Genomic DNA, 482486 nt, shown 5'->3' with positions numbered 1-482486 from the left:
GCCATTCTCCTGCCTCAGCCTCCCGAGTAGCTGGGACTACAAGTGCCCGCCACCACGCCTGGCTACTTTTTTTGTATTTTTAGTAGAGACGGGGTTTCACCACGTTAGCCAGGATGGTCTCAATCTCCTGACCTCGTGATCCACCTCAGCCTCCCAAAGTGCTGGGGTTACAGGCATGAGCCACCATGCCCGGCCAATATTGGCATTTGTATTTGCATAGGAAATTAACTTTACTAGTGTCCTTTTTTTCTTATGTCTTCAAGTAACTATTTAACATCTTTTTATTTATATTTATGTATTTATTTATTTGGAGACAGAGTCTCACTCTGTCCCCCAGGTTGGAGTGCAGTGGTGTGATCTCAGCTCACTGCAACCTCCAGCCCCCAGGTTCAAGTGATTCTCCTGCCTCAGCCTCCCAAGTAGCTGGGACTACAGTCATGCACCACCACGCCTGGCTACTTTTCGTATTTTTAGTAGAGATGTGGTTTCACCATGTTGGCCAGGCTGGTCTCGAACTCCTGACCTCAGATCATCCACCCACCTCGGCCTCCCAAAGTGCTGGGATTAAAGGTGTGAGCCACTGCGCCTGGCCATCTTTTTATTTATTTTTATTTCTTTTCTTTCTTTTTTTCTTTTTTCTTTTTTTTTTGAGACAGAGTCTCGCTGTCACCCAGGCTGGAGTGCAGTGGCACGATCTTGGCTCACTACAAGCTCCGCCTCACAGGTTCACGCCATTCTCCTGCTTCAGCCTCCCAAGTAGCTGGGACTACAGGCGCCCACCACCATGCCCGGCTAATTTTTTGTATTTTTTTTAGTAGAGATGGGGTTTCACCGTGTTGGCCAGGATGGTCTCGATCTCTTGACCTTGTGATCTGCCTGCCTCAGCCTCCCAAAGTGCTGGGATTACAGGCGTGAGCCACTGTGCCCAGCAGTTATTTTTTATCTATTTTTTTTTATTATTATTTTTTGAGACAGAGTCTAGCTCTGTCTCCCAGGTTGTAGTGCAGTGGCACAATCTTGGCTCACTGCAACCTCCACCTCCGGGGTTCAAGCGATTCTCTTGCCTCAGCCTCCTGAGTAGCTGGGATTATTACAGGCACATGCTAACACACCTGGCTAATTTTTGTAGTTGTTTTAGTAGAGGCAGGGTTTTGCCATGTTGGCCAGGCTGGTCTTGAACTTCTAACCTCAAGTGATCCACCTGCCTCAGCCTCCCAAAGTGCTGAGATTACAGGTGTGAGCCACCACGCCAGGCCTAGAATCTTTTTATTTTATCACGAAGAACTACCATTAGCATTTCTTGTAGGGCAGGTCTACCGGTAATAAATTCTCTCAACTTCTGTTTATCTTGAAACATCTTAATTTCTCCCTCATTCCTTAAAAATAATTGTGCTGGGGCCGGGCGCGGTGGCTCACTCCTATAATCCCAGCACTTTGGGAGGCTGAGGTGGGCAGATCGTGAGGTCAGGAGATCAAGACCATCCTGGCTAACACGGTGAAACCCCATCTCTACCAAAAATACAAAAAATTAGCCGGGCCTGGTGGCGGGCGCCTATAGTCCCAGCTACTTGGGAGGCTGAGGCAGGAGAATGGAGGAAACCCAGGAGGTGGATCTTGCAGTGAGCCGATTGTGCCACTGCACTCCACCCTGGGCGACAGAGCGAGACTCCATCTCAAAATAATAATAATAATAATAATAATAATAATAATAATAATAATTCTGCTGGAAATCGAATTCTTGGGAGGCTGAGGCAGGAGAATGGAGGAAACCCAGGAGGTGGAGCTTGCAGTGAGCCGATTGTGCCACTGCACTCCACCCTGGGCGACAGAGCGAGACTCCATCTCAAAAATAATAATAATAATAATTCTGCTGGAAATCGAATTCTTGGTTGACATTTTTTTTTCAGGACTTTATGCCATTCCCTGCCTTCTGGCCTCCATGCCTTTAACAAGAAATCAGCTGTTTATTTTATTGAGGATCACTTGTACATGATGAGTTGCTTCTCTCTTGCTTTCAAAATTCTCTCTTTGTCCTTCAGTTTCCACAATTTGAACATAATGTTTCAGTGTGGATTTCTCTTGAGATAGCCTGCTTGAAAATCTTTGTGCTTCTTGGGTGTGTATCTTCATGTCTGTCATCAGATTATGGAAGTTTTTAGCCTTTATTTCCCCAAAATATTTTTTCTGCCCCTTTTTCTCTTTCTCTTCTCCTCCTGGGATGCTTATAAAGCATATGTTTACCCACTTAATGATGTCCCACAGTTCCCTAGGCCTATTTAGTCTTTTTAATTCTTTTTTCTTCTTTCTGTTCCTCTGATTAGATAATTTCAAATGTCTTCACATTCACCGTTTCTTTCTTTCTGCCTGCTCAAATCTGCTGTTATATCTCTCCAGTGAGTTTTTCACTTCAGTTTTTACACTTTTCATTTCACAATATCTTTTTGGTTACTTTTGCTAATTTCTATCTCTTTATTGATATTCTCATTTTGTTCAGACAACAGTTTTTTTTACTTTGGTTCTTTTCCATGTCTTCCTTTAGCTCACTGAACATACTAAAGACAGTTGGTTTAATGTATTTCACTAATAATTTTGATGTCTAGGCTTTCTCAGGGATGGTTTCCATCAATTTTTTTTCCTTTCAATGGGCCATACTTTCATGTTTCTTTGTATATTCTGTAGTTCTTGGTTTTTGTTTTTTTTTTTTTTGAGAAGGAGTCTCACTCTGTTGCCCAGGCTGGAGTGCAGTGGCGCGATCTCCGTTCACTGTGAGCTCCGCCCCCCGGGTTCATGCCATTCTCCTGCCTCAGCCTCCTGAGTAGCTGGGCGCCCGCCACCATGCCTGGCTAATGTTTTTGTATTTTTAGTAGAGATAGGGTTTCACAGTGTTAGCCAGAATGGTCTCGATCTCCTGACCTCGTGATCCACCCGTCTCGGCCTCCCAAAGTGCTGGATTACAGGCATGACCACCGCGCCTGGCCTATTCTGTAGTTTTTTTTTTTACTGTGAACTGGACATTCTGAGCCTTATGTTGTGGTAGTTCTGCAGTCTTAATTCTCTCACTCCTCAGGAATTGCTGGGTTTTGCTTGTTGATGGCTGGAACCATCCTTTTGTGACTTTTCTAAGCTATTTTTGTAAAGCAAGTATTCCTTGTGTGTTTTCACTGAAATTTTTCTTCCATTGTCTCTGGGGTCAGCCAGTGACCTGATGAGAGATTTCTTTAAATGTCTGGTTCTCAAGAGGGAAAAAGTACCTAGGTCCTGTTTCTTTAAATCCCCTCATGTTTGGTAAGTTGCTTCAGCCTGTGGATATATAAACAATGGCCAACTTCTGTGCTGGCCTCTCAGCAATCAAAAACAACAATCAATAATCAGAACCCACAACTCTGACTTTTGGAAGACAAGGTCCTTATTGCTCACCCCAGGTCCAGCAAGCTGCACCAGGAATGGGGAACTGCAGTCCCCACAGCTGCCTGTCATGGGGTTGGGGGATAAGAGATGGCAGCCCCTGCTATGTGAAAAAGTAAAATCAAAATTTACCCGCCTCTGCCAGGTGCGGTGGCTCAAGCCTGTAATCCCAGCACTTTGGGAGGCCAAGGCAGGTGGATCACGAGGTCAAGAGATCGAGACCATCCTGGCCAACATGGTGAAACCCGTCTCTATTAAAAATATAAAAATTAGCCGGGCGTAGTGGTGCGCGCCTGTAGTCTCAGCTACTTGGGAGGCTGAGGCAGAAGAATTGCTTGAACCCAGGAGGCAGAGGTTGCAGTGAGCCAAGATTGCTCCACTGCACTCCAGCCCGGCAACAGAGTGAAACTCTGTCTCAAAAAAAAAAAAAAAATTTTACCCGCCTCGCCGACGCAGTGGCTAACCCCTGTAATCCCACCACTTTGGAGGCTCAGGCAGGCAGATCACTTGAAGCCAAGAGTTCAAGACCAACCTGGCCAACGTGGCGAAAAACCCAGTCTCTACTAAAACTACAAAAATTAGCCAGGCATGGTGACTAAGACAGGCCAGGCACGGTGGCTCACGCCTGTAATCCCAGCACTTTGGGAGGCTGAGGCGGGCGGATCACATGAGGTCAGGAGTTCGAGACCAGCCTGACCAACATGGTGAAACCCGTCTCTGCTAAAAATACAAAAAATTAGCCAGGCATAGTGGCGGGTGCCTATAATCCCAGCTACTTGGGATTGCTGAGGCAGGATAATTACTTGAACCCCAGAGGCAGAGGTTGCAGTGAGCAGAGATCGTGCCATTGCACTCCAGCCTGGGTCACAGAGTGACACTCTGTCTCAAAAAAAAAAAAAAAAAATTACCCACCTGTTCATCAAACTTTCTCCTGGTCGATGCAAGTATTCTACTACATCACAGAATTCCAAAATATAGGTAGGTGGAAAAGTAATTGCGGTAATGGCAAAAACCGCAATTACTTTTGCACCAACCTAATAGTTACTTCAGGCAGTTTCTGCTCCTCCAATTATTGTTTCCATGGGCAGAAAGATTCCCATAGATCCCTACTCTACCATGTTCCCTGATGTCATCTTCTGTCCATTGATTTATTTTACAAAGCTGCAAAGGCAATTCGATGGACTAGTCTTTTCAACATATGGTATTGGAACAATTGGACCTCCATAGGCAGAAAAATGATCCTCAATCTAAAGCCTCATATCTTATGCAAAAATTAACTCAAAATGGATCAGAGACCTATATGTAAAATGTAAAACTGTAAAACCTTCATAATAAGACATAGACTGGGCATGGTGGCACATGCCTGTAATCCTAGAACTCTGGGAGGCCAAGATTGGAGGATTGCTTGAGTCCAGGAGTTTAAGACCAGCCTGGGGAACACAGTGAGACCTCATTTCTACAAAATATACAAAAATTAGCCAGGCATGGTGGTGTACACCTGTAGTCCCAGCTATTCAAGAGACTGAGAGGGGAGGATTCCCTTGAACCCAGGAGGTCAAAGCTACAGTGAGCCATGATTGTGCCACTGCACTGCAGCCTGGGTGATGGAGTGAGACCTTATCTCAAAAAAAAAAAAAAAAGGAAAAGAAAGAAAGAAAACATAGGAGATACCACTACACACATCTACTAGAATAGCTAAAATAAAAAATATTGACAATGCCATAAGTGGGGAATATAAAATACACCATCACTCTGAAAAACAGTTTGGCAAGTTTTTTTTTTTTGTTGTTGTTGTTTTGAGACGGAGTTTCACTCTTGTCATCCAAGCTGCAGTGCAATTGCACGATCTCGGCTCACTGCAACCTCCACCTCCCAGGTTCAAGTGATTCTCCTGCCTGAGCCTCCTGGGATTACAAGCAACTGCCACCATGCCCAGTTAATTTTTGTATTTTTAGTAGAGATGGGACTTCACCACATTGGCCAGGCTGGTCTCCAACTTCTGACCTCATGATCCACCCACCTCAGCCTCCCAAAGTACTGGGATTACAGGCCTGAGCCACCGTGCCCGACCAAGTTTTTGTTTTGTTTTGTTTTGTTTTGAGACGGAGTCTCGCTTTGTCGCCGAGGCTAGAGTGCAGTGACGTGATTTTGGCTCACTGCAAGCTCCGCCTCCCGGGTTCACGCCATTCTTCTGCCTCAGCCTCCCAAGTAGCTGGGACTACAGGCGCCTGCCATCACGCCCGGCTAATTTTTTTGTATTTTTAGTAGAGATGGGGTTTCACTGTGTTAGCCAGGATGGTCTCGATCTCCTGACCTCGTGATCAGCCCGCCTCGGCCTCACAAAGTGCTGGGATTACAGGCGTGAGCCACCGCGCTGGGCCTTTTTTTTTTTTTTTTTCAATAAAGTTACCATATCATCCAGCAGTCCCACTCCTGAGTGTTTACTCTAGAGAAATGAAACTTATGATCATATAAAAACCTATACATAAATGTTTAGAGCAGCTGTATTCATAACCGCCCCAAACTGGAAAACAACCAATGTCCTTCCATTGCTGAAAGGATACACAAATTGTGTGGCTGGGCGCGGTGGTCCATGCCTGTAATCCCAGCACTTTAGGAGTCCAAGGCGGGCAGATCACGAGGTCAGGAGATCAAGACCATCCTGGCCAACATGGTGAAACCCCGTCTCTACTAAAAAATACAAAAATTAGCTGGATGTGGTGGCACACACCTGTAGTCCCAGCTACTCGGGAGGCTGAGGCAAGGGAACTGCTTGAACCTGGGAGGTGGAGGTTGCAGAGCCGAGATCATGCCACTGTACTCCAGCCTGGGTGACAGAGTGAGACTCTGTCTCAAAAAAAGAAAAAAGAAAGAAAAAAAAGAAAAAAGAAAGAGAAAAAAGAAAGAAAAAAAGAAAAGGAGTCGTGCTCTTAAAGAGGAGACACAAGAGAGATCAGCTGTCTCTTGACCATGTGAGTATATGTGAAACGGCAGCTGTCTGCAAGCCAGGAAGTGGGCTCTTAAGAGATACCAGGTCATCCAGTGCCTTGATCTTGTACTTCCCAGCCTCCAGAACCATGAGAAATCAATGCTTGCTGTCTCAGCCACCAGCGTATAGTATTTTGTGACAGCAGCCCAAACTAAGACACTTTATAATTCCATATATATATATTACATTCTTGAAAATACAAAACTATAGTGATAGCAAACAGACCAATGGGTTGGTTGCTAGGGTTTCAGGGTAGGGGAGAATATGACTATAAAGGGACAACACAAGGGAGTTTTTTGGGTGGAGGATGGTGATGAAGTCTTGTATAGCTTTATTGTAGGGATAGTTACTAACTCTATACATGTGTTAAGACTCAGAACTTAATCCCAGCACTTTGGGAGGCCAAGGCAAGGCAAGTGGATCACTTGAGACCAGGAGTTTGAGGTCAGCCTGGGCAACATGGTGGAATCCGGTCTCTGCAAAAAAATACAAAAATTAGCGGCAGTTCCCGGGTCCCTTGGCCACTGAAGCCACCCTGCCCTGGTGAAAGGGCTCCCGCACCGCCCGGTGCTCCCCATCTGCCTGGCATTGTGCGCAGAGCTGGAAAGCATGGCTATTATAAATGAATTCTGATTTTGGGGAGCAGATGCCAACTTAGAGCCTCGTACCAATCTCTCTGTCTTTAAAAGATGAGGTGACTTGGTGATTTTCCTGGAAAATTATAGGTGCCCAGCTAAGACCTGAATGCCATCACCCTCCCCAGGGCTCTGCAGTTTTCTCGTGGTGAACCCTTGATGGATTTGTTGTTGCTTGAGAAATGGCGATGATCGAATTGGGGTTTGGAAGACAGAATTTTCATCCATTAAAGAGGAAGAGTTCATTGCTGTTGAAACTCATAGCTGTTGTCTTTGCTGTGCTTCTATTTTGTGAATTTTTAATCTATTACTTAGCGATCTTTCAGTGTAATTGGCCTGAAGTGAAAACCACAGCCTCTGATGGTGAACAGACCACACGTGAGCCTGTGCTCAAAGCCATGTTTTTGGCTGACACCCATTTGCTTGGGGAATTCCTAGGCCACTGGCTGGACAAATTACGAAGGGAATGGCAGATGGAGAGAGCCTTCCAGACAGCTCTGTGGTTGCTGCAGCCGGAAGTCGTCTTCATCCTGGGGGATATCTTTGATGAAGGGAACTGGAGCACCCCTGAGCTGGTGTCTTGCTCTGTCACCAAGGCTGGAGTGCAGTGGCGTGATCTCAGCTTACTACAACCTCTGCCTCCCTGGTTCAAGTGATTCTCCTGCCTCAGCCTCCTCGAGTAGTTGGGATTACAGGCACCCGCCACCACACCCAGCTAATTTTTGTATTTTTAGTAGAGACAGGTTTCATCATGTTGGCCAGGCTGGTCTCAAACTCCTGACTTCAAGTGATCCGCCTGCTTCAGCCTCCCAAAGTGCTGGGATTATAGGCGTGAGGCACCGCGCCTAGCCATCTAACTTTAAATGTTATTTGTTAAAGTGGAATCTTTGTAAATGTATTCAAGGACTCTATCCAGCATATTTCCTTAAATTTTGCCAGATTTACAACATTTAGGATAAAGTTGGTTACTATCTAGAATAGAGGTTTTTTTTGTTTTTTTTCCCTACCCTAGGGTGTTTGTACAATTGATATTTTTAGCTTTATAAAAATAAGAGCTCCCTCTCCCTCTCCCTCTCCCCTCTTTCCACGGTCTCCCTCTGATGCCGAGCCGAAGCTGGACTGTACTGCTGCCATCTCGGCTCACTGCAACCTCCCTGCCTGATTCTCCTGCCTCAGCCTACCGAGTGCCTGCGATTGCAGGCGCGCGCCGCCAGGCCTGACTGGTTTTCGTATTTTTTGGGTGGAGACGGGGTTTCGCTGTGTTGGCCGGGCTGGTCTCCAGCTCTTAACCGCGAGTGATCCGCCAGCCTCGGCCTCCCGAGGTGCCGGGATTGCAGACGGAGTCTCGTTCACTCAGTGCTCAATGGTGCCCAGGCTGGAGTGCAGTGGCGTGATCTCGGCTCGCTACAACATCCACCTCCCAGCAGCCTGCCTTGGCCTCCCAAAGTGCCGAGATTGCAGCCTCTGCCCGGCCGCCACCCCGTCTGGGAAGTGAGGAGCGTCTCTGCCTGGCCGCCCATCGTCTGGGATATGAGGAGCCCCTCTGCCTGGCTGCCCAGTCTGGAAAGTGAGGAGCGTCTCTGCCCAGCCACCATCCCATCTAGGAAGTGAGGAGTGCCTCTTCCCGGCCGCCATCTCATCTAGGAAGTGAGGAGCGTCTCTGCCCGGCCGTCCATCGTCTGAGATGTGGGGAGCGCCTCTGCCCTGTCGCCCCGTCCAGGATGTGAGGAGCGTCTCTGCCCGGCCGCCCGGTCTGAGAAGTGAGGAGACCCTCTGCCTGGCAACCGCCCTGTCTGAGAAGTGAGGAGCCCCTCCGCCCAGCAGCCGTCCCGTCTGAGAAGTGAGGAGCCCCTCCGCCCGGCAGCCACCCCGTCTGGGAAGTGAGGAGCGTCTCCGCCCGGCAGCCACCCCGTCCGGGAGGGAGGTGGGGGGGTCAGCCCCCCGCCTGGCCAGCCGCCCCATCCGGGAGGTGAGGGGCGCCTCTGCCCGGCCGCCCCTACTGGGAAGTGAGGAGCCCCTCTGCCTGGCCAGCTGCCCCATCCGGGAGGGAGGTGGGGGGGTCAGCCCCCCGCCTGGCCAGCCGCCCCGTCCGGGAGGGAGGGAGGGGGTCAGCCCCCCACCCGGCCAGCCGCCCCGTCCGGGAGGTGAGGGGCGCCTCTGCCCGGCCGCCCCTACTGGGAAGTGAGGAGCCCCTCTGCCCGGCCAGCCGCCCCGTCCGGGAGGGAGGTGGGGGGGTCAGCCCCCCGCCCGGCCAGCCGCCCCGTCCGGGAGGGAGGTGGGGGGGTCAGCCCCCCGCCCGGCCAGCCGCCCCGTCCGGGAGGTGAGGGGCGCCTCTGCCCGGCCGCCCCTACTGGGAAGTGAGGAGCCCCTCTGCCCGGCCACCACCCCGTCTGAGAGGTGTACCCAACAGCCCATTGAGAACGGGCCATGATGACAATGGCAGTTTTGTGGAATAGAAAGGGGGGAAAGGTGGGGAAAAGATTGAGAAATCGGATGGTTGCCATGTCTGTGTAGAAAGAGGTAGACATGGGAGACTTTTCATTTTGTTCTGTACTAAGAAAAATTCTTCTGCCTTGGGATCCTGTTGATCTGTGACCTTACCCCCAACCCTGTGCTCTCTGAAACATGTGCTGTGTCCACTCAGGGTTAAATGGATTAAGGGCGGTGCAAGATGTGCTTTGTTAAACAGACGCTTGAAAGCAGCATGCTCGTTAAGAGTCATCACCACTCCCTAATCTCAAGTACCCAGGGACACAAACACTGCGGAAGGCCGCGGGGTCCTCTGCCTAGGAAAACCAGAGACCTTTGTTCACTTGTTTATCTGCTGACCTTCCCTCCACTATTGTCCTGTGACCCTGCCAAATCCCCCTCTGCGAGAAACACCCAAGAATGATCAATAAAAAAAAAAAAAAATTAGCTGGACATGGTGTTACATGCCTATAGTCCTAGCTACTAGGGAGGCTGAGGTGAGAGAATCCCTTGAGCTTAGGAGGTCAAGGCTGAAGTGAGCCATGATCATGCCACTGCACTCCAGCTTGGGCAACAGAGTGAGACTCTGCCTCAAAAAAAACACAAACCAAAAACCAAAAGACTAATAGAACTACTACTGTGTACATTTTAAAAGTCAGTTTTACTGTAAGTTAATTCATTTTTTTAAATTAAGAACAGTTCTCGACCGGGCACGGTGGCTCACGCCTGTAATCCCAATACTTGGGAGGCTGAGGCAGGTGGATCACCTGAGGTCAGGAGTTCAAGAACAGCCTGGCCAACATGGCGAAACCCTGACTCTACTAAAAGTACAAAAATTAGCCAGACATGGTGACAGGCACCTGTAATCCCAGCTACTCAGGAGGCTGAGGCAGGATAATTGCTTGAACCTGGGAGGCAGAGGTTGCAGTGAGCTGAGATCACGCCATTGCACTCCAGCCTGGGTGACAGTGCAAGACTCCCTCTCAAAAAAAACAAAAAACAAAAAACAAAAAAAACTAGAAAATACTATAAGTAGAAATGGTGATTAGATAGGGTGGGCATGCAACCTAGCATGCCAGTGAAGCATGAGGGGAAGACTGCTGCTGCTGGGGGGCTTCTTACTCCTGAGGAGGCTCCCAGAGGGACAGTCCCTTTCTGCCTTTGAATAGTGTGGTACCACGTGCTGTCTGGATCCACTACAGCCACCTCCCGACTTGCTTGAGGATAATGCCAACACAGAGAGGAGGGCAGTGCCTCAAAAAGAGCAGAGAAGAGGAGTCAGACCCCTACCTGTGTTAGATGAGAAAGCATGTGCCTTTACTGTTTGTACCAACTGAGTTTGGCCAGAACCAAAGTTGTGTCCTAGTTGAGCACCTAGGACAGAATATTGAAGGAGGTGCTCACTCTCGGATGCTGATGCTACACTTGCCAACCCTGAGAGTGAGCATCTCCTTAAATGTACACCCCAGGTGCCTCACTCAGCTCACCCTGGTCCTGTTCGTGTTTGACTTAGGGCTTTTTGGACTTACAGCTGAAAGATTCTAACTGGTAAGGGGAGGACACACTAGAATTTAAGGAATGGGCAGATAAGAGGAACCCCGAAAAGGAGATAAAAGGCAGCTGCTCTTATTTGGGCCAAAGCAATGTTATATAATATCAATGCCAGGGGCCACCCCAGCCTAATATTAAAGGAATTGTCTTCCAAGTTTGTAGTAGTAGTTGTATTATTTTCATGATTTTCCAAAGAGTGTTACTGCATCTCTCTTTTTTTTTTCTCTCTCTCTCTCCCTCCCTCCCTCTCTCTCTCTCTTTTGAGACGGAGTCTCGCTCTGTCACCCAGGCTGGAGTACAGTGGCACGACCTCGGCTCATTGCATGCTCCGCCTCCTGGGTTCATGCCATTCTCCTGCCTCAGCCTCCTAAGTAGCTGGGACTACAGGCGCCCGCCACCACGCCCGGCTAATGTTTTTGTATTTTAAGTAGAGACAAGGTTTCACCATGTTAGCCAGGATGGTCTTGATCTCCTGACCTCGTGATCCGCCCACCTTGGCCTCCCAAAGTGCTGTGGTTACTGGCATGAGCCACCATGCCCAGCCTCTCTCTTTTCTTTTCTTTCTTTTCTCTTCTCCTCTTTGCTTTTCTCTATCTCTCCTTCTTTCTTCTTCTTCTTTTTTTTTTTTTTTAAAGTGTTGCTCTGTTGCCGAGGCTGGAGTGCAGTGGCATGATCTCAGCTCACTGCAACCTCTGCCTCCCAGGTGCAGGCAATTCTCCCTGCCTCAGCCTCCCATGTAGCTGCGATTACAGGTGCCTGCCACCACGCCCAGCTAATTTTTAGTGTTTTTAGTAGGGACAGCGTTTTGCCATGTTGGTCAGGCTGGTCTCAAACTCCTGACCTCAGGTGATCTGCCTGCCTCTGCCTCCCAAAGTGCTGGGATTACAGGTGTGAACCACTGCACCCAGCCTTTTTTTTTTTTTTCTTTTCTTTTCTTTTTATGAGACAGTGTCTCGGCTGGGAACAGTGACTCACACCTATAATCCCAGCACTTTGGGAGACCAAGGCAGGATTGCTTGAGCCTAGGAGTTTGAGACCAGCCTGGGCAACATACCAAGATCTTGTCTCTACAAACAATAAAAAAATGAGCTGGGCATGGTGGCACACACCTGTAGTCCCAGCTACTTGGGAGACTGAGGTAGGAGGATGGCTTGAGCCCAGGAGGTTGAGGATGCAGTGAGCCTCAATCATAGCTCACTGTAACTTGGAACTCCCAGGCTCCAGGGATCCTCCACCCTCAGCCTCCCGAGCAGCTGGGACTATAGGCATGCACCACCACAGTCAGCTAATTTTTTTAAAAAATTTTTTCTGTTTTTTTTCTTTTTGAGATGGTGTCTCTCTCTGTTGCCAGGCTGGAGTGCAGTGGCATGATCTTGGCTCACTGCAACCTCCGCCTCCTGGTTTCAAGCAATTCTGCCTCAGCCTCCTGAATAGCTGGGACTACAGGCGCACGCCACTATGCCCAGCTAATTTTTGTATTTAGAGTAGAGACGGGGTTTTGCCATGTTGGCCAGGATGGTCTCGATCTCTTGACCTCGTGATCCGCCCACCACAGCCTCCCAAAGTGCTGGGATTACAGGCATTAGTCACCGTGCCCGGCCTATTTTTTGAATTTTTTTAGAGACAGGGTCTCACTTTGTTGCCCAGGCTGGTCTCAAACTCCTGGCCTCAGGCAATTTTCTCACCTCTGCTTCCTAAAGGGCTGAGATTGCGGGTGTTAGCCATCATGCTCCTGGCCTGTTACTGTATTATTTCCTTTCTGGTTGAAACCTTTTTTTTTTTTTTGAGAGACAGAGTCTCACTCGCCCAAGATGGAGTGCAACGGCCCAATTTCGGCTCACTGCAACCTTTGCCTCCTGGGCTCAAGTGATTCTCCTGCCTCAGCCTTCCAAGTAGCTGGGATTACAGGCACCTGCCACCACGCCTGGCTAATTTGGGTTTCACCATGTTGGCCAGGCTGGTCTTGAACTGCTGACCTCAAGTGATCCACCTGCCTCAGCCTCCCAAAGTGCTGGGATTATAGGTGCTAGCCACTGCACCTGGCTTCCCGACTGAAACCTTTTTTTTTTTTTAAATGGAGTCTCACTCGTCGCCCAGGCTGGAGAGCAATGACGCGATTTCGGCTCACTGCAACCTCTGCCTCCCAGGTTCAAGTGATTCTCCTCGCTCAGCCTCCTCCAAGTAGCTGGGATTACAGGCATGCACCACCACGCCCAGCTAATTTTTGTATTTTTAGTAGAGACAGGGTTTCACCATGTTGGCCAGGCTGGTCTCCAAACTCCTGACTTCAGTTGATCCGCCCTCCTCGGCCTCCCAAAGTGCTGGGATTACAGGTGTAAGCCACCGCGTCCGGCCATCTGACTGAAATCTTAGTAGAATGTCTGCTAATGTTCTAATAAAGCACTTAGTAGGATGTTTGTTAATTTTAAACTTCGTATGATTGTTCATTTGTTAAACTGTGCTGTGATCAGAGGATTTGACCTCAACAATTTTTGCTTATTTGGATTTATTAAAAAATTTTGTGGGCCAGGTGTGGTAGCTCATGCCTGTAATCCCAGCACTTTGGGAGGCCGAGGTGGGCAGATCACCTGAGGGCTGGAGTTGGAGACCAGCCTGGCAAACATGGTGAAACCCAGTCTCTACTAAAAATACAAAACTTAGGGCGTGGCAGTGGGTGCCTGTGATCACAGCTACTTGGGAAGCTGAGGCAGGAGAATTGCTTGAACCAGGGAGATGGAGGTTGCAGTGAGCTGAGACCGTGCCACTGCACTCCAGCCTGGGCAACAGAGCGAAACTACATCTCAAAAAAAAAAAAAAACAAACAAACAAATTTTGTGGTCCAGTAAAGGATAAGTTGTTGTCAATGTTCCAGAGATACTGGGAGTGGTGGTGATGTATTTTATGTAGGTGGAGGACACAGCGTAAGTTTTTATACCTTACTAATTCTGCTGTTTAGCTCATCTTTATTTTTGTTTATATGTCACAGTCTGATAATGGTATATCATATTTTACTATAATTATAGTTCACTGCAGCCTCAAACTCCTGAGCTCAAGCCATCCTTCCATGTCAGTCTCCCAAGTAGATAGGACTGCAGATGCATGCCACCACACGTGACTAATTTTTAAAACTTTTTTTTTTTAGAGAGGGGCTTCGCTACATTGCCCAGGATGATCTGTAACTCCTGGCCTCAAGAAATCCTCCTGCTTTGGCCTCCCAAAACACTGGGATTACAGGTGTGAGCCTCTGAGCCCAGCCTATAACTGTGTTTCTATTAGCTGTGTTCCTATAGACTTTTTTTTTTTTTTTTTGAGACGGAGTCTCGCTCTGTCGCCCAGGCCGGACTGCGGACTGCAGTGGCGCAATCTCGGCTCACTGCAAGCTCCGCTTCCCGGGTTCACGCCATTCTCCTGCCTCAGCCTCCCGAGTAGCTGGGACTACAGGCGCCCGCCACCGCGCCCGGCTAATTTTTTGTATTTTTTTAGTAGAGACGGGGTTTCACCTTGTTAGCCAGGATGGTCTCGATCTACTGACCTCATGATCCACCCGCCTCGGCCTCCCAAAGTGCTGGGATTACAGGCGTGAGCCACCGCGCCCGGCCGACTTTTTTTTTTTTTTAAAGAGACAAGATCTTGTTATGTTGCCCAGGCTGGAATGCAGTGCATATTCACAAGCATGATCATATGGCACTACAGCTTCAAACTTCCAGTCTTAATAGTCTTAAGTGATCCTCCAGCCTCTGTCTCCTGAGTAGCTGGGACGATAGGTATGTGCCACCACACCCGGCTCTGCTTCTTGTTTTGTGTTGTTATGTTATTTGGTGCCTTTAGTTTCACAATGCCTTTTTTTTTTTTTGAGACAGGATTTTGCTCTGTTGGCCAGGCTGGAGTGCAGTGATGTGATCATAGCTTACCGCAGCCTCTAACTCCTGAGCTTAAGGGATTCTCCTGCCTCAGCCTCCTGGATAGCTGGAACTACAAGTGTGTACCACCACACTCAGTTAATTTTTTAATTTTTATTTTTGTAGAGACAGAGTCTTGCTATGTTGACCTGGCTGGTCTTGAACTCCTGGCCTCAAGTAATCCTCCCACCTCAGCCTCTCAAAGCAGTGGGATTACAGGTGTGAGCCACCATGTCCAGTAACAAAGCCTTTTTATATTATATATATTATTAGTATACATACTACTAATATGTATATATATGCATATACATACTATATATATACACACACATAAATAGGCATATCTTTTTAAACAACAGTATATATTCAGTTTGCTTTTTGATGTGATCTGAAGTTTTAATATTTTAAATAGTAATTTTAGAAGTTTACATTTTTACTTGTTTACATTTGGCTTGTTATACGTAATCTAACCTTTGCTCATCTAATTTTCTAATTTTCTGGTGTTTTGATATTCTTGTTTATAATTTCTTGCCATTTCTTTTTTTAATTTACAAATGTGAGGAAAGTATCTAGTATACTTCCTAAGACTCTTGATTTTTGCTGTATGAATTACGTTGTTCCTTTCGTCTCATGTAATGAATTATAAGGTATACATAAGGCTTTTTACACTGAAAAATTATATGAACTTATATATTTTTTTAAATAACTTTTATCCTCATGTTACATAAAACAAAGACATAGTCTCTGGCTTTTCTATCCTCTTTCTTCTCCCCTGGTTTCCACTGCATAATCTCAGGTTTAAAACCCTATTTTTAAAGATCTTCGTTCTCAACTTTTTATTTTGCATTTTGTTTGTTACCATAGCAACAATTATTTCAACTTATCAGTATCAGTCTCTACTGAGTGGTGTTTTTATTCCGTTATCTCTCTATCTTTAGCTAGTTTCAAGGCTCATTGCCAGTTCTTTTCTCTCATTTCATCATTCATGAGTTTCTGATTCATGTCTCACAATTTATTGCACAGTTCTGAGCAATTTCTGCAGAAAAATGAGTTAATTGGGTAGTGCATTAGTCAGAACTCTTATGGCTTTAAGTGACAGAAACCTAAAGTTCAGGCTTAGCTATATACAGCCTCAAACTGCAGCAGGAAGGAATTGTCTTCATCTCTGTCTTCCTCTCGGAGGGTGTTTCTTGCATCGTGGCATGTCTGGCCACAGACTCACATTCACTTCCCACCACCCCAGCAAAAAGGGAACACCTTTTTCCTAATAGTTTCTGCAAAAGTCTGAGCTGAATATCATTGGCTTGAATCAGGTCACATGCCCATCCTTTGAACCAATGTCTGTGTTCTGATTAGGGAGCCCTGGGTCACATGGTTCTCTTGAACTTGGGGATGAGGCCAGCCCTTCAAACTACATGAGTGCAGAAGGGACAGGTCACCAAATAAAAACTGGGTTGGCCAGGCATGGTGGCTCATGCCTGTAATCCCAGCACTTTGGGAGGCCGAGGTGGGCAGCTCAACTGAGGTCAGAAGTTTGAGACCAGCCTGGCCAACGTGGTGAAACCCCATCTCTACTAAAAATACAAAAATTAGCTGGGCATGGTGGTGAGTGCCTGTAATCCCACCTACTTTGGAGGCTGAGGCTGGAGAATCACTTGAACCCCGGAGGCGGAGGTTGCAGTGAGCCAAGATTGTGCCATTGCACTCCAGCGTGGATGACAAGAGCAAGACTCCATCTCAAAAAAAAAAAAATCTAGGTTGCTGCTACCAGAAGGAGGAGTCAATGCTGGGTAGATGTCCATTGTTTTCTAAGATTCTGCAGATCTGTGAATTATTGCCACCGTATTGAGTCAGTAAGAAAGACATTCAGGTAGTCGGCCTTATGCTTAGATGGTAGCTTAGTTATTGTCTTACCATGTTCCAGAGGCTAGTTCTCCACTGTGTTTCCAGAAACTTGTTGTTGTCGGAGCTAGATGATTGTTCCCTCTGGGCCTGGCTCATGCTAACCTGACTCAGTAGAGACCGATGAGACTAAACCCCATCTTAGAATGAACAGTCATTGCCATAGGACCCAAATGGGGTTGTCCTCTGGTCAGGGAACTTTCCCCATCAGAAAATCACAAGTGAACCCAAACTCTAATCATAAGGTTGCTTAGTGCCCATGGAACTAGGCAAGAGGCGCTCTCTGGAGAAAATTAACAGTCAGACGCATCATCCCATAACAGTGTGGTAGTTTTAAATGTCCACCAATGCTGGAATAGCGCAGAGACAACATGTTACAGGGAGGGAGACTGATACATGCTAAAACCAAAAGACACGAGAGTACTGAGGGTAGATTAGCATGGCTGGTGCGTGGAAAGCAAGGGTCAGGGAGAGAAGAGGAGATTAGGGTGGAGAGGTAGCCAGCAAAGCTCTCACTCTGAGTGTGATGGGGAGCCACTTAAGAAGGAGAGGGACAGGCTGGGTGCAGTGGCTCACGCCTGTAATCCTAGTACTTTGGGAGGCTGAGGCGGTGGATTGCCTGAGCTCAGGAGTGCGAGACCAGCCTGGGCAACACCTGTCTCTACTAAAATACAAAAAATTAGCTGAGCATGGCGGCATGCACCTGAAGTCCCAACTACTTGGGAGGTTGAGGCAGGAGAATTGCTTGAACCTGGGAGGCAGAGGTTACAGTGAGCCAAGATTGTGCCCCTGCACTCTAGCTTGGGCAACAGAACAAGACTCCACCTCAAAAAAAAAAAAAAAAAAAAAAAAGAAGGGGAGGGACAGCCAGTCGTGGTGGCTTATGCCTGTAAGCCTAGAACTTTGGGAGGCCAAAATGGGAGGATCATTTGAGGCTAGGAGTTTGAAACCAGCCTGGGTAACACGGTGAGATCTTGTCTCTACAAAAACTTTTAAAAATTAGCCAGGCATGGTGGTACGTGCCTGTAGTCCTGGCTACTTGGGAGGCTATGGCAGCAGGATGGCTTCAGCCCAGGAGTTCAAGGCTGCAGTGAGCTATGATTATACCACTGCACTCCAGCCTGGACAACAGAGCAAAACCCTGTCTCCTAAAAAATTAAAAAAAAAAAAAAGAAGAAGAAGAAGAGGAGGAGGGACAGTCAGATTTGTTGTGGAAAGATTGATCTGGGTTTAGGAGAAAGAAATGGCTGGGCGTGGTGGCTCCTGCCTGTAATCCCAGCACTTTGGGAGGCCGAGGCGGGCGGCTCATGAGGTCAGGAGATCAAGACCATCCTGGCTAACACGGTGAAACCCTGTCTCTACTAAAAATACCAAAAATTAGCCGGACGTGGTGGCAGGTGCCTGTAGTCCCAGCTACTCGGGAGGCTGAGGCAGGAGAATGGCATGAACCCGGGAGGCAGAGCTTGCAGTGAGCCGAGATCGCGCCACTGCACTCTAGCCTGGGCGACAGAGCGAGACTCCATCTCAAAAAAAAAAAAAAAAAAAAAGAGAAAGAAACAATTGGACCAGGGCACACTGAAAGCAGAAAACTTAATTAAGGATATTGTGGTAGCCTTGGTTAGAGAGTTGACACAACACATGAACCAGCAGAGTGGCACCGGGGATGAAGTGGTGACATTTAAAACAGTGCTTCTCAGCCAGGCACGGTGGCTCATGCCTGTAATCCCAGCACTTTGGGAGGCCGAGGTGGGCGGATCACCTCAGGTCAGGAGTGCAAGATCAGCCTGGCCAACATGGCAAAACCCTGTCTCTACCAAAAATACAAAAATTAGCTGGGTGTGGTGGTGGGCACCTGTAATCCTAGCTACTCAGGAGGCTGAGGCAGGAGAATTGCTTGAACCAGGGAAGCAAAGGTTGTAGTGAGTTGAGATTGTGCCACTGCACTCCAGCTTGGGTGACAGAGCAGAACTTCATCTCAAAAAAAAAGTAAAATAAATAAAAACAGTGCTTCTCAAAGTTTAACATGCATATCAATCACCTGGGTATCTTATTAAAATCCTGATTTTATTCAGGTTGGGTCTGAGATGCTGCATTTCTAACAAACTTGTGAATAATGCTGATGCTGCTGGTCTGGATACCACTTTTATTGTTTTTCGAGACATACTTTTTTTTGATGTTTGTCGATGTCTTGCTCTGTCTCCAAGGCTGGAATGCAGTGGTGCAATCACGGTTCATTGCAACCTCGACCTCCCAGCTAAGCTGATCCTCCCATCTCAGCCTCCTGAGTAGCTGGGGCCATGGGTGCCACTACGCTGGCTAGTTTTTTGTTTGTTTGTTTTTTTGAGATGGAGTTTTGCTCTGTTGCCTAGGCTGGAGTGCAGTGGCACGATCTTGGCTCATTGCAACCTCCGCCCCTCCTGGGTTCAATCAATTCTTGTGCCTCAGCCTCCTAAGTAGCTGGGATTACAGGGGTCTGCCACCATGCCTGACTAATTTTTGTATTTGTATTTTTTTTTTTTTTGAGGAGTCTCGCTCTGTCACCCAGGCTGGACTGCAGTGGCACTATCTCGGCTCACTGCAAGCTCCACCTCCCAGGTTCACGCCATTCTCCTGCCTCAGCCTCCCTAGTAGCTGGGACTACAGGCGCCCGCCACCACGCCCAGCTAATTTTTTGTATTTTTAGCAGAGACGGGGTTTCACCGTGTTAGCCGGGATGGTCTTGATCTCCTAACCTCGTGATCCGCCCGTCTCGGTCTCCCGAAGTGCTGGGATTACAGGTGTATTTGTATTTTTTTTTTTTGAGATGGAGTTTTGCTCTTGTCACCCAGGCTGGGGTGCAATGGCATGATCTTGGCTCACCGCAACCTCCGCCTCTCAGGTTCAAGTGATTCTCCTGCCTCAGCCTCCTGAGTAGCTGGAATTACAGGTGCATGCCACCACCATACCCAGCTAATTTTTGTATTTTTAGTACAGGCAGGGTTTCAACATGTTGGCCAGGCTGGTCTTGAACTCCTGACCTCAAGCGATCCACGCCACCTCGGCCTCCCAAAGTGCTGGGATTATAGATGTGAGCCACCACACCCGGCCACACCTGGCTAGTTGTAAAATTTTATGTAGAGATGGGGTCTCCCTATGTTGCCCAGTCTCAAACTCCTGAGCTCAAACAATCCTCCTGCCTCAGCCTCCCAAAGTGCTGGGATTACACACATGAGCTACCACACCTGGCCTGGAGATCAGACTTTAGGTAGTAAAGATTTCTGAACTATTAAAGAAACAGAATTTATAGTTCATAATTGATTGGATGGGGTACAGGGTAAGGCTTGAGGTAAAATGTGTTGTTAAAGATTATAGTGAACTCTCCAACTTAAGTGTCTGGGTGAAGGTGATGCTATCCACAGATACAAGATAAACAACAGGTTTAGGTGAGGTAGGTAACAGATAACATTTAGTGGGTACATAACATAATATGTGTCAGGCTCTTCACATATGTTGTCTTATGTACTCTGTCCAACAGACTTATGTGAGGTAGGCATTATTGTGATCCCATTTTAAGTCTGAGGAAAATGAGGACAAGGTCACACAGCTGGTAAGCAGAGCAGCCAAGATTCAAACAGTCTCAGCACAGAACTCATGCAGTTAACCAATGGTGGTTTAAATTTGTGGCACTGAAACACCTGTGGGATGTCACATGGAGCTGTCCTGTGTGCAGGTGGACATGCTGACCTGGAATTCAGGAGAGATCTTCTGAGCAATAAAGATCCAGGAAATGAGGGGCACGGTGGCTCACACCTGTATTCTTAGCACTTTGGGAGGCCGAGGTGGGCAGATCACGAGGTCAGGAGTTTGAGACCAGCCTGGCCAATATGGTGAAACCCCGCCTCTACTAAAAGTACAAAAAATAAATTAGCTGGGCGTGGTGGTGCATGCCTGTAATCCCAGCTACTCGGGAGGCTGAGGCAGAAAAATTGCTTGAACCTGGGAGGTGGAGGTTGCCGTGAGCCGAGATCACCCTACCACACTCCAGCCTGGGCAACAGAGTGAGACTCTGTCTCAAAAAAAAAAAAAAAAGATCTGGGAGGAAGGAGGTGCATACCAATAGTCCCAGTTACTTGGGAGGCTGAAGTAGGAGAATGGTTTGAGGCCAGGAGTTCAAAACCAGCCTGGGCAACAAGTGAGACCCCGTCTCTCTCTATTTTTTTTTTTTTTTTGAGATGGAGTCTCACTCTGTTACTCAGGCTAGAGTGCAGTGGTGTGATCTCTGCTCACTGCAACCTCCACCTCCTGAGTTCAAGAGACCTTCCCGCCTCAGCCTCCCAAGTAGCTGGGATTACAGGTATGAGCCACCATGCCTAACTAATTTTTCTGTATTTTTAGTAGAGACAGGGTTTTGTCATGTTGGCCAGGCTTATCTCAAACTCCTGACCTCAGGTGATCCGCCCACCTCGGCCTCCCAAAGTGCTGAATTATGGGCGTGGGCCACCGCGCCTGGCCCCCGTCTCCTTTTATATATAATTTTCCAAAAAAAAAAAAAAAAAAAAAAGATCTAGGAGGAATTAAGGCACTGGAGTGAATGAAATCATCTATGAAGGGTCAAAATCTACCCCTTCAAAGTGTTGTCAATCTTGTTCTATTTTCCTTTGTCTTTTAAGTGTTGCAGAGGAGAAATCTGAAGAAAGCCAGTTTTTAGCTTTTTTTTTGAGATGGAGTCTCGTTCTTGCCACCATCTATGAATCTATGAAGGGTCGAAACCTACCCCTTCAAAGTGTTGTCAATCTTGTTCTATTTTCCTTTGGCTTTTAAGTGTTGCAGAGGAAAAATCTGAATAAAGCCAGTTTTTAGCTTTTTTTTTTTTTAAATGGAGTCTCGTTCTTATCACCCAGACTGGAGTGCAATGGTGCAATCTCGGCTCACTGCAACCTATGCCTTCCGGGTTCAAGCGATTCTCCTGCCTTAGCCTCCCAAGTAGCTAGGATTACAGGTGCCAGCCATCATGCTCGGCTAATTTTTGTATTTTCAGTAGAGACAAGGTTTTACCACGTTGGCCAGGCTGGTCTCGAACTCCTGACCTCAGGTGATCCACCCGCCTCAGCCTCCCAAAGTGCTGGGATTACAGGTGTGAGCCACCTCGCCCAGCCATCTTTTTTTCCCCCGGAGACGGAATCTCACTCTGTTGCCCAGACTGGAGTGCAGTGGCACGATCTCGGCTCACTGCAACCTCCACCTCCTGGATTCAAGCAATTCTCCTGCCTCAGCCTCCCAAGAAGCTGGAATTACAGGCACACACCACCACACCCAGCTAATTTTTGTATTTTTAGAAGAGATGGGGTTTCGCCATGTTGGCCAGGCTGGTCTAGAACTCCTGACCTCATGATCCGCCCGCCTCGGCCTCCCAAAGTGCTGGGATTACAGGCACGAGCCACCGTGCCTGCTGGCCAGCTTTTTTATAAATAACATTTTTTTCCCTAATTGGGTCTATTAGTGTCTGTTCTTTATCCCTGAAACTTAATGATTTTCCCAGATTATGTGTTGTTGGTTTCTTCTTAATTTTTCTCAATCTCAGTGAACCCACTCTATTTCCCACCTCCACCTCAGACCTTTTTGCAACCTAAGGAAACTTTTCTCCTATTGTAATTTTGATTATTCGCTCTAACCGATTTGCTCTGTCTTCCTGTGGGGATGCCTAGAGTTAGAATCCCTAGATGCTGTCCATCCCCATTATCTTCTCTTACAGGATTCCATCACTTTGTTCTATATTCTTGAAAATTTTCTCATGTTTATCTTCTATATTGCTGATGTACTCTTCTGCATCAAGTCTACTTTTTTTTTTTTTTTTTTTGAGACGGAGTCTTGCTCTGTCACCCAGGTTGGAGTGCAGTGGCGTGACCTCGGCTCACTGCAAGCTCCGCCTCCCGGGTTGACGCCATTCTCCTGTCTCAGCCTCCGGAGTAGGTGGGACTACAGGCACTCGCCACCACGCCCGGCTAATTTTTTTTTTTTTTTTTTTTGTATTTTTAGTAGAGACGAGGTTTCACCATGTTAGCCAGGATGGTCTCGATCTCCTGACCTTGTGATCCGCCCATCTCGGCCTCCCAAAGTGCTGGGATTACAAGCGTGAGCCACCGCACCCGGCCTCTTTTTTTTTTTTTTTTTTGAGACGGAGTCTCACTCTGTGGCCCAGGCTGGAGTGCAGTGGCGCGATCTCAGCTCACTGTAACCTCTGCCTCCCGAGTTCAAGCAATTCTCCTGCCTCAGCCTCCCGAGTAGCTGGGACTACAGGCACACCGGCAGGCCCAGCTAATTTTTTGTATCTTAGTAGAGACGGGGTTTCACCATGTTGCCCAGGCTGGTCCCCAGTTTCTGAGCTTGGGCAATCTGCCCTCCTCCGCCTCCCAAAGTGCTGGGATTACAGGCGTGAGCCACCGCGCCCGGCCGGTTATTGTGGTTTTAATTTCATGGTACTCCATTTATCTTGGCCTGTTTTTTAAAAAAATATGCAATGTCCTCTTTTGAGAATAAGAATTAGGTATTTTCTTTTTATTATTATTATTATACTTTAAGTTTTAGGGTACATGTGCACAATGTGCTGGTTAGTTACATATGTATACATGTGCCATGCTGGTGTGCTGCACCCATTAACTCAAGAATTAGGTATTTTCTAAAATTGGGTCCTGCTTCATGGGCTAAATATATTTTGAAGGAGTAAATTTTGGCTGGAGCAGTTTATTCCTTTTCTCATGTGTCACATCCTTTTTCCCCCACAGGATTTTTTGTTTGTTTGTTTCTCTGTTTTAGAGACAGGGTATTGCTGTGTTGCCCAGGCTAGTCTTGAATTCTTGGGCCCAAGTTGGGATTACAGGCGTGAGCCACCACACCAGCTTCCACCAGAGAGTTAAACAAACAAACAAACAAAAAACTTTGTTTATTCTCCTTTGAGATTGACTAATTAATCTTTGTTGATGTCTAGAAGTCAAGAGTTGATGGTTTTAAACTTGGAAGAGTTGAACAAAGAGGATATAGGGTCTGCCGCTCTTCCTTCTCCCTCCAAACATGGCAGGGGAAAAGGTTCAGAAGCAGTGCCTGGGTCATTGTCCGTCTCGTTGTCTTAGCTTTCCTTGGTATCCACCTGCTTCAGGACTCTAATTTTTATTTTTTCAACCTCTGTTGTTTGTGACTGTTTCTTAACCTGGTGTGTCTCTTTTTCTCTAAACCTCGATGTTTTGGTTTTAGTGACTCTATCTTTGCATTTCTATTTCATTACCTGCTCTGTCAGCATTTCTGCCTATCTGTACCAATCTCGGTCTGTCTCTGAACGCAAATGTATCTCTCATGTGTTTCGACCCACCACCCCCTAATCCCTTACTCTCTGCTTTGTCCTCCTGCCTCAGCCTCCCAAGTAGCTGGGATGACAGGCGCCCACCACTGCGCCCGGCTAATTTTTGTATTTTTAGTAGAGACAGGGTTTCGCCATGTTGGCCAGGCTGGTCTTGAACTCCTGACCTCGTGATCCGCCCGCCTCGGCCTCCCAAAGTGCTAGGATTACAGGCGTGAGCCACCTCGCCCGGACTTAATTTTTGTATTTTTAGTAGAGACCTGGTCTCAAACTCCTGACCTCAAGTGATCCGCCCGCCTCGGCCTCCCAAAGTGCTGGGATGATAGGCGTGAGACACCGCGCCCTCCCTTCTGCTTTGTACTTCTTCATCGTACTTATCACAACTTGAGCATTACACGTATTTGTCTGTCTCCTCTCTCTAAAAGGTAACTTCTATAAGGGTGGATCCCCAGGAACATGGAGTGTGCTCAACAAACATCTGAACTAACCTGATTGGCGTATCCTCTCAGTGTCTCCTTTTAGTCTCGACAATTGTGTTTCACACTTTCTCAGTATGCAAATATCTTTCTCGGTCTGGGTCATGCCTTTCGGTTTCTGCCCCAGTGCAGAGGCCTCTAAGTTTATCAGCGTGTGGACCACAGATTCGCAGAGGCCTGAGCTGCGGCGCTGCCGGGATATGGCGCGTCGTCGGGCCTCAAGCACAGCCCGGGGTCCCTCGCTGGCTCTGTTCGGACCCTGCTCGGTCGCTCGCCTGGGCCCCAGCCATCTCTCACTTCAGCCCATGAGTTCTGCCCCACGTCTGTCTCCCTGGGTGTCTTAAGAGACGCGACCCGCACCGACGCCCCCGCGAATGCACCGCGAATGCACGTGACCGCGCCTAGTGGCGCCCCCTCAGTCAACGCCGTCGCAGTGCCCCTCCCGAAGCCCGCCGCTTCCGCCGGCCCGCGCGGCCCCGCCCCCAGCCGCGAGGAACCAATCCGCATGCACACTTCTTGTCCCCGCCCCGGCACCCTCCTCGGCGCGCGCCCCTCCCTCCGCCCGCCCGCCGGCCCGCCCGTCAGTCTGGCAGGCAGGCAGGCAATCGGTCCGAGTGGCTGTCGGCTCTTCAGCTCTCCCGCTCGGCGTCTTCCTTCCTCCTCCCGGTCAGCGTCGGCGGCTGCACCGGCGGCGGCGCAGTCCCTGCGGGAGGGGCGACAAGAGCTGAGCGGCGGCCGCCGAGCGTCGAGCTCAGCGCGGCGGAGGCGGCGGCGGCCCGGCAGCCAACATGGCGGCGGCGGCGGCGGCGGGCGCGGGCCCGGAGATGGTCCGCGGGCAGGTGTTCGACGTGGGGCCGCGCTACACCAACCTCTCGTACATCGGCGAGGGCGCCTACGGCATGGTGTGGTGAGTGTCCGCGACCGGCCACGCCCGGCCCCCCCACCGCCCGGGGCCGCAGCGGACGCAGCCTCGGCCTCGCCCGCGCCTCGGCCTCAGGCGCCGCGGCGACCTCGAACCCGGACTTCACCGCGGTCCGCGCGCCAGGGCTCGGGCGCGGCCCCGGGCCGGTTGAGGTTTAGGTGTTGTTGCTCGCGGTTCCCGGGCCTTCGGTCGCTCGGGAAGGGGCTCAGGGAGTGGCGCGGGGGGCGTAGGCCGGTACTAGTGGACCCTTGGCCCCGGGCGCAGCGCGGCCTTTAAAGTCTGGACCCTCGGGAAGGCAACGGAAGGGTCCCCACCCCTCAATTTGCTAGTATCATGGCCTTCTTTTGGACTTTCGATTGTAAAACTGTGAATTCCATCAGATGCTTGTCGGTGTTGGCGGCGGTGGCTGCTGAGGTCCTGAAAGCGTTTTGCCTCCGCGTGTGTGCAGAACACCGAAATAATCGTTTTTCTCTCTTCGCCTCTGTTTGCAGCCAACGGCTTTCATTAAATATCCTCAGCGGTGCTAATGGTGGTCTCCGCGCAGGCTTTCTAAAATGGATTACTGACGCCAGTGTTGGTGGCATATTTCCGTCTTGAAGTTTTTACTTCTAAGTGGATTTTAATATCGTACTGCTGGCGTTTCAGGAAGGATAAACTAACATTACTCTCTTGATTTGTTAAAGATCCGTTTAGAGTTGGGCCTAATTTGACTTTTTTTTTAGCCCCCAAGTGAGCTCTTTTACCAGCATAAATGCTCCCAGATGTTTTAGCCCAATTGCTATGGACTCCTGTTAATGATTTAGTGGTCATTATGTATGCAGCCTTAATGGAGTTCTTGCAGAATCACACGTAGACTCCCTCATCTTGATTCAGGTCCCTTAGAAAAGTGAAATGATAGTGACGGTTTTTTTTTTCCCCCCGAGACGGGGTCTCGCTCTGTCTCCAGGCTGAAGTGCAGTGGCGTGACCTCGGTTCACTTCAACCTCCGCCTCCTGGGTTCAAGCGATTCTTCTTCCTCAGCTTCCCGAGTAGCTGGGACTACAGGCGCGCGACACCACGCCCGGCCCATTTTTGTATTTTTTAGTAGAGACAGGGTTTCACCATGTTGGCCAGGATGGTATCGATGTATTGATCTCGTGATCCGCCCGCCTCGGCCTCCCAAAGTGCTGGGATTACAGGCGTGAGCCACCGCGCCCGGCTGATGGTAGTTTTTATTAGAGCAAACTAGCGATAGCATTTTGTGCTGGTGAGGACTTGTGGAAATAGATTTCCTTAAATCTGAATCTTGTGAATGTGTCTTTTGTGTTGACTGAAGAAAGTAAACTAATAATTTATTGAACCCTTCGTGGCAGGTACTGTGCTACATATATTATTTCATTTTATTTGAGCAGCCACATTGAGGGAGGAAAAGATGGTGTTATTCCTTTTTTCAGGTGAGAAAGTATTTCGAGGTGAAGCCAATTCTTGAGGTCATAGAACTAGAGTTATTAAGATTGTAGACTGAGATTCTACTAGACACACTGTAGCTCTTTTCAGCTGTTTTTAGGAAAACACTCTGCGTTCCTTAGTGTAATTAATACTTGCAGAATTTTCTGTATCTTACTGTTATAAAGTAAATATAAGTCTGTTTCGGAAATGTATTCAAATTTCAATCATAATTTTAGAAATGCCATAGAAGGTATGTTTTACCAAGTATTGTAGCTAGATAGAAAGATTAGTTAAAATTCTTTTTAAAGAGATTTTAATTGAATCTTTAATGTTTTCACTTTGTTTAGGAGCAAAATGCTGAATACAACTGTGAAAATTAATGTGAACTCACAGGCTTAGGAGCCAAGACAGAATTTAAATTAGGTCGAGCCTGAAAGAAATAAGGCCCTAAAAAGTAATGGAGAGAAAGTATTGCCAGTAGCATCATTTCTCCACCACACATCGCATTGCTGTTGCACTCACTGGGAAGTGTGCCAGTGAACATGTCTCATTATGAGAGGCTCAGAATTTCCCATCACATCCTTTGGCCCTTTTAACAAGATTAGCTTATCTAAAATGTGGACTGAAAAAAGTATTTTACGTTTAGGACATGTCAATTGAAAAGATACCCCCATCTGATAAGATTTCTCCTGTCTGATAAGGTTTTTACTAGTCTGAAGTTGTTTAGATGTGGGAACTACTTCTGTCACTGCTGTAGGCTTGTTTGACCTTCTGACTCTCCATTTGAAATGCTAAGTCCCCTTTTTGTGATTGTCGTTTCCTAAGTGAAATACAAATGTAATTGGAATTTGAATCCAAGATCCAGATTATAGCCTTTTATCAGGTTGATGAAATACCCTGCTGTTAACCTTCTCCATTGCACATTATTAGCATTTAATAAATATTGGCTAACAGTGCTGGATTTATGGAGGGCTCGTTGAAATATTCACTAATATTTGAATGGTGATCTTTTAAAAAATGCTTCCAAAAGGATTTATGGATTTCTAGCCATTTTTTAGATTTACCCCCTTCTGTTTCCTTATCAGTTCATTAGGAATTGTGACTATTTTGTTTAGAGTCCTTTCCTAATGATTATGTAGAGGATGTAAAGATGAAGAGTGGGATTTGAGTTGGGCCTTTAAGAGTGGGTGTGATTTTGATATGCAGATAATAGGAACAAGTGACAGCTTGAGCTGTGGAATCTAATCTTGGAAATGTACTTAGGTGGCAAACTGTAGAGGACTCCAAAGGCAAAACTAAGTTTGACTGTATATTTGTTCAGTGGAGGAAGCATCTTATTTATTTATTTATTTGTTTATTTTTTTTTTTGAGGTGGAGTCTCACTCTTGTTGCCTAGGCTGTAGTGCAGTGGCATGACCTCGGCTCACTGCAACCTCTGCCTCCTAGGTTCAAGCGATTCTCCTGCCTCAGCCTCCTGAGTAGCTGGGACTACAGGCGCGTGCCACCATGCTCAGCTAATTTTTTTTTTGTATTTTTGTAGAGACAGCGTTTTGCCATGTTGGCCAAGATGGTCTCAAACTCCTGACCTCAGGTGGTCCCCCTGACTTCAGCCTCCCAAAGTGCTGTGATTACAGGCTTTAGTCACCGTGCCCGGCCTTTTTTTGAAAGAGGCAGTCATACATGGTCAATTTTGAAATTTTTTGGGAAGACAAATCAACACTAGTGGGAATGAAGGAAGAAGAACCGGAGTGGAGGAATAAATTAGGAAAGCCTAACCACCTAGAGGTGCAGTAATAAAGTGGCAGCGGAAGGTAGCAGATGGAGGTGAGGAGTTTTGTATTGACAGAAATAGTAACAGGGACCCTTGTGGGAAGAGTGGTAAAAAGACTTTTAATCATGGCAAGTCTGAGTGGAATCAAAGGATTATGAGACCTTAAAGGGTAAGAGACCAAGAGAGGTGGGATTTGGATTTGGAGGGATTTCTGAGATAGAACAAGGCTTGCTGGTTGATTGGCTATGGGCGGTTGTTCATTCTGAGGCCTCTAGGTTGGGAGCCTGGGAGATGGTGGTGCCATTATCCAAGTAAAGGAATACTGTTAGAGCAGATTTGTCAGGGGGAAATAGTTCTGGTTTGAACTTAAGTTTGTAATGCCTGTAGGCCATTCAGGCTATATCCAGAAACCATCTTAAAATTTGTAAGAGGGGAGCAGGAGCTGGAGATGAAAATTTGTGTAAATGGTAGTTAAAATCTTGAGTGGATGAGCACAGATTCTTATCTGGGTCATTGGTTAGGTGAAATTGCAATCATGGCCAGGCGCGGTGGCTCACGCCTATAATCCCAGCACTTTGGGAGGCCCAGGTGGGCGGATCACGAGGTTAGGAGATCGAGACCATCCTGGCTAACATGGTGAAACCCTATCTCTACTAAAAATACAAAAAAAAAAAGTAGCCGGCCGTGGCGGTGTGCGCCTGTAGTCTCAGCTGCTGGGGAGGCTGAGGCAGGAGAATGGTGTGAACCCGGGAGGCAGAGCTTGCAGTGAGCCAAGATCGCGCCACTGTACTCCAGCCTGGGTGACAGAGCAAGACTGGGTCTCAAAAAAAAAAAAAAAAGAAATTGTAATTATATGTTTTCTATATTTATCTTTTTGGTTAAAAAATACATAGCATTTGATAGATTTTCAAATGAGTCCATTATCCTGGAAACATTAAGAACCACTGAAGTAGAACAGAGGACCAACCAGGTAACTCTGGCAAAGAAGAGGAAACTGATGACTGGTCAGATGTATAAGGGAACAGTGTAGACGGGGAGGAGGGAGAGGAGGAGAGATTGAAACACTCTTAGTATGCTTGGTCATCTTAGACTAAGATAGCAAGTGTCTATTTTGGTTTAATTGAGTTTGAAATGCTGTTTCTGAATGCGACAAGAGAGCTCATGGGGTCATCTTCATAGAGATATTAATTGAAGCCTTAAGAGTGGATAAGACATCTGAGAACTAAGCCAAAGGAGTGCCTGCCTTTACTGTGTCAATAAAGGTCAAGTTATGGAAGAGGACAGAGGAAATGTGGCCAGAGAGACCAAAGAACTGGGAGTGCACGTTATCAAAGGAGCCAAGGGAGATGGTACTCATTAAGGGATTGGTATTGAGTACTATAGGAGGGAAACAGAATGCAGCTGACAAGCCATTATATTTGTTGACTTTCAGCTCTTTTTTTTTTTGAGACAGAGTCTTGTTCTGTCGCCCAGGCTGGAGTGCAGTTGCACAATCTCGGCTCACTGCAACCTCCGCCTCCTGGGTTCAAGTGATTCTCTTGCCTCAGCCTCCCGAGTAGCTAGGATTACAGGTGTGTGCCACCACACCCGGCTAATTTTTTTATTTTTAGTAGAGACGGGGTATTGCCATGTTGGCCAGGCTGGTCTCAAACTCCTGACCTCAGGTGATCCCCCTGCTTCAGCCTCCCAAAGTGCTAGGATTACAGTGTGAACCACTGTGCCTGGCCTCTTTTTTTTTTTTTTTAAAGCGGGGATGTTCAACTTGGGAAAGCTGAATGAATAAAAGAAAAAAGAGGGGGATGGTTTCAACTAAAATTTCATTGTGATCACATTCCTGATGGTACAATGTCCTCCTGTCTTGTTAAGGTTATTGTGATTATAGCAGACTAGTAGAACTACCACTTTTTCAGCACTCTTGTTTTGTATTTTACATACATTAATGCTAAGCCATATAACTGTACAGCAAAAGTGGTAACTTCTGTTTGTTTTTTACCCCACAAGTGAAGAAACTTGAGGCACACAGAGGTTAGTTAACTTGCCCAATGACACACAGCTAGGAAGTGATGAAGCAACCCCAGTTTTTCTGGTTCCTAAGTAGTGCTCCACCAAAGATCAGAGTTGAGAAAATAGATTATTTCAGTAACAAGAAATATCTGTTGTCTGCTTTTGCTTGTATCACTTTTTAGCCTTTAAAACCTTTCATGTAGAGTTATTTACTCAGAAAATGTTTATTGAACTCTTCATCCAAATAATGGGATGGAATTGGGGAATAATACAGAGAAGATACCAGTGTTACCCAGGAGTTTGTGAAGTGCTGAGAGGAAGAGAAGAGCTGAGTGACTTGGGGCTGTCTTTCTTTGGCTTCCCAGACTTCTGAGCTAGGTGTTGATGTGTGAGTAGGAGTTTGCCTTGAGAAATGCCTTCTAGGCAAAGCGAAGTGTGCATGTAAAGGCACAGACCGTGAACACAGTGCATCAGGTCAGGAAAACCACAAATTACTTGGGAAGGCTGGAGTGTAGGGTGCCTTAGTAAGAAGGTGGGAGTTGAGACAGCTGGGGGTAGGCAGGGCCAAATCCTGAAGGGCATTATTTGGTAAGGACTTTGGACTTGATCTTGTGGGTGACGGAGTCATTAAAGGATGGCCCTGTTTCTGTCTGCCAGTTCCACTCCCACTTTATCTCTTATGCTTTCTGCCCATTTTGCCTACTTACTTACTTTTTTTTTGAGACAGAGTTTTGCTTGGAGGCTCACTGCAACCTTGCCTCCTGGGTTCAAGCAATTCTGCCTCAGCCTCCTGAGTGGCTGGGATTACAGGTGTGTGCTACCATGCCTGGCTAATTTTTGTATTTTTAGTAGAGACAGGATTTCGCCATGTTGTCCAGGCTGGTCTCAAACTCCTGACCTCAGGTGATCCACCTGCCTCGGCCTCCCAAAGTGCTGGGATTACAGGCGTGAGCCATTGCACCTGGCCGCATTGTGCCTACTTTATCTCGTGGTACTCAGTGGGGGTGATTTTACCTCCCTGCTACAGAGGCATTTGGAAATGTATAGGGGGGCGGCTTTTTGTTGTGTTGTCACGTTGATTAGGGGGTGTTATTGGCCGTCAGTAGGCATGTCAAGGGCAGACATGCTAAATGGTCTGGATTGCACGGTACACTCCCTCCACTGGAGAATCATCCTGCCAAGATGCCCATAGTACAGCACCCCAGCCTGCCCCAAGAAACATCAGGCTCTATTTAAGTCCCGCTTTTCTCTAAAGCTCATCTCTATGAACTTTGCCCTATTGCTTCCTGTTAATGCACTCTCTTCATGGATCTCTGCTGGGTGTTTGTACCACCTGTTTGAAAGGCAGGAACAGCAATAACATATATCATATATAAAAACTCTAGACCTGGAGACAGAGATATTGAGATTCTTAATTTTGCTTGCTCATTGTTTACTTAACTTTTTTAATCAAGAAGTCTCCTCTACACTTTTGGAGCTCAAAGATGCAAGGACAGCAGCTTACATGAGTAACAGAAGAATCTAGTGTTTCTGAGCAGAGTTTAGAGTAAAAGGATAAGTCAAAACAAAATTAATTTTTATATTAATAGCATCCCTAATGATGTATTCCTGGTAGTTAGCTATAACCATTACACCATTCCCATAATCTGATTTGTGTAAATTCAAGTTGACTTTTCCCCAAAACTGTATGTAATTTATTCCTCACCTTGCTCACAATTTATATACCTATTAATTGAAAAACACCTCATTCCCCAACAAACATCTAGAGCTCCTTGCCTCCGGCCTACTCCACCCACCCTCTTGCCTAATCCTGAGATGCTATTTTGCTCCCCTTTAGATTTGCTTTTTTTCTTTCACTTCTTGAGGCTCCCACACTGAAAGGTGCCTAGGAGCTCATCCAGTAGCTGCGCTGTCTCTGCTCCCTCTAGGAAAGGCCACCTGCCTGAGCTTTGAAATGGCCCACACCGTACCAGAAGGAAGAAGAGAGATTCCAGGAGGATTCAGACGTTACCCAGGCTTTCTGGAAACTGAGCAGAACCACAGGAGGAGAAAGCTATAGGCAGCTGAACAAAATTTATGTGTTTCTATTTCCCCTGCTATAACATGAAAGGACTGGGCTCTGTCTGTGGTTTTCAAATCTCCTCCTCTCTTAGGGGCTTCAGGCCTCACCCCAAATAGGGAAACTTCACATACAGCATTCTCTCCCCTAATCCCTGTTTTTTCTATTCTTTGCTCTTCTCTTATCTACCTCCTTCCCCTCCCGTTTCCCTTCTTCCTCTGCCCTTAGTCTTTTTTCTTTTTCTTAATTTCCTTTTAGTCATTATCATCTTCAGTTCACATAGGTAGTAACTATTAGGGTTAGCAGGGCAAGATCCCATTTGGAAAAAGGATTTGATTGCTTTGAAAATGATGTTGGGCAACCCACAGGATAGATGGTCTCCAAGGTCCCTCCCAGATTCTCAGACTCAAGGCAGGCCCTGGGGTTTGAACCTATGGCCAGTAGGAGCTGGATAGCAGGTGTCTGCATGGATAATATGCCATGATCAACTGACTAATGTTAGTTGCAAGCCTGCCTTGCTGGTTTAAGCTTCATTCTCATTCTTGTCTTTTTTTTTTTTTTTTTTTTTGAGACAGAGTCTCACTCTGTTGCCCAGGCTGGAGTGCAGTGGCGCGATCTTGGCTCACTGCAACCTCTGCCCCCAGGTTCAAGCAGTTCTCCTGTCTCAGCCTCCTGAGTAGCTAGGATTACAGGTGCCTGCCACTGTACCTGGCTAAGTTTTTTTTTTTTTTTGTAGTTTTTAGTAGAGATGGGCTTTCACCCTGTTGCCCAGGCTGGTCTTGAACTCCTGACCTCGTGATCCATTCGCCTCAGCCTCCCAGAGTGCTGGGATTACAGGTGTGAGCCACCGCGCCTGACCGTCATCCTTGTCTTTGAGGTATTATATTTTGCACTTTACACATAAGGGAACTGGGTGTCAGGTAACTCGTTCAGGGTTCACAGCCAGTAAGTATATTGCAGAACTGAGATGTAAATTGAGATTTATGCAGACCCCAAATCCTGTGACCTTTTTTCTTTTAACTACTATAGGCTTTTCTCTGTTATACCGAGTTACCTAGAAACGTACTTCCTACAGCCTGGGTTCCTGAATGGATTAGCCCTAAAGTATAAAATGATTATGCCATTGCAGACAGACCTGAAGAAGAGGCTAGAAAGGATTAGAGTTAAAGTAACTTTGTTTTTTGTTTTTGTTTTTTCTTTATCTCCAAAGGATCTGTCATCTAGCAACTTAATTTTTATCAGGAAGCAGTATTGATTTCTTCCCATTCCTTCTAGTTACCTCTACCAGTTTCTTGATTTTCATTCATTTAATATTATTAAACACGTACCGGATTATGTGCTAGGCAGTAGGAACAAAGTAGTGAACAAAAGTTGTTCTTACTCTTTGGTGTTTACAGTCCAACAGGGCAGTAATAACATTTACTGAGTATGGTGAGGTGTGGAGTGCCACTGGATGATATAAGATATTCTGAGTAGTCATGAAGGGTTTCCGGGAGGAAGTGGTGTTTAAGCTGGGACCTGAAGGAAGACTTAGAGCTAGCTGGGTAAAAGGTAGGGTAGAGTGCTGGAATGTTTTAGGCACTACTTTGTAGAGACTGCATTATAGAAAATGAAAAGTTTATGATTAAGATCTGGGGGCCTTTGTCATATTACTGCAAGGATAGAAAGTGCAGTTAAAGCTTTAGGTATAGTTGGAACCAGGAACTGGAAAATAGACCAACGTAGCTACCTCCCTCCCTCTTTACAGTTACAAAAGCTTCTTGTACCCTACATCTCTCAGCAGCTGGATTTTCCCCCCTCTTTTCTCTTTTGTCACTTCCCCATGCACTCAGCAGAGGAGAGCTGACCCTAGCTCCCTGAAGGTATGTGTCTTCAGGTTTTTTGATGACCAGAGGCTGAGAACACTCTGAATCCAATTCCAAGTGGAACAGAATGTGTAAAAACACTGTTAGGGAGATCATTCTGCACAGAACAGCTCACTCCACCTGGCCTTTCCAGCCTGGGAGAGTGTCTGCCTCTGGTCTAGTCAGCTGAGGCCCAAGGTGGGGTCATTTATTAAATAAAGCTGCATATCTCGGAATGTCTAAAGGGCAAGGTGGGAATTGTCAAAAGGGGTCTCATTGATTTCTGACTTGTTAGGTTAAAGTTCTTGGTACTGTTTTCCCTGTCATTCTCCAGGGAGTGTGTATCACTCTCCGGTTTTTACAGATGAGGAAAATGAAACAAAAGTTGGGTAACTTGCCAGTCACAAGTAAGGGGTCAAAGGATTGTCATGAGTATTAAATAAAACAGTATACTTGAAGTCCTGAGCACTTGGTACCTAGTTAATGCTCTGTTATTCCTTTGAAGTAAACAGGGTTGACAAGATGTGAATCCCCCTTTGTCTCGGTCTCTATGTAAAGCAGCATGTGCAGAAGTACAAATATTTGGCTTGGTGGTCAGATGACTTTACAATGGTATGGAAGTGATACACATGCAGTAGAAACCTTACTTCCGAGTACCCACGCAACTGTTCTGTTTTTCATTTTCAGTATAGTATTTCATACATCATATGAGTTACTCAACACTTTTATTATAAAATGGGCTTTGCGTTAGATGATTTTGCCCAACTGTAGGCTAATGTAAGTGCTCTGAACATGTTTAAGGTAGGCTAAGCTAAGCTGTGATGTTTGGTAAGTTAGGTGTATTAAATGTATTTTCAGCTAGGCTGGGTGCAGGACTCATGCCTATAATCCCAGGACTTTGGGAGACCGAGGCATGAGGATTCCTTGAGCTTAGGAGTTTGAGACCAATCTAGGCAACATAGTGAGGCCTTTTCTGTACTAAAGGTACTAAAAATTAAAAAAAAAAAAAATTAGCCAGGTGTGGTGGTACGTGCCTATAGTCCCAGCTACTTGGGAGCCTGGGGCTGAGGATCGCTTGAACCTGAGTGGTCAAGGCTACAGTGAGCCGTCGTCGTGTCACCGCATTCCCGCCTGGCAACAGAGCAAGAAACTTTCCCAAAAAAAACAAGCATTTCACCTTATGAGGTTTTCCATTTATGAAGGGTTTATTGGGATGTAAGTCCATAGTAAGTCAAGGAGCATCTTTATATAGTTAGAATAGGGACAGTCAAGTGTTTCATGCATAATCCAAATCTTCAGGAGGCAACATCAAGGTAACCCGAGTTTAGGGATATTCTGCAAAATAACTGGCCTGTAAACCTCAAAATTAAGTCAAGATCATGGAACCAAGAAAACACTGAGGAATTGTTCCACACTAAAGAAGTGTGCAGAAACATGGCAACTCCATGTGGTTCATGATTCTGAATCGGCATGATTGGCAAAACTAGAATGTCTGAAAATTAGATTGTAGTCGTGTATCTGTGTTAATGATTTTATTTTTATCTTCTTTTTTTTTTAACTCTTCTTTTTTTTGGTATTTTCTTTTTTGTTTTGGTTTGTCCTTCCTTTTTTTTGTTGTTTTTTGTTTTTTGTTACAAACCCTTGTGTCGATAGCTGACTGCTCTGCTGTATACGAAACCCTGACCCAGAAACAGGTTGTCTGTGAATGGTTTAGCACAGGTCCCCCGTGAATGTGCATTGTGTGACGGGCAAAAGTGTGGCCGCCTTTCTACTGTGCCAAGTTTTCCAGCATGAGAGGCTTTCCATATCTGGTCCTCAGATATGTGGTGTGAATGAAGGGGGGACCAGCTATCCGAGGCCAACCGAGGCTCCACAGTTGGCTGCCATGTCATTTTGCCTGGGCGGGATTCTGACTTAGAGGCCTTTGGTCATAATCTGACAGGTGAGCGTTGACGATTTTGATGGTAGCATTTTGTTTGTATGGGAGAATAGTCTAGTTTTGTTTGTTGGAAATAGTCACTAAAGTATTGGGGGATAATGAGAAAGAAATACTGGCAAACTTACTCTCACATGCTTCAGAGACTAAAAGTTTGATAAGCTAGATATAGAACTTTTCCTATGGTTTGAGATATAGTTCCTTTTCTCTAAAGAGTTGTCGGTGAGTCCCTTTCAGAAACGTACTTGAGTGAGGATGTGTTGAAATTTGTGGGAAGCTGTGAAAGGCAGCTTTTAGCCTACCAAAAGAGGACTGGCCTGGAAGGCAAGAGACCTGAGTCTTGGTCCCTGCTTCTGATGACATGTCACATGGGCATGTGCTCGTCACTCTGCTTCTGCAAGTTTTTGTGTTTCTCATCTGTGGAGTTAAGGGATTGGGATGGTCTCTAGGGTCTCGTACAGCTCTAATATTGTCACCGCCCTCAGGAACATTACATGAAATTAGCATATATGCAATATATTAAGATTCATGTGTGGATTGTTTCCCAGTTACTAGCGCTGTCTTTAATGTAATTTACCTCAGAAATCTCTGGATAATCATTATTGAGATATAATGAAATAGGGAAAAACTTGAGGTTAAAAACTAGTAAATTGATTTACTTCAACATTAAAAGCCCACAATTAAACCCTTGAGGAAAATGACTATTTTTATTTTTTATTTTTTGCTCTGCAAGTAAGGTTGGAACTTCGTAATACTGTATGACAGTAGTCGTTTACCTCACGAATTAGATTATTCATGTGTGTTTGACTGAAGAGAGTTTTTACCTAGTGACTGGAATGAATGTTAATGCTGCTATTTTGGCATTGGAAAAAAAAGGTGTAATGAAAAATGTCAAGTTTGAGAGAGAGAGAAATACTTAAATAGAACTGATTTAAAAGCAATTCTGAAAAAGAAAGAACTTGGCACAATCTTTCTATGAAAGCAAAGACTTTACTGCACAGCTAAAGAAAATGAAGCAAAAACAATACATTGCCCCAATTAATGTTTGAATTCACTGAACACAAGGTAGGCTAGCAAAGTAGAGAGTAATATCTTTGCCTCACCTTGGCCACAAGGATTTATTTTGTCAGTAACCAAGTTTAGTGTACTGCTATTTAGCTTTTTCACTACAGATGTGAAAATGTTTCTTTTTGGGGTTTGTTTGAAATTTTCTTTCCCTTTTCAATTTAGCAGTGCTGAACCTATCCTCAAATAAATTTACATTTTTCCCATTAAATCAACTTTGTTTCTGTTCCATGGTTGAAGCAAATACTTTATAAAGAAAAAAATCAGTGTAGACCTTTCACAAGTTAATTATTACTGCAGGGCTATATAGGCAAATAAAAATATTAGATGTTATGTTTTAGACCAGTGAAAAAACAGTTGGTAGTGATGCTAGATTAAGACTTGCCAGAATGTTCATCCCCTTAGTGAGCCATTCTGCTTATGATAACATTTTGTAATGTTTTCAGGCATTCTTTTGGGACAGCCCTGATCACTTATCATTCAAAGGGATGATAAAAGTGACAATCTTTAGACGTGTTGTAAATTCTTTCTTTCTTTCGTCCAAAGGGAGCTAGAAAGAAAAGACATTTGTGATTATCTGTCCACTTGAACACAACTGCTAGAAAGAGCTATTTAATTATTGCCAACAAGGCAGTGTGAGAGTTTATAGTAACATTAGGAGTGTTTCCAGTTATCCCAGCAGGATTCAGCATTCAAGAACTGGTAAATTTTGGCCAGACGCGGTGGCTCACACCTGTAATCCCAGCACTTTGGGAGGCCGAGGCAGGCGGATCACCTGAGGTCAGGAGTTCGAGACCAGCCTGACCAACATGGAGAAACCCCGTCTCTACAAAAAATACAAAATTAGCTGGGTGTGGTGGCACATGCCTGTAATCCCAGCTACTCGGGAGGCCGAGGCAGGAGAGTCGCTTGAACCTGGGAGGCGGAGCTTGTGGCGAGCCGAGATTGTGCGCCATTACACTCCAGCCTGAGCAACAAGAGTGAAACTCTATCTCAAAAAAAAAAATCTGGTAAATGTTTGTCTGGCATCATAGAATTTAATGCTTACCTCTAAAAATGTAAATTGGAAAATATTTTAGCCTTATGTGGTGTGTGATGTTAGCAGGGAAGTCTCTAATGTTTTCACATGAAGTCAGATGCTGGCTTTGGACCGAGGTGTATTTTGTTTACTTAAGGCAGTATCCATCATTTCCTATTTTAGTTTTTTGTTTCTTTTTGTTTGTTTGTTTTTTGAGATGGAGTCTTGCTCTGTCTCTCAGGCTGGAGTGCAGTGGTGCCATCTCAGCTCACTGCAACCTCCACCTCCTGGTTTCAAGCAATTCTCCTGCCTCAGCCTCCCAAGTAGCTGGGACTACAAGCGCGTATTGCCACCCCCAGGTAATTTTTTGTATTTTAGTAGAGACAGGGTTTCACCCTGTTGCCCATGCTGGTCGTGAACTCCTGAGCTCAGGCAATCCACCCGCCTTGGCCTCCCAAAGTGCTGGGATTACAGGCATGAGCCACCGCACCCAGCTGTCAGATGTCTTTACTGCCTCCGTGAAGATGATATGATTTCATCACATTTAACATTGTTAATGTGAAGATCATGTCAATAGATTTCCTTATATGGAATCTCTCATACCTGGAATAAACTGTGCTTGTTTATTTGTATTCCTTTTTATAATGTGCCATTGGATTCTGTTTGCTAATATTCAGAGATTTTGTGTTGATATTCGTAAGTAGTATTCAACTGTAGTATCTTTTGTGCAGTCTTTGTCAGGTTGGGGTTACCATTACACTTGCTTCATAAAATGAGTGTGGAAGTTTTCTTTCCTTTTCTGTGTTCTGAAATAGCATTAAGACTACTTTGTCTTTTTTTTTTTTTTTTTGACACAGAGTCTTGCTCTGTCACCCAGGCTGGAATGCAGTGGCATGATCTCGGCTGACTGCAACCTCTTCCTCCCAGGTTCAAGTGATTCTCCTGCCTCAGCCTCCCAAGAAGTTGGGACTACAGGTGCACACCACCACGTGTAACTAATTTTTATATTTTTAGTAGAGATGGGGTTTCACTATGTTGGCCAGACTGGTCTCAAACTCCTGACCTCAGGTGATCTACCCACCTCGGCCTCCCAAAGTGCTGGGATTACAGGCGCCAGCCACCAGTCTACCTTATCTTAAAATGGTATAATTTTCCTTTGAAACTATTTGCCTGGTATTTTTTTGGTTTTCTTAGACTGGTTTCTGCTTGGTTTCTACCACCACTCTTAATCCCCTCCAGTTGTTCTCTGCAACCACCACCATGACTGCCATTTCCTTGAGCACTTATTATCCATTAAGCACCTTTATGTGTGGTAATTAATGACTGTTATGTGTTTTGTTGTTTTGATACAAAGTCTCACTGTCGCCCAGGCTGGACTGCAGTGGCGCTGTCACTTGAATCCAACCTCCACCTCCCGGGTTCAAGCAGTTCTCCAGCCTCAGCCTCCCAAGTAGCTGGGATTACAGGTGTGCGCTACCACATCTGGCTAATTTTTGTATTTTTAGTAGAGACAGGGTTTCATCACCTTGGCCAGGGTGGTCTCTAACTCCTGACCTCAAGTGATCCACCCACCTCTACCTCCCAAAATCCTGGGATTATAGGTGTGAGCCACTGAGCCCAGCCTGTTATGTATTTTTGTCTTTTGTTTTCTTTGAGACAGGGTGTCACTCTCTCACTCAGGCTTGAGTGCAGTGGCATGATCACGGCTCGATGTGTTTATTCTTGTTTTTTTCTTGTTTTTCTGTTGTTTTTTTTTTTGTTTTTTTGAGATGAAGTTTTGCTCTTGTTGCCCAGGCTGGAGTGCAATGGTGCAATCTTGACTCACTGCAACCTCCACCTCCCAGATTCAAGCGATTCTCCTGCCTCAGCCTCCCAAGTAGCTGGAATTACAGGCATGTGCCACTACGCCCAGGTAGTTTTGTATTTTTAGTAGAGATGGGGTTTCTCCATGTTGGTCAGGCTGGTCTCGAACTCCTGACCTCAGGTGATCCGCCCGCCTCAGCCTCCCAAAGTGCTGGGATTACAGGCTTGAGCCGCCGCACCCGGGCTGGACTATTATCTTTCTATTAAACAATACAGTACTTAGTATTTCCTGGTTTTGAATTTCATATAAGTGAAATCATACTGTGTGTATTCTTCAACTAGCTTTTTTCATTCATCATTATGTTTTTGAGTATAGTATAGTTACTTGTTTTCACTGCTTTATATACCATTGTATAAATATACCACAATTTATCCATTCTAGTATTAATGGACATTAGGTTTGTTGTTATTACAGTGTTCCTGCAAGTAACCTTGCACATTTCTCCTGATACACAAGAGTTTCACAGATCTTTAGACAGATTCCCCAGTAGTGGAATTGCTGGATGGTAGGGCATATGTACATTCACCGGGTATTCCACATTGTTTTCCTAAGTTGTTTTCCCAGTAAAGTTTTGTGTTATTATTATTGCACATCATGTGTTTAATTGATTCCTTGATACTTTATGTTTGTTGTTGCTATTCTAAGTGATATCTTTTTTTTTTTTTTTTTTTTTTGAGACAGAGTCTCGCTCTGTGGCCCAGGCTGGAGTGCAGTGGCGATCTCAGCTCATTGCAAGCTCCGCCTCCTGGGTTCACGCCATTCTCCTGCCTCAGCCTCCCTAGTAGCTGGGATTACAGGCGCCCACCACCATGCCCGGCTATATTCTAAGAGATATCTGTAGATGGTTTATAGAAATGCATTTGACTTTTGTAAACTGATGAATTACTGGAATAAAAAGATTGTCCAACAAACTCTTATTCCAGTAATCCCTCTTTAAATTTTTTAAGGACAAACATATCATCTGAAAATCATGATATTTTGTTTCTTTTCATGACTTAGATATATTTTATCTTGTCTTAACTGTGCTGGCCGGACTCTCCATTACAAAGTTGAAGAGCAGTGGTGATACAGAGGGCATCCCTGACTTGTTCTGATGTTAAAAGGAAAGCTTTTATTGAGTGATAGGGGCTACTGGTTTTTCATAAGGCTTACTTCCCACCCACCCCCTCCCCGGAAACAGGGTCTTGCTATGTTGCTCAGACTGGTCTCAAACTCCTGGGCTCAAGTGATCATCCCACTTTACCCTCCTGAATGGCTGGGATTACAGGCACATGCCACAGCACCTGGCTTCATAAAGCTTTCTTTGTCAAGTTTTTTTAAACTTAAAGAAAAAAAGAATCCTGAATGATTGAATTTCTACAGATGCTTTTTAATTGCATGTATAGAAATTTTCTTGTTTTTTTTCTTTAAGTTTCATGTTACCCTAATAGATTTTCTAATATTGAATCAATTTTGCATTCCTGGGATTAAACCCAACTTGGTCATGATGTATTATTATTATATATTGCTGGATTTGGCTTGTTAATAAATAATAGGGTTTTTCTCATGTGGTTTGGTATGAAAATTAGACTACCCTTACAAAATGAATTGGCAAGTGTTTCTTTTCCTATTCTTCTGTTTTTATTTCTGTAAAATTAGAATGATTCCTTCAAAGTTTGGTAGAACTTGCCTGTACAAGTCTGGACCTGGGTGGTTTTTTGGTTTTGGTATGTGTTTGGTTTTTTGTTGAAAACATGTTAAGCTGATTCAAAATTATTTTAAAAATGGTTATACGACTGTTCCTACTTTGAATTTCTTCTTGGTAATTATATTTCTCTTGGCATTTATTCTTCTCACTTATTTTTACATTTACTAGAGTATTGTATTTTCTTACCTCTTTTAATCTTATTTTGAATATCCATTTAAACATAGGTAAGATATAAGTACTGTTTGTGGCTGGGCACAGTGGCTCATGCCTGTAATCCTAGCACTTTGGAAGGCCAAGGCGGGCAGATCACTTGAGGTCAGGAGTTCAAGACCAGCCTGGCCAACATGGCAAAATCTTGTCTCTACTAAAAATACAAAAATTAGCTGGGCGTGGTGGCGCCTGCCTGTAATCCTAGCTACTCCAGAGGCTGAGGCATGAGAATCACGTCACCCCAGGAGGCAGAGGCTGCCGTGAGCTGAGATCGCGCCACTGTGCTCTATCCTGGGCGACAGAGCAAGACTCTGTCTCAAAAAAAAAAAAAAAAAAGGTACTGTTTACAGAATAAGTTAAATACTTGTCATCACTGTGCAGATTGCAAAATGGAACATTGCTAGTACCTTAGAAACGCCTTCTCAAATCTTTAAGAGTTGAGTACGTTCCTTAATTTTGTGATAATTGTTCTTTTCAGACTCTTCTCCCTTTTTATTCTTTACTTTTATTGATGTATAATATACATAAAGAAAAGTGGCCAGATGTGGTGGCTCATGCCTGTAATCCCAACACTTTAGGAAGCCAAGGTGAGAGGATCACTTTGAGCTCAGGAGTTCAAGACCAGCCTGGGCTGATTATAGACGTGAGCCACATTGTCCTGCTGGGTATATATTTAGTAGCAGAATGACTGTGTCAGTCTGTGCATAGATTCCATTTTAGTAGATGTGCCAAACTGTTTTCCAAAGTGGTAAAATATTTCCATTAGCAGTGTATTAGAGTTCAGACCAGTGCATATTCTCAACAACACTTGGTATCATTTTTAGCCTCTCTAGTGGGTATGAAGTGGTATGCATTGTGGGTTTTGTTTGCATTTCTCTGATATTTTAGCTCTTTTTTGGTGGTTAACTCTTTTTTGTATGTTTATGACATTCGGCTATCTCGTGAAGTATTTAAGGGTTATTTTGCAAATTTTTCTGTGGAGATTTTTGTTTCATTAAATTATAGGAGTTCTTTGTAGATTTTGATGAGTCTTTTTTTAGATTCATGTGCTGCAGATATTTTCTCCTTTCCAAGAGTTACCTCTTTTTTTTTTTTTTTTTTTGATACAGTCGCAATTTGTCGCCCAGGCTGGAGTGCAATGGTGCAATCTCTGCTTCCTAGGTTCAAGTGATTCTCCTGCCTCAGCCTCCCAAGTAGCTGGGATTACAGGCACGCCCCACCACACCCTAGGCTCACTGCAACCTCTGCTTCCTAGGTTCAAGTGATTCTCCTGCCTCAGCCTCCCAAGTAGCTGGGATTACAGGCACGCCCCACCACGCCCAGCTAATTTTTGTATTTTTAGAGACGGGATTTCACCATGTTGGCTAGGCTGGTCTCGAACTCCTGACCTCAGCCTCGGCCTCCCAAAGTGCTGGGATTACAGGCGTGAGCCACTGCGCCCGGCCGAATTACAGCTATTTTAAAGATCATCTTCAGTAACTAGTAACTGGGTCACTGTGGATATGTGGATATGTTGTCTCTTTTTTCTCGTTTCTGTTTCCTTGTATGCTTGGTAACGTTCAAGTGAATGCTGGATACTGTGTATGAAAATTGTTGATGCTCTAGGTGACATTTTTCTCCAGAGAGAGCTCTCCCTAATCACTGATAGGCAGATACAGTGGTGACAGATAACCATAATTCAGTGAGAGATTGAGCTGATTCGAGGGTTGGTTGCAGTTTTTTTTTTTTTTTTGTATTACACACCTTTTAATTTGAATTAATTAGGCATGATCATTATTGAAAATTGGTAAAGTGTAGATTGATAACAACCAAAACAGGGGAAAACATTCATTTAAAACTTTCCCAAATAAATGCTCCATGTATAGGCCTCTATTAAAATAATAACAATAAACATTTTTTGAACCACTTTATATATTTTAAGATTTGTTTAGGGCTTTTTCATTTGCACGTGAAAATATTCCTTTTTTTTTTTTTTTTTTTTTAGTATTTATTGATCATTCTTGGGTGTTTCTCGGAGAGGGGGATTTGGCAGGGTCATAGGACAATAGTGGAGGGAAGGTCAGTAGATAAACATGTGAACAAAGGTCTCTGGTTTTCCTAGGCAGAGGAGGACCCTGCGGCCTTCCTCAGTGTTCGTGTCCCTGGGTACTTGAGATTAGGGAGTGGTGATGACTCTTAACTAGCATGCTGCCTTCAAGCATCTGTTTAACAAAGCACATCTTGTACTGCCCTTAATCCATTTAACCCTGAGTGGACACAGCACATGTTTCAGAGAGCACGGGGTTGGGGGTAAGGTCATAGATCAACAGCATCCCAAGGCGGAAGAATTTTTCCCAGTACAGAACAAAATGGAGTCTCCCATGTCCACCTCCCTCCACACAGACACAGTAACAATCTGATCTCTCTCCTCTCCCCACATTTCCCCCCTCTATTCGACAAAACCGCCATTGTCATCATGGCCCGCTCTCAATGAGCTGCCGGGCACACCTCCCAGACGGGGTGGCGGCCCGGCAGAGGGGCTCCTCACTTCCCAGACGGGGCGGCCGGGCGGAGGCGCCCCCCACCGACGGGGCAGCTGCCGGGCGGGGGGTGCCCCCCACCTCCTGGACGGGGCGGCTGGCCGGGCGGGGGCTGCCCCCCACCTCCCAGACGGGCTGGCTGCCGGGCGGAGACGCTCCTCACTTCCCAGACGGGGCGGCTGCCGGGCGGAGGGGCTCCTTACTTCTCAGACGGGGCGGCTGGGCAGAGACGCTCCTCACCTCCCAGATGGGGTGGCGGCCGGGCAGAGACGCTCCTCAGTTCCCAGACGGGGTCGCGGCCGGGTAGAGGCGCTCCTCACATCCCAGACGGGGCGGCGGGGCAGAGGCGCTCCCCACATCCCAGACGATGGGCGGCTGGGCAGAGACGCTCCTCACTTCCCAGACTGGGCGGCCAGGCAGAGGGGCTCTTCACATCCCAGACAATGGGCGGCCAGGCAGAGACGCTCCTCACTTCCCAGACGGGGTGGCAGCCAGGCAGAGGCTGCAATCTCGGCACTTTAGGAGGCCAAGGCAGGTGGCTGGGAGGTGGAGGTTGTAGCGAGCCAAGATCACGCCACTGCACTCCAGCCTGGGCAACATTGAGCACTGAGTGAGCGAGACTCCGTCTGCAATCCCGGCACCTCGGGAAGCCGAGGCAGGCAGATCACTCGCGGTTAGGAGCTGGAGACCAGCCGATCCAACATGGCGAAACCCCGTCTCCAAAAAATACAAAAACCAGTCAGGCGTGGCGGCGCGCGCCTGCAATCCCAGGCACTCGGCAGGCTGAGGCAGGAGAAACAGGCAGGAAGGTTGCAGCGAGCGGAGATCACGGCGGTACGGTCCAGCTTCGGCAACAGAGGGAGACCGTGGAAAGCGGGAGAAGGAGAGAGGGAGAGGGAGAAGGAGAGGGAGAGGGAGTGGTGTGTTTGGCGGGGGTGGGGGGACTCTTTGTGTGGAAGGTGACAGACTTGCACGTTTGCTTACATATACTAGAGTTAGAACTGTGCTTGGGTAGGTACTTTGAGATCATTGGAATAAAGATAGCATGTGAAAACAGAATAATTATGAAAACGTCTTCTTTTATACAGCACTTTGTACTTTTTAAATTGCTTTCACTGCTGTCACATCAAACCTCTTCACACTTCTGTAGGACAGATAAAGCACAATTATTTCTCTGTTACGCAGATGGGGAAACAGACCTAGGCAGGGATATAGTGACCTGCCCACAGGTCTAACAGCATTTGAGTGATAATTAGAACTAAAGTGGAGGAATTTTTATTTGAGAAGTTGAGCAGTGAGAGTCAAAATCTTCTTAGGAGCTGTAGGTTTTTGTACCAATGGAGAGATCTCTTTTTCTGTTGGATATGATTGACAATGTTAGAAGAGATATTCACTGGAGGAAGGCCCCGCAGAAGGAATGAGGAACAGACCTCTGGCCTGTATTGTGCCTCCATTGTCTCTGGTGTAGTTGTGCATATTGTGAGATTACAGATGGGAAAGAAAGAGATCTTCACCCTCAGCTCAAGAGAAGAAAGTAAGGGTGCTGTAGGAACAGATGTCACAGTAAAAGCATGCCAATCTAAGTGTGCTCAAGGGATTTTATGCTAGTTGGCCTTAGGTTCTGGTAAGAGATAAGGTGGGGCATCTGCCAAGAGTACATAAGGGATCAGGGGCTTGGAAAGTGTGAAGAAAGTTTGAGATAGCTGTTGTGTGCTTAAAATTAACTAAAGATGAATAAAAAGACTGGCCCCTTTCATTGAGAGTGGGGACTTTGTTCTCTGCTGTATCCCCAGCACCTAGTATACACATTGCACATAGTAGGTACTCAGTAAATATTTGTTGAATCAGGCAGATTCCTGCCTAGGTCTGTTTCCCCATCTGCATAACACAAATAAGGCTGGCTAACCCTGTGCCATCTCCGTAATAGTCTTCATCTTCTCTTCACTTTCCCATTCATTTCTCTATATTAGTTGAATACATGAATGAAGACAGGAATAAGTTCCTCACTGAAGTTACAAGCCTTTTTAAGAACAGCAAGGTAACATATCTCATTTATCAAATTAGTAACTGCATTTGAAAATTCAGCTCTGACACTTATGGCTGGGTGACTTAGAGCATGTCCTGTAACTTCTCAGAGTCTCATTTTACTCTGGTGAAACAAGGATCATGTCTTTTGAGTGTTGAAATGACTGTATTAACTAAATCACTATGTAATCCTAAGAGCAATCTTTATGCATCCCAGAATGGGGTAGAGAATAAAGTATTGGAGTGAATGACTGTGGGATATAGGCTAGATACCTATGTACATAGATAATTTCATGGAGCCTTTTTAAAAAATTATGGTAATATACACATAACAAAATTTACCATCTTGGCCAGGTGCTCACGCCTGTAATCCCAGCACTTTGGGAGGCCGAGGCGGGCGGATCACCTGAGGTCGGGAGTTCGAGACCAGCCTGACCAACATGGAGAAACCCTGTCCCTACTGAAAATACAAAATTAGCCGGGCGTGGTGGTGCATGCCTGTAATCCCAGCTACTCAGGAGGCTGAGCCAGGAGAATCACTTGAACCTGGCTGGCAGAGGTTGCGGTGAGCCAAGATTGCACCATTGCACTCCAGCCTGGGTAACAAGAGCAAAACTCCATCTCAAAAAAAAAAAAAAAATTACCATCTTAACTATTTTTAGGTGTACTGTTCTGTAGCATTAAGTAGATTCACATTGTGCAACCAATTTCCAGAGCTCTTTTTTTTTTTTTTTTTTTTGAGACGGAGTCTTGCTCTGTCGCCCAGGCTGGAGTGCCGTGGTGCAATCTCAGCCTCCCAGGTGCACGCCATTCTCCTGCCTCAGCCTCCTGAGTAGCGGGGACTACAGGCGCCCGCCACCACGCCTGGCTAATTTTTTGTGTTTTTAGTAGAGACGGGATTTCACCCTGTTAGCTAGGATGGTCTCCATCTGCTGGCCTCGTGATCCACCCGCCTTGGCCTCCCAAAGTGCTGGGATTACAGGCGTGAGCCACCGTGCCTGGCCTCCAGGGCTGTTTACATCATGCAATGCTGAAACTCTATAGCAATTAAATAACTCTCCATTTTTCCTTCTTCCAAGCCCCTGGCAGCCACCATTCTACTTTCTGTCTCTATGAAGTCTGACTGCTCTAGGTACCTCATGTAAGTGGAATCATACAGTGTTTGTCTTTTTATGATTGGCTTATTTTACTTACTATAATGGCCTTAAGGCTCATCCATGTTGTAGCATGTGTCACAATTTCCTTTTTAAGGTGGAACAATATACTCCATTGTAAATACACACACCACTCATCTGTTGATGAACACTTGGGTTGCTTTTGCCTCTTGTGAATAAGGCTGCTATGAATATAAGTGTACAACTATCTCTTTGGGACCCTGCTTTCGATTCTTTTGGGTAGGAACCCAGAAGGGCACTACTGGATCATATGGTAATTCTGTGTTTAATTTTGAGGAACCACAAACTCCTGAGTTCAAGTGATCCTCACAACTCAGCCTCCCATACTGTTTCCAAAGTGGCTGCACCTTTTCACATTCCCACCAACAGGGCAAAAGGATTCCAGTTTCTCCACAACCTTGCCAACACACTGCCCAGGAGGCAGAGGTTGCAGTGAGCTGAGATCGCGCCACTGCACTCCAGCCTGGGTGACAGAGTGAGACTCCATCTGAGAAAAAAAGAAAAAAAAAAAAAAGACCTGATTTGGCTATGGGGGTTCTGCCCTCATGAATGGATTTAGGTCATTATCACAGAGTGGGTTGGTCTAAAAGTGAGTTGGGCCCTCTCTGTCTCTTACGCTCCTGCCTTTGCTTGCCCTTCTGCCATGGGGTGATACAGCAAGAAGGCCTCTGCCAGATGCAGGCCTCTTGACCTTGGACTTCCCAGCTTACGGAACTATAAGAAATACATTTCTTTTCCTATAAATTACCCAGTCTGTGGTATTCTGTTATGGCAACACAAAACAGACGAAGGGATTTTAATGGGATGGTTGGAAACTGAATGTGGACTACCTAGAGTGGACACCACCTTGTTGGTTGTAGCAAAGCCATGTTAAAAGGTAAGCCTATTGCTACAATGTAAGGGTAGGTAATATTTTATTTACATACTGTATCATAAGTATCAACATTATAAAGGGGATAAGTACACTGGAGCTTAATGTTGTGTTCCTGTCTTCTATAACCATTTGATCACTATGTCTATTCCTAATAAATCTCACCTGTTCTTTAAAAATATCCTAGTAATTCTTTGGGTTTTGAATCTTTACTCTCCATTATAAGTATGTATACATCTAAATTTTAAAAATATGCATGCAGGCATTCTGACTAGATCTCCAAGGCTTGGCCGACCTGTTAAATGACATAACTCAAGTAAATTATCAGACATATCAGAAGTACAAACTTGATGGGCTTGGTTGAGATATAGTGATCCTCAGAGTGCTGTCTGGTGACCCCTGCACTCTCCTCTCTGACAGGAGAGCTCAGCCTTACCCTTTGCTGAAGAAGTGAGTTCTCTTTACCCCTTCTTCTGCCTCTGATGTCTTCTCATCTCTAAATATGGTCTGTACCCCTCACACCACAAATAAAAGTGTTCTTACTTCAGCAAAACTATAGGGAGGGGCTCGTCGCCACTGGAATTGGTTCTAACGGTTGAAACTCATTCCTCATTCAGGATCCTTCCACAGGTCCACAGTGCTTTATTTGCAGCTCAGGGTTTCAGACCTTTCTGGGTATCTTTTGTAAGCTCATTTGGGGCAAAACCTGACGTGGACTGCCACGAGACTATTCATAGTCTGTATTTTTCCCATCTAGTGTGATTATTTGTATGTTTGCTGCAGAAATATCAGTGCTGGATTCCTTGGTACACACCAGACCTCGCCAGGGATGTATGCACATATGTATGCACTGTATTACCTTTCTAAAATCTGAAAAATACTGAATTCTGAAACAGCTTTGTTCCAAGGGCTAATGAATCTGTGCTTCTCCTGAACTTGCTACAATTTGTAATCCCCAAATAATATAGTTTGATAATCATCTCAGTTTTTTTTCTTTAGAGAAAATTTGGAAAACACAGAAAGGCACATTTATGCAAAAAGCATTCACCTGTAATGCTGCTACCCAGGGATATCTGCTGTCAACATCCTGGCACATTTTTTTCCTAGTAAAATTGGGATTACATTTTATATACATCATATCATTTGGTATTCTGAATCTTTGATCCAACACAGTAGTATAATCATTTTCCAGACCACTAATCAGTCTTTGAAAACAGTAAAAATTTTATTTTATTTTTTTGAGACAGGGTCTTACTCTGTCACCCAGGCTGGAGTACAGTGGCGCGATCTTGGCTCACTGCAACCTCTGCCTCACAGGTTCAAGTGATTCTCCCACCTCAGCCTCCTTAGTAGCTGGGACTACAGACGTGTGCCACAGCCAGCTAATTTTTGTAATTTTTGTAGAGACGAGGTTTCACCATGTTGCCCAGGCTGCTCTGATACTCCTGGACTCAAGCGATCCACCCACCTCGGTCTCCCAAAGTGCTGGGATTATAGGCATGAGCCACCACACCTGGCCAACAGTCAAAATTTTAAAACCGGCTGGGCGCAGTGGCTCACGCCTATCATTCTAGCACTTTGGGAGGCCGAGGCAGGTGGATCACGAGGTCAAGAGATTGAGACCATCCTGGCCAACATGGTGAAACCCCATCTCTACTAAAAATACAAAAATTAGCTGGGCGTGGCGGCACATGCCTGTAGTCCCAGCTACTCAGGAGGCTGAGGGAGGAGAATTGCTTGAACCCTGGAGGCGGAGGTTGCAGTGAGCTGAGATCGCACCATTGCACGCCAGCCTGGGCAACAGAGCAAGACTCCATCTCAAAAAAAAAAATTTTAAACCATATCATTATTCATGCATTTTTTTTTACTTGTTAGCAATATATTTAAATACTAAAAAGGGCTTAACTTTTTTAAAATAAATTTTTTATTTTATTTAAAAATTTTATTTTAGAGACAGGGTGTTACTCTGTCGCCCAGGGTGGAGTATAGTGGCATAATCATAGCTCACTGCAGCCTCAAGCTCCTATGTTCAAGTGATCTTCTTGCCTCAGTCTCCCAAGTAGCAGGGATTACAGGCACAGTCCACCATGCCCAGCTTTGCTTAATGTTCTTCGCATGATTAAAGTGGGGTTGTGGGTTTGGAGGGGAGGAAGACCACAAAGATAGTGCCATTCTCATCACATCACATCAAGGGCATATACTGTCAACAGAACACTCTTGTTGTTGACCTTGATCACCTGGCTAAAGTGTTTGCCAGGTGTCTCACTGTTTTCTCCTTTTTGCGTAATATACTCAATGGAAGCAAGTCATTAAGTGTATCCCACACTGAAGGAGTAGGGAGTTATCTTCCACCTCCTTGATGGTGTAGTATCAACATAAATTATTTGGTATTCTTCTATTTGGGAGATTGTCTCTTCTCCCCATTTGTATATATCACTATGGACTTGTGAATATTAATTTTACATTTTGGGTTACAATCCCAATGGCACTTCGATTTTGGTGCTTATGTTTTTCCAGCTTTGGGCATTGGGAGCTCTTTCAGTTGGCTTCTGTGTCCCTTTGACATACCTTAATTATTTACATGTAAAAAAATGTTTAGCTCCATACTTCCTGGCACTACAATATGTTCTAAGTTCATCTAGTATATTTCTTGCCCCAGGGACTTAACTTCAAAAGAACCAAGGCTTTATTGAGATATAATTTATGGCTGGGCACGGTGGCTCAAGCCTGTAATCCCAGCACTTTGGGAGGCTGAGGCAGGCGGATCACGAGGTCAAGAGTTCAAGACCAGTCTGGCCAACATAGTGAAACCCCGTCTCTACTGAAAATACAAAAAAAAAATTAGCCGGGCATGGTGGTGTGTGCCTGTAATCCCAGCTACTCGGGAGGCTGAGGCAGGAGAATTGCGTGAACCCAGGAGGCAGAGGCTGCAGTGAGCCAAGATCGCGCCACTGCACTCCAGCCTGGGTGACAGAAAGAGACTCTGTCTCAAAAAAAAAAAAAAGAGAGAGAGAGATAATTTACAAACATTTCACCCGTTTAAAGTGTACAATTCAGCGTGTTTTTTTGTTTTGTTTTGTTTTTTCTTGAGATGGAGTCTCACTTTTTCGCCAGGCTGGAGTGCAGTGGCGTGATCTCAGCTCACCACAGCCTCAGCCTCCCGGGTTCAAGCAATTCTCCTGCCTCAGCCTCCTGAGTAGCTGGGATCACAGACTCCCGCCACCACACCCAGCTAATTCTTGTGTTTTTAGTAGAGACAGGGTCTCACCATGTTGGCCAGGATGGTCTCGATCTTGACCTCGTGATCTGCCCACCTTGGCCTCCCAGGGTAGCTTTTTAAAATATATACACAGATATGTTTAATAACCATCAAAGTCAATTTTTAGAATAATCACCTCAACAAGAAACCCTTGACTGGATACAGTGGCTCACACCTGTAATTTCAGCACTTTGGTAGGTATAGGCAGGAGTATCACTTGAGCCTAGGAGTTTGAGACCAGCCTGGGTAAAATAGTGAAACCTTGTTTCTACAAAAAATTTAAAAGTTAGCCAGGAATTGTGGCATGGCCCTGAGGTTCCAGCTACTTGGGAGGGTGAGGCAGGAGAATTGCTTGAGCCTAGGTCAAGGCTATAGTAACCTGTGACCACGCGACTGCACTCTATCCTGGCCAACAAAGCGAGACCCTGTGTCAAAAAAGAAAGAAAGAAACCAATCCTGTATCCTTTAGCTATTTACTCTCTCTCTCTCTCTCCCCTTCTTTTTCAGTGTAAAGTAACTACCAATCTAATTTCTATCTGTATAGATTTGCCTATCTGGACATTTTGTATAAATGGCATCACATGTGTGGCTTCTTTCACTTAGCATGTTTCAAGGTTCATCCATGTTGTAGCATTTATCAGTACTTCATTCCATTTTTATGGCTGAATAATATTCCATTGTGTGGATACACCACCTTTTGCTTGTCTATCAGTTGATGGAGCTTTGGTTTGTTTCCACCTTTTGATTATTATGAATAATGCTGCTACGAACATTTGTGTACAAGTTTCTATGTGGTCATGGTTTTCATTTGCCAGGTCATATGGTAATTCTGTGTTTAACCACTTGAACATAAATTGAAGTATTGATCTTTTAATTATGTTTTGTTAGAGACAGGGTCTCACTCTGTCATCCAGGCTGCAGTGCAGTGGTGTGATCACGGCTCGTTGCAGCCTTGAACTCCTGGGCTCAAGCAGTCCTCCTGCATTAGCCTCCCAAGTAGCTGGGATCACAGGCATGCACCACCATATCTGGCTAATTTTTAATTTTTTGTAGAGACAGGGACTTGCCATGTTGCCCACACTGGTCTCAAATTCCTGGGCTCAAGCAGTCCTCCCATCTCAGTCTCTCAAAGTGCTAGGATTACAGGCATGAGCCACCATGCCTGGCCTATTATTGAGTTTTTTTGTTTGTTTTGTTTTTGTTTTTGAGACACACTCTCACTCTGTTGCCCAGGCTGGAGTGCAGTGGTGCGATCTCAGCTCACCGCAACCTCTGCTTCCCAGGTTCAGGCGATTATCCTGCCTCAGCCTCGCGAGTAGCCGTGATTACAGGCACCCACCACCACGCCCAGCTAATTTTTGTATTTTTAGTAGAGATGAGGTTTCACCACGTTGGCCAGGCTGGTCTCAAACTCCTGACTTCAGGTGATCCTCCCACTTCAGCCTCACAAAGTGCTGAGATTACAGGCATGAGCCACCACACCCAGCTCCTGTGATTGAGTTTTAAAAGTTCTTTATACATTCTAGATACAGATTCCTTATCAAATACATGATATGCAAATATTTTTCTCTCATTCTGTGAGTTGTCTTTTCATTTTCTTTCTAGTGTCCTTTGAAGCACAAAGTTGTTAAATTTTGGTCAAGTCCAATTTATCTATTTTTTTCTTTTGTTGTTTATGCCTGTCATGTCATATATGTAAGAATCCATTGCCAGATTTTCAGGGTTTACCCTGAAGATTTATCCCTATGTTTCTTTGTAGAGTTTTATTGTTCTAGCTCTTACATTTAAGTGTTTGAGCCATTGTATATTGTGAAGTGTAAGGATCCAGCTTTATTCATTTGCACATGGCTGTCTAGTTGTACCAGCATCATTTGTTGAAGGGAAAGGATAGTCTTTTCCTTTCCCCACTGAGTGGTGTTGGCACCCTTGTCAAAAATCAGTTGACCATAGATGGGTTTATTTCTAGATTTTCATTTCTGTCCCATCAATCTATATCTTTTTTCTTTGTGCCAGCACCACCCTTTTGATTATTTACCTTGCAATAAGTTTTGGAATTTGAGATGATATGGGCTTAACTTTTAAATGACTTCCCAAGTAACTAAGGGCTTATACAGGATTTGCTTTTTTAGTTTAGTTATTATTTTTATTTAAAATCATATTCTAAGTTTTCTGAAGTTACACTAGCATTTTAAAAAATTAATTATTTTATTTTTTTGAGACCGAGTCTTGCTCTGTCGCCCGGGCTGGAGTGCAGTGGTGCGATCTCAGCTCACTGCAACCTCCGCCTCCCGGGTTCAAGCAATTCTGTCTCCGCCTCCCAAGTAGCTGGAATTACAGGCATGAACCACCACGGCCTGGCTAATTTTTGTATTTTTAGTAGAGATGGGGTTTCACGATGTTGGCCAGGCTGGTCTTGAACTCCTCACCTCAGGTGATCCACCCCGCCTCAGCCTCCCAAAGTGCTGGGATTACAGGTGTGAGTCACCACTCCTGGCCGTACTAGCTAGTTTTATAGTGAAAGATTTTATTTTAATGCTGTATTTTTTTTTACCAGCATCTCTCCAATCTCCCATGAAAGATTTTTAAAATCAACAAAAACAAGCCTTCTGCTGTACAACACTTACTGAAAACATCACTTTCGTTACTCTATCCAGTACTTTTAAATTGATATATAGTCCTAAATTTAATTTCCTGGGCACTGCCCCAGAGTCTGTGAGACAAGTGCCATTTGTTCTCTCCCCTTCATAGTCAGGCTCTCTCGGGAATGGTTCGTGCTGCTTGCTCTGCTTTCTGTGCCCACCTCTTCTGCCCACGAGAGCCAGACTTTAGCCCCCTACCCCCACTCTTGCACTCTGAACTGATGGTGTGCACACTCTATGTACAGTCTTTCTTGATTTTGATCTTTCTGGACTGGTTGCTTTTTCCTGAAGGCCTTCCTCACCAAAGATTCTTTTTCCCCTTTTTTTGCCATTCTCCCTGGAAAATCAAAAGATTTTGATTTTTTCTGGAGCACTTGATGTTATAAGCCATTTCCTTTTTAAAAAGTTACATCTACTACTTTGCTGAGACACCTCTGGTTTTCCCAAGTCTTTGACTCTTTGTTCTTAGTTCTTGGGCCCTCTGTGTCCCATACACACTCTCTGGATGATCTCATCCAAATTCCTAGGGGCTGATCACTCTTCTGTCCTAAAAATAAAACAAAGCCAAAACTTCTGCTTCCCTTTGAAGCACTACCATCCTTCTTTCCTCCAGAGCCCTGCCCACTGTTTTACTTTCTCCCTCCCACTTCAGGCTAAAGCTCACTTTGCTCTGCCAGACCTGTTCTCAGCAAGGATTCTTTTGTTTTTTTAAACCTACGTAATGATTATCCCATACTATTGTGTCCTATTTTTTCCTTTTTCTATGTATCTGACTCCAACATGTAACATCAACATAATGTTAAATTTTATTAAAAACAGGTTATTTATATAACTGTTGCCCCCATTTGTTGGGCATTTATATTGCTTCATTTTTTCAGTTTTTAAAAATTTTTAAATTTTTTATTTTATTTTCAAGAGACAGGGTCTCACTATGTTGCCAAGGCTGGTCTCGAACTCCTGGACTCAAGCGATCCTCCCACCTTGGCCTCCCAGAGTGCTGGGATTGCAGGCGTGAGCTACCACACCTGGCCCTCATTTTAGTTTTAATTTATTTTTAACTTTTTAGAGACAGCCTCACTTTGTTGCCCAGGCTAGAGTGCAATGGCATGATCATGGCTCACTGCAGCCTCGATCTCCTGGGCTCAGGTGATTCTACCACCTCAGCCCCCCAAGTGGCTGGGACCACAGGCGCACACCATCACCCCAGATAATTTTTTTTTTTGAGACGGAGTCTCGCTCTGTCGTCCAGGCAGGAGTGCAGTGGCGCGATCTCGGCGCACTGCAACCTCTTGCCTCCTGGATTCAAGCGATTCTCCTGCCTCAGCCTCCTGAGTAGCTGGGATTACGGACGCGTGCCACCACACCCGGCTACAGATAATTTTTTTGTATTTTTTGTAGACACTGGGTTTCTCCATATTGCCCAGGGCTGATCTCGAACTTCTGGGCTCAAGGGATCCACAGCGTCAGCTTCCCAAAGTGCTGGGATTACAGGCATGAGCCACCACGTCCACCCCTACATTTTTTTTCTCCCCCCAGATGTATACTTTTAAGTTCTGTTTTTGTTTTTGTTTGTTTGTTTGTTTGAGTCTCACTCTGTCGCCCAGGCTGGAGTGTGGTGGCACAATCTTGGCTCACTGCAACCTCCGCCTCCTGGGTTCAAGTGATTATCCTGCCTCAGCCTCCCAGGTAGCTGGGACTACAGGCATGTACCACCACACCTGGCTAATTTTTGTATTTTTAGTAGAGACTGGGTTTTTCTGTGTTGGCCAGCCTGGTCTCGAACTCCTGACCTCAAGTGATCTGCCTGCCTCAGCCTCCCAAAGTGCTGGGATTACAGGTACAAATTGCTACACCCGGCCTGTATACTTTTAAATTCTTTAGTGTAGGGCCTCTGTCTTGAGTGCTTATCAGCTTTTCGCTGGTGAAGTGGGTTGGCCAGGATAAAAAGTATCATCAAGATGCCATTTCTCTCTTCTTCCCCATCCCAACTCCCAGAGCTGATCTGTCTCCCTGCTCCAGGCTTTCATGCCCTGTTTTGATTACTGTCAGCTTTCCAGAGTGAAGGGATCTCTCTTTTAAGTGTTAGCTCCTGAAATAATGATCTGAGAAAAGGGATTTTTGTTTGAAGGGACCATGCTTTTTTTTTTTTTTTTTTTGGACATAATTTACCTACCAGAGAAAAGAAAAACTTCACCTTTAAAAAGAATATAATTTAGTTGTTTTCAGTATATATTCACAAAGTTTTGGAACCACCACCACTGTCTAATCCCAGAACATTTTATTACCTCAAAAAGCAACCCCATTCCCATGAGCAGTCACTCTCCATTTCTTCCCTCCCCCAGCGTGTAGCAGCCAGCCTCTGTGTCCTTTAACAATGTAGAACCAGCCCTACTTGACTCTGAGTGTGCAGGTATTCTTTTGCACTCTTGTTTGCTTACATTTCTGCATGCATTTTACTATTTTGTATCAGGATTTATTTATTTATGTATTACTGTTTGGCATTGATTTCATAACATCAATTTCGAGAGTAATCATTGTTGATTTTTATTTTTTTGGCTGGGTCCGGGTATGTGTCTTCTCATTCTCTTCCTGCATCCTAGATCTTTCTTTTTACTTCTTCCTGCTATTTATTTCTTTAGTTAGTTTTAGAGACAGGGTCTCTGTTGCACAGGCTAGACTGCAGTGATCATAGCTGGGTGATTCTGGGTCCCTTCCTCCCTCAGTTCAGCCTCTCGAGTAGCTGGGACTACAGGCAGGAGCCATCACACCCAGCTAATTTTTAAAATGTTTCGTGTTGATGGAGACTGCTTTCTGTGTTGCCCAGGCTGGTCTGAAACTGGTAGGGGCAAGCCATCCATCTGCGTCAGCTTCCCCAAATGCTGGGATTACAGGTGCGAGCCATCATGCCTGACTTCTTGTGGGTTTTTGATTCTGTGAAGCCATCTCCTTTTCTCTTGAGCCTTGATGGTTTGTACTTAACACTCTCAGCTCCTTCCTGGGCTGCCCTTTAAAATTTGCTTGCTGTGTTCCTTGCAGTTGAGTCTTATCTTTGTTCTTTGTTTATAATGTGTTTATTTTCTTGGGTTTTGAAGGCAGCATTCTGTACCATTTCTCAGCTTAGCTCTTCCCAGAGTTCTGTTGTGTAGGATTTTCTGGGCACATTCTTGTATAATGGAAAGAACATAGAATTCAGAAGAATGAATAAGGGTTAATCCTAGCTCTGTTTTTGGGTGACTGGCTAAGTCACCTCGACTCTATGGTAGGACTTTTAACTATTTTAAAGTCCTATGTAGTTATCATGTTCTAAAAATTAGCATGCAGATAGATAGATAGATAGATAGATAGATAGATAGATAGATAGAGTTTTTTGTTTTTTGTTTTTGTTGTTGTTTTGTTTTGAGACAGAGTCTCGCTCTGTCGCCCAGGCTGGAGTGCAGTAGCGCGATCTTGGCTCACTGCAGCCTCTGCCTCCCTGGTTCAAGTGATTCTCCTGCCTCAGCCTCCCAAGTAACTGGGATTAAAGGCATGCAGCACCATGCCTGGCTAATTTTGTATTTTTAGTAGAGGTGGGGTTTTGCCATGTTGGTCAGGCGGGTCTCGAACTCCTGACCTCAGGTGATCCACCCGCCTCGGCCTCCCAAAGTGCTGGGATTACAGGTGTGAGCCACCGCACCCAGCTTCATAATTTTTATGCCTAATGAAATATAAGGAAAACTGGGCAGGCCTGGTGGCTCACGCCTGTAATCCCAGCATTTTGGGAGGCCAAAGCAGGTGGATCACCTGAGGACAGGGGTTCGAGACCAGCCTGACCACTCTGTCGCTACTGAAAAATATAAAAATTAGCTGAGTGTGGTGGCGGGCACCTGTAATCCCAGCTACTCAGGAGGCTGAGGGGGGAAAATCACTTGAACCCGGGAGGCAGAGGTTGCAGTTAGCCAAGATTGCACCACTGCACTCTAGCCAAGGCGAGATTCTGTCTCCAAAAAAAAAAAGGAAAAGAAATATAAGGAAAACTAATGCAGAGTTTACAGTTATCAACAAAAAGAATAAGAATGATAATGATTATTAAATTTAATTATTTAAGGGCCAGGTGCGGTGGCTCACACCTGTAATCCCAGCACTTTGGGTGGCCAAGGCAGGCAGATCACTTGAGGCGAGGAGTTCCAGACCAGCCTGCCCAACATGGTGAAACCCTGTCTCTACTAAAAATACAAAAAAATTGCGGGGTGCCTGTAATCCCAGCTACTTGGGTGGCTGAGACAGGAGAATTGCTTGAACCTGGGAGGCGGAGGTTGCAGTGACCCGAGGTTGCGCCACTGCATTCCAGCCTGGGTGACAGAGCAGGACTCCATCTCAAAAAAAAAGGTAATTATTTAAAATTATATTAAAATAATGAAAAAAGTGAGATTGGAGATGAAAGTGATAAAAATCTAGATGGCAGTGACACTGTTTGTATTGAATTTATGAAACAAGTTCACGTACCTGTTCATCCAAGTAACCTTATATGTGAGATAAGTATTCTTTACATTTTACAGAGGAAGATACTGAGGTTCAGTGAGGTTAAGATAATTGCCCGAGGTTACAAGCACAGAGCTGTGATACAATACAAGAACTTGAATTCAGGTTTCAGGACTTCCAAGACCAAGGCTTTGTATCTTGACCCAAAATAAAAGTTGAATAGTTTGAAGGTTATTTCTTCAAATATACTCTATCACTTAAGTAGGTTTTCGGGAGTGAGCGAAGACGGCACAAGTTTGAACATTCGTCCTGGAGATCATCTGTTACTCTGAATGTATCGTGGGTTAGTGTTGTGGGCATGGCTGCTATCTGGGGGCAGGTTGAAAAGCTGCCACATTGCCACTGTCATCCTACGGAATACTAGTTAAGCAGAATTATGAGTTCTTGTGAAATTACTCAAATTTTTTATTTCTCAAGTTACAGTGGAAATCTTATTTCTGAAATTTCTTTTCTTTTCTTCCCATATTGTCTCCTCATTTGCACTCTTGAGCAGTAAATACATCTGTTCCAAACACAAGCAAAGACCTAGACAGAGAAATAACTGCCAGAGTCAGTGGCAGTGTTGCAGCTTTTCAACCTGCCCCCAGATAACAGCCACGCCCACAACACTCACCCACTGCATATTCAGAGTAACAGATGATCTGCAGGACGACTGCTGAAACTCCTGCTGCCTTCACTCACTCCAGAAAACCTACTGAAGACCTGAGGAATGGAGGACTAGATTGAAGAATTGGGAAGTCACTGAGAACCAAGGCAGTGCCTCTGTCATTCTCTGTGGAGCAGCAGGCCTTGTTTCTGCAGTCCAGATCTGTCTACTACTTGGCTCCTCTCTGCAGAATGAAGTCTGGGTGCATGTGGCCCATCCCAGCATTCCCAGTTATGCAACCAGATACTCTTCTGCCAGCCAGCCTGGCCCCTTGGAGTCTCTGTGCTCCAGCTCCAGGCTGTCTGAGAAGAGGAGCTAGTTGGCCCAGCTCTACCTTAGAATGGATTCTTGTCTGGGCTGGGTAGTACCTCATCAGCTGTGGCCAGGAGCAATACTCTCAACAGCACAGACAAAAGGGGACAGATCCCTATTGGGTAAAGGTGATGTGGGCTGGGGTAAGTACCCTGAGAGGTGTCTGTCACAGAAAACTGCCTGAGAGAACTTTGTCAAAGTTCTGGGCTCCACTCTCCAGGGGTTTTGTTCAGTCAATAGGTATAAAATAGAAACTAAGTGTCCACTTGTTTAAAAAGCTCCCTGGATGAGTCTGATGCCTCTTCAGATTTAGAAATCACTTTACTCTAATACGTGTAAATAAATTAATATGTATTTGTGTTTGCATGAGGAAATAATGGAAAGATAAGCAACTAATAAAAATGGGTAATGGGTGGAGATTGATGAGGCTGTTGAGGATGAGGGAGCAGGTTCTTTCACACACACACACACACACACACACACACACACATTTTAACCAACTTAAAAATTTAAAGAAACACTTCAGCTTAACAATTAGAAATCAGATTCAAAACAATGATTTTAAAATTGAAGATACTGAGGTCCAGAAGGTGCACTGTATCTGGGACCAGGTTTCTCATCTGTGAAGTAATTCCAGTTTTTGGTATCAGTCACTTAAATGTAATTTATTTTTTCTCATCAGCATAATCCCATAGAAGTTCATACTGGTAGGCAGGAGAAGAAGGGAATAGATCCCAAAGGGAATTGGAAGAATTTGGGTTCTATTGCTTTGTCTTTGTTCTGTAGAGAAGGTACTTCCACAGTAGACCCAAAACCATGAGATATGGGCCCAGGACAAAGTGAGCTGAGAAGAAAAGGGTTGGTGCAGTGACTCTCCATCTTAGTTGAACTTTAGAATCACCTGGGGTCCTTTACAAAATAAAATCCCAATTCATACACACATATACACACAGTCTAGGACAGTTATTCTTAGGGTTTTTTTTGTTGTTTCGAGACAGGGTCTTCCTCAAACTCCTGGGCTAAAGCAGTCCTCCTGCCTTAGCCTCCCAAATAGCTGGGATTACAGGTGTGAGCCACTGCATTTGGCTCGTCTGATTTTTTTGTTTTTGTTTGTTTGTTTGTTTGCTTGAGATGGAGTTTTGCCCCTGTTGCCCATGCTGGAGTGCAGTGGCGCAATCTTGGCTCACTGCAACCTCTGTCTCCCAGGTTCAAGCGATTCTCCTGCCTCAGCCTCCCAAATAACTGGGATTACAGGCGCTTGCCATCGTGCCCAGCTAGTTTTTTGTATTTTTAATAGAGATGGGGTTTCATCATGTTGGCCAGGCTGGTCTCCTGACCTCAGGTGATCCATCCGCCTCAGCCTCCCAAAGCACTGGGATTACAGGCGTGAGCCGCTGCACCTGGACTTGTCTGAGTTTTTTCATGATTAGAATGAGATTATGCATTTTTAAGTGTGTTGTGCTCTTCTCAGCACATCATATCTGAGAATTCATGATGTTGCTGTGTCTTAGATGTTAATCATTTGGTTAAGGTGGTGGTATCTGCCTGTTTATCCTTTTACGACTATTATCGTAGACATCTTAGGGGATGTACTCTGAGACTGTGATCAATTTTACTCACTGATTTTAGCATCCATCCATGGGTCTTGTCTGAAACTTATTATTGTGGTTTTTGCCTAATTCTGATTTTTTTCCCCAATTTCCTTCATTCCTTCTGTATTAATTGGAGTGCATCTGTAAGGAAGAACTATCCTCCCTCTCATTTATTCACTTATTTATATAGGTGTGGATGCATGGATATGTGTTTTATTCTATGGATTTAGTCTAATACTGTGATTTATTTTGTTGCTCAGATTGTTACAATTTCAACTTTAGTTTGCTCTTTCAGGTTGGCCTCTAGGCCCTTTCAATATGCTTTTGTATTTTTTTTTTTTTTTTTTGAAATGGAGTTTCGCTCTTGTTGCCCAGGCTGGAGTGCAATGGTGCAATCTTGGCTCACTGGAACCTCCACCTCCCGGGTTCAAGTGATTCTTGAACCTCAGCCTCCTGAGTAGCTAGGATTACAGATGCCCGCCACCACGCCTGGCTAATTTTTTTATTTAGTAAAGGAATTTATTTAGTAAAAGAGGAGTTTCACCATGTTGGCCAGGCTGTTCTCAAACTCCTGACCTCAAATGATCCACCCACCTCGGCCTCCCAAAGTGGGATTACAGCCTGGCTGTCAATATGCTTTTAAGTGTGCTCATTGCTACTGGGTGTCACTGCTTCTAAGTCTTCTCAGCAGACAGAACTAGGAAAATAGGCTTATGTATACTCAGCTACATATTACACATGTATCTATGTTTATTTCTGTGTATGTCTGTGTATATGTTAGAAATTATGAGTTCATACTGATATCTCATTCTAATCCAACACTGTGTGGTTTATTTTAGCCTTCCCTCTTATTTGTAATTATTTTGCCAACCTGGCTGTCATTATCCTTCATTTTTTTAAACTTACTTTTTCAGTCAGTACCACTGTCTACATGAATTAGTGTCAGAATTGCTAACTCACATCTTTGTGAGAAACAAATTTACTTACTAGGTAGCAGCATTTGTGTTACAGTTCTTTATGCCTTTAGCTTTACAATATCCAGTCAAAATAGGTTTTCAAAGTTTCTTCCTCATGCCCTTCAGTGTGGTTATGTTATTCCTTTGTAACGCAGTTAGATTCACTTGTTACTGTTTGTATTCTGGGTTCTTTAATTTTTTTGGTATGCGCTACATTACTCTGGTTTTGAGTCATCTATACACAAAGATATACTCAGAGAAATATCACTCCTTCCTTATCCCTACCATCCATTCCCATTTCGTTTTATCCCTTTCCCACCTATCCCCTGTAGGTAGCTGATCTCTTTAGTTTCTGGTTTATCCTTCCTGTATTTCTTTTGTACAAATAAGCAGATATATGTATATGTTCTTATTGCCCATTTCTTATATGAAGGATAGCATAGTCTAAATCTTGTACTTTGGTTTTTTCACTTAACAATATATCTTGGAATTCATTCTGTGTCTGTTCTTAGACATCTTAGAATGATTTTCATTCATTTTTACTGCTGCATAGTACTCCATGTGGATATAACATAGTGTCTTCAGTCTCCTCCAATGTGTGGGCATTTAGATTGTTTCCAGTATTTTGCAATTACAAATAGTGCTACTGTGGATAATCTTGTACATATGTTTTTTCATATCATTGGAGGTGTACCTTCAGAGTAGATTCTTAGAAGTAGGATTGCTGGGTTAAAAGATGTACACATATATAATTTTGTTAGGTATTGCCCAGTTCCCCTCCAGAAGAGTTGTACAGTTTGCATTCCCACCAGCCATATATGAAAACTACCTGCATATGTTTTAAAACACATACAGATGAATGATTATCAGTTTTGTTTAGGGTCTTCCTTTCCTTCTGCAATTCCTCTTCTATCATGACAGGTTGCAAAAGAAACTAACTGCAACTTTTTCATGAAAAGAAGTAAAATTAGTTTTCCAGAGCTGACTGAAGATTTTCTTACTGGCATTTTAAAGTTATAATTATGTATTACATTTTTCCACTTTACCTAGTTTAGCATCTGTTATGTAACATCTCACCACCTGCTTAGTTGTGCAGGCAGTTCTTTTCAGTTTAGATAATAATACTGGATACTGCAAGTTTAAACATTTTCCCCATCTTAGTCATTTTCCAGATTTCTGAGACAGGTGTTTAATATTTCCAAAAGTGAGGCAGTTCAGAAAATATTTGCATTTCTTCACTCTTACATTTCAGTGACGGAGGTGGTCATCTGAGCCTCTCTTCCTTTGACTTGACTCGTTGGGGTACAGCTTACAAAAGCATGCCAGGGTCACCATGACAAAGTAGATCATCCTCTTTTCTAGACCATGGCTCCCTATCCTGCCCTCTCTCCCTGACGACCCCTGGCTTGAGACCCTCACCTTTGTGTTTTCCCGGTGTGCTGGTCCTCTCTGGCCTCGCTCTGGATTCTGTCTGCTGACCTCCCCACTCTGACCAGATTCTCAGTTCTCCTGATCTCTCCACTCCCACTCTATAGGAACCCTACTGTTTATTTTGTCTGATCTTGCTCAGACTGCTGATACATACTGGAGAAAGTCACTTAATTGTCATGATTGGCAGCACTAAACATCTCTGGATTCTTTCTGCTGAGTCTTCAATGTTTTCTTTTAACTTGTCCCCGTTCGGGTCCCTTTCTCACCTTCCCTGTGCCTGGTTTGCCTTCACATCTTCTGCCTTCCAGCCTGCTCTCCCATACTCCCACACCTCATTTACAGCACATACTCACCTTATTTCAGGAAAGACAGGTTTTGACTTATCCTGAGGAAATAGATCTAAATAGCCAGAACCTTCCAAATGGATAGGCTACTTTGGGAAGCAGTACATTTTCTATATCATGATCATTATGATTATTTTTCTTGTCCTTACTGCCTGCCTTCTTCAGCTTCTTTTCAGTTGACCTGTCTGAATCTGGCTCAATGATGAACCTGAACTTGGTTGATCACCACAAGAGCCTGTGGCCAAGGACTGTTGGCCTATATAAAGTGTCATGGTTCAGAACATGGGTTTTGGGGGTCAGCACACCTGGATTTGAATCTCAGTTCTGTTAACTACTAGGTATGTAATCATGGACACGTTAGTTGACCCTCCACTCTGCCTCAGTTTCTTCATCTATAAAGTAGGGGTTATGTTTCATAGGGTTGTGGTGAAGATAATATATAAGGATTTTTCTTAAGTTCTTAGCACTGTGCTAGTGACTATGATCATTATGATTAAATGTAGTCCTTCCTTATTTTCTCACTCTACCTCAGGGGTCACTTAATGCTCTTGGTTTGTGTTGATACTACTTCTAGCTGTTGTCATAACTCACTGCCAGCTAGCCTCACCCAGACCATTGTAAAGTTCTTTTCCAGTGAAAGTGGGAGGAAATAAATGAGGAGAAAGGAAATGTAGGGAAATGATCAAGAAGTGGATACTCCATCTATTTCATCAGGGTCTCCCTTTCTTTCTCATGGCAAGTTCAGAACACTTCTAAGCAGTAACTGCTTTGCATTAGATAGTATCTGTTACCAAGTCTCACTTTGGGCTACCCTAGCATGCTTTAAGTAAAACAGAGCTGCTTGGTTATGGATTTTTAAGATGATGGATAGTCGCAGTACTAAATCCTGGTAGTATATCTTAGATCAAGTAAAATAGACATTTTTCCCATTCATGAAGAGAGAAATGTTTTTCATACTTTAATAATTTGGGTACCACAGTTCACCAAAAATTTGTGGAAACTTTTCTGAATATAAGTCACTACAAGTCTTCATCTATGTCAGTGTCTGCGCATACACCTGTATAACTGAGTGTGTCTCTTTATCCATATTTTTTATTTTGTGCTGCTTATGTTTGGATGTAGCCTGAACATGAAATAATGGAATCTTCTTTTTGTAACTTGGCCAGCATTATCAAAGCATATATGTAGGGCATAGCTGAGTTAGGACTAAAACTCAGACCTCCTGATTTGAAGCCCAGTGTTCTTTTCTGATGTTACTTCCTTTTTAGGGTATCACATGATAAATGTAATGAATAATAATAAGTAAAATAATTTTTTTTTTTTTTGAGACGGAGTCTCGCTCTGTCGCCCAGGCTGGAGTTCAGTAGCGTAATCTCAGCTCACTGCAACCTCCACCTCCCGGGTTCATGCCATTCTCCTGCCTCAGCCTCCCAAATAGCTGGGACCACAGGCGCCTGCCACCATGCCCAGCTAATTTTTTGTATTTTTAGTAGAGACGGGGCTTCACCGTGTCAGCCAGGATGGTCTCGATCTCCTGACCTCGTGATCCTCCTGCCTCGGCCTCCTAAAGTGCTGGTATTACAGGCGTGAGCCACCGCGCCCGGCCAAGTAAAATAATTTTTAAAAGACCATACAACTTTTTTTTGAAGGCCTACTATCTTTTAGGCTGCATCTGCTTTTTCTAATCTTCACAATCCCCGGGCTTTCCTCATTTTCTAGCCAAGCAAGTGATTACTCAGAGATACTAAGTAATTCAGCCAGTGTCTCTCAGCTAGTGAGGGATAGGACCAGAATTGAAACCTTTTCTGGGTCTTTTAGTCTGTTTTATTACTGAAGAAATTGACAAATGCATATGTAACCAACAAAACTTGTTCAAGCTCTGGGCTCTCCAGAGCACCTTTTCTAGAGAAGTTGCATACTTGTTAATGACTAGATTTTAAGCCATGGTACCTATAGTACATTGGAACATTGGCTCTTAAAATAATAAAAAATTATGAATAAATGCTAAGCATTTGCTATTACTGGTTTTATTGCTTAAATAACCTTAGGCTAGCTTTTAATAGTTCACTTAATGGTTTGCAGCATCTGAAAAAAAAAAACCTTTGCACTGTTTTTCTTGGTTAGTGAATTGTCAGAGAACCAAGCTAAAGTAAGGAATACATTTTCTTTTAAAGCAATCATTAGTATTATCTACCTATTTATTTTTGGAACATGAGTTTGGCTCAGTCTAACTTACTTAGCATCTGAAGACAAGATAATTTTTATCTGTGAAACAGAGTGCTGTAGTTTCGTGTTCAGATAATTAAAGTTCACCAAAATGGGTGGCTTAGAGAACAGCTTAATAGCTTTCCCTAAAAATAACCCATTCACAGTTGTTAGGTAGCATTTTAGTTGCTACAGTATATGGTGCTTGTGCATGATAATAACGTTTGTCTAAATAAGGTGGATATATTATCCACAAATATTGAGCCTCTGCTATGAGACATGACTATAATGACAGGGGATGAAGAGGATGGGAAGAAAACCTAAAAATATTAGAAATTTTATGTCAAAGCCTTTGAAATGATTGTGGAAGGCTGGGCATTTATTCTAATGATACTGTCATTACTTAAAACCTGTTTGGAACATTTCCCTTGGAATTTCCTTGAATATGAGCTTATGAACCATGAAAGAGAATCAACCCCTTAATTTTGTAGCACAGCTAAATTTTTAAAAAATCACCTTTTGAGATATAATTTATATGCAATAAAATGTATCTTTTTATGTGTACTGTTCAGTGAAATCTTGACAAATGTATGTAGTTGTGTAACTGCCACCACAATAAAGATACAGAATATTTACATCACTTCAAAAAGCTTTCTTGGGTACCTTTGCAGTCAGTTTGTGCCTCAGGCAAGCACGGCTTTCTTTCCTTTTGTTTTTGAGACAGAGTCCAGCTCTGTCACCCAGGCTGGAGTGCAATGGCGCGATCTCGGCTCATTGCAACCTCCTGTCTCTCAGGTTCAACCGATTCTCCTGCCTCAGCCTCCTGACTAGCTGGGATTACAGGTGCACACCACCACGCCCAGCTAATTTTTGTATTTTTACTAGAGATGGGGTTTCACCTTGTTGGCCAAGCTGGTCTCAAACTCCTGACCTCGTCATCCACCCACCTCAGCCTCCCAAAGTCATAGGATTACAGGTGTGAGCCACTGCACCCAGCCACGGCTTCCTATCACTATAGATTAGCTTCAGCTTTTCTAGAATCTCATATAAATGGGATTTAAAAGTTTGTTCTCTTTGTGTTTGGCTTCTTTCATTTAGCATAGTGTTTTTCAGATTTGTCCTTGTTGCATGGATTAGTAGTAATTCCTTTTATTGCTGAGTACTGTCCTGTTGTATGGATGTACCACAGTTTGTTTACCCTTTGCTTGTTAATTAACATTTGGGTCGTACACAGTTTAGGGCTGTTAGGAATAAAGCTCCTACAGACATCTGTATATGAGAGTTTCAACTTTGCTGCATCCTCACCAACACTTGGTATTGGTCAGTTATTTTAGCTATTCTAATGGGTATTTGGTTTTAATTTACATTTCCTTTATGACTCATCAGTCATATTTTCATATTTGTTGTCACAAAGGAAGTGTTTATTCTTTTGCCTATTTGTAATATTGGGTTGTTTGTAGTCTTGTTTTGAAGTTTTAAGAGTTCTTTATGTATGCTAAATACAAGTCCTACATATTGCAAATTTTTTCTCCTCTCTGCACAATTCATTTTTGACCTTGATGATCTTATCTGGCCTGCTCTGCTCACCATCTCATTCGTGGATCCCACTCAGCAGCCTTTCCCTTTCAGTCTTGGCTGTCTCTTTCCATTTCCACTGTCACTGCTCTTACGCATTCCAAGGACTTTACTACTCCCTTCAGAGATGTGGTGGGTGTTTTTTTTTTTTTTTTAAATTATTATTTTACTGACTTGAGAGTGCTGCTGGATTGATAGTGACCTTGGGTCTGGGTTGCTAGATGTCCTGCAGTGGGTGGTATGGTTTCACACTGAACACTGAACTGACCTGCTTAACATGCCAATTACATCCTTGTTGCTTAGTCCACGCCACTGTCAGTCACCTCTTGCTGGTATTATGGCAGTGCTTGGAACGGTTTCCTTTTTTTTTTTTTTTAACTTTTTCCTTTTTTTATTTTTATTTTCTTTTTTTAAAATAGAGACAGGATCTCACTATGTTACCCAACCTGATCTCGAACTTCTGGGTTCAAGCAGTCCACCTGCCTTGGCCTCCTAAAGCACTGGGATTACAGGCATGAGCCACTGCCCCCAGCCACTTTTTCCTTTTTACAGTTCAGTTTTTCTCTTATTTGGTAAGATCATTTACAAAATATAAGTTGGATACTTTTATTCCCCAGTTTAAAGTGAAAGGACACTTAAAAGATAAATCCTTAGCATAACTGCTGGGTCACTGCGCATTTCTTCTGCCTCATCGTGAGCCACGCTCTCTCTGGTACACTGTAGCCACAGTGGTCTTCTTAGGGCTTCTGGTCTACTTCTGGTCTACTTCTGGTCTACCCTCTCCCTGCTTGTAGAATACTTGCTGCCTTTGCCACCCAGCAACCTGGCTAATTCCGGCTTATCCTTCAGTTCTCTGTTTAAATGCCTTCCCTAATTTCTTTAGAGAAGAAGAGTCTTCCGTAAGCTTCTAATTTAAACTAAGTTTTCTAGTTATCCTTAATAACATTAATTATATAACTTGCATTTTCCTTAGCAATTATCATAATTTATAATGTAGTCATGTTTATGACAAATATGTTTATTAATACCTATGTCTCTCTCTCTTATTTTTTTTTTGTGATGGAGTCTCCCTCTGTCACCCAGGCTGGAGTGCAGTGGCGCGATCTCAGCTCACTGCAACCTCTGCCTCCCGGGTTCAAGCGATTCTCCTGTCTCAGCCTCCCGAGTAGCTGGGACTACAGATGGCACGGCACCACGCCCAACTAATTTTTGTATTTTCAGTAGAGATGGAGTTTCACCATATTGATCAGGCAGGTCTCAAACTCCTGACCTCAGGTGATCCACCCGCCGCAGCCTCCCAAAGTGCTGGGATTACAGGCATGAGCCACTGCACCCAGCCTCTATGTCTATCTCCTCTCATAGTTTATGAGGGCAGAGAGCTTTATATTTTTACTGCTTTATCCACAGTGCTTAACATAATGTAGGTGATTATTTGATAAATAAAATTAACTTTAACATTCAAATGTTTTTAAAGTTATTTGATGCACATCCTTTACGATCCCAAACTGACGTTTTTTTTCTCTTGAATACAAACTTCTGTACTAGTTTCCTGTCTCTGCCATTTCCACTGAATCTATAAATTGCCCTTATAACAAGAGTTCTCATCTTTTTTTTTTTTTTTTAATGACGTGAATCCTTTAGGCAGTTGGTGAAACTTGTGGCTCCTTTTCAGATTAATATTTTAAATGAATAAAATAAAATGTGAGATTACAAAGGGAATCAGTTATGCTGAAATACCACTTTTGAAAAATTAAGAAGTCTTTATATGTGCTTCTTTACTAATGCCGTAAATAGCAAGATCAGGCAGCAGGTCTAACAAGCACTGTAATTTCAAAGTGTTGATGGGTATAGATATTTCAAGAATTATAACTGGTCTCCCTATGTCTAGTTTTAGCCTCTTTAGTCAGTTTTTTTTTTCTTTTTTTTTCCTTTTTGAAATGGAGTTTTGCTCTGTCGCCCAGGCTGGAGTGCAGTGGCACGATCTCGGTTCACTGCACCCTCCACCTCCTGGGTTCAAGCAGTTCTTCTGCCTCAGCCTCCCAGGTAGCTAGAATTACAGGAGCCTGCCACTACGTGCCTGGCTAATTTTTGTATTTTTGGTAGAGACAGGGTTTCACCATGTTGGTCATGCTGGTCTTAAACTCCTGACTCCAGGTGATCCACCTGCCTTAGCCTCCCAAAGTGCTTGGGATTACAGGCGTGAGCCACCACGCCTGGCCTTCAGTCAGTTCTATACCTGTGTTTCTGATTCCCTTCCCCTCCCCTCCCCTCCCCTGCCTTCCCTGAGACAGAGTCTCACTCTGTCACCCAGGCTGGAGTGCAATGGCATGATCTTGGCTCACTGCAGCCACCGCCTTCTGGGTTCAAGTGATGCTCCTGCCTCAGCCTCCCAAGTAGCTGGGATTACAGGCACGCACAACCATGCCTAATTTTTGTGTTTTTAGTAGATACAGGGTTTCACCATGTTGGCCAGGCTGGTCTTGAACTCCTGACCTCAGGTGGTCCACCTGCCTCAGCCTCCCAAAGTGCTGGGATTACAGGCATGAGCCACCACATCCAGACTCTTCATCTTCTGTTATTGAAGTAAAGTACAGATTTCTCAGCTTTTTAGTAACATCACCTTTTGTTCTTCCCCTGGACAGGTGTAAACTCCAGCCATATTGAACTATCCAGCACCTGGTACCCAGCCTTCCGTGCTTCAGCTTCTGTAGCTCCTTCTTCCTTAAGTGCTTTTTCGTGTGCTGCCTATTAAAATCCTACCTGCTTTTCAAGGCACCATTAAATACCACCTTCTTAGAGAGAGGTCCACAGATACTAACATAGAGCAGAGCCTGACAGATAATAAACACTCAATAAATTGTAGGTATTATTAAGTGAGAATTGTTCATAACTTCTTTTCAATACCATCATTACCTGGTTCCCAATAAATGAACTGTAAATATTTTGAGTAATATACATCTATAAACTAAGACAAAGCAGTATTATCAGTAAGTGTAAGCAAGTTTAAAGTGAATGCGTAAATGATTAATGTGTAGAATTTATTTTTAATCTCAGTTTAAATGTTTGTCAGTTTTAATCAGAGCATAGTGAGAAAATGATTTCATGGGCAGACATGGACATTTCTTATTCTTCATACTTAATCACAAACCCCACCAATCTATAATAAGATTGATTTCGAGTACTGTCAGTCTTTTTTTGTGAAACAGAATCCTCAAGCTCCTAAGAATTCTGTTTTTTGGCCGGGCGCGGTGGCTCACGCCTGTAATCCTAGCACTTTGGGAGGCCGAGACGGGCGGATCACGAGGTCAGGAGATCGAGACCATCTTGGCTAACACGGTGAAACCCCGTTTCTACTAAAAATACAAAAAATTAGCCGGGCGTGTTGGCGGGCGCCTGTAGTCCCAGCTACTTGGGAGGCTGAGGCAGGAGAATGGCATGAACCTGGGAGGCGGAGCTTGCAGTGAGCCGAGATCGCGCCACTGCACTCCAACCTTGGGAGACACAGCGAGACTCCGTCTCAAAAAAAAAAAAAAAAAAGAATTCTGTTTTTTAATACCTTTAATGTACTTAAATTGCTAATGAGTGTATATGTCTGCCTCATATAAAATACACCAAAAACGGAAGTCTTCACATAGGAAGAAACAAGACTTTAAAGTACTGTGTATTGCATTAACCATATTAACATTTGTTGCTTTTCACACGGTAGTAAATATGGTGTTGAAAGGAGGAGACGGGCGGGCGCAGTGGCTCATGCCTGTAATCCCAGCACTTTGGGAGGCTGAGGCGGGCGAATCACAAGGTCAGGAGTTCAAGACCAGCCTGACGAACATGGTGAAACCCCGTCTCTACTAAAAATACAAAAATTAGCCGGGCATGGTGGCACACGCCTGCTACTCAGGAGGCTGAGGCAGGAGGGTCGCTTGAACCTGGGAGGCGGAGGTCGCAGTGAGCCAAGATGGCGCCACTGTACTCCAGCCTGGACAAGAAAGCGAGACTCTGTCTCCAAAAAAAAAAAGTGGTAGCCGTATTGGAAGTGGTATAGCTGTGAGGATCAGATTGGTTCATTGCTTTCTGACCTTCTGTGGGCATTGGAGAACAATAGTAATGCCAAGTGCCCTATTTACAGGGTCAGGGCCACGGACAGACCTAAGTATTTCTACAAGAAAGCAAGTACCTTCAGGATGTGGGGGTGGGGGGGTTATGAGAAATGATAGAACAAATAAACATCAGTGAAAGGAACTGTACCTTACCACAAAAGGAAAGCTTTCAAATGAATAAAGTATTAAGAATAAAGAATAGGCTGGGCACAGTGGCTCATGCCTGTAATCCCAGCACTTTGGGAGGCCGAGGTGGGTGGATCACATGAGGTCTGGAGTTTGAGACCAGCCTGGCCAACATGGTGAAACTCTGTCTCTACTTAAAAAAAAAAAAAAAAAAATTAGCTGGGCTTGGTGGCTTGTGCCTGTAGGTTGTCCCAGCTACTTGGGAGGCTGAGGCAGGAGAATCACTTGAACCCGGGATGGGGAGATTGCAGTGAGCCGAGATCACGCCAGTGCACTCCAACCTGGATGACAGAGCAAGATTCTGTCTTTAAAAAAAAAAAAAAAGAAAAGAAAAAGACATTTGAAATATCCTTGGGTCACTTGAGCCTGGGGCCCACTGGTATTTCATGTATCTTGGGGCTAGGACAGGTGGAAGCTGAGTTGTCAAGACCAAAGTACTTCTGGCTAACAGCCTGTTCCTTATGGCATTTGTGGCCACCTGTAGGATTTTTGTTGTCATATCTTCATTGAGAGGCATCAGATAAGGATACTGTTTTTTTCCCGCCCTGCAAATTTGGTTACAACTGCAGTAAAGAAGACATGAGCTATTTAGAACATACAGTTGTGTCCTTGAGGAATTTCATCTAATTGGATGGAGACTGCTTGAACAGGACCCTGCTGGGACATGTGAGGTTTGTGAAATAAGCACCCATTTCTTGTGAGCCTGCTCTTTGCCCATTTATCCAGAGCTGTGGCTCCCCTTCATTCTGAGTTGGCTGAAAGGGCTCCTTGCCTCCGGGTGACCCAGTGCACCATCCTCCCCATTCCATTCTTTCAACAAACTGCTACCTGAGGAAAAGTTATAAAAATATAAATGTTGCCATGCTTAAAGTCTGTGCTTAGCATCCTTTGGTGGCTTCCCAGGATAAAATTACGAAAATATAAATATGGCCTGGCTCTTGCTCACCCTCCAGCTTCCCCTGTCATGTCCCTGTGTGTCCGCCTCTCTGCAGGCACTCTGTCGCCCCAGGTTCCCACAGGCCTCTGCACCACTGCCCCACATCTCCTCTGCCTGGAATTTACTCTCCCTTCTCTTCCCCCTGGTTAGCCATTGGAGCCTTCTCTTTCACCCTACCCGGTCCTGCAGCCTTCAGCCTCCCCTCCCCCAGCCCCCGACCATGGCTTTCATAACATCCTGTGCCTCTCAGTTTTTCACCTGGATTTAAGTTTTTTTCGTTATCCTTGCCTTATGATCACTCTTTAAAAAGTAGTCGGCTGTACTCTTTCTGCTCCTCTCCCCATCCTCTCCATTTCCTTACTTGAACCAAAGTTACCACACATCGTCTGGTTGCATGCAGATTCAGTGAATGCTTTCCAGTTCTTACTTTTCTCAGTCTCTCCTGTTTGAAATGCCTTCCTTCTTTGTCTTGGGAAACACCACCCTTTTCTGGTTCTGCTACATGGTTAAGCAGAACTACATGGCCTCTGGAGTTGGACAACAAAGGTTCTTTTTTTTTTGAGACTAGTCTCACTCTTTCACCCAGGCTGGAGTGCAGTGGCACAATTTTGGCTCACTGCAAGCTCTGCCTCCTGGGTTCACCCCATTCTCCTGCCTCAGCCTCCCAAGTAGCGCCAGCCACCATGCCCGGCTAATTTTTTTTGTATTTTTAGTAGAGACAGAGTTTCACCGTGTTAGCCAGGATGGTCTCGATCTCCTGACCTCATGATCCACCCGCCTCGGCCTCCCAGAGTGCTGGGATTACAGGCATGAGCCACGGCGCCTGGCCTAAAGGTTCTTACTCCATTATCATTTCTTTCCACTTTCTTTAACTGATTCCTCATCCTCATGCTGCTCCTGAGTTCTGTCTTCCGACTTCTTTTCTTGAAATTCTCTCTCTGCAGGAGTGCTAATCACTGTGGCTTCTGTTAAGAATTCCCAACTTGATCTCTCTCCTGATGCTGCTGGAAGGATGGAACCGTCATCTCCTCCATCTGAATCACTGACAGGCATTCTTAGATTTTTAAATCAGGATGCTGAAAACTATCTTTGTCCCTTACCTCCACCTTCTTTTTGTACCTCCCAGACCCAGGCCCACCTCTCACGTTTATAAGGTCTAGGTCAAGAATACAAATGGAGCCCTACATACCATTAAAAAAAAAAAAAATCAACCTAAGAAACATTAAGCAGACTTTGCTCTCTCCTCCTGCCATGACAGATATGCCTTCTTTTCCTTTTTTTTTTTTTTGAGATAGGGTCTCACTTTGTCACCCAGGCTGGAGTGCAGTGGCACAATCATGGCTCACTGCAGCCTCAACCTCCCTGGCTCAAGTGATCCTCTTGCCTAGTCCCCCAAATAGCTGGGACTACAGGCGAGTGCCACCATGCCCAGCTAATTTTTGTATTTTTTGTAGAGACAGGGTTTCATCATGTTGTCCACACTGATCTCGAACACCTGGATTCAAGTGATCTGCCCTCCTCACCCTCCCAAAGTGCTGGGATTACAAGCGTGCATCACCATGCCCACACCAGGCCTAATATACCTTCTTAATGACCTGGAAGGTTGGGTTCAAATAGAAAATACTCAGGCTCCTTAGAGTTCTATGTCAGTAGTTCCGGCAGAGCAGACCTTCAGCATAGTGCTCTTCCCTTCCCAGCCACAGCACTATCCATGTGTTGTGAGCTTGAGCACGTGTGTGGCCTCCTGCCTGCACAATGTAGGTGCAATACACGCCAGCAAGCAGCTGCCCCTTTGACCACCACCTCAAGTGCACCTGCTGGGTACAGACTACACTTTTCCAGATGCAGGGAATTCCCGGGCACCTGAGGAGCATTTTCCCCGACCCCAATAACCTTCTCTCATGGGCATGGGCATGTCTGGGTGAGGGTTAGTGGCCAGTGACCACAGATGTCTCAGTCTCTTACCTCGCCTCCTGTTTCCTCTTTCTTTTCTTTGCGGTCTTGCTTTTCTGTCAGAAGCCTACTCATCCTTCAGGATAAGGCTTTTGCGGGCCTCATCTTCTTTTAATCCTTCCCTTAGTATTTGAAGTTAACCCAGCTCCTCCTTGGGTTTCAGAAGTGCTTTAATGTGATAAAAGGCAAAGTATGTTCTCTGTTCCTGTCTCCTTCTCTCACAAAATTGCAAGTTTCTTAAGAGCAGGATCATTATTTGTTTTTGCCACCAGTCCTAACATGAAGCCTCACAAATGGGAAGTTCTTGACAAGCGTGGCTTGAATTCACCAGAACTCTGTCTTCATTTCGTGTTGTTGTGGTAACCCTATCAAAACAGGAAATAAAGCTAGTTTAGCATGACTTGTTCATAATTGACTCATGCTGGTTCCCTTTCCTTCCCTAAGCAATCATAAAACATCTGTTAAATAATCTACTTCAGAATTTCATGGACTTCTACGTTTATTGATCGGTACACTTCTAGAATCTGTATCCCAATTGCCCCAGCACTGGAATGAATCATGTGGCCAAAGAACCCTGGTTCTTTTTTTTTTTTTTTAACTGCTTTACTAAGAAGTAATTGATATACAAAATATTGCACACATTTAAAGTATAAAGTTGGATAAGTTTTAATACATTATACACCTATGAAACCATCAACACAATTAGGATAAGGAACATACTCATTGCCTCCAAAAGTTACCTCATTTCCATTTGCAATCTTCTTCCTCCCATTCCCAGGCAATCCTGGGGGTAAATCCAAAGTAAACCCAGGATTACTTTGTATTTTCTATAGATGGAAATACATTTCTTTTGGTCTGGCTTCACTCACCATAATTACTTGAGATTCATCTGTGCTGCATATATCAATAGTTCATTTCCTGTTATTATCAAATAGGAATCTCATTTCCTTTTATTATCAAATAGCAGGAATCTATCTGTTTTGAGACTTGAGATGGGTGTGCTCACTTCAGACCTTAATGTCCTCCCATTCTCCATAATTTATGGGTCTTAGGATAGAATTCATCTGGGACTTGAGGTTGTGTTCATTTAAGATGACTAGACACTCTCAATATCTTGGGTTCCTCAAGGGAAGAGTATTATTATTATTATTATTATTTTTTTTTTTTTTTGAGATGGAGTCTAGCTCTGTCGCCCAGGCTGGAGAACAGTGGTGCAGTCTCGGCTCACTGCAGCCTCCGCCTCCCGGGTTCAACTGATTTTCCTGCCTCAGCCTCCCAAGTAGCTGGGACTACAGGCGCATGCCACCATGCCCAGCTAATTTTTTTTTTATCTTTAGTAGAGATGGGGTTTCGCCATGTTGGCCAGGCTGGTCTCAAACTCCTGACCTCATGATCCGCCTGCCTTGGCCTCCCAAAATGCTGGGAGTACAGATGTGAAAACCACCCCCAGCCCAGAGTATTATTTATAATTTTTGCGTCCTAATGTTAGAATAGTTCTTGATATATAGAAGGTACTAACCCAAAGCTGGATAAAAGTTTCCCCCTTTATTGGCCAGGTGTGGTGGTTCACGCCTATAATCCTAGTACTTTGGGAGGCTAAGGCAAGAGGATCACTTGAGTTCAGGAGTTCGAGATCAGCCTGGGCAACATTGTAGAACCCTGTCTCTACAAAAAAACTTTTTAAAATTAGCCAGGTGTGGTGGTGCTCACCTGTGGTCCCCACTATGCTACTTGAGAGGTTGGGGCTGCAGTCAGCCATAATTGTGCCAGTACACTCTAGCATGGGTGACAGAGTAGCCCATCTCAAAAGAAATAAAAGGGCCAGGTGCAGTGGCTCACGCCTGTAATCCCAGCACTTTGGGAGGCCGAGGCCGAGGATCATGAGGTCAGGAGATCGAGACCATCCTAGCCAACATGGTGAAACCCTATCTCTACTAAAATACAAAAAATTAGCTGTGCGTGGTGACGGGCACCAGTAGTCCCAGCTACTCAGGAGGCTGAGGCAGGAGAATCGCTTGAACCCAGGAGGCGGAGGTTGCAGTGAGCCCAGATGGCACCACTGCACTCCAACCTGGGCAACAGAGCGAGACTCCATCAAAAAAAAATTAATACTTAATTTTTTTCCCTCTTTAACATGTTTCTTTCCCCCTTAAAAAAATTTTTTTTAAGCTAGGTGCCATGGCATGTGCGTATAGTCCCAACTACTCTGAAGCCTGAGGAAGTGATCTCAGGAGTTCAGGACCGGCCTGGGCAGCATAGTGAGACTTCATCTCTCTCTCTCTCTCTCTCTCTCTCTCTCTCTCTCTCTCTCTCTCTCTCTCTCTCTGTCTCTCTCGCTTTTTTTCCCCCTGAGATGGAGTCTTGCAGTGTCGCCCAGAGCTGGAGTACAGTGGCGTGATCTCAGCTCACTCAACCTTTGCTTCCCGGATTCAAGCAATTCTCCTGCCTCAGCCTCCTGAGTAGCTGGGATTACAGGCGCGTGCCACCACGCCCTGCTAATTCTTGTATTTTTAGTAGAGACAGTGTTTCACCATGTTAGCCAGGCTGGTCTCGATCTCCTGACCTCGTGATCCACCCACCTCAGCTTCCCAGAGTGCTGGGATTACAGGCGTGAGCCACCGTGCCCAGCCGAGACTTCATCTCTTTACAAAGTAAAATTGTTTTGGTTAATTATATGTTTTGGTAAAAAGCATACAATTTGCCATCTTAATCATTTTTAAGTACACAGTTCAGTAGAGTTAAGTATATTCACATTGTTGCACAATAGATCTAGAACTTTTTCATCTTGGAAAATTGAAAACCTGTACTCTTGAACACATCTCCCCATTTCTCCCTCTCCTCAGCCATTTTTAACCACCATTCTCCTTTCTGATTCTATGAGTTTGTTAATTTTGGATACCTCATATAAGTGAAATTATGCAGTATTTGTCTTTTGTGACTTATTTCTGTTGATATAATGTCCTCAAGCTTCATCCATGTTATAGCATGTGATAGAATGACCTTTTTGGTTTTTCCCCCACCTTTATTGGGGCATAATTGACAAATAAAAGTTGTATATATTTACTGTGTTAAATGTGATGTTTTGATATGTGTATACCTTGCGAAATGATCCCCACAGTAAAGCTAATTAAGATACCCATCAACTCACATAGTTAACGTTTGTGTGTGGTGGGGGCAAGAACATTTTTTTTTTTCTTCTTTGGAGACAGTTTCACTCTTGTTGTCCAGGCTGGAGTGCAGTGGTGCCATCTTGGCTCACTGCAACCTCCGCCTCTTGGGTTCAAGTGATTCTCCTGACTCAGCCTCCCAAGAAACTGGGACTACAGACGCGTACCACCACGCCTGGCTAACTTTGGTATTTTTAGTAGAGACAGGGTTTCACCATGTTGGCCAGGCTGGTGTCAAACTCCTGACCTCAGGTGATCCGCCTGCCTTGGCCTCCCAAAGTGCTGGGATTACAGACGTGAGCCACCGTAGGTGGCTGATAATAGCCATTCTAATAGCTGTGAGGTGATATCTCATTGTGGTTTTGATTGGCATTTTTCTGATTAGTGATGTTGAGCCTTTTTTCATATACCTGTTGGCCATTTGTATGTCTTACTTTGAGTAATGTCTATTCGGGTTCTTTGCCCCCACTCCCTACCACCCGCACCTGCTTTTTTCCATTTTTGAGACAGGGTCTCTCTATGTTGCCCAGGCTGGTCTTGAACTCCTGGTCTCAAGCAGTCTGCCTACCTCAGCCCCCTGAATAGCTAGGACTACAAGCAGGTGCCACTGCACCTGGCCTTTGCCCATTTTTAAATATTTTGTTTGTTTCCTGCTGTTGAATTGTGTGAATTTCTTATATATTTAAATATTAGCCCCTTATCAGATATGTGGTTTGTAAATATTTTCTCCCATTCATTGGGTTGTCTCTTCACTCTGTTGATTGTTGCTTGTGCTGTGCAGAAGCTTTTTAGTTTGATTCAATTCCATTTGTCTGTTTTTGCTTTTGTTGCCTGTGCTTTGGGAGTCACAACCAAAAAATAATTGCCCAGACCAATGTCAAGAAGCTTTCCCCCTGTATTTTCTTCTAGTAGTTTTTGTTTGTTTGTCTGTTGTTTATTTGTTTGCTTTTGCTTTTTTTTTTTTTTTTTTTTTTGAGACGGAATCTCTCTCTGTCATCCAGGCTGGAGTGCAGTGGCACGATCTCAGCTCACTGCAAGCTCTGCCTCCCAGGTTCACGCCATTCTCCTGCCTCAGCCTCCCGAGTAGCTAGGACTACAGGCGCCTACCACCACGCCCGGCTAATTTTTTTTTTTTTTTTTTTTGTATTTTTAGTAGAGACAGGGTTTCACCGTATTAGCCAGGATGGTCTCGATCTCCTGACCTCGTGATCCACCCGCCTTGGCCTCCCAAAGTGCTGGGATTACAGGGTGAGCCATTGCGCCCAGCCTTTTCTAGTTTTTATAATTTCAGGTTTTACAATTTTTGTCTTTAATCTGTCTTGATTTGATTTTTGTATAGGGTGTGAAATAAGTATCCATTTTATTCTTTAGCAAGTAGATATCCAATTTTCCCAGCACCATTTATTGAAGAGACTATCCTTTATGTTTGGACTCTTTATTCTGTTCCATTTGTCTATTTGTCTGTTTTTATGCCAGTACCATGCTGATTCCCTGCCCCCCACCCAGCTTTATTAAGGTATAATTGACAAATACAAATTAGTATATGAAACTGAGGTGGAAGTGCTGGAAAAATAATTAGTATATATTCATGATATACAACATGATGTTTTGATATATGTGTATATTGTGAAATGATTAAAGCAAGGTAATTAACATATCTGTCATCTCACATACTTTTTGTGGTGAGAATGTTTAAGATCTAATCTTTTAGTAATTTGCAAGTATATAATACATTATTATTAACTGTAGTCACCATGCTGTAGGATAGAGCTCTAGAACTTATTCATCCTGGTTAACTGAAACTTTATACTCTAACAAATTATCTGCACATTTCACCCTATCCCCGCAGTGTTGTGCTGTTTTGGTTACTATAGCTTTGTAGTGTATTTTGAAATCAAGTGATGTGAAGCCACCACTTTGTTCTTGCTCAGGATTGCTTTGGCTATATGGGATCTTTTGTGGTTCCATATATGAATTTAAAGATTACATTTTCTGTTTCTGTGAAAAATGCCATTGGAACTTTGATAGGGATTACATTGACTCTGCAGACCACACTGAGTAGTGTAGACACTTTAAGAATATTAAGTCAGACCAGGCACAATGGCTCATGCCTGTAATCCCAGCACTTTGGGAGGCTGAGGTGGGAGGATCACTTATGACCAGGAGTTCAAGACCAGCCTGGATAACATAGTGAGACCCCATATCTACCAAAAAGTTTTTAAATTAAAAACAATTGGCCGGGTGCGGTGGCTCACACCTGTAATCCCAGCACTTTGAGAGGCCAAGGCGGGCAGATCACGAGGTCAGGAGATCGAGACCATCCTGGCTAACATGGTGAAACCCCATCTCTACCAAAAATACAAAAAAAAAGGAAATTAGCCGGGCGTGGTGGTGGGCCCCTGTAGTCCCAGCTACTCGGGAGGCTGAGGCGGGAGAATGGCGAGAACCCAGGAGGCGGAGCTTGCAGTGAGCCAAGATGCGATACTGCACTCCAGCCTGGGCGACAGAGCGAGACTCTGTCTCAAATAAATAAATAAATAATAAAAACAATTAGGCATGGTTTTTGGATGCTGAATTGAATTTCTTTGTGTGTGTGTGTGGTTTTTTTTTTTTTTTTAAAGACTGAATAATATTCCACTCTATGTATATGCTACATTTTCTTTATCCATTCATCCATAGTGGACATTTCGGTTGCTTCCACATCTTGGGTATTGTGCGTAATGCTGCACAATGAACCTGCCAGTAGCTCTTAGAGATTCTACTTTGAATTGTTTTGGATATATGCTCAGAAGTGGGATTGCTGGACCATATGGGAATTCTATTTTTAATTTTTTGAGGAATTTCCAAGTGGTTACACCATTTTGCACACTCAACAATAGAGTATGAAGGTTCAAATTTATCCACATCACACTTACGGTTTTCTGTTTGTTTGTTTGTTTGTTTTTAAATAGTGGCAGTCCTGGCTGGTCGTGGTGGGTGGCTCACGCCTGTAATTCCAGCACTTTGGGAGGCCAAGGCAGGCGGGTCACCAGGTCAGGAGATCCTGTAATTCCAGCTACTCAGGAGACTGAGGCAGGAGAATTGCATAAACCCAGGAGGCAGACGTTGCAGTAAGCCGAGATTGAGCCACTGCACCCCAGCCTGGCGACATAGCGAGACTCCGTCTCAAAAAAAAAAAAGGCATAACGTTGAATACACGTTTCAAAAGAAGACATAAGAAAAGATGGTCATCATCATGAATCAGAGAAATGCAAATCAAAACCACAATGAGCTATCACCACACACCCATTAGGACTGACCCCCACTTTTTTTTTTTTTGTTTTTTGAGACTGAGTCTCACTCTGTCACCAGGCTGGAGTGCAGTGGCGCGATCTTGGCTCACTGCAGCCTCCATCACCTGGGTTCAAGCCATTCTTCTGCATCAGCCTCCCAAGTAGCTGGGACTATGGGCGCGCACCACCCCACCCAGCTAATTTTTGTATTTTTGGTAGAGATGGGGTTTCACCATTTTGGACAGGATGGTGTCAATCTCGTGACCTCATGATCCGCCTGCCGTGACCTCATGATCCGCCTGCCTTGGCCTCCCAAAGTGCTGGGATTACAGACATGAGCCACCGCACCCGGCCTTCTTTTTTAATGAACCATCTTTGGATTCCTGTGATAAGAGACACACTTATAGCAAAAACCTGTAGTGTGGTGGTAGTTAGGGACAAAAGGGGTTGAGCAAAACAAGACACAGTTGGTAATGTCAAAGTGATTTTAAAGCATAAATGTTTATAGACACCTGAAAGTTCATGGTATGCCTTATTTACCAAGTATCAACAATAAAATATGTAAAACAAAACCGAGAAATCCAAGGAGAAACTAGCAAGTATGGAATCATTATGGAAGAGTGTAACCCTCTTTGTCATCAGTTCTATGAAAGATAGATTGCATAAACCAAAAAGGCAGCAGAATGGTTAAGCGGAGCAGACAGGAACAGACAAAACTCCTTTTTTTCAAGTGGGACCAGATGAGGATGATCTCATATTTTCTTACTTAAAAGGAGGCAGTTGGCCGGGCATGGTGGCTCACCCTGTAATCCCAGCCCTTTGCAAGGCCGAGGCGGGGCCTATCACGAGGTCAGGAGATTGAAACCATCCTGGCTAACACGGTGAAACACCGTCTCTACTAAAGATACAAAAAATTAGCCAGGCGTGGTGGCGGGGCCTGTAGTCCCAGCTACTCGGGAGGCTGAGGCAGGAGAATGGCCTGAACCCAGGAGGGGGAGCTTGCAGTGAGCCAAGATCGCACCACTGCACTCCAGCCTGGGCGACAGAGCGAGACTGCTTCCACAAAAAAATTTTAAAGAGGCCGGGGGGGAGGGCAGTTATTTCGTCACTGAGTGTTGATACAGTAGAGGGGCACACTGACCATAAACTCCTCTCTCCAAAAATTTTGTTGGATTATAATTTTGCAGAACAAATTATGACCACTTGTGACTGTTAACACTAGAAATTTATAATATTAACACTAGAAAATTGTAATGTTGAGTTTAAACCAGCATTTTATAACTAATCCGTGCTGTTGTTGAACTCTTGTTCTATGATTTGAATTACCAAAATAGAATTTTTTTCTAAAAATATTCCCAATATTGAATAAGCTTGCTTATTATATATGCTTTTTAATACTATGTTAAATTATTACTATTATATATGCTGTTGCCTAACTGAAAATCACTGGCTTAGGGCCTCATGTACCAAACCAAAGCAAAATAAGATTTGAGTAGTGGTTATTTTACTTAAGAAAATATACTTCATTTCAAAGCATTTGGGGCCACCTGTGTACTATATGTTAATGGTGTTGTAGGATAATTGGATCCTAGTAAGACAAAGTTCTCCTCCAGAGCATTATCTTGTCATAGAATCAGACAAATGTATCAATAATTCTTAGGATTAGTAGACTGATAAATATTATAGAAGCATAAACTTTATTTAATTTAGAGACGGAGTCTCACTCTGTCGCCCAGGCTGGAGTGCAGTGGTACAATCTTGGCTCACTGCCACGTGCATCTCCCAGGTTCAAGTGATTCTTGTGCCTCAGCCTCCCAAGTAGCTGGGATTGTAGGCACTTGCCACCATGCCTGGCTAATTTTTTTGTATTTTTAGTAGAGGCGGGGTTTCACCATGTTGTCCAGGCTGGTCTCAAAACTCCTGTCCTCAAGTGATCCAGCCGCCCCAGCTTCCCAAAGTGCTGGGATTGCAGGTGTGAGCCACTGCACCCGGCCCTAGAAGCATAAATTTTAGAATAAAGTTATTTTACTGCTTTCTATTCTAGCACTTACCCCAAGGAAACAAGAAATGTTGTCTTACTGCCTGTCAATGTTATTTGATTGCTTTGGTCAGTGGGCCAGATGTTGACATTTATTAATATGAAAATTTCTTATACACAAGATTGTAATAGAATGTTTATCATAAAGATAGTAGTAATACTCAAGATTCAAATTCATAAAATTGAAGGTATAATTTTTATTATTGCTTTTGCTTATAATTCTGGTTTATCAGACATTAAGGACAACTAGGAAAGAACTGGGCCCCATGTTATTGCCACAAATATGTTTTTTGAAGAATACTTTTCTAGGTTTTGTTATAAAACTACCCAAACATCTTGATTCAGTTTCTTGGGGGAAGAAATGGTCATGTTGTTTTGCAAGTGAGAGAAACAAAGTTAATAGAAGTAATCAAGGTGTTCTCTTGGGTCCATTTTTGTTAGGGATAAAGATGTACAGTTGTAGGTTATTTGAATGTTTCTTCTGTGTCAGAGGAATTTGATACAACAGTAAGAAGGTGTTTCAGAGACAGAAGTGATTACTCTCACCAGAATGCAGTTGCTGTTTAAGACAATGGGAGAATGCTTGTTTGTGTATTTCTGGGTTTATAAAGGCAAGACTTTCACCCAGTTAACAGGGCTAGGTTCTCTGTTAGTTTTGAGAGTCACTGTGTGCTCTCTCATGTCAGTTGCATCCATCCTCCCTAGCTTGAGGCCTTTTTGTGGATAATATACATGCTGCCTTCACGGGTATGAAACAGGTGTTTACACAGTGTTAAAAATATAATACTTTACCAACTTGCCTTCTTCAAATATTCTGAGGGCTGTTTTTAATGCCATCTCTCTCTCTCTTTTTTAAGCTCTGCTTATGATAATGTCAACAAAGTTCGAGTAGCTATCAAGAAAATCAGCCCCTTTGAGCACCAGACCTACTGCCAGAGAACCCTGAGGGAGATAAAAATCTTACTGCGCTTCAGACATGAGAACATCATTGGAATCAATGACATTATTCGAGCACCAACCATCGAGCAAATGAAAGATGTGTATCCTTTTTAGGCAACTGGCCAATTCCACTGCTTGGTAACCTTGTTGAGTAAATAGAACTTGAAATTTCCTGAACTTAAAGGAAAAGTGCATTAAACATGCTAAAGGGAAAATCGTAATCTGTTTGCTATTTACTCCCTAAGTCTAGTCATGGAAAATCTTGGTTAACTCTGTTTGCAGTCATGTTTCTTCTGTCCAAGGGATGGTTTGTTGTGATGATGAAAAGGTAAAGGGAAGATCAGTAGTAGACTAAGAAAGAGGGTGCCCTGGCTATCTACCTGGTGAAATCAGGACTGTCCTGATCTTAAGAGTCAGGTTACCACTTTAGGTCTCAGTTTCCCCACCTTTAAAATGAAGGAACTGGTCGTCATGATCTTTAAGGTCAACTGAGGTCTGAAATTATGTGATTAACTCTGACCAACATTTAGAAATCTGGACTGAACAGATCTAGAGGATGCTGCCTGGGTAAAGGCTCCATTTGAAAGATAGAGAGGTTAAGTATACTGAAGAGGATCTGCCAGAAGGGAAAGGGTTATACAGCACTCCTACCAGTTTACCCAATTTGTATTCCGCCCCTCCAGGGTGCGGGAGCTCGCTGTTTCTAGGCAGCCCTTTCCATTTTTAAACAGCTCTGTTAATAAGTTGTAGTGATATTTGAAGTGAAATGCCTCCTGCCACTACCACCTGTTGGTCCTGCTTTACTTTTTGCCATGAAAATAAGCCTCTCTCAGATGACAGATTTTTAAATCATGTTTCCTTTGAATCCCATGCTGCGCCTCCTATAGCATAAATCTGTAAGAAACAGAGACTAGTGTTTACACAGAAGTGAGTAAAAGAAATGTAGAAATACTGCTAATGAAATAATACTATGATGAAGTTAAAGGCTAAATGCTTTAATAATTTAATTTCTGTGAGAAAGAAAGTAGCCATAGCTAAACTTTTAGGTAGTTAAGTACGTGACCAGGCAAGAAAGCATGAGGAGGAAAACTAGCACAAACCCCTTCTTAGAACGACTTGCCCATAGTCTTACTTATTTAAGATCTTAACAGTAATGGAAGAGTCAAGAAAATAGACTTAGGGTTGGATTTACTAGTAAGAGTATGTTTCTAGACCTGTATTTCTGGAAGTTTTATGTTTGGCTTTTGAGGAGCTTGGGAGAGGAGGGGAGCGGCAACAAGAAGTAAAAAGAATAGTGACATTACAGGTTACTGGACCAAACAGAGGAGGGAGTATCTGCTACTTACAGGCTAACAGTGTTTCCAGCAAACCTTGGAGGGGGTTCGTTGATGGTGGACAATTTAGAGAGCAAAGAGGTTGAGACTTCAAGATTGACCAGAATTTCCCTAACAGCCTGTTTCAGATCTCAGTCTAGGCCCATAGCCGCATCAGTCAGATGTAATGCTGGAATGCCTGCCATCTCACAGGACCTAAAAGGAGTTAACGACTTCAGATTCTTTCCATGAAGGAAACCAAGTTTTCCTCAGTTTCTTCTTTCCTTTAAGGGCTTCATGGTGTAATGATGGACTGTTTGGGAAGAGAGTCAAGAGAGGATGCATTTTTGTTTTCAATGCTTTGCTAAATGTGACCAGCTAATTGGTGTTTTACCTTAACCTGTGCAAACAGATATATAGTACAGGACCTCATGGAAACAGATCTTTACAAGCTCTTGAAGACACAACACCTCAGCAATGACCATATCTGCTATTTTCTCTACCAGATCCTCAGAGGGTTAAAATATATCCATTCAGCTAACGTTCTGCACCGTGACCTCAAGCCTTCCAACCTGCTGCTCAACACCACCTGTGATCTCAAGGTCAGCCAGGTTATTTACTATTAAGGTGATATATATTGAAAAACCCTTTCACTGAAGCATAGTTATATTTGTCATTATTCATATTTTAAATTACACCAGAAATACCCAAAAACATGTTTATGGCAAAAATGCTAATAAAGTGTGGTAGTCCTCTTCTTCTTCCTTATCCCATTGCTCCTTTCTCCCCAGAGATACCTTTTTTTTTTTTTTCTTAAAGACAGAGTCTTAGTATGTTGCCCAGGCCGGTCTGGAACTCCTGGGCTCAAGCAGTCCTCCTTTCTTGGCCTCCCAAAGTGCTGGGATTATGTATGTGGGCCACAGCACCAGGCCGTGATAACTAACTACTATAACAAATTGGTGGCCAGTTGCGGTGGCTCACGCCTGTAATCCTAGCACCTTGGGAGGCCAAGGTGGGCCTTATCACCTGAGGTCAGGAGTTCAAGACCAGCCTGGCCAACATGGCGAAACCCCATCTCTACTAAAAATACAAAAATCAGCCGGGCGTGGTGGCATGCGCCTGTAATCCCAGCTACATGGGAGCTGAGGTAGGAGAACCGCTTGAACCTGGGAGGCGGAGGTTGCAGTGAGCCGAGATCACACCACTGCACGCCAGCCTGGGTGACAAAGCAAAACTCTGTCCTAAAAAACAAAGTGTATTTTCTCCCAAAGTATTTTCTATGCTCTTGCATACATGTGTATTTTTATACTTTATATAGATAAACAGGATCACGTACATTATGTGTTAGTTTTTTTGTTCGTTTGTTTGTTTTTTGAGATGGAGTCTCGCTCTGTCACCCAGGCTGGAGTGCAGTGGCGCGATCTCAGCTCACTGCAAGCTCTGCTTCCCAGGTTCCCGCCATTCTCCTGCCTCAGCCTCCCGAGTAGCTGGGACTACAGGCACCTGCCACCACGCCTGGCTAATTTTTCTTTGTTTTTGTATTTTTGTAGAGATGGGGTTTCACCGTGTTAGCCAGGATGGTCTCAATCTCCTGACCTTGTGATCCGCCCACCTTGGCCTCCCAAAGTGCTGGTATTACAGGCGTGAGCCACCGCGCCTGGCCTTATGTGTTAGTTTTAAAATCATGTTTTGTTGGTGACATTTTTCTTCAATAAATTTTATTCAAAAGATAGCAGCAGAAAACTTAACGTCACTGACTTTAATACCTAATAAGGCATTCCAACTAAATAAGAAAACCCCAAATTCTTTACAGTCCTCAGAGTTCTGAAAATATGCAGCATTTACATATTTCTGTTTTAATGGGTGTTACAGGTAAACGAGGGAAATTTATGGATATCTTAGATGTGACGGAGCGATGTCGATTCAGTCTAAAAAAATGCACAGGAATTCAAGAAGACCTAAATAAATGGGAAGGCATCCCATGTCTGTGGATCATAAGACTTAATACTGTTAAGATGGCAGTATTCTCCAAATTGATTTGCAGATTTAGTGCAATCCCTATCAAAGCCCCCAGTTGTTTTTTTCTGTAGAAATTGACAGGCTGATCCCAAAATTCATATGGAAATTCATATGGAGAACTGATACACTTCCTGATTTCAAAACTTACTGCAAAACACAGTAATCAAGACAGTGTGCTACTGGCATAAGAATAGACATATAGGTCAGTGGAATAGAAGTGAGAGTCAGTAAATAAACCCGTGTATCTATGGTCAACTGATTTTTGGCAAGGATGCCAGGACCATTCACTGGGGAAAGAATAGTCTTTTCAGCAAATGAATCTGGGACAACTGAATAGCCACATACAAAAAGATGAAAAAATTAACTCAAAATGGCTGGGTGCAGTGGTTCGCGCCTGTAATCCCAGCACTTTGGGAGGCCAAGGCCTGTGGATTGCCTGAGCTCCGGAGCAAGACCAGCCTGGGCAACATGGCAAAACCCCATCTCTACCGAAAATACAAAAAAATTAATCTGGGCGTGGTGGCATGTGCCTGTGGTCCCAGCTACTCAGGAGGCTGAGTGGGAGGACTGCTTGAGCCTGGGAGGTGGAAATTGCAGTGAGCAGAGATTGCACCACTGCACTCCATCTGGGGTGACAGAGTGAGACCTTGTCTCAAAAGGAAAAAAAAATTCAAAATGGATTGAAGAACTCAATTAAAAGCTAAAACTTTAATACTCTTAGAAAACATAGAAGTAAATCTTTGCAATCTTATGTTAGGCAAAGCTTCTTAGACATGACACCAAAAGCACAAGCAACAAAAGAAAAAAGTAAGTGGATTCCATCAAGATTAGAAACTTGTGCTACAAAGCAAACCATCAAAAAAGTGAAAAGGCAAGCCACAGAATGAGAGAAGGTATTTGCAAATCATACATCTGATAAGGGACTTAAAACTAGAATATATGAAGAACTCTTATAACTCAATAATGAAAAGATAAATAGCCTAGTTTAAAAAATGGACAAAGGATCTGAATAGACATTTCTCTAAAGAAGATATACAGATGGCAATAAGCACATGGAATGATAGATGCTTGACATCATTAGTCAGTAGAAAAATGCAAATCAAAATTACATTGAAACAACTTCATGCTAACTAGGATGGCTGTAGTTAAAAAGTCAGATAATAAGTGTTGGTGAGGATTCCACTCCTTAGTGAAAATGAAAACATGCATCTATACAAAAACTTGAACACAAATCTTCATAGTGGTATTGTTCACTATAGCCAGTAAGTAGAAACAATCCAAATGTCCAGCTGATGATGAATAAATACAGTGTGGTGGATCCACACAGTAGAAGAGAAAGGAGTGAAGTACTGATAATGCTACAACATGGATGAATCTTGGAAACATGTCTGTGAAGGAAGGCAGCCACAGAAGACACATATTGTATGATTCTGTTTACGTGAAATGTCTAGAATAGGCAAATCCATAGAGACAAAAATTAGAATTAGTGGATTACTGATTGCCTAGGGCTAGAGGAGTTGGGAGAATAAAGAAGGAAGGAATACTAACTCACTGGAATTTCTTTTTGAGGTTATAAAAATATTTTCAAATTGGATGGTGGTAATGGTTAATTTCCACCATTATAATACTAAAACCATTGAGTTATACACTTTAAATGAGCAAATTGTATGGTGTGTGAATTATAGGTTAATAAAGCTGCTTAAGTACATATATATGTATAGCAATAATCATTTATTGGATTTCAGTTCAACAGACACTCCTATGAGAAGCCCTTTGAGATACGCCAGACAAGAGAGATGAGGGTCTGCCCTTGAAATCTGAAAACTGATAGATCAGAAATCTGGTAGACAGTAGGTGATTATAATGAGATGTTCTGTAACTGAGATGGAGAAAAAGATGGTGTACAAATGCAAAGGAGAGAGGTGGGCTAGCGCTGGCTGGGACTGGGAGGCAGCAGGAAGAAGGTGGTATCTGTGCCGGCCCTCGAGGTTGGGTAGCTTTTCTTGCGGGAGGCCAGTGGCTCTATTGGACATAGGGTATCATAGGCAGAGAGTACAGAAATAAAATAAGAAGGAAGGGACTACTACCGAAAGCACTGAGTCTTCCTCCCTGTGGCTGCAGCATTGGATGAGTAATAGGGAGTCATCGACACTAAGCTAAAAAGGTTGGTTGCAAGTAGATCGTGGGGAACCTTCTAGAACTGTGTGTAAAAAGCGGTGGGTTTTGTCACGGTGGGTGAACACGGTGGCCAATGTCCAGTGAGATGTAAAGGACAGCTTCCTTCATCAGATATTGTGTGGATTGGACTCTGTCCCCTCTTAGGATCCTTCTGATACAGGTTTATGTCTTTTCCACATGGGATGGAACCAGCTCCTTTACCTGGATCAGTGCAACCAAGAGTCAGGTGGGCACAAAACGAATAAAGCTATGTTTAGGATGGCTGTACTACTTCTTTGGCACTTAATGATTGTCTTGAAAATTTGCAGTGAATATTTTTATGTCTCCTCGTGTTTTTTTTTTCTTTTGGTTATCATCATAGCCCTGTTATGGCAGATTGCTTTTGTTTTTGGAGAGACATTCTCAATCAATATTTTAAGCATATAACATTTCTGGGAAGAATTGGCTCTTATTTTTGCTTGAAAGTGTTCATCTTTAAGAATAAAACAAATAGAACCAGACTACTCTCTCTGTTGTCTCTTCCCAGTTTATGGACTTGTCTTTAAGGCCATTCTGTTCACCTACTCACACTCACACACACGAGTTGTTGGCCGTGGCATAATTTAGGCATCGTCTTGAAAACCCAAGTTAACACAAAGAATCAGAAGCATAACAAATTGACTAACATTTTATTTTATTTTATTTTATTTTTATTTTATTTATTTTTATTTTTATTTTATACTTTTTCGAGATAGAGTCTTGCTCTGTTGCCCAGGAGTACAGTGGCATGATCTCAGCTCACTGCAACCTTCACCTCCTGGGTTCAAGCAATTCTCCTGCTGAAGCTTCCTGAGTAGCTGAGATTACAGGTGCCCACCACCATGCCTGGCTAATTTTTGTATTTTCAGTAGATACGGGGTTTCACCATATTGGCCAGGCTGGTCTCGAACTTCTGATCTCGTGATCCGCCCGCCTTGACCTCCCAAAGTGCTGGGATTCTACAGGCATTTGCCACCACACCCGGCCTTTACTGATATTTTAAAAGTATACAGCAGTCAGGTGCCATGGCTCACGCCTGTAATCCCAACACATTGAGTGGCTGAGGCAGGCGGATCGCCTGAGGTCAGGAGTTCAAGTCCAGTCTGACCAACTTGGTGAAACCCTGTCTCTACTGAAAATACAAACAAATTAGCTGGGTGTGGTGGCGCACACCTGTAATCCCAGCTACTTGGGAGGCTGAGGCACGAGAATCAGTGGGAGGCAGAGGTTGCAGTGAGCTGAGATGGCACCACTGCACTCCAGCCTGGGCAACAGGGTGAGACTCCATCTCAGAAAAAAAAAAGTATACAGCAATGTGTGTGCATCATTCTCATGGGTATAAATGCGAGAAGAGAGAATCTCATTCAAAGATGAGTATGGTATGTCACTGATTTGTTACAGTGAGCGTGTCAAAGCAGGGCAAGAGGCAGTGGCAGTTCAGTGTGCATATGACAGTTGAGAACACCACATGAGGAGAGGACTTGTGTTTGCTGGAGCTCTGGGATCACTGCACATTTATCACATCCTCAGTGCCATGTGACCATGATGCCTATTCCCACAGGCCCCTTGGCCTAGGAAGTTTGTAACTTGCAGCGTCACTGACCTCCTGTTATTTAGGTCCTTTCAGATTTTCAAGAAGATTTCTTCAACCTTCATCCAATGACTTCTATGTTACAGTGTTTTTTACTCTTGAACCCTTACCAAAATATCTTGAACCCTTATCGATATCAGCTATTATCAGTGTCTTAGACCTTTAACTTTTGGCTCTGTTATCAGTCAAGGCCGACAGAAATAAGCTTGCTTTTTGGTTTCCATAAACATGCTTTGCACTTATTTTATGAAGCTTAAGACCCAGCAGACATTGACATCTTAGGACCCTTCCGGGATCCTCTCTTGTAGACTTTATTCTTCAGGACCACAGGAACTCACCAGGGTTACAGACCCTATTTGGAGGCTCTGCTAGCACATTTCTAGTGTAACTACCAGGGAACGTGAGCTATACTAGTCTGTGCCCTTGTTTACTAGACTGATCCCACAGAAATCCCAGTAGGAGTCACAAGATGCTGGGATCACAACATGTGAAAATTCTGGCTATGCCTATGAAAGAAAGACTCTGATAGATACAAATGAAACACGTCTTTGGGGCATCCTTTGTTTTTGAAAATCTGAATTTACACAGCCCAAAAGGTATATTTTCTTGTACCATATCCTTATTTATTTTCCTTTGTATGGAATTATACTGAGTACTACTGCTTTTTTATTTTGTAGCCTTGGCATTGTATTGATTAGTGTCATGTAAATTTGGTTAGTCTTTGATTTTATAGTGTTGACAGACCTTAAAAAAAAATCATGGCCAGGCATGGTGGCTCACACCTGTAATCCCAACACTTTGGGAGGCTGAGGTGGTTGAATCACCTGAGGTGAGGAGTTCGAGACCAGCCTGGCCAACGTGGTGAAACCCCATCTCTACTAAAAATAGAAAATAAGCCACACCATGATATTGGAGGGCCAGATGATGAAAGGCCAGTAGATGCTTGAGACCGGAGAAAATGAGAAACTATGTATTTTTTAAAAATAAAATATTCTTAAGTATATGAAACTTTAAAAAAAAAAAGCTTTGGGAGTAGGTTTGACTACCTAGAAGAAGGAAGTGGGAAGAATCTTTGGAAATACTTATATTTATAGACTAAGTAGAAGACTAGCAGAAAGTAGAGTCTGAGAATAGAAGGCCAGTGCAGATCTTCACAGCAGTCCTGAGAGCTCCAGCAGGACAGGCTGAGAAAAGGGTACTGGTTGGTTTTGGTGACTACTCAGAACAGTTTTTGTCAATTCACCTATTGAGATTGCTTTGTGCTAAGCAGATAATGAAAGGTAGGGATGCTTCTTAAAGTGTGCTCTGTAAAGACTTCTTCAGCCTGCATCCTGGTCTCTAACATGTTGATTGCTTTTCAGGTTGTTGGGAAAATTAAATAATGATTTTCTAGAATGCCCAGAAAGTATCTGCCACTTAGTAGCATTATTATTCCTATTGCCTTTTTTATTTTTGTGATGTTTTGATATGAAAGGTTAGAATTTCTAAGAAGTTATCCTGTTTTTTTTCTCTCTTAGATCTGTGACTTTGGCCTGGCCCGTGTTGCAGATCCAGACCATGATCACACAGGGTTCCTGACAGAATATGTGGCCACACGTTGGTACAGGGCTCCAGAAATTATGTTGAATTCCAAGGTAAGGATGAAGTTTGCATAAAAAGAAATCCAGTAAGTAAGAGAACTTTCTGAATGCATTGCAGTAAGCCGTAAGTCTCCCTCTGCGTTGAGAGTTTGCCTGTCTGGCCAGAGACAAGGTGCTGTCTTTTTTGAGACAGGGTGTTACTCTGTCACCCAGGCTGGAGTGCAGTGGCACCATCACGGCTTACCAGTCTCAACCTCCTGGGCTCAAGTGACCCTCCTCACCTCAGTCTCCGGAGTTGCTGGGACTACAGAGTGCACCGCTACACCTGGCTAATTTTTTTTTTTTTTTGAGATGGAGTCTCACTCTGTTGCCCAGGCAGAGTGCAGTAGCACAATCTCAGCTCACTGCAAGCTCCGCCTCCTGGGTTCACACCATTCTCCTGCCTCGGCCTCCCAAGTAGATGGGACTACAGGCTCCCGCCACCATGCCCGGCTAATTTTTTGTATTTTTTAGTAGAGACGGGGTTTCACCGTGTTAGCCGGGATGGTCTCTATCTCCTGACCTTATGATCCGCCCACCTCAGCCTCCCAAAGTGCTGGGATTACAGGCGTGAGCCACTGTGCCTGGCCACATCTGGCTAATTTTTAAATTTTTTTTGTAAAAGTAGGGCGTCTTCCTATGTCGCATGTTGCCCAGGCTGGTCTTGAACTCCTGAGCTTAAGGGATCCACCCACCTCAGCACCCCCCACGCCCCCCGCAAAGTGCTGGGATTACAGGGATGAGCCACCACACCTGGCCCCAAGGTGCTGTCTAAATTTTGTTCGGCATTGAACTTCTGGGCCCTAGGGCTCAGCCTCTCTACCTCAGCTGATATAGTGCTGACGGTTGTAGAGTAGGAGGGGGTGTGCCTCTCCAGTCACTGTTACCATAAGTGGTCTGTGTTTCACTCCTTGGACAGCTGTCCTGAAGTCCTACCTATCGCTGTCACTGTTAGGTGCAGGCTGGGTTTGTTGTAGAGGTTATTCAGTAATGTGTATTTCTGTGAACATGGGCCAGGGCTATTCTATAAAGGTCAAATTTATCTGATAATGAAGAATGTCTCTTCGGCAGAATTATATTGTAATTTGTTGTACTTGAAGAAAACATAAATGTGGACAGAGTAGGAACTGCCGTGGATTCTTTTGAAATTACGTGATTTCCTGCTTCCAAATGAAGTGCTTTCCTCTGCATCTGTGAGTGGCTATAGAGAGTGCATCCAGGTCTCATCCACACTCTACTAGCAAGGTCTGTGTCTTGGTCATAAGAAATGGTTGAATAAGTTTACAAAAGCCCAGAAAAGTGAAGTCTGACATTTTTTGTTGGGTTTATGAGCCAGGAGGCAAAAATTGAGGGCTGCTATGGAGATTGAGATTCAGTATTTTTCTGTTATTTGCAAATAATATATGAATAAGGTGTGAAAATTGAGTAGTTAAGTAGGCCTGACATACTACCTGTATCTAGTATCTCAGGATTATAAGATTCTTAAACACAGTTCCCTCTGCTGTCATGTAAAGATACTTGAAGAAAAGCAATAAAAATAGACATTGGATCTTGTATCTAGGGCCCAGGAACCAGAAATAGTCCTGAGAGGCTTAGTGGAAATGAAAGAACAGGTCTAATTAGCTTATAGTCTTCTTTTTCTTCCTCCATCCTTTATTACTAGTACAGATAAGCTATTAGATTTTTTCATAAGGAAATGGAATTTGTTTAAAGCATTTAGTTTTTCTTGATATCCTACATTTGTTCAGTTTAGTTATAAAAGTAAAATCTCATTAACATAAATTCCATTATAAAGAAGGATTTGGTGTAACAGATGTTTCAGAGAAGAAAATGCCATGTTGATTCTCTGTAATTCTATATCACAAATAATCCCACACAACAGGTTCTTTCTCTGACTGGCCACGTGACAGCCATTCTAAACAAGGAGCATTGGCATGCCAGTGTTCAGTGCCAGTTGTAAAGGGAGCTGTTGGTGTGCCTTTGTCCTGGTGTGGCTTGGTCTTGCAGTCTCCGTTCTGACTTAGACGCCGCCACTGTCTCCACTTCTCTATTACCCTCCAGGGAGAAGTAGCCAGAGAGGGTGTTCTTCAAGATGACCAGCTTTTCCTTCTACTTGCAGGGTCACCAAAGTGAAAATTGAGTGTTCATTTTTTTCTTATTTGCGATACCTGTAGCCTGAGAATGTTACTTCTAGCAGTTGTCTTCATTTTGTTTATTTTTATTAATGTAGAAAATTATCAAACCCATAGAAAAATTGAGAGTAGAGTGAATACCCATATGCCCCTGTCCTTGGTTCTCCAGCTATTAACACCTTGTCATATTTCTTATCCCTCCTTCCCTCTCTTACTCTTTCCTTTCTCTCTCTCTTTCTTCTTCTGTCTCTTCTCTTTTGTCAGACCATGTGACACTTCACCAACATATAACACTTCACTCCTAGACCCTTTGGGGCATACTAATGCTCCTTACAAGGAAGGTGTTCTTCCCACAGCTAGAGTACCCTTACCCTTTCATAAAATGATCAGCATTAATTCCATGACATCCCATCCTCCCAAAAAAGTCTAGGTAACTCTGTTTTCAACACATGATTTAATTGTTTCATGCATTATTCTTAGTCTAGAACAGTCTTGCCCTTCCTCTCTTCTTTAAGACATTCAGTACTTTGCAATGTACAGATCAGTTGTTTCACAGAGTGGTTCACATTGTGGATTCCTCCAGTGAGTTCTTTCTGATGAGATGTAGCTTGCACGTTTCTAACACGACCACTACAGATTCCTGAAGACGGTGCAGAAGTAGCTGGGACTACAGGTGCCCGCCACCACGCCCGGCTAATTTTTTTGTATTTTTAGTAGAGACAGGGTTTTACCATGTTAGCCAGGATGGCCATCCTTGTTTCCCAGCAGCCTTCCCCCAGTGGTTCAGCACTCACTTCTGTCAGTTATCATACTGGAGGTTATAAAATGGTAATTTTCTAAATTTGTTCTTTCTTTTACTTGTATTAGCTAGAATTCTCCTATGAAGATTTTTCCCATTTACCCTTTCTCTTCCTCTGTATCCTACCTTTGTTTTTAAAACACTATTGCAGACCCAGGATTTTTTTTTTATGTGTTCTCCATTTTAATTTTCTTTCTTTTTTTTTTTTAAACTCATATTGTCCCAGTTTTGAGAAGCTAGAGCACTCTGTGTACATATTTGTAACGTTTTATAGAATTTCAGCTTTCAGAAAACTTGCGCTGTTTTAGCTTGTTTAGGAAAGAAAAAAAATTTTTTAAAGAAAAGTTGCTGGGTGTGGTGGCTCACACTTGTAATCCCAGCACTTTGGGAGGCCGCGGTGGGTGGATTACTCGCCAGGAGTTCGATACCAGCCTAGCCAACTTTGTGAAACCCCATCTCTACTAAAAATACAAAAAATTAGCCAGGCATGATGGTGGACACCTGTAATCTCAGCTACTCAGGAGGCTGAGGCATGAGAATCGTTTGAACCCGGGAGGCAGAGGTTGCAGTGAGGCAAGGTCACACCACTATACTCCAGCCTGGGTGGCAGAGTGAGACTCTGTCTAAAAACATAAAAGTTGCAAGAAAAGTATAAGGTAGCCATTCTCAAACCTTCTTGTCTCAGGATACCTTTACATTTCTTTCTTTCATTGGTTCATTCTTTCTTTTGTTCTTTCTGTTTTTTTTTTTTTGAGACCGAGTCTCACTCTGTCACCCAGGCTGGAGTGCAGTGGTATGATCTCGGCTCACTGCAACCTCTGCTTCCCAGGTTCAAGCGATTCTCATGCCTCAGTCTCCCAAGTAGCTGGGATTACAGATGCATGCCACCAAGCCCAGCTAATTTTTGTATTTTTAGTAGAGACGGGGTTTCACCATGTTGGTCAGGCTGGTCTCAAACTCCTGACCTCAAGTGATCCACCCCCCTCAGCCTCCCAAAGTGCTGGGATTACAGGTGTGAGCCACTGCGCCCAGCCTCTTTTTTTTTTGAGACAGTCTTGCTCTGTCACCCAGATGGAGTGCAACGGCACCATCTCGGCTCACTGCAACCTCGGCCTCCTAGGTTCAAGCAGTTCTCCCTGCCTTAGCCTCCCAAGTAGCTGGGATTACAGGCACCTGCCACCACGCCTGCCTAATTTTTGTATTTTTAATAGAGATGGGGTTTCACCACATTGGCTGGTCTCAAACTCCTGACCTCAGATGATCCACCCACCTCAGCCTCCCAAAGTGCTGGGATTACAGGCATGAGCCACCGTGCCTGGCTTTTTTTTTTTTTTTTTTTTTTTGAGACGGGGTTTCTCTCTGTCACCCAGGCTGGTAGCCACCCCCTCCTCAAGCGATCCTCCAGCCTTGCCTCCTGTGTAGCTGGGACTACAAGCGTGTACCACCATGCCCGGCTAATTTTTGTATGTTTTTGTAGGGACAGGGTTTTGCCATGTTGGCCAGGCTGGTCTCAAACTCCTGGGCTCAACTGATCCACCCACCTCAGCCTCCCAAATTGCTAGGATTGCAGGCATGACCCACTGCGCCCAGCCAAGATCCCTTTACATTTGTTAAAAATTATCAAGGACCAGCTGGGCATGGTGGCTCACACTTATAATCCTAGCACTTTGGGAGGCCGAGGCGGGTGGATCAGTTGAGCCCAGGAGTTCGAGACCAGCCTGGCCAACATGGAGAAACCCTGTCTCTACTAAAAATACAAAAAATGCACTGGGCATGGTGGCACACACCTGTAATCCCAGCTACTTGGAGGCTGAGGCAGGAGAATCGCTTGAACCTGGGAGGTGGAGGTTGCAGTGAGCCGAGATCTTGCCACAGTACTCCAGCCTGGGTGACAGAGTGAGACTCTGTCTCAAAAAAAAAAAAAAAGTCAAGGACCCACACACCTTTTTTTAGTTACGTAGGTTATATCTATTGTTATTTACAATATGAAACTTTTTTTTTTTTAATTTTTGGAGAGAAGTCTGGCGCTTGTCCCCCAGGCTTGAGTGCAATGGCTCAATCTTGGCTCACTGCGACCTCTGCCTCCCGGGTTCAAATGATTCTCCGGCCTCGCCTCCCGTGTAGCTGAGACTACAAGTGTGTACCACCATGCCCGGCTAATTTTTGTATTTTTTAGTACAGATGGGGTTTCACCATGTTGGCCAGGCTGCTCTTGAACTTCTGACTTCAGGTGATCCACCCGCCTCGGCTTCCCAAAGTGCTGGGGTTACAGGCATGAGCCACCACACCCGGCCTACAATATGAAACTTTAAAATGTATTAATTAATTTTTAAATAGTAAACCCACTACATGTTAAGATAAATTACATGTTTTTCTTAAGAATAAGTTTATTTTCTACAATAAAAACGTTTTAGTGAGGCCAGGCATGATGGCTCTCACCTATAATCCCAACACTTTGGAAGGCCAATGCAGGAGGATCACCAGGAGTTTGGAACCAGCCCTGGTGACATAGTGAGACTCTGTACAAAAAAGAAATTTATTTATTTATTTATTTATTTTTTGAGACGGAGTCGTGCTCTGTCACCCAGGCTGGAGTGCAGTGGTGTGATCTCAGCTCACTGCAAGGTCCGCCTCCCAGGTTCACGCCATTCTCCTGCCTCAGCCTCCCGAGTAGCTGGGACTACAGGCGTCCGCCACCACGCCTGGCTAATTTTTTTGTATTTTTAGTAGAGACAGGGTTTTAACCATGTTAGCCAGGATGGGCTCAACCTCCTGACCTTGTGGTCCACCTGCCTCGGCCTTCCAAAGTGCTGGGATTACAGGTGTGAGCTGCTGTGCCCTGCCATCTGTACAAAAAATTTTAAAATCAGCTGGGCATGGTGGTGTGCACCTATAGTTCCAGCCACTCAAGAGGCTGAGATGGGAGATTTTCTTGAGCCCAGGAAATTGAGGCTGCGGTGTACCGTGATCACGCCACTGCACTCCAGCCTGGGCAACAGGGTGAGACCCTGTCTTTAAAAAAAGCAAAACGAAAAACAACCTTTTAGTGAGAAGAGTGGCATTGTTTTCATTTTTGCAAGTCTCTTTAATGTCTGGCTTAATAGAAGACAGTTGGATTCTCATCTGGTTCTGCATTCAGTCTGTCAAATATGTTGTTTTGGTTTAAGTTCATGAGGAAAACTCTTTTTTTTTTTTTTTTCAGGCTTTAATCAATTTAATAATCAATATAATATTACATGCATAGTTCTTCAAAAATGTCAAGGAAAACTCTTTCCCATGGATTTTAACTGCTTGAATTCAGAGCATAGAAAACAGAAGAAAACTTGAGTGCAATATTAATAAAGACCCTTTAAAAAAGATGTTATATAAAAAGAAAAATCGCAAGCCAGTGAAAAATACATGCAAAATTCTAAATAACATTTTAGCAAACAAAATCTATGCTTAAAAGCATAACACACAAAAAAGTGAGATTTTTCCCTAGTATGTAACAGTAATCAGACATTTTATCAAGACATTTACAAATAAGCCTAAAAATAGATGTCTGAGTGCTATTTATGAAATTCAAGATCTATTCCTCCCATCCAAGCACTAACCAGGCCAACCCTGCTTAGCTTCCGAGATCAGACAAGATCGGGCGTGTTCAGGGTGGTATGGCCAGAGGAAAACTCTTCACACAGGTATGTAGCTGGAAAAAGGAGGGAAATTTTAGTAGTCTTTTCAGCCACTTGTGGCTATTCTTTGATCCTACCCCCAGTTTAAACAAGTGGTGGTTTCTTAAAGGTTAATTGCAGTGTGGAATCTGAAATCATATCAGTGAATTCTTGATACTATTTCGTTAAAATCCATTAGTCTACCTTGCACTCATACTCATGCATGATTTTTTAGCGTATTTGGAAAATACTGGTTCACTGAGTTACACAGATATTCCAAGTGTCACATTTTCATGTACACATCATCACTCATCATATTGCATCTGGAAAAATCTTCTTTTCACTCGTGACTGAAAAGGATGAAAATGTCATAGTAGTATAATAAATGTACTGTGACCTCTCAGATCCTCTAGAGGGAACCCATAGGAGTCTCTGGAACACTCTTGTAGAACCGCCAGATAGAACTCCTAAATACCCTTTACCCCAGATTCAGGCTCACCGATTTTTTATCTTTTGCCCCATTTGCTTTATCATTCTTTGTGTGCATGTGTGTGGGCACTCCCACGCACTCTGAGTCATTTGAGAGTAAATTGTAGATACACCCCTTCACCTTGTTTCAGTATGTCTTTACTTCAAACCATGGTCCTGTTGTTCCCTGGGGACATGTGGCAGGGTTGTCACAGTGAGGGGTAGGGGTACTCCCTGCATCAAGAGGCCAGAGATGCTGCTAAAAATCCTACGATATACAGAACAGCCCTCCAAACAGAAACTTTCTCAGCCCAAAATGTTAGTCATACCGAGGTTGAAAAACCCTGCCTTAAGAGTATTCTCTAACATGACCACAGTACAGTTTTCAAAATCAAGAAACTTAATACTGATTCAGTATCTAATGCACAGTTTATATTCACATTTTAGATATTATCCCAATAACCTTTGAACTATACCCCACCCAAACCACCCCCCGACCTGGGCACAGGTTCACATGTTGTACTGTCATGAGTTTTGTTTGTTTGCTTGTTTGCTTGCTTGTTTTAAGACCAGGTTCGCAGGCCAGCCACAGTGGCTCACACCTGTAATCCCAGCACTCTGGGAGGCCAAGGTGGGTGAATCACATGGGGTCAGGAGTTCGAGATCAGCCTGGCCAACATGGCAAAACCCTGTCTCTGCTAAAAATACAAAAAATTTAGCTGGACATAGTGGCAGGCACCTGTGATCCCAGCTACTCAGGAGGCTGAGGCAGGAGAATCGCTTGAACCCAGGAGGTGGAGGTTGCATGAGCTGAGATCGTGCCATTGCACTCCAGCCTGGGTGACAAAGCAAGACTCCGTCTCAAAAAAAAAGGACGGGTTCTCATTCTGTCACCCAGGCTGGGGTACCGTGGCACCATCTCGGCTCACTGCAACCTCCGCCTCCTGGGCTCAAGGCCATCCTCCCACCTTAGCCTCCCAAGTATCTGAGACTACAGGCACGTGCTACTGCTCATGGCTGATTTACTTATTTATTTTTGTGCTTTTCATAGAGACAGGTTGTTGTGTTTCTTTAGTCTCCTTTAAGAGTGCAGATGAGCTATTTTGTAGAATGCCCCTCAGTTTTGGGTCATGCATTTTTAACATGAATACCAGAAAAGCACTTCATTGTATTAGAAGGCACTTCTGGAGCCAGGTATGGTGCCTCATGCCGTAATCCCAGCTCTTTGGGAGGCTGAGGCAGGAGGATCATTTGAGCCCAGGAGTTTGAAACCAGCCTGGGCAAATAGTGGGACCCCTTCTCTACAAAAAATTTAAAAATCAACCAGGTGTGGTGGTGTATGCCTGTGGCCCACCTACTGTGTGCCAGCTACTCAGTAGTGCCAGCTACTCAGGACCTGGCTGAGGTGAGAGGATCACCTGAGACAAGGAAGTTGAATTTGCAGTGAGGCATGATTACACCATTGCACTTCAGCCTGAGTGACAGAGTGATGACACCATCTCTTAATTTTAAAAGAGTCAGCTTATATTCCTTGGAGAAACATCTTTTTTGCACCATTGTTATGATTCAGACAGAATCCTTCCATGATTTTTTTTTTTTTTTTTTAATTTTTAGAGAAAGGGTCTCACTCTGTCACCCAGGCTGGAATGCATTGGCTCGGTCACAGCTCACTGCAGCCTCCAATCCCTGGGCTTAAGTGATCCTCCCACCTCAGCCTCCCGAGTAGCTGGGACTGCAGGTGTGAGCCACCATGTGTGGCAAAATAATAATAATAATGATAATAATAATAATAATTAGTTAATACCCAGTGTTGTTGAGGACATGAGGAAATGCATTTTCTTTCACATGCTGCTATTAGGAGTGTAACAGTGCAACTGCAGTCATAGTTCACTGCAGCCTCAAACTCCTGGCCTCAAGCAGTACTCCCACCTCAGCCTCCCAAAGTATCCTCCCATGACTTCTAACAGGATTCCTTTAAAAGAAAACATATTCCTGAAAAATGAATAGGAAAAGAAGATGAGAATTCTTTTATTTTATTTTATTTGTTATGTTATGTTATATGTTATGTTATGTTTTATGTTATGTTTATGTTATGTTATGTTATGTTATGTTATGTTATGTTATGTTATGTTATATGTTATGTTATGTTATTTTTGGAGATGGAGTCTCCCTGTGTTGCCCAGGCTGGAGTGCAGTGGTGCAATCTCGGCTCACTGCAACCTCTGCCTCCTAGGTTCAAGCAATTCTCCTGCCTCTGCCTCCCAAGTAGCTGGAACTATGGGTGCCCACCACCACGCCCGGCTAATTTTTGTAGTTTTAGTAGAGACAGGGTTTCACTATGTTGGCCAGGCTGATCTTGAACTTCTGACATCAGGTGATTCGCCCGTCTCGGCATCCCAAAGTGCTGGGATTACAGACGTGAGCCACCATGCCCAGCTGAGAATATTTTAGAAGAGATTGGTAAAATATGATGGAGCTAGCACACACTCCCCCAAACCCAGAAAAGGTTTTTAGACCTTTTTTCTTTTTCCAGCTCCAATTTATGACAATTCTAAATCTGTCTCTCAAATTGTTTCAAAAAAGGACGGATGTATACTTTGGAAATTCTAATTTAATAAGTTAATCAACTTTGTGGGTTTGTTGTTGTTTTGAGACAGAGTCTCGCTCTGTCACCCAGGCTGGAGTGCAGTGGCACGATCTTGGCTCACTGCAACCTCTGCCTCCTGGGTTCAAGCAATTCTCCTGCCTCAGCCTCCCACGTAGCTGGGATTACGGGCACCCACTACCATGCCCGGCTAATTTTTTTGTATTTTTAGTAGAGATGGGGTTTCACCATGTTGGCCAGGCTAGTCTCAAACTCCTGGCCTCAAGTGATCCGCCCGCCTCGGCCTCCCAAAGTGCTGGGATTACAGGCATTAGCCACTGTGCCCAGCCCAAGTTAATCAACTATGAAGAGAAAAATAAAATCACATAATCTTGGTTGTTCAGCCTCTCATAAGAAAGCCAAATTGTTTTTTGCTTTTCCATGTTGTTTACTTGTATTTCTGAATTGTAGAGTCAAAGGAGAAGTTCAGAGTCCCATCAGCAATGCACCTGTCATACAGGAAGATCTCATCATGTCCTGTAACACCAGATACCATTTTCAGTCTTTTCTCTCTTTCTCCTGCAGGGCTACACCAAGTCCATTGATATTTGGTCTGTAGGCTGCATTCTGGCAGAAATGCTTTCTAACAGGCCCATCTTTCCAGGGAAGCATTATCTTGACCAGCTGAACCACATTTTGGGTAAGGTTCCCGAGCCCTTCAGGAGCTAGATTTACTCAAGTTTGTACAGCTTACATCAAAGTCACTTCATTAAATTAAGAAGAGTTCTAATATACTCTTTAACCTGTGGTAGGTGTGAATTTTTAACCTTCTCTGATTTAAAATGTTAAGGACTTTTGTGTAAAAACATAAGAAAGGTAAACATCAGGAGTGGTGATAAGCAACGGCTCATATCAATTATCAGGGTTCATTCCGACTCAGAGTTGATGGTGTGTAGTCATTTACCTTGGTCCTGATAACTAATAGCTAATTTTTTTATCTGATAGGTATTCTTGGATCCCCATCACAAGAAGACCTGAATTGTATAATAAATTTAAAAGCTAGGAACTATTTGCTTTCTCTTCCACACAAAAATAAGGTGCCATGGAACAGGCTGTTCCCAAATGCTGACTCCAAAGGTAAATGTTATTTCGTTGATTAGTTTTTTCTTAGGCTTAGCTTCGCGTTTATTTGTTAAATTGTTAGGTCACTAGCCTGAAAAATGAGCCTATGGCTATTGGATAATGCTTTCTTTAGTGCTCACTCTGAATTGTTGTCTTCCCCCTTTTTTTTTTTGGAAACAGTGGCAGTGCAGTAAGGGAACCTGGTAATGACGGTCTAGTTCTCCACCTTTTGGTTTCTTTGCTAATTTTAATTTGCATTAAGGTCACTTTTTTTTTGTTTTTGTTTGAGACAGTGTCTCACTCTGTCGCCCAGGCTGGAGTGTAGTGGCCCGATCTCGGCTCACTGCAACCTCCTCCTCCCGGGTTCAAGCGATTCTTCTGCCTCAGCCTCCCAAGTAACTGGGACTACAGACGCGTACCACCACGCCTGGCTCATTTTTGTATTTTTAGTAGAGACAGGGTTTCACCATGCTGGCCAGGCTGGTCTCGAACTCCTGACCTTTTGATCTGCCCACCTTGGCCTCCCAAAACTGGGATTACAGGCGTGAGCCACAGCGTTCAGCCTAAGGTCACATTTTTAGGTCTCAGGAAGTCTAGGACCCTGCAAACAAATTACACCTTTTCATCTTGTCACTTGATAATTTTTAAAATCAGGTTTATTGAAGAATAATTTACACAGAATAAAATTCACACTTTTTAGTTGTGTGGGCCTCTGAGTTTTAACAAACATAAACTGTCATGTAACAACCACCGCAATTGAGATGTGGAATATTCCCATCATCCCCAAAAGTTGCCTTGTGCCGTTTGTAGTCAGTCATCCCTCTGCAACCCCAAGCTCTGGCAATCATTGATCTGATTTATATCCCTATAGTTTTGCCTTTTCCGGCATGTCATGTTAATGGAATCATGTAGTATGTAGCCTTTTTATGTCTAGATTCTCCCATTCAGCATAATGCATTTGAGATTTATAAAAATCCATGTCATTGTTTGTGTCAGTCTCTTCAGCAAATGGTGCTGGAACAATTAGACACCCATATGCAAAATTTACAAAACTCAAAATGGAGCATAAACCTAAATATAAGGCCTAAAGTTATTAACCTTCAAGAAGAAAACAGGAGAGAATCTTCATGACCTTATGTTAAGCAAAGATTTTTTAGAGTACCCATGAAAAAAAAAAGTGATACATTTGATTTTTTTATCCTTTTTTTTTTTTAGGTTAGCTTCGTTTAATAATTGTATTATTCTTTATTCCCATTTAACGTGTACCTGTTAAATATATTAGGCAGCTAGTTTTTAAAACTTCATGCTGTTATAAAACCATGATAGGCCGACTAATGACCCCCCACCCACCCCCATGGCTGTATTCTAATTTCTAGAGCCTATAACTATGTTAGGTTACCTGGCAAACAGGAATTATGGTTGCAGATACAATCAAGATTGTTTATCAGCTGACCTTATTTTTTTTTTAACTGCTCCTTACAGAGCAGGGCTAATCCACGGGCAGTGTGGTATGCCCCGAATAGGCCCATCAGCTGACTTTAAAGATAGGAAGGTTATCCTGGATTGTCTTGTCTAGGTAGGTGGATTATCTAGGTGGGCCCATTTATAAAAACAGGGTTCCTTAAAAGTTGAGGAGGGAATCTGAATAGGGTGCTTGTCCTTCCATATCTTTATCTACATACATGTGCATATTTTCTCTATAATTTATTTTTTAAAAATAATTATTATAAAGGTTAACTTTTTTAAAAATTCAGAAATTATAGAAATATTTAAGAAGGTAAAATTCTTTTATAATTATTCCCTAAATGTCATGGTTAATAGAATTGTGTCTTGAATATCTTTTCCACATCAGTGCATAGATCTAGGTTATCGTTAATGATTTTATAGCATTTTTATCCAGTGTTCTGTTAGAAATTTAGCTATTTCTAACTTCCTATTTTATCTGTATGTGTTTATCTATACATGCATATGAATATATGTGTATATGTATATTTAACAACTGTCTACTTAAATGTTGAATTGGTTTTATGTATTGACCTGAGTGAAGGTTGAGAAATACTTGGTTGTTTAGAAATGAATTTCTTTTGAAAATGGGAGAAATTTTCTTTTAATCTTTCATATAAAGGTAGAAGAATTTCATCATTGTAGACAGTTAAGAAGTATGGGAGGAATGGTAAGGGAGTAAGATATTGATCACCAGGATCCCACAGTAACCTTTCACTTTTTTTGCACTAATGTGTGCAAGCTTCTGTGTGGTTGTAATTATATAATGTATTTTGGTTTTGGGGTGTTTTGTGGTTTTTTTTTGTTTTTTTTGTTTTTTGTGGTTTTTTTTTTTGAGACAGAGTCTCGCTCTGTCGCCCAGGCTGGAGTACAGTGGCGTGATCTCGGCTCACTGCAAGCTCCGCCTCCCGGGTTCACACTGTTCTCCTGCCTCAGCCTCCCAAGTAGCTGGGACTACAGGCGCTCGCCACCACCCCTGGCTAATTTTTTGTATTTTTAGTAGAGACGGGGTTTCACCATGATAGCCAGGATGGTCTCGATCTCCTGACCTTGTGATCTGCCCACCTTGGCCTCCCAAAGTGTTGGGATTACAGGCGTGAGCCACCGTGCCTGACCGGTTTTTGGGGGTTGGGTTTTTTTTTTTTTTTTGGAGACGGGTTTGGCTCTATCACCCAGGCTGGAGCACAGTGGCACAATCTGGGCTCACTGCGGCCTCCACCTCCCAGGCTCAAGCCATCCTCCCACCTCAGCCACCTGAGTAGCTGGGACTACAGGTAGGTAGTCCCACCTCAGCCATCTGAGTAGCTGGGACTACCTGTGCCACCATGCCCAGCTAATTTTTGTATTCTTTGTAGAGACAGGGTTTCGCCGTGTTGCCCAGGATGATCCCAAAGTCTTGAGCTCAAGCTATCTGCTCACCCTGGGCTTCTGAAGAGTTAGGATTACAGGTGTGAGCAACCACACCCGGCCTGTAATGTATTTTGATGGTAGGATATTTTTAGCTAGAATGTCACATGCATAATACATGTTACTGATTAGATTTGCTTGTATATTATACCACCTAAGCATGTTATCTAAATGTTACTAAATGTTATTTCCTGAGTCACTTTTTTAAAGAGCTGCATAAGCAACAAAGCTGCATCATTAGGCCTGGTAATGTGGCTCATGCCTGTGATCCTAGCCCATTGGGAGGTCAACGCAGGAGGATCGCTTGAGGCCAGGAATTTGAGACCTGCCTGGACAACATAGTAAGACCCCATCTCTACAAGATTAAAAACTTAAAATTCAGCCGAGTGTAGTAGTACCTGCCTGTAGTCTGAACTACCTGGGGAACTGAGGAGGGAGGATTGCATGAGCCCAAGGAGGTCAAAGCTGCTGTTAGCTGTGATTGCATCATTGCACTCCACGCTGACGGTGACACTCTTATCTCTTAAAAAAAAAAAAAAACAACAAAACTGTAATAAATAGGCCTACTCCCAAACGTTCCTCTCCTGTTTGTTTCCTTACTCTTGTCTGTAATCATGAGTTGCATCAAACTATTTCTGATTCTTTTTTTATGCTTATTTTCATTTTCATTTTTTTTTCTTTCTTTTTTTTCTGAGACGGCGTCTCACTCTGGCTGGCGCCCAGGCTAGAGTGCAGTGGTGTGAACTTGGCTCACTGCAACCTCTGCCTCCCAGGTTCAAGCAATTTTCTGCCTCAGCCTCCCGAGTAGCTGGGATTACAGGCGCCCGCCACCACGCCTGGCTAATTTTTGTATTTTTAGTAGAGGCAGGGTTTCACCATCTTGGCCAGGCTGGTCTTGAACTCCTGACCTCATGATCCACCCGTCTCAGCCTGAGCCACTGTGCCTGGCTGCTTATTTTCATTTTCTTTTTTCTCCCCTCCCTTCTCCTCCTTTCTTTCTTCCTTTCTTTCTTTCAAGTTTCACTTCTATCGCCCAGCAGGCTGGAGTGCAATGGCGTGATCTGGGCTCACTGCAACCTCTGCCTCCCGAGTTCAAGTGATTCTCCTGCCTCAGCCTCCCAAGTAGCTGGGATTACAGGCATGCGCCACCACGCCCAGCTAATTTTGTATTTTTAATAGAGATGGGGTTTTACCATGTTGGTCAGGCTGGTCTCAAACTCCTGATCTCAGGTGATGCACCTGCCTCAGCCTCTCGAAGTGCTCGGATTACAGGCGTGAGCCACAGTGCCCGGCCTTCATTTTGTTTTTTGTTTTTATTTTACTTTTTTTTGAGACAGAATTTCACTCTTGTTGCCCAAGCTGGAGTGCAGTGGTGCGATCTTGTCTCACTGCAACCTCCACCTCCCAGGTTCAAGCGATTCTCCTGCCTCAACCTCCCAAGTAGCTGGGATTATAGGCATATGCCACCATGCCTGGCTAATTTTTTGTATTTTTAGTAGGGATGGGGTTTCGTCACAGTGGCCAGGCCGTTCTCAATCTCCTGACCTCAGGTGATCTGCCTCCTCGGCCTCCCAAAGTGCTGGGATTAACAGGCATGAGCCACCGCACCTGGCCTTACTTTGTTTCTTTTGAGATGGGGTCTTACTCTGTTGCCCAGGCTGGAGTACAATGGCGTGATCACGACTCACTTCAGCCTCGACCTCCCTGGGCTCAAGCGATCTGCCCACCTCAGCCTCCTGAGTAGCTGGGACCACAGGCGCATGTCACCACGCCCAGCTAATTTTTTGTATTTTTCTTAGAGACAGTATTGCATCACATTGCCAGACTGGTCTTGAATTCCTGGGCTCAAGCAATCTACCCTCCTTGGCCTCCCAAAATGTTGGAATTACAGGCTGGGCATGGTGGCTCACGCCTATAATCCCAGCACTTTCAGAGGCCGAGGCGGGCAGATCATGAGGTCAGGAGATCGAGACCATGGTGAAACCCCGTCTCTACTAAAAATACAAAATAATTAGACGGGCGTGGTGGTGGGAGCCTGTAGTCCCAGCTACTCAGGAGGCTGAGGCAGGAGAATGGCATGAACCCGGGAGGGAGAGCTTGCAGTAAGCCGAGATGGTGTCACTGCACTCCAGCCTGGCCGACAGAGCGAGACTCCGTCTCTAAATAAATAAATAAATAAAAATTTTAAAAAATTAGCTGGGTGTGGTGGCAGGTGCCTGTAATCCCAGCTACGCAGGAGGCTGAAGTGGGAGAATCGCTTGAACCCGGGAGGTGGAGGTTGCCGTGAGGCGAGATTGCACCATTGCACTCCAGCCTGGGCAACAGAGCAAGATATGGAAAGATGTTAGACCTACAAATGCCAGTGGTATGAACATTCACACAATCCTGTGACGCAGGTACTATCGACAATCGTCTATAAAAGAAAACTGACTGGGTGCAGTGGCGCATGCCTATAATCCGAGCACTTTGGGAGGCTGAGGCGGGAGGACTGCTTGAGCCTAGGAGTTCAAGACCAGCCTGGGCACCATAGTGAGAACCCATCTCTACAAAAAATACAAAAATTAGCCAGATGTGGTGGTGCATGCCTATAGTCCCAGCTACTTAGGAGGCTGAAGTGGGAGGACTGCTTGAGCCCGGGAGTTTGAGGTTGCAGTGAGCTATGATCATGCCACTGCACTCCAGCCTGGGTGACAGAGCAAGACTCCATCTCAAAACAAAACCAAACAAAAACACAATCTAAAAGTAGAGACGGGGTTTCACCATGTTAGCCAGGATGGTCTCGATCTCCTGACCTCCTGATCTGCCCGCCTCGGCCTCCCAAAGTGCTAGGATTACAGGCGTAAGCCACTGAGCCCGGCCTAATTTTTTTTTATTTTTAGTAGAGACGGGGTTTCATCATGTTGGTCAAGCTGGTCACGAACTCCTGACCTCAGTTGATCCACCTGCCTTGGCCTCCCAAAGTGCTGGGATTACAGGTGTGAGCCACTGCACCCGGCCTCTAGTTGTTAAAGAGTGACTACATGGTGTTCCCTTGTAGGGATGTGACCCATAAGTGTCCTTCAGCCAGACTCACATTGGACATTAAAGTTTACATCAGTTACCTATTGCTGCATTAAAAAAACACTCCAAAACTCAGGCTTGAAATAACAGCCATGCATTTGTTCATGAGTCCATTGGGCTGGCACAGCTGGGTAGTTCTGCTGAGCCCACCTGGGTTCAGCCATGCACTGCAGTCATCTGCTGGCTCCCTTCACCATCCCTCAATTGTGGTGGTTTAACGTCTTAACAGTTGGTCCTTCCTACAGTTGCCTCTTTATCCTAAAGTAGACTAGACTCAGTGGCTTCTCATGATGGCAGAAATATTCCAAAAGAGCAAGAGCCTATGCTGCAAGGTCTCTTGGAACCAAATCTCAGAACATCACTTCAACAGTTCTACCATGTTTTTTTGTTGTTGTTTTGAGACAAGGTCTTACTCTGCCACTCAGGCTGGAGTGCGGTGGCACAGTCTTGGCTCACTGCAACCTCCGCCACCTGGGCTCAAGCAATCCTCCGCCTCAGTCTCTTGAATAGCTGAGACCACAAGTATGTGCCGCCATGCGTGGCTAATTTTTTTTTTTTTTTTTGAGACAGCGTCTTGCTCTGTCTCCCAGGCTGGAGTGCAGTGGCACGATGTTGGCTCACTGCAACCTCTGCCTCCCAGGTTCAAGCGATTCTCCCACCTCAGCCTCCTGAATAGCTGGGATTACAGGTGCGTGCCACCACACCTGGCTAATTTTTGCTTTTTATGTATGTATGTATTTATTTATTTATTTATTTTCGAGACAGAGTCTTACTCTGTCACACAGGCTGGAGTGCAGTGGCGCGATCTCGGCTCACTGCAACCTCTGCTTCCCAGGTTCAAGCAATTCTCCTGCTTCAGCCTCCCGAGTAGCTGGGATTATAGGCACATGTCACCATGCCCAGCTAATTTTTGTATTCTTAATAGAGACGGGGTTTCACCATGTTGGCCAGGCTGGTCTCGAACTCTTGACCTCGTGATCTGCCCACCTTGGCCTCCCAAGGTGCTGGGATTACAGGCGTGAGCACCGCACCCAGCACTGTTATTTTTCTTTTCTTTTTTTTCTTTTTTTTTTTTTGAGAGGGAGTCTCACTCTGTCACCCAGGCTGGAATGCAGTGGTGCAATCTCGGCTCACTGCAGCCTCTGCCTCCCAGGTTCAAGCAATTCTCCTGCCTCAGCCTCCCTAGTAGCTGGGGCTACAGGCGCGCACCGCCACACCTGGCTAATTTTTTGTATTTTTAGCCAAGATATTGGCCATGTTGGCCAGGATGGTCTTGATCCCGTGACCTCGGGATCCACCCGCCTTGGCCTCCAAAAGTGCTGGGATTACAGGCATGAGCCACCACATCTAGCCAGTTGTTTTTATATTTTTAAGAAAACATACATAAATTCATTCATTCAGTGGATAGATTTGAGTGTCTGTTTGGTGCCATCAAGGCTTCTAAGGCCCTGGACATACATAGTACCAGCAATAAGAGGGATTAAGAACCTGTTTGGAGATGGGAAGTCTGAGGACTCATTAAAAAAAAAAGAGAGAGAGAGCTTTCTTACAGAACTGATAGTCTAGATTTGTCAGGAAATGAATGGAAGACCTCAGGGAACTCAAGAGATTAAAAAACTTACAAGCTAGAATTTTTAATGAGAGTTCACAGAAAAGGAAGATGAAACAGCTCTTAAATATATAAAAGGTACTCATGTTTACTCATTATACAAGATACAAACATTGAAAAGTCAGTAATTCTTTTTTTTTTTTAACGCCCTCCTCAACAGAGTAGCAGACATCAAAGTTTGACACCCTACTGTGTGGTCAAGGCTGTGGGGAAAAGGGTGTTTTCGGAGAGAGCTGGTGGAGTGTAAACTGGTTGAGTCTCTGTAGAGGACAGTCTGGCAATTCTGTCACATGTCTTTTGTTCCAGCAATTCTGGGTATTGAACTTTTAGGTCTGCCAACCAAATGGGGGAGTGGCATTTAATTTGTTTTTCTGTAATTAAGAGTGAGATTGAAATTTTTTCATGTTTGTTGGAAATTTTTGATTGCTGTATCCCTTAAACCGACACTATTGTAGATTTTTCTTTAAAGGAGTCTTAGCTTACGATTCTCTCAAATGACTTCAGTGAGGGAGAAGAAATTATTATTCAGCAGATGGTACTGGGCTAGTTGAATAGCTATTTGGAGGAAAATCAATTTAAATCATTACACATCAAAATGAATTCTAAAAGAATTGATACTTATTTAAAATTTATATCATGAGAAACTAACAATAGAGTATTCAGTATTTTTCTGATCTCTGCATGGAGAAAGACTTCCTATGTTTTAAAACAAACATCAAGGAAAGAGAGACATATAAAAGTTTAAAAGCTAAATAAAATTAGATTAGGTGTGGACAATAGGTCTAAAATGTTCTAAATTGAGTAACACTGGACCTTCTCCTAACTGTTCTGTAGAAGGCAGCAAAGTACAGTGGTTATACCCGGTGCTCTGGAGTCCGCCTCCTGAGTTCAAACTAGGGTTCTGCTACTTGGATTTTTGACTTTGGACAAGTTATTTAAGCTGTTTCATGATTTCCTCAACCCTAAATTGAGACAATTGTAGTTCCCACCTCATAGGATAATTAAAAGAGTTAAGGAATTATTGTTAACTTTAGATTCATTATTAATATTATTAGTATCTAAAGAGCAGAGACAAATCTAAGACCACAGTGTATAAATAAATGAGCAAAGGACAAGAACACACAGTCTACAGGAAATACTGAGATGAGGAAAACTATAGGAGGAGCAGTTTGGGTGACAGCAGTTGAGAATTTGGTTTAGTCTGTGTTTAATTTAAGGCACCTGTTAGGCATTAGAAACAACCTAAGTGCCAAATGTTAATCAAATGGCTGAGTAAATTATGAGACATCTACTTAAAGGAATATTTTAAGGCCGCTAAAAGTGATTTTTTTTACAAAGTTTTGATAGTGGGGGAAAATGCTAATGAACAGTATTTACTAAGGGAAAATAAAACAGCATTTGTCATACATAATATGATTTCAGCCTTCTACAAGAAAATGCATAGAAAAGAATTCAACAACATATGTGAAAAGATAAGCAGTGGTTACCATTGAATGATGGTGCTTGGGGAGCAAGGGAATGTGGGTGAGTCATTCACACAGACCAGAAGGCCGGGTTTGGTGGGTCAACCGTCTGAGGTCTTTTCAGTTCCACAGTTCCACATAACAAGAACTTACTGGCCCAAGAAAGAGCTTTATTGGCTCTGATAACTGAAAAGTTCAGTCACATGTGGATTGATGGGCACAGACACTGTGTCTAGAATCTGGACTTCTTTATCATCCAGTTTTGCCTTGCTCTGGGCTGTCTGTCAGTCAGCCTCTCTTTTCATGATGAGAGTAAGACACTTGACCTGATCACTGCAGCCAGGACTTAGGCTGACTCTCATCACCTCTTTGTGCTCAGCTTGGATGCCATGCCTATCCCTGAGCAGTCACTGTGGCCAAGGGGACTCAGGTGAATATGGCCCAGTGAGTGTCACCATTCCCACAGCACAGCCCAGGAGCGTGGGCAAGCCTGAGCGCTCCCCTATAGCAAACACTGTTGGATGGATTAGAGGGGCAGTGGATGCTGGTGGGCACAACCAGCAGGTGATCCCGAGAGTGAGGGAAGATAAGGAATTCTATTTTCTCCCCCCCACCCCCCCCCTTTTTTTTTTCCTGAAGAGACAGGGTTCTCCCTCTGTTGCCCAGGCTGGAAGGCTGGAGTGCAGTGGCACAATCACAGCTCACTGCAGCCTCGAACTCCTGGGCTCGGGCAAGCACCGTGCCTGGCTAATTTAAATAAATTTTGTAGAGATGGGGTCTCGCTATGTTTCCCAGTCCTGTCTTGAACTCCTGGACTCAAGGGATCCTCCTGCCACTACCACACCCGGACCCCCCCCGCCCCCCGTTTTTTTTTTTTTTGTTTTTTGTTTTTTTTTTTGAGATGGAATCTCACTCTGTCGCCCAGGCTGGAGTGCAGTGGCGAGATCTCGGCTCACTGCAAGCTCTACCTCCCAGGTTCACGCCATTCTCCTGCCTCAGCTTCTGGAGTAGCTGGGACTACAGGCACCCACCGCTATGCCCAGCTAATTTTTTGTATTTTTTAGTAGAGACGGGGTTTCACCGTGTTAGCCAGGATGGTCTTGATCTCCTGACCTCGTGATCTGCCTGCCTCAGCCTCCCAAAGTGCTGGGATTACAGGCGTGAGCCACCACTCCTGGCCCCCACTTTTTTTTTTTAAATTAAAAAACGCAATTTCTATAAGAAGTCTGTCTCCATTTCTCAGATAACCTAATGTTTGAAAACCTTGCAGACTTTATTACACATATAGATACATACATTGATTGTAAATGGAATCATAGGCTATATATTTTATTACCTACACAAACTTGGATTTATTGATCTACAGCTTGGTCACCCTCAGCTCAATATAGCTTTGGGAGGTATTTAACCTGTGGTCTTTTAAATCTTGCAAGAGATTGAAAAGATAGAAGAATGAGATTGTGGCCGGGTGCGGTCACTCATGCCTGTAATCCCAGCACTTTGGGAGGCCGAGGCAGGTGGATCACTTGAGCCCAGGAGTTCGACACCAGCCTGAGCATCATGGCAAAACCCCGTCTCTGCCAAAAATACAAAAATAAGCCTGATGTGGTGACACACACCTGTAATCCCAGCTACTCGGGAGGCTGAAGTAGGAGGATCGCTTGAACCCAGGAGGTAGAGATTGCAGTGATCTGAGATCAGGCCACTGGATTCCATCCTGGGCAACAAAGTGAGACCCTGTCTCAAAAAAAAAAAAAAGAAGAAGAAGAAGAAGAAGAGTGAGATTGTGAGAAGTTGGAGAACACAAACCTTCAGCCAGTGATGGAATAGGGACAAAGAAAAGAAACTAGTGCCATGTGATATCACAGAAGCAGAAGATGGCATTTTGAGAAAGTAGGCATGCACAACAGTGTCCATGCAGCAGAGAGGTCTAGCAAGATATAGATTGGAAAATGTGGGTTGATTTTCCAATGAGGGGCTTGTTGGTGACCATGCAAGAGGAGTTGAAACAGTGAATGGAAGTGAGAAATTTGAAATGGAAAGTGGAGACAGAAACGACTGGTCCACATGAGGGGAAGGGGTTGTGGACCAGGCCACAAGTTGGGGAGAATTGACTTTGAGTAGAGAGAGGATATCTTTCTTGGCAGTGTCAGTAAGGGTGTGTGTGAATCTGGCTAGGAGGGAATTCCGCGAAGATCACTCTTGGGTGCCTCAGTTTTCTCTGTAGCACCCTCAAGAAGATATGCTGAGAGTAATGAGGGTCAGTTAGCAAGAAGGTCATGATTCAAGCCGTGCAAGTTGGGTGAAATCTGAGAGTAGAGGAGGGGACTGACCAAAGCTTTCCAGAAGCTGTTGAGGGCCTTGATGAGGCTGAAAATCTTGAGTTTTTGTAGAACGGTAGTTACTGATAGTGTGCTCCTTAAACACCTGAGATCCCCAGGATCCTTTCAGGGTGTCCACAAGGTTAAAGCTGTTTTAATAATCTTCTTAAAGAGTTACTCACACTGCTCTCTATGTTGCCATCAGCACTTGTGGCACAGGAGCAATGATGAGCAGAGTCCCCAGCACCACAGGCAGGTCAAGGCAGTGGAACTAGAGAGGTTACTGAGCTCTGCACTGCCACACCCCCACTGCTCAAAACCAGTGCCAGTAAAAAGTACTCACCATATTAAATCCATCCTTAATACATGTCTTCACGATGTCTGTGTGACAAACACGTATAGCATTTCTGCTGCATACTGAATGCAGTGGTTTTCTCAGGGAAAAGCACTTATGTAACTATTTGAGCTATGAGCAGAATTAACTGGTTTTTAAATCGTCCCTCAGTTTTGATGAGTATAAAGAGTTCTGAGATCAGAAAGTTTGAGAAGCACTGTCGCACTGGCACACTTTGCACAGTTCAGTCTTTTCTCTGGCCCCGCACAGAAACATGAGTTGAGGATGGAAGTGACAGGTTGCAGCATTGATTCAGGGTCAGAGTTTCACGAGGCAGGCAAGATAGACATGAAGAGGCACTGTGGAGAGCCAGTCAATGGCTTTCCCCAGGTCCAGGACAGGGCAAGAAGGAAAAAAGGATGATGGATTAGAAGAAAGGGTTGGAATCAGGTTGTTACATACTATTTGAAGTTAAAGAGAAGGGCCAGGCTGGCCAGGCGCGGTGGGTCACACCTGTAATCCCAGCACTTTGGGAGGCCAAGGCGGGTGGATCACGAGGCCAGGAGTTTGAGAACACGCTGGCCAACATGGTGAAACCCCCGTCTCTACTAAAAATACAAAAAATTAGCCTGGCGTGGTGGCAGGCACCTGTAATCCCAGCTACTCGGGAGGCTGAGGCAGGAGAATCGCTTGAACCCAGGAGGTGGAGGTTGCAGTGAGCCGAGACAGCGCCACTGCACTCCAGCCTGGGCAACAGAGTGAGACTCCCGTTTCAAAAAAAAAAAGACAAGGGCCAGGCACAGTGGCTCACACCTGTAATCTCAGCACTTTGGGAGGCTTAGGCAGGAGGATCACTTGAGCCCAGGAGTTCAAGACCAGCCTGGGCAACATAGTGACTCCCCATCTCTACAGAAAAATTAATTTAAAAAAATTAGCTGGGTGTGGTAACATGTGCCTGTAGTACCAGCTACTCGAGAGGCTGAGGCAGGAGGATTGCTTGAGCCCAGGAGTTCAAGGCTGCAGTAAGCTATGATCATGCCACTGCACTCCAGCCTGGGCCATAGAACAAAATCCAAACTCTGTTTTAAAAAACACAGAAAGAGAAAATGTAGTATTCTGGAAGGCACTAGGGAAAGTCAGGATTTGTGGTCAGGAGTAATACTAGCCTCAAAGGGACTTCCAGTCTTTTAGGGGAAATAAAACCTGTATCCAAGTAAGCATCCACACAGGCAGCCATGATTCACACCATCTGAGTGTTACCAATGAATGCCCATGTGGCGTGGGAGGAGGGAGTCCGGACATTCTTGACTGTGGGATCCGCACCTGCCAGCTGCTTCCCGGTTCTCTCCTTTTCTCCTTCTGTAGCTATGAATAATGTAGAAATAGCACTTGCAGTAACAGAAGGCTGGAGATCTAGCTACTTTTCAAGTAGCAAATCTTTTTTTAAAAAGCTGTCTTCTTTGAAATTTATGCCTGGAGGTTTAAGGGCCTAGAATTTATTTAACTTTAAGGAACTAATGGATCTGTTTTAGAAATGCTTAAGCTGCAAAACATCCAGTTGGCTTGGAGTGCCTGTCTACTTAATACGAACAAGTTTGAGTAGGACCCTTCTGCCCCCAGTGGTTTAGAAGTAATACTGTTAGAATCTTATTGTGGTCCAGGCCTTCTGGACTTTTCTTAGCACAGACAGTATCTAATTGGGTGAAAAGCCAAATGACTTAATCTAGTTTCAAGAAAGTCCTTGAGAAAATGTCTGTGAGTTCTATGTGGGGAGGGCTGGTTGGGAGCAGGAAGCAAAGTGGGATTTATTACCTATATTATAGACCACAGGAATCTTTTTTTTTTTTTTTTTTTTTTTTTGAGACGGAGTCTCGCTCTGTCGCCCAGGCTGGAGTGCAGTGGCGCAATCTCGGCTCACTGCAAGCTCCGCCTCTCGGGTTCACGCCATTCTCCTGCCTCAGCCTCCGAAGTAGCTGGGACTACAGGCGCCCACCACCATGCCCGGCTAATTTTTTTTGCATTTTTAGTAGAGACGGGGTTTCACCGTTTTAGCCAGGATGGTCTCGATCTCCTGACCTTGTGATCCGCCCGCCTTGGCCTCCCAAAGTGCTGGGATTACAGGCGTGAGCCCCCGTGCCCAGCCAACCACAGGAATCTTAAGATTCGGCAAGGGTTGTGTGTCTTGCACACATATCTACAAGTGTTCCTTGGAAGTAGGATTTGAACCAGAGATTCCTGGGTTCTTGACCATCATGCGTCTTTGTCCTGACCCTTGAGAGGGCCACTTCCTAAACCTAGCCAGTTTGTGTGCCCACAGACCCAGGGTCACAGCTGCAGGCATGACCACCTCTTCTACTGCGCAGACACTCCTTCAGTCACAGCAAAACCTGTCTGGATTCTCTACTCTGAAAAGTTATCTAGGCTATAAAACAAAATATCATTATTCCGTAATTTCCTAAAGTGCACTTGTATGTATTGAAAAGATTATAGATAGAAACATACATAACTTTTAAATGTTTTCTATGCGGAATTTCTCATTATGTCCAGCATGTGGTTTACCATGTTTATCATCTCCTGTTGTCTTAAGGTCAGGGGTTGCAACAAGGGAGGTCAAAATTGGCCGGGGCTGAGCACAAATACACACCCACAGCCCTTCAGTGACCTCAGGCAGCAAGATGCCTCCCACCTCCCCCCAGCACCCAAGCAATCCCTTCGGAAGGTCTACTGATTGTTCTTAAGGGTTAGGAAACATTTTCTTAGTAAATAGTGAAAACTTACTTTTTGAAAGTAGTGGCTAGAAGTGATTCCTTAAACTGATCATGAGTATTAAATTGTACCAAATTTTACGTGATTGTTTATCATTTTAGGAATGGTGAGAAGGGACATACAATTAAATTTTAAAATGTTTTAAGAAGAAATAATGATATTTTATCATTCTACTTTGAGGGCTTAATAGTATGTGCTAATTTGCAGATGGATGAAGTTGACCTTTACCTACAAATAACCTAATAAGAAATGATCATTGCTGGCCGGGCGCGATGGCTCACGCCTGTAATCCCAGCACTTTGGGAGGCTGAGGCAGGCGGATCACGAGGTCAGGAAATCGAGACCATCCTGGCTAACACGGTGAAACCCCATCTCTACTAAAAATACAAAAAATTAGCCGGGTGTGGTGGCGGGCGCCTGTAGTCCCAGCTACTCAGGAGGCTGAGGCAGGAGAATGGCATGAACCCGGGAGGCGGAGCTTGCAGTGAGCCGAGATTGCACCACTGCACTCCAGCCTGGGCGACAGAGCGAGACTCCGTCTCAAAAAAAAAAAAAAAAAAAAAAAAAAGAAATGATCATTGTCAGAAAAGACGCTTCATTAAGTAGTGCCAGTGTTTTTGTTTGCGGTCTGCAATTGTCAGATGGTCGGTCCCTATGTTCACAGTCTCGGGAGGCTTGGAGATATAGTCAGCACCCTTTGTGCTGGCTGCTCTCTCTGTAGTCATGCTTAGCTCAGTTGTTTTGTGGGTAAGTTACTTAAACAGGAAATTGAAGTATTTCTGTGACTACTTCTGCTCTCACTACTGCAAAACCTTTCTCTTTATAGCTCTGGACTTATTGGACAAAATGTTGACATTCAACCCACACAAGAGGATTGAAGTAGAACAGGCTCTGGCCCACCCATATCTGGAGCAGTATTACGACCCGAGTGACGAGGTAAGAGCTCATGTTCCTGGCTGCTGCTTCAGGGACATAGATCAGCCAGCAGTGGACCAACCATATCTTGCTTAGATTTTCCTGAGATATACCTGCTGCCATACCCGGTTCTTCCAACAAGCCCACCTTTGCCTTGAGGACGAGTGCTGTGGGGCACAGCTTGAAATCCCTCCCCCCGTAACTCTGTCTATCTCAGAAGACTTCCTCCAGGCCACCTGCAACAGGTAGGGGCGGGGTAAACGCATGTATAAAGGGGACAGCTGCACCAGTATGGAGCACAGAGGGCATGGGTCTGAGACTGGAGGCCATTGTCATGGTGTGACAGGAAGAGACACCTGAAGTGAAGTGCTGGCCCTGAGGATGGCCGGGGTGGAGAGGAGGTGGGCAGCCTGCTGACAGGGACAGCACACAGAGTGGGGAGGGAAGTCAACTTGGACAGTTTCCACTGTGGCTTGGCGACTCCATGTCGGGTGTGCTATTCCCTAGAGACAAGGACACGAGAGCCTGTTGTAAGAAGTGATGAGGCCAGAGTGGATATGGCAGCTCTTCAGAGCAGGCAGGGCATTCAGGTAGAAGATGCTGCATGTCATGTTCTCCCCAAGACAGTCCTAGTGCCTTGGCTCTCTGGTGTCTCTGGGGTTCAATTTTAACTTTATTCTCTGGAGGATAACAAAGAAAAATGCAATATGAACCAAAAGTTTGGATTGTTGTAGTTGAGGCTCATATGCACAGAGAATAGTCTTTACCCTCCTATTTTTGAAAGAATCAGCTTTCCCTTCCACATCCATCTCTCTGCCTCCAGCAACAAGTTAGGCAGCTTGTGAAATACCTACAACATAGCCAGTAACACAGAATAGGAGAGAATACAGGTTTGGGGCTCTTACAAGCTTAGTGGGCTGGAGATTTCCCAAGCTTCCGAGTCCAAATCAGCTGGCTGGGGTGGTGGGTGATGCGTGTAGGACACCTCCTGTGATCCCAGATGCATAGCCCTCCTTCGGGCTGAGCTATTTATTCTTCTGGACATGAGTCCTTCTCCCCTTTCAGATGGCCAAAGCTTAGTGCAGAGTTTGGGGTCTGTGCTTCCTCCCCCTAAAGGCCCCATGTGAGGATTACATGGGTGAGAGGTGAGATTCTAGGCATTCACTGATTGACAGCTGGTATTATCATCAGCTTAGTTCTGTAACATTGCATTAGTTCACGGGCATTTAAAAATCAAAATGTGGCCAGGCATGGTGGCTCACACCTGTAGTCCCAGCTATTCAGAAGGCTGAGGTGGAAAGATCTCTTGAGCCCAGGAGATCGAGGTTTCAGTGAGCTGTGATCACACCACTGCACTCCAGCTTCGGTGACAGAGCAAAACTCTTTCTCTAAAAAATAATAATCAGTTTGTCACTGAGTGTGTATGGGGTTCTTTGATCTAAATAGACAGTTTATATTTTACTTAAATAGCTTTCTGGAGTATGGTTAAAAATTAAAATGGGGGCTGGGCGCAGTGGCTCACGCCTGTAATCCCAGCACTTTGGGAGGCCGAGGCAGGAGGATCACTTGAGGTCAGGAGTTCAAGCCCAGCCTGGCCAACATGGGGAAACCCCGTCTCTACTAAAAATACAAAAATAGCTGGGCGTGGTAGTACATGTTTGTAATCCCAGCTACTCTGGAGGCTGAGGCATAAGAATTGCTTGACCCCGGGAAGCAGAGGTTGCAGCGAGCCAAGATCATGCCAGTACACACCAGCCTAGGCAATAGAATGAGACTCAGTCTCAAAAAAAAAAATGGGGCCAGGTATGGTGGCTCACACTTGTAATCACAGCACTTTGGGAGGCCAAGGTTGGTGGATCACCTGAGGTTAGGAGTTCGAGACCAGCCTGGCCAACATAGTGAAACCCTGTCTCTACTAAAAATACAAAAATTAGCCAAGTGTGGTGCCAGGCGCCTATAATCCCAGGTACTCCGGAGGCTGAGGCAGGAGAATCGCTTGAACCCAGGAGGCAGAGGTTGCAGTAAGCCGGGATCGTACCACTGCACTCCAGCCTGGGCAACAAAGCGAGGTTTTGTATAGAAAAAAAAAGAGAAAAGCAAACTTGTAAGAAAATACAGGAGAGATTTTTTTCATACTACAAATATGTAGCTTTATAATCTTGTTACAGTTACTAACATTTTGGAGTATTTCCTTCTCAGTCTTGTATTTCTGTATCTAAATTTTAAAAATAAAATAGTTTTCATTCTCTTGACACAACATAGGCATTTTCCTATTAATCTTCCTTGCAGCTTAATTTTGTTTTCTTTTTTGAGATGGAGTCTTGCTCTGTCACCAGGCCAGGCTGGAGTACCGTGGTGTGATCTCGGCTCACTTCAACCTCCACCTCCCAGGTTCAAGCAATTCTCCTGCCTCAGCCTCCCGAGTAGCTGGGACTACAGGCACGCACCACCACACCCAGCTAATTTTTGTATTTTTAGTAGAGACGGAGTTTCACTGTGTTGGCCAGGATGGTCTCAATATCTTGACCTCATGATCCACCTGCCTCGGTCTCCCAAAGTGCTGGGATTACAGGTGTGAGCCACCGTGCCTGGCCAGTTTTTTTTATTTTTCTTTGAGATGGAATCTTGCTCTGTTGCCTCGGCCAGAGTGCCGTGGCGCAATCTCGGCTCACTGCAACCTCCGCCTCCTGGATTCAAGCAATTCTCCTTCCTCAGCCTCCCGAGTAGCTGGGACGACGGGGGCCTGCCACCATGCCTAGCTAATTTTTGTGTATTTTTAGTAGAGATGGAGTTTCACTATGTTGGTCAGGCTGGTCTCATGATCCTCCCACCTTGGCCTCCCAACGTGCTGGGATTACAGATGTGAGCCACTGCGCCTGGCCTTGCAGCTTAATTTTTAACAGCTCTAAGATGTTTTTTCATACAAAGATACCATGATTTATTTAATGAAATGCATGTATTTTAGTATTATGGGTGTTGATTGGATAAACGTACCACCACCCCAACAGCAGCACATTTCTCTTATTTCGACATTCACTGCCTTAAAACATTTAAAAATTATTCTGGGATTTGTGGTAAGTTCAGAAAAACACTTGAAACAGATTCAGTTGCTCCCAGGCTAAGTGTTTATGAGAACTTGAGGAGTGTGGGCACAACTCTCAGTCTCTCTCTGTCACCCAGACTGGAGTGCAGTGGCACGATCTCAGCTCACTGCAACCTCTGCCTCCTGGGTTCAAGCGATTCTCCTGCCTCAGCCTCCTGAGTAGCTGAGATTATAGGCGTGCACCACCACACTCGGCTAATTTTTTGTATTTTTGGTAGAGATGGGGTTTCACCATGTTGGGCCAGGCTGGTCTCGAACTCCTGACCTCAAGTGATCCGCCTGCCTCAGCCTCCCAAAATGCTGGGATTACAGGTGTGAGCCACCGCGCCCGGCCATCAACTCTTAAGTTTTTATGAGACATCAGTCCTGTTGTAAATTCAGAATCTGAGCAGTGGTCATTTTATGAATCAGTAAATTACTGCCTTACCCATAACAACTTTGACTGTTAAATGTTTTGTTTTCTTTTAAAGCCCATCGCCGAAGCACCATTCAAGTTCGACATGGAATTGGATGACTTGCCTAAGGAAAAGCTCAAAGAACTAATTTTTGAAGAGACTGCTAGATTCCAGCCAGGATACAGATCTTAAATTTGTCAGGTACCTGGAGTTTAATACAGTGAGCTCTAGCAAGGGAGGCGCTGCCTTTTGTTTCTAGAATATTATGTTCCTCAAGGTCCATTATTTTGTATTCTTTTCCAAGCTCCTTATTGGAAGGTATTTTTTTAAATTTAGAATTAAAAATTATTTAGAAAGTTACATATATTCTCCTAGGAATCTCTCTCTCGTTTATTAGAAACTCCAAGTACCTCCTTTACTCTCAAGGGTAGTGAATGTGATTATTTGGAAACAACTTTTTCATATTCCAGATTGTTCATCTTTGGGTTCTCATCCTTTCCTTGCTGCCTGTCCAGAGCAGTTTCACAGTTACATGAGCATCTCTCTGGAAAGGGTTCGCCTCAGGACTCCCTCCCATGGAAAGCAGAGCCACCAGTTAAATAAATTTAGTATTAGAGTCCTCTGTGCCTGCCCCTTCAGAAACTCCTAGCTGGGACCTGGTTCTACAGTTGATGTCACATGCAAGGGGCCCAGACCCTGTTACCAGTTCAGACTAGCAGTGTAGGCTGGAGAGCTGGAGAAACTTCATCCAGGAGATGGAGGCTGGGCTGGCCAGTCAGGGGGATTTACATGGGCCTGCACAGAAGCTACATGTGCTTAGATCATAAGGGAAGGTGAACAATGTGACAATATTGGTAGATTTTAAAAATTGAGCAGGCCCAACACAATGGCTCATGCCTATAATCCCAGCACTTTGAGAGGCTGAGGGGAGAGGATCGCTTGAATCTCAGAGTCCAAGGCTGCAATGAGCTATGATTGTATCACTGCACTCCATCCTGGGTGAACCCTGTGTCAGAAAAGAAAAGTATACAGGAAAAGAATGCAAATCTTGATTTTAGAGAGTATGTGACAAGAGGAGAGAGAACTGGACTTGTGTTTAGAACTCTATAGAAAGAAGCAGTGAATAAAGAATTGTGGGCCAGGTGCGGTGGCTCACACCTGTAATCCCAGCACTTTGGGAGGCCGAGGCAGGTGGATCACGAGGTCAGGAGATCGAGACCACGGTGAAACCCCGTCTCTACTAAAAATACAAAAAATTAGCTGGGCACAGTGGCAGGCGCCTGTAGTCCCAGCTACTCGGGAGGCTGAGGCAGGAGAATGGCGTGAACCCGGGAGGCGGAGCTTGCAGCAAGCCGAGATTGCGCCACTGCACTCCAGCCTGGGCGACAGAGCAAGACTCCGTCTCAAAAAAAAAAAAAAAAAAAAAGAATTGTGAGCCAAGGTAGAAGCAGTTGCTGGGGAGATGCTTTGGACAGAACCGTGTTGCAGTTAGAGGCGTCCATTCCCCGTCAGTAAGAACAAAGAACCAAGTAGACATGAGCTGAGGACTGACATGACCAACTCAGCCTCCAAGCAGATAGCCCTGAAAGCCAGGCAGGGCAACAGAACGAGGAATTGGTAGGGAATAGACACTAGTAGTTTGGGGGCCGGAAAATGGTGTTTTCAAAAGTCTGACATCAAAGCAGGAGGGGTTGAAATGAGGGAATACTGGGTAGGAGATCAGCTAAGAACAAATGCCTGGTCTTCCATACCAAAGGGGCCGTAGCCTTGGACTAGAAATGAAGTGGTGAGAAGCGGCAAATTCAAGAGGAGGAGGAAAGGCAAAGTCTTAAAGACTCCAAGTTTTCTAAACCTACCAACTTGGGGGAGGCAGGGCTGCTGGCACTGTTAAGCCCTCACTTAGCCTGCTGTTAACACCAGACGCACCCCAAAAGACGATCTCTCAAACCCAAGGGAAGTGTTGTGGAGTCACGCGAACAGGACGTGCAGTGGACTGCTAGCCATAAGCCTTGCGGAGTGACTGAGAAAGAAGCCTGTTATCAGCAGGGGCTGAGCTGGTTCATGTCTTCTGTTGCCCCATACACATGTGGCTCTCTAGTGGAGGAGGTGTTAGCCACAGTGATTTGCACAATCACTCACTGACAGAAAGCTGGGCCCCAGGATCCAACCATTTTCACACCTGCAGTCCCCACAGAACTTCCTTCCTGGCTCCTCTGTGAGGTGCTCACAGTGGAGCAATTGTCTCTGTTTCTCAAGAGTCCGTCCCTCTCCCTCCGTGAGGCTCCAGGACACACTCCCAGTGTCTGTACAAGGTCAGGTTAACTAGACCTTGGTCAGCCCGCTGCCTTTCCTCTACAGCAGCGGCGTGGGGTAGTCATAACAGACCTGGATGGCCTGTGAGGCCTGCCCTTCTGTGAAGAGCACTCTCTTGCCGTTTACAGAACCTAGAATATTGAGCTGAGCAACTTCTGTTGCTTTTCTTCCTTCACAGTTCCTTTCACAGTCATTTTCCCTCAGCCAGGTGGTGGCTTGTGAGCATCTCATCTCTGTCGCTTCAGGTCAGGCGGCAGTGCTGCCTGCTTAGTCTGCATTAGACACTAACAGCAAACGCGGCAAGCAGGACCTAAACACAGCCTCAGAGGGGCCCATGTAGTAGGGGAGAAAGACACACACACACACAACTGTGCACATTTTTAGTATAAAAGAGCTTCTGGGGTTGACGTGATAATTTGTTTTTCATCATTTAATCAGCATTGAGCACTTCCTTTCGCCAGTTAGGAAAGGAACAAAGATGAATAAAACCCAGGTTTTGCTTTCCAGCAGCCTCATAGCAGGAAATGTAAACAACAAGGAGTATACAGAGTCCCAGAGATGGACACAGGCATGGTGGGTCCCAGAGAGTAAGGCAGACATTAAAGCCTCACAGAGTGTGGCCGACTCGCGGCAGTTGTGCTGCAGCTGAAACCTGACAGTTGGGTTCTTTGCTGGTTGGGGAGGGGCACAGCTGTGTGGACCCTGGAAGGCGGGCATGCCAGACAGCTGGGCAAGAGGGGGGCTGCAGAGAAAGAGGCCAGCCCAGGCTGTGGCCCTTGCTTCCCCAGGAGGCCAGCTCTCCCTCACAGGTAGCTGCCTGACCTGAAGCAGTGGCTCAGGTGACTCTGGTGGCAGTAAGGATGCAGGAGGACCTCTGAGAGCAGGGACTTGGGGGAAAACTGGTCAGGCCACTGAAGAGACAGGCAGCACCGCAGGCACAAGGATGGCAAGACAGAGGCAGGGTTGCTCCTGAGGCCACAGGGCGCAGTTGCTGGCAGAACGCCTCCTGAAGCCAGCTTTGCAAGGCGGGGGACCAGTATCCCTCTCAGGTCCACCACCACTCTGAGAGTCCCGGCGTGGCAAGGACAGTCACCTCTGTGCGTTGTTCATTTGCTCCAGACACAGAAGACACACAGATGCTCCCTATGTGCTTATAGCATGATTTTTTTTCCCAACATTCTTTTAGTGACAGTTTTCAACTATTCTGAAAAGTTGAAGGAATTTAAAGTAGACACCCATATTCCCACCACCTAGATTATACAGTTAACATTAACATCTTACTTGTTTTCTCATAGATCTGTCCATCTGTTCCTCTATCCACCCATCAACCCATCGCATTTTATCCATTCATTGCAAAGGACGTTGCCAACGTCTAGACTGACTTACAATTTAGTCATCTAGAATATCACATGAATCCAGGGGAAGCTGGGGCTGGGTTGGCTGATTAAACTATGGGATAGGTTCTTTCATAAACATTTCATTTTGGTGATCACAACAGAATTTTGGGAAGTCAGCATGCATCCATGTTTATAATTGAGGAAACTGAAGACAGGAGCCTTTGAGCACTTCGCTCAAAATTGTACATCAAGTGGCAAAACTAGGCAGAGAATCCAGGTATTTTGGACCCAGAATGTCATTTTCTTGAAATGTTTGCCAGCATGAAACAGTGGCAGGCTGCACACTGCCTGTGATTAGCCTTGCTCCTTGGGAAAGTTCTCAGGACTCATTCACAATACTAAGGAGCATTGTCTCTGAGTTCCCAGCCCACACACTGGAGATCAGGAGCTCTGAATTGGAGAGCTCAGGAGGTAAAGGTGTAATAAAACATGGGAACACTGGGAGGGCACGGTTGACCGTTTGGCTGCAGCAAGAAAGGCTTAGAAACATACACCCCAGGACCACAGAGCACAGCTGTGGGGCCCCTTTGGTAGAGGAAGCAATGAAGTGATATTTGTAGTGGTGGCCGAAAGGTCTTAAAAAAGGGTCAAATTATATTCATTGTATTTTGCTTAAGGGGGTCAGTTTTAGAAATGTTTCCATGGGCAAGTTTAAAAGCTGATCATGCCTACTACCTGTGACAAGCCTCATTCCTACCCAGCCCATGTCCTCAGTCTCCTACCCTGTGAGGCGGGTGAAGGTAGAGGTCAGTGCTCAACTTCCTTCTTCATCTGCCTGATTGTGAATTTTCTCAGGTGGATTGATCACTAGGGGCATGAACCGCATTTCCCTTTGGTTTATTGAAGATGAAAGCATTTTAGGGCAGCTTTAATTTCCTGCCAACCCGTAGGTTTGGCTGCAGTTCACCTCTACATAAAAGAGACCACTTCTCCCTCTTAGCCCATCTCCAAGTCCACAGTTTGGCTATAGTTAGCCCATTCTTCTTGCCCCACCTCCTGAGTGGCAGATGGAAACCACAGCTCTGAAAGTGCTCTGTGAAATAGTAAGTGATACTCTGCTAGATTTTCATGCACTAGTGTTGGATATCTTACGGTAAATAAAGGACATCTTAGGAACACTGCAGTCAGCGTAGGCTGGGGGAGTGGCGTCTTTCCTATGAGTGTTGTGGAAACCACCTCAGAACTGTCTGAGAGGAGGTGCCTGTGGAGTGAGGGCTGACCCTGGCCCCTTCAGAACTGCCATGTGTTATCCTTGCCCAAATGTGTCCAAAGAAATGGCCATTTTGCAGGAGTCTTTTTTCCCTTTTCTGTTTTCATAATGCTATTGCTGCTGCTGCTGTTTTAATGTGGTTCACTGTTGTCACTTTTGTGTTTTGTGATGCTGATGATGATGCTGTTTTCACATGGCTCACTCTTAACTCAGTGGTCTGTTTGTGTTTCTATAGGACAAGGGCTCAGAGGACTGGACGTGCTCAGACATCGGTGTTCTTCTTCCCAGTTCTTGACCCCTGGTCCTGTCTCCAGCCCGTCTTGGCTTATCCACTTTGACTCCTTTGAGCCGTTTGGAGGGGCGGTTTCTGGTAGTTGTGGCTTTTATGCTTTCAAAGAATTTCTTCAGTCCAGAGAATTCCTCCTGGCAGCCCTGTGTGTGTCACCCATTGGTGACCTGCGGCAGTATGTACTTCAGTGCACCTACTGCTTACTGTTGCTTTAGTCACTAATTGCTTTCTGGTTTGAAAGATGCAGTGGTTCCTCCCTCTCCTGAATCCTTTTCTACATGATGCCCTGCTGACCATGCAGCCGCACCAGAGAGAGATTCTTCCCCAATTGGCTCTAGTCACTGGCATCTCACTTTATGATAGGGAAGGCTACTACCTAGGGCACTTTAAGTCAGTGACAGCCCCTTATTTGCACTTCACCTTTTGACCATAACTGTTTCCCCAGAGCAGGAGCTTGTGGAAATACCTTGGCTGATGTTGCAGCCTGCAGCAAGTGCTTCCGTCTCCGGAATCCTTGGGGAGCACTTGTCCACGTCTTTTCTCATATCATGGTAGTCACTAACATATATAAGGTATGTGCTATTGGCCCAGCTTTTAGAAAATGCAGTCATTTTTCTAAATAAAAAGGAAGTACTGCACCCAGCAGTGTCACTCTGTAGTTACTGTGGTCACTTGTACCATATAGAGGTGTAACACTTGTCAAGAAGCGTTATGTGCAGTACTTAATGTTTGTAAGACTTACAAAAAAAGATTTAAAGTGGCAGCTTCACTCGACATTTGGTGAGAGAAGTACAAAGGTTGCAGTGCTGAGCTGTGGGCGGTTTCTGGGGATGTCCCAGGGTGGAACTCCACATGCTGGTGCATATACGCCCTTGAGCTACTTCAAATGTGGGTGTTTCAGTAACCACGTTCCATGCCTGAGGATTTAGCAGAGAGGAACACTGCGTCTTTAAATGAGAAAGTATACAATTCTTTTTCCTTCTACAGCATGTCAGCATCTCAAGTTCATTTTTCAACCTACAGTATAACAATTTGTAATAAAGCCTCCAGGAGCTCATGACGTGAAGCACTGTTCTGTCCTCAAGTACTCAAATATTTCTGATACTGCTGAGTCAGACTGTCAGAAAAAGCTAGCACTAACTCGTGTTTGGAGCTCTATCCATATTTTACTGATCTCTTTAAGTATTTGTTCCTGCCACTGTGTACTGTGGAGTTGACTCGGTGTTCTGTCCCAGTGCGGTGCCTCCTCTTGACTTCCCCACTGCTCTCTGTGGTGAGAAATTTGCCTTGTTCAATAATTACTGTACCCTCGCATGACTGTTACAGCTTTCTGTGCAGAGATGACTGTCCAAGTGCCACATGCCTACGATTGAAATGAAAACTCTATTGTTACCTCTGAGTTGTGTTCCACGGAAAATGCTATCCAGCAGATCATTTAGGAAAAATAATTCTATTTTTAGCTTTTCATTTCTCAGCTGTCCTTTTTTCTTGTTTGATTTTTGACAGCAATGGAGAATGGGTTATATAAAGACTGCCTGCTAATATGAACAGAAATGCATTTGTAATTCATGAAAATAAATGTACATCTTCTATCTTCACATTCATGTTAAGATTCAGTGTTGCTTTCCTCTGGATCAGCGTGTCTGAATGGACAGTCAGGTTCAGGTTGTGCTGAACACAGAAATGCTCACAGGCCTCACTTTGCCGCCCAGGCACTGGCCCAGCACTTGGATTTACATAAGATGAGTTAGAAAGGTACTTCTGTAGGGTCCTTTTTACCTCTGCTCGGCAGAGAATCGATGCTGTCATGTTCCTTTATTCACAATCTTAGGTCTCAAATATTCTGTCAAACCCTAACAAAGAAGCCCCGACATCTCAGGTTGGATTCCCTGGTTCTCTCTAAAGAGGGCCTGCCCTTGTGCCCCAGAGGTGCTGCTGGGCACAGCCAAGAGTTGGGAAGGGCCGCCCCACAGTACGCAGTCCTCACCACCCAGCCCAGGGTGCTCACGCTCACCACTCCTGTGGCTGAGGAAGGATAGCTGGCTCATCCTCGGAAAACAGACCCACATCTCTATTCTTGCCCTGAAATACGCGCTTTTCACTTGCGTGCTCAGAGCTGCCGTCTGAAGGTCCACACAGCATTGACGGGACACAGAAATGTGACTGTTACCGGATAACACTGATTAGTCAGTTTTCATTTATAAAAAAGCATTGACAGTTTTATTACTCTTGTTTCTTTTTAAATGGAAAGTTACTATTATAAGGTTAATTTGGAGTCCTCTTCTAAATAGAAAACCATATCCTTGGCTACTAACATCTGGAGACTGTGAGCTCCTTCCCATTCCCCTTCCTGGTACTGTGGAGTCAGATTGGCATGAAACCACTAACTTCATTCTAGAATCATTGTAGCCATAAGTTGTGTGCTTTTTATTAATCATGCCAAACATAATGTAACTGGGCAGAGAATGGTCCTAACCAAGGTACCTATGAAAAGCGCTAGCTATCATGTGTAGTAGATGCATCATTTTGGCTCTTCTTACATTTGTAAAAATGTACAGATTAGGTCATCTTAATTCATATTAGTGACACGGAACAGCACCTCCACTATTTGTATGTTCAAATAAGCTTTCAGACTAATAGCTTTTTTGGTGTCTAAAATGTAAGCAAAAAATTCCTGCTGAAACATTCCAGTCCTTTCATTTAGTATAAAAGAAATACTGAACAAGCCAGTGGGATGGAATTGAAAGAACTAATCATGAGGACTCTGTCCTGACACAGGTCCTCAAAGCTAGCAGAGATACGCAGACATTGTGGCATCTGGGTAGAAGAATACTGTATTGTGTGTGCAGTGCACAGTGTGTGGTGTGTGCACACTCATTCCTTCTGCTCTTGGGCACAGGCAGTGGGTGTAGAGGTAACCAGTAGCTTTGAGAAGCTACATGTAGCTCACCAGTGGTTTTCTCTAAGGAATCACAAAAGTAAACTACCCAACCACATGCCACGTAATATTTCAGCCATTCAGAGGAAACTGTTTTCTCTTTATTTGCTTATATGTTAATATGGTTTTTAAATTGGTAACTTTTATATAGTATGGTAACAGTATGTTAATACACACATACATACGCACACATGCTTTGGGTCCTTCCATAATACTTTTATATTTGTAAATCAATGTTTTGGAGCAATCCCAAGTTTAAGGGAAATATTTTTGTAAATGTAATGGTTTTGAAAATCTGAGCAATCCTTTTGCTTATACATTTTTAAAGCATTTGTGCTTTAAAATTGTTATGCTGGTGTTTGAAACATGATACTCCTGTGGTGCAGATGAGAAGCTATAACAGTGAATATGTGGTTTCTCTTACGTCATCCACCTTGACATGATGGGTCAGAAACAAATGGAAATCCAGAGCAAGTCCTCCAGGGTTGCACCAGGTTTACCTAAAGCTTGTTGCCTTTTCTTGTGCTGTTTATGCGTGTAGAGCACTCAAGAAAGTTCTGAAACTGCTTTGTATCTGCTTTGTACTGTTGGTGCCTTCTTGGTATTGTACCCCAAAATTCTGCATAGATTATTTAGTATAATGGTAAGTTAAAAAATGTTAAAGGAAGATTTTATTAAGAATCTGAATGTTTATTCATTATATTGTTACAATTTAACATTAACATTTATTTGTGGTATTTGTGATTTGGTTAATCTGTATAAAAATTGTAAGTAGAAAGGTTTATATTTCATCTTAATTCTTTTGATGTTGTAAACGTACTTTTTAAAAGATGGATTATTTGAATGTTTATGGCACCTGACTTGTAAAAAAAAAAAACTACAAAAAAATCCTTAGAATCATTAAATTGTGTCCCTGTATTACCAAAATAACACAGCACCGTGCATGTATAGTTTAATTGCAGTTTCATCTGTGAAAACGTGAAATTGTCTAGTCCTTCGTTATGTTCCCCAGATGTCTTCCAGATTTGCTCTGCATGTGGTAACTTGTGTTAGGGCTGTGAGCTGTTCCTCGAGTTGAATGGGGATGTCAGTGCTCCTAGGGTTCTCCAGGTGGTTCTTCAGACCTTCACCTGTGGGGGGGGGGGTAGGCGGTGCCCACGCCCATCTCCTCATCCTCCTGAACTTCTGCAACCCCACTGCTGGGCAGACATCCTGGGCAACCCCTTTTTTCAGAGCAAGAAGTCATAAAGATAGGATTTCTTGGACATTTGGTTCTTATCAATATTGGGCATTATGTAATGACTTATTTACAAAACAAAGATACTGGAAAATGTTTTGGATGTGGTGTTATGGAAAGAGCACAGGCCTTGGACCCATCCAGCTGGGTTCAGAACTACCCCCTGCTTATAACTGCGGCTGGCTGTGGGCCAGTCATTCTGCGTCTCTGCTTTCTTCCTCTGCTTCAGACTGTCAGCTGTAAAGTGGAAGCAATATTACTTGCCTTGTATATGGTAAAGATTATAAAAATACATTTCAACTGTTCAGCATAGTACTTCAAAGCAAGTACTCAGTAAATAGCAAGTCTTTTTAAATGCTGCTTTATTTCACTAAATTTTGTTGTGAGGTGTCACTAAAATGCCTGCAAACAAACGTAACTGCTAATCTGAGAGGAAACCCTCTTACTAATCAGAGAAGAAACCCTCCTGTCAGAAACCTTCAGGGAAGTGAGCTGATCACACCTAAACTGGGAGTTTGCAATGGGGTATTTGAAGCACTGTGGGAGTATTCCACTGGCCCTCTCCCTGAGAGACTTAACAGTCTTCCCTGTTGTCCAGATTCTGTATAAGGCAATCAGAATAATCATCTTCCTTGTTCAGCAGAGGAGCCTGGTCCCATTTTCCCCACTTTGTGATGGGCTTCTCTCAGCGGTAGCTCAGCAGTTCCAGATGGCAGTTTGGACCAGCATCTAGGCTGGCCAGTTCGCTGTGTTTACTTAGAACCAACACGTTCAGAGCTGGCCTGGACCATCTGAGGGGAACAGGAAACACCCCTAGGCTGTGGAAGCAAGTGCAGACCCCCACCCCCGGCCCTGAAGCCAAGGGGGCAGGGTTTGGGAGTGGCCAAAGAGAAGCAGTGCAGGGATGGGTTTTCCTAGGGACAGGCTTAGCATTCCTGACTCTAGGAAGAAGGAGCAGTGAGGCGGAGAAACAGTGGAGGGGATGGTGGCATTGGGCCCCATGGGGCCGAGATGGACACAGGGCTCGTTCTCTTGAGTCTGGTGCCAAGGACAGCTGAAGACGACATCATTTTCAGGTGGAGAGGAGAGAGTGGAGGGAGATCATGCCCTGTGATGTGTCTTTTGCAGGTGAAGGTGGGAGACAAGGTCTCTGCTGACGATGAGGCAGAGCCACCGTGAAAGTTGTAATAGGAGGACTGCCCGCCGCTGGAAGGGCCTGCAGTGACGCTAGGACACCCTCTGCCTGCATGTCACGTTAGCTGGGCTGGGCGAAGTAGAAGACCAAGGGGAAGAGGTGCAGTGGGGAGACCAGGTGGGATGCAACCACAGGACCAGTGGAGGGGCTGTGGCACGTGGGCGGAGACTGAGTGGCTGGGCATGTGTTGTGGCTGAGCATGTGGTGTGGGCAGTGGTCCTAGACCCCGCCATGTCCGGACAATGATATAGAGCGTCTCAGCATCGCCAGTCTAGACTGTCTATGGAGAGCAGAAAGTTGTCTGGGGCTGCCTGGGGAACTGTGAGGCCAGCTATATCACCGTCGCTGATGGTGACATTACGGTGGTGGCAGGAGCAAGGAGAGAGGGAAGAAGGACCCCGTCCAGCTTTAGTCACAAAATACCCAATGGAAGATGCCAGTGCCAATCCTGTGGGTTTCCTTGGGACTTCACACTGGCTTTCTTATCTGCTCCAGATCCATTCAGTAGTCACTGAGTTCCTGCCAAATACTTTGTAGCGCCAGAAGCCAGGAGCGGGGTCTGCAGCAGGGCAGTCCCCATTTTCAGGAAATGCCTGGAGCTGCTGGTCCCTGAGAGAAAGGAAAACATCTTTCAGCCGTACGCAGGCCAAGAAGGCCAATGTCCAGTAGCTTTGTGATTTTTTTTATATTTTTTTATTTATTTATTTTTGAGATAGAGTCTTGCTCTGTCGCTCAGGCTGGAGTGCAGTGGCGTGATCTCCACTCACTGCAACTTCCGCCTCCTGGGGTCAAGCAGTTCTGCCTCAGCCTCCCGAGTAGCTGGGATTACAGGCACACGCCACCACACCCAGCTAATTTTTGTGTTTTTAGTAGAGACGGTTTCACCATGTCGGCCAGGCTGGTCTCAAACTCCTGACCTCAGATGATTCAGCCTCCCAAAGTGCTGGGATTACAGGTGTGAGCCACTGCACCCAGCCTGTGATGTTTCTGTGGGGTTCCACAAATGTGTGTGTGTGTAAAAGCTGATGATTACAGCAAGAATGTGAACAGTAGCAGTTTTCCATTTGAAGGCAAGTTTTGTCTTTATCTGGGTATCAGAAGGACCCTCTGGGCCATTGTCGCTTCCTGTACTCAGAGCCACCCTAGTACTACGGGCACACACAGAAAACAGCAGCCTGCGTACTTTCAAAGGAAAGGCATCTTTAATCACCAATGCCTGGAAAAATTATTTTGTTTCCCTCTTCCTTCCGTCTTGTTTCCTAACTTCTTACCAAAGTTTAGAGTCTGAGTTTTTCGTATAATAATGTCCCACATCCACACATCGGGCCTACAGATGCTCTCCCTTGAATCGACTGGAAACATGACACCGGTTCCATGCTCTGGAACTGTCACCTGTGATGTGCTGGGCTGTGTCCCAAGCACAGGAATCCCAGCAGTTTCAGCTCGATGCAGAACCACCATGCTCCAGACACAGGCTTGGGAAAGACACGTCAAAATTAAAATACTAGGTAAGAGAAGCACCTGATTGGGTAGAAGTTGGAGAGGAATCCTGGAATTTTGTGGCCAGAAGGAGCCACTGCCCCTTTTGTTTAGTAAGACTAGACAGTAACAGAAGCCAGTTGTCAGCTATGAAAGTGGTGGGTGAAGCAGGGGAGGCTCCTCTATGGTGGGACCCTGGACAAGGGAAGCCGAATGTGTGAAGAAGGGGTGCGGGGGTGTGCGGTGCCCTAGGACACTAGGGCAAAGGTTTCAAACCTGGAACAAGGCACTGGAGGAAGATCTGCTGCCAGTCAGCAGTGCGGGCCCTCGAGTTAGCAGTCCGTGCGCAGAGGGGCCAGTTCTGAGACCAGTTTGGAGAGTCAGGCAGTGACCCATTGGCCATGTCATAATTCCTTCAGCCTGCCTCCTCTTTAATCCCAGAGAGTGCTCTTTCTTCATACTTCCTTTAAAATACTAAATTGTTCCCATTCCATGGGGAGCTGGCTAGGCTTTACAGGCTAGGAAATGTAGGTTTTCTGAGATGGAACCATCTACACAAGGAGGAGGAAGGCACTAAGACTACAGATGAGACCCATGACAGGGCTGAGCATTTGGAAGCCAACCCTGGTTGCTTTTCAAGAATTGCTTTGTGGCTGGGTGCAGTGGTTCACACCTGTAATTGCAGCACTTTGGGAGGCTGAGGCAGGTGGATTGCTTGAACCCAGGAGTTCGAGACCAGCCTGGGCAACATATGGGACACCCCACCGCCCCCGGCTCTGCAAAAAAATTAAAAATTAGCCAGGCGTGGTGTCATGAGCCTGTGGTCTCAACTACTCAGGAGGCTGAGGCTGGAGGATCGCTTGAACCTGGGAGGTCAAGGCTCCAGTGAACCATAATTGTGCCACTGCACTGCAGCCTGGGCGACAATTTGTTTTCTAAATTGCTTTTGAAAGTCTACTGCATTACATATTCCAAAAAGCAGTGGTTTTCAAATACTTTTATCACCGATATCCTTTTATGAAATGAAATCAGTAGAACTTTCTCTGCTCTGAATAAGCAAGGGTGGGAACCTGTCTACCTCCCACAGATAGCATAATGTGCCTGCCATAGAGGAGCCAAAAAATGGTGATGGGAACTGAGAGGAGAGCAAATGTCACAAAAGACTGAGCAATTGAGAAAACAAAACAAGACCACAGATGACTGTTAACGCCTCCACAGTGGACCAAGAAAGGACAGAGAGCTGGCAGCATGGGCATCACTGTCTGGTCGGCAGCAGGAAGGCCTCGCTAGGGAATTGAGTACAGTCATCTAACTAGTTTAAAAGTACAGGAAGGATGATTAAGGCTATTGGAGAGGTCATACAAATAGGGGAGGGGCAGGCAATGGCTGATAAGACATGAATTTGTAAGGCGATGAGTATTGCAGTCAGCAAAACAAACGAGACTGCTCTCCCAACACATAACTCAGCAGGGAGGCCAGGCATTGGTTTAACCATTTAATATAAAGAAGTTAAAATTACAAATGCGCTAAGTGCCTAAAGAAGAATAAGTGCAGGAATGAGAGCAGCATGGACTGCCACAGTTTTAGAATAAGCACTGTCACTGCTAGATTGGAAACAAAAATCCATAAATTTGGCCCGGTGTGGTGGCGGACGCCTGTAGTCCCAGCTACTTGGAGGCTGAGGCGTGAGAATCGCTTGAACCCGGGAGGCGGAGGTTGCAGTGAGCCGAGATGGCGCCACTGCACTCCAGCCTGGGCGTCAGAGTGAGAACTCTGTATCAAAAAATAAAAATAAAAAAAAGTCCATAAATCTGCAATGTCTCAGTTAAGAAAGAAAGACTGGGCCAATGCAGATTTCAAACCGGAGAAAGTCATACTGTCAGTGAAGGCCGCCTGTGGCCGGAAGGCGCCAGGGGATTAGCACCCTGGACTCAGTGTTGCTGGGAAACAGGGCCCCAAGGCTGGGAGCACAGTGTTTAAAGGGCATCTACCCAAGAAGGGAGCACAGGGCAAGGAGGAGCTGCAGGGGGGCTTGGCTGCCAAAGTGAATTCTGAGGAGAGAGCTATTGCTGCCTACGATATGCAGGCTGCACAGAACACAAGTGGAATCAGCAGGCAGGAGAGGCAGCTAACGACGCAGCCCGTTTCTTATTTCTGTTTTCTCACAAGCGATGAAAGTGGAAAAGAGGGTGAGCAGGTGGCCCACACATGTGCCTCCAGTGCTGCGGCCCCTCCGGGGACCATCAGCCAGGCCCCGGGGAGGGAGCCAGCCACAGTGTGTCCGGCTCTTCTCTGAAGGGAAGAGAGCCTTGAATAGACTGAAGCGAAGACGGTTCTGCAAGGACAAGGCAGACCGAAGGCATTGGTTTTTTTTTTCAGATAAGGAGAATTAGACTCCCAAGTAGACACCAGAGTCACTGTTTGGTTGGTGGGTGATAGTGGGGTCACAGTGGCTGCCTGTGCTCCCCCAGGGTGAGCGTGACTGTGCTAACCTGGGTGGGGCAGCATGCACACCCCTCTGGCAGCCCTTTGTTGCTCGCTGATGACAAGTTTGGATGATCCCGCCAAACAGCTTGCTAAGATGTAGTCCCCAGTGTTGGAGGTGGGGCCTGATGGGAGGTGCTACCCTTGTGAGATAAGGTTGTGTAAAAGCCTGTGGCACCTCCCCACACTGACGCTCTCACCCCTGCTCTGGCCATGTGCCGCGCCTGCTCCCACTTCCCCTTCTGCCAGGAGTAAAAGCCCCCGAGACCTCCCAGAAGCCAAGCAGATGCTAGTGCCATGCTTCCTCTGCAGCCTGCAGAACTGTGAGCCAATTAAACCTCTTTTCTCTATAAATTATGCAGTCTCAGGTATTCTTTTATACCAACACAAGAACAGCCTAACACTCACATATCCGACGTTGACACGAAACCGACTCAGGGTTAAGTGTATACACAAGCTCCCCTGTTTTAAGAAGGTGCTATCATTGGCAGGGCGCGGTGGCTCACACCTGTAATCCCATCACTTTGGGAGGCCGAGGCAGGCGGATCACAAGGTCAGGAGTTTGAGACCAGCCTGGCCAATATGGTGAAACCCCACTTCTACTAAAAATACAAAAATTAGCCAGGCATGGTGGCTTGTGCCTGTGGTCCCAGCTGCTCGGGAGGCTGAGGCAGGAGAATTGCTTGAACCCAGGAGGTGGAGGTTGCAGTGAGCCGAGGTTGCGCCACTGCACTCCAGCCTGGGTGACAGAGCGAGACTCCGTCTCAAAAAAAAAAAGAACGTGCTGTCATCAAAATAGGCACCACCTGAGATCAGAGAACACAGAGTTTCCCCTGGCAAAAGGAGCTCCAAAGGGAAGACAGACACACCCAGCCACCCAGGCTGGCCATATCTGGGCACTGGAGGAAGTGTCCCGGCAGCAAGGGCTCTGGTGACTGCTCTGTGAGGATTCCTCGTGGCTGAGACGTTGGCCCGGCCCCACCTTGGCACAATCTAGTTGGAGCATCCACTAGATGCTCCCATGAGCTGTGCAGCCCAAGGTTGAGGTCAGAGATAGCAAGGCCACCTGGGTGACAGCATGGTCTGCTGCATGCCACGCCCCTCCCCTCTTTGTCTTTGCTTTGTGCTTTCTTTTCCTAGGAGGTGGCAGGTGTACATTTCTGGCTCTGAGCCCATGTCAGACCCCCAAAGGAGCCCCCACTGTCCTGATCCCCTGCACGGCACCCCACCACAAGCAGCAGGCACACGTGGTGGGAATCAGGTAACGCAGTTCCCCCGGGAAGCCCCTTCCATGGAAGACCACTCCTGCTGCTGCAGCCTGCTGGTCCTGTGCCCTTTCAGGATCAGCCCTTCGACCCCAGCCAAGGGCCCTGGCCAGGCCTCCACTGCCGGCCCCAAGGCTTAATGCACAGCATGTGCCTGCCAGATCTGACTCCAGAGGATGGAGGAAAGGCCCAAGACCACACAGCCCTGGGCCACAGCAGAGAGCAGGACACTCCTGGTGTGCAGGAGAATTTCCAAGGTGCAGCACCTCTTGACAGATACACCAGGAGGTTTAATACTTTGTATTACCTTGGTAACCAGAGAAGAGGAATCATTAAAACTCGAAAATAGTGCTGTGTGCTGTGCAGTGGCTCACACCTGTAATCCCTGTGCTTTGACAGGCCAAGGTAAGAGGATCTCTTGAAACTAGGTGTTCAGAGCCAGCCTGGACAACACAGGTTGTATTTACCTCTACAAAAAATAATGAAAAAAAAAATTAGCCAGGTATAGTGGCGCATGCCCGTGGTCCCAGCTACTGGAGAGGCTGAGGCAGGAGGATCACTTGAACCCAGTGGTTCAAGGCTGCAGTGAGCTATGATCGCACCACTGCACTCCTCCTGGGCAACAGAGCAAGACCCACTCTCTTTAAAAGAAAAAATGCCATGTCAGCCAGCAGTGGGGAGGCTACATGCAGGTGCCGAGAACTCCAGGACGTTTCTGTCCACAGAAATCTTTCATTTTACCTCCTGCCATTGATGCTTTCATCTGTTCACTCTGCACAAGTAGACCTTGCACTGCATTTACGAATGTTTGGCTCTCCAGGACTGTAATGTTAAATCTTGAAGGTTGTAATTAACATTCCATTGTCAGGATCGTCTCAGATCACTGGAAGCCCATGTCTCTCCTTGGCCATGGTTATCAAACTCCTCTTAGACAAGTCCTGACCCCTGTGAGGCCCCCGAAGCCTCTCTCTTCAGCAAACCTGGTCATTCCTCCCCTCTTGCTCATCTCTCTATTTTTAAAGTAGATTTTACTCTTTTAGTACCGCTTTTTACAGAGTAATTAAGCAGATAGTACATGGAGTCCCACACACCCACCCCTGCACCATCAGCACACCTATCCCCCGCCAACCCTTGACAGCCATGCGGCTTTTTACTGTTGCTGTGGTTTTGCCTTTCTAAAATGTCATGTAGTTAGAACAGAATGTGTCATTTTCAGACATCTTTCAGCCATATGCAGTCAATATTCCACCATGTCTGTTGGTGGCTACATAGCTCATTTCTTCTTATCACTGAATAATATTCCATTGTATGGATATACCACTGATTGTGTCTCCATTCAGCTATCAACGTCTCACTTGCTTCCCAGTTTTGGCAATTATAGATAAAGCTGCTGTAAACATCCATGTGCAGGTTTTTGTGTGGACTTAAGTTTTCAACTCATTTGACATGACTCTACCAGGCCCAGATGTTTTAAAGAGGAAATATCAGCCGGGCGCGGGGGCTCACGCCTGTAATCCCAGCACTTTGGGAGGCCCGGCGGGGGCGGATCACAAGGTCAGGAGTTCGAGACCAGCCTGGCCAAGATGGTGAAAGCCTGTCTCTACTAAAAATACAAAAATTAGCCGGGCGTGGTGGCAGGTGCCTGTCATCCCAGCTACTCAGGAGGCTGAGGCAGTAGAATCACTTGAACCCAGGAGGCAGAGGTTGAAGTGAACTGAGATGGCACCACTGCACTCCAGCCTGGGTGACAGAGTGAGACTCTGTCTCAAAAAAAAAAAAAAAAAAAATCAATTCTCTACAATCTCTTCCAGAAAATAGAAACAGAGGAATCACTCATAACTCATTCTATGATTGCCAGCATTACCTTAATCCCAAAACCAGATAAAGATGTTATATAGGCTGGGCGCAGTGACCACGCCTGTAATCCCAGCACTTTGGGAGGCCGGGGCAGGTGGATCACTTGAGGTCAGGAGTTCAAGACCAGCCTGGCCAACATGGTGAAACCCCGTTTCTACTAAAAAGTACCAAAAAATTAGCTGTGCATGGTGGCACATGCCTGTAATCCCAGCTACTTGGGAGGCTGAGGCAGGACAATCTATTGCACCCAGGAGGTGGAGGTTGCAGTGAGCCAAGATCACGCCATTGCACTCCAGCCTGGGTGACAGAGCGAGACTCTGTCTCAAAAAATAAATAAATAGGAAAACTATGGAGCAATATCTTTTCATGATCATAGATGCAAAAATGCTCAGTAAAATACGAGCAAATAGAAACCAACAATGTATAAAAAGAAGTATAGGTCTTGATCAGGTGGGATTGATTCCTGGTATGCAAATCTGGCTCAACATTCAAAAATCAGGCCAGTTTTACAGGCTCACACTTGTAATCCCAGCATGTTAGGGCTGAGGCAGTCAGATCACTTGAGCCCAGGAGTTTAAGACCAGTCTGGTCAATGTGGCAAAACCCCATCTCTACAAAAAATATACAAACAGCCAGGCATGGTGGCCAGTGCCTGTGGTCCCAGCTCCTCGGGAGGCTGAGGTGGGAGCAACACCTAGGCCCAGGAAGTCAAAGCTGCAGTGAGTGGTGACGGCAAAACTCCACTTCTGCCTGGGAGACAGAGTGAAATCCTGCCTAAAAAAAAAAATCAGGGCCGGGCACAGTGGCTTATGCCTGTAATCCCAGCACTTTGGGAAGCCAAGGCAGGTGGATCACCTGAGGTCAGGAGTTCGAGACCAGCCTGGCCAACATGGCAAAACCTCGTCTCTACTAAAAATACAAAAATTAGCTGGGCGTGGTGGCACGCGCCTGTAATCCCAGCTACTCGGGAGGCTGAGGCAAGAGAATCACTTGAACCCAGGAGGTGGAGGTTGCAGTGAGCCGAGATGGCACCATTGCACTCCAGTCTAGGCGACAAAGCGAGACTCTGCCTCAAAAAAATAAATAAATAAATAAACTATGATCATCACATCAACAGGCTAAAAAAGAAAAATCATATATGATCAGATAGATTCAGAAAGAAGCCAGGCATGGTGGCTTGCAACTGTACTCCCTGCTACTCAGAAGGCTGAGACAGGAGGATCACCTAAGCCCAGGAACTTCAGACCAGACTCAGCAACAAAATCTGACATCCATTCATGGTAAAAACTCCCAGCAAATTAGAATAGAGAGGAACTTTCTTAGCTTGATAAAGAACATCTACAAAACACCCACAGCTAACATACTTAATGGTGAAAAACAAGAAGTTCACCCTCTACAATTGGGTGTCCCCTCCCACCACTCTGATTATACATAGTATTGAAAGAGAAAAACCACCATCCTAGTATATTGTGTCCAATGAAACTGTTTTTCATAATGGAGATAAAATAGCTGGGCATAGTGGTTCACGCCTGTAATCCCAGCACTTTGGGAGGCCAAGGCAGGAGGATTTCTTGAGGCCAGCAGTTTGAGACCAGCCTGGGCAACAAAGTGAGACCTGCCTCTACCAAAAAAAAAAAGAAAAAGGAAAAAAAAATCTCAGCTTGGTTCCACAAGCCCTGTAGTCCCATCTACTTAGGAGGCTGAGGCAGGAGGATCACTTGAGTCTAGAAGTTCAAGACTGCAGTGAGCTATGATGGCACCACTGTACTCCAATTTGAGTGACAGAGGAAGAGCCTGTCTCAAAAACAAAACAAGGCCAGGTGCGGTGCCTCACACTTGTAATCCCAGCACTTTGGGAGGCCGAGGCGGATGGATCACCTGAGGTCAGGAGTTCAAGACCATCCTGGCCAACATGGTGAGACCCCGTCTCTACTAAAAATACAAAAATTAGCTAGGTGTGGTGGTGGACACCTGTAATCCCAGCTTCTTGAGAGGCTGAGGCAGGAGAATCGCTAGAACCCAGAGGCGGAGGTTGCAGTCAGCCAAGATCATGCCATTGCACTCTAGCCTGGGAGACAAAGTGAGATTCTGTCTCAGAAACAAAACAAAACAAAATGCCAGGCACAGTGGCTCACTCCTATAATCCCAGCACTTTGGGAGGCCAAGGTGGGAGGATTGCTTGAGTCTAGGAGTTCAAAGTTGCAGTGAGCTAGGATCGTACCACTGCACTCCACCCTAAGCCACAGAGCAAGCCCCTGCCTCTAAAATATAAATACTTTATTAGACAAGCAAAAACAGAGGGAAATTGTTGCCAGTAGCACTGCTTTATAAGAAATGTTAAAATAAGATCTTTACCAGCCTGGGCAACATTGTGAAACCCCATCTCTACAAAAAATACAAAAATTGGGCATGGTGGCTCACACCTGTAGTCCTAGCTACTTCGGGGCTGAGGCGGGAGGATCACTTGAGCCCTGGAGGCAGAGGTTGTAGTGAGCCGTGATTGCACCACTGCACTCCAGCCTGGGTAATAGAGTGAGGCCCTGTTTCAAAAAAAAAAAAAAAAAAAACTTCTTGAGAGGGAAGGAGAATGGTATAAGATAGAAGCTCAGATCTACATAAACATTTTAAATCCCTGCTCCTCTCTTAAGGCTTCCATTTTTCTGCTTACATCACCCATCTGTTCTTGCCTGTCCCACTTTTTCCATTAGCGCCCTTAGCATACTAATCCTAGGTATTTTAAATTCTCAGTCTGATCATTCCGAAGTCTCTGACATCTGAGTCTGGCTCTGTCAGTTGCTTTGTCTCTTCAAACTGTGTTTTTTTCTTATCTTTTAGCATGCCTTACAATTTTTTGTTGAAAGATGTGATCTTTTGGGTAATAACACTGAGGTGGATAGGCCTTTAGTGTGAAGTTTTTCTGTTTTTCTGGCTAACAGGCTGTGTTTTGCTGTAGATGTCAGAGACTAAAATGTTCTTCAGTGTCTTTGTTTCTCTTTCCCCTATTGTCTTTGTTTTTTCCCTGGAGACTTTTTCTTAAGTGGAGCCTGAGCCTTGGGTTCTTTCAGCAGTGACCCTCTGTATTTTGCGGGAGCCTTGCAGTTGGGGTGCCAAGGTGTGGACAGAGGGGAAGCGCTCTGGAATCCCATGATTAGCTGTCAGTCTTTTAGTAAGCCTGTGTCCCTGGGCTGTGACCTTCACAGGTGCATCTCAGCTTTTTTTGCCCTCTTGGGTAAGTCACAAGGGCCAGCAAGAACCAGAGGGTGTATCCCTTCCCCCGTGTTGGGTAAGGCTCTGGGAGGTCTTCTCTCCTGCTGGCTGGTCTTTGTTGTTGAGAACACTCTAGGAACAATTCAAAATGGTTGCTTTTCCCTTCTCCCTGGTCAAACACCAGGGATTTCCCTCCATTCTTCACTATGAGAACCTGGTGGGGCCCCTTGGAGGTAAAACCAACAAAAGTGTGAGAGTCCCCCTTAGACTGGATCCCCATGAGGTTGTTGGGTGTTTTTGTTTTTGTTTTGAGACGGAGTCTCTCTCCATCACAGTGCAGTGGCACAATCTCGGCTCACTGCAACCTCCGCCTCCCGGGTTCAAGCAGTTCTCCTGCCTCAGCCTCCCAAGTAACTAGGATTACAGGCACCTGCCACCACACCCGGCTAATTTTTGTATTTTCAGTAGAAACGGGGTTTCACCATGTTGGCCTGGCTGGTCTCAAACTCCTGACCTCAAGTGATCCACCCACCTCAGCTTCCCAAAATGCTGGGATTACTGGCGTGAGCCATGGCGCCTGGCCCCCGCAATGAGTTTTGTTTTTGTTTTTGTTTTGAGACAGAATCTTGCTCTGTCGCTCAGGCTGGAGTGCAGTGGTGCTATCTCGGCTCACTGCAAGCTGCACCTCCCGGGTTCACGCCATTCTCCTCTCTCAGCCTCCGGAGTGGCTGGGACTACAGGCTCCCGCCACCATGCCCAACTAATTTTTTTGTATTTTTAGTAGAGACGGGGTTTCACCATGTTAACCAGGATGGTCTGGATCTCCTGACCTCGTGATCCACCTGCCTTGGCCTCCCAAAGTGCTGGCATTACAGGCATGAGCCACCGCGCCCAGCCCCAATGAGTTTTTAACTCTCAAACTCATACAAAATCCGGCCATTCATCTAAGTTGCCATTTAAGGGGTCCTTTAAATCTTCCCCCCAGCTCCTGGCCCTGGTGGTGTCTGCTTCCAGCAAACTGTGATTTCTGGCCTTTGCCTGTCTCTCTGGCTTTTGGGGTGGTGGCTTGTCCTATGGCCTCAGTTCTCTGATGGATCTAAGAAAACCATTGACTTTTCACTTTATTCAGTTATGTTCTTGATGTAAGGGCAGGAGCGATGACTTCACATGTTGGAACTGAAACTGGAAGTCACCCCCATTCCCATACCTGTTACCCAATGCGTTTCCTAACAGATGAATCCAGAAGGTCAGGGTATTCGCTCACTAGGTGTGCTTGGAGAAACCATTAATCCAGTGTCTTGGACAAACCAGAGGACTAGAGGAATATCTTGTATCTGATTTCACATATGCCAACAATGACCACAGTACAGAGGGCCGGGGGCCTGGGGACATATCTGTTGTGAGTGGCCAATAAGAAAAGTCCATTCCAAAACATGTAAAGAATCATGAAACTACAGACACCTTGCCTCCTCCCCAACTGATGGTCAGTGAAAGAAAACTGTCTGCTTACATGAGGAAAGCATCCACTGTTGGTAAACAGGGAAACGCAAATTAAAGATGAAGTGCCATTTTGTATATACCTTACTTTGGTTTTCAGCAAAAGAGAACTTATAAAAGCCAAATGTCCAGCACTTTGGGAGGCCAAGGCAGGAGGATCACTTGAGACCAGGAGTTCAAAACCAGCCTGGGCAACATGGCAAGCCCCGTTCTACAAAAAAAAAGAAAAAAAAAATTTTGTTTTAAATTAGCCAGGCATGGTGGCACACACCTATAGTCCTAGCTACTTGGGAAGCTGAGGCAGGAGGATCACTTGACCCAGGATGTCAATGCTGCAGTGAGCCAGGATCAAGCCACTGCATTTCAGACTGGGTGACAGAGTGACACCCCATCTCTAAAAATAAAAAATAATAATAAAATAAAAATAACCGCCAAATGCCATAAAGGTATAAAGAAATCCATCCCCTTTAGCGTTGTTAACAGCACCGTAGAGGAATACAGTGGGATCTGGAAGATGGAACCGGAGCTAACAAGAAGATGAGTTTGGCTCCGTCATTCCATTCCTGAGATTTTTTTTCTCTTGACAAAAATTCAAGAGGAAACAGCCACATATACAAAGATGTTTATACCAGCATTATTTATAATAGCAAAAATAAGGTGAGTAGCCTTCAATGCCCACATGCCAGCATGAGGGAATGGTCCAGCAAACTTAGCAAGTAAATGCGGCAGTCACTGAGTGTCTCCACATTACCATCCATGCTTCCATCCTCCCTGCGCCATGCAAACGCTAGTCACACGTGTGAATGAGGTAGCCTGTCCACTCCTCTGAAGTTTCATCACCCCGTGTCTTGCCCCACTTGCCAGGAAGTTCCTGGGAAGCACAGTGTATGGCCTGTTCACTCTGGCCTGCCTGGCACCTACCTCAGCCCCTGGTACCAAGAAAGGCTCCGAAGGACAGCTGACACTTAAAATGTGAGCCACAGACCAGCACCATTGTCATCACGTGGTCGTAAATGCAGACTCTCTGTGGGGAGGGGGACATGAGGAGTTGTTATTTAATAGTTACAGTTTCCATTTTGCCATATGGAAAGTGTTTTGGAGATTGGATGTGCACAGTGTGAACACATTTAACGCTGCTGAACTGTACACTTAAAAAAGGCTTAACGTGGGCCAGGTGCAGTGGCTCATGCCTATAATCCCAGCATTTTGGGAGGCCAAGGCAGGACGATTGCTTGAGCCCAGGAGTTTGAGACCAGCCTGGGCAACATAGGGAGACCCCATCTCTACAAAAATAAAAATAAAAAATTAGCTGGGCATAGTGGCACGGACCTGTAGTCCCAGCTACCCGGGCGGCTGAGATGGGAGGATTGCTTGAGCCCGGGAGGTCAAGGCTGCAGTGAGCAGTGATTGCACCTCTGCACTCTGGCCACAGAATGAAACTTCATCCCTTAAAAAAAAAAAAAAAAAAGTCTAAGATGGTAAATTTTATGCTATGTGTATTTTACCACAATTTAAAATAATGGGCTGGATACAGTGGCTCACATCTGTAGTCCCAGCACTTTGGGCGGGTGGATCACTTGAGTCCAGGAATTTGAGAAAAGCCTGGCCAACATGGCAAAACCCCATCTCTACAAAAAATGCAAAAAAAAATAGCCAGGTGTGGTGGTGCACACCTGTGGTCCCAGCTACTCAGGAGGCTGAGGCAGGAGGATCACTTGAGCCTGGGAGGCGAAGGTTGCAGTGAGCGGTGATTGTGCCACTGCACTCCAGCCTGGGCAACAGAGTGAAACCCTGTCTCAAAAATAAATAAATAATACAATACAATACAATGCAGAATCTTTTTTTTTTTTTAAGACAGAGCCAAGATTGCACCACCCAGGCTGGCATGCAGTGGCGCAATCTCCACTTACTGCAACCTTTGCCTCCCAGGTTCAAGCAATCCTCATGTCTCAGCCTCCCGAGTAGCTGAGGAGACCACAGGTATGTGGCACCATGCCTGGCTAATTTTTTTGTACTTTAGTACAGGCGGGGCTTTGTCATATTGGCCAGGCTGGTCTCGAACTACTGACCTCAAGTGATCTGCCCACCTTGGCCTCCCAAAGTGCTGGGATTACAGGCGGGATTACCGTGCCCGGCCTAAAATGCAGAATCTCAGGCCACACCCCAGACTTACCATTTTAGCAACCACATTTTAACAAAATCCCCAGGTGATTCACGTAAGTTTTGAGAAGGCCTGCACATTGGGTGTATAGCTACTCTGTTTTTGTTTGTTTGTTTGCTTGCTTTTTGAGATGGAGTCTGGCTTTGTTGCCCAGGCTGGAGTGCAATGGCACAATCTCAGCTCACTGCAACCTCTGCCTCCTAGGTTCAAGGGACTCACCTGCCTCAGCCTCCTGAGTAGCTGGGATTACAGGCATGCACCACCAAGCCCGGCTAATTTTTGTATTTTTAGTAGAGATGGGGTTTCACCATGTTGGCCAGGCTGGTCTTGAACTCCTGACCTCGTGATCTGCTCACCTCAGCCTTCCAAAGTGCTGGGATTACAAGTGTGAGCCACTGCGCCCAGCTGCTACTCTTAAAATATTGTTTAGGTTCCCATCATGAGTCAACTCTTTCTAATGAACACATATGTTTTGTTTTTCTCCCTCACTGTGGGAGGCTGGTCCTTATCTTCTCTTGGACTCCTTCGTTTGCACGAAAAATGGAGAAATCAAGTGGCAGCTGGCAGACTCCAAGGACAGCACAATGCCATGGCAACCGCTTCCATCAATAACTTAATTTCATCTCTGCTCTTACATCTTTCTCTCCTCAGTTCTAAAGCTGGAAAATTTTTAATTTGGAAAGAACATAAGACGGCTTGTGGTTGCTATGCCAACAGCACCTGCCTGCTTCCTAATGGGCTTTCCAATCATAAAGGAAAGTCTTAGCAAGTCACAGAACTTTAGACTCCAGGGGCTCTGGAGGGCACTCCGCACAGCACGGCCTCTCACTTGGCCGAGGAGACCACTGGCACCCAGGAGGTTAAGTTCCCTGTCTGTCCACAGCAATTCTACTAGCCCGCGCTGAAGTTACACCAAGGCAAGCAGCTTAATTTTGGCCAACCCGAAGGATTTAGGCAGGATTTGGGTGGAAGGCAGGCTGGGCGACCCTTGAGGAGAGTTGCTGTAAGTATCTTTCTACCCCCAAAATCCAGTATATTAGTCAGCTTGGGCTGCTGTAACAAAGTACCACAGACTGGGCGGCTTGAACAGCAGGAATTTATTTTGTCATAGTCCTGGAGGCTGGAAGTCCAAGGTCAAGGCATCAGAAGGGTTTGTTTCTTCTGCAGCCTCTCTCCCTGGCTTGTTGATGGCGTCTTCTCCCTGTGTGCTCACATGGTCATACCTCTGTGCGTGTCTGTGTCCTAATCTGTCTCTCTCTCTCTTTTTTTTTTTTTTTAAGATGGAGTCTCACTCTGTCATTCAGGCTGGAGTGCAGTGGTGCGCTCTCGGCTCACTGCAGCCTCTGCCTCCTGGGTTCAAGCAATTCTCCTGCCTCAGCCTCCTGAGTAGCTGAAACTACAGATGCGAGCCACCACGCCCAGCTAATTTTTGTATTTTTAGTAGAGACAGGGTTTCACCATGTTGGCCAGAATGGTCTCAATCTCCTGACCTTGTGATCCACCCGCCTTGGCCTCCCAAAGTGCTGGGATTACAGGCGTGAGCCACCGCATCCGGCCAATCTCTCTTTTTCTTTTTAAGAGACAGGTCTTGCTCTGTTGCCCAGGCTGGAATGCAGTGGCACAATCATAGCTCACTACAGCCTTGAACTCCTGGGCTGAAGCCATCTTTCCAACTTAGCCTTCCAAGTAGCTGGGACTACAGGCATGTGCTACACACCCAGCTAATTAAAAAAAAAAAAAAAGCCAGGTATAGTGGCTCACACCTGTAATCCTAGTGCTTTGGGAGGCTGAAGTGGGAGGATCACTTGAGCCCAGGAGTTCAAGACCAGCTTGGGCAACATAGAAACTTTTTTTTTTTTTTTTTTTTTTTGAGACAGAGCTTCCCTCTGTCGCCCAGGCTGGAGTGCAATGGCACTATCTGGGCTCATTGCTACCTCTGCCTCCCAGGTTCAAGCAATTCTCGTGCCTCAGCCTCCTAGGTAGCTGGGATTACAGATGTGCACCACCACGCCCGGCTAATTTTTGTATTTTTAATAGAGAGAGGGTTTCACCACGTTGGCCAGGTTGGTCTCAAACTCTCTACCTCAGGTGATCTGCCCACCTTGGCCTCCCAAAGTGCTGGGATTACAGGTGTGGAGCATGGTGGTGCCTGCCTATAGTCCCAGCTACTTGGTAGGGTGAGGTGGGAGGATCGCTTGAGCCCAGGAGGCTGAAGCTGCAGTGAGCCATGATCGTGCCACTGCACACCAGCCTGAGCAACAGAGCAAGACCCTGTGTCCAAAAAAAATAATTTGTTTTAGAGATGGGGGTCTCCCGACTGGCCCTCTCAAAGAGCTGGGATTAGAGGTATAAACCACCATGTCTTGCCTAATCTCTCTCTTTTTTTTTTTTATCTGGAGTCTCGCTCTGTTGCCCAGGCTGGAGTGCAATGGCACAATCTCGGCTCACTGCAACCTCCGCCTCCTGGGTTCAAGCGATTCTCCTGCCTCAGCCTCCCAAGTAGCTGGGATTATAGGCGCCCACCACTACACCCGGCTAATTTTTGTATTTTTAGTAGAGACAGGGTTTCACCATGTTAGTCAGGCTGGTCTCGAACTCCTGACCTCAGGTGATCTGCCGGCCTTGGCCTCTCAAAGTGCTGGGATTACAGGCATGAGCCACCATGCCCAGCCACCTAATCTCTTTTTATAAGGACACTAGTCATATTGGTTAAGGTCCAACCTCATGACCTTAATGTTTTCTTTAAATACTTTCTCTCCAAATGCAGTCACATGTGAGGGACACAGTCAGCCTGTAACACCCAGTCAGACAGGATCCCCTAAGGAGTCTTCAGCCTCCACTGTGTCTCAGCCCTCAGGCGGGTCTGGTTCCACCTCATCAGTCAACACATGCTGTCATTCTGTGCAGGGCTGCAGAGCCTGTGATGGGCACCGACCCTGCAGCAATTTCATGGGCTCCATATTCCTATCCATGCCTGGAATAGGTAGCCTGGTCTGTTCACCCATGTTGGGCTTCGAGTGGATAACCACACAGCCTGCTGGCTGGCGGCTGTTTTTCGATACCGGGGAACACTGTGGGGCAACTCCCTGGTACAAATCTATTTTCTCAGCTCTGGACTTTCACTGAGCCACTGCTGCTATCCCTCAGTCCTGCCTCTTCCCAAGAAATGCTGCCCTGGAAGGAGCTGGGCACCTGGAGGAAGGCTGGCATTTCCTAAGCATGGACCGTGCCTGGCATCTTGGGTCTTAGTTAATCCTCAGCCATCCTGCCCAGTGGCTGTCAGTGACACTCTCAGCACCAGCGATCGGCCGAGAACACACCAAGGCCTCTCCCCAACCCCTGCTCGCATCCTGGGGAGGGGAGGAGAGACGACAATAACCAAGCGAAGGGGAAATATACAGACCAATGCAAGGAGAAGAGAGCATGGAGGGTGCAGTCCTGAGTGTGCAGAGAGAGGGCCCCTGGGACCAGGATGCTGACAGAAGAGGAGCCTTGCAGGGAAGGGAACAGCAAGGGCGTGGGAGCGTCCTGAGAGCAGTCCATGGGGGGACGACAGAGCAAAGGGTTTCTCCTTGCCCAGGGAGAGGGCTGGCCTGCGCACCTGCTTCTGGGAGCTGATCACCAAGTCCTGGAGGTGTCTTGCCAGAGGGAAGTGGCGCTTCGGGTCACACCGAGAGACTGGAGTCTGAGCTCCTCCTCCTGGGCCATCACCCACGCCTATGTGGAGACCCAGTACAAACTCTGGGCCCAGCGCAGTGGCTCACACCTGTAATCCCAGCACTTTGGGAGGTCGAGGTGGGAGGATCACTTGAGGTCAGGAGTTTGAGACCAGCCTCGGCGACATGGTGAAACCCCCGTTTCTACTAAAAAAAATAAAAATAAAAAAAATTAAGGGGGCGTGGTGGTGGGCGCCTGTAACCCCAGCTACTTGGGAGGCCAAGGCAGGAGAATTGTTTGAACCCAGGAGGTGGAGGTTGAAGTAAGCCGAGAGCACACCATTGCATTCTAGCCTAGGCAACAGAGCAACTCCGTCTCAAAAAACAAACAAACAAACAAACAAACAAAAACTTTGTGCTTTGTAGTTGGCTAAACTCTTGCAGGGGCAGTAATAGGAAATGGAGGAGGAGAGAGAGGAAGGAGCCAAATCGCTTCAGCCCATTAATGAACTCTAGCTTTTACCTGGGGCTTTCGAGGAGGTATACATCTGGCTTTTGTTCTCAAAGAATCAGTCAGTGAAGAATAAAGTTAAGGAGGCAAAGTTTGTAATTTGGAGGCGACTTGAGCAATAACAATAATCTAGACAAGAGATGAGAGTGGCTCAGGCCCTGGGTGCTGGTGACAGCAGTGGAAGCCTGGGAACTTGCTGAGGGATTGGACCTGGGATGTGAGGGAAAGAGAGGGGTCAAGGAGGACTCTGAGGATTTGGCCTGTGCCTGAAAAATGGCAATGCCCTTAATTGAGCTGGTGGAGACAGAGGCTTGGTTTGGTATGTGTTGAGTTTAAAGTGTAGACCTCCAAGTGAGACTGCGAGTGGGCAGCTGTAGGTGAGAGCTCGGGGGTCAGAGGAGGGTTTGTGCTGAGGAACACACTTTTTTTTTTTTGAGACAGAGCCTTGTTCTGTTGCCCAGGCTGGAGTGCTCACTGCAGCCTCAACTTCCCAGGTTTAAGCGATCCTCCCTCCTGAGCCCCCCAAGTACCTGGGACTACAGGCGTGTGGCCACCACACTTGGCTAAACACACACACACACACACACACACACACACACAGAGAGAGAGAGGAGGTTTTACCATGTTGCCCAGTCTGGTCTTGGGCTCCTGGGCTCAAGGGATCCACCTGCCTCAGCCTCCGAAAGTACTGCCATTATAGGCATGAGCCACTGTGGTTGGTGAGGAACACACTTGATCAGTAGCAGGCTCCATGTGGTCTTCCACTGCCAATGAGCTTGGTGGAGATCACCTGTCAGGCCAGTGGAGGGAAGGGAGGAGACCTAAGGGCTGAACTTTTGGGGCCTCCAACATCAGGAGGGTGAGGGCAGGTGGGGAAATGGAGGCTGGTGAGGAAGAGAGTGGAGCCCCAGAATCTAAGTGAAGAAAGTGTTTTTAAAAAGCGCCCCACTGTAGGAAATGCTAGTAGGACCATCCAGTAAGGTATAGGCTGAGCCCAGATGTGACGACATGATGTTTTGCGACATGATGTTGGAGCGGTTGGGATGGAACCCTGAGAATGGGAGGTGGGCATGGGAGGCGCCCAGGCCAGGCCCTTCTGTGTCATCTTGCCCTGAAGAGTTGCAGAGCAGGTGGGCATAGCCAAAGAGGGTACGTGGAGCTGAGAGCACGGCTCCTACCCTGATGGGGCAGCCCAGTAAGCCGTGGGGGGCAGGACTAAGGGCGAGCCACGTGTTCATGGCAGCAGGCAGGGCAGATGTTTAGGATGGGATGTTTAGCAGTGGGGGCAGGGAGGAGTCCTCTCCCATCTCTATGTTCTCTGTAAAGTTGGACACAGAGTTAGCAGAGGGGAGGAGGCATGATATCATCTTCCAGGATGGTGGAACCTGCACAGACCCGGAGGTGCAGCAGGCGGAGGGTTTTCAGGAGGACTAGGCTTCCCTAGAAACTGGTGTCCCCAAAGTAAGCAGCCAGCTGCAGTGGTGCGTTTCCCAGTTGGGGGAGGGGGCTGAATTTCTCCAGGACAGGCGAGGGTGGGGTGTGGGAAAGGGGTTAGGGAGGAAGTGGGCATGGGGGAGGGCAGCCCCCAGTGGGAGGGCATGCTGAGGCATGGAGCTGGGACGCTAAAGGGAGGGAGCCCTGGAGCTTGAAGGTGGTGTTCCTGAGTGGGCTGTGGGAAAGTGGATTATAAATGGTGCGACCACAAGGCAGGCGGGGGTGGCAGGCTGCAGGCCTGGCTGATGGTGCTGCCCAAGGCCACCCAGAAGGTCGTGCCTGGGATTTTGTTAATAAAAACAGAGGAGGATAGAAATGTTAGGGCATTGCCCAAAATAAATAAGAGTATGTATTAAATCATGAAACTTTTTGTTCATCCAAATGTGTACTAGATCACAATGTAGACTTTCTTTTACTACTTTTATTGTGGTAAAATATACATAACAAAATTCACCATTTTAACTTTTTTTTTTTTTTTGAGACAGAGTCTCACTGTGTTGCCCAGGCTGGAGTGCAGTGGTTCCATCTCGGCTCACTGCAACCTCCAACTCTTGGGTTCAAGCGATTCTCTTGCCTCAGCCTCTGAGTAGCCGGGACTACGGGCACACACCACCACGCCCAGCTAATTTTTTTTGCATTTTTTTTTTTTAGTAGAGACGGTGGTTTCACCATGTTGGCCAGACTTGTCCTGAACTCCTGACCTCAGGTGATCTGCCCACTTGGGCCTCTCAAAGTGCTGGGATTATAGGCATAGCCACCACACCCGGCCCATTGTAACAATTTTAAGGGTGCAATTCAGTGGCATTCACATTGTTGTACAGCCATTCCCACTACCAATTCCAAATTTTTTTATCACCCCAAACAGAAACGTTGTACAGATAAAATGAAATAGGTCATGTGGTCACGTGGTCATAGTTAACAACACTTGACGCCACCAAGTCCGCGGAAAGATGCTCAACACCACTAATCACGAGGCAAGTGCAAACCAAACCCATCATGCACCAGGCTGGCCACTGTCAAAAAACAGAAAATAACAGTTGGTGAAGATGTGCAGAAACTGGAAGCCTTGTACACTGTTGGAGAGAATGTGAAATGGTGCAGTTACGTTGGGAAACAGTATGTAATCGCCTTAAAAAATTCAACATAGAACTACCATATGATCCAGCAACTTCACTTCTGGGTATATACCCAAAATAATTGGAACCAGGGGTGCCAAGGGATGTTTGTACCATCAAGTTCATAGTGGCATTATTTACAATAGCTAAAGTATGGAAGCAGCAAGCCAGGTGTCCACTGACAGATGCGTGGAGAAACAAAATGTGGTATCTACATACAATGGAATATCATTCAGCCTAAAAAAAGGAAGGAAACTGTGACAGTGCTACACCATCGGTGAACCTTGCAGACATTATGCTAAGTGAAATGAGCCACAAAAGTCACAGTAAGCCACAAAAAGACAAATACTAGATGATTTCACTTATGTGAGGCACCTAGAGCAGTCAAGCTCATAGGGACAGAAAGTAGAATGGGGTGGTGCGGGGCATGGGGTAGAAGGAAACGGGAGTCATTGTTTCTTGAGTCCAGAGCTTTACTTAGGCAAGATGAGTTCTGGAGAGGGATGATGATGATGGTTGCACAACATTATGAATGTATTTAATACCAGTGAACTGTACACTTTAAAATAGTTAAATGGGGCCGGGCGCGTGGGCTCATGCCTGTAATCCCAGCACTTTGGGAGGCCGAGGCAGGCGGATCACTTGAGGTCAGGAATTCGAGACCAGCCTGGCCAATATGGTGAAACCCCGTCTCTACTAAAAATACAAAAATTAGCCGGGCCTAGTGGCGGGCAACTGTAGTCTCAGCTACTGGGGAGGCTGAGGCAGGAGAATCGCTTGAGCCCAGGAGGAGGAGGTTGCAGTGAGCCAAGCTCACACCACTGCACTCCAGCCTGGGCGACACAGCGAGACTCCTGTCTCAAGGAAAAAAAAAAAAAAAAAAAAAAAGGCAACATCCAGCCACAATCTAAGTTATGAGTCAGGTGTACATTTAGCGACTTGAAGAGATCTTTACATACACAGTGGGTTGCAGAAAACAAGAGAATACGTCCAGAGGACGCTGATAACAATGTTATATACATTGTGACCTCAATAGAGGTTTTGTTGTTTTCTTGGTTTTTTTCTTTTCTTTTTTTTTTTTTTTGTTCAAGAGGAAGGGTCTCGCTCTGTCACCCAGTCTGGAGTGCAGTAGCGCGATCATGGCTCACTGAGGCCTCGACCTCCTGGGCTCAAGTGATCCTCCCGCCTCAGCCTCACAGGTAGCTGGGACTACAGGTGTGCACCACCATGCCTAATTTCTTTCTTTTTTTTTTTTTGGTACAGTGTCTCACTATGTTGCCCAGGCTGCTCTTGAACTCCTGGGCTCAAATGATCCTCCTGCCTCGGCCTCCCAAAGTACTGGAATTACAGGCGTGAGCCACCACACCCAGCCTTCAAATATATATATTCAAATAATACATATCTATTTTCAAATAATATATATTTTTTTAAAGAAGGGATACGGAACCAAGAAAACAGTGACATTAGAGGCGTGGGGGTGGCGCAGGCTGCCGGGGCGTCGGGAGCACTACCCAGAGGAAGGGGCTTTCTGTAGGGTCTGACGCGGCAGTCCTGGAGCAGAGCGAGGGGCCAGACGCAGACCCGGGGGGTCCTCCGTGGCGAGGGGGTCCTAGGGGGTTAGGTCCTTGGGTTCAGAGAGGGTGGTGGGGACGGGACAGCACGGACGACCGCATTCTGGGGACCCGGCCGCGGAGGGGTCCGGCCAAGGCGGGCCCTGGTCAGGCGCACACAAGCTCGCCTCGGCCTCCACGTCCGTCCCCTACAACGCGGCCGACCGCGCGGACGGGCGGTACGTGCACGGCGCTGGACGAGGAGGCTGCGCGCAAGCTCGCCTCAGCCTCTGGAGCTGCGGGCCCTGCACGCCCTCGGCCCATCCCCGCGAGCCGGAGGAACGAGTGACCACCACCGCCAGCCCCGCCGGCCGAGTGTCCCTGCCCAGCCAGCCTGCGTCCGAGCGCGGCGCTCCTCGCGGAACCCGCCCCTGCTCTCGCCCCGCCCCGCGCGGCCCCGCCCCCGTGTCCCTCGGCCCTTACAGGCTGGCTCCGAGGCCGCGCCCGGCGGGTCAGCCAATGGGAGTGCGGCGCGCCCCGCGGCACGTGGGCTCCTGCCCGTCCCGGCCGGGTGCGAGCTGGCGGAGCTCCTTGGCCCGGAGCGCGCGGGGCGGGGGCGCGCGGGGCAGGCGGGACGCGGGGCGGAACGGAGGCAGGATGGGGGCGGGGCGCTGGCGACATGGCGCGCTGATTGGCCGGCGCCGCGCTCCAAGGCTGTTAACGGCGTCTGGGCCGGGCTACGGCTCCAAAACAAAGGGCAGGCGGCCCGCGGGGCGGCGGCGGGAGGATGCCTCGCGCCCTGCCTAGGCGTTAACGGCCTCAGCGCGTCCCGGGCCGCGCCGGGAACGCCTGAGAGCCGAGCCCGCGCTGACCGGGGCCCGGGCCGGATGGGCGCTGCGGGCCGGGGCGCGGACCGCGGAGCGGCCGTGAGTACGGGCGGGCCTGGCTGCAGCTGCGCGGGCGGTTACTTTGTGGCCACCCAAGGATACTGTGGCTGCGGGCGGGCCCGGGAAGCACCTGTTGGGCGTCCGGGCGGGCGGGGGCGCGAGCAGGGCGGGCCTGTGACTTTTTTGTTCCGTTTTGGATTTTGATTTGTTGATATTGGGCTCACTCCGTTTTGGCACAGACAACAACGCCTAATCTTTGATTCCCCCGCCGTTTCTTCTCTCCACCTCCCCCGCTGTCCCTCTTCTCCCGCCCCGCCGTGAAAAGATAGGGAAAATGGACAAGATCCCTGATTTTTGGATTTTCCTTCCTTAAAAAATACAGCCTCAACTGGGCAAGGAAATGAGGGCAAAAGAGGTCTCCTAGGAATGTTTATCAGAAAGGCGGAAAAGCTTTTCAAGTAGCCACATAAAGATCATGACTAAAATGGAGCGTCCTCGGTATTTACCACTTGTGGCATAGGTTTCGTTAACAGAGATTGCAAAAGCCTGAGCTTCAGAGATCTAAACAGGGTCCGCCTCCCCCATGCTTGGCTCTGATTGACATCTTTGATGTCCAAATTATGTGCTGAATTCTAAGGATGGAAAAAAGGCTGAGATTCTATTTTAGGCAGATAATGAACATGGAAGACATCAATTTCCCCGCCCCACGCTTTTTCTGTTCCGTTGCATTTCTTCTTCCTCTATCTAAAACATACCCACCTTAACCTGATGTTTCCTTTGCTAAGAATGTTATTCTTCCCACCCACCAGCCCCTGACACTCCTAATTCCCTACTCAGGTCCCAAGACTAGGTTTACCACCACTGGGGAGACTTTCCAGGCACCTCACCTGAGCAAGCTATAGATGTGACAAATGTTTGCTGAGCCCCTGCCAGGTGCCAGGAGCTGTGCTTAATCCTGATGTCATTTTGTCTTACAATCATGCACTGGTCCCCCTCAGGGCTCTTGCGAGGCAATGGTAGTGGCATGTTTGAGGAATAAGAGGATCTCCAGGACCTTCATGGTGTTTCCTCTTGGGCCCTACAGGGTAGAGTCTCATCTACTTGTGGGAACCCCTACGGGTTGGGCCCATATTGAGCATTTATATAATAACTGAGCGCTCTTAATTACCAATCTGAGCAATAGTCTTCTTTTAAAATAACTTCTTATTTTGGAAAAACTTTAAATTTACATAAAGGTTGCAAAGATAGTACAGACAATCCCAATATATCCTACACCCAGTGCTCCCTATCCTTACCCCATCCTACACTGCTGTGGTACACTTGCCAATATGAAAAACACCTGGGTGCATTCTTGTCACTAAACTGTGGGTATTAAGCCTTTTCACCTTTGAATCACTGTAATTTATAAAGCCATTTCTCTGTTTGTTTCTTTGTTTGAGACAGGGTCTCACTCTTGCTCAGGATGGAGTGCAGTGGCACAAACACGACTCACTGCAACCTCCACATCCTGAGCCCAAGTGATCCTCTTGCCTCAGCCTCCCATGTAGCTAGGACTACAGGTGCACACCACCATGACTGGTTAACTTTACATTTTTTTTTGTAGAGACTGGGGTCTCACTTAATGTTTCCCAGGCTGGTCTTGAACTCCTAGGCTCAAGTGATCCACCTGCCTCAGCCTCCTGAAGTGTTGGGATTACAGGCTTGAGCTGCTATACCTCACCATAAAGCTATTTTCTTTAGGTTGAGAGCAGTGTTCCTCTAACATCTGTTCTTGATTCTTGCCTGTCTTCACTAAGTTCCACCAGCACCTGTGTCAAGGGGCAGGGATGCAGGAAAAGGGAAAGAGGCTACCCTATAGGTTTTTTCCTTTTTTCTTTCTTTTTTTGTTGGTTTGTTTTGGTTTGTTTATTTCAACAAACAAATTGGTTTTTTGAGACAAGGTCTCATTCTGTCACCCAGGCTGGAGTATAATGGCACTGTCTCCACTCACTGCAGCCTCAACCTCCTAGGTTCAAGCCATCCACCTGCCTTCTGAGTAGCTGGAAACACAGGCACACACCACCATACCCAGCTAATTTTTTGATTTTTCTGTAGAGACAGGATCTCACTCTGTTGCTGGTCTCAAACTCCTGAGCTGAAGCGATCCTCCCCCCTTGCCTCCCAAAGTGCTGAGATTATAGGTGTGAGCCACCACCCCCAGTTAGTTTTGTTTTGTTACTTTATTTGTTTATTTTTTGAGACAGAGTCTCGCTCTGTCTCACCCAGGCTGGAGTGCAGTGGCATGATCTCGGCTCACTGCAGCCTCCACCTCCAGGGTTAAGCGATTCTCCTGTCTCAGCCTCCCGAGTAGCTGGGATTACAGGCATGTGCCACCACACCCAGCTAATTTTGTATTTTTAGTAGAGACAGGGTTTCACCATGTTGCCCAGGCTGGTCTCAAACTCTTGACCTCAGATGATCTGCCACCCCTCAGCCTCCCAAAGTGGTGGGATTACAGGTGTAAGCCACAGTGCCCAGCCTTGTTTTGTTATATTAGAGAGACAGAGTCTTGCTTTGTCACTCAAGCCTGGGGTACAGTGGCACAATCATAGCTCACTGCAGCCTCAACCTCTTGGGCTCAAGCAATCCTACAGCCTCAGCCTTCTGAGTAGCTGGGACTGTGGGTGTGCACCACCATGCCCAGCTATATAAAAAAAAAATTTTTTTTGGTAGATATGAGGTTTGGGGTTCTCACTGTGTTGCCCAGGTTGATCTCAAACTCCTGGCCTCAAGTGATCCTCCAGTCTCAGCCTCCCGATGTGTTGGGATTTACAGGTGTGAGCCCAGCCTACCTTGCAGTTTGTTTGTTTGTTTTTGTTGTTGTTGTTATTTTTGAGACAGAGTCCCACTCTGTCGCCAGGCTGGAGTGCAGTGGCGTGATCTCGGCTCAGTGCAGCCTCCGCCTCCCGGGTTCAAGCGATTCTCCTGTCTCAGCCTCCTGAGTAGCTGGGACTACAGGCACCCGCCACAACAGCCAGCTAATTTTTGTATTTTTAATAGAGACGGGGTTTCACCAGGTTGGCCAGGATGGCCTCAATCTCCTGACCTCAAGTGATCCGCCTGCCTCGGCCTCCCAAAGTGCTGGGATTACAGGCGTGAGCCACCGCGCCTGGCCAACCCTGTAGTTTTAACATATTTGTCTCCATGGAAGACTAATAAACAAAATTGTTTTGAATATGAAGAAGCAATAGAAGCCCCCCTGCTTTCAAACTGTTCTGTGATGCTTTTCATTAGAGTTAAATGAAGTTGACGTAAATGTTTTTAAGTAGTTAGATCTAATAATCAGTGAAAGCTCTAGGGAGTGGGAATTTTGACAAGAGATTTGAGCGGAGGTTGAAGAAAGTTCTCAATAGCCAAGACATAGAGGGCTAAGGGTTTTTGGAGCAAGCAGTGCGAGATAGATTCAGGAAAGAAGTCAAGAGGGTGAAATCGATTCCGCCAGCAAATGCCAGGACGTTACACCTGCTATACAGATGCTGAGTACCAAAAACCTGTTGGCAGGTGAGAGTAAAATGGAAATCCTGGAGCCAACCACTGTTGCCCACACCCCAGAAAGGGGTTAGGAGCCGTTATTCACCCCATTGCTCAGTAGGCCCTCTGGCACCTGCAGGGCCTTGGGCCGGGGCCGGGATTCCTGGTGGGGCTTGTGAGGTGCTTGCTGAGCCCCTGCCGTCCTGTAACAGTGACACATGCTCCTGCCGTAAGGCCCTGGTCAGACACCTAAACTGTGCCCAAGGATCATCCCCCTTAACATCTCATGTGACTCTGACTGCCCTGTAAATTGCACGTTACCCCACTTTACAAAGAAGGTAGCAGAACTTGGCTTCAGGTCCCAGAGCCAACAAACACGTGGCACATTTTGCATCAAAGCCTGGGAAGCCTCTCAAAGCAAGTCAGACCCTCTTTCACCTTTGTCCTGGGGGTGATGACATCCCTGTTGCCAAACCTCACCTACTCCCTCCCTCGTGGTGCCACCTGCCTTCTCAGCAGCATTGGCATATACCCCCGCCACCCAAACGCTTCCCCCTCACCTTTTCTGGTTCCTCTTTGTGTATCTGTTTTTTTTTTTTTTTTTCCCCCCTTCTCTTGCCCCAAGACAGGGCCTTTAATGTCTGATGAGACTTTATTTAGCATGAGGGTAAATAAAGTAGTTTTTAAGATTCTCAACCTCTTTTCTTCTATCTCAATCCAGTCTTCTGGGTGTGGTACCCACTCTTTCAACCTAACAAGGCTAGTGTTGCACATAGTTCCTACACCTCCCCTTTTCTTTCTTTTTTTTTTTTGACACAGGGTCTCACTCTGTCATCCAGGCTGGAGTGCAGTGGCGATCACCTCAGCCTCCCGAGTAGCTGGGACGACAGGCACGTGCCACCACACCTGGTTAATTTTTAAATTTTTTTTTAGAGACGGGTTTTCGCCATGTTGCCCAGGCTGGTCTCGAACTCCTGACCTCAGATGATCCTCCCACCTTGGCCTCTTAAAGTGCTGGGATTACAGGCATGAGTCACCATGCACAGCCCCCTCTTCTTGTTGTTAGCAAGAAAGCACCTCTACTGGGATGTGTCCCAGGGCCTTGGTTGTGGGAAACTTTGTTACTAATGGTAGAAAAAAAAATGTAGTACAGGTTCTTTGAAAAGAAGCGCTCAGTACAAGCACATTATCAGTAGTCTCAGGAGAGGTGGTAGAGGTAGTACTTGAGCACAGGTGGGAGGAGAGATGGAGGAGAGAGCCTGGAGGGCCGAGGCACCTGGGGCCACTGGGCAATGGAGGAGCCAGGCCCCTTGGGTTCCCCAGAGAGCAGGGGCTGGTGGGGAGTCTACAGAGGGCCATGGAGCTTTGTCTCAGGGCAGCCATATAGGTGGTTTGATGCTGTCAGTGAGTCCCATTGTGCACCTAGGCTGCAGTTCCTGAAATGTGGAGGGGAGCTTTTCCTCCTGTAATGCAAGTAGGGAGGAAGTGGATGTGTGTGGATGGAAGCTGGAATTGCCAAAGGCAAATTGTACCCATGCTGTTGCCCTTTGTTGTAAATTTTTCCAGACCTTTCCACACCTGTGACTTCATGTACTATGTGAGAGTTTGAATAGTCAGTGTGGGCCAGATGCTGTAGCTCACGCCTGTAATCCCAACACTTTGGGAGGCCAAGGCGGGTGGATCACTTGAGGTCAGGAGTTCAAGGCAAGCCTGGCCAACATGGTGAAACCCCATCTCTACTAAAAATACAAACTTAGCCAGGCATGGTGGGAGGTGCCTGTAGTCCCAGCTATTTGGGAGACTGAGGCACAAGAATTGCTTGAATCCAGGAGGCGGAGGCTGCAGTGAGCCAAGATCGTGCTACTGCACTCCAGCCTGGGAGACAGAGCGAGACTCTGGAAGCCCCATGATGGAAATGTCCCTGATGTGTGTTTATCAGTGCATTTGGCCAGTCTCTTTTGGTTAAACTTTGTTGTTGTTGTTGCTTTTGTTGAGAAGGAGTCTCGCTCTGTTGCCCAGGCTGGAGTACAGTGGCACAATCTTGGCTCACCACAACCTCTGCCTCCCGGGTTCAAGCAGTTCTCCCGCCTCAGCCTCCCTAGTAGCTGAGACTAAAGGTGCCCACCACCACACCGAGCTAATTTTTGTATTTTTAGTAGAGACGAGGTTTCACCATGTTGGTTGGCCAGGCTGGTCTCGATCTCCAGACCTCAGGTGATCTGCCCATCTCGGCCTCCTAAAGTGCTGGGATTACAGATGTGAGCCACCGTGCTAGCCTCTATTGGTTAAACTTGAGGTGGTTTCTAATCTTTTATTACAGGCAGTATTATTATAGGATGATATTTTGTTATTTCAGGTAATAACTGCTTTTATCCAGTTATTTTGCACATGTGCATCAGCCAAAGGTGAACTCCCCAGATGAACCCCCATCCAGGGCTGTGCTCCTAGGAATGTTGTGGGTGTTGCCAAATGGCTGGATCACAGAGCACCTTCACCAGTGGTGTTGTCAACTTCTTAAATTTTTAAATTTAATTTATTATTTGTAGAGACTGTCTCGCTCTGTCGCCCAGCCTGGAGTGCAGTGGTGTGATCATGGCTCACAGCAACCTTGACCTCCTGGCCTCAAGTGATCCTCCCATCTCAGCCTCCCAAGTAGCTGGGACTACAGGTGCACACCCAGCTCATTTTTTTTTTTTTTTTTAGAGATGGGGGTCTTGCTGTGTTGGCCAGGCTGATCTTGAACTCCTGGCCTCAAGTAATCTTCCCACCTTGGCCTCCCAAAACACTGGGATTACAGGCATGGGCCACCCCTGACCTTATCAACTTTTTTTTTGAGATAAGATCGTACTCTGTCACCAATGCTGGAGTGCAGTGGTGTGATCTCGGCTCACTGCAACCTCTCCCTCCTGGGCCTAAGTGATTCTCCTGCCTTAGCCTTCCAAGTAGCTGGCACCACAGTCATGCACCACCATGCCCGGCTAATTTTTTTTTTTTTTCTTCAGGATGGAGTTTTGCTCTTGTTGCCCAGGCTGGAGTACAATGGCGCAATCTCAGCTAACTGCAATCTCTGCCTCCTGGGTTCAAGCAATTCTCCTGCCTCAGCCTCCCAAGTAGCTGGCATTACAGGCACACACCACCATGCCCGGCTAATTTTTGTATTTTTAGTAGAGATGGGGTTTCACCATGTTGGCCAGGCTGGTCTAGAACTCCTGACTTCAGGTGATCCACCCGCCTCGGCCTCCCAAAGTGCTGGGATTACAGGCGTGAGCCAGTGTGCCTGGGCTTTTGTATTTTTTTGTAGAGACGGGGTTTCACCATGTTGCCCAAGCTGGTCTCAAACTCCTGGACTCAAGCGATGCACCCACCTTGGGTTCCCAAAGTGCTGGGATTACAGGTGTGAGCCACCACGCCTGGCCTAACTTTTAAAAAAATCATTGCCAACCTGCTAAGTGTTAGACAGTATGAGTGTGCCTTCAGAGTTGAACATCTACTTGCATGTTCCACCTTGGACACCGTGGTCCAAGGTGGGGAGACTCTGGCTTTGAATCCAGCTTCACAGGTCACTGGCTGTGCAACCTTGGGTGCTCAGGTAACCTTTTTGGACTTCGGTTTCCCCATGTGCATCGTGGGGCTAATAAGGACACGCATCTCTTAGAACTGCTGTTAATCGTGCGATTCTTGTATGGTGAGCAGTGTAGGACAGGGCTGGTGTTGGCTTGCCAAGGCTCTGGGAGCCGCTGCACGTCCTTTTCCAGGAGCTGGTGGTTTTATCCGTTGTCCATTCCCTCCGTGATGGCGGTGGCCTTTTCATCTTTCTAATCCCAAGGACGGTGCCTTGCCAGTGAGGGGTGGGAGAGGCAAAGCTAAAAGCAGGGAGGCCTCCTCCATGGAGAGGAGGGGAAGGAAGGGGTGGCCGAGTGGGAGCGGAGGTGGAGAAGCTGTGGGGACGGCTGGCCGGGCAGGTGACACCACCACCTCTCACCGCTCATCCCTCTCCTCCCTAAAGAGGTGGACCATGATATCCTGGTTCCACTTTCTTTATGAATCCTGGCTGAACATGGCGGGGCCACATGAGCACTGTTCCTTCCCCGCTCTCCCTGGCATTCTGTCCACCTGGCACACCAGCCCCTTCATCGCCACGCCCAGCAGACGCCCCAGTTCTCCTCCAGCTTTGCAGCCTCTGACCCTGACGCACTGGCTTCCGTATCTGCCTGAGGCCTCCTTTCCATCTCGGGACACCCTGGAGGGCTCCCCGGGGAAGTAATGGGGATGGGACCCACACTCACCTGCCAGGTGGTGGCAGTGCCAGGGGGTAGGTGGAGCAGCCTGGGGATTGAGGGGAACAGGCTGTCCTCTACACAGGTGCCCCAGGGATGGGGCGACGACCCAGTGGGGTGGTTGAAAAAGTGAAGGGGGCACCCCAGTCTGCACTCCATCCCATGAAGTGTCAGAAGCTGCTTGGTTTTGTTTGCTTCCTCAGTGTGTTTGTCTTTAGAAGTGTGCTACCGGCACCATATGGACATGGGCCTGATTCACATTCTCTTAAAATAATTTTACAGGCTTATTTTAGGAGAGAAATTTCTGGATTCCAGAAAATTGTTTTTGCTCTAAAAACATACCCCACATTAATGTCTATTTGGGGGGATGGATGGCAGCTGCCCTCCAAACGTGGGGACACACAGTGTCCGAGAGTGGAGATGATTTTCCTGGTGAATTGCCCAGCATTTTCCTTTCAGTTACTTACTTCAGGGTGGTTCCTTATTTGCCAATAGATCTTGTAAAAGCCCATTTACATTGGTTGTTTCCAAACTTGGCCATGGGTTCCCCAGTGCAACAGTGGATCTGTCATTTAAAGCCAAGTTAAAACTTAACATGACATGCCTCTCAGTGACCACAAATACAGCCCTGGCCACTACTGCCAGGACCCCTTTGAGGGCTAGTGACAAGGGTTGCCATCAGGACTGAGACCACATGAAGCGCACGGGAGGCATCTGTGCAGTGACCAGACTCAAGGCAGGAGACAGGGACAGGGACTTGGGGGACATTTGGGACCCAGGGCAGCAGGCTCTTCAGGTAAGATTGCCTTGGGGGCGGGGCTGTATAATGAAGGTCTCCAAATAAAGCCCATGCGAAGTGTGCTTGGGAAACAGCAAGCCTGTTTTGGTTGGAAACAAGGCTTTTTGTAATTAGCGGTGCCCTCAGTGTTTACTCTGCAGAGCCCTAGGCACTCTGGTCCAGGAAGAGTTAGTAGCGTCCTCTGCATCCCACTGGGGATGTGTGACACTCAGAGAAACCACAAGGTGGAGGCGAGAGCTGAGATCTGAGCTTGTCGCTGCATCTGTCTGCCTCACAGCTGGGAGGCTCAGCCAGTGGCACTTGCTGTGGGGACAGCCCAGGTGCAGGAAGGGGCCAGCAAGGGAGGGCAGCAGGCTGGGCTACAGCCACCAGGGGTGGTATCTCCACTGAGAGTTACAGGCTTTGAGCAAATAGAGAACAGTTACAGCATGGAGGACCCTGGGGTAACACAGGACCCTGATGGGGACGCACCGCTTCCTCCTGCCTGGAACACTGGTGGTCAGAGGGTCCCCTCCCTCCTGGGGACTGGACTGTCCTCCGCTGATGCTCCTCCCTCTCAGGCCAGGTGGGACCGAGAGCGGAGAGCACCTGTGCTCTGGATTGAGTACCCGCCTGTGGGACTGTGGTGGCCGCTAGCGGGCAGGGATGCCTATTTCTCAGGATGTTGTGAGAATTCAACGGCCTGAGAATTTGCCGACCCTAAGGTGCAGATGCATGATGTAAAGGGCAAACGCCTGTCTTTGGCAACATTCTTGTCATTCTGGGGGCCTTGCGCCTGAATAGATGAGATTCCTTCCTGGAACCTTCTGGGACCAGCTTGGGGCCACAGCAGGCTGCGGCTGGTCCTTCCTGGACAGCGCTGGCAGGGCCCTGGCTTGTGCACTGCTCTTTGGGGACCATGGTCCTAGACCCTGGGGACATGTGGGTCTGGGTGAGGTGAATCTGCAGCTGCCCGCACCCCACGGCCCCTGCCCGCAGAGACTCCTTGGTGCCCATGGGTCCATGTTTTTAACAAGCTTACCAGTGTTTAGTGGCCATTTCTCATATCAAGTACTGATGTTTCTTTTTTTGGACACGGTCTCGGTCTGTTGCCCAGGCTGGAGTGCAGGGGCACCATCACGGCTCACCATAGCCTCGACCTCCCCGGCTTAAGCAATCCTCCAGTTTCAGCCTCTGGAGTAGCTGGGACCACAGGCATGTGCCACCGTGCCCGGCTATTTTTTTTTTTTTTTCCTTTGGTAGAGACAGGGTCTCACTATCTTGCCTGGGCTGGTCTCGAACTCCTGGGCTCAAGTGATCCTCCTGCCCTGGCTTCCAAAAGTGCTGGGATGACAGGCGTGAGCTGCTGCACCCGGCCGCAGTAGTGATGTTTCAACCCCCATTTACTTTTGCTGTCTCCGTGTGAGGATTCCCCTGATACATATTCATTCCCTAGATATTTAAGTGCCTTTCAGGGGCCAGGACACTAGTCAGTGATTTTTTTTCTACCATCTAGATTTAATAAAACCACCCAAGTGACTTTAAAATTTTATCATTTTAGGCTGGGCACAGTGGCTCACACCTGTAATCCCAGCACTTTGGGAGGCCGAGGCAGGCGGATAATGAGGTCAGGAGATCGAGACCAGCCGAGGCAAGATAGTGAGACCCTGTCTCTACCAAAGAATACAAAAAATACAAAAAATTAGCCGGGTGTGGTGGCGGGTGCCTGTAGTCCCAGCTACTTGGGAGGCTGAGGCAGGAGAATGGCATGAACCCGGGAGATGGAGCTTGCATTGAGCCGAGATTGCACCACTGCACTCCAGCCTGGGCGACAGAGTGAGACTCCGTCTCAAAAAAAAAAAAAAAAATTACCATTTTAGGGCCAGGTATGGTGGCTCATGCCTGTAATCCCAACACTTTGTGAGGCTGAGGCAGGTGGGTCACTTGAGGTCAGGAGGTCGAGACCAGCCTGGACAACATGGTGAAAGCCCATCTTTACTAAAAAAATATAAAATTAGCCGGGCATGATGGCACATGCCTGTAATCCCAGCTACTTGGGAGGCTGAGGCAGGAGAATCACTTGAACCCGGGAGGCAGAGGTTGCAGTGAGCCGAGATTGCACCATTGCACTCGAGCCTGGGCGGAAAGAGCGAAAGTCCATTTCAAAAAAAAAAAAGAAAGAAAAAGTAAAATAAAATTTTATTTTCTTAGGCTGGTGCAATGGTTCATGCCTCTAATCCCAGCACTTTGGGAGGCCAAGGTGGGTGGATGGCCCGAGCCAGGAGTTTGAGACCAGTCTGGGCAACATAGTGAAACCTTGTCTCTACAAAAAATACAGAAATGAACCAAGTGTGGTGGCGCACACCTGTCATCCCAGCTACTTGGGAGGCTGAGGTACAAGAATCACTTGAACCCGGAAGGCAGAGGTTGCAGTGAGCTGAGATTATGCCACTGCACTCCAGCCTGGGCAACAGAGTGAGACCCTGTCTCAAAACAAAAACAAAAAAAAAAAAAAAGAAAAAAATTTTTTAATGAACTATTTTTTTCCCCCCAGGATGAGGTCTTGCTTTGTTACCCATGCTGGAGTGCAGTGGTGCGATCATGGCTCACAGCAACCTCCATCTCCCGAGTTCAAGCTATTCTCCTGCCTCAGCCTCCTGAGTAGCTGGGATTGCAGGTGCCCGCCACCACGCATGGCTAATTTTAGTATTTTTAGTAGAGATGGGGTTTCACCACGTTGGCCAGGCCGGTCTCAAACTCCTGACCTCATGATTTGCCTGCCTTGGCCTCCCAAAGTGCTGAGATTATAGGTGTGAGCCACCATGCCCAGCCTTAATGAACTATTTCATAATTACAAAATACTAAATTATTTAAGCAGAGTGTGATGAGGTTTGAAGGAGGTACACGGAGCCTGTGCCTGTGGAATGTTCCTGAGGTCAAGAGGAACTGCTGCTGTGCTGTCCCTGGAGTGGGACTGGGGCTCTGGGATGGGAGACTCACTTTTCACTCAATGGAAGATCCTTTTGCCATCTCAAGACATACATGGTACGTACAGATGAGAAATGAAGATTAATAAAATGGACATGTGTATACCCAACAGCAGCTTAAAAAATAAAATCCCAGGCCAGGCGTGGTGGCTCACACCTGTAATCCCAGCACTTTGGGAGGCCAAGGCGGGTGGATCACCTGAGGTCAGGAGTTGGAGACCAGCCTGGCCAACATGGTGAAACCCTGTCTCTACTAAAAATACAAAAAATCAGCTGGGCGTGATGACGTGCACCTGTAGACCCAGCTACTCAGGAGGCTTAGGCAGGAGAATCGTTTGAACCTGGGAGGCAGAGGTTGCAGTGAGTCCAGCCTGGGGAACAGAATGAGACTCCGTCTCAAAAAAAAAAAAATTAATTAAAATAAAATAAAATTCCAGCTAGGCACAGTGGCTCACACCTGTAATCCTAGCACTTTGGGAGGCTGAGGTGGTGGATCACCTGAGGTCAGGAGTTTGAGACCAACCTGGCTAACATGGCAAAACCCTGTCTCTCCTAAAAATGCAAAAATTAGCTGAATGTAATGGCCTGCACCTGTAATCCCAGCTACTCTGGAGGCTGAGGCAGGAGAATGGCTTGAACCCAGGAGGCAGAGACTGCAGTGAACCGAGATCGCGCCACTGCACTCCAGCCTGGATGACAGAGTGAGTGAGACTCTGTTTCAAAAAATATTAACTAAAATCCCCCACCAGGTGCAGTGTGCACTTCTGTAGTCCCAGCTACTTGGGAGGTTGAGGCAGGAGAATCGCTTGAACACAGGAGGCAGAGGCTGCAGTGAGCCGAGATCACGCCACTGCACTCCAGCCTGGATGACAGAGTGAGACTCTGTCTCAAAAAAACAATTAATTAAATAAAATCCCCTGCCAGGCGCACCACTCACTGCTGTAGTCCCAGCAACTCGGGAGGCTGAGGTGGGGAGATCGCTTGAACCCAGGAGTTCTGGGCTGTAATGTGCTATGCAGTTCAGTTGTCCACACTAAGTTAGGCATCAATATGGTGACCTCCCAGGAGCAGGGGACCACCAGGTTGCCTAAAGAGGGGTGAACAGGCCTAAGTTGAAAACAAAGCAGGTCAAAACTCCCATGTTGATCAGTAGTGGCATCGTGCCTGTAAATAGCCACTGCACTCCAGCCTGGGCAGCATATTTAAAAAAAAATTAATTAAAAAAAAATAATCCCCCAGAAGTCGTTGCCACCCCTTCCTGCCCAGGGTCCTCACTTCCTGTGCTCTTACTCCTAACACAGGTGTCCTTTGTGGAAGGACAAGCGATGTGCACCAGTGTTGGCCCCAGAGGTTACGGACTGTGGGGTGGGGGCTTGCGTTTTCTCCCAAAAGATGATCTGCAGTTAGGCATTCATGGCATTTAGAAATTCAAAATAAACAAAACCCTTGGCAAATGGCCACTTGTTTTGTTTTTTTTTTGCCCCCGAGACAGAGTCTCACTCTGTTGCCTAGGCTGGAATGCAGTGGCACGATGTCGGCTCACTGCAATCTCCGTCTCCCAGGTTCGAGTGATTCTCCTGGCTCAGCCCCCTGAAGTAGCTGGGATTACAGGCATGCACCACCATGCCTGGCTATTTTTTTGTATTTTTAGTAGAGACAGGTGTTTTTTGGTTTTGGGGTTTTTTTGAGAACGAGTCTCACTCTGTTGCCCAGGCTGGAGTGCAGTGGCGTGATCTCGGCTTACTGCAACCTCCATCTCCAGGGTTCAAGCATTTCTTCTGCCTCAGCCTCCCAAGTAGCTGGGACTACAGGCACGTGCCACCACATCTGGCTAATTTTGTATTTTTAGTAGAGATGGGGTTTCACCATATTGGCCAGGCTGGTCTTGAACTCCTGACCTTGTGATCTGCCTGCCTTGGCCTCCGAAAGTGCTGGGATTACAAGCATGAGCCACCGCGCTGGCCAAATGGCCACTTTTTGAAGTGCTTTCCCTGTATGTGTATACCATGTTCTCTTTATGGACTACTATTTAGCCTTAAAAAAAGACAAGGGAATTCTGTAGTAGGCAACAACATGGATGTACCTTGAAGACATTATGTGCTCAGTGAAATAAGCCAGGTATGGACAAACACTGCATGATTCTGCTTACATGAGGTATCTAGAGAAGTCAAATTCATGGAATCAAACATCAGGATGGTAGCTGCCAGGGGCTTGGTGGAGGAGGAAATGGGAATTTATTAATCCACAGGCATAAAGTTTCAGGTAAGGAAGATGAACGAGCCCTAGAGATCTGCTGTCCATTGTACCGAGAGTCTACAATGTTCTGTCCACTTAAAATGTGTTCAGGACAAACAGCAATTAAAGAAAAAAAAATGTTGGGCCGGGCACAGTGGCTCAGGCCTGTAATCCCAGCCCTTTGGAAGGCCAAAGCAGGTGGATCACTTGAGGTCAGGAGTTGGAGACCGGCCTAGCCAACATGGCGAAACCTCTTCTCTACTAAAAATATAAAAATTAGCCAGTCATGGTGATGTGCACCTGTAATCCAAACTACTCAGGAGGCTGAGGCAGGAGAATCGCTTGAACCCAGGAGGTGGAGGTTGCAGTGAGCCAAGATCACGCCACTGTACTCCAGCCTGAGTGACAGAACGAGACTCTGTCTCAAAAAAAAAAAAAAAAGAAAAAAAGGCTGGGCATGGTGGCTCACTGCTGTAATCTCAGCACTTTGGGAGGCTGCGGCGGGCAGATCACGAGGTCAGGAGATTTAGACCATCCTGGCTAACATGGTGAAACCTCATCTCTACTAAAAATACACACAAAAAAAATTAGCCGGGCGTGGTGGCACACGCCTGTAATCCCAGCTACTCAGGAGGCTGAGGCTTGAACCCAGGAGGCGGAGGTTGCACTGAGCTGAGATTGTGCCACTGCACTCCAGCCTGGGCAACAGTGCGAGACTCTGTCCTCCCCTCCCCCCCCCAAAAAACCCAAAATGTTGGCCAGGTACAGTGGCTCACACCTGTAATCCCAGCACTTTGGGAGGCTGAGGCAGACAGATCACTTGAGGCCAGGAGTTTGAGACCAGCCTGGCCAACATGGTGAAACACCATCTCTACTAAAAATACAAAAAAATTAGCTGGGTGTGGTGGTGTGCACCTGTAGTCCCAGCTACTCTGGTGGCTGAGGCAGGAGAATTGCTTGAACCCAGAAGGCAGGGTTTGCAGTAAGCTGAGATCACACCACTGCACTCCAGTCTGAGTGACAGAGCAAGACTCTCAAAAAAAAAAAAAAAAACAAAATCGGCCAGGCATGGTGGCTCATGCCTATAATCCCAGCACTTTGGGAAGCCGTGGTGGGTGGGAGGCCAAGGCGGGTGGATCATGTGAGGTCAGGAGTTTGAGACCAGCCTGGCCAACATGGTGAAGCCCCATCTCTACTAAAAATACAAAATTAGCTGGGCATGGTGGTGCATGCCTGTAGGCCCAGCTACTCAGGAGGCTGAGGCAGGAAAATTGCTTGAACCCAGGAGGTGGAGGCTGCAGTGAGTCGAAATCATGCCATTGCACTCCAGCCTGGGTGACAGAGTGAGACTGTCTCAAAAAATCGCAGTCAGGTGTGGTGGCTGATGCCTGTAATCCCAGCACTTTGGGAGGCTGGGGCGGTTAGATCACTTGAACCCAGGCGTTTGAGACCAGCTTGGGTAACAAAGTGAGACCCCATCTCTACAACAAAAAAATTAGCCAGGCGTGGTGGCATGGGCCTGTAGTGTCAGCTACTTGGGAGGCTGAGCTGGGAGGATTGCTTGAGCCCAGGAGGTCAAGGCTGCAGTGAGCTGTGTGACCATGCCACTGCACTCCGGCCTCGGCAACAGACTGAGACCTTGTCTCACACACAAAAAAGTGATACTGCTTTTTTTTTTTTTTTTTTTTTGATACAGAGTCTCGCTCTGTCACCCAGGCTAGAGTGCATTGGTGCTATGTCAGTTCACTGCAACCTCTGCCTCCCAGGTTCAAGTGATTCTCCTGCCTCAGCCTCCCAAGTAGCTGGGATTACAGGCACTCACCACCACGCCTGGCTAATTTTTTTTTTTTTTTTTGAGATGGAGTCTCGCTCTGTCACCCACGCTGGAGTGCAGTGGTGCGATCTTGGCTCCCTGCAACCTCCGCCCCCCAGGTTCAAACGATTCTCCCACCTCAGCCTCCTGAGTAGCTGGGATTACAGGTGCGCTGTAATTTTTGTATTTTTAGTAGAGACGGGTTTCACCATCTTGGCCAGGCTGGTCTTGAACTCCTGACCTCATGATCCACCCGCCTGGGCCTCCCAAAGTGCTGGGATTCCAGGCGTGAGCCACCGCGTCCGGCCGCCTGGCTAATTTTTGTATTTTCAATAGAGACGGGGTTTCGCCATGTTGTCCAGACTGGTCTCGAGCTCCTGACCTCAAGTGATCCTCCTGCCTCACCCTCCCAAAGTGTTGGGATTACAGGCATAAGTCACCGCCCCTGGCTGATACTACTTATTTTAAAATGATGAACAAAGTGAAGGGCAGTTTCTGTAGCTCTCTACTTGAGTCACTTGGAGCAGGGATTCTGAACGCTAGAGACCTGAATACCCAGTTTGTGAATAAGTTTCCTGTCTCTCTCTTAGCTGCTTCACTTCATATTCTTAGTATCTTTGTTAAAGGGAAGTCCAGGGAAAGAAGAGAGAAATGAAAGTTTATTAATTTAAGTCTCATTTTAGTAACAAGAAACTTAGTTGAAAATATCACAGAGATTGAACATGAGTTCAGTAAGAAGTGAAGTCAGAACGCTTCCTTCCATGAACTGGTGCAACATGCATGGATTTGAATGAGCTACTGACAAGTTGTCACATGACATCCTCGTGCACCGTGTGGGACATGTGGACAGGAGAGCAGAGGTGGAAGTGGTGCTGGGCTCCTGGAGGGTGGTGGCCGAGCTGATACCTGTCCCCATGACCTCCCCAGGGCATGTCAGCAAGTTTCATGGAAGAGATGCCAGATGGAAGAGATGGCAGGGTTCAGATTCATGAAGGGCCCAGTAGTTCAGGGCAATAGATAAGATCTAATAAAATGTACTGTGTTAACGCTAAATGTGAGGTCTTCTTGATTCTAAGAAACCCAAGAGAAAATTTCAGGATTGGCACAAGATGACTTAATAGCAGCTAGTAAGAAAAAGAGTTTAAGGTTTGGGGAAATCACCCATCAGGAATATCCAATATAGGCAGACTTTTTCAGAAATTCTTTAACATAATATTGGAGAAAGAAATGGACTTCATTTAGAAGATGGTGTGTGTGTGTGTGTGTGTGTATTTACACGTGTATACCTTTGTACAGAAATTTCCTCCACAAAATTCCTGCTAGATGAAGTCATCTCTGTTGATAAATGTGATGAACTGTTGATTTTGTTAATGAAATCGGATTCAGCTTGGTTTCTCTTCTCCTGCAGATGTGCTTGGTCCAGCAGTATTCCCCTGGGAACTGTTCTCCAGGCGCTGCAGAGCTCCTCTGTGCTGTCTGTATCCACCTGTGGTCTGTTTCCGGGCTCTCTTTCATGTCACATTGACCTGTTTTTGTATCTTATGCCAGTCTTTTTTCTTTTATTTATTTATTTATATTATTATTTTTTTTTGATGGAGCCTCGCTCTGTTGCCCAGGCTGGAGTGCAGTGGTGCGATCTCAGCTCACTGCAAGCTCCACCTCCTGAGTTCACGCCATTCTCCTGCCTCAGCCTCCCAAGTAGCTGGGACTACAGGTGCCCACCACCACGCCCCACTAATTTTTTTTGTATTTTTAGTAGAGATGGGGTTTCATTGTGTTAGCCAGGATGGTCTCCATCTCCTGACCTCATGATCCACCCGCCTTGGCCTCCCAAAGTGCTGGGATTACAGGCATGAGCCACTGCACCCAGACTCAGACTCTTTGTTGTTGTTGTTGTTGTTTTGTTTTTGTTTTTTTTTTTTTTTGAGACAGAGTCTCACTCATTACCTAGGCTAAGTCCAGTGGCACAATCTCTGCTCATTGCAGCCTCGACCCCTTGGGCTCAAGCAATCCTCCCACTTCAGCCTCCCTAGTAGCTGGGACCACAGACACGTGACGCCACACTTGGCTAATTGAAAAACACTTTTTTTGCGTAGAGACAGGGTCTCACTGTTGCACAGGCTGGTCTCAAACTCCTGGGCTCAAGCAATCCTCCTGCCTTGGCCTCCCAAAGTGCTGGGATGACAAGTGTGAGCCACTATGTCCAGCCTTTGCCCCACTTCTTGAAAGATATTTTCACTGAATGTAAAATCTGAGATATCAGTTATTATCTTTCAGAATCATAATTGTCCCTTTCTCTGCTGCCTTTTGGGCTCTTGTTTTACCTGGGAGCTTGTTCTGTTGAACAGGTCATTTTTCCTTCCTCTGGACACTTTTAAGACTTTTTTCCCCTTTATCTTTGGTGTTTTGCAGTTTCATTATTTGTCTAGCTGTGGCTTTATTTTTATTTATCCTGCTTTAGGACTGTTGGGCTTTTTAAGTCTGTGGATTAGTAGCTTTTCCTTAATTCTGGAGAATCCACAATCATCAATTATTCACAAAGCGCCTCTACCCCATTTTCTTCTTGCCTCAACCTTCTGAAATCCAAATAAATGTCATCTCTCCCTGCTTCACATCTCTTAGTTTAAGACTCATATTTCCACCTTCCTCACTGTTTTTTTGTTTTTTTTTTTTTTTTGAGACGGACTATTGCTCTGTTACCCAAGGCTGGAGTGCAGTGGCGCAATCTCAGCTCACTGCAACCTCCGCCTCCCGGGTTCAAGCAACTCTCCTGCCTCAGCCTCCTGAGTAGCTGAGACTACAGGCAGACACCACCACGCCCGGCTAATTTTTGTATTTTTAGTAGAGACGGGGTTTCACCGTGTTGGCCAGGCTGGTCTCGAACTCCTGACCTTGTGATCCGCCCCCCGCCCCCCCAGCCCCGGCCTCCCAAAGTGCTGGGATTACAGGCGTGAGCCAGCGCGCCCGGCCTCTCGCTCTTCTTTATTCAGCATAATTTATTCTGACGTATCTTCAGTGTAGGTATTCTCTTTTTATTCTCCTATTCCTGTTAAACCCATTGGGCTGAATGCTGTTTATTTCTAGAATGTCTACACCTGTTTTTCTGCAAGGTCATTTTTTTTCTCGTTTGCTGTTGGTTACATATACTCTCAAGCTCATCGGTTCCCTCCGTGAGTACAGGTAAGTGGAGGAGCCTCATGGTCTGCCTCAGGTCTTTGAGATGTTGAGTCTCTGGATCTGGTCCTGCTGCTGGCCTTTTCTGTCCTTGCTCATGGGGCATTGTTTCTGTGAATGTGTGGTTACTTTTGACTGCATTACTCATTGTCCTGGAAAAATGACTTTGTGGGAATTTTTCAGATCTAGGATAAAGATGCTTCCTCCAAACTAGGTTTACGCTTCCTTCTGCCAGGTACCTCAGGGCGCTGTCAGCCTAAAGCCAATTTAAACTAAATCCATCAACTGTGAGCTTTTGGAATCTTCTCACTGGTGTGAATTTGGGCCATAAGTCCTGTGAGGGCTGTCCTATGATCACTGCTCTGTGGGGTGGGGACCAGCCTTAGAGTTCTCATCGGAAGCCCGGGGTGGCTGGATGGGGGCAGATGTTTTCAGGGCAAGAGCGGCTTGGCTCGCCTCTCTGGTTTCTGGTTTCCCCAGATGGTGCCTGGCGGCTCCTCACTGTCTTGTCAGCCCCTGGATGCCTTTAAGAAAACATCCTTTTATTTTGTCAGCATTTTTGGTACTTCTCAGTGGGAGGGCTGGTCCAAGTATTTGGCTTATCATAGTTTTACAAAAAGTTGGTTTCTATGAAATCTTAAGTCACCTCTTTTTTAAAAATGTAACTTTTAGTCTGGGCGCGGTGGCTCACTCCTGTAATCCCAGCACTCTGGGAAGCCGGGGCAGGCAGATCACTTGAGGCCAGGAATTTGAGACCAGCCTGGACAACATGGTGAAACCCCATCTCTACTAAAAATACAAAAATTAGTCAGGTGTAGGGCCAGGCGCAGTGGCTCACGCCTGTAATCCCAGCACTTTGGGAGGCCAAGGCAGGTGGATCAACTCAGGTTGGGAGTTTGAGACCAGCCTGACCAACATGGAGAAACCCCGTCTTTACTAAAAATACAAAATTAGCTGGGTGTGGTGGCGCATGCCTGTAATCCCAGTGCTCGTGAGGCTGAGACAGGAGAATCACTTGAACCCGGGAGGTGGAGGTTGTGGTGAGCCAAGATCGTGCCATTGCACTCCAGCCTGGGCAATAAGAGCGAAACTCTGTCTCAAAAAAAAAAAAAAAAAAAGAAAAGAAAAAGAAAAATTAGGTGTGGTGGCACGTGCCAGTAGTCCCAGCTACTCAGGAGGCTGAGGCAGGAGAATCACTTGAACCCGGGAGGCGGAGGTTGCAGTGAGCGCAGATGGTGCCATCGCACTCCAGCCTGGGCGACAGAGATTCCATCTCAAAAAAATAAAAAAAATAAAAAATCTACCTTTTATGTTTTTTATTTGAACTATACATAGTAAGCAGCGTGGGGTTTTTTTGTTTGTTTGTTTGTTGTTGTTGTTTTTTCTTGAGATGGAGTCTCACTCTGTCTCCAGGCTGGAGTGCAGTGGTGCAATCTCGGCTCACTGCAGCCTCCGCCTCCCGGGTTCAAGTGATTCTCCTGCTTCAGCCTCCCGAGTAGCTGGTACTACAGGCGCACGCCACCACGCCCAGCTAATATTTGTATTTTTAATAGAGACGGGGTTTTCACCATGTTGGCCAGGATGGTCTCGAACTCCTGACCTGGCGATCTGCCCGCCTCAGCCTCCCAAAGTGCTGGGATTACAGATGTGAGCCACCACACCCAGCCTTAATAGTTTTTTTGTCTAGTTACACTTTTTCTTTTAGAGAACTTGAAACCCATTAATGCACATGTACATACATAATCCACACATATATGTATATGTATGTGTGTGTGTGTATATGGCATATCCATTTATCCACATACTATACATACATGCCTTACACTATAGTTTCCTGAAGCTTACATCACAGGCACAGTCATGTCCACATTCCAGTAATGCTTATCATTCCACGACCGATATGGCTTAATGTATGCTTTAGTTTTCAGAATATATCACTTACTCCTACGAATCAGTAAGGAAAGGACCAGCAGCTAATAGAAAATGTGACAAAGATTTGAAAAGGAGGAATCATAAAAGGTGCCCACCTGTATGGTCAGGTTGAAGCAAATTAAAGCCACAATGAGATGCTGCTGCCTTATACCTGCCAGGCAGCAGAAGTGTTAAAATTTGACCATATCAAGTTGGCGGGATAAAGATCAGCAGGGACTCATGTTCGCTGCTGGCAGGATGACCTTGTCACCGGCACTTGGGAGGTGCTGCTGTGTGCACGGGCATCTGCTCCTGGGATTGTTCCAACGAAACACCTGCCTGTGCGGCTCAGGAGAGGTGACAGCGACAGCAGCACCATTTAGTAGCCAGCCTGGGAGCCGATACACATCCACACCCCGTCAGTGGCTGCATGCAGTGTATCTGACGGGACACCAGGTGAAGGGGGCCCAGCTGCACATGGGGACAGAGGCAGACTTGGCTGCACGTCAGCAGAGAAGTCTCACAGCATCGTCGGTGTCAAGTTCAAAACACGGAACACGCAGCAGTGTGGCTCAGGGCCACACACGGGGCACAGCCATCAGGACAAGCAAAGACCAAGAAGCACCAAGTCCAAGTTAGGCAGCATCTCAGGCCGGGGCACCAAGGAAGGGCACAGCAGCGCCGTGGTGACCGGGTCCCAGTACCATCCTGGGTGGCCGCCACCGGCCGTTTGTGTCTTCCGTTCACACGATTACAAACGCTGCGTTCTGCCCACACACATCTTCAGTCCCAGATGTGAGAAGGTGACCCTCTAATGCAGGCGTGCCTGCGCAGGTGGGGGGCAGACGCCGTCCTGGGTGTCATCCCATGGAAGGGCACAGGACAGGCTGCTGCCGGAGCAGAGGTCACATGGGGTGGGGGGCGGTGGGGGGTGCATCTCAGGAGGAGCAGGTGTGAGGACACTGCTGGCGCTTGGCTCTTCTTCCCAGCCCCGTGCTCTCGAATTTGGGGAAACCCTTGCTCTTCTGTTTGGCCTGAAAGAAAATCCGGTGTGCCTGACTCTCTGCAGGCCCCTTGTCACAGGCCAGGCTGGGGTGGTGCCACCAGGAAAACTTGGCGCACGTCCTGTTGCTGATGATGGCAGCATCAGTCATGGACTTAACCTTCTTTTGTTAATGAGACCTTAGAAATGTAAAAATGATACACTCTTCTTTAAAATAATTGTAGTCAGTACACATAACTCTTACCATCTTAACCATTTCTAAGTGTACAGTTCAGTGACATTAAATATATTCACATTTTTGTACAGCCATCGCCACCCTCCAACCTCCAGAATTCTTCATGTTGCAAAACTGAAACACTGCACCCATGAAGCGGGGACTCCCCTGCCCCTGGCAGCTCTTTCTGTCTCTGAGTCCCACTACTCTAAGTACCTCATACAATATTTGTCCTTTGTGACTGGCTTACTTCACTGAGCATAGTGTCCTCAGGGTTCCTCCATGCTGTAGCTGTGACAGGAGCCCCCTCCTGTTAAAGGCTGGATAACATTCCACTGTATGCAGACGCCACATTTTGATCATGAGAATGCCCGTTTGTGGAGGGACACACTGTTGCTTCCCCCTCGTGGCTGTTGTGGATAATGTCGCTGTGAGCATGGGTGTGCAGACATGGCTTTGAGACCCTGTTTTCAGTTCTCGTGGATTTATACCCAGCAGTGGAATTGCTGGAGCCCATGGTAATTCTATATTTCGTTTTTTGAGGAATTACCATACTGTTTCCCATAGTGCCTCCAGCATTTTACATTTTTACCCTCAATGCACAAGGCTCCAATTCCTCCACATCCTCACCAACGCTTATTTTCCGTGTGTGCGCGTTGATAGTAGCCGTCCTAGAGGGTGTGTGGTGGTGTCTCAACGTGGTCCTTGTCTGCCTCCCTCAGGATCAGTGACATGGAGCACCTTTTCACGTGCTTGTGGGCCATCTGTATATCTTCTTCGGAGAAATGTTTATATAAGTCCTTTGTCCATTTTTAATCAGATTGGGGTTGTTTTGTTGAGTTGTAGGAGTTTCTTAAATATATTCTAATAACTATATAGAATATAGATATATAGGTCCTTTGTCCATTTTTTAATCAGATTGTGTTTCTTTTTGCTGAGTTTTTTTTAACATATTCTAACAACTAGAATATATAGAGAATATAGATACATAGGTCCTTTATCCATTTTCCTTTTTTTTTTTTTTTTGAGATGTAGTCTCACTCTGTCGCCCAGGCTGGAGTGCAGTGATATGGTCTCGGCTCACTGCAACCGCTGCCTCCTGGGTTCAAGCAATTCTGCTGCCTCGGCCTCCCAAGTAGCTGGGACTACAAGCACCCGCCACCACGCCCGGCTAATTTTTTGTATTTTTAGTAGAGACGGGGTTTCGCCATGTTGACTAGGGTGGTCTCGATCTCCTGACCTAGTGATCCACCTTCTTCGGCCTCCCATAATGCTGGGATTACAGGCGTGAGCCACCACGCCGGGCCCATACCCGGCCCTTTATCCATTTTTTAACCTGTTTGTTTGATTTGCTGAGTTGTAGTTGTTTTTTTTTTTTTTTTTTACATATTCCAATAACTAGGATATATAGAGAATATGGATATATAGAGAATATGTATAGAGAGAATATAGAATATATGTATTCTAGATATTAACACCTTATCAGGTATATGATTTAAAAATATTTTCCCTCATTCTCTGGGTTGCCTCTGTTGATAGTATCCTTTGAAGCACAAAAGTTTTTATTTATTTATTTAGAGACAGGGTTTCACTCTGTTGCTCAGGCTGGAGTGCAGTTGGACGATCTCAGCTCACTTGAGCCTCAACTTCCCAGGCTCAAGCCATCCTCCCACCTCAGCTATCCCAAGTAGCTGGGACCACAGGCACAGGGACCACACCCAGCTAATTTTGTGTATTTTTAGTTGAGATGAGGTATTGCTTTGTTGCCCAGGCTGGTTTTGAGTTCCTGGGCTCAAGTGGTCCACCCACCTCAGCCTCCCAAAGTGCTGGGACCACAGGCGTGAGCACTGCACCGAGCCAGAAGTTTTGAATTTTTACGAAGTCTAATGTGTCTGTTTTTCTTTTGCTGCCCATGCTTTTGGTATCGTATCCAAGAGATGATTGCCACATCCAATGTCATGAAGCTTTTCCCCTGTGTTTCCTTCTAAGAGTTTTATAGTCTTAGCTCTCACATTTAGGTCTTTTATTTTGAGTTAATTTGTATACGGTGTTAGGTAAGAGTCCAACTTTATATTTTTGCAGGTGGATATCCAGTTGTTGTGACACCATTTGTTGAAAGACTGTCCTTTCCCCATTGAATGGTCTTGACACCCTGTTGAAGATCATGTGACCATACATAAGGGTTTATTTCAGGACTGGAATTTCTTAAAGATTAAATAATACTGGATCCATCACTCACATTCCTCAATGTCCTGGTGCTCTGCGTGGTGAATTCCCGGATTCGGGGTGGGGTGCATCCAGCCCTGCCACCGGGCCCACTCACCGGGCGTCTTGGTTCTGCCTCTCCTTTCATGTTTCCAAAGCCAAACCTGGTATAAGAAGAATTTGAATCAATGTTTTTCTCAAATTATTTGCATGTAAAAGGAGTTCATTTTTTCACTTCCAACTAAATGTAAAGTGGTTAAGCAGTGGCATGGTGTCAGTGTTCATTTTGTCTACAATTGATACTAAAGAGTTGGATCTTGGTCAGGCGCAGTGGTGCTTGTAATCCCAGCACTTTGGGAGGCCAGGCTTGGTGGCGTGTTCCTGTAATCCCAGCTACTCAGAGGCTGAGGTAGAAGAATCGCTTGAACCCAGGAGGAGGAGGTTGCAGCGAGCTGAGATTGCGCCACTGCACTCCAGCCTGGGCAACAGAGTGAGACTCCATCTCAAAAAAAAAAAAAAATTCTAGTCCTGCCACCCCCCCACCCCGCGTGTTGCTTCACAACACATGAATCCCATATGTACCTGCTTCACACGCATGTTCTCTCTGTAACCCACCACTTTGTCTGATTGGTTGGCAGGTTACGTTTTTCTCTCGTCCCAGCTGTGTGGACAGTGCCACACGCCCTCCTGGACAACGACGGCTCTTGCGTGCATTTTCCAGTGTTGCTTTTGTCAGAGAGGCCAGCAGAGCCACGGTTCTTCCAGAACCAGCCCTGAGCTGAGTGAGGAGTGCCCAGGAGAGATGGTGAAAATGACAAAGTCCAAAACTTTCCAAGCGTATCTGCCGAACTGTCACCGAACGTACAGCTGTATCCACTGCAGAGCACACCTGGCCAATCATGACGAGCTCATCTCCAAGGCAAGTGGCTTATGCCAAAAAATTGATGGCACAATGATTATCTGTCATTGTGGTACCTACATAGTGGAAGAATATTTAAGCATCACATGACTTCCTGAGTCTGCTGTGTCCTGAACGTCTAGAGCCTTCTAGGCAGCATTGGTGAGCGTTTTGTGCATGGTTAAGTGTGGCTGTGCCACGATCTCAGATGTGATCCTGGCATGGTGGGCGGTTTTCCAGGGCCAGGCAGCTGGCACTCCCAGGGATTACGAGGGGCAAGGTGAATCACTTGTTACTCACAGCAGAAAGCCAGAGAGGACTGAATGAGCAAAAGAAGTCTAGAAAAATCTGTGGAAATGGTTTAATAATAAGGGTATTAAGACATTTTAAAAACTCAGCATGGTTAAGAAGGAAAGGGGTTGCTCAGAAAAATGCCCCAGAGGGTGTGGCTGCGTTTGTCGGTTGTGTAGGAGCCCTGGGTGAAGCTCTGGCTGGTCTCTGTGCATAGAACCCATGAGCAGCCTTGAAGATGTAAACAAGATCCCCTGGCCCCTCCTTACTGTGCTGAGCTCCTCATTAGCAGTGTGTGGCGTTGATCATCAACCAGTTGTGAACATTTAAACAGGCCAAACATCATGGAGGAGCTGATGCTCAGTCGGAATGACAGTGTTCTCCACCCATCCTCAGGTCATGACATCCCCCCAGCCTCAGGTCATGAACTCCCCGCATCCTCATACGTCATGACCACCGATCCTCAGGTCATGACCTCCCACATCCTCACAGGTCATGACCTCCCCCATGCTCAATTCATGACTTGCACCCATCCTCACGGATCATTACCTCCACTCATCCTTATAGGTCATGACCTCCCCCCATCCTCACAGGCCATGACCTCCCCCCATCCTCAGGTCATGACGTCTCCCCATCTTCACAGGTCACGACCACTTTGGGAACAAAGTTTGTCAGGAAGTTGTGCCTTTCAGAAATCTTTTCTTCTTTTTTTAAATAGGTATTTTATTTACTTTTATTTTTTCTTGTAGAGACAGGGTTTTACCATGTTGCCAAGGCTGGTCTTGTACTCCTGGCCTCAAGCGATCCTCCTGCCTTGGCCTCCCAAAGTGCTGGGATTATAGGTGTGAGTCACCACGCCCAGCCAGGAATCTCTTAGGTTTCCTGTTTAACTCAAGAGAAGAACATTTACCTGCTTGTATTTTCAGTAGGTAATAGTGAGAGGCTCCTCATTTCTGTTCATCATCTGAGATAGAAACTGTTGAACGAGGCAGAGTTTCTGCTCTCTCATTGCCTCTGGGGCTCCTGTGTGCACTGGGAAGTGTGAGGTGAGAAGTGGAAGGAGCCAGGCACCCCATTTCCTCGGTGTTTTCTGAGGTAGGCTTAGTGTGTAAAATGACATGAGGTAATGAGAGGCGGAGCTGCTCTGGGCCCCTGGGTAGGGGCAGTGAAGCTTGTGGCCTTGTGGAGCCCCGTGACACCTGTGTGTTGGCCATGACCTAAGCAGGTGACCTGAGCACTGAGAGGTGGTCAATGTCCGGCCCCATGCATGGTTTTGTTTCGGAAGCATGCCAGGTGTGTTCCTTGCTACATGGTCAAAAGGAATTTGAGATGCTTCTGTTGAACAGCCTGGAGGTCATCAATGAGCTGTTTTAAAAATTGTATCAGCTGGGCGTGGTGGCTCACCCCTGTAATCCCAGCACTTTGGGAGACCGAGGTGGGCGGATCACTTGAGGTCAGGAGTTTGAGACCAGACCAGCCTGACCAACATGGAGAAACCCCGTCTCTACTAAAAAAAATACAAAATTAGCCGGGTGTGGTGGCACATGCCTGTAATCCCAGCTACTTGGGAGGCTGAGGCAGGAGAATCGTTTGAACCTGGGAGGCGGAGGTTGCAGTGAGTCGAGATCGCGCCATTGCACTCCAGCCTGGGCAACAAGAGCGAAACTCTGTCTTAAAAAAAAAAAAAAAAAAAAAAATTGTATCAAGAATAGAAGCCTGGCTGGGCTTGGTGGCTTACACCTGTAATCCCAGAACTTTGGAAGGCCAAGATGGGTGGATCACTTGAGGTCAGGAGTTCAAGACCAGCATGGCCAACATGGTAAAACACTGTCTCTATTAATAAAGTACAAAAAAATTAGCTGGGCATGGTGGCACACACCTGTAATCCCAGCTATTTGGGAGACTGAGACATGAGAATTGCTTCAACCTGGGAGGCAGAGGTTGCAGTGAGCTGAGATCACACCACTGCACTCCAGCCTGGGTGACAGAGTAAGACTCTGTCTCAAAAAAAAAAAAAAAAAAAAAAGGCAGAAGCCTGCTCAGAAGTCATTTGGTGCCAAATGAGCATTTCAGGATGAAAAAAAGTGCTGAGAACTAAGCTCTCTGAGCACACAGGCCACCAGGAAGGATCAGACCTCGTGCCTCCATGGGTGATGGGCCGGGCGAGGTGGCAAGATGACGACTAGAGTGAGCTTTTCTCCCTTCCGTGGTGATTCTGATGAGGATTCATTGAGACCATCGAGAACACCTGCCACGCAGAACAGAATCCAGTACCTGCGAGGCGAGAGGCACTGTCTTCACAGCCTCTAAGTTTGTATTTGTCACTAACAAGGAATCCCCTGGCTCGAGGGAGCCTGTTGCTGCTGTAGGCAGCTCTGGTTACTAGAAGGCTCCATTTAGTTAGCAAACTCTGATCTGTGGTCCAAATCTGCCACACCACCTGTTTATGCAAAGTTTTAATAGATCACAGCTGTGCTCATCTGTTTACAGAGTAATTAGAACAGGGACCATATGTCCTCCAAAGCCTAAACTACTTATCTCCTGGCCCTAATTTACAGGAGGAGTTTGCTGGCGCCAACTCTGATAAGACAGCTCTGAATCTGAATCACAGAGCTGCTCTTGTCTCTGAGCCAAACCCTATTTAAAAATAAGGACTTTCAGAGTAGGTGAGAATTAGGAAATTCAGTCCAGAATATTGAAGACTGATGAGGATGTGGGAAAAGTCTATAAGATGATTATTAGTTAAACTGAACATAGAATAATATTCCTAATCCCAGAATGCCACTTAAGGGAATACTCATTTTTAAGCCTGAATGCTGAGGAAAAAGAGCCTCCCCAGATCTCAACAGCTTAAAACACAGGTTTAGTTCATGCTCAGGTGAGAAGTCTACCAGGGACAACTGGGGGCTCTTGTTTTTTGTTGTTGCTGTTGTTGTTGTTTGAGATGGAGCCTTGCTTTGTCGCCCAGGCTAGAGTGCAGTGGTGCCATCTCCACTCACTGCAACCTCTGTCTCCCGGGTTCAAGCAAGTCTTCTGTCTCAGCCTTCTGAGTAGCTGGGACTACAGGTGTGCGCCACCACACCAGGCTAATTTTTTGTATTTTTAGTAGAGGGGGTTTCACCATGTTGTCCAGGCTGGTCTCGAACTCCTGGCCTCAAGTGATCCTCCCACTTTGGCCTCCGAAAGTGCTGGGATTATAGGCATGAGGCACTGTGCCAGGTCCTTTTAATTTTTTTTAAATTATATAATATTGCACATAATCACATTAAAATAATGTGTATGTGTAAACGAGGAGACTTGCTTCTTCCTCCTGCCTTGTCCGGCTCCATTCCTTGGAGATGTCACTGTTAGTAGTTTGGCATCTGTTGTCTTTATTTTGTTTTAATAGAAACACATTTTTCACTTTAAATAAAGGGCTCAAATGACACTCACTTTACAGCTAACTTTTCCTCACTTAGTATTTTATGACTTTTATGACTATTTTTATTTTTATTTATTTATTTATTTATTTTTAGACAGGGCTTCTCCTGTCACCCAGGCTGGAGTACAATGGCATAATCTCAGCTCACTGCAACCTCCACCTCTCGTGCTCAAGCGATTCTCCTGCCTCAGCCTCCCAAGTAGCTGGGAGTACAGGCTCACAGCCACCATGCCCTGCTAATTTTTATATTTTTTGTAGGGACAGGGTTTTGCCATGTTGCCTAGCCTGGTCTTGAACTCCTGACCTCAGGTGATCCACCCACCCTGGCCTCTCAAAGTGCTGGGATTACAGCCATGGTGCCTAGCCTATGACTGTTTTTCCATATCTGCTCCTACCTTCCCATCCCCTGCATGAGGCCCATATGCGGATGCAGTTGCTTACTCACTTATGGATGAGTACCTGACTTCCAGGTTAAATTTTTTTTTCTTTTTTTTTTTTTTGTGAGACGGAGCCTGACTCGGTAGCCCAGTCTGGAGTGCAGTGGCGCGATCTCGGCTCACTGCAACCTCTGCCTCCCGGGTCCCGGTTCAAGCAATTCTCCTGCCTCAGCCTCCTGAGTAGCTGGGATTATAGGCACGCACCACCATGCCCAGCTAATTTTTGTATTTTTAGTAGGGACGGGGTTTCACCATGTTGGCCAGGCTGGTCTTGAACTCCTGAACTTGTGATCTGCCTGCCTCAGCCTTGCAAAGTACTGGGATTACAGGCATGAACCACCGCGCCCAGCCTTTCTTAAAATTTTTTTTGAGGCAGAGTTTCACTCTAGTCGCCCAAGCTGGAGTGCAATGGCGCGATCTTGGCTCACTGCAACCTCCCCCTCCCAGGTTCAAGCAATTCTCCTGCCTCAGCTTCCTGAGTAGCTGGGAATACAGGCACCCTCCACCATGCCCAGCTAATTTTTATATTTTTATCAGAGACGGGATTTCTCCATGTTGGCCAGGCTTGTCTTAAAATCCTGACCTCAGGTGATCCACCCACCTCGGCCCCCCAAAGTGCTGGGATTACATGCGTGAGCCACCGCGCCTGGCCTATTTATGTTTTTTAGAGGCAGGTTCTTGCTCTGTCCCCCAGGCTGGAGTGCAGTGGTGTAATCATGGCTCTCGAACTCCTGAGCTCAAGCAATCCTCCTGCCTCAGCCCGTTTTTGTTGTTGTTGTTGTTTGTTTTCCTAATTATGAACACTGTAACCTGTGACCATTCCTGTCACATTTCCTTATACACTCAAGCTGGTTTGTTGTTTACAGTAAATTCTTAGAAGTGGGACTGCTGGGTCCTATAGTGTGTGCTTTTTCCACTTCGATATTGTCAAATCGTGTTTCAGTCACATTCCTCATAGCCTTTTGCCTTTGTTAGGTCAAAAACCCCAAAAAAGGGCTGGGCATGGTGGTTCATGCCTGCCAATACAAAACCATCTTTGTTTTATACAGAAATGTTGCTTTCCTGTTTTCTTTCCAATGAAATTTAGATATGAAAATCTGACAGCGTACATCATGTATGACATATGCGGTTTCCTTTGTGGGAGTGGTATTGAGCGAGCATCTCTTACCAGCTCACCTAAGACATTTTTAAATGACAGCCTCCATTATAAACTGTAATGTAAGCCAGGCGCAGTGGCTCACGCCTGCAATCCCGTCACTTGGGGAGGCCGAAGCAGGCAGATTACTTCAGTCCAGGAGTTCGAAACCAGCCTGGCCAACATGGCGAAACCCTATCTCTAAAATATCCTATCTCTAAAAATACAAAAATTAGCTGGGCCTAGTGGCACGTGCCTGTAGTCCTAGCTACTGGAGAGGCTGAGGCAGGAGAATTGCTTGAACCCTGGAGGCAGAGGCTGCAGTGAGTCCAGATGGTGCCACTGCACTCCAGCCTGAGTGACAAAGTGACACTCCATCTCAAAACCCCAACTCCCCCCAAAATTTTTGATTTGGTTTGCATTTCTTTGATTATGTTTGAGGTCGATTGAGACTTGAGGCTGGCACTGGAGCAGGCGTTCCCACCTGTCCCGTGAGGGCAAAGGTCGTGGGGAGTGACCAAGTGCATCAGGGGGTGCAGATGCCCTATTCTGGCTCTTTCACGCTCAGCCATCTTAGCATACGTGAATATACCATGAGCTGTTTCTCAGCTTGTTTTATTTTCCTGGTGAGATAGATGTCACTGGAATGGCCTTTCTCCAAGTGAAAGGCCATCTTGTGCTATGACTTTTTTTTTTTTTTTTTTTTCGAGACGGGGTTTCACTCTTGTTGCCCAGGCTGGAGTGCAGTGGCGCAATCTTGGCTCACTGTAGCCTCCACCTCCCGGGTTTAAGTGATTCTCCTATTTTAGCCACCCAAGTAGCTGGGGTTACTGGTGCCCGCCACCACGCCCAGCTAACTTTTGTATTTTTAGTAGAGACAGGGTTTCACCATGTTGGCCAGGCTGGTCTCAAACTCCTGACCTCAGGTGATCTGCCCACCTCAGCCTTCCAAAGCGCTGGGATTACAGGCGTGAGCCGCCATACTCAGCCATGCTGTGACTTTTAAAACATTTCAGTGGGAAAATATGGACACCTCCCCCTACCCCCTAATATCTGGCAGCGTGAGCACATCTGAACTGCTGCAGAAGAGGCGGCGAGGAGAGCATTTTGAGGATCTGTGGGTTTTCGGGTAGAGAAAATCATTCGTGATCCCCTCTCAGAACTCCTCTAAGGTAAAGTTGTCCAGACATATGAAGCTCACCATTTAAAAACTGATCTTGCCATGATTCCCAATAATAGTCACTTGCAGAATGTTGACGCAGCAGAATCAGCCACTCCTGTCTACAATGAAAAACAGCTTGCAGCTCCGTTAAGTGGCTGTTATTAGAAGTGGAGTTCTGGAGGGGGGACGCCGGTGTCTGCTCCCGGTGACGCGTCCCGGCGCAGCTAACAGCCGCGGGGCTGGACTCCCCTGGTTCTGGGCAGCACCGCTTCGTTCCAGAAAGCACTCGCAGCCAATCTCACGGGACCTTCTTCTTTCAGTCCTTTCAGGGGAGCCAGGGACGCGCCTACCTCTTCAATTCCGTGTGAGTACCCTGGTTCAGCCCGGGGGGAGCGGCACGGGCCCTGGGACGGCCTGGATGGCACCTACACAGTGCCCTGTGTAGAATCACCTGGGTCTTTAGGGGTCCTGAAAGAACCCACCATCCCCCCGCCGGGAGTTTCTGAAACGCGCTAAGGATCTTGCCCCCTAGCCTGTCCCATCACTGATCTTTCCCATTGATGGTGGTGGCGGGCAGGGCTGGGGGAGAGGCACGGCACTGCTCTCTGGGAGTTTCCCTGTTTTGGGGGAACTCTTAGGAGGATGGGGTGGGGCCCGCTGAGGGGGCAGGGCCTGGTCAGGGGCGGGCCGGGCCTGCAGCGCAGTGGCCCCTCTGTCCCCGCAGGGTGAACGTGGGCTGCGGCCCTGCAGAGGAGAGGGTCCTTCTCACCGGGCTGCATGCGGTTGCCGACATCTACTGCGAGAACTGCAAGACCACGCTCGGGTGGAAATACGTGAGTGCCACAAGGGGATGCTCGTGCCACAAGGGGATGTGGCACTAAGTTGCCACTGAGCCACACCTCCCCGTGCAGTGTGGCCCATGGTACCAGTCACAGCACTTTCAGAAACCCCAGTTCCTCAGCCGAGGTGGGAAGTCCAGACTCCAGTGAGGCATGGTCTCACCACTGCCCTCCAGCCTGGGTGACAGTGATACCCCAACCCAAAACAAAAAACAAAAACACCATGTTTTCAAGCCCTGTTTCTTCCTAAGCCAGGCTCTCTGCACCCAGCCCGCCCTCGGCCCGCTGAGCAGAGCCTGGTGTGGGAGGAGGCCGAGGAGGCTGCAGGGGGCTGCGGGAGGCTGTGCCCACTGTCAGGGACAAGTCTAGAAGACCTCAGCGCCAGACCTGCTGGAGTCAGAGACAGAGAGCTGCCCCATGAGCTCTTTACCCCAAATCCCTCTTTCTCAGGGACCTTGAATTGAAGGTTGCAATCGCCACCTCCTCTCCAGCCTTCACCTCTAGCTCCCTTCTCTCTCCACCACATGGCTGATCTGGCCTCCTCAGGCCCTGCACCTTCCTGCCCCGCTTCCCTCCTCTACGCTGCCCTGAAGTCTCTCTTCCAGGCTCCACTCTCTCTGACCTTCGTGGCCGAGTCCTCCCCTCCCCCAGGCCACCTGAGATTCCATGGTTTTGACCCCCTGGCCATCTGCCTTCTGTTGGATGCTCCCATGCCTTCCCCAGTTGTTGTTGTTGTTGTTTTGTTTGTTTTTTGAGATGGTCTCAAACTCCTGACCTCAAGTGATCCACCCACCTCAGCCTCCCAAAGTGCTGGGATTACAGGCGTGAGCCACCGCGCCCGGCCTGCCTGCCTTTGTTGAAGGAGGCTTTCCCATTCTGGCTCTGGTGTTCTTCGGGTCCAGGCCACCTGCTCTGCCTCTTTCCTGAATTCCTGATCATCTCTGGTCTCCCAGATTCCTCATGAGTTTTGGAAGGCCACAGTTCACACCATGGAAACGGGCTCCACAAGACTAGCACGCATCCCTAGCCCTTCCCCTGGTCAGTCAGCCCCATACCCATCTGTGGGCCCCACTTCCAGAAACCCGTGCCTTCCCTGCATGGCCACCACACTGCATTCCCCTCTATGGCTGCACCCGCTTCCTGCTGGCACAGTCCTTCCTGTGTCTGCCACACCTGGGGCTGCCGCTTGGGTAGGCAGGATCCATCTTGGTCATCTGTGTCCCTAGCACCAGGCCACACACTCAGCAAAACAAAATGATGAGGATGTGTCTGTGGGAGAGATGTTAACTCCTCCCCATGAAGGACCTTCTCCAGATATCCTGTTTTTTGTTGTTGTTTTTTGAGACAGGGTCTTGGTCGATCTCAGCTCATTGCAGCTTTGACCTTCTGGGCTGAAGCAGTCCTCCCACCTCAACCTCCCAAGTACCTGGGACTACAGGCACACCACACCCAGCTAAGTTTTTGATTTTTGTAGAAGAAAATCACTGTGTTGCGTAGGCTTGTCTCAAACTCCTGGACTCAAGTCATCCTCCTTCCTTGGCCTCCCAAAGTGCTGGAATGACAGGTGTGCACCACTGCGCCCAGCCTCCAGATGTCTTTGACCTGTTTATGTCACTCTCCCTGTATTTGCCTTCACGCTAGTTATGCACGGAATTCCTGGAGTGTAGTCTTTTGCATCTCTTCAAGCCTCTTAAATTGTCCCACATGTAGTAAATGTTCAGTAAACAGATCTGCATTCACACTGTCCTACAAGTAATCCCAGCACTTTGGGAGCCTGAGGTGGAAGGATCACTTGAGTCCTGGAGGTCAAGGCTGCAGTGAGCTATGACCAGACCATTGCATTCCAGCCTGAGTGACAGAGTGAGACCTTATCTCAAAACAAACAAACAAATGAAAAACCTTTTAGTATATGCGCTGCCGAAGCGAGCACATGAAAAACCTTTAACAACAAATGCAAAGTAAACCTACACTGCCTCAATGGACTCACCTGGAACAGACCCTCCCAGCGCCGGATGAGTGCACCGCTCAGGGAACATCTGGGTATATAGTTCATAGTATAGACTTGGGGGGGGTTTTTGCCAAAAGAGTGATGAAATTGAAAAGTGAAACCTTCTGTCCTGAAACCTTTGTCTCTTCTTTTTCAAGGAGCATGCCTTTGAGAGCAGTCAGAAATATAAGGAAGGAAAATTCATCATTGAGCTTGCTCATATGATCAAAGACAATGGCTGGGAGTAATGTGCGAACTTTCCCTTCTCCTTTGAATGCTGTTTTGTGAAAGAAACTGTGAATGTAATGGAAACGTAGGAGCATCTGGTGACAGCCTTTCTTGCCCTCTGACCTCAAAGGCTAGCTGCGCATAGCTCTTGACACTCTCGGCCATCTCTGTGGGTAAGGTGTCCCTCGGATCTGTCCTCTTCGTGTACACAGTTGTTTCTGAAAATTTTCAATGAGCTTTTTCTAACTTCTCAAGTTCTAGAGAAAGAATTAACCAACTGATGACTTACCTGCCTAGTTAATATCTTCCTTTCACCTTTGTCTTCAATATAGTTGGGCTCTGCTTTTTTAAGGTTCAGTTGAAAACCAAACTGGGGCCGGGTGCGGTGGCTCACGCCTGTAATCCCAGCACTTTGGGAGGCCAAGATGGGTGGATCACCTGAGGTCAGGAGTTCTAGATCAGCCTGGCCAACATGGTGAAACCCCATCTCTACTAAAAATACGAAAATTAGCCGGGCATGGTGGCGAGTGCCTGTAATCTTAGCTACTCAGGAGGCTAAGGCAGGAGAATCACTTGAACCTGGGACACGGAGGTTGCAGTGAGCTAAGATCATGCCATCGCACTCCAGCCTGGGGGACAAAAGTGAGACATCGTCTCAAAAAAAAAAAAAAAAGCTGGGTATGGTGGCGCATGCCTTTAATCCCAGCTACTCGGGAGGCTGAGGCACGAGAATCACTTGAACCCAGGAGGCGGAGGTTGCAGTGAGCCAAGATCGCGCCACTGCACTCCAGCCTGGCAATAGGGCGAGACTCCGTCTCAATTTAAAACAAGAGAGAACCAGACTGAGTCTCTGAAGACCACAGGGACAGGGTCTCTTTAGATAGCAAGTCTCACCATTCCCTTTTTTAGAGAAAAGGTATTGTAGCCCACCCTCCACCCCGCTGTTTTTCTTAAATTTGCAGAACTTCAAATTGGCTATTCCTCTTGCAAATGAACCCTTAAAGTACAGTGTTATTTAAGAATCTTCCAGAGGCAGTCAACAGACTTATACACTAAGGGCATTTTTGGTTTTTAGCTTGTTCAAAAACAGAGGCCAGCACAGATGACATTTTAGATACACTCTAAATTGAGAATGGTGTCTAGTGGAACATGTTTATTTAAGCCAGTAGATTCCTTATCTAGAAAGCAGGTGAGCTAGCCCTTAGAGAAGGCTGTCCCGGGGCCCGCAGAGGTGCCCTTACTGAGGTGACAGCCTCACAGGGTCTGGTACCAGGGGTTGTGCCCTCAGCAGTGACAGCAGCTTAGGTGTCAGGCAGTTGCTGAGTGGCTGGTCCATGTCTATAGAGTAACACACTGGACCGAGGAAAAGTCAGATTTCATTTTCTACCCTGGATGTACTTGAAGAAAAAGAATTATTTTTGCATATGAAAGAGGCCAGAACCCACAGGAAAAACTTCAAAACTTGACATTTGCCAGAATGTTTAAAATTTGTTCAGAAAAGGTTAAAGCAACAAGTTTAGCCTTTGTGCATGAAGACGCCTGGCCTGCTAGACGCGTTGCCCGTCCCTGCGTGGTGCTGTCCCATGTCACTTGAACTGATAGAGGGGCCTGTGCAATCTCCTAAGGCCTGTGTTTCTGCCATATATTTTATTATAAATTACAATCCACTCATCCACCTGCCCTCCACCAGGAGTGGGCACCCCATAAGGGTTTAGGCCACTTTGCAGAGGATGGAGGTCAAAAACCACTCCCAGATAAGTTTGGTTTTCAACATTTAGTAACTTGTCTCAGGGCAGAGGGCAGGCAGGGGGACCGAGGGGCAGCAGATAGGAGAGCACTGAGCCCGGATAGTTCTCAGCCTGGCAAGTGGCTCTGAAGCTGCCTTCAGACAAGGCTAGTCTAGGGGCAAGAGTGCGAGCTGGCTGACAATAAGAACGTGGCCACCTGCCCAGCTTCACACCTCCCCCGACTTCAGCCCTTCCTAAACCCAGACCTGCGGTCCAGGCAGGCACTGGGCTGTGCCCACTCGAGCTCACTGCCCACACACAGCATGCCTTTGGGTGCCATCTCTTTGCCCAAGCCTGGAAGCCTTGGCAGGTGGGAAATGCCGCTGCCCTGGTGGGCATGGCACTGAGATGCATCCACTCAGCAGGAGTGACAGAGGCAGAAGTTCCTTTAAAGCACATCTTCCACTTAGGAAAGGAAGGAAATCTTTGTACTGTCTTGGAAGCCTCCACATCCGGCTATGGCCCTGCAAGCTGCTTTATCCCTGCGCTAGTCTCCCCCGAGGGTTTAGGCTGGCCCAGCACATCCTGTCCTCCTGAGCTCGCGTGCAGCCACCCAGAGCGCAGGGGTCACTGCACGCTGCAGGGCTCTTGCTGCCATGGTCTCAAGCCTGAAGAGGCTCCGCCCACAAGCTGGCCCATGAAGTTAGCAATGCCTGTGGCTTCAGTCAATTGTCTTGAGACTGTGAAGAGGCTGAAAGACACCTTCCCGGGTGGAAGAAGGAGTTCACTGAAAACTTATCTTAAACTGACCCTTCCCTTTGAGTGAGTCTTCATTCCTCTCCCATGTGGGAACCCAGCCTCCGATGCCCCGGGGACTAGGGGAAACAGTTGGAGGTTCGTGCCGTCCCCAGCCTGCCACGGGTGCGAGGACAGCCAAGTCCTGAGTGACTCAAGATGCTTCACTTACATGGAAGAAACTTCTAAAACTCTACCGAGTGGTTTTTGTATATACTAAAGTTCTATTTAGAGCTTTTCTGTTTTGGGCAAGTTCGCTGCTCCTTCTATTTGGGCACTTTGGTTTTTGTACTGTCTTTTGTGACGGCATTGATTGAACATTTTTTACTAGTAGTCTTATGACTTTTGTATTTTTTTTTTTTTTTGTAATTTATACCAACAACACTTTTATCACTTTTTTTTTGTTGGGCTTCTGCAAAATACAAGCTCATTTTTAAACCAAATGAACAGACCATGAGCTGGCTTCAGGGGAAGTGCTATTCACAGGACCATATCCACCACCCTCTTAAATTCCTAAACAATATCATCTAGGACTTCTATTTAAGTTATTTAAAATAAATCTTCCTTGAGAGCCTTGGGAGGTGATGTCAGGGTTATAAATGGCACAGTGCATTTGCTGTAGGAATGTGGTTTGGCATTGTTTTATACACACAGTATTTTTTATACCTTAATGCTTATTCTTGATGGCATCTGTCAGATATTAGAATTGAAAATAAGAATCTTCCCAAAATCCTTTAATTTACCTGATGCCCTCATCAGGTCGTTAAAAATTCAAATGGTTTTAATAGCTAAAAAACTACAAATTAAGCTCTAAAACAAACAAACTACAGAAATGTAAACCTTCATTTGCCAAAGGTCCTTGGTGGCCTGTCCCCTGCCCTGGGAGCAGATGGCCCTGAAGCCCTTCCCTCACTGTGCAGGCCACCGGGTGAGGCTGGACGGTCACCCATGGTGGCTTCACTGCAAGGAGCAGGACTGCCGAGCTCAAGCACGGGGCCTTCAGCTTCCCCTGTCCTCTGGCCACACCGCCAGCCCTTGGTCCTTATCTGTGTGAGGTTTACAAATAAAGCTTCTGATGTCAAATGTTTAAATCGTGCCCTCAGTGGACGAGGCCATGTCCTGATGCAGAAGGCTGAGCCCAGGCTCTCTGTGGCGCCGCTGAGAGCAGAGGGCTGTCTTGGGGTCTTCGAGCTCTGGAGCCAAGGATGGCCTGGTCCTACTTCTCTGCCCCCACCAATGGGGGACTTGAATGTGGCCAGAGAATACAGTCAGTCAGGGCCAGCCAGGGTGTCTGTCAGGGTGGGCACAGGGTCCTCTCCAAACCTGCTTCTCCCTCCCTGGTCAGGCCTTCATCCCCACCACCCGCACCTGTACCCTGGACGCTGGCTCAGAGGCCTACAGGTGTGTGGACACCTGGGCAGTCACTGTGTCCTACTGTGCCCCTCCTCTGCAGGCCCAGCTTGGTGTCTGAGCCTCTTACAAGCCAGTTACTGCCAGGGCTGCACCAGGCCTTGCGGAGGACAGTGCCTGGCGGGAGGGATGGAGGGCGTCAAAAGTCACTCTAGAGCCCAGGGGCCCGACCAATGGTCACAGACAGGGATGACAGGCTGCAGAGGGATGGGCTGGAGAAGAGAAGGAGCCAGCCATGGCGCAGTTCTTGTTCTTAGCATGATGAAGGGCCACAGATTGGTGTGCAGCAGGGTGACGAGGGGCAGACATACCTCTAGTGGTCATCAGGCAGCCTGTGGCAGTGGATGGGGTGAGGCAGAGATGCAGATGAGGCGCCACCCAGCATCCAGGGAGACAAAGGGCTCAGGCCTGCAGCTTCAGCATCAGTGATTGATGAGAAAAGGAAGGGCAGAGGTACAGCCTGCAAGTTGCTGACAGGTTCAAGATTTGGGGCAACAAAAATGAGAAAACCAAGAACAAGGCCTAAGTTAGGGCTTAGTGTGAAGAACTAGAAGTGGGGGGTGGCCTGAGGGCAACAGGGAGCCCAAGAGGCAAGTGTCAGGCAAGGAGAGTCCATGACATGAGAACACTGACCACTGGCCTGGGCTGAAGACGAAGAAAAAGCCAGCCAGGGGCACATTTAACAGAAAAATGGGGGTTGAGGGAGGGGTCTTTCTTTAAGGGCTGCTGATGCAGCTGGCCCAAGGCCATCAGAGTCAGTGACTGACAGGAGGAGCAGAGTCTTGGAGCCCAGTGGCCGGGCCTGAGAGCAGCAAGGCCACTTCAGCAGGAGGGCGGGGAGAGGGACATCCACTTGTTCTCACAGCAGGAGACACTGGCCTCAACCCAGTGTGGGTCCCCTCAAGATTCTCACAGGGGCACAGAGACGCCAGGCAGGCTTGAGATGAAGCCCAGGTGGTTCACAGCCAGAGCAGGTGAGCAGGGCCCTGAGAGCTCAGGCAGGGCACGGCAGGAAACTCAATGCTGCCGTCCAACACCAGCCTTCAGAAGCCCCTGAAGTTTTGTCAAAACAGACCGAGAAGCCCACCCTGCAGAGGCTTAGGCTCAGTAAGTCTGGGGTCTGAAAACTTGTCCCAGGTAATGGCGTTGGTCAGGGGACCACACTGGTTGTATAAATAGGCTGTCCCTGAGAAGATGACAGAAGTAGGGGTAAGAAAACCAGACATATACAGCTGGATGTAGTGGTGCACGGCTGTAGTCCCAGCTACTTGCGAGGCTGAGGCAGGAGGATTGCTTGAGCCCAGGAGGTCGAGGCTGCAGTGAGCCATGATCACACCACTGCACTGGAGCCTGGGCAACAGAGCAAGACCCTGTCTTAAAGAGGAAACCACAATCTGGAGACACAGTCCTTCCTCACTAACCTGGCCTGCCTACTAGAGGGGAGGCCTGAGGCACCAGCCTGGGTGTAGGGCAGGCCTTGTGCTTGAAGGTCCCAGCAGTGGGCTCTGGCTGGGCCAGGTCCTGGAAACAGGGCCAAGGCCCTTGGCAACAGGTTAAGGGATGGGAAGGCTGTGGGCTCCCAGGGGCCAGGAAAGGGGATGCAGGCAGCAGGCAAGCAATTTATTGGCTGGCAGCAGAGGGCAGGCTAGAAAGGCTGGAAATGGAGATGTGGACATGGGCCCCCAGCCCTGCAACCCCACCAAGGTCCACAGCGGCCAACCTGCTGCTACCAGGAGCTGAAGTCCCCAAAACCCCGACTGGGCTTCTTCTTGGACATGGGGACAGTGGCACTGGTTGAGGGCTCTTCCTCTGCTGCTCGCTTCCTGGGAAGAGAAGAAGCCGCTGGGAGCCCACACCCTCCCTCAGCCCCTCCTGACTTGTCTGTGTCTCCATACAGCCCTCCCGGTGTAGGCCCAACCCCTCCCACCTGCTGCTCCCACATCCCCCTGAATTTGATCTCTTCCACCCACAGAGGCCCCGGCCAGGCCTTCAGAGGCAGTCCCTCGGCTGCAGAGGCCACACAGCACAAGCCCACGGCCGGGACCAGTGCCCATAGCTTGCTTGCCCCTCTGGGTCTGACCCTCAGACCTCAGTCAGCCCTAGGAAACACCATGGGAAACAGGGAGGCCAGCCCCGCGGCACTCACGTGGCTGCTGGGTTGATGTACTTGCCCACGCCCTGGCGGAAGGTCTGGGGGCCCTGGCTCCCTGCCTGGGGCTGGCTGCTCTTCACTTTGGTCTCCGGGGCTACCTTGAGCTGTGTCTTCCGCTCCTGCGCAATCTGTGGCACAACAGGGCGCTGGCTAACCGGCAGCACCTCGGGCAGGACAGATGCTAGGCTTGGGGTGGAAAAGTGCACTAGCCCAGACCCTCCTAGGTGGTGGCATCGTGCCCCCTCACCTGGGCATCGGCCTCCTCATAGGGGTCCACGAACACTGTAGTGGCATCAATGCGGATCTCCTCCTAGCAGCAAAGGGGGCTCAGTGCACGGCAGGTCCTCCCCCTGCCTGCCTGGCCCCCAGCCGCCACGCCCCACCTCCCTGGGCACAGACCTTAGGGCGGTCAGTTTTGGGGTCACTCTCCACATTCTCCATGGCTGTCAGTACGTCAAAGCCCCCAACAACCCTGCAGCAGGGAGACAGAGGTGGGTCTGCGTGTGCTCAAGGAGGGCACCCCCACGGCTGAGCCCCAAGGCACGTGGGAAGAGGGGTTGAGAGCCCCGAGGCTGGCCTGGTGGTCCTTGGGCAGCAGCCAGGAAGGCGATGAGAGGGAGTGGCAAGGGCGGGGTCGGCTGACCATGGCCCTGGGCATATCCAGCTGGGTTTTTTTCTGTTTTTGTTTTTTTTTTGGTTTCCCCCACCCACAGGAAAAATAGGAGTCACAAAACGTGGCTTGTGCTCTCCCCGCTGGTTTGGTAAACAGAGTTCCACTTGGCCAGAACCACATCACCTGCGTCCACCCTGTTTCGTGCTGCTTCCACACAGCTGGGTGGGCGTCAGAGACCACGTGGCCCACAACGCTGGAAAGACCCCTGGACTAGAGGGTGAAGGGAGCTGGGTGTGGCCAGGCTTGCGAGTGGCGCGCCACTGGGTCTGAGACAGGGCAGTGTCCAGGCCACATGGGCGAGTTTCCTCCTCTCCTGAGCCCGGTGGGTCTAGAGAGCCAGACTTCCCTGGCACATGGAGCACCCTCCATCGCAGCTCTGCATAGCCTCAACCCCCAGCAGTGATGGCCAGCATGGCACATGACTCAGGTCCACGAAAAAGGCAGTGAGGAGGCCTCAGGTGGGGAAGGAACCCACCTAGCCCACTGACCCCCCAGGCTTCACACAGCCGCTTCCCTTACCGTCCAAAGATGGTATGCTTCTTGTCCAGGTAGGCACAGGAGCGAAACGTGATGAAGCTGGGGAGGAGGGCTGGATGGTTAGGGAGAGCATGGCACCTTCTGCACCTGGCCTGCCTAAGAGCACACCAGGAGCTGCCCACCCTCTACAGCCAGCTCTGGGAACCTGCAGCTTCCACGGACGCATGTGTGCACGTGGTTCCCTGCGCTGCCCACCAGGGCAGGTCATTAGCCCCCAAGGCTGCCCAGGGGACCCCGGAACTCCAGCTGTCCCCAGGTCTTCCTGCTGCCCCGGCTGCTGCCCACTGCCTGTCAGGTGGTCCCTGTGCCCAGAACCAGGTTGGCCATGCAGCTCTGTGGGAGGTGGCTGGGACGAGGGGACACCTGGAAAACCAGAGCCAGCCCCATGTCATCAAGGGACCTGTTGAAGGACTGAGGAGAAAGGAGGCAACAAAGCCAGAACAGGAGTCAAGGGATTAAGAAACGTGGGTAACATAAATAAACATGGACTAAGAAAATGCTCAGGTCGTCCAGGCACAGTGGCTCACGCCTGTAATCCCAGCACTTTGGGAGGCCAAGGCAGGTAGATCACTTGAGGCCAGGAGTTGGAGACCAGCCTGGCCAACATGGTAAAACCCTGTCCCTATTAAAAATACAAAAATTAGCTGGGCGTGGTGGCGTGTGCCTGTAGTCCCAACTACTTAGGAGGCCAAGGCAGGAGAATCGCTTTAACCTGGGAGGCAGAGGTTGCAGTAAGCTGAGATCACACCACTGCACTCCAGCCTGGGCGACAGAGTCTGTCTCAAGAAAAAAGAAAAAGAAAAAAGGAAATGGGGTGGAATTAAAACAGCCAACAGCACTGCCATGAGACGAGGAGAGAGTTTCTGCCAGCCTGGTCTGGGAGGAAGGCAGAGACTACCTCATAACTTTGGACTTTTTTTTTTTTTTTTGAGATGGAATCTTGCTCTGTCCCCCAGGCTGGAGTGCAGTGGCGCGATGTCGGTTCACTGCAAGCTCCGCCTCCCAGGTTCATGTCATAGTCCTGCCTCAGCCTCCTGAGTAGCTGGGACTACAGGCGCCCGCCATCACGCCCAGCTAATTTTTTTGCATTTTTAGTAGAGACGGGGTTTCACTGTGTTAGCCAGGATGGTCTCAATCTCTTGACCTTGTGATCCACCTGCCTTGGCCTCCCAAAGTGCTGGGATTACAGGCGTGAGCCACTGCACCTGGCCAACTTTGGACTTTAAATAGATGTCCTTCTTAACCTTAGACCAGAAGTAAAACATCTAATTTCCAAACCAGCAGAAAGAGAAGAGAAGCAAATGAAAATAAATATAAAAAATGGTAACTAGAAAGCAACAAGATCATAGAACGCAACAGACCACCTGAAGAATTAAGTCCACATTTAAGATTGTCAGGATTGGCCAGGCACAGTGGCTCACGCCTGTAATCCCAGCACTTTGGGAGGCCAAGGTGGGCGGATCACAAGGTCAGGAGATCGAGACCATCCTCGCTAACACGGTGAAACCCCATCTCTACTAAAAATACAAAAAATTAGCCAGGCGTGTGGCGGGCGCCTGTAGTCCCAGCTACTAGGGAGGCTGAGGCAGGAGAATGGCATGAACCTGGGAGGCGGAGCTTGCAGTGAGCCGAGATCGCGCCGCTGCACTCCAGCCTGGGGGACGGAGCGAGACTCCGTCTCAAAGAAAAAAAAAAAAAAGACTGTCAGGATGAAGGAGAACACGACAGACCCCAGCTGTGAGCCTTCAAAAAGCCCTCAGAGGGCAGAGCCAGAGAGGCTGAAAAGAAAACGATGGAAGACATGGGGTGGGTCCCGGCGCTGGCGGCACGGAGCACTCCCCAGGGTGGTGCAGGCAGGCACAGCCCACAACCCGGCTGGTGAGACACAGGACTTAACCTCCACTGCATCAAACATGCACCCCCCAGCCACGCAGGGACACGCTCCTGAGCCCACCAAGTCTGACCACACCCGAGGCCACCAGACAAGTGTCCGCAGATGTGACATCTGCAACGGTGCAGACCTGAGCTCTGACCTGCAAGCAGTTCCCTCTCTTGCTGATTTCTAACACAGTGAAGGAAACTAGAAGCAGAATTAAACTCAGATAAGAGGAAAGTAAAAGAACCATCCTGAGGCAAGCTCCTCCTAGAAAATCTTTTTTTTTTTTTGGAGACGGAGTCTCGCTCTGTCACCCAGGCTGGAGGGCTGGAGTGCAGTGGCGCGATCTCGGCTCAATGCAAGCTCTGCCTCCTGGGTTCACGCCATTCTCCTGCCTCAGCCTCCTGAGTAGCTGGGACTACAGGCGCCTGCCACCATGCCCGGCTAGTTTTCTGTATTTTTAGTAGAGATGGGGTTTCACCGTGTTAGCGAGGATGGTCTCGATCTCCTGACCTCGTGATCCGCCTGCCTCGGCCTCCCAAAGTGCTGGGATTATAGGCATGAGCCACCGCGCCTGGCCTCCTCCTGGAAAATCTTTAATTACAAGAATCACAAAAGGGAAAACAAAGCTGTAACAAATTAAAGTCTAATGATCTTTGAATACGGTAAAATAGGCAAACCTTTGGCAACAGTTGTCCAAGAAAGCACAAAATACTACTAGAAATAAGAAAAGAAGGCCGAGTGTGGTGGCTCATGCCTGTAATCTCGGCACTTTGGGAGGCTGAGGTGGGTGGATCACCTGAGGTCAGGAGTTGGAGACCAGCCTGGCCAACATGGTGAAACCCTGTCTCTACTAAAGTACAAAAAATTATCCTGGTGTGGTGGTGGGCGTCTGTAATCCCAGGAGAACCGCTTGAACCCAGGAGGCAGAGGTTGCAGTGAGCCGAGATCCCGCCATTGCACTCCGGCCTGGGTGACAAGAGTGAAACTCCATCTCAAAAAAAAAAAAAAAAAAAAAAAAGAGAAGGTGGCAACTGATCTGTCAGCAGTTTCACAGGCTGGTTAAGCCAAAGAGAAATAAAAAATAATAAAATGATTCCCTGCCCTGGCCCCTGCCAAACAACAAAAACAAACCACGCACCCAACCTACTTGAAAATAACCAACAGTCCTAGGCAATCCTTGGCTGAGAAGAAATTGAAAGGGAAGCTACCAACAACCAGCAAGCAGTGAAGAGGGAACATGCACCCTCAAAATGACAGACGTGGCTATCAGAAACACACATGGATTAAAGTGAGGAAGGAGGAAAAGCACCATGAAGAAGCAAAGACAGAAACTGAAAACAATTACAAACCCTTCAAAGTGAAGTGAAAACAGACAAACCCTTCAAAGACCACTAAGGGACTGAGGAATGGAAAGTGTGATTAGGCATGAGAAAAAAAGGTCAGCACAGCGAGGCCAAGAGAATACCAGCCTTCATGGAAACAAGTGCCCGTTAACCCTGAAATGAAAGCCCCAAGGAAGTGGCACGAATAGCTGCCAGCTGCCTTTGCCCAGCTGTTAAGCACAGCTGACTCGTTTGATTTTTTTTTTTTTTTCCAGACAGGGTCTCACTGCTGCCCAGGATAGAGTGCAGTGGCGCGATCCTAGCTCACTGCAGCTTTGACTTCCCAGGCTCAGATTATCCCCCCACCTCACCCTCCCAAGCAGCTGGGACTACAGGCGCACGCCACCATGCCCCGCTAATTTTTTTTATTTTTTGTAGAGATCGGGTTTTGCCATGTTGCCCAGGCTGCTCTCGAATTCCTGGGCTCAGGCAATCCACCTACCTCAGCCTCCCAAAGTGCTGGGATTACAGGTGTGAGCCACCACGCCTGGCCATCCCTGTGATTTTAACCATTCCAGGCCACAAAGCCACAGCCAGCCCTGCTCGTAACATGCAGGGGCCACACCTGTCACAGCAAAACCTGCTGGAGCCAGTCCACACAACCGAGACCACGTGTGACAGTGAGCTGGCAGAAGGCCACGGCGAAGCCACGACAGGCCAGGGTTCACCCCAGAATGCCACGGAGACACCCATCCACTCTGGCCTTGTAGTGGCCACATCCACAAATCCCGGGAGGACCAGAAAAAGGACAGAATCATCATAGTAGATGCTAACAAAGAAACCTCTAAAAAGTCAGCCACCCTCCTAAAAACAGCCCAACAACAAATGTTCTGAGAAGGCAAAACAGCGATTTCTGTGGAGCACAGCAAGATGCCCACATCCTCCTCCCCCATCAGGCCCACGGTGACGTGACGGTGACGTGACTGATGTGCACACCAGGGAAGCAGAGAGCAGACCAGCTTTTGGTGATAAGCGTGACTATCTAGAAAACCCAAAAAAATCTTAAAAACTTTTGAATTATAAGATAATTTGTTAAAGTGGCTAGATATAAAATGAACGGTAGTTTTTCTCTACATGAGCAATGATCCCCAAAAGTTGGGAAAAAAAAAGTCCATTTACAAAAGTATCATAAACTATAAAAAATCCTTAAGAGGTTGCTTTATCCCGGAAGTCACAGGACCCATGTGAAGAAAACGATTGAAAGACTGAAACATAACATCAGGCCACTGTCTGGGGATGGAAAGGGCACCTCTGTTCTTCCACAATACAGGCATCCGGCCCCTGTGTGCATGGCCCTGCTGGCCCCCCATCCCCTGCCTCCTGCCACCAGACTGCACACTGCTCCCCACATGCACCAGGGCCAGACCTCCTGTGTCTCTCCAGGCGCCTCTCCCTGTGCAGCCTGTGCCCTGCACAACCCCTCCCACACGCTGACCTCCCCCAGCACTGCCTGGCCACAGGCACCCACACGAATGCCTGGTCCCTGTCAAGAAGCCCTTCTGGACCTCCAGTAATTCCCGACTTCTGGTCTCTCGAGGACACACCCGGTGCGGGCAGCTCTCCCTGCTGACTCACTCTGGGGACCCCCTTTTGAACGCAGGTGCACATGCTTGGCCTAGGTGTGCCGTACACCGTCTGGGTATGATTCAGAACCAGCACACCCTTCAGAGAGGGCCAAGAGGAAGAACCCGCAGAGAGTGCCGGCTCACCTCCCAGGCCACCCCAGCAAGCCCAGCTGACTCACAATTGAGACCTGTTGCTGTTGGGCCCGGAGTTGGCCATGCTGAGGATGCCGCGGCCCGTGTGCGAGAGGTTGGGCCGGAACTCGTCTTTGAAGGGCTTCCCCCAGTATGACTCCCCACCTGGAAGAGAAAGGCCCATGGGAGCAGGAAAGCCTGGGCCCCAGCCGAGGCAGAACTAGAAACCTCAGAGTCCCGAGGGGCATCAGGGCCTTGCTGAGCCCAGCCTGGGGCAGGGGCACTTGATAGGGAGGCTCCCAGCCCCACGCCACCAACTCCTGGGTCCCTTGGAGCCCCCACGCCTCCAAACAGGCAGGCTGCTGCCCACTCACCCCAGCCCCGCCTGGGGCCTGCCCCGGGACAGGGATTAAAGAGTCAAGGCCACCATCATCATCACTCAAGCTATGGGAATACAGAGGTTGGGGGATCTGGACCCAAGCAGCTGCCAGGCTGAGGGGCTTGGAGAGGCTGCAGGAGGGAGGGCTGGCCTCAGTCTGAGGCAGACCCCAGGGGCCCAGGGAAGAGACCACACACTCTTGCCTCCTCTACCATGCAGGCCTCACAGCCACCTGGAAATGAGAAAACTGAGGGCCAGGCCTGAGGGGGCACAGCACTGATGGCTGCCAGTCGTTCCACCCTGGTCTAGCAGATTCCATGTCTGAGCTGTGCACAACCCCTGCCCAGCTACCCCCTCATGCCCCACGGAGCAGCCAAAGTGCCCAGAGAGGGGCCCAGCACCAGTACCTACCCGTGCCTGTGCCTGTGGGGTCGCCCCCTTGGATCTGTGAAAACAAAAGCCAGTGAGCAAGTCACACTCTGAGACCCGAGGCCCACCGCCTGCCTGACTGAAGGACACCCCTCCTGCCAGATGGCTCCACACAGGGGCTGGGCTCTTGGTGATAATGAGGGGCCCTCCCAGCCACCTCCCTTTGTGAACCCAGTTCTGGATGGGCTGGGGCCTCAAGGGTCAGTCTATGGGTTCCCCAACAGAGGATCACCAACTGGACTCATCCTGGCCACCGTGGGATGGGCCAGGGCCCTGGGATGGGGCAGGGACAAGCCCACCCAGCCCCCGATGTCCCACCAAGCTCATCTGTGCAGCCAGTGACTCTCGTCACTCACCACAAAGTTCCGGATGGATCTGTGGAAGATGGTGCCATCGTAATAATGCTTCTTGCAAAGCCTGATGAAGTTTTCGCAGGTTTTTGGTGTCTGCAACATAGCCCCAATACTTGTATGAAGCAGAGAGCTGCCAAAGGCAGCTCACCACAGCCACAGGAGGCTTTTTTTTTTTTTTTTTTTTTGAGGTGGAGTCTTGCTGTTGCCCAGGCTGGAGTGCTGTGGCGCGATCTTGGCTCACTGCAACCTCCGCCTCCTAGGTTCAAGACATTCTCCTGCCTCAGCCTCCCGAGTAGCCAGGACTACAGGCATGCGCCACCATGCCTGGCTAATTTTTGTAGTTTTAGTAGAGACGGGTTTCCCCATGTTGGCCAGGCTGGTCTTTAACATGTAGCAGAGTCAGCTGCCCAGCCACACTGGGCACGGATGGACCCACAACATTAAGCAACAGGACCCGTGCAGCCGCACGGCCCAGAGTACAGCGCATGGGAGAAGTGTGGGCAGAGCAGCAGGTGCGGCTTGGCCCCTTCTCTGAGACACTGGCACCTGTGCGCAGGCCATGCTGCCAACGCGGCCCCCTAGGAAGGACACAGGGCACTGCTGCGGGTCCCGCCTAGTGACAGGCTGAATTTCCTACAACAAGCACATACCAGTGGCAGCCCTATATTTAAGACATGGCTGTCAGATGACCCAGAGATGACCTTGGGGCATGGGGAGTGGCTGGCCTCCACACCCACCAGGTCGCAGTGCAGCTCCAGGTTGAGGTCGCCCTTGTTGGTGTGCAGCCGCACGTAGCCCTTCTTCTTCACAAACTGGTAGCGCAGCACATCCTCGTCGATGGCAGCTACAAGCCAAGGTCCCAGCTCAGCCCCTGCCCTCACCCTGGGGCAGCCCCACCATGCCAGGCAGCACCGACCTCAGACACACAGGCGGGGACTAGGCTCCAGCTCTGGGGAGAGCAGGGGAGCTGGAGGCCGAGGGTCTGCTTAGGCCACGCACAGGCTCACCCCAGCCTCATGGGGCTGGCAGGGGTTCAGCAGCTAAGAGGGGGAGGACTAGGGGCTCAGGTGACAGTGGGAGCCCCTGACAGACCAATAAAGTGGGAGTCGGGGAGCACACCCACCCCCTGCCACTTTTGGGTCACATGGCAGGTGGCTACAGAGGCCAAGGTGGCTACCTGCTTCATGTGTGGTCTCCGGGACCATCGCGGTGGAGGTGAAGGAAGCGCTGACCTTCCCTGTGGAATAGTGGGCCTGCCAAGGAAACCAGGGTGGCACCTCAGCAGTGCCATGGGAGGCAGTTGGGTGGGGACGTGTCGCTTGCCTAGAAGCCAACCACACGCCACCCCTGCCCCCCAGGCCCTGCTTGGTGCCTCTCCTCCAGGAGGGCCTCCCCAACCAGCAGGAGGAAGAAGCCAAGGCTAGGCCAAGCCAGGGTCCCCTGGCCTCCACTGGATCCCGACTCTTATGATATCAGGTGAAACCCTGGAGATAAAATACCACACAGGACTGGCCACCTCAGGGTTAGGAGTGTATGGCTGACTTCTCATTTATTTTTATTTTAATTTTTTTATGAGACAAGGTCTTGCTCTGTACCCAGGCTGGAGTGCAGTGGTGTGTGATCCTGGTGCACTGCAGCCTCCAACTCCTGGGCTCAAGTGACCCTCCGACCTCAGCCTCCTGAGTAGCTGGGACGACAGGCGCATGCCACCACGCCTGGCTGATTTTTTGTAGAGATAAGGTCTCACTATGTTGTCTAACCTAGTCTTGATCTCCTGGCCTCAAGCAATCCTCCTGCCTCAGCCTCCCAAAATGCTGGGATTACAGGTGTGAGCCACCACGCCTGGCCTCATTTCTTTTTAAAAGTTTCAAACTTTCTACACTAAACACATTACATATTTAATCAGGGGTCGGGGAAAAGCCCCAATAAATGTTATTTTTTATCATAGAGGAAGAAAAAGGGGTTTCTCCCATCAGAAGAAAATACAAGCCAGGCACAGTGGCTCACACCTGTAATTCCAGCACTTTCGGAGGCCAAGGCAGGAGGCTCTCACTTGAAGCCAGGAATTCAAGACCAGCTTAGACAACATAGCAAGATCCTGTTTCCAAAAGAAAAAAAAAAGTAATATATCAAAGTGCTAAGGGCAGTGTGTTAGACGGAGTGACACACTGGACAACAAGCTTTCTTTTTCAAATTTTCCAGAATTTGAATAATTCTTTAAGAAGGAGAACTTCAGAGCTACCTGCCCATGTCTCTGCCCTCCCCCTAGCTCCAGATCCCCATGCTCTGCCTGACAGGAGGAAGAAGCAAACACGACAGCCCCAGACAGGTGGCACCGTGCAGTCCCAGGCATGCCATCCACGTCAGCACCGCAGCAGACCATGAAACGCCCCAACTCTCCCTGGCATGGCTTTGGGCCCCAGTGCACATCGGGCCCTGCCCTCCCAGCCACCACAGAACCACATGTGCCCGCTCAACGTGCCTGCCCTGGCTACTGAGCTCAGGCTGGGACCACAGCACAAGGCAGACCTTCTGTGGCAGGGATCTCCCCTACATGCCCCCACACACCCCTTGGTTCTTCAACGACCAGTGTGGACATCAGCCCCTCCCCTTCTGCCTTCTCAGATTCTATCTGCCTCAGGGCAGCCCCAGGGCTGTGCACTCAGAGCCATCAGGGGCACCACAGCTCTGGGGGATCCTGGCTGCCTCCCTGCCGTGTATCCCAGGCCCCCATGAGCCCCTTTCCCAGGACCACTCCAAGAGGCCATGAGATGGGCAGGAAGACGGGGCTTGGGCTTGGCCGAGTGCCCTCCGCCACTCACAGCGTTCAGCTTGTCCACTTTCTTCTTCTCCGGGGCCTTCATGGTGGCTGCCAGAATCTCGTCCCCTTTGAACTCCTTGTAGAGCTCCTGCAGGGTCTCTCGGGTCTCGGCATTTGTATTTTTCAGATAATAAGACGGGTCCTGTTTGGCCTTCTCTTCATCTACAAAACAGTAGCATGGCCCTGAGCCGCCGAGCCCCCAGTAGCCTCCCCACACACGTGCTGGGGACACAGATCTAGAATAGCCCAGGGCCGTCCAGCCATGGCGCAGGCACCGTGCCACTGCCAGCCACAGAATGCCACAGTGCCCCGCTACAGGCCTGAAGGTCTCCCCAGGCAGTTCACAAGGGTCTCAGGATGGACTTCAGGTTGATTTGTATATTTTATATTTATCTGTATATTCTAATCTTTTTAGAGTATACGCTTTGCTTTTTTTTTCTTTTTTTTTTTTTTTTTTTTTGTGGAGATGGAGTCTCGCTCTATCGTCCAGGCTGGAGTGCAGTGGTGCAATCTCGGCTCACTGCAAGTTCTGCCTCCCAGGTTCACGCCATTCTCCTGCCTCAGCCTCCTGAGTAGCTGGGACTACAGGCGCCCGCCACCACGCCCGGCTAATTTTTTTGTGTTACAATCTTGTAACCTCGTGATCCGCCTGCCTCAGCCTCCCAAAGTGCTGGGATTACAGGCGTGACCCACCGCGCCCAGCCTTTTGAGACAGGGTCTAGCTCTGTCGCCCCAGCTAGAAAGCGGTTGCAAGATCTCAGCTCACTGTAGCCTCCACCTCCTGGGCTCAATCGATTCTCCTGCCTCAGCCCCCCAAGTAGCTGGGGCTACAGGCGCACCAACTACACCCAGCTAATTTTTCTATTTTTTGTAGAGACAGGGTGTCCCCATGTTGCCCAGGCTGGTCTCGAACTCTTGAGCTCAAGCAATCCGCCTGCCTTGGCCTCCCAAAGTGCTGGGGTTACAGGCATAAGCCACCACACCCAGTTGCTTTGCTTCTGTAATTTTAAAGGTTATTTTTATTTAAAATAATAGAAGTGTTTGGGGGTCTTTCCAGATGTGAAATCACCCATTCTTGCCGACTCAGGAGGGTGCCTGCTGCCTACTGGGCCTTGGACAGCAGCCCACCCTGTGGAGAGGGGCCGGCATCCCTGTGCAGAGAGCACAGACACGGCCCAGCCCCAACCCTGACCTCAGGCTCTCCTGACTCAAATCTTCCCCAGTTCACGTGCTCAGCCTACCTAAAACCCGTTCAAACAATGCTCACAAAGTGCCCAGGCCACTGCTCTGCAGCACAAGGCCGAGTGACCTCTGAACATGAGTCCTGCTGGCTCCTCCAAGGCTGCAGGACAGCCACCAGAGGCCAGGGAAACAGGAGGACCCCATCACCCCACCACCTGCCCACTGACAGCACCGGCCAGTCTGCAGGGAGCAGGGGAACCTGAGCAGGTGTGCTGGCAGGGCAGCAAGTCTATCCCGCCCATTGTTTCTGAGGCTGCAGTTGGCTCAGATTCTCTGAACACTAGTTCAGAAAATGCAGGGCCTGTCTGGGCTGGGACCCCCTGACCTCCAGGAAAGCGGGGGCTTTACCCAGGGAGCACTGTCCCAATTTCATCCAAAAGCCCCCTCGCCTAGCCCAGCCCCTAGGTGTACATACCTGGGTCTATTATTTTCATGTTATTCTTCACATGATAGAAGTTAGAGACATTGAACTTGTCCAAATTGGTGGGGTCCTGTGGCAAAAAGAGAATGCCCAGCAGAGTGAACCCAGCCTACGGCCAAATGGCAGCCACATGCAGCAAAGGACGGCCAGCTGTCAGAGGTGTGGAAGAGGCCAGGGCTACACTGAGGTTGGGGGAGTCAAGCAGGGCATGAGGGAGGAGGTGGTCTGCCCCAGGCAGGGCAGCAAACAGGGGCAGGGGCAGGGACGGGGACGCAGCCTCGCTAGCTGCTGGCTGAGCTGTGACCTTCCTCCAGGCACATGGCTAACGAGCATTCATTGCTGTTAGGGAGCTATCGGACCGGAACGTGGGCAGCCGTGGGCCGACCTCTGGTTAGAATGGGACAAGCCACAGAGGTGATTGACTCAGCAGGCCACGCTCCAGCCAGCACCTGCTTTTCTAAGTCAGTGTTTTTCATTAATTCACTTGGGGTTCTCTGACACCTGCAGGGACCCTGTGCCAGATACAGGGTCTTTGCAGAGCTCATGCCAGCTCCTGCCCTCGAGGCGCTGAAGCAGAGCCAGGCCTGCAGAGTGGCTATTCAGATGCCTCAGGTGGCTTTGAGGACAGATATGAGGGGCCCTGACGTGGGGGTAGGGCCCTGTAGAGGCCTGGGCTGGCTGCAGGTGCTGAAGGCAGCTGGGGCAGGCAGGCAGGGGACACTCACCTGGAGGGTGATGATGTCCTGCCGGGAGAAGGGCTCGTCGGTCAGCAGGTCCCGGAAGTTCTTGGCCTTGATATTTAGCTGTTCCACTGCCTATAGCCAGGAGGAAGTGGTTTTACGATGCCTGCCCCAAGCCTTGGCACAGGGGACTGCAAGCAGGGAGGCCTGGAGCTGGCCCCGACCATGGCACGATTTGAGAGGCATGAGGAATGAGAGAGACAGCAGTGTACACCCCACTGGCTGAAAGCAGTGGCTCCCACAGAGGCGGAGCTGGCTGGGCCTCAGACGATGAGCCAGTTCACCCTCGCAGCAACCTTCCTGCAGGAAGCTCTTGTCTGCACATTGATCAGCAAAAAGACTCAGCGAGTCACCCACCCACTCGCTGCAGGCTTTGCCAAGCTCCTCCCATGCACAGGTATGGTGCCAGGCCCCCGTGGGCAGGGGCTGTGCACACAAGATGCCTGCACTCCTGCGGTGCGGTCTAGCAGAGCCCTCACTCCACTAACGAGGACTGACCATGCCAGTTTGTGCAGGCTTCTGGCAAGAAGTGGCTCCCAAGGCCCCTGGAGCAGCGCTGGCCACCTACACCCCACAAACGTCCAGGTGCAGGATTGACAACGGCGCAAAGGTCGGCTTTCCCGCCATGTGGGGCCTGCCCCGCCTCACCCAAGAGGAGGACCCATGTGTGAACACGGCTGTCTCCCCTCTCCCTACACCCACTCCCTGCCAGAACTCCTCCAGGGGACAGCTCCCTCCTGGGGGCAAGTGACTCCATCCAGATCCGGGGCGAGCACTCCCCTCACAGCCCTAGAGGCCTGTCCTCAAAACATGGGTGCCTTCCCAGCACCTGGGCTTTGCTGAAGACGCGGAAGGACCTCTTGGGGTTTAAGGGTCCCTGCTGGGCAGCCAGGACTGCCTGGATTCCGAAGGATGCACCTCCCCCAACCCTTTTTTTGACCTGCCTGAAAATGGGGAGGCTGCACTGCCAGAGCTTTGCTAGATGACCATGCCTGTGGCTGTGACTGTAAACCCCACGAGGACAGGCCGTACACGTAGCACACAGCCCAGCCAGTGTATACTAGGAACACACAGCAGAGATCTCCCCACCGCTGTCTCCACGCCCCGGAGCGAGGACACACCTCATAGGCGTAGACGTTGCCGGTCGTCCTCACAGCCACGATGTGGGTGTTGTTGGTGAACACGGTAAACAGCACTGGGCAGTGGTACTTCCCTAGAGAGAAGGCACACACAGGGAGGCCAGTCACCTCTGTGGGCTGTGAACATCCCAGTGAGGACCGCAGAGGGCCAGGGCAGGACAGAACTCCAAAGTCAGCGATGGGAGGAGGTGGAACCCCATGTCAGCTGCCAGAGCAGGGAACCATGGGGACAGCTGCTCACCCCCTCAAGCCCTTCCACACCGTTAGGAAACTCCTATTCATCCTGCAAGACCCAATCCCGGCATCGTCTTCCTCAGATCCTCCAGCCCACCCCTGGGTGATCACCATGCTAGCCTCCTCCTCCTACTGAAGTTGGCCCTCGGCAGGAAACAACCCATGTTCCAGCCCTGACAGCTCTACCTCCTCTCACCCACATCCTCCGCCAGCCCCCTGGTCAGCTCTTCCTTCAGAACCGCCCATCCCCTTGCCTGCCTACTGTCTTTTTTTTGTTTTGCTCTGTTTTTTTTTTTTTTTTTTTTTTTTGAGATGGAGTCTCGCTCTGTCACCCAGGCTGGAGTGCAGTGGCACAATCTCGGCTCACTGCAAGCTCCGCCTCCCAGGTTCACGCCATTCTCCTGCCTCAGCCTCCCGAGTAGCTGGGACTACAGGTGCCTGCCATCATGCCCGGCTAATTTTTCTGTATTTTTAGTAGAGATGGGGTTTCACCATGTTAGCCAGGATGGTCTCGATCTCCTGACCTAATGATCTGCCCACCTCGGCCTCCCAAAGTGCTGGGATTACAGGTGTGAGCCACTGCACCCGGCCTTGTTTTACTCTGTTTTGAGATGGAGTCTTGCTCTGTCACCCAGGCTGAGGTGCAGTAGCGTGATCTCGGCTCACTGCAACCTCCATCTCCTGGGTTCCAGCGATTCTGCTGCCTCCGCCTCCGGAGTAGCTGAGACTACAGGCATGCATGCGTCACCATGTACGACTAATTTTTGTATTTTTAGTAGAGACAGTGTTTCACCACCTTGGCCAGACTGGTCCCGAACTCCTGACCTCAAGTCATCTGCCTGCCTCAGCCTCTCAAAGTGCTGGCATTACAGGCATGAGCCACTGCACCTGGCCTTGGTTACTGTCTCTCTGCCTGTAAGTCCCCACCCAGTGGCCAGGGGCCCTGTCAAAGTGCCCACTTCTGGGGATAAAAAAGTAAGTGCAGTAGGGGGACTCAGAAACATCAACCACATGTATTTGTGGGGACTTTTTCTTTTTTTTTTTTTTTGAGACAGAGTCTTGCCGTTGCCCAGGCTGCAGTGCAGTGGCATGATCTCCTCGGCTCACTGCAAGCTCCGCCTCCCGGGTTCACGCCATTCTCCTGCCTCAGCCTCCTGAGTAGCTGGGACCTACAGGCGCCCGCCACCATGCCCGGCTAATTTTTTGTATTTTTTTAGTAGAGACGGGGTTTCACCGTGTTAGCCAGGATGGTCTCGATCTCCTGATCTCGTGATCTGCCCACCTTGGCCTCCCAAAGTGCTGGGATTACAGGCGTGAGCCACCGCACCTGGCCTTGTGGGGACTTTTTCTTAAAAAAAATCCTGATTTGAGGCCAAGTTAGAGCCTCAAATTAGTTAGAGCCTCAAGTTAGAGGTGGCTCACACCTCTAGTCCCAGTGCTTTGGGAGGCCAAGGTGGGAGGATTGCTTGAGGTCAGGAGTTTGAGACCAGCCTAGGCGATAGGCTGAGACCCCGTTTTTTTGTTTTGTTTTGTTTTTTGAGACAGGGTCTAGCTCTATCACCCAGGCTGGAATGCAGTGGCGCAATCACAGCTCACGCAGTCTCAACTTCCCAAGCTCCAATAATCCTCCCACCTCAGCCTCCCAAGTAGCTGGGACTACAGGTGTGCTCAACCACACTGGCTAATTTTTAGGTTTCATTTTGTAGAGACAAGGTTTCATTATGTTGCCCAGGCTGGTCTTGAACTCCTGGGCTCAAGCAATCCTCCCACCTTGGCCTCCCAAAGTGCTGAGATTGCAGGCGTAAACCATGGTGCCCAGCTGTTTTTTTTTGGTGGGGGGATGCTGACGCGGGAGGATCACTTGAGCCCAGGACTTCAAGACCAGCCTGGGTGACATAGGGAAACCTCATCTCTACAAAAATAAAAATTAAAAAAGTAGCTGGGGCTGGGCGCGGTGGCTCACACCTGTAATCCCAGCACTTTCGGAGGCAGAGGCGGGAGGATCACCTGAGGTCGGGAGTTTGAGACCAGCCTGACCAACATGGAGAAACCCCGTCTCTACTAAAAATACAAAATTAGCCAGGTGTGGTGGCACATGCCTGTAATCCCAGCCACTCGGGAGGCTGAGCCAGGAGAATCGCTTGAACCCAAGAGGCGGAGGTTGCAGTGAGCCGAGATCACGCCATTGCACTCCAGCCTGGGGAACAAGAGCGAAACTCCATCTCAAAAAAAAAAAAAAAAAAAATTGGCTGGGCATGGTAGTACATGCCTGTGGTCCCATCTACTTGGGAGACTGAGGTGGAAGGAGCACTTGGTCCTGGAAGGTCGAAGCAACAGTGCGCTCTGATCATGCCACTACACTCCAGCCTGGGCAACAGGGCAAGACCATGTCTCAAAAACAAACAAACAAACAAAAATCCTTCTGATGTGAAAACTGTTTTTTAAATTGGGGCTTCAGCATCATGCAAGGGGGTACTGGTGGGAGCAAAGACAGAACTGCACAGATGGGAGACAGCAGGGGCTGGAGTTGATGATGGGCACAGGGGAGGCGTATCACACCTCCTCACTCCACTTTCACGCACGGGGAATTCCAATTAACAAAGAAACAGGTGGGGCGCAGTGGCTCACGCCTGTAATCCCAGCACTTTGGGAGGCTGAGGCAGGTGGATCACTTGAGCCCAGGAGTTCGAGACCAGCCTGGCCAACATGGTGAAACCCCGTCTCTACAAAAAACACAAAAACTAGCTGGGTGCAGTGGTGGTGCCTGTAGTCCCAGCTACTTGGGAGGCTGAGGTGGGAGGATCTCTTGAGCCCAGGAGGCAGAGGTTGCAGTGAGCTGAGACTGTGCCACTGCATTCCAGCCTGGGTGACAGAGACCTCATTTCAAAAGAAAAAAGGAAACACAACAAAAGAAGCTGACTGCCAGGTCAAAGTTTTAAAAGAAAAAAAAAGGCTGGACCTCATTCCTCCCTCAGTGGCTCTCATCTTGGAGCGGAAGCCCAAGTCCTCCTGTGGCTCCCAGGCCCCACAGGACTGCTCTGCACACCATCCCCACCCCTGACCTCTGTCACCACATCCCCTGCTTCCACCGCTAGCACACGCTGTTCCAGCCACATTGGACTCCCAGCTGGGCACAGACACCCTTGAGCGTGCGCCCACCTCAGGGTCTTTGCACTGGCTGTGCCATCAGCCTGGCCCTGCACTCCCCCGATGCCCACACGGCTCTCCCTCCCTGCAGCGGGTCAGGGCGGCCCTCTCCCCTCCCCCTGCTGTGCTCTACACACACAAGCAGCCTCTGGCACACCCTGCTGAGCTGCTCTCTGGTGTTCTCCCCCACCAGAATGCATGCTCCTCTCATTCAGGAGAGACACAGCCTGTTGTGCTCTCTGCACATGGCAGGCACTCAATAAATATTTGCTGTCCCTCCCTCTCCCTCTCCCGCTCCCGCTCCCCAGGGTCTCCCTCTGATGCCGAGCCAAAGCTGGACTGTACTGCTGCCATCTCGGCTCACTGCAACCTCCCTGCGTGATTCTCCTGCCTCAGCCTGCCGAGTGCCTGGGATTGCAGGCGCGCGCCGCCACGCCTGACTGGTTTTCGTATTTTTTGGGTGGAGACGGGGTTTCGCTGTGTTGGCCAGGCTGGTCTCCAGCTCCTAACCGCGAGTGACCTGCCAGCCTCGGCCTCCCGAGGTGCCGGGATTGCAGACGGAGTCTCGTTCACTCAGTGCTCAATGTTGCCCAGGCTGGAGTGCAGTGGCGTGATCTCGGCTAGCTACAACCTCCACCTCCCAGCCGCCTGCCTTGGCCTCCCAAAGTGCCGAGATTGCAGCCTCTGCCCGGCCGCCACCCTGTCTGGGATGTGAGGAGCGTCTCTGCCCAGCCACCCATCGTCTGGGATGTGAGGAGCGCCTCTGCCTGGCTGCAACCCCATCTGGGAGGTGAGGAGTGTCTCTGCCTGGCCGCCCCGTCTGAGAAGTGAGGAGCCCCTCCGCCCGGCAGCCGCCCCGTCTGAGAAGCGAGGAGCCCCTCTGCCCGGCAGCCGCCCTGTCTAGGAAGTGAGGAGCGTCTCCGCCCGGCAGCCGCCCCGTCCGGGAGGGAGGTGGGGGGCAGCCCCCGCCCGGCCAGCCGCCCCGTCCAAGAGGGAGGTGGGGGGCAGCCCCCGCCTGGCCGCCGCCCCGTCCGGGAGGTAGGGGCGCCTCTGCCCGGCCGCCCCTTCTGGGAAGTGAGGAGCCCCTCTGCCCGGCTGCCACCCCATCTGGGAGGTGTACCCAACAGCTCATTGAGAACAGGCCATGATGACGATGGTGGTTTTGTCGAATAGAAAAGGGGGAAATGTGGGGAAAAGATACAGAAATCAGATTGTTGCTGTGTCTGTGTAGAAACAAGTAGACATAGGAGACTCCATTTTGTTCTGTACTAAGAAAAATTCTGCCTTGGGATGCTGTTGATCTATGACCTTACCCCCAACCCTGTGCTCTCTGAAACATGTGCGGTGTTCACTCAGGGTTAAATGGATTAAGGGCGGTGCAAGATGTGCTTTGTTAAACAGATGCTTGAAGGCAGCATGCTAGTTAAGAGTCATCACCACTCCCTAATCTCAAGTACCCAGGGACACAAACACTGCAGAAGGCCGCAGGGTCCTCTGCCTAGGAAAACCAGAGACCTCTGTTCACTTGTTTATCTGCTGATCTTCCCTCCACTATTGTCCTATGACCCTGCCAAATCCCCCTCTGTGAGAAACACCCAAGAATGATCAATAAAAAAAAAAAGAGGTTTGGAGAAATAAAAAATAAACAATAACACACACACACACACACACACACACACACAAAATAAATAAATAAATATTTGCTGAATGAGACACACACACACACACACACACACACACACACACACTGCTGATCACAGGAGGGGAGGCAGCCCACCCTCGGCCACCAGGGTGGAGCGCCGTGTCCTCCACCGACGTCAATGACGTGCTGAGGTTCACCCATTCATTCACCTGCGAATGCTGCACCGACTGGGGACCGGGCTCTGGGCTCAGACAAGCGGGGCAAAAGGGCCTTGGCCTCAGGTGCTACAGCATCTCCCTGGAATGCATGCACCCAGTAAGCAAGGACAACCCCTAAGCCATAGCATCTCCACAGGCAAAAGACCTGGACTAGAACCTAGCACAAGATCACCACCTGGGCAGGGGTGGGCTGCACAACTCATCCGGGCCTCTGGCCACAAGAACAGCGGAAGGTGTGTAATGGGCATGAAGCAGGAGCCGCAGCACTGGGCTGGGCTCTATGAGCTGTGGCAAAGAAAAGCCTAGCCCAAGAGCTACTGGACAAATCCCTCCAGACCACCCACATCCCCTACTCAGCTGCCGCCTTGGTTCCCAGCATGAGCAACTTCTGCCTCCAACAACAAACAGACCACAGCCTCAGCCAGAGGGGGCCCATGCCCTGCAGATCCAACTGTGCCCACAAAGGCCACTAGCAGCTTACAATGGCCTGATCGCCTTTGTGGGAAGTTCCCAACACCACAGGTTCTGCCCCCAACCTCCCCCACCTTAAAACTACCCAGACCTTTGAGAAGAAATCTTGTGACACCTTTTTTTTTTGAGACAGAGTCTCGCTCTGTTGCCAGGCTGGAGTGCAGTGGCACCATCTTGGCTCACTGCAACCTCTGCCTCCTGGGTTCAAGTGATTCTCCTGCCTCAGCCTCCCGAGTAGCTGGGACTACAGGCGCCCGCCACCATGCCCGGCTAATTTTTGTATTTTTAGTAGAAACGGGGTTTTACCATGTTGGCCAGGATGGTCTCAATCTCTTGACCTCGTGAACCATCCGCCTCGGCCTCCCAAACTGCTGGGTTTACAGGTGTGAGCCACCGTGCCCAGCCCTGTGACACTTTTTGCGGAATTAAAAGCAGGTGTCTAGCTTGGTCAGAAAGCAATGACTGATTCCGTATGAAAACTGGTGAGAGCTGGGCCCTTGGGTCTGCAGGTCAAGCCCAGAATTGGCTGTGATAGTTCCACTCACCCTCACTGTTCTTGGAAAAGTTCAGCTTGATCAGGGACCTCCCGTCCAGCTTCTGGAAGAAGCACAGTTAATAATTAATGATAATGAATAAGTAACTGATGCACAGAGATGCTAGGGTCAGAGACAGGCAGGAAAAGTCTCTGACTAGGCCAACCCTGTGCAGCTCTGGACAAAAGGGAAGGCCCCAAGACCCTGCAAGGACCTCACGGGGGCTGCAGGATGGCGTCGGGCAGTTGTGTTTATGTGGCACCCCCACCACGCTCTGAGAAGAGCCGTCACGGGTGACCCCGAGCAGGAGGACCAGGCCACAGGGTGGTGTGTGTTATACTTCTGCAGGGTTTGGACGTCTTTATGGTGAGCACAGATTACTTCTAAAATTAAAAAGTGAACATATTTCTTCAGCTAGAGTGGTGGGACACACAGAGTCCCTCTCTGTCACCAGGCTGGAGTACAGCGGCAACATCTCAGCTCACTGCAACCTCCCACTCCCTAGTTCAAGTGATTCTCCTGCCTCAGCCTCCCGAGTAGCTAGGACTACAGACACACGCCACCACACCAGGCTAATCTCCTGACCTCATGATCTGCCCACCTGAGCCTCCCAAAGTGCTCTGTCATATGAATATTTAAGAAAAACAAAACATTAAAAGTGGGGAGAAAGTAAGAAATACACTCCAATGCTAAGAATGGTTGTGTTGGGAAGATGGGACTCTATTTTTCTGTTTCTGGATGTTTTTTCTTTTTTCTTATTTCCCCTACCCCAGGTGGCAGGTAATGTTTTCAGTTTCTGTGGTGTGTCTGCAGTACAGCTCTTCCACAGCAAACTTTCCCATAAAACAAAGTCTGGACAACCGGAGGTGGGAACTGCTGGGGGCGGGGCTGTGGGGAGACCCTGGAAGGGAGGCAGAGCTATGTGCTGCTGGGGAGCACCTCACTCAGGGCCACAATCCAGCAGCTGCTGCCACCTGGTGTGGGCTGGGCCCAGCTATGCCTACCCAGGCCCAGGGGAGACACAGCGGGAGCCTCCTGGGGCTGGGCCCTAAGCTGGCAGCAGGTCCTTAAGCTGCCCTCCCCGCCCTCCGTGGGCCCTGCCTGCTGCTGGCCAACCCAACTGACCGCATCTGCTCCTCTAACCACCTTCGTTCCTTCCTTTGTCATTCAACTACCCCCACCTCCCTACATCACTACAGGTGTGGAGGAGACCACCAGAGGGCCAGCAGGGTCCCTATTCAGACACAGGACCTGAGCAGAGAGACTCCCCAACACAACAGGCTCCTCCTGAGCCCCCAAAAGTCACATGGGCCAGCCAGCCCTTGGCCCAGGAACTCTCCTCAGAGGTTTGGCTAGCAAGGCTCTGCTGACACCCATAGGTCTGGCCAAGCAAGCACACAGCAAGGTCCCTTCCAGAGCAGGCCAAGGGAGAGGCGCAGGCACAGGATAAAGACGTGTAGGGCGCTCCTGCAGACTCACCCCAACATGATGCCTGGAACAAAGAAATGGCCACACCTCCCTGATGTAAGCCCTAACAGCGTGGCTAACTGCCAGATCAGACTTTGTGGGTGTGGGGGCCAGCACAATCGACAAGTTTGGGAACCCCAAAGAGTACCTGTGAAGCAAAACACCCAAAGTAGCAAAATGCATCCCAGCTGCAACCAAATGACAGAATCCACTGGGACAGCAGGGGCCATGAGGGCAGCTGTGGACAGGAAAACCCCACCTACCCCCACCTTGCCACCAGGCTGCTCCCTGAGGCCGACACCCAGCCACACAGGGCACAGGCAGGCAGCAGGGACCTCTGCTGAGAAGAGCAACAGAGAATGACTTCCCAGACTGGGGCACGGACCTTGGGGGAAGCCCCTGGGATCCAATGTGGCTCCCAGCAGCAGACATCACAGAAACAGTCTTCAAGTGACAAAGACCAAGGAAGAAGAGTGCCCTCCCTAAGGAGGTGAGGCCACAAGCCCCCTACCCAAGCATTTGAAAGAGAAAAGCCACGGGCTTTAGTCGCTGGTCCAAGAACACTCAAAAACCAGCCCCCTGGCCAAGTTCCCCTTGTACTGGAGAGCAGGGAAGCCTTGGAGGAGCACCAACTCCATCTACAAAGAGTCCCCAGAACCCTGCAGCCCCCAGAACACCACAAGGGCCAGAAGAGCTGAGACAGATGGGCTGCCAGCTTCTCCTGCTGGCCCGGTAGGGAGGGTCATATTGTCCAGGGAGCTCCCTCCCAGCGGCTCCAGCACAGGGAGCCCACCGGAGTCCCGACCCTCCGTCTCGCACAGTTTGAGCTCTTGCCCCAGGCCATAGGAAAGAGGTGGAGGAATACATGCAAGTAATTCCAACAGGAAGGGCAAGGTCACTGGTAAAATACACTAGATCTCCCTCGGAACCAGGCTGCATAATGTCCCCACAAAACTGATGCTCACTGGGAACCTGTGAATGTGGCCTGACTTGGATATAATCAAAGGTTTATATAGGGTCTTTGCAGATAGAATCAAGTTAAGACGAGGTCACAGCTATGGCCCAAGAAAAGACATGCACATATATACACGTGCACAGGCCGGAAGCATTTCTGGAAAAGAATGGGTGTGGGGAGAGGAGGGGAAGACTGTCCCTCCTCACTGGGCCCCATGAACGGTTCTCTCCCATGTTCCTGTGTTCATGAAAACCACCAGAACAAAAGGAGAAGTGAGAGGATAGCATTCACTAGCATCACTGAAACTCCTGCACAGCCACCTACCTCTCCATTGCTGGGGTTGGTCCCGTACTTCTTAAGCCATGGAACAATGTTCCTGAAGGGAAGACAGAACAGAAAGCATCACCAGGGTGCTTAGGCGCCACCTGGTAACAACACTGTGGTCTTGCAGGGCTGCTTCCAGGTTAGAGGCCTGTGAAGGGGTCTTGCTTCACTTTAGGAGAGGAAGAGCTCCTCATCTTGTCTCAGGAAGTTGGGGGATATTTGTGGATACATAGGTTTCAAAATATGTTCAGAGTTATTACTGTAGTTATGTATAAACAACAAAAACTACAGGTGAAAATGAGTAAGTAAATGGTTTGGGTTTTTTTTCTTTGAGACAAGGTTTCGCCTTGTCACTCAGGCTGGAGTGCAGTGTTTCAGTCATGGCTCACTGCAGCCTCCAACCCCTGGGCTCAAGCGATCCTCCCACCTCAGCTTCCAAGTAGCTGGGACTACAGGTGCACACCACCATGGCTGGCTAATTTTTGCACTTTTTTGTAGACACAGGTTCTCACCATGTTGCCCAGGCTGGTCTCAAACTCCTGGGTTCAAGAGATCCTCCTGCCTCAGCCTCCCAAAGTGCTGGGACTACAGACATAAGCCACCACTCCGTCATAAATGTTGATACATCTGTATAATTAAATACTAAGCTAGCATCAAAAACTATACTTTCAAGCCAGGCATGGTGATGGTGTGTGCCTGAAATCTCAGCTACTCAGGAGGCTGAGGTGGAAGGACTGCTTCAGCGCAGGAGTTCAAGACCAGCCTGGGCAACATAGTGAGACCCTGTCTCAAATAAAAAAAAAAGAAAAGAACAAAGAAAAACTATACTTTCAGAGAATTCTGAATCACACGGGGAAAAAAGCTCTCATCACAACCAAGTGAATAAATAGATCCACAGAGTGTTACCTGTCAACACTTCACAGTGTTCACAGTGTTATCTCAATCATGTTACTACAAATAAGTTCACAAAAAATTAGCATATTTACAGTGGTTATCTTGGATAGTGGGACTGTGGTAAAATTTTCTTTTTCTAAAATAAGGCTGAAATTTCCTAAAAATTCATTTTCAGGCCAGGTGCAGTGGCTCATGCCTGCACTTGGAGGGGTAGGGGGTGGTCTACCCCATTCCAGGCAGTGACAGCAGTACCTGACAACTAGAGCTGCCTGCCCAAGGGTCACAGCAGCATTGCTGCCATGTCCCCAAGGCCCTAGCTGTTACTTCTGTGTGCCCAAGAGCCCTACCCAAGGGTACCAAGGGTCCCCTTCCTTAATGGGTGTTGAGAATCTCACATTTGTTAGATCAAAATTCAAGGAAAAACTCACAGTAAGTCAAAGACGATGCCATCGGGAGTGCAGACTGGGTAGACAAAGGGCTGCAGAGAGAGACTGAAAAAGGACAGTCATTCCTGGTGAGTTGCCACGCACCCTGGTCAGGATGTGGGCTGGCTGAGACTGGCATGGTGACCTCCTGAAATGCTGTCCCAGGGAGCCCTCTCTGGGCAGCCTGGCCACCTCCCTCTCTCACCAACCTTCTCCTCCAACTACAATAGTGTTTGTGCCACCCCTGGTGAAGGTCTAGAGCAGGATCCAACACCAAGGCAAGCTCCTAACATCATGACGAGGACTCTGCATCTTCTCCCAACATGAACTGAAGGGCCACATCTTCAAGGCACACTTTTACGCATAACCCCACATCCACAAGGGGCAGATTCACTATCAGACAGGATCAGAGAACAATTACAAGGGAAAGGTAAACTCGCAAAACTCTTACCTGCAGTGGTCAAAAGGTAAACGACGAAAATTTGTTTGTGGGAGATCTGTTTAAAAATGAAATAAAAAACAGAAATCTTACTCTGTAAAGTATTTCATCTATGTGCACCTGCTAGCAATTCAGTTACAGCTTATGAAAAAGTTCATGCAAATTTTTAAGTACAGCAATTGCTGTGGATTAAAAACCTTTTAACAGATAAACCAAAACACTTGGGGTACATCAAAAAAGAACTTACTGGGAAAAGTGCATACTTTTTACTTCCATTAAAATTATGACAGTGCTCTTGTTATTGTAGTCTTGATAGTTTTGACAGCTGAAAATATTATCATTCTTTTTATTCCTTATAAACTTGATAGAGAAAAAACATTTAAATGTACATGTAATTTTGTATTTCATTTACTTATTTATTTTTTACTTAGCTCCCAGCATCGGGGAATATTTTAAATTACATTTTACAAAAATCACCACTAAGATGAAGCAGGTTCTTCTATCTTGAGTATATTTCTCTTTCATGAACTGTGTCCTCAGCCCATTCGTCTACCATAGTTTCCGTGTTCTTGTTGTCTATTTTTACAGCTCACTGTATCCTGAAGACACAGTTCCTTAATACCACTCCCCCAACGGGGAACAGAAAGACTGCATGCCTTACCTGGCTTCTTGCCACCATAAAAGTGAGTGTATTCAGCACAGGTAATGTACCTGAAGAAGAGAGGAAGATAATGCTACCACCACCACCTTTATAAAGAGGACGAAGTCTTTGGAAGTGAGTAATCTTTGCTTACTCAGCAAATGCTTACTAAATACCTACTATGGGGCGGGCACGGTGGCTAACGCCTGTAATCCCAACACTTTGGGAGCCCGAGGCAGGCGAATCACTAGAGGTCAGAAGTTTAAGACAAGCCTGGCCAACATGGTGAAACCACGTCTCTACTAAAAATACAAAAATTAGCTGGGCATGGTGGTGGGTGCCTGTAATCCCAGCTACTCGGGAGGCTGAAGCAGAGAATTGCTTGATCCCGGGAGGCGGAGGTTGCAGTCAGCCAAGATCACACCACTGTACTCCAGCCTGGGTGACAGAGTGAGACTCTGTCTCAAAAAAACAAACAAACAAAAAAACACCTACTATATGTCAGCCACACAGTGATAAACACAACAGACATGGAGACCAGGCACAGTGGCTCACACCTATAATCCCAACAGTTTGGGAGGCCAAGGCAGGAAGATTGCTTGAGTCCAGGCGTTGGAGAACAGCTGGGGCAACAAAGCGAGAATCTGTCTCTACAAGAAAATTTAAAACTTAGCCAGGTGTGACAGCTCACACCTGTGGTCCCAGCTACTCCAAAGACTAAGGCAGGAAGGCAGGTTGAGGCTGCAGTGAGCTGTGACAGCACCACTACACTCCAGCCTGGGGGACGGGGGAGACTCTGTCTCAAAAACAAACAAAACAAAAAACAAAAAAAACCGGCCGGGCAAGGTGGCTCACGCCTATAATCCCAGCACTTTGGGAGGCCAAGGCGGGCAGATCACGAGGTCAGGAGATGGAGACCATTCTGGCTAACACGGTGAAACCAGTCTCTACTAAAAAAAAAAAAAAAATAGAGGGCCAGGCACGGTGGCTCACACCTGTAATCCCAGCATTTTGGGAGGCCGAGGCGGGCGGATCACCAGGTCAGGAGATGGAGACCATCCTGGCTAACACAGTGAAACCCCGTCTCTACTGAAAATACAAAAAATTAGCCGGGCGTGGTGGCAGGCGCCTGTAGTCCCAGCTACTCGGGAGGCTGAGGCAGGAGAATGGCATGAACCCGGGAGGCGGAGCTTGCAGTGAGCGGAGACCATGCCACCGCACTCCAGCCTGGGCGACAGAGCGAGACTCCGTCTCAAAAAAAAAAAAAAATGGTATCTTATTGCCACAAAGAGTCTGTTTTGTCAATCTTATGATTTCTATTTCTTTATTTTTATTTATTTTATTTATTTTTTTTTTGAGACGGAGTCTTGCTCGCTGCCCAGGCTGGAGTGCAGTTGTGCAATGTCGGCTCACTGCAAGCTCCACCTCGTGAGTTCACGCCATTCTCCTGCCTCAGCCTCCCGAGTAGCTGGTACTACAGGCGCCTGCCACCACGCCCAGCTGATTTTTTTGTGTATTTTTAGTAGAGATGGGGTTTCACCGTGTTAGCCAGGATGGTCTCGATCTCCTGACCTGGTGATCCACCCGCCTCAGCCTCCCAAAGTGCTGGGATTACAGGTGTGAGCCACCGTGCCTGGCCCCTTATGATCTCTATTTCAACATTAATGCTGGTCAGTTGTTGTGTCTAAGCCACAAAAGGGAGGGGGATATAACAAGGCACAGCTGATCTCTATCCCATCATGGCCAGGAACTCAGTTTTAAGGTTTTCCTGGGGTTCTCTTGGCCACAAGGGTGTCTGCTTAGCCAGTGGGGGGACTTAGGGTTTTATTTTTAGTTTACAGGGAGGAGCAGGCTCAAGAGCTGAAAATCAAGAGTTCTGTTTAAGGCATATTAAATTCGAGATGTCTGGCCCGGCACGGTGGCTCACGCCTGTAATCCCAGCACTTTGGGAGGCAGAGGTAGGTCGATCACTCGACGTCAGGAGTTCGAGACCGGCCTGACCAACATAGTGAAAACCTGTCTCTACTAAAAATACAAAAATTAGCATGGGCATGGTGGCAGGCACCTATAATCCCAGCTACTGGGGAGGCTGAGGTGGGAGAATTGCTTGAATGTGGGAAGTAGAGGTTGCAGTGAGCCAAGACGGCACCATTGCACTCCAGCCTGGGCGACAGAGCAAGACTCCATCTCAAAAAAAAAAAAAAAAAAAAAAAAAAAATTTGAGATGTCTTTCAGTCCTCCAGTGGAGATATTAAGTAAGCCACTAACTACACAAGACTGGGGAAAGCAGCTTATAGATGACTGGGAAATTATATCACCCACAGAGAATGTTTATGGAAAAGAAACGTATGAGATCTGAGAGAAGGGAGGAGGGTCCAGAAAGGAGACTGGGAAAAGAAAGACCGCTGAAGTCGATGGAAAACAAAGAGCATGTGAAATCCCAGATACCAAAGAAGGGCTTCAGAAGGAGGGAGTGGTCAACAGTGGGACATACTGTTGAGAAGCCCAACAAAATGAGGACTGAGGCTGCCCAGACGCGGTGGCTCACGCCTGTAATCCCAGGACTTTGGGAGGCCGAGGCAGGTGGATCACCTGAGGTCAGGAGTTCGAGACCAGCCTGACCAACATGGAGAAACCCCTTCTCTACTAAAAATACAAAATTAGCTGGGCATGGTGGCGTATGCCTGTAATCCCAGCTACTCGGGAGGCTGAGGCAGGAAAATCTCTTGAAGCCGGGAAGCGGAGGTTGCGGTGAGCCAAGATCTCACCATTGCACTCTAGCTTGGGCAACAAGAGCGAAACTGCGTCTCAAAAAAAAAAAAAAAAAAAAATGAGGACTGAGGATTGAATACTATATTTAGCAACAAGAAGTCGCTGGGAACCTGAAAAGAGAGGCCGCTGAAGTCGAGAGAAAACAAAGAGCAGGTGAAATCCCAGATACCAAAGGAGGGCTTCAGAAAGAGGGAGTGGTCAACGGTGTGACATACTGTTGAGAAGCCCAACAGTTCTGGGGTCGAAATTCTGACTTGAGTGGTTTCAAGAGACTCAGAAAACAGCATGAAGCCACTAGTCTCTCACTTGTTCTTAAGAGAAACAACACGGCGGCAGCGGGAGGGGAACGTGGGACGTGGGGCACGGGGCACGGGTGGATTTTTAAATTTTATTTATTATTTTTGAGACAGCGTCTCGCTCTGTCGCCCAGGCTGGAGTGCAGTGACACGATCTCGGCTCACCGCAACCTCCGCCTCCCGGGTTCAAGCGATTCCCCTGCCTCAGCCTCCCAAATAGCTAGGATTACAGGCGCCCGTCACCACGCCCCGCTAATTTTTGTATTTTTAGTAGAGACGGGGTTTCACCGTATTAGCCAGGCTGGTCTTGAACTCCTGACCTCAGGTGATCCGCCCGCCTCGGCCTCCCAAAGTGCTGTGATTACAGGTGAGCCACTGCGCCCGACCTGGTTTGCTTTAAATTAGAAGGCTCTGCAGCACGTTTGCAGGCTGATAGGCATGAACCAGAACACAGCGAGACGTGAAGTACGGAAGAGGTAGAGACTACTCATTCAAGGGCGAAACTCGCGAACAGACGGGGGACGGTCCGGGCAGAACCAGAGTAAGGAAAACCGGGCTGCGCTCGAGCCCGCAGCTGACGTCATCGGAGCCGCGGCCCCGGGAGAGCGCGGCGGCCCGAGGGTCATTACCCTGACTGGAGACAGGGCGGCAGCTTCCGGGAGGAAGTGACCTTTGGGCTGTGCTCTGGGGAGTAGCTGAGAGGGAAGGCGAGCGGCGCGCAGTGCGGGACAGGCGGTTCACTGAGGCAGAGTGGAGCGCCGCTCCCGACTGCGGCTCAACTTACATTTTGTCCTTTTGGTGCTGTCGCTTCCCCATGGCGGAGCGGCGGCGGCGACTAGCGAGCACGAAAAAACAACGGCTGACAACTCAGACCATGGAGCCGCAGCCGAGTTCCGTGACCACTTCCGGGTTCCGCGGCGCGCCCCGGAAACGGGCGCCTGGCGTGCTGGGAATTGTGGTTCGCTAGCGCCAGGTGCTCATGCTCGGAAGGATCGCCTGCCCAGTATGGGGTCCTAGCTAGGTGTGCCATCTCCCGCAGGCGTCTTTTCGGGGCCGAGCTCCCTCAGCCTCGAAGCCCCATCTTCTTGAGGGGTCTGTCTGGACCGCCTTGTCTACCCCCCTAGCCACGGCTCAGGGCCATTCCCATACTGGGTTCTCAGGTCTTATTTATTTATTTTCGAGACAGGGTCTCGCTCTGTCGCCCAGGTTGGAGTGCAGTGGCACAATCACAGCTCACTACTGCCTCGACCTCCCAGGCTCAAGCGATTCTCCCACCTCAGCCTCCCGAGTAGCTACGGGCACGCACCACCACACCCGGCTAATTTGTTAATTTTTTGTAGAGACAGGCTCTTACAATGTTGCCCAGGCTGGTCTGGAGCTCTTGAGCTCAAGCAGTCCTCCCGCCTTGGCCTCCCAAAGTGCTGGGATTACAGGCCTGAGGCTTCGCGCCCGGCCAGCGCTCAGGTCTTTTTCAACGTCCTCCTAGAGCTTCAAGTCTCATGAGCCTCCACCCCATCCCTTCCCGCCTCCGTGGCAGATGCCTTCAAAGCCATGTACCACTCTCGTTCTACTCGCTCACTTCTCATTCTCTCTGCATATTCGGTCCCCACCGCCTCCAGGCCCCTCGGAGGCCCAGCAGCAGGTGGCCATCAAGCCTAGAGGTCCAAAGCCCTACCTGATCCCTTCCGTCTCTTCTGCCAGACCCTTCCCTTGGGTCAGATCAGTACCTTGGGCCCCTAGCTACACTCAGGCCCAGGGTAATCTTGCCTAGGCTCCTAATTTTAAATGCCATTTGTATCCCATGACTCCCAGTACTAAGTCACCAGCACTCCAGGTTCCTGATCTCCACTTGGGTAACCACTGATCTGAAATGTAACATGTCTGGATGGGCGTGGTGGCTCACGCCTGTAATCCCAGCACTTTGTGTGTGTGTGTGTGTGTGTGTGTGTGTGTGTGTTTAGTAGAGACGGGGTTTCACCATGTTAGCCAGGATGGTCTCGATCTCCTGACCTCCTGATTCGCCTGCCTTGGCCTTCCAAAGTTCCGGGATTACAGGCGTGAGCCACCACGCCCGGCCAATCCCAGCACTTTGAGAGGCTGAGGCAGGCGGATCACTTGAGGTCAGGAGTTCAAGACTAACCTGGCCAACATGGCAAAACCCCATCTCTACTAAAAATACAAAAAATTAGCCTGGTGTGGTGGCACACACCTGTAATTCCAGCTACTTGGGAGGCCGAGACAGTAGCTTGAACTGGGGAGGCAGAGGTTGCCGTGAGCCAAGATTAGGCCACTGCATCCCAGCCTGGGTGACAGAGTGACTCTGCCTAAAAAAATTAAATTAACATGTCTGGTCAAAGTAGAATTTTCTTTTTTTTTTTCTTTTTTTTTTTGACATGGAGTTTTGCTCTTGTTGCCCAGGCTGGAGTGCAATGGTGTGATCTTGGCTCACTGCAACCTCCGCCTCCCAGGTTCAAGCGATTCTCCTGCCTCAGTCTCCCAGGTAGCTGGGATTATTACAGGCATGCGCCACCACGCCTGGCTAATTTTGTATTTTTAGTAGAGAAGGGGTTTCTCCATGTTGGTCAGGCTGGTCTCGAACTCCCGACCTCAGGTGATCCTCCCGCCTCAGCCCTCCCAAAGTCCTGGGATTACATGCATGAGTCACCGCACCCGGCCATAAAGCAGAATTTTCAATCCTCCCTCTTCTCCCAGTCCCCACTCTGCTGAGCAGTACCACCATCCACCCAGTCACCGAAAGCCAGCTATCTTTGCCTTATTTCATGGCTGGCTTCTTATTCTCTAGGTTTTAACATAAGTGTCACCTCCCCAGAGAGACCTTCCCTAACCACCCACTTCCATGCATCTCCCATAAAGTCTGTCACAATTCCTCACAATTTGTAATCCTGTGTAATTCAGTCTGTGTCCCGGTTTACTGAGCACCCTCCCTGACACAACCACTGCCTCCATGACACACATACAGTGGATGGGATGTAGCTCCTTAAGGGCTGGAATCTTAGGCCCAGCATGGTGGCAGCACCTGTGATTCCAGCTACTTGGGAGGCTGTAGTGGAAGGATCACTTGAGGCCCAGGAGTTTGAGGCTGCAGTAAACTATGATCAAGCCACTGCACTCTAGCCTGGGCAACAGAGTGAGATCCTGTCTCTTTAAAAAAGGGCCGGGGTGTGGGGAGGGGACAGTCGGTGCGGTGGCTCACGCCTGTAATTCCAGCACTTTGGGAGGCTAAGGCGGTTGGATCACCTGAGGTCAGGAGTTCGAGACCAGCCTGGCTAACATGGTGAAGCCCTGTCTCTACTAAAAATACAAAAATTAGCTGGGCGTGGTGGCATGTGCCTGTGATCCCAGCTCCTCAGGAGGCCTGAGGCATGGTGATCGCTTGAACCTGGGAGGCAGAGGTTGCAGTAAGCTGAGATCGCGCCACTGCACTACAGCCTGGGCAACAGAGCACAACTCTGTCTCTAAATAAGCAAGCAAACAAATAAATACAAACCAATTAAAAATAACCCATTTGTGGTGATGCACCATGATGACTCAGTCAGAAAGCAAAATGCACCAATAACCTAAAAATTGACCCCATTGGAGAAATATTTCAAAAAGCAAGAACAGTTGAGTAAATGATGTTCCACCCGTTTGATGGAATATTTTGTATCTATTGTTATTGGTGAACTTAAAGATTTATTATTATTATTATTATTATTATTATTATTACTTTTTATTTTTTGAGATGGAGTCTCGTACTGTTGCCCAGGCTGGAGTACAGTGGCGTGATCTCGGCTCACTGCAAGCTCCACCTCCCGGGTTCAAGCAATTCTCCTGCCTCAGCCTCCCGAGTAGCTGGGACTACAGGTGCCTGCCTCCACCCTCTGGGCTCAAGAGATTCTCCCACTCACGCCTCCCAAGTAGCTGGGACTACAGGTGCGCACCAACATGCCTGGCTAATTTGAATACCTGAGCTCAAGTGATCCCCCACCTCACTCCTCCCAAATTGCTGGGATTACAGTAGTGCACCACCACGCTCGGCCAGAATTCTGAATTGTCTTTTTATAAAACAGTGTGAGTTCCTTACACAAAAAGTCCTCTGAATTCTTTTTTTTTTTTTTAAAGACAGAGTCTCACTTTGTCGCCAGGCTGGAGTTCAGTGGCACGATCTTGGCTCACTGCAACCTCTGCCTCCTGGGTTCAAGCGATTCTTCTGCCTCAGCCTCCCAAGTAGCTGGGACTGCAGGCATGAGCCACCACGCCCTGCTGATTTTTGTATTTTTAGTAGAGACAGGGTTTCACCATGTTGGCCAGGATGGTCTCCATCTCTTGACCTCGTGATCCGCCCGCCTCAGCCTCCTAAAGTGCTGGGATTATAGGTATGAGCCATTGTGCCCAGCCAAGGCCTTTGAATTCTTATTCATTGCTGGATGCAAAATGGTACAGTCTTTTTGGAAGACAGTTTGGCTATCGTACCCTATGATTCAGCAAGCATGCTCCTTGGTATTTACCCAAATGAGTTGAAAAGTTATGTATACTCTAAAACCTCCACACAGATGTTTATACTGCTTTATTCATAATTGCAAAACTTGGAGGCAACCAGGATATCCTTCATTGGGCGAATGATAAAATGTGGCATATCCAGGCAATGGAATATTATTCAATGCTGAAAAAGATGAGCGGCCAGGTGTGGTGGCCTAACTGCCTGCACCTCTTGACTCCCCACTTAGCCTGTGTGACTCATTCAGGTCTGGCCTCCACCTCCAGGCAGTCCTCCATCCCCCAGGCTGGGTTCAGACCTCCTTAGTTCCCAGCGTGCCCGACCCCATCTCCTGTACCCCTAACCAAGCTCAAGGTGGGCACAAGAGATGGTCCCAATGTATCTGCTGAGTGAATGAAAGCCACGTCATTCTTATGGCTCTTCTATAAGGTACTTTTCTTCAAATGAGGCCAACAAACTTATCCTGAGATTTCCTTTCTATCCTCCAGGTGAAGAATTTGGACATTTCAAGATCTGAAGTGAAATTAAACTGGAATGGCCTGTCACGAAACCCAAGGAGGTCGAAGGGGTTTACTCTGGGCTTGAGGGAAATGAAAAAGGAGCATCTTGGGGAGTGTCCCATGTGCCAGCCTAGGTCACCATTTCTTCTCAGTCTGTTAGTGAATCCTCACAACCATCCTGAGTGCTTATTCTCATTTTACAGTGGAGGGGTCTGGGCTCAGAGGTTGGCTCTGTGTAGGCAGTGCCTGTGCCCGTGCTGTAGAACTGCACATGAGGTGTGGAGGGGCCTGGGGCTGACGTCCCCTCTCTGCCCTGTCTTGCAGCCACATGGTTGATCTGACTGGTTGATCTGACTCCCTTGGTTCTCAACCCTGGAGGCTTCCATTTCTCATATGTGGCTGGAAACAGCCTGCCCAAGCTCCATTGCCCTGGCTCCCCCTGGTAAGCATGCCTCCGCACCTCCCTGGGGCCAGACACCATCCTGGCTCTAACCCAGTGCACTGCAGGCAGAGGGTAGCATGGGGAGCCATGCCCACAGGGAGAGGCAGGAGTGGGGCTGGAGATGTGGGAGGGGCCCCCTGGTTTTCCACCTGTCCTTTGGGAGCCCCAGGATCCTGTCTGGTCTACACTATGCCTACGGTCTTTGGTCCCTTCCCTCCACTGCCCTGCAAGTCGGTCAGTGGGAGCCTCCCCCACTCCAGGCAGTCCTGGGTGCCCCCTGCTCAGAACAATCCCAGGGGCTCTCCTGGGCCTGTAGCCGTGGATCTCAGCCCTCTGCTTTTAAGCAGCAGACCCCTCTTTGCAGACAGGGTCTTGATGCACAAAGCAGATAAACGGGGTTTGCTCTGGTTAAGGCGTTGGGTGGGGGTTGAAGGCACCAAGGGGCTCCACCTACTTGGCTTTAGGCAAGCAAGGCAGCCCCAGGTGCCAGGGGGTGATGAGGTCACCACGGAGACCATGGTGGTGGTAGCGGCAGAGGTGGCAGCAGGGTTGGTGGCAGGCATGGGGAGGTCAACCGGTCCCACAAGAGGTTGGGTTCTGGTTTCTTCTGTCTTGGCTTCTTTCTCGTCTTCTTGGTGTCTGCAACAAAAGGTGCCAGTGAGTGCCTACCTTGCAGCTGGAGCAGGTAGAGTGGGAGCCAGACACAGTGGTATGGGGTCTTCACGCAGTCCCTCCAACAGGAAAGTGAGGGGGCCCCAAAGAACACCATGAACAATACCTAGAGCCACTGCTGACAGGGGCCAACATGCCCCATCTCACCAACCTCACCTTGGGGGGCTACAGGTGCTGTTGGTCCAACAATCAGTGGAGGGCTCACTCTCAATGCTCCAGAAAGTGGGACCCCCAGGCAAGCTGGGCCTCTCCATGTGACACAGAAGTGAGTAGCCCCACACTAGTGTAGGCACCCACGAACACAAATATACTGAAGGAACTGAGCCTGAATCCAATCGAGCTTTAGAGCAACTGTCCAAGAAATACAGGCAGAGGAGGAAGCAACCCACCAGCAGACCGTAACAGACGCAAACCCGGGAAGTGGGACTTGCCAGAGGACGACACCAGACAGGCTATCCCTCCTCAAAGGGGACTTCAACAGAAGTGGCCAAGGACCCAGGGCCATCCCAGTGTACATTTGCTGCCCCTGTGTGGCCACATATATGGCCCCCTTTCATTTCATTCTCACAAGGTTCCCAATTTAGACACTAATTATACAATCACCCTAGTTAAAAGGAACCTAAGAGGCCTAACAGCCAAACATAATGAATGTGTGAGTCTCACTGGGTCCTGAGGTGACAAACCAAGTCTAGAAAGACTTCTGTGGCCCATCTAGGAGAGGTGACTATGACCAGCTGATGTCAGAGAACTGTTGTCAATTATGTAAAGTGTAACAATGACATTGTGATTATGTCAGCAAATGTTTGTTTTTGTAGTTGTCACTTTATAGAGACAGGGTCTCACTCTGTATCACCCACGCTGGAGCACACTGGTGTGATCATAGCTCACCATAACCTCAAACTCCTGGGCTCAAGCTATCCTCCTGCCTCAGCCTCCCAAGTAGCCAGGACTACAGGCATGTGCCACCACACCTGGCTATTTTAAAAATTTTTTTGTAGAGATGGGGTCTTGCTATGTTGCCAGGCTGGTCTCCAACTCCTAGGCTCAAGAGATTCTTTTACCTCAGCTTCCCAAAGTGCTGGGATTACAGGCATGAGCTACTGTGCCCAGCCAAATGCCTTTTTTTTTTTTTTTGAGATGGAGCTTCTCTCTTGTCACCCAGGCTGGAGTGCAGTAGTGCGATCTTGGCTCACTGCAACCTCTACCTCCCAGGTGCAAGCGATTCTTCTGCCTCAGCCTTCCGAAGTAGCTGGAATTACAGGCAAGCCCAGCTAATTTTTCTGTATTTTTAGTTGAGACGGGGTTTCACCATGTTGGCCAGGCTGGTCTTGAACTCCTGACCTCAGGTGATCCACCTGCCTCGGCCTCCCAAAGTGCTAGGATTACAGGCGTGAACCACCATGCTTGGCCTTTTTTTTTTTTTTTTTTTTTTTAATTAAGATGCATTCTAAAGTAGTCAGAGGTACAATGATGTCTGAGATTTCCCTTCAAATACTTCAGAAAAAGGCCTAGGGTTATGGAGAGTGAAACACATTTGGCAAGATGGGGACAGTTGCTGAGGCTGACGACAGGTTCTTGGGGGTGTTCGCTGTCATCTCCAGTTTTGTACATGTTTACTTTAATAAAAAGTGCCTCTTTTTTTTTAAGTGCCAAACACAGGGCCAGAGACAAGCCACAGGGCCACACCAAGGACATGGTTGGTCGGTGCCAGGACTCTCTCAACTTTTTTTTTTTTTTTTCGAGACGGAGTCTCACTCTGTTGCCCAGGCTGGAGTGCAGTGGCGCTGTCTCAGCTCACTGCAACCTCCGCCTCCTGCGTTCAAGCAATTCTCCTGCCTCAGGCTCCTAAGTAGCTGGGATTACAGGCACGCACCACCACGCCTGGCTAATTTTTGTATTTTTAGTAGAGACGGTGGTTTCACCATGTTGGTCAGGCTGGTCTCGAACTCCTAATCTTGTGATCCGCCCGCCTCGGCCTTGTCCCAAAGTGCTGGGATTACAGGCGTGAGCCACCGCACCCGGCCTTTTTTTTTTTTTTTTTTAATTGATTCAGGTTTGCTTGGTTGCTTGAGCCAGCCCTACCTACAGGCCTTCATCCACCACTCCAAAACACTCACCAAGGTGAGCAGTGAGGGCTCTCTCTCTCGGAAAGGTGGCCCAACTTGCTCAGGATCACACAGCCAGGAAGGAAGTAGCAGAGCTGAAGTCAGTCTCCTAACTAAAGAATCTAGCTAGGGGCAGCGCCTCTCCTCCCAGGTCCAGACTGCCCAGGCCCCTTCCTGCTCTGGATAAAACCTGATCCAAGGAGGGCAAATCCAACCGGAAGAATGGAGGTGGTCACCTAGCCCTCGGCCTGGCTGCACTGGGCTCAGACCCCCGCCCAGGGCCCAGCACGGGGAGAGGTTGATCCTCGCCCCGGGAGTAGAGGTGCACGCGGTGGATGCTCTGCTTCAGCTGCTCCACCTGCTCGTGCATCTCCAGGGCGCCCATGCTGTTGCAATGGTTCAGCTCCGCCTGCACAACACAGAAGAACTTCGCCTGCAACAAGAGTAGGAGAGGCAGGGCAGGGGGAGGTCCGGGGCGTGAGACGCCTGCCCGCTCCACTCCCCAGGCTGTGCAGCCTCGGCTTTCTGATAGATCCTACCCTGCAGCCCCAGCTAGGCCGACGGCGACCTCTCCACCCCACCCCCATCCCCGGCCCCCAAAGCTCCAATCGTCGGAGCTCTTTCCTAGGGGACGGCGGACCCGGGTAGTGACAGTTCCCGCCCAGCCGGTCCCATGCCCCGCGGCCGCATCCGGAAAAAAGAGAGCCCGCGCTGTTCCAATTGTACCACCCTCTCCGCCAGCGACGGGTTGCGGACGGGGCTGCGGAAGAGGAGGCGCAGCGCGCGCCCAGTGTAGGTGTCCGCCTGCCTCTCCAAGTCCTCCTCGGAGATCTGCTGGCAGGTCTTGCTCTGCGGGACCTCGCTGTCGAACTTGTCTAGGATCTCTACGAGCGAGCGCGGCTGGAGAGCCCGGGTGGCCTGGAAGCGGAGCAGGCGTCTGGGCGGGGCTCCCGAGGGTCTCGGCGCGCCGACCGCCACTCCCCCCGAGGCCGGAGCGTGGGGTCACCAGGGGAGGCGGGGCCCGTCGTGCGGGACTGCCGGGACGCACCCTCTCTCCCCACGGCCGCGGCGCAGGTGCGGACTCTCTAGCCTACTGCAGCCGCGCCGCCCCGCCCCAGCCAATCCGCGCGGAAGCCGGGGGCGGGGCCAATCCCCAGTCGCCTGCCTCAGGCGACAATGCCCGTTGCTCTGGGCACGCGCGCTCACGACCTCGAGGGGGCGAACGCGGCTGCGCGGGTCCTGGCCCAGTTCCGCAGGGGCCATCGGGCCTTTGACCCGGGTCGGGCTCTTGGCTGCGCCGAGGACGTGGTTGGTCAGCAACTTCTTTAAGGTCCCCACCTCTCGGCAGGCCCCTAGTCCCCTCCGACGGGCGCCCCTCCTCGCTGTCTGTAGCCTCCCGGGCCTCATCCAGGCAACGCCCCGAGAACTTCACTCTGCCCCTAACCCCTCTAGTTCGGACTTTTCACCCTCCTCCCTCTCCTTCACTCTCCATTGGCCTCCCCAGATTCTGCGCTCTCCTCCCCTTTACAGCCACTTGTTTGCTCTGTACTCGCTGCATCTCCGGCCCCTCCTCAGTGTCCTGTTCCTCCTGCTCCACCTCGCTGTCCTTTTCCTCTTGCCCCTCGAATGCGTTTCTGAAGGTCCTGGCTTCACCGTCTCATCTGGGACGATCTTACACACTTCTTGTTCCTGATTAGAACCCATAACTGACTGAAAAACACACCCACTGTGTCTCACCCTTCAGCTCCAGACCCACATCCAAATGACCACTGGGGACGATTCTTGGGCATCTCATGCTGAACATGTCCACATTCACGCACAGCTTCTTCTCCCTGAAAGCTACTTTTCTTACCCCTCTCCCCTCCTACTTGGTCAGCCACTGACCCCAGCCACTAACAAGGGGGTGCACCCTGGACTGCGTCCTCCCTTGTCCCCTCCTTGTCCTCCATCAGCCCTGAGATCCATAGTGTGCCTGAGACGTTTAATCAGATTTTTCATCTCTTACTGCTAAACCACCACCCCTCAGCTCTTCCAACATAGGAAGTGACATTTATTTCCTCCTGCCTGGGGACAACCAAAGAAGAATGAGGTCTGTCCTGATCATCTTGTCTAGGAGTGCAGGCAGAGAGACTTGTCAGGTACACTTGGGCTCAAATCTCTATTCTACTTCCTGCCCTGGTGTGACTTACAAAATGAAACTTTAAAATCTATAGTATGTGCCTTTTTTTCTTTCTTTTTTTCTTTCTTTCTCTCTCTCTCTCTCTCTCTCTCTCTCTCTCTCTCTCTCTCTCCCTCCCTCCCTCCCTCTCTCTCTCTCTCTTTCTTGTCGGAGTCTCACTTTGTCGCCAGGCTGGAGTGCAATAGCGCGATCTCAGCTCACTGCAACCTCCGCCTCCCAGGTTCAAGAGACTCTCCTGCGTCAGCCTCCGTACTAGCTGGGACTACAGGCATACACCATCATACCCAGCTAATTTTTGTATTTTTAGTAGAGGCAGGGTTTCTCCATATTGGCCAGGCTGGTCTTGAACTCCAGACCTCAGGTGATCCCCCCGCCCTCGGCCTCCCAAAGAGCTGGGATTACAGGCGTGAGCCACCGTGCCTGGCCAGGATGTGCCTTTTTTCATACAGGACAAGCACCCCCTTGAGGGTGGAGCAGATCCCTAATCACCCTCCCATCATGTCATTCCAGTAACCCATGCTTCACACTTTATACCTGTATTTGTATTTTTAAAAAGTGTAGGCCGGGCACAGTGGCTTACAGCTCCCAGCACTTTGGGAGGCCGAGGCGGGTGGATCACCTGAGGTCAGGAATTCGAGACCAGCCTAGCAAACATGGCGAAACCCTGTCTCTACTAAAAATACAAAAATTAGCCGGGCGTAGTGGCACATTCCTGTAATCCCAGCTACGCGGAAGGCTGAGGCAGGAGAATTGCTTGAACCCAGGAGGCAGAGGTTGCGGTGAGGCGAGATTGCACCATTGCACTCCAGCCTGGGCAACAAGAGCGAAACTCCGTCTCAAAAAAAGGGTGGGGGGTTATTGGGCCCCTCCTCTTTGTCAGACACTGCCAAGAGATTTTTTTTTTTTTTTTTGAGACGGAGTTTCCCTCTTGTTGCCTAGGCTGGAGTGCAATGGCGCAATCTCAGCTCACCGCAACCTCTCCCTCCTGGATTCAAGTGATTCTCCTGCCTCAGCCTCCTGAGTAGCTGGGATTACAGGCATGCGCCACCATACCTGGCTAATTTTGTATATTTATTTTTTATATTTTCAAGAGGGAGTCTTGCCCTGTTGTCCAGGTTGGAGTGCAGTGGCGCGATCTTGGCTCACTGCAACCTCTGCCTTCCGGGTTCAAGCAGTTCTCTGCCTCAGCCTCCCTAGTAGCTGGGATTACAGGTGCCCACCACCACACCCGGCTAATTTTTGTGTGTGTGTGTGTGTGTTTTTAGTAGAGATGGGGTTTCACCATCTTGGCCAGGCTGGTCTTGAACTCCTGACCTTGGACCCACCTGTCTCAGCCTCCCAAAGTGATGGGATTACAGGCGTGAGCCACTGCGCCCAGCCTAATTTTGTATATTTAGTAGAGATGGGGTTTCTCCATGTTGGTCAGGCTGGTCTCAAACTCCCGAACTTAGGTGATCCACCTGCCTCGGCCTCCCAAAGTGCTGGGATTACAGGCATGAGCCACTGCGCCTGGCCAGAGATTTTTTAAATGACAGTTGTCTCTGCCTCAGGGGCTCCCAGTCTAATGGACACTTCTGCCACAGGGAGAACATTTTGATTTAGGCCGGGTGCGGTGGCTCATGCCTGTAATCCCAGCACTTTGGGAGGCCCAGAAGGGCAGATCATGAGGTCAGGAGTTCGAGACTAGCCTGGCCAACATAGTGAATCCCCGTTTCTACTAAAAATACAAAAATTACTGGGTGTGGTAGCACCTGTAGTCCCAGCTATTCGGGAGGCCGAGGCAGGAGAATCGCTTAAACCCGGGAGGCGGAGTTTGCAGTGAGCCAAGATCGTGCCACTGCACTCCAGCCTGGGCGACAGAGCAAGACTCCATCTAAAAAAAAAAAAATTTGATTTAACAAGCTGTTCTGGAGGAATATTCAATGCTGTGAAGCCCAGAGAAGGCTTCCATTGGGAGGGAGCCAGTGAGCAGAGCCCTGAGTTCAGTCTCCCCGCAGCAAGAGCAGGAGACAGCTGCATGGGGGTCTCCAGCCAGTGGGTACAGAATCTGTACAGGACTGAGGGGTGGCCACCTCCAGCCATGGCCCCTGGTGCCTAGAGGAAGGGAGGATGGATCTAAGTCAGATGACCCTAGGATCAAGGAACCCCAAGGGATCAGGACTAGGAAGCCAAGGAGCATGTGTCATTGCCCCTGTTCCTCCCACGGGTGCCAGGGCTTCTCTCCCCAGGGTAGGGGTAAAGCAGTTTCCCAATGCGCCCAGCTAGGGATGAGGGGAACTCCCAAAAGCCCATCTGGAAACCTAGTCCTCCTCTAAAGAAGATTTGAATGACTGTGACTGGGCACGTAGAAACCTTTTGCACCGTGTCAGGTCTTGATGGTAGAGGTGGTCATCCAAGCATGCCTGGGGTCAGGCTCCTTGGAAGTTCAGCTCCAACCCTGTATTCCAGCTGGGACGGTTGGAATGTTAGACACCTCAGTCCCTCCTGCAGGTTCAGGGCACACCTCTCTGTAAGAGAACAAACTGGCATGGTTGGTAGACATCATTTGCAGGCTTTGTATCCCAAGTCCACCCATCCATCTCACATAGTACCACTCCAGCTGAGTCCACTCAACTGATCAGTCAACTGGTCAGTCCATAGTACCACTCCAGCTGACGTCCTGGGGTGAAGGCTGCCTCCTGAAAGGCCTGCCTTACCCCCTTACCCAACTGCCACCCAGAAGAACATTCTCTCCAGAGCCTGGCCCTGTTCAAGCTTCCAGCAAGGACTGGGCCCAAGCCAGGCCTAGAATGATCTTCCATGCAAAAGACTGGGCGTGTATTTCCCCTAAGACCCTGACCAGGCCTGGAGTTCCAGTCTTACCCCAGGGACCCAATGTGGAAAGACCTTCAAACAAGAGCTTTTCAGAAGCTGGGGAGGTCTGCTCCTGCACCTGTCCAGCCATGACAGGATGGAGAGTTTAGGGATGATTCTCCAGCTCTGCACCCACCTGATCCTCTGATGGAGGGTCCAGTCCAGCTTCACATCTGTGCCTAATCAGTGGAAACACTTACCCTCTGGGCACCTCAACCTTCTCAACTGGAAAGTGGAGTGAGGCAGCAAGCTCCCTTTCCCCCTCCCAGGGTAGCAGGCTGGACCTGACCGATGCCCTTTCATCATTGCACTGCTTCCCAGCGGCCTATAGTAGTGCAACAGGGAAAGAGTGTCGGGCAGGCCTGCCAGTGCCTCCCCCAGGGTGGTCTGCAGGGATCTGAGACCTGGAATGCAGGCTGGCTGGGGCGGGGCCTCTGCCCGGGGGGAAAGGGTGCCCTCTGACCCCAGAGGCCCAGGCCTGTCTAGAATCTCAAGTTTCCATGGAGAAGGGAGCGAATTGGGTAGGGGGGAGGGGAGGGCCTGCAAGCCCAAGGGGCCCTGCCTGGGGAGTGGGAGGTGAGGGTTATAGGGAGGGAGATCCCCAAGGCTGGTCCCAGATGCTTTGACAATATCATTGCACTGCTTCTCAGAGCACAGTAGTGCAACCTCGTCAGAGCACCTGCGGCCAGCAGGGGGGACCCCACCACCCCCAATACACGCAGGGCGGGAAGCTCAACCATGGATGGGTGGGTGGGGCAGAGCCCCCGTCCAGTCCATCCGGGCAGGGAAGGAGACCGCAGCGGGGTGCGTCCCTGGGGTCTTCAGAACCCAGGACACCCAGGCCTTTCCCAGAACGCTCCGGATTGAGGTGGAGGAGAAACCCCAGACTAGGGGGTTGTTCCAATCCCGGAGCAGGAGCTGACGGGCCACGCAGGGGAGGGGGCGCACACACAAAGACGAACCCGCACTCAGCCGCAGTCCAAAGCCGGCTAGCGCCCGGAGCGGGGTGGGTACAGCCCGACGACCCTGCGCCCTGACTCGGCCCGCGGCTCCAGGAGAAAAAGGGCGGCCCCACCCCGGGACGACGCGCCCCTTCTAGCTGACGACTCCATCCCTGGCCCCTTGCCCTGCACTAGATACACTCTGGATTCTTTTCTAACATATTCTTCTGCCTGGAGGCCCAGAGTGGAGCAGAGGATGGGGGCTCCCCGCCCTTCTAGAGTTCCCTGCTCCAAAGAGGGCCCCCGGGATCCCGGCCGCGCCCCTCCGCCTGACCCGCCGAGTAGGGCCGCCCAGCCCAGCCCAGGATCCCCTCCTCAGACACAGCTGACTCACGCAGACATCCCTTCCGCCCAGGGCCCGGTCAGGACGCGGAGGGTTAGACGGAAGAGGATCCCGGCCATCGTCTGCCCCCGGGTCCCCGTCCAGACGACCCTGCACCTCGTGGCGGCCCCTCGCCTGCCGGCTCCATCTTTAACCCGCTGACAGTCGGAGGGGCCGGGCCCCCGACTCCTTAGCATAGCGCTGCGCTCATTGGCCGGCGCTGGCGCGGGGATTCGCCTCCTGCATGCCTGTTGGCTGAGACGGGAGAGATTTCAAAATAGCCTCCGGGTTCCGATTGGCCCGGCGCCGGCCGAGTCTCGGGCTCCGTGGTTTTAACAATGAGTTCTACAAACACTTTTTCCCCATTCATAACTTATCAAAAGGAACTTTGCCCGCCTTTTCTCAGCTCCAATCTCTGCGAGTTTTCTAGCGACACCGACAAGAGCGCTTGGAAGCCCGGTGAGGGGCGCCAGGCGCGAGCCCACAGTGGGGGAGGCCGAGACCCTGTGGAAATTCCCGAACCCCCGCCAAGCCTGCTGTGAACGCGGCCGCGGGCTGCTTTGTTATGCATGCTGAGGTTGCTCTCTGCGCCTCCTGGATGGGATATTTGGACGTGGTGGGCTTACAAACTGGGGTAGCCCCCCTCCCAACTCAACCACCCCGGATCGCCCGGCAGGACGCGAGTGAGGCTTTCCTGAAAACCCCCGGGTATGGCTGGGCTATGGAGACCGGGTCCTGGGCCCCGTGGTCTTTTGGATCTGTGGGAGATATGGGGAACGGAAGTGTAAGCTTTGGTTTCTTCGTGATTGTGATCCACTTTGCGGAGAAGCATTCATTAAGCGCCTACCCTTCGCTGATGACTAGGAAGTATATTGATCACCGGGCTGTTGAACGGCTCCTAGAGGGAAGGGAGGAGCTGTGCTTAGACAACTGTGCCCCTGCAACCCCTCCTGCTTTATTATCGGTCCAATGGCTGAGAGCAAATGTTTTTGAGGCAGGCAGAGGTGGTTTTGAATCTTTATGAACCCCTGTTGCCTTCTTGCAAAATTGAGATGGCAATCAAACCTGCCCCATAGGGCTGGCTGTTGCCAGCAGCAAATGAGATGCTGTGTAAATTGTTGGCCCAGCACCTGGCATTTAGTAAGTGTTCACTGAAAGTGAGTTCTGCTGCCACTACAGTTTTTATTTTTGGCCTTGTCCTGCATTCTGCCTGGAACAATCTTATCTGCTCCCACAGCATGGGCTTTGGTTGCCCAGGGATTCCCACTTGTGCACTGTTGGGTTCCTCTTGGTCAACACTCCTCACCTCACTGCTTACCTATGTGTGGTAACGGAGGTGGGGGAATAGACAGAGAGGGAGGAGTGGGCTTTGACAGCCCATAGGAGCTGGGGCTGGACCAGAGGAGTGCCCCCTTGGATTTGCAGGGTGATATGGTTTGGCTCTGTGTCCCCAGCCTAATCTCATCTAGAATTGTAATCCCCAAGTGTCAAGGGAGGGACCTGGTGGGAGGTGATTGGATCATGGGGGCACTTTCCCCCATGCTGTTCTCGTAATAGTGAAGGAGTTCTCACAAGATCTGATGGTTTTAAAAGTGGCAGTTTCCCAGCCTGGCCAACATGGTGAAACGCTGTCTCTACTAAAAATACAAAAATTAGCCAGGTGTGGTGGTGTACGCCTGTAGTCCCAGCTACTCAGGAGACTGAGGCAGGAGAATCACTTGAACCTGGGAGGTGGACGTTGCAGTAAGCCGATATCACACCACTGCACTCCAGCCCGGGCGACAAAGCAGGACTCCATCTCAAAAATAAATAAAAGTGGCAGTTTCCCCTGAGCACTCTCTCTCTCCTGTCACTGTGTAAGACATGGCTTGCTTCCCCTTTGCCTTCCACCAGGACTATAAGTTTCCTGAGGCCTCTCCAGCCATGCAGAACTGTGAGTCAATTAAATCTCTTGTTTATAAGTTACCCAGTCCCAAGAAGTATCATTTTTTTTTTTTTAACTGAGACAGAGTTTCGCTCTCATCACCTAGGCTGGAGTGCAATGGCACGATCTTGGCTCACTGCAACCTCTGCCTCCCAGGTTTCAAGCAATTCTCCTGCCTCAGCCTCCTAAGCAGCTGGGATTACAGGTGCCCACCACTACTCCCAGCTAATTTTTGTTTTTGTTTTCAGACGGAGTTTCTCTCCTGTCACCCAGGCTGGAATGCAATGGTGCGATCTCGGCTCACTGTGACTTCCGCCTCCCAGGTTCAAGTGATTCTCCTGCCTCACTCTCCAGAGTAGCTGGGATTACAGGCGCCCGCCAGCAAGCCCAGCTAATTTTTTGTGTTTTTAGTAGAGACGGGGTTTTACCATGTTGGCCAGGCTGGTCTCAAATGCCTGACCTCAGGTGATCCACCCGCCTCGGCCTCCCAAAGTGGTGGGATTACAGGCGTGAGCCACCGTGCCTGGCCACTCCCAGCGAATTTTTGTATTTTTAGTAGAGACAAGGTTTCACCACGTTGGCCAGGCTGGTCTCGAACTCCTGCCCTCAGGTGATCCACCTGCCTCTGCCTCCCAAAGGCATGAGCCACCATGCCCAGCCTCAGGTAGTATCTTTATAGCAGTGTGAGAACGGATGAATACATAGGATGTAGTCTACCCTGTTGGTGCCCCACCCATATCCCCTTGGCACTTACCTCTACAGAAAGGATGCTCATGGCCAGCACCTGAGGCTCAGCCTGGGGGCCTTATTCTGGCTTCAGGAGTCCCTTACCCAGTGTACAAGGCCAGTGCAAAGTGCTACAGAGTGGCTCCCCCCACCCACTCAGCAGACCCAGCCTGTGAGGGAAACTACTTTGGGAGGTAAGTACCTCACTTCCTTGCCCCTTGAGTGGAATAGCTTTTATTTATTTATTTATTTATTTATTTATTTATTTATTTATTGAGACACTCTCACTCTGTCGCCCAGGCTGGAGTGCCTCAGCCACCCAAGTAGCTGGGATTATGGGCATGCATCACCATGCCCAGTTAATTTTTGTATTTTTTTTTAGTAGAGCTGGGGTTTCGCCTTCTTGGCCAGACCGGTCTTGAACTCCTAGCTTCAAGTGATCCGCCCGCCTTGGTCTCCCAATGTACTGGGATTACACATGAGAGCCACTGCACCCAGCTGGGTGGGATAACTTTGATGCACGTTCTGCACTGGGTCCCAGAGATCCCCAGTGGGATTGAGCTCCAGTTGCCCAAAGGGGTAACTTGCTCAATAATGCACCTTTCACTAGCTTCTTTCCCTTCCCCTCTCACAGCCCCATTCCTCTGTGCCAGCATTTTCTGGAATCACCTCCCAACAATATACTTCCATTCAAATCCTCTCAGGTCAGATGAGTAATGGGAGAGATGGATAGACTTGTAGATGATCCTCAAGAAGTTTAACGATGAAGCCAGGTGCAGTGGCTCATGGCTGTAATTCCAGCACTTTCAGAAGCCAAGGCGAGGGCCAGGCACAGTGGCTCATGCCTGCAATCCCAGCACTTTGGGAGGCCGAGGCAGGCACATCACCTGAGGTCAGGAGTTCGAGACCAGCCTGGCCAACATGGCAAAAGCCCGTCTCTACAATACAAAAATTAGCCAGGTGTGGTGGCACTTGCCTGTAATCCCAGCTATTCGGGAGGCTAGGAAGGAGAATTACTTGAACCTGGGAGGCGGAGGTTGCATAGAGCCACGGCACTGCCTGGGCGACAGAGTGAGACTCCACCTCAAAAAAAAAAAAAAAAAAAGGAAAGAAAAAAAGGAAACCAAAGTGGGAGGATCACTCAAGCCCAGGAGTTTGAGACCAGCCTGGGCAACATAGCAAAACCCTATCTCTACATAAAATTTAACAATTAGCCAGGTGTGGTATGGCATGCCTGTGGTCCCAGCTACTCAGGAGGCTGAGGTGGGACAACCTCTTAAGCCCAGGAGATAGAGGCTGCAGTGAGCTGTGATTGCGCCACTATACTCCAGCCTGGGTGACAGACCAAGATCCTATCTCCCCAAAAAAATAAAAAAGAAAAAGCCAGGTGCTGTGGCTTACACCTACAATCCCAACACTTTGGGAGGCTGAGATGGGAGAATTGCTTAAGCCCAGGAGTCCAAATTCACAATTGGCTAGAGCTTTTCTCCCACCCCCTCACCCCACCCCAAGGCTTTTTTTTTTTTTGAGATGGGATCTTGCTATGTTGCCCAGGCTGGAGTGCAGTGGCACGATCTTGGCTCACTGCAAGCTCCACCTCCCGGGTTCACGCCATTCTCCTGCCTCAGCCTCCCGAGTAGCTGGGACTACAGGCACCGCCACCACATCCAGCTAATTTTTTTGTGTTTTTAGCAGAGACGGGGTTTCACCATGTTAGCCAGGATGGTCTCAATCTCCTGACCTCGTGATTCACCCACCTCAGCCTCCCAAAGTGCTGCGATTACAGGTGTAAGCCACCATGCCCGGCCTTTTTTTTTTTTTTGAGATGGAGTCTCACTCTGTCACCCAGGCTGGAGTGCAGTGGTGCAATCTCGGCTCACTGCAACCTCCGCCTCCCGGGTTCATGCCATTCTCCTGCCTCAGCCTCCCAAGTAGCTGGGACTACAGACGCCCGCCAGCACGCCTGGCTAATTTTTGTATTTTTAGTAGAGATGGGGTTTCACCGTGTTAGCCAGGATGGTCTCGATCTCCTGACCTTGTGATCCGCCGGCCTTGGCCTCCCAAAGTGCTGGGATTACAGGCGTGAGCCACCATGCCTGGCCCCCCCCCCCCTTTTTTTTCTTTTTTAAAGAGACAGAGTCTGTTGCCCAGCTGGAATGCAGTAGCACCATCATAGCTCACTGCAGTCTCCAACTCTTGGGCTCAAGCAATCCTTCCACTTCAGCTTCCCAAAGCACTGAGATTACAGGCGTGTGCCACCATGTCCAGCTGCTCCATCCTTTAATAAGGTCAACTGAGGCCAGGCGTGGTGGTGCAAGCCTGTAATCCCAGCACTTTGGCAGGCTGAGGTGAGCAGATCACTTGAGTCCAGGAGTTCGAGACAAGTGTGAGCAACATGGCAAAACCCTGTCTCTAGAAAAAATACAACAATTAGCTGGGTGTGGTGGTGCATGCCTGTAGTCCCAGCTACTCCAGAGGCTGAGGTGGGAAGATCATTTAAACCTGCGAGGTGGAGGTTGCAGTGAACCGAGATTGCACCACTTCACTCCAGCCTGGGCAACAGAGGCATTGACAACAACAAAAAACCACGAAAGGTCAATTGATTTCTCCAGTGCAAGGTGCTCTGTCCACACTATTCCGAGCCTCTTTCAGCCAGCTGCCACCCCTAGCCTCTCCTTGGGCTCTTTTGTTCTGCTTCAGGGAAGCAAACCGTTATACTCAGTAGCTCCCATGGCCGACCCACAGCAGCCCAGCTAAGTTATCAAGTCCAGGAAGCCTGTAATCTCTGCCATAACCGCTAGAGGCCACCAACACACCAGCAAAGCTAACAGTTCTCTTCCTTTATTAGGGCTCTCCTATTTCGTCTGCTCCTGCCTTAAAGGTACGATACTCTGGCCTGCCCAAATTGTGCCTACTCTTCCAGGCAGCCTTCTCAGATCTCTGCAGGTAGCAGTTTTATGTGGCTGCCTTCCCTTGCAATATCTTCTGTAGTTCTGTTATTTCATTGAGACTTTCAAAGGTCGTGGTGGGGGCCTGAGATGCCATGTGCCTATGGTGGGGTGCCATTTGCACCCGGTGAGTGAAACTGCAATGCTACTTTCCAGCAGATGGGCAGAATCCTCACCTGTCCCTTGGTCATATACAGGTGTCAAGACTGCCACAACTGACAGGAGAGTGAGCTCCTCACATCTAGGGATGAGGGAGCTGGAGAGCTTGTGCCCCATCCCAGCTGACAGGGAGTGGGGCTCCCACCCATCCTGCTCTGAGGTCTGGCCTTGGCCCTTAACAGGAAGGTTCATAAAGCTAAGGGGCTGGGGACCTGGGGTCACTTGCCATCAGACCGCCTCAGGGTGGACAGGGGGATGCCCAGGGCAGCACTGGAGTACATGGAAGACCACTGAAAAGGTTAAGATTGCACAGTGGCGGCTGGGCGCGGTGGCTCATGCCTGTAATCCTAGCACTTCGGGAGGCCAAGGCGGGCAGATCACGAGGTTGGCAGATCATGAGGTCAGGAGATCCAGACCATCCTGGCTAACACGGTGAAACCCCGTCTCTACTAAAAATACAAAAAAATTAGCCAGGCGTGGTGGCAGGTGCTTGTAGTCCCAGCTACTTGGGAGGCTGAGGCAGGAGAATGGTGTGAACCTGGGAGGCAGAGCTTGCAGTGAGCCGAGATCGCGCCACTGCACTCCAGCCTGGGTGACAGAGCGAGACTCCGTCTCAAAAAAAAAAAAAAAAAAAAAAAAAGATTGCACAGTGGCATCCACCTGTAATCCCAGCCACTTGAGAGACTGAGGCAGGAGGAGGCTTGAGCCATGCAGTTCGAGTCCAGCCAGGACAAAACAGTAAGACCCTGTCTCAAAATAAAAGTAATACAACTGTAATCCCAGCACTTTATGGGGGCAGAGGTGGAAGGATCATTTGAGCTCAGGAATTTGAGACCCACCAGGGCAGCACAGTGAGACCTTGTCTCTACTAAAACAATTTTAAAAATTAGCCAGAGAGGGCAGACACGGTGGCTCATGCCTATAATCCCAGCACTTTGGGAGGGCGAGGTGGGCAGATCACCTGAGGCTGGGAGTTCGAGACCAGCCTGGCCAACATCATGAAACCCCATCTCTACTAAAAATGCAAACATTAGCTGGGCGTGGTGGCACGTGCCTGTAATCCCAGCTACTCAGGAGGCTGAGGCAGGAGAATGGCTTGAACCTGGGAGGCGGAATCTGCAGTGAGCGGAGATTGTGTCACTGCACTCCAGCCTGGCAACAGAGCAAGACGCCATCTCAAAAAAAAAAAAATTAGCCAGGCATGGTGGCACATGCCTGTAGTCCCAGCTACTTGGGAGGCTGAGGTGGGAAAATCACTTGAGCCCAGAATGCGGTGAGCTATGATCACTGCCAGTACACCAGCCTGGATGACAGAGCAAGATCCTGTCTCATCAGAAATAATAATTAGATGGGCATGGTGGTGTGTGCCTGTAGTCCCAGCTAGTCAGGAGGCTGAAGTGGAAAGATCACTTGAGCCCAGGAGTTCAAGTTTACAGTGAGCTATGATCATGCCACTGCACTCCAGACTGGGCAACGGAGTGAGACCATCTCTAAAAAAGCAAAACCGGCCTGGCGCGGTGGCTCACGCCTGTAATCCCAGCACTTTGGGAGGCCGAGGCGGGCAGATCACGAGGTCAGGAGATTGAAACCATCCTGGCTAACACAGTGAAACCCCGTCTCTACTAAAAATACAAAACAAATTAGCCGGGCACAGTGGCGGGTGCCTGTAGTCCCAGCTACTTGGGAGGCTGAGGCAGGAGAATGGCGTGAACCCAGGAGGCGGAGCTTGCAGTGAGCCGAGATAGTGCCATTGCACTCCAGCCTGGGTGACAGAGCAAGACTCCGCCTCAAAAAAAAAAAAAAAAAAAAAAAGCAAAACCCAGGCCGGGCATGGTGGCTCACACCTTTAATCCCAGCACTTTGGGAGGCTGAGGTAGGCAGATCACCTGAGGTCAGGGGTTCGAGACCAGCCTGGCCAACATGGTGAAACCCCATCTCTACTTAAAATATATATATAAAAATTAACCGGGTGTGGTAGCAGGTGCCTATAATCCCAGCTCCTCGGGAGGCTGAGGCAGGAGAATCACTTGAACCCGGGAGACGGAGATGGCAGTGAGCTGAGATTACGCCATTGCACTCCAGCCTGGGGGACAAGAGCGAGAGTTCGTCTCAAAAAAAAAAAAAAAAGCAAACCTCCCCCCCGCCCCCCGAAAAAAAAATAATAAAGGGTTTGGACAGATTCAGCAGTCAGGCTGGGCTGGAGACAGGTTTTGCACTGAGGAAGAAATGATCAACTGGGCCTGGGCTGGCACCTCCTGGTCATCCTCAGGCTCACAGTGAAACGCAATCATAGACCAACATTCTTTAATCACAAAGGCACTTGAGGACCCCTACAAACCCAAAGTCTCTGCCAAGAGTGGCCCTGCAGACGCCCCACCTGCCACCCTCCATCCACCCATCCATCCACACACTCAGAGTTCATCGTGACCTGCAGAGGGCTCCACACTAGGCTTGATGAAGATGCCTTCCATGGCCTTCCACGTATTGTGCGTGTTGGCACTGGGCATGCCGTGGACCTCATGCTGCCCACGGATGGGGCTTCCATACTGCTCACCCGTGACTGACAGGAACACAGAGGTGCCCACATGCTGGAAGCGCACAGCAGCCTCACGCTCCCAGTGCTGTCCAGAGCAGCGCACTGTCCATAGGTCCAGGTCGTCGCCCTCGCCGTCTTCCCCAAAGGCACTCACCTCCTATAGGTGCAAAGGATGAGAAGACAGTGGTCACCACAGAAGGCGGCATTCGCACCTAGTACACCGAGCCTCGGGTTCTTCCCTACCCTTCCTGGAGCCTCAGCTCCCACAGCTGCAAAAGGTGACACCATGACCCGCCCCCGCAACCTCTAGCACTCCCTCCCCAGCATGGGCTCTTCAGACACATGCACACACCATTGCATCTGTCTGTGCAGAGACCACTGGTCCCCACGGAGCTAAGGCCTCCTCCTCCACATTTTCCCAGTCCTAACCCCTCTGACCTACCTTCAGCCTAAAATTCAGCCCCTCAGGCTAACAGTCAAGCTGTCTATCTATCTCAAACATTTTCTTCCACCAGCTCCCCAAGGGCACCCACTGTTCCATTCCAATCCCCTGAATTCCAATGACCTCCATGCATTGGCACAATCTCTTCTGCTGGCCTGGGAAGTCTCTCTTTCCCCTTTGTGGCTTGTAGGACTCCTAATCATCCTTTCAGATCTAGCCTGAGTTCCTCCTCCCCAGTGGAGTTTCCTATTCCCCACCCTCAAGGCTGTGTGGATTCCCCTCCTGGGTCCCACTTGCCACCAGAGGAAGAGCTATCCAGGCGTATCTCTCCGGATCTCTCTCCCGTCGTTCTCCCTGCCGGGCCGGGAGCACCTGAGGGCAGGATCCTGGCGGAGTTACTCTGTGTCCCCCGAGGGGGCGCTCAGTAACCATCTCTGAAGTGAAATTTCCATTTCACGAAGAAGCTGAGGCTCGGATTGGAACCCAGGGCTCTGTCTCTGGCCCCTCACACAGGCCAGGAGTCTCTCTGGGGGCTCCGGGAGGGGCTCACCTGGTTGTTGGACAGCGGCGACGGGAAGTGGTGCGTGTGCAGGTTCTTGCCCGTAAGCACATGCGTGAGCCTCACCGCCTGCCCGCAGCGCACCGGGGACCCGCGCGGGCACCCGCCCTCCGAGCCGCCGCGGATCCGCCAGTAGCTATTGGCGTCGTCCGACGCCTCTACGCCGGTCACCGATTGCTGGCCGCTGCCTGAGGAGTGACACCCCACACACCCAGGGTCTCCGTCAATCGCGGAACCCCGGACCCTCGCCCTGGGACCAGAACATGTCCCAGGGGACCCCAAGGGCTCACCCCCAGCCCCCGCCTGACACCCCCTCAGTCTTTGGGCCCGCAGTTCCCCGACGACCGTCCCCACCCTCAATATCCTCGACACCCTCAAAGCTTTGGCCCCTCGACCTCCCAACGACTCTAGAGCCCCCGCCGCCCGGCTTCCAGACGGCCCACAGACCCCCATGACCACCCTGTCTCCACACTCCCAACCCCGAGCCCCGGTTCCCCGCGCTCTCCCAGTCGCTGGCCCCACGCACCGGATCCGTATTTGATGTCGTGCGAGTGCAGCCGCACGCGGTGGTGCGTATTGAGCAGCTTCAGCACCGACCCGCAGGTCACGAGCTCCGCACCGGTCTTGGCGGCACCACCGCCCGGCACTAACAGCGCCAGCAGCAGCCCCAACAGCACCGGCCAGGCAGCCCCGCCGCGGCCCGCGCTCCACATCGCCCCGGCCCGGCTCCAGCCCCTCGGGCCCAGGGGCCGCTTCCGTCCCCGCCGCGGCCCAATCCGGTTCTGACAGCGCCCGCTTGCGGCAGCCAATAGTCGGCCCGCGCGGCACTCCGCTTGCACTGCCACTGGGTCAGCGCGGGGAGGGCCCGCCCCCGGTTCGCGAGAGCCGTAGCTGGGCGGGGACTGGAGACACGAGGAGGGTTTTGATTGGTCCACGCTTCCGAGGACTTACCAATGAGTGCCCAGGGAAGGGCGGCTGAGTCTCCGAGCCGCGGAGAGTGAGCGTGAACAGTTGGTGAAGACGCGGCTCCTCGCAGCCGGTGAGTCCCTGGACACCGGCTCAGGATCCTAGGACCCTGCAGGCACGTTTTCACGACGCCCCTTGATCCTGGACTCCTGGGCACTCAGTAATGAGTCTCTCCCCTCAGAACCTGGGCCCGCAGCTGCAGGGTCTTGAGGTTGTTGGATCGCTAGATTTTGTGGTCACAAAGTCGACAGATCCCGGGGTCACTGAATCGGGATCAGTCCTTAAGTCCCTGGACCCCGGGATTAATGAAACCTCCAGTCATTCGGCCCTAGGCCCTCTCTGATACTGGGTCACCACAGTCCCTAGACCCTGGGGTTTCTGAATTCCCCTGGCCACTTATACATTTGACTCCTTTCGTGGCTAAATCTCGTGGTCACTGGGTCATCGGGCAGGAGAGGGCAGCAGGGAGCTGTAGCGTTGAGAATAATGGCAGCTTCTCACCAGAAAGTCCCAAAGCTGTCTTAGGAAACCAGAGTCAAAGGAGACCAAGGGGCTGTGGGAACCATGCCTGGGCGACCGTGTCCCAGGTCTCCTGGCCATGAGTAGGTCTCCTTCTTGCCGCCTTCTCAGAGTGTTGTCAGCTCAACCTTCAAGGGAGGAAAACTTACACCTCTGTTTATTTATTCATTCATGGGACATTGTTACAGCAGCTTCACTCCAGATCCTGTGGGGTCACAGAGCAAATAGCTCTGGGCTCAAGAGTCTGACTAGGGTGTAGTTGAAGCACAGGCAAAGCAGAGAGAAAAGTTCATATTTAATTAAATCATCCAGAATTTTGCGTTCAGAAAATCCAGAGTAAAGCCATTTTCATTACAGCAACATGTTATTTTGGGGGTTTCGTGTTTAATACTGTTTTGATTTTGAGTTACATGTAGTATAAGACACCTTGATCTTTTCAGCATTTAGGTGTCCAAACGGTTAAAAGTCAGTCTGCCCTGGATTTGGTAGTCCCTGCACTTGAGGGGTCTCCAGTCTAGGGTGGAAGAGCTGAAGTACTATCTGAGAGGCGATGGATATATACTCTTGGACATGTCAGCCATCATCTCAAAATCAGCACATCCAAAGCAGAATTCCTGGTCTCCGCCCTCAAACTACCCCTCCCCCAGGCTTATGAGTCTCAGTAAATGGCACCTCCATTCTGCAGATGCTCAGGCCCAAAACTTGGGATTCTTCTTTCATTCGTCTCTTTACCTTGCTCCTCACATCTCATTCAACAATTTTTTTTTCTTTAATACGGAGTTTCGCTCTTGTTACCCAGGCTGGAGTGTAATGGCGCGATCTCGGCTCACTGCAACCTCCACCTCCTGGGTTCAAGTGATTCTCCTGCCTCAGCCTCCTGAGTATCTGGGATTACAGGCATGCATCATCACGCCCGGCTACTTTTTTAAATATATTTAGTAGAGACAGGGTTTCACCATGTTGACCAGGCTGGTCTCAAACTTCTGACCTCAGGTGATCCACCTGCCTCAGCCTCCCAAAGTGCTGGGATTACAGGCATGAGCCACCACGGCACCCAGCCTTTTTTTTTTTTTTTTTCAAACTTTTGAGTCTCCCATGTGCATCATTCAAGAAGTCTTTTTTTTTTTTTTTTTTTTTTTTTTTTTGAGACGGAGTCTTACTCTGTCACTCAGGCTGGAGTGCAGTGGCACGATCTCGGCTCACTGCTGCAACCTCTGCCTCCCGGGTTCAGGCAATTCTCCTGCCTCAGCCCCCTGAGTAGCTGGGATTACAGGCATGTATCACCACACCCAGCTAATTTTTGTATTTTTAGTAGAGACGGGTTTTCACCATGTTGGCCTGGCTAATTTGTGTACTTTTAGTTGAGACGGGGTTTCACCATGTTGGCCTGGCTGGTCTTGAACTCCTGACCTCAGGTGATCCACCCGCCTTGGCCTTCCAAAGTGTTAAGATTACAGGTATAGGCCGGGCCCGGTGGCCCACACCTGTAATCCCAGCACTTTGGGAGGCGAAGGCAGGAGGATCACCTGAGGTCAGGAATTCCAGACCAGACATGGTGAAACCCCGTCTCTACTAAAAATGCAAAAATTAGCCAGGCATGGTCTCATGTGCCTGTAATCCCAGCTGCTCGGAGGGCGGAGGTGGGAGAATCACTTGAACCCAGGAGGCAGAGGTTGCAGTGAGCCAAGATCGCGCCACTGTCCTCCATCCTGGGCAATAAAGTAAGACTTCGTCTCAAAAGAAAAGTGGTAAAAGCATAGATCAAAAGATCATGCCAGTTCCCTGCTAGAACCTGCCAGCCATTTCCCAATTGCATTTAGGACCGTAGGAGGCTGAGGACACAGCAGGCAATCTTCCTGACAAGCAAGATAGGATTCTAAGTAGGCTGAGATACCAGACCCAGAGTTGGGGAAGCCAACGTAGCACTCCCTTGACTCTCAGGGGCAGCCTGGTCGCCTCTCTTTGCTGTTCCCTTCTCCGGCCTCCTGCTGCAGACCACCTTCCCCTGCTCACCCTATGGGCAGCTCCTCAGGGCTGATTATGGCATCTCCAGTGCCCTCCACCTACCAACTATAATTTGTCTTAAGGTTCAGGTTCTCAAGAGAGAATCTGATTGGCTCAACAAGGGCTGCTCAAGGTACAATCAGCTGTGGAGAGGAGGAAGGGTGGTAGCTAGTCTCCAAATATGACCACTAACAATTCCTCCCATCCCCATAAGCCAAAGAAAAGACATGGAGTCCATTTCGCCTTTCCTTGAATCTGAGTAGGTAGCGCAACTTGTTTTGTTTTGTTTTGTTTTGTTTTGTTTTTTTGAGACGGAGTCTCGCTCTGTCGCCCAGGCTGGAGTACAGTGGCGCGATCTCGGCTCACTGCAAGCTCCGCCTCCCGGGTTCACGCCATTCTCCTGCCTCAGCCTCCCGAGTAGCTGGGCCTACAGGCGCCCGCCACCGAGCCCGGCTAATTTTTTGTATTTTTAGTAGAGACGGGGTTTCACCGTGGTCTCGATCTCCTGACCTCGTGATCCGCCCGCCTCGGCCTCCCAAAGTGCTGGGATTACAGGCTGGAGCCACCGAGCCCCGCTACGCAACTTGTTTTGACCAATCGAATGCCGAAGAAGTGCTGTTTGGGGACTTCTGAGCACCGGCCATAAGAACGCTGGCAGGTCTGGCTTTATCCTTCTAGGAAGCTAGAGAATGCACCTTACTGTAATGAAGTGCCAGATTACTACGTGGTAAGAGGCCACATAGAGAGGGACCCTGGAATGCTCCAGCCTCAGTTCAATGAGCAGCTGAAAGCAGTCACATGAGCAACTCCAATGTACACCACTACTCCACTGAGCCGGTCAAACTCCAGTGTTGGGCGGGGCACAGTTGCTCATGCCGTTAATCCCAGTGCTTTGGCAGGCCGAGGTGGGCGGATCGCTTGAGCCCAGGAGTTCGAGACCAGCCTGGCCAATACAGTGAAACCCTGTCTCTATCAAAAATACAAAATTGGCAGGGCGCAGTGGCTCACGCCTGTAATCCCAGCACTTTGGGAGGCCGAGGCAGATGGATCACGAGGTCAGGAGATCGAGACCACCCTGGCTAACACGGTGAAACCCCGTCTCTACTAAAAATACAAAAAAATTAGCCGGGCATGGTGGTGGGTGCCTGTAGTCCCAGCTACTCAGGAGGCTGAGGCAGGAGAATGGCATGAACCCAGGAGGCGGAGCTTGCAGTGAGCAGAGATCACGCCACTGCACTCCACCCTGGGCGACAGAGCAAGACTCCGTCTCCAAAAAAACAACAAAAAAAATTTAGCCCGACATGGTGGCGCACGCCTGTAGTCCCAGCTACTCAAGAGGCTGAGGCAGGAGAATCCCTTGAACCCGGGAGGTAGAGGTTGTGGTGAGCCGGGATCGCACCAAGGCACTCCAGCCTGGGCAACAGAGCAAGAATCCATCTCAAAAAATAAAAATAAAAATAAAAGCCAGGTGTGGTAGTTCATGCGTGTAATCCCAGCACTTTGGGAGGCTGAAGCGGGCAAATCAACTGAGGTCAGGAGTTCGAGACCAGCCTGTCCAACATAGTGAAACGCCATCTCTACTAAAAATACAAAAAAAATTAGTGGCCAGGTGTGGTGGTTCATGCCTGTAATCCCTGCACTTTGGGATGCAGAGGTTGGCGGATTACTTGAGGTCAGGAATTCGAGACCACCCTGGCCAACACGGTGAAACCCCGTCTCTACTAAAAATAAAAAAATTAACTGGGCATGGTGGTGGGTGCCTGTAGTCCCAGCAACTCAGGAGGCTGAGGAGGCAGAATTGTCTGAAGCCAGGAAGTGGAGGTTGCAGTGAGCTGAGATCATGTCACTGCACTTCAGCCTGGGAGATAGAGCAAGACTTTTTTTTTTCTTTTTTTTTTTTAGACACAGTCTCACTCTGTCACCCAGGCTGGAGTGCAGTGATGCAATCTCGGCTCACTGCAACCTCTGCTTCCCCAGGTTAAAGCCATTCTCCTGCCTCAACCTCCCAAGTAGCTGGGATTACAGGCACCTGCCACCACACCTGGCTAATTTTTGTATTTAGTAGAGACAGGGTTTCACCATGTTGGCTAGGCTGGTCTCCAACTCCTGGCCTCAAGTGATCTGCCCACATCAGCCTTTCAAAGTGTTGGGATTACAGGCATGAGCCCGGCCAAGACTTCATCTTAAATATAAATAAACAAATAAGTAAATAAATAAAATGGCGGCTGAAATCTCAGGACAGCAAACCTGTGTCCCAGCAACACAGGCTTTATTTCTATTTCTTTCACTGGCTCCCTTGAGAGTCTCAGCAGAGCTCCTCGTGGGCATTCAGCCTGTGGTGACTCCTGCTCTTGGCAGGGGCTGGTGTGATGTGCAGCAACTCTGACAGAGCAGGGAATCGAGTGGCTAGTGGGGACTTCATGGTGGGTCACCGTGGCCCACGTCCACGGAGTGGCTGACCGAGGCCTCCTCTCCAGGCTCTGGGAGGCTCTAGACTCCATCCTCATCCTTGTCCTCATCCTGGTCTTCATCCTTGAACTCATCCTCATCTTCATCTTCAATCTCGGCTTTATCACGGCCCTCATTGTCCATGTCCTTGGACTTGGGGGGACTGGAACCCATGCCGGTGCAGGCAGACATGTAGAGCTTGGGCTCCAAAGGGCTGAGCTGCCGGCTGGCTGGCAAGTTGGTGTAGAGGGAGCGGCAGGGCTCTGTGGCCTGGTCCTGGGCAGTGTGGGTGGCTGGTTCCTGCTGCACAGAGGGTGTCTCTGTGCTGCAGTGGGAGGTGCTGAGCCGGGAGGCCTGCCGGGCCCTTTTGGACTCCTCCAGTTTACGCAGCAGGCAGCTCCGGTGGGTCTCCGAGGACAGGTGGATGCGGGAGCCTTTTACCTTCTTTAAGCCCAGGGAAAGGTCCCTGAGCACGTGGGTGATGGGGAAGGAGAAGAAGCCCAGCTGCTTACTGAGGTCCTTTTCGAACTCGTACTTGCGGATGACCAAGGAGGCTGCCTGCTGGGTCAGGAAGTCGGCGAGCTCCTCATAAAGGCGGTTGGAGAAGTGAGACATGCTGGACTTCGACGAGATGGAGGGCAGCGGCTTCTTCTTCGTGAACCTGCTGCTGCTGCAGGGGCTCTGCATAGCAGCCGGGGAGGGAAAGGGACACATGTCACACCTGCCAGCCCCATCCCTCTGTGACACCCCTTCCAGCCACTGTGCCCTCCTCAGAGCCCTGCCAGCCCTGCCCATCACAAACATGAATGGGTACCCTTAGTGTGACAAACACATTTGCCACACGAAGGGTACAGCCTTACCACACCTGCTATGCTGTTGCACTCAACTGCCCACTCTCATGCTCACCTCGCCATCACACCTCCTACAACTGTTGGGCCTGGGGCAAGGGCAGGGACCTGTCACAGGGTAAGGCTAATCTGAGCCTTGACAACTGGGTTTGGGCAGGCTCCTGCCCAGGCCTGTGCCCAGAGACAGCTGCAGGGGCCTTGATGGCTGAGGAAAGGGTCGAGGGACCGTGCTGGAGACCCACCAGTGTGAGGCCACCTACGTCTTGTACACATCCTCCCTGGGCAACTTCCCCTCAGCAAAGTCCAGGGACTGGAGAGTCCTGCTCGAGGCAGCTGGATTCAAGGGAGCTAGACCTAGGAGGCAAGGCCCCGGCTGGGCTTGGGCTGCTGTCCACAAGGGACGGGACTTTCCACCCCCATGTAGGAGCGTCTCTAGATTCACATACAAACGTTAGAAAAAATACCCAGCATAAAAAATAGCCTTTATTTATCTGTGACAACACCTGGTAATAGCTAGGCCAGGATTCATGGGCCCCCATCAGCTTGACCCCTGCCCAGGAGGTTTCCACAGTGCAGGGCAAGAGACCTTGACCTTGAGCACCTGTTAGTGACAGTGGCTGCTAGGAGTGGTGGGTCAAGGAGCCCTTCTCCTGCAAACTCATGCCCGGTCCTACTTTTGAGGAGGTCACCTCTGGACACAGTGAGGCGGGAGATGAAGAGGCAACTGGAGAGAGCTCAGGGAGAAGGTAGCAGGAAGAGCGGGGGTAGGGGGAGGAAAGTGGAGGTGTGACAGGGCCCCTGAGGTGGCCCTGGCTGCAGGCCACCTCCACCACAATCCCTGGCGTGGGCAGGGTGAGGTGCAGGCCCTGCCAGGGCTGGGCCCTCTGGCTGGAGCTCAGGGAAACAGGTGGGTTTTGTAATTTGGGATCTGAGTCAGGTGCCTCCTCCCTGGAGTGGAGTGAGGGGCTGGGGACATTGGGCTTCTCCGTGGGTGTCACCTTGAGTTTGAATCTGGTGGCCACCTGGGCACTAGACATGGAGGGGGAGCCTCCTCTGTCCTTGCGTTTTCTCTGAAGCATCTTGGGGCTGGAGACTGTGGGGCGGGGGGAAGCATAGGGCTGCCCGCCATTGGTGGGTTTAGCTGGCTCAGAGCCCAGAGGCGGCAGATCTGAGGTGGGCTCCAAGCTGGTGGGGAACAGAGGACGGCCGTCGCGGCAGTGGGCGCCACGGAGCTTATCCACAGCCTGGCTGACCACGCTTTGCAGGGCAGGGAAGAGGCGGTGGTCAGCCAGGAAGTTCAGCGTGCGATGGGGCTCACGGAGCGGACAGTAGCCAGGCAGGTCGAGGGACTCCAGCTGGCTCAGTAATGACTTGATCTCCTTATTGAACTCTCGCTTGCGGAAGATTGGCTCCTGTTCTCCAGGCCTCGGCTCTGATGCTTCAGGCACGCCAGAGCTTGAGCCCAGCAGCCCTGAGAACCAGGACAAGGGCTGCTCCTGTGTCCACTGAAAGCTGGTCTGGCTACCCAGCGAATCCCACAGCAGGGAGTCCCTCTGGGAGCAGGACTGACTGAGGCCTTTCTGCAGAAAGAGGGTGACTCTGTGAAGTGTTCAGGAGCAGCCAAGCCAGGGCTGACCCTAGCCCTGGGCTCTCCATGGGAGTCCACCCCACCCAGCCATGGCCCTGGCTCTCACCCCTTCCCTCTCCAGCTGTAGCAGCCGCTTGAGGTTCTTCTCCAGCAGGAGTTTGTCCCTCACAGGTGGCAATGAGCCTTGGGCACCTAGGTCACTGTCCCGGCTGTGGGAGCCCAGACAGCCGGCCATGAGGCTGCTATGGCAGTTGGACATGGAGCTGGAGCTGGATGGGTAGTTGTTGGGGTGTCCAGTGCAGAGGGTCGGCCGTACACGGTGCCGGTGTACGGTGCTGAGGCTGGGCCGGGCATGTGCCCGCCGTCCACCACTTGGCACCTCCACTGGGTCCTGCACCTCCACAAGCGGCACCCCAGCCTCCGTCTTCATGGCAGCCATGCGCTCAGTCGCCTTCTCCACCACTGTCTCCAGGCTGTCCAGGACCTGGCTCTCAGTTAGGAAATCCAGAAAGTGGCCAAAGGGCTGAGGGTGCCTCTTGTTTCGGCGTTGGCCCTGGAGTGCTGAGCTGCCACATGTGGATGGTGGGTGTGGCACACGGCCCGGCTTGCAGGCTGGCCGCATTTCTGGGACCAGTGGCTTCTTGGGCAGCTGCACCTGAGCAGACAGGTATGTCACAGGGGGCAGGGGTGCCCTACAGGTGAAGGGTTCCCTGGGGTAACACTAGGACCTGGGTGGGAGTGAGTAGTGGAAGGAGCTGCATTTTGGAGTCTGGAAGCCCTGGGTTTGGACCCTGGCTCTGCCACCTACAGCCTGATGCCAGTGTGCAAGATGGCCCCTCTTGAGGTCCAATGTCCTCATCTGCAAAGTGGAGGTCTATTCAGGGTCACCCCGAAGCTTTCCTAACACCTACATTTCACACACACAAGTCCTGGCTAAGGAGTCTGCAAGCCTGCTTCTGCCCTGACACGTGGCAGGATGAGCAATCATGAATCTCTCGGAGTCTCCCTCCAGCTCCTCATCTGTCCATGCAGCAGGCCATCCCTGTATCCATGGCAGGGCTGCAAACAACATCTGAGGTCTTGAGTGCAGACAACACCTGAGGTCTTGAGCCCTGTGCTACCCGGGCCTGTTTCTCCAACTTGAGCCATAGGCACCTAGTCAACTCCATGCTCCCACTCTAGGGTCCCAGTCCACCCAAGCACCTTCTGGGTCGCTGGAAGTCAGGAGGAAACAAGGAATGAAATTGAGTGTGACAGGGGCAAGCAGTGGGGGACATAGGAGAAGTCAAGGCAATAAGGACTTCACTAAGAGGCCCAGAGAAGTCAATAGACAATGAGAAATGGGGGTTGTGGTCTTGGGTGCCAGGGTTGGTGGGGAACATGTTGTGGCCTCAAGGGTCGGCGCCCTGCTGGGCACACTTACCCGTGCACTGCACATGGAGTGGCTGGCCTCGTCATCGGCCAGGTAACCCGAGTGGTGGCGGCACCTGGCCATGTGGTCACCTGGCAGGTGACCGGGCCTGCTGCCCACCTCTCTCTTCAGCTGCGCATTCCTCTCTGCGTGGGGTGGGGAGACAACCTGAGGGTCTCCAATAGGTCCACGCATCTGTGGCCCTGGAGTCTGCGGGTCCCTCGCTCCCCGCACCCCGCCTCCTTCATGCATCCAGCCCTTCCTCTGCTCCATGGCCCCCATGCGTCTGCAGGCAGGCAGTTTCCAGAGTCATCGGGGTGGAATCGCTGAGGACAATCCTGTCTCCGATCATCTTTGGATCTGCGTGTGCTCGACCCGCCCTCCTCCCAAACCCTGGGCAACCTGGCTTTCACCCCAGCCCAGAATCAACAGACTCACCAGAAACACCGCCTTGCTCCGCACAGGCCAGTACAGTCTGCGCCCTCACTGGAGCAGCTGCACAGTGCGAGGAAGTCGGCTGGCGGCCTCCACTTGCTTATTTGCATACCACATCCTCATTGGTTCTTACCGAGGAGCTCGTCCACTTCCCTCTCCGACACAATGGTTGGGGGCGGGGCCCACATTGGCCCCACCTCCAATTCTCTGGGCTCTGCCCTCCCACACTCGCCTGGGAGCCGCAGGCTGAGGATGCTGGTGCCCACGCTCCCCGCTGCCGGGAGGACCCCCCACCCACCACCGAAGCTGGGGCTAGGCTCTTTGATCTGCTCCTGCCCCGAGGGGAGCCTAAAAGCCAAAGCCACGTCTTCCACCGGTGGCACAAGCACCTTCCTCGTGTCCTCCTTGGTTGCTGCGCAGCCCTGGGCCTCCTGCTCCTGTTCGTTTCCAGGGGCCTCTGCCCTTCCCGCGGTGTGCACAGCCCCAGGTTCTGCCTTGAGACCTCTCCCCTCTGCAGTGGAAAGAGTGCCGGCTCTAAGTCACAGACCTAGCTTCAGTTCCTGGCTCTGCTCTTTCCTGCCAATGTGACTCAACCTCTCAGCATTAGTCCCACACTGTAAATGGGCTTGAGTGTTCTTCCAATATGGGAGTATGGGATTCAATAAAATCTCCCTACAGCACACCCAGTAACCCAGTGGAGCCTTGTGTATTCTTTAATTAATTAATTTATTTATTTGGAGACGGGAGTCTCGCTCAGTCGCCCAGGCTGGAGTGCAGTGGCGCAATCTCGGCTGACTGCAAGCTCCGCCTCCCGTGTTCACGCCATTCTCCTGCCTCAGCCTCCCGAGCAGCTGGGATTACAGGGGCCCGCCACCACGCCCGGCTAATTTTTTTGTAGTTTTAGTAGAGATGGGGTTTCACCGTGTTAGCTAGGATGGTCTCGATTCCCTGATCTTGTGATCCGCCTGCCTTGGCCTCCCAAAGTGCTGGGATTACAGACCTGAGCCACCGCGCCCAGCGGAGCCTTGTATATTCTTACCTCCTCTCCCTCCCTCCTTTTCCCCTTTGCTCAGTAATACCCCACCATGGTGTCACTTCTTCCAAAAACCTTTTACTGTGAATTCTGCCACGCCCTACGCAATTCACAGTAAACCCCATTCCAGACTCTACCATACCATGTTGCTACTTATTTTTCTATCAGATGGTGCTTCTTTGGGGCCAGAACAGAGGCAAGTCACCCTTAATCTCTAATACTTTCAGTGTCTGGCACCAAGTAGGTGCTCAATAAATGTCAGTCTCCTCCTTCCCACCTGCAGACCCTCGGGACCTCTGACCTTTCCAAGATCAGCTTCCAGTGGAGAACGGTGGTTGGTTGAGGTCTGACAATTCACCAGTCACTATAAACACATCAGTCCTTATGCCAAGAGCATGGCTGAAGGACTCTATGAGGCTTTCAATCCTCACATGCCTCACGAAATATTGTTCCTCTCAAGCTCTGCTCTGTCCTCTCAGCTCTGGCTACCCACTAGGTCAGGGACAGAGAGGACATAGCAGGCCTGGGTGCTGGCCCCGAGGTGTGAGGTTCAGTCTTAGCTCCACTACTCCTGGCAGGACCACACTTTCGCTCTCTGAACCCCAGTTTCCTCATCTGTGAAACAGGAATGACATTACCAATTTCATAGCCCGGACACAAATACCACACTTTCCATGGGAAAAATCAAGACTGTCACATTGCAATGGAAACTGTGGCTGCCAACCATAATGACTATTTATACAGTCATGGGTAAGGAAAGCTTTTCTGGACCAAAGAGAAAACAGTGAAGTTATGAATGTAAAAGCTGTAGCCTGGCAGAGAGCTCAAGATGGAAACTGGAGATAATGTTTTCTCAAATGAAGCCTTAGTGTATATGCTTTCTTTCATTTTCTTAGTGTCTAGAGCTCAAGAAAAAAAAAAAATCAACAAATCAAGAAAATGCCTGCTCTTAGAAAAATCTGCAAAAGATCAATAGGCAATTTGAAAAAGAATAAAAATAGCTAATAATATGAAAATTTTCATTCGCACTGCTAAGAAACTACTAGAATGTGATAACATTGATATAATCATCTTTATGTTCTCAAAACAACACACAAAAAAGTTGGGTTGGGGAGAAAGGGAGTTGGGTGTGTTTATTTGCTTAGAGAAAACACTGGAAGGACACAACCCAGAAAGTTTACAATGGCAATCTCTGGGAAGGGTAGGAGATTCTTTTTTTTTTTTTTTTTTTTTTTTGAGACGGAGTCTCGCTCTATCGCCCAGGCTAGAGTGCAGTGGTGCGATCTCGGCTCACCACAACCTCCGCCTCCCGGGTTCAAGCCACGCTCCTGCCTCAGCCTCCCGAGTAGCTGGGATTACAGGCGCGTGCCACCACTCCCGGCTAATTTTTGTATTTTTAATAGAGACGGGGTTTCCCCATGTTGGCCAGGCTGGCCTTGAACTCCTGACCTCGTGATCCACCCGCCTCGGCCTCCCAAAGTGTTGGGATTACAGGCGTGAGCCACTGCGCCCGGCTTCCTTTTGATATTTTACATATTAAATATCACTTTTGCAGTCAAGGAAAGTTCCGCATTGCAATGAATCCATCACTGGTCTGGTTAGCGCGGGAGCAGTTGCCGGGTCCTTGCAGGGGCACGCCGGACCGCTAGGTGGCGAGAACAAAGGCGAAGTGCAGCCGCACCTGGGCGTGTGCGTCGGGGCGGGGCCCGGGCAGCGTCCGGGGGCGGGGCCTGGGCTGTCCGGCCCACTCCCCTGGGAGCGCGAGCGGTGGACCCAGGCGGCCATGTCCCGCCCTCGCATGCGCCTGGTGGTCACCGCGGACGACTTTGGTTACTGCCCGCGACGCGATGAGGGTATCGTGGAGGCCTTTCTGGCCGGGGCTGTGACCAGCGTGTCCCTGCTGGTCAACGGTGCGGCCACGGAGAGCGCGGCGGAGCTGGCCCGCAGGTGAGGGGAGGGCCTCTAGCAGGGCGGCGATCGGCTTGGGGCGCGCGGCTCCGCGGCCGCTAGTGCTCCAGCTCGCGCTCCGCCCTCAGGCACAGCATCCCCACGGGCCTCCACGCCAACCTGTCCGAGGGCCGCCCCGTGGGTCCGGCCCGCCGTGGCGCCTCATCGCTGCTCGGCCCGGAAGGCTTCTTCCTTGGCAAGATGGGATTCCGGGAGGCGGTGGCGGCCGGAGACGTGGATTTGCCTCAGGTGCGGAGCCGCAGCTACAGGAGGATGCTCGCGAGGACCCCCAGAGCTCCGCCCGGAGGGTACTGTGAGGCCGTTAGGAGCTGGCGGTGGATGACTTCCGCATTCAAACACTGGAGCCATCACACGGAAGCACGAGGAGGGTATCCTCGGCAGCTACTCCCGGTCGCTCAAGGTGTCTCTCGCTCGCCCTCTAGGTGCGGGAGGAGCTCGAGGCCCAACTAAGCTGCTTCCGGGAGCTGCTGGGCAGGGCCCCCACGCACGCGGACGGGCACCAGCACGTGCACGTGCTCCCAGGTGCGTGGTTAGTGATCCCAGTTTGGAGGGCGTTACTCCCAGGCGGGGCTGGGGGAGTAGGGGAAGTTCGATGCCCCCAGGTGAAAGGACGTGCTCCTCCCTGACCCGCTCCGCCCGCAGGCGTGTGCCAGGTGTTCGCCGAGGCGCTGCAGGCCTATGGGGTGCGCTTTACGCGACTGCCGCTGGAGCGCGGTGTGGGTGGCTGCACTTGGCTGGAGGCCCCCGCGCGTGCCTTCGCCTGCGCCGTGGAGCGCGACGCCCGGGCCGCCGTGGGCCCCTTCTCCCGCCACGGCCTGCGGTGAGGCTCCCCGCCCCGTCTCCTACCATAGCTGCCTCTGTCCCTCCGCACTGGCTGTTCACCTGGCTAGCTGTGTCCGTTTCTCAACCCGGAAGCGAGTCTGGCGTCGACCGCTGCCGCCACCCCAGTTACCCCCTCCCACCCCGCCGTCCCTTCCCTAGCCTACCTAGCCCTTGGCCATGGCCCGGCCTGGTCCCACCTCTGATGTCCCGCCCCCCACAGGTGGACAGACGCCTTCGTGGGCCTGAGCACTTGCGGCCGGCACATGTCCGCTCACCGCGTGTCCGGGGCCCTGGCGCGGGTCCTGGAAGGTACCCTAGCGGGCCACACCCTGACAGCCGAGCTGATGGCGCACCCCGGCTACCCCAGTGTGCCTCCCACCGGCGGCTGCGGTGAAGGCCCCGACGCTTTCTCTTGCTCTTGGGAGCGGCTGCATGAGCTGCGCGTCCTCACCGCGCCCACGCTGCGGGCCCAGCTTGCCCAGGATGGCGTGCAGCTTTGCGCCCTCGACGACCTGGACTCCAAGAGGCCAGGGGAGGAGGTCCCCTGTGAGCCCACTCTGGAACCCTTCCTGGAACCCTCCCTACTCTGACCCCCTACAGACAACCAAGCACTAATCCCCTTAGTACCAAGAAAGGGGAGCCAGGATTTAGTCCTGGCCCAGCCCAGAGCTGGGACCTGGAGCACGATCTGTTGACTTCCCTGGGTAGGACACTGCCACCTCTGGGCTCAGGTCCTCATGCCTCCAAATGGCATCTAGAGTTTGAGCAGCCTTCTTGGCTGCAGGCAGGCCTAGCCTGTGGCAGCGGGCTAGGGCCCGCAGAGCATTTGGTGCCCCTCCATGTTGCAATGCAAACACCTTCACCACTGGGGCAGTGGGGAGAGATGGCTATATTAATAAAATAACGTGTGTCTTTCAAACTTGGGTGGTTTATCAGCTGTGCCCAGGAGACCCTCAGAGAAACAAGCACGGACAAAGAGCAGCTCCCTCTTGGCTCAAACCACTCCAGGAAATGGCCCATTCTCCATTCTGGTTTTGTTCATGCTGCAATTTTCTTTATTCCTTTTTAGGGTGGGAGTGGGAGATTGTCCTCACCAGGCTGCTTTGGAAGAGGCATAATACTATAATCTCAGTATTGATTTAAGAAGTCACCTGTAGGCTGAGTGTGGTGGCTCACACCTGTAATCCCAGCACTTTGGGAGGCCGAGGCGGGCAGATCACCTGAGGTCAGGAGTGCGAGACCAGTCTGACCAACATGGAGAAACCCCATCTCTACTAAAAATACAAAATTAGCTGGGCATTGGTGGTGCATGTCTGTAATCCCAGCTACTGGAGAGGCTGAGGCAGGAGAATCGCTTGAACCCGGGAGGCGGAGGTTGTGGTGAGCCGAGGTCGCGCCCCTGCACTCCAGCCTGGGTAACGAGCGAAATTCCATCTCAAAAACAAAAGTCATCTGTTTAGATGTAAGCCATTCTACGGGATAGGCGTGAGGAGACCCTGCAACCCTGTGGGAATACATTTAAATTTTTCTAGGAGGAGCAGTCTTCCCGGGAAATGGGATACCATGGTTCCTAACTTCTGGCAATGTAGGGATGCCCTGTGGACTGGGGCCGCATGTGGCTTAGCTGAAAGCTCCTGAGGTGCAGGAGCAGATGGGGAAGGCAGTGCGAGTCCTCTAGAGCACAGAGTCCTTCTGCACCACTCCGCAGGATGGAAAGGCAGATGGAATACCATGTGGTCCTTGTCTCATTTCATGAAATAGCATCTATGAGGCAGGCACCGATGTCCCCATTTTACAGGGGTAGAGGCAGGAGTGGCAGAGCAGGGCTTTGAAACTACTCATTCATTTATTTAATGTGCACTGGGCCCTAGCCTGGGCCAAACATGGAATCAGGGGCCAAGAGAGCTCTCATCCAGCCTAGGCAGCTTGGAGAGACGTGTGGCTTTCTGAAGGGTGAGTGTGGGATGTCGCTCCTCCTTCCTGCTTCTACCCACTCATGGCCCCATCCCCTTGACTGTGGCTTCAGTCCCTTTTTCTGGCTCCACACTCGTCTTCCATCTTGACCTTCACTAGACTTGGACTCTCCCATCTGCAGCACTTTTCCTGCTTTCTTGCACCCATGCTTGTGAGCTGGAATCACTGTACAGTTGCTCCTCCTGCTGCCTAGCCTCCACCTCCTCGCCTCAGCCTGCTGAGATCTGGCCACACTCCTGCAGGCTGCTGGCTAAGGCTGGGAGAGGGGTGGCCTGAAGTTAGCCGGGGATACAGACGTAGCTCCCTTGAGGGGCTTCTGTTATGGAAGTGTTCTGAGAGGAGGAGGCAGCTGGTTGTGCAGCTTTAGGCTCAGGAGAGGTGTGGGTGGGCAGGAGAGACCTGGGGGTCTGCACAGATGCTATATGAGTGGCTACTGTCACTCAGGGAGGGAAGGAGGGATGAGCAGAGTCGACAGCAGCCCTGGGGACCGTGAGACTTTTTTTTTCTTTTTAAAGACAGGATTTCATCCTGTCACCCAGGCTGGAGTACAGTGGCACAATCACGTCTCTGCAGTTCTCCACCTCCCCAGGCTCAGGTGATCATCCCACCATGGCCTCCTGAGGAGCTGGGAGCACAGGCATGCCTGGTTCATTTTTGTATTTTTTGTAGAGATGGGGTTTTGGCATGTTGCCCATGCTGGTCTCAAACTGCTGGGCTCAAGAGATCTGGTCACCTTGGCCTTTCCTAAAGTGTTGGAATTAACAGGCATCAGCCACAGCAGCCGGCTGACCATGAGCATTTGAGTGAAGTGAAGCCAGGCACAGTGGCTCACACCTATCATCCCAGCACTTTGGGAGGCTGAAGTGGGAGGATCACTTGAGCTCTGGAGTTCCAGACCAGCCTAGACAACATACTAAGACCTTATTTCTGTTATTTAAAAAAGAAAAAATAATGGCTGGGCATAGTGGCTCACGCCTGTAATTCCAGCACTTTGGGAGGCTGAGTCGGGAGGAAGGCTTGAGGCTAGCAGATTGAGACCAGACTGTGTAACATGCCAAAACCCTGTCTCTATAAAAAATACAAAAATTAGCCGGGTGTAGTGACACAAGCCTGTAGTTCCATCTACTCAGGAGGCAGAGATAGGAGGATCGACTCAGCCTGGGAGGTAGAGGCTGCAGGGAGCAGTGATCATGCCACTGCACTCTAGCCTGGGTGACAGAGTGAGCCTGACTCAAAAAAAAAAAAAAAAAAAAAAACTGAAGTGAGGGGGCATAGACTGGTAGGATAATCAGGCCCACCTGATTATAATGAGGCCCATCTCACGAGGAGGTGAAAGTGATAAGGACCTGTTGGGGTGGTGACTGGTGGGCCACAGGGGCTGTGGGGGCAGCAACAGTGTCTTAGCCAAGCGGTTCACTGTTATCCGCCCACTCGGCATTCGTGTCTGGAGGGTCCACTCTGTGCTAGGCCAGGGCTGGAGCTGACATGGCCTGGTCTGCAAGGAGCTCCCAGTCTGGTACATACAGGGACAGTCATCCAGTGTCATCCAGTGACACACAGAGGAAGATGTAGGAGAAACCCACGGCAACATGTGGAGCCACAGGGGGGTTTCTGAACCTGGCCAGCACCGGGTGGGGAATGCTCTCTGGAAGTGACTTCCTTCCCAAGGCCTCAGTTATCGCCTCTGCACGGTGGTCCTTTCTACTCTGATCCTCTGAGGCCTCCAGGGTTCCCTAGGGGCCCTCTATGAACAAGAACACGTTCCAATAATCTGGGAAATGGCCACTTACCAGGCATGGACCAGGCTAGGCACTGCACTGCACTGGGAGCAATGGTACCCTCAGCTCCCCTCTGTTCTGGGTTGGTGCCCGGTTCCCCCATGCCATATCCAGGAAGCAGAGAGAGAAGGAAGAGCCAGGCAGGACAGGGTGGGAAATGCTGAGAGCAGCTCTGGCTTCTTTCAGGGCTGGGTTAGATGGCACCAAATGAAAGGAGAAGCAGCAAGGGGCAGCAGGTGACAGAAGTCAGGCTGCAGCGGGTACAGGAGTGATGAAATGGATGCTTATTTCATGCTGAACAATTAATAGTGAACAAGGCCAAAAATGGTGGCTGGTGGCTGTAGGGAAGAGGAAGTTGACAGAGGGGCTTAAAGGTCTCTGGCTCTGGGGAGGGTGGTAACTGGCTGTTTCTGGGCTCAGAGGGACCCTGTGGGAAGAAATATGCCAAATGGTGGAATGCAACAGGCTCTGCAGTCAGAATGTGAACAAAAACAGGCCAGGGGTCTTGGTTGTCTTTAAAAGCAGGGATAAGGATGCCACAGGGCTCTCCTGAGACTCAGAGGGTAAAGTGCTAGGTATGTTAAAGGCTAGTAAAATGACACCCCAAGAAGTTTCCTTCCCCAAGACCTGCAGATCCAGCTGAACAGTGCAGGCCTAGTCTCAGCTGGTGTCAAATTCCAGGCAGGGAAGGCCTAGCCAAAAAAGTCCTGGGTCTGGCTGAGCCCTTGCTGAGTTAGCACCACTGCCGCAGCACCCTGGCAGTGGGCTGTACTGGGGACTCAGAGTGTTTCTGGCTGGCACCATTCATGGACATGGCCCAGCTCCACCCACAGGCACACCCTTATCAATTCTGTGACCTCTTGGGACCGCAGGTTTGCCTCTTCTAAACATGGATTGTTAACACTCCCAGGAGGCTCCAGGATGACCCACGCATGTAAGTGATGCACCCACACTTTAGTCCCTGTCCCCTCAACGAGACGCCCAAGAGCGCCCTCTGCAGGCCCCGACTGTCTGAAGTCTCCGGCTTTCTTGCTGATTATACCTCATCTCCTTCCCTCTAGGGAGGCAGGAACACTTCTATGTACCTCTTTTGGAGAGGCTGGGAATGGGGAGAGAGATCAGAAGCCCCAGGACCTGGGCCCCAGCCAGCCCTCCCATCTCCAAGAGCATAGGCCCCTGGCACTGCCCGCTCCCAGGAAGGAAGAAACCCACACGACTAACCAGTGTCTGAGAGCATTTTTATTACGGGCAGCAGAACGGGATCGCAGCATCTTAGAAAGCCTATTCTCTGCCGTGGTGGGGAGTAGGGAGCAGAGGGAAGGACCCAGCACACTTCAAGAAACCAGGCGGGTGTGAATTCCTGAGTGAGCTTGGGGCAGCAGTGGGTGGCTGCTCCACAGCTCGCCCCTCCTCCAGAGGACCCAGCTTTTTGGTTTTGGAGCAGCCAGGGCTGTTCGCCAGCTTGCTCAGAGCCTACCCTGAAGGCATGGCTGGCAGGAGCAAGCCGCCCAGGCCCAAAGGAGAGACACCCACTGGCTCGAAAGCCAAGCCTCTGCTGACGGGGCCAACCCTGGGGTGCCAGTGCCAGGGCTGAGAGTCCCTGAGGGGCTGCCGGCACACAGGTATCCTCCCGTGATGAGCAGAGTGCAGTGAGGGGTTGACAGGCAGGCAGAGCTACGTTGGCAGAAATACGAAGCAATGGGACAGTTTCCAAGAATGGCAACATTTCTGGATCCAGAGAAGCAACAAGAACAAATGGTGGCTTGTTTGGATAGCTGACAGAATTTGGCATTTTATTACAAACTGGAGTGTGAGTGAAATAAAATCCATCATCACTTTTCTGCTAATGAAGACAGATGTGGAAACGCCAGCCCGGTGCCCTTGCCATCCCGGGCACAAGGGAGTCTCCAGAAACCTGCCCTTGGCGTACCTAGGACAAAAGAAGCCGAGTTCGTGTACACACCGCAGGGGCCATGCGCCTGAACAATGTTAGGCTGCCGAACCTGCCCATCACTCCCCACTTCTGCACAGACCAGACCAAGCTGTCTTACACGCCTGTAGGCCCCGGAAAGATCTCAAGTTATAGAATTAAAATTAAAACAAAAAGCAAAGTTTAAGTCATCTTCTCCACAGGATCTAGTCCCCCCCAAGAGCCAAGAAGGGAAGCCGCCAGTGGCAGAAGCGGGGTTGGTGACACACGGCATTTGGATCGTCGGCTTCCTTGGGGTGTCAGAGCGACATGGATTCTCTACTAGTGCGGGGACAATCCCATTTGCCTTGAAAAGACATTAATATTCAAATCTTTACAAGTTTATCTGACGATAAATTCTAAGGTCAATTTTTATTTCTACAAAAAAAGGCAGTCAAAACAATATAAAACACATTGAAAGGATATTACTGAGTGAGCTTCAAGTGGAGCTTGACTCTGCAAAGGCTGTGAGTCCGAAGGGAGAGGAAGTCCGTCTTGTTCCCGGGCTGGGCTGGCTGCTCTGGAGGAGGGGGTCAGCAGGGGCCCAGGCGACCCCAGACTGGTGCTTTAAATAGCCGAGTCCTGCTAATTCCAATCCTACAAAGGGTCAAAGTGTGCCGAGGGAGGGCTGTGGCAGGGCCACTGCACGGAGGAAGTGGAGAGCAAGCTCCGTGGCACATTCGGATGAAGCTCGGTGACAGATGAGCTAGGAGTTTCAAACGGACATTCTGGCTGTAGCTTTGCCTGCAAGGACCAGCAGATCTTCTACAATGGCTGCAGGGAGAAGTGCCAACCTGGGACCTCAGGAGCCTTTCTGGCGAGATTCATCACACACAGTGTGCACAGCATCCTCCTGACTAGCAGGCCCCCCATTTCGGGGCCACCACAGACCTGTGATTATAGGGCTTCTCTGTGCAGGCCAGGCCAGAGGTCAGTTACACACACTGACATCAGGGCTTGCCCAATTAACTGATGTTACTGTGGTAACATCAGCTGGAGTTTCACACAAGAACTGAGGAGAAGGACTGGAGGAGGGGTGTGGCTGTTTGTTTTTAAATTTTTTAAAAGGATGTTATAAACTGGAGTCAGGAGAATTTAAACCAACTCCCACACTGGGCAACAGTGCCACACATGCTAAGAAAAGCCACCAGGACCGCCAGGGCAGTCTCTTCTCCTTTGTGGAGGCGAGCCCGGGGTCTGGGGAAGTAAGTAAGTGAAAAATAAACTCGGTGCCAGAAAGTGGGAGTGGCAAGGGTAGGGAAGAAAGGGAACCACAACCGTTTTTTTTCCTTTTTTTTAAACCTTATGGGTTAAATGTAACTTGAAGATTTTGGATAAAATTGGACAAGAAAAGAAACACCATTCTTTTGAAGTAGATTGAAGCAGTGATTTTTAAAACAAAGAGAGCAGAACTAGAACATCTTAAATTTTTAATCCTTTCTTTACAGGTTACCTAGACCACTTTTGATTAAGAAAACTGTAGAAAGTTAGTAACTGCCACAAGCGAACGCCAGGCGGTGGCACGTGTCAATTTCCACAGAGTCCTGCTTTGCGGGGTGTCTGAATGCACTGCACGGGGTCTCTGCTCACACTTGCTGGAACCAATCGTGGCAGATTTTAGTCCACAGGTCGCTTTTCCCCATATTTCTTTGTAAACTCTTCAGCATTCTTACAGAATTTTTTACGGTCCTTAGAGTATTCTTCAGCTAGGTCAGCCCGAAGCGGGTGCTCAGGCTGGGGGTCATTCACCAGTGCTATGAGGGACTGGATTACTGCCAAGAGAAGGACAAGGCATGGGGGGTTAACACAGTCTCAGAAATGGCACAGGCAAGAGGCAGCTAATCCGGGAACAAAACTCTGGCTTTACAACTGATTTACAGCTAATGTGCTTTTAAGCCAAAGCTGCCTCCTATTTATCCAAAATTCTGACTGCCAGAAAACTCATCTTTCCTCTGTGATTAGAAGACACTGATGGACAACAAATAGCTAACACTACAGTGGATAATTGTTCACAGTGATGTGCTTCCGCCTCCAGGAAGCCTTCCTGACCTAACACCTGGGGAGGTCTTAGCCCTCAGTCACTCCCAGCCCTTTTTTCTTGGCGGGGGGTTGGGGAGGAGGGACAGGGTCTCACTCTGTCACCTAGGCTGCAGTGCAGTGGCACCATCTTGGCTCACTGCAGCCTCAACCTCCTGGGTTGACCTCAAGCAATCCTCCAGCCTCAGTCCCCCAAGTAGCCAGGACTACAGTCGTGCACCACCATGCCCGGCTAATCCAGTCCTCTTGTGTACTCTGGAGATAGGAGGCCTAGTATTGAACTGACTGCTCACTCTCATGCATGCACACAGGGTCACTTTCTTCAGGGCAGGACCGGGTAGAACTTCCCTGCATCAGCCCAGCACCCAGCACCATGCTCGGCTCAGGGAAGTTTCGGTTAAGGTGACTGAGTGGGCACTAGAGAGAAGGGTATGTGATGGCGCTGCACTTGTCAATGCGCAATGACCCAACTCTGGAAGACCCTTAGGAGTTTCTGAACCCTCTAGAAAGGGTCACTGGGGCCAGCCAATGGGAAGCTGACAACCGCCATCGCATCACATTGTCAAGACCACAGGCAGATGTCACGCTGATGGCTCTGATGGGTGCCACAGTACTCCCCCTAGGTGCCGTAGCCCAGACGTGCCCCAGGGTGGAAGGATAGTGGGGAATCAGAAGCAGCTGCTACCCACACCTCCTCACATACTTTGCCACAGTTGCCCCCTGACCCTGTCAGGACCAGCACCCTCAGAATGTTCCTTCCCACTGTAAAACAGTGCCCCTCTTCTCCGAACTGCTGATGCCACAAATTCCTTCTTATTTTTTTTAGACAGTCTTGCTGTCACTCAGACTGGAGTGCAGTGGCTCAATCATACTTTACTGCACGGTACCCTCAAACTCCTGGGTGTAAATGATCCTCCTGCCTCAGCTTCCTGAGTAGCTGAGACTACAAGCACATGCCATCACGTCCAGCTAATTTTTTTTTTTAACCTAGGCTAGAGTACAGTGGTGCAATCACAGCTCACTGCAGTCTTATCTCCTGGGCTCAAACAATCCTCCCACCTTGGCCTTGAGAGTAGTTGGGATTACGGGTGTTAGCCACTGCTCCTGGCCTAGTTTTTTGTAGAGATGGGGTCTCACTATGTTGCCCAGGCTGGTCTCAAACTCCTGGGCTTGAGTGATCCTACCGCCTCATCCTCCCAAAAGTGCTAGGATGACAGGCATGAAGCCACTGCACCTGGTCAATTCCTTTATTAAGGGCTCATATTGTTCATTCAGCATTACAAGAAATGGATTAAAATGCAAATGCTAGCCAGGCAGATCACCTGAGGTCAGGAGCTCAAGACCAGCCTGGGCAACATGGTGAAACCCCGTCTCTACTAAAAATACAAAAATTAGCCAGGCATGGTGGCCCATGCCTAGAGTCCCAGCTACTCAGGAGGCTGAGGCAGGAGAATCGCTTGAACCCGGGAGACGGCAGTTGCAGTGAGCCGAGATCGTGCCACTGCACTCTAGCTTGGGCAACAGAGCGAGACTCTGTCTCAAAAGTAAATAAATAAAACAAAATGCTGATGCTGGCTGAGTCATATGCAAAGGCATAATCATTCAACAGCACACATTAAGTGAGGGCCACAGCACAAAGTACTCCTGGCCTGGTGTCCAAAACCCACCTGCCTAACCTCTGCTTTTTACTGTGCCTGGTGAGAATGGGAAAGAGAGGGCTCCTGTGACCACAGTGGGTAGAGGTGAAGCAGTGGGGCAGAGGCGAGGAGGGCATTGCGCATGCAATGCTGACAGGTTCCACGTTTGTTGGGGGTGGATGGGCAAGGAGGGTGGACTGTGAACAGCAAGCAGGGGCAAGGGGCCTGGAAAGCTCTCTGCAGGCCAGGGTGGCCTCTAATTCAGTCTCTAAGCCTCTTCAGGGGTAGGTGGTATCACCTCCCTGTACAAGCCACCTGTACCTCTAGAGGCAGCAGGCCCTGGAGGTATATTTTTATTTAATAAACATTTATTTATTTATTTAATAAACGAAGCCCACCCTTGGCTGACTGGCCACAGTGTATTTCAGTGCACACCACCCTCGGTGTGAGACTGCTCCCTTTTCCTGGCTGTTCTTGACTTCAGGGCTGGAAATTGAGCCACAGTCGCCTAAGAGCACAAATAGGTGGCTCCCCTTCCTTTCCCATGATTAGAAATGGCCCTGTAACAGGAGAATTACTACCGCATTAGCATTTTAGAAACCTCACTGGGCTAAGGACAGGCTGAGTACTTCGTTAGGGGCACGCTCAGGAGTTTTCACCTCACTCTCTGATATGAATACTTAGGCTCTCTACTTCTCACTATCATCACCTTGGTAACTAATGCAGAGGTTGGTGGCTCACACCTGTATTCCCAGCACTTTGGGAGGCCAAGGAGGAAGGATCACTTGAGGCCAGGAGTCTGAGACTGGCCTGGGCAACATAGCAAGACCTGGCCTCTACAAAAAATAAAAAATAAAATTAGCCGGTTGTGGTGGCACATGCCTGTAGTCCCAGCTCCTTGGGAGGCTGAGGTGGGATGATTGCTTGAGCCCACAATATTGAGGCTGTAGTGAGCTGTGATTGTGCCACTATACTCAGCCTGAGTGACACAGCAAGACCCTATCGCAAAAAAAAAATAATATATATATATATTTTTTGAGATGGAGTCTCGCTCTGTCGCCCAGGCTGAGTTAGTGGCACAATCACAGCTCACAATCTCGGCTCACTGCAAGCTCCGCCTCCCAGGCTCATGCCATTCTCCTGCCTCAGCCTCCCGGGTAGTGGGATTACAGGCACCTGCCACCATGCCCGGCTAATTTTCTGTAATTTTTTAGTAGAGACGGGGTTTCACCGTGTTAGCCAGGATGGTCTCGATCTCCTGACCTCGTGATCCACCTGCCTCCGCCTCCCAAAGTGCTGGATTACAGGCGTGAGCCACTGCACCTGGCAAAATAAAAATTTAAAGACCTATTTCTCAAAAGATGCCATTTGTCTATTTCGTTATTTTTTATAGTTTCACTAATTTGATCAAGTCTGAATTTTTTTTTTAATTGAGATGGCGTCTCACTCTGTCGCCCAGGCTGGAGTGCAGTGGCACAATCTCAGCTCACTGAAACCTCCACCTCCTGGGTTCAAGGGATTCTCCTGCCTCAACTTCCCCAGTAGCTGGGACTACAGGCATCCGCCACCACGCCTTGCTAATTCTTTGTAATTTTAGTAAAGATGGGGTTTCACCATGTTACCCAGGATGGTCTTGATCTCCTGACCTCATGATCCACCCATCTCATCCTCCCAAAGTGCTGGGATTACAGGCATGAGCCACCATGCCCGGCCTCAAGTCTGAGTATTTTTAAATTTACTTAGTAGTTCTGATAAGTATTTCATTCTTTCGCTGTTCCCCTGGGTGCATTTCTGGCTCCTTAGCTAAACTATAATAAACTTCAGCTGAGCTGAACTTATTTTGCTAGTAAGAACACCTGACAGATTGTCTGCTTTACAAATTACAACTGTGGCCCTCTATCAACATTTTTCATATATAGGACAGCATATTAAAATTATATTTTATAAAACATCCAGCCCTGGGTTCTTGGTCTCTTCCATGACCCAAATGCTCCTCAGAAGTACTTTTTTTTTCTGCAAAATGTAGGGGCTTAAAAACATACAACAGGCCGGGCGCAGCAGCTCACACTTGTAACCCTAGCACTTTGGGAAGCCGAAGTGGGCAGACTGTCTGAGCTCAGGAGTTCAAGACCAGCCTGGGCAATATGGTGAAACCTTGTCTCTACTAAAATACAAAAAACTAGCCAGGTGTGGTGGCATGCGCCTGTAGTCCCAGCTACTCGGGAGGCTGAGGGAGGAGAAATGCTTGAATCCAGGAGGCGGAGGTTGCAATGAGCCAAGATTATGCCACTGCACTCCAGCCTGGGTGACAAAGTGAGACTCTGTCCCCCCAACAAAAAACAAAAAACAAAAAACCCACACAACAAATTAGCCAATTTTACCTTTTACTCTCACTATATTCTCATCAGAGAATAAAGCCTATAATATTTCCTTCCTTTTGTTCCTTTTCTTTTTTTTTTTTTTTTTTTAAGACAGAGTTTCGCTCTGTTGCCCAGGCTGGAGTGCAGTGGCAGCAGCTGGGACTACAGGTGCCCGCAACCACGCCCGGCTAATTTTTGGTGTTTTTAGTAGAGACGGGGTTTCACCGTGTTAGCCAGGATGGTCTCGATCTCCTGACCTCGTGATCTGCCCGCCTCGGCCTCCCAAAGTGCTGGGATTACAGACATGAGCCACCGTGCCTGGCCCTTTTGTTCTTAATGACAGTTTCTCTGCAATAGCGGATGTAAACAATATTTGTGATTTCCCCTCCTTTTCATAAAAATCCAGGGAGCTTCATTGTCAAAGAATAAAATGTCAATGTACCTTCAACCCAAAAAGATATGCAATGTTGTAGCCTTCCATGGAATGTGCTTTAAAAAAAGGGGGGGGGTGTTTTGTTTTGTTTTTTTGCCCCCCAAGTAGCTGGGATTACAGGTGCCTGTCACCACGCCTGGCTAATTTTTTTTTTTTTTTTTGGAGATGGAGTCTCGCTCTCACTCTGTCACCCAGGCTGGAGTGCAGTAGCGTGATCTCAGCTCACTGCAACCTCCGCCTCTCGGGTTCAAGTGATTCTCCTGCCTCAGCTTCCTGAGTAGCTGGGACTACAGGTGCACGCCACCGTGCCCAGCTAATTTTTTTTGTATTTTTAGTAGGGACGGGGTTTCACCACGTTGGCCAGGATGGTCTGGATCTCTTGACCTTGTGATCCGCCCACCTCGGCCTCCCAAAGTGCTGGGATTACAGGCGTGACCCACCACGCCCAGCCTGGAACATTTTCATCCCCCAAAAAGAAAACCCACTCTCAGTAGTCACTTCCTATTCTCCTCCTCCTAGACCCTGACAATCACTAATCTACTTTGTCTCAATGGATCCACCCTAGTCTGAGCATCCCATATACAGCTGAATTTTATCTGTAGTGCTTATGTTCTATAAACTTGCCATGAACATTGAATTAATGATACTGAATCATTGCTCCTAAGGGAAACAGAGGTTTAGGTTCAAACAAGCCTCTGCTCACATTTTTGCCAGCTGATTAATATATAACTTTGTTTTATGTGTGTTTAAAGACACCTTATTTAATAGGTAATATTGACTCAGCAGCACTATAACTCATGCCCAAATAAAGCTTATCTCACACATGTATTTTCTCCAAAAGGCATATCATGACCTTCTGTGCTCAGGAATACTAGACAGCACTTCAGCACCACGTTTGGGGCCAAAGCAAAATCACCAACAAAAAGCACAAAATCCAAGAAGTTTGGCATTAGACAGCCCACTTGCTTCAGTTGAGAGCTGAAACAAGAAGGCAGGGCATCGCACTGTTCAACCACACAACCTCAGCTGGAACACGTGCATGGGGTACTTCAAATTTTTTGCTGCTCTGCACACGCACACATCTGTGATAGACGAGTGCCGAGAGTATTGATTTTGGGGCTACAAAAAACTTTAGTGAGTAGGCAAATTCGCAAACGCAGACTCTATGAACAATGAGGCTCAACTACAAATGGAATCATACAATATGTGGCCTTCCATGGATGGTTCTTTCATTTAGCATATTTTCTTTCTTTTTTTTTTTTTTTGAGACGGAGTCTTGCTCTGTCGCCCAGGCTGGAGTGCAGTGGCGTGATCTCGGCTCACTGCAATCTCCGCCTCCCAGGTTCACGCCATTCTCCTGCCTCAGCCTCCCGAGTAGCTGGGACTACAGGCGCCTGCCACCAAGCTCGGCTAATTTTTTTTATTTTTAGTAAAGACAGGGTTTCACCATGTTAGCCAGGATGGTCTCAATCTCCTGACCTTGTGATCTGCCCGCCTTGGCCTCCCAAAGTGCTGGGACTACAGGCGTGAGCCACCGCGCCCGGCCCATTTAGCATATTTTCAAGGTTTATGTACCATAAGACAGTACTTCATTGCTTTTTATGGCTAAATAATATTTCATTGTAGAGATACACCATTTTTTGTTGTTTGTTTTGTTTTGTTTTGAGACGGAGTTTGGCTCTTGTTGCCCAGGCTGGAGTGCAATGGCACAATCTTGGCTCACTGCAACCTCTGCCTCCCAGGTTCAAGTGATTCTCCAGCTTCAGCCTCCCATGTAGCTGGGATTACAGGCGCCCGCCACCACACCCAGCTAATTTTTTGTATTTTTAGTAGAGACAGGGTTTCACCATGTTGGCCAGGCTGGTCTTGAACTCCGGACCTCAGGTGATCCACCCGCCTCAGCCTCCCAAAGTGCTGGGATTACAGGCGTGAGCCACCACGCCTGGCTCACATTTTGTTTATTCACTCACCAATTGATGGACATTTGGGCTCTTTTCACTTCTTATCCATTGTGAATAATGGTGCTATGAACATCTGTGTACAAGTTTTTATTGGGCATATGTTTTCATTTCTCTTGGGTAGATATAGCTAAGAGTGGAATTGCTGGGTCATATGAGCATCTTTTCATATTACTATTTCTTCCATTATGCTTACTTTTCTGTACTTGTGGGTGGCTAAAGTCAGCTACAGGTTGTGAATTGAGGAGGTCAAAGAACTTCAAGGCTGGATCTGAGAGAAGCCATAATTGGGAACGCTGAAGTTTCTAAGGACAAGGGCAGGAGACAAAAATCATGAGCAGGTGCTCTGGAGACAAAGGAAGAGCGCTGGAAGATTACAGCAGGAGGGTGGCACAAGTGGCTTTTTCCCTTTCTTTCTTTCTTTTTTTTTTTTTGGTACAGACGGGGTTTCACCATGTTCCTCAGGCTGGTCTCAAACTCCTTGGCTCAAGCAATCTGCCTGCCCCAGCCTCCCAAAATGCTGGGATTACAGGCGTGAGCCACTGTGCCCGGCCTCAGGTGGCACTTTCACTTCCCATATTTAAGAAACAAATGAAGGAATGGTGAGGCATTTAAAAAGGCAGGCTTTGCAGGACAGTGGCAGCTGAACAGCAGTCAGGAAATAGCACCAGAAAAACAGGGACACCCAACATATGAAGAATCAGGCAGGTGGGAGAAGGAATGGCATGTCCAGAGGAGCTGCCATTTGGGAAAAGCAGGCCCAAGTGGGCCTGAGGAGGCAGCAAGGGGACTCAGCAACCTTGCCTGCCTGTCCCACCTCTGCCATCATGTCTCCCATCCTGCATACTCCTCCCATCAAGAGCTGAAGTCTATTTTCCCTCTCATTAAATCTGGACTTGCCTGACCAAAAGAATCCACAGAAGTGACACCGTACCAGTTCTATGCCTTCACCCTGGAACCCTGAGACCACCATGCTATGAAGGGGTCCAATGTAGCCTTGTGGAAAATAAGAGAACACAAAGAGAACCGAAGTGCCTTAGCTAATACCATTTCCGCACATGTGCACTATGCCTACCAGCTCTTCCCAGCCAAGTTGAGTTCCCACCTCAATACAGCTGCATGAGTGACCCCAGGAATGAACAGTCAGCTGTAGAACCATGTAGCTAAGCCCAGCCAACCTCCAGAGTAAAAACTAATAAACTGGTATTACTTTAAGCCACAAAGTTTTGATAGGGGTTATAATGCAGTAATAGATAACAAACATGGGAATGTGGCCGTCAAGTGCAAGGAACAACATTCTTGATGTATGTGAGGATGGGGATCAAGGCCATGCCACAAACAATCTACATAATAATGTTCTAGGAAGGAATCCTCAACTGTCCCAAATCACAAAATAGCAATTCCAGTTCTGTCCATCATGGCACACAGAATAGCTCCTGTACCAAAATTTTTACCTTAAAAATCCCAAGTCAACAGTACTTTTTACAAAAAAAAATTAAAAGCTGCCCCTAAGTTATTTGGCTCTTGGGGGTGGGGGAGAAGCAGCCACAGTCTGAAAAAGCAGAGCATTTTGGCAGTGCACCTGGATAGGAAGGTAAAAAGTGAATAACCCTGCCACGGCCTTCTATGCAGCAGCCCCATGAGAGGTGGCAAAGCACGTGCATCCATCTCCTGAGAGCCTCCCTGGCCCTAGCCCCACCCTCTCAGTCTACAGGTAAGGGAGGAGCCTCAGAACTCTTTGTGGCCAGAACCTGAGGTGCAGGGCTTTCCTGGGCAACCTGGCCTGGAAGGACTGCCACTCCCCAGGCACGATGGGTTAACAGACATGACTCGGCAAGGACTCCAGGAATTACTGAACACTCTTGATCAAATGCAGCTATAGGTTTTCGACAGTGCTAGGAATCTGTACAGAAAAAAACCAGGCTCGCCGGGCATGATGGCTCATGCCTGTAATCCCAGCACTTTGGGAGGCTGAGGCAGGTGGATCACCTAATGTCAGGAGTTCGAGACCAGCCTGGTCAACGTGGTGAAACCCCGTCTCTACTACAAATACAAAAATTAGCCGAGCGTGGTGGCTGTAATCCCAGCTACTCAGGAGGCTGAGGCAGGAGAATTGCTTGAACCCGGGAGGCGGAGGTTACAGTGATCTGGGATGGCATCACTGCACTCCAGCCTGGGTGACTCCGTCTCAAAAAAAAAAAAAAAAAAAAAAAAAAAAGAAAAGAAAAGAAAAAATCGGCTGGGTGCGGTGGCTTACGCCTGTAATCCCAGCACTTTGGGAGGCCGAGGCGGGCGGATCACGAGGTCAGGAGATCGAGACCATCCTGGCTAACATGGTGAAACCCCGTCTCTACTAAAAATACAAAAAATTAGCCGGGCGTGGTGGCGGGTGCCTGTAGTCCCAGCTACTCGGAAGGCTGAGGCAGGAGAATGGCGCGAACTCGGGAGGCGGAGGTTGCAGTGAGCAGAGATCGCGCCACTGCACTCCAGCCTGGTGACAGAGCGAGACTCCGTTTCCAAAAAAGAAAAGAAAAGAAAAGAAAAAACCAGGCACTGAGAAGAACTGTGTCAAGCTTTTATAAACATCAGCTTGTACACAAACAAGGACCAAGCCCACTAGAGACTGTTCTGCCCTGACTGAATGTTTAGCACCCACTCCTTTCTTCTACTCAGTGTGGGAGTCTAATGGGCACCTTTCATGGTGATTACTTCCAACAAGTGAGGCTTGATTTTTCTTGCGCAAGGCTTTGAACTCCACCTTCCAAGGCTTTTTTCAATCACTAAAACAAGGGACCTCCTCAATCCCTGTGCAGGTCAAAAGTTCAGCTGAGTTATTCCCACAGGGACTGGTGGCACCTCAGCCATACTTTGCGTGCACCTGGTAAGGTAGGAGTTCTCTGGACTCCGTCTGATCTGGCATCAGGAAGGACCCATGAGCCCCTACCCTAGAGCAGCACCCCTAAAAGAAACCCTCCACTTGCAGCCTCTCAAGTGCCAGCTTCATCCACTCTAATCTAAACAGACTTTATACTGGTTTAGGTACTTAAAAGGAAGCCATCAAAATATGAGATTAGGACTTCAAAAGAAAGTCTAGAATTAAATGAAAACCAGACACAGTCCATAACAAACTAGTCACTTCTAGGGGACAAAAGGGAGGACAACCACAATACTGACTCAAATATTCTTCCCAGAAGAATGAGCATGTTTATGTTCACACAGCCACACACAGACATGTGCACCACGCACAGCCACATCCAACTCCAGGGAATCCCAGGCCCACTAAAGCCAACTACGTGCCTTCATCTGGGAATACTGCCCTTACATCTGCCTCTGTCCCTCCCCTCACATCACCCGAGCAACTAGGCTCTAGCCCATGCCCTTCCTATAGCCTGGAAGGCCCTCTCCAACCTCCTTTCCTCCTTCAAGTCTGAGTTCAGGCACTAACTACTGCATGAGGCCACCTTAAATCCCACTCTCCCTTCCCCTTGTAGGCAGCCCCACAGTCCTTCATCCCTTCCAGGGACCAGTGCCTGCACCTCTCTGCACCAGCAGCAAGCCACTGGGCTTGTCTGTCCATGTGTGTTCCCACTGTGGATGGCAGCCCAGGGCTGAGCACTGGAAAGGCCTCCTCAAACCCTATACAGGTCAAAAGTTCAGCTGAGATGAGCCATTCCCACAAGGTCTGACAGGACCTCAGCTACATTTTTCGTGTACCTGAAAGATTCTCTGGATTCTGTCTGATCTGGTACCAGAAGCCCCCACCCCAGAGCAGCACCCCCAAAGACCCCCTCCGAGGAAGACACAGGCACATGTCTTACCTTGGTCGGTTTTGGTTGCTGGCTTCCAGTTTTCGGCACTAATTACTGGCAGACAGACCTGCCCCTTTTCGTCGATGTTTGGGTGATAGATCTTTGTTTTAAATGTGATCTTCGGTGGTTTGAATGGGTACTCTGCTGGAAAGTTGATTTCGATTCTGAAGGCTCCCTTATCATATGGAGGGTTGTCCTGGAAGGAAAGAGAGATCAAAATGAACACACCATGGTTCATAAACCTATGGCCAAGACAGGAATGTTTTAATTGTTTATCTGAAAAATCAATTTATTTCAAGGGATTCAAGTATCAACTGAAGCCCTGCCACCTTCAGGACAACCCAGCCACCCAAAAGTATTTCTAGAGCAAGCTATCTGCTAAACTGAGAAGGGGCTTGAGATTGATGTCCTGGTCTCTTCATACTTTTTTAAAAAATAGACTTTACTTTTTAGAACACCTTTAGGTATACAGCAAAACTGAGAGGAAAGGACAGAGAATTCCTAAATACCCCCTGCCCCTGAACACACACAGCTTTTCCCACTATCAGCATCCCTCACCAGAGGGGCAAATTTGTTACCACCAATGAACCTTTTACCTTAACACATCATTACCACTCAGCTTCCCTAGTTTATGTTAGGGCTCATACTTGGTGTTGCACATTCTATAGGTTTTGTGTGGTTATCAGACATGATAGCTGGAATCATGCAATATGTAGCTGCTATGTCTGAATGTATCTCCCCAAAAATCTTATGTTGAAACCTAATCACCAATGTGATGGTATTAGGAGTTGGGACCATTGGGAAGTGATTAGGTCATGATGGGATTGGTGTCCTTATCAAAGAGGCCCCTGAGAACTGCCTTGCCCTTTCCATCATATAAAGACACAGTGAAAAGGCACCATCTATAAACCATGAAGCCGGCCCTCAGTTGCCACTGAATCTGTTGGCACCTTGATCTTCAGACTTCCCAGCCTCAATAAGTGAGAAATAAATTTGTCGTTAGAAGCTATTTGTTCTTTTTATTATTATTATTTTTTCAGAGTCTGTTGCCCAGGCTAGAATGCAATGGCACGATCTTGGCTCACCGCAACCTCCGCCTCCTGGGTTCAAGCAATTCTCCTGCTTCAGCCTCCCAAGTAGCTGGGATTACAGGCACCCGCCTCAATGCCCAGCTAATTTTTGTATCTTTAGTAGACATGCGGTTTCACCATGTTGGCCAGGCTGGTCTTGAACTCCTGACCTCAAGTGATCTGCCTGCCTCGGCCTCCCAAAATGCAGGGTTTATAAGCGTGAGCCACTGTGCCCAGCCGTTACTTGTTTTTCCCCCACTTCATACTTACTTATTTATTTTTGACAGGGTCTTGCTCTGTTGCCCACTGGATGGTGGCGTGATCTTGGCTCATTGCAACCTTGACTTCACAGGCTCAAGCAATCCTCCCACCTCAGCCTCCCAAGTAGCTGAGACTACAGATAGGCACCACCACCCCCAGCTAATTTTTTTGTATTTTTATAGAGACTGGGTTTTGCTATGTTGTCCAGGTTGGTCTCAAACTCCTGGGCTCAAGAGATCTGCCTGTCTCGGCCTCCCAAAGTACTAGGATTACAGGTGTGAGCCACTGCACCCAGACTCATTTCTTCTTAGTGTTGAATGTCATTTGTCTAGATATACCACAATTTATTTATCCATTAACCCACTGAAGGACATCTTGGTTGCTTTCAAACCTTAGCAATTAATGAATAAAGCTGTTATAAGCATCTGTGTGGATACAAGTTTTCAATTCATTTGGCTAAATACCAAGGAATGTAATTGCTGGATCCAATGGTAAGACATATGTTTAGTTTTGTAAGAAACTGCCGGCCGGGCGCGGTGGCTCACGCCTGTAATCCCAGCACTTTGGGAGGCCAAGGCAGGTGGATCACGAGGTCAGGAGATCGAGACCATCCTGGCTAACACAGTGAAACCCCGTCTCTACTAAAAATACAAAAAAAAATTAGCTGGACGTGGTGGTGGGCGCCTGTAGTCCCAGCTACTCAGGAGGCTGAGGCAGGAGAATGGTGTGAACCTGGGAAGCGGAGCTTGCAGTGAGTGGAGATTGCGCCACTGCAGTCTGGCCTGGACGAAAGAGCGAGACTGAGTCTCAAAAAAAAAACAAAACAAAACTGCCAAACTGGGCCAGGAGCAGTGACTCATGTCTGTAATCTGAGCACTGTGGGAGGCCAGGGAGGGAGGATCACTTGAGGCCGGGAGTTCAAGACCAGTTTGTGAAACATAACAAGACCCCATCTCTACAAAAAAAAAAAAAAAAAAAAATTAAATATATTAGCCTGGGCCAGGCTCAGTGGCTCACACCTGTAATCCCAGCACTTTGGGAGGCTAAGCTGGGTAGATCACTTGAGGTCAGGAGTTCAAGACCAGCCTGGCCAACGTGGTAAAACCCTGTCTCTACTAAAAATACAAAAAAATTAGCAGAGCGTAGTGGTGCACGCCTGTAGTCCAGCTACTTGGGAGGCTGAGGTAGGAGAATTGCTTAAACCCGGGAGGCAGAGATTGCAGTGAACTGAGGTTGCGCCACTACACTCCAGCCTGGGTGACAGAGCAAGATTCCATCTCAAAAAATAATAACAAAATAAATATATTGGCCTGGCATGGTGGCATGTGCCTGTAGTCTCAGCTACTTCAGAGGCTAAGAAGGGTGGACTTCTTAGGCCCAGGAGTTTGAGAATGCAATGAGCTGTGATCACGCTTCTGCACTCCATTTTGGGCAAGAGAGAGACTCAATTTCTTTGTTAAAAAGATTTTATGAATAAATAAATGAAAGAAACCGCCTAACTTGTCTTCCAAGGTGGCTGCACCATTTTGCATTCCCACCAGGAAAGAGCGAGAGTTCCTGTTGCTCTACGTCCTCAGCAGCATTTGGCAGTGTTCTGGATTTTGGTCATTCTAAGAGATGCACGGTGTTATTTATTGTTGTTTTCTTATTATAGAGTTTTAAGTGTTCTTTGTCCTTTAGACAGTCCTTTATCATATTATGTTTTTGCAAATATCTCTTGATCTTTTCTGAAGATACAAGTAGAGTTGTACCAGAGGTAAGTTACAACCCAACCAGAATACACTGTGAGTACTAGAAGTCCAAATAACTGCCTTGATGCCAAGTCCTGGCCAGCTCAATCTTCCCAGGGTAGAAACAGTAGTCAGCTCAATGGCTGGACCCTGGGGACCTGAGCTGGTCACTCAACAGGTGATCACCAGGCAGGGCCAGCACCATGCCCTAGCCCCTTGCCCCTAGAACCACCCGAAAACCACCTTTGGGGCCTGGACACTCTGATGGCCCCAGGAGCCTGAGAGATGACTCAGCAAAGAGTCTTTTGGCCTCTCCCCAACCCTACCTATCTCCAGAGCTGGGGAAGCCCTTCCCATTGTACTCCCTTTTCCCTCACCCAGGTCTGCCATGGCACTTGCCATGGCACACCCAACCCAAAGAAATCCAAGCTTCACAGAGAGCCCAAGAACAATCTTTTTTTTTTTTTTTTTTTTTTTAAGACGGAGTCTCGCTCTGTCGCCCAGGCTGGAGTGCAGTGGCGCGATCTCAGCTCACTGCAACCTCTGCCTCCCTGGTTCATGCAATTCTCCCACCTCAGCCTCCTAAGTAGCTGGGATTACAGGTACCCGCTACCCTGCCCGACTAATTTTTTTTTTTTTGTATTTTTAGTAGAGATGGGGTTTCACCATGTTGGCCAGCCTGGTCTTGAACTCCTGACCTCAGGTGAACTGCCGGCCTCGGCCTCCCAAAGTGTTGGGATTACAGGAGTGAACTACTGCACCTGGCCCCAGGAACAATCTTGACAGCCCTACACCCCAGCCCCATATCTTCAAGCCGTGGCCTAAGTACGCACTCCAGTAAACAGAGCTCCTCTGCTGGGGAGCAAGGCTGGCGTGCGCCAGTTCTCCACATTCTCCTACATCCAAGCCCTGCCCTGGGAGGGGAGGCATGGAGCAAGGGCCTTAAAGGATGGATAAGATGACATAAGGCTGAGGAGTGGAAGAGGCCTCCCAGGCAGAGAGGACTAAAGACTAGATGGCAGGGACTTGGAAGGAATAGCATAGAGCAAGACAGGAGGCTGCGGGCAGGCAGTGTGGCCCCAGGGCTACTGAAGCCACGCGTCCAGGTCTGAATCACCACCGAGCAGCTGAAACCACTGTCAGCATATTCATCTGTGGGGAGTCACCCAGGCTGGAGTGCAGAGGTGCAATCACGGTTCACTGCAGCCTTGACTTCCCGGGCTCTAGCAATCCTCCCACCTCAGCCTCCCAAGTAGCTGGGACTACAGGCATATGCCACCACACTCAGCTATTTTTTTATTTCTTATAGTGATGGCGTCTCACTATGTTGTCCAGGCTGGCCTCAAACTCCTGAGTTCAAGTGATCCTCCCAAAGTGCTGGAGTGCTGGGATTATAGGAGTGATGCACCATACCCAGCCAGCTTTTAGTTTTCAAGAGGAGAATTAAATGGTGGTGGTGGTGGGGGGAAGTAAGTAAACATCATTGTCATTTACACTGCTTGAGCCATGTAAAAATAGCTTTCCCTCACTGGGTGTGGTGGCACACTGGGAGGCTGAGCCAGGAGAATCACTTGAACCTGGGAGGCAGAGGTTGCAGTGAGCCAAGATTGTGCCACTGCACTCCAGCCTGGGCAACAGAGTAAGACACACACACACACACCACACACACACACACATACCACACACACGCGCGCGCGCACACTTTCCTGCATGACTTTTGGTTGGTGAAATCTGCTAAAGGTCTTCACTGATTGTCCAGGACTGACCAACCTCCCCTGTTCCCCACTGTGGGCCAGGTCCTGTCCGAGGAGCTGGGGTGAAGCATGAATGAGGCCATCTGGCCCCAAGTTAGCAGGTCTAGCCTCAGACTTTGCCTCTTCCTAGCTTAAAGAGTCTGAGAATGTTCCTGTACATCTGTAAAATGGGAGTAGCAACAGCCTGTACCCAGAGTTTATGATGAGAGATAAGGACTATAAAGTCCTACATGCCTGACACATGGGCAAAGCTCAAGAGAAGCAGATTTGGCTGGGTGCAGTGGCTCATGCCCGTAATCCCAACACTTTGGGAGGCTAAGGCAGGAGGATCACAAGAGCCCAGGAGGCTGAGGCTGCAGTGAGCCATGATCACACCTCTACACTCTAGCCTGGGTGACAGAATGAGAACCTGTCTCAAAAAAGCCAAAAACAGACTGGGCGCAGTGGCTCATGCCTGTAATCCCAACACTTTGGGAGGCTGAAATGTGCAGATCACTTGAGGCCAGGAGTTTGAGACAAGCCTGGCCAACATGGTGAAACCCCGTTTCTACTAAAAATACAAAAATTAGCCAGGCGTGGTGGCACATGCCTGTAATCCCAGCTACTTGGGAGGCTGAGGCAGGAGAATCACTTGAACCTGGGAGACAGAGGTTGTGGTGAGCTGAGATTGTGCCATTGCACTCCAGCCTGGGCAACAAAAGTGAAAATCCATCTCAAAAAGAAAAAGAAAAAGAAAAAAAAGAAACCCTATCTATACTAAAAAAAGGCCGAGGCAGGTGGATCACGAGATCAGGAGATCGAGACCATCCTGGCTAACACGGTGAAACTCTGTCTCTACTAAAAATACAAAAAATTAGCTGGGCGTGGTGGCACGCACCTGTAATCACATCTACTCAGGAGGCTGAGGCATGAGAACTGGTTGAACCCAGGAGGCACCGGCTGCAGTGAGCCAAGATCACACCGCTGCAGTGAGCCAAGACTGCACCACTGCACTCCTGCCTAGGCGATAGAGCAAGGTGTTCTCTCAAAAAAACAAAACAAAACAAAAACAAGTCCTTTTGTAAAGACAGGATCTCACTTTGTTGCTAACAATTTTTTTAAATTAGCTGTGCGTGCTGCTGGTGCACACCTGTAGTCCCAGCCACTCAGGAGGCTGAGGTAGGAGGACTGCTTGAGGCTATAGTTTTAAGTTGTTAGTTGTTAAGGCTGTAGTGAGCCATGATCACGCCACTGCCTTCCAGCCTGGACAAGACAGTGAGATCCTGCCTCTTTTTTCTTCCAAAAAGAGGAAGGAAAAAAAAGAAGCAGTTCTGTTACTACATGAGGCAGGCCAGGCCTCTCACCACCCAGGGAACTTGGCCAAACTCATCTGAACTTCTCTGGGCCTCTTTCCTAGTCTGGGGATCTGTGGATGGTCAAAGGAGTGGCTCAGGTGTGCATAAGTCACACAAACTATGTGCCTGTCCCAGAGATTTTTGGTGAAAGAGGCATGCAAAAATTAAAACATAAGATATACCTTCCGGGTAAAGGCCTACAGCTCTACAAGTGAATTTCAACATTAGAGCTAAACTTGCCCTTTGGGAAGGCCACTCAGAAATAACAAGGGATGTTAATGAAAAAACATGGTTTTGTTGTAAAAAATATATATATTATAAAACATTGCAGAAAATTTGCCTCCAACTTAAGCTGCAACATTTCAATGTCAAATAAACCAAAGATTTTAGCATTATCTATTTATTTAGAGATAGAGTCTCACGCTTGCCCAGGCTGGAGTGTAATGGTGGGATCTCAGCACTGCAACCTCCGCCTCCCGGGTTCAAACGATTGTCCTGTCTCTCAGCCTCCCAAGTAGCTGGGATTACAGGCGCAGGCTGCCACGTCCGGCTAATTTTTTGTATTTTAGTAGAGACGGGGTTTCACCGTGTTGCCCAGGATGGTCTTGAACTCCTGAGCTCAAAAATCCACCCAAGTCAGCCTCCCAAAGTGCTAGGATTACAGGCGTGAGCCACTACGCCCAGCTGATTTCAGCATTATCTTCACATGAACACGACTAGTGTTTTTCTGTTATGCCTGCCTTTGACTGTCTTGTGCTCCCTAAGCTCATACTGCTGTATTGAGGAAGTCATTTGAGATGTAAATTAATTCCTTATGATAATTTTACACACTCTAAACTAGTTCAAAAACTTAAACTCCAGCACTTTGGAAGGCCGAGGTGGGAGGATTGCTTAAGCCCAGGAGTTTGAGGCTGCAGTGAGCTATGATTACACCACTGCATTCCAGCCTCGGCAAGAGTGAGACCCTGTCTCAGAAAAAAAAAAAAAAAAAAAAAATCAAAAAACACCTTTTCAATCCATGTCTAAATTCTAGGACAGACTTTTTATCCACTTGTCTTTTTTTTTTTGAGACAGAGTCTGGCTCTGTCGCCCAGGCTGGAGTGCAGTGGCGCAATCTCGGCTCACTGCAAGCTCTGCCTCTCATATCATTCTCCTGCCTCAGCCTCCCGAGTAGCTAGGACTACAGGCACCCACCACCACACCCGGCTAATTTTTTGTGTTTTTAGTAGAGACGGGGTTTCACCGTGTTAACCAGGATGGTTTCGATCTCCTGACCTCATGATCCGCCCGCCTCAGCCTCCCAAAGTGCTGGGATTACAGGCGTGAGCCACGGCGACCAGCCCACTTGTCTTTTTTTTTTTTTTTTTTTTTTTTAAGACAGAGTCTCGCTCTGTCACCCAGGCAGGAGTGCAATGGCACGATCTCGGTTCACTGCAGCCTCCACCTCCTGAGTTCAAGCGATTCTCCTGCCTCACCCTCCCAAGTAGCTGGGACTACAGGCATGCACCACAACTCTCAGCTAATTTTTTTGTATTTTTACTAGAGACAAGGTTTCACCATGTTGGCCAGGCTGGTCTCGAACTCCTGACCTCAGGTGATCCGCCTGCCTCGGCCTTCCAAAGTGCTGGGATTACAGGTGTGAGCCACCGCACCCGGCCCACTTGCTATTTATAAAGAAAGAAAGATACCGGTTTTAAAGTGGATTTTCTTTTATATATAGTATGGCTAACATTTTCCTGTATTTGCTTCTAGTCATTATAATGCATGCATGTAAATAAGAGTTGATCATTTCAACCTGGGAAAGCCAATTTAAAAAAATTTGACCAAAGTTTCTCAAGTACTTAGATGCCAGGTGCTTTTCCGTGCCATCTCCAGCCCATATTCCGCCCCTCCTGGTCCCCTAACACCAACCCTGGGAAGCCAGTGCTGCCATCACTTGCATTTGGAAATGGAGCAAGTGAAGTACGATTGAGTGACTGGCCTGAGACCTCCCCTAAACTCAGCCTTCCTGTCCCGGAACACAACCCCCCACATCTGCAGGTATCCATCTGGGCCCATCCTCATCACCTTTGTGGGATGCGGGGACGAGGGGAACTGGCCCTTTTCTCGAGTCTTCCACCAACATCCAATAAATTGGCAGGACACCTTTTCAGGCTGCAAGTAGGGTAAAAATCTCAGATCCTTCACAGCTCTTGATATCAACCTCCCATGGCACAAAGCCATTTTGTGGCAGCTAAGACTAAGAGGAAGCTCTTTGCCATATGGCACCGAACTATCTGGGGTCTTTCACCCACTTGTCCTAGCTCTAACCCTGTGGTCAAATCTAATCTTCCTTTCCCATGGCAACCTTTCAAGAATCCTAAAACCCCATTCCACTTCATGTTTTCCCTTCCCAAGTAAAGACCCAGAGTCCTTCATCCCACAGAAGTCACCGTTTCATGTCACTGCTGTGAAGCAGGGAAGACCACCATACAGCTCTCTGGCAGCCACAGAGGAAGTCAAGGTGTCTTCTGGTTGTCTGACTTGGACTGCTGCTACATGGCACGTCCTTGTGGTGTGTTCCTAGCTGGCTGTAGGACACCACAGACAGGACTCATGGCTGACCTGAAGAGCTGGATCCTAGTTTGGATCTAACTAGCATGCTGCTCCTTCTTCATGCCAGGCTTCAGATGGACTGAAGGGTCCTGTGCACTGTTGTCACTTCTGCCTAGCTTGGTGGCGACTCCACAGCAGCATCCTTTCCCTGTGGCTAACCTTTTTCACCCAGTGAACTAACAAAGCTGAAGCTTTCCCTGCCACAGGGATGTCTACTGAGACCAGCCCTGTGGGCTGCCTATCCCTACACAGTCCAGTCCCCTGTTAAGAGAGAACAAGGGGACGCGGCTTGCCCTGCTCGGAGTGCCCCAGGCTGGTTTGTCTTTTTTTTTTTTTTTTTTGAGATGGAGTCTCTGTCGCTGAGGCTGGAGTTCAGTGGCGCAATCTCGGCTCACTGCAAGCTCCGCCTCCCGGGTTCACGCCATTCTCCTGCCTCAACCTCCAGAGTAGCTGGGACTACAGGCGCCCACCACCACGCCCGGCTAATTTTTTTGTATTTTTAGTAGAGACAGGGTTTCACCGTGTTAGCCAGGATGGTCTCGATCTCCTGACCTCGTGACCCGCCTGCCTCAGCCTCCCAAAGTGCTGGGATTACAGGCGTGAGTGAGCCACCGTGCCTGGCCCTGCCCCAGGCTGGTTTCTATGCTCTCAAGCCTTCGTGATCCACTCTGGAACCTTGTCAAGAGCTGAGTTAGGCCAGGCACAGTGGCTCATACCTATAATCCCAGCACTTTGGGATGCTGAGGTGAGTGGATCACTTGAAGTCAGGAGTTCAAGACCAGCCTGACCAACATGGTGAAATCCCATCTCTACTAAAAATACAAAAAAATTAGCCAGGCGTAGTGGTACACGCCTGTAATCCCAGCTACTTAGGAGGCTGAGGCAGGAGAATCACTTGAACCCATGAAACAGAGGTTGCAGTGAGCTGAGATCACACCACTGCACTCCAGCCTGGGGGACGAGAGAGACTCTGTCTCAAAAACAAAAAAACAAAAAAACCCAAAAGAGTTAAGTTTAGGAGGTTAAGTTCTTGTGACTTCTGAACATGGAATATGTCCTTACTCCATGTTCGAAAGTCACAAGAACTTAACTTTGTAAATTGCCTTTAAGTATGATTGATTGATTGATTGATTTTTCTTTGAAAGAGTCTCGCTCTGTCACCGAGGCTGGAGTGCAATGACGCGATCTCAGCTCACTGCAACCTCCACCTCCTGGGTTCAAGCAATTCTCCTGCCTCTGCCTCCCAAGTAGCTGGGACTACAGGCACCTGCCGCCACACCCAGCTAATTTTTTGTATTTTTAGTAGAGATAGGGTTTCATCATGTTGGCCAGGCTGGTCGCAAAATCCTGGCCTCAGGTGATCCACCCTCCTCAGCCCCACAAAGTGCTGGGATTACAGGTGTCAGCCACCACGTCCCTCCTTGCCTTTAAGTATTTATTGTCTCTTCTGAAAACAGGCTTTTTGGTTATTTGAATCAAAAAATCTGCCACATGAGATTCATCTTGTTCTAATATTGGTTTCTGAAGATGACTTCTTTGTACTGTTTTCAACAACTTGGTTTTGGGGATTTTTCATAATACAGTTCTTTGGCAACAAATATTTCCTTTTTTTTGAGATGGAGTCTCACTCTGTCGCCCAGGCTGGAGTGCAGTGGCGCGATCTTGGCTCACTGCGGCCTCCGCCTCCTGGGTTCAAGTAATTCTCCTGCCTCAGCCTCTCTAGTATCTGAGATTACAGATGCCTGCCACCACGCCCGGCTAATTTTTATATTTTTAGTAGAGATGGGGTTTTGCCATGTTGGCCAGGCTGGTCTTGAACTCCCGACCTCAAGTGATCCGCCTCCCCTGGCCTCCCAAAGTGCTGGGATTACAGGCATGAGCCACTGCACCCGGCCGGCAACAAATACTTCAACACTAAAGAGTTCAATCGTATTCCCTTTGGAAGTAAATAGTAGGAATAAGTTTTTTTGTTTGTTTTGTTTTGTTTTGTTTTTTTAGATGGAGTTTTGCTCTTGTTGCCCAGGCTGGAACACAATGGCACGATCTCAGCTCACCGCAACCTCCACCTCCCCGGTTCAAGCGATTCTCCTGGCTGAGCCTCCCAAATTGCTGGGATTACAGGCGCCCACCACCAGGCCCGGCTAATTTTTTGTATTTTTAGTAGAGACGGGGTTTTGCCACATTGGACAGGCTGGTCTCAAACTCCTGACCTCAGGTGATCCACTTGCCTCGGCCTCCCAAAGTGCTGGGATTACTGGCATGAGCCACCGCGCCCGGCCAGGAATAAGTATTTTAGAACTGGTTTTCCAATCTTTCATTTCATAATGTTCATAAACTACCTTCTGAATTGTATCTACAATTAAAATCACAATCTCCATTAACCGAATTTGACAAAGACCATTCCTTCCTTTTGGGCTCAAATAGCCATGAGTACTTCTCATACATAATTCACTTTTCTCCCAAGAATGGAAAAAATACAGCACTCACACCAAAAATAGAAGTGAAAAAAACAAAACAAACAAAAAATCCCACCAGACACCCCATTCCCCAGGATGCCGTCAGGCCTCTGCTGCACAGCCCAAGAACGTTCTCTGTGCATACATGGTGCTCTCAAAGGCCTTAATTTCTGTACATCTATGCAAACTACACATATGTCCTCACACTGCCTATATTTTTTCATAGTTTCTGCTCACACTGCCTTCCACTATGCAGTCCAGATATTGTCACCCTCCCACCCACCGCTGCCCTGCTTCTGTTTGGTCTTAAGTGCCTTGCAGGTGGAGCCACACTCAGTGCTTAAGAGACCATGGATTCCAGGAGGGTGGCTTCTCTGTGGCCTCTGTCCATAGAACCTTGTGTCTGGCTGTGATAGGAGCTCAACAGCCCCATCAATGTAGGGGGATACTCTTTCTCCCCAAAACAACTCCAGTGTGCCCTCAGAAAACAGGGCTGCCCTCATTGGTCTCAACCATTACAGCTACAGGAGACGGAAGTAGGGGAGAGAGAAGGCAGAGTGGCACAATTAGCAGGAAGCAGAAAAGAACTGACAATTACAGGCAAGTGCTGAGCCCAGGGAGGCAGGATGCAGCTCCCATCAAAGGCCAGAGGGGCAATGCAGAAAGGAGGAATGAGGCATCCGGAGGGCGTGGATTTTAGGAGCAACTGCTGTGCAAATAAGCTTGCAGAAAGAAGGTGAGAGGTCTAACTACAAATGTAACTGCAAAAAGGTGAAAGAGGCCAGGAGTTCAAGACCAGCCTGGCCAACATGGCGAAACCCTGTGTCTACTAAAAATACAAAAGAATTAGCCGAGCGTGGTGGTGTATGCCTGTAGCCCCAGCTGCCAGGGAGGCTGAGGCAAAAGATTGCTTGAACCCAGGAGGTAGAGGCTGTAGTGAGCTGAGATCACACCACTGCACTCCAGCCTGGGAGACAGAGTGACTCTGTCTCAAAAAAAAAAGAAATGGAACTAGGCGGGTGGGGGCATGGTGGCTCATGCTTGTAATTCCAGCACTTTGGGAGGCTGAGGCAGGAGGATCGCTTGAGCCCAGGAGTTTGAGACCAGCCTGGGCAACACAGGGAGAACCCATTTATTATTATTATTATTTTAATAAAATAGAGACGGGGTCCTGCTATATTGCCCAAGCTGGTTTTGAACTCCTAGGCTCAATCGATCCTTCCACCCCAGCCTCCCAACATGCTGGGAATATAGGTGTGAGCCACTGCACCCAGCCCCCATCTCTATTTATTTAAAAAAAAAAAAAAAAAAGGAAAGGGAAAGGGAGAAGGAAAGGGAACTAGAAATCAATAACAGAACTAGAAAACTCACAATTATGGGGAAATTAAACGTACTCTCTAACAAGCAATGGGTCAAAGAAGAAATCACAAGGGAAATTAGAAAATATCCTCAGAAAAAAAAATGACATACCAAAACTTAAGTTATGCAGCAAAAGTAGTGCTCAAAGGGAATCTACAGCTTTAAATACCTACATTGAAAAAGCAAGTCTGAAATCAATAATCTAACTGGATATTTTAAGGAACAAAGAAAGTAATAACACAAGAAAGAAGTAAATAGTAAGCACAGAGGAGATAAATGAAAAACACACACACACACATTAATGAAACCTTCCTTGAAGAGATCAACAAAATTGAAAAAACTTTAGCTAGACTGATAAAAGGAAAAAGAGAAAAGACTCATATTATTAAAATAAGAAATGAGGCAGGGCATAGTGGTGTAATCCCAGCACTTTGGGAGGCTAAGGCAGGCGGATCACTTGAGTCTAGGAGTTCAAGACCAGCCTGTGCAATATGGCAAAACCCCATCTCTACAAAAAAAAAAAAAAAAATACAAAAATTAGCTGGGCGTGGTGGCTCATGCCTTCAGTACCAGCTACTCTGGAGGCTGAGGTGGGAGGATCGCTTGAGCCTGGGAGGTTGAGGCTGTGGTGAGCCATGATCATGCCACTGTACTCCAGCCTGGGCAACAGAACGAGAGCCTGTCTCAAAAAAAAAAAAAAAAAAAAAAAAAAAAAAAATCTACATATAAATGGATCAAAGATCCAAATTTAAGAGCTAAAACTATAAAACTCTTAGAAGAAAACTCAGGAAAATTTGCATGACCTTGGATTTGGCAACAGTGTCTTAAAAATCAAACCAAAGTATAGGCAACAAAATTAAAAATAGATAAATTGGACTTCTTTATTAAAAATTTAAGGCCAGGTGTGATGGCTCACATCTGTAAATCCCAGAGCTTTCAGAGGCTAAGCCAGGAGGACCACTTGAGCCTGGGAGTTCAAGACTAGCCTGGGCAACACAGCAAGACTCCATCTCTACAGAAAAAATAATTAAAATTAGCTGGGGGTTGCAGCATGTGCCTATAGTGCCAGCTACTTGGGAAGACTGCTTGAGCCCAGGAGTCTGGGGCTGCAGAGAGCCATTATTGAGCCACTGCACTCCAGCCTGGATGACAGAGCAAGACCCCTTCTCTAAAAATAAAAATTAAATTAAAAAATTTAAAACTTTAGTGCATCAGGCCAGGCACGGTGGCTCAAGCCTGTAATCCCAGCACTTTGGTAGGCTGAGGCGGACAGATCACTTGAGGTCAGGAGTTCGAGACCAGCCTGGCCAACATGGTAAAACCCTGTCTCTACCAAAAAATACAAAAATTAGCCAGGTGTGGTGGTGCACGCCTATAGTCCCAGCTACTCGGGAGGCTGAGGTGGGAGAATCACTTGAACCCGGGAGGCAGAGGTTGCAGTGAGACGAGACTGTGCTTCTGCATTCTGGCCTGGGCAACAGAGTGAGACCCTGTCTCAAAAAGAAACAAAAAAACAAAAAACACACCATGCAAAAACATGTTCTACATCCTTAGTATGAAGAAAACAGAAATCAAAACCACAATGAGACAGCACTACATACCAACTAGAATGGCTGTAACGTAAAAACAAAAAAAAAGTAAAATAACAAATGTTAGCAAGGATGTGGATGAACTGGAACCTTTGTAGTGGAAATTTAAGACGTTACAGGATGGGCGCAATGGCTTATGCCTATAATCCCAGCACTTTGAGAGGCTGAGATGGGTGGATCACCTGAGGTCGGGAGTTCGAGACCAGCCTGACCAACATGGAGAAACCCAGTCTCTACTAAAAGTACAAAAATTAGCCAAAATTGCTTGAACCCGGGAGATGGAGGTTGCAGAGAGCCGAGATCGCATAACTGCACTCCCCAGCCTGGGCAACAGAGCAAGGCTCTGTCTCAAAAACAAGAACAAAAATTAGCTGGGCATGGTGGTGCACACCTGCAATCCCAGCTACTCGGGAGGCTGATGTATAAGCATCACTTGAACCCAGGAGGCTGAGGTTGCAGTGAACCAAAATCACACCATTGCACTCCAGCCTGGGTGACAGAGTAAGACTGTCTCAAAAAATAAAATAAAATGGAATAAAATAAAAAGAAATTGGCTGGGTGTGGTGGCACACACCTGTAGTCCTGGCTACTCAGGAGGATTGCTTGAGCCCAGAAATTCAAGGCTGCAATGGGCCATGATCACACCACTGCACCCTAGCCTGGGTGACAGCACAAAACCCTGCCTCAAAAAACCAAAACATTATTATGAAGTTATGAAATGGTTTATTAAAAACTGCATGAAGGCCAGCGTGGTGGCTCACGCTTGTAATCCCAGCACTTTGGGAGACTGAGGAGGGTGGATCACAAGGTCAAGAGACTGAGACCATCCTGGCCAACATGGTGAAACCCCGTCTTTACTAAAAATACAAAAATTAGCGGGGTGTGGTGGTGCGCACCTGTAGTCCCAGCTACTTGGGAGGCTGAGGCAGGAGAATCGCTTGAACCCGGGAGGCGGAGGTTGCAGTGAGCCGAGATCGTGCCACTGCATAGCGACAGAGCGAGACTCCAACTCAATTAAAAAGAAAAAAAAGAAACTGCATGAAAAAAGGCTGAGAGGAAGTATGCTGAAGGTTAAGAGTAAACACATTCACTGGGCTAGAAGCTTCAAGAAGGGTGACTACCACACCTCTAGTTCCTAAAGGGCAGTACACAAAATGTAACTGAATTTCTTGATGATGTGATTATGGGTAATATTTTCTTCCTTAGACGTTACCTTAGCATCTTAGATGAAAAAAAATTACAGAAAAACAAATGTTTAAAGGGAATAGACCAGAGTTGCGTTGGCAACAATGAAGTCTCTAGGAAGTACCTCCCCAGCCTTCCCTCCCACCTGCCCTCCTCTGTGCACTACGACCAGGGCAATCGCTAGGTGGCTACCCAAGGACAGCACCACTCTCCACTAAGGACCAGGGCTGGGCTGCCATGCCTTCATCGGCCTGGCTCTACTTTTACCCCAACTGGGCAGACCTCAGGTGAGTTTGTATAGTAGATTCCCATGCTGGCCCAGCCCGTCCAATGCAGGAAGACCTAAAGCCCAGGTTGGGGTACAAGTGTGGACCCTGGGGATGTCAGATGTCAACAATGCCTTAACTGCTCTGGAGAAGGAAGAAGACTTCATTGAAACATTCCTCATACAAACCCAGGGGCCCTGGAAGAAAGCAAGGGAGAGGACCGAGAAGAAGTGGTATACACAGGGACAAGAGCAGCCCTGGCTGTTGCTTACCGTCTCCAAGGTGAAACTTTGGCCTGGATAGCTCCCCAGAGCCTCAGCCCAAGCACACTTGGATTCTACCAGCCAGCCTCCACCTTTGCCCTAGTAAGATCTTAGCCCACTGCTCCATAGCCCCTGCCAGCGTGAAACCAGAGGGAGGCCTTTGCATGAGTTGGGGCAGAGCATGCCCAGCAGCAATCTACCCGTGGAGCTGGCTAGCAGGCTCTCAGGCCACTAAATTCTCAGGGCCAGACTGCCCAAGCCTTACCACTTAAAACCATTCCATTCATTTTTATCATTTTCCAAAGAGCCACAGATTAACTGTTCATTTCTTTGCTCAGTAGACTACACAATCTCAATTAGAAAAGGGACAAGAGGTCAGATGGTCCCGGCCATCTTCAGGTCCCTAGAGTAGGCAAGGGCTGCACTCACAGGCCAACCCCTCCCATGCAGAGGTGTCTCTGCCACCCACACCCTTTGCCCTGAGCCCTAACACCATCAAGCCTAAAGAAATCTAAAGGACTCATCTTCAAAATCAGACTGGAAGCTCCCAGATTTAAACATTCTGAGCATACTAAATCATTACAAAGCATATCTTTCCTTAGTTATCCAAATGATTATGGAAATAAACTACAAATCCAATAACTGCTGATCAAATTCAGGGACTTAAAAAAAAAAAAGCATGACCTTATAACCAGCATCAAGAAGAAAGCATCTACAGGAGGGAGCATGCTCCATGCTCACCTTATAACCAGCATCAAGAAGAAAGCATCTACAGGAGGAAGCATGCTCCATGCTCACCTTATAACCAGCATCAGGAAGAAAGCATCTACAGGGAGAAATCATCTACAGGAGGAAGCATCTACAGGAGGAAGCATGCTCCATGCTCATGACCTTATAACCAGCATCAGGAAGAAGCATCTACAGGAGGAAGCATGCTCCATGCTCTGCTTTGGCAAAGCAGCCAATCCATCCATGAGAACAAATTATATACAGGACAGCGGCAGGCACAGGGCAAGGGCCAGAGGCTCAGATGTGCAAAGTGGGAATGAAAAGGAACAGAGAAGGTGAGTGGATGAGGAAGAACAGGAAAGGAGGGCACTCACGCAGGACAAGGGTGTGAGCTGAGGTAGCTGAAGGCTACACAATGACCAAGTGAGGCCGCCTGGTGGACAGATGGTGCAGCTTCCGGGGAGAAGGCAGGAATGGAGACAGGTGTGGGAATCCTTCATGTCTGGCATAATCATCTATGATGCCGAAAGTAGTAGGGTCCCGAGACAAAACAGAACAGGAGAACAGCAGGAGACCAACAAGAGTCATGTTTAAGAGTGAGGAGGAAGGAGTGGCAGAACAGGAGCGAGTGGCAGGCTGGTCACAGGACTGGGGGCTGGAATGCTGCCCGTGCTCCAAAAGCTCAGGAGGCAAGCAAGGGCCATGATGCCAGCACTGCCGAGCTAGAGGTGTGACAACAGTGGGGGCAGCCTGTGGGCTGGGTGTGACGTGGTTTCAGGAGAGTGAGAGGAAGGGGGATTGCAAACTGGAGTTAATTATAAGACAAGCCTCTTGAAGGGGAGGGGATCAAAGGATGCAGAAAAGAGTAGGCACTAAGAGGGTGCTAAGGAAAGCCATCGTTAGGAGGGCCTTGAGCCCATCAGAAGGCAGAAGACTGTGAGATGGGGGAGCTGGGCTGTGGGGGCAGACACTGGAGGCATAAGCCCCAGAAAAGACATGGGGTGAGGGGAACATGTGGGCAATTAGGAAAAGGGACTTGAGACAAATGGAAGGCACAGGTTGGAGGGGACCAGGAATAAAGCCCGAAATACAGGTATCCAAAGGGTTAGAGACATGAATGCAAAACCAAGAGAGAAAGCAAAATATCTAGAGGGGAATGCTTGTCCCCTCCTGAGGAGCTCAGAGAAGAAGGTCCTGCTGATCCATCAGGCCAGGCGCAGGGAAGTCAGGAAAGAGCAGGAGCACAGACACACTCCTTTTCTCTGTGTCTACAGATCTGCAAAGCTCAGGACTCCCTGAATTTGACAAAACGAGTGCCAAGATGTGACTCTACTCAGGACCCAAGGCTACACTCCCTACCTTATCACCCTAGAGCGACAGCCACTTCTGTGCATCTGCTGGCTGCCTAGACTAAGAGCCTACTAAGGAGCAGAAAAACAAGCCCAACAGCACACACATCACCTTAAAGAATAATCTGGTAGGAAGTGGAAGTGTTCAATACTCACAGGAACAATAAGCCCTTGCCAAGTCAATAAATTAGCTTCATCAACCTGGATGTTACGGAAGTTTTTCATCCCACATTTGCGGATTTCTTCAAGCTCCTGTTGATTGACAAAGCATAAAGGGGTGTCAAATAGGGGAAAGCACCACATATTAAGATCCCTCCTGATGCCCTCAAATTAAACCAAGTGCCAAAAATGCTAATGACAAAATTGGACAGTGAGGACTAAACTGTGCTTGGAGTGGTTAAGGAGGCATGGAGCTGCCATGGCGGTCCCCTCTGCAAGGTTGTTGCCTCTCCCCATGCCCCAGACCAAGACAAGCCCCCACCTCAGTGAACCCCCCTGAATAGGACAGGGGGAACCATGCTTCTGCAGACGTACCACCTCCTCTTTGGGTTGGTCACCATGGCTGTTTAAATCCCTCAGCACCCTGCATAGGGCAGACATGTGGCAGGAGCTATCCTGAGGTGCTCTACACCTGATACCTTCCAATCAAGATTCATTAAGCACTGATTATGCACCGGATGCTGAGAAGCTAAAGATGAATAAAACTGGGGACTGGGAACAAACCAGACACAAACGCATATCCAGTTTTCTACCCAGTGCTATAAGTGTGATTTCAGAAGGACTCCACCTCAACATGGGCACACAGCAAAGAGAACCATCCAGTCTGGGACTGGGGTGGGAGTGGGGGGGTGGGGACGGGAAACCTTCACTGAGCCTGTTTCCTCAGCTGCAAAACAGACCCAGAGTGCAGAAAAGGAAAGGGAAGCCATGTTGTGGGCAACAGGACCCCTTGCAAATATGTGGGGTTATTGTTGTATAAACAGTCAATGCAGCAAGTGCCATTTCACCCAGAAAGCACAACTTTACGACTTCAGGGTCCTGCCTGAGATGTCTTCAGAACTGTCTGTCACCTGTTTTTCAACTGTGCACCAGCCTGACATTTCCCATTGCCTCCAACATCTCAGTGAATGCCTGGCAGGCGCTATAACCCAAACCACCCAGCAATGCCCTCCTGCCAGAACACCAGCCTCGCCAACATTCCTCCACTCTGACACATGAAGTGCCACTCTACCCGCCTCAGCCCGGCCTCCCATCCAGTGGCACAAAAGCCGCCTCCACACCTGTCAGGCACCTTCTCTTCTGCAGCCCGAGCACCATCCAGCTGAGCCCTGCCTCCTTCGCCAGGCTGCTTCCTCTGGCCCAGCTCCAGCACCCTCCAGAACCTCCTTACGTGGTACTTCAACTCACAGTGGCTTGGGGGCTCCCTATCAGCCCCCACATCAAGCCCAAAAGATCCTTGCACCTCATACTTCCATCACACAGTGGTAGTTTAAAAGGCACCCTGAGGCTACACAGGCAGGGAAGGAAACAATTGGCAAGGAAGGGGGAACCGGAGCCCAGGTTACTGGTTCTGAGTAGGAAGATGTGCTGGGCGCCCGGCCCAGAGCAGCAGAGAGGGAGAGTGCAGTGAATGAATACACGGAAGAGGTGGAACACACTGGTGCTTCATAGCAGGCAACAGGCACAAGTTTCCCCCCACAGGGTGCTCCTGCCTGTCACCCTCATCTGCCCACCACAATCACCTGGACTTGGGCCCAGCCCCAGAAATTCTGGTCCAGCAAGTGTGGGTGGAGCCTGAACATAGGGATTTCTCACAGGCTATAGCTGTGGTGAGAGAAGAGGCACTGCTGGGAGCGATGATGGATCCATTTCTCCCTGAGGAGGCGTTAGCGGCATGGGCTGCAACCTCCTGCAGTGAGGAATGGGGTGGCCTGGCCCCTCTCCACCTGCATGAGGCCCCTCTTTCCCTGCATAAGGAGGTACGGAACCTGAGGGACCACTCCAACCTGCCAACTGCCACCTGGTCCTCCTGCTCACAAGACTCATAAGAAATGCTCCCCTGGGGATTATGAAGCCTGGGCAGACTCAGAAAGGGGAAGAGATCTCACACCCACACTGCCACCTCCTTCCACTCTCCAAATAGAATGTAAGCTCAACAAGGGCAGGGATCAGGAAGCCCTGGTCCTGCCAGCGCCTGGCTCACAGTGGTGCTCAAACATGTGCTTAATGACCAGGTTGGTGGGTGGATGGGAAGCTGGGGCTTTGGGAGGAAAAAGGAATCTGGGGTGGGAAGGATTTTCTATAAATACAGTTCCAATGCTGTGTTTGGCTTTTTTGACCTTGGCTCAAGATACTAGAGTAAGATTCTTGGCTAAGGACAGGGTATACCATGCACGTCCCTTAAGGCTGGAGTCCTAGCAAACAAAATGTTTTAAACCAAATACAGATAGGAAAAAAATATGCCACACAGAACTTTGAAACTAGACAACTAAAAAAAGAAGAAACAACAGTGAAGATATCTAACATTTATGGGACAAAACAAATTTTAAAATCATCTGTAAATATACTTTATGGTTTCAGAAATCCACACTCCAACAGTATAAAGTATGGGTGATGGCTGAGTGCGTTGGCTCACGCCTGTAATCCCAACACTTTGGGAAGCCAAGGTGGGTGGATCACCTGAGGTCAGGAGTTCGAGACAAGCCTGGCCAACATGGCGAAACCCCATCTCTACTAAAAACACAAAAATCAGCCGGGTGTGGTGGTGGGCGCTTGTAATCCCAGCTACTCGGGAGGCTGAGGCAGGAGAATCGCTCGAACCCGGGAGGCAGAGGTTGCAGTGAACTAAGATCGCACCACTGCACTCCAGCTTGGGCGAAAAGAGCGAAACTCTGTCTCGAAAAAATAAAAAAATAAAAAAATAAAGTAGGGATGATAAACACAAGGTAAATTTCACAAGAATTATAAAAATATGGCAAGATGGAACTCAACTGTAACATGAGAGTGAAAAACTGTATCTTGCTCAAGAAAAAGGAGAGGAAGCAGTCAGTGAGGAGCACTAAGGGCAGGGGTGCAGAAAGGACACTTACTGGTGCTTTGGTATCAAGGAGATCCAGGGGATCCACAGACAAAGATAAAAGAAATACTGCCATGGGAGTGAGCCACACACCTGGCCAGAAAGAAGAATGGGCAACCCTGAGGATGCTAATGACAGCAGGGTTGGGAAGCTCAGAGAATCCTAAGTAGGGTTATCACATAAACTCCCAACTTACCTTGCCGTCAAGTTAAGCTCTCCAAAGACAGAAAAGGCAACCTCCTTTACATGATTCTAACCAACAAGGAAGAACTGATTATAAGGCAAAAGTGAGAGAAACAGGCAAACAAACAAACAGGCCCTGACATCTTCAGAGAATGATGAGCATACCATAGTAGAAAGTTTCTCAACAGGGTGTTGCTGGCATCCAGATACGACTCTGCACTTGAGCCTCCCAAGCCCTTACCCTGAGACAGATGCCAGGCACTGTGACCAACCCACCCCAATTTCCCAACATCCTCTACAGCTTCTACTGAGAACCACGGGCACTATGAGTGGCCAGGATGCTAAAAGACCTGCACTGCACAAGACGGTCCTGTGGACAGAAACTATTTAGCCCAAAATGCCAATCATGCCGGGCGCAGTGGTTCACGCCTGTAATCCCAGCATTTCGGGAGGCCGAGGTGGGCGGATCACGAGGTCAGGAGATCAAGACCATCCTGGCTAACATGGTGAAACCCCGTCTCTATTAAAAATACAAAAAAAATTAGCCGGGCATGGTGGCGGGCGCCTGTAGTCCCAGCTACTCGGGAGGCTGAGGCAGGAGAAAGGCGTGAACCCAGGAGGCAGAGCTTGCAGTCAGCCAAGATTGCGCCACTGCACTCCAGCCTGGGTGACAGAGCGAGACTCCGTCTCAAAAAAAAAAAAAAAAAAAAATTCCAATCATGCCTCCACTGAGGAAAACAACTTCAAGAAGATAAATTCAGGCCAGGCGCAGTGGTTCACACCTGTAATCCCAGCATTTTGGGAGGCCAAGGCAGGCAGACTGCTTGAGCCCAGGAATTCAAGACCAGCCTGGCCAACATGGCAAAACACTGTCTCCACTAAAAAAAATACAGCCCGGGTGCAGTGGCTCACGCCTGTAATCCCAACACTTTAAGAGGCCAAGGCAGGTAGATCACGAGGTCAGGAGTTCAAGACCAGCCTGGCCAAGATGGTGAAACCCCGTCTCTACTAAAAATACAAAAAATTAGCCGGGCGTGGTGGCAGGCACCTATAATCCCAGCTACTTGGGAGGCTGAGGCAGAGAACTGCTTGAACCCAGGAGGCGGAGGTTGTAGTGAGCCAAGATTGCGCCACTGCACTCCAGCCTGAGTGACAGAGCAAGACTCTGTCTCAAAAATAAATAAATAAAAATAAAAAATAAAAAAAAGTAGCCAGGCATGGTGGTACATGCCTGTGGTCCCAGCTACTTGGGAGGCTGAGAGGTGAAAGCGGAAGAATCACCTGAGCCCTGGCAGTCAAGGCTGTGCAGTGAGTCAAGATTACAACCACTGCACTCCAGCCAGGGCAACTAGAGTGAGACCCTATCTCAAAAAAAAAAAAAAAAAAAAAAGAAAGAAGAAAAATTGGAATCATTCAGAGATCAGTTCCATCTGAATATCTGAGACTCAAAAGGCCAGATGACTCAAACCCTCAAGATGGTTGTAAACCCTCAAGCAAAACTGTGCCCCGATAACTGAGAATGGTCCTGACAGTGAAGAATTAGGGAAGGAATTGAAGGAAACCAATGTAAATTCCAAGAAGTGGAATTCAAAAGGATGTTACAAATGACAGAAGAAAGGACCTGATAAAAACCGCAAGAGCAGCCCAGCTCTAGAACAGAGTTAGGAAGACCAAAGCCAAGAATGACAGATGCTTACAAATAACACTCCCACAAAGGTTTGTTTCAGTTCTGCTCAGAGCAAGAAGCAACCCAAGTCAGCTGCTCAGGGCTGATGGTGCAGTGCTGACAAAGAGAGAGTTCAAGGGAAAGCACCAGGCAGCTCACACATTCCTTCTCTTGATGGGGACAGCAGGCTTCCCAACCAGGGCAGGTGGTGCAGGAGAAAGAGAGCAATGCTTCTCAGAATGAGGTCCACTTCGGAGCCCAAGTAGACTTCAGTGTATAGAGGGGAACTGAAAAAGCCCAGGGGTGCCACCCAGCTCCTGAAAATGGAAAACACCCATGCCCCAAACTCAACCCCAGAGAGCTTGATGCCCACTCCAGGGCAAAGTGTGAAGCATGGCAGAGAGGGATGGTTACTTAACAGCTTTGCAAGCACTAACAGGAGAGATGGGCCCTGGGCCCCAGCAGAAGGCCACGGACTCAAGTCCTGAGAGGAGATGGGAGAACAGGACACTGCTGTATATAGCCAGTGCTCAGTCACACAGCTCAGATGTACACACCTGCGTCTTGGCAAAGCAGTTAACAAAGTTCCTCTTTTGCTTCTTTTTGGGGTCTACAATGAGGCCTAGAAAACTGTTCAAAATCTCCCCAGGTAACCCTCACACAAGGCCAGGTTTCAGAACCCCTCAGGAGCCACTAATCAAGAAATCTAGGCGAGGCGCGGTGGCTCACACCTGTAATCCCAGCACTTTGGGAGGCCAAGGCGGGTGGATCACGAGGTCAGGAGATCGAGACCACATGGTGAAACCCCGTCTCTACTAAAAATACAAAAATTAGGTGGACATGGTGGCGCCTGCCTGTAGTCCCGGCTACTCGGGAGGCTGAGGCAGGAGAATAGCTTGAACCAGGGAGTCGGAGGTTGCAGTGAGCCGAGATCGCGCCACTGCACTCCAGCCTGGTGACAGAGCAAGACTTCGTCTCAAAAAAAAAAGGAATCTATGCCAGCGCCAGGCGTGGTGGTTCATGCCTGTAATCCCAGCATTTTGGGAGGCCAAAGCAGGTGGATCACTTGAGGCCAGGAGTTTGAGACCAGCCTGGCTGACATGGTGAAACCCCATCTCTACTAAAAATACAAAAATTAGCCAGGCATAGGGGTGCATGCCTGTAGTTCCAGCTACTCGGGAGGCTGAGGCATGAGAATTGCTTGAACAAGTGAGACAGAGGTTGCCGTGAGCCAAGATCACACCATTGTACTCCAACTCCAGCCTGGGCGACAGAGCGAGAACCTATCTTAAAAAAAAAAAAAAAAAAAAAAGGCCGGGCACAGTGGCTCACACCTGTAATTCCAACGCTTCAACACTCTGGGAGGCTGAGGCGGGTGGATCACTTGAGGACAGGAGTTTGAGAGCAGCCTGGCCGACATGGTAAAACACTGTCTCTACTAAAAATACAAAAATTAGCCGGGCATGGTGGTTGACTCCTGTATTCCCAGCTACTTGGGAGGGTGAGGTTGGAGAATCACTGGAATCCGGGAGGTGGAGGTTGTGGTAAGCTGCAATCACACCACTGCACTTGAGCCTGGGTGACAGAGCAAGACTCCGTTTAAAAAAAAAAAAAAAAGGCTGGGTGCAGTGGCTCAAGCCTGTAATCCCAGCACTTTGGGAGGCCGAGGTGGGCGGATCACTTGAGGTCAGGAGTTTGAGAACCAGCCCGGCCAACAAGGTGAAACCTCATCTCTACTAAAAATACAAAAATTAGCTGGGCATGGTGGCGTGCACCTATATATAGTCTCAGCTACTCGGGAGGCTGAGGCAGGAGAATCGCTTGAACCTGGGAAGTGGAGGTTGCAGTGAGCTGAGATCACGCCAGTGCACTCCAGCCTGGGTGCAGACTCCCAGAGTGAGACTCCGTCTCAACAAAATAAAATAAATAAAATAAATCTAGGCCAGGAGCCAGGGGCGGTGGCTCACACCCGTAATCCCAACACTGGGTGGTCAAGGCAGGAGGATCACTTAAGCACAGGAACTCAAGACCAGCCTGGGCAATACAGCAAGACCCTATCTCTACAAAAATAAAAAAATTAAAAAATTAGCCAGGTGTGTTGATGTATGCCTGTGGTCCCAGCTACTCAGGAGGCTGACTTGGGATGACCAGTTGAGTCCAAAAGGTTGAGGCTGCAGTGAGCCATGATGGTGCCACTACACTCCAGCCTGGTCAACAGAGCAAGACCCTGTCTCAAAAAAAGAAAAACTAGAAAAGAAATCCAACAGCACTAGACGACCCTTCCCCCAACAAAATATGTAGGAATCCTCCCATCCAATATTTCCAGCTAAAACTCTTTGGTGCAACCCAGTAATTCCAACTAAAGCTCTTGGTGCAACCCAAATGAGCAGTGTGCAGAATCCTACCAAGTCAGCCTGGTGACTTCCCCCCTCTATGTCTTTCCCCAGGATGTCTTCTGGAAGGATGTCCCTAACTGTCCTGCCTATCACCAGCCCCACATCCCCAACATGCTCATCATTGAAAGCCTCTCTCAAATGCCTGTTCCTCTAAGGAGCTCCCCAAGCCCTGGCTAAAAGGGATGCTCCTTTCTCTCAACAGCCACTACAATGTTTCTGTACAAAATGGATAAACAGAGGCTGGATCAAGAAGAGCTGAGGAGAATCGAATGGCTTTAGAACTGGTGGCCTGAAGTCACCCTGGTGGGAAGTGGGCTGAGAGAGATGTAGTTAGGTACCACATATCAGGGAAGGAACGAATACAGGCTTAAAGACCAAACCTCTAAGGATCCTGGATAGCAAAACCACACCCCAAGTCACAGAATGAAATATTTTAGAGATCCAGTAAAGACCTGGACTTGGTTCCAAACACTTAATTTTTCACCAAGCACAAGGCATGAACCTTAGCAGCAGCATGAAAAACTGACTGGTTTAGCTGACCAATCGTTTGTGCCATGTTTAGCGTCCAGGCCACCCTGAACTATTCAGAGCCAAATGCTGTGTCCAGTTCTGGACACCATACTTTAGAAGACCACATCAAATAAGGGCTGCTCAGGACAAGAACAGCAAGGACCATGTCCTACCAGGAACAATCAAAAGGTCCAGGAACCTATGGCCTAAAGAAATGTGAAGATGACATACATCTGTCTTCAAACGTTAAAAAGTTCACCTGCTGGTTGGACGAAGTGGCTTATGCCAGTAATTCCACATTTTGTTGTTTTTTGTTTGTTTGTTTTGAGACGGAGTCTCGCTCTCCAGGCTGGAGTGTGGAGGCGTGATCTCAGCTCACTCCAACCTCCGCCTCCCAGGCTCAAGTGCTTCTTATGCCTCAGCCTCCTGAGTAGCTGGGGCTACAGGCACGCACCACCATGCCCAGCTCATTTTTGTATTTTTAGTAGAGATGGGGTTTTGCCATGTTGGCCAGGCTGGTCTCCAACTCCTAACCTCAAGGGATCCACCCGCCTCGGCCTCCCAAAGTGCTCCTGTAATCCCAGCACTTTGGGTTGCCGAAGCGGGAAAATCACTTGAGGCCAGGAGTTGGAGACCAGCCTGGGCCACACAGTAAGACCTCATCTCTACAAAAAAATTAAAAAATGAAGCGGAAGGATTGCCTGAGCCCATGATCATGCCACTGCACTCCAGTCTGGGTGACAGAGTGAGACCTTGTCTCAAAAAAATAAAAATAAAATAAAACTTAAAATTTAAAATTTAGGCCGAGGCCGGGTGTGGTGGCTCACGCCTGTAATTCCAGCACTTTGGGAGGCCAAGGCAGGCAGAACACAAGGTCAGGAGTTCAACACCAGCCTGGCCAATATGGTGAAACCCCATCTCTACTAAAAATACAAAAATTAGCCAGGCGTGGTGGTGACACCTGTAGTCCCAGCTACTCGGGAGGCTAAGGCAGAAGAATCGCTTGAACCCGGGAGGTGGAGGTTGCAGTGAGCTGAGATCACCCCACTGCACTCCAGCCTGGGTGACAGAGCGAGACTCTGTCTCAAAAAAAAAAAAAAAAATTTAGGCCAGACACGGTGGCTCATGCCTGTAATCCCAGCACTTTGGGAGGCCAAGGCGGGCGGATCACCTGAGGTCGGGAGTTCGAGACCAGCCTGACCAACATGGAGAAACCCCGTCTCTACTAAAAATACAAAATTAGCCCAGCATGGTGGCACACGCCTGTAATCCCAGCTACTCAGGAGGCTGAGGCAGGAGAATCGCTTGAACCCAGGAGGCAGGAGGTTGCAGTGAGCCAAGATCGCTCCATTGAACTCCGGCCTGGGCAACGAGTGAAACTCCACCTCAGAAGAAAAAAAAAATTAAAATTTAAAAAGTTCACCTGCAAAGGATTCAACCTTCTATATGAGTAAAGAAGAAAGAATTGGGGCCAGTAAGTGTTCACTATCCCAGGCAGCTTTTGACTCAGTGCCAAACTCTTTAATGCTACCTTCACGTGGTCTAAGCCCCCCTGACTCGGGGCAGCAGTCGTCATGTCATTATAGATACTCAAATGGGTGGGGCAGACAGGGCTGCCAGTGGCCAGGGCTGTCAGAAAGAAGCCACCTGCACTGGGCAAGACTGTACTATACACCCTCTTGAGTCTCCTCTGAAGTCAGTGCCAGGAGCAGGTGAACAGACGTGCAGAAGAATAACCAGTGGGGCCAGTCAGGGATGCTTCAGATGTCACAGCAGTACTATGGGCAGCAAGTCTCAATGCAAGGACACTGGTACAATGTAAACAAGCATATTCCATACCACTGTGTCATTTTATATCTGTTAAATGGCAAAAGGCCTGTAGTATCCCTAAAGGAAAGTAAAGCTTAAGGCCACTTTTCTTGGCTGTTGAGGGTGGGTTAAAAGAACTGAGAAACGCTGCTCTAGGAACCTTTAGGTCACAGTGAGGAAAGTCTAGCAGACACCAGTGGAGGGAACAGCTTTGTGGAAGACAGGCTCTGAGATGGGCCTTGAAAGACGGGGGAAGACAGAACTGCTAGAGAACAGGTGTCCATGTGTGGGAAATGTGTATGCAGAGACATGGAGGGCAGAAATCAGTGGGGGCGTTAGGGAAGCAGAAAGGAAACCAGTTTAGCTGCAGTGTTTACCAACTCAGGGCACTCATGATCAGGGCCAGAACTTTCAGCCAGGGTGCATGGCCAAGCCCCTGGGGGCTGTTTAATACCCCTATGCAGAGAGGCAGGGGAAGGGCTTAGATGGGTACAGGGGAGAAGGAAGGAGAGCTGACTGTGCCTAGGCGCCATCTAGGACCTGCTTATTGCATCAGCCTCCAGTACAAGATGGGTACCTTTCTGAGGGGAGTGCTCCCAGATGACTGTGATGTGCAACCCCTGCTCTGCTTAAGAATCACCATATTGAGGGCCGGGCACGGTGGCTCACGCCTGTAATCCCAGCACTTTGGGAGGCTGAGGCAGGTGGAACCTGAGGTCAGGAGTTCAACAGCAGCCTGGCCAACATGGTGAAACCTCGTCTCTACTAAAAATACAAAAATTAACTGGGCGTGGTGGCAAGCGCCTGTAATCCCAGCTACTCGGGTGGCTGAGGCAGGAGAATTACTTGAACCCATGAGGCAGAGGTTGCAGTGAGCCGAGATCGCGCCATTGCACTCCAGGCTGGGCAACAATAGTGAAACTCCGGCTCAAAAAACAAAAAACTACAAAAATTAGCCAGGAGTCATGATGCATGCCTGTAATCCCAGCTACTTGGGAGGCTGAGGTAGGAGAACAGCCTGAACCTGGGAGGCAGAGGTTGCAGTAGACCGAGATTGCACCACTGCACTCCAGCCTGGGTGACAGAGCGAGACTCCATCGCAAAAAAAAAAAACAACAACAAAAAAAAACCCACCACATTCATACCACCCAGTTTCTTGGCAAGGAAAAAACTGGAGCCTTGATGAATGCAGTGTCATTTCTACAGCTAGAAACAAGCTCCTAAAAGGACTAAAACCTCCCACTGAGCTAAGCACATGGAAAAAATCCCTCTGACTACAAGTCTATAAGCACCGAAACCCAGACGTTGTTCTGAACTGTTTTTTTTTTTGTTTGTTTTTTTGTTTTTTTTTTTGAGATGAAGTCTCACTCTGTCACCCAGACTGGAGTGCAGTGGTGCGATCTTGGCTCGCTGCAACCTCCGCCTCCCAGGTTCAAGCGATTCTCCTGCCTCAGCCTCCTGAGTAGCTGGGACTACAGGCAGGTGCCACCATGCCTGGCTAATTATTTTTGTTTTTTTTTTTCAGTAGACATGGGGTTTTGCCATGTTGGCCAGGCTGGTCTGGAACTCCTGACCTCAGGTGATCCACCTGCCTCAGCCTCCCAAAGTGGTGGGATTATAGGCATGAGCTACTGGGCACAGCTTGTTCTGAATTTTTTTTTCTTTTTTTTTTGAGACAGTTACACTATTGTTGCCCAGGTTGGAGTGCAATGTTGTGATCTTGGCTCACCACAACCCCCGCCTCCCAGGTTCAAGTGATTCTCCTGCCTCAGACTCCCGAGCAGCTGGGATTACAGGCGCCCGCCACCATGCCCGGCTAATTTTGTATTTTCAGTAGAGTCAGGGGTTTATTCATGTTGGTCAGGCTGGTCTCGAACTCCCGACCTCAGGTGATCTGCCCATCTAGGCCTCCCAAAGTGCTGGGATTACAAGTGTGAGCCACCGTGCCCAGCCTGAAGGTTTTTTTTTCCTTTAAGTGAACACCGGCCAGCACAGTGGCTCACACCTATAATCCCAGCATTTTGGGAAGTCAAGGTAGGAGGATCGCTTGAGGCCAGGAGTTCAAGACCAGCCTAGGCAACATAGCAAGATCCCATCTCTACAAATAATAAGGATAACAAAATGGCCAGGCATGGTGGCTCAAATCCCAGCACTTTGGGAAGCCAAGGCAGGTGGACTGCTTGAGCCCAGGGGTTTCAGACTAGCCTGGAAAACATGGCAAAACCCCATCTCTACCAAAAAATGCAAAAATTAGCTGTGCATGGTAGTGTTCACCTATAGTCTTCAGCTACTTGGGGGGCTGAGGTGGGAGAATTGTTTGAACCTGGGAGGCAGAGGTTGCAATAAGCCAAGATTGCACCACTGCACTCCAGCCTGGGCAACAGGGTGAGACTCCATCTCAAAAAAAAAAAAAAAAATTAGCCGGGCATGGTGGCACACACCTGTAGTCCCAGCTACCCAAGAGGCTGAGGCAGGACGATCCTTTGAGCCCAGGAATTCGAGGTTATAATGAGTTATAATGAGTTATGATCATGCCACTGCACTCCAGCCTGGGCAACGGAGCAAGACCTTGTCTCTTGAAGAAAAGAGGCCAGGCATGGTGGCTCATGTCTGTAATCCCGGCACTTTGGGAGGCTGAGGCCGGCAGATCATATGAGGTCAGGAGTTCGAGGCCAGCCTGGCCAACATGGTGAAACTCCATCTCTACTAAAAATACAAAAATTAAGTCCGGTACAATGGCTCACACCTGTAATCCCGCATTTTGGGAGGCTGAGGTGGGGGGATCACAAGGTCAGGAGTTCGAGACCAGCCTGAACAACATGGTGAAACCCTGTCTCTACTAAAAATACAAAAAACTTAGCCAGGCATGGTGGCACATGCCTGTAGTCCCAACTACTCGGGAGGCTAAGGCAGGAGAACTGCTTTAACTCAGGAGGCAGAGGCTGCAGTAAGCCGAGATCGCGCCACTGCACTCCAGCCTGGGCAACAGAGTGAGAGTCTATCTCAAAGAAAATAAAAAGAAGAAAGAAAAGAAAAGAGTAATTCCAACAAGAACAGAAAACAAAGAGATGCTGGGAAAGGGGTAGCCATGGCTTGAGAGGAAGTGGTCAATTATAAGGCCATTCTGCACTGTTTACAATTCATAGTCCTGAGATGGGCAAGTGGGGCATATTAGCCCCATTTCACAGATGGTAAAGCCAAGGCTCAGAGATGTCCAAGTCAAAGAACTTGTATAGAGCATGCCCAGGACTAGAACCTGCACTGAAATTGCTCTTTTTTGACTATCTCAGCCACCCAAAGCAGTGAGTTAATGCTCCCATTAGAAACGGACAGAGCAGGTTTTCCTGTTTACTCTGTGGGATCCCAGGAGGGCTTAGCTTGCTCTGGAATAGTATTGACCAATATTTACATCAACAAAAACATGAACATATTCAGTATTTTCCCTAGTCCTGCACAGCTAGTCATTATGTGCCTGTGTTGTGCAAGGAATATTTCTAGGCTCCTACTGCTCAGGCAAAACAAAACCTGGCAGATGGAGCTGGACATCTGAGGAAAGTTACATAAACCTGCCTTAAATCTACCAAATTCCAGTATAACTGGTCTATCAAAGTAAATAATTGTAACAGAAATGCAAACTTTCCAAGCTTGCATAAGACAACCGTTAGCAATGACACTAAAATCATGACTTTTTTTTTTCCCCCTGAGACAGGGTCTTGCTTTGTTGCCGACGCTGGAGTGCAGTGGCATGATCACGGCTCACTGCAGTCTCAACCTCCAGAGCTCAAGTGATCCTCCCACCTCAGCCTTCTGAGAAGCTGCGACTACAGGCATGTGCCAATATGCCCAGTTAATCATTTTATTTTTTGCAGAGACAGGGTCTCACTATGTTGGGCAGACTGGTCTCAAATTCCTAGGCTCAAGTGATCCTCCTGCCTCAGCCTTCCTAAGTGCTGGGATTATAGGCATGAGCCACCGTGCCTGGCCACTAAATCATGACTTAAATGTAATTCAATATACTGAAAATCTAAACATAAGCCTCATGGCCTTCTAATGCAATTCTCTCATTTCAACTAACATTTAGCTAAGGGGGCAGGACCCATGCCAAGACATCATCCCTTCCATAGGTCAGCAGTATGGTAGCTATCTTACATTTAGTTATCATCATAACTAATTACACCTGGGGCTGGGCATGGTGGCTCACGCCTGTAATCCCAGCACTTTGGGAGGCCGAGGCAGGTGGATAACCTGAGGTCAGAAGTTCGAGACCATCCTGGCCAACATGGTGAAACCCCCGTCTCTACTAAAAATACAAAAATTAGCCAGGCGTGGTGGCGGGCACCTGTAGTCCCAGCTACTCGGGAGGCTGAGGCAGGAGAATTGCGTGAACCTGGTAGGCAGAGGTTGCAGTGAGCCGAGATCACACCATTGCACTCCAGCCTGGGTGACAAGAGTGAAACTCCATCTCAAAAAATAAATAAATAAATAAATAAATAAATAAATAAATAAATAATACACTTAGCTATGATCATAACTTTATGAAGTCATCTCATCATCTGCTGGACAAATCAGGGCACTGAGGCTCAAAGGCACAACACTAAGGAGTCAAAGGCAGAAATCTACATCTGAACTCTTACTCTATCACAGCACAGTGCTTCTCAGAGGTTACAGCACACTCCTTCTCAGGTGGTCATTCTAAGAGGACATGACAAAGAAAACACTCAACAGAGGCTTAGAGGAACGCACTGCCCACAACCTCCACAGTAAGCATGGGGGAAGCATGGCCAAAGCTCCAACTCAGCAGGCCTTGACACCAGCTTCTGGCTGCCGGGCCTCATTCCTGGAAGGTGTTTCCGTGTCCATCTGTACATGGGTGTGCCTGGCATTCCTGACCTCCATTACAAACTCCAGAGTCCAGCACCCCCCTACCAGACTGACAGCTCCTTGAGGGCTGGGACACCGACCTCTTCAAGTCTGTCCACAACAGACTCAACCACACAAAGCCTGACACAGGACAAATGGGCACGACGGGAACTGCCTGTGTAAAACTCGTGGAGAATCCTTCAGGAAGCTTAGGTTTTCTTATGCTGACTGTTCTTTTTTTTTTTTTTCTTTCGAGACAGAGTCTTGCTCTGTCACCCAGGCTGGAGTGCAGTGGCGCAATCCCGGCTCACTACAAGCTCCGACTCCCGGGTTCACACCATTCTCCTGCCTCAGCCTCCCGAGTAGCTGGGACTACAGGCGCCCACCACCACGCCCGGCTAATTTTTTTTTGTATTTTTAGTAGAGACAGGGTTTCACTGTGTTAGCCAGGATGGTCTCGATCTCTTGACCTCATGATCCTCCCACCTCAGCCTCCCAAAGTGCTGAGATTACAGGCCTGAGCCACCGTGCCCGGCCGCTGACTGTTCTTAATGAGAGGCGTGCTGGTGTGAAACACTTTTTTATAAGCCATCTCAGACGGGTTCAGAGGCTATTCAACCTCTGAGTTACACCCTCTTCCTCACCGTGAGTCAGGTGGTCTCCTCTCAGAAAGATGGAGCATCACATGAGCCCTGACATTAGCCCATGAGCCCTTTGACATTAGCACCTGCTTTGGTTGCAGATGTGCCTGCTGGGATAAGGGCTGTCAAAAGAGAATGTTCCCCGCTCTGCCTACCTATGCTAGGAAAGTAGGGACAAAATCTGACAAGAAAGTGAAATACAGAAAACTATAATCAACACAGCCCTGGAAGTGTTAAAAACCAAAACAAACAAAACCCAAACAGCCACCGAATCTGAAATGAACCCTCTTCTTCTCCATCTTGTCCCTTCCTCAAGACCAAAAGCAACCATCTAAAAAGCAGGAGCAAGGCCCAGAGAGCAGGGGACCTTGATGTTGGGCCTGGCTCCACCACTGACTTCAGCCTCCTCATCTGTAAACAGAGGCCACTGGTGTCTGCTTTCCAAGATCCCTCACACAGCTCTGGAATTCTAGAGTATGTGTGCAGCAAGGGTCAGAAGGAGAAACTACACAGCCACCAGAAGCAACTTTCTTAACTTTCTGCTTCAAGGTTGAAAGAGAAGACAAGGGCTGGGTGCGGTAGCTCACGCCTGTAATCCCAGCTATTTGGGAGGCTGAGGCAGGCGGATCACCTGAGGTTAGGAGTTCACGACCAGCCTGGCCAACACCATGAAACCCCGTCTCTACTAAAAAATGCAAAAATCAGGCCAGGCACGGTGGCTCACGCCTGTAATACCAGCACTTCGGGAGGCCAAGGTGGGTGGATCATGAAGTCAGGAGATCGAGACCATCCTGGCTAACATGGTGAAACCCCGTTTCTACTAAAAATACAAAAGATTAGCTGGGTGTAGTGGCGAGCGCCTGTAGTCCCAGCTACTCGAGAGGGTGAAGCAGGAGAATGGCGTGAACCCAGGAGGCGGAGCTTTCAGTGAGCCAAGACTGTACCACTGCACTCCAGCCTGGGCAACACAGCGAGACTCCATCTCAAAAAAAAAAAAAAAATTAGCCAGGCATGGTGGCACACGCCTGTAATTCCAGCTACTCAGGAGGCTGAGGCAGGGAGAATTGCTTGAACCCAGAGGTGAAGGTTGCAGTGAGCCAAGATCGTGCCACTGCACTCCAGCTTGGGCGACAGAGCGAGACTGCGTCTCAAAAAAAAAAAAAAAAAAAAGGAAAGAGAAGACAAGAAGCAAGAATATTACATCTGAGACCTCAACTTCTCAATCAAGAGTTGCTTTCGGCCAGGCGCAGTGGCTCACATCTGTAATCCTAGAATTTTGGGAGGCCGAGGTGGGCGGATCACAAGGTCAGGAGTTTGAGACCAGCCTAACCAACATGGTGAAACCCCAGCTCTACTAAAAATACAAAAATTGGGGGCCGGGCATGGTGGCTCACGCCTGTAATCCCAGCACTTTGGGAGACCGAGGCAGGAGGATCATAAGGTCAGGAGATCGAGACCATCCTGACTAACATGGTGAAACCCCGTCTCTACTAAAAATACAAAAAAATTAGCTGGGCATGGTGGCGGGCACTTGTAGTCCTGGCTACTCGGGAGGCTGAGGCAGAAGAATGGCGTGAACCTGGGAGGTGGAGCTTGCAGTGAGCCGAGATCGCACCACTGCACTCCAGCATGGGCGCCAGAGCAAGATTCCATCTCAAAAAAAAAACAAAAAAAAACAAAAATGCAAAAATTAGCCAGGCGTGGTGGCGTGCGCCTGTAATCCCAGCTACTCAGGAGGCTGAGGCAGAAGAATTGCTTGAACCCGGGAGGCGGAGGTTGCAGTGAACCAAGATCACACCATTGTACTCCAGCCTGGGTGAAAGAGCGAGACTCCGCCTCAAAAAAAAAAAAAAAAAAAAGTTGCTTTCAAACCTCCACCCCTGCCCCAGTTCAGCACCTGTGGGAGCCTTCCATAGCACCTATGCTCATCTTTGGACACAGTGACTGTCACACTACACTGGATGTTTACAATATGCAAGGTAAATTTCTGAGATATTAGAAAGACAAATTTTGAGTTCAAGAGCTATTCAATTTTAAGCTGGGCACAGTGGCTCACGCCTGTAATCCTTTGGGAGGCTAAGGTGGGTGGATCGCCTGAGGGCAGGAGTTCGAGACCAGCCTGGGAAATGGAGAAACCCCGTCTCTACTAAAAATACAAAAATCAGCCGGGTATGGTGGCGCATATCTGTAGTTCCAGCTACTCGGGAGGCTGAGGCAGGAGGAATGGCTTGAACATGGGAGGCAGAGGTTGCAGTGAGCTGAGATGGTGCCACTGCACTCCAGCCTGGGTGACAGAGTGAGACTCCGTCTCCAAAAAAAAAAAAAAAAAAAAAAAAAAAAGCTATTCAACTTTGTTGGGAAAAGTAAACTTTTCTCTTTTTTCTTTCGAGAGTCTCGCTCTATCACCCAGGCTGGAGCGCAGTGGCACCATCTCAGCTCACTGCAACCTCCGCCTCCCGGATTCAAGCGATTCTCCTGCCTCAGCCTCCAGAGTAGCTGGGATTACAGGCATGCACCACCACACTCGGCTGATTTTTGTATTTTTTTTTTTTTTTTTTTAGTAGAGATGGGGTTTCGTCATGTTTCCCATGCTGGTCTCCTCAAGTGATCCACCCGCCTTGACCTCTCAAAGTGCTGGGATTCGGATATGAGCCACCACGCCCAGCCAAGTAAACATTTTTCTTTTTCCTTTTCTTTTTTTTTTTTTTTTTTTGAGATGGAGTCTTACTCTGTTGCCCAGGCCAGAGTGCAGTGGCATGATCTTGGCTCACTGCAACCTCTGCCTCCTGGGTTCAAGCAATTCTCCTGCCTCAGCCTCCCGAGTAGCTGGGATTACAGGCACATGCCACCACACCCAGCTAATTTTTTTGTGATTCTAGTAGAGACGGGGTTTCACCATGTTGACCAGGCTGGTCTCGAACTCCTGACCTCAAGTGATCCACCTGCCTTAGCCTCCCAAAGTGCTGGGATTACAGGTGTGAGCTACTGCGCCAAGCCAACATTTTTTGAGACAGAGTCTCACTCTGTCACCCAGGCTGGAGTGCAGTGGCACGATCTCAGCTCGCTGCAACCTCTGCCTCTCAGGTTCAAGCAATTCTTCTGCCTCCCCCTCCCTAGTAGCTGGGATTACAGGCACGCACCACCAGGCCTGGTTAATTTTTGTATTTTTGGTAGAGATGGGTTTTCACCATGTTGGCCAGGATTGTCTCAATCTCCTGACCTCATGATCCGCCCACCTCGGCCTCCCAAGGTGCTAGGATTACAGGCATGAGCCACCGCGCCTGGCCCCCAGCCAACATTTTTAAACAAACATTCACACAGCTGTCTCAGTAACTCTTTCTCCAACCTACAGAATAAGAGAGTACCACAGGTAAGAGAATGGGCTCTCAGTGATGAGGGTATGTCCAGGCAGACTGGCCCCAACCTGTCCCGAAAACACCTTTGCAATACCATCTCCTATCACTCCTCCAAATCCTCCCCTCCTGTCAGGCTGGTCACCTCCCTGCCCTGGAACATGTCTTGGTTATTCCCAATAATATCTACAAGTAGCTCACACTTACTATATGCCAGGCACTCTTCTAAGCAGTTGGTATATATTAACTCATTTAACCTTCACACACGGACGAAGTAACTAAGGCACAGAGAGGTAAAGTAACTTGCCCAGGGTCACTCAGCTAAGACATGGCAGGCCCAGGATTGAAACTCCAGAACCTGAGCTTTTAACTGCTATGCTGTAGTCTTCCTCTAAACAGCTTTGCTCTGAGCAAAAGCCCCTTCCTCCCTTTCTTATAGGGGTGGGGGGCTTGGGGAGGTTAGGCTTATTTATGTCCCCCAAGAACAGGCATGATGAAGCTGGCCACAGGAGATACATGCAAAGCCCTTTCTGAGTGAGTGGCATGCCACTTCTCCTGGATAGCTGTAGCATCCAGGAGATATGTAGATCTGGCCCCTCAACCTAAAGGCTATGGCATCTCTGCCACCTGTCCTTAAATCCATCAGCACTGCCCTCAGTGACCCCTCTATAGAGAGGTAGCTCACCCTCCAAGGCTGGCCTGGCAGAGGGAGGTCTCCTAGCTCTGGAGGAACCAGGTGCACTGGACATGCCAATCTGGGGTAAAATCAAGCCAATGCCTCAACACTTCTGGAAAGCATCTCAGGGGCTGGCCTAACTAAAACCCAAAGCGGGACGGCACAAGGTCAGACGCAAGCAGCACTGGGGAGTAGGCAGATGGTCTCTGGGGCTCCTCAAAGCATTTCCCATAGGCACTGCCCACAGCCCTCCTGAGGGATGAGAGAGACTCAACCTCACTGGCCACCCAGTCCGTCTTCTTCAACTGCTGAAACCCTACTCGTGCTTAAAGGGCCAGGCCAAGTTCGACCTCCTCCTCAGTGTCAGAGGGGGTCTTTCCCTCTCCTGCAAGCCATTATTCAGGTGGCAGACATCTAGCACACAGTGGCCAGCCCAGGATTTCTTTGTTCCAGGTACGTGCCATTTTTCTCCTTTGTTGAGCTCCTCAAGGGCAGAGGAATTGCCCCTTGAGCTGAGTCTCAAAGGTCAAAAAGTTACCCTGGTACAGAGAAGAGACAGGGATGCCAATCACGAGATCCAGAGTGTGTGTGCAAAGCATGCTGTTTTTAGGGGACTCAACGGGCAAGTGGGGAGAGACAAGGCTGGTGAGACAAGACCTTGAAGGAAAAAGCTAAGGAATGTGCACTTGTAATCCAGAGTCCCAGCCTCATCCTCACCCTACTAAATTCTGCTCCAATCTCTGAGAGCAGGGCCTGCTCATGTGCACTTCTCTACTGCACACCACACCATACACTACTCTGATGCACTGCTGGTTAGGAGTAGTGTGGGACAGAGAGTGCGCTGACCAGTAAGGAGTTTAGATGAACCATTAAGGAGCTCGATGCAGGTGTCTACCACAAACAGGGATGGCCTGAACTGAGGCAGTGGGAGTGGCAGTGGCATTGGGAGTGGGAGTGGGGATGGAGAGAAGACAGGCAGAGAAGAGAGACTGAAGGCATAGTTCAGCAGAATCCGCCAGGTGACTAGACAAGGGAGGAAGAGCCGAGAAGGGCTCCGCTGGCGTTTTTTCCTTGAGCAACTGAGTAGACAAGTGAACCATTAACTAAGGTGGGACAGGAGGAGATGCATGGGGCCAGAGGGAGAGAGTCACAGGAGGAGCTAAGACTCAGATGCCTACAGATCTATGTGCCGTTCCCAAGAAAACTCTGGAAGTGGTTGGAGTCTGGCTCAGGAGGAACGTCTCTGTGGCTCTCTAATGTGCACAGTGTGTGCAGTGTGTGTGCAGTGTGAAGCTGCAAAGAAATGTGGCTCTCACATTTACTGCTGTAGCAAAGAATATAGAAATATCTTAAACGTAATAAATGTTCCAATAAAATGAGAATACTTTCAAGTGTCCTCTTATAATAAAATTTTAAAGCAACAGTCTCCTAATTTAGAGTTTTAACAAGATCAGAAAAGGCCCCAGTACCCTGAGACAAGAGTTTTTGTCTCAGGGTTTTCTTTTTTTTTTTTTTTTTTTGAGACGGAGTCTCGCACTGGAATGCAATGACACAATCTTGGCTCACCGCAACCTCTGCCTCCCGGGTTCAAGCAATTCTCCTGCCTCAGCCTCCCGAGTAGCTGGGATTACAGGCACCCACCACCACGCCCAGCTAATTTTTTGGATTTTTAGTAGAGACGGGGGTTTCACTATGTTGGCCAGGCTGGTCTCGAACTCCTGACCTCATGATCCGCCCACCTCGGCCTCCCAAAGAGCTGGGATTACAGGTGTGAGTCACCACGCCTGGCCTGCCTCAGAGTTTTCTAGTAAATACCTTAAAAGGTCCCAAATGTTGCAATAATTGAGTATACTCCTTCCCATCACCTGTCCCAAACATTTACAAAGAATACCATTAAGGGAGGCTGAAACAGTCCCAACTTACTGGAATGCATGAATTTAGAAAAAAAGACGCAACGTTTTTCTCAATTCACAAAGCCTCAGTGGATTCAGGACATTTACACTGGCATAACATCACATATAAAACTCCCCTCACCTCCTGAAACATGTGACATACTCATTGCTCTATCTCCTTAATCACCCAACCTCAGAATCTAAACCTATACTCAAAAGCAAACTACCTCACTGCTTAATACAACGAAACCCAAGGAATGAACTTTTAGAGGTTCCTCCTACTATGACTATGAACTGGGAGAAAATATAACAATATGAAGTTCTGAGTGAACATTTTTAAATAGCATTAGGCTGGGCGCAGTGGCTCACACCTGTAATCCCAGCACTTCGGGAGGCCTCGGCGGGCAGATCACCTGAGGTTAGGAGTTAGAGACCAGCATGGCAAACATGGTGAAACCTCCTTTCTAATACAAAATTAGCAGGGAGTGGTGGTGCACACCTATAGTATCAGCTACTTGGGAGGCTGAGGCAGGAGAATCGCTTGAACCTGGGAGGCAGAGGTTGTAGTGCACAGAGATCGTGCCATCGCGCTGAAGCCTGGGCAACAAGAGTGAAACTCCTTAACTCAACAGTTATGTCATGATAAGTAATAAGACATTACACACACACCCCTCTAAATCCACAGATTTCCCCTCTGAGAAAAGCCCTTCTGGGAAGCTACTCAACAGGAGGGCCCTTAGGGGAAATGTGTGCAGTGTGAAGCTGCAAAGAAATGATCAGATGGCAATCAGTTGCCTAAGCCACACATAAAGGTTTCACTTTTGGCTTTTGCAGCAATTTCCCCATCCTGATTGAAGCAATGGTTACAATCTGGTTGTAGCCAACAATGCTAAATTAGCTGCTTGCAAATTAAAATGTACTTAATGTTTTATTAACACTGTAATTCCTAAAAAGGCTTCTAAAAGAGGTTAAGCCTCCTGGCAAGTGCTTTTGAAATAAAAGACTTTATCATACTCACTTTGCCTAAAATAACTTCTCAGTGTAGTATATGTAAATCACTCTACTTTTAATAATGTGTTTTACACTATCTGCAGACAGTCCATTGTTACAAAGAAATCTTTGCTGTGGAATGTCCTAGAAAACATTTTTAACAGAAATCTAAAGTTCTTTAAGATGTAATTAATTTGATCATTCAACATTTGCTAGATTGCTATGCCTAAGGCACTGTTCCATGCACTAAGCCCCAACTTTTCACCAACGAAAATCACTTTATTACCACCCTATGTACTGAAAAGACTGTTTATCAACTTGTATCAATAATTTTTCTTCCTTTAAAAGAAAAAAAAAACAGTCTTAAACATTGATTCTCACAGCCAATGATCAGCATTACATAACTGGTGTTCCCCTAGTGAACTGAAAGCCTTTCCATCCTCAACTTAAGAAACAACACACCGCTCCATGCAGCCTTTGAGTAAGAAAGACAGCCTGACAAGAGGCATGGAATTTGGATCCTGGAGCCAGGAAGAGTCAGCGTCTTCTCTCTCCCCACCACGTTCCACAATTCTACCTTAGGTAACTCCCTTAACCTACTTAACCTCACAATGTCCTCATTTATAAAAAATACAAATGACAATACACTAACTTTGAGTGTTGAAAAGATGACTTACGTAAATAACCTAATACTTAATAAATACTCAGTTAATGTTACAATTTTTTTCCAAGGTCTGTTTTTTTTTAGAAACAGAGTAATAATTTTAAAACCATAATAAGTCCCCTCTTAGACCCCTGAGAGCCTGGAGATTCCAAACTGGGTCAACTGGGATAGGCTAGGGGGCTACCAGGATGAATTAGGTCAAGATCCCTGCCCTTCGGGATCTCAGAACCCAGTACAGGAAAGACAAGTCTGTAACACAAAGAGATTGTGACAAGTGCTCAAAGAGAAATATAAAGAAAGCGCTGTGGTCACACAAAGGAGGAAACAACACATTCTGAAGGGGGATGTGGGAGCACGGGCTCACAGAGTAGTTGGCACTGGAGTTGAACCTGGGACTTCTCTGGAAGGGAGAAGTGAGGAGAAGGCAGCTTTTCTTGGGTAGAGCAAACAACACGTGCAAAGGGACATCAGACAGCAAGTAAGAGCAGGAGACTTTGCTTTGGAGAAAGAACCGAATTCGATCACAACTCACTCTCCCTAGCTAGGTAACCCTGGGCAAGCCAAAGAATCTTTTCTCATCGACAAAATGGAAATCACAATGTCTACTTCACAGGAAGGATTAAACATGATCATGCATATAAAGCACGAAGTAAAAGCTGGAAAAATAGTAGCTACTGTGATTAGGTGCAAGAACTGTGGGAAACCAAAGGGCAGGAGGTGAGGCTCAAGGGATTGCTTTCAGCCAGTCTCAGAAAGGTCCTGCATGCCAAGTAAGAGGTTAGGATTAACTGCTGAGGACAATAACACCATAGAGGTTTTTAACAGGAGTGAAAGAATTGAGTTATCTGCTTTAAAAGAACTCTGGTGTCCGTCAGGGGTAGTCTGGGGAGGAGAGCACTTGGGAGGGCACCTGAGAGATGAGGATATAGATTCAGAGTAATTTCAGTAACATTAGAAAGCAAGGCATGCACTCCAGAAATCTTTTTTTTTTTTTTTTTTTTGACATGGAGTCTCACTCTGTCGCCCTGGCTGGAGTGCAGTGGTGCAAACTTGGCTCACTGCAACCTCCACCTGCCGGGTTCAAGCGACTCTTCCACCTCAGCCTCCCGGGTAGCTGAGATTACAGGCAAATGCAACCACGCCCAGCTAATTTTTATATTTTTAGTAGAGACAGGGTTTCACCATGTTGGCCAGGCTGGTCTTGAACTCCTGACCTCAAGTGATCCGCCCGCCTCGGCCTCCCAGGAGTGCTGGGATTACAGGCGTGAGCCATCGCGCCCGGCCTGCACTCCAGAAATCTTTCTAAATTTAAATCCACAAGGGTTAATGGACGACTGCACCTGGGAGTAGGGTAGGAAAGAAAGCCATTAACCGACCCCTTATCTGGTGAATGGTGGTGTCACTAGCTTAAGAGATGAGGAGAGGTCTGAAGTCCTCTGACTGTTCTTTTGTGCCCACTTCCACTCCAGTTTTATAAAGTTAATGTCCTCTCTAGCCCTTAGGGAACAAAAGAAAGGAAACGTTCCCAGGGACGGAGGGAATGCTCAGAGACTGTGGCTCCAAGTTCAATGTCTAGCTCTACCAAGCACTGCTCCGCCTAGAACGAACCCCAGCTCTTTATCTCCCCTCAGGAAACTGGCTCCTGGGCCTTTTTTTAATTTCCGGCCCGTTGCAGGCCGGCAGCACTACCCAGCCGCCGACTCACAGATGCTGGCGGGGTGGGCTACAGAGGACCTTGGCAAATCCACTGGCAAAAGTACTAAGCCAATTTAGCATGTGTTCCTCACCAAAAGGTGCCAATTAGCGAGAAAGCACCCTGCTGCATTCAAGATCCAAAGTACCAAATTATTATTATAAACTTTGGCCCGTTTTGATTCGAACGACTGAAATCAACCGTTATCCCCCCAAAAATGGCACTTTATCAGGGAGGGGAGATCGGGATGACTGAGTGGAGGAGAGGGAAGCAGAACCGCGCCGCGATCGGGGCCGACCTCAGGCCTTCCTGGAGTTGGAACTTACCCGCTGTGTGACTCTGCAGTCACAAGGCGACAGTTTGCTAGGACCCAGCGCAATTCCAAACGACCCACCAACAAACTGACCTAACTTTGGCCGCCTGGCCTCCTTCTCTCTTTCCTAGCCCGAACCTCCCAGACTCCCGAGCTGCGGCCGGGCCAAGCGGAGCTGCAAGCCCGGCGCGCTGCGGCCCAGGGCGGGGCGGTTCCGCGGCGCGGGCTCCGGGCAGGGGCTCCGGCGCTCGGGCCTTCCCCGAAGGCGCCCGGTTTGGAGCCTCCCAACCGGGCTCTCACATTAACGACGCCCTCAGATCGGACCGCGGCCTCCGCGACAGGGGGACGCGGCCAAGCTCCGGGCGGAGAGTGGCGTGAACGCCCCGGGCCGGGCTGAGGGGCCGACAGCGGCTCCCAGCGCGGCCTTGCGCTCCCGCCCAGGCTGCGGCCTAGGCCAGCCCCGTTAGCACCTTGAGCCTGCGCGCGGCCCAGGGAACCGACGAGGCCGTGTAGGGCAGGAAGCCAGACGGCAGCGCCCTGAGAAGCCGCCGCCTGCCTCGGGGATCCGGAGCCTAGGACGCCGCCCCACGCCCGGCCGCTGCCAGAGAATGGCTTTTACCTTCATCAGCCTCCTGCTGGCCGCCATCTTGGATTTGGTGCTGCTCCTTCCCCAGAATGCATCGCGGCCGGCCGGGCGGCTGGAGCCCCCGCACTTCCTGGAGCGGGGGAGGGGCCGCGGGGCGGGGCACAGGAGCAGAGCGGAGCACCTACTGTGTGCTTCCCACTGTGCTGGGGGGCGCGTGGAGGAACGCAAGTGAACCGCACAGACTGGGCCTCAGCGTTTACGGATCGTCCAATCAGATGGCAGTTACAACCAGTGCCTGGCACATAGTAGGAGCATAATAAATACTGATTGCATAAAATAGTTGACCAGGCGCGGGGGCTCACGCCTGTAATCCCAGCACTTTGGGAGACCGAGGCGGGTGGATCACGCGGTCACGAGTTCGAGACCAGCCTGGCCAACGTGGTGAAACTCGGTCTCTACTAAAAATACAAAAAATTAGCCAGGCGTGGTGGCGGGCGCCTGTAATCTCTGCTACTCAGGAGGCTGAGGCAGGAGAATCGCTTGAACCCGGGAGGCAGAGGTTGCAGTGAGCCGAGATCTTGCCACTACACTCCAGCCTGGGTGACAGAGGAAGACTCCGTCTTGGGGGAAAAAAAAAAAGTTGAATAACCAAGGTTACTTCACACTGCCAAGCTCTGTGAAGAAAACTGGGTGATAGGAAAGTGACTGTGGGGACATACTTTGAGAGGTCAAGGAAGCCAAATTGAGGAAATGGCCCTACTAAGTGCCAGACCTCTCTCTAGTGCTTTATTTTCTTTAACCCTTGAAACCATCCTCTGGGATACGTTAGCATTAACATCCTCATTTCACAATAAACAGAAGCACAGAAGAAGCCAGTGACTTGCCCAAGGTCACACGGCCAGCTAGGAGCAGAGCCAGGCTCCTGTCACAGGTGGGCTGCTGGCTCCAAAGCCAATGCTGGGACCTGGAAAATGGGAAGGAACAGCTGGGAGGACTGGAGGAGAATGTTTCAAGCAGAGGAAGCAGCACTGGCGAAGACCATGAGGCTGTCTCAGTGTCCAGAATGGAGTAAAAGGATTATAGGGTGGGAGGGAGGCAGGGGACAGACCATGGAGGGTCTTGTAGAAAGGGGAGGAGTTGGTTTCTATTCCATGTGCTGTGAGAGGTCTTTGATAGATATGAGTATTGACTCCATGGTCAGATGATTTTTTTTTTTTTTGAGACAGAGTCTTGATCTGTCACCCAGGCTGGAGTACAGTGGCACGATAACAGCTCACTGCCGCCTCGACCTCCTAGGCTCAAGGGATCCTCCTGCTTCGCCTCCCAATTAACTGGGACTACAGGCACGTTCCACCACACCCTCCTAAGTTTTTTTTTATTTTTTGTAGAAATGAAGTCTCACTGTCTTGCCCAGGCTGGTCTCAAACTCCTGAGCTCAAGCAGTCCTCCCGCCGCAACCTCCCAAAGTGGTGGGATTACAGGCATGAGCCACCACACCTGGGCTGAGACGCATGTTTTAAAGAGTACTTTGGGGCTTGGCACAGTGGCTGATGCCTGTAATCCCAGCACTTTGGGAGGCTGAGGGGGGTGGATCACTTGAGGTCAGGAGTTTGAGACCACCCTGACCAACATGGTGAAACTCCGTCTCTACTAAAAATACAAAAATTAGCCAGGTGTGGTGGTGGGCGAACGTAATCCCAGCTACTCTGGATGCTGAGGCAGGAGAATCGCTTGAACCTGGGAGGCAGAGGTTGCAGTGAGCCAAGTCCGCGCCACTGCACTCCAGCCTGGGCGACAGAGTGAGACTCCATCTTAAAAAAAAAAAAAAAAAAAGGAGTACTCTGATTGGAAAATGGGGAATGGAGGTGGGTAAGAGGATAAGAAGGGGAGCAGGGGCCACTTGGAAACCGGTTGCAATCATTCAGGCAAAGAGGTGACAGTGGTTTGGACCTCAGGTAGCAATGCAGAGAGAAGAACATAGCTTCAGAATATACTCAGACCTTCTTAAGGAGTTTTTCTCTTTTTTTTTTTTTTTTTTTTTTTTTTTTTTGAGACACAGTTTCACTCTGTCACCCAGGGTGGAGTGCAAAATGGCATGATCTCAGCTCACTGTAACCTCTGCCTCCCGGGTTCAAGTGATTCTCCTGCCTCAGCCTCCTGAGTAGCATAGATTACAGGCACCTGCCACCATGCCCAGCTAATTTTTGTATTTTTAGTAGAGACAGGGTTTTAGCATTTTTGGCCAGGATGGTCTTGAACTCCTGACCTCAAGTGATCCACCCACCTTGGCCTCCCAAAGTGCTGGGATTATAGGTGTGAGTCACTGGGCCTGGACATTTTTCTCCATTTCTAAGAACAGTGGGTTTCTCCTGAAAGGAGAGAAGGAAAGGGAACTGGAAATAATATATCCTGGGGCCGGGTGTGGTGGTTCACACCTGTAATCCCAGCACTTTGGGAAGCCGAGGTGGGTGGATCACGAGGTCAGGAGATTGAGACCATCCTGGCTAACACGGTGAAACCCCATCTCTACTAAAAATACAAAAAATTAGCCGGGCGTGGTGGCGGGCGCCTGTATTCCCAGCTACTCGGGAGGCTGAGGCAGGAGAATGGCGTGAACCCGGGAGGCGGAGCTTGCCGTGAGTGGAGATAGCTCCACAGCACTCCAGCCTGGGTAACACAGCAAGACTCAGTCTCAAAAATATATATATATAGATATATATATCCTGGAATAAGGCTGGCCTCACACTCATCTTGGGAGCCCAGGCTTGACACGGTAAAGGAGGGAGAAACTAGATGACAAGCCTCATGTGATCAGCGATTCTGCCTGCCTTTTACCTCCCCCAAGGCCAGTACACTGAGTGTTCAATACACATTCAGCGTATGCATGAGGGACCCCATCAGATCTCTAGGGTCATGGTGGGACTTAGAAGTCTGGGACTGACTCTGGGGTCTACTGTGAGCACAGAACCTGCCCTTACTGGGCCCAGGACAAATAAAAAACATAGCTGTATTGGGAACTGCTTTCCTCTGTGGAGAATTACGGAGGAAGGGGACGCTTACGCTGAGAAATTCCAAGCCAGTTGAGGAAGCACAGTTCATACCTTTGACCCGGATGTGCTAAGCTGAGAATACAGAGTGGGATCATCAGAGGCTCAATGTCAAGGACTAGCCTTTGCCATGGCATCTTCTTACATCCTCACCGCTGCCTGCAAGATGACTCCCTTGCACTTTGCAGGTGGGGAGTCAAGCCGCTGAGCTACAAAGTGCTTTTACTAAACAAGCACTCAGGAAATGTACCCAGTCCCAGTGGAAGGGCTGCCTGGCCTTTGGGGTCCCTCTCCTGCTCTAAAACCTTCATTGCTCCCTCTAGCAGGCCTGGCTTCTAGTCATACCCGATCCCCTCCACTCAGCCAAACCTTGTTCATACAGACCTATCCTTTCTGTGCCATCTGCCCAAGCCTCCCATCAGAAGTAACCTTGTGGTGACTCATGCCTGTAATCCTAGCACTTGGGGAGGCCAAGGCAGGAGGATTGCTTGAGCCAAAGAGTTTGAGACCATCCTGGGCAACATAGGGAGACCCCGTCTCAACAAAAAATAAAAAAAGAATTAGCCAGGTGTGATGGCCAAGTAATTCTAGCTACTTGGGAGGCTGAAGTGAGAGGATCACTTGGGCCCGGGAGAGTGACACTACAGTGAGCCGTGATCGTGCCACTGCACTCAAGCCTGTGTGAAAGAGTGAGACCATGTCTCAAAAAAAAAAAAAAAAGAAAGAAAGAAAAGAAAAAGAAGTAGACTTTTTTGGCTGCGTACAGTCTCACACCTATAATCCCAGCACTTTAGGAGGCTGAAGCGGGAGAATTACTTGAGGCCCGGAGTTCAAGACCGGCCTGGGCAACATAGAAAGACTACCATATCTACAAAAATAAATAGTCCAGGTGCAGTGGCTCACACCTGTAATCCCAGCACTTTGGGAAGCTGAGGCAGGCGGATCACAAGGTCAGGAGTTCGAGACCAGCCTGGCCAACATAGTGAAATGCCGTCTCTACTAAAAATACAAAAATTAGCTGGGTGTGGTGGAGGGTGCCTATAGTCCCAGCTACTTGGGAGGCTGAGGCGGGAGAATCGCTCGAACCCGGGAGGGGGAGGTTGCAGTGAGCCGAGATCACACCATTGCACTCCAACCTGGGTGACAGAGTGAGAGTCCGTCTCAAAAAAAAAAAAAAAGTATTAATTTTTTTTTTTTGAGACGGAGTCTCGCTCTTCGCCCAGGCTGGAGTGCTGTGGCGCGATCTCGGCTCACTGCAACCTCCGCCTCCCGGGTTCACGCCATTCTCCCGCCTCAGCCTCCTGAGTGGCTGGGACTACGGGAGCCCGCCACCACGCCTGGCTAATTTTTTTTTTTTTTTTGGTATTTTCAGTAGAGATGGGGTTTCACTGTGTTAGGCAGGATGCTCTCGATCTCCTGAGCTCGTGATCTGCCCGACTTGGCCTCCCAAAGTGCTGGGATTATAGGCGTGAGCCACCACACCCGGCCAGTAATAAATTTTTTTTTTTTTTTTTTTGAGACGGAGTCTTGCCCTGTCGCCCAGGCTGGAGTGCAGTGGCGCAATCTCGGCTCACTGCAACCTCCGCCTCCTGGGTTCGAGCGATTTTCCTGCCCCAGCCTCCCGAGTAGCTGGGATTACATGTGCACACCTCTATGCCCAGCTAATTTTTGCATTTTTAGTAGAGACGGGGTTTCACCATGTTGGTCAGGCTGATCTCGAACTTCCGACCTCCTGATCCGCCCATTTCGGCCTCCCAAAGTGCTGGGATTACAGGCGTGAGCCGCCATGCCTGGCAATAAATTTTTTGAAAAGAAGTGGCTTCTTCCTTCTCCTGGACTACCAGGCCCTTCTGCTCCCATTGACCACATGCTATTCCTTCCTCCAGTCAGCATGGAGTCCTGGGCACTCACCTATTAGGCCTTGGGCCCAGGTCCAGAAAAACAGATACACAGGGCCAGGCGCGGTGGCTCACGCCTGTAATCCCAGCACCTTGGGAGGCCGAGGCAGGTGGATCACGAGGTCAGGAGATTGAGAACACGGGGAAAGCCCATCTCTACTAAAAATACAAAAAAAAAAAAAAAAAAAAGCCCAGGCGTGGTGGCTCACGCCTGTAATCCTAGCACTTTGGGAGGCCGAGGCAGGCAGATCATGAGGTCAGGAGATCGAGACCATCCTGGCTAACATGGTGAAACCCCGTCTCTACTAAAAACACAAAAAATTATCTGGGCGTGGTGGCGGGTGCTTGTGGTCCCAGCTACTCGGGAGGTTGAGGCAGGAGAATGGCATGAACCCGGGAGGCGGAGTTTGCAGTGAGCGGAGATTGTGCCACTGCACTCCAGCCTGGGAGACAGAGCGAGACTCCGTCTCAAAAAAAAAAAAAGAAAAAAAGAAAAAATTAGCCGGGTGCAGTGGCGGGCCCCTGTAGTACCAGCTACTCAGGAGACTGAGGCAGGAGAATGGCATGAACCCGGGAGGTGGAGCTTGCAGTGAGCCGAGATCACGCCACTGCATTCCAGCCTGGGTGACAGAGCGAGACTCCGTCTCAAAAAAAAAAAAAAGAAAAAAAAAAGAGGTACACAGGCACCACCTGCCCCCAAGGAGCTCACAGCATCTTGAAGAGGCACCAAGGAAAACACCAGACGGTGTTGAGGGTTTGATGAGGTGTGGGGGCTCAGAGGAGGGGCCTCGCAGAAGCTGGGGGAGGAACCAGGGATGGAAGGAGTTCCCCAGTAGGCAAGAGGACAAGGAAAAGAAAGTGCCTCTGCTGGGGCAGGAAATGGGCACTGGACACTTATACCCTTCATTGGCACCATAGAGCAGTACTAACATGTTCTATTTGATAGGAGAGAAAACTGTGGCCCTGGGAGAAGTGGCCCATCACTGGGCTAGGAAGCTGGGTACCAGGAATTGGACCTCATCTAGAGCATGCAGGTGAGGCTTTGCCTCAACCTCCCTCTGACTACCTGAAGCCTCATCTCCCACATCCCTCGCTTCCCACAATCAGTGCTGTGCCACATCACACCCCCCACTGTGCCCAGGCTGTTCCCTCTGCCTGTGGTGCCTTTGCCATTCCCTCCCACTACACTCCCCATGTCCATCGTGGCAGGGACTCAATTTATCATGCTCCCTTAGGTAAGCTGACAGGAAGATGCATGCTGGACCCCCTTTTTTTTTTGAGATAGGGTCTGGCTCTGTCACCCAGGCTGGAGTATAGTGGTGTGATCATGGCTCAGTGCAGCCTCAACCTCCTGTACTCAAGTTATCCTCCCACTTCAGACTCTCAAGCAGCTAGAACTACAGGTGCACACCTCCATGCCTGGCTAATTTTTGGGAAAAGAAAATTTATAGAGACAGTTTGTCTCTATATTACCCAGGCTGGTCTGTAACTCATGGACTCAAGAGATTCTCCCACCTCAGCCTCCCAAAGTACTGGGATTACAGGTGTTAGCCACCACACCTAGCCTGGACCCTTTTGAGTGCAAAGGCAGCACCCAGCATCTCTGTGACTCCCCCAAAAGCCCTCTGGGTCAGAACTGCTATCAACCCCATTTACAGAGGAAAAAACTGAGGCTCAAGCTGTTCCTCAGCTTCTCAGTCATCTGGCTGGTCAGAGGCTCAAGCCCAAGTCTGTTCTTGGACTGTGAGGGCCAGACCAAGTCCTGAGGGGGCTTAGATAACCTAAAGGACTCCCTCTTTCTTTCCTTTCTCCCTCCCACCTTCCTTCCTTTCTATCCTCCTTCTTCTCTCTTTTCCTTCCTTCTCCTTTCCACCTTCCTTCTACTCCATTCTCTGTGCTTAGTGAATGAAGAAATTAACACATTACTTGGCCCTTGTCATCCCCTGGCTAGATTGCATGCTTAACAAACATTTGATGAAGGACTGTCCTCTGACCTAGAGCTATGGCCAAATGACAGAACAAATGGTCATTGCTACTCGTGCCTTTGGGAAGTGGGCAAAGCCTCAAGTTTCAGGCTGCAGAGGAAGGAGGGTGATTGAAATAGATCCAGCCCGGGAGCGGTGGCTCATGCCTGTAATCTCAGCACTTTGGGAGGCTGAGGTGGGCAGATCACCTGAGGTCAGGAGTTTGAGACCAGCCTGGCCAACGTGGTGAAACCTCGTCTCTGCTAAAAATACAAAAACTAGCCAGGCGTGGTGGCATGCGCCTGTAATCCCAGCTACTTGGGAGGCTGAGGCAGAAGAATCGCTTGAATCCAGGAGACAGAAGTTACAGTGAGCCAAGATTGCGCCACTGCACTCCAGCCTGGATGATAGAACGAGACTCCATCTCAAAAAAAAAAAAAAAAAAAAAATAGATCTAAAGGGAAGAGAAATGGAGATGCTACAAGACAGAAGATACGTCTGTCCTGGCAGCAGTGTGGAGCTGGGAAACAGAGACGCTGATAGCAGCAATGGGGATCTCAGGAAGCAGTGCCTGCTTGTTCAAAGGCTCAGGGATTACAGTAACACTCAGGCTGCCAGAGCCAGAGGGCAAGACCCTGCAAGCACCAGTTCAGAGCCCAGACTCAGGTCACACAGACCTGCCCATAAGTCCCTGTGTGACCCTGGACAGTTTCCTTCTCTGGAGAGGAGAGTGCCAGGCTCTCTGGCTATGGGGAGGATTCAGCGATGAGGCTTGTAAAGTGCAGATGGGAAGGGGCTGACCACTCGCTGCAGAGGCACATGAGCTGGGGAGCTGGGCCAGGGCCACCAGGGCAGGAAGCCAGCCCAGTAGGCCAGGGGGCCCCAGCCAGAGAGCTAGAAGCTCGCACCATACTACCCTCCTGGCCCAGGAAGATGTGGACCAGCCAGGCAGGCTGCAGGGCCCAGGAAGAGCAGCACGGTCCCTCTCCAGGTATCCAGCCCCATCCAGTGCTGGGGGATGAAAGGAACTCCACTGGAACTCAGCGGGTTAGGGTCTGGCCAGGTGACCCTCCCTCTCTGAGCTCCAGTCCTCCCTGCACCCTCAAACGAGGGTCATGATAGGACGGGAAAATATCAGTGCAAGAAGGGATGTGAGTGCCCTGAGGGTGGTGGGCATGGGTGAGGGCTGGTACAGATAGCCAGACTGCAGGAGGCTGGGGGTTTGCAGCTCCAGTTCCCACTGCCTGAAATCGCCTCCCAGCTCCTCTGGCAGCCCTCACTCCCTCTCCTTCAGCTCTCAGCTCTTGTGTTTCCTCCTTGCCTCATGCAGGAAGCCTGCTCTGATGCGGCTCTTCTCCCCATGAGCACCACATTCCTCACCCAGAGCACTCGCCCAAGCGCCAATGTTACTACATTCCATTGTTATTTGTATTTAACCTTTGCATTCTCCCCCAAACTGAGCCCTGAGGAACCCAGTTTGAAAACCATTCATGTAATCCATCACTTTCATTTATTGTTTGTTTGTTTATTTATTTATTTATTTATTTTGAGACAGAGTCTTGCTCTGTCACCCAGGCTGGAGTGCAGTGGCACAACCTCAGCTCACTGTAACCTCCACTTCCTAGGTTAAAGCAATTCTCCTGCCTCAGCCTCCCGAGTAGCTGGGATTACAGGCACCTGCCACCACGTCCGGCTAATTTTTGTGTTTTTTAGTAGAGATGGGGTTTCACCATGTTAGCCAGGCTGGTCTCAATCTCCTGATCTCAAGTGATCCACCCACCTTGGCCTCCCAAACTGCTGAGATTAGAGGCGTGGGCCACCATGTCCAGCTTCACTTTTATTTCATAGGTGAGAAAGCTGGACCGGGAGAGGGTAGGAGCTTGGTGAGCCCATGCTGGGACACCTGCCTCCCAGTCTGCAGCTCATTCTCATAGATCATGGACTGTCAATTCCCTAAGGACAGCAGCCACATCTGGCCTGTCTGCCTCTGTCTTCTTCAGTCCTGTATTTACTGAGCACCTATCATGTGCCAGGCACTGTTCTAGACATGGAGGAGACAGCAAAGAACAGACAGAAAACACATAGAAACAAAAATAAAAAATATGCGGCTGGGTGTGGTGGCTCATGCCTGTAATCCCAGCCCTCTGGGAGGCTGAGGTGGGAGGATCACTCGAGATTAAGAGTTTGAGACCAGCCCAGGCAACATAGGGAGACCCTGTCTCTACAAAAAAAAAAAAAATTAAGTGTTTTTTTTTTTTTTTTTTTTGAGACAGAGTCTCACTTTGTCGCCAGGCTGGAGTGCAGTGGTGCTATCTTGGCTCACTGCAAGCTCTGCCTCCCGGGTTCACGCCATTCTCCTCCCTCAGCCTCCCAAGTAGCTGGGACTACAGGCGCCCGCCACCACACCTGGCTATTTTTTGTATTTTTAGTAGAGACGGGGTTTCACCGTGTTAGCCAGGATGGTCTCGATCTCCTGACCTCGTGATCCGCCTGCCTCGGCCTCCCAAAGTGCTGGGATTACAGGCGTAAGCCACTGCGCCCGGCCAAAAATTAAGTTTTTAATAAATAAAAATAAAGGATATGGAATGAAAAGCTGGGGGAGCTACTGTAGCAATGGGGGATGGGAAGCTTAAACCCTCCTGCAGGCTCTCAGGATGGAGCCCATTCCCCTCCTCAAGGCCAGGCAGGCTCCACAAAGCTTGGGGCTTTGGTAGCCGAACAGAAATGGAGCCAGGCCATGCCGGCAGGAGAAGGATGTGAACCAGGTTGCCCAGGAACCCAGACTCCGTGGCCCAAAAGTCATAGACTGGGGTTGTAGAGAGAGGGAAAGTGGAATACAGAGCTGGCGATGTGGAGCCAACTGAGACGTAAGGGGGACATATTGCCTTCTCTCCGGGTCAGGGAAGTCATTATGTACTGGGATGGTGTATGTGTGTGTTGTGTGTGTGTGAGCACACAATGGGCAAGAGGTCCTCTAACCCAGGGGTTCTCAAACTTGTTTCAAGGAGCATAATGCTTTATTAAACCAAAACACTTCTTCGAATCTGATAAATGACACTTAAGAGTAGATCTGCCGGCCGGGTGCTATGGCTCACACCTGTAATCCCAGCACTTTGGAAGGCCAAAGAGGGTGGATCACGAGGTCAGGAGATCGAGATCATCTTGGCTGGCACGGTGAAACCCCATCTCTACTAAAAATACAAAAATTAGCCGGGCTCGGTGGCGGGCACCTGTATTCCCAGCTACTCGGGAGGCTGAGGCAGGAGAATGGCATAAACCCGTGAGGCGGAGGTTGCAGTGAGCCAAGATTGCACCACTGCACTCCAGCCTGGGTGACAGAGCGAGACTCTGTCTCAAAAAAAAAAAAGAGTAGATCTGCCCATTGAAGCAAGTATGGGCACTGTCTCTCCCCATCCGCTTCCTGCATACCTCCTCCCAACAGGCCTATGGTATTTCTGTTTAATTTATTTTTATTTATTATTATTGTTTTTATTTTGGGGGGTTGGGTTTTTCGTTTTTTTGGTTGTTTGAAACAGAGTCTGGCTCTTTCGTCCAGGTGGAAGTGGAGTGGCACAATCTCAGTCCACTGTAACCTCTGCCTCCCAGGCTCAAGGTATCCTTCCATCTCAGCCTCCCAAATAGCTGGGACTACAGGCGTGCACCACCATGCCAGGCTAAATTTTGTAATTTTTTTATAGAGATGCAGCCTTGCCATGTTGTCTAGGCTGGTCTTGAACTCCTGAGCTCAAGTGATCTGCCCGTCTCAGCCTCCCATAGTGGTGGAATTACAGGCATGAGCCGTCACATCTGGCCTGTTGTTAATTTTTTTTTCTTTTTTTTTTGACTCAGACTCTCACTCTGTTGCCCAGGCTGGAGTGCAATGGCGTGATCTCAGCTCACTGCAACCTCCACCTCCTGAGTTCAAGCAATTCTCCTGCCTCAGCCTCCCGAGTAGCTGGGATTACAGGCACCTGCCACCATGCCCAGCTAATTTTTGTATTTTTAGTAGAGACAGGGTTTCACCATATTGGCCAGGCTGGGCTCGAACTCCTGACCTCGTGATCTGCCCACCTCGGCCTCCTTACTGGGATTATAGGCATGGGCCACTGCGCCCAGCCTATTAATTTTTTTATTGGCCAGGTGTGGTGGCTCATGCCTGTAATCTCAGTACTTTGGGAGGCCGAGGCAGGTGGATTGCTCGAGGTCAGGAGTTTAAGACCAGCCTGGGCAACATGGTAAGACCCTATCTCTACAAAAAAAAAAAAATACAAAAAAAAAAAAGAAAAAAGAAAAGAAAAATTAGCCGGGCATGGTGGTGCTAGCCTGTAGTCACAGCTACTCGGGAGGCTGAAGTGAGAGGATTGCTTAAGTCCAGGAGGCGAACGTTGCAGTATGCCGAGATCACGCCACTGCACTCCAGCCTGGATGACAGAGCAAGACCCTGTCTCCAAAAAATAAATGATAAAACAATTTTAAAATTTATTTTATTTTACTTTTTTTTTAGAGATGGAGTCTCTTTGTAGCCCAGGCTGGAGTGCAGTGGCATGATCATTGCTCACTGCAGCTTTGAATTCTTGGGCTCAAACTATTCTCCCACTTCAGCCTCCTAAGTAGCTGGGGCTACAGGCACACGCCACTATGCCTGGCCTTTTTTTGTTTGTTTTAGAAACAGGGTGTCACTATGTCTCCCAGGCAGGAGTGCGGTGACTCACTCATGGCTCATTTCAGTCTTGACGTCCCAGGCTCAAGCAATCTTCCCACCTCAGCCTCCCAAGTCTCTAGGAGTACAGGCATGCACCACCATGCCCAGTTAATTTTTGTGTTTTTTGTAGAGGTGGGTGTCATGTTGCCCAGGCTGGTCTCAAACTTCAGAGCTCAAGTACTCCACCCATCCCCGCCTCCCAAAGGGCTGGGTATACAGGCTTAAGACACCATTCTGGGCCACAATTATTTTATTTCTCTTTGAGATGGAGTCTCTCTCTGTTGCCCAGGCTGGAGTGCAATGGCACGATCTCAGCCCACTGTAACCTCCACCTCCTGGGTTCAAGTGATTCTCCTGCCTCAGCCTCCCGAGTAGCTGGGATTACAGGCGTGTGCCACCATGCCTGGCTAATTTTTGTATTTTTAATAGAGACAGGGTTTCACCATGTTGGCCAGGCTGGTCTTGAACTCCTGATCTCAAGTGATCCACCCACCTTGGCCTCCTAAAGTGCTGGGATTACAGGCATGAGTCACAGCGCCCAGCCTACAAAAAAAAAATTTTTTTTTTTTGAGATGGAGTCTTGCACTGTCACCCAGGCTAGAGTGCAATGGCATGATCTCGGCTCACTGCAACCTCTGCCTCGCGGGTTCAAGCGATTCTCCTGCCTCAGCCTCCCGAGTAGCTGGGATTAGGCGTGCATGCGCCACAATGCTTAGCTAATTTTTGCATTTTTAGTAGAGACGGGTTTTCACCATGTTAGCCAGGCGGGTCCCGAACTCCTGACCTCAGGTGACCTGCCCGCCTTGGCCCCCCAAAGTGCTGGGATTACAGACATGAGCCACCGAGCCCGGCCAACCTGCTCCTTTTCTAACCTGGGCCAGTTCACCTCTCCTTAGACAAGCTGGTGGTTTCCTGCTCCCAGGAAGTCACCAATTTATGCCAAATTTAGTGCAGACACCCCATCAGTATAGTACATTACAATCCAGAAGTCCTGGATCCAAGCAAGCCTCCTGCCTCAGCCTCCCAAGTAGCTGGGAGTATAGGTGTGTGCCCAGCAGTTCTATATTTCCAAGGAACCCTGGAGCCCTAAAGAACCCAGTTTGAAACCACCACTTTCAGGCTGGGCATGGTGGCTCATGCCTGTAATCCCAGCACTTTGGGAGGCTGAGGCCTGTGGATCACTTGAGGTCAGGAGTTCAAGACCAGCCTGGCCAACATGGCGAAACCTCGTCTCTACTAAAACTATGAAAATCAGCTAGGCATGGTGGCAGGTGTTTGTAATCCCAGCTATTTGAGAGGCTGAGGCAGGAGAATCACGTGAACCCAGGAGGTGAAGATTGCAGTGAACCGAGATCATGCCACTGCACTCCAGCGTGGGTGACAGAGTGAGACTCCATCTCAAAGAAAAAAAAAAGAAACCATCTCTTTCATTTAATAGGTGAGAAAGTTGAACCTGGAGAAGGCAGCAGCATGGTGAGCTCATGCAGGGACTCCTGCCTCCCTGCAACTCATTCTCATATGTCCTGGGCACCAGTGATGTGCTAAGTCACATGCAGGGATGCAATAGGGACAAGGGAAAACATGGCTTCTGCTCTCCCCAAGATCAGAGTTGATGGGGGTGACAGGCAGGTCACTGGACAATCACTGCACAACATGATGAGAACAGGGATGGCAGAAACCCAGCCCTGGGGAAGCCTGGCTTTGCTCATCCACTCAACCAACATTCCCGAATGCTTTTGACATACTTTGGGGCAGCTGCTGGATGGTAACCGTGGGGTTCCCAGAGACCCATCCACCCCAGTGTCCTTTTTCTTGGTGACAGCCTACTCTCTTTTTTTAATTTTAATTTTAATTTTTATTTTTGAGATGGAGTCTTGCTCTGTCGCCCAGGCTGGAGTGCAGTGGCGGGATCTCGGCCCACTGCAAGCTCCACCTCCTGAGTTCATGTCATTCTCCTGCCTCGGCCTCCCAAATAAGTGAGACTACAGGTGCCCGCCACCACGCCTGGCTAATGGCTAATTTTTTGTATTTTTAGTAGAGACGGGGTTTCACCATGTTAGCCAGGATGGACTCTATCTCCTGACCTCGTGATACGCCTGCCTTGGCCTCCCAAAGTGCTGGGATTACAGGAGTGAGCCACCGCACCAGGCTTTTTTTTTTTTTTTTTTTGAGACAGTCTTGCTTTGTTGCCCAGGCTGGAGTGCAGTGGTGCCATCACAGCTCATTGCGACTTTGACCTCACCTTGCAGGCTCAAGCAATCATTTCATCTCAGCTGGAAATGCAGACTGGGTCTCGCTCACTCTGTTGCCCAGGCTAGTCTCAAACTCCCGGGCTTAAGTGACCCTCCCATCTCAGCCTCCTGGGTAGCTGGCACTACAGGCATGCACCAGCACGCCCAGCTAAAATTTTTTTTGTAGAGACAGGGTCTCTCTATGATGCTCAGGCAGGTCTTGAGTTCCTGGGCTCAAGTGATCCTCCCACCCTGGTCACCCAAAGGGCTGGGATTACAGGTCTGTGCCACCATGCCCGGCCCAGCCTGCCCTCCTGACCTGACAGTTGAGGCCCTACTGGAGACTGCAGCAGGGCATCCAGGCTGTGAAACCCCACCCACCAGCTCTGCCTCAGTTGCCCATGTGCCCTGGCAAGCCAGTGGCTCTCACTGAGCCTCAGGTTCTCTTCCGTAAAACAGGGCTGTGATGAAGATTCTCTCAAGATAGTCCTCCCTGTGGCTACCATGTCCAGGAGCCCAGCACCAGTTCAAGGCTAAGGCCATCCCTGCATCTCACCTCCCCTTCCTCTCACATACACACTACATCTGCCTCACCTCTCATAAAGAACATCTGGGCTGGGCACGGTGGCTCACGCCTGTAATCCCACCATTTTGGGAGGCCAAAGTGGGCGGATCACAAGGTCAGGAGATCGAAATCATCCTGGCCAACATGATGAAACCCTGTCTCTATTAAAAATACAAAAATTAGCTGGGCGTGGTGGCGCATGCCTGTAATCCCAGCTACTCAGGAGGCTGAGGCAGGAGAATCACTTGAACGAGGGAGTCGGAGGTTGCAGTGAGCCGAAATCGTGCCACTGCATGCCAGCCTGGTGACAGAGCAAAACTCTGTCTCAAAAATAAAATAAAATAAAATAAAATAAAATAAAATAAAATAAAGGGCCATGCGCGGTGGCTCACGCCTGTAATCCCAGCACTTTGTGAGGCCGAGGCGGGCAGATCAACAGGGTCAGGAGATCAAGACCATCCTGGTTAACATGGTGAAACCCCATCTCTACTGAAAATACAAAAAAAATTAGCCAGGCGTGGTGGCGGGCACCTGTAGTCCCAGCTACTTGAGAGGCTGAGGCAGGAGAATGGCGTGAACTCAGGAGGCGGAGCTTGCAGTGAGCAGAGATTGCGCCACTGCATTCCAGCCTGGGCGACAGAGCGAGACTCCATCTCAAAAAAAAAAAAAAAAAAAAAGAACATCTGGAGCCATAATTCCCGATGTTCTTGTTACTTGACACTGCCTAAAGGCATGTTCTGTGGGTTCCGGGGAAACTGATTTGAAAAACTTGAGTGTTGTAAAGGAGGGCCATAAGCTGAGTGAACACAGCAGTTGTGAGAGGTCCCAGGTGCTTCCTGGGGACAGGGAGACACGACAGACCAAGAAGCAAAGGGGCCTCTGATGTGACTTCAATATCAAGGTCTTGTCGGGCACAGTGGCTCATGCCTGTAATCGCAGCACTTTAAGAGGCCGAGGCGGGTGGATCACTTGAGGTCAGAAGTTCAAGACCATCCTGGCCAACATACTGAAACCCTGTCTCTACTAAAAAGTACAAAAAATTAGCTGGGCATGGTGGCTCAAGCCTGTAATCCCAGCTACTTGGGAGGCTGAGGCAGGAGAATCTCTTGAACGTGGAAGGTAGAGGTTGCAATGAGCCAAGATTGCGCCACTGCACTCCAGCCTGGCGACAGAGTGAGGCCCCATCTCAAAAAACAAAATCAATGTCTCGATGCAGACTGCCAGGTATCAGGTGTCCATCCATGTCTCCAAAAAGCCACTTGGCACCAGGAGCAGACAGGAAGGGCAAAGAGGAGCCAGACTGAAGCAGGGCTTCTTAGCTCCCAAGCCACACAGGTGGCCACCAGTCAGAGAGGCAGTGTGTGTGTGTGTGTGTGTGTGTGTGTGTGTGTGTGTGTGTGTGTGTATTTCTTCAGTTCAGTGTGTGTATGTATGTTTCTTCTGCAGCTCAGTGTATGTGTGTATTCCTTCAGCTCAGTATGTGTGTGTGTGTATGTTTCTTCTGCAGCTGTGTGTGTGTGTGTGTGTGTGTTTCTTCTGCAGCTCAGGATGCCTCCAACATTTCTGCTGAAGCCTCACCCTCACTCCTGGCCCATCCTGAGGCCTCTACCTAAGATGCCAATGAGTAGCCCAGACACTGGGGCTCCAGTGTTTGTCACCAGGTGGTACCTGGATGTGGGAGGTAGACAGGCCAGATGGCCAGTTTGGGCAGTGCCCCCATGCCTATCTGGCCCTGGGTCCCTATGCCACCTTGCTGGGGAGGGTCTTTTCGCTTACACCTCCTCTGAGCCGACTCTGCGCAGTAACACAAATGTGTATCAGGCACATCCTTTCCTCAAAAGGTGGATGACCAGTTGGGTGATCAGGGCTGTTAGGGGGCTGAAGGGTCCTGGGGAGTCCAGGTCTAGCCAAGTTGAGGCCTATCCTGCTGCATTTTCCAGCCACCTGACCCAAATACACCACCTGAACCCACGACCAGGTATGCCCACACCCCATGGGTGGCCTTAACACACACACCCTGCCCCTTTCTCCAAGTACAGGAGCAGCAGCCCAGACTTCCCTCGGGGCACCGCGGCCTGCTTGGGACTGCACAGTGCCTGGGAGGGTGCCTGGGGAGGGTCACAAGGGACTTGGTGCTAGAAGCAGGAAAAGTGTAGGGACCGGAAAAGCCCCCGTGCATCCTGGAAGGGACATGGGCCAGTTTGAGCAGGGGTGTGGGAGTCCAGCCCTGGCCTTGCCAGGTGGAGAGGCGCCTGGGCCAGACATCCGCGGCAGGAGGCGGGGGAACATGCCAAGAGGCGGAAGGGGCACGCGGAGACCCCCAGGGGGCGCCGGAAGGGGCGCGCCGGGCGGTCGGCGGCGGCCGTTGGCGAGCTGAGGCCTGCCAGGCGAAGTCTGGAGACCAGCCGGGCCGCGGCCGCAATGGCCAAGGACTCGCCCAGCCCCTTGGGCGCGTCGCCCAAGAAGCCGGGCTGCTCCAGCCCGGCGGCGGCAGTGCTGGAGAACCAGAGGCGGGAGCTGGAGAAGCTACGGGCGGAGCTGGAGGCGGAGCGGGCAGGCTGGCGGGCGGAACGGCGGCGCTTCGCTGCCCGGGAGCGCCAGCTGCGTGAGGAGGCCGAGCGGGAGCGGCGGCAGCTGGCTGACCGTCTGCGCTCCAAGTGGGAGGCACAGCGCAGCCGGGAGTTGCGGCAGCTGCAAGAGGAGATGCAGCGGGAACGCGAGGCCGAGATCCGGCAGCTGCTGCGCTGGAAGGAGGCCGAGCAGCGGCAGCTGCAGCAGCTGCTGCACCGGGAGCGCGATGGCGTGGTGCGCCAAGCCCGGGAGCTGCAGCGCCAGCTGGCCGAGGAGCTGGTGAACCGCGGCCACTGTAGCCGCCCGGGGGCGTCCGAGGTTTCCGCGGCGCAGTGCCGCTGTCGCCTGCAGGAAGTGTTGGCGCAGCTTCGCTGGCAGACTGACGGCGAGCAGGCGGCGCGCATCCGCTATCTGCAGGCGGCGCTGGAGGTGGAGCGCCAGCTCTTCCTCAAGTACATCCTGGCGCACTTCCGCGGGCACCCGGCTTTGTCGGGATCACCGGACCCCCAAGCTGTGCATTCCTTGGAAGAACCGCTGCCCCAGACCTCCAGCGGCTCTTGCCACGCCCCCAAACCCGCCTGCCAACTCGGATCTCTAGACAGCCTGAGTGCTGAAGTCGGTGTGCGCTCCCGCTCGCTAGGCCTGGTGTCCTCTGCGTGCTCCAGCTCCCCAGACGGCCTGCTCTCCACGCACGCCAGCTCCCTTGATTGCTTCGCACCTGCGTGTTCCCGCTCGCTTGACAGCACCCGGAGCCTCCCCAAGGCCTCCAAATCCGAGGAGCGGCCCTCCTCACCAGACACCTCCACCCCTGGCTCCCGGAGGCTCTCGCCGCCACCATCGCCACTCCCGCCGCCACCACCACCGTCAGCCCACAGGAAACTCAGCAACCCGCGGGGAGGAGAAGGCTCTGAGAGCCAGCCCTGCGAAGTCCTGACTCCCTCACCCCCGGGCCTGGGCCACCACGAGCTGATAAAGCTGAACTGGCTGCTGGCCAAGGCGTTGTGGGTGCTGGCGCGCCGCTGTTATACCCTGCAAGAGGAGAACAAGCAGCTGCGGCGTGCAGGCTGCCCCTACCAGGCAGACGAGAAGGTGAAGCGGCTCAAGGTAAAGCGCGCGGAGCTGACCGGGCTCGCGCGGCGCCTAGCTGACCGCGCCCGCGAGCTGCAGGAGACCAACCTCCGGGCCGTGAGCGCGCCTATACCCGGCGAGAGTTGCGCCGGCCTGGAGCTGTGCCAAGTCTTTGCCCGCCAGCGCGCTCGGGACCTGTCGGAGCAGGCGAGCGCGCCGCTGGCCAAGGACAAGCAGATCGAAGAGCTGCGGCAGGAGTGCCACCTCCTGCAGGCGCGTGTCGCCTCGGGTCCCTGCAGCGACCTGCATACTGGAAGGGGCGGCCCCTGCACCCAGTGGCTCAACGTCAGAGACTTAGACCGCCTGCAGCGCGAGTCCCAGCGGGAAGTGCTGCGCCTGCAGAGGCAGTTGATGCTTCAGCAGGGCAACGGTGGCGCTTGGCCCGAGGCGGGCGGCCAGAGCGCAACCTGCGAGGAGGTGCGACGGCAGATGCTGGCGCTGGAGCGCGAGCTGGACCAGCGGCGGCGCGAGTGCCAGGAGCTGGGCACGCAGGCGGCCCCGGCGCGGCGACGTGGCGAGGAGGCCGAGACACAGCTGCAGGCGGCGCTGCTCAAAAACGCCTGGCTGGCGGAGGAGAATGGGCGGCTGCAGGCCAAGACCGACTGGGTGCGGAAGGTGGAGGCTGAGAATAGCGAAGTGCGCGGCCACCTGGGCCGCGCGTGTCAAGAGCGCGATGCCTCCGGCTTGATCGCCGAACAGCTGCTGCAGCAGGCGGCGCGCGGGCAGGACAGGCAGCAGCAGCTGCAACGCGACCCGCAGAAGGCCCTGTGTGACCTCCATCCTTCCTGGAAGGAGATACAGGCGCTCCAGTGTCGGCCTGGTCACCCTCCTGAACAGCCCTGGGAGACCAGTCAAATGCCGGAGTCCCAAGTTAAAGGTAGCAGAAGGCCCAAGTTCCACGCACGGCCTGAAGACTACGCAGTGTCACAGCCCAACAGAGACATACAGGAGAAAAGGGAAGCCTCCCTCGAGGAGAGCCCAGTTGCCCTTGGGGAGTCAGCCAGTGTCCCCCAAGTTTCAGAGACAGTCCCTGCCAGCCAACCTCTGTCCAAGAAAACCAGCTCCCAGTCAAACTCCTCCTCTGAGGGGTCGATGTGGGCCACCGTGCCGTCCTCCCCTACTCTGGACAGGGACACAGCCAGTGAGGTGGATGACCTGGAGCCTGACAGCGTGTCCCTGGCCCTGGAAATGGGGGGCTCGGCGGCTCCTGCTGCCCCCAAGCTCAAGATCTTCATGGCTCAGTATAACTACAACCCATTTGAGGGGCCCAATGATCACCCTGAGGGTGAGCTGCCCCTCACAGCTGGGGACTACATATATATCTTCGGGGACATGGATGAGGATGGCTTCTATGAGGGGGAGCTTGACGATGGCCGGCGGGGGCTGGTGCCCTCCAACTTCGTGGAGCAGATTCCGGACAGCTACATCCCAGGCTGCCTGCCTGCCAAATCCCCTGATCTTGGCCCCAGTCAACTCCCAGCGGGGCAGGATGAAGCTCTGGAGGAAGACAGCTTATTATCTGGGAAAGCCCAGGGAATGGTGGACAGAGGGCTGTGCCAGATGGTCAGGGTGGGCTCCAAGACAGAAGTAGCAACAGAGATCCTGGATACCAAGACGGAAGCCTGCCAGCTGGGCTTGCTGCAGAGCATGGGGAAGCAGGGCCTCTCCAGACCCCTTCTGGGGACCAAAGGGGTGCTCCGTATGGCTCCCATGCAGCTACACCTGCAGAATGTCACAGCCACATCAGCCAACATCACCTGGGTCTACAGCAGCCACCGCCACCCCCATGTGGTATATCTTGATGACCGAGAGCATGCCCTGACCCCAGCGGGCGTGAGCTGCTACACCTTCCAGGGCCTGTGCCCCGGCACGCACTACCGGGTGCGGGTGGAGGTGCGGCTGCCATGGGACTTGCTGCAGGTGTATTGGGGAACTATGTCCTCCACCGTCACCTTCGACACACTCTTGGCAGGACCTCCCTACCCACCGCTGGATGTGCTGGTGGAGCGCCATGCCTCGCCAGGTGTCCTGGTGGTCAGCTGGCTCCCTGTGACCATTGACTCAGCTGGGTCCTCCAATGGAGTCCAGGTCACCGGTTATGCTGTGTATGCAGATGGGCTTAAGGTTTGTGAGGTCGCCGATGCCACTGCTGGGAGCACCGTATTGGAATTCTCCCAGCTACAGGTGCCCCTCACGTGGCAGAAGGTCTCAGTGAGAACCATGTCACTCTGTGGTGAGTCCCTGGATTCAGTGCCTGCTCAGATCCCCGAGGACTTCTTCATGTGTCACCGATGGCCAGAGACTCCACCCTTTAGCTACACTTGTGGCGACCCATCCACCTACAGAGTCACCTTCCCCGTCTGCCCCCAGAAGCTGTCACTGGCTCCTCCGAGTGCCAAGGCCAGCCCCCACAACCCTGGAAGCTGCGGGGAGCCCCAGGCCAAGTTCCTAGAAGCATTCTTTGAAGAACCCCCAAGGAGGCAATCCCCAGTGTCCAACCTGGGCTCAGAAGGAGAATGTCCGAGTTCAGGGGCTGGCAGCCAAGCCCAGGAGCTTGCAGAGGCCTGGGAGGGCTGTAGAAAGGACCTGCTCTTTCAGAAGAGTCCCCAGAACCACAGGCCACCTTCAGTCAGTGACCAGCCTGGGGAGAAGGAAAATTGCTACCAGCACATGGGCACCAGCAAAAGCCCTGCTCCAGGATTCATCCATCTACGCACCGAGTGTGGGCCCAGGAAAGAACCGTGTCAGGAAAAGGCTGCCCTTGAGAGGGTACTTCGGCAAAAGCAAGATGCCCAAGGGTTCACACCTCCCCAGCTGGGCGCCAGCCAACAGTATGCATCTGACTTCCATAACGTTTTGAAGGAGGAGCAGGAGGCACTGTGCTTGGATCTGCGGGGCACAGAGAGGCGAGAGGAGAGGAGGGAGCCTGAGCCCCACAGCAGGCAAGGACAAGCTCTGGGGGTGAAGAGAGGGTGCCAGCTCCATGAGCCCAGCTCGGCACTGTGTCCAGCTCCATCCGCCAAAGTCATCAAGATGCCCAGGGGTGGCCCCCAACAGCTGGGGACGGGGGCCAACACTCCAGCCAGGGTCTTTGTGGCCCTCTCTGATTACAACCCCCTGGTGATGTCTGCCAACCTCAAGGCTGCAGAGGAGGAGCTGGTCTTCCAGAAAAGGCAGTTGCTAAGAGTGTGGGGCTCTCAGGACACCCATGATTTCTACCTCAGCGAGTGCAACAGGCAAGTGGGCAATATCCCCGGGCGCCTAGTGGCTGAGATGGAGGTGGGGACAGAGCAGACTGATAGGAGGTGGCGTTCTCCGGCCCAAGGGCACCTGCCTTCTGTGGCCCACCTCGAGGACTTTCAGGGGCTCATCATCCCCCAGGGTTCCTCCCTGGTGCTCCAGGGGAACTCCAAGAGACTCCCACTGTGGACTCCAAAGATCATGATAGCAGCTCTGGACTATGATCCTGGGGATGGGCAAATGGGGGGCCAGGGGAAGGGCAGGCTGGCGCTGAGGGCAGGAGACGTGGTCATGGTTTACGGGCCCATGGATGACCAAGGATTCTATTATGGAGAGTTGGGCGGCCACAGGGGCCTGGTTCCTGCCCACCTGCTGGATCACATGTCCCTCCATGGACACTGAGCAAGCATCCTTGCCCAGGTAGTGGCCTCTGGCTGCTCACACCCTGCCAGAGGAGAAGCAAGCGTTCAGACCCTCACACCAGCACCCCTCCTCACCACCATAAGTAGCATGTGCTCCAAGTGCCACTGTGTTAAACTGATGGTAGTCCTTAAGTGTCCCCTAGGCTCTGAAAGTAGCAGGACTTAAGCCTGAGTTATTTGCAAAAGCAAACACAACAAGCCAACCCCTGAGAGTCTGAGAAGCCATTTCAAAGTTGCTGATAACTATGGCAGGTATACGGAGAAGCGCCTTTTTCTGTGGCCAATGTGTGTTTTCTCTGGGAGGTTAAGGTTATCTGTCCATTGCCTTGTACGAAAGTCTCAAGAAAAGTCTACATCTTAAAAAAGAAAAAGCAATCTGAGTGTTATTTTTGGGATGTGAGGGTGATCTGGCTGCGACATGTGTCACCCCATTGATCATCAGGGTTGATTCGGCTGATCTGGCTGACTAGGCGGGTATCCCCTTCCTCCCGCACCACTCCATGTGCGTCCCTCCAGAAGCTGTGCGCTCAATGGAAGAGGATGACCATCCCCGATAGAGGACGATCGGTCTTCAGTCAAGAGTATAAGAGTAGCTGCGCTCCCCTGCTAGAACCTCCAAACGAGCTCTCAGAATGTTATTTTTCTGTCTTATGTCCAACCCCTCATTAAAATGTTCATAGAAAAAACATATTTTAGAAGTTGAAGCACAACCAAGGAAACATGAGCCTGGCTTTCCTCCCTCTCACTTCTGCGCACTGGGTCCGCAAGGGCTACAGAAATGTTTTCCTGGCTGAGGAAGGGAGGGTGCACCCTTCTGCTTTTTTTTTCCTGGCTGCAGTCTATTCCCAGAACACATTCCATCACATGGTTCCCAGAACTCAGATTGTGCGGTGGCCACGTCATCATTGGCTGGGGCTCACAGTCACAGCAGCAGAGGCCTCCCTAAACCTCCCTCTCCTCTAGCCCCACCCGCTGTCCCCTGCTCCTCATGCCCCCATGCTGTGTCCCCTGGCCTCACTTCCGTTGCCATGTTTTCATAATCCTCTCAGGCTCTGGGCAGCAGCGCTGCCCACAGTAGGACCAGATCATGTAAGGAAAATACTGCAGGCTCATCTTGGGGCTGCACTGGGGACCTGAGAACACCTTATCCTACTGTACCTGCGGCACCTCATCTGACACCAGCTTCTCTGCTTTGCCCAAGGTCCCTAGGCCCTGAATGCTTACTTTTTAAGGTCAGCCTGGCTCAGGATATGCTAGTTTGGCTGCAGAGGGTCCTACTAAGAGCCAGGACTGAGGAGCAAGGCCCAAAAAACTCCTCTGGGCCACATCTTCCCCGAGGGCATCCCCGCAGGGAGGCCGTGTGCTGCTGAGCCCTTTGCTAGGAGTGGGTAGTCAGTGTCTCCCACATGACGATCTTGCTTCATTCAGATAGCTTTCGTAGCTCACTGCTTTTCTGAGTCACTTCCTGTGAGGGATCACCTTGGGATGGCATTTCTTTTCCTTTTTTTTTTTTCTTTGGAGACAGAGTCTCGCACTGTCACCCAGGCTGGAGTGCAATGGCACAATCTCGGCTCACCACAACCTCCGTCTCCCGGGTTCACACAATTATCCTGCCTTAGCCTCCCGAGTAGCTGGGATTACAGGTGCACACCACTACACCTGGCTAATTTTTTGTATTTTTAGTAGAGACAGTGTTTCACTATGTTGGCCAGACTAGTCTCAAACTCCTGACCTCGTGATCCGCCCGCCTCAGCCTCCCAAAGTGCTGGGATTACAGGCGTGAGCCACTGCGTCCGGCCTTCTTTTCCGTTTTTTTTTTTTTTTTTTTTTTTGAGATGGAGTCTTGCTCTGTTGCCCAGGCTGGAGTGCAGTGGTGCAATCTCAGTTCACTGCAAGCTCTGCCTCCCGGGTTCACGCCATTCTCCTGCCTCAGCCTCCTGAGTAGCTGGGACTACAGGCGCCCGCCACCACGCCTGGCTAATTTTTTGTATTTTTACTAGAGACGGGGTTTCACTGTGTTAGCTAGGATGGTCTCAATCTCCTGACCTCATGATCTGCCCACCTCAGCCTCCCAAAGTGCTGGGATTACAAGCATGAGCCACCACGCCCGGACCTTTCCTTTTTTTGAGACAGAGTCTTGGTCTGTTGCCCAGGCTGGAGGGCAGTGGCACAATCACAGCTCACTGTAGTCTTGAGCTTCAGGGCTCAAATGATTCTCTCACCTCAGCCTCCCAAGTAGCTGGGACTACAGATGTGCACCACCACACCTGGCTAATTTGGTGTGTGTGTAGAAGCAGGGGTCTCACTGTGTTGCCCAGGCTGGTCTCAAACTCCTGGGCTCAAGCAATCTGCCTGCCTCAACCTCCCAAAGTGCTGGGATTACAGGCCTGAGCCACCACACCTGATGCCTGGCTAATTTTTAAATTTTTTGGTAGAGATGGGGTCCCACTATGTTGCCCAGGCTGGTCTGGAACTCCTGCGCTCAAGTGATTCTCCTGCCTTGGCCTCCCGAAGTGCTGGGATTACAGGCCTGAGCCACTGCACACAGAGGGCATTTCTTTATTTGCCCCATTTTGCAGAAGAGCTTCCTGAGGCTCAGAGAGGCCCCTCATCTAAGGTCACATCATGGCTCAAAGTCACCTCCTCCATAGACTCCCCAGGCTGCCCCTCTGGGAGGGCGGGAATGAGGGGTGGTCTTTATCCTTCTCTCCCTCTCTTTGATACCCTTTTGTTTCCCCACGTCCAACAACACTGTCAGAGGAAAGACACTTCCAGAATACCCAGGTAAAAAAAAAAAAGAGACAATAAGGAAAGGACACTGCCTTCTCCGGTGTCATCAGAAATGATTGAAAGAGGCCGGGCGCGGTGGCTCACGCCTGTAATCCCAGCACTTTGGGAGGCCAAGGTGGGCAGATCACGAGGTCAGGAGATCGAGACCATCCTGGCTAACACGGTGAAACCCCGTCTCTACTAAAAATACAAAAAAATTAGCTGGGCGTGGTGGCGGGCGCCTGTAGTCCCAGCTACTCAGGAGGCTGAGGCAGGAGAATGGCATGAACCCGGGAGGTGGAGCTTGCAGTGAGCCGAGACTGCACCACTGCACTCCAGCCTGGGTGACAGAGCGAGACTCCGTCTCAAAAAAAAATTAAAAAATAAATAAATAAATAGGCCGGGTGCCATGGCTCACACCTGTAATCCCAGCACTTTGGGAGGCTGAGGCAGGCGGATCACAAGGTCAGGAGTTCAAGACCAGCCTGACCAATACAGTGAAACACTGTCTCTACTAAAAATACAAAAAAATTAGCTGGACGTGGTGACATGCACCTGTAGCCCCAGCTACTTGGGAGGCTAAGCAGAAGAATCACTTGAACCCGGGAGGCAGAGGTTGCAGTGAGCCAAGATAGCGCCACTGCACCCCAGCCTGGGCGACAGAGAAAGACTCCATCTAAAAAATAAATAAATAAATCACATTAAAAATAAACTTAATTTTTTTTAAAATTTAAGTTTAAAAAAGTAGGCCAGGTGCGGTGGCTCACGCCTGTAATCCCAGAACTTTGGGAGGCCGAGGTTGGTGGATCACGAGGTCAGGAGTTCAAGACCAGCCTGACCAACATGGTGAAACCCCATCCCTACTAAAAATACAAAAATTAGCTGGGTGTGGTTGTGGGTGCCTGTAATCCCAGCTACTCGGAAGGCTGAAACAGAGAATTGCTTGAACCCTGGAGGTAGAGGTTGCAGTGAGCCAAGAATGCGCCACTGCACTCCAGGCTGGTGACAGAGCGAGACTCCGTCTCAAAAAAAATAAAAATAAAAAATCACTGGGCATGGTGGCCCGCGCCTATAGTCCCAGCTACTCCGGAGGCTGAGGCAGGAGAAATGCTTGAACCCAGGAGGTGGAGCTTGCAGTGAGCCGAGATCGTGCCACTGCACTCCAGCCTGGGCGACAGAGCGAGACTCCATCTCAAAAAAAGAAAAGGAAGGAAGGAAGGAAGGAAGGAAAGAAGGAAGGAAGGAAGATTAAATGTCAATGGCTCATACTTGTAATCTCAGCACTTTGGGAGGCGAGGCAAGTGGATCGCTTGAGCACAGGAATTCAAGACCAGCCTGGGCAACATGTTGAAACCCCGTATCTACTAAAAATACAAAAATTGGCCTGATATGGTGGTTCACACCTATGGTCCCAACTACTCGAGAAGGTGAGGTGGGAGAATCGCTTGAGCCTGGGAAGCAGTGGTTTCAGTGAGCCAAGATTGAGCTACTGCACTCCAGCCTGGGTGACAGAGTGAGACCCTGTCTCAAAAGAAAAATAAAATAAAATAAATGACAATGTAAAGGCAAATTTTGTCTATAACAACATCATAATAGGACATTGAATTATTACAGTGCAGTTGTTATAATTAAGTTTACAATAGAATATTCATGGCTGAAACCCAGACAAACTAAAATCACCAACTGCTTACAAACCAACTGCTTACTAGTGAAAACCCAAATAGGTAAGGCTTTTTTTTAGCAGTGAGTCTCTGCTCAGTGAGGACCTGGGCACCCTCGTTTTTTTGAGTCTTGGTATTTCTTTCCATCTGAAAGGATGGAGCGGATGTGTGGATCCCCAACGTTTTCAGTTCTTCCACCTGGTCCTCATTCTGTCATGGCGTGATCATGGCTCACTGCAGCCTCAACCTCCAGGGCTCAAACCATCCTTCCCGCTCAGCCTCCTGAGTATCTGGAGGCATGCGCCACCACACCCAGCTAATTAATGTGTGTGTGTGTGTGTGTGTGTGTGTGTGTGTGTGTGTGTGTGTGTGTGTGTGTGTAGAGATGAGGAATTCTCGCTATGTTGCCTAGCTTGGCTCCAACTCCTGGCCTGAAGCCATCCTCCTGCCTCTGCCTCCCATGGAATAGTTGATTTTTGTTGTTGTTGTTGTTTTGAGATGGAGTCTCACTCTGTCACTCAGGCTGTGGTGCAGTGGTTCGATCTTGGCTCACTGCAGCCTCCTGGGTTCAAGCGATTCTCCTGCCTCAGCCTCCTGAGTAGCTGGGCCTGCAGGTGCATGCCACCATGCCCAGCTAATTTTTTTTTTCTTTTTTTTTGAGACAGAGTCTCACTCTGTCACCCAAGCTGGAGTACAGTAGTGTGATCTCGGCTCATTGCAACCTCCGCCTCCTGGTGCAAGTGATTCTCATGTCTCAGCCTCCCAAGTAGCTGGGATTACAGGCATGCACCACCATACCCAGCTAATTTTTTGTATTTTAGAAGAGACGGTGTTTCGCTATGTTGGCCAGACTGGTCTCGAACTCCTGACCTCAGATGATCTACCCGCCTTGCTCCAAAACTGCTGGGATTTCAGGTAGGAGCCACTGCACCCGGCCTATGGAATAGTTTTCAATGCCTTGTCTAGCTAGGGATCATTGAACATGTTGTATGCGGGGTAGACTGCAGCTGCAGGATCTGTACCAGGGTGTTGGTGAAGACGCAATGGGGTTGCCCCAGCGTCCTTGAGAAAGACTACCACCTTGTGGCCGGGCGCGGTGGCTCATGCCTGTAATCCCAGCACTTTGGGAGGCTGAAGCAGGTGGATCACGAGGTCAGGAGTTCGAGACCAGCCTGGCCAAGATGGTAAAACCCCGTCTCTTCCAAAAATATTTTAAAAATTATCTGGGTGTGGTGGCTCGCGCCTGTAATCCCAGCTACTCAGGAGGCTGAGGCAGAGAATTGCTTGAACCCGGGAGGCAGAGGTTGCAATGAGTCGAGATCATGCCACTGCACTCCAGCCTAGGAGACAGAGTGAGACTCTGTCTCAGAAAAAAAAAAAAAAGCAAAAACCTACCACCTTGCACTTCGTTCAACAGAGTGTCCAGTTGCTCCACAGAGCCTGCACTCCACAGTCTGCCGCCACCCGTGCCACACTCACAGCAAAGCAGAGTTCCCACTGCTCAGCCCAGGGACCTGCTCAATCCTGCTCGCTCACTGGAGCCCTTGACGGACTGGGACCTCGGCTGGCAGGTCTTTGGCTTCCTTCCCTTAGCATAATGTCCTTGAGCTTCATCCATGTTGCAGCATGTGTCAGAATTTCCTTCCTTTCATGAATAATTGTTTAAGGCCAGGGTGGTGGCACAAGCCTGTAGTTCCAGCACTTTGGAAGGCCAAGGTGGATGGATCGCTTGAGCCAAGGAGTTGGAGACCAGCATGGGTAACATGGCAAAACCTCATCTCTATTATTATTATTTTTATTTTTATTTTATTTTATTTTATTATTATTTTTTGAGGTGGAGTTTCGCTCTGTCGCCCAGGCTGGAGTGCAATGGCACGATCTTGGCTCACTGCAAGCTCCGCCTACCGGGTTCACGCCATTGTCCTGCCTCAGCCTCCCAAGTAGCTGGGACTACAGGCGCCCACCAGCACACCCGGCTAATTTTTTGTATTTTTAGTAGAGACAGGGTTTCACCATGTTAGCCAGTATGGTCTCGATCTCCTGACCTTGTGATCTGCCCGCCTCGGCCTCCCAAAGTGCTGGGATTACAGGTGTGAGCCACCGTGCCCGGCCTATTATTATTATTTTGAGACAGAGTCTTGCTCTGTCACCCAGGCTGGAGTGCAGTAGTATCATCTTGGCTCACTGCAACCTCCGCCTCCCAGGTTCAAGTGATTCTCCTGCCTCAGCCTCCCAAGTAGCCAGGATTATTGGCCGCCCGCCGCAATGCCTGGCTAATTTTTTTGTATTTTTAGTACAGACAGGGTTTCACCATGTTGGCCAGGATGCTCTCTAACTCCTGAACTCAGGTGATCTGCCTGCCTTGGCCTCCCAAAGTGTTGGGATTACAGGCGTGAGCCACTGCACCTGGCCTTCATCTATTTTATTTATTTTATTTTATTTTATTTTTTATTTTATTTTATTTTATTTTATTTTATTTTATTTTATTTATTTTATTTTATTTTATTTTTTGAGACAGGGTCTTGCTCTGTCTCCCAGGCTGGAGTGCAGTGGCGCTATCTTGGCTCACTGCAGTCTCCGCCTCCCGGGTTCAAGCGATTCTCTTGCTTCAGCCTCTCGAGTAGCTGGAACTAGAGGCATGCGTCACCATGCCCAGCTCAGGTTTGTATTTTTAGTAGAGGCAGGGTTTCACCATGTTGCCCAGACTGGTCTCGAACTCCTCACCTCAAGTGATCCACCCACCTTGGCCTCCCAAAGTGCTGAGATTACAGGTGTGAGCCACCACACCCGGCCTCATCTCTATTATTTTAAAAAACATATTTTTTGGCCGGGTGCAGCGGCTCACACCTATAGTTCCAGCACTTTGGGAGGCCGAGGCGGGTGGATCACAAGGTTAGGAGTTCCAGACCAGCTTGGCCAATACGGTGAAACCCTGTCTCTACTAAAAATACAAAAATTAGCTGGGCGTGGTGGCGCGTGCCTGTAGTCCCAGCTACTTGGGAGGCTGAGGCAGAAGAATCACTTGAACCCAGGAGGCGGAGGTTGCAGTGAGCTGACATCATGCCACTGCACTCCAGCCTGGGCGACAGAGTGAGACTCTGTCTCAAAAAAAATCCCATATTTTTTAATTGTTTAAAATTATTATTAATATTTATTTATTTTATTTATTTTTTTTTTTGATGGAGTCTCGCACTGTCACCCGGGCTGGAGTGCAATGGCGTAATCTCGGCTCACTGCAACCTCCGCCTCATGGGTTCAAGTGATTCTCCTGCCTCAGCCTCCCAAGTAGCTGGGATTACAGGTGCCCGCCACCACGCCTGGCTAATTTTTTTCTATTTTTAGTAGCGACGAGGTCTCACTATGTTGGCCAGGCTGGTCTTGAACTCCTGACATCATGATCCGCCCACCTCGGCCTCTCAAAGTGCTGGGATTACAGGCATGAGCCACTGCACCTGGCCTATTATTTTTTTCTTGTTTTTTTATTTCCATATTTTTTTTTCTTCTTCTTCTTACTTTTTAAAAGTTTTATTTATTTATTTATTTATTTTTTGAGACAGTTTCACTCTGTCACCCAGGCTGGAGTACAGTGGGGTGATCTTGGCTCACTGCAACCTCCGCCTCCCAGGTTCAAGCCATTCTCCTGCCTCAGCCTCTCGAGTAGCTGGGATTACAGGTGCCCACCACCATGCTCGGCTAATTTTTTGTGTTTTTAGTGGAGATTGGGTTTCACCATGTTGGCCAGGCTGGTCTCGAACTTCTGACCTCAAGTGATCCACCCCGCCCCCACCTTGGCCTCCCAAAGTGCTAGGATTACAGGCGTGAGCCACTGCACCCGGCCTATTTCTTTTTTATTTTTATTTTTATTTTTATTTTTATTTTTATTTTTTGGAGATGGAGTTTCACTCTTGTTGCCTGGGCTGGAGTGCAACGGCACAATCTCAGCTTACTGCAACCTCACCTTGCGGGTTCAAGCGATTCTCCTGCCTTAGCCTCCCGAGTAGCTGGGATTACAGGCACACACCACCGCGCCCAGCTAATTTTGTATTTTTAGCAGACATGGGGTTTCTCCATGTTGGCCAGACTGGTATCGAACTCCCGACCTCAGGTGATCCGCCCGCCTTGGCCTCCCAAAGTGCTGGGATTATAGGCGTGAGCCATCGCGCCTAGCCAATTATTATTTTTTAAGAGACTGGGGTCTCACTATATTTACCAGGATGGTCTCAAACTCCTGGCCTCAAGAGATCCTTCCGCCTCAGCCTCCCAAAGTGCTGGGATTACAAGCATGAGCCATTACGCCAGGTCTTTATCTAGGTTTTTCTATTGTCTGTATTTCATCATCCAACCATCCCCTACCAGAGTGTGCCTGGCCAATTTTCTTCCCTTCTTCCACCACACGTTTCTTTTTGTTTGTTTGTTTGTTTGTTTGAGACAGTGTCTCACTCTGTCACCCGGGCTGGAGTGCAGTGGCATGATCTTGGCTCACTGCAACCTCCACCTCCTAGGTTCAAGCGATTCTCATGCCTTGGCCTCCAGAGTAGCTGGGATTATAGGCATGTGCCACCACACCTGGCTAACTTTTGTATTTTCAGTAGAGAGGGGGTTTCCCCATGCTGTCTGTGCTGGTTTCCAACTCCTGGCTTCAAGTGATTCGCCTGCCTCAGTCTCCCAAAGCGCTGGGATTATAGGTGTGAGCCACCACACCTGGCCTCCTTCCTTTTTAAGGCTGAATAATAGTCCATTGTGTGTATGTAATGCATTTTGTTTATCCATTCATCTGTCAATGGATACTTTGGTCGTTTCTACCTTTTAGCTATTGTGAATAATACTGCTGCTCTCCTTTACACTTTTTCAAAGCACTAGATCCCTGATGAGCCCACAGCCTAGAAATGGAGTCTGAGCACAGTAAGCCACAAGACAGCTGCTTCTGCCGAGAGGACAGCCTGGGACCTTTTGGGTCAGGGGCAAGAGACTTGGAGGTTGGCAGGCTGCTCTCTGACTGAGAAGTGGGGACAAGTATGGTTCCCACACACTAGGGAAGCAATGACAGACTAGCAAGAGAATAGAAACTTTAATTCATGCACTCTCAGGCCAGGCATGGTGGTGCAGACCTGTAATCCCAGCACTTTGGAAGGCCAAAGTGAGCCACTGTGCCCTGTTGTGTTTTGATTTTTGAGACAGAATCTGGCTGTCACCCAGGCTGGAATGCAGTAGCACGATCATAGCCTCAACTTCCTGGGCTCAAGTGATCCTCTCACCTCAGCCTCCTGAGTAACTGGGACTACAGGTGCATGTCACCACACCTAGCTAATTTTTCTTTTTTTTGAAACATAGTCTTGCTCTGTCACACAGGCTGGAGTGCAGTAGCACGATCTAGGCTCACTGCAACCTCTGTCTCCCAGGCTCAAGCAATTCTCTTGCTTCAGCCTCCCGAGTAGCTGGGATTACAGGCATGCGCCACCACGCCCAGCTAATTTTTGTATTTTTAGTAGAGACGAGGTTTCACCATGTTGGCCAGGGTGGTCTCAAACTCCTGACCTCGGGTAATCTGCCCACTTTGGCCTCCCTAAGTGTTAGGATTACAGGCATGAGCCACCATGCCTGGCAATTTTTTTGTACAGATGGAATTTTGCCATGTTGCCCAAGCTGGTCTCAAATTCCTAGGCTCAAGCAATTCACCTACCTTGGCCTCCCTACAGGCATGAGCCACTGAGCCTAGCCTCCAGCTAATTTTTACATTTTTTGTAAAGACAGGGTCTTGCTATGTTGCCCAGGCTGATCTCAAACACCTGGCCTCAAGAGATCCTCCTGCTTGGCCTTTCAAAGCACTTGGATTATTGGTGTGAGCCACCACTTCCCACCTAGCCTGTTCCATCACTTTTTACTTAATTTCACAACTTTCCCTGACCGTTGCCTCAAATCAGCTTTTTTTCTGACAGCTGCGTTGTAGTCTTTGTCAGAGTTATGAGGGGCACCCCCACTCTTCACTCCAGCCCCCACCTGTTTTATTTTCCTCCATAACCCTCATCACCCCCCAGCATGTTACCTAGGTTTTTATCTTTTTTTTTTTTTTTTTTAATTAAGACAAGGTCTCGGCCAGGCTCAGTGGCTCACGCCTGTAATCCTAGCACTTTGGGAAGCCGAGGCGGGTGGATCACGAGGTCAGCAGATCGAGACCATCCTGGCTAACACAGTGAAACCCCGTCTCTACTAAAAATACAAAAAAATTAGCCAGGCGTGGTAGCGGGCGCCTGTAGTCCCAGCTACTCAGGAGGCTGAGGGGCGCCTATAGTCCCAGCTACTCGGGAGGCTGAGGCAGGAGAATAGCATGAATCCGGGAGGCGGAGCTTGCAGTGAGCCGATCGCGCCACTGCACTCCAGCCTGGATGACACAGTGAGACTCCGTCTCAAAAAAAAAAAAAAAAAAAAAAGACAAGGTCTCACTCTGTCACCCAGGCTACAGTATGGAGTACAGTGGCGCAACCACAGCTCACTGCTCACTGCGGCCTTGACTTCCTGGGCTGTCGATCCTCCCACCTAAACCTCCCAAGTAGCTGGGACTGTAGGCATGAGCCAACATGCCTGGCTAATTTTTGTATTTTCCGTAGAGACAGGGTTTCGTTCAAGCCACTGCACCTGATCGTGTGTTTTGGGCAACTCTGGGAGCAGTGGCACAGGAAAGAAGAAAGGGACTGGGGACAGGTGCCAACCCATCAGCTGGTGTGGACCTCCTCCCCCTGGGAGGGTTACAAGTCCAGGGAGGAGGACCTCATGCTGCCGCCAGGGGGCAGCCTAGGTGCACTTAAGGGTCATTCTCCAGGGGCTGCACACCTGGCAGAGCTGCCTGGGCCACACCTGCCTGCCCAGTGTAAGGGGGAATAGGAAATACTGTATCTTTTTGACCAAGCAGGCCTGGAATCCACACCCCACCCGACCAGCCCCATTCTCTCCCTCCCTTCTCCCCAGAGCACCCTAGGCAGCCCACCCCCCACATAACCGAGAGGGGCTGTCCTTCCAGGGGAGCAGGGACCAGTGTCAGGCCCGGTCATTCTGACACCCACCCACAGAAAGATCTCCTTCTTCACCCCTCTGGCAGCCCTGCTCCCCTAAATCCTCAACTTCAGAGGCCATGGGCAGTTTTAAAGAAGCATAAGGCTGGAGAGGCAGGGCCACAGAGCCACTGGGCTCCAGAACCCAGTCACTGGATCCAAATGCCAGCCTGCTCACAGACAGCTGCAAGGCCTCTCTGAGCCTCATGTTCCCAGACTGTGGCAGAACTGGTTTTGTTTTGAGCAGGTCAGGTGTGCAGAACACTTGGCCTGGTGTCAGGACCCCGAGAAAGACCCAGACAGCTGATGAGAAGGGGGGCGTCATGGCTTGTGCCTGCAATCCCAGCTACGGCGGAGGCAGAGAGGGGAGGATCACTTGCGACCAGGAGTTCGAGACAAGCCTAGGCAACATGGTGAGACTCTGTCTCTACAAAAAAAATTTAAAACAGGCCGGGCACGGTGGCTCACGCCTGTAATCCCGGCACTTTGGGAGGCCGAGGCGGGTGGATCACCAAGTCAGGAGATGGAGACCATCCTGGCCAACACGGTGAAACCCCGTCTCTACTAAAAATACAAAAAATTAGCGGGGTGTGGTGGCACGCACCTATACTCCCAGCTACTCAGGAGGCTGAGGCAGGAGAATTGCTTGAACCCGGGAAGCAGAGGTTGCAGTGAGCTGAGATCGCACCACTGCACTCCAGCCTGGGCGACAGAGCGAGACTGTGTCTCAAAAAAAAAAAGAAAAAAGAAAAAAAAAGAAAGCTGATGAGGGCACAGGTCGGGGGTGGGGGCAAGGGAGCACAGTTCTAAGCCCCAGCTTGGCTCCCCGTGCAGAGCCCTGAGAATCTGGAGACTTTCAGCAGAAGGGAAGGCCGCACAGGTCTAGCAAGTTGGCAGGCTGCTGGGGGGTAGGGGTGGGCTGGGAAGGAGGTGGATGCCTGGCTGTGGCCTGCACCAGGCCCCTTCCCTGACTGACTGCACGACCTGGAGGCCCAAAACCTGTCCAGTCCAGACCTGCCCAGGAGGGGAACGAGCGGGGATGGGCAGCCCAGCCGGCCCGAAGGCAGAGGAGCCTAACGAGTGGGCGAAGGGGCGGTGTCCGGAGAGTTCTGGTGCAAGGGTCACTAAGCCTGTCCAGGCCCCATCCACCCCTGCCCAGGCGCCTCTGGCCCATCTGCCCCCTCCACCTCTAGCTGACCTGCCCCCTCTCGCTCACTGCGGCTATGGATTTTGAAAGCATGAGGCTAACTGATCAATTTCAGAGTCATTGTAAAAAATCTGGAGAAGATTTCACAAGAACACGATATGAAAGATACGACTTTTTAAAAGCTCAGAGATATCTCTGCAGCCTATTTTAAGCTCATTCCACCTTCTGGTCACACCCTACTCTCCCTGTCTCACTACTGGGGTGGTTGAATTTGGAGGCTGGGTGGGGTGTGCAGGAGGTCAGGTGTTCCATCTGAGGCGGAACAAGATGGGCCAACTCTAGTCTTGTGAAACAAAGCACATTGCCAGGTGGAGCTGGCTCCAGGAACCTAGGCACAGAGGGTTCCACACACGGTGGCATTGCTGACACCGCAGCCGGCCGCACAGGTCCTGCCAGCCTCCAGGCTCAGCCCCACCTGTCCCTGTCTTCGGTGCTGGGTGGGGTCTATAATGGGTTGTTCCCCCAGGCTGGAATGCTCTGTTTGGAAGATCTCCTAAACATCCCCCGCCCACAGGGCCCATCCACCCTCCCCATAAAGCCCTAGCCCTCACTATCTATATCTGATATCCACAGGCTTCTGTGCCGTCTTTTTGCCCTTTCACGGGGTCCCTAGAAGCCCCAGTAAATCCTCCTGTCACTGACGGCCTGGCTGGTTGTACCTACCTTGGTGGAACTCCAGGACCTGGGCCTCAGTCTTAGGGTTGCCACGGTGCACAGCCTCTTGGTCAGGGTGCTTTGGGTCGAAGGTGCCCTCCTGAGGGCAAAGTACCTTCCTGCCCAGCCTGAGAATGGAGTGGGGGCTGAATGTGAACCCTGGCCCACTCACTTCTCAGTTGAGAGACCTCAGGCAGTTCCTTTGTTTTTTGACTTTCAGCCTCAATTTCCTCTTCCCTAAAATTGGCCTTCCAGCTGCCCTGTGCCTACAGCCAGCTCACTCCCAGGTATCCTTTGAAAGCACCCTCCACCACCTCTTGCAGGCAGCCTTCCCCATTCTCCCCTCCCTTACAGGATTTAGCTACCCCTCCCACGTGCTCGGACAGCCCTTAGGCATAATCCCAAAACGCACCCAGGAATTACTCATTCATCCTGCTACCTCTCCCTTCAGACTGTCTTACTCCACCCTGCACCCTGAATGCAGGTACCTGGACCTGGCATGGACCAGGCAACGGGATCTGTGGACTAACCCATTTCCAACTTAGGAAAGGCACCAACCAGCTCGTGAATGAGAAGCACTAGACTGAGGCTCTCAGCGGCCATACTTCCCCTGGAAAACTGACCTTTCCTGAGCTCACATATTGCTCAGCACAGCATACCCAGCTAGTTTAATTATTTCCCCCTTTTACATAGGGAATAACTCAGATTTGGAGAGGGGTGTGGTCATTTAGCAGGTTGGGGGCAGAGCTGGGGGCCCGAACCCAGGTGTGTCCCTTTGACCAATGCCCTTATCTGTAGGATTCCTTCCCCCACCCTGGGGCAGGACCTGGGTCTAGGGAGGAGGCCAGAGGGAGAGATAGGAATTCAAATTGGTGGTGCTGGTGGTGGGGGAAGGCGAGGCCCTGGGAGTGGCCAGCACTCAGGGCTTGGGCAACAGGGTGCTCTGCAGAGCCACTGGGTGGGGGGAACAGCAGGGGCAGGCACAGACCTGCTGAGTCAGAGACGCCGCAGGGACTCCAGGGGGAGGTGTTTGGCAGATGGCTGTGGGCTGGGGCCCGGCAAAAGCACCACAGGGTGGTGGGTCAAGGAGTAGAATTGGGTGCTGAGGCCCTAGCCAGGACCAGGGGATGTAAGAAGGAGGAGGCCTTGGAGAGGGCAGGGGGCAACGTTTTCCAGAAGGAGGGAGTGGTCAGTCTCCACAAGGTCAGGCGAGATAAGCGCTACTGCACCCAGCCTCCCTCATGACTGTGACCAGAGGCTGTTGCCCCAGCTCAGGGGCTTCCTAGCATCTTGGCCATGAGGGATATGTGTAGCCCCCGCCCCACCCCCCGCCATCTGAGGCCCTGCTGGGCCCTGGTGATGGAGGAAGGCTCCCCAGAGAAAACTAGGAAGATAAAGTTTGCAAATTCCATGCCATTAGGCCTTGGTCCACTCCCACCCTCTTTTTTATTATTATTATTATTATTTTATTATTTGTTTGTTTTTTTTTTTGAGATGGAGTTTCGCTCTTGTTGCCCAGGCTGCAGTGCAATGGTGTGATCTCAGCTCACTGCAACCTCTGCCTCCCAGGTTCGAGAGATTCTCCCAGGTTAGCCTCCCAAGCAGCTGGGATTACAGGCGCCTGCCACCACGCCCGACTAATTTTTGTACTTCTGTAGAGACAGAGTTTCACCATGTTGGCCAGGCTGGTCTCGAACTCCTGACCTCGAGTGATCTGCCTGCCTCGGCCTCCTAGAGTGCTGGGATTACAGGCGTGAGCCACCACGCCAGGCCCTCTTTTTATTTTAGACACAGGGTTTCACTCTGTTGCCCAGGTTGGAGTACAGTGGTGCTATCATAGCTCACTTCAGCCTCAACCTCTCCAGGCTCAAGCAATCCTCCCACCTCAGCCTCCCAAGTAGCTGGGACTACAGGTGCCACCACCACGCCTGGCTAATTTTTTAAAAAGTTTTTTGTAGAAACAGGGTCTTGCTATGTTGCCTAGGCTGTTCTGGACCTCCTGACTCTGTCTCCCAAAGTGTTGGGATTACAGGTATGAGTTCATTGCACACAGCCCATCCCTTTCACTACAGGAGGCAAGCCAGAGCCCCAAAGAGGTTCTTGGTGCCTCAAGAACCCTGTTCCTCAGCCCAGATTGAGGAGGGGATGTGTTTTCTCCACTCCTGCCCCACCTCCAAACTGCTAGAGAGGAACCTCAGCAGGGAAATGAAGCATTGCTTCACCTTGCCTCTACCTCTGGCCCTGGGGTACCCTCTCTGTCCACTTGACCCCCACTCCTCCAACCACTGAGGCTGTGCTGACCTTCTGCCTGCTCCATCCTGTAACTACCTCACATTCACACAACCCAATGAAGTAGATATGGCTCTGAGTTCCATTTCACAGGTATGAAAACTGAGGTCCATAGAAGTCAGTTCTAGGGCGTCTGGCCTAGTGGCACAGCCAGGACTTTTTTTTTTTTTTGAGACCAAGTCTCGCTCTGTCACCACACTGGAGTGTAGTGGCACGATCTCAGCGCACTGCAACCTCTGCCTCCCGGGTTCAAGTGATTCTTCTGCCTCAGCCTCCGGAGTAGCTGGGATTACAGGTACGCGCCACCGTGCCCGCCTCGGCCTCTGAAAGTGGTAGGGTCATAGGCGTGAGCCACTGAGTTCGGCATTTTTTTTTTTTTTTATTTTTGGACTTTTTTTTTTGGAGACTGAGTCTCTGTCACCCAGGCTGGAGTGCAATGGTGCGATCTTGGCTCACCGCAACCTCTGCCTCCCAGTTTCAAGTGATTCTCTTGCCTCAGCCTCCCGAGTAGCTGGGATTACAGGCATGTGCCACCACGCCAGGCTAATTTTGTATATATATGTATATTTTTTTTTTAGTAGAGATGGGGTTTCACCATATTGGTCAGGCTGGTCTCCAACTCCCGAACTCAGGTGATCCGCCCACCTCGGCCTCCTAAAGTGCTGGGATTACAGGCGTGAGCCACCGCGCCCGGCCGGATTTGGTTCCTGGTTCGACTATCTCCCCATGGGTTTCACCGAGAAACAGCCCTGCTGGCCCTTGTCTCCACCTATCACAGAAGAACAACTGGGTCCCCTCCTTTACCCATCCTGGGGCCACTGTATCCTACACACAGACCCCAGAAGACAGACCCTGCCAGTCTAATGGTGGAGACAACTCTGAGATCAAATGGCACGTGGCAGATTGATCAGGAGCAGGAGACCCAGGACCTGGGAGAGACAGAGCACTGAATTCACAAACTACCCCAAGCAGAGGGCAAGCAAAGCTCCCTAAGAAAGTGGAGCCAGGCCAGACACGGTGGCTCACGTCTATAACCCCAACACTTTGGGAGGCCGAGGCCGGTGGATCATGAGGTCAAGAGTTCAGGACCGGCCTGGCCAAGATGGTGAAACCGTGTCTCTACTGAAAATACAAAAATTAGGCCGAGCACGGTGGCTCACGCCTGTAATCTCAGCACTTTGGGAGGCCGAGGCCAGCGGATCACGAGGTCAGGAGATTGAGACCATCCTGGCTAACACGGTGAAACCCCGTCTCTACTAAAAATACAAAAAATTAGCCGGGCATGGTGGCGGACACCTGTAGTCCCAGCTACTCGGGAGGCTGAGGCAGGAGAATGGCGTGAACCTGAGAGGTGGAGCTTGCAGTGAGCCGAGATTGCGCCACTGCACTCCAGCCTGGGTGACAGAGCAAGACTCCATCTCAAAAAAAAAAAAAAATACAAAAATTAGCTTGGCATGGTGGTAGGTACCTGTAATCCAGCTACTGAGGAGGTTGAGGCAGAGAATCACTTGAACCCAGGAGGCAGAGGTTGCAGTGAGCCGAGATGGCACCACTGCACTCCAGCCTGGGCGACAGAGCGAGACTCTGTCTCAAAAAAAAAAAAAAATAGCTGGGCATAGTGGTGCACACCTGTAGTCCCAGCTGCTTGGGAGACTGAGGCAGGAGGATCCCTTGAGCCCATGAGTTTGAGGCTGCAGTGAGTTATGATTACACCACTGCACTCCAGCCTGGATGACAGAGTGAGACCCTGTCTCTAAGAAACAGATAAAAATACAAATAAAAAAGAAAGAGCATGGCCAGGTGCGGTGGCTCAAGCCTGTAATCCCAGCGCTTTGGGAGGCCGAGGCTGGTAGATCACGAAGTCAGGAGTTTAAGACCAGTCTGGCCAAGATGGTGAAACCCTGTCTCTACTAAAAACACAAAAATGAGCCGGGTGTGGTGGTGGGCGCCTGTAATCTCAGCTACTCGGGAGGCTTGAGGCAGAGAATTGCTTGAACCCAGGAGGCCAAGGTTGCAATGAGCCAAGATTGCGCCATTGCACTCCAGCCTGGGGGCGACAGAGTGAGAATCTGTCTCAACAAAAAAGAAAAAGAGGCCAGGCGTGGTGGCTCAAGCCTGTAATCCCAGCACTTTGGAAGGCCGAGGCGGGCGGATCACAAGGTCAGGAGATCAAGACCATCCTGGCTAACAGGGTGAAACCCCGTCTCTACTAAAAATACAAAAAATTAGCCAGGCGTGGTGGCGGGCGCCTGTAGTCCCAGCTACTCGGGAGGCTGAGGTGGGAGAATGGCGTGAACCCGGGAGGCGGAGCTGGCAGTGAGCCGAAATCGCGCCACTGCACTCCAGCCTGGGGGACAGAGCGAGACTCCAAAAAAAAAGTGGCCGGGCGTGGTGGCTCACGCCTGTAATCCCAGCACTTTGGGAGGCCAAGGGGAGTTGATCCGGAGGTCAAGAGATTGAGACCATCCTGGCCAACAAATATGGTGAAACCCCGTCTCTACTAAAAATACACAAATTAGCTGGGCGTAGTGGTGCACACCTGTAGTCCCAGCTACTCAGGAGGCTGAGACAGGAGAATTACTTGAACTCAGGAGGCGGAGGTTGCTGTGAGCCAAGATGGTGCCACTGCACTCCAGCCTGGGTGACAAAGCGAGACTCTGTCTCAAAAAAAAAAAGAGCAGCCAGAGAAAACCACACTAGGAGTGACCTTAGAGCAGGCACTGAAGAACAGCAAGGCATGGCAGGCAGAGGGCATGGCAAGGGCACGGCCCCTTCCTTGGCTCCTCAGACCAGGGAAGTCAGTTCCCCTCTTATGACCAGACAAAGCAGCCTGCACCTTTTTGCCCAGCCCCAGCACCCTTGTGAGTATTCTGTCGTCTTCTCCTTAGTCTGTGGGCTTCTGAGGCCAGGGAACACATCTGTGCTGTTCACTAGCCCAGTGCCCACCTCATCATTGCTGTCAGCATCTGTTGGTTGAATGACAGTTCCATGAGTGGCCTCCCTTGGGCTCAAGGTGCCTGGCTCTGCTAGGGGTGAAGGAGTGGTGACTTGACAGGGAGGTGTGTGGTGAGGAGCGGGGCACCCATCACAGGCCTGGCCTTTGCTATAGGGAATAGGCTTGCTGGGGATGCATTCTTCAGATGGTGTTCCTAAGAGGGTGAACTGAGCTCATGTCAGTCTGAGGGGCTGGAGTCTGAGGTTAGCTACGGACCTTGGGCAGGTGACTTAACCTCTCTAACCTTGGTTTTCTACTGGGTCTTGCCCTGTCATCATGGCTAGGCTGCAGTGATGCAATCTCAGCTCACTGCAGCCTTGACCTCCTGAGCTCAAGCTATTCTCCCACCTCACCCTCCTGAGTAGCTGGGACTTCAAGCACTCACCACCATGGGCCTGGCTTTTTTCTTTTTTGTATTTGTAGAGACAGGGTTTCGCCATGTTGCCCAGGCTGGTCTGTAACTCCAGGGCTCAGCTGACCCACCCACCTCAGCCTTCCAAAGTGCTAGGATTACAGGCATGAGCCACCACCCCTGGCCTCATTCATTTGACTTTCATTTTCGTTTTTATTATTATTTGTTTTAGACTCAGGGTCTCACTCAGTCTCCCAGGCGGGAGTGCAGTGGTGTGACCTTGGCTTACTGCAGCGTCAAATTCCTGGGCTCAAATGATTCTCCTGTCTTAGCTTCTGAGTAGCTGGGACTATAGGTACATGCCACCAAGCCCGGCTAATTTTTTTTTTTTTTGAGGCCGCGTCTGGCTGTTGCCCAGCTATAGTACAATGGCGCAAGTATAGCTCACTGCAACCTCGAATTCTTGGGCTCAAGCAATCCTCCCACCTCAGCCTCCCAAGTAGCTAGTACTATAGACGAGTGCCACCATGCCCGGCTAATTTTAAAAATTTTTTGTAGAGATGAGATGTCACTGTTTTGCCCAGGCTGGTATCAAACTCCTGGACTCAAGCAATCCTCCCGCCTTGGCTTCCCAGAGTGCTGGGATTATAGGCGCCAGCTACCATGAGTGGTCTCATTTGACTTTTTTTTTTTTTTTTTTGAGACAGAGTCTTGCTCTGTAGCCCAGGCTGGAGTGCAGTTGCATGATCTCACCTCACTGTTACCTCTGTGTCCCGGGTTCAAGCAATTCTCCTGCCTCGGCTTCCCAAATAGCTGGGATTACAGGCGTGCATTACCACACCCAGCTATTTTTTTTTTTTTTTTTTTTTTGTATTTTTAGTGGAGACAGGATTTCATATGCTGGCCAGGCTGGTCTCGAACTCCTGACCTCAGGTGATCCTCCTGCCTCAGTCTCCCAAAGTGCTGAGATTACAGGCGCGAACCACTGTGCCCGACTTCATTTGACTTTTTTTTTTTTTTGAGATGGAGTCTTGCTCTGTTGCCCAGGCTGGAGTGCAATGGCGCAATCTTGGCTCACTGCAACCTCTCCCTCCCGGGTTCAAGTGATTCTCCTGCCTCAGCTTCCCGAGTAGCTGGAATTACAGGTGCCTGCCACCACGTCTGGCTAATTTTTGTAGTTTTAGTAGAGATGGGGTTTCACCATGCTGGCCAGGCTGGTCTCGAACTCCCAACCTCAGGTGATCTACCCGCCTTGGCCTCCTAAAGTGCTGGGATTACAGGCGTGAGCCACTGCACCTGGCCCCTCATTTGACTTTTAATTGAGAACCTACTTTGTGCCATGTATAAGCTGGATACAAGAGTGAACAAGACCAAGCCTTCCTGCCCTCATGCCAACTGCTCAGCAGTATTTCAGGACTGTATCAGGGTGATTAGCCTGGGATCACAGGAGACTTCCTACAAGAGATGATGTCTGAACTGAGTTGTTCACCAGGCACAGGTGGGAGAAGGGAGAAGGCTGGCCTGGACAGGAGGAGCCCTGGTGTGAATGCCCAGAGATGGCAGGAGAAATCATGGCGTATATAAGGTGTCTTGAGCTTGGGATATGGGAAGGTGAGAAGTGATATTGTATGGGACATACTTTTTTTTTTTTTTTTGAGACGGAGTCTCGCTGTCACCCAGGCTGGAGTGCAGTGGCACGATCTCAGCTCACTGCAGGCTCCGCCTCCTGGGGTTCACGCCATTCTCCTGCCTCAGCCTCCCGAGTAGCTGGGACTACAGGCGCCCGCCACCGCGCCCGGCTAATTTTTTGTATTTTTAGTAGAGACGGGGTTTCACCGTGTTAGCCAGGATGGTCTTGATCTCCTGACCTCGTGATCCGCCCGCCTCGGCCTCCCAAAGGGCTGGGATTACAGGCGTGAGCCACCGCGCCCGGCCGGGACATACTTATATTAAGCATTATTGGTTGTTTATCCGAAATTCAAATTTGGGCATACTGTTAAATGCTAAATCTAGCTGTCATAGTAAGAAGCTGAAATTTACTGTTTGGGGGTATTTTGTATATTTGTTTTCTTTCTGTTTTTTATTGAAAACAGATAATGGTAAAATAACAGACCCTTCCTACATGACACAACAATCATAGTCACTGTACCAGGGCTCACCAGAGCCTGAGTTCCGTGCTCTGCCTGCTCAACCTCCTGTCATTCAAGCCTCCCAAGGGGGTGGTGCCCTGATTCCCAAATGGATGAGGAAAGCAGATCATAGTGGTTAGATCTTGGACTAGACACACAGAGAATCCGGAGGGAGTGAGGACACAAAATGAACCCATTTCTGGCGGGTCTTCCCATCCCTGCTAATCTGTAGTTTTTATATTTCCATATTACCTTCCGCCCAGATCTAGCTTTACTGGGTTGCTGCCAGGGAGAACAAATTTTTGAAATCTGCTATTTTATTTATATTAATTAATTAATTAATTAATTACTTTAAGACGAGGTCTCGCTCTGTTGTCCAGCCTGGGGTGCAGTGGCATGATCTCAACTCACTGCAACGTCTGCCTCCCTAGTTCAAGTGATTCTCCCACCTCAGACTCCCGAGTAGCTGGGATTATCCGTATGTGACACCATGCCTGGCTAATATTTTAGTAGAGACAGGGTTTCTTCATGATCACCAGGCTGGTCTCAAACTCCTGGCCTCAAGTGATCCACCTGCCTCGGCCTCCCAAAGTGCTGGGATTAGAGGTGTGAGCCACTGTGCCCAGCCTAAAAATATTTTTTAATAGCACCACAGTGTAGGCTGGGTGCGGTGGCTCACACCTGTAATCCCAGCATTTAGGGAGGCTGAGGCGGGTGGATCACTTGAGGTCAGGAGTTCAAGACCAGCCTGGCCAACATGGTGAAACCCCGTCTCTACGAAAAATACAAAAATTAGCCAGGCATGGTGGCAGATACCTGTAATCCCAGCTACTTAGGAGGCCGAGGCAGGAGAATTGCTTGAACCCGGGAGGTGGAGGTTGCAGTGAGCAAAGATTGTGCCATTGCACTCTAGCCTGGGTGACAGGAGCAAGACTCCATCTCAAAAAAAAAAAAAAAAAAAAAAAAAAAAAACAAAGAAAAAAGAAAACAAAAAGCACCACACTGTAAATAAACTGAACAACCATGGTTAACGAAGTGTGAATAAATTACAGAAGCTCCATACTCTGGAACATTTGTCAGCTCTTAAAGAATGAATTATGATCCTTTTGTAGTTCATAAGCATGATGATTATGTGTTCACACACGTTCCCATGTAAGATGTGCCACCTTCAAATATTTTTTTTTTTTTTTTTAAGAGGGAGTCTTGCTCCGTCACCCAGGCTGGAGTGCAGTGGCGCGATCTTGGCTCACTGCAAGCTCCGCCTCCCGGGTTCATGCCATTCTCCTGCCTCAGCCTCCTGAGTAGCTGGGACTACAGGCACCCGCCACCACGCCCGGCTAATTTTTTTGTATTTTCAGTAGAGATGGGGTTTCACTGTGTTAGCCAGGATGGTCTCAATCTCCTGAACTCGTGATCCGCCCGCCTTGGCCTCCCAAAGTGCTGCGATTACAGGCGTGAGCCACCGCGCCCGGCCGCCACCTTCAAATCTTGTTACGACATAGGCACATTACCCGTCTGACATGAAAAAAAAAAAAAAGAATGAATTATGGAAATGAACTAGAAAAATGTCTATGATTTCAAAATAGTAGGATCTTTTTTGTAAGGTGAGTAGATACATATTGATGTCAGAGAAGAGAGTTAAACTGTTAATGTTACTTCAGAAAGGACTGATTAGGGTGGAGGAGGAGGGAGAATTTAACTTTAAAAAATTGCTGGGCATGGGCTGGGCACGGTGGCCCACGCCGGTAATCCCAGCACTTTGGGAGGCCGAGGTGGGCAGATCACGAGGTCAATAGATCGAGACAACCCTGGCAACATGGTGAAACCCCATCTCTACTAAAACTACAAAAATTAGCTTGGTGTGGCGGTGCTCACTTGTAATCCCAGCTACTTGGGAGGCCGAGGCAGGAGAATCGCTTGAACCCGGGAGCCGGAGGTTGCAATGAACGGAGATTGCGCCTCTGCACTCCAGCCTGGGTGACAGCGCGAGACTCCATCTGCACAAAAAAAAAAAAAAAAAATTACCGGGCATGGTGTCTCATGCTTGTAATCCCAGCACTTTGGGAGGCTGAGGTGGGAGAATTGCTTGAGTCTGGGAGTTTGAGATCAGCCTGGGAAGCATAGTGAGACCCTGTCTCTACAGAAAATAAAAAATTAGCCGGGTGTGGTGGTGCATGCCTGTAGTCCCAGCTGGGAGAATCACTTGAGCCTAGGAAGTGGAGGCTGCAGTGGGCCATAATCACGCCACTGTGCTCCAGCCTGGGCAACAGAGCTAGACTCTGTCTCAAAAATAAATAATAAAATAAAAATAAAATGTGCTTCAGCATCTCTAGAATTGTTCCGATTAGAAATGTTACTTTCATAAAATAAAAATAACACACACGCTAAAGTATACATGTGTAGAAAAAAAAATTCCCAACTTCCAGAGAGAACCTCCGTAAATATTTTTGATTTATTTTCTTCAGTTGCTTTTCCATATATCAATATTTTTGCATGCATTTAAAAAATGCAATTAAAAAAAAAATTTTTTTTTGAGGCGGAATCTCGCTCTGTCGCCCAGGCTGGAGTGCAGTGGCGTGATCTTGGCTCACTGCAAGCTCCGCCTCCCAGGTTTTCACGCCATTCTCCTGCCTCAGCCTCCTGAGTAGCTGGGACTACAGGCATCTGCCACCAGGCCCGGCTAATTTTTTTGTACAAAAAATACAATTTTTTTTAAGACAGGGTCTAGCTCTGTTGACCAGGCTGGAGTGTGCAGTGGTGTGATTTTGGTTCACTGAAACGTCCACCTCCTGGGTTCAAGTGATCCTCCTGCCTCAGTCCCCCGAGTAGCTGGGACTACAGGGGTGTGCCACCATGCCTGGCTAATATTTTTGTGTGTATTTTTAGTAGAGATGGGGTTTCACCATGTTGGCCAGGCTGGTATCGAACTCCTGACCTCAAGTGATCCTCCTGCCTCAGTCTTCCAAAGTGCTGGGATTACAGGCGTGAGCCACTGCACCTGGCCTCTTCTTTTTTTTTTTTTTTTAATTATTTTTGGCTGGGCGCAGTGGCTCACGCCTGTAATCCCAGCACTTTGGGAGGCCGACGCGGGTAGATCATGAGGTCAAGAGGTCCAGACCAGCCTCTTGTAAAAATACAAAAATTAGCTGGGTGTGGTGGTGGGTGCCTATAATCCCAGCTACTCAGGAGGCTGAGGCAGAGAATTGCTTGAACCTGGGAGGCAGAGGTTGCAGCAAGCTGAGATGATGCCACTGCACTCCAGCCTGGATGACAGAGTGAGACTCTGTCTCAAAAAATAAATAAATAAATAAATAAAAATTTTATTTTTTAATTAAAAATTTACTTATTTATTATTATTATTATTATTATTATTATTAGAGACGGAGTTTCACTCTTGTCACCCAGGCTGGAGTGCAATGGCAGGATCTCAGCTCACTGCAACCTCCGCCTCTGGAGTTCAAGCAATTCTCCTGCCTCAGCCTCCCAAGTAGCTGGGATTACAGGCATACGTCACCATGCCTGGCTAATCTTGTATTTTTAGTAGAGACGGGGTTTTACCATGTTGGCCAGGCTGGTCTCAAACTTCTGACCTTGGGTGATCCACCCGCCTCGGCCTCCCAAAGTGCTGGGATTACAGGAGTGAGCCACCGTGCCCATCCTATTAATTTAATTAATTAATTTATTTATTTATTTTCTGAGACCGAGTCTCACTCTGTCGCCCAGACTGGAGTGCAGTGGTGTGATCTGGGCTCACTGCAACCTCCGCCTCCTGAGTTCAAGCGATTCTCTGCCTCAGCCCCCCGAATAGCTGGGATTACAGGTGCCCGTCACCATGCCTGGCTAATTTTTGTATTTTTAGTAGAGACGGGGTTTCACCATCTTGGCCAGGCTGGTGTTGAACTCCTCACCTCGTGATCCACCTGCCTGGGCCTCCCAAAGTGCTGGGATTACAGGCGTGAGCCACCGCGCCTGGCCTATTTATTTTTTTAAAATGGAGTCCCACTCTGTCGCCCAGGCTGGAGTGCAGCGGCACCACCTCGGCTCACTGCAACCTCTGCCTCCCAGGTTCAAGCAACTCTCGTGCTGCGCCTCAGCCTGCTGAGTGGCTGGGACTACAGGCATGTGACACCATGCTTGGCTAATTTTTTTTTTGAGACGGAGTTTCACTTTTGTTGCCCAGGCTGGAGTGCAATGGTGCGATCTCAGCTCACCGCAATCTCCGCCTCCCGGGTTCAAGCAAGTCTCCTACCTCAGCCTCCCGAGTAGCTGGGATTACAGGCATGCGCAATCACGCCCAGCTAACTTTTCGTATTTTTAGTAGGGACGGGGTTTCACCATAATGGTCAGGCTGGTCTCGAACTCCCGACCTCAGGTGATCTGCCCGCCTCGGCCTCCCAAAGTGTTGGGATTACAGGCATGAGCCACTACTCCTGGCCTAATCTACATTCCATTATGTGGACTATTTAACCCCATTGTGAGAAATTTGTATATGCTTTTTTCTTTTTTTTTTTTTTGATACGGAGTCTTGCTCTGTTGCCCAGGCTGGAGTGCAATGGCAGGATCTCAGCTCACTGCAACCTCCGCCTCTGGAGTTCAAGCAATTCTCCTGCCTCAGCCTCCCAAGTAGCTGGGATTACAGGCATACGCCACCATGCCCAGCTAATTTTGTATTTTCAGTAGAGACGGGGTTTTACCATGTTGGCCAGGCTGGTCTCAAACTCCTGACCTCAGGTGATCCTCCCGCCTCAGCCTCCCAAAGTGCTGGGATTACAGGCGTGAGCCACCGCCTGTATATGCTTTCTTTCACTATTATACATGACACTTAAAAAATATTATCATATATTAGTTATCTTTTTTGTTGTTTTTTGAGACCGAGTCTCCCTCTGTTGCCCAGGCTGGAGTGTCATGGCATGATCTCAGCTCACTGCAACCTCAGCCTCCCAGATTCAAGCAATTCTCCTGTCTCAGCCTCCCGAGTAATTGGGACTACAGGCATGCACCTCGATATCCGGCTAATTTTTGTATTTTTAGTAGAGACGGGGTTTCACCATGTTGGCCAGGGTGGTCTCAAAGTCCTGACCTCAGGCGATCTGCCGGCCTTGGCCTCCCAAAGTGTTGGGATTACAGGCATGAGCCAGCCACATTAGTTTTCAAATGCAGATGAAACAAGGGACCGTGGAATGCCTGTTGTCTCAGGTGTGCTCCTAGGCATGGGTTCCAAACTTACAGGTACAAACTTACTTATGGGTAGAGAGACAGATAATAAGTACGTGGTCTGCAAACGTGGCTAATTTCCCCAGAACAGAATCCTGGAATACTGGTCTGAGAGGGTATAATTATTTTAAAATATTTTTGGGGCCAGGTGCGTTGGCTTATGCCTGTAATCCCAGCACTTTGGAAGGCAGGAGGATCACTTGATCCCAGGAGTTTGAGGCTACACTCCAGCCTGGGCAACAGAGTGAGACTCCGAGTCTCCAAAAAACAAAAAAAGACAAAAGAACCCCAAAAAAACAACTTTTGGCTCATACCGCCAAACTCATGTCCAGGAATTTTGAGGTGATTTATGTGCTTCCAAAAGTATATGAGAGTGATTACCTATCAGACCTTGTGTTTGAAGGTTATCACTTGAAACTGATTTTTAATTTGTTTAGGAGAAAACCCAGCTTCTTATAGTTTTATTTTATTTATTTATTTATTTTTTTGAGACGGAGTCTCGCTGTCGCCCAGGTTGGAGTGCAGTGGCACGATCTCGGCTCACTGCAGGCTCCGCCCCCCGGGGTTCACGCCATTCTCCTGCCTCAGCCTCCCGAGTAGCTGGGACTACAAGCGCCCGCCACCTCGCCTGGCTAATTTTTTGTATTTTTAGTACAGACGGGGTGTCACCGTGTTAGCCAGGATGGTCTCGATCTCCTGACCTCGTGATCCGCCCGCCTTGGCCTCCCAAAGTGCTGGGATTACAGGCGTGAGCCACCGCGCCCGGCCTATAGTTTTAATTTATATGTCTTGGGTTAGTAGAATGGTTGACTTTTTTTTTCAGTCGTTCCTTCAAATAGTGAGTCCTCTGCTAGGCTCTATTTGTGGAATATTCTTGTTCTTCTTCAGGGATGTTTGATAGCTCTTTTTTTTCCACAGATGTTTGATATTTCCTTTTTCATCTATTGTGTTCTTACCATTTCTAGGATGTTTCTAGGCTTTCTATTCTATTTCCTGTTCTGTACCACACTGAAATGCCTGCGGTAGCTTTACAATTTGTTTTGATATCTGTTAGGGCAAGTCTACCCTCATGCCTGCTTTTGTTCCCAAGGGGGGAAAACCATAGCTGTTTTCGGCTATTTATTTTTCCAGGTGAACTTAGAATTTTGTGAAGTCTAAGAAATGTTGTTAGGATGACATTAAACCTATACATCCATTAGGAAAGAAAGGTTGCATCATCAGCTTGGCGAAGGGTTATTGAAACTGGTTTTTGATCTTGACTGGAGCTGGGGCACAACTTCCCTGTAAGGCAGACCTGGGCTCCTCTTGGACTTGGGCGACCTCGATAGTGGTGTGTTCCTTTGTTTGGTGTTCAAAGTAGAGAGAGGTCCATTAACTAGCTCCCTAGAGAAGCAGTGGCGGCTCAGGCCAGCCCAGCCCCTGGGAAGGCTATCTGCATGGCGGCCGGGAGCCCGGGTCCTGGTGGGCCGGCTCGGGCAGGCGCTTGACCCCTGGGGCCTGCGAGGGGCTGCGGCCACCGGAAGGGGCTGGCTGAGCGCAGCGTGCTGGGTCCTCCGCGCCCTCGGAGCAGGTAGGGTTCGCGGGGGTGCGCCCGCGGGGGCCCGAGGGGCGCTGGGGTCACGGGAGGGGCGCCCCTTCTCTTTTGCACCCAACCAGCCCGGGCTTCCCCAGGAGCCCAGACCCCCGAGCTTGCAGTCACTGCTGGCTGCGCCTTTGAGCCTCGGGCAACCGCAGGGAGCGTCGAGCAGGGGTCGCAAAGGGGTCGGGGAGGGGGCGCGTAGGCCGATAGAGGTCCCTAATTCGGGGCTCCTAGGGGTCAGGGTAGGGCTAAAAGGGGGTAAGTCCACCAGAGTTTGAGGGGGTGGGCGTCAGCCTGTCGGGGGGGGCCAGGGTCCCTGTCCCGGGGGCCGGTATGCGGTCCGGGTATTTCAGGGGCGAGGTCGCGGTCCTGCCCTGGCGCTTGAGGTCGGAGTCCGGTTAGATGTCCGGGGTCTGGGTCCCCGGCTCCTCCCGCGCACCCCTCCCCCACGGCGCCGGACCCCGGCAGCCCGCCCCGCCTAGTGCTGGGACCGCTGTCCGGCCCGGCCCCGCCCCCGCAGGCCCCGCCCCTGTTCACAGGCCACGCCCCCAGCTGCTGCCCCCTGTCCCCGCCCCGCCGCTCGCCCATTCAGATGTGGGTCAGGGGTGAGCGGGCGGCGCCGACGTCACAAGCTTCCAAGATGGCGCTGGGCGGGCGGCTGTGAGCGGCGCTCGGGGCGCGCTAGGCGGGGAGCCGAGCCGGGCTGGCGGCAGGCGGACGGGGCGGGCGCGTGCGGCGCGAGCCGGGCGCTGAGGACAAGGGCCGCTGGTAGGGCCGGCCGGCCGGCGGGCGGAGCGCCGCCGCCGACGCACACGAGGTGAGGGGCGGCCTTGTGGGGCGGGGGTCGCGGGGAGCGGGCGGGGGCCGGGGCCGCGGGCTGGGCGCGTCCCCGGGGAGAGGGGCGTGGACGCGCGCGCGCCCGGGCGACGTGGGACTGCGCGCGTGGGGGACGCGCTAGCGTCTGGCGGGCCTGGGCTGGGGCGCACGCGGGACCCCTGGCAGGCCCGGGCTTTGTGGGCCAGATGCCCGGAGGGGCGCGGGCGGTGGGGCACCCGGGGCACAAAGCCCACCGGGCCGCGCCAGGCCCAGGCGGCGCGGGTCTGCGGAGCGGGGGTCGGCGGGCGAGCGGGCGCCGGCTCTTTGTGCCTTTTCATTAGCAATCTAATCCGAACAGCGTCGGGCGAGCTGCGCTGCCTGACAGGCGGGAGGGCTCCCATTATGCAAACGGCCCTGCGCCCGCGGCCGCCCCCTCGCTAGAGGATTTTGCGATTTCCAGGACTGCGGTCCTGCACCGTCTGCGGTCTCCTCTCTTGCCTCCTCCCCGCGGGAAGACTGGCCACGGCAGGGGCAGGGGCGGGCCTGGAGGGGCCGCTCCCAGAGGGCCGGGCTCTGCGGCTGGTGGGCTCGCTGCCCTGCCCCCAGACCTCTCCTGTAGGCAGCCGCTTGGCAGGAAGAGAGATGGGCTTGGGGGAGGGGGTCGGCTTTCAGGGGGAAGGGACCGGCTGGCTGAGGGAGGGGGCTGAGGGGCCCCAGCTTGTCACTCTCTGTTTATCTTCCAAGATGGTTCATATTCACACAGGCCTGGGTGTGTGCGTGGTTGGGGGGGGGGGGGAATGCCTCTCCCTGGGGGGCAGTGACTTGCTGAGAGGAGGGAATGAGGCCAGATAATGCTCCCAACGGCCCCACCCAGAACTGCCTGGGACTGCCTGTGTAAGGGAGCCCAGTGCTGAGCCGGATGGGTTGGAGCGGTGTTAAAGTTATTTATCCATGTCTTCTCCTGTCCCCCGCACCCCTAGTCTTTTCTAGTAGGAGTTGCCAAGCACATCTGGAAAGCTGTGTTCCCCGACCCCCCACTCCCCCAACAGCAGGAGGGGTGTAACCCAGGGAAGCCACCCCTCTGACATATGTGCTGGGGGGAGGGGCAGAGCCTTGCCCCTAGGAATCCTGTGGCGGTGGGTTGTTGACTGATGTGGGATTGCTGTGTCTCTTGTGCTGTCGGAGAGCTGGCAGGTAGTGGAGGGGCCTTGGGAGCTCCTAGGCTGAACTTGGGGCTGTCCTCCAAGGATCCAGGATGGAGGGATGGAGCTGGGTCACTCAAACCTAAGGCCTTTCTGGGTCTAGCATTTATTGCTTCCTGGCTTCTGGCTTGGCTTCTTTTCGTCCATTCTCATCTGCCAGTGTCTGGACTCCCTGGGCCTTCAGGCAGGCATTTTCAGGAGCACAGGCCATGTGGTTGGTCTGGAGCCCTGTGTCAAGGAGAGTGTGCGTGCTTGGTGGAGCAGGGTTGCTGGAGTAGTGTGAAAAAAAGCAGATGAGCTGGCCTCTGGAGACAAAGCTGTGTGGCAAGACTGCTGGTTTAGTGGGCTCTGAACACCAAGAACAGGGCCGGGAGTCTGATACTTGGGGGCTGAACTGAGTCCTGTGGCCCAGGATTGTTGCCTGGAAGTGAACGTTCCGTCTTGTGCCATTGAGACTGTGAAGATCTCTGGGTCCCACAGGACGAGCAGTAGACTTGGAAGGCTGGGAAGAGGCTCCCCAGCTGCCTGCCTTGGGAGGTCAGAGCTCTCAGGTGGGTCGGCAGGCCAGTGTCGGGCTGGGGGAGGGAGGTTGTAGTAGAGTGCCTGTGGCCCAGCTTCTCTGGTCAGTTGGCTCTGAGTGCTGCTGTGTGCCCAGCAACCTCTCCCTGCGGTGTTTTTCTGCCAGTTGTTGGAACTTGTAGATTAGTCACTGAGTTTTTACGACCGATTCCTGAAAAGAAAAATCTCCCTCTGGTTGCTGCCTCTGTGTAGAGGAAGAAGCAGCCCGAGGGAGTCAGGCCTTTAATTAAAGCAAAACCGAAATGATTGTCGAAGTTGCTGGAAGGAGAAGAGAAGGCGCAGGTGGGGCAGGGGTGATGAGTCCTGTTGTGCTGCATGATACCTGCTCTGGGGACAGGTAGGCACGATCCCATCCTCGATCCTTGGTCTTGGCCAGCAGCCCAGCCTTCTCCACAAGCTGCAGTCGCGGATTAATCCTCACGTAGTGTTTTCTTTCCGTAGATCAGATTTCTCATTTTGTTAATAAGCGCAGCCTCCCATCCACTTGAAGTCAGCTGTTGTGGACGAGGAGCAACAGGGTTTTGCATTATTGAGCTGATAGCCTGCCGCCTCCCCTCAAGTCCTTATTGTTTGCGGGGTCAGATCTGAGGGGTGGGGAAGTGCCATTTAATCAGCAGCCAGCCCCTGGAGAAGAGCTGGCGGGGCAGTTCTGGAGAGTGAGAGCCGTGAGGAAGGAATAAAGTTCAGTTTACCCAGGGGACTTGTGGTTCCAACCTTATTGCTTGGTCTGTTGGCCTGGAGCAGTCAGCCCCACCCCATACCTTGTCCTGCCCGCTGCCCCCAGTACCTGATCCCTGGGAGAGTGGGGCACTTCTTCTGGGCTGCTCTTGCTGGCCTGGGAGGCAGCTTTCACCGCGGGAAGAAAGAACACATTGGGTTCCTCCCTTCTTGTCTCCTCCGAGCCTGGCCTAGGACGGACCCCTGTGGGGCAGTGAGAGGGGAACTGGACTTGGTCGGTCGCAAAGTCTGTAGTGCATTGCTGGCTCTGCCATTTACTCCCGTCATGACCTTGAGCAGTGATTGACTCTCCTGCCTGGTTTCTACAATGGGAACAGAACTGGAGTTTACATTCATGTATCGCTGTTTTCTGGAGCTCAGCCTAGGGAAGGCAGACACTCAACAAATGATTATAAGATGGGGTGATAAGGGCTGGCATCTAGCGGAGCGCAGAGGGCATAGCGGTGGCGTGGGAGGAGCCGGCCGTGGGCTGGCTGAGAACCCTGGATGCCATGTGGGTTGGGGTTGGCCTGGAGGGGAGGGGTTTTAACCAGGAAGTGACTGCTACTGGGTTTTAAAAGGCAGTGGTAGGGTAGAGGGTGGCAGTGGAGACAGCTGGAGAGCACTGAGGACGCGGACCCACGGGTACTGTGTGAGCTGTGAAGCCCGCTTGGGAGACCCCACTGCCAGCCAGGCATGTATGCGGCTCTTTTTCAAGCTTTTTATTCATTCCGCCACATTTTCTGAGCGCAAAGTCAGTGCCTGGCCCCCTTGGTTTAGACCAAGTCATGTTGGCCCCTGCTTTCTGGTGCTCACAGACTTGCCTGGGCGGGGTGATAGAGGCGCTTGCAGTTCAGCACGCGGCCCGTTCTCCTCTGGAGGAGGGAAGGAGCTGCTTTTGGAAGTTAAGTAGCTTGCTGGGGGCTGGAGGGTAAATGCCTTTGACTCCACCGCCTGTGGAGGCCCATATAGTGTGGTGTCTGGAGAGATCTGAGATCGCACTAGGGAGGAGTGGGGCTGAAAGCCCCCTCCCTAAGAGAGGTCCTGGCTCCCATTTAGGGGCTTCTGAACCAGCCCTTCCAGTTTGACTCTGCCTGGCACCGCCAGGGTTCGCTTCCTGCTGGGAGGGGCCTTGCCCTAAGGGTTAGGGACCTGGGCTGGGGGAGGGCTCTGAGGAGGGGCTGGGCCCCGAGGGACTGAGGGACTGCAGGCTTGCTTGCCTTGAGCCCAGTTTTAGCTGGGAGTGGCAAAGCGAGAAAAGCTGGTGGGGATGGGAGCTCTGTGTGGGCCCCCAGTGAGCTTGATAAGGGAGGCGAGGCTGGGAGCTGGTTCCAGCCCGCCAAAGTTCAGGAGGGAAGGGCCAGACTGCCTGAGAGGGGTATGGCGGGACTGAGTGGGGAGAGGGACTCCAAGAAACTGCTTGGGACCCTCGGGAAGGTGGCCAGGCTTTGGGGAGCCCCTCCTTCTAACTATTCAATTTATTTTTTATGGTAATGTTAGTGGGTGGAGAGTGGGAGTGCAGCCTCGGTGTTAGAACAGGGGGACTTGGGGGTCCTTCTAATGGTGAGAGGGCACAGGGATGGGTCAGCTAGGTGTCTCTTACCTAGAGGCACCGGTTTTTTGTGAGGTGGGCAGCGCATCGTAGGATCTTAGGTGCATGTTTTCTGTTTAAGGGTGATCACACATGGGTTGTGGTGAGGAGGGAGTATGTGGAGTCCCCAGCCTTCTTGTGGCAGTTCCCAGTGTGACTAAAAGAAGGCAGGGATTGGGTTTGGTTAGGTGGGTGCTTCCAGGTGAGAGTTGGCCTGCTGTGGAAATGGAAGAGCTCCTGGCTCTGGCAGGGGTGTGGCTGCTGTACAGACTTGTCCCCTGCCGTCCCGGGCTGTTGCCCTGCGGCTTGGGCTTCGGCTTCATTCCACCGGGTGGGTGGGTTCTCTGACAAGTGTGGGAAGGGGCCGCTCCCATTACCACACTGAGGCCTGAGCCCCTTTGAGGGGGAGGATCTGTTGCATGGCCTTTGCAAGCCCTCACCCCTGCTGCGGGTCGGGCGGTGAGGCCGCAGCACTCGGAAGACGGTAAACTGTTGGTGAGCTCTCATTCACAAAGTAAATGAGAAGGGAGAGTGGGGACTGGGACTTCGGTGGCCTGTCCTTGTGTGGACACAGTGGGGCTCTTCTGGGTGATGAGTGCAGGCCGCACATTCACCCAGCACACGTTGCCCATGCTGCCTGGCAGAGGCCTGCCTGCTGGTGCTCTGGTTCTCACCTTGAGCTATACCTGTCTCTGGGGTGGGCCCAAGGCACTAGCTTTTCCTGAAGCTTTTGAAGTGAACCTGATGTGCAGCCAAGTTTGAGAACCGCTCTTCTAGCAGGTGATGCATCTTTGTTGATAATAGAATCCACAGGCGGAGGGATGAGTAGCCCGCGCTTTTACCTGCGGTTCTCACTAACTGCTTTACTCCGAGGGCCTGGTGGGGTCAGCGGTTACCCAGTGAATGAGTTGGCAGAATCAGTCATGCCTGTTCCTGGGTAGTTACTGGGCACAGAGGGTGAACAGCAGGAGGAACCTAGCCCATGTGCACTGTTGGCTTCTCCTGGGAGGTCCTCTGGAGAGCTGCCTATAGCCCTCAGCTGTAGGCGGGTCCTACTGACCCCGTAGCACGGGCTTTTGGAGTCTGCCTGGCCTGGTTTCCTGGCTGCATTCTTGGGCTCTCGTTGGCCTGTATGTAGTCTGGCGGGACCTCACATAGTGCAGTTTGGGTTGAGCGGAGGTGGCCAGTAATGGGGGCCCCTGGGACTCCTGGGACCTCTGTCTTCTTCTCCCTGGAAGAGAAGAGATTTGTCCCTGAGGTTGGTTTCTTGGGCTGTGTTATCTGGGCAAGGTATATGAGGCCACTAATAGGGGCAGAGAAGGAAGAGTGGGAGGGGACTGAAGGGGGACGGGAGACAGAGAGCTTCAGGTAGGGCCTGGCTGGGCCTGGCCCCCTTTGCTGGAACAGAACAATAGGTTGTTCTGGGGTTTTGTTTGTATTTGAGGGAGAGAGGCTATAAGACGGCTCCTGCCAGCTAGGAGCAGCCTATCATGTGAGGGGACGGGTAGGCCCCTGGGTGTGGTTTTGGTCAGCATCCTGGGTAGGAAATCTTGCCTCTTAGAGATGGGACAGCAACCTGGCCAGGGGCAGTAGAGGAGATGGGAAAAGGGGCTCAGAAGGAAGGGGGTGGTGCACATCTTGGTAGCTGGGTCCAGGTGGTCCTGTCCTGAGTGAGTGATCTGGGGGTGGATTCCTGCCCTAGGTCTTGCGCCCCTTCACCCCAGCCCTGTCCGGGACCCCATGGCCCTTCCCCTTTATGGAAGCAGCTGCTATTATAGTTTCTGTCTGGCTTGTACCAGGGTACTTGGCTTAGAAGATGGGAAGAGGATGGTCCCCACGGAGTTCTGACAGAAGGCTAGGAAGGTAGTGGTGAAGAGGGTAAGCACTCATCCTGGGCTCGTTCCTGGGCTCAGCCTGGCAGTGGGCATTCTATGCCCGGTTCAGTTGTCAGAACACACCGGTGTGGTCCTCATCATTTTGTCAGTCCTCGTTGTACAAGTGGCTCAGAGAAGTTAGAGTCGTACATCTAAGAAGTGAGTGGCGAAGCTCCAGGTGAAGTGTGTGAAAGCCTCGGACACATTTGTGAGTGAGGACTCCTTACTCTGCGCAGTGCTTGGGCTGGAGGGCAGCTGAGGTGTTCATTTTGAGTGGGGTAGTGGGTTGGCTGCTCTGGACAAAGCCAGGGAATCTGGCTCCCAGAGTGGGAAGGTGGTCCCCTGCAGGTCCCCCATTCCTCCCCAAGGACCAGGGGCCAGAGAGCGTTCTCTGGGTCGTCCTCATCCTTCCAGTCACACGCAGCTCCTTACTGTCTGGTATGTGGGAATCTTCTGCCCCACGGCAGCCTGTGCCTTTGCCGAACACCTCCAGGAGAGCCATGTGGGGGATGGTCTGGACGTTGCAGGGACCAGAGCCGAGCTCTTGAGATTCTCTGAGTGTGGACAAACGAGGTGCTCAGACATGGCCCTTGGTGGTGTGGGGACACAGGCAGGATAGCTCCTCTCGGTGACTCTTGGTAGATTGTCTTCTGGTAGATGGGCTGGGGGTGCGGGTTCTGGTGCTTCAAGGTGGTTGTCCTCTGACTGTGAACCAGAGCCCAGGGACCAGGCGTCAGCCCCGTGCTGGCCGAAGGGAGAGGGTTGTTGCCAAAGTCCCACATTCCAGGCATGTGTTGATGCTGATAAGGCAGCCTAGGGCTGGCCTAGCCACTTTGGGCAGGAGGGGACTTTGACTTCATGCCCCCAGCAGGCAGCATGCACATCTTGCTTCCTGGTAGCACCCCTCCCCCACCGACCCCCTCTGCTTCCAGGTGCAGGGCCCCCGCCGGGTCCTGGTCACACAGCCTGCAGAGGCAGTGCCGCTTTCAGCAGCGTTGCTGGCTCTTAGTAGCAGGCCTCTGGAGGCCTGTTGATGGATTCTGCCAGCCCCACCTCTTAGAGTATTCGAGGATGCCATTGGAAATGGCACTTCCTTTTATTTGCTGAAATTTGTTACTCTTAGGTTTGGCAGTGGGCTCCTTGTCCAAGAGTTCAGCTTTTGGGGAAGTGTAGTTTTGTGGAAAGATGACTCCTGCTTCCTCCGTGGGCCAGTCTCTTAAGCTCTCCAGGCCTCATTCTCCTTGCCTGTAAACGAGTTGTTAGAAATATTTGAGGCAGTGCTTGTCAGCTATTCTCAAAGTTGTTTGCAGACCCTGAGGGTCCCCGATACCTTTTTCAGTATATTTAGAAGTTACAAGGTCAGATGCGGTGGCCCACGCCTGTAATCCCAGCACTTTAGGAGGCCAAGGCGGGCGGATCACCTGAGGTTGGGAGTTCCAGATCAGCCTGGCCAACATGGTGAAACCCCGCCTCTCCTAAAAATACAAAAATTAGCTGGGTGTGGTGGCGCACGCCTGTAGTCCCAGCTACTCAGGAGGCTGAGGCAGGAGAATGGCTTGAACCTGGGAGGCGGAGGTTGCAGTGAGCCAAGATTTTGCCACTGCACTCCAGCCTGGGTGACAGAGCGAGACTCCATCTAAAAAAAAAAAAAAAAAAAAATCACTGGCCTCTGCCCTGGGTGGACACTTGCACTGCCAGAGTTGTGTTCCCCACTGTTAGCCAGCACTGGGGGCTGAGACCCACCAGTTCTACACATGTCCAGGGGAGGCAGTACAGATGACTGAGTATTAAATCTAGACCTTTAATTACACATATTTTTACTTTTCTGTGTGATGAAATAGGAAGGATGCATGAGGCTTTTTTTTTTTGAGATGGAGTCTCGCTGTTGCCTAGGCTGGAGTGCAGTGGCGCAATCTCAGTTCACTGCAACCTCCGCCTCCTGGGTTCAAGTCATTCTCGTGCCTCAGCCTCCCGAGTAACTGGGATTACAGGCACCCGCCACCACGCCTGGTTAATTTTTTCTTTTTTTTTTTTTTTTTTGAGACGGAGTCTTGCCCTGTCGCCCAGGCTGGAGTGCAGTGGTGCGATCTCGCTGACTGCAACCTCCGCCTCCTGGGTTCAAGCGATTCTCCTACCCCAGCCTCCCGAGTAGCTGGGATTACAGGCGCCTGCCACCACGCCTGGTTAATTTTTTCTTTTTTTTTTTTTTTGAGACGGAGTCTTTCCCTGTCGCCCAGGCTGGAGTGCAGTGGTGGGATCTCGCTCACTGCAACCTCCGCCTCCTGGGTTCAAGCGATTCTCCTGCCTCAGCCTCCCGAGTAGCTGGGATTACAGGCATGCGCCTCCATGCCCAGCTAATTTTTGCATTTTTAGTAGAGATGGGGTTTCACCATGTTGGTCAGGCTGGTCTCGAACTTCTGACCTCGTGATCCGCCCGCCTCAGCCTCCCGAAGTGCTGGGATTACAGGCATTAGCCACCACGCCTGGTGTAATTTTGTCTAGTTTTAATAAAGTCTGGGTTTCGCCATGTTGGCCAGGCTGGTCTTGAACTCCTGACCTCAGGTGATCCACCCGCCCTGGCCTCCGGAAGTGCTGGGATTACAGGTATTAGCCACCATGCCCGGCATGAGGCTTTACAATTTTTTTTTTATTTTTAATTTTTTTTTGGCGATGTGGTCTCCCTCAGTTGCCTAGGCTGGAGTGCAGTGATGATGTAATCACGGCTCAGTGCAGCCTCACCTTCTGGGCTCAAATGATCCTCCTGCATAAGCCTCCCGAGTAGTTAGGACCACAGTCATGCGCCACCACAGCCAGCTATTTTTTTTTTTTTTTTTTTCCAGAGATGGGATCTTCCTGGTCTTGAACTCCTAGGCTCAGGCAGTCCTCCTACCACGACCTCCTAAAGTGTTGGGATTACAGGTGTTGAGCCACTGTGCCCAGCCTACATAGCAACTTTGTTTTTTTTTTTTTTGAGATGGAGTCTCTGTTGCCCAGGCTGGAGTACAGTGGCACGATCTTGGGTCACTGCAACCTCTGCTTCCCGGGTTCAAGCAATTCTATTGCCTCAGCCTCCCAAGTAGCTGAGATTATAGGCACGTGCCACCACACCCGGCTAATTTTTGTATTTTTAGTAGAGACTGGGTATCTCCATGTTGGTCAGGCTGGTCTCAAACTCCTGACCTTGTGATCGCCCACCTCAGCCTCCCAAAGTGCTGGGATTACAGATGTGAGCCACCGTACCTGGCCTACATAGCAACTTTTATTTATGTTTTTCCTTGAAGCGGAGTCTTGCTCTGTTGCTAGTCTGGAGTGCAGTTGCGCAATTCTCCTGCTTCAGCCTCCTGAGTAGCTGGGATTACAGGCGCTTGCCACCACACCTGGCTAATTTTTGTATTTTTAGTAGAGACGGGATTTCACCACGTTAGCGAGACTGGTCTTGAACTCCTGACCTCAAGTGATCCACCTGCCTCAGCCTCCCGAAGTGCTGGGATTGCAGGCGTGAGCCACCGCGCCTGGCCCATAGCAACTTTTAAGAAACTCATTTGTCGAGCTTTAGTGTAATATCAATGAAGAATAGACAGTTTTCTGAAAAAGTTATTAAAATACTCCTTCCTTCTTTCTGTGTAAGGCCAAATTTCTTTAAAGACTTTAATCAAAACCGCATATCCTAACAGACTGAATGCAGGAGATATGAGAATCCAGCTTCTTCTATTAGGCTAGACATTAAAGAGATTTATAAAAGTGTAAAGCAATGCTATCCTTCTTTTTTTCTTTTCTTTTCTTTTTTTTTTTTTTTTTGAGACAGTCTCGCTCTGTCGCCAGGCTAGAGTGCAGTGGCGCGATCTCTGCTCACTGCAACCCCCACCTCCCGGGTTCAAGTGATTTGCCTGCCTCGGCCTTCTAGCTAGCTGGGACTACAGGTGCGCGCCACCACACCTAGCTAATTTTTGTATGTATATATATATTTTTTAGTAGAGATGGGGTTTCACCTGTTGGCCAGGATGGTGTGGATCTCTTGACCTCGTGATCCGCCCGCCTCGGCCTCCCAGAGTGCTGGGATTGCAAGTGTGAACTACCGTGCCCAGCCCTTTTTTTGTTTTGTTTTTCGGATAGAGTCTCACTCTTATCACCCAGGCTGGAGTGCAGTGGCACAATCTCTCCTTACTGCAACCTCCGTCTCCTGGGTTCAAGGGATTCTGCTGCCTCAGCCTCCTGAGTAGCTGGGATTACAGGCACCTGTCACCACGCCCAGCTAATTTTTGTATTTTTTTAAATGTTGTTGTTTTTTTTTTTTGAGAGGGAGTTTTGCTCTTGTCCAGGCTGGAGTGCAATGGCGTGATCTTGGCTCACTGCAACCTCTGCTTCCCCCAGGTTCAAGTGATTCTCCTGCCTCAGCCTCCCCAGTAGCTGGGATTACAGGCATGCACCAACACATTTGGCTAATTTTTGTATTTCACCCTGTTGGGCAGGCTGGTCTCAAACTCCTGACCTCAGGTGATCCACCCGCGTCGGCCTCCCAAAGTGCTAGGATTACAGGCATGAGCCACTGCGTCCAGCCTATTTTTTTTTTTAAGACAGAGTTTCGCTCTTGTTGCCCAGGCTGGAATGCAATGGCACAATCTTGGCTCACTGCAACCTCCACCCCACACCCTCCCCTGGGGTAAAGCCATTCTCCTGCTTCAGCCTCCCAAGTAGTTGGGATTACAGGCACCTGCCACCACGCTTGGCTAATTTTTTGTATTTTTAGTAGAGATGGGGTTTCACCATGTTGGCCAGGCTGGTCTCGAACTCCAGACCTCAAGTGATCCACCTACCTCAGCCTCCCAAAGTGCTGGGACTACAGGCGTGAGCCACTGTGCTCAGCCTTTAAAAAAAATTTTTTTGGCCGGGCACGGTGGCTCACGCCTGTAATCTCAGCACTTTGGGAGGCTGAGGCGGCAGATCACGAGGTCAGGAGATCGAGACCATCCTGGCTAACACGGTGAAACCCCGTCTCTACTAAAAATACAAAAAGAAATTAGCCAGGCGCGGTGGCGGGCGCTTGTAGTCCCAGATACTCGGGAGGCCGAGGCAGGAGAATGGCGTGAACCCGGGAGGCGGAGCTTGCAGTGAGCCGAGATCACGCCACTGCACTCCAGCCTGGGCCACAGAGCGAGACTCCGTCTCAGAAAAAAAAAAAAAAAAACTGAATAAGAGGGCACTGTTGTAGTACATGGTAACATCAAATACAGCAACAGCCCAGATGCAGTGGCTCACACCTGTAATCCCAGCACTTTGGGAGGCTGAGGCTGCAGGATGGCTTGAAGCCAGGAGTTCGAGGTTGCAGTGAGCTATGATTGTACCACCGCACTTCAGCTTGGGTGACAGAGCAGGACCCTGTCTCAGAAAAAACCCCACAAAACAGTAATAGAGAAGCCACATAAGCAGATGCTCGTTAGGAGCCCTGACTATTTAAGAATGTAAACAACACAATTTTAGAACCAGTGGCAAGGAGGGTACTGGACATTTCCATCTTCCCCACGTGCCTCCTTATCTTTCACATGTTGTTTCACTCTGTCTCTTCTCAGCATTGGGTCTGACCAGCATTTGCTCACCTAATGAATGTTTATGAGTGCCTGCTGCATGCCTGCTGCTGTGGCTGCTTGGGACACAGGGTCTAACTTTGGGTACTGGTCTATGGGGTGGTGGGGGTAGGCAGGAGGGAAGCAGCTTGGCAGCTGGTGCTGACGTTGGAAGCGGGGGGACAACAGAGGCAGTTCTGGCTTCACAGAGGAGGGAGTCGTGAGGGGGCAGGCTCCTCCCAGAGTAGGGCACGGCCTGCAGGAGCTCTCAGGTGTGTCTGTGGAAGGGATGAGGTGGGCTTGATGCCCCTGTGGGAAGTGCTTTGCATGCCAGGCCTGAGCATGGACTTTATGCTAGGCATCAGGAATTTATTGAAAGCTTTATTTATTTTTTTAATTTTTTTTTTTTGTATTTTGAGATAGAGTTTCACTCTTGTTGCCCAGGCTGGAGTGCAATGGCGCGATCTTGGCTCACTGCAACTTCCTCCTCCCGGGTTCAAGTGATTCTCCTGCCTCAGCCTCCTGAGTAGCTGGGATTACAGGCATGCGCCACCATGCCCAGCTAATTTTGTATTTTTAATAGAGATGGGGTTTCTCCATGTTGGTCAGGCTGGTCTCAAACTCCAGACATCAGATGATCTGCCCGCCTGGGCCTCCCAAAGTGCTGGGATTAAAGGTGTGAGCCACCATGCCCGGCCCATTGAAAGCTTTAAGCAGGGGAGTGGCTTGATGAGATGGGTGTTGAGAAAGATAACTCAGGGTTATTGGACTCTGAATTGGAGGGTACAGGGACTAGGCGAGGGTTGGCTGGAGGGGTTGCAGGGGGGTGACTGTGTTCTAAACGCTGATATTTTCACTTAGAGTGGCTCTGATTCTGCCCTTCTTTCTCCTGTAGACCTTGGGAGGTTGCCTGGGATTTCTCCCTCCTGGACAACTTCTGTTGAGTGAAGCATACCTGCTACCCCAGGTGTGGAGGCCCCAGGTTCTTTTGCTTTGTATGATTAGGACAGGGTGATATTTTCTGGGTTATCTCTTGTGGGAACTGAGCCCTCCAAAGCCCTCATTTGTGCATTGTTGTCATAGCTGCCCAAGTGTGTGGCCTTGCTGAGTTTGACGGCTGTGGACCAGGTGATCTCTCGGGTGGTGAAAGGGAGGTGCTCTGTGAGTGCACCTCAGCTTTAGCCTCTTGGCTTCTCCCTGGATTGGGATTTCCAGGGAGGTCTCTTTCCTCTTTCTTTTTTCTCTTTCTTTTCTCTCTTTCTCTCTCTCTGTTTTTTTGTTTGTTTGTTTGTTTGTTTTTTAAATGAGACAGGGTCTTGCCGTGTTGCCCAGGCTGGTCTTGAACTCCTGGGCTCAAGCGATCCTCCTGCCTCAATCTCCCAAAGTGCTCAGATTAAAGGCATGAACCACCACACCCGACTTTCCTTTCTTTTGAGACTTCTGCACAGAGCAGGCTCAGCTTCCTTAGTAGACTTAGCCATTGAACTCTAAGAAGTTATTTACAAAGGTGTAAATAGGCCGGGCATGGTGGCTCACGCCTGTAATCCCAGCACTTTGGGAGGCCGAGGCAGGCGGATCACTTGAGGTCAGGAGTTTGAGACCAGCCTGGCCAAGATGGTGAAACCCTGTCTCTACCACAAAAATTAGCTGGGTGTGGTGATGGGTGCCTGTAATCCCCAGCTACTCGGGAGGCTGAGGCAGGACAGTCGCTTGAACCCGGGCAGCAGAGGTCGCAGTGAGCCGAGATTGTGTCACTGCACTCCAGCCTGGGCGACAGAGGAAGACTCAAAAAAAAAAAAAAAAAAAACAAAGGTAAATTACATGTATATATGTGTGTGCACAAATCTTAAAGAATAGAGAGATAAGTAGTGGTAAACCTACTATTGGTTGAATCGTGGGTGTCCCACTAAGCGTGACACCGTTGTTCCCTCATGGCCACATAAGAAATAGCCTCCCAAGTTCCTGGGACACCTCATGCACTTCTCCCTGGCTTATTCCCACTTCCCTCTAGAAGCCAACAGTCTTCTGAATTGCGGGTCAGCCATTCGCTGGCTTTTGTCGGTTTCCCACCTTTGTCTGGATCCTGAAACTGCGAATGATTTTGGCTCAGTTCGCTGGGAGCCGGGTGTCCTGCACTCTTGGGACACCAGGAGCAGCAGTTCCTGTGTTCCCATTCTCCATTTCAGTGTCCAAGGTGGCGCCATCCACACATAATCACCTGTCCTGCTGGCAGTGAGCATTTGGGTGGGTTTCTGGGTTTTGTTTTTGCTGCCTTCTAAGTAGCTGACTTTTCACCCCCAAGCTATGCTTCTTGAGGCAGAGAAGTGCCAGTTTATTTTGTTTTCTGTCTCTAAATCCAGTTCCTTAATGCACCACTGAGACTCAGTTTAGAAGTACAGTGAAACTTTGTGAGCATTTTTCTCCCTGAGTTTGAATGGATCCCTCTCTCATTCTTTGAGTTCTTGGGCACTTGTCTCTTAGACACTTTCAAGTTACCTACTGGACAGGAGAGACCTCTTCTCTATAAAGTATCACACTTGGAGGCTTTTCAGGCACAGGACCATAGATTGTAATATTTTCCATAGCAGTTGCCCAATTTTATCTGTAAAAATTGCTTTTTAAGGCCTGGCACAGTGGCTCACACCTGTAATCCCAACATTTTGGAAGGCTGAGGCAGGAGGATCACTTGAGCCCAGGAGTTTGAGGCCAGTCTGGAAAACATAGTGAGACCTCATCTCTACAAAAAATTTTAAAAATTGGTTGGGCATCGTGGCATGCACCTTTAGTTCCAGCTACTCAAAAGGCTGAGACGGGAGGATCCCTTGAGCCCAGAAATTAGAGCTATGATCGCGCCACTGCACTCCAGCCTGGGCCACAGAGCAAGACCCTGTCTCCAAACAATCACAAAACTTCCAATGGATGCCGAACGTATAACTTTTTTTTTTTTTTTCTTTCTTGGAGTAAAATAACTTGATCCTTGATCTTTGGCTGTAGCTCCTGAGCCATTTGAGGCACTGGGGGGTTTGTGTGTTGATTACCTATGAAGGAGCAAGTGGGCTGTTTCCTTCTCCCAGCGGCTTCCTTTGACCCCAAATCCCTGAGAGTCTCGCCCATTTTCTTCTTGGCTTCCTCCCTTTGATATGCCCAGCCGGCTCCTGCCCTACCTGGCTGCCACCAGGACCTGCTGGAGGCGGTTGCTGGGAATTATTTGGTGTCCTGTTTGAACCTCGCTTGCCGTGCTCCCAGATTTCCTGTTTCTCCTGGGCTTGCCTTTCAGGATTTGCAGAACCCCTTCTCCTTTAGAAGTGTCAACTGGGGCTGGGTGTGGTGGCTCACGCCTATAATCCCAGCACTTTTGGGAGGCCGAGGCGGGCGGATCACCTGAGGTCGGGAGTTCCAGGCCAGCCTGACCAACATGGAGAAACCCCGTCTCTACTAAAAATACAAAATTAGCCAGGTATGGTGGTGCACACTTGGAATCCCAGCTACTCGGGAGGCTGAGGCAGGACAGTCGCTTGAACCCGGGAGGCGGAGGTTGCGGTGAGCCGAGATTGCACCATGGCACTCTAGCCTGGGCAACAAGAGGAAAACTCTGTCTGAAAAAAAAAAAAAAAAAAGTCAATTGGACCTTAGGACAACTTAAAAACATTATCAGGTTTTTATCTTTTAGATAGCAGAGATGAGTCTGCTCTTAATAAGGATTTACAGTAGTCTCTCTGTTTCCTGTGGGCTCCTGGCTGGCTTGTGTGAGCTCCCTCCTCTAGGATGGGCACTCCATCCTGGACATTGCCGCGTTGCCAGCTGTCCTGCCAATATTTTGCTTCCTGTGTTGTTGTTATTGGTTGGGGGTCCAGGAGAGGTTGCTGCCTGGACTGAGTCTACTTGCTGATCAGGATGAAGTTGATCTCTGCTTCCCTTCTGAAGGTTTCTGTGCACGTATTGAATTCAAGGACAGCCTACGTAAGAAGTGTGCACAGCTCCAAGAGTTCTTCACAAATGATTATGCCCTTGTAACTAGCATCCAGAGTGCGAAACACAACCCTGGAAGCCCCTCACGTATCCTGAAGCTTGTAGTCACTCTCAACCCCCACCCATAAGATTAGTGCTGCCTGCTTTTGAATGTATGCAAATGGAACTGTAATAGTCTTTTTGGCTCTGGCATCTTTGCTCAAAAGTATATTTGAGAGATTCATCTGCGTTGTTTGTAAGTCAAACCATGTGAAATTATCAGCAGCCAGCTGTTTTTTTACCCCTAAAAGGTAAATTCATACAGTTCAACCTAAACGTTCTGTCCTGTTCACTGCTGGCTCATAGTCTTTTATACCTGCAGCTGTCCCTTCTCAGGGTGGGCATAGTTGTTTTCCATTGTTGGGCCTTCATGAGTGTGCCTGCCTGTTTGGTGTGCATTACGTGTGCATTCTTGTTGGCGTATACCTTGGGTGAGTTTTTGGGCCCACAGCTAGCTAGCTAGCTAGCTAGCTAGCTAGCTTGTTGGCTTTATTTATTTAGAGACGAAGTTGGCTCTTGTCGCCCAGGCTGGAGTGCAGTGGCGCAGTCTCAGCTCACTGCAAGCTCTGCCTCCTGGGTTCAAGTGATTCTCCTGCGTCAGCCTCCCAAATAGCTGGGATTACAGGAGCCTGCCACCACGCCCGACTAATTTTTGTATTTTTAGTAGAGACGGGGTTTCACCATGTTTGCCAGGCTGGTCTCAAACTCCTGACCTCAGGCGATCCACCCACCTTGGCCTCACAAAGTGCTGAGATCACAGGCGTGAGCCACCACCCACGGCCTTGGGCCCACAGTTTTAGATTGTGCCATCCAAGGGTTTTCTAAACCATGTGAGTTTTCTGGCCAGGTGCGGTGGCTTATGCCTGTAATCTCAGTACTTTGGGAGGCTGAGATGGGCAGATCACTTGAGGCCAGGAGTTGGAGACCAGCCTGGCCAACATGGTGAAACCCCATCTCTACGAAAAATACAAAAATTATCTGCGGGTGGTGGCGCACTGCACTTCTGTAATCCCAGCTACTCGGGAGGCTGAGGCAGGAGAATTGCTTGAACCTGGGAGGCGAAGGTTGCAGTGAGCCATCTCGCCACTGCACTCCAGCTTGGGTGACAGAGCAAGACTCTCTCTCAAAAAAATAAAAAATTATAAAGTATGTGAGACTTCTGGTTGCCTTACTGCCTGGCCAACATTTGGTGTTACCTTTTTCCTGATGGGCTTTGACGTTCTTATTGTTTCTGGAACAGTCCTGGTCTTGTTTAAAAACATCCCCATTTTCCTTTCATCCCTGGGAGATACTCTTTTAGTCTTTGTTTGGCTAGTCAAAATCCCGTCTTTAGTATCTGTTGTTGAATTTTTGTGTTTTTGTTTTTTCTGATTCCCTTTCAGCATGTCATCTCAGTCTTGTCCCAGCCCGGGGGTCAGGCGGTGTTGCGTACAGACGGTGCAGTGGCTCCTTCATGCTGGTTGCCTCAGAGCCTTTGCCAGGCCTGGAGAACTGCATAGGTGCAGGACTGCCAGTAGTTCTTCCTGCTCTTTGATCATTGAAATGTTTTCTTTTGTGAAGTAATGATGGTAGAAGATGATAGGGTTTCTGTTTGTTTCTAATTCTAGTCTTTACTTGGCATTAAGAAATTGTTAGCTGCTAGGGTTGATTTTGAAATTGTGAAGTTGGAGAGTCCCTCCTGGAGCTGTGGGTTGGATGGCTGCAGCTCTGTGACTCAGCTGTGCTGGGTGCCTCCCTTTGGGGCTCAGTTACCTCCTTTTAAGGTGTCCCTAGGGTGAGAGAGATGATCACGATAGTCCCTTCCACCTGGGCGGCCCAGGCTTTCCTCGCCCATTTAGTGCCTTTCATGTAGAATTTCCACCTGTTGTCTGCTGTGCTGCCACTGCTTGTCCTCCCTCCCTGCCACACAGAGCTGTGTTCTCTGCCTGCCACTCACGCCTACTTCTCTGATCAGGGTTTGTGGAACCCTCCAGCGTGGTCACCATTCTGGTACCTGTGGTAACACGCTCAGCCTTGGTGTGGCACATTCTAGGTCTACCGTTTGTATTCACCAGCCTGTGAGCTTGTGTACATGGGACATGTATCTTCGTTTTGGGGGCTTTCTCCTTCCACTTGATGCCCATCCCTTGAGCGTTTACTACTTGTGGAGCGCTTGGCTTTCAGGCCGTAGAGAGCTTTCCAATCAGTGGTGTCCAGGTAAAAACAAAAGAAGGAAAAAAAGCTTCTAACCTAACCCTTCTCAGACTTGACTGTGTGTTTGAGCCCCCAGGGTTCTGGTGGTTAGGGCTGGATGGAGTCTGAGCCTCTGCGTGTCTAACAAGATCCCTGGTGGTGCTGCTGCTGTTTCTTGGGTCATGGCCAGTGAGCAAGAAGAGCAGGGAAGTGGGCTGGAGAGGACTGCAGAAACCAGCACAGGGCCTGTTTTGCCTCCTGACATGTGTGGATGCCAGATTCCTGCTTTTTCCTCACCTACTAGGAACAGCGGCTGCACATCCTCTGGTGGTCTTGCGTGGGCTCCTGCTCTGTGGCTGTCAGCGAGCCTTTTACCCCATGCTCAGGCCCCTCTTAGGGGGCAGGGTAGTGTTGGGATGGAGTTTGGAGGTGAGCACAGCATTCGTAGTCACTATCACAACCTTAAATTGTTATTCTGCTTCTTTTTTTTGAGACAGAGTCTCACTCTGTCACCCAGGCTGGAGTGCAGTGGCGCGATCTCGGCTCACTGCAAGCTCCGCCTCCCAGGGTCAAGCAATTCTGCCTCAGCCTCCGGAGTAGCGGAACTACAGGCGCGTGCCACCACACCCAGCTAATTTTTTGTATTTTTAGTAGAGATGGGGTTTCACAGTGTTAGCCAGGATGGTCTTGATCTCCTGACCTCATGATCCACCCATGTCAGCCTCCCGGAGTGCTGGGATTACAGACCGCACCTGGCCGTTATTCTGCTTCTTAAAGCAATGTTCCCCTGCCTGTCTCCAATATCCTGTCTCAGAACTGTCAGCCAGACTGTGCCAGGCCTGGGGCCCTCCTTGGTGCCAGCACTAGCAGGGGAAATCAGCTGCAGGTCTCCAAGGTCTTCCTGGCCTCATTCCTTGCTGGCTCCAAACCCGGAAGTGATGAGGAGAGGGAGGGGACTGAGGCTGTACCTTCTGGGGGAAGCACAGTTTGGAGGCACTTTCGGTCCAGCTCTCCTCTCAGCAGCCCATTCCAGCCTTTTCCTTGTGCTGGGGTGTTAGCCCGGGCTTCCTCACCTCAGAAGGGACAGTACCCATGGGCGGGTGGCTCGGACCATGCAGGGCTTGGCCCTGCTGTGGGCAGTACGAGGTCATCAGTAGGTCCCATGGGCATTTCAGGATGGGCTTGGGAAAGTCACTGGGCTGGGGTGGATGCTACCTCCCTCACTTTAGGCCACAGGGCTGGCCTGAGGAGCAGAGGAGGAGGAGGCCAGCCTCAGGTCCCAATCGCTGCATCACCAATGTGTTGAGTGGAACCCGAGTGTTTATTTTGTAGAAGCTGCGTTGGAGAGAGCTGGGCTCCTGGCATTTGTGGAGCCTGTTGCTTTCCAGGAGGATGGTCTGGGAGGAGAGCCAGGAGCTGCTGGCCGGCATCCAGGTCTGGGCTGGATTACATGGCTGGGCTTGCCCAGAGCAGTGAGCCCCACCCACCACCAGCCCATTCCTGAAGGGACAGGGAAGGAGGTCATGGAGGGTGGGGGTGTTCCCAGAGGAGCAGCAAGCACAACCTGGGCCTCCAAAGCAGGCTGCATGGGGGCTCCACCTTGTCACTTCTGGTGGAGGAGCTGGGCAGACCCCATGCCCTCACAGTGAGTTTGGGAGAATACACCCAGGTGGGGCCCTGCTGTGGATAGGCAGGTGGTGCTGGGGGGTGGGGGAGTGAGGGTGGAGGTGCAGACTGGAGTCCCTGCTCCTGGCACACCAGTGCATGGAGGGCGGTGCCTCCTCTAGCTCCCCCAAGCAGCTTGGCAGTTGGAAGCCATGTGTGAGTGGCATCCCTGGCCCTGCCTGCGTTGGGCGGGGGGGTCATCAGACTACAACTCTGGAGTCAGGCTTTAGGTCCTCACTCTGCTACCTACATGCTCTTGTGACCCTGGGCAAGTTGCTTAACCCCCAAGAACCTTTAATTTCTTATCTGAAACTGCAGAGATAACGCCCCGCTCACTGGGCCTGTGGGAAGATTGAGGAGATCAGACCTGCCCACATGTAGGCTGCCATCTCATACAGGGCTGTGGCGGTGGGCGAGGTGCAGCCTTCGCCCCTTGGAGCTATCTCTTGTCTACCAAGGCTTCCTCAGGGAGGACTCCAGGCCATGGGGATAGGATGAACAAAGTCCTGGGCTTGTGACTGTGCAGGGCTGGTTGGTGTGTCCAGGGGCTGGGCCTTGGGGCACTTCTGGATACTGGCTGCCTCCTGCCTGGCTGCCTTGTGCCTTCCAGGCAGTCTCTCCCATGGCTTAGGGGCTCCTGGGAAGAGGCTGAGCTCACACAGGGCCACCCGTTGCAGCTGCATCTGTCCCGGCCACACCTGAAGTATGAGGTGACTATAGTTGGGGGTTGGTCTGGAACCAGGGCCGATGCTGACCTTAGACTGAAGTTTGGGAGCAGTGGCAGCAAGTCTGGGGCTCTCTCTGACCCTGGTCAGATGTACTTAGACCTCTGGGTTGTGGAAGTTGCCTGGTGGCCCTGCCCTGCCTAGCATGGCTTCTCAGCCTGGCATGCTTGTCCCTCCCACCTGACAGTGGAGCTCGGGCGGGCCGTGGGCGGCCCTGCTCACTCTCAGCTGTCTTGGCGTCAGCTGGAGGGTTCTCATTTCACTGTTACTTTTGTTTAGGCTGGGAGGTGGTTAAGGTGCTGCTCCTTGGGAGTGGGCTGGGGGGAGCTTCTCCTCAGTCCTCCAGCATAGCTCCAGGCCTCCTGCAGGAAGCCCCTTTCTTGGTAGTAAAGGATAGCTTCCAGGGAGGAAGGTGGATGAGAAGGATCCTAGGAGGGCTAGGCGGGATGGCCTGCTTGGGGTGGCGCCCTTTCCTGGTCTTCACCCTTCTCCCCAGGCCTCCCTCCTGGCTGGGCGTGAGCCAGAAGTTTCAGTCTGAAGGCAGGGGTATCATGTGGCTGAGATGAGTTTGACCCTGAGTTTGACCCCCGCCTGTGGGCCTGGACGTGGGCGTGAGATGTGTTCCTGTCTCCCAGAGTCATGGCCTCCAGAAGGAGCCATGTGGAGGCCCAGCACCTGGAGCAGTTCTGAATGCCTGGCTTCTTGGAGGCCAAGGTTCTAGGCAAGGTGGGTATCCAGGCTGGGTTGGGGCAGTGCCTCTCAGAATTGGGGCTGGAGTTTTCTGCTTTCTGCCTCAGCAGGGATCACTTTGATCTGAAAACCTCCTCTCTCCTGGCCTTTGAAAGATGCTGACTAGAGCACACTCTCCTGCCCTTTGCTGGGTGCTTAGAAGAAAGGCCTTGAGGTAACCCTGTTCCAGCCTCCCCACAGGCCCCTGCAGCCACGTGGACTGACCAGAGGCTCCACACACGGGCAGGTGTGGCCTGACCTCGCTCGCGTAGGATCATGGGCTAGTGGGTCCCCCAATGGGGGGCTGCTTCGAGTGTCAGGAGGCAGCGAGGGGTGCACAGTGCCCTGGCCTCTGCCATCCCCGTTGGTTATTTGGCTGGTCTGTGTTTGGTGAGCGAGTAGAGGGATCCAGAGTGCAGGGTGGTCTTGGCCTGGGGCTTTTGACTGCCCTCTGGAGATGCACTGAGGGCCACCCAGCTGGGGAGCAGCCGGGAGGGATAGGAACCTGTTCCCACCGTGGCGTCTTTGCCCTTCCAATCTGCTTCACCGTCGCCCTTGATCTCTGTGCCAGTTGGAAAATTGAGGCAGAACCAATACCCCTGGGTGATCTGGAAATCATCAGTGGGAAGGGTTGCCTTTGCCCAAGGCTAAAGATGACATGTCCCTGCACACTTTCAGCCCCAGGTTTTCCTACCTTGTGGGGAGGTGAGAGGTCAGGGTGAGTGCTGGGTTTGAGGCTCAGCTGTGCTGTGTGAAGATTGAGAGGAGCCCACCTGATCACATGGACAGAACGCACAGGCTCCTGGGTGGCCCTGCGGCTCCAGTGACATAGCACATGGTCGGGCATACAACAGTGCCCAGGAAAGGTTAGCTGGTGGTGTTTCCAGGGTATCGTGCTGAGCTTCTGAGATGAGAATGTCCTGTGAAAGCCTCTGTCTGGAGGTTTCATTGGAAGTAAAGTTTACATACAATTAAGGGCCTAAAATTGTATTTTCATTTACCTTAACCCAGATTCCCAGCAAGCTAGAGAGCTGCCCTCACCCCAAAGAGTTCCTCATGCCCCGTCCTGGATAGGCCTGTCAGGGCCAGGCAGTGGGCGCTTGTCCCTCGCCCCATCCTGGACAGTCCTCACCTGTCGCTCACAGCCTGTTCTGCTCTGGTTTTTACCCTCAGTCCGTTTTGCCTATTCTAGAACTTGATGTAAATGGAGTCATGCAGTCTGTACTCTCGCAAAAGTCTTCTTCCACTCAGTGCCACGACTGTGAGGTTCATCCATGTCTCTGCATCATTTCTGCCCTTTGTATTTTTAGGGTTTTAAAAGTAATACTTTTGGCTGGGCACGGTGGCTCACACCTGTAATCCCAGCACTTTGGGAGGCTGAGGCAGGCGGATCACAAGGTCAGGAGGTCGAGACCATCCTGGCTAACACGGTGAAACCCCGTCTCTACTAAAAATACAAAAAATTAGCCGGGCGTGGTGGCAGGCGGCTGTAGTCCCAGCTACTCGGGAGACTGAGGCAGGAGAATGGCATGAACCTGGGAGGCAGAGTTTGCAGTGAGCCCAGATCGCCATGGCACTCCAGCCTGGGGGACAGAATGAGATTCCATCAAAAAAAAAAAAAAGGTAATACTTTTTAAAATGTTGAGTATTACAGAAATGAACATAATATACAGATACTATGGTTTTTCTGTAATCCCGCTCCCCAGAGATAATCTTACTTAGCAGTTGGGTATGTGTGTCCCCAAGGTTTTTCTTGCCACAGAATGGACTTGCTGGGCCGGGTAGGCTCTGACTGGGCCTTGCAGAGCAGCTGCCTTACTGTAAGTTCTTTGAGGGCGAACAGAGCGGGGGTGGGGCTGCTGTGGCTGGCCCAGTTCTACAGAGCTTGGGCATGTGCCACCAGTGGCTTGAGAGGCTGGAGTATCTGAGTGCTGTTCCAGCCCGCTAGCACCTGCCTGGGCCCTGGGCCTGCCCTCAGTGTCTGGGGACATGGCTTTCTGGCTTTTTTGTGGCGGGGACTGGGAGGGGAAGGAAAGGAGAGCAGTTGGCATGTTGGCTGTTCCGTAAACAGGGCCGTGTGTCTGCTCTAACAGATGGCCTGGGAAGGTAACCCCGAGGCTTTGTGTTCCTTCCTGCAGACCTTCAGGATTCCGCAGAGAGAGCTGGCCCTCCCTCCAGCTGCTGGGGCTCTTGTCCTTCCCAGCTGGGGCCAGTCCACCTACAGGGGGAATCCTGGAGCTGAGGGATCCTAACTTGGGAGATAGTTTCTGTGCTACCCTTCTTGCCTCTCCCCTGGACCCCTGAAGGCTCTGTCCTAGGGAGGGGATGGGTCACAGCCTTAGGCGAATGCCCAGCTGGCCCCGATAGCCCAGGCCTGCTGCCCTACTGCCTCAGATCCTGGGCGTCCTGGGAGCCAGCGTTTCTGGATGGGCAGTAGGCCAGGGCTGGGCGTGCTAGCCTCGGGGCTGATAGGCGTGCTGCCCGGGCCTGCTGCCAGGGGCTGCTGGGTGCTAGGTGGCATTCTCATCGCAGCCTGCAGTCAGCTGCTTCCAGGGCTGAGCACCAGCATCCGGGCCAGCACCCAGAGCCGTGTTTCTAGTTACCTGGCACTCCCCAGGCGGAGCCCTCCAGGATAGGCACTTGCTGTTTCATGTCCAGCGGTGAGCGGGTAGGGCAGAGCTCTGTGGCTGAGAAGGAAGGAGCAGTGCTTAGTAGGCGTTTCGCAGCAGGATGGCGTGTGCCACCCCCCTGCCCCGCCATGGGGTGAGGCTGCATTGCTGCTCGCAGACACAGTGGCGGCCTAGATGTGGCCCAGACTTGGCCCAGCTGGTGTGGATGGCACGCATGGTGGCATTGTGCTTGCTGTGAACTTTCTGCAGGTGGCTCTGACACCCCCTAACTCAAGTGGAGGGTTCAGGGAGGAGCCCTGCCCTGTTCTACATCACAGCTGACCCAGCCTGGGGCCATCCTTCCTTGGTGGGGAGACCTAGTGCTAGCCTTGGGCTTGTAAAGTGCCCGACAGGGCCAGGCAGTGGGCACTGACGGAGGGTGTTCCCACCCCCATGGCACTCAGGTGCCCCCCAGTCCTATTCTGCCACCCACTCCCTGCGCGGCATCCAGTAGCTGGCCTGGCCTCTGGCAAGGTCAGGTGACCCCTGGCTGCAGAGTTTGGCATGCGCTCTACCCATGGTTGACTGGGTCCTGAGGGGCAGTGGTTGGGGAGCAGATGAAGTGGCACAGGGCTGGATGGTGGTATCTGATTGCCTCCAGTGTGCCACCGAGACCCTCTACCCAGTTTTTCGACTGCTCCCGCCAGTGTTTCAGTGGCCCCTGCCCTACTGGCCTCATCCCAGCATTAGCCCACTGGGCCCAACCCTTGCTAACTGTGGACGCCCTTGGGCTTCCTACCAACAGAGCTGATTCTGCTGCCCTCTGGGCCTTTGGTGGGGTCCTGGACCAGCCATGCACCCCCTCCCCTCACACCCCCCACCCAGAGGGGAGCTGCACTAGGGGCTGGAGAGACAGCTGGCCAGCTGCAGCCTAGGCCTCCCAGCTCTGGGCCGGCACCCCGGGTCTGGTCACATTCCTGAGGGACCTGCTGAGCCTCCCTGGCCCTGGGGGTGGAGTGGGGGAAGGGGAAACGGGGACGGGCCGCTGCACGCCCCTTCCCCGACCCCGGCTCTATTCCGTGGGGGCCCAGGCTGGCAGGTGTGGGGTGCAAGGACCCACCACCTCAGGATCCCCCCTCCTGCAGGACCCAGAGCTCTGGGGGTGGGAGGGAACCCCTCGTTTCCTGGCGGCAGCTGCCCAAGGCTTTGGTGGGCCGGTATTGAAAGCCCAGGCCTGCAGCTTGGGTGAGCCCTTAGGCAGTGAAACCTCTGGAGAGGGAAGGCCATGTGGTCAGGCCAAGCGGGCTAGGGGGCTGGGCCCTCTGGGCAGGGAGGCGGTGAGAGCAGATCAGGAAGGGAAGGAACGGGGGAGCCAAAAGCGGTTGAGACTGGTTCTTATAAATAGCCCTTGCACAAGTGGCTCCAATTTTGACCTTTTGTTATGTAAATGTGGCCAGCTTGGGAAGGGCCCTGCCCAGGCCTCCTGCTACCACACCCGCAGGCCAAGAATTGTGTGTCTGCCACCAGCGCCCCCTGGCCTAGGTGGCCCCTGGGTGTCCTTAATCTCCTGTGTGTGTTAGAGGGGCAGGCATTGCACCCACCGAACTCCCTAGACCTGTTCGCTGGTCCTTACTCTTCCTGGCTGTCAGATCCAACTACCAGGCTCTGTGGCCACAGTCTCCTGCTGGGCTGCCCCTGGTGCCCCAGCCAGAGACCCCCAGGTGCGTCCCTTCATCGCCCTTCCCTCCCTTCTTCGCTGATGGCTGTCTGGGTGACTGTGTTCGTCTTCTCTTCCCCAGGTGACCAGGCATTGATGCACCCCCAGGAAGGCCACGCGCTCAGGAGGCCCCCCCGCCCCGCTGGCTGCTGCTCACATGGTGTCTGGGCCCTTGGCACTCTGGTGAGGCGCAGGGGAGGGGGGACCGCCACTGGCCCCTTTCCCCGGAGTTTCTGGGTGGCACACAGCCCCACAGCTCGGCCTCTATCTGTCTGACCCGTGGTCCTTTGTGTGCACACAGCACTGGGCAGTGTGGAGGGAGCCTGGAGGCCACTGCCCTCTTCCAGTCCCCTTGCCAGTCTCAGGGTACCAGGTGTCTGGGTGCTGGCAGAGCCGGCACTGATGTTTTCTGGGGTCACCAGAAAGCCCTGGTTTCACCACAAATTGTGACTGTCAGGACACAGTGCTGCTATGGTCAGGATTCCTTTCCATATGCTGCTTCAGCCTCAGACCTCGGTGGGCCTTAAGAGTAGGGGCTGCTCAGCCAGGCGCAGTGGCTCACGCCTGTAATCCCAGCACTTTGGGAGGCAGAGGCGGGTGGGTCACCTGAGGTCGGGAGATCGAGACCAGCCTGACCAATATGGAGAAACCCTGTCTCTACTAAATATACAAAATTAGCCGGGTGTGGTGGCATGTGCCTGTAATCCCAGCTACTTAGGAGGCTGAGGCAGGAGAATCGCTTGAACCCAGGAGGCGGAGGTTGCGGTGAGCCAAGATCGCACCATTGCACTCCAGCCTGGGCAACAAGAGCGAAACTCCGTCTCAAAAAAAAAAGAAAAAGAGTAGGGGCTGTAGCTGTTCCCATTTCACAGGGCACTGGGGGTGCTCCTGACCACGTGTCAGCCCTCACATTGTACCTGGGGCTCTGGAGCCCAGATCTGTCTCTCTCCTCTCCACTTCCTTAGTTCAGGTGCCCTTGAACCTCTGGCCTCTCTGTCTGGTCCTCAGATAGGAGTGGGTCCTCAGATAGGAGTGGGTTGGTTGACCCCTGGGGGCAGGGCAGTTGGAGTACAGATATCACTAGCAGGTCCCAGATGGTAGGAAGACAGATCAGCTCAGGGAAAGCTGCTCACAGCCTCCTTCAGAGTTCTGGGTCTTGAAAGCAGCTGTTTTGGGAGCCTAACTGCTTTTCCCAGGGACTTAAGGCCTTTGTAATTTTTGTAGCCCTTTCATCCTCCAGAATAAAGGGACCTTCTTGAGCTCAGGGCCTTCTCAGTACTGGCATGCCCCAGGGCTCCTCCTCCCTGCCTGGCTACTCTGGCCAGCTCCACTGCTTACCCAGCCCAGTCACTCCTAGTCCAGGTGGATCCCTTCAGTGGCTTGGCCCATGGCCTGCATGGTGAACTGATTAGCAGCCCCAACTAATGGGTCCAACCTCAGCTCCAGACACCGCTGCGCTGGTCGCCCATCCGCCATCACTGTTGATGCCAGGGTGGTTCTTCCCTTCACTGTTGATGCCAGTGGGGCCCCTCCCTTTACTGTAGATGCCAGTGTGGCCCCTCCCTTTACTGTAGATGTGAGCGAGGTCCCTCCCGTCACTAGATGCCAGCTAGGTCCCTCCCTTTACTGTAGATGCCAGCGTGACCCTTCCCTTCACTATAGATGCCAGCGAGGTCCCTCCCTTCACTGTAGATGCCAGCGAGGTCCTTCTCTCTGCTCAGACATCTTTGACTCCCTCTTATGCACATCCCACTGATGACTCTCAGCACATCCCATCACCTTCACCTTTGAGGTTTATCCAGGATCTGACAAGTCCCAGCATCCCAGCTGCTGCCCCCTGGCCTGGCCTCCTGCTCCCCAACCCCAGGCATCTTCCCCTTCTCCACATGCGGTTGGCGCAAGCCAGGGGGGAATCAGAGCCCCCCTACAGACTCGAAGGTGGGCTTGTTTCTGTGACCTGCAAGCCCCCTTCCCACCTGACTTCCATCCTCTCTCTTCCCCTCGCTTGCTGTGCTGTGGCCATGCTGGGGTCCTGCTTGCACTTCCCACGGATGATTCTCAGCACATCCCATCAGTTTCACTTTTGAAGCTGCCCTCCTGGGCTGCTCCCACCATAGGCTGCGTCATGCATTCCCTCTTCTCAGATGGCCATGCCTTGCGCCTCACTCCTGCGTCTCCTCCAGGGCTCATCTCAGATGTCCCCTCCTTGCCAGGGCTCTCCCTGGCCACCTGGCCACACGCTCACTCGCACTGCTGTTTCTTAGTGTTTCTCAGTGTGTGTAGCTTATTTCTTGTTGTCTGTGGTCCCCACCATAGACTGTGTGGTCATGTTTGTCTTCATTCAGAGCACCATGCCCAGAGTCCACGAGGCCCTGGCACAGAGGCAGCCACCAGGATGTGGTTGTTTAACAAATAGATGGGAGTGTGTTTCTTCGATGGCTTCTTGTCCGTGGCAGTTCTGGGGTCCCCCCCACCGCCATTTTTTTGCTCCCTTGTCTGCTTCCATAAGACTAATCAGTCTGCAGGAAACAGAAAGCAGGCTGTAGTGCCTCGTCCCCCAGGAGTCCTCACCCCATGGGCAGATTAGAGGGAAGCAGCAGACAGAGCCCCGCCCCGGGCTCCCGTCGGCTCCTGGCCATCCTGGGCTTATGTGGCCTTTGTCTCCACCCTCACAGCCTCCAGATGGCTTCTGTGCCTCCCAGCAGGAAGGAAGACAAGGACAGAGTGCAAAGGGCAGAGGCCAGCTGCCTTGACCTTATGAAGCTCACCCTGGCATGTGTTCCCAGGGCCTTGCCCAGTTCACTCTCCCTGGCTCATTAGAGTGGCCGGGGAGAACAGTGGCTGCCTCAGCCAGCAGGGACCCTGGCTGAGAGCCCTGTGACTGGCCACGTGGCCACCCTGATCCACCTCATGAGGAAGAAGGGAGGGGATGGTACTGGGGAGGGAGCCGCGGTGTGTGTTCTACTCATTAGGCCTCGTTGCCACCTCTGCACAGGCGCTTGGAGCCCTTGTAGAAGCTGGTGCTGCTGGGACAACAGAGGGATAGAATCCTCTTTGGCCAGATGCCAAATGCTGTTTGTTGGTCTCCTTGTAAAAACACCCAGAAATCATGGGGGCTTTCCATGTGTGAGCTGCACCTCTTACTCTCTGCAGCACCCAGGTGTCTCCCGGGCACCATGCTGCTCCCTCTGGGCACCCCTCATGCCCCCCCACGGAATGGGGACCTGGCTGAGCATGACTGGGCCATGGGAGCAGCCTGACCCTGGGCTCCCAGGCCTGGCCATGGTGGCTGCAGGCTCGCCTCGGCTCCATGGGCCTTCCTAATCTGGTTAGCGGGATGAAGGTATCGGGTAGGGTCTGTGTGGGGTGGAGAGGAGGAGCCAGGCCCTGGATCCAGAACCCTCTTCTGCCCTTGCCAGCTCAGCAGCCCACAGAGGGGTCTTCCCGCTCACAGCCACAGAGGGTTATCAGGGTTATAGAGAAGAGTCACCTACCCAGTGCCTGTCAGGGCATCAGGTACATCCCGGGTGCTGCCACCTCACACCTGCAATGTCCACACGGTGAACCGGGTTGAACAGAATGCAGCCTCGAGAGGCTGGAGAAAATACACCAAGCACTGACACAGATGACCCTGGGATGTGGGACTATAGGCGATCTTCAATTTTTTCTTCATACTTTTCTTGGTTTCTAAATCTTATTCAGTGAGCACGTGTTCCTTTTTTTAATTAGAGAAAACTTGACAGTAGCCCCTTTTTGTGTTTCACAGAGGAGCTAACATTCCTTCTGTACCTGTAGTTCATGCGGGAGATGGCAGGGGCTGGCACATGACAGTGGAGCAGAAATTTGGCCTGTTTTCTGCTGAGATAAAGGAAGCAGACCCCCTGGCTGCCTCGGAAGCAAGTCAACCCAAACCCTGTCCCCCCGAAGTGACCCCCCACTACATCTGGATCGACGTACGTGCCTGTTCCCCCACGAAGGCTGTGGGGTGCTCCACCTGGGGGGCCAGGACTGTTCCTGGGGTGGGGGTAGCCGAGCCCAAGGCCTTCGGCAAGCTCGGCCAGTCAGCCCAGAACCCCTCCTCAGCTGTCTCTGCCGGCCCCAGGGTTAGCCCGGCTCAGCCCCACCACCACAGCGTCTTCCTCTTTTCGCTCAGTTCCTGGTGCAGCGGTTTGAGATCGCCAAGTACTGCAGCTCTGACCAAGTGGAGATCTTCTCCAGCCTGCTGCAGCGCTCCATGTCCCTGAACATCGGCAGGGCCAAGGGGAGCATGAACCGGCACGTGGCGGCCATCGGGCCCCGCTTCAAGTGAGGGCCCTCTTCCTGGGGAGCACAGGGCCCCTGGTGTGTACAGTGTGTCATGGGGCGTCTGTGTATCACGGTACTTCTGTAGACGGGGAACACATTTCAGTGAGCTGCTCCTGGAAGGGCAGGGAAGAGAGTCCATAAGGTGAACTTGGCCCCAGGCCAGGCTCCTGCTCTGACCGGGTCCGGGGCTCCCTCACAGGCTGCTGACCCTGGGGCTGTCCCTCCTGCATGCCGATGTGGTTCCAAATGCAACCATCCGCAATGTGCTTCGCGAGAAGATCTACTCCACTGCCTTTGACTACTTCAGGTACTCCCCCAAGATGTGCTGTGCAGCATCCAGGGACGGCCCAGCCCCTCCAAGTGCTCCATCGCCCCAGACCCCCAGGAAGTCACTCACAGGAATACACAGTTGCCCAGTTGTGCTCACCAACCTCCTCCTTCAGTATCCCTGGCCCTGTGGATTTAAATACCTTTCAGCCCTGTGCATGTGTCCCGTGTACTTAGAGCTAGCCTCCCAGCGAGATGTAGGCAAATTTTCCCTCAGTTCAACTGATTTAGGAGATTAAGTGCGTCCATTTAATTTCCCTGTTAATGTGAAGGCTTATTGCACGAAGAATTGCAAACACCCACTGCCTGGGGCTCTGCACCCATAGGCTGTGCTGTTGTGTGAGTGCAGCTTCCTTGCCCTGATCTGCCACAAGTGCAGCTTCAGTGGAAAGCTGTAGGGGCTGCTGTGGGCAGTGAGGGAGGAGGGCATAAGAGGGCTCCCGAGCCACCACACCTTCCCATGGGAATGGGCCAGATCATCCTTGCTAATGACTGGCTTTGGGCTGACCTTTTGTCATTAAGAAATTGTCTGCATCACCTTCTCACTGCTTTGTGTGACTGGCCTCTAGTCCCTGACTCCAGACACTCAGCCGTTGTCCTCTTATGGTTGTTTGAAGCTGTCCCCCAAAGTTTCCTACTCAAGGAGAGAAGCGGCTGCGTGAAGACATAAGCATCATGATTAAATTTTGGACCGCCATGTTCTCAGATAAGAAGTACCTGACCGCCAGCCAGCTTGTTCCCCCAGGTAACCCTCAACAGTGCAGCTGCTCATGGTGGAGGCAGGCAGGACAGGGGTGCAACGTGGGCAGCCCTGAGGGTGCCAGAGGTAGGGACGGAAAAGCAGTTAGACCCCCCTGAGCCCTGGCCTTGACTGTGTTGCACGGTCATTGGAGGCCGGTGCATGCCTGGCTCTGCTTCTCCTCTGGCCTGAGCTGAGAAGCATAAACACGCACCCGAGGCAGCTGAGCAGACTCCACTCACCGCACTTTCCCTGCACTGGCACCAGCTGCGTTCACACACCCCTCTGAGCAGCTGACGGCCCAGGATTGGGCTGAGGCTGGTGCACACCTACATGACTGGGGTATGGTCTGTTGTTGTCTTGTAGGAGGCAGTCAAATGGACAGGTGATTTCAATTTGAGGGAACTGTGGGAGCACTCCTCCGGTACAGACACTTGGCCCATCCAGAGTTGGGGAATCAGAGATGGTTTTCTGGAAAAGAGACAGTTGAGCTGAGTCTGAAAGGCTGCACCGGCATGCAGGGCGGACAGGGCAAAGCATTCCAGGGAAGGGAATGCCAAATGAAAACATGCCACGCAAAGAAGCAGCAAACCTCTGTAAGGAGGCCATGCCCTGTTCTCTCAGCGCCTAGCTGATTACTAAGCACAGACTGAGAGACGAGAGAGGGCTTTCTTTTTTTTTTTGAGAGACAGTCTCACTCTGTCGCCCAGGCTGGAGTGCAGTAGCGCAATCTTGGCTCACTGCAACCTCTGCCTCCTGGGTTCAAGCAATTCTCCTGCCTCAGCCTCCTGAGTAGCTGGAATTACAGGTGCTCGCCACCATGCCTGGCTAATTTTTTTATTTTATTTATTTATTTATTTTTTAATTTAATTTTTTTTTTTTTGAGACAGAGTCTTGATCTGTCGCCCAGGCTGGAGTGCAGTGGCACAATCTCGGCTCACTGCAAGCTCTGCCTCCCGGGTACATGCCATTCTCCTGCCTCAGCCTCCCAAGTAGCTGGGACTACAGGCGCCCGCCACCACGCCCGCCTAATTTTTTGTATTTTTTTAGTAGAGACGGGGTTTCACCGTGTTAGCCAGGATGGTCTCGACCTCCTGACCTCGTGATCCGCCCGCCTTGGCCTCCCAAAGTGCTGGTATTACAGGCGTGAGCCACCGCACCCGGACTTTTTTTTAAATTTTTTTTTTTTTGAGACGGAGTCTCGCTCTGTCGCCCAGGCTGGAATGCAGTGGTGCAGTCTCCGCTCACTGCAAGCTCCGCCTCCCGGGTTCACACCATTCTCCTGCTTCAGCCTCCCGAGTAGCTGAGACTACAGGCGCTCGCTACCACACCCGGCTAATTTTTTGTATTTTTAGTAGAGATGGGGTTTCACTGTGTTAGCCAGGATGGTCTCAATCTCCTGACCTCGTGATCCGCCCACCTCAGCCTCCCAAATTGCCAGGATTACAGGCATGAGCCACCGTGCCCGGCCAATTTTTTTATTTTTTAGTAGAGACGGGGCTTCACCATGTTGGCCAGGCTGGTCTCAAACTCCTGACCTTCTGATCCGCCCGCCTCAGCCTCCTAAAGTGCTGGGATTACAGGTGTGGGCCACATTGCCTGGCTGAGACCTTCTGATCCGCCCGCCTCGGCCTCCTAAAGTGCTGGGATTACAGGTGTGGGCCACATTGCCTGGCTGAGACCTTCTGATCCGCCCGCCTCAGCCTCCTGAAGTGCTGAGATTACAGGCATGAGCCACCGCGCCCGGCCCAGAAAGAGTTTTTAAGGGAAGCTATTGAGCTCACAGCAGCAGATCCAAGTTTTCCAAAAAAATGTTTCAGTTCCTTTGAGTGGAAGATTTATTTTTTGTTCATTTTCAGGAAAACATCTGCCACATCCCTAAGTCTGAATAGCTATATGTTGTCTGTCAGTCATTTCTTCAAGTAAAAACAAAGGTCTGTGAAAAAGGTTAGTCCAGGCTCCAAAATCAGACAAGCTCCAGGTGCTTCTTAGGACAGCGCCTGCCTTAGATGCGGCAAGAGTGCTTCGTGCACATCCCGTTTCATCACAAAGGATACTTTAAAAGCCAGATGTGGTGATGCGCACCTGTAGTCCCACCTACTAGCTGTAGTCCCAGCAACTCAGGTGACTGAGACAGGAGGATCTCTTGAGCCCAGGAATTTAAATTCAGCCTGGGATTTGAATAGTGAGAGGCACTATTTAATATAGAGCCCCGCCCACTGTGTGCCTCTATTAAAAAAAAAAAAAAGACATGTATTCAGGGTAGAGTTTAATAAGAATTAGTTTTCATTGCTTCACCTGTGACATTCATAAATGACACGGGCTCTTTTCTCCCTGCGTGTGCAGCAGTGAGGATTCTATGCCCTGTGACATTCATAAATGACACGGGCTTTTTTCTTCCTGCGTGTGTAGCGTGTGCAGCAGTGAGGATTCCACGTCCACTTGTGCGCTTGGCCCCTACCTTGAGCTCCGCTTAGGCACCAGCTTAGCTTCCCAGCAGTGTCGGCTGTGTCAACACAGCAAAAGGGGCACACGGCAGCTGTTATGGTCTCACCAAGCCTGCAGAGCATACTCTGGGCACCGCCAGTCTGGGGCCTGGGAAACAGGGCTGGTATTCCTGAGGGGCCTCTGCCACAGCCACAGAGACTCAGCCTCTTTGTTTCCTTGGCAGCTGACATCGGCGACCTCCTGGAGCAGTTAGTAGAGGAGAACACAGGCTCCTTGTCGGGCCCAGCGAAGGACTTTTACCAGCGGGGGTTTGATTTCTTTAACAAGATCACCAACGTGTCGGCTGTCATCAAGTAAGTGCAGTGCTTCGGAAACCACCTTCTGGAATCTTGTTCCAGTCCCTGCAGCTTAACAGAATTGCCTGGGAAGCTTTAAAAATACCCGTGCGTGGCCCCAACCAGATGAATGAGAGTCTCTAGCAGCGGGGCTGCTGGTGGTTCTGATGGACAGCCAGGGTGGGTGGGGAAGCACTGCTTGGGGTGAGTCAGGGCTCTTGAAGGTATGGCAGAATGCACGGCCACGCCAGTTTCAGGAAACACAGCTTAGTTTCATTCCTGAGATTTGTGGAATTTAGCACATGGCTCCACAATTTGAGGTCACCCTGCCCTCTCCACACTCTGAAGGATCGATCCTCTTGGTGTCAGGAAAACCAGACTGCCTTTGCAGCTCCTGTCATCGTTTTCCTAGACCTTCCATTCATGTGGACCTGACACCATCCTTGGATGTTGGTGGCTTTGTGCATTCATAAGGGATGAAACCCTGGAGTCATCAATGCTGGGCACGCTGGCTGGGCTGTCTCCATTGCTTACACTGCTCTGACCTTGGTCACTTTGAGGCCCTTTTCTGGGCTGGGTGCTGAGAATAGCAGTGCTGGCAGCTTCTAACCCAAGAGATGAAGGACGGGAGCTAGCGTTTCCTGGGTGGCAGCAGGTGGCAGGCATTATTACCCCCACCACCCCCAGCCACACACCCCCGCCCACAGCAGGGGCAGAGCCTGCCAGAAAACAGCCCTTCCGGGGCTGTCGGGGTTTCTCCATGAGGAATGCAGGGCAAGAATCGCTGCCAGTGGTGCCTGGCTGCGCTAGGAGCAGCTAGAGCCGGGAAGAGAGGGACAGAGAGGGCAATCCAGGCAGGAGGGGCCCTGGGCTGTCCCCCAGCAGCCAGTTCCTCCAGGAGACAAAGCAAGAATTTCTTTCCTGTTTCTCAGGCCCTACCCTAAAGGCGACGAGAGAAAGAAGGCTTGTCTGTCGGCCCTGTCTGAAGTGACGGTGCAGCCAGGTGAGCAGGTGGCTTCTGGAGGCTCAGACCAACCTCTTCCTGCAGGCGGGCGGCGGGGCGTGAAGGCTGCTGCCCTCTCCAGGCACTACAGGATGTGGACACAGTGGCTTGGCCAGCCCCACACCTGCTTGGGCCCACGGTGCCTGGTGCCCCAGGACCCCAGCCCCTCCCCAAAATCTGCCGCTAGTGAGCGGGAGCTGCTCGTCAGTGGGTGCCCTTCATCTTCCTTGCTGCCTGCTGTTTTTCTGGAGGCTCACACTGACCTCAGTAGCTGTTACTCTAGAAGAGGGTTCCTAGGCTCCAGCATTACAGGAGCAGGTCACACAGACGAGGGGATGGCGGGCCCAGTGTGGGAGGGCTCAGGTGTGCTGGGACCCATCAGCACCACCCCCTCACCGCCTCCATGGGAAGTCGCTCCTGGGTGCCTGTGGCTGTGGCCACATGGGAATTCAAGCCGAGCTTTTCAAGAGAAGATGGAAATCCAGACTTCACTGGGCAGCTCTCTCTCCATTTCTTTTTTTTTTTTTTGCGATGGAGTCTTGCTCTGTCGCCTCAGCCTCCCGAGTAGCTGGGACTACAGGCGCCCGCCACCACACCCGGCTAATTTTTTTGTATTTTTAGTAGAGTCAGGGTTTCACCGTGTTAGCCAGGATGGCCTCAATCTCCTGACCTTGTGATCCTCTCGCCTCGGCCTCCCAAAGTGCTAGGATTACAGGCATGAGCCACTGTGCCCGGCCTCTCTCTGCATTTCTAACTATTGGCACAAACTTGTCTTCCAAACTCTGTCTGTCCCGTGCAGATGTTCACAGCGGCTGGTCCTTGAGTGCCCTGCAGGACCCCGGTTTAACCATTTCTTCCCAACACGTTGTGTTGAGCTCATACAACAGCACGGCTTCCCAGAGAGGGCAGGACATGTATGCAGGGCCTTTGTTCCCGCATCGGGAAGGCCACAACTGCTGGGGAGGGGCAAAAAGAGCTGGAAGCATTGTACTGCAGGGGGCATGCACAGAAGTCCCCAGCCCCTGGCTCTAGATTGTGTTGGCTGAGTCTTGCCCCAGAGGTCAGGGAAGCCAGCAGGGCTCTAGCAGGAGAGCACAGAGGGGCCTGAGTGTGAGCCACAGCCTGGAGCAGGCAGAAGGGCAGGTGAGGAAGAGGAGGAGATGGCATGCCCCCCTCTCCCTGTACCCCACAGCAAGGCCAAGCTTGGCTCCCCTCAAAGCCCACCTCTCAGGGCTCAAGGAGCACACATCCCCCTTGGGGACTGGCAGTTCCTTGGCCAGAAACAGGCTTTCCCTTGTCCTCTTATTTCACACATTTACTGAGCACTCACTGAGAAAGGGGAGCCTGGGCCGGGCGCGGTGGCTCATGCCTGTAATCCCAGCACTTTGGGAGGTCAAGGCAGGTGGATCACCTGAGGTCAGGAGATCAAGACCATCCTGGCTAACACGGTGAAGCCCCGTCTCTACCAAAAATACAAAAAATCAGCCAGGTGTGGTGGCGGGCGCCTGTAGTCCCAGCTACTCGAGAGGCTGAGGCAGGAGAATGGCGTGAACCCGGGAGGCAGAGCTTGCAGTGAGCCAAGATTGCGCCACTGCGCTCCAGCCTGGATGACAGTGCGACACTCGGTCTCAAAAAAAAAAATTAACCAGGCATGGTGACGCGTGCCTGTAATCCCAGCTACTTGGGAGGCTGAGAACAAGAATCACTTGAACCCAGGAGGTGGAGGTTGCAGTGAGCCGAGATTGCACCACTGAACTCCAGCCTGGGTGACAGAGTGAGACTCTGTCTCAAAAAAGCAAAAACAAGAAAAGAAAAGGCATGACATTGGGTATTGTGGCTGTTAAAAAGATGAGTAAGACATGGTCCCTGAGCTGAAGAAGCTTGAACTCACAGAGATATAAAATAAGCATAAAGAAACAATGTTGGCCTGGCACGGTGGCTCATGCCTTAATCCCAGCACTTTGGGAGGCCAAGGCGGGTGGATCACCTGAGGTAAGGAGTTCCAGACCAGCCTGGCCAACTTGGTGAAACCCCATCTCAACTAAAAGTACACAAATTAGCCAGGCGCGGTGGCGGGCGCCTGTAATTCCAGCTACTCGGGAGGCTGAGGCAGGAGAATCGCTTGAACCTGGGAGGCGTAGGTTGCAGTGAGCTGAGACCGAGCCACTGCACTCCAGCCTGGGCGACAGAGTAGGACTCCGTCTCAAAAAGAAAAAGAAAAAAAGAAACGTGTTAGACAAAAGTCCTAAAGGCTGGGAGAACCAAGGACAGTTCATGGACATAGTGACATTTAAGTAAGGCTTTTGAGAGAGTAGTGTTCAAATGGGTAAGGAAGGCCGGGCGTGGTGGCTCACACCTGTAATCCCAGCACTTGGGAGACCAAGACGGGTGGATCGCTTGAGGTCAGGAGTTTGAGACCAGCCTGGCCAACATGGCGAAACTCCATCTCTACTAAAAATATAAAAATTAGCCAGGCATGGTGGCAGGCACCTATAATCCCAGCTACTCAGGAGGCTGAGGCAGAAGAATTGCTTGAACCTGGGAGGCGGAGGTTGCAGTGAGCCAAGATCGCACCACTGCACTCCAGCCTGGGTGATAGAGTGAGACTCTATCCAAAAAAAAAAAAAAAAAAAAAAAAACAGGGACTCCAAGAATGGAGGGCTGTTCAGAGGGTTGCTCAGGCAGGTGGAGGCAGGACAGGCCTCACACACACCCCCAGAAGCAGTAGGGCTGTATCCGTGAGGATGGGGCTCAGTGCTCCTCTAGGAAGAGCATTTCCCAGAAGGTGCAGACTCATTTGGTCGATGGCTGGAAGAGTCGAAGAGTCAAGGAGGACGGACCCTTAGCGGCCACAGAATAATAAGTTAGTGGTGCCCTGGACAAGGACCAGAGGCCCCTCCACAGGGGTGGGGTGTGCCTGCAGGGTGGACACGCACGTAACATCCGTGTTGGAAACTGACTCTGGCTCACCTGTGGTGACACATGCACTCCCTGTGACTGCCTCTGTCCCTGCACAGGCTGCTCCCTGCCCAGCAACCCCGAAGCCATTGTGCTGGACGTCGACTACAAGTCTGGGACCCCGATGCAGAGGTGAGCGCCTCACCCTACCCATCCCCCGCTTCCACAGCGTCCGCGTGTGAAGTTTTTCTCGGCTGCATCATGGGTGCCACATTCTTTTTGTTGTTTTCAGTGCTGCAAAAGCCCCATATCTGGCCAAGTTCAAGGTGAAGCGATGTGGAGTTAGTGAACTTGAAAAAGAAGGTCAGTAAAGAACCCTGATTTTGTTTGGGAGCTCAGTGCTTTTCCTTGCTAATGCCAGTTTCTTCTGGCATGTGTTAAATTTAGTACAGCTCTCCATAAAAGATGATGTCTGTCCATCTGTCTGCCCTCAGTCAGACCCCTCACTAGGGGATGGCAGGGAGCTCAAATGCACTGACAGATGTGCCACCCCAGAGGTCTGTCTGCCGTGAGTCAGCTGGCATGCTCCAGCAGGCTCCTTCCTGAGGCTGAGGGGCCCGGGGCTGTTGGGGGGTGTTAGTTTCCCAGGGCTACCGTACGGACGATCTCAGTTCTGGAGGCTGGAGTCCATCATCAGGGTCGTGCCCCCTCTGAAGGCTCTGGGCAGGTCACACCTTGCCTCCTCAGCTTCTGGTGGTGTTGCCAGCAGTCCTGGGCTCACCTTGGCCTGCAGATGCTCCACTCCCATCTCCGCCTCCCTCTTCACATGATGATCTCCCTTGAAGGACATCAGTCATTGGATTAGGGACTGTCCTAATCCACTGTGACCTTGTCTTAACCTAATTACATCTGCAAAGACCCTGTTTCCAAATAAGGACACATTCTAAGGTTTGGGGTGAACATGAATTTTAGGGAGACACTCTTCAACCCAGTACAGACGGTGTGGCCAGCTGTGGAGAGGGGGCTGCCACCCCTTGCAGGGACCTGCCTCCCATGGCCATGTCTGCACACTGGCCCCGAGCCCTCCCAGGACCCCAGTGTACAGACACATTCCTCCTGCCCCCCAGCTCACAGCACCCAACACTGACTCAGGCACACCTGGGTCTTCACTGCAGATGAAATGGGGCTCTGTTTTTAGTTCCATTTAAGCCTAAATGTTCTTAGACTCCAACCCTGGATTCCACCTGCTGTTCCAAGGCTTTCCTTGGGCCCTGCTGGGCTCCTCCTTGGCCTCCTTGGGGTTTTGAAGAAGTGATCCCCAAGATTGCTGGGGTTCCTTTCAGGCATGTGAGAGGACTCATCCCTGGCCCCCTCAGAGGGCTTCTCACTGCCTACAGGCTAACAGTGGCCTCTCTCCCTGCGGGCAGGTCTGCGGTGCCGCTCAGACTCTGAGGATGAGTGCAGCACGCAGGAGGCCGACGGCCAGAAGATCTCCTGGCAGGCAGCCATCTTCAAACTGGGAGACGACTGCCGGCAGGTAAGCAGGGTCAGGCCTCAAGTAGGCTTGGGGACTGGGCTTGCTGCTCCCCAAGGCTCCAGGCCCACCAGAGTCCAATCTCATATGCAGAAATGTGAATCTTTTCCTTCTCTTACATGGTTCAGGTGCCACGGGGTAAATTAGGGCTTCTGCAAAACCCAGAGGCCTCTCCTTCCAGCCCCTTTCCCACTGTCCCTGCCATGCCAGTGCCCACCTGAGGGAACTGTCCAGGGGTTGGGTGCCTTATCTCACACACCCCACCAGACAGCTCAGCCTCATGCTCAGCCCAGGGCCTGGTGGTCCCAGCAGCCTGAGTCCAGCCCCCGGTGGTCAGAAAGGAAGGCCTTCCAGACTCTTGCTCGGCTGTGGTCTCCCCACCTCACTCCATCTCTGGGTGCTCGGCTTTTGCCCTGCATGAGCCAGAAGAGCTACTGGGGTGCAAGGATGCCAACTGACCGCATCCTGCGCCTCCCGGCTTCCCAGGACATGCTGGCCCTGCAGATCATCGACCTCTTCAAGAACATCTTCCAGCTGGTCGGCCTGGACCTCTTTGTTTTTCCCTACCGCGTGGTGGCCACTGCCCCTGGGGTAAGTTCCCTGAGTGGAGCCAGTAGGGCAGCCCTGGGCACCTCGCACCCGGCGGGCCTCAGAACTGGCCTTTCCTCCTAGTGCGGGGTGATCGAGTGCATCCCCGACTGCACCTCCCGGGACCAGCTGGGCCGCCAGACAGACTTCGGCATGTACGACTACTTCACACGCCAGTACGGGGATGAGTCCACTCTGGCCTTCCAGCAGGTAGCCAGGGTGGCCACAGGCCGGGGAAAGTCGTGTGCGCTCCACCCTACCCCAGCCACCCATACCCAGCCTCTACCCACACCCTGCTCTCCTCAGTCATCCTTTGTTAAGGGTTAAAACCAGGGCACCTGGGCTGGGCACGGTGGCTCACGCCTGTAATCCTAGCACTTTGGGAGGCCGAGGCGGGCAGATCACGAGGTCAAGAGATCAAAACCATCCTGGCCAAAATGGTGAACCCTGTCTCTACTAAAAATACAAAAATTAGCTGGGCATAGTGGCACGCGCCTGCAGTCCCAGCTACTCAGGAAGCTGAGGCAGGAGAATCGCTTGAACCCAGGAGGCAGAGGTTGCTGTGAGCCGAGATTGCACCACTGCACTCCAGCCTGGGCAACAGAGTGAGACTCCATCTGAAAAAAAAAAAAAAAAAAAAAAAAAAACCAGGGCACCTGGCCGGGCGCAGTGCTCACGCCTGTAATGCCAGCACTTTGGGAGGCCAAGGCGGGCAGATCATGAGGTCAAGAGATCGAGACCATCCTGACCAACATGGTGAAACCCCATCTCTACTAAAAGTAAAAAAATTAACTGGGCATGGTGGTGGGCACCTGTAGTCCCAGCTACTCGGGAGGCTGAGGCAGGAGAATCTCTTGAACCCAGGAGGCAGAGGTTGCAGTGAGCCAAGATCGTGCCACTGCACTCCAGCCTGGCGACAGAGCGAGACTCCATTTAAAAAAAAAAACACCAGGGCATCTGTAAGCCACTTTGGGAGTCAAAAGAATGTAGAGCTGGGCTGGACTCCTTAGAAGAAAGTTAAGTTCTGAGTGTGGGAGGAAGTGCCTGCACCCCCACATCCAGACAGCCCGTCACTCCTGCTGCCGAAGACTGACTTGCTGATTCGGGCTCTGCCTCCATAGTGGGGGCACAGAGCCAGGGAGAGTGCCCACAGGCCCAGGGATCCTGGGTGTGGGACCAGGGAGAATGCCCACAGGCCCCAGGGCCTTTTTGAGCCCAGGGCGCTCTCTGCACAGGCCCGCTACAACTTCATCCGAAGCATGGCCGCCTACAGCCTCCTGCTGTTCCTGCTGCAGATCAAGGACAGACACAACGGCAACATTATGCTGGACAAGAAGGGCCATATCATCCACATCGGTCAGCCAGCCACAGCGCCACCCTCCTCTCCCTTCACCCCGGCACCCAGGGGTGGATAGGGATCCCCACCCCACAGAGAGGAGAATGCCCAGGACCACCCTGCCAGGAGTGTCAGGGTCCAGCTCTGAGGTCCGAACTGTCGGCCACCAAGCTGTTCTGCTGTAGAGGGTGCCTGGCCCCGGCCCCAGGGAGCTGGGGCGAGAGCCGCCATTGCTCTGAGTCAGAAGCTGGAGCTGGGCGGAGTGGGGCTGGTCCAGGTTCAGTGCCCCAGCTTGGCTCCTTCCTCCACTTCCTCCCTTCTCTTTCTCTGCCTGCTGCCCCACCACCCACCCCATCACTGTCTCCAAGAAAACACAACCTGCCTTTTGGGGGTGGAGGGGGTGCTCCTGTTGAAGAGTCCTTTTCCACTCCTCAAAACAGACCACTCGTCCTTGCCCGCCCTGGCTCCTACCCAGTCACAGGCAGCTCTTTGGGGTTTTGCAGACTTTGGCTTCATGTTTGAAAGCTCGCCGGGCGGCAATCTCGGCTGGGAACCCGACATCAAGCTGACGGATGAGATGGTGATGATCATGGGGGGCAAGATGGAGGCCACACCCTTCAAGTGGTTCATGGAGATGTGTGTCCAGGCTACCTGGCTGTGCGGTGAGCCTGGGTGAGGGCCAGGGTGGAGGCGGAGGGGGTGTGTGGAACGTTCTGAGATCCCCTTTAGGATGAAGGGAATCGGGTTCCAGAGAGTGAGGTAGGTGCTAGCAGCCACCTGCTGACCTACACCTGTCCTTTGGTCACCTCTGTCTGCCCACCTGTGCCAATAAATTCTTGCTCTGGGCATCTAATTCCAACCACCTTCCCCACAATCCTGCCCACGCCTTCAGCCATGGGCTCTCCCTTTCTGGGCATCCCATCCACCTTGTCACCAAAGCCTGAGCACCTGCCACCCCACAGGCTACGTGCCAAAGATGGGCTTTGTCCCAGTTTCATATACAGGTCACTTGGCCAAGGCCACAGTCCAACCTGGGTTCATCCCCACTGCCCCGCAGAGAAAGGCAGGTCAGCGTGTCTGCATCCCACCCAGGTGCAGAAGCCATGGCCGGCAGCCTTATGTGGGGGACAGGGCAGGACACTCAGCCTGTCCAGAGTGCGTATGGGCAGCCCTTGCCTGGGCAGTACGGGTGACCGAGTGCAGCAGATCGAAAGTTGCCTCGGGGATGTGCAAGATGTGGCAGGCGAGGTGGGTGGCAGGAGCCCACACCTGAGGCTGTTGGCATCAGCCAGTCCACAGGACTACAGGCAGGGCCACCACCTAGGCTGGCCTCAGCCCACCGCTCCCTCCTGTCTCTCCCCAGGCCCTACATGGATGTGGTCGTCTCCCTGGTCACTATCATGTTGGACACGGGCCTGCCCTGTTTTCGCGGCCAGACAATCAAGCTCTTGAAGTAGGTTCCTTGGTGGACACGCAGGCCATCTGGGGGACAGTTGTCCATTAGCTGAGGCTCCATCCAAGATAGGTATCTTTCGTGTAATTGTCACTGTGGTTGTCATCTCCTTGGAACCTCAGAGCAGACAGGGTTCCTAGGTGAGGCTCTACCCCTAGACCACAACTGTGAGGGGCCCCTGCTTGTGCCGGCCACACCAGAGACCCACCCAGGGGCCTCTATTTATGTCAAGGATGCTACGCCCAACCCACCTCCACCCTAAGGTCTGGGGCTGCAGTAGCTTAGCTCCCCAATGCTTAGTCCCCTAATACCATGGGACCACTCAGGTGATGCTGGGAAGGGGACAGGGCCCATGATAGGCCAGGCGTGGCCTTCACAGCACCCCATCTTCCAACATGTGGACCCCAAAGGTACATTTCCAGGGCATGGCTCTCAGCTGAAGTCCGTCCCCATGGAAGACCCTCCTCCCACTGGGCCAGGGAGCCAGCACGGCCCTGCCCATGGCAGCCCTGACACAGCCTCTCCTCCAGGCACAGGTTTAGCCCCAACATGACTGAGCGCGAGGCTGCAAATTTCATCATGAAGGTCATCCAGAGCTGCTTCCTCAGCAACAGGTGAGTGCCCCGCCCCCCTGCCTTCTCCCACTGCCTCGGTGGCCACTGGGCACCTGCAGGGCCTTGCCTGCACCAGGCGATGAGGATTCTGCTGTCCCCAAGCCGCCCCTCTCATGAAGACCCAAGTCTTGACAGGAACTCTTGAGGAGCAGTGGGGTGCTGGTTTAGGGGGCTGTGGTGTGCCGAGGGGAACACTTGGCAGAGGCCGGGCCCACCTGGGCAGGGCTCGTGAGGCCGAAGGAGCAATAGGGACACAAGGCCAGGAGTATTAGAACTGAGTGTGGTGTCAGGCCTCCCTCCTCCCAGGAGGGCTGAGGAGTCAGAGCCCACTCCTTCCCTGCGCCTGCCTCGGGCTGCTTCGTGGGCAGTGACTGGAGGTGCAGGCCGGGCTGCTGGTCACTACTGTGGTGGGAGGAGATGGGTGCAGGGGGCCCTGGGGAGGGCTGGCTCAGGGTCTGAAGGCAGAGCACCGGGCTGACAGGCTCCCTGCTGTGGGAGTCAGAGGTGGCTTTGAGGGGTCCGGCCTGAACAAAGGGAGGATGGCGATCCCAGCAAGTGAGCCATCCCCGAAGGGGGCAGCACTTAAACATGTGGGGTTGGTAAGGCCCTGAGGGGCATGTGGGAACCCAAGGCTGTGCCATGGGACAGACCACATCCAGACTAGGAGGAGGGGCCCAGGTGTGGCCATCTGCATGGGGAACTGCCGGAGGAGCGTGAGAGGAAGCTGAGACCTGCCCCCAGGTGGCGCCCGGGTCCGGCACCCTAACAAGGGCACTGTGGAGGCTGGGCACGGAAGGAGCTCTTGCTGATAGGAAGCAGAGAAGCCAGGCGGCCAGGACCTCAAGAGGGGCTGGGGCAGGGCGAGAAGGGGCTCTCCAGAGGTGCGAGGAGAGCGTACAGACCCCTTGGAGGCATCTGGCCAGGACGAGCCAAGGGGCCCGAGGCCCATGGGGCAGAGCAGTGGCTCCCACGGATGGAAGCGGTTTGGCTGAGGAGCATGAGGTGGCCTCAGAGTCCCCCGGGTTGGAGCAGATGTGGTCACTGGGTGGGGGAGGGCACGCCTGGGACATTTGTACCTTCAGGTGCTGGGCAGCCATAAGGGGCTGATTGGACAGGTAGGGCTCCCTGTGGGGAGGGACCCCAGACCCTGCTGGCTCCTCGAATCTCCCTTCACTCTTCTTGGCCTTTCAGGAGCCGGACCTACAACATGATCCAGTACTATCAGAATGACATCCCCTACTGAGGAGGGGACCTTCGAGGGCCTCTGCCCCATGTGCCCTTGAAGCTGCCCCACAATCATGGAGCCCTGCGACCTACCCGCCCTGCCGCCACATGCAGTGGAGGAGAGGCCTGTGGCCCGAAGAGCCTGGTAGCGCCTCCTGGGGCAGCACGTGGGTGGCGCAGGCTTAGTAACGCCGTGGACTGCAGCGACAATCAGTGGATGGTGCTGTCTATGCACAGGTGTGAGTCCTCTGTTTGCACTGGACATATTCCCTACCTGTTTTATTTCATAGGTACATGAAGTATTGTGTATAAAAAAAGAGATAAGATTTAACCAACATCAACAAAATAAAAACCCAAAATAGTGCTGTGTTGGAATCTGTGAGGTTTTGTGTCAAGTCCTAAGTCCACCTTCAGCCAAAGGGCAGTTCCTGGATTTGCCCCTAGAGAGGGGGGCCCAGTGTTGGCTGCACTCATAGGCTGGGGCCCAGGAGCACGGGTTGTGGCTTAACAAACATGAGATTCCCATAATCTCACCACGGCATAGGTGCACCAAAACACACATTGTGTTTGTCCTGACTGCTGTCTGCCCGCTCCAAAACTGTCTCCCTCAGGGCTGCCGTGGGGGCCTGTCTGTGGCTCTCCGCAGCATCTTCCCACTGCTCTAGTCTTTCCCTCTTGCTTGTTTTCAAGTGCTGTGCTCTGGAACTCCAAAATCTTTGTGTGACTAGACCCAGCAAGCATCTACTCCCACCCACCGAGGCCCTGCATCTGAAGCAGATAGGAATAAAGACCTGAAACAAAAGAGAAACTCCAAAAGATCAGCTAAACAGCAGCAGGTAAGAAGAGAAAATCAGTGATCAGAATAGTGAAATGACCAAACATGCAGTGTGAAGGAAAGGAAAGCCAAGCGGGGTGGCTCCTAATCCCAGCACTTCAGCAGGCCAAAGCAGGAGGATTGCTTGAGTCCAGGAGTTCAACACCAGCATAAGCAACACGGGAAGACCCTGTCTCTACAAAAAAATTTAAAATTAGCCACATGGTGGTGCATGCCTGTAGTCCCAGCTACTCAGGAGGGTAAGAAAGATAGGATCACTGGAGCCGAAGAGCAAGACTCCAGTGAGCTATGATGGTACCACTGCACTCCAGCCTGGGTAACAGGGTCAAAAAAAAAAAAAAAGTTGAATGAAAAGCTCCAGTCAACTTTTTCTTTTTTTTTTAGTCGGAGTCTCACTCTGTCGCCCAGGCTGGAGTGCAGTGGCGTGATCTCTGCTCACTGCAACCTGTCTCCCAGGTTCAAGCAAATCTCCTACCTCAGCCTCCTAAGTAGCTGGGATTTCAGCTGCACGCCACCACACCCAGCTAATTAATTTTTGTACTTTTAGAAGAGAAGGGGTTTCGTCATGTTGGCCAGGCTGATCTTGAACTCCTGGCTTCAGGTGATCTGCTCGCCTCGGCCTCCCAAAGTGCTGAGATTGGAGCCACCGTGCCCGGCCCCAATCAACTTCTAATGGGATTTCCAGAGTTGAAAAACACAAATATTCAGCTTTAGGAAGCACAGTTGAGTCCTGAGCAGTACAAATAAAAATATAGGCTGGGCACAGTGGCTCACATGTGTAATCCCAGCACTTTCGGAGGCTGAGGTGGGTGGATTGCTGGAGTCCAGCAGTTTGAAAACAGCCTGAGCAACATGGCAAGACCCCATCTCTACAAAAAATACAACAATTATCCGGGCATGGTGGCACAAGCCCGTAGTCCCAGCTACTCAGGAAGCTGAGGTGGATCGCTTGAGCCCGGGAGGTGGAGGTTGCAGTGAGCCAAGATCACACCATTGCACTCCACACTGGATGACAGAGTGAGACTGTCTTAATAAAAAATATGAGTCAGCGTATAAGTTAAAAGGAGTTTTAAAAGATACTAATCCAAAAGAAGGCAGAAAAGGAGAAACATAATAGACTTACCAGCCCAATTTAAAAGTCAGGGATTACAAACATGAATTGAAGAAGTGAGACCCAGTTATGTGCTGATTATAACCAAAGCACTTTACATATGAAGACAGATGTAAGATGAAAATAACAGATAGAAAAAAGACTGGCCATCCATAATCAAAATGTGTATGGGTGTTTATGAAGGGGCATTTCACAATAAGCAATTGACGGCGCTACCAACAAGAAAGTAAACACAGGAGCCCTGAACAAGCCTGTCACTCACCTGGACCTGCTGGGTATTTAGAACACACTCTGTTGGCCTGGCACGGTGGCTCATGCCTGTAATCCCAGCGCTTTGGGAGGCCAAGCCAGGCGGATCACAATGTCAAGAGATCAAGACCATCCTGGCCAACACGGTGAAACCCTGTCTCTGCTAAAAATACAAAAATTAGCTGGGCATGGTGGAATGCATCTGTAGTCCCAGCTACTCAGGAGGCTGAGGCAGGACAATCACTTGAACCTAGTAGGTGGAGGTTGGAGTGAGCCGAGATTGCACACCACTGTACTCCAGCCTGGCGACAGAGCGAGACTCCGTCTCAAAAAAAAAAATCACTCTGTCAACAGCAACAATACACTTCTCAGTGTTCATTACAAGCTTTGTGCTGGGCCACAAAACAAGTCTCAGTAAATGAGATAGAATTAAAATCATGCAGAGTGTATTCTCTGGCCACAGTGGAAATTAGGACTCAGTAAGATATCTGGAGAAAATGTTGGCCAGGCACGGTGGCTCATGCCTGTAATCCCAGCACTTTGGGGAGGCCAAGGTGGGCGGATCACGAGGTCAGGAGATCGAGACCATCCTGGCTAACACAGTGAAACTCTGTCTCTACAAAAAATACAAAAAATTAAACGGGCATGATGGCGGGCGTCTGAAGTCCCAGCTACTTGGGAGGCTGAGGCAGGAGAATCGCTGGAACCCGGGAGGCAGAGCTTGCAGTGAGCCGAGATCATGCCACTGCACTCCATCCTGGGCGCAGAGCAAGACTCCGTCTCCAAAGAAAAGAAAAAAAAAAGTAGCACATGTGATCAGAGGGAAAAGACCTAAGATGCTTTAAGGCGGTTTAGGGGAAGATGACAGCGATGAGCTGAGCTCAAGTAGTAAGAATACCAGAATACAGAGTGTGACTTCCCAAATAAACAGAAGGAAAGGGGAGCATTGAAAAATCAGGATCAACATGTTACAAATGGTAGAAATAAATTCAAATATAGTAGAAATAATTTCAAATCACAATACTTGAAAAGGCAGCTTGTCAGATTGGCAAAGTGTCAAATGCTATGTACAAGTTTCTGGCAATACGGCAAATTATGTATCCTGAAAAACTAAAAATGCTGTTTACAATACTGGGGAGTGGCTCTAAATCCATGAGCTGTAAGGAAGGAAGGAATCTTTGGAGGCTGAAAAGCCAGTCAAGCTCCTACATGACATGGGAGACAGACGACGAACCCACGAGCTTCATCCCTTGAGTTTATTAGGCAACCTTGGTCTACACTCTCAGGAGAGGAGTGCACCAGAAATAAAGCCAGGTGCCCTGGAGTCCACCTGGAGCCAGGCGCGGGGCGCTGCACTTAGGTTGGCAGAAGCCCGTTAGCGCGCAGCTCCAGCAGCGGGGACAGCGTGTAGCGCAGGCGGCGCAGCGTCGTCTCCGAGGTGAGGCTCCAGAGCCACGCGGAGACGGCGCCGGGGTCCAACAGCACCGTCCAGAGCAGCGACAGCCCCAGGAAGAGGAGCGGCAGCGTCAGCAGCACCTGCAGCGCGCCCAGCACGCACCGCCTGCGGGGCGAAAGGCGGGCAGGTGGGCGGCAACTCGGGCGGGCACCTGGGGGACCGCGGCCGCGCCCACCGCCCGGCTCACCTGATGGCCAGCGCGCGAGGGCCGCCGAACAGCCGCGTCTCCTGCGGGGAGAGAGGGCCGCATCCAGCTACCTCCGCGCCCGCGGCGCCGGCCCGGTTTCCAGGAGGAGGGGGAGGCGGTACCGCGGGGGGGACGGGGAGGGTTGTCCCGCTCCAGCCCACCCCGCCCGGACCCGCGCAGGCGCTCACTCGGTCCGCCCTGGCCATCTCCTCCATGAGCGATTCGGTGCTGTACTGCACTCCGCGAAGCTGCCCGTCACACCTGCGGGGACAGGCATGCAGGTGGGAGCCCATCCCGGCCCCACAGTGCCCCGCCGCGCCCGCAGGCCCAACTCCCTTACAGTTCCCGGCCACTCTGCCAGGCGTCCAGCTCCTCCGCAGCCTCCATCACCTTCACCTGCACCTCCTGGAGCGGGTGAGAGTGCGGACTGAGGCCTCGGGGAGGCGTCCTGGCGGTGGGTTGGGAGACTTACCGCCCCAGGTCTGGGGGAGGAGAGGCGGGAGGCACCTTGGCGTCTGAGTGGGGCCGCACCTGCAGGACTACGGTCTGCTCCTGGAATATGGCCCAGGCCTCCGCTGTCTGCAGCGCGTCCTGGGTGTGGACACCCGGGTTAGACTCGGCGGCGTCGGGGCGACAGGCCCTTCCCCATCCACACTCGAAAGCCTACCCTCCTCCAACAGAACCCGCTTCTGCCCTCACCTGCTGCAGCTTCTCCTCCTGCAAGGCGCATTTGGTCTCCGCCAGCTCCAGTTCATTCTTGAGAAGGACCCAGGGAATGTCAGGAGGTCCGCAGGCCGGCAACCCGCTGCGCCTCCGGGCCCCGCCCCCGGCCCTCAGTGCCCGCCCCCAGGCGATCATGACCCCGCCCGCGTCCTCAGGACCAGTCGTAAGCAACGCCCCAGCTGGTCATGGCCACGCCCCCTCCGCGCTCCGCCCCTATTCTAGCCCTCAGAGCCCCGCCCCCATGCGATTGTGCTCCGCCCACATTCCCCGCCCCGCCCACGCCTTCAGGGCCTGCCTTAAGCCACACCCCCAGGTGGTCACGGCCCAGCTCATGCTGCTGCTCCGCCCCTACTAAACACCTCAGGGTCCCGCTCAAGCACCTGCAGCGTCACCAATTGGGCTGCGAGTTGCTGCTCCGTGCTCTTCTGGCTCTGCAGTTCCCCTCCGTAGTAGAAGAGCTAGGGGCGGGGCTTGTAAGGGCGGGGTTTACCGGGCTTCTGGAGGAACGGGTGTCAGGGGAGACAGGGACGGGGAGGCAACAAGGGCGAGGACAAGGGCAGGACTTCCGAGAGGAACCAAGAGACAGGCCCTCCCATCTCCTGCACGTACCTGACTCGACAGCTCCTCCCACTGCTCCTGCAGCTGCCTGCTGTGCTGCTCCTGCGGACGGGGTCCTGGGGCGGTGCCGACCTCTCCGCCGGTCCTACCTCACCCCACCCCCGGATCCTGCCCCCTTCCGCCCGCCCTGCCCCACCCCACCCTGGGTCCAGCCCCATTCCAGGACTCTTCCTCACCAAGTACTCCTTGTGGCGCTCCGCCTCCTCCAGTCTTCTGCGCACCCGCTCCGCGCGCTCCCGCGCCGCCTCGCGCGCCTCCCCTTGCAGAGGCTGCGCTGCCTGGCTTCGCCTCCGCAGCAGGCTGCAGAGGGAAACTGAGGTTGGCGCTACAAGGCGGACTGGGTCGCTCAGGATCCCGCAGTCGCCAGGAAGGACCAGCCGCAGGCTCATGATTGAGGACTGGGAAGTCCTGGCCGAGTCCCCCACCTGGGTCCGCTGGGTGGATCACCCGTTCCCAAGGGCCTAGAGCAGAGATGCGGGCCTGGGCGGATCAGCCTGGTACTCTGCGAAGCACCTCGCGGCGCTGCCTGCGGGACCGACCCTCGCGCGCCCGCCAGGTAGAGGGGCGTTCCCCGCGCACCTCCGCTCCCGCTCGCTCAGGTCCTGCAGGCGCTGGTTGAGGCTCTCGCTCTCGGCCTCGAGCCCGCGCATCAGCTTCTCTAGCTCCTGCTTCCGCTGGCGACCATCTCGGTTATCCTTCTGCAACTGCAGCAGCAGCTCCTGCGTCGCGGCCATGGCTGTGGAGACCGAGCCTAAATGCCGCCCGCCTCGGGGACCCAGCCTGCGGCTGGCAGGCGTCACAATGGGCGGCAGGGAGCGCCTAGCGGGCTGGATCACAATGGGCGGCAGGGGAAGCCCGAGCGTAGCCCGACACATGCCCCTTCTCACGCCGGCCGGAGGCGGGTCAGGCCGGATCACACTTAGTCCATCACTGATGAAAATTGTGTCAAAGAGCCGTAATTGGATCAATGAAAGGTTAATAAAATACTAATACCAAATGCAGGCAAGTTGAAGATTGGTTCCCCCACACTGCAGATGGCACTTGCAAACTGATCGATCTCTTGTGGAAAAGAACCCATAAATATGTTCGTAGCTTTTGACCCAATTATCCTTCTCCTGGGAAATTTATCCCAGAAAGGAGAAAAAATAATTTAAACCCACTACACACTAAATGGTTCGCTGAAGTGGTTACAGTAGCCACAAAAAAAGGAAACAATTTTAATGATTAAAATGTGCTTGGGTATTATGTGGTATGCCTAGAGCTATGATGATGTCTAGTGAAAAAGAATTTGATTTAGCATTTATGCTAAAGTAACTAAGATAAAATACATGAGCAAGATCCGTAAAGGAAACAGGAGGAAGATAAGCTCTTTCATTGCTTGGTGAGACTGTAGGTAAACTCGTCCTTTTAAGTATTATTATTTTAGAGGCAGGTCCTGCTGTCACCAGGCTGGAGTACAGTGGAACAATCGAAGCTAGCTGCAGCTTCAATCTCCCAGGCTCAAGTGATCCTTCCGCCTTAGCCTCCCAACTTGTCCTTTTAAAATCTGCCTTTATTTGTCCAGTTACAATTATGAACTTGGATGCAAAAATCCAAAATACATTACTAACAAAATCTAAAGGGAAACAGAAATCCATGGAAACCAAACAGAGTTTATTCCAGAGATTGTTCAACATCAGAAAATCAGTGTTGTTCACCATATGGACAAACAGGGAAGAACTCCACGATCTCAATGGCGCACTTCAATAGATGCAGAAAACATGAAGATGAGGGTCACCATCTATTAATAATTTTTTTTTTTTCTGAGACAGAGTCTCATTCTGTTGCCCAGGCTGGAGTGCAGTGGCACAATCTTGGCTCACTGCAACCTCCGCCTACTGGGTTCAAGCAATTCTCTGCCCCAGCCTCCAGAGTAGCTGGCATTACAGGCACTCGCCACCACGCCCAGCTAATTTTTTTGTATTTTTAGTAGAGACAGGGTTTCACCATCTTGGCCAAGCTGGTCTTCAACTCCTGACCTCGTGATCCACCCACCTCGGCCTCCCAAAGTGCTGGGATTACAGGCCTGAGCCACCTCACCTGACCATCTATTGATAATTCTAAAAGCTCTAACAAAAGGGAGAGATAAAAGCACTCTCTAGTCTGATAAAGGCCACAGTAAACATTATAGTAAGGAGGAAGTATTAATAGTATATGCTTTTTTTTGCTTTTTTTTTTTTTTTTAGAGTCAGGGTCCTGCTGTCACCCTGGCTGGAGTGCAGTGGTACGATCAAAGCTAACTGCAGCCGCACACTTCAGGGCTCAAGTGATCCTCCCGCCTCTCACCCTTTAAGAAGTAGTAGACGGCCGGGCACGGTGGCTCACGCCTGTAATCCCAGCACTTTGGGAGGCCGAGGAGGGTGGATCATGAGATCAGGAGTTCAAGACCAGCTTGGCCAAGATGGTGAAATCTTGTCTTTACTAAAAATACAAAAAAAAAAGTTAGCCGGGTATGGTGGTGCTTGCCTGTAGTCCCACCTACTCGGGAGGCTGAGGCAGGGGAATCGAACCCGAGAGGCAGAGGTTACAGTGAGCCGAGATTGCACCACTGCACTCCAGCCTGGTGACAGAGGGAGGCTCCATCTCAAAAAAAAAAAAAATGTAGTAGTAAAGGCCAAGCACAGTGGTTCACACCTGTAATCCCAGCACTTTGGGAGGCCAAGGTGGGTGGATCACCTGAGGTCTGGAGTTTGAGACCAGCCTGGCCAACATGGTAAAACCCCACCTCTACTAAAAATACAAAAAATTAGCTGGGCATGGTGGCCTATAATCCCAGCTACTCAGGAGGCTGAGGCAGGAGAATCGCATAAAACCAGGAGGCGGAGGTTGCAGTGAGCCGAGATCGTGCCACCGCACTCCAGCCTGGGCAACAGTGTGAGCCTCCATCTTAAAAAAAAAAAAAAAAATAGTAAGAGGCTGGCCACGGTGGCTCATGCCTGTAATCCCAGCACTTTGGGAGGCAAAGGAGGGCAGATCACGAGGTCAGGAGATCAAGACCATCCTGGCCAACATGGTGAAACCCCATTTCTACTAAAAATACAAAATTAGCTGGGCATGGTCGCGAGTGCCTGTAATCCCAGCTACCCGGGAGGCTGAGGCAGGAGAATGGCGTGAACCCGGGAGGCGGAGGTTGCAGTGAGCCAAGATCACGCCACTGCACTCTAGCCTGGGCGACAGAGCGAGAGTCTGTCTCAAAAAAAAAAAAAAAAAAAATTTTTTTTGTAGGGACAGAGTCTCACTTTGTTGCCCTGGATGGTCTCAAAATTCTAGCTACAAGTGATCCTCCTGCACTGGCCTCTTAAAGTTCGTAATGCTTTGCTCTTTTAAGTTTGTCTCTTTGTGAACATGTAAGAAACTACGGGGCCGGGCGCGGTGGCTCACGCCTGCAATCCCGGCACTTTGGAAGGCCAAGATGGACGATCTCCTGATCGAGGCCATCCTGGCTAACACGGTGAAACCCCGTCTCTACTAAAAATACAAAAAATTAGCCGGGCGTGGTGGCGGGTGCCTATAGTCCCAGCTACTCGGGAGGCTGAGGCTGGATAATGGCATAAACCCGGGAGGCGGAGCTTGCAGTGAGCGGAGCTTGCGCCACTGCACTCCAGCCTGGGTGACAGAGCAAGATCCATCTCAAAAAAAAAGAAAAAATTTAAAATGAGCTGGGTGTGCTGGTGTGCACCTGTAGTCCCGGTTACTCAGAAGGCTGAGCTGGGAGGATCTCTTGGGCTTGGGAGTTTAAGGCTGCAGTGAGCTATAATCATGCCACCACACTCCAGCCTGGGCAACAGTGAGACCCCCAACTCAATCAACCAATCAAAAATGTCTTCAGATCGGGCGCGGTGGCTCACACCTGTAATCCCAGCACTTTGGGAGGCTGAGGCAGGTGGATCACTTGAGGTCAGGAGTTCAAGATGAGCCTGGCCAACATGGTGAAACCCTGCCTCTACTAACAACAACAACAAAAAAAAAAATTAGGTTGGGCGTGGTGGTTCAAGTGATTCTCCTGCCTCAGCCTCTCAAGTAGCTGGACTACAGACGCCCACCACCACGTCTGGCTAATCCTTGTATTTTCAGTAGAGATAGGGTTTCATTATGTTGGTCAGGCTGGTCTCGAACTCCTGACCTCGAATGATCCACCTGCCTCAGCCTCCCAAAGTTACTGGGATTACAGGCGTGAGCCACCACACCTGGCCAATATTTTTTAATTTTAATTTTTTGTTAGAGAGAAAGGATCTTGCTCTGTCACCCAGGCTGAACTTCAGTGGCTTGATCCTAGCTCACTGCGGTCTTGAAATCCTGGGCTCAAGGAATCCTCCCACCTCAGCACCCCCAGTAGCTGGGACTACAGCATGGCTGATTATTTTTTTGTAGAAATGAAGTCTCACTATGTTGACCAGGCTGGTCTCAAACTCCTGGGCTCAAGTGATCCACTCACCTTGGCCTCCCAAAATGCTGGGATTACAGGCATGAACCACCCCCGCTGGTCTTTTTTTTTTTTTTTTTTTTTGAGATCGAGTCTCACTCTGTTGCCCGGGCTGGGGAGCAGTAGCGCCATCCCAGCTCACTGCAGCCTCGACCTCCTGTGCTAAAGTGATCCTCCTGCCTTGACCTCCCAAAGCACTGGGACTACAGGTGTTAACATTTATTTTTAATTTTTTTATTTTTGAGACAGAGTTTCACTCTTGTGGCCCAAGCTGGAGTGCAATGGTATGATCTCAGCTCACCGCAACCTCCGCCTCCAGGGTTCAAGCAATTCTCCTGCCTCAGTCTCCCGAGTAGTTGGGATTACAGGCACTCGCCACCATGCCCAGCTAATTTTTTGTATTTTTAGTAGAAACGGGGTTTCACCATGTTGGCCAGGCTGGTCTCGAACTTCTGACCTCAGGTGATCCGCCCGCCTCAGCCTCCCAGAGTGCTGGGATTACAGGCGTGAGCCACCACGGCTGGCCAGGCATTAACATTTATATAAACTAAATACACAGGGTGAGTACAGACGGTTGGTAGGACAAGGAGGAGGATGGGATCAGAAAGGAGGCGGCGAGAGCACCCACCAGGGATGAGGACAAGGGACATGAATGCTGTGCACCAGGAGGGGACATTCTGCAGATGAAAACTCTGCAGGTCAGAAGGAGAGTTTAGGACGCCTGCTACAACCAAGCACTGGGTCCCCTTTCACTAATGTTGAGAAATGCAAGCAAGACTGAAGGTATTTTGGTTACTTATAGTGGACTCAAAACGACCACAGATTGTCTACAGTTCTCACCACCAGTAGGTGGAGCCTGTTTCCCCAGCTCAGGAATCTAGGCTCACCCTTGGGTCTTGCTCTGACAAACAAGATGATGCAGAAAAGACTTTGTGGGCCTCCAGAGCGTGGACCTCAGAGCCTTTATAGCCCCTCTCACCCCCTTATTTTTTTTTTTTTTCTGAGACAGAGTCTTGCTTGGTTGCCCAGGCCAGAGTGCAATAGCACGATCATGGCTCACTGCGGCCTTAACCTCCTGAGACCAAGCCGTCCCCGTACCTCGGCCTCCCGAGTAGCTGGGACTGGCAGCAGCACCAACCAGCAGGCATGCCGGCAAACCCCCAGCCCCCAGCCAGCCCTGGGATGACTGCAGCTTGGCCAGAGCACCCAGGCAAGGTCTGCAGAACCTTTTGAGCACAAGGCCTGTTATGCAGCAAAGAATTACTGGACGTTTGTATTATTCGCAAAGGATTACTAGTGACTAAATTGTACTCCTATGAATGTGACACTATGCAGCAACCAGGTGACTGGGGTGGGGTGGCTTTACATGAGCTATTCTTGCCATCTCATGTTATAATTGGTCCCCTAGTGGTCAAAGTTGAGGTGGGGGAGAGGTGGGGCGGGGACAGAACACAGGGAGAGGAGCTGCTGCATTTCAGCCCCCACCTCACTGTGCACACGACTTCTGTGAGCGTGTTCAGTCCTTACAACCTAAAGGAGCTGGCACTGAAGGCTTCCATTTACATAGAGGAGGGACACGAGGGTGCATGTGTCCTGAAGCTCCACCACCACCCTTGGATTCACACCCGAAGGTTAGAAAGGTGCTATCTGCCAGTGCTGGGCCTGGGGAAAGCCATTTAGGATCTGCTGCTTCTCTTTCAGATAAACTTTAGAACTGTCTTGTCAAATTCTCCCAAATACATTGTTGGGATTTGATAGGAGTTGCAAAAACAAAGCCTGTATGTGAAGCGTATATATTAAAAGGGAAGAATGGGCTGGGCACAGTGGCTCACACCTGTAATCCCAGCACTTTGGGAGGCCAAGGTGGGAGGACCACTTGATCCTAGGACTTCCAGACCAGCCAGGGCAACATAGCAAGACCCCTTTTTAAAAATAAAATATTAAAATAAAAATTTTAAAGGGAAGAATGGACACTCTCCATCATCAGGTATTGGTCCCAGGAACAGAGCATTCCCGTCCAATCCCACAAGTCTTGCCTCAGGCCTCCTACAAATGTGCTATTTCCAAATGGGCTTTTGGCACATTTATCAAGGCTATGCCTATGTCACTTGTTTCCCGTTACTATTATGAAAAGGCCTTTCTGAAAATTTCATTTGGAGGCCAGGCATGCTGGCTCATACCTGTAATCCCAGCACTTTGGGAGGTTGAGGTGAGTGCATCTCTTGAGCTCAGGAGTTCAAGACCAGTCTGGGCAACATGGCATAACCTCATCTCTATCAAAAATACAAAAATTAGCTGGGTGTGGTGGTGTGCGCCTGTGGTCCCAGCTACTCAGGAGGCTGAGGTGGAGGATTGCGGGAGCCCGGGAAGCAGAGGCAGTGAGCCAAGAGCTACACTCCAGCCTGGGTGACAGAGCAACTGTCTAAAAGAAAAAAGGAGAAAATTGCATTTGGGATATACATATTACAGGTTAAATTGGGTCCCCCCGAATTCATATTGGAGTCCTAATTTTCAATACCTCAGAATGTGGCCTTAACTTGAAAACAGGGTCACTGCAGGTGTGATTAAGATGGGGTCTCAGCCGGGCGCGGTGGCTCATGCCTGTAATCCCAGCACTTTGGGAGGCCGAGGAGGGTGGATCACAAGGTCAGGAGATCAAGACCATCCTGGCTAACACAGTGAAACCCCGTCTCCACTAACAATACAAAAAATTAGCCGGGTGCAGTGGCGAGCGCCTGTAGTCCCAGCTCCTTGGGAGGTTGAGGCAGGGGAATGGCGTGAACCCAGGAGGCGGAGCTTGCAGTGAGCCAAGATCGTGCCACTGCACTCCCTCCTGGGCCACAGAGCAAGACTCTGTCTCAAAAAAAAAAAAAAAAAAAAAGATGGGGTCTCATTGGAGCAGGGTGGGACCCCATCCAATATGACTGATGTCCTTATGAAGTAGGAACTTGGCCACAGACGACACGCACACAGGCCCTCGAGGAAAGCGCCATGTGAAGGATGGAGTTCCGCTCCAGAAGCCAAGGAGTCACCAGGGGCTACGCAAGGGGCCAGACTCAGAGCCTCGCCGAGAGCCTGCAGGCGAGCATGGTGTCCACTGCCTCCACTGTGAGATGTGAACACCTGTGCTGCAGTGGCCGCAGGGAGCCAGTCCCGAGGGTCACACCGTGATGTCTGTCTGCAAGGGCCCAGCTGCTCTTACTGAGGCCTTTCCAGCGCAGCCGCCTCTCCACATTAGAGAGGATCAGCCTGGGCACATGGCTTGTGGTAGAAGGCCCTGATCACACCACAAACGCAGAGAGCGGCTTGTGATGCTCAGGTTTTCATGGCCACGTGGCTTCAGCCTCAGCAAGGAGGGCACCGGGCCCACGTCCGAGGGTTTACCTGGGGATGATCACAGTGAGGTGGGTGGCTCAACAGGACCTCACGGCGCTGGCCTGGGAGTGGTGGGCTCTGCAGGCCAGAGCTGTCTAGACGGGCAGTTTGCCTCTGGAGTCTTACATGTTCACTTCTTCCATAGCTCCGGCTCGTATCCTCTTCTCCCATGGTCTTGGAGCGTCCCCACCATATCCTGTTGGGGAAGCATCATGACCCTTTTCTTTTTGAGACAGGGTCTGGCTCTGTCACCCAGGCTGGAGTGCGGTCACACAATCATAGCTCACTGCAGCCTCCACCACCTGGACTCAAGCGATCCTCCTACTTCAGCCTCCCACATAGCTGGGACTACAGGTGTAGCCACACCCGCTAATTTTTTTTTTTTCTTTTTGGATAATCTTACTCTGTTGCCCAGGCTGGAGTGCAGTGGCACGATCTTGGCTCACTGCAACTTCTGCCTTCCGGTTCAAGCAATTCTCATGCCTCAGCCCCCAAAGCAGCTGGGATTACAGGCACATGCCACCATACCCAGCTAATTTTTTTTGAGACGGAGTTTCGCTCTTGTTGCCCAGGCTGGAGTGCAATGGCGTGATCTCGGTTCACTGCAACCTCTACCTCCTGGGTTCAAGCAATTCTCCTGTCTCAGCCTCCCGAGTACCCAGTATTACAGGCACCCGCCACCACCCAGCTAATTTTTGTATTTTTTAGTAGAGATAGGGTTTCACCATGTTGGCCAGGCTGGTCTTGAACTCTTGACCTCAGGTAATCCACCCGCCTTGGCCTCCCAAAGTGCTGGGATTACAGGCGTGAGCCACTGCACCTGGCCAATTTTTTTTTTTTTTTTTTTTGTATTTTTAGTAGAGACGAGGATTCGCCATGTTGCCCAGGCTGGCCTTGAACTCCTGAGCTCAGGCAATCCACCTGCCTCCCAGAGTGCTAGGATTACAGGCGTGAGCCACAGTGCCCAGCCTCAATCACACCCAGCTAATTAAAAAAAAATATTTAGGCCGGCGCGGTGGCTCACGCCTGTAATCCCAGCACTTTGAAAGGCCAAGGCGGGCGGATCACGGGGTCAGTAGATCGAGACCAAAACTTTTAGTAGAGACATGGTTGCACTGTGTTGCCTAGGCTGGTCTCAGACTCCAGGGCTCAAGCAATTCACCTGTCTCAGCCTCCCAGAGTGCTGGGATTACAGGTGTGAGCCACTGTGCCTGGCTGTAAGAAACTATCTGATGAAAAGGACCAGGTGGCTTTAAGCAATGGTAACAAAATATTAACTTAAATAATAAAATCTGGGCCAGGTGTGGTGACTCACCCCTGAAATCCCCACATTTTGGGAGGCTGAGGCAGGCAGATCGCTTGAGCCCAGGAGTTTCAGACCAGCCTGAGCAACATGGCAAAACTTCATCTCTACAAAAAATCAAAAAATAAAAAAATAAAAAGCTGGGCATGGTGTGTGTGCCTGTAGTCCCAGCTACTAGGGAGGCTAAAGTGGGAGGATTACTTAGCCCAGGAAGTCAAGGCTGCAGTGAGCCGTGAACATACCACTGTACTCTAGCCTGGGTGATAGAGTGAGACCCTGTCTCAAAAATAAAAATAAAAATAAAATCTGGTTGGGCATGGTTGTTCACAACTGTAATCCCAACACTTTGGGAGTCTGAGGTGGGAGGACTGCTTGAACCCAAGAGTTCAAGACCAGCCTAGGCAATATAGTGAGACCTCTACAAAAAAAAAAAAAAAAAAATTAAATTAGCCAGGTGTGGTGCGGCATTCCTGTAGTCCCAGCTACTCAAGAGGTTGAGGCAGGAAGACTGCTTGAGCCCAGGAGTGTGAGGCTGAAGTGAGCCGTGATCGTGCCACTGCACTCCAGCCTGGGCAATGAATCATGACCGTGTCTTAAAAAGAAATAGGGGCTGGATGCGGTGGCTCACTCCTGTAATCCCAGCACTTTGGGAGGCCGAGGTGGGTGGATCCCGAGGTCAGGAGTTCAAGACCAGCCTGGCCAACACAGTGAAACCCTGTCTCTATTAAAAATACAAAAATTAGCCAGGCGTGGTGGTGGGCGCCTATAGTCCCAGCTACTTGGGAGGCCGAGGCAGGAGAATCGCTTGAACCCAGGAGGCAGAGGTTGTAGTGAGCCGGGATCGTGCCACTGCACTCCAGCCTGGGTGATAGAGGGAGACTCCGTCTCAAAAAAAACAAACAAACAAACAAAAAAAAAACACCAGGTGCGGTGGCTCACGCCTGTAATCCCAACACTTTGGGAGGCTGAGGCAGGTGGATCACGAGGTCAGGAGATCGAGACCATCCTGGCTAACACGGTGAAACCCCGTCTCTACTAAAACTACAAAAAAAAGTAGCCGGGCGTGGTGGTGGGCGCCTGTAGTCCCAGCTACTCGGGAGGCTGAGGCAGGAGAATGGCGTGAACGCGGGGGGTGGAGCTTGCAGTGAGCCGAGATCGCACCACTGCACTCCAGCCTGGGAGACAGAGCAAGACTCCATCTCAAAAAAAAAAGAAACAGTAAAAAAAAATAATAATAAAATCCAAAATCCTTGCCTAGGGCAGTCAAAGTCCTCCAGCCTTCGGGCCCTGCCAGCCTCACGGACCTCAGCCATTTTTCCACTACAGCCAGAATGAACTGTGTTTTATTTACGCACTTATTGATTTTTGTTTTAGCATTATTGGGGGTCAGCTGTCCCTGACTTGCCCACTTGCCACACTCAGCCAAGTGACCCTTGCGCTCCTGGACACTGTCCCCTCTGGCCTCGCAGCCATTCCTCTTCAACGCGGCACCCCCACGGCTCCCTGGGTGAGTCCTGCTCTTCTCCCACTCTTCCGTGTAGGCGTAGAAACCCTGATGCTCTCCTTACCTCCCCTCCGCCTCACACCCTTCCTCCAGCCTGTCCCCAAGCCCTCGAGCTCTTCCATTGCAAACTGCTGGCCCATCTGCACCTTACTTCCTCAGGAGATGCTGTCCACCTCAGCCTGATTGCCACACAGAGTAAACGAGCTGATGTTTACAAAGTGTCAGTGACTCACAAGTGCTCACTAAACAGCTTTAAATAAAATGTGAACCTCCAAGTTCTGACCCCTGCTTACCACCTTCAACACTATGGCTCTGGACTGCACCATTCCGAGAGCTCCTAAGGAGCCTGGCTGCCCCCACCTTGTCTTCCTCCAGCAGCCAGTAGGGCCTCTCAGACCTTCAGAGAGCACAAGTCCAAACCCCAACATGGCTCCTAGGCCCGGCGCCGCCAGGACCGCTCCTGCCGCTGTGCAGTCTGCTGCTACAGGCCTCTGTGCCTGCTCATTCCTCTGCCTAGCCCCTCCCTCACTTCCTATGGCCTCACCCTAATGCCATTTCTTGGGAAGCCTTCCCAGGCCACTCATCCCCAATTGCAACAGTGTCCCCACAGCACTCAGCACTACCAAGGATGCTTTCCTTTATTTATTTATTTTTTTGAGATAGGGTCTCACTCTGTCATCCAGGTTGGAGTGCAGTAGCATAATCCTAGCTTACTGCAGCCTCCACCTCCCAGGCTCAAGCAATCCTCCCACTTCAGCCTCCCCAGGTAGCTGGGACCACAGGCTGAGCCTCCGAGGCTGGCCTGTCTTCCCCAAGCATTCTAGGATCCAAGAGCTCACGGACCACATCTTGTGCACCTTTCCCTCCATTGACAAACCCAGGGCTTGGAAAACCACACACACTCAAATGCTCTGACACCTGAATGGAGAGCCAGCCCGTCTGCACCTCAGAGACATGGCATCTGTCCAAGGCAAAGGCCGCTGCCAGTTGGGGCTGGGATTCAAATGCTCTGGGCTCCTTTCAGCTGACCTGGAGGTGCGGCCTGCTGATCGAGAAGCACGGGATGGCCTGATTTCACAGCAGGGACCCTGCAGGAGGCAACTCATTGTTACCTTGGCCAGAAAGAGGAGCTGAACATGAATAGGCAAAAATTCCAAATCCCAAAATCGCTGGGGACTGAGTTTTTTTGTTTTTTTGTTTTTTTTTTTGACATGGAGTCTTGCCATGTCGCCCAGGGCGGAGTGCAGTGGCGCAATCTCAGCTCACTGCAACTTCTGCCACCTGGGTTCAAGCAATTCTCCTGCCTCAGCCTCCCAAGTAGCTGGGATTACAGGTGCCTGACACCATGCCTGGCTAATTTTTTGTATTTTAAGTAGAGATGGGGTTTCGCCATGTTGGCCAGGCTGGTCTTGAACTCCTGACCTCAAGTGATCTGCCCAACTCGGCCTCCCAAAGTGCTGGGATTACAGATATGAGCCACTGCACCTGGCCATGGGGGCCGACATTTTCTTAAATCCACTGGTCAGCGGCATTAGGGGAGGCCACCTGGCTCAGAAAGTGTCTGGGCACAGGGACAGGTGAGCGCTCCTCAGCCATCTGCCCAGGGCACGGTTCTTGGTAGCACCAGGCGCACTGAGAAAGACACCTGGGCCCTGCTGGTGGCCCAGCCTCTTACACTGCCACCAAGGCCCTCCAGCCTCCCGTCTGGTCTCCACAGCACAGAGGCTAGCCTTTGCGTGGGAAAGGACGCAGCCTGGCACTGCAGGGAGAGGCCTCGGCTGCTGCACCCCTGGCCAGTTCTGGCCTCCTAGGGAGCCTGCAGCCCTGCCTGCCTTTCCCAACCCTGGTCCCCATGTGGCCCCTTGATGACTTCTTCCTTCAGCATGGGGTCTGTGCAGCTTCCTGCTCTGTGGGGGGCTTCCTGCCACCTCCCCGTTGGCTCTTTCCGCCCCAGCCTGGAGCAGTGGAAAGGGTAAGTCCGGCCTGTGCCGCGTGGGTGGACAGATGAATGCGGCCCAGGCCAGGGGGCTGCAAGACCAAGTCCCAGCCACCCAAGCCTAGGGCTTACACGTGTCCACACACTCTTACGCGATTGTGGAAAGGTGATCAGTATGGATGCTGCACACTACCTTACAGCACGGTGGAGGCAGGGGCAGCATCCTGCCACTGGCAAAAGTAACATTTTACAGCACAACACCAGGGACCTTTAATGACACAGTCTGATTTTACCCAGGTCATTTCGAGAAAAAGCCTTTCACAAGCTTCCTTCTACATTTGCTGTGCAACTTAGTGAATGTCCTTTACAAAGTCCTATTGGAGGCTGGGCACGGTGGCTCACGCCTGTAATCTCAGCACTTTCAGAAGCTGAGGTCGGCAAATCCTGAAGTCAGGAGTTCGAGACCAGCCTGGCCAATGTGGTGAAACCCCGTCTCCACTAAAAATACAAAAATTAGCTGGGCATGGTGGCACGCACCTGTAGTCCCAGGTAGTCGGGAGGCTGAGGCAGGAGAATTGCTTGAACCTGGGAGGCGGAGGTTGCAGTGAGCCAAGATTGCGCCACTGCACTCCAGCCTGGGCAACAGAGTGATAGTCAGTCTCGGAAAAAAAGAAAAAAAAGTAAGTCCTGTGGGAAACATTTCTTGGAATATTTAGCATGGGGACACTTCCTTTTGTACTAAGATGAAAACCACCTCCAATTCCCACTTCCCGACCTTTGCTTTTTCACATCCCTCCTCTTTTTGGGAGCAGGGCAGAGGGACACCTTGGGCACGCAGAGCCAAATAGGATGCTCAGCCACACATTTTAGCCCCCTGGAAAGCATGGCAGCTTTCTCCTATTCCTGTTCTTTTACTGTGTCAAACATTCTCCACTCCATAGAAGACTTTTACTGCAATCCACCTCAAATGGCTTTTGGAAAACGACTTATTTTTTTTTCTTTTAAAGATAGAGTCTTGGCTGGGAGCAGTGGCTCATGCCTGTTATCCCAGCACTTCGGGAGGCCGAGGTGGGTGGATCACGAGGTCAGGAGATCGAGACCATGCTGGCAAACACGGTGAAACTCCGTCTCTACTAAAAATACAAAAAAATTAGCCGGGCGTGGTGGCAGGCGCCTGTAGTCCCAGCTACTTGGGAGGCTGAGGCAGAAGAATGGCATGAACCTGGGGGGCAGAGCTTGCAGTGAGCTGAGATCGTGCCACTGCACTCCAGCCTGGGTGACAGAGCGAGATTCTGTCTCAAAAAAAAAAAAAAAAAAAAAAAGAGAGTCTCACTCTGTTGCCCGGGCTGGAGTGCAGTAATGCAGTCATGGCTCACTGCAGCCTCAAACTCCTGGGGCTCAAGGGAGCTTTCTGCCTCTGCCTCCTGAGTAGCTGGGACTATAGATGCATTCACCTCACCTGGCTGAAAAGCTGGTTTTTGTTTTTGTTTTGAGACAGGTGTCTCACTCTGTTGCCCAGGCTGGAGTGCAGTGGCACGATCTTGGCTCACTGCAACCTCTGCCTCCCGGGTTCAAGTAATTCTCCTGCCTCAGCCTCCCGAGTAGCTGGGATTACAGGTGCCCACCACAATGTCTGGCTGCTTTCTGTATTTTTAATAGAGATAGGGTTTCGCCACGTTGACCAGGCTAGTCTTGAACTCCTGACCTCAGGTGATCAGCCCACCTCGGGCCTCCCATAGTGCTGTGATTACAGGTGTGAGCCATCACGCTTGGCAAAGAAGCAAGGTTTTTTTTTTGAGACGGAGGCTCGCTCCGTCGCCCAGGCTGGAGTGCAGTGGCACAATCTCGGCCCACTGCAACCTCTGCCTCCCGGGTTCAAGCGATTCCCCTGCCTCAGCCTCCTAAGGAGCTGGGACTACAGAGGCGTGCCACCACCCCCAGCTAATTTTTTGTATTTTAGTAGAGACGGGGTTTCACCATGTTAGCCAGGATGGCCTCGATCTCCTGACCTCGTGATCCAGCCGCCTAAGCCTCCCAAAGTGCTGGGATTACAGGTGTGAGCCAACGCACCCGGCAGCCCAGCTAATTTTTTGTATTTTTTTTGTAAAGACGGGGTTTCACCATCTTGCCAGGCTGGTCTCGAACTCCTGACCTCTGGTGATCCACCCGCCTCAGCCTCCCAAAGTGCTGGGATTGTAGACATGAGCCACCGTGCCTGGCCATAAATGAAGTTTTACTGGAATATATCCATGCTCATCTGCTTACATATCATTGGTGGCTACTTTTTTTTTTTTTTAAGAGTTTTGCTGGTCGCCCAGGCTGGAATGCAATGGCGTGATCTCGGCTCACTGCAACCTCCGCCTCCTGGGTTCAAGCAATTCTCCTGCCTAGATGGAATTCAGGCACCCACAACCATGCCCAGCTAATTTTTGTCTTGTTTTTGAGACAGAGTTTCACTCTTGTCATCCAGGCTACAGTGTAATGGCACAATCTCAGGTCACTGCAATCTCTGCCTCCTGGATTTAAGAGATTCCCCTGTCTCAGCCTCCCGAGTAGCTGGGATTACAGGCACCCACCACCACACCTGGCTAGTTTTTTGTTGTTGTTGTTGTTTGTATTTTTAGTAGAAAAGGGGTTTCACCATGTTGGCCAGGCTGGTCTGGAACTCCTGACCTCTGGTGATCCACCCACCTTGGCCTCCCAAAGTGCTGGGATTATAGGCGTGAGCCATTGCGCCTGGCCCCACTGATGGCTACTTTTGCACTATGACAGAAGGCTGAGTAGTCACAACAGAGATGGTGTTACCTGTAGAGCCTGAAATATTTACTATCTGGCAGCCAGAGGCAGTGGCTCACACCTGTAATCCCAGCATGCTGGGAGGCCAAGAGGCTCACTTAAAGCCAGAAGTTCAACACTAGCCTGACAAGATGGCAAGACCGTCTCTACAAAAACAAAAAAAAATTAGCTGGATGTGGTGGCTCACACCTGCAGTCCCAGCTACATGGGAGGCGGCAGTAGGAGGATCAGTTGAGCCTAGGAGTTTGAGGTTACAGTAAGCTATGATCCACTGCACTCCAGCCTAGACAAAAGCTGGAGTAAATATATATATATGTAAATCTATATGTAAATATAGATTTTATATATCTAATATAAATATATATATTTTTACAATCTACTTAATAGAAAGTTTGCCAACCTCTAGATCAAACTACACATTTTACAAGTATTTGGTGGATATAAATTAGGGAGAAGAGAGTATAAATGAACTAAAATCCTTATTGATAATAAGTCCAGACTCCAAAATGGAATAAGACAGCAGTGTAAGAATACTACTTAGACACATAGAGATAAATGCAGAAGAAAGTGCTAAAATAATTCAAAGTGATTGGCTGTATAGTATGGGATGGAGTTGGGGAGATAAACTATTTTTGTTTTAAGCCTTTTTGAGAACCATTTAATTACTTAAATTCTATTCAGGAATTACTTTGATAAAGCCAAAAAATCATTTTAAAGCAACTGAACAGAACTCACCAAGACTTAGAGTAGCTGCGCTCAAGTTCTTCTGGAGTCTGGGGTCACTGGGTTCATCTCCGGCTGCCAGGAGCCACCAGATGTCTGCAGTCCATGCCAGAGGTCTAAAGTGGCAATCACCCTCCACCCCTGCTCCTCCTCCTAGGTCTTCACACGAGGATCCCCATTCCGGGTGGTCCCTGGGGATTAACATTACCCCTTTTCCTTCCTCCCTCCCCTCCCCTCAGGCCAAGCACCAGGAAGCAGCAGTGGGCAGAAGGGAGCAGCCCTCGCCTTGCCCCAGCCCTTCCTCAGTCCCAACTGAGCCACTCCAATGAGGGGTCCCAGGCACTGGGCAGCCATCCTCCTCTCCCCAGTCACCAGGTCCATGCTGCTGTAACTGCACACACATCGCTGCTTCCCAGACAGCCTCAGCTAACTCAGGCCAACACTGCCCAAGAGGATGCTGACCCCAAAGTGCTAGTTCCCTGGCACGGTGCACACCCCCAGGACCCACCAAGCACCACTGAACAGTGGCAGGCAGATGCCCATCCCAGACCCCACCCTTCTAAGACTTAGAAGCCGTGTCACTTTGCTAGAGAGAACAGCCAAAGCAGAATATGGAGGTCCCACACCAGAGTTTTCAATCAAGCTTTTAATGAAAAGATCATAAAATAACAGTTTCTTATCGCTGTACATTTAAGACTGCACACTTCTGAATGGAGAGATCAGTCGTTGGTGAATTGCTTTTCTATGACACTGGGCAGCTGTGTAGCTGCAGCTCTGACCTGAATTTATACAAACTCTCAAGGGACATGAACTCAATGTGACAAGTGACAGCGGCGGTGGCCAGTACAGGAGTGCGATCCCGGTGTCCCTCCCCCCTTCTGGGAAGGGCATAAAACAAAACATGATCCCTCTTCCAGTTCCAATTAAACAAAACAGCTATAACCCCATCCCTCCCCCCTCCCCTTCGAGGTATTTGCGAGAAATGAGCCAGTGCCCAACCTGGGTCCCCCCCGGGGTGGGAGAGGGCAGAGGGAAGCTAGTGATGGGTGGGGTAGAGAGGCTCCCCTCAGCACCTGGCCCCACGGGGCCCGCCAAGTGGAGGGTGGGAGCCCTGGGGATCCTCCCTGCCCCAGTGAGGTCTGTTATGCAGCATTTTTGAGGTCAATAAATTACAGCAATAAATAGCAAGGTGAGGTAGGGGGAGGGGGTCCTGGTAGAAAGTTAAAGTGGGGTGACTGAAGCCGGGGCATCCTAGGAAGGGGGTCCTGGGCAGCCTCAGTTCCCACCGCTCATGCCCACCCCCACCCCGGCGTGGAATGTCAGACTGAGGCTCCAGTTAGGTCCCTCCCCAGCCCTCACTCCTGGCGTCTGATTCACAGGTTCAGTAACATCTGCCCCAACGGGGTTCTGGGAAATAGGAGGACCTTGGTCCCTTTAGGGGGCATGCCAGGGCTGAGAGCCCTTGTCTGCTCTAAGGCCTGGCACCTTTGGCTTTTGTCCCCCACGCCTGGGGGTGGACGGATGCAGCCTCCTGCTCCCTGAGCCCTGCCCTCCGGCTGCCCAGGCCTCACCCCAACTCAGGATGGCCGCAGGAGGGCAGGGGGTCAGCCTGCCCAGCGGCCCAGCCCGGATCGCACTCCTGCACAGGGCCTGAGGTCCAGTGAATACTGACGGATTTTGGGAGTGGGTGGGCGGCCCGGTGCCCCCGAGTGGTGATGAACGGTAAACACACAGGGCTGCCTGAGGTGGGGAAAGTTGGTGAGGGTCCGGATCGTTCATTTCACAGGCTGAGGTGTATGGCTATGCTGCGAGTCTCTGAGATTCTTATTTGCTTAAAGGTTCATCTTTTCTCTTCCTTTTTTTTTTGCAATCCTGGAGGAGCCCTTGCTGGGGCTCGGTCCGGCGGGAGCATGCAGTGGCGGAGCCCGGCCTGCCACCCGCTCACTCGCCCCAAGTCTGAGAAATAAATACATTCATCACTGCACAAACATATTGATACAAAAACAACACTGTTAAGAGTGTTTGCACCGTCTATGTTGGTAAGGACCAGACCCAGTCAGCCCCTTCCGCTGCCTGGGGTGGGGTTAGGGGGCCCCAGGAGTGGGGACCCACCAGAGTCGACAGAGCTGCGCAAAGGTCCCGGCTTTTTGGCTTGAGTGGGACCCTCGCATCAACCCATCCCCAAGGGTCACGGGCAGAGCAGCAGGGGGACCCAAGCCCAGACTCGGGTCCTGTGGCCAGAACTGACGGCCATCCCCGCGTAGGCTAGCTGGTCAGGACCAGCATGGTCCGGCCAGAGGGCCTTGGGGGCTGGTCAGCACGGGCCCAAGCTCTTTGGTGCCAGCTGGGCTTGGAGGGGCCCTGGGAATGGGGACGAGGGCTCAGGTGACTCCAGGGAGGCTTCCAATCCCTCCCCCAGCCCCAGGGCTACCCTTCTCTGCCCGTGAGCCACTCCAGGGCCAACTCAGAAGGGTTTCCAGCAGCAGGGGAGGGTTCCCTGGACTGGCCTTACAGCTGCTGAGGTCTGAAACTGTAAAAGCTTATGTAAACAATGAGATAAATATATTAGCATCTTTTTTCTGAGCCCATGGAGGTTCCATACTCATTCAAAATGTGCTTTGGTTTAAAAAATAGGCTTTGTGAATTTGGGTATGAGCTTATTTTTTTTTCTTTTTTCTTTGTTTATCCTCTCTTTCCTACATGATATCTGCTATTTTCTGATTCCTGTTTCTCTGAAACATTCAGGAATTAAGTGACGAACGCAGAGAACTGTAAGCCGCCTTGGCCTCCAATAACCCAGTTTCCTTGTGAGGCTCTTAACATCTCCACACACACACACTCGCACACACCTGATGTGGAAATCAAAGGAAAAAGAAAACAAAGCCAAATGTTGTGTTAATCCCGCCCCGCCCCACAAACCCTTAAAGTCTTAAATAGGAAACTAGTGTTCTGCTTTCTCATTAAAACACAGAAAAGGCTCGATACAATACTAAGGTGGATACAATACTATGTCGCACAAACGTCGTTGAGTGAGGGGCCTCTGCTCCCAGTCCCTGAAGTTCTGCAAAGGAATCACCTACTTTCACGAGTCACCTCACAGATGCGGCTGCCCACAGCCCGGGAGGCCATGCACACGGCCAGGCGCGTGAACATTTCCCGTGCGGTACAGACTTTGTGTCATGTGGCTTAAGTGCTGATGGGGCGGGGTGGCGTCAGGACGGCAGGAGCCCCCTCACTGAGTATGGGTGAAGTCCATGGGTCTCCTCCCCCCAGGTCCCTAGCCTGACTTGCTGGAACCTGAGACCCAGGGTCCAGTCCTCTGTCTCCCACCAGGAGGGAAGAGGGGCCATCTTAGGCTGGGATCACCACAGGGAGGGCTCAGCCAGGAGCCTCATCTACCCAAGCTCCCTCACCCCCAAAAGACGCCGCTCACCACTTGGGTCCCTGAACTCAGGCTCTGTTTTTAGCTGGAGGGTCTCTAGAGGGGTGGGGGTAGGGGATGACTCTGTATTTTTTTGGTCTAAACTTAAAATAGAATGAAAAGAGAGAGAAAAAAAAATGGTGAAGCAAGATGACAATAAAGGCTGCCAGCCCAGCCCCACAGCTTCAGCTGGCTGAAGACAGTGGGACTGAGATCAGCAACCTTGGTCTGACCTTGAGAGCCCACTTCAGGGCCCACAGAAGTATCTGAGGCTGGCTAATTACCAAGATGAGGGGCGAGAGGTGGGCCCCGAGACAGTGGCCGGGGGCCAGGACTGCTCAGGGAAGTGCCATCCCTGTTCCCCGGGGGGCCCTGTGGTCAGCTCTCTCAAGCTTAAAACTCTTGCAGGAATGGAGGATAGGAGTGGCAGGATGAGGGCTCACTTCCGCCTCACCCTGGCCGGGAGCTGCAAAGACCTGCCACCCTCCTCATGGTTCCCCTGTCAGCACCCAGTGCCTGGCTCCAGGCTGGGGCCTCACACCCCTCACCTATACCACAGAGGTTTGTGTGCCCGGGGTGCCAGGGTCCCCTCGAGGTGGATGTGGCCAAAGGCTCAAAGGGAAAACCCACAGGTGAGCTGCAGGCACTGGGCCACTTGGCGCCCTGCTGGCTCCTGCACACGACTTCCTAGGTGCTAAGCGAAGGAAAACAAGAGTGTCAAGGGCTTCCACTGCCAGTCACCAACATATCGTTGTCATGAATTCAAGAGGTAGCAAAAGGTCAGAAGTCTCCACCTTGTTCAGCGAGGAAGGAGGGAAAGCGAAACATCTGCCCATGCATACGGCACACACCACACATAGACACACACATACGCACATACACACACACACACGCACGCACACACAAATGAAAACAAGAGTACCGACGGCCCCGGCATTGAGTCTAGCCTCCCCCCACCCCCCGGAACCCCAGACCTTCCAGTTCAAACAGTCACATAAACGTTACACTGGTTTTTCTCTTAATAAAAAACAAGTACCTCTAAACAAAGAATATTCCTTGGAAACTACAGGAAAAGCACTCTCCCCTGAGGCAGCCGAGGCAGGGCTCAGGGACCAGGGAAGCCTTTGGGCAAGAAGGGCTTCTGGGGCCTGGAGAGGTGGCGCGCCGACACCCCTGCAGCGCCAGAGCCGGGGGACGCGCAGGAGTGCCAGCGGCCCCTGTTACATTCAGTCTTCAGACCCAGGCTCAGCCCCGGAGGGGGCGGAAAGAAAATAAGCTATTGTCTGTTTTGGTTTAAAAAACAAAAATCAAAAAGAAAAACAGAGGAACAGATCAGTAGGAATAACAGCAACACAGGCCCAGAGGGCTCTTTAGATGTAGAGAGGTAGGCGGTGGGGTCACCCTGACTGTCCCAGCGCCAGTGAACAGTGCCACCCTGGCTCAAGGAGGGAGGGATCTGCACCCCCAGCACCTGTTCCCTGCAGAACCAGGGCTGCACGCGCCCGCACAGACACAAGCACACGTGCACACACACAGACACGGCCAGCGGGGTGAGGCCTGCTCCCGACACCACCCTGGCCGTGGCCAGCGTCCCACTGCCCTTTCTCCAAGCCGCCTGCAACAAAGGGACCAGGTCCCAGCGAGACCCACGTGACCCAGCCCACAGGCCCTGCGGTGGCCCCCGCGGGGAGCTGGGGGCCTGGGTGGGATGGGGAGGTAGACGGGCTGGGACCCCTGGCTTCCCTCCTCTCGGCTCTGCTTGGTACGGACTGTCCATTAAAGCTCTGGGTGTGGGCAGTGGGGGCCAGAGGGGCCACCCGGAGCCTCCACTGGACCCAGGGTCTTGCCCCTGCTGCTGCATCACCTCGCTTCTCCTTCCATGGGTTCCCGGGGAGCAAGGTGGCAGAGGGCGCCCGCGGGTCTTTGGCTTCTAGGAGGGGGAGGTGTGCATGCGCAGGTGGCTGATGAGGTTGCGCTGCTGGGTGAACTTGCCCCCGCACAGCTGGCACTCGTAAGGTTTCTCGCCCGAGTGCACACGCATGTGCTCCGTGAGGCGGTACTGACGGGTGAAGCGCATGCCACACTCATCGCAGGCGAAGGGCTTCAGGCCCAGGTGGCTCCGCATGTGACGCGTCATGGTGCCGCGCTGCGTGAACATTTTGCCACAGATGTTGCAGGGGAAGGGCCGTGTCAGCCAGTGCGTCTTCTCGTGCTGCCGCAGCGTGGCTGGGTCCTTGTAGGTCTTCTCGCAGACCGAACACTTGAAGGGCCGGGGCTCAGCCGTGTAGGCCGCACTGGGTGCTGACAGGTCCTCGGCCTCCTCCTCGGCACCCCCACTGCCTGTCTCGTAGGCCCCCTCTTCCTTGATGAACAGCTCTTCCTCCGTGTGAGTCTCCACGTGCGCATTGAGCTGCTCAGAGCTGGGGAAGCCCTTGGCGCAGGGAATGCACACATACAAGTTGTCCCCGTAGGACACCGTCTCGTAGCCCTCCTGCCGGTACATGTAGTGGGCGCTGGCATGGCCGCTGCCCCCCTCGCTCCCGCTCTGCGCACTGTCTTCACTTGCATCCTTGCCGTTCTCCTCCTCCTCCTTGCAGGGGTAGGGGGGCTCCCCATAGGGCCCGCTAGGGCCAGCCCCACTAGCCAGGATGCCATTGGGAACCCTGTCCCCGACCCCCTCACCCTCCTCTCCCGGGCAGGGACCCTTGGGCCCTGCTTCTCTCCGCTCAAAGGGGGAGCCAGCCACAGGCTCCTTCTTGCCCCACTCCTTCTTCCGAGTGGAGTGCCGGAGGCTCTTCCGAGGCTGCCCACCAGGCGCCTCCAGCAGGCTCAGGTGGTTGTCCTCGGCCCCCTCCAGATCCATGGGCTCATCAGGGGTGCCCCCCAGCTCAGAATAAGAGGCACTGTTGGCAACGGGAGGAGCAGAGGCCGCAGGGGGCGAGCCATGTTGGCTGTCGCTCAGCTGGGCTGCGTCATCGGGAGTGAGGTGGGGACCTGGGGTGGCAGGGGGCAAGGGTGGGCTTTTCTTGGACAGGTCCAAGCCCAGCTCCTGCTCGCAGCCCCCGCTGCTCCCGTTGGTGCTGCTGCTGCAGCCCCCCAGACCCGCCTCCCCGCCAGCTGGGCAGACAGCCCGGCCCAGACCTTGCACGCTATCCTGGTTAGAGCCACCAAGAAAGAGTTCATCGTCTGAGCCTTTGGCTTGGGGGAGCTCCTGGGGGGCGTGGGCCCCCTTGCGCCCATCCACGAGCCCCTGATACCGAGCTTGGATGACAGAGGCCGTGGACAGCCGCTGGCTGCGGGGGGGCCGCCCCATGCCAGTGGACCCCGCCCTCCCAGAGCCAAAGGGCTTGCCGGCTCGCTTGAGTTTGCGGCGGCAGAGGGCTGCCAACTCGGGCAGCTGGAGGTAGCTGGCGGCAGTGAGGAGGGTGCTGAAGTTGGGCTCGGCTGGCTGGTCGCTGGGCAGCAGCTTGCCTGTGTAGATGAAGTCCAAGATCTGCTGGAACACTGTGGAGCTGACCATGTCTGTGTCCAGGTTGATGAGGTTGTCGTGCAGGACCAGGGACTTGAAATAGATGCTGCTGGCGGCTAGGACGTTCTTGTGGGCCCGGAAGATGGAGTTCTCCACCATGATGATGACGTCACACAGGAAGCCCTTGGTCCTCTGCTGGTTCAGCTGCAGCAGGAGCTGCTTCGAGTGGCTGGGCAGCTCCATGTCGGGCCCCATGTCCCCGCGCCCTGCCCACGCGCACCACCTGTGGGCAAGAACAGGCACGCATGCGTCAGATGACTGGCACACTCGGACCAGGGCTCTGGGGCAGGGTGGGGCTCGACGAGGCAAAGGGCCTCAGAACTGACCCCACATAGGGCAGGAGCCCCTGCGGCACAGTACACGGCACATAAGCCCACAATGCCCACCACATGCAGGCGCAGTACACGTGTCACCTCACTGAGGACTCAAACTGAGAAGGGACAGAGGCCCCTGCCCCATTTGCACTAATGAGAAAATGGAGGTGGAGGGTGATGAGGGGACAAATAGAGAAACTGGGATTTGCATTTGGTTTCACAGCCCGGGCTACTGTCTCTACACTAAATGAAGTCAACCCTCAGGGACCAGAAGGGGACCCAAAAATGACCAGATGGCTTTAAACTTCGGGAAGCAGAGGACTCCGTGAGAGGAGCTTGTCTTGAAAGCTGGCAAAAATCCCCCAAAACTAAATGGTGGTTCCTTTTGAAATACGGCAGGGCCCAAATCAAACTGCCAGCAGTCATGTTGCTGCCTCCCAGATGCTGCAGTCAGCCTGCAGCCAGCCCTGCCTCTCCCCAAGGCCCTGGGCTGCCTCGCACTCTGGGCGGGCGCCAAGTGCTGCCCCAGCCTGGGCTTCCAGCTGCCAAGGAGGAAAGGTAGCTTAGGCCAAGCACCTGGCACCACCTGAACCCTCCGTCCTCTCTAGGAAGGGCAGCACCATCTGGGCCTAGGAAAGGTGGACAGCTGGCCTCCATCACACAGAATGGCACAGGCACTAACTGAGATCAGTAAGCAAGAAGCACACTGACGCCGCTGGTCTCTGCAGGAACTCTGACGGCCCAGGTGTGTTCCTGCTTATGCAGCAGCAAGACATGGGGTTCTGAGCGGGTGCTCCTCGCCACGCTTCCCATCCCCACTGAGCAGCCTCCTCTGCCATGGACCAGGCACCCCACAGTGGGAGTACAAGGGCAGGGCAAATGGGTGCACAGTGGGCACCAGATAGACGCCGGGGGGAGGAGGGAAATGTCCCTCCAAGGGCGGAGGCAAGGACTGTGGCCGGCGGTATAAAGAATGACTCTGGAAGGCTTTGAATGACTCAAAGCCATCCTCAGCCCTAAGCCCAACTCCCCAGTACAAAACGCAGTACTCCCAGCTCCATCCTCTCACCCCTACCAGAGTCCCTCAGAGAATGGCTCAGCAGGAGGGTGCTGGGGAAGGCATGCCAGTGTCCAGGTGGCCACCTGTGCCCCGGATAGGCTCACAGGCTTCCACAGGGCAGGGGGCCAGTGAAAACATGAACTTTCCTCATGGCTGACGGACAACCGAGCAGCGGGGCCCACAGGCAGCTCTGAGCCTCGCAGTTCAGGGTCCAGTCTCTCAGCAGCTGAACTACTCTGAGCCCACCGCCCTCTGGGATCTACTGCCCCTCCCAGAGTGTCCAGCCCTGCCTCCCAGAGCAGAGGCCTGGAAAGGGTCCCACCCTACCCAACCTTCTCATGACAGAAACTCTCCCCAGCCTCATGCCTACCCTTGTTTGCAAAGACAAAGAAAAACCCTAACATTCACAGGCCCCTGAAGGTGCCAGAGCTCAATGTGAACACGCAAGGGTGCAACACAGCCTGGAACACCGCTGGCACTCAGAGCCTAACAGCAAGAGGCAGCAAGCACCCGCCAGCGGCTCTCTGCCTAGCAGCCCAGCCCACAGCAGTTCAGGAGGGTGCTCATGGGCTGGAGACTTCGTGAACCAATCCTCCTCCACTCCCTGCCCGCCTCAACCCACCAGGCAGGGACAAAGAGCCCCCAAGGTGTGGCTTCCACACTTGGCCCCAGTAACCTAGCCCCCAGAAAACATCAGTGCCGGCTCTGCCAGCACCCAGACACCTGGTACCCCGAGACTGGCAAGGGGACTGGAAGAGGGCAGTGGCCTCCAGGCTCCCTCCACACTGCCCAGTGCTGTGTGCACACAAAGGACCACGGGTCAGACAGATAGAGGCCGAGCTGTGGGGCTGTGTGCCACCCAGAAACTCCGGGGAAAGGGGCCAGTGGCGGTCCCCCCTCCCCTGCGCCTCACCGGAGTGCCAAGGGCCCAGACACCATGTGAGCAGCAGCCAGCGGCGGGGGGGGCTCCTGAGCGCGTGGCCTTCCTGGGGGTGCATCAATGCCTGGTCACCTGGGGAAGAGAAGACGAACACAGTCACCCAGACAGCCATCAGCGAAGAAGGGAGGGAAGGGCGATGAAGGGACGCACCTGGGGGTCTCTGGCTGGGGCACCAGGGGCAGCCCAGCAGGAGACTGTGGCCACAGAGCCTGGTAGTTGGATCTGACAGCCAGGAAGAGTAAGGACCAGCGAACAGGTCTAGGGAGTTCGGTGGGTGCAATGCCTGCCCCTCTAACACACACAGGAGATTAAGGACACCCAGGGGCCACCTAGGCCAGGGGGCGCTGGTGGCAGACACACAATTCTTGGCCTGCGGGTGTGGTAGCAGGAGGCCTGGGCAGGGCCCTTCCCAAGCTGGCCACATTTACATAACAAAAGGTCAAAATTGGAGCCACTTGTGCAAGGGCTATTTATAAGAACCAGTCTCAACCGCTTTTGGCTCCCCCGTTCCTTCCCTTCCTGATCTGCTCTCACCGCCTCCCTGCCCAGAGGGCCCAGCCCCCTAGCCCGCCTGGCCTGACCACATGGCCTTCCCTCTCCAGAGGTTTCACTGCCTAAGGGCTCACCCAAGCTGCAGGCCTGGGCTTTCAATACCGGCCCACCAAAGCCTTGGGCAGCTGCCGCCAGGAAACGAGGGGTTCCCTCCCACCCCCAGAGCTCTGGGTCCTGCAGGAGGGGGGATCCTGAGGTGGTGGGTCCTTGCACCCCACACCTGCCAGCCTGGGCCCCCACGGAATAGAGCCGGGGTCGGGGAAGGGGCGTGCAGCGGCCCGTCCCCGTTTCCCCTTCCCCCACTCCACCCCCAGGGCCAGGGAGGCTCAGCAGGTCCCTCAGGAATGTGACCAGACCCGGGGTGCCGGCCCAGAGCTGGGAGGCCTAGGCTGCAGCTGGCCAGCTGTCTCTCCAGCCCCTAGTGCAGCTCCCCTCTGGGTGGGGGGTGTGAGGGGAGGGGGTGCATGGCTGGTCCAGGACCCCACCAAAGGCCCAGAGGGCAGCAGAACCAGCTCTGTTGGTAGGAAGCCCAAGGGCGTCCACAGTTAGCAAGGGTTGGGCCCAGTGGGCTAATGCTGGGATGAGGCCAGTAGGGCAGGGGCCACTGAAACACTGGCGGGAGCAGTCGAAAAACTGGGTAGAGGGTCTCGGTGGCACACTGGAGGCAATCAGATACCACCATCCAGCCCTGTGCCACTTCATCTGCTCCCCAACCACTGCCCCTCAGGACCCAGTCAACCATGGGTAGAGCGCATGCCAAACTCTGCAGCCAGGGGTCACCTGACCTTGCCAGAGGCCAGGCCAGCTACTGGATGCCGCGCAGGGAGTGGGTGGCAGAATAGGACTGGGGGGCACCTGAGTGCCATGGGGGTGGGAACACCCTCCGTCAGTGCCCACTGCCTGGCCCTGACGGGCACTTTACAAGCCCAAGGCTAGCACTAGGTCTCCCCACCAAGGAAGGATGGCCCCAGGCTGGGTCAGCTGTGATGTAGAACAGGGCAGGGCTCCTCCCTGAACCCTCCACTTGAGTTAGGGGGTGTCAGAGCCACCTGCAGAAAGTTCACAGCAAGCACAATGCCACCATGCGTGCCATCCACACCAGCTGGGCCAAGTCTGGGCCACATCTAGGCCGCCACTGTGTCTGCGAGCAGCAATGCAGCCTCACCCCATGGCGGGGCAGGGGGGTGGCACACGCCATCCTGCTGCGAAACGCCTACTAAGCACTGCTCCTTCCTTCTCAGCCACAGAGCTCTGCCCTACCCGCTCACCGCTGGACATGAAACAGCAAGTGCCTATCCTGGAGGGCTCCGCCTGGGGAGTGCCAGGTAACTAGAAACACGGCTCTGGGTGCTGGCCCGGATGCTGGTGCTCAGCCCTGGAAGCAGCTGACTGCAGGCTGCGATGAGAATGCCACCTAGCACCCAGCAGCCCCTGGCAGCAGGCCCGGGCAGCACGCCTATCAGCCCCGAGGCTAGCACGCCCAGCCCTGGCCTACTGCCCATCCAGAAACGCTGGCTCCCAGGACGCCCAGGATCTGAGGCAGTAGGGCAGCAGGCCTGGGCTATCGGGGCCAGCTGGGCATTCGCCTAAGGCTGTGACCCATCCCCTCCCTAGGACAGAGCCTTCAGGGGTCCAGGGGAGAGGCAAGAAGGGTAGCACAGAAACTATCTCCCAAGTTAGGATCCCTCAGCTCCAGGATTCCCCCTGTAGGTGGACTGGCCCCAGCTGGGAAGGACAAGAGCCCCAGCAGCTGGAGGGAGGGCCAGCTCTCTCTGCGGAATCCTGAAGGTCTGCAGGAAGGAACACAAAGCCTCGGGGTTACCTTCCCAGGCCATCTGTTAGAGCAGACACACGGCCCTGTTTACGGAACAGCCAACATGCCAACTGCTCTCCTTTCCTTCCCCTCCCAGTCCCCGCCACAAAAAAGCCAGAAAGCCAGGTCCCCAGACACTGAGGGCAGGCCCAGGGCCCAGGCAGGTGCTAGCGGGCTGGAACAGCACTCAGATACTCCAGCCTCTCAAGCCACTGGTGGCACATGCCCAAGCTCTGTAGAACTGGGCCAGCCACAGCAGCCCCACCCCCGCTCTGTTCGCCCTCAAAGAACTTACAGTAAGGCAGCTGCTCTGCAAGGCCCAGTCAGAGCCTACCCGGCCCAGCAAGTCCATTCTGTGGCAAGAAAAACCTTGGGGACACACATACCCAACTGCTAAGTAAGATTATCTCTGGGGAGCGGGATTACAGAAAAACCATAGTATCTGTATATTATGTTCATTTCTGTAATACTCAACATTTTAAAAAGTATTACCTTTTTTTTTTTTTTGATGGAATCTCATTCTGTCCCCCAGGCTGGAGTGCCATGGCGATCTGGGCTCACTGCAAACTCTGCCTCCCAGGTTCATGCCATTCTCCTGCCTCAGTCTCCCGAGTAGCTGGGACTACAGCCGCCTGCCACCACGCCCGGCTAATTTTTTGTATTTTTAGTAGAGACGGGGTTTCACCGTGTTAGCCAGGATGGTCTCGACCTCCTGACCTTGTGATCCGCCTGCCTCAGCCTCCCAAAGTGCTGGGATTACAGGTGTGAGCCACCGTGCCCAGCCAAAAGTATTACTTTTAAAACCCTAAAAATACAAAGGGCAGAAATGATGCAGAGACATGGATGAACCTCACAGTCGTGGCACTGAGTGGAAGAAGACTTTTGCGAGAGTACAGACTGCATGACTCCATTTACATCAAGTTCTAGAATAGGCAAAACGGACTGAGGGTAAAAACCAGAGCAGAACAGGCTGTGAGCGACAGGTGAGGACTGTCCAGGATGGGGCGAGGGACAAGCGCCCACTGCCTGGCCCTGACAGGCCTATCCAGGACGGGGCATGAGGAACTCTTTGGGGTGAGGGCAGCTCTCTAGCTTGCTGGGAATCTGGGTTAAGGTAAATGAAAATACAATTTTAGGCCCTTAATTGTATGTAAACTTTACTTCCAATGAAACCTCCAGACAGAGGCTTTCACAGGACATTCTCATCTCAGAAGCTCAGCACGATACCCTGGAAACACCACCAGCTAACCTTTCCTGGGCACTGTTGTATGCCCGACCATGTGCTATGTCACTGGAGCCGCAGGGCCACCCAGGAGCCTGTGCGTTCTGTCCATGTGATCAGGTGGGCTCCTCTCAATCTTCACACAGCACAGCTGAGCCTCAAACCCAGCACTCACCCTGACCTCTCACCTCCCCACAAGGTAGGAAAACCTGGGGCTGAAAGTGTGCAGGGACATGTCATCTTTAGCCTTGGGCAAAGGCAACCCTTCCCACTGATGATTTCCAGATCACCCAGGGGTATTGGTTCTGCCTCAATTTTCCAACTGGCACAGAGATCAAGGGCGACGGTGAAGCAGATTGGAAGGGCAAAGATGCCACAGTGGGAACAGGTTCCTATCCCTCCCGGCTGCTCCCCAGCTGGGTGGCCCTCAGTGCATCTCCAGAGGGCAGTCAAAAGCCCCAGGCCAAGACCACCCTGCACTCTGGATCCCTCTACTCGCTCACCAAACACAGACCAGCCAAATAACCAACGGGGATGGCAGAGGCCAGGGCACTGTGCACCCCTCGCTGCCTCCTGACACTCGAAGCAGCCCCCCATTGGGGGACCCACTAGCCCATGATCCTACGCGAGCGAGGTCAGGCCACACCTGCCCGTGTGTGGAGCCTCTGGTCAGTCCACGTGGCTGCAGGGGCCTGTGGGGAGGCTGGAACAGGGTTACCTCAAGGCCTTTCTTCTAAGCACCCAGCAAAGGGCAGGAGAGTGTGCTCTAGTCAGCATCTTTCAAAGGCCAGGAGAGAGGAGGTTTTCAGATCAAAGTGATCCCTGCTGAGGCAGAAAGCAGGAAACTCCAGCCCCAATTCTGAGAGGCACTGCCCCAACCCAGCCTGGATACCCACCTTGCCTAGAACCTTGGCCTCCAAGAAGCCAGGCATTCAGAACTGCTCCAGGTGCTGGGCCTCCACATGGCTCCTTCTGGAGGCCATGACTCTGGGAGACAGGAACACATCTCACGCCCACGTCCAGGCCCACAGGCGGGGGTCAAACTCATCTCAGCCACATGATAACCCTGCCTTCAGACTGAAACTTCTGGCTCACGCCCAGCCAGGAGGGAGGCCTGGGGAGAAGGGTGAAGACCAGGAAAGGGCGCCACCCCAAGCAGGCCATCCCGCCTAGCCCTCCTAGGATCCTTCTCATCCACCTTCCTCCCTGGAAGCTATCCTTTACTACCAAGAAAGGGGCTTCCTGCAGGAGGCCTGGAGCTATGCTGGAGGACTGAGGAGAAGCTCCCCCCAGCCCACTCCCAAGGAGCAGCACCTTAACCACCTCCCAGCCTAAACAAAAGTAACAGTGAAATGAGAACCCTCCAGCTGACGCCAAGACAGCTGAGAGTGAGCAGGGCCGCCCACGGCCCGCCCGAGCTCCACTGTCAGGTGGGAGGGACAAGCATGCCAGGCTGAGAAGCCATGCTAGGCAGGGCAGGGCCACCAGGCAACTTCCACAACCCAGAGGTCTAAGTACATCTGACCAGGGTCAGAGAGAGCCCCAGACTTGCTGCCACTGCTCCCAAACTTCAGTCTAAGGTCAGCATCGGCCCTGGTTCCAGACCAACCCCCAACTATAGTCACCTCATACTTCAGGTGTGGCCGGGACAGATGCAGCTGCAACGGGTGGCCCTGTGTGAGCTCAGCCTCTTCCCAGGAGCCCCTAAGCCATGGGAGAGACTGCCTGGAAGGCACAAGGCAGCCAGGCAGGAGGCAGCCAGTATCCAGAAGTGCCCCAAGGCCCAGCCCCTGGACACACCAACCAGCCCTGCACAGTCACAAGCCCAGGACTTTGTTCATCCTATCCCCATGGCCTGGAGTCCTCCCTGAGGAAGCCTTGGTAGACAAGAGATAGCTCCAAGGGGCGAAGGCTGCACCTCGCCCACCGCCACAGCCCTGTATGAGATGGCAGCCTACATGTGGGCAGGTCTGATCTCCTCAATCTTCCCACAGGCCCAGTGAGCGGGGCGTTATCTCTGCAGTTTCAGATAAGAAATTAAAGGTTCTTGGGGGTTAAGCAACTTGCCCAGGGTCACAAGAGCATGTAGGTAGCAGAGTGAGGACCTAAAGCCTGACTCCAGAGTTGTAGTCTGATGACCCCCCCGCCCAACGCAGGCAGGGCCAGGGATGCCACTCACACATGGCTTCCAACTGCCAAGCTGCTTGGGGGAGCTAGAGGAGGCACCGCCCTCCATGCACTGGTGTGCCAGGAGCAGGGACTCCAGTCTGCACCTCCACCCTCACTCCCCCACCCCCCAGCACCACCTGCCTATCCACAGCAGGGCCCCACCTGGGTGTATTCTCCCAAACTCACTGTGAGGGCATGGGGTCTGCCCAGCTCCTCCACCAGAAGTGACAAGGTGGAGCCCCCATGCAGCCTGCTTTGGAGGCCCAGGTTGTGCTTGCTGCTCCTCTGGGAACACCCCCACCCTCCATGACCTCCTTCCCTGTCCCTTCAGGAATGGGCTGGTGGTGGGTGGGGCTCACTGCTCTGGGCAAGCCCAGCCATGTAATCCAGCCCAGACCTGGATGCCGGCCAGCAGCTCCTGGCTCTCCTCCCAGACCATCCTCCTGGAAAGCAACAGGCTCCACAAATGCCAGGAGCCCAGCTCTCTCCAACGCAGCTTCTACAAAATAAACACTCGGGTTCCACTCAACACATTGGTGATGCAGCGATTGGGACCTGAGGCTGGCCTCCTCCTCCTCTGCTCCTCAGGCCAGCCCTGTGGCCTAAAGTGAGGGAGGTAGCATCCACCCCAGCCCAGTGACTTTCCCAAGCCCGTCCTGAAATGCCCATGGGACCTACTGATGACCTCGTACTGCCCACAGCAGGGCCAAGCCCTGCATGGTCCGAGCCACCCGCCCATGGGTACTGTCCCTTCTGAGGTGAGGAAGCCCGGGCTAACACCCCAGCACAAGGAAAAGGCTGGAATGGGCTGCTGAGAGGAGAGCTGGACCGAAAGTGCCTCCAAACTGTGCTTCCCCCAGAAGGTACAGCCTCAGTCCCCTCCCTCTCCTCATCACTTCCGGGTTTGGAGCCAGCAAGGAATGAGGCCAGGAAGACCTTGGAGACCTGCAGCTGATTTCCCCTGCTAGTGCTGGCACCAAGGAGGGCCCCAGGCCTGGCACAGTCTGGCTGACAGTTCTGAGACAGGATATTGGAGACAGGCAGGGGAACATTGCTTTAAGAAGCAGAATAACGGCCAGGTGCGGTCTGTAATCCCAGCACTCCGGGAGGCTGACATGGGTGGATCATGAGGTCAGGAGATCAAGACCATCCTGGCTAACACTGTGAAACCCCATCTCTACTAAAAATACAAAAAATTAGCTGGGTGTGGTGGCACGCGCCTGTAGTTCCGCTACTCCGGAGGCTGAGGCAGAATTGCTTGACCCTGGGAGGCGGAGCTTGCAGTGAGCCGAGATCGCGCCACTGCACTCCAGCCTGGGTGACAGAGTGAGACTCTGTCTCAAAAAAAAGAAGCAGAATAACAATTTAAGGTTGTGATAGTGACTACGAATGCTGTGCTCACCTCCAAACTCCATCCCAACACTACCCTGCCCCCTAAGAGGGGCCTGAGCATGGGGTAAAAGGCTCGCTGACAGCCACAGAGCAGGAGCCCACGCAAGACCACCAGAGGATGTGCAGCCGCTGTTCCTAGTAGGTGAGGAAAAAGCAGGAATCTGGCATCCACACATGTCAGGAGGCAAAACAGGCCCTGTGCTGGTTTCTGCAGTCCTCTCCAGCCCACTTCCCTGCTCTTCTTGCTCACTGGCCATGACCCAAGAAACAGCAGCAGCACCACCAGGGATCTTGTTAGACACGCAGAGGCTCAGACTCCATCCAGCCCTAACCACCAGAACCCTGGGGGCTCAAACACACAGTCAAGTCTGAGAAGGGCTAGGTTAGAAGCTTTTTTTCCTTCTTTTGTTTTTACCTGGACACCACTGATTGGAAAGCTCTCTACGGCCTGAAAGCCAAGCGCTCCACAAGTAGTAAACGCTCAAGGGATGGGCATCAAGTGGAAGGAGAAAGCCCCCAAAACGAAGATACATGTCCCATGTACACAAGCTCACAGGCTGGTGAATACAAACGGTAGACCTAGAATGTGCCACACCAAGGCTGAGCGTGTTACCACAGGTACCAGAATGGTGACCACGCTGGAGGGTTCCACAAACCCTGATCAGAGAAGTAGGCGTGAGTGGCAGGCAGAGAACACAGCTCTGTGTGGCAGGGAGGGAGGACAAGCAGTGGCAGCACAGCAGACAACAGGTGGAAATTCTACATGAAAGGCACTAAATGGGCGAGGAAAGCCTGGGCCGCCCAGGTGGAAGGGACTATCGTGATCATCTCTCTCACCCTAGGGACACCTTAAAAGGAGGTAACTGAGCCCCAAAGGGAGGCACCCAGCACAGCTGAGTCACAGAGCTGCAGCCATCCAACCCACAGCTCCAGGAGGGACTCTCCAACTTCACAATTTCAAAATCAACCCTAGCAGCTAACAATTTCTTAATGCCAAGTAAAGACTAGAATTAGAAACAAACAGAAACCCTATCATCTTCTACCATCATTACTTCACAAAAGAAAACATTTCAATGATCAAAGAGCAGGAAGAACTACTGGCAGTCCTGCACCTATGCAGTTCTCCAGGCCTGGCAAAGGCTCTGAGGCAACCAGCATGAAGGAGCCACTGCACCGTCTGTACGCAACACCGTCTGACCCCCGGGCTGGGACAAGACTGAGATGACATGCTGAAAGGGAATCAGAAAAAACAAAAACACAAAAATTCAACAACAGATACTAAAGACGGGATTTTGACTAGCCAAACAAAGACTAAAAGAGTATCTCCCAGGGATGAAAGGAAAATGGGGATGTTTTTAAACAAGACCAGGACTGTTCCAGAAACAATAAGAACGTCAAAGCCCATCAGGAAAAAGGTAACACCAAATGTTGGCCAGGCAGTAAGGCAACCAGAAGTCTCACATACTTTATAATTTTTTATTTTTTTGAGAGAGAGTCTTGCTCTGTCACCCAAGCTGGAGTGCAGTGGCGAGATGGCTCACTGCAACCTTCGCCTCCCAGGTTCAAGCAATTCTCCTGCCTCAGCCTCCCGAGTAGCTGGGATTACAGAAGTGCAGTGCGCCACCACCCGCAGATAATTTTTGTATTTTTCGTAGAGATGGGGTTTCACCATGTTGGCCAGGCTGGTCTCCAACTCCTGGCCTCAAGTGATCTGCCCATCTCAGCCTCCCAAAGTACTGAGATTACAGGCATAAGCCACCGCACCTGGCCAGAAAACTCACATGGTTTAGAAAACCCTTGGATGGCACAATCTAAAACTGTGGGCCCAAGGCCGTGGGTGGTGGCTCACGCCTGTGATCTCAGCACTTTGTGAGGCCAAGGTGGGTGGATCGCCTGAGGTCAGGAGTTTGAGACCAGCCTGGCAAACATGGTGAAACCCCGTCTCTACTAAAAATACAAAAATTAGTCGGGCGTGGTGGCAGGCTCCTGTAATCCCAGCTATTTGGGAGGCTGACGCAGGAGAATCACTTGAACCCAGGAGGCAGAGCTTGCAGTGAGCTGAGACTGCGCCACTGCACTCCAGCCTGGGCGACAAGAGCCAACTTCGTCTCTAAATAAATAAAGCCAACAAGCTAGCTAGCTAGCTGTGGGCCCAAAAACTCACCCAAGGTATACGCCAACAAGAATGCACACGTAATGCACACCAAACAGGCAGGCACACTCATGAAGGCCCAACAATGGAAAACAACTATGCCCACCCTGAGAAGGGACAGCTGCAGGTATAAAAGACTATGAGCCAGCAGTGAACAGGACAGAACGTTTAGGTTGAACTGTATGAATTTACCTTTTAGGGGTAAAAAAACAGCTGGCTGCTGATAATTTCACATGGTTTGACTTACAAACAACGCAGATGAATCTCTCAAATATACTTTTGAGCAAAGATGCCAGAGCCAAAAAGACTATTACAGTTCCATTTGCATACATTCAAAAGCAGGCAGCACTAATCTTATGGGTGGGGGTTGAGAGTGACTACAAGCTTCAGGATACGTGAGGGGCTTCCAGGGTTGTGTTTCGCACTCTGGATGCTAGTTACAAGGGCATAATCATTTGTGAAGAACTCTTGGAGCTGTGCACACTTCTTACGTAGGCTGTCCTTGAATTCAATACGTGCACAGAAACCTTCAGAAGGGAAGCAGAGATCAACTTCATCCTGATCAGCAAGTAGACTCAGTCCAGGCAGCAACCTCTCCTGGACCCCCAACCAATAACAAAAACACAGGAAGCAAAATATTGGCAGGACAGCTGGCAACGCGGCAATGTCCAGGATGGAGTGCCCATCCTAGAGGAGGGAGCTCACACAAGCCAGCCAGGAGCCCACAGGAAACAGAGAGACTACTGTAAATCCTTATTAAGAGCAGACTCATCTCTGCTATCTAAAAGATAAAAACCTGATAATGTTTTTAAGTTGTCCTAAGGTCCAATTGACTTTTTTTTTTTTTTTTTTTTGAGACAGAGTTTTCCTCTTGTTGCCCAGGCTAGAGTGCCATGGTGCAATCTCGGCTCACCGCAACCTCCGCCTCCCGGGTTCAAGCGACTGTCCTGCCTCAGCCTCCCGAGTAGCTGGGATTCCAAGTGTGCACCACCATACCTGGCTAATTTTGTATTTTTAGTAGAGACGGGGTTTCTCCATGTTGGTCAGGCTGGCCTGGAACTCCCGACCTCAGGTGATCCGCCCGCCTCGGCCTCCCAAAAGTGCTGGGATTATAGGCGTGAGCCACCACACCCAGCCCCAGTTGACACTTCTAAAGGAGAAGGGGTTCTGCAAATCCTGAAAGGCAAGCCCAGGAGAAACAGGAAATCTGGGAGCACGGCAAGCGAGGTTCAAACAGGACACCAAATAATTCCCAGCAACCGCCTCCAGCAGGTCCTGGTGGCAGCCAGGTAGGGCAGGAGCCGGCTGGGCATATCAAAGGGAGGAAGCCAAGAAGAAAATGGGCGAGACTCTCAGGGATTTGGGGTCAAAGGAAGCCGCTGGGAGAAGGAAACAGCCCACTTGCTCCTTCATAGGTAATCAACACACAAACCCCCCAGTGCCTCAAATGGCTCAGGAGCTACAGCCAAAGATCAAGGATCAAGTTATTTTACTCCAAGAAAGAAAAAAAAAAAAAAAAGTTATACGTTCGGCATCCATTGGAAGTTTTGTGATTGTTTGGAGACAGGGTCTTGCTCTGTGGCCCAGGCTGGAGTGCAGTGGCGCGATCATAGCTCTAATTTCTGGGCTCAAGGGATCCTCCCGTCTCAGCCTTTTGAGTAGCTGGAACTAAAGGTGCATGCCACGATGCCCAACCAATTTTTAAAATTTTTTGTAGAGATGAGGTCTCACTATGTTTTCCAGACTGGCCTCAAACTCCTGGGCTCAAGTGATCCTCCTGCCTCAGCCTTCCAAAATGTTGGGATTACAGGTGTGAGCCACTGTGCCAGGCCTTAAAAAGCAATTTTTACAGATAAAATTGGGCAACTGCTATGGAAAATATTACAATCTATGGTCCTGTGCCTGAAAAGCCTCCAAGTGTGATACTTTATAGAGAAGAGGTCTCTCCTGTCCAGTAGGTAACTTGAAAGTGTCTAAGAGACAAGTGCCCAAGAACTCAAAGAATGAGAGAGGGATCCATTCAAACTCAGGGAGAAAAATGCTCACAAAGTTTCACTGTACTTCTAAACTGAGTCTCAGTGGTGCATTAAGGAACTGGATTTAGAGACAGAAAACAAAATAAACTGGCACTTCTCTGCCTCAAGAAGCATAGCTTGGGGGTGAAAAGTCAGCTACTTAGAAGGCAGCAAAAACAAAACCCAGAAACCCACCCAAATGCTCACTGCCAGCAGGACAGGTGATTATGTGTGGATGGCGCCACCTTGGACACTGAAATGGAGAATGGGAACACAGGAACTGCTGCTCCTGGTGTCCCAAGAGTGCAGGACACCCGGCTCCCAGCGAACTGAGCCAAAATCATTCGCAGTTTCAGGATCCAGACAAAGGTGGGAAACCGACAAAAGCCAGCGAATGGCTGACCCGCAATTCAGAAGACTGTTGGCTTCTAGAGGGAAGTGGGAATAAGCCAGGGAGAAGTGCATGAGGTGTCCCAGGAACTTGGGAGGCTATTTCTTATGTGGCCATGAGGGAACAACGGTGTCACGCTTAGTGGGACACCCACGATTCAACCAATAGTAGGTTTACCACTACTTATCTCTCTATTCTTTAAGATTTGTGCACACACATATATACATGTAATTTACCTTTGTTTTTTTTTTTTTTTTTTTGAGTCTTCCTCTGTCGCCCAGGCTGGAGTGCAGTGACACAATCTCGGCTCACTGCGACCTCTGCTGCCCGGGTTCAAGCGACTGTCCTGCCTCAGCCTCCCGAGTAGCTGGGGATTACAGGCACCCATCACCACACCCAGCTAATTTTTGTGGTAGAGACAGGGTTTCACCATCTTGGCCAGGCTGGTCTCAAACTCCTGACCTCAAGTGATCCGCCTGCCTCGGCCTCCCAAAGTGCTGGGATTACAGGCGTGAGCCACCATGCCCGGCCTATTTACACCTTTGTAAATAACTTCTTAGAGTTCAATGGCTAAGTCTACTAAGGAAGCTGAGCCTGCTCTGTGCAGAAGTCTCAAAAGAAAGGAAAGTCGGGTGTGGTGGTTCATGCCTTTAATCTGAGCACTTTGGGAGATTGAGGCAGGAGGATCGCTTGAGCCCAGGAGTTCAAGACCAGCCTGGGCAACACGGCAAGACCCTGTCTCATTTAAAAAACAAACAAACAAACAAACAAAAAAACAGAGAGAGAGAAAGAGAGAAAAGAAAGAGAAAAAAGAAAGAGGAAAGAGACCTCCCTGGAAATCCCAATCCAGGGAGAAGCCAAGAGGCTAAAGCTGAGGTGCACTCACAGAGCACCTCCCTTTCACCACCCGAGAGATCACCTGGTCCACAGCCGTCAAACTCAGCAAGGCCACACACTTGGGCAGCTATGACAACAATGCACAAATGAGGGCTTTGGAGGGCTCAGTTCCCACAAGAGATAACCCAGAAAATATCACCCTGTCCTAATCATACAAAGCAAAAGAACCTGGGGCCTCCACACCTGGGGTAGCAGGTATGCTTCACTCAACAGAAGTTGTCCAGGAGGGAGAAATCCCAGGCAACCTCCCAAGGTCTACAGGAGAAAGAAGGGCAGAATCAGAGCCACTCTAAGTGAAAATATCAGCGTTTAGAACACAATCACCCCCCTGCAACCCCTCCAGCCAACCCTCGCCTAGTCCCTGTACCCTCCAATTCAGAGTCCAATAACCCTGAGTTATCTTTCTCAACACCCATCTCATCAAGCCACTCCCCTGCTTAAAGCTTTCAATGGGCCGGGCATGGTGGCTCACACCTTTAATCCCAGCACTTTGGGAGGCCCAGGCGGGCAGATCATCTGATGTCTGGAGTTTGAGACCAGCCTGACCAACATGGAGAAACCCCATCTCTATTAAAAATACAAAATTAGCTGGGCATGGTGGCGCATGCCTGTAATCCCAGCTACTCAGGAGGCTGAGGCAGGAGAATCACTTGAACCCGGGAGGAGGAAGTTGCAGTGAGCCAAGATCGCGCCATTGCACTCCAGCCTGGGCAACAAGAGTGAAACTCTATCTCAAAATACAAAAAAAAAAAATTAAAAAAATAAATAAAGCTTTCAATAAATTCCTGATGCCTAGCATAAAGTCCATGCTCAGGCCTGGCATGCAAAGCACTTCCCACAGGGGCATCAAGCCCACCTCATCCCTTCCACAGACACACCTGAGAGCTCCTGCAGGCCGTGCCCTACTCTGGGAGGAGCCTGCCCCCTCACGACTCCCTCCTCTGTGAAGCCAGAACTGCCTCTGTTGTCCCCCCGCTTCCAACGTCAGCACCAGCTGCCAAGCTGCTTCCCTCCTGCCTACCCCCACCACCCCATAGACCAGTACCCAAAGTTAGACCCTGTGTCCCAAGCAGCCACAGCAGCAGGCATGCAGCAGGCACTCATAAACATTCATTAGGTGAGCAAATGCTGGTCAGACCCAATGCTGAGAAGAGACAGAGTGAAACAACATGTGAAAGATAAGGAGGCACGTGGGGAAGATGGAAATGTCCAGTACCCTCCTTGCCACTGGTTCTAAAATTGTGTTGTTTACATTCTTAAATAGTCAGGGCTCCTAACGAGCATCTGCTTATGTGGCTTCTCTATTACTGTTTTGTGGGGTTTTTTCTGAGACAGGGTCCTGCTCTGTCACCCAAGCTGAAGTGCGGTGGTACAATCATAGCTCACTGCAACCTCGAACTCCTGGCTTCAAGCCATCCTGCAGCCTCAGCCTCCCAAAGTGCTGGGATTACAGGTGTGAGCCACTGCATCTGGGCTGTTGCTGTATTTGATGTTACCATGTACTACAACAGTGCCCTCTTATTCAGTTTTTTTTTTTTTTTTTCTGAGACGGAGTCTCGCTCTGTGGCCCAGGCTGGAGTGCAGTGGCGTGATCTCGGCTCACTGCAAGCTCCGCCTCCCGGGTTCACGCCATTCTCCTGCCTCGGCCTCCCGAGTATCTGGGACTACAAGCGCCCGCCACCGCGCCTGGCTAATTTCTTTTTGTATTTTTAGTAGAGACGGGGTTTCACCGTGTTAGCCAGGATGGTCTCGATCTCCTGACCTCGTGATCTGCCGCCTCAGCCTCCCAAAGTGCTGAGATTACAGGCGTGAGCCACCGTGCCCGGCCAAAAAAATTTTTTTTAAAGGCTGAGCACAGTGGCTCACGCCTGTAGTCCCAGCACTTTGGGAGGCTGAGGTAGGTGGATCACTTGAGGTCTGGAGTTCGAGACCAGCCTGGCCAACATGGTGAAACCCCATCTCTACTAAAAATACAAAAAATTAGCCAAGCGTGGTGGCAGGTGCCTGTAATCCCAACTACTTGGGAGGCTGAAGCAGGAGAATGGCTTTACCCCAGGGGAGGGTGTGGGGTGGAGGTTGCAGTGAGCCAAGATTGTGCCATTGCATTCCAGCCTGGGCAACAAGAGCGAAACTCTGTCTTAAAAAAAAAAATAGGCTGGACGCAGTGGCTCATGCCTGTAATCCTAGCACTTTGGGAGGCCGACGCGGGTGGATCACCTGAGGTCAGGAGTTTGAGACCAGCCTGCCCAACAGGGTGAAATACAAAAATTAGCCAAATGTGTTGGTGCATGCCTGTAATCCCAGCTACTGGGGAGGCTGAGGCAGGAGAATCACTTGAACCTGGGGGAAGCAGAGGTTGCAGTGAGCCAAGATCACGCCATTGCACTCCAGCCTGGACAAGAGCAAAACTCCCTCTCAAAAAAAAAAAACAACAACATTTAAAAAAATACAAAAATTAGCTGGGCGTGGTGACAGGTGCCTGTAATCCCAGCTACTCAGGAGGCTGAGGCAGCAGAATCCCTTGAACCCAGGAGACGGAGGTTGCAGTAAGGAGAGATTGTGCCACTGCACTCCAGCCTGGGTGATAAGAGTGAGACTCTATCCGAAAAACAAAACAAAAAAAGGGCTGGGCACGGTAGTTCACACTTGCAATCCCAGCACTCTGGGAGGCCGAGGCGGGCGGATCACGAGGTCAAGAGATCCACACCATCCTGGCCAACAGGTGAAACCCCATCTCTACTAAAAAATATATATATACATACAAAAATTAGCTAGGTGTGGTGGCGCGCACCTGTAGTCCCAGCTAGCTAGAAGGCCGAGGCAGGCAAATCACTTGAACCCGGGAGGTGGGGGTTGCAGTGAGCAGAGATCGCGCCACTGCACTCTAGCCTGGCGACAGAGCGAGACTGTCTCAAAAAAAAAAAAAAGAAAAGAAAAGAAAAAAAGAAGGATAGCATTGCTTTACACTTTTATAAATCTCTTTAATGTCTAGCCTAATAGAAGAAGCTGGATTCTCATATCTCCTGCATTCAGTCTGTTAGGATATGCGGTTTTGATTAAAGTCTTTAAAGAAATTTGGCCTTACACAGAAAGAAGGAAGGAGTATTTTAATAACTTTTTCAGAAAACTGTCTATTCTTCATTGATATTACACTAAAGCTCGACAAATGAGTTTCTTAAAAGTTGCTATGGGCCAGGCGCGGTGGCTCACGCCTGCAATCCCAGCACTTCGGGAGGCTGAGGCAGGTGGATCACTTGAGGTCAGGAGTTCAAGACCAGTCTCGCTAACGTGGTGAAATCCCGTCTCTACTAAAAATACAAAAATTAGCCAGGTGTGGTGGCAAGCGCCTGTAATCCCAGCTACTCAGGAGGCTGAAGCAGGAGAATTGCGCAACTGCACTCCAGACTAGCAACAGAGCAAGACTCCGCTTCAAGGAAAAACATAAATAAAAGTTGCTATGTAGGCCAGGTACGGTGGCTCACATCTGTAATCCCAGCACTTTGGGAGGCTGAGGTGGGCGATCACAAGGTCAGGAGTTTGAGACCAGCCTGACCAACATGGAGATACCCAGTCTCTACTAAAAATACAAAAATTAGCCGGGTGTGGTGGCACGTGCCTATAATCTCAGCTACTTGGGAGGCTGAGGCAATAGAATTGCTTGAACCCGGGAAGCAGAGGTTGCAGTGACCCAAGATCGTGCCACTGTACTCCAGCCTGGGCAACAGAGACTCCATCTCAAAAAAAAAAAAACAAAGTTGCTATGTAGGCTGGGCACAGTGGCTCAACACCTGTAATCCCAACACTTTAGGAGGTCGTGGTAGGAGGACTGCCTGAGCCTAGGAGTTCAAGACCAGGAAGATCCCATCTCTGGAAAAAAAAAAAAAAAAAAATAGCTGGCTGTGGTGGCGCATGACTGTGGTCCTAACTACTCGGGAGGCTTATGCAGGAGGATCATTTGAGCCCAGAAGGTGAGGCTGCACTGAGCCGTGATTACATCATCACTGCACTCCAGCCTAGGCAACTGAGGGAGACCACATCGCCAAAAAAAAATTAAAAATAAAAAAAAAATTGTAAAGCCTCATGCCGGGCATGGTGGCTAATACCTGTAATCCCAGCACTTCCGGAGGCCAGGGCGGGTGGATCACCTGAGGTCAGGAGTTCAAGACCAGCCTGGCCAACATGGCGAAACCCAGACTTTATTAAAACTAGACAAAATTACACCAGGCGCGGTGGCTAATGCCTGTAATCCCAGCACTTCGGGAGGCTGAGGCGGGCGGATCACGAGGTCAGAAGTTCGAGACCAGCCTGACCAACATGGTGAAACCCCATCTCTACTAAAAATGCAAAAATTAGCTGGGCATGGAGGCGCATGCCTGTAATCCCAGCTACTCGGGAGGCTGAGGCAGGAGAATCGCTTGAACCCAGGAGGCGGAGGTTGCAGTGAGCGAGATCCCACCACTGCACTCCAGCCTGGGCGACAGGGAAAGACTCCGTCTCAAAAAAAAAAAAAAAAGAAAAAATTAACCAGGCGTGGTGGCAGGCGCCTGTAATCCCAGCTACTCGGGAGGCTGGGGTAGGAGAATCGCTTGAACCCAGGAGGCGGAGGTTGCAGTCAGCGAGATCGCACCACTGCACTCCAGCCTGGGCGACAGGGCAAGACTCCGTCTCAAAAAAAAAAAAAAAAAGAAAAAATTAACCAGGCGTGGTGGCGGGTGCCTGTAATCCCAGTTACTCGGGAGGCTGAGGCACGAGAATGACTTGAACCCAGGAGGTGGAGGTTGCAGTGAACTGAGATTGCGCCACTGCACTCCAGCCTAGGCAACAGCGAGACTCCATCTCAAAAAAAAAAAGCCTCATGCATCCTTCCTATTTCATCACACAGAAAAGTAAAAATATGTGTAATTAAAGGTCTAGATTTAATACTCAGTCATCTGTACTGCCTCCCCTGGACATGTGTAGAACTGGTGGGTCTCAGCCCCCAGTGCTGGCTAACAGTGGGGAACACAACTCTGGCAGTGCAAGTGTCCACCCAGGGCAGAGGCCAGTGATTTTTTTTTTTTTTAGATGGAGTCTCGCTCTGTCACCCAGGCTGGAGTGCAGTGGCAAAATCTTGGCTCACTGCAACCTCCGCCTCCCAGGTTCAAGCCATTCTCCTGCCTCAGCCTCCTGAGTAGCTGGGACTACAGGCGTGCGCCACCACACCCAGCTAATTTTTGTATTTTTAGGAGAGGCGGGGTTTCACCATGTTGGCCAGGCTGATCTGGAACTCCCAACCTCAGGTGATCCGCCCGCCTTGGCCTCCTAAAGTGCTGGGATTACAGGCGTGGGCCACCGCATCTGACCTTGTAACTTCTAAATATACTGAAAAAGGTATCGGGGACCCTCAGGGTCTGCAAACAACTTTGAGAATAGCTGACAAGCACTGCCTCAAATATTTCTAACAACTCGTTTACAGGCAAGGAGAATGAGGCCTGGAGAGCTTAAGAGACTGGCCCACGGAGGAAGCAGGAGTCATCTTTCCACAAAACTACACTTCCCCAAAAGCTGAACTCTTGGACAAGGAGCCCACTGCCAAACCTAAGAGTAACAAATTTCAGCAAATAAAAGGAAGTGCCATTTCCAATGGCATCCTCGAATACTCTAAGAGGTGGGGCTGGCAGAATCCATCAATAGGCCTCCAGAGGCCTGCTACTAAGAGCCAGCAACGCTGCTGAAAGCGGCACTGCCTCTGCAGGCTGTGTGACCAGGACCCGGCGGGGGCCCTGCACCTGGAAGCAGAGGGGGTCGGTGGGGGAGGGGTGCTACCAGGAAGCAAGATGTGCATGCTGCCTGCTGGGGGCATGAAGTCAAAGTCCCCTCCTGCCCAAAGTGGCTAGGCCAGCCCTAGGCTGCCTTATCAGCATCAACACATGCCTGGAATGTGGGACTTTGGCAACAACCCTCTCCCTTCGGCCAGCACGGGGCTGACGCCTGGTCCCTGGGCTCTGGTTCACAGTCAGAGGACAACCACCTTGAAGCACCAGAACCCGCACCCCCAGCCCATCTACCAGAAGACAATCTACCAAGAGTCACCGAGAGGAGCTATCCTGCCTGTGTCCCCACACCACCAAGGGCCATGTCTGAGCACCTCGTTTGTCCACACTCAGAGAATCTCAAGAGCTCGGCTCTGGTCCCTGCAACGTCCAGACCATCCCCCACATGGCTCTCCTGGAGGTGTTCGGCAAAGGCACAGGCTGCCGTGGGGCAGAAGATTCCCACATACCAGACAGTAAGGAGCTGCGTGTGACTGGAAGGATGAGGACGACCCAGAGAACGCTCTCTGGCCCCTGGTCCTTGGGGAGGAATGGGGGACCTGCAGGGGACCACCTTCCCACTCTGGGAGCCAGATTCCCTGGCTTTGTCCAGAGCAGCCAACCCACTACCCCACTCAAAATGAACACCTCAGCTGCCCTCCAGCCCAAGCACTGCGCAGAGTAAGGAGTCCTCACTCACAAATGTGTCCGAGGCTTTCACACACTTCACCTGGAGCTTCGCCACTCACTTCTTAGATGTACGACTCTAACTTCTCTGAGCCACTTGTACAACGAGGACTGACAAGATGATGAGGACCACACCGGTGTGTTCTGACAACTGAACCGGGCATAGAATGCCCACTGCCAGGCTGAGCCCAGGAACGAGCCCAGGATGAGTGCTTACCCTCTTCACCACTACCTTCCTAGCCTTCTGTCAGAACTCCGTGGGGACCATCCTCTTCCCATCTTCTAAGCCAAGTACCCTGGTACAAGCCAGACAGAAACTATAATAGCAGCTGCTTCCATAAAGGGGAAGGGCCATGGGGTCCCGGACAGGGCTGGGGTGAAGGGGCGCAAGACCTAGGGCAGGAATCCACCCCCAGATCACTCACTCAGGACAGGACCACCTGGACCCAGCTACCAAGATGTGCACCACCCCCTTCCTTCTGAGCCCCTTTTCCCATCTCCTCTACTGCCCCTGGCCAGGTTGCTGTCCCACCTCTAAGAGGCAAGATTTCCTACCCAGGATGCTGACCAAAACCACACCCAGGGGCCTACCCGTCCCCTCACATGATAGGCTGCTCCTAGCTGGCAGGAGCCGTCTTATAGCCTCTCTCCCTCAAATACAAACAAAACCCCAGAACAACCTATTGTTCTGTTCCAGCAAAGGGGGCCAGGCCCAGCCAGGCCCTACCTGAAGCTCTCTGTCTCCCGTCCCCCTTCAGTCCCCTCCCACTCGTCCTTCTCTGCCCCTATTAGTGGCCTCATATACCTTGTCCAGATAACACAGCCCAAGAAACCAACCTCAGGGACAAATCTCTTCTCTTCCAGGGAGAAGAAGACAGAGGTCCCAGGAGTCCCAGGGGCCCCCATTACTGGCCACCTCCGCTCAACCCAAACTGCACTATGTGAGGTCCCGCCAGACTACATACAGGCCAACGAGAGCCCAAGAATGCAGCCAGGAAACCAGGCCAGGCAGACTCCAAAAGCCCGTGCTACGGGGTCAGTAGGACCCGCCTACAGCTGAGGGCTATAGGCAGCTCTCCAGAGGACCTCCCAGGAGAAGCCAGCAGTGCACATGGGCTAGGTTCCTCCTGCTGTTCACCCTCTGTGCCCAGTAACTACCCAGGAACAGGCATGACTGACTCTGCCAACTCATTCACTGGGTAACCGCTGACCCCACCAGGCCCTCGGAGTAAAGCAGTTAGTGAGAACCGCAGGTAAAAGCGCGGGCTACTCATCCCTCCGCCTGTGGATTCTATTATCAACAAAGATGCATCACCTGCTAGAAGAGCGGTTCTCAAACTTGGCTGCACATCAGGTTCACTTCAAAAGCTTCAGGAAAAGCTAGTGCCTTGGGCCCACCCCAGAGACAGGTATAGCTCAAGGTGAGAACCAGAGCACCAGCAGGCAGGCCTCTGCCAGGCAGCATGGGCAACGTGTGCTGGGTGAATGTGCGGCCTGCACTCATCACCCAGAAGAGCCCCACTGTGTCCACACAAGGACAGGCCACCGAAGTCCCAGTCCCCACTCTCCCTTCTCACTTACTTTGTGAATGAGAGCTCACCAACAGTTTACCGTCTTCCGAGTGCTGCGGCCTCACCGCCCGACCCGCAGCAGGGGTGAGGGCTTGCAAAGGCCATGCAACAGATCCTCCCCCTCAAAGGGGCTCAGGCCTCAGTGTGGTAATGGGAGCGGCCCCTTCCCACACTTGTCAGAGAACCCACCCACCCGGTGGAATGAAGCCGAAGCCCAAGCCGCAGGGCAACAGCCCGGGACGGCAGGGGACAAGTCTGTACAGCAGCCACACCCCTGCCAGAGCCAGGAGCTCTTCCATTTCCACAGCAGGCCAACTCTCACCTGGAAGCACCCACCTAACCAAACCCAATCCCTGCCTTCTTTTAGTCACACTGGGAACTGCCACAGGAAGGCTGGGGACTCCACATACTCCCTCCTCACCACACCCCATGTGTGATCACCCTTAAACAGAAAACATGCACCTAAGATCCTACGATGCGCTGCCCACCTCACAAAAAACCGGTGCCTCTAGGTAAGAGGCACCTAGCTGACCCATCCCTGTTCCCTCTCACCATTAGAAGGACCCCCAAGTCCCCCTGTTCTAACACCGAGGCTGCACTCCCACTCTCCACCCACTAACATTACCATAAAAAATAAATTGAATAGTTAGAAGGAGGGGCTCCCCAAAGCCTGGCCACCTTCCCGAGGGTCCCAAGCAGTTTCTTGGAGTCCCTCTCCCCACTCAGTCCCGCCACACCCCTCTCAGGCAGTCTGGCCCTTCCCTCCTGAACTTTGGCGGGCTGGAACCAGCTCCCAGCCTCGCCTCCCTTATCAAGCTCACTGGGGGCCCACACAGAGCTCCCATCCCCACCAGCTTTTCTCGCTTTGCCACTCCCAGCTAAAACTGGGCTCAAGGCAAGCAAGCCTGCAGTCCCTCAGTCCCTCGGGGCCCAGCCCCTCCTCAGAGCCCTCCCCCAGCCCAGGTCCCTAACCCTTAGGGCAAGGCCCCTCCCAGCAGGAAGCGAACCCTGGCGGTGCCAGGCAGAGTCAAACTGGAAGGGCTGGTTCAGAAGCCCCTAAATGGGAGCCAGGACCTCTCTTAGGGAGGGGGCTTTCAGCCCCATCCTCCCTAGTGCGATCTCAGATCTCTCCAGACACCACACTATATGGGCCTCCACAGGCGGTGGAGTCAAAGGCATTTACCCTCCAGCCCCCAGCAAGCTACTTAACTTCCAAAAGCAGCTCCTTCCCTCCTCCAGAGGAGAACGGGCCGCGTGCTGAACTGCAAGCGCCTCTATCACCCCGCCCAGGCAAGTCTGTGAGCACCAGAAAGCAGGGGCCAACATGACTTGGTCTAAACCAAGGGGGCCAGGCACTGACTTTGCGCTCAGAAAATGTGGCGGAATGAATAAAAAGCTTGAAAAAGAGCCACATACATGCCTGGCTGGCAGTGGGGTCTCCCAAGCGGGCTTCACAGCTCACACAGTACCCGTGGGTCCGCGTCCTCAGTGCTCTCCAGCTGTCTCCACTGCCACCCTCTACCCTACCACTGCCTTTTAAAACCCAGTAGCAGTCACTTCCTGGTTAAAACCCCTCCCCTCCAGGCCAACCCCAACCCACATGGCATCCAGGGTTCTCAGCCAGCCCACGGCCGGCTCCTCCCACGCCACCGCTATGCCCTCTGCGCTCCGCTAGATGCCAGCCCTTATCACCCCATCTTATAATCATTTGTTGAGTGTCTGCCTTCCCTAGGCTGAGCTCCAGAAAACAGCGATACATGAATGTAAACTCCAGTTCTGTTCCCATTGTAGAAACCCGGCAGGAGAGTCAATCACTGCTCAAGGTCATGACGGGAGTAAATGGCAGAGCCAGCAATGCACTACAGACTTTGCGACCGACCAAGTCCAGTTCCCCTCTCACTGCCCCACAGGGGTCCGTCCTAGGCCAGGCTCGGAGGAGACAAGAAGGGAGGAACCCAATGTGTTCTTTCTTCCCGCGGTGAAAGCTGCCTCCCAGGCCAGCAAGAGCAGCCCAGAAGAAGTGCCCCACTCTCCCAGGGATCAGGTACTGGGGGCAGCGGGCAGGACAAGGTATGGGGTGGGGCTGACTGCTCCAGGCCAACAGACCAAGCAATAAGGTTGGAACCACAAGTCCCCTGGGTAAACTGAACTTTATTCCTTCCTCACGGCTCTCACTCTCCAGAACTGCCCCGCCAGCTCTTCTCCAGGGGCTGGCTGCTGATTAAATGGCACTTCCCCACCCCTCAGATCTGACCCCGCAAACAATAAGGACTTGAGGGGAGGCGGCAGGCTATCAGCTCAATAATGCAAAACCCTGTTGCTCCTCGTCCACAACAGCTGACTTCAAGTGGATGGGAGGCTGCGCTTATTAACAAAATGAGAAATCTGATCTACGGAAAGAAAACACTACGTGAGGATTAATCTGCGACTGCAGCTTGTGGAGAAGGCTGGGCTGCTGGCCAAGACCAAGGATCGAGGATGGGATCGTGCCTACCTGTCCCCAGAGCAGGTATCATGCAGCACAACAGGACTCATCACCCCTGCCCCACCTGCGCCTTCTCTTCTCCTTCCAGCAACTTCGACAATCATTTCGGTTTTGCTTTAATTAAAGGCCTGACTCCCTCGGGCTGCTTCTTCCTCTACACAGAGGCAGCAACCAGAGGGAGATTTTTCTTTTCAGGAATCGGTCGTAAAAACTCAGTGACTAATCTACAAGTTCCAACAACTGGCAGAAAAACACCGCAGGGAGAGGTTGCTGGGCACACAGCAGCACTCAGAGCCAACTGACCAGAGAAGCTGGGCCACAGGCACTCTACTACAACCTCCCTCCCCCAGCCCGACACTGGCCTGCCGACCCACCTGAGAGCTCTGACCTCCCAAGGCAGGCAGCTGGGGAGCCTCTTCCCAGCCTTCCAAGTCTACTGCTCGTCCTGTGGGACCCAGAGATCTTCACAGTCTCAATGGCACAAGACGGAACGTTCACTTCCAGGCAACAATCCTGCGCCACAGGACTCAGTTCAGCCCCCAAGTATCAGACTCCCGGCCCTGTTCTTGGTGTTCAGAGCCCACTAAACCAGCAGTCTTGCCACACAGCTTTGTCTCCAGAGGCCAGCTCATCTGCTTTTTTTCACACTACTCCAGCAACCCTGCTCCACCAAGCACGCACACTCTCCTTGACACAGGGCTCCAGACCAACCACATGGCCTGTGCTCCTGAAAATGCCTGCCTGAAGGCCCAGGGAGTCCAGACACTGGCAGATGAGAATGGACGAAAAGAAGCCAAGCCAGAAGCCAGGAAGCAATAAATGCTAGACCCAGAAAGGCCTTAGGTTTGAGTGACCCAGCTCCATCCCTCCATCCTGGATCCTTGGAGGACAGCCCCAAGTTCAGCCTAGGAGCTCCCAAGGCCCCTCCACTACCTGCCAGCTCTCCGACAGCACAAGAGACACAGCAATCCCACATCAGTCAACAACCCACCGCCACAGGATTCCTAGGGGCAAGGCTCTGCCCCTCCCCCCAGCACATATGTCAGAGGGGTGGCTTCCCTGGGTTACACCCCTCCTGCTGTTGGGGGAGTGGGGGGTCGGGGAACACAGCTTTCCAGATGTGCTTGGCAACTCCTACTAGAAAAGACTAGGGGTGCGGGGGACAGGAGAAGACATGGATAAATAACTTTAACACCGCTCCAACCCATCCGGCTCAGCACTGGGCTCCCTTACACAGGCAGTCCCAGGCAGTTCTGGGTGGGGCCGTTGGGAGCATTATCTGGCCTCATTCCCTCCTCTCAGCAAGTCACTGCCCCCCAGGGAGAGGCATTCCCCCCCACCCCCCCCAACCACGCACACACCCAGGCCTGTGTGAATATGAACCATCTTGGAAGATAAACAGAGAGTGACAAGCTGGGGCCCCTCAGCCCCCTCCCTCAGCCAGCCGGTCCCTTCCCCCTGAAAGCCGACCCCCTCCCCCAAGCCCATCTCTCTTCCTGCCAAGCGGCTGCCTACAGGAGAGGTCTGGGGGCAGGGCAGCGAGCCCACCAGCCGCAGAGCCCGGCCCTCTGGGAGCGGCCCCTCCAGGCCCGCCCCTGCCCCTGCCGTGGCCAGTCTTCCCGCGGGGAGGAGGCAAGAGGAGAGGAGACCGCAGACGGTGCAGGACCGCAGTCCTGGAAATCGCAAAATCCTCTAGCGAGGGGGCGAACGCGGGCGCAGGGCCGTTTGCATAATGGGAGCCCTCCCGCCTGTCAGGCAGCGCAGCTCGCCCGACGCTGTTCGGATTAGATTGCTAATGAAAAGGCACAAAGAGCCGGCGCCCGCTCGCCCGCCGACCCCCGCTCCGCAGACCCGCGCCGCCTGGGCCTGGCGCGGCCCGGTGGGCTTTGTGCCCCGGGTGCCCCACCGCCCGCGCCCCTCCGGGCATCTGGCCCACAAAGCCCGGGCCTGCCAGGGGTCCCGCGTGCGCCCCAGCCCAGGCCCGCCAGACGCTAGCGCGTCCCCCACGCGCGCAGTCCCACGTCGCCCGGGCGCGCGCGCGTCCACGCCCCTCTCCCCGGGGACGCGCCCAGCCCGCGGCCCCGGCCCCCGCCCGCTCCCCGCGCCCCCCGCCCCACAAGGCCGCCCCTCACCTCGTGTGCGTCGGCGGCGGCGCTCCGCCCGCCGGCCGGCCGGCCCTACCAGCGGCCCTTGTCCTCAGCGCCCGGCTCGCGCCGCACGCGCCCGCCCCGTCCGCCTGCCGCCAGCCCGGCTCGGCTCCCCGCCTAGCGCGCCCCGAGCGCCGCTCACAGCCGCCCGCCCAGCGCCATCTTGGAAGCTTGTGACGTCGGCGCCGCCCGCTCACCCCTGACCCACATCTGAATGGGCGAGCGGCGGGGCGGGGACAGGGGGCAGCTGGGGGCGTGGCCTGTGAACAGGGGCGGGGCCTGCGGGGGCGGGGCCGGGCCGGACAGCGGTCCCAGCACTAGGCGGGGCGGGCTGCCGGGGTCCGGCGCCGTGGGGGAGGGGTGCGCGGGAGGAGCCGGGGACCCAGACCCCGGACATCTAACCGGACTCCGACCTCAAGCGCCAGGGCAGGACCGCGACCTCGCCCCTGAAATACCCGGACCGCATACCGGCCCCCGGGACAGGGACCCTGGCCCCCCCCGACAGGCTGACGCCCACCCCCTCAAACTCTGGTGGACTTACCCCCTTTTAGCCCTACCCTGACCCCTAGGAGCCCCGAATTAGGGACCTCTATCGGCCTACGCGCCCCCTCCCCGACCCCTTTGCGACCCCTGCTCGACGCTCCCTGCGGTTGCCCGAGGCTCAAAGGCGCAGCCAGCAGTGACTGCAAGCTCGGGGGTCTGGGCTCCTGGGGAAGCCCGGGCTGGTTGGGTGCAAAAGAGAAGGGGCGCCCCTCCCGTGACCCCAGCGCCCCTCGGGCCCCCGCGGGCGCACCCCCGCGAACCCTACCTGCTCCGAGGGCGCGGAGGACCCAGCACGCTGCGCTCAGCCAGCCCCTTCCGGTGGCCGCAGCCCCTCGCAGGCCCCAGGGGTCAAGCGCCTGCCCGAGCCGGCCCACCAGGACCCGGGCTCCCGGCCGCCATGCAGATAGCCTTCCCAGGGGCTGGGCTGGCCTGAGCCGCCACTGCTTCTCTAGGGAGCTAGTTAATGGACCGCTCTCTACTTTGAACACCAAACAAAGGAACACACCACTATCGAGGTCGCCCAAGTCCAAGAGGAGCCCAGGTCTGCCTTACAGGGAAGTTGTGCCCCAGCTCCAGTCAAGATCAAAAACCAGTTTCAATAACCCTTCGCCAAGCTGATGATGCAACCTTTCTTTCCTAATGGATGTATAGGTTTAATGTCATCCTAACAACATTTCTTAGACTTCACAAAATTCTAAGTTCACCTGGAAAAATAAATAGCCGAAAACAGCTATGGTTTTCCCCCCTTGGGAACAAAAGCAGGCATGAGGGTAGACTTGCCCTAACAGATATCAAAACAAATTGTAAAGCTACCGCAGGCATTTCAGTGTGGTACAGAACAGGAAATAGAATAGAAAGCCTAGAAACATCCTAGAAATGGTAAGAACACAATAGATGAAAAAGGAAATATCAAACATCTGTGGAAAAAAAAGAGCTATCAAACATCCCTGAAGAAGAACAAGAATATTCCACAAATAGAGCCTAGCAGAGGACTCACTATTTGAAGGAACGACTGAAAAAAAAAGTCAACCATTCTACTAACCCAAGACATATAAATTAAAACTATAGGCCGGGCGCGGTGGCTCACGCCTGTAATCCCAGCACTTTGGGAGGCCAAGGCGGGCGGATCACGAGGTCAGGAGATCGAGACCATCCTGGCTAACACGGTGACACCCCGTCTGTACTAAAAATACAAAAAATTAGCCAGGCGAGGTGGCGGGCGCTTGTAGTCCCAGCTACTCGGGAGGCTGAGGCAGGAGAATGGCGTGAACCCCGGGGGGCGGAGCCTGCAGTGAGCCGAGATCGTGCCACTGCACTCCAACCTGGGCGACAGCGAGACTCCGTCTCAAAAAAATAAATAAATAAATAAAATAAAACTATAAGAAGCTGGGTTTTCTCCTAAACAAATTAAAAATCAGTTTCAAGTGATAACCTTCAAACACAAGGTCTGATAGGTAATCACTCTCATATACTTTTGGAAGCACATAAATCACCTCAAAATTCCTGGACATGAGTTTGGCGGTATGAGCCAAAAGTTGTTTTTTTGGGGTTCTTTTGTCTTTTTTTGTTTTTTGGAGACTCGGAGTCTCACTCTGTTGCCCAGGCTGGAGTGTAGCCTCAAACTCCTGGGATCAAGTGATCCTCCTGCCTTCCAAAGTGCTGGGATTACAGGCATAAGCCAACGCACCTGGCCCCAAAAATATTTTAAAATAATTATACCCTCTCAGACCAGTATTCCAGGATTCTGTTCTGGGGAAATTAGCCACGTTTGCAGACCACGTACTTATTATCTGTCTCTCTACCCATAAGTAAGTTTGTACCTGTAAGTTTGGAACCCATGCCTAGGAGCACACCTGAGACAACAGGCATTCCACGGTCCCTTGTTTCATCTGCATTTGAAAACTAATGTGGCTGGCTCATGCCTGTAATCCCAACACTTTGGGAGGCCAAGGCCGGCAGATCGCCTGAGGTCAGGACTTTGAGACCACCCTGGCCAACATGGTGAAACCCCGTCTCTACTAAAAATACAAAAATTAGCCGGATATCGAGGTGCATGCCTGTAGTCCCAATTACTCGGGAGGCTGAGACAGGAGAATTGCTTGAATCTGGGAGGCTGAGGTTGCAGTGAGCTGAGATCATGCCATGACACTCCAGCCTGGGCAACAGAGGGAGACTCGGTCTCAAAAAACAACAAAAAAGATAACTAATATATGATAATATTTTTTAAGTGTCATGTATAATAGTGAAAGAAAGCATATACAGGCGGTGGCTCACGCCTGTAATCCCAGCACTTTGGGAGGCTGAGGCGGGAGGATCACCTGAGGTCAGGAGTTTGAGACCAGCCTGGCCAACATGGTAAAACCCCGTCTCTACTGAAAATACAAAATTAGCTGGGCATGGTGGCGTATGCCTGTAATCCCAGCTACTTGAGAGGCTGAGGCAGGAGAATTGCTTGAACTCCAGAGGCGGAGGTTGCAGTGAGCTGAGATCCTGCCATTGCACTCCAGCCTGGGCAACAGAGCAAGACTCCGTATCAAAAAAAAAAAAAGAAAAAAGCATATACAAATTTCTCACAATGGGGTTAAATAGTCCACATAATGGAATGTAGATTAGGCCAGGAGTAGTGGCTCATGCCTGTAATCCCAACACTTTGGGAGGCCGAGGCGGGCAGATCACCTGAGGTCGGGAGTTCGAGACCAGCCTGACCATTATGGTGAAACCCCGTCCCTACTAAAAATACGAAAAGTTAGCTGGGCGTGATTGCGCATGCCTGTAATCCCAGCTACTCGGGAGGCTGAGGTAGGAGACTTGCTTGAACCCGGGAGGCGGAGATTGCGGTGAGCTGAGATCGCACCATTGCACTCCAGCCTGGGCAACAAAAGTGAAACTCCGTCTCAAAAAAAAAATTAGCCAAGCATGGTGTCACATGCCTGTAGTCCCAGCCACTCAGCAGGCTGAGGCGCAGCACGAGAGTTGCTTGAACCTGGGAGGCAGAGGTTGCAGTGAGCCGAGGTGGTGCCGCTGCACTCCAGCCTGGGCGACAGAGTGGGACTCCATTTTAAAAAAATAAATAGGCCAGGCGCGGTGGCTCACGCCTGTAATCCCAGCACTTTGGGAGGCCCAGGCAGGTGGATCACGAGGTGAGGAGTTCAACACCAGCCTGGCCAAGATGGTGAAACCCCGTCTCTACTAAAAATACAAAAATTAGCCAGGCATGGTGACGGGCACCTGTAATCCCAGCTATTCGGGGGGCTGAGGCAGAGAATCGCTTGAACTCAGGAGGCGGAGGTTGCAGTGAGCCCAGATCACACCACTGCACTCCAGTCTGGGCGACAGAGTGAGACTCGGTCTCAGAAAATAAATAAATAAATTAATTAATTAAATTAATAGGATGGGCACGGTGGCTCACTCCTGTAATCCCAGCACTTTGGGAGGCCGAGGCGGGTGGATCACCCAAGGTCAGAAGTTTGAGACCTGCCTGGCCAACATGGTAAAACCCCGTCTCTACTAAAAATACAAGATTAGCCAGGCATGGTGACGTATGCCTGTAATCCCAGCTACTTGGGAGGCTGAGGCAGGAGAATTGCTTGAGCTCCAGAGGCGGAGGTTGCAGTGAGCTGAGATCCTGCCATTGCACTCCAGCCTGGGTGACAAGAGTGAAACTCCGTCTCCAATAATAATAATAATAATAATAATAATAATAAATAAGTAAATTTTTAATTAAAAAATAAAATTTTTATTTATTTATTTATTTATTTTTTGAGACAGAGTCTCACTCTGTCATCCAGGCTGGAGTGCAGTGGCATCATCTCAGCTTGCTGCAACCTCTGCCTCCCAGGTTCAAGCAATTCTCTGCCTCAGCCTCCTGAGTAGCTGGGATTACAGGCGCCCACCACCACACCCAGCTAATTTTTGTATTTTTACAAGAGGCTGGTCTGGACCTCTTGACCTCATGATCTACCCGCGTCGGCCTCCCAAAGTGCTGGGATTACAGGCGTGAGCCACTGCGCCCAGCCAAAAATAATTAAAAAAAAAAAAAAAAAGAAGAGGCCAGGTGCAGTGGCTCACGCCTGTAATCCCAGCACTTTGGAAGACTGAGGCAGGAGGATCACTTGAGGTCAGGAGTTCGATACCAGCCTGGCCAACATGGTGAAACCCCATCTCTACTAAAAATACACACAAAAATATTAGCCAGGCATGGTGGCACACCCCTGTAGTCCCAGCTACTCGGGGGACTGAGGCAGGAGGATCACTTGAACCCAGGAGGTGGACGTTTCAGTGAACCAAAATCACACCACTGCACACTCCAGCCTGGTCAACAGAGCTAGACCCTGTCTTAAAAAAAATTGTATTTTTTGTACAAAAAAATTAGCCGGGCCTGGTGGCAGATGCCTGTAGTCCCAGCTACTCAGGAGGCTGAGGCAGGAGAATGGCGTGAAAACCTGGGAGGCGGAGCTTGCAGTGAGCCAAGATCACGCCACTGCACTCCAGCCTGGGCGACAGAGCGAGATTCCGCCTCAAAAAAAAATTTTTTTTTTAATTGCATTTTTTAAATGCATGCAAAAATATTGATATATGGAAAAGCAACTGAAGAAAATAAATCAAAAATATTTACGGAGGTTCTCTCTGGAAGTTGGGAATTTTTTTTCTACACATGTATACTTTAGCGTGTGTGTTATTTTTATTTTATGAAAGTAACATTTCTAATCGGAACAATTCTAGAGATGCTGAAGCACATTTTATTTTTATTTTATTATTTATTTTTGAGACAGAGTCTAGCTCTGTTGCCCAGGCTGGAGCACAGTGGCGTGATTATGGCCCACTGCAGCCTCCACTTCCTAGGCTCAAGTGATTCTCCCAGCTGGGACTACAGGCATGCACCACCACACCCGGCTAATTTTTTATTTTCTGTAGAGACAGGGTCTCACTATGCTTCCCAGGCTGATCTCAAACTCCCAGACTCAAGCAATTCTCCCACCTCAGCCTCCCAAAGTGCTGGGATTACAAGCATGAGACACCATGCCTGGTAATTTTTTTTTTTTTTTTTTTGTGCAGATGGAGTCTCGCGCTGTCACCCAGGCTGGAGTGCAGAGGCGCGATCTCCGTTCATTGCAACCTCCGGCTCCCGGGTTCAAGCGATTCTCCTGCCTCGGCCTCCCAAGTAGCTGGGATTACAAGTGAGCACCGCCACACCAAGCTAATTTTTGTAGTTTTAGTAGAGATGGGGTTTCACCATGTTGCCAGGGTTGTCTCGATCTATTGACCTCGTGATCTGCCCACCTCGGCCTCCCAAAGTGCTGGGATTACCGGCGTGGGCCACCGTGCCCAGCCCATGCCCAGCAATTTTTTAAAGTTAAATTCTCCCTCCTCCTCCACCCTAATCAGTCCTTTCTGAAGTAACATTAACAGTTTAACTCTCTTCTCTGACATCAATATGTATCTACTCACCTTACAAAAAAGATCCTACTATTTTGAAATCATAGACATTTTTCTAGTTCATTTCCATAATTCATTCTTTTTTTTTTTTTTCATGTCAGACGGGTAATGTGCCTATGTCGTAACAAGATTTGAAGGTGGCGGCCGGGCGCGGTGGCTCACGCCTGTAATCGCAGCACTTTGGGAGGCCAAGGCGGGCGGATCACGAGTTCAGGAGATTGAGACCATCCTGGCTAACACAGCGAAACCCCATCTCTACTGAAAATACAAAAAAATTAGCCGGGCGTGGTGGCGGGTGCCTGTAGTCCCAGCTACTCAGGAGGCTGAGGCAGGAGAATGGCATGAACCCGGGAGGCGGAGCTTGCAGTGAGCCAAGATCGCGCCACTGCACTCCAGCCTGGGTGACGGAGCAAGACTCCCTCTTAAAAAAAAAAAAAAAAAATATTTGAAGGTGGCACATCTTACATGGGAACGTGTGTGAACACATAATCATCATGCTTATGAACTACAAAAGGATCATAATTCATTCTTTAAGAGCTGACAAATGTTCCAGAGTATGGAGCTTCTGTAATTTATTCACACTTCGTTAACCATGGTTGTTCAGTTTATTTACAGTGTGGTGCTTTTTGTTTTCTTTTTTCTTTGTTTTTTTTTTGTTTTTTTTTTTTTTTTGAGATGGAGTCTTGCTCCTGTCACCCAGGCTAGAGTGCAATGGCACAATCTTTGCTCACTGCAACCTCCACCTCCCGGGTTCAAGCAATTCTCCTGCCTCGGCCTCCTAAGTAGCTGGGATTACAGGTATCTGCCACCATGCCTGGCTAATTTTTGTATTTTTCGTAGAGACGGGGTTTCACCATGTTGGCCAGGCTGGTCTTGAACTCCTGACCTCAAGTGATCCACCCGCCTCAGCCTCCCTAAATGCTGGGATTACAGGTGTGAGCCACCGCACCCAGCCTACACTGTGGTGCTATTAAAAAATATTTTTAGGCTGGGCACAGTGGCTCACACCTCTAATCCCAGCACTTTGGGAGGCCGAGGCAGGTGGATCACTTGAGGCCAGGAGTTTGAGACCAGCCTGGTGATCATGAAGAAACCCTGTCTCTACTAAAATATTAGCCAGGCATGGTGTCACATACGGATAATCCCAGCTACTCGGGAGTCTGAGGTG

General features: G+C 50.3%; 10 protein-coding genes, 4 non-coding genes and 9 pseudogenes across 53 annotated transcripts, besides 71 other annotated features; 9 read left to right on the top strand and 14 right to left on the bottom strand.

The window, feature by feature from the left end:
• On the top strand, positions 7212-7603 carry MPPE1P2 (MPPE1 pseudogene 2; annotated as a pseudogene).
• Positions 9301-10062: an enhancer, noted in NCBI's record as "NANOG-H3K27ac hESC enhancer chr22:22237113-22237874 (GRCh37/hg19 assembly coordinates)". NCBI's record gives its function as "activates a minimal SCP1, AML or CMV promoter by ChIP-STARR-seq in primed H9 embryonic stem cells {active_cell/tissue: H9 hESC(primed)}" and the evidence as "EXISTENCE:reporter gene assay evidence [ECO:0000049][PMID:30033119]".
• Positions 25070-25309: a silencer, noted in NCBI's record as "silent region_13517". NCBI's record gives its function as "represses an Ori minimal core promoter by ATAC-STARR-seq in GM12878 lymphoblastoid cells {active_cell/tissue: GM12878}" and the evidence as "EXISTENCE:reporter gene assay evidence [ECO:0000049][PMID:35858748]".
• On the top strand, positions 25205-133228 carry MAPK1 (mitogen-activated protein kinase 1). Of its 2 annotated transcripts, NM_002745.5 has the most exons (9): positions 25240-25563; positions 85039-85221; positions 86846-87035; positions 93757-93873; positions 104077-104191; positions 104497-104628; positions 119903-120012; positions 123565-123690; positions 128645-133228. In NM_002745.5, exons 1-8 carry the CDS (start codon positions 25445-25447, stop codon positions 123679-123681), a joined length of 1083 nt encoding a protein of 360 aa, NP_002736.3. In that variant the 5' UTR covers positions 25240-25444; the 3' UTR covers positions 123682-123690; positions 128645-133228. The 2 variants fall into 2 exon arrangements, with proteins under 2 accessions (NP_620407.1, NP_002736.3); NM_138957.3 differs by lacking the exon at positions 128645-133228 and having other exon boundaries at positions 25205-25563; positions 123565-123855.
• Positions 36542-37043: an enhancer, noted in NCBI's record as "H3K4me1 hESC enhancer chr22:22210131-22210632 (GRCh37/hg19 assembly coordinates)". NCBI's record gives its function as "activates a minimal SCP1, AML or CMV promoter by ChIP-STARR-seq in primed H9 embryonic stem cells {active_cell/tissue: H9 hESC(primed)}" and the evidence as "EXISTENCE:reporter gene assay evidence [ECO:0000049][PMID:30033119]".
• Positions 46279-46479: a silencer, noted in NCBI's record as "peak4467 fragment used in MPRA reporter construct". NCBI's record gives its function as "represses an SCP1 promoter by STARR-seq MPRAs in K562 erythroleukemia cells {active_cell/tissue: K562}" and the evidence as "EXISTENCE:reporter gene assay evidence [ECO:0000049][PMID:32103011]".
• Positions 54618-54825: a silencer, noted in NCBI's record as "fragment chr22:22192349-22192556 (GRCh37/hg19 assembly coordinates)". NCBI's record gives its function as "represses an EF-1alpha promoter that drives an FKBP-Casp9 reporter gene in an ReSE screen in HepG2 liver carcinoma cells {active_cell/tissue: HepG2}" and the evidence as "EXISTENCE:reporter gene assay evidence [ECO:0000049][PMID:32094911]".
• Positions 75931-76225: an enhancer, noted in NCBI's record as "tiled region #14215; K562 Activating DNase unmatched - State 25:Art". NCBI's record gives its function as "activates a minimal TATA promoter and a strong SV40 promoter by Sharpr-MPRA in K562 cells {active_cell/tissue: K562}" and the evidence as "EXISTENCE:reporter gene assay evidence [ECO:0000049][PMID:27701403]".
• Positions 76022-76141: a silencer, noted in NCBI's record as "silent region_13516". NCBI's record gives its function as "represses an Ori minimal core promoter by ATAC-STARR-seq in GM12878 lymphoblastoid cells {active_cell/tissue: GM12878}" and the evidence as "EXISTENCE:reporter gene assay evidence [ECO:0000049][PMID:35858748]".
• Positions 81140-81354: a silencer, noted in NCBI's record as "fragment chr22:22165820-22166034 (GRCh37/hg19 assembly coordinates)". NCBI's record gives its function as "represses an EF-1alpha promoter that drives an FKBP-Casp9 reporter gene in an ReSE screen in HepG2 liver carcinoma cells {active_cell/tissue: HepG2}" and the evidence as "EXISTENCE:reporter gene assay evidence [ECO:0000049][PMID:32094911]".
• Positions 95159-95359: a silencer, noted in NCBI's record as "peak4466 fragment used in MPRA reporter construct". NCBI's record gives its function as "represses an SCP1 promoter by STARR-seq MPRAs in K562 erythroleukemia cells {active_cell/tissue: K562}" and the evidence as "EXISTENCE:reporter gene assay evidence [ECO:0000049][PMID:32103011]".
• Positions 100241-101440: an enhancer, noted in NCBI's record as "BRD4-independent group 4 enhancer chr22:22145734-22146933 (GRCh37/hg19 assembly coordinates)". NCBI's record gives its function as "activates an origin of replication core promoter dependent on BRD2, P300/CBP, MED14 and CDK7 cofactors, and independent of BRD4, by STARR-seq in HCT116 cells {active_cell/tissue: HCT116}" and the evidence as "EXISTENCE:reporter gene assay evidence [ECO:0000049][PMID:35650434]".
• RNA5SP493 (RNA, 5S ribosomal pseudogene 493) lies at positions 100361-100451 on the bottom strand (annotated as a pseudogene).
• Positions 100895-100944: an enhancer, noted in NCBI's record as "active region_18711". NCBI's record gives its function as "activates an Ori minimal core promoter by ATAC-STARR-seq in GM12878 lymphoblastoid cells {active_cell/tissue: GM12878}" and the evidence as "EXISTENCE:reporter gene assay evidence [ECO:0000049][PMID:35858748]".
• Positions 102980-103123: a silencer, noted in NCBI's record as "fragment chr22:22144051-22144194 (GRCh37/hg19 assembly coordinates)". NCBI's record gives its function as "represses an EF-1alpha promoter that drives an FKBP-Casp9 reporter gene in an ReSE screen in K562 erythroleukemia cells {active_cell/tissue: K562}" and the evidence as "EXISTENCE:reporter gene assay evidence [ECO:0000049][PMID:32094911]".
• Positions 125734-125803: an enhancer, noted in NCBI's record as "active region_18710". NCBI's record gives its function as "activates an Ori minimal core promoter by ATAC-STARR-seq in GM12878 lymphoblastoid cells {active_cell/tissue: GM12878}" and the evidence as "EXISTENCE:reporter gene assay evidence [ECO:0000049][PMID:35858748]".
• Positions 128114-128163: an enhancer, noted in NCBI's record as "active region_18709". NCBI's record gives its function as "activates an Ori minimal core promoter by ATAC-STARR-seq in GM12878 lymphoblastoid cells {active_cell/tissue: GM12878}" and the evidence as "EXISTENCE:reporter gene assay evidence [ECO:0000049][PMID:35858748]".
• Positions 128174-128223: an enhancer, noted in NCBI's record as "active region_18708". NCBI's record gives its function as "activates an Ori minimal core promoter by ATAC-STARR-seq in GM12878 lymphoblastoid cells {active_cell/tissue: GM12878}" and the evidence as "EXISTENCE:reporter gene assay evidence [ECO:0000049][PMID:35858748]".
• Positions 133940-134386: a silencer, noted in NCBI's record as "fragment chr22:22112788-22113234 (GRCh37/hg19 assembly coordinates)". NCBI's record gives its function as "represses an EF-1alpha promoter that drives an FKBP-Casp9 reporter gene in an ReSE screen in HepG2 liver carcinoma cells {active_cell/tissue: HepG2}" and the evidence as "EXISTENCE:reporter gene assay evidence [ECO:0000049][PMID:32094911]".
• Positions 136271-136370: an enhancer, noted in NCBI's record as "active region_18707". NCBI's record gives its function as "activates an Ori minimal core promoter by ATAC-STARR-seq in GM12878 lymphoblastoid cells {active_cell/tissue: GM12878}" and the evidence as "EXISTENCE:reporter gene assay evidence [ECO:0000049][PMID:35858748]".
• Positions 137805-137874: an enhancer, noted in NCBI's record as "active region_18706". NCBI's record gives its function as "activates an Ori minimal core promoter by ATAC-STARR-seq in GM12878 lymphoblastoid cells {active_cell/tissue: GM12878}" and the evidence as "EXISTENCE:reporter gene assay evidence [ECO:0000049][PMID:35858748]".
• Positions 138255-138384: an enhancer, noted in NCBI's record as "active region_18705". NCBI's record gives its function as "activates an Ori minimal core promoter by ATAC-STARR-seq in GM12878 lymphoblastoid cells {active_cell/tissue: GM12878}" and the evidence as "EXISTENCE:reporter gene assay evidence [ECO:0000049][PMID:35858748]".
• Positions 145715-145884: an enhancer, noted in NCBI's record as "experimental_63007 CRE fragment used in MPRA reporter constructs". NCBI's record gives its function as "activates a minimal promoter by MPRAs in K562 erythroleukemia cells, with activity observed for both the introgressed and non-introgressed 22:22101375 variant alleles {active_cell/tissue: K562}" and the evidence as "EXISTENCE:reporter gene assay evidence [ECO:0000049][PMID:34662402]".
• Positions 156523-157372: a silencer, noted in NCBI's record as "silent region_13515". NCBI's record gives its function as "represses an Ori minimal core promoter by ATAC-STARR-seq in GM12878 lymphoblastoid cells {active_cell/tissue: GM12878}" and the evidence as "EXISTENCE:reporter gene assay evidence [ECO:0000049][PMID:35858748]".
• YPEL1 (yippee like 1) lies at positions 157091-195349 on the top strand. Of its 4 annotated transcripts, none has more exons than NR_130910.2 (5): positions 157091-157270; positions 181977-182398; positions 188760-189046; positions 189407-189515; positions 191667-195349. NR_130910.2 is itself a non-coding variant. In NM_013313.5 (5 exons), exons 2-5 carry the CDS (start codon positions 182141-182143, stop codon positions 191754-191756), a joined length of 360 nt encoding a protein of 119 aa, NP_037445.1. In that variant the 5' UTR covers positions 157091-157270; positions 181977-182140; the 3' UTR covers positions 191757-195349. The 4 variants fall into 4 exon arrangements, 3 of the variants coding, with proteins under 3 accessions (NP_037445.1, XP_047297311.1, XP_047297312.1); NM_013313.5 differs by having other exon boundaries at positions 181977-182257; positions 189003-189046; XM_047441355.1 differs by lacking the exon at positions 157091-157270 and adding an exon at positions 169355-169484 and having other exon boundaries at positions 181977-182257; positions 189003-189046.
• Positions 157393-157442: a silencer, noted in NCBI's record as "silent region_13514". NCBI's record gives its function as "represses an Ori minimal core promoter by ATAC-STARR-seq in GM12878 lymphoblastoid cells {active_cell/tissue: GM12878}" and the evidence as "EXISTENCE:reporter gene assay evidence [ECO:0000049][PMID:35858748]".
• Positions 162691-162878: a silencer, noted in NCBI's record as "fragment chr22:22084296-22084483 (GRCh37/hg19 assembly coordinates)". NCBI's record gives its function as "represses an EF-1alpha promoter that drives an FKBP-Casp9 reporter gene in an ReSE screen in HepG2 liver carcinoma cells {active_cell/tissue: HepG2}" and the evidence as "EXISTENCE:reporter gene assay evidence [ECO:0000049][PMID:32094911]".
• Positions 169004-169234: a silencer, noted in NCBI's record as "fragment chr22:22077940-22078170 (GRCh37/hg19 assembly coordinates)". NCBI's record gives its function as "represses an EF-1alpha promoter that drives an FKBP-Casp9 reporter gene in an ReSE screen in K562 erythroleukemia cells {active_cell/tissue: K562}" and the evidence as "EXISTENCE:reporter gene assay evidence [ECO:0000049][PMID:32094911]".
• On the top strand, positions 169703-169990 carry RN7SL280P (RNA, 7SL, cytoplasmic 280, pseudogene; annotated as a pseudogene).
• Positions 178858-179016: a silencer, noted in NCBI's record as "fragment chr22:22068158-22068316 (GRCh37/hg19 assembly coordinates)". NCBI's record gives its function as "represses an EF-1alpha promoter that drives an FKBP-Casp9 reporter gene in an ReSE screen in K562 erythroleukemia cells {active_cell/tissue: K562}" and the evidence as "EXISTENCE:reporter gene assay evidence [ECO:0000049][PMID:32094911]".
• Positions 179225-179274: an enhancer, noted in NCBI's record as "active region_18704". NCBI's record gives its function as "activates an Ori minimal core promoter by ATAC-STARR-seq in GM12878 lymphoblastoid cells {active_cell/tissue: GM12878}" and the evidence as "EXISTENCE:reporter gene assay evidence [ECO:0000049][PMID:35858748]".
• Positions 181643-182842: an enhancer, noted in NCBI's record as "CDK7 strongly-dependent group 2 enhancer chr22:22064332-22065531 (GRCh37/hg19 assembly coordinates)". NCBI's record gives its function as "activates an origin of replication core promoter dependent on BRD2, BRD4, P300/CBP, MED14 and CDK7 cofactors, with strong dependence on CDK7, by STARR-seq in HCT116 cells {active_cell/tissue: HCT116}" and the evidence as "EXISTENCE:reporter gene assay evidence [ECO:0000049][PMID:35650434]".
• PPIL2 (peptidylprolyl isomerase like 2) lies at positions 192870-226873 on the bottom strand. Of its 11 annotated transcripts, XM_011530049.3 has the most exons (22): positions 226754-226873; positions 222923-222972; positions 222509-222586; positions 222274-222319; positions 221826-221888; positions 220504-220555; positions 217770-217821; positions 211495-211586; positions 210359-210448; positions 209628-209703; positions 207972-208132; positions 206327-206402; positions 205887-205993; positions 205153-205242; positions 204779-204812; positions 204036-204153; positions 199013-199069; positions 198220-198292; positions 198068-198130; positions 197815-197948; positions 197389-197487; positions 194978-197018 (listed from the first exon to the last, which is right to left on the bottom strand). In XM_011530049.3, the coding sequence occupies exons 10-22, from the start codon at positions 209644-209646 to the stop codon at positions 196733-196735; spliced, it is 1317 nt and encodes a 438-aa protein (XP_011528351.1). In that variant the 5' UTR covers positions 209647-209703; positions 210359-210448; positions 211495-211586; positions 217770-217821; positions 220504-220555; positions 221826-221888; positions 222274-222319; positions 222509-222586; positions 222923-222972; positions 226754-226873; the 3' UTR covers positions 194978-196732. The 11 variants fall into 11 exon arrangements, with proteins under 11 accessions (NP_680480.1, XP_011528351.1, NP_001304925.1 ...); NM_148175.3 differs by lacking the exon at positions 222509-222586 and having other exon boundaries at positions 192870-196138; positions 197389-197491; NM_001317996.2 differs by lacking the exon at positions 222509-222586 and having other exon boundaries at positions 197389-197491.
• Positions 202467-202576: an enhancer, noted in NCBI's record as "active region_18703". NCBI's record gives its function as "activates an Ori minimal core promoter by ATAC-STARR-seq in GM12878 lymphoblastoid cells {active_cell/tissue: GM12878}" and the evidence as "EXISTENCE:reporter gene assay evidence [ECO:0000049][PMID:35858748]".
• Positions 203842-203891: an enhancer, noted in NCBI's record as "active region_18702". NCBI's record gives its function as "activates an Ori minimal core promoter by ATAC-STARR-seq in GM12878 lymphoblastoid cells {active_cell/tissue: GM12878}" and the evidence as "EXISTENCE:reporter gene assay evidence [ECO:0000049][PMID:35858748]".
• Positions 205509-206009: an enhancer, noted in NCBI's record as "H3K4me1 hESC enhancer chr22:22041165-22041665 (GRCh37/hg19 assembly coordinates)". NCBI's record gives its function as "activates a minimal SCP1, AML or CMV promoter by ChIP-STARR-seq in naive H9 embryonic stem cells {active_cell/tissue: H9 hESC(naive)}" and the evidence as "EXISTENCE:reporter gene assay evidence [ECO:0000049][PMID:30033119]".
• Positions 210954-211455: an enhancer, noted in NCBI's record as "H3K4me1 hESC enhancer chr22:22035719-22036220 (GRCh37/hg19 assembly coordinates)". NCBI's record gives its function as "activates a minimal SCP1, AML or CMV promoter by ChIP-STARR-seq in naive H9 embryonic stem cells {active_cell/tissue: H9 hESC(naive)}" and the evidence as "EXISTENCE:reporter gene assay evidence [ECO:0000049][PMID:30033119]".
• Positions 217677-217884: a silencer, noted in NCBI's record as "fragment chr22:22029290-22029497 (GRCh37/hg19 assembly coordinates)". NCBI's record gives its function as "represses an EF-1alpha promoter that drives an FKBP-Casp9 reporter gene in an ReSE screen in K562 erythroleukemia cells {active_cell/tissue: K562}" and the evidence as "EXISTENCE:reporter gene assay evidence [ECO:0000049][PMID:32094911]".
• Positions 226031-226941: an enhancer, noted in NCBI's record as "H3K27ac-H3K4me1 hESC enhancer chr22:22020233-22021143 (GRCh37/hg19 assembly coordinates)". NCBI's record gives its function as "activates a minimal SCP1, AML or CMV promoter by ChIP-STARR-seq in naive and primed H9 embryonic stem cells {active_cell/tissue: H9 hESC(naive and primed)}" and the evidence as "EXISTENCE:reporter gene assay evidence [ECO:0000049][PMID:30033119]".
• Positions 226437-226486: an enhancer, noted in NCBI's record as "active region_18701". NCBI's record gives its function as "activates an Ori minimal core promoter by ATAC-STARR-seq in GM12878 lymphoblastoid cells {active_cell/tissue: GM12878}" and the evidence as "EXISTENCE:reporter gene assay evidence [ECO:0000049][PMID:35858748]".
• Positions 226557-226796: an enhancer, noted in NCBI's record as "active region_18700". NCBI's record gives its function as "activates an Ori minimal core promoter by ATAC-STARR-seq in GM12878 lymphoblastoid cells {active_cell/tissue: GM12878}" and the evidence as "EXISTENCE:reporter gene assay evidence [ECO:0000049][PMID:35858748]".
• On the bottom strand, positions 230522-240704 carry LOC107985532 (uncharacterized; annotated as a pseudogene). 6 transcript variants are annotated; one of them, NR_169729.1, is made up of 7 exons: positions 240554-240704; positions 239419-239543; positions 238718-238872; positions 235736-235896; positions 234199-235104; positions 231864-232048; positions 230522-230980 (listed from the first exon to the last, which is right to left on the bottom strand). The product of NR_169729.1 is annotated as an uncharacterized LOC107985532, transcript variant 1 (transcript). The 6 variants fall into 6 exon arrangements; NR_169730.1 differs by lacking the exon at positions 235736-235896 and having other exon boundaries at positions 230522-232048; positions 239355-239543; NR_169734.1 differs by lacking the exons at positions 235736-235896; positions 238718-238872; positions 239419-239543; positions 240554-240704 and having other exon boundaries at positions 230522-230632; positions 234199-234242; positions 234423-234619; positions 234913-235125.
• Positions 235045-235374: a silencer, noted in NCBI's record as "silent region_13513". NCBI's record gives its function as "represses an Ori minimal core promoter by ATAC-STARR-seq in GM12878 lymphoblastoid cells {active_cell/tissue: GM12878}" and the evidence as "EXISTENCE:reporter gene assay evidence [ECO:0000049][PMID:35858748]".
• Positions 239500-239581, bottom strand: MIR130B (microRNA 130b). The gene has a single exon (NR_029845.1). It is a non-coding gene; the product is annotated as a microRNA 130b (primary transcript).
• Positions 239777-240448: an enhancer, noted in NCBI's record as "H3K27ac-H3K4me1 hESC enhancer chr22:22006726-22007397 (GRCh37/hg19 assembly coordinates)". NCBI's record gives its function as "activates a minimal SCP1, AML or CMV promoter by ChIP-STARR-seq in primed H9 embryonic stem cells {active_cell/tissue: H9 hESC(primed)}" and the evidence as "EXISTENCE:reporter gene assay evidence [ECO:0000049][PMID:30033119]".
• On the bottom strand, positions 239827-239904 carry MIR301B (microRNA 301b). Its single transcript, NR_030622.1, has one exon. It is a non-coding gene; the product is annotated as a microRNA 301b (primary transcript).
• Positions 240191-240240: an enhancer, noted in NCBI's record as "active region_18699". NCBI's record gives its function as "activates an Ori minimal core promoter by ATAC-STARR-seq in GM12878 lymphoblastoid cells {active_cell/tissue: GM12878}" and the evidence as "EXISTENCE:reporter gene assay evidence [ECO:0000049][PMID:35858748]".
• Positions 240449-241119: an enhancer, noted in NCBI's record as "OCT4-H3K27ac hESC enhancer chr22:22006055-22006725 (GRCh37/hg19 assembly coordinates)". NCBI's record gives its function as "activates a minimal SCP1, AML or CMV promoter by ChIP-STARR-seq in naive and primed H9 embryonic stem cells {active_cell/tissue: H9 hESC(naive and primed)}" and the evidence as "EXISTENCE:reporter gene assay evidence [ECO:0000049][PMID:30033119]".
• Positions 248586-250583, bottom strand: SDF2L1 (stromal cell derived factor 2 like 1). Its single transcript, NM_022044.3, has 3 exons — positions 250362-250583; positions 249827-250023; positions 248586-248991 (listed from the first exon to the last, which is right to left on the bottom strand). The coding sequence occupies exons 1-3, from the start codon at positions 250546-250548 to the stop codon at positions 248710-248712; spliced, it is 666 nt and encodes a 221-aa protein (NP_071327.2). The 5' UTR covers positions 250549-250583; the 3' UTR covers positions 248586-248709.
• Positions 250345-250774: a silencer, noted in NCBI's record as "silent region_13512". NCBI's record gives its function as "represses an Ori minimal core promoter by ATAC-STARR-seq in GM12878 lymphoblastoid cells {active_cell/tissue: GM12878}" and the evidence as "EXISTENCE:reporter gene assay evidence [ECO:0000049][PMID:35858748]".
• CCDC116 (coiled-coil domain containing 116) lies at positions 255556-260125 on the bottom strand. 6 transcript variants are annotated; one of them, XM_047441169.1, is made up of 5 exons: positions 260058-260125; positions 259632-259905; positions 258315-258863; positions 257222-258200; positions 255556-256453 (listed from the first exon to the last, which is right to left on the bottom strand). In XM_047441169.1, the coding sequence occupies exons 2-4, from the start codon at positions 259899-259901 to the stop codon at positions 257241-257243; spliced, it is 1779 nt and encodes a 592-aa protein (XP_047297125.1). In that variant the 5' UTR covers positions 259902-259905; positions 260058-260125; the 3' UTR covers positions 255556-256453; positions 257222-257240. The 6 variants fall into 6 exon arrangements, with proteins under 6 accessions (XP_047297125.1, XP_006724222.1, NP_689825.2 ...); XM_006724159.3 differs by having other exon boundaries at positions 257619-258200; NM_152612.3 differs by having other exon boundaries at positions 257619-258200; positions 259632-259765.
• Positions 259894-260393: an enhancer, noted in NCBI's record as "H3K4me1 hESC enhancer chr22:21986781-21987280 (GRCh37/hg19 assembly coordinates)". NCBI's record gives its function as "activates a minimal SCP1, AML or CMV promoter by ChIP-STARR-seq in naive H9 embryonic stem cells {active_cell/tissue: H9 hESC(naive)}" and the evidence as "EXISTENCE:reporter gene assay evidence [ECO:0000049][PMID:30033119]".
• Positions 262637-262916: a silencer, noted in NCBI's record as "silent region_13511". NCBI's record gives its function as "represses an Ori minimal core promoter by ATAC-STARR-seq in GM12878 lymphoblastoid cells {active_cell/tissue: GM12878}" and the evidence as "EXISTENCE:reporter gene assay evidence [ECO:0000049][PMID:35858748]".
• Positions 262863-264796, top strand: YDJC (YdjC chitooligosaccharide deacetylase homolog). 6 transcript variants are annotated; one of them, NR_163922.1, is made up of 5 exons: positions 262863-263034; positions 263124-263342; positions 263478-263577; positions 263698-263875; positions 264098-264796. NR_163922.1 is itself a non-coding variant. In NM_001017964.2 (5 exons), exons 1-5 carry the CDS (start codon positions 262871-262873, stop codon positions 264465-264467), a joined length of 972 nt encoding a protein of 323 aa, NP_001017964.1. In that variant the 5' UTR covers positions 262863-262870; the 3' UTR covers positions 264468-264796. The 6 variants fall into 6 exon arrangements, 2 of the variants coding, with proteins under 2 accessions (NP_001017964.1, NP_001358279.1); NM_001017964.2 differs by having other exon boundaries at positions 263124-263283; NR_163923.1 differs by lacking the exon at positions 263698-263875.
• Positions 263827-263916: a silencer, noted in NCBI's record as "silent region_13510". NCBI's record gives its function as "represses an Ori minimal core promoter by ATAC-STARR-seq in GM12878 lymphoblastoid cells {active_cell/tissue: GM12878}" and the evidence as "EXISTENCE:reporter gene assay evidence [ECO:0000049][PMID:35858748]".
• Positions 264422-265029: an enhancer, noted in NCBI's record as "H3K27ac-H3K4me1 hESC enhancer chr22:21982145-21982752 (GRCh37/hg19 assembly coordinates)". NCBI's record gives its function as "activates a minimal SCP1, AML or CMV promoter by ChIP-STARR-seq in naive H9 embryonic stem cells {active_cell/tissue: H9 hESC(naive)}" and the evidence as "EXISTENCE:reporter gene assay evidence [ECO:0000049][PMID:30033119]".
• Positions 267233-267501: a silencer, noted in NCBI's record as "fragment chr22:21979673-21979941 (GRCh37/hg19 assembly coordinates)". NCBI's record gives its function as "represses an EF-1alpha promoter that drives an FKBP-Casp9 reporter gene in an ReSE screen in HepG2 liver carcinoma cells and K562 erythroleukemia cells {active_cell/tissue: HepG2 | K562}" and the evidence as "EXISTENCE:reporter gene assay evidence [ECO:0000049][PMID:32094911]".
• UBE2L3 (ubiquitin conjugating enzyme E2 L3) lies at positions 268851-343438 on the bottom strand. 5 transcript variants are annotated; one of them, NR_028436.3, is made up of 5 exons: positions 325114-325171; positions 299929-300024; positions 281842-282028; positions 278220-278328; positions 268851-271370 (listed from the first exon to the last, which is right to left on the bottom strand). NR_028436.3 is itself a non-coding variant. In NM_001256355.1 (4 exons), the coding sequence occupies exons 1-4, from the start codon at positions 343433-343435 to the stop codon at positions 271216-271218; spliced, it is 639 nt and encodes a 212-aa protein (NP_001243284.1). In that variant the 5' UTR covers positions 343436-343438; the 3' UTR covers positions 268851-271215. The 5 variants fall into 5 exon arrangements, 3 of the variants coding, with proteins under 3 accessions (NP_001243284.1, NP_003338.1, NP_001243285.1); NR_046082.2 differs by lacking the exon at positions 278220-278328 and having other exon boundaries at positions 324508-325171; NM_001256355.1 differs by lacking the exons at positions 278220-278328; positions 325114-325171 and adding an exon at positions 343235-343438.
• Positions 269140-269673: an enhancer, noted in NCBI's record as "H3K4me1 hESC enhancer chr22:21977501-21978034 (GRCh37/hg19 assembly coordinates)". NCBI's record gives its function as "activates a minimal SCP1, AML or CMV promoter by ChIP-STARR-seq in naive H9 embryonic stem cells {active_cell/tissue: H9 hESC(naive)}" and the evidence as "EXISTENCE:reporter gene assay evidence [ECO:0000049][PMID:30033119]".
• Positions 292872-293806: an enhancer, noted in NCBI's record as "VISTA enhancer hs2026". NCBI's record gives its function as "enhancer in: tail[9/17]" and the evidence as "EXISTENCE:transgenic organism evidence [ECO:0001131][PMID:17130149]".
• Positions 301338-302151: an enhancer, noted in NCBI's record as "H3K27ac-H3K4me1 hESC enhancer chr22:21945023-21945836 (GRCh37/hg19 assembly coordinates)". NCBI's record gives its function as "activates a minimal SCP1, AML or CMV promoter by ChIP-STARR-seq in primed H9 embryonic stem cells {active_cell/tissue: H9 hESC(primed)}" and the evidence as "EXISTENCE:reporter gene assay evidence [ECO:0000049][PMID:30033119]".
• Positions 304669-304728: a silencer, noted in NCBI's record as "silent region_13509". NCBI's record gives its function as "represses an Ori minimal core promoter by ATAC-STARR-seq in GM12878 lymphoblastoid cells {active_cell/tissue: GM12878}" and the evidence as "EXISTENCE:reporter gene assay evidence [ECO:0000049][PMID:35858748]".
• Positions 322842-322911: an enhancer, noted in NCBI's record as "active region_18698". NCBI's record gives its function as "activates an Ori minimal core promoter by ATAC-STARR-seq in GM12878 lymphoblastoid cells {active_cell/tissue: GM12878}" and the evidence as "EXISTENCE:reporter gene assay evidence [ECO:0000049][PMID:35858748]".
• Positions 324718-324857: a silencer, noted in NCBI's record as "silent region_13508". NCBI's record gives its function as "represses an Ori minimal core promoter by ATAC-STARR-seq in GM12878 lymphoblastoid cells {active_cell/tissue: GM12878}" and the evidence as "EXISTENCE:reporter gene assay evidence [ECO:0000049][PMID:35858748]".
• Positions 325108-325347: a silencer, noted in NCBI's record as "silent region_13507". NCBI's record gives its function as "represses an Ori minimal core promoter by ATAC-STARR-seq in GM12878 lymphoblastoid cells {active_cell/tissue: GM12878}" and the evidence as "EXISTENCE:reporter gene assay evidence [ECO:0000049][PMID:35858748]".
• Positions 325990-326177: a silencer, noted in NCBI's record as "fragment chr22:21920997-21921184 (GRCh37/hg19 assembly coordinates)". NCBI's record gives its function as "represses an EF-1alpha promoter that drives an FKBP-Casp9 reporter gene in an ReSE screen in HepG2 liver carcinoma cells {active_cell/tissue: HepG2}" and the evidence as "EXISTENCE:reporter gene assay evidence [ECO:0000049][PMID:32094911]".
• Positions 332382-332942: an enhancer, noted in NCBI's record as "H3K27ac-H3K4me1 hESC enhancer chr22:21914232-21914792 (GRCh37/hg19 assembly coordinates)". NCBI's record gives its function as "activates a minimal SCP1, AML or CMV promoter by ChIP-STARR-seq in primed H9 embryonic stem cells {active_cell/tissue: H9 hESC(primed)}" and the evidence as "EXISTENCE:reporter gene assay evidence [ECO:0000049][PMID:30033119]".
• Positions 336751-337045: a silencer, noted in NCBI's record as "tiled region #10827; K562 Repressive non-DNase unmatched - State 25:Art". NCBI's record gives its function as "represses a minimal TATA promoter and a strong SV40 promoter by Sharpr-MPRA in K562 cells {active_cell/tissue: K562}" and the evidence as "EXISTENCE:reporter gene assay evidence [ECO:0000049][PMID:27701403]".
• Positions 338509-338662: a silencer, noted in NCBI's record as "fragment chr22:21908512-21908665 (GRCh37/hg19 assembly coordinates)". NCBI's record gives its function as "represses an EF-1alpha promoter that drives an FKBP-Casp9 reporter gene in an ReSE screen in K562 erythroleukemia cells {active_cell/tissue: K562}" and the evidence as "EXISTENCE:reporter gene assay evidence [ECO:0000049][PMID:32094911]".
• RIMBP3C (RIMS binding protein 3C) lies at positions 341424-347219 on the top strand. Its single transcript, NM_001128633.2, has one exon. The coding sequence runs from the start codon at positions 341909-341911 to the stop codon at positions 346826-346828; it is 4920 nt and encodes a 1639-aa protein (NP_001122105.1). The 5' UTR covers positions 341424-341908; the 3' UTR covers positions 346829-347219.
• RN7SKP221 (RN7SK pseudogene 221) lies at positions 347241-347478 on the top strand (annotated as a pseudogene).
• LOC124900484 (small Cajal body-specific RNA 18) lies at positions 347678-347760 on the bottom strand. The gene has a single exon (XR_007068174.1).
• An 85-nt stretch (positions 347761-347845) lies between these two features.
• LOC124905173 (small Cajal body-specific RNA 17) lies at positions 347846-347988 on the bottom strand. The gene has a single exon (XR_007068177.1).
• A 21062-nt stretch (positions 347989-369050) lies between these two features.
• On the top strand, positions 369051-369133 carry LOC124905165 (uncharacterized; annotated as a pseudogene).
• A 6260-nt stretch (positions 369134-375393) lies between these two features.
• PI4KAP2 (phosphatidylinositol 4-kinase alpha pseudogene 2) lies at positions 375394-419887 on the top strand (annotated as a pseudogene). The gene is given in 17 exon segments (NR_003700.1): positions 375394-375560; positions 400791-400891; positions 404504-404661; positions 404862-405013; positions 405213-405320; positions 405958-406085; positions 408751-408880; positions 409795-409865; positions 412883-412955; positions 413056-413126; positions 414191-414300; positions 414784-414888; positions 414970-415095; positions 416121-416241; positions 416725-416883; positions 418205-418288; positions 419480-419887. The product of NR_003700.1 is annotated as a phosphatidylinositol 4-kinase alpha pseudogene 2 (transcript).
• Positions 382090-382687: an enhancer, noted in NCBI's record as "H3K4me1 hESC enhancer chr22:21864487-21865084 (GRCh37/hg19 assembly coordinates)". NCBI's record gives its function as "activates a minimal SCP1, AML or CMV promoter by ChIP-STARR-seq in naive H9 embryonic stem cells {active_cell/tissue: H9 hESC(naive)}" and the evidence as "EXISTENCE:reporter gene assay evidence [ECO:0000049][PMID:30033119]".
• Positions 393084-393679: an enhancer, noted in NCBI's record as "H3K4me1 hESC enhancer chr22:21853495-21854090 (GRCh37/hg19 assembly coordinates)". NCBI's record gives its function as "activates a minimal SCP1, AML or CMV promoter by ChIP-STARR-seq in primed H9 embryonic stem cells {active_cell/tissue: H9 hESC(primed)}" and the evidence as "EXISTENCE:reporter gene assay evidence [ECO:0000049][PMID:30033119]".
• Positions 396099-396299: a silencer, noted in NCBI's record as "peak4465 fragment used in MPRA reporter construct". NCBI's record gives its function as "represses an SCP1 promoter by STARR-seq MPRAs in K562 erythroleukemia cells {active_cell/tissue: K562}" and the evidence as "EXISTENCE:reporter gene assay evidence [ECO:0000049][PMID:32103011]".
• Positions 398665-399571: an enhancer, noted in NCBI's record as "H3K27ac-H3K4me1 hESC enhancer chr22:21847603-21848509 (GRCh37/hg19 assembly coordinates)". NCBI's record gives its function as "activates a minimal SCP1, AML or CMV promoter by ChIP-STARR-seq in naive H9 embryonic stem cells {active_cell/tissue: H9 hESC(naive)}" and the evidence as "EXISTENCE:reporter gene assay evidence [ECO:0000049][PMID:30033119]".
• Positions 399572-400478: an enhancer, noted in NCBI's record as "NANOG-H3K27ac-H3K4me1 hESC enhancer chr22:21846696-21847602 (GRCh37/hg19 assembly coordinates)". NCBI's record gives its function as "activates a minimal SCP1, AML or CMV promoter by ChIP-STARR-seq in primed H9 embryonic stem cells {active_cell/tissue: H9 hESC(primed)}" and the evidence as "EXISTENCE:reporter gene assay evidence [ECO:0000049][PMID:30033119]".
• Positions 400479-401386: an enhancer, noted in NCBI's record as "NANOG-H3K27ac-H3K4me1 hESC enhancer chr22:21845788-21846695 (GRCh37/hg19 assembly coordinates)". NCBI's record gives its function as "activates a minimal SCP1, AML or CMV promoter by ChIP-STARR-seq in primed H9 embryonic stem cells {active_cell/tissue: H9 hESC(primed)}" and the evidence as "EXISTENCE:reporter gene assay evidence [ECO:0000049][PMID:30033119]".
• Positions 402266-403071: an enhancer, noted in NCBI's record as "H3K4me1 hESC enhancer chr22:21844103-21844908 (GRCh37/hg19 assembly coordinates)". NCBI's record gives its function as "activates a minimal SCP1, AML or CMV promoter by ChIP-STARR-seq in primed H9 embryonic stem cells {active_cell/tissue: H9 hESC(primed)}" and the evidence as "EXISTENCE:reporter gene assay evidence [ECO:0000049][PMID:30033119]".
• A 3062-nt stretch (positions 419888-422949) lies between the features above and the next one.
• TMEM191C (transmembrane protein 191C) lies at positions 422950-425498 on the bottom strand. Of its 2 annotated transcripts, NM_001388354.1 has the most exons (10): positions 425271-425498; positions 424868-424991; positions 424683-424733; positions 424454-424531; positions 424050-424106; positions 423882-423941; positions 423691-423755; positions 423539-423611; positions 423351-423391; positions 422950-423268 (listed from the first exon to the last, which is right to left on the bottom strand). In NM_001388354.1, exons 1-10 carry the CDS (start codon positions 425423-425425, stop codon positions 423064-423066), a joined length of 909 nt encoding a protein of 302 aa, NP_001375283.1. In that variant the 5' UTR covers positions 425426-425498; the 3' UTR covers positions 422950-423063. The 2 variants fall into 2 exon arrangements, with proteins under 2 accessions (NP_001375283.1, NP_001193981.2); NM_001207052.2 differs by lacking the exon at positions 423691-423755 and having other exon boundaries at positions 423823-423941.
• Positions 423281-423843: an enhancer, noted in NCBI's record as "H3K4me1 hESC enhancer chr22:21823331-21823893 (GRCh37/hg19 assembly coordinates)". NCBI's record gives its function as "activates a minimal SCP1, AML or CMV promoter by ChIP-STARR-seq in primed H9 embryonic stem cells {active_cell/tissue: H9 hESC(primed)}" and the evidence as "EXISTENCE:reporter gene assay evidence [ECO:0000049][PMID:30033119]".
• Positions 423844-424406: an enhancer, noted in NCBI's record as "H3K4me1 hESC enhancer chr22:21822768-21823330 (GRCh37/hg19 assembly coordinates)". NCBI's record gives its function as "activates a minimal SCP1, AML or CMV promoter by ChIP-STARR-seq in primed H9 embryonic stem cells {active_cell/tissue: H9 hESC(primed)}" and the evidence as "EXISTENCE:reporter gene assay evidence [ECO:0000049][PMID:30033119]".
• Positions 424175-424224: an enhancer, noted in NCBI's record as "active region_18697". NCBI's record gives its function as "activates an Ori minimal core promoter by ATAC-STARR-seq in GM12878 lymphoblastoid cells {active_cell/tissue: GM12878}" and the evidence as "EXISTENCE:reporter gene assay evidence [ECO:0000049][PMID:35858748]".
• LOC124908410 (transmembrane protein 191A pseudogene) lies at positions 425574-426477 on the bottom strand (annotated as a pseudogene).
• HIC2 (HIC ZBTB transcriptional repressor 2) lies at positions 441422-475514 on the bottom strand. 4 transcript variants are annotated; one of them, XM_011530009.2, is made up of 4 exons: positions 455267-456968; positions 454538-454628; positions 450028-450126; positions 441422-447963 (listed from the first exon to the last, which is right to left on the bottom strand). In XM_011530009.2, the coding sequence occupies exons 3-4, from the start codon at positions 450051-450053 to the stop codon at positions 446142-446144; spliced, it is 1848 nt and encodes a 615-aa protein (XP_011528311.1). In that variant the 5' UTR covers positions 450054-450126; positions 454538-454628; positions 455267-456968; the 3' UTR covers positions 441422-446141. The 4 variants fall into 4 exon arrangements, with proteins under 4 accessions (XP_011528311.1, NP_055909.2, XP_011528310.1 ...); NM_015094.3 differs by lacking the exons at positions 454538-454628; positions 455267-456968 and adding an exon at positions 475325-475514; XM_011530008.4 differs by lacking the exons at positions 454538-454628; positions 455267-456968 and adding an exon at positions 472124-472217.
• Positions 442966-443519: an enhancer, noted in NCBI's record as "H3K27ac-H3K4me1 hESC enhancer chr22:21803655-21804208 (GRCh37/hg19 assembly coordinates)". NCBI's record gives its function as "activates a minimal SCP1, AML or CMV promoter by ChIP-STARR-seq in primed H9 embryonic stem cells {active_cell/tissue: H9 hESC(primed)}" and the evidence as "EXISTENCE:reporter gene assay evidence [ECO:0000049][PMID:30033119]".
• Positions 454971-455507: an enhancer, noted in NCBI's record as "H3K4me1 hESC enhancer chr22:21791667-21792203 (GRCh37/hg19 assembly coordinates)". NCBI's record gives its function as "activates a minimal SCP1, AML or CMV promoter by ChIP-STARR-seq in naive H9 embryonic stem cells {active_cell/tissue: H9 hESC(naive)}" and the evidence as "EXISTENCE:reporter gene assay evidence [ECO:0000049][PMID:30033119]".
• Positions 455508-456043: an enhancer, noted in NCBI's record as "H3K4me1 hESC enhancer chr22:21791131-21791666 (GRCh37/hg19 assembly coordinates)". NCBI's record gives its function as "activates a minimal SCP1, AML or CMV promoter by ChIP-STARR-seq in naive H9 embryonic stem cells {active_cell/tissue: H9 hESC(naive)}" and the evidence as "EXISTENCE:reporter gene assay evidence [ECO:0000049][PMID:30033119]".
• Positions 468752-469313: an enhancer, noted in NCBI's record as "H3K4me1 hESC enhancer chr22:21777861-21778422 (GRCh37/hg19 assembly coordinates)". NCBI's record gives its function as "activates a minimal SCP1, AML or CMV promoter by ChIP-STARR-seq in naive H9 embryonic stem cells {active_cell/tissue: H9 hESC(naive)}" and the evidence as "EXISTENCE:reporter gene assay evidence [ECO:0000049][PMID:30033119]".
• Positions 470464-471282: an enhancer, noted in NCBI's record as "H3K4me1 hESC enhancer chr22:21775892-21776710 (GRCh37/hg19 assembly coordinates)". NCBI's record gives its function as "activates a minimal SCP1, AML or CMV promoter by ChIP-STARR-seq in naive H9 embryonic stem cells {active_cell/tissue: H9 hESC(naive)}" and the evidence as "EXISTENCE:reporter gene assay evidence [ECO:0000049][PMID:30033119]".
• Positions 475515-481752: 6238 nt separating the features above from the next.
• On the bottom strand, positions 481753-481835 carry LOC124905164 (uncharacterized; annotated as a pseudogene).
• Positions 481836-482486: the final 651 nt, after the last annotated feature.

This window comes from Homo sapiens, chromosome 22 (assembly GCF_000001405.40).
Source record: "Homo sapiens chromosome 22, GRCh38.p14 Primary Assembly".
Lineage (NCBI taxonomy): Eukaryota > Metazoa > Chordata > Mammalia > Primates > Hominidae > Homo > Homo sapiens.
Note: the sequence above shows the minus strand (reverse complement) of the source record. Positions and strands in the feature narration are given on the sequence as shown.

Coding starts and splice junctions, on each gene's coding strand:
- RIMBP3C (NM_001128633.2), top strand. CDS start 341,909: ATGGCCAAGGACTCGCCCAGCCCCTTGGGCGCGTCGCCCAAGAAGCCG.
- PPIL2 (XM_011530041.4), bottom strand. CDS start 226,785: ATGGGGAAGCGACAGCACCAAAAGGACAAAAT. Junction 210,449..211,494: donor GCAACGTCTACGCCTATGAG/GTGTGTCCTCGC, acceptor TCCTGGCTATAG/GCAGTGGAACAGCTAAATAT. Junction 209,704..210,358: donor AGGACATCATCACCCTCCAG/GTGAGTGTCCCC, acceptor TTTTTGCCACAG/GACCCCACCAATTTGGACAA.
- HIC2 (NM_015094.3), bottom strand. CDS start 450,053: ATGGTGTCTGGGCCCTTGGCACTCCG. Junction 447,964..450,027: donor TCTGGGCCCTTGGCACTCCG/GTGAGGCGCAGG, acceptor TCTTGCCCACAG/GTGGTGCGCGTGGGCAGGGC.
- YPEL1 (NM_013313.5), top strand. CDS start 182,141: ATGGTGAAAATGACAAAGTCCAAAACTTTCCAAGCGTATCTGCCGAAC. Junction 182,258..189,002: donor ATGACGAGCTCATCTCCAAG/GCAAGTGGCTTA, acceptor TTCTTCTTTCAG/TCCTTTCAGGGGAGCCAGGG. Junction 189,516..191,666: donor CCACGCTCGGGTGGAAATAC/GTGAGTGCCACA, acceptor TTCTTTTTCAAG/GAGCATGCCTTTGAGAGCAG.
- CCDC116 (XM_006724159.3), bottom strand. CDS start 259,901: ATGGGGGCCATGGAGCAGAGGAAGGGCTGGATGCATGAAGGAGGCGGG. Junction 258,864..259,631: donor ACTCCATGTGCAGTGCACGG/GTAAGTGTGCCC, acceptor CTGTCTGCTCAG/GTGCAGCTGCCCAAGAAGCC. Junction 256,454..257,618: donor CCACCAGATTCAAACTCAAG/GTGACACCCACG, acceptor GCTGCTATGCAG/AGCCCCTGCAGCAGCAGCAG.
- SDF2L1 (NM_022044.3), bottom strand. CDS start 250,548: ATGTGGAGCGCGGGCCGCGGCGGGGCTGCCTGGCCGGTGCTGTTGGGG. Junction 250,024..250,361: donor CGACATCAAATACGGATCCG/GTGCGTGGGGCC, acceptor GTCACTCCTCAG/GCAGCGGCCAGCAATCGGTG. Junction 248,992..249,826: donor CGCCGCTGTCCAACAACCAG/GTGAGCCCCTCC, acceptor TTGCACCTATAG/GAGGTGAGTGCCTTTGGGGA.
- UBE2L3 (NM_001256355.1), bottom strand. CDS start 343,435: ATGCAGGTCGCTGCAGGGACCCGAGGCGACACGCGCCTGCAGGAGGTG. Junction 282,029..299,928: donor GGCAAGGGCTTATTGTTCCT/GTGAGTATTGAA, acceptor CTTTCCTTCCAG/GACAACCCTCCATATGATAA. Junction 271,371..281,841: donor AGCAACCAAAACCGACCAAG/GTAAGACATGTG, acceptor TTCTCTTGGCAG/TAATCCAGTCCCTCATAGCA.
- MAPK1 (NM_002745.5), top strand. CDS start 25,445: ATGGCGGCGGCGGCGGCGGCGGGCGCGGGCCCGGAGATGGTCCGCGGG. Junction 85,222..86,845: donor ATCGAGCAAATGAAAGATGT/GTATCCTTTTTA, acceptor CTGTGCAAACAG/ATATATAGTACAGGACCTCA. Junction 120,013..123,564: donor ATTACGACCCGAGTGACGAG/GTAAGAGCTCAT, acceptor TTTCTTTTAAAG/CCCATCGCCGAAGCACCATT.
- TMEM191C (NM_001388354.1), bottom strand. CDS start 425,425: ATGGCCGCGACGCAGGAGCTGCTGCTGCAGTTGCAGAAGGATAACCGA. Junction 424,734..424,867: donor AGCGCCACAAGGAGTACTTG/GTGAGGAAGAGT, acceptor CCCCGTCCGCAG/GAGCAGCACAGCAGGCAGCT. Junction 423,392..423,538: donor AGATGGCCAGGGCGGACCGA/GTGAGCGCCTGC, acceptor CTCTCCCCGCAG/GAGACGCGGCTGTTCGGCGG.
- YDJC (NM_001017964.2), top strand. CDS start 262,871: ATGTCCCGCCCTCGCATGCGCCTGGTGGTCACCGCGGACGACTTTGGT. Junction 263,284..263,477: donor GAGACGTGGATTTGCCTCAG/GTGCGGAGCCGC, acceptor CTCGCCCTCTAG/GTGCGGGAGGAGCTCGAGGC. Junction 263,578..263,697: donor GCACGTGCACGTGCTCCCAG/GTGCGTGGTTAG, acceptor CTCCGCCCGCAG/GCGTGTGCCAGGTGTTCGCC.